Source organism: Frieseomelitta varia, unplaced genomic scaffold, assembly GCF_011392965.1.
Source record: "Frieseomelitta varia isolate USP_RPSP 00005682 unplaced genomic scaffold, Fvar_1.2 scaffold_418, whole genome shotgun sequence".
Taxonomy (NCBI): Eukaryota; Metazoa; Arthropoda; class Insecta; order Hymenoptera; family Apidae; genus Frieseomelitta; species Frieseomelitta varia.
In genome coordinates this window covers 619012-1025876 of record NW_025110166.1, presented here as the reverse complement: position 1 = coordinate 1025876, position 406865 = coordinate 619012, and the positions used below count along the sequence as shown (strand labels likewise).

Sequence of the window (406865 nt, the reverse complement as noted above, 5' to 3'; positions counted from 1 at the left end):
ACCTTTTTTTCTTGATGGGAAACTAACAGGCACAAAGTACGTTGATTTTTTGAGCACGCGTTTACACGAAATATCAGAGGAAGTTCCAGTCGATATTAGACTTCGTATGCGGTTTATGCATGATGGAGCTCCGCCGCATTTTAGCCGAGTGGCTAGGCAATTTTTAAATCAACAATTTGCAAATAAATGGGTTGGTCGTGGAGGTGCTATTGCATGGCCTGCTCGTCCTCCGGATTTGAATTCATTAGATTTTCATTTGTGGGGACGTTTAAAATCTATTGTATACGCACCATCGATTGAACATGCTGAAATACTACGAAACAGAATAGAGCAAGAGCTTCCGACAAATTCGAGAAACTCCAGGAATGATAGAGAGAGTAACCAGATCAATGATAAGACGCGTGCAGGCTTATCTTCAAATGCAAGCTGGTCATTTCGAGTATCGTTTGTAAAAGTAATTAAAACAGAAAAATCATTATATCTCATAAACGAAGACAGATAGGACATATATTTATATGACATTTTTCCATTATTTTTAGGCGTACAATCAGCTCCCGAAGTGGGTCCCACAAGTTACAAAACACCCTATATATATAAAAAAATCAATGGCGTTGCAGGCGTCAAAGAGCACATCATACCGGATCAGACCATAAACGAATACGAGGTGAAACAGAGGTATCCAAAAGCGTTTAATTAAATTTTCGCCGCGTTAATTAAAATTAAACCGAGCGATACGCATTTCTTTGAACCACATTGTCGAAAGTTGTGTTGAACATTTCTGCGTTTCAGTGGATTAAAGGTGACTAGGAAAGGGTGCAAGGAATAAGAATATAGGCTGGCCAGAGTGTCAGCATCGAGCGCGAGTGCAAGGAGCACGCGGTACGGGTGTATGTACGGTACGTATGTACGTAAGTACATACGACCGCGTCTGTAAACGTTGTAAAAGGCGATAGCAAACGGAGCACGCTTTAATCCACTTTTCAGCGCACCGTCGGGCCTTTTGACTGTGCGGAAAGCGTTAATTGGAGACTGCGCCACTGCGATCGGGCAAAGAAAGCCTTTCAAAGCGGGGCCCCTTCGTCTGATAGTGCCTGCAGCTTTTTTTTCCTGCAGGACAAGTAGAAAACGTCGTTTCTTCCTTCTACACTGACTTTACCGATGTCGCGCCAAAGCTGGCTTGCAAGCCGTGATGACGTTCTATTCAAAACTTGCAGAATTTTTGTACCTCTATATGCCCGCTCATTATCACACGGATATCATAGATACATGAAAACTTCAGAGGAAGGTGCATGACCGATCTATCATGCGTGTGGGAAGTCAACGAGCGAAATGTCAACCAGAGTGACAGAAACATGTATTTAAAAGTGTGAAAGGTGTAGCTTTAATATTGTATAGTGGAACAATACAATAGAATAGAATAGGTGATAAATATACTGTGGATATATATGCAAATTAGAATTTTTACGTACATAATTAAATAGATGAAACTGAAATAACTGTAACCATAGATAAAACTACATTACAAATAAAATTACATTTATAATTATAGTTTTTGTATTACATATAATTTGAAGCATTAAATTTTCCGTAAATGCATAATCTAGTAATAAAAAATGTGACATGTACTATTTATTATTAGACGGCGAATCTATTAAAAAATATAACATTAGTAGAAAGTTGTTTCGTGTACTAAGCAGTCCATTTTGAATATTTTATATATTTTGTTTTGCGCAATTTTGTACTTCAAAATTTCCTATAAATGCATGAAAATCTGCAGTTTATTTATTAATACGGCGAATACCTTCAAATATTATATATTGTAATATAAGTTTTAGTAATTTTTTATGTCACTTATGATTTTATGAAATTTGCAGAAATTAAAATTCTTATAGAATTATAACAAACTATTACACTAACACTTGTATTTAAACTCATGAGTCATTATTTGACCTCAATTATACCGTAAAATTCTTTAAAATATTTATTATTTTTACATACTTGTAAGTATTAATTTACATCCACTACTATATTTAATGAATGTAAATTAATAGGTACATATTTGATGGATTAATCGTTTAATAAATGCATTAATCGTTTCATAGAAATCTATATCTTTCTATATTCTATTAAATTCCTTAATTAAATTATTAATTATTTAAAAAATTACTTTAGAATTTATTTAAAAAATTATATTTAGTTTTAAGGTAATTATTTAGTGTTTAAGTTATAAATATTCACGTAAATAACTTTAATATATGTCTGTATATACATATCTGTATATACAAGAATTACAACTACTGTTTTCAGAAAAACAAAGTATTTTGATTATGCATTAAAATTAAAATTAAAGATGTTTTTACGATTAACAAATACAGTACTGAAATTTTAGAGAAAGGTAAAAATATCTCTCAGCTTTTTTTTATATTATATATACAGTAGCTACTGCTAGGATAATTTTGGATAAAACAAGAGTCTAAGTGACACAATCATGGTATATGATTGTTTGTTCAGATTAGAACCGACAAAGGAAACTGTTCTCTCTCCTTAACTCTGTCTTGATTTAAGCGAAGCGCCCCGTATTTGCTCTAGATTAAATGGAGCTTCGTGGCACAGCCCTCAGAGATATCTACTACGGCCTACTACAGTGCTTTATATTGTACATTGTATTCACAACCAGAACAGCCATGAAAATAATCGTTATAAAAATTCTTACGATTCCCTCACGAGCATACATGGTTGACTTTTGAATCGCATATAAATTATAACGAAGTTTTATCAATCGAAGGAACAATATGTACGTCCTCCTATTCGTATTGCATATCTTTCGTTGTTATTTATATTTCTTGTTAATTATGTTAGATTTTTTTATCATCCATATGGTATCTTTGTCGATTTATTAAGCATTGAATAATTTGTTAAATATTAAATAATTAAATAATAATAACAATATTGAATAGTTATAACAATTTGAATATGAAATAATTAAATAATACCGAATAATTGCGAATAATTTCAACAATTGACTGATTGATTTATTGAATAATTTCTTATTTACATATTTCTTTTCGGTATTGTAGGAATAAAATAAAGAGATATTTTATTCTACTGTTATTAAATAAAATTGCAGTTTATTAAAAAGGGATTTAACAGAAATTTTATTCTAATGTTATTAAATAAAATTGAAGTTTATTAAAAAAGGATTTAACAGAAATAAAAGTCCCAATGCTGGGGTTACAAAAAAACATTAACATTTAAACTTTTGCTATTCTCTCTACTCTCTAGAATGTGCCTTCTCGAAGCCTTCATCCTTCACGCACACATACACAACCTAATATTCCAAGTCCCAGGACTGGGCGGTTAAAATAAATATTCTCAGGTCCTACCTTCGCTTTAAACATTTCGAGTGACACTTCACTGGCGACAATTGTCTCGTTGTTGGGCAGTGGAGAAAGTTCCCAGCTCTTTCCAAGAACTCCCTATCCCACAGTATCATCTTTTACATTTAAATTTTGACTTTTAAATATGAACCTGTATCAAAGCTATTCTGCAGAAATTTATTCAATCCATGTATGCGACATGTGATAACTTGGTAACAAGTTGCAAGATGGGCATCGATAAATTCTTCTTATACATCGTATTTCAATATCAGAGTTGTATGCAAGATCCCTGGAGCATCGTCGATGAAACATAAAATAATGACGAACTTAACCGCATAATCGCGGAGATTAACTTAATAACTACAGTGAATACCTGAAGGAAAGGTAAAACCAGATAAGAAGAAAAAGCAAATGAATTTGCGTTTCCTGCAAGCAGCTGGTAAACACTAATAGTAATAAATATTGATTACTAGATTGTGAATTTTTATGCCTTTATAAGAGATTTAAAGATACAAGGTTGTACAAAATGGCATATAATTTGAAAAACAATGTAAATATATAACTAAAGTATAAAGCATCTTATAATATATGATATACAAAAACAATTTTTTACCGAGTTTCTACTTTTCTAGTTATTAAATATTAAATTTCTATTGAATTGACAAATGAAATGTCCAATTTGGTTACATTAATATTTTAATGCTTTGTATACGTTATTTAATCATCTTTCTTTTTTAAAATTTTTTCAATAATTTTTTTAAATATCTAAATCATTTTCCCTCAACATGAAAATCAAGAAATTGTTAAAAAGAATTTGTTGATATTAAAAACTCCAAATTTTTCTAAAAATAATTTATAATGACAGATAACAGAATATAATAAAAAATTCTTATTATGTGAAAAAGCTTATGACTAAATTAATCGATATAGTTAAATAATAAATTTAAAAAATTATAACTGATTGGAAAAATGTATAGATTATAGTCGTTCTTATTTCAATAAAATATTTAATAAAATATAATAAATATAAAATTAAAATTTAATAAATGTAAAATTAGAACTTTTAATAAATGTAAAATTAATTATAGAATTTAAATGTTATACTCATTCAAGTTATGATCATTTAAATATATACTTGTTTAAAAATCGAACGTTTATTACAATCTAATATATTCTCAAAAATATATATTTGCAGAAAAATCCGCAATCTATCGATTATTCAAGAAAGAAACTTATAGCGCTATATATATGTGCTGTTTTACATGTATTTCCTTATCTTTATACGATCTCTCTTTCTATCTCTTTCCATCAGAAACTTTTCAATCAGACATGGATATTCCAGAGAATTTTACTTGTTTCTTTTCCTGCTCTGTTACATCCGAATATTCTTTTCTGCTTTTTCAGTTGCTCGTTTCCTCTGTTTTGCTTTCAAAGCAGAATTTTTTGTCCCGGTTCATCTTTCGGTCCGTAATAATGACGTTCTATAATCAGGCGCATCCTGATAGATTCAAACGAGGAAGGAAAAAGAACCAAAGAGGATCGTGACTTATAAACGTCTCTGTGGACGTTCTATCTATCCGTTATTGATCTCAAATTATGTAAATAACGAACGTAGAAATTACAGACGACTGTATCCTGATCAAATTTAACGCTGTTTGATTTAACAATTTAGGTTCTGTGAAATCGAGCCTACTGATATCGAATTCATATTACTCGATTTATTATAGTATAATATATTACAAAAACAGACAAAGTATAACATATAGTTTAATTTAAAATTTTAATGATGAACTTTTTTCTATAATTTGTTATTCGAAATCTTTATAACTTAATAAGTTTTAAATAGATTACTATAAATAAAGTTACTACTATAATTAACGATTGCTTGTAAAATATATAATATTGTGTACGATTATATTTGTATCATTTCACTATGTATTTTAATACGTTTGTATTATTTGATTAAATTGATCTTCTATGAGAAAGAGTTTGAAATAATATTTTTGAAGCGAAGAAAATTAATGAACATATTTTAATATTCTTTCATCGTTTTCATTATCATTAAATAATTATATTTATATTTTAATATAGTTTAATAATGTAGTAAAATACTATAAAAAAAGAAACTATTGTTGTACATATATAAAAACTAATAAATCATAAGAAATATAATATATTATAATTCCTGATTGTTATAATTTTAAAATTTAATAAAATTTAATACACAAATAATTCTACATCATCTAAATTGCTTTCTATTTTATTTCAAAAATGAAACACTATCTATTAATTCTCGACAAGAATAAATATAAATGTTTATTAAAAACATATTTTTTTATGGAGATAATTTATTTTAATATTTTATAATCTATATATATATATATTTAGTTTACAATTTAATAAAAATCTGTTGTAATAAGTTTCGATTTGTCTCTATAAAATTTCTTAATGAATTCCACATTAAGTTATGTCATCAAAAAGCGTAAATTGTAAATTCTGCATATTAAAAGTTAAAGTATATATAATTGACTTACTGAAATTTCAAACGTTAAAAATTTCAAGTTGATTATTTTAAAAATATTAAGGAAAAACTCACTTGAAGAAATTTGAAAGTTTGTAGAGCTCTGCGAAGTGCATTTCGCGACCCGCCATTTTCAAACTTCAAAATTGCACGTAAAACGGCGCGTAAACGTGTCGCGAAAATGCAACAAGTAACATCCGAGCGAACGAAACAAAAGCGCGCGCTACGACTGATTCGCGAGCTTCGTTACGCTTCGCCGATTTTCAGAAAATGTTAACATCTCCCGGTGTATCGATTATGAAAACGAACATTTGACACTCCGAGAGAACCGTAGCTTAATTATTCTCCCTCGTAAATATTAACGACTTTCCTGCGAATCGCAATTCTAATTCTTTCGTTTGTTGTTTGCATCGAAAAAACCGTGACCGTCCGATCCGTAGAATGGCTAGAATGAGCATTTCTCGTGGGTGGACTTCGGCTACATTCGGCCAGACTCGGCCGGTCTCGGCACGATGAGCCTGCGTCGACCCCGGTCGACCCATGGCGGTCGGAGCACACAACTGGTTGTGGCTTTCACGAGGCAAGTACTCACGTCGCGCGCTCTTGTTCCTCGCGTGTGCATTCCTTCTTCGTTTCTTATTTTCCATTAAATCGTTCAGCTTGTCTCTCATACGCGCTATCTCACGAATAAACGGCCACACTGTCGAAGCAGCTTGTTAACGTTTTGCAATTGTAATATCTCGAGTGTCGTGATACAATTCAACGAGTTTTTTTTCTCACGCGACGAACTGTCAAAATACATATAAACAAGTCGTGCGGTATTATCGGAGCTTCATATGTACATACGTATTCTCAGCCGAGCGTGAACATTGTAAAACAACGTGTTGTCACGTGCGCCTGCACCCGTGAAATCGGCACCGATTTACGATACTCGTGGACCATGAGTCGTGCTAGAAGACATTAACTGTTGTTAACAGCATAACGTAACTCGTGTTTACGGCTACTCGGTACGTACAACCGGTTAAGCACGTGGTGGACACGATGCTCCTAAAATTGGCAGTGTTGCTGTTCGTTCTTGTGCGGCCAGGTGCAAGTTACTTCAACCTTTTTCTCAGCCAGGCAGAAGTGCGGAAACTAATGGGTAAGCAAAAGTGTACAAATTCGTACACATTCACGCTTATATTACGTCACTGTGTCTTTTTTTTAAATACATTTTTTTACATATACGTCTGTATACTGTGTACTCTGAATAACATTCAATAAAACTTTAGAATATTTCATTCAGACTATCTCATTTTACCGTTAATAGAATCTGATCTTGCAAAGAGTTTTTTTTTTTAATAATCTCTTGATTATGCTTTTACTTTCATATATGTAATTTGTAACAAACGTATTATTCTTACTTTATTATCTTGTATAAAGTATAGACACTCGTAATATAAACAAATATGGAAACATTTACGTCAGTTGTATTTAAACATGCTTGTTACGTTACAGACTGCATTACTAATTTATTACTATTAAAATAAATTTTTTACGTTTGTTATAATAGCAAATGTAAGAGAGCGATAAATTTTTTGTTATTGAAAACCATATTTACGAAGGTAATCATTGTTTGGAATGATAATATATTATGTGAATATATATATATATATATATATATATATATATATATATATATATATATATATATATATATACGCACATATCTTATGTGCAATTCAAGACTTTTTTAATCCGGGCAATCTACCATTATCCATTAAAATGCACAGTGGCGTTAAAAATTTAATTACCGATCAAAAGTCCATTGAGATAGTGATTAGTGCATGACATTATAATTGAGCAGCGGACAGTAAAGAATCGTTGACTTTAAAGGCTTCTAGCACCGAGATCTTATTTGACTAATGAATAATTATCATCATGTTACATGATTTATACGGCAAACTTATTACCTTTGTTAACAGTTGAAATCTTTAATATATGCAATTTAATATATAATCGTTGACTGTCGATGTGCTTAATAGACCATTGAAACGGTATAGGTCAAGTAGAAGTAATTTATAATGTAGCAATATCGTAAACCGTTGTACTTCGGTTAATTATAATTTATCGGTATTTGTTGCGGTGTAAAGACTCAAGAATGTGAAAATATATGTAAAATTAAACTAAGATGGGAAATATTCATTTTTATTTATTTCATATTTATTTTCTAAAATTTATAATACAAAATAAATATTTATAATTATATATAACATAATAAATATATAATTAATAATAATAAATAATATTTATTTTATGTTATACAAAATATTTTACATTATACATTATACATGTAAAGGTGCAAACATGGCCATGCAAAGATATTTAAAAAATTCAAAATAGATGAAACAAATCTTTATTTAGAGTTTATTTCTTTCAATCTGTAAATATAATTTGTTCAATGAGTCAATAAATAATATTAAAAAGTTTTTTGTGTTTGTTAAAAACGGATATTTCGCTTTAGAATTTTATCTTAATGATATGAAATATTCTACTCTATTATTATTTATTAGTGCAAATTATATCTTCCTGAGCAATAATTAACTAACCAATAATATTATACATTATTAAAAATTAATAACGATTTGCTAATTAATATTATACACTAAATTTTTATTGCTCTACAATTTTATATCGAATAAACTTATTAATTGGTTTTAAATTTACTTATAGAATTTTACTTGTTTTATTACAAAACTTATATAATTGTATATTATGTAGTTTATTAGAAGAGACTCGAAATAATAAATTGTAATTATATTGTAGCATTAATATCAATTATTATCAACTCTTTGAATAGTATAAAAAAAGTCCTGCTTTGATGGGAAAACCTTAAAATTTTGTTTTGCAAACAATTAAAATAAAACTATTTTATCATATTTTAAAATCCTGTGCCTTAAAGTGTTACTAAAGTAATTAAATATTTTCTCATCTTTATAACAATAGGAATAAAAATATATCATTTTGATCTAACATTCTGCAACATAAAAAGAATTATGAATAATATAAAACAATTACTATATTTCTGATGCCTAAGCGAATTAAATTTACATTTCATGAACAATACAATTAAATTTATGAAAATGACGTTTCTTTAATAGAAAATCGAAGTATTAAAGTTTGATATCCCAAATTGTATATAAATAAAATTATTCTTTCTTATCTTTCGCCAAAGTGTCGAGTCACTCATCTTGTACAAATACTTATGCCTTAAAACATTTGAATAGAAAACGATCGAACGGATATATATATATACGAATGCTCAGAAAGTATGGTTCAACGACCCATTAAAATCTCACGGACGACGTGGTTGATTCCAGGCAGTCCGACAAATCCGTCCTACGATACTCACTCGATCGTTTGTTCCATTCTCACGCTCTCAATTTTCATTCTTTCTCGTCACGCGTATGCCTCGTTTCGAACGCGTATTTCTTTTCTTTTTTTCATTTGTACTTGCTGTTAGAAATCGTCGCCGTGGCCCAGCAGCCATCGTGGAGGAGGAATCGTTGTACCGGAAACGAGTAAAAGCCACTCGACGCCACGAACTTTCCAATATTTCCACGATAACTTCCACGGCGGCGGATAATTCGCTCTCGGCTCGTTGATCCGCGAAAAACGTCGAGCCGGTTGGCTAGCATTGGCGCGCGTTGCGAACGCGCTGGAGAGAGATGCGTTTCGAGGACACACGAGGCCGCGCGAATTGCCGATTCGCTGATTCGCCGATTTGCCGATCCTCCTCAGCGGGGAAACCATCGCGTGCTATTGCGCGTTTTCAGCCACACACTTCGCGCCTCGTTCCACGGTCGACGACACGTATGTATGTGTGTATTTCATATGCATCTCGATTCACAGCCAGCAAGCCTCTTCGGTTAACTCGAACGTGATCGTGTCAAAAGCCTCGCGTGAAATTGAATTGTATTTAGCGCCGCGCCGTTCCAACGGAATGAAAGGAATCGGATCGTACGATTCGCTATTTAGAGACGGCGTTATTAATTGCGCCTATAAATTCGAAGCGTATTAGCAGCGCGGCGCCGTTCGGTGAAACGAAAGCGATTGAACCGGTGCGCCCTGAATCGAGTCTACCACTATTGTTTAATGTTGGATTGTTCTGAGATGTAGAGATTTTGTATTTGTAAATATTGCAAATATATCTATATACGTGATTAATAATCAAGTGTGTGACAATTACGTAGACGGGATGGGATCATGAACATGATACGGTATAATAAAGTGATATGAAGATTAGATAATATTGTATTAAAATATTATCTTGTCTAACTCAGTTAAGAAACAAAAAATTAATATATCTATATATGATATGTCCGTTATCAAATTTCTTATACCTTACATTAAATGCTCAATTATATATATATATAATTAATAATAATTTATAGTTATGTTTTAAAATATACTGTACAAATTACCTCTTTCCTATATCTTGTTCTTTATATTTTTGGTTTTTATTTGCATACACGACTGTTTCGTCGCATATTCCAAGATAACTTTTTGTAGGATTGTTGCAAGGCCAAGGTCAAGGTGAAACAAGATTGGTAGGATAAAAGAGGAGTATCGAATATGCACGGAACGTAATAAAACATTATAACGAGGTTCTTGTTAAACGAATACAGCATGGGCTGGCTAGTGGTTGGCTACAGGAACGGGCCCTAGTTTGTTTAGACACCGAATAATCGACAGCCGTCTCCTTTTCGTCTTGTTTTCGTACGAGTCGTTCGGTCCTGTTGCTTTTTTCTCCCCCCTTGGTTTCTCATTTTAGTCGAATGGCCACGCTGGCCGGTCTGAGCCGGGCCTGGGCTCAGATAGAGCCCACGATACCGATTTCGGTGAGTCCCTTGGGTCGCTCTCCATATGGACCCACGAGTTTTTCGAGCTGTATCCACGCTTCCTGGAAGAAGGAGGTTTCCAATTTCGGTCTTTACCATAGGGTTTCCCGTATTCGCTCGCGTTCCTTCACGAACAAGCGTCGCAAGAAATTGATCTCGATCGGGCCGTGTTTCACTCTATCGCCTCGTACGGCCTCGATCATAATGGAAAGGAGCGCCGATGAAGATATTGACTGGTGATTAATTATGGTTATCGGCTTGTACCGTTCTCAAAGCAGTTTTCGAATTAAGTCTCATGGTGTAAAAAGAAAGAAAGGAACACGATACACGAAGGCGAGAGCTCGAAGTCGGTTTTATCGCGAGTCGAAAATCGAAGGTGCTCGTAAGAAGCCACTCACGAGAAATGCGTTAAATCTTCACGCTTTGAAAAATTATAAGTACAAGTCACGTTGTTTGAGAACGTTGTATATACGTTTTTTTATATACCGGGGCAAGATGAAGATAAGGGAAACGTTATTTGCACACGTTTATCTTGTATTCTCCGTTGATTTCTTTTTTGCTCCAATATTTTTGATGTTCCTCGAGGCGACTTTCTTTTCCCGTTAAATCGACGTCCGAAGACACCTCACGACCCTAAAATTTTCGAGTTATCTTAAGGTATTACAGTGCTTACGAGCTTGCTACCACTTCGGTATCATGTAGTATTCGTTTCGGATAAGATAACTGAATACCATCGATGCCACGTTACATTCCTGTACGTTCGGCTTCTCGCTCTTGAAATCGACAAGTAAATTACAATCATCGATTGATCGAGATGGTCACTGTTATATTTCACGGTTATATTTTGTCGTATAAAAATAATAAGTATTGCGAGAAATATTATGTGAATTAGCAAGAATTTTATTTTTAGTTGTAATATACAATTGGATTTCTGTTTTCTTACTTTCGCCCAGTTTCTCTTTATTATATTTACGACGGAATTTTATTCGAAGTAAAATGAACAAATAATTACTTTAAATAAGATAAGGAATAAACTTGTTTCAAAATAAGAATGAATGAAAATAAATTACAATGTCCCTGAAAAATATTTGAAGAATAAATTATTTTCAAGTGATAATTTCAGATAATAATGCAAAATAACAAAATAGTAGCTTTTACATCGATATATGTATTAAAATCGTTCCATACGAATTTTTTCATTACGATAAAATGAAAATTATTTTGCTGGTAAAGTCAAGTACTTTCGTCTCAAATAAAATTATAAATATAAAATAAATGTATTTTACGTTATTACTTAACTGATATCTGAAACAGAACAAATAAAATCAGAATTTTATTTGCATAATTATTTGAATAAAAACTTATTTCGATAATGTTTAGCCTTGATTTATAATAAATTGTAATTTTTAATTTGTGTTATGTTTTATTTTTTGCTTTTTTATTTATATATTTTCGATAAAAGTATTATATTTTCTGTATTTATTCAAAAAACAGAAGTTAGAGTATCTTCAGACTATCTGAAAAAAATTTGATTATTACAAGATTACTTTATCATGTCCTCTTTATTTAATTATCATCGGTAGTCTTTAATAGTATTGGCTGTGATAAACAATATGCCGATGTATAGTGCCATGTCACAATAAAATGAACATTTGTTTCATGAAACTACTATAAAATAAGTTGTAAAAAGTACAAAAAAGTTTTTTTTATATATTTTAATATCTAATTTATATCCTTTTTACTGTACGTAATTTTTAAACTCTGTTGACCTAAATTTTAAATAATTCCTTGATTTAAAGTGCTCTAAATTTCATTTAGTCTTTAAATTTCGTTAGTTGGTGAATTTCGATGTCTTCTTTGAATTTTTATTTAAAAGAGATATTCAATAATATTCATATCAGGACTGTGGACTCTCTATAGTAGAAGTTGACTTGTCTCATTCAATCGATGTGAAATATCTCTATTGTCAAATATAGGTACACTGTCGTTCAGAATTTTGGAACACTCTTTTCTCTGAAATATGATTAATTACTTAAAAATATTAATGTCATAAATAACATATTTATGATATTATAAATATAATACTAATAATATTTGTGATAAATATAATACTTTTATATTTACTTAAGAAAGTTACTACTTCTTTTGAAATCCTAACAATTTAAATTTTTGAGCATTCCTAGTTTTTACATTCTTTCGACGTTATCGTAAGTTTTTCTTTTTTACAACAACAAATCAGTATACGAATGTTTATTTTATTCTGATATGGCACTCTAGATCAGTGATTCTCAATTTCTTGTTTCACATATATTTTAGAATATGTGTATGAAAATGGCGTAAATCCATAAAAAGAATAAAACAAAACATATATATATTCCTCGTATATTAAAAATTTTGTATATTTAAAATCTCTAAATTTTATGTAAAATTATAAAAATTTTATTGAATCCGATCAGCTGTTAAACCTTCCTTTAGAATGAGGATAGATTTTCCTTTACAGGTATGAGCTACCTGTATCGTGTTTCGTCATTCAGCTTTCAGAAATCAATCAATAGCTGTATTATCGTCTTGACAACTATTAACATTTCGTTTATCCACTGTTTGAAAACCACTAACAGAATACATACAATATCTTTTAATCTGCTTGGTAATTAATTTATTATCTCCACAATTATTTATAATAACGCAATAGCTGCATATTTTTCTTGCACGTATTTACGTTTCATACCTCTTTGCCATTTTAATTTATTACTAGCTGTTTATACTTGAACATTCCAGTTTCTGTTGACACGTCGAGAAGCTTTATAAATTTTAAGCGTCGCATTAAAACGCAACTCGTTCGTGGAAAAAAAAAAAGAAAGGATCGTATCGCAACATCCGGATTAAAATCCGTCCGCTGACTTTCTGTTTAACAAATTTGAATACGAAGAGAGAGCGAGCGCTCGTTGTAAAATTATTGCGATGTTCAATCAGGGAAACGTCAAACCGCAATGATCTGCACGAGCATCATCCGTCAGAAGTCCGTGTCAAAACACGATGGTGGTGTGCACTCCGGCAATCTTGTGCCTGAGGCGGTGTTTCACTCGTGCGAGTCCGGCTTGGGTCCGACCTTAGCTAGTTAGGGCCTGACAGGCCCATCTTGATGTTACTTCAGGAGTGGGGCGGCCTCAAAGGTCCCGACTGGGCTCCGTGAAAACGTTTATGCACGCACAGTGGCGTAGCAAACGGCGGCCCCGTGAAATGATGAAACAGTTATGCTTGCTTTCTGCTTATTTCACGTATGTATATTGCATTCGCTAACTTACAACAGTCTCGACTAAACGAACGCTGTAAATTACCTTGTAATTCACGTGCGTGAAGCGATGCGATAATTTTTTTTTTTTTTTTTTTTTAAATAACAGAATAAATTATCTTATAACTCACACGCGTTAAATTATTTTTAAAAGTCGTAGAGTTATTTTTAAAAATAAAACGGTTGTACAACGATATTCGTCGAGTTGGTTCGATGTACGAAAACGAACGGAATTAATCACGTACGTAGATAAATATAAGGCAAGGGTTAGAAAAGAAAAAAATGGTGGCAGGGACAGAAACGGATGGCGGTAAAGAAGAAATTGGTAGATCGTATCTTCTCTGTCGATGTGCAGGCGACAGAGAATGCGTTACGAGGGAAAGACTGCGAAGGAACGTTCGTGTATATGGTTTCAAGATGGACCAGCGGGCGGATGCTGCACCGTTGTCCGCATCAATCTTCGACTCCTCGTTAAGATCCGCGCCTTAAGTTTTCGCTTGTGTGCGCCAGCTCGTTTCGTTCAACTTACGTGCCAGGGACACTCTGCGGGATGTGTTGGTCAGACATTTACATGAGGAGCCATCCGAGGAGATACAGGACCCCCGTGGATTTTCTTCCCGAGAGTGAACGACGCTCTTTACCTCGCGTCTCTTTTTTTTTCTGCTGAGCGAAGGAAGAAAATCCTACTATGGCATCTCCGACAAGTTCCAAACGCGCGACACGTGTTATTTTTCCCAACGACGAAATTGAAGTCTCTCTTCGTGTGTACCTAACGTTTGATAAACGGTTGACTGATTTTTCGTAGCACTGCTTCTATAATATACAGGATGTGCCAGAGTTTTCATAGTGCGACGGAAAGAGGAAGTGAAATAAATGAGAAAGAAAGAACTTCATTTAACTCTTAACTTTAGGTCAATGACGGCGACAAAAATTTAGGATTTAAATTTAAGACTTAATGTTATATTGGAATTTTTCATTTAATTTCATTTTGTTACAAAAATAATCTAGCATTTTTAATTTTTGTAATATAATGTAAATTATTATATTCGTTACCTCTTTAAGATTAATTGAAAATAAAATTTGTCAAGTGTGTTTGATTTGACTAATTCTGTATTGGACAGAAGTAAATAAAAATATTCCTCGTGCAATTAGTGAAATTTTTTTTGTTAAAGTATCTTCAAGAAAATAGTCTTTGAATTGGCCTGATATATACGTGTACTAAATTTTTAAATTTAATTTTCAAAGCATACTTTCTAGTTTGGAATTAATGTAATTTTTATATTATTATTTTTCTTTCATTTTAGAAACCAAAAATCACGCATGTCGATGAAACTTTTCTTACATATATTTTGTTACCTGAAGATATTTATTATCGTTAGAAAAAATAATATTAATCTGAGAATGATTGAAAGAAGAGTTTAAGGAATTTAAAGTCAATGTTCTCGAAAAGTGAGCATCATATGAAAAGAATTTTATTCTATATTTTCGTAGAATCTTATGAAAACTTTATAGCGTAAAAACTGTGTGTGATTGAATAAATGATTTTTTATATCCATTTTATGATACATATTTTTTTCTTTTTACCGGCTATCGTAGTAAGTAAATTTGTCATATTTACATTAATCTAAAAAACAATTAGAAGAACCTCGTATATTAAATGAAAACGTAATGTGAAATTGTCTTTTATTTGGACTTTGTACTTTTCTAGTCTCTGGAGATATCGGAGATGTGATAGGACGAGGGTGAAAATGGTTATACTCCAATTGCCCAGCGGCATTTGTGAGATTTTCCTTTCTGCCGAGGGCAATCATAAAATCTTACCCAAGAGGGTCTGCTTCTGTAAAACTTCTTTCAAGTGTAACATTTTATTAATATTGATATTCTTGATAGTAGAGTTCTTAACGATTGAAGTATAAAACTTGTATGTACAAAAGAAGTGTAAATACAAGGAATTGGAGAAAGCTTATAGTATAAAGAGCATAAACTTTTATTTATGCATTTTATAAAAATTGAATTTCTATAATATACAAATTACAAATTTATATTGTAATTTATATATTATAGGTAATACATATATATGTACATAAATATTGTCCAATGGAAGAACAATATTTTCTAATACTTTAGCAATTTATCAATTGAATTGTTGTTAGATGAATAAATGTTTATAAATTGATTTACTACTCGGACGATTATTCACGATAAACAATGAAGATAAAATTTTTATAAAAAATTACAAACTGTGATTGTTTTGATCACTCTTGCAATTCTAGTATTATGATTTCATATACATGTACGATAAATACTGTTTGATGACAAAATTATCAATATATCCAACTGCTGCATTATATCATTATTATTTGTAACTCCAAGCGTTATAAAATTAGCACTCAAAGCAAATTTATGAATCGAATTATTATCAGATGGATGAGTTACGGCATTTACGAATTGATTTATTACCGGGCGATTGATCGCGATAAAGAATCGTACGAAGTAAGACGTAAATTTTCAGCTTAATTTCAACCTCGTATTAAACCTCGTAAATCGATCGCATCCTCTCCGTATCCTCTCGTTTTATCCTTTCTCGTTTTATCTTCCTTTTCCCCTTTAACAAGAGTGTTCATCAATTTTTCAGTGTTATCCTTACGAAGAATCTTTTAGTTTTCATTCGTATGTTCTCTTTTTTTTTTTCTTTTTTTTTTTCTTCGCTTGCACATAGCGAATCCTGAGTGACAGGATCTTAACGAGCATCTGTTTCACGAAGATGAGTCTGCCGTTCCCGCAGCATCTCTCTCTTGAAAAATATCACAGGTTGGTTCAAGTACTTAGGAAATACGCTGCCTTCTCTTGAGTCAATATAAGATCGTGATTCAGGCTCTCCGTCAGAATGGAGCCTTTTTATCCAGCAGGAACCTCGTTCGTTGCTGTATACACGAACTTGCGCCTCGCGATGGGAAAAAACATTTTTCTGACGAGCATAGACCTCGATGCATCGGCCCTTATACAAGGTGACTCGGCAACTAAACGGCCGAACTCTTTCCAAGAGCCACAAACAGTCCCTGACAAATGGGTCCTTAAGTGGTACCCGTCCTTAACCTTTTATATTGCTACCTAGAACGAACTACCGTAGAAACGAGAATTCCAAAATACCGCCGTTCTGGAGGTTTATGCGGATAATTTACTGTTTCGTGACTGCATTTTACAAGCTGACTGTATATAGGCCCTGTGATTGGTATATCGACCACAATTCCTGACAAAGGAAGTGATTCTCTTCTATTTTCCTGACGAATCTCAGCCTGTCTAATTTCTATAATGCGTAAAAGCACGCGAACGAAATTCGCCTTTATAATTTAAAACCTATACATATTCAAATGCTATGATATTCTATTCAAGAATAGTGAAAGAATTTAGTTGAAATATTATGCGTCATTATTGTTATTACGTTGCATTATATTATACATTATTATTACTGTGCATAACTGTATTATCTGCATAACTATATATACTATATATATTAACTGCATTTACTATATATATCACGTTATAAAGTATAAATTACATTACGTATCTATTACATGTCAAATTGATGTTTCAAAAATTAATACGTATTTTGTGCTCTTTTTAGTAATGTCAAGCTATTAACTGCATTTGATGAATTGTGTGTGTATTCGTTATGCCAGATAAAAATATTATCTTCTGCTATTTGAATTAAAATTTTTAACGAGACCTAAGAAATATCTGATTTAAAATGTTTCGGAATATTTTGCGATCATAGCGGAATAAAAAGAAAACAAAAAAAAAAAGGAATTTAAAAAGGACTGAATAGAATAAAATTATAATCTCTTACATTTTATTTTGAAATAAAATATTCATTTAGTTACTTTAAATTCGGCAATTTTTTTATTATTAGAAGGAAAACAGGAACAGATCAAATTTCAATAATTGAAACTTTTTTTTTATATTTGATTTTTCTTTTTTAGAAAAATTCTGAATGTTTAAGTGTTGTCAATAATATCAATGGACTTGAGCAATAAAATTATCGATTAGTATATATTTGCACGTAATTATTATTTATATTATATTGTATATTATAATATTAATCTATCGAATATAATTAACATTATTAGTATTATATTAAATATTATATCTGACATTAATTATATTAATATTAAATTATATAATATTATAATTATATTAATATTAAATATTATATCTGACATAATATTTGTTAAGTCACAATAAGATAAAAAGAAAACAAAAAAATAAAATTATATAATATTATATTAATATCGGTGCATTTATTTCGTGTGTCCGACGATTAAATTCATCTCTTTCACTTTTAACCGTACAGCAGGTTCATCCGTTTATACAAATTTTGTCTAAAGACCGTCTTATTTCCTTCCCTTCATTTCTCAATTATACTATGGAATAATAAGAAGACTGGTCTCACGACGCAATTCCAAACACCAAACCTTGAGGACCGATTAAACATAAATGAACGAAGACGAGCCTTATATGTACAGCCGCGAGTACTCGCATACGCTTTCGTGTCTGAAGTGTACTGCTCTGTTATTCGTCCGACAGTAGACGGAATTTCGAATGTGTCTCTGGAATTATCAATGCATCGGGCGCCGGTGAAAAGGAGCACATGGTGGTGGTCCACTTAAAAATTCGAAGGCTTCAGAGATACGATCTCTCTCAGCTAGGGTCTTCAGGAACCCCACAGCAGGGGATGCTCTGCCTTTTTACGTTCGATGTCCTTCCATCTTCTCGTCTCGGAAATCGCCCTTCGCGCGACTCATCCCTTGCCTGGGCTCCAGTGATAAATCTGCCAGTAGGACTCCCGACGGAAGATTGATCTTTCCTTCAGACTGCTGGGGTAAAGAGCCGTGTTGTCGCGGGACACGTGTACTCGTAGGTCAGTTTCTTTTCCTGGAATTCGGGATGGTATTCATACGTCAGTCACGAGTCGAACGCCAGAACGAGAGGAGAGGAGCAAAACGATTTTGTTATTCAACGGACGGTGTGTGTGTTTTGTAGTTGTTTCTTGACGATCCACTCGCGCCGAGACGTTGCTTGCTTCCATTCCGTGGCTTATGATGAAAAGTTCGATGGATTTAGTATCTCGTTAACTTGTTTCAGCACGCGCGAAAGTTTCGGATTATATTTCGGTTCGCTAAACATTGCTTCGTGTACGTGATTCGTGTTTGAACAAACGCATATATATGATTTACAAGTTCTTTTTTTTTGGATTATTTCTATCTTCGAGCAAATGTTCTTTTTGTTTTTATTATTATTTGTTGATAAAAATGACTCATGTTTGTAATTGTCGTAGTTTATAATGTATTAACGGAGCTTTTCAATTTTCAGTTTTTCACATATATTTCATAATTATTTGTTACATTACTTGTTACTTGTTACTTTCATTTTACAATTTTTATTTTGTTTGTTTTAAGTTAAATCATTCTTCAAACTGCTATAAATTTCTTTGACTATACAATTATTAGCTATGGTTAGCTAATGCTTAGCTATAAGACGATCACGAAATACTCTATAGATCTGGAATAGAATTTGTGTAACGCATAAATTACATTTATAAACTAAATATGCTATTAGTATATTGCAGATTCGTGTCCACATATCTTTATTCTGATTTGTAAACAATTTTGTGAAATATGAAATAAGATAGGTCTTGATAAAATAAAAAAATGTAACAAATGTTTTCAGTCATTTTAATGATTGAGGAATTTGAGTAAAAATATAACGTGTAAGATATATACGTATTAATCTTGGATCATTTTCTCTATCGTTAAAAAAAATTCTTAGATTTGCGGCTAAAATACATATGTATATGCGATATTTCATTCTAATATTTTTGTAGACTTTTTTGGAACGTTAAACACTTTCTTATTTACATAATTCTATAGCAGAGTTGAAACAAGTATGAAATGTGAAAAATGAATAAAATCTAAACTTGTACTTGCAGTAATTGTGCACAATTGGATCTCTGAATGAATTAAATAATACATAAACCAAATATTTCTACGTAACTCAAACAATACAATCCAAATTAAATAACAAATAGAAAACATAAGAAATTATGCACAAGGAAGTTAAAAAAAAAATTTATCTGACTCCATGGTAACGTGACAGGCATTTAGTCGATCAGAATTAGATCTTCCAAGCAGCAAAAAAAAAAAAACTTCTCTCTCGTATAATTGGAGACTGAAACCTAGACCACGTGAAAACTTGAAGCTGTACAGAAGAACGAAGTTCTAAGATGCTGTGCACGTGGATGTTAAAAAGATTTGCCTGGTTCCACAGTAACATTTGACAAAGGCATTTAGTCGATCAGATTGAATCTTCAAGAAAGAATTTCCGAGCAGCTGAAAAGGACTTTTCCCTTGTGTATAATTCGGAAATAAAAGGACTAGTCGAGTGACGTGGCGAAGCTCGCAGCTCGAAGGATTACGAGCCGGCGAGTGAGGAAGATCGACTGCGAGGGATTTGAAAGGATCAGGATAGCCGGCTGTTTCCTTGAAGTTGACTTCCTGACGAATCCTCCTTAACGAGCAACGTCAATCGAACAGCACGGACGACGTACGAGGGAAAGGACATACACGATTCCACGTCACGATAAATTCAGTCGCCGCGTAATCCTCTTCATGTCCGAGTTCTGATTGCTAGTACGGTGCCATATGTCCTGTTCGTAGTGGCGACAACGTCTCAATCAGCCCACCCATCTGTCAGTTCACGGTCGGGATGGGCTTTTACTATCGTTACCGCACGATATAACGACCTAGCCGAAGCTCGCAATCGCATTTCGAGGGTGGGCACGCCAGGAACAATATTATTTTAGCTCCCGATGCCAGAATCACGTCCCAAACCCGTGTCGCAGGTTTGCTTTGCTTCCCGTTTCACCACCGTACTTTATCCCTCGGCAAATAAACGACAGCCACGGCCTACCTACAAAACGCAGAGTCCATCTACTGTCCCTCCTCTTCGTTACAGGACAATGAACCAGATTTAACCCACCGCGAGTGGGAAAGAAACGTATTTCACGCGGACGTACGAAAATAAATCACCGTGCTGCTGGAAGATGAATCTTTAGATGATTGATATATTAGATTGCTGTTTGGCGAGACTCGGTTTAAAACACTTGAAAGTTTTTTTGTCTTTATGCAGATACGTGAAAATACATCGTTACTTTGTCTGTGAATGATTGCGATAGTTGAAATTATTATAATTATCGTGGTAAATTTTCTAATTTATCGACTTTTTCCAATTTTGGTTATTTCGTTGATGTTTGTTGAACAAGAGGTTCATTTTGTCGTTAAAAGAACGAATCAGTCAGAAAAGGTAAAACAAATTATATAATTCTTAAAAAAAAAAATGTCCTGTCTAAAAATTATAATAGACAGAAATAACCAACATTGGAAAATACCGCTAAACTAAAAATTTATCGTTACTGTCATATGAAATTGGATGGTGAATTCTTATTAGTTATTTTTTTGAGATTCACGAATTTTAAAGATTTACAAAATATAATACATATTTATTAATAATTGATACAGTTAAGTATAAGAAAAAAGAAAAAGGAACAAAAGAAGTGAATTAACAAGTAGATATGGCTAGATGCACAAAAGAGATGAGCAATAGTATAGAATGATTAAAAGAGAAAAACAAGAAACTAAAAGTACTAAAAGTAATATATAAAGCTATAATATAGAGGCCATAAACGCTTACAAACATTTTTGATGAGTTATAGATTTTAATACCTCTCCTTCGTCATAAAACAAAATAGGACAATGAATCAGATTTAACCGCAAGTCGAAAGAAACATATTTTATATAGATGAGGCGACGCACGAAAATAAATTACTCTGTTCTTATTGAAAGAACCTTCGAATGATTGTGACATGTGAAATTATTAATTGTAATAAATTTGTTATAGTATGGGATTAGATACTGAAATTTTATTAAATGTTTTCCCAAGTGATTTACAAGTTTTAAAAATGTGCAAGTATGAAAATAAATCACTTTGTTGTTGGAAGAAGCTTCGGTTGATTGCAACGTACAAATTATACAAGATGAAATCGTGGGATTTTTATTAAGTATATGAAATTGTTATTATACAAAAATACACAGTATTAAATATTTTTATTAAAAAAATTGTCAAATACTAAAGATATATATAATATTGATGGATTGTAAAACCTGTTAGCGACTAACATTGCAGATAATTTTGTTTTATCAAAGAATATTAACTTCTCAACAGAATTAATTAATAGCGATTTTTTTTACTATCATGAGTATAATAATTAAAACGATCAAATCTTTTGTTTTTGTAATTAACCGTTTAAAAGTTTAATGTTCTAAAAAATTTATACAATGTGTATAATACATAAAAATATATGAAATATTCAAAAATATATGAAGCGTTTAATAGACGAATCAAATTTCTATTTAAAATCGTTATCTATTGTTCATGCACAATTGTATAAACGTTCACGATAATTATTAATCAAATGTGATTGATTCCAAAAATGTGCGAAAGAAACGGAAGTACGAAGAAACATATGCGTAAATGTATCTGGAACCTCTGGAAAGGTTAACTCCTGAATGCAATTTTACTCCACCGGCTGAATAATCAATTTGCATGTGGTGAATTTGCATAAAACGTAATTTTAATCCGCCGGCTGTCAATGTATTAAGATTTATGATTTGCCAGTATCGTGTATTTCACGCGTCTTTAAAATTTACGGCTCTTGTAGAAAAGTAGATAAGAAAACTGAATTAAAAAAAAAAAATGACACAACATGCAATATAAATTCGACGTAAAAAAGTGTTGAAAAATGACCGAAGGTTTCGTTGAAAATTTCACTTTTACGATCGCGGTGATCTTTCACAGTAGACGGTGAAGAATGCCAGGGATTTTAACGTAACCAAATACCTAGATGAAAAGATTCTCTTAATCCTTCCGTTCGCCAAGACTATAAAGTCACGGTCGAGTTTCAGAAAGACTTGGAAAGGTATCGTCGAAACGACGAAATAACCCAACAGCGTGCGCTTCGTCTCTTTCCTTTTCCTTCGTTTTCGTTTTTTTTTTTTTTTCCTTTCTTTTTTCTCCTCGTTGGGTTACGATCCTTTCGAGTGAATTATAACTGGTGTCGCGTGAAGTTACGCCTTCCTGGATGTGACCTATGGCCTGTGAGGAGAAACGGAGAGAGACTCGGTCTTGTAGTAATGAAAGAGGACAAACTGAGAAGGAAAAGGGAGGGTGTACAAACGACGACCAGGACTTGGCTAGGACTTATGGGTTATTCAGAGGAGACCCCCGTTGGCAGAGAAAGAACCCACGTATTCGTTCGATATATGCTAAACAGTCAGCCTCCTGTATTATATAGAGGGTGGAACTAACGTATCACACTCGCTTCTTACAAAGATACTTATCGTTTGAGTAATACGGTCATATCGTGATCAATACATCATCGTGATCTACGAATAAAGTTTTCTGTCATGTTTGAACTGTCAGCGAGTTCGAGGCGTTTATTTGAAAGTGATTTTTTTCTTGAAGTTAATCCATTGCATCTTAACGTGAATTGTATTATAATTAATCATGAACTGTAACTATTCGGCTGCGGTTTTTTTTTATATAAATTCATATTTTTCAGAATGTAATTTAAAAAAAACCTCTCTACATGTTTAGATATATTATTTTGTGCAGTTTTGCATTTTAAAATTTCTTATAAATCCAAATAAAGTCCGCGGTTTGGTATTTAATACTTTATTATTTTGTGTGATAAGACAGTTTAGTAATTATTAAATTGAGGACTTTCGTATATTTACAAGAAATTTTAAAATGACATGAAAGATATATAAAAATGCTTAGTATAACATTTGATATCTACATAAAATAATTTTTAGTAAGTTAGTAAGTTTTTTTAATTATATTCTCAAAAATATGAATTTTTGCATGAAAATCAGTGGTCTAATAATTTACATATACGACGTATCTCTTTTTTCTTTTCTTCAAAGTATTTGTAAAGAAGAATTCAATTCAATTTCTGATAATATATGAATTTTAATGATAATATATGAATATTTATGCAGTTTTATATTTTTATGAATATAATTTAAAAACAGTAATATTATTGGCCACTGATTATTACAAAGAAAATTATATATCTGTGCACGTTACATGTATTCTACGTATTTTTGTAACATTAAATTTCTCAGAAACTCATAAAAAACCGCAATTTACTAATAATTCAAGATATCGGAATATCTAAATACGTTGAACGACGAAGTTGAATATTATGTATCGTAGACATTCTGGTTATTTACAAAAAGGTTGCAATAAGGGTACACCCTGTAGTTGCATGCAGACATACGAAAATAAATCACTGTGTTGTGAACAATCTTAGGATGAAATTACCATCACACAAGACTGGATGTTCCATTAAATATTAATAAATGAATTTACAAGTTTTAGAGATTTACAAAATATTTGTTGGTACTTTGCAACTTTTCTGCACATCATGTAGAACTATTGTCGTAGAAACAGAATATGTAAAAATCTTGTTGCTTCTCAATAAAAACATTTATAAAAATAAGACGTTAACAAGGAAAGTCGAAATATTCAAACTTTCAAAAGATTAAATAAAATAAAATAAAACTCGCGTAGCCGATATATCCGCTTTTAGGTACTTATTGGTCTTATTAGTGAAGGTTAAGCAATTTTGTTTACGTTTATAGTGAAATTTTGAAGAATATCAATTCCTCGAATCAACAATTAATTTAAATGAATTCAGTTTACATAATAACTGGACTGTGGCATTTAAGAAATTTCAAAACAACAATTTTAAATTATTGCAGGTACATGATGCTTATATAAATATAAAAAAAAAATGTCTGAAAATATCTAAAATTCATAGTATAATACTTTCTATAATATTTAACACGCAAAATAATTTTCTACCGAGGTTTTCTGTCTGTTTGTATACGGTTTTGGTCACTCGTTATGGTCCGCAATCAGTTGCCAGCGCAAGTGGCGTTAACTACCAAAACCTACTAATGATTCATGAACGTTAGAACGTTTGAATACATTAAACGACGAAGTTGTAGTATGTCGTCCAACTGGCGACAAGACATTTCAGTTATTCCCAAAACGTTGCAATAAGGATACACCCTATAGCTGTGTGCATCGAGATCACACGTGGGTGAGAAGCTTGCAGTATATAACAACGTGTGTACATGCAGGGGATATATATGCACGCCCACGTCGTTTGCCCGCGCTGGCGAAAGTGAAAAATATCCCATGCAACGGCAGCACGCGCTTGTGTACATACATGCACATGCACAAGTGAATGCGAGCTCGTTTGTACAAGCATACATGGATACGTTATTAGATCTCCCGAGGCTGCGTGTCGAGGTATCGGCGAGTACCAGCTGCCTGATCTGGTCGTTAACCTCGCCTCGCGGATCATTTTTGGATCAGTCTGATCTGTTCAAGTTTTCATAGTAACGTTCACGGTGGATTTCTGACAAATTTGTCGTAAATCACTGATTGCCCTCGGCTGCATCGTACCTTTCACAGCTAACGACTAACTCGCGTTAGTATCACCATGGAATGAAATTCGTTTCAAAAATTTGACTTGGTCTTTAGATTTCATTTTGTCCTGTGAACGTCGTTGTTCTACGTATTGCAAGTGTACGATGTGTTGTTTCAATGAATTACAACTGATTAGTCAGTTCCGATAGCGAATAACTGTATTGTTTATGGGAAATTTGAATGTACAAAACTTCAAGCAACATATACAATATGCAAAAATATGTAAAATATCTAAATTTATTAGATTATTTTATTATATAATATAGAATATTGTATATAGAATATTGTGAATATAATATAGAGTATTGTATATAGAGTATTTTGTATATAGAACAAATTTTCAAGTTCCATTTCCTTGATTACGTTTATAATTTCACAAATTTCTTATGAAATAAGTTCATAAGCAATGACTTGATACATATATAGTTGATTACATATTCAAAGTCATTTGTAAATTTTAGCTTATCATCAATAAACACATTATTAATAAATAGGAAATTTGCTACGAATCACGTGTATTCATTGTCAAAAACAATTTGTGCATTGTGAGGATATCAAAGTTTCATGATTCTATACCATAAATAGAATCAGAATGTGAATATATGAAAAAGTCATAATCACTATTGTAAACAAATTTATTTATTTGGATAGATTGAAAACCTGTTCCGATCCATTCCATCTATTTTATTAAAAAACCATCTGTGAGAATTTTTCAATTTTAGAATTGACAATTCTTCACAAATCTAGAACAACGAAGATAGTAAAGTAATTAAAAAATATATTAAGTAATGAAATTGAATATAATTGAAATTATTTTGATTAAATAAGTAATATTAATACACTAATAACATAATGTAACAATGTACATTAACGTCTAACATTAAAACAGATTTCAAATTAATGTTAGATTAATTAAATGTTTCTCACTGTCTTATTTATTTTTTACACCAGCTTGTGCATTTCCTTTATATTTTTAATAAATTGTTAAACCGTACAATATACACTAACATGAAATTGCAACATGATCCTCTGCATCGACTCTTGGAATGTTTTCTACGTCTCACGATTTTATATCGCAAGTCGAAAAAGTCGCCAGTTCGTACATGACGGTAAATTCCCGGTTTTACTTTATTCTCAATGTTTCTTTCAAATTTTGTCTGCAAAGGAACGGATCCAACTCCGTACGCCGGAGAACAAAGGCCACTCGGTCTATAGTAGGCATACCTGCAGCACGGAAGGAGCTCGGTGTCCAGAATCGCAGCAGAGATCGAACAAAAATCGGAGCGAGTGCATTGTGAGCAGGCGTCACGACGTGTAAATCTAATATTTCCTGTTCCTTCGACCTGCACTTTACCATTCTGCCTTTCCTTTTTTCTACGTTCCTCCCTCGTACTACTACTGCTGGCCGTCGTCATCCCATTTTGAAAGACTCGCTACGGGGATCTCGTTGTAAGCGCTCATGGTGGACCGTGGGTTTTGCGCTGGAAAGGTGTTAGGTTTCTGACCCAAAGCCTTGGGGCCCCCGGGACAGAGAGAACCGAAGGGGCCCCCGCAGCTCAGTCCGCAATTCAGCGGGCCCTTTCTTCAGTTCCCCTTTATATCGCGACTCTTGGAGCTTCGCCTCGTCAACTCCCCTCTATACCGTATTTTGACAGCGGGGGACACGATGCCCTGCGAAATTTTGCCGGCTGTTTCGCGCCTCGCAAAACGAACACTCTTGCGCTCGTTTCTCTTTCTATCACGGTCCTTTGTGCCAACGTTTTTTTTTTTTTTTTTTTTTTTTTTTTCCCTCCTCCTCCTCCTCCTTTTTTCTTTCTTCCCTCCTCCTCCTCCTCCTATTTTCCTTTTGTTTCTCGCAGTACGATTGAGCACCTCTTGAGGATTTTAGTATGCGGCGGTGACAGTTGGAGAAGATAGTTTTTTTGTTCTGGATTTTATTAAAATTGACCGGTCTTACGTGCTTGAACATTTTAACGGATGGAAGCTGTTTTTTCTTACGTGGGTTAAATTTCTTTTTCTTCGAAATTTTTTGAGATACCAATTGGAACATGTAAGTTGAGAGAAAGTTGTTTAAGGATAATGAAATAGTATTGATCTTTAATAACGAATAGTAAATAATAAAGAATAGTAAAATATCAGATAATTTTCAACTTTGCACAAAATGATCAAATTTGTGTATTATAAAATATTATTAATCTTTAATGTAACAACGAGGGAGTAACAAAATTTAGAGACTTTAGATCTGACAAGAAAAAATATTAGAAATAATAAAATAATACAAAGAACTTATTTGTAATAAAATTATTTTGAGTCAGCAAGGAAGTATTACAAATGTAAATAAAATAAAATAAAAATGAAAGAATAAGGCAATAAATTAAAATGCAATGACACATATACGCTATTAGAGTGTGGTATTGAATGTTAAAAACTTCAATAAATTCAATTTATATATCTACATATGCCTGCATATCGCGTAATCACGAAAGTGAGTTGTAAAAATTAGATTGTTATTTTGTTAATGAAATTATAATAGGATAAAATTCATTCTTCAATTTCAATCTCCTTTTCATATTATTCTCTTATGTTCTTCACGTGTTATTTGGCTTCTTTGGAAATGTTGAAAATATTTGTTTTCATATATATTGTCTAAAAATAACATATAAAAGTGAGAGGTACCTGCATGCTACGCCATAATAGTAAATCGTTTTGAAAGCTATAAAGTATTCAAGAAGATCGACATCTGGGGGAGAGAAGCTTCGTATTTCTTTTATTTCCTACATTCTGCACCAACCATTTTTCTCGACCATTGTGTGCTCTTAAATGCTTCATAAAATCTACGAAGTTCGATGGTGCAGATGCATCTTTTCTTCAAATTTCAAACTTTTGTTCAATATTGTACACTTTGTTTTCTTAATTATATATTAACTAATGTATACTAATATATATAATGATGAATTTGTGGTAATAACAATTGTTATTTTTAAGAAAAAAACATACATTTAGTGTAATTTTATATATTATATTTAATTTAATATAATAATACATATAAAAAGATGCTAATGTACATCCTCACTCAGAAATCTTACAATATACTTACTAGGTATATCGGTGTATTTGTCAAAAACTGAAAAAATGAAATCATAATTTGTACAACAAAGAATCTGCAAAGCATTGATAATATATATAATATTAATATATTAACTGTATTATATTTTTTTTGGATCTTTCAAAATTACATTTGAAAAGATACTATTAAAATAGATATGTGTAGTTTATAAATATTTACTTTTTAGTGTTCAATATAATTTTACGACTGTTTGCATATTCCATGTTTTTTATAAATAAAACACGATGAAGAAATGGAAAAAATCACGAGTTAATAATTATATTATAAAAAATGCATATGTAATATAAAAATTTTATTATCCATGATAGACATAAAATATTAAAAATATAACTATCCGAATATTTTTATATTTAAAAAAATTAAATCCCACTATATTTATACATTAACTTTCGAACGATGGACGATTTTAGCTTCATATAGGTAAGGTCAAATGCGAAATTTTCTGACGTTTTTCCAACTGAGGAATATACAATCTTATTATAATTATATAAATATTATAATTTGTAAATATATGTTCCTCTCCTTCAAAATAACAATTACATTAATTATTACTATCGAATTCAGCATTATTAATGAGGCGAAAGTTAAAAAGGTTTAAAAATTAATATAGAATTTATAACACGAGGATGATTTAACAAATATAAAATTATAAAATTAATTTAAAATTAATTTAAATTAAGTTAATTTAAAATATATTTCGCAACTATAAAATCTGTTAGAATAACAATAAATAAAGTTCTTGTTTTTTAAATATTGTTTTTTTAATAGTCTCATTGCTTGTCAACACATCTGGTATATCTTTTGTACATCCTTAAAAAAAAAAAAAAGAAAAAGAAAATAAGTTAATACTAATTTTTTGCAATCAGTTCTAAACTTATCAATCTGTTCATATACACTAGGTTGATAAATTTCAAACCACATATAATAATAATAATAATACATTGCTCGTTTGTAATACGAATATAAAATAGCCTGTCCATTATTAAAAAAAAAAAAAAATTAATATAACTATAATATACAATGATTGTGTAAGCATGACAAGTGAAGATCTACTAGCCGATATAACAACAACAATATTTTTCCACCAATTGTCGAATCGATATCCACAAAACGAACTAGAACGCGTTGAAGCAATTTAAAACAATTTAAAACGCAACACGCGAAACTTTTGTCTTTTACGTTCTATTCTCGCGCAGCTCACCCCTTTGCGGTGGCACAAGAATCAGCATATCAAAGAGCTGGAAACCAAAGAACAAAAATAACGTCAGAAGTCTTGCACAGAGGGCCTTTACTACCTTTGTTTCGCCTTCTAGATATTGTTGATCGATATCTGTTTGCGCGCAGGTTCACCGAACCGACTAGCCGTCTGAGAGTTTCCTTAGTTCCTTATCTTTGATCCCGTACGTTTTCCGGGTGTCAGCAGGCTGTAAGGGTGTTCCGTAACAATTTGAGAGTTCTCCTAGTAGGCGCGTCGGTATAGTTAGAGATCGTGCGTGTACCAGGAGGAAAGGTTCGAAGTGCCATGGAACCCTTCGTGACAATTGTGTCTGGCACTCGTTGTTGAGGGTCGTCGCCTTCGTTGAAAGGGCTCTCTCTCTTTCTCTCTCTCTCTCTCTCTATCTATCTCTCGCTCTTTCTTTCTCTTACCACATCTCCTTCGTCTTTTTCTTTTCTCTTTAATGCTCTTGCTTGCACTTTGGCCCGTTGCAAACGTACCAGACATCAAAGGATCTTTGGTATACGCCAACCCTTGGGTTACCCGCGCGCAGAGTCCCCGCATAAATGCGTCAAAGAAACCCCGGCTAGATAAGGGTTTGAAGAATACCTAAACCGGTAACGAGGTCATGGCTAGGTTGTCGCGAAGAATAGGCGAGCTGCCACGATGATTGTGCTGTATATGTATATCTTATCTCTCCGACGCTAAATACCGCATCTTTCACTTAAACGCCGAGATTGTAGTACATCTATTGTGGTATATCTAATTGTAAGTAGCGTAATTTTCGTGAAATATATATATTTGTATTGATCCTCTTCTACTCGTATGCGTTAACTCTCTGATACTTGTTTTCATTTGTTACTACAGTTTTTATTATTGTTACATCATTATATATTTTTATTCTTAAATAATATATTAAGATTTATTATGATTGACCTTTGTCACTATAGTTTACAATGGTCATTTTTGACTCTGGTATCTTTGCTGATACTTCGAGGGTTAACAGAAATCGTATTATTTTTTTTTTTTTTTTCACTGGTATTGATTTTAGAAGTATTTTCGATTGAGTCACATTCTACAGAAAATTACCAAATTTTAATAATCTGAAATTGAATAAATTTATTTTGAAGATTTTAACTTGAAAAGAATAATTTTATTCTTTATTGATAGTAAATAATTAAATAATACTAGGTATTATTGTTAATTAATAAATTATAATTTTAAAGATTTATGTAAATTATATACACTTTATCCATAATTATTATCTTAAAATTCCTATAATTTTTGTGGATTTTTTTGTTTAACAATTTTAATTTCAGTTTTATTCGCATCGAAGCTAAATAGAATTATTCATAATTAATACTCGGTAATTTTAATAATTTTATAATGTTTTTAACGAACTTCTTGTCAGTCTCTTTTGAGATTTCACATCGAACTGAGTAAATAGAGAAGCGTTATTAAGCTAAAATAAAAAAAATCATTGAAACGTTGCTATCTTTTATACTCGCAAGTTCGATAAGAAATACTACAATCAAAATAGAAAAACGTTATTTTTTTATGATACTTTCACATTATTGAAATTAACTAAATTACTCAGAAGTATTTCGATAGAAACAACAATTGTTGCACCGCAGCTAAAATAGGAAAATAGGTGGTATTGTAACGTCGGAACGTTGCAGTTGACGTTCTCTAGGAAGCGAGATTCATCCAAGAGTCAACATCTTGTTATTCCTCGAACGTCCGAACAAAGAGTCTCGCCCGCGATGACTCGGTGATTCTTGACACAGCGAGGATTATCGATCTCTCGGAACACCTATAAAAGTGTCTCGTGAGGGGGTGAAGATACGGAGATACGATTTTTAACAGCGATAACTCAGCGTGGTTTCAAGAATCTAAAGGTAATTATTTTCTGAGAGGATCCTACAGGGCGCAGGGATACCCAGCGTATTTTTTTTTTTTTACGACGGACACTGTTCGCTTGGTCCCCAGGAGGGAAGCCGGCTGTGCTTTGGCCGGAGAAATAGCCAGTGCTGAGGTCGTGGGCATACGATATCTGATGCAGAAAACCGGTAAAGGCCGAAGGCCGATGGAACCGAGGGGGCCGAGGGACGGCGAACGAAGAAGAAGGACCAAAAGCAAAGACACGATTGTGGGGGCTACGGCACATTGTCTTCGGGTGACTTAAAAATCCAACTCGTGCCTCGTTAACCGTCGTATCTGATACAACAAGCATAGACCCTCGAAGGGAGTACACGACGTGTGCTTGTTTTCCTTCTCCCTCTCGCGCCATCTTCGCTCCCCCTTCGTTCCCCTTTTTTCTCTTTAACCGATCTTCCACCTTCCGCCGACTCGCCCACGTAACCTTGTGGCTTCTGAATGCGGATTACTACTCGGTAGCGTAACATCCAGGTGCCGCGGCGTTACTGGACACCGAAATCGTTCAACGAGAATTTGCCAACTTTCCACCACCGTGTGCCGTTTAAAATGTCTTTGGGAAATTGTGGTGCACGGATGACCACTGGCTATGACTACGTTTAGCTCTTTTTATTAAAATTAGATGGAAGTCTAGTCACTTTGCGAATGATGTTCAAAATATTTTTAGAGAATGTCGAGATCATATCCAATGAGTGGGTAATTAACAGTTATATTTAATTTCTTTTTTTTTTTACTAAAATTAAAGGTTTGAAATATTAAAAAAATACAATGTTTTGGACGATTTTAGAATCATTGTTGAATTCCGTGTAGTGAAGTCAACACGTTTATAATTTAGAAGAATTTATTCCCCTACAGTCGTGCTCGTGTATGAAATAGAATGATATAGAATGATTTACAATGATTTAGTACGTCTTAGAATATGATGAATGTCTAATGCTCTTGAATATGATGTAGAATGATTTAGAATGTTTAATGCTCTTGAATATGATGTAGAATGATTTACAATGTTTAATGCTTTTGAATATGACGTAGAATGATTTAGAATGTTTTATGCTCTTAATGATGTAGAATGTCTCTATAATGATTTAGAATGTTTTATGCTCTTGAATGTCTCTAAAGCATATCTTTATATGTATTTGGTTATCATCGTCAAGTAGAAGGGGAAGGAGCATAAATGACCAACTATTGGATCTTGTCCTTATGATTAATTATTCACAGTCTACTTTTATGTGGACTATTGCTAGTTCATTGTCAGTATTTGCATAGATTCATATTGATCAATATTGTTCGGGTTGGTCATCCAGTACCATATCCAAATACGGTTGCATTTAATTTCCTGTTTACTAAAGTTAAATGATAGTCTAGTGTTTTTTATTTTCAATATAAATGGTATTTAAAGCTATACTTAATTTCATTTGTAGTCAAACTAAATCAAAAGTCTAATTTTATAAATTATAATATTTTTATTGAAAAATTTGTTAATATAAAACCTTGTACAGCTATCAGTCATTCTAATATTGCTTAAAATTAAAATTATTGATTTTTAGAATGTTTTTTTAAATGTAGAATATATATACAAAGTATGGCTAAAAATGTTGTGCAAGTGAGAAAGAAATTCTTAGTATAAAAACAGATCAAAATAATAGAGTGAAATTTATTCATTCGAGATTTTTAGAGAAAATTATTTTGTACAATATTTTTTATCTGCATGAATGGTCATTATTAAAGTTGTAAGAAAAATGAATAAATTTGTAGAAATATATTTCAATAAAAATATCAATATTAATTTTGTTCAATACATCTTTATGTTTTCAATAATTGTAAAAGCAAAAGAATGTGTAATTTATCACGTTGAAAATAATATTACAATAATATTACATTGTTGTATCATATTGTATAATATTATTATTTTGTCTATATTAAATAGAATAATTTGTAAAAATCTATAAATAATAATAAACATCTACACATAAATATAAATAATATTTTAATATAATCAGCATGAATATAAATAATATTTAATATAATACAATATAAATATTTTATAGACAATGAAGTAATCTATTGATGTCACAATTATAATAGCATTTACGTCAACAGCATGCTCGAATATTCTCCCTAACTACAAACTCCGCTTTGTTGCTGTATTTTTATAAAAATTATTCGTTTATAAAATGACTTTCAATCGAACAAAAGACGAAAGTTCAACAACAAAGGGACAAAATTGACGAATTATTCCCTTAAATACCCGTATAAATTCCTGTAATCATAATTCACTTTTTAAATGGCACAAAGGTAACATGAGGCGCACGTTTCGATGCGCTTTTAAACTTTGCGTTCTGTAAAAATGTGCGCAAGAAAATAACAAGCCCACTAAATCGACAAAGCGAGACCACCTTCTTTCCGAGACAATGTGCCTCGTACTGCCATTACTTATTCTTTCTCACTTGGTAAATTACAAGGTGAAGCTGGGTCTCTTCGGGTTTTCGCTTCGGTTCACACGATTTGTATTCGCGTTTGGGTAGTCGATTACTCGTGGCGAAGTTCGTAGACGTTCTGCTGTCTCCTGAAAGATATTTACTCCGTTTGAAATATGCACATTTCCCCAACGATGGAAGGTCATCATTCCTGTCAATTTCCTATATTGGTAACTCCGCTGCAATCTACTGCCCTCTTTCAAAGTACTATTTAATTACAAGTTAATTTTCTCCAACTGTTCCCATTTCACTGGATATAAATGGATAGTTAGCGAAGCTTATATCTAAATTTTTTACTTTGTTTCTGTGCGACTGTTCGTCGGCCTGCGTTAATTTTAAATCTAATTTCGTTCGATATTCGTTTTTATCTTGTTAAAATATAATAGGTATAACAGGTATAAAATCAAATGAAATATTCGATTCTATATCTTTTCTTTCGATAAATATTAAATCTTTATTTAATTGAAATCTGTAGTATAGTAAATCTTTCATTTGTTTCATATACATATGAAACGTTGTTAACGTTGTTTCCAATCGTCTTATTTTTATTTCGATCATCATTTTCTCAATCAAAAAACTGATAGAAATTCTCCCAAATAGAATGAAACGAAAATGATACAATTAAAGGATAAATTAAGAAACTTTCTACATTTAATTGAAAAAACCGTGCAGACTGTAGTAATTATTATTACGATTAATAAAATTTGATGTTGAACGGATTTAATATTACGCTTATTCAAAGTTTTATGTGTTTATTTTAGAATTAATTGCAATGTATGTGAGCTTAGTAAATTTCGTATAATTTTAAATTTTATATTTGAAGAATGATTTACTATAACAGTAAATATTGAAGATATAAATGTAACAATAATAAAAATCCGACAAAAATTATGGCACACACGCTGGGTTGATTCTAACACAAAACGAATGCATTTCTATGAATCATCTCTGGACTATAGGTATACTTGATAGGCTCTTGAAATAGACCATTAATACTCTTCACCCTCTTTTTGTCATGACGTCATAACGCTAACATCTCGTGGACAATCGATAAAGTTTATATCCAAAATTTATGAATAAATTATAAATAAACATGTAAATAGTTTCACAATAATTAATTTTGTTGTTCAAGATTATCAGAAAATATAATAATTTCAGTATTTTAAAGAAATATTTACGAATAAAAAAGTAATTTTCATTGAGTCCTAAGTGAGTCAGTAAAGTCACATAATTTGAAGTTAGGCTTAATTTCAATTTCTGTCCTATATTTTACACAACAAAGATTAATAATATTTATCGCACAAAATGTAGGACAATCAAATTAAGATTGGGTACTTTAATTCAAATCATTGTCAAATAATTCATATTATTCTGTTTCTTTCTGTCGAAAGAGAAATATTTCATTTGATAATGAAATGTGAAACTGTATTTAAAATTACAACGCTATTCCAATAGTTGTCATTGATATATTACGTTTTTAAATATTTAAACATATTACAATATTAAGTCCTATTAAAAAAACTTTCAATGTGTTTAATACAATGATAACATTGTTGAAAGAAAGAAATTATCGATACTTCCTTTTACTTTTAGGATCGTTCAGTTATATTTATGAACATTCCAATGATGTTAGCTTTAAAAGTTATTAGTTATTATTTATATCGTTCAATTTCAAGGACAAATATTACACGATACTGATTTAAACTACCTGTTATTAACTCGGTGTCAAAATTCTCGATATTTCAGAACCTACTACTTCAGGTATGGATTTAACTCTTGTTAAAATAATAACACAGAAAGGAGAAAGAAATAAAAGAGTCTTGACATTTTCCTTTATGTTACCAACGATTAATAATCAATGCAGAAGCTTTGATCAATAAAAATATCTGTCGTGCTGTTGCAGGTCTCCAGGCGGAATTGTTTTACGTAAGAGAGGGCGTGATAAACGAGTACGCTATTAAATTCGTCGTGCCGGTGCCAGCGCAAGTTCACAAGCTACATTTCACTTGGGAGAATCTCGCCGGTAGGCCGGTAAGTTTTACAAAAGGTCTCTCCCGCAGACTCTTTGATGTAATTTCTTTGAAATAATTCTCCTCAAACGATGTATATCTCGAGTGGGGAGAGGCGGTTAAGAAGATCGTGAGTTTAAAGGCGCAAGAAAAAACGGCGAGGCCCCACCGGTAATGAAAGGAAACAGCTACAGTAGCAGCTCTTAAAACGTAAGCTTTCGTGTCTTCCGGCTGCTTTATCACCTATTTACGTTTCTTTGACTGGTGGTCGTCGCTGGATCAAAGTCACCGTAAGAGAGAACCGCGATGAATTCGCTCGTTAACGAAGGAATCCGCGTGATCGCGAGATCTTACGGACAAGAGCACCTTGTCGGGTGAATCGTTGATGAAAACGTTTCAAGCTTGGACGGTCACCGTGCAACTGTTCGAAGCCTTTACTCTTTCCTCAGTCCCTCGTTCTTACGAGACGTACTTATCTAGATTATCGAGGCATGTCGGTCCTTCCCAGTTTCTCAGATTCGTGCCATCAACCAATGGCGCAGCCACTCACCCCGGTACCTTTCGTTCGATTCTAAGAGAATTTATGGATCTTTTATACAGGCTGTTTCAGTTTTCGTGGTAGAAATGAAGGGAAAATGTGTGAATAAATTTCTCCAAGGTTTTTGTTTCCTTATTTTTTAAGACAGGAGGAAATTATTATACGATTTTATTGTGTACTATATTTATTGCTAGTGGACATATATGTAACTGTGCAGGTTTTTCATTGATTGTAACATTTATTGAAATTAAATTTGATTGTATTTAAAATTGATTTAACGAAGTAAATTTATATAAGTTTAGTATTAAATAAATTTTGATTTAAATTAAAGTAAATTTTTATTTGATAGAAAAAAAATTTATGTTTCGTCGGATCATATTGTATCCTAAAGTAGAAGATTTTTTCAATTTTTTATTTGGAATGCAAACAGTCTCTACATTTTAGAAAGGTAAAGACAAAAAAAAGATTGGTAATCATTAGATTAAGATTTTCGGTTTTGAGGAAATTAAGATTGAAAATTTGTCAGACATAGGTAAGTTTTGTTAATTCTTGACAAGATAGAAGCATATAATAAATATGAGATTCAAATATTATTGATTAAATACGTGAATACATGTTTTATGTAATGCATGAAGTATTTGCAAATTGACAAAAGCTGGAATATTTTAGCATACTGTATATAAAAAAAATTAACATGTCAGTCAATGTATAGTATAAAAAAAAATGTACAAGAATTAATATAATGTAGCGAAATACTAAATTATAATAAGTAGGTACAAAATACAAATGCACAAACATTTTGATTAAATAAAATTAAACTTAAAGTTTCATATCATATTCAAGAAAGCTAAATTTGAAAATTCATCAATTACACGTGTACTAAGTCAATTTTTAACTAAATATTAATTTATACTATTATGAACTGTATTTTCTTGAAAGCTTATCTTAAACAGCACAATTTCATTCTATGTTCTTCATTCATTTTCACAAGTAATGTCTAATACGAAATTAAGTTAGCCGAAAAGTAAGTTTGACAAATTTTTAAACTTGATCCTAAAATGAAACCTTAACTTAACTATCGTTAGATCATAGATAATTAGAGTAATTTAAAGCATTTAATTTTGGTTCGACTTTTGCATCCTCTACGACTGAAATTAGCAATAAAGTTAAATCAAATTAAAAATTTCAAAATTAGGTAGTTAAGTCTTGAATTTTGATAACCTGGACAGTGGTCCAATTACGTCAATTAAGAGTTACGTTGTTAACTCAAAGAAAAAATGCTATTTTTCTCTTTCAGTTTAGGCTTGCATATAGAATCTCTCTCTCTTTTCATTTGCACCACAAAAGCTGAAACATCCTGTACAATCGATAAAGAACGCTTTTGTTCAAATCGTTGCAAAACTCGCCAACCTGAGCTGTTCTCGAGAGAGTATTTTCAATAGTACGTCATAGGGATTAATATTGTGCGCTAAATCAGTAACGGAAGAATGCCTTGCCGAGCAGAAATGAATAGAATTCATTTTCATTCGTGTCACTGAATGCATTCAAGCAAAGCGTAGTAGAACTCCATTTATCTGAAATCCATTTATTGAAACAAAATTTTAGTTTCTATCCGACTAATTGAACTCCTGGTCATTGAACCGATTCATTCGAACATGAATTTCTATTATTTGAGAGAGCAACTGGATAGTTAGCGGGAAAAACTTAATGAAGTTCTATTGCTATATGAATATGTATACTAGTTGTATGATTCGATTATATGCCGATGAGATTTGTTAAATGGAGTAGTACCGTATACTCGTAAATATAGTTTACAATACTTTGAAATATTTTCAACGAAATACTTGTTCAAGTTACACCAAGAGATTATTTTAATTGAAATTTTAAAATAATATAAAAAGTGGAATTTATCTAATGAACGATAAAAGTCAATTATGTTATTTATTCTGTTCGTACGTTTATATTTTTATCTCTATTATTTATAAAGTACAAATTATTCTCACACTTAAATAATTTAAACAATAATTTTATTATAGTAATATAGTAACATAGTAGTAATTCAATTTTAAAAATATACATTAGAATTTAAACTTTACTTACCATAAATAGTTTAATGATTAAAATTGATAAATTATAATGATAATTAAAGTTCAAAGGTCTAATAGTTAGTAATAATTAAATTATTAAATAATTAGTTAATAATAATTAAAGTTTAACTTGAAGTTTAAAGTCAGTAACTTCAATTTATAAAACTTTTTAATGACTTACTAAACTATTAATTTACTAACTCTAATTTGTAAAGGGGAAAATATTAAAAGAATGATCTTTATTCATTAGATAAGTTACTAAACTAACTTTATAAATTAAAATTATAACGTTATTTTATGTTTTGCACATTAAAATTTAAATTACTATATAAGTTATGATTAGAATTTATAAATTGAAATTAGTCAATAACTTCCATATCATTCTTTTAATTTTTCTATTACTAATTTTATTAATTTTAATTATATTTCAATAAATTACTAAAAGTCTTATAAACTGAAATTACTGATTGCTATATACATGTATATTAATTTAAACCATAAAGTTATAAATTTCTTATGAGTAGAAATTAAAGTTAATCTGTACCTCTTCTCTCATTACATCCTAAAAAAGTATAAATATATTACAATTACATGCTTATATTCTGTTCCTTTACTTACCAAATGATAATTAGCAATAGTAATTATCCGTATTAAAGGTAATATGACGTTGTTACTGGTGAAAGAGTTCATGGAAAACGATTAGAAAGTACAGCGACGAATGAATTATATATTGGCGTGTTGGAGAAAATGCTTTTTACCGTTGAGCTCTTGTTGAGGACGATGGTACTTTGACAAAGTGGCGGCGAAAAGTGGACAGAATGCGGCACGGTGTCGGATTGACTCGTCGACGATGCGCAGAAAAAAAGAAAAGGAACAGATCCGAGAGTAGGACAAAGTGGTCCAGCCACTTCTTCGAGTTGTCTCTCGGTGGAACGTAGAGGAAGAAGGAAAGGGAGAAAGACGGAGACTGATGGCCAGTGTCGAGACATCCGTCACCTCTGCGACAAAACCCAGTGTCCCGAATGCTACTAACAGAGCTCACCGACTACCTGCCAATCAACTCACCACTTTTGAGCCACATCGGGCCATTCTTTCGACAAATTCATTCAATTCCATGCCCCGAAACGAGAATTTATGAAGTACAGTATCACTTGAGAGAGATTATACCTATTTATATGTAGTTGATAATCAGTAGATGTTTATGTGTTTTTATACTTTTCACGAATCGAAGGAATGAAACCTGAATAAAAATATGCTTCGTCCATTTATAATGGTTTAAAAATTAATATTTATAATAGTTTTTGAAAAGATGTTTAGCATACAACTTAATCGAAGAACAAGGATATTTTTATATTTCGTTTACACCTGAGATATTAATTTTTGAGATCGAAAGTAGCCGAGAGAACGCATTAGAGTTAAATATAGAAAGTGTTCTACGTCGAATATTTTATACATTTTTGTATTTTGCATGCAGTCTAATTATGTAGTAAATAATTATAATAGCCGGATTTCATACTTTTAGAACAAAAATTATACGGGGTAACTGGTTGTGATCTATAAATATGAATTACTGGTAAACTACCTGTATGAGAGCGAATGGTCTCGAGGAGATTGCAATCTAGCATGAATAATTTTTCCAGAGATATATTTTCTTTTTCATTTTTTCAATACCAGAACTAGTTGACAGTAATTCACATTTAGAAATTGTGCTCATCCTCTATACTGTTTTCCATTTAATCATTAATATAGATATATAGTAAATAAATAAACACTACTATTAATATTAAATAAATTATACTAAAAAATAAATAAATAATATTGTTAATATAATATTGTTAATAATATAATAGTATAATAGTTAAATAAATAATACTATTAAATAAAATAATATTAAATAAATTATACTAAAAAGTAAATAAATAATACTGTTAATATAATATTATTAATAATATAATAGTATAATAGTTAAATAAATAATACTATTAAATAAAATAATATTAATAATAATATTAAATAAATTATACTAAAAAATAAATAAATAATACTGTTAATATAATATTATTAATAATATAATAGTATAATAGTTAAATAAATAATACTATTAAATAAAATAATATTAATAATAATATTAAATAAATTATACTAAAAAATAAATAAATAATACTATTAATATAATATTATTAATAATATAATAGTATAATAGTTAAATAAATAATACTATTAATATAATATTATTAATATAGTAGTATAATAATTAAATAAATAATACTATTAATATTATAAATATTAGATACCATAAATAATGGTATTAACGATACTACAAATATTATTAACAGCATTATTTAATATTACTATTTAATATTAAATAATGCTGTTTTTTCCGCAAAATATTAAAACGTGCATTTAATAATAAGTATCCAATATTCTATTTAGCAATAGAATATATTTATATAAAAATATAAAAATGAATGTAATCTCACCTCTGTCGTCTGAAGGTCCAAATGTTGATTTACATATTTAATCCGGAAATTCCAAAAATATGGAAATACAATCGCAGACATTTCGTCTGCTTCCAGTCACAGTCACTCGCGCATCTTTCAATTATTTTTCTCTAAAGTGAACCAACGCTTACAAAACCATCCGAAAACGTGATCTTTTTCTTCCAATTCGACAAACTTCGCATCGCGACAAATTTCATCTCGTTCTCGCGACTGGCGTGTCTTAACGAAAATATTTGCCGAGAGTTCTAGGAAAAAGTGTCGTCCGAATCACCGGGCACGTTCGTAAAATTTCACGCTGCCGCGTTGTTTGACGAGTTTCTCGCTGCGTCTGCAGTTGTTTTCAGACGTTCCAGAAACTCAAGAGAGAAAGAAAGAGAGAGAGAGAGCGAGAGAAAGAGAAGAAAAAAATCATAAAAAATTCCTGATAGTTTAAGTCGAATGGTTAGCCGGTTTACAGAGGCATTCACTGTCAGCACGTAGTTGGTCGCTCGTGGTCATAAAAGACCGCAAGCCCGAAGCAGCGTGTAACGTATATACAGAGAGAGAGAGAGAGAGAGAGAGAGAGAGAGAGAGAGAGCGTAGAGCGTGCAGCGTCTCGTAGTGTAGCATGGTAGCGACAAGCCAAGCAGGCAGGTTGACGAGGTGCCTTCTCCGCAGCTAGTTGGGAACCGATCATCATTGCGAGCTGGTAATCAGCTACGAGCTCTCTTCGACTTCAACCAAGCTCTCTCTCTCTCATCTAGCTTCTCCTCCTCTTCGTCCTCCAACTCCTCTTCTCCCTCCTCTTCCTCCGTTTCTCCGCTTCTCTCACCCCTTCTGGGCCTTCTCTTCACCCGCAGTCTTCTAGATTCACTTTGCCCTCCACTGGGCGCAAATTGTCTTCCGAGAATGGTACGTTTCAGATTATAGGAAGGTTCAACGTTCGCGTGATTACGAGCGAGTAGTGTGGCAGTAGTTCTCTCTAGTTCTCTCGTTCCTTGCGTCTTTCTTCCATTCGTTTATCCTTCTATATCCGTTCGATTCTTATTGTTAGCAATTTATTGGATGAGTCGAAGCGTTGAAATCGTCAGTTAATTACAAAAGTAATTACTAAACCAATGTGAACGTGTGACGACGAAAAATTTTAACTGTTACAATCTCGTAAGGAACAATCGTGTAACAATTTCACTAAGGTTCAAAATGGTCTCTTTTAAAGCATGAAGATTATACTTTGACAGTCGTGAGTTCGAGTTTTTCAAAGGTGTTTTTACATCACACAGCGGGTGAGAAAGTAAAGATTCTTCTATATTCAATGTATGTGTAATTAATGCAGGCATGTTTCTCATTACTGGAATTTCTTTGCGAATTTAAATTTCGCCATTATTTGAGTTGTTCATTTCTTATTTAAATAAAATTTATATCTCAGCTAACTGGAACAATTGTTTTGAGATATTAAAAGACATAACATTATTAACGTTGTTAATTTGATACATTTTTTTTTTTTATAAAATGTCATATTATGCAGAGAATTCTAAGTATAGCTAGACTGATTTTTATGTAAATTCATATTTTTAAAAATGCAATTTGAAAAGTAGGAAATTTTTGTTGTGTCGAATGTTATAAAAAGCTATGTTTTGAATATTTTATATACTTTTTCTCATCGTATATGCGCAAATGCATAAAAAGATAGGCTATGAATTTTTATGCATTTATGGGAAATATTAAAGTGTGAAATTGCATAAAATGCAATACACGATAAGAAAATTTTGAAATTTTTGATAACAAAGTATGCTGTCAGAGTTGCAAATAAGTAATATTCGTAATAACAGGCTGTATGTTGCCTTCCAATTATTATTATAAACAATTTTTATACATTCGATACATTCCTTTCTCGAAGATGCATTTATGGTTTAATTGTAACGCAATTGTTACAAATATAAGGCGACAAATTAACTTATAAATGTGATTTATACGTGAGATGTCAGGATTTGTATGAATCTTACTTGCAATTGGATATAAAAATTTAGTCTGTTTAATTTAGTCAATTTAGTAACAAGGAAAGTTCAAATATTAATAAAAATCAAAATTTCAAAATCTTCGATTAACAGGTAAACAGTCTAATAATTTTTATTATTCAACGAATCATTTAAATACCAACGACTATATAAATACGCCTTTAGAAAAAAAAAATAGTTTTTATTTTGCACATTTCCATTTTTACGATTTCTCTGTCTCGTTCCTTTTTCCCTTTTTACTTCTCCCCTTACCAATTTGTTCTGGCCTCTTTGTGCAAACAGTCATTTCTATGTAGATCAGGAATTTCCAGTGATTTGCATTTACCGTGGCTTCTTTTTTTTTTCTTCTTCTTTTTTCGTGGATCCGGCGGGAAATTGCACATTTCGCTTGAAACAGGTGCGCGTAAACGCGTGACTCGGCACGGAAATGCGAGTTCATTTGTGTTCATTTAGCGAGTCGCGCCGGTGCACGTGAAATTGCAGTTTGGTCGCACGGACGAACAACTCTTTTGTTTATTCTGCCGATTCGCCAGAGAATATGTATTTTTCTTTCATTCGAGGTTATTCGAATTGATCAATATTATTGAATATATTATTTCGTTTGAGCAGGTTTTCGAAAATATCAACTACATGTATATATTGTTTGAATTGTCCCTTCTTCGTCGATTCGAACATCTTTTCATCGATTAATTAAAATTAGGAATTTCTTTCTATGATAACGATTATGCAGATTGTTTAATGACACTCGCTTATTTTTAATAATCTAAATGTTCTAATTTTAAACGAAATTGAATTGAATATCTACCTCAATCTAAATATACTTAATTCTTCCCTATACGAAATGTAGTTTACGAATCTATAATTTAAAAATAAAATATTGAACTTTTTAAAACAATTTCGTACATTATATACTTATATAGAAATATAATTTTTGTTGAATAAAGAATACTGTGTCTTGTAGATAGGGTATAATACCACGAAAATGTTTGTAAGAGGAGTTTTTTAAGGACTAAATTATAATTCATATGAATGTTTTCAGAATTTAATGAATTAGAATATCAGTATCGGAATTCAATTACAATTTACATAAAAATTTTACATATTAGTACTTAAGCATTAGCTTTAAAATTAAATTAAACAAACTGATTGCTTAAATAAAATAGCTTTTAGATTTGAATTCAAATTTTATGAAATAAACATAAAAAAACAAAATCTTCTTTTGTTACTAATAGATGCAATTTAATTGTTTATACCTCTGAAATGCATGAATATAATAAAAAGAATTATAAGTCACCAATGAAAAATCATATGAACTTCCGAATATAAATGTGTAGAAAACATGAATAATATATAATTGTTTTATAATTCACAAATTTGAAAGAGAATTGTCATAACTAATTTACTTCCGTTAACTGTTGGCTGCAATTACCAAAAATAAAAATAAATAAAATAAAATATTATCGCAAGAATGCAATGCCGACCGTTTGATAATGATAACCGAGAAATATTGCCGGTATATTTAAATGTTAATATACCTTTCTGTTGATTTATTCTATTTCAATAACTCAAATTTATTGGATATTGTTGGACTCTGAATGTTACTGCTGCATATTAATAACTTACATTAAGGTACATAGCTTAATTTATATCAAATCTTTTAACATTATAAAACAACTTTACTACCTACAAGAAATATTTTAACTTTTAAATGCAACTATAGAAATGTTTAACATTTAAATGCAAGTGACTTTTGCCCCTGAAGTTCTTCAATTACTCAACGACATCCAACAGTACAGTTATAAAATCTTTAAATTAATAATCCCCCGATGAACATTCAATTATTTCCAATGTTTCAGTTGCCATATACAATGTCGGTGGACATCAGCAACCCATCAGCTTTGAGTAGTTCATTGAACATATCGCAGGCTGGTGAAATTCCTCTCGGTGGGCTACAAACTTGGGCATTGGCCCTGCATTGCGGCCCGTACGACGCGGAGGTCGATCTGAGCCTTCGGATAAATGTCTCCCTGTCGAGACGGAACACCACCAGTTTGGACTTCAGACGAAAGAAAATCTGCTTGAAGGATAAAAGTAACATAGGAGCGGAGGAAGTACACGTCGCCGCTTCCGGATCCCCTTCAGGCGGACAAGTGTTTTATGCTGCTATCGGCTGTGCTTGCGCGTTCATCGCAGCCGTTTTAGTTCTTGTTGTTGCTTACTATGTCCGTGACAAGAAGACTAGGAGGCATCGGGATCCCCTTCAGTGAGTAATTTATTTTAAATAAACAAAGGTGTGGCCGTTGATTGTTCTCAACGTTTTACTAGCTGATAACTTCCTTTATTATTTAACCAAAATTTTGGAATTTATCTTATTTTTATTTTTATATTTATTATTATAACATATTATGCTTTTCATCATATTATTAAAGTATTTTAGTTTATTTTAAAATTCGTTATTTTTGTAATTACTTTTTATTCATACTTGAATCTTTTGATTTTCCTTACTAGAATCATTGATGACAATAATAGATATAACACGGTTTATGCGAAACCATAAAGAATACAATAGAATTTGTATAGATAGGTGATTATATTTTTGTAAAATTTAAAAAGACAAATCGAAGAAATGTTATTTTATTTTATTACGAAAAGAAAATAAAAAATTAAAATAAAAAGTGAAAAGCACGTAAATTAAATATGTAAGAAGAATAAAAAGAATAGAAAGCATCGAAATGCTCTTTACTGGATGATTTATTTTAAATTAGGCAATCATTGACTATTCTTAATAATTTTAATAGCTTTAATAGGTATTGTTGTACTGCTTTATAATTTTAATAATTTTTTAATTAAGATTAATATTTATTAATTTTATTAATTATTTTATAATTTTATGTATAATAATTACATTATCATTAATAATATTATTATAATTAACAAGTGAAATACCTATTATTATTATTGTAGAAGGTATTAAATATATACTAATTTACTATTTATATCTCTCTCTTGTTTTAATATCAAATTGACAAAGCAGTAGAAAAGGAATAAAGAAAAATAAAAAGAAATAATTTAAATTTGTAAATTCTTTCATTGAAAGAAAAATAAATATAAAATATTTTATAAAATAAAATTATACATTCCTGTATATTCTACAAATTTGTTAAAACGTATTTAATTTCATATGAAATTGTGTTTGCCTTTTCAAGGGAATCGAGGGGTCTCAGTTCTGCGTGTAGTGTGGAAAGAGGCACTGGTGTTGGACCTGCACAAACTTTTTTATCGCCAGAAACACCACCGCCTGCTTCTGCAACATCTACTTCTACTTATAGAAGACTAGACGATCGACCAAGTCGAGAATTGCACGAAAGAATCCAAGAAATTACAGTCCAAAGGTAAATGAAATATCAAAAATAATATTAAGTTGTTGTAGATAAAATGACGAAATTATTAATGAAAATTTTGAAATTTGTGCTTGTAAGTTTCTTGAAACTTATTAATTTTAAATTATTATAGTCTTTCTGAAAATATTAATTCAAACTTCGAATCGACATATTTTGACTATTGTAAAATAATATTATAATTGTTGAAATTAAAATCTTTAATCAGTCATTGTTGACATTATTTTTTGGCCCATTTTCTATATTTATATTTTCTAATTTAACTGTAAGCATTTCACATAAATGACAACTTGTTTCCCAGCTTAATGTAGTTCTTTGAGTATTTGTTGCAAGCGATTTTATTTTGTTATGTCAAAATCTCGAGTTTTACAAAAAAATACACTCGAATTCAATCTTTATTCATATCTGATTTTAATGCCTAACTTGCCTTTTTATAATTAATAAATATAATATTTTAATAATTAATAATAAATATAATATTTTAATAATAAATATAATAAATTTAATAATTAATTAATAACAATTAAAGTAATTAATAATACATTGTTGTGCCCGATAAGTTTTAAGTTTCAAATAGATGTCTAATAAGTATTATTTAGTAACAATTTTAATTACTAAATTCTGAATATTATATATGTTTGTAAAATTCGCCATTTCATATGCAACAATCAAATATAAACATAAATTAAAATATAATGGTATAATAAAAACCAAGTAGCTCAAATGTAACAAGTGGACTAAGATATCTCGCATTCATTATTTAGCAAATACAGTAATTGATCTTTATTTAAAAAGATTACTGAAGATTATTTAATAAGATTATTCAACATTTTATGAAATAACTATCCTTATTTATAACTTAGTCAATGGATTGTGTAAATGTCACAATTTGGAGAAATTCTGCAGTTGCAAGCGTTAAAGAAAATCCGGATTTTCAGGTTCTGTAGATGTACTTATAATAAAATAAAAGAGACTTCGATAGTACATAAATTTATGTATATATTTCAGACACCAGAGAAACTGCAATAATTAATCAATCAACTAAAAATAAATAAAAATAAAGCACAGAGATTTATTTTATCAAATGTAATCAAATGTTTGTCGATACTTTTGGAATATTTATGAGATTGAATTAAAAGATTGAATGGAAAAATGAGTTTAAAAAGTTTTTTGTTGAAATATACTGAAAATTTAAATAATGAATTTTGAATTAAAAAGGTGTTTTTACTAAAGTGTATTGAAAATTTAAGTTATAGATATTAATAATCTAATCATATCTAATGTTATAGATATTAATATTAATAAAATTATATTTGTACTTCATGATAAATATTCGAACAGTGTTTGTATCTTCAACACTGCAAATAAACAAATAATAAACAAATTGCAAATGTTGTTATACATTTAAAGACGCAAAAATAGCATATAGATAATATGCAAAAATATATATTCTCTAGAATATTTAATATTAAGTTAGTTCATAAAATATCATTTTACGCAATCAAACTTTAATTGCAGTTAGTTTTCAAAATAATTTTTATATCATTCAATATGTTATGTAAGTTTTTCAAAGTAGTAAGTTGATCAGTTTTTATTTTTTTAACGATAATTTCATTTAAGTATTCTAGATTAGTAAAAATAATCAGTTTTAGAATTGAAGTCTTAGAACGTAGCTGTTATAATTTCTTCGTTTATGAAGTTCTTTAAAATAATTGAAGTTGAAAAATAAAATATTTTAATTATAGATTAATATCACAATAATGAAGTTTCATATTTTGGGTGAAATTTTTCAACATTTAGTATACATGATTTATAATAAATCTCTCCCTTTTTAATATAATTATGACTTTAAACATATATTATTATTAATAGAAGTATATATTATTACTATAATAAAAATTATAAGAAAGAATTTAACAACTATGCCAAAATTATACACAAGTGAAACTTCTTAAATGAAACTACTCTCTTCATTATTATAATATCATGATTTATAAAAAAATTTTTCTTTAATACAATTATAATTAACAATAAGGAATAATTTAATAGATAGTGCAGCAAAATTGAAGTTTAAAGAAACGATATTTCTCATGCACCAATCTAAGAACTAAAAAAAAAAAAAATCTCTGTCGTGAAGCTACACTTATTACCATTTTGATATCGTGATTTATAATTTTATAAATTTCCTCCTCTTTTAATATAGTTACAGTCAAAATCTTCAAAGAGACGATACTTCATATGTACCAATCTAATAAAATGAAACGAATATTTATCCTGGTAAAATTCACTAATAAATCTAATGATAAATTAAATGAATAAACTACCGCTTTTCATCGTTCATGTGTAATTTCTTGCACGTCTAAAGAAAAGAGGAACACGGAGAAGAAGTTTCGAAAGTACTTATGTTAACCTGTTTCGATTATTCAGGCTGCTTCCGTTTCGATACTTCGACCGATCGTTTTCGGCCTCCCAATAATTTCGCAAAGAAGGACCTCAGATTCTGTACGAAATAATTATCGGTTTGGCTGATGGCGCAGTCACGAATCCCAGAGTAATCATGCTTCGCACTTGTTACAGATGCAGGGTACGCCTTCTCAGCATCGAAATGGAAGGCACATTCGGTCGCGTGTATAGAGGCAGTTATCACGAGGAGGGTGCGTCCTCCCCGAGGGATGTCCTAGTGAAAACTGCTGCTGAACATGCATCACAATCGCAAGTAAGCATTTTTCCCTCTGTCCGTCAATTAGCTCGCGCTCTTTCAACATTATCAATGAAATTATCCCAAGTTTTCTCTTAACTTACTAGCAATTAGTTTCGTGCGGTTCACCGTGTAATTATCACGTACTTCCTGCTCGTTTCGTGTAAATAACTCGAACATAGTTGCACGTGATACGAAAATTCAACAGTTGTAGATTGAAGATGAAATGTTTAAAATATCTTTTTTTATGATAATTTTATTGTTACGCTGTTCGAAGTTGCACGTTAGAGTATTGTTGTACGTTTTATAGAGTTTCATATTGTATACTTTATACAATTTTACGTTTTATGCTATTTTATATTTAATTGAGTCATTTATTGTTCTTCAAGTAACCTCATGATTTTGTGTTAATGTTACATTAAAATATACGATTGATTCTATACGTTTGTTATACATATTTTACATTAATTTTATATTCTCGTACAATTTTATAATTAATTGAACTCTTTATTCTATTTTAAATTATTCATATGGCTAATAATTCATTCTAAATATTTAATACATTTGTATTTCAAACATAGTTTAGTTCCTTTTCACCTATGTAAAGAAAAAGAAACAGATGTTTTCTATTGTATATATATATATATATATATAGTAATTTCCTATAAAATACTCTAGATAAAGACAATTAAATTAAATCATACATTTATTAAATTCAATTAAACTATATACGTATTCTATTCAATTTTGCAATTTTAAATTACATACACAAGAATTCGCAATCTATTTAAATTTTCATATCGATTGATAATTACGTCCTTAATTTCATCAAGCTCTTGGTTGTTTGTTTTCGAAGGTTGCCCTTCTATTACGAGAGGGTTTGGCATTATACGGTTTGAGTCATCTAGCGTTGCTGCCTGTTTTGGGTGTCTCCATCGAAGATAGAAGCGCGCCTTTTCTCTTGTATCCGCACACCGGTTACAAGAACATGAAGAGGTTCTTGCTAAGGTGTAAATTGAGCAGCGAAGGGCCACCGAGGGCACTCACTACCCAAGAAGTCGTGGAAATGGCCCTTCAAGCTGCCAAAGGGGTCCAGTATCTTCATAGAAAGAGACTGGTACACAGAGACTTGGCCGCCAGGAATTGCGTGTAAGTAAAGGAAATTATTTAACGTTTCACATCTGACTAAACACTTTACTCTTTGCGCTCCCCGCATACATGCACTTTCGTTTTAGAAATTTGCAATTTACTTAGAATTGTAACTTGTAATTAAAATATGCGAGAAAAATTTAAAAAATTTTAAAATGTTAGTGTCACGAACAAAGTTATTATTTTCTTGAAACTCTTAACATTTTCCAACGTTTTGACAACGTACAAAATATTCGCACATACATCTCGTGTATTTGAAAGTTTTCAAGCATTATCTAATTTTAATTGTTCCTGTCTCTTCAATTTTTGCTCAAGCATGAAACCGACATTTTATAACACATATTATAACGTACTGAATATTTTAGCGGGGCATCGGTTGAAGCGTCGTAACAATAAAGTTAAGGTCGTTACGTTTCGTTACGAAATTAATTGGCCGTGCAGCATTAATTAGCAATAAATACGACGCTGCTTTAATTACTGGCTACGGTTCACTCTCATGAACATGACTCTAATACTGCCTTGTGGTGAATCCTTTTTATCCAGTTTTTTTTTTTTTTTTTTTTTTTTTCGTGAACCCAGCGGACAAATTTAAACCGAGCCACGTTTCGTTTATTTGCTCTTGTGCCTCGCGCCTTTAACGTTTATATAAGCAGTGGCGTCGTCTCTCTCGAGGACGTTTAACGATCAGCGTTGCATTTTATTAGCGTCGACGATGATCTGAGGGTTCAAATCACGGACAACGCTTTAGCCAGAGACCTGTTTCCGCAAGATTATCATTGCCTCGGCGACAACGAGAATCGTCCGATAAAGTGGCTGGCCATTGAAAGCTTGCTTAATAAAACGTTCAGCACTGCTTCTGATGTGGTGAGTAAAATCGGTTCTCCCTAAGAATATATTTTTATCAGCCTAATACCGGCGAGAATATTTTAGATTCGGTACGCTTCAATTTTAACTTCAATTAATTAAATTTCACTCGACTTGTTTCATTTCACTTTGATCAAGTAAATTTGATGTGAATTCAATTATTTAAATTATTATAATAATATTATTATTATTAAATTTATTTATATTACGTTTCATTTGTATTCCAAGAAGAAATTTCTTCAATTTATTTAATTTAATTTTAATTTATTAATTTTAAATTATTTATAATATAAATATTTTTAATAATATAATTATTATTAATTATTATTTATTAAATTATATATATATTATTTAAAAATATAAATAATTTTATTTTTAAAATTATTTTAATTTATATTTATGATATATTTTTAATATAAATAAGAAATATTTTAACTTAATAATTATGAAATATTTTAATTTAAATAAGAATCATTATATAATGATTAAATTTTAAGTCGAAATTAAATGTAATTTTACTTCATATTTATAATAAAACTTAAAGTTAAAATTTAAATATATTTTTATTAATTAAATTTAAAAAATTAATTTTATATTTAAAAATTTTTAATTTCATTAATATTTTCAATATTATGCTATTTAAATTATAATAAATTAATATAATATAAAAATTATTATTAAATATATATGTATATTAAAATAATTATATAAAATGATATTTTATTAAAAAATAATTTTAAATTAAATATAGAAAATAAAACTATAATATTAGAAAATATAATTTCATAAAATGTTTTTTCATAAATTATTTCATATTTATTTAAAAATTTATTTAAAATAATAAATAATAATTTTATATATATTAATTATATAAATAAAATTTAAAAAAAGAATTAATATTATTTTAATATTTACTTTTATTAAAATTAAATTTATAATAAAACCTAATATAAATTTATAAATATTTTAATAATAAAATATTTTTAAATTTTTAATAAATTAAAATTAAAAATTATAAAATTAAAATTAAAAACAATTTTATTTAATATTAATATAATAATTATTATAAATATTATACAAAAATTTATTAATGTATCTTCATAAAAATAAATTATATTTAATGTTAATTTATTATTTAAAAAATTTATTATAATACTTTCGAAGAAGAAATTTGTTTTTTTCTTAAAGTTATATGCAGTCTTGTTAAATTGATCGAATCTCTTTGGGCAATTGACAAGCTTAGTTCATTAATCTAAACTGAAGGACCTTATAATTATTATAAAATTATATTATTAATAATATAACTAAAATGTTTCATAGATCGAGAGTTTTGATAAGAAGAAGTTACGTAGAGCAAGTTTCAATGAGAATTCACACTGATTTGCTTCTAAAATGGAAACTTTAATAGATATATTTTTATCGATATTTCAGTGGGCATTCGGAGTATTATTATGGGAACTAACGACATTAGCGCAGCAACCATACGTGGAAGTAGACGCGTTTGAAATGGCTTCATATCTCAGAGATGGATATAGATTAGCACAACCAATAAATTGTCCCGATGAGCTGTTCGCTGTTATGGCCTATTGTTGGGCAATGTCCGCAGACGAAAGACCGACATTCAGCCAGCTGATAGTCTGTCTTCAAGATTTCCACACTCAATTGACCAGATACGTTTAATCGTCGTACGGCTGCTATCGACTGTGCAACTCGTACGAAAAATATGAATTTTCTATCACTGACTGAGAAAACAAAATCGTTGGTAGAACATGTACATATATAATGGTAGTACTTAAACATTAACTTTAAAATTGTCACGAAAGTTGAGCAAATATTAGCGATAGGCATGTAGTTTCGTATGCATTTTATAAAAGAAAAAAAAAAGAAAAGAGGAATGATCGAGTCGAGTTTTTTAAAAGTCGCAGAACTCGTTTTCGTGGAGTTTATCACGTAAATTATTTTGAGAAGTATTAAATAGATGCAGCCACGTATTCTCTGTAACAGCTAGAGTGCGAATGTTTACGCATTTGTAGAAAATTAAAAATTTCGAAATGCTATATACCTATGTAAATGTATGTAAAATATCCAAAGCATAATAATGTAGTTTTTTATTATATCAACTTTGTAGTTTTATGTAATATTAAATATCATGCAACGATGCTTGCAATTAGATTAGGCGGATTTTTATGCATTTACGTGAAGTTTTGGAGATGCACACAATGCAATGTTATGTAAAACTATATAAAATATTCAAGATAATAATAAATAAATAAGATATTACGATAGTTAATAAATTTAGATCCCAGTTTCATAGATATTTATAAAAAATTTAAGATACATGCATAAAAATTCGCTTATAATTTATAACAAAAATATTCTATTCTATTAGGTATGTTATGTTATTTTATAATATATTGTACAATCTCAAAGTGATATAAAGTTGGCTAGACGAGAATTTAATAAATAAAATAGATCTCTATTTAGATCTCATTTTTTTTTTTTTAGTTAAGTTTTTTTTTAGAAAAGTATGAAATTGCACGAACATTCGCAATCTAGTAATAGCGTCCAGTAACAAGTCACTGTAAAAGTTTGACGTAATGCATAATTTATTTCTACTTAAGTTAAGACTGACTGTAAGTTTATTTGTTTGATATACATATTTACGCAACTACTAACAAGTAATATATATCTGACGATTGAGATTAGAGAAAAATATTAAAAGAAAAAGATCAACAGTTCAAGGTGAATTACATATTCATGCTCACATCTTTTATGCACGTATTTTTTAAAATTGCATCATTTTTAAAAATTTTTCCTTTTCTTAGATATATCAAATTATATTTATATTTTTTGCAATATTTTTTAAAATTTTTCTTTTTCTTTATCAAATTTTTTCACTTTACTTGTTTTTCAGTTTATACGAAAAAGTATTAGATTAATGGTTGACAATTGATGAATTTGAAAAATATTTTCAATTTGGAAACTAAAAAATAGTTTCAATTTAGAAGGTAGAATTTATCGCATGAAATACAGGGGAAACAAAATTAAAATTTATATATTTTTCTGTCATGGTTTTTGACATAAAATGACAATAAATTCGATATGCCAAAAAAAAAAAAAAACTATAAAATATCCATTTGCGAAGAAAATGTGATCGTAAATAAGCATGTAGTTCATTTTGAACCTTTCCATCTTTTTATTCTAATTTTTAACTTGAAGCAGAGAAAAAAGATGTGGCTTGTTACAGTTGCCTGTATATCGTTCATTCGAAATACCGCCACGTACATATGTAGTCCAACGTTTCAAGGAATTGCCAAATGCTGTAATCGATGCTGTAAACACTGTAAACTGCCAATTCCGTACTCAGGAAGCCGCGCGTAATTGAACAAAAAATTGTTGGCGTTGGACATTTTTCAAATGATGTGATACGCTTCGCTTGCCACATGATCAGTGTTTCGAGTGTGCCAATATCCTGTTTTGTATTTTTGTACATATTTACACATATAAGTACGTGTATGTAAGACGTTAGCGTAGACGTTATAAATAGAGAGCCACAACGCGGTTCTATTTCGGCGAAAATTGTGTACATAGAAAACGAACGTGCGAAAGACGATAATAATGTACAAATCGCAGATGTTACATGGTCATAATAAAGCGATATAATATACACAACCCTGTTGTTATTTCTTCGCGCAAGAATCAACTCTTTTTATTACAGAATTGGACATTTTTCATTTAAAATAAAAGTGAGAAAAGTAAAGAACAGATGACTATCCCAAACAAGATAAGAAATAGGAATGATAATAAGTAAATTTCAATATTTTGATTGAAAAATAAATTATTTTAGTAATTATAATGCAAAATAAAATAGAGGTTCTGTACCATGATAGAAAAAAATGATTTTCCTTTATTTTCAAATAAAACAATTTATTTTTTAAATATATTGAATAAAAAATATTTTAGATATAAAATATAAGTAAAATAATTATTTATTCAAATGTACTCAAATAACTTGCTTTACACATTATCTAAAATAAAATATTACAGAGTAACGCATGAATATAAATCCAATTTATAATAATATAGTTTACCAATTTATAATAATCAGTTTATAATAATCCAATAATTGCCAAGAAAGAAACAAAATTAAGGAAACCAAATTTGTTTAGTTTCAGATTAGTAACAAATTACATTACTGAATATAAAAATATCATTTTAAAAAGATATCCATTCTAATTTATAGATAATTTTTACAGCAATCTTCAATATTTATTTCACGTGCAAACACCTAAATACATAATTGAAAAAATAATTCAGATTATTTACATTACGCTCAAAGACAGATATATCAAGGTAAAATATACGTATATAAATACATTGATAATTTATAAATATAAAAATAAGAATTTTAATATAAACTAACAAGTTTTACTTGATTCATTTATTTCATTTTAATTCTTAATTTTTAATGAAGAAAATACTTAAAAGATTTAAAAATATTAAACATTAAAACTTGTTAAACAAATTTATTTTTCTTAAAAAAGAAAATGTCTTAACCAAATATTTTACTACTTCATTTCATTTTAGAGTAGAAATCAGCAGTTATTGGCTTTGAAGACTGATTCTCGAGAGTTGCTCACAGAAAACGAAATGTTAACAGAGTAATGTGTCACGACAACAATATTATTTCATTTCCATGTGGAAACAAGTAATGATAATACACTCTTGGAAAATCTAACGATGCTCTTGGATAGCTTATTATAGAAGTGTCTACTTCGAGAGCAACTCGCGACAATTTTACTTTCGAATGGATCTACCTAGCTTAAAGCTCTCCTCCTCCCTATTTCGATGGAGAGTCACTCGATTCCTTCGACCGGTTATTTTTGGCATTTCTTCATAACGACTGAAGCAACATAGTTAGGGGAGAACTCGACGCCGAAAGAGTTTTTGTTTTCTCGGAAATCGTTCGTCAAATCGTGAGATATCGTCTCGTTAAACGACTCCTGTAATTCGTGGGCCCTACGTCACACGACCGTTGGGTGACAAAATTAATGGGGTGTCTTCCTACCGTGACGTCTTGTTTAAAATGACAGATGAGTTTGTGCCTAATTTTCCGCTGTCTCGTTGGCTCTGTTTCGCGTACAATCGGATACATCCTCCGTGATAAAGAATGACACTCGCTGGGATCTATAAATTATGTAATCGTATTTCTTAATCATCTGACGTCTTTCCATATTTTTTTCTTTTTTTTTTTTTTTTTTTTCATTTCTGCACAGTCTTTCGTGTTAATTGGACAAATACGGTCGATGTGTGAATTCAATTGACAAATGGTATGTAACTGCGAATTCATATTTTTAATTAGAATTAAATTAGGACTGTTTAGAATTTTCAATCGAATCAGGACCATTTAGAATTTTATCTTTTAATTTTATATAACGTAATTTCCAATTTAATTTGTTCAGGACCATTTAGAATTTTATCTTTTAATTTTATATATCGTAATTTCCAATTTAATTTGTTCAATCAGCTTAATTTCTAATCTAACTTTTAAGTAACTTTCAGTTTTATAGTAAATTTTTAGTAAAATTTTTAGTAAAATTAAAGAGTTTAGAAGATTGAAATTATTAAGAGTAATACATATTAATTAACATATTAATTAACGCATGCATATTAATTAACTTCTTGAAATAATACATTTTTGAACATAATAGGAAACACAATAGAAAAAATTATTTTCCTATTATAAACATACTTGGATTTGAAATAAACTTACATAATAAAGTAATTTAAATTTCAAGTATATTATTACTTATACAAAATAACAGAGAAAATTATAGAAAAGATAAAAATTTTATTTGAATAATTGTGTGAAAGTTAATAAACAATTTAACTACAGAATATTTTTCCTAAATAATCATCTATTGTTTTATATCATGAAAACGAATTACAGATGATAATGTATTTAACTATTTCAACTAATAAACGACTCATATTTAAATGTCGTTAATAAACTTATTAGAATTAATGTCCTATTTTAATAAATGAATTAATAAATTCATCTTAGCAAATGTTATTGAAAATAATAGTCAAATAATGTATACAAAAATAATACAGTAAAGAATTATAAAAAATTCTGTGGAAATTTTTGCAAATGTAAGTAAATATGTTTATTTATAAAATTAATTGATTCACAAACGACTAAAAGAGTTTGATCAGAATGCTAAAGGAGAGTGCAATACACATCAATAAGTATTGTAAATTATAATTTATTAGCAAACATCTGCTAAAGAAATGTACAAGACGACGAATGATAAATTTTGTGCGTATTTACATTGTTAGGATCGAATGGTTTACACCACATGCTTCATAATTTCCCAATAATGCGAGCCCGATTAGACATGGTACATTACCCACTACGTTTTCTACGCTCCATCAGCAGTAAATGCGTCTGGATACGAGGTATGCCAGAATTTCTTGGGAAACCGGATGCTAAGCGTATACAAAAGCGCGAAAAGCAGTATAACCGATGGCTAGATAGTGCTTAATTGCGCGAACCAAACTAAACGTGGGTATTATTTGAATAACATTGTTTCTGACTTCGGTCTGTGATTTTTAAATTGCTGTGCATTTTTAATCTTATCGTATCGAAATCTTTATTCACGCTAAATATATTTCGACATTGGCGTTAGTTTGCATTTAAGTTTTCTGATAAAATTCCTTTAATTTATATATTATGTGTTATATGTTTTATATATATGGTGGCTCGCTTCAAACATCTCCGTTGTTTTTAAAAATATGAAAATATTTTATTAACGAAAGTTATACAGTATCATAACATGGCAATAATGGTTTCTCTGTGCATGAAGATTTTTGGGAAATTTCAAGGTCACTTCAATTTTTCTAGATAGATTAATATATTTTTTGATTCAGCTTAACATTTTCTATAAGAAAAAAAAGTATTAACCTGTGTATGTCGAAAAATTATTAGTTTAGGAGATATTTTAACTTTTTTAATATATATATTTGTAATAATAGAATTGTCATAATTATTTATCGTATCATGTTTATATACACATGATTTTGTCGCAGAAAGCTACTTTAACGTACATAATATTTACTATAATAAAAATAATAATATATACTATAATATGTAATAATAAAATAATAACATGTACTATAATAATAATATATATTACACTATAATAATATAGTGTGATAATATAGTGTATAATAATATACTATACTATACTATCATAATAATATTATTAATATAATAAATATAAAATAATAATATTTACTATAATAATAATAAAATATAATAATAAAATAATTTATTAATGTAAAACAATTGAATTTATAAACGTTACTTAAACGCAATTTGTTCATTAATTGAGATTGTGTTAGCTTTCATTTTTATGATACATGTGCAATAAAACATGATGCTATACGAAACCCGACAACATAATACGACAGTTTTTTGTTTTATAAAATTATTTTAATCATTTTAAGTATAATTATTTTGTCTAAACTTAGAACAAGAAATCATTCCATCATCCATGGAAAATTCCATTAGTCGAACACTTTTTGTCCCCTCCCCCCATTAGTTTGGACATGAAAGGCTTTACTGTACCATTGTCACAAATTGATCATTCTCTGAATATTTATAACAGCCTACGAAATGAAGAACGATTACAAACATTATCGTGTAATGCACGCGTGTTATCAAATTCGGCTTAAGCTGTAAGAAAGCCGTAAGAGTGGATAGACGCAACGAGGGATTTTAATGAATTTCAATGAGCTTTCGCGACCCCTCGTTTGCACAGGGGCTTAGCCAAACATTAGATGTAAACGAGGGAATTTGAAATTGCTTCAATCGCTGTGTACTGGCTGAGATCGTACTGTCACAAAGTGCATATCAGAGTGCATTTCGTCATTCTTTATTCTCCACGTCGAAAGAGCAATGCATCGTCATTCACGCATGTTGCGTGTCTTTTTAGCTCCATCGTGGAGGGTTCTATTCAACAACGCACAACTTTACTCGTCCGTTCGTTTCAGAAACTTCCTTTGAAGAAGTTGAGAAAATTAAACGATTATATATATATGTGTACATAAATATTTATACCGTTACTTAAGTTCTTCTGTTAAAACAAGTTTACAGCGAAGAAGGTGATTGAGTCAAAAATTCACAAAAGTCACAAGTCATCGTGTTAAAAAATTTTCTCCTTATTATCGTGCAATAATAAATAATAAATAGCAAATAATCTGTTTTATATGGAATTATGAGCATAATTGTAGAAATAAAATATTTTATTTTGTTGCAATAGGTAAAATAGTACTTCATTTGAGGAATGCTAAAGATATTTGGACTTTGTCTTGAAATATTTTGTTTATTTTAATTTCTTCTACTTGTTTCAAATTATTTAAATATAACTAATAAAATGGACATGAATGAATATTGAGAAATAAAATGAAAATGAATGTAATAAAAGCATTTCGATAATCAAAGTTACAATACAAGAAATGCTTTTTAATTGCCTGTAACAACAAATATATTGATTCAGTTTTACACAGATATTTTTTACAGTAAAATTTTAACAACTCAATAACATTTATTCTACGTTAGATTTTAAACGACAATAGCAAAACTGGAATAAGTTTTTCGTTAAATATTTTTTTACGACGAAATCCAACAAAATGATCCTCCACACAAAATTTTTGCTTGAATGAAAAATAAATAAATATTTCCGTTTGAAAAGAGAAGTAACCTTGATGTTTCTGAAGTCAATTCTTTTCTTCATAGAAAATGCGTTGTTTCTTGAAATATTTAGGTGAACCGTCCCCATTGTTCATTATTTCTTGTTCACATAATTTATCGTTCATAGATAAGCGAATTCAATCGGAAAAAGTTTACTTAATTGATCGTTAATTAAAATTTCTATGCGATAAATAAAGTTCAAATCAACGAAATTCTACGGTAATGAATTAACAAAGGATTGTATTATTATTATAAGCTATTACACGAAGGAAGAAGTTTATTGAAGTAATCCTCGTGTCGATAACACATTATGTTGTCCTATTTTTTTCAATTTACATACAGTCACGTAACGCGTTTACGTTAATTAGCCATAATAAATTAGCCTCAAATGCTTAATATTCATTTTGATCTCGTGATAGATAACGCTTCAGGAAGCAATTATGGTCGCTGATTCGTATCCATTCTTCGAGAGCTGACTTTTCGCAAGTTAAGTCTTTCCTTTTCTTTTCTTTTTTTATTTTTTTATGCCTGTTAGATCAATGAAGGTCATTGTAATTTTCTTACATATATAGTAATCACTGTCATTATTGTAATAGATACTATATACACTGCAGCTCAAAAATGAACACTTCGTTCATTGATATTTATTTGATGTTTAATTGGAAAAAAGATGTAAAATCATTGATAAATTGGAACCAAATTCTTGCAGTCTAATTCATACCGTATTGTTCATTATTTTATTACTACATCATTATTTATTTATTTTAGTGATATTGTATTATTAACATTATCCTACTAATAGATCATTAAATATCTCATCAATAATAATTTCATTCATTATTTTATTATTATTATATTATATTATTATCTATTTACTTTATTAGTATTTTATTATAAACATTAGTTATCTCACTAATAATAATCTTATCTTATGTTATTTTATTTACACCATTATCCATTTATTTTATTATAATTTTATTATTAATGTAATTTTATCAATGATTCATTAAATATCTCACCAATACTTTATTCACCGTATATTTATATAGGTACACTTTTTTTTAAAACATTGCTTATTTTCTATAAATTCTACAAGCCTACTTAAAACAGTAACTATGATAGAACAAGTCAAAGAGGAACTTGAATTTTCAAGATGATACTGAATCTAGTGATGAAAGTTATTTTTAGTAGAGAAATTTTTTTATTTTCAAGAATAGAAGTACCCATATTTTCCCACTTGCTTATGATATGAAAAAACAACTTAGAACTATTATAGTAGAGAGTTTAAAGTATCAACAATTTTTCGTCGAACCTGCGAATACTTTCGTCCATTTGTGTATATGAACTTACAAAAAAATTTTTTAAAAAACACCATTTAATAATAAGAATATATATTATATAATCACTCTACACACTCTACTGTTTTTTTCTTCACTCTACACACTCTCTTCATTATTTAGTATGTAGGTACAACAGGATATTGTTCTCTGTCCCATTTTAGGATGTTAATACTTTAGTAAAAATTTATCTTATTAAACAAAATAATAGTATTTTATATCGTAACCAATTTATTTAAATACATTTGATTCTAACGAACATTACAACTGATGAGAAATATGTTTGTTTTTTCTTCTATATATGTATATATATATATGTATATATATGATCGATGGATTAAGTAATAAGTATACTAATAAGAATTTTCATACATTTATGGGAAATTTGTGGATGCAAAAATGTAGAGAATATACAAAAATATGTAAAATATTTTGAATAGAGTATTTATTATAACATTTAATCCATTATAAAAAATAAAAAATTTCTCGAATAAGTAAATTATAAAACGCGGAATAATTCGCGAGCAGCGATTAAAAATCATATATTTATTAATACTTATAAAAATACTTATAAAAATGTAAGTGACTTCTTATTAAAAACTGCTTGTATCATGCAAATCTTTTTGTGATTAAAACTGTCAATGAAACAATTTAATTATTATTTCTAATAATTTGTATAGTAATGTTATTTTAATAATGTTTCATACGTTATTATATTCTAATATTTATTAATTATATAACACGTTATATTATATTATATTTTAATAATTATATTACAATGAGCATATAATAATGTTCTGTCGAAACTGAAGATTTTGTGTGAAAAAAGAATATTTTCATAGCACAAATTGTTCTTAATCAAAAGTGACTTATACTGATTAAGTGTCTATATGATATTATGTTTGATATTTCATTGTAATTAGTATTAGTAGAGAATAGTAAATAGTAAAATTAAGATTTGATAAATTGTAATATGGACATTTTCAATTCTAAGTTGTGATGCAAATGATTTAATAGCTAAAAGATATGTTTGATTAACTTCTGTTTCTTTAATTGCGTCTGCAAACGTATGAAATTGCATAGAAATCTAGTAAAAAATATATAGAGAAAGTCGAGATTACTTCCTTGAAACAGTGAAATCAAATAGATTCTATAAAAATTGTAAGTGTTCGCATACTTTTGAGCGGCAGTGTACATCCTGCTTGAATACTTATCCCTTCCTCAAAACGCAATTTCTTTGCGCAACATTCAATGTTCTGTTCGAAAAAAAAATAGTACTAGTCGAACAAACAATGGAGAAACAAATAAAAGAAACTGTTCTTTTCGTTCTTCTCACGATATCTGCGTTAAAAAATTATATATCATGTATGGAAATTTCTTCACAGATCGTATTCGACTCGCGAGAAAACGAAGGAAATTCCAACGATTTCAGTTTAAGAGATTTTCTAAATTTAAACGAAGTTCACGATCAGATAGCAACGGCTCAGCAAATTTTAAAATCTTTCACCTTTAAAATAAATAGTGAAAATGAGCTTAGAATGCTGAATACGAAAAGAAGTGATTTTATAGGGGTAAGTAAGTTTGTTGTTTCACGTTTGTAATTGTTTGTAATGTGTTAAGTAAAGAAATAATGTTTCATTGAAATATATAGCTGTAGATACACATAAGAGTATTTTCTCATATGTATCTCATGTTCATTACATATTCTTCTATATTCTATGAAATTATGCAACTTGAAAGTAATATAGCCATGTATCGATATTTTGAAAATTTTACTTTGTCTGTGCACGTTGCTTTATTATTTTATTGCATCAGTATATCATTGTAGAAGTAGTAAATGATTTAATTATAATAATTGCTTGTTTCCAAGTCTTAAGTTAAAATAGATGTCAATCAGTTCGAGCATTCAATATTTACTGTTTTACTAGCTGCAGAATTATAATCACTAAATTAAGCAAGAAAAAAATATTAGCATTAATAATTTATAATATTGATATAGTATTAATAATTTTGTATAATTATTTAAATTATTGAATTATTAAATTTTAAATTACTTAAATTATTCAATTACTAAATTTTTAATTAATCAAATCATTTAAGTAATTCTGCATAATTATTTGAAGTAATAATTATTTCAAAAAGCTCCGTAACATAATAAATTACACAAAACGAGATAATATAATTTAAAGTGCCGTTTAATCGATATAAAAATAAATATTACTTACTAGGATGACTAAATAAAAATAAATTTTATAGGATGACTCATTGGAACAGCCAGTTGTTATTAATAATATTCAAATTACGGTGAATGGAAACGGGACGAAGTCCACTGTGGACGTGTGCAAAAATGGCATTTGTAATGTTTCGGTCTCATCGAGACTAAATGACGAGGGTGACATCATAACAAATGTTCGTCTTACCATAGCAACGAAATTGAAAACTGATTTTAAGAAAAATGACATTCCAATTGTGGATGGAATTCGTGGTATAGAAAATACATACAATCATCTGAATCGTTCACGTCCATTGTTATATCTATACAAAACTATTCCACAGGTAAAATAATCTCCTTGTAAAGATTTGTTATAATAAAAGGTTTAAAAGATTTATTGTAATTCAAAGATTTGCTATAATTTAAAGATGTATTATAACAAAATCTTTTGAAGATTTGTTATTAACGTGCACATTGATTTATAATAATAGCGATTTGTGAAATAGTGAATAGTAAAATAATTTTGAAAGAATGTGTATGAAATTAATTACAAATAATATTTGCTGTGTTGTACATTCCAGTATGAAATACATAGTTTATAAAGTTTGTAATACATTTGCACAGTTTAAAAGTTAGAGTATTTCAGTATATACAATGGTTCACGAGAATATTTCAATATTTATAAAAAATTTCATGTTATATATTATGTGTGTTACACAAAATTTTTGAAATTTCATTTGTATTGAATATGACTGTAAAATTATATATTATTATTATTATAATTATTATATTGACTATAATTGTAAAATTTAAAAGCATTTTAGATATGCACAGCAACTCCCATTAACATTCGGATACTAAGTATTAAAATTGTTATAATATTGTAAACAGAAATCATATAATAATAAATTTAGATTAATTTTAAAGATTGAAATCCCCTGCTTTTAAAATACATGTTCTGTTTCATTCTAAGATGTTTTATATAGAAGATGGCAAAATAAAGATGCTTTTCTTCTCGAAAATGCTAAAAATTTGAATAATTTTATGATATAATACCAAATCATATTTATATTTATTTCAACTAAAGAAAATTATATAACATATTCAAAAACAGTTTTTATAAGTACCTGAAGCTTCCGCGAACCACTGTACATCAATCAATTGGAAATTTTTGGTTAAACTTTTTCACGTAATGCTAAAATATATCAAAAAATGATTAAATTTTGTATTTGTAACAACATTTTTTTCAAAATTACGAATTTCTTCCAATCTAATAATATCAGTTAGATACTAATGTACAAACAGTTTTTATTAAATCAAACTGCTTTTTAATAACAAGAAATTTTTAAATTGTTAAAACCTTCATTAAATTTTCATTTTGAAAAAATTCATAATATTTTATAAATATAAAATCTTTATATTTATACAGAAATATATTGTTCATTTCATTTATTATACTAATAAATTATTTGTTATTGATTTAATTTAATTTAATTAAGCTTTTGTTAATAATTAGTTTATTATAAATGATAAAATATTTCAGATTCAAAGTCGTTACCAAGGTGGTGAACCATGGTACCAAAATCGAAGAAGTATTGAAAAACCTGAAGTTAAACCTGTTGTTGATGATAAAATCGATCCACCTTTCAGCAAAACTCAATCCAACGAGGAATAGAAATCGAGAAATTATTAATACACGATAGTTTTCTTGTAAACAGTATCATCGCGTTTAATAAAGTATAAATTCTATTAATACATAACGATCCTATATCTGATCATCTTATAAAAAGATTTCAAACGAGGCAAGAAAAGTTCGCAATTAGTTGTACAAGCGATTAAATATACATCCTCACTCATAGATATTAACATTTTTTATAAAAATTAAGATTAAATCGAAAAATATCATTAGGAGCTTATTAAAAACTCAGGAATTCTTATTTTTCTATAGAAACTTGACATATAAAAATACATATTTTTATGTTATGATATAAAATCTCATACATAGTATAATTAAACTTTATTTTTAAATAAATATATATAAGACATTAAGACAATTTTAATATTTGTATTAGTTATCTATTATGTTTGTTGTTTCTTGAGTCTATATATTTATTCCCTTATTATTATTAATTGTGTCTTTTACTAATGACTCCATGCACAGAATTCAAATTTTCAATAGATTTTTCAGAATTTCTTGTTTGATTCATTAAAAATTTTCTTAACGAGATTTAAATCAAAAGATTATCAACGTCGATATATTGATAATCATTAATTCATTTTTTTTTTTATAACTCTTGTAAATAACTTCTATAAACTTTTTTTTTTACATATTCTGAATAATTCGAAGTTACTCAATTCTAATACTTATAAAAAGAGATATACATAGGAGATAAAGTTGTATCACAAGAAAATCAAGTGTCTTCCAGTATTTTAAAATGATATATCTAGACGTAATAATCCATAAACTTAACCATCAGATTTCATTATATAACTATTTGTATATTGCAATTATACTAAATTGGTGCATATGAAACGTGGTTTTTGAAATATACATGTATAATTATTTATTTATTTAGATTTAGTATACTTTTCCAAATAACAAAAAAATTTGTGAAAGTTAAAATTAAAAAGTTTTGAAATTTTTTAAAATCAATTTTTGTATTAGAAAATTAAATCTAGATAGAAAGGAGGATACCTTTCATCTTCATCAAATGCTAAATGTATGCTTCCACTAATTTTCAGAACATTTCTAAATATGAACATATGTATAAGAGAATTATAAAATTGTTTGATGATTCGTTAGCGTACATTAATAAGTAAACATGACAAGTAAATATTTATTAACTTTTGCAGAATTTGAGAGTACAAAAATTCATAGAACCTACATAATATTCAGATATATACAAAATATCCAAAGTACTCTAATCAAACACAAATCTTTATTCTATTTTTTTAGCTACGTTCATAAAAATATAAAAATCCATAAATATCAATAGTCTACTAATAAAGTTCCAATTTTTTTATCAGAACATTCTTGATACTGAAAATACATGATTTGAAACAACTTTCTCCTTCTTCAATATATTAGATAATCCAATTCCAAGAAAAACTTCATATGCACCAATCTAATATGTCAGACAGTTTCATGCGCTACGTACTCTGGGTGTCACTTAAATACATACAATGAGTATTTCTATAGCAATCACTTACGTATATTTGGAAAGCAAACGATTAAAAATATCATCTATAATTCTGAGTTACAGAGAATATTGAGTTTAGAAAGATAACAACGAAACAACTTGTATTTTATCCCGGTAAGCGTTCAATTATTTTGTGTAAATCCAGTTAAGGATACACATTTTAGTCCTCTACTGTCCGGAAAGTGATTTTTCCATTATCATTTACACCTGTTGTCGACGATTTGTGAGAGACCGTTTTACCATCTGGGCCGACCATAGTGTGAGAACTAGAGCTAGAAAACACTCCGTAGGAACCGCCAGAAGGTGCAGGAAGTTCATTGGCAAATCTGGATTCCACTCCCGGCGCAGCCTGAAATTTTAAATAATTCCTAATATATATTTTTGACATTTTTGATAACAAAATATGATAATCAATTAAGTCTCTTAATAGACAATACATTACCTTTTAATTATCATATTTTTATATTGTATTATGCACTCAACCTTCTCGAAAATGCATATAGATATTTATAGTTTTGAAACATAATTGTAACAAAGCCAAAAACAAATAGTCATAAATAAGAAGAAAATAAAGGATGTACGTTCACGATATGAAATCGAAGTCGTTGTTTTACACAACTTATGAATAGAATTTCTATAAATTTCTATAAATTTATATTTATTGTCAATCGAAGAACATACAAGATTTAATTATTTATACTTTTCATTGTAGATATCAATTTTTTATCGTTCTGTCAATTTGAAATCAGGAAACAAATTAAGTTGAAAAAATGAAAGACGGATGAGTATTAAAAGAAATCTACTCGAGACTTTGGTCACTTTGGATCTCTTAAAAGTTCTGAAAGCTGTAATGGCACGAAGGTTTGTGTTTAATGGCACGATTAGTATTCAGTCGGCAGAAATTTCTTAATTACTTTGATTCAAACAGTATGGTTCATATATTGAAGTATTTTTCTTCACAAATATTTTACATAATTTTTTAAATAATGTAATGATTTGTTTTTATATAATTTAGTGATTCTTTCTAGCGTAGTATACAATTATAATTAGACTGTATTTTTTTTTTTAGATTTTCATGCATTTTTGAGAAATCTAAAGATGTAAATATAATATGAAAATAATATATAAAGTAATCAAAGAGTAATGCCTTTTATGATATTTGGATGTAAAATAACTTTCTATCTGGATCAAATGTTTTTAATTATATTCCCAAATATATAATTTCCGCAGTTCAATTATAATCGACGTATATATATATATATATATATATATATATATATATAGTATATAAATTTTTGTATTTACACACGTCAAACAATATATTAAGCACATAAATAGATCAACAAGTTTAAACGAAATAATAATTTATTATCTAAAGATATTAATAATTCTTTAATGATATTTGTTTATTTCGCTTGTCTCATTTTCTACAAGTATTTTAACATTTATGAACAATGATGAATATATATAGAAGAAATAAATCGAGCAATGAATATATATGCTTACGTATTTATGTATAAAATTTTATAACTTACCGGATTAATTGCACCAGCTTGATAACCACCTCCTGGTCCCAACTGAATGCTAGATACAGCGCTATGTGCACCAGGGATATTGTTGCCTCCATCGGCTATACGATCAGACAACCTATATACAAGTTTCATGTATTAGTTACTTTCATGACATTATATATATGTATTATATAAAATTTAGTCATTATTTTGACAATATAACAATATATTTCTTGTTATACAATTCTTGTTATAATAGTATGATTTATATAATAACATATAATAAGTTATATAATAAGTAAAATTTCTTCTAGTTAAATTTTATGTTAATCCTCAAGTGAGTTGCAGTGACTATAATAATTGTATATTTTCACTGATAGTAAAGACTAATAGTAAAATTTGCAAAAAATAACTTGCAAAGAAACTTGCAAAAAGGAAAACAAAAAGATTAAATTAAGCAAAAATTAAATAATTTGAAACATAAATATTACAGCTCTCAAAGTTCAACTATACCAAGGGTTGAATATTGTTTTAAAACATTCTAAATTCTTTTTAGTTGCATAGAACGTATGACTGAAATATAAAATTTTGAATGTCGTAGTAGAATCAACTCCAAGGGCACGATTCGTACTTTTAAACCACAGATTTAAAAGTAATGATATAAAACGTTAACAATTTACATTTAGTAGTTAAAATCTCATCTTTGTTAAACTTACCATTGTTGTTGTTTTTGGATCGAAGTTTGCAATTGTCTGATATTTTCCTCGATTTGCCTTTGGATATCAGGGAATGCAAATCCACCGTCAAATGGTACGCCTGTAAATAATAAAACAATGAATATTAAACAATATGAACAAAAAGAAAAATCAAATTGATTGTTTTTGTTGAATGTTCAGATAGCGTTACATGTTATACTATATTGTGTGTATAGACATTCAGATATACGAAGAATGTAATGATATTGTGTTAAATACTTTCCCTACTGAATTGCTATAATAAATATTTCAAATATATTAATATTCAAAAATGCAGCAGACAATAGAAATTTTAAAATAAAGAAGGATATAAAATTACAATATATACTTTCGCTTAAGAGTTTGGAGCATTCTTTACTTCTTCTGAGAAATAAGAATAGTGTATAACTTTAATTTTTAAACATAATTAATTAAAATTTCTTCAGTACTTAATAATTTTAATGAATGAAATATTTATATCGTCATTTCTTTTAAGATTGCAACATGCTCTAAACTTTTAATTATAAGTATATCTAACAAAACCAAAATAAAAATAAAAATAAAAAATGTTAAATTGTTCTGTCTAATTAATTAACTTTCAAATAGCAACCGATACATTTTATACATTTTCTGCTGATTATATTCATTGGCTCAAAGTAAATTTTTAAAGATAATATTTTTAAAAATGGTGTAAGACAGCGAAAACAATTTTAATATAATAAATTGAGAACATTTATAATGACAGCTAATTGATCTATTCTTTTTATTATCGTATTTAAAAATTCATTCAGACTTTATTTAGTAACTCTTAGTGCATGATGTAACATATATGATTCATAATTTGAATAACTTTGTTATAAGTTGTCAAAAGTTATATATAAAATTAATATTAACATATTAATGTTAATTTTATATATTACAATATAATTTACAGTATATTATTGGCATACAAAATTAATAAAATTAATATACATTCAAATTATTTTTGCTGGCTTATTTGTTCCCTACACCATTTCTAAAAATATTGCATATACCTTTCCTTAGACATTTTTCAATCACTATAAATCAATTAATATAATATCTAAATGTATCAATCCTATAACTAACTCAGTGTCACAAAATGACTCGATACTACGCACAATGACTTTCAACGCGATAATTATAATTACTCAATTTCAATAATTATTTCATTTCATTCACTTTCTCCAAACTATTCACTTTCGCCATTTACTACGAATTCCTGCCAATTGCAAAAGACTCTTTTCAACTGCAAATTAACACAGTGCACCCCTCCAACCGACAAATCTTCACGATGATATTCTTCAACTCGAGTTCGCCCGTTTCGTTAATTGTATTACCTCCTCCATAGCCATATCCCCCTGCGTTAAACATGTTCGGCGCGTTGCCCATAGTCGGCTCGACAGCCATGGGTGCGTTGACAGTGTTCAAGTTGTCGGGGTATCCACCTTGATAACCTAATGGCTGTGCATTATAATTTGTGCTGCCACCAGCAGAAGCTCCAGCGCTAGCAGAAGCGAAAGACGTCGCAGCTCCAGCTCCACCGTTGGGCACGCTCCATGCATTGCTACCAGCATTCGGTGCGAAATAAGGATTGCTAGGACTGTACGGTGACGAGAAGTCGGGAACAAATGGAGGCATGAAGAACGGAGTGAATTGGAAATTTGGGAATCCAGGATTCATGAAATTTCCTGTATTCGGCCCTTGGCTTGGGTTAGGTTGTTTCGATTCAGGGATCTTATTAGGCTCTTTCGATTCGTCGTCGTTAAATCGCGAGGCTAACAAAGGCGTAGCCGTCGTCGATTTCTCCGAATCGGTCGGTTTTTTCGTTGTTTCGGGTTTTGGTTTCAGCGTCGTGGACTTGTCGGTTGGACTAGAGGACGTGGGTTTCATGCTGCGATCTTTAGGACTCGGAATGGTCGTTGGTTTGGTAGTTGGAGCTTTCGAATCAGGCGTTGGTGTGGTTGTTGGTGCTTTTGAATTAGGTGTCGTGGTTGGGCTAGAGGCTGTCGTTTCTGAATCGGGCGTGCTGGGTTCGGTAGTTGGACTAGAGGCTGTGGTTTCTGAATCGGGCGTGCTGGGTTCGGTAGTTGGACTAGAGGCTGTGGTTTCTGAATCAGGCGTGCTGGATTCGGTAGTCGTGGCAGTCAAACTGGCAGTTGCGGATTTTTCATCGGGCGTTGATCTTCGATTCTTTTGAGTGGTTGGCTTAGCAGGTGTGATCGTTGCTTTCGGTTTGGGTGTCTTGCCAGTGTTTGAACTTGTATCAGGCGTGGAATTTGTAGAATCTGGGTCAGTCGTTGTAGGAACTGAATCAGGTGTTGAAGGATCTGAATCAGGCGTTGTAGATTTTGGAGACTCTGAACTAGGCGTCGTGGGATTTGGCTCTTTCGTGGAACTACTTTGAGAATTTGTTTTGGACTGAGTTACAGCGGGATTTAAAGTAGACGTGGGTACAGTGGTGCTTCTGGCAGAACTGCTGGATTCTCGTTTCATCCTCGACAGCCCAGCGAAATCCACGACACGTGGTCTATCATCTTGCAATCCATCTTTTTGTCGATAAAAACAAAGAAAATACCATTGTTTTCGTTTTTTTCAATTGTTTCTACACAAACACTCTATTTTGTGGTCAATACTCGTTTCACATGTTTCACTATTATTCACTATTACTGTCAGCATGCTTTTGCGGTAGGTTTCGGACGTTTTTAATTTCAGGGAATTCCTTCACCCTTTTCATGCACACAAGGGACAGATTTCGTTGCATAACACGTTACATTGTTAACTGCCAATATTTATTCTTTTTATCTTTGAAGGACTTCGATCGTTCAATTTATTTTTACGATAAGACAGGAACATGGAATTGCACATAGAACACAAAACATGCAGAGAGATTATTTGAACAGTACTATCTTGGTAAAATACATTCGTGCAAATAACAGTTGTTTCACATAAGGAAGGATTTCTCGAATCGACACGTGAAATGAATGCGCGCCGTAGATTATAGAATGGAAACGAAAAAGTTTATTTGAAATAAACAACGAGGGTGAAAAAACGCTATCTATGCATTGATATGAATAATTTATTATTGGTAATTTCAGTACGAATTATACTTGGAATTTTCTCTAGTCTTCACTATCAGTCGGGAAGATATTTTGTTGAGTGAATGTACCATAATATGAATAATTTAAAATTCAAGATTCTTTATAAAGATGTACGATAACGTCTATCAGTTTCATTAAAGAAAAATTATTTACATTTATTTAATTAATATAAAATTATTTAATTTGGTAATAATTAGCAAAATTTTCTCATATTAATATTCTCAATATTCTCGAATATTCTTATCAATTTCAATGATGTTGAATTATTTTATAAAGGTCAATGTAACCAATCTACTTTCTTCGTACCATAAAGTGGCTGTCAAAATTTTTCAGCCAAAATATAATTGATAATAAATATAGATATAAATTTTATAAATACAATTGTTATTATATTATTATAATAAAGAATTTCTATATTCAGAATTCTATCACATCAAATATATAATGCACTCTGCATATCATAAAAATGTTTACAATGAAAAATTTTGTTATATAATTTTACTATAGTTTCATTAATCTTTAATAAAAACGAAATTCTTAAGATTAACGCGATAACACTCACGTAAAACTAATTTTATGAAAAGAAAAATATTTTTCTCAATAGAAACAATTTAAAAACCAATTCAAAAACCAAAGGAAACTTCAAAACTTTGTCAACTGAAATCATTGACATTTTATTCTTCTTAAAATCTTTATAACGCATTCCTCAAGGTCGTATCTTTCCAAGGAACTTTCCAATTTTAACGGAACTCGTTCATAAAGTTACAAGGAAAAAAAAGGTGTATGTAATTTCCTTAACCCTTTAGAGACTATTTAGACAGTAGTACGCCCAATATAAATTTCTATACGTCTACTGACATAGACAACTCTCAGAATGTAATAAATAAATTTTTTCTTACACACATAGTAAGTAGTATATAATTCTCTTGTCATTACAGACTTATGTGAGTATCTCAATGTAAAAGACTGATTGAAACGATATATTCCACTTTAAAAAATTCTTTTTTACATGTGCACACATGTAATGTAAATATGTATGAATGCACATGCAAAAAATAGATAAAAAATGTAAAATAAAATTCGTTAATTCTAAGAAAATAGACACAGAATGTTTTGTTAACAGTTCCCTTGGTACAAAACGTAAAAAACATTTTCTCAGCAGTGAGACAGCGTCTCGTTTTTAAACTAAAATTTTTAACTTATAAAAATTTTATTCTACATTTTTTAGTTTATTATTATTAGAAAGTAGAATAATTCCGTGTCACGAAAACAAACATTTCCTCAGCAGTGAGACAGCGTCTCGTTTTTAAACTAAAATTTTTAAACTAAAAATTTTATTCCACATTTTTTAGTTTATTATTATTAGAAAGTAGAATAACTCCGTGCCACGTCTGAAATTAGCTAAATTCAAATATACTTGATAAATGTTCAAAAACAATGTCTCAAAGACAAAGCGTCTAACAAAACAATTTTGTTCTGCATTTTCGACTCACTTTTCCACGATGAATCACCACTTGCCCACTGTTATACCACTATTATAGTATATTATAACACCCGGTATAATTGTGTTAATTATCAAAAGAAGAAAATCTGAGTCGATCGTAAGATCGTTGCGGCGCAAAAATAGAATCAAAGAAAACGGGAAGAAAGTACTGTAGTTGAGATCAAGGTAGGAGACGGAACGATGTCATGGTTCACGGGCTTCACGGCCAATTATTATCTTCGCGCGACGACACACAATGTTGTTTACATGCAGAAGGAGGAGGATGCATCGTGCAATTGATAGTTAACGTTACGTACGTGGGAATATCGATTATCGATATTATCGCGGTTGTAAAATCTTCCGCTAGCAATATTTCTTGGTACATGCATGTACCAACGAACATTCTGTCGATATTTCGCGCTGATTAAGCAACCGACGTAGATAAACCGACACGACGCTTCTTTCCTTGTATTTTTGTGCAGATTATGCGGCGATCGTTTATTGAAAACACGCTCGACATTGTGGCGCAAGTTTAAATAAATTTTTGAAATGTTACAACTGCGAGCAATGTGATATATACTTTCAACAAATTAATTTAGATATTTAAATGACGTTGCTTTTAATAAATCAAGTTGATATTATATTTAATTGTAAATTGACTGAAATATAAATTTGGTTATGTGAAATATTGCGTATTGCGATATTTTATAATTGATTAATTTAATCAATTAGTTGAATTTATCATATTAATTCAATTTTGACAAAATTCTTATTTTAAGAGAAACTTCGTTTTCCGCTGATGTGTGTTTTTACTTTGTGACAACTAGGGAAATTTGAAGGCGTGAACGTCTACAAAATGCAATCTAATGTGAATATATGTAAAATATATCTAAAGTAGATTGATATTAATATTTACCATCATTCGTTACTATGAAATACTACTAAAATATATTTTTATTTTTATAATATATTATAATATAATATACTATTATACTATATACTATACTATATACTAATATACTATATAATATAATATACTATTAATATACTAATAAAATATATTTTTATTTTTATAATAATTATAAAATACTATTAAAATATAGTATAAAATAGTATTTAGTATTATATTAATACAAAACTTCATATAATAAATATTATTAATATATATAATAATAATTAATATAATATTACATTGACAATTAATATATTAATATATTGAATGTGCAGAAGCTAATCGTTATACATTACTTCTGACTAAAAATGATTTATGTCATGTATGTATATTCTTCTGTTGACTTCTGTTAATTACTATCGTAATAATTAAATATTTTCAACACAATAATTGTCAATTTAAATCGGTTAGCTTCTAAATTATATATATATATATATATATATATATATATATAAACCAAATTTTTATTTAAATTTCACTTTCTTAGTTGTGTACATTGCATTAATTATGATTAATGTTACAATAATGTATCCATTAAAGAGAACTTTTATACTATATCTAAAAGAGTGAAAAGAATAATGACCTTTTGAACATTTGTCTCAAAATGATTTGTCCTAATATTATCAATGAACGAAATGGTGTATGAAATACTTTTATTTATAATCGAACTGCATCATCGGTTTCCTTTATGCCCAGTTCCAAGAGTCAGAATTCAGTTTTTTTTACGGAAGGACGTTTACGCCATAAAGAACAGCTCAGACCTGTTTTTCATTGTCAGCTCAGACAAACTAACGTCGACATTTTAATGCGTACGGTTCTTTATACTTGTCAAATATATAAAAACGTTTCCATCATCAACGCGGATTATTATCCGAAAATTATTATTAATATTTCACGATTACACGATATTTCGTAAGTTTCCTGTGATTTAGCGCAACGCCAATTTGAACATTATATAACTTGCAGTTAGATAAAATTTTTGACGTGTGAAAAAAAATGTTTTTCTTAGAAATAACATCAATTCTACTTAATTAAGATGATGGCTCGAATACGACCTAAGAGTGTTTCTAATGAATCCTGTTTATTCATGAACAAACTGTGGATTTTTATACATTTCCGAATTTTTATGAACGTAAGTAATGAAATGGTAGCTAAAAAGAAATTTGTTTCATCTATTAAATGTTTAATATTATCTAATATTTATGTTATAAATTTAAATTAATTTAAACAAAACATTACAATATTATGTATACCTACTGCATATTATATATACATGTACTATATATAATACATGTAATATACATACACTATACTATGTAAGTATATAATATATTGTTATATATTATTGTCCATTATAACATTGTAATATTGTATATTTGCTCTCAACCGCTAACAACTTAAATTGCTGACTAAATAAACTGAAAGTATATTATAACAGATATTCAATATATATTATACATTTAAACAAAAAATTACAATGATATAACATTCTAATAAATATTTAGCTATTTCAATTAATTAATATAGATATTAAATATTCAGTAGATAAAACAAATTTCTTTCTACATTCCAAGTATCTAAAATCTAAATAATAAATATACCTCGTTAGGTATTTTGTTTCGCCGTATACATAAAATACACAAAAACCCACAGGCTCATTCATAAATAATAGCGAGGAGAAAATGTCGCGTTCAAGCGTGTCACGATTATATTTAAACCACCTCAACTACTTCGTCGTACAACAATTTGCTTTATAATTGTCAAAATTATTAGGTGTGGACGAGTGCGCTTAGCGACGTACGTACAAAGAACATGCAACATTCATTATAGCAATAACGGGCTCGTGTATTAGTAAGGAAGAATTTATTTATATCTGTACAAGTCAGGTACGTGCGTGTGTTTACTCAATGACTACTCACTTCTGCGCAATCGGAAGAGAGGGGACCGCAAGTCCGCAAAGGATCCCGTAACGCTGATAAACAACAGCAATGTCAAGATCCTAATATCCATTTTTATTACCCGGAACCAACGAGTCGTCGAAGAAAAAAACAAGAAATGATTGAATATACTTCGTTTCACACTAGCAAACGTACAAATTCGATCGATCCAGACGCCGTCGCAGTTTACGATGGAATGACTGAGTGAATCGGTGTCCCCCGTCATCTTATATAGGATTCGCTCGCATCTCTTCCTTACCACGGCTCGTTTCCGATGCCTCCGCGGTGTGCGAAAAATTGCACGACTGAAATCACGGAAAATTCATAGTACACGCGTTGCTCAATTGCCAAACGGTGCAGTTTGTTCGTGAAATGGCGAGAAACTTTCAATTTCACACCTTTTTCATTCGGAATTATATTCGAAATATCGTAAGTAGTATTGTACGTGTTTGTGCATTTTAAAAGTGACGATGTATTTATATTTTTAGAAACAGCACCCAAATAGAAATTATTTCGGATATTTTATATATTTTTGCACGTGATTTCCATTGTGCGCATTTTCAAATTTCTCATGAATGCATATTATTAATTTGCAAATTAAGTCGGTGATGTTCAAACATTTATTGAAAACTAAAAAGCACAAAAGCAGGCACAACGCATTTAATTTAAAACAAAAGCATATGTGTATAAAATAATTATTTATTGTAGTATTTGGAAATGAAAGAGATGAAGAAAATTTTTATTTAGCCTCTACTTGTTTAACATTACTTCCAATGATTAAAATAAAATTTCTAACAGAGAAATTAAAGCATAAGGAATAGTAAAAAGTGCAATAAAGAAACACAAGATTTTATTTATACGCTTCACGAAACTGTTCAAATATCTAAAAAGTCGCCATTTTTAAATCTACGAATTGTTCATTTTGACCACTTTGATAATTTCAGTGTTAGTTATATTTCTGAAAATATGAAATTATATAAACATCTGCGATCTAAAAATTCTGCTGTCTTTCTTCTCTTGTCAAAGATAATATTTCATCAAAAATACCACGTTCGTTTTAATTTTTCTTTAAATTAAAGTAAATATTGATTCATGAAAACTGAAAACAGTTTTCTATATTCTTCTTAAATCAGATAGCTAGTAGAAAAGATAAGGATCTAAGGATTGTAAAAATAATAAAATTTAGGACAATTCTAAAAACATTGAAATTTATTTTAAAAAATTCAATTCATTATTATATTTAATTAAATTCTTCTCTAAAATACTATTATTTAATTGTACTATTACTTAATACTATTAATTAATACACTGTTAATTTATTAATTAATTTATAAAAATACTATTAATTAATAATAATATTAATTCAAGTAAATGATACTTCTATTTATTTTAACTCCATTTTTATTTTAAACTGTTTTATTAATAATTAATATTAGTAATTAATAACTAGCTTTTATTAATTATAAAATATCACTTAATCCATTAAGAAATTTAAAATTCAAGGAATTAATAATTTCGTTGTTAAAAATCTATTCATAAATAAAACAAGCATGTTCAAATCTTAAGTATTATATACATTAATTAATTCTTTTGAAAGAAATGCCTAGATAAAACAAGATAAAATTTTTAACAAAACAAGATTTTTTAATAAATAAATAAAAGAATGAAATAATTTTTAATAAAACAAGGTAATTATTTTTATAATTAAAAATATTTTAATCATATTATTATTATTTTAATCATTTAATCATATTTTATCTGCAACTAACTAATCTGTAATTAGTTTTCCTTGGTAAATAATTAAATACTATTTGAATTAATTAAATATCTAATGAAAATTTCTAAAAAATTTTTATGTACATTTTGTTCACTCGTGTTCACTTGTCATTTATTGTACAATTATCTATATTTTAGAATTAATTAATCTTTATGCATAAGATATTAACAACCAAATGAATGAATATATATCTGAAAGATGCATTATTCAAAGAATCAATTTGTAGATCTATAAATCAAATAGGTGATATCAATTAACGTGATTTAAATTATGAATTAACTTTCAATTCATTTTCAATAATAAAAAAAACTGCGATTTCTTGTCTGCATATATAATAATCAACACGTAATTGCTCATAATTGTTCTTACATCCTGTTGTACACTAAATTGGAAACTAAAGATAACAGTATATTTCTAAGGCATAGCTTCTCTTCCTCGTGTGATTTTGATTATGAATTAGCTTCGATTCATTTTCAACAAAAATTGTTGATTTACTGTTTGTATAAATAATAATCAACACATCGGATCATAATTGTTCTTACATTCTATTGCATATTAAATCGTAAACTAAAAATAACAGTGTATTTGTAACTACGTAAAATGTAGTTTCTCATCTTTGCATGATTTTATTCTTCCTTGCTGATGACTTCCTGTTAAGGAATGGAAAATCTGAATAACAGTTTCAATTATTTTTCGTAGTAGCAGATTGAAAACTTGAGCAGTAATTTATATAATTTATATAATATAATATATTTTGTTTTAGATAACTTTTTATTTGTTTTTAAGTTTATTATTATTTGTTTTTAAGTTTTTATATGATATGTTAACAGGTATGCTTTATTTATGATATAACAATAGAAACATTTTCAATTTCTTAAGAAATTTTATATTCTTAATCGTCATAATATTCTTCATAGCATTTGAATTCATAGATATAATATTTTTATCATGCGAAAATTAAATGATACCATTTAATTATTATAATATTGTATAATTGTACTAAAATTAACTAAAAAAACTTTATGTATATTTTAATATATATAACATAAATGATATATCAATAGAAACAGGAAATTAAGAAAATAGAATGTCAAAGTGAAATGTGCATCAGTATCCGAATATTTTTGATTGGATTCGTTGTAAGTAAAATAATTTTCTATGTTCTGTTTTTTCAGTTGTCTTCGCAAGATATCGACCAAAGAACATAAATATTCGTAGTTTATAATTATGGAACACCAGAAAAATACATTGTTGTATAGATTTATTAATTATTGTCTAAACTGACAACTTAAACTGACAATTTAAATTGAAAAATTTAATTAAGCTGAAGAATTATCAAGAAAAGTGTCATTAGCAGTTCTCAGAAAAAAATTTATTTTTCAATATAGAAACGTCACGACTTCATACTTTATCACATATTAAAGTAAGTTCAAAATTCAGAAAATTTTAATTCGCAATGCAGCATAGTGATAAAGCAGGAAAAAATAATTAACTCAAAACTCGTTAAAATTCGTATTATTAATTAGCTTTGAATTTATTTTCAACCATGAAAAACTGCTTACGATGTTCATTATAATTGCCGTAATCGTTTCATACGTATCCTATTATGCGTGATCTAACGATCGACCAAGGATAATCGAAATTACATGTAGATACTACTATCGTGAATGAACAAAGCTACTTGCGAAATCAATTAAAAATTAAATGGAATCGATAACCTTGATGGTTTACTGATTATTGAGCAGCAAGCAATAAATTGATACCTTCTGTTCAACTTTCGTAGAATCAATTGTTAGCGACGGTCCATTTACAGGAATAAAGAAATATCACTGTGCACGCTTAATTACTAGTAAGATTCCATGATTCATAAGGAATTATCTGAATCACTATAAAAAAAAAAAAAAAAGGTATTCGATCAGACCTGATAACCGACAAAAGTATTCCGAACGAAATGTGATATCATTTGAAAACTGTTCGAGAAAGAGTGAAAATACTTCGAGAAAATATAACCACGTGTAACAGTCAATCAATAATACAAATGTTTGAATATTTGTTCAGATGCACACGCGCACTGTTCCAAGTGCGACAATTTAAATCAACACAGTTTTGTGACACATGTGTGTGATACTGATAAAAAATTCTTTCACTTTCCTCGTACAGAAAATTCTATGGAATTGAAAACAGAAATTAACCTCTGTATTAATTTAAATTAAGAGTTTAAACAAAACAAATATGTATTTTAAAATAAGTGATTACGTTTGTTTAATAAATACTAAATTAAAACTTAAATTGGTAAGATTTAACTGAAATTAAATTAACGAAGTTAAATCAAGTTTAAGTTACAAAAAAATTAAAGCTTCAATTTGCATTTTCATATGATGAAAAATAATATATAATGTATGTTGATATATTATGTATGATATGATATAATGAAATTATCTATATATTTTATTATACAAATTGAAATTGTTTTATTTAAAATTTGTATTTAATTGTACACGGAAAATATTTCGAATTAAAATCAGAAATAACTTCCATGTTTAATTAAGAGATTAAATAAAATAGAAAACATCCTAAACTAAATAATTATTTTCTTTAATTCATTGATTTGAATTAATTGCAGAAGTTATATCTATTCTTAGTTCACAGAATTAAATAAAAATTTTAAATAAAATAATTAAAATTTTTTGTTATAATTATTTTTAAAAAACTTATACCTATACATGAAATATATCATTCAGAATTTATAAAATATAAAGTAGAATTATATTCACATTCGACTGCTAAACAAAATTATGTCCTTAATAATTTGATGAAATGTACACGGATACATCATTATAATTAATAACTATAGATACTTATTATAAATAAGATATTTGTTATATATTTTTAAAAGAACTCATAAATTTTCTATGTATCATTACTTATATACAACTGAGCACTCTCGTTAAATATTTATGAAATTATATTGTTATATATTAATTCTCTTATATATATTATATTATTGTATTGTTAAATAATACGGGTGTAATGTAATATTATATATTATGCATTATATATATATATATATATATATGTATATATATTTTTTAAGTATTATAATATATATAACTATTTTAAACTATGACAATACATATATATATATATATATATATATATATATAGAGAGAGAGAGAGAGGATTATATACTTATACATAATATTATAGTATTGTCATAGTTCAAAATAGTTTTATAGCGTTATATATATATATCTTTATATATATCACACATCATCTATATATATATATATATATATATATATATATATATATATATAGAGAGAGAGAGAGAGAGAGAGAGAGAGAAAGAGAGAGAATATCATATATTTATACATAATATTATAGTCACAGTTCAAAACAGTTTTATACAATGTAAACAATATGTAAAATTAATGCATAAAATACCCGAAGTATAAGATAATCCTTTCTATAATATTTGAAAACTAATTTCCTACCGAGTTTCTATATTTTTAATAATATTTTCAAAACTATGAATTTGCATAAAATCCACGGTCTAATTGTAATTAAAGAAATTCATACTATTTGTTTCCTGGTAATAACAAATAGAATAGACGTTTACATAAATTCATAATAATAATATAAATAGAATTACGTTTACGTAAATTCTTTATCATTTTGTTGCTAGATAAATTTCTTGACTCCGTACGATTGAGTGACGCTGCCGGGGAATCCCAGTCGCGAAAGTTGATTACCTTCTGCGCATTAATCCAGAGACGCTTTGGACAGCAGGCTCGTTCCCTTTTAGAGAGGTATCTATTGTGCTCGAAGGCAAAGTACACATCTACCTGCGGAGTTCAATGTCAAGGCACGTGTAACTTGCTTCTAGCCCCTGATTAGTGAATAATGAGCAACGTCCATCTGTATAATTTATTGTTACATTATACACATTGTTACGTTACGCTACGTTAATGTTCAGATGAGCACACCTATCACACCTATTGAAACTATGACAATTTCGTATATCAATCATACAAACAAAATCTAGCTTCGTTTTAGAGCTTGGAGTCTCTATTTTCATTTTATTCTAACAATAAGATGCTTTTACATCACGTGGCAGATGAAAAAGTGAAGACACTTTTCTTCTCAAAAATGCAATAATTCGTCATATAAAAACGTTGAACAATTTGTTTTCACGTTTGAATTTACAACGGATTTGAAGATTGAAACCTCCTATTTACAATGATCTAAAACTTGATGTACTTTACGATTTTCTTTCACTATGTTATTGGATTTTGAATATTGGGCTTATTAAAGTAAAAATTCAAGAAATCGCGACATTCAATTTACCTGATATTCAAAATATAATTATTATTGTATATTATTATAATACAATGTTATAAGAATAATTATAATAATGAAAAAAATCAATCAGAAATATAAAAAGGATTAAATATAATTAATTATACATGTTTTTTGTAAGCAGCTTATATCACATGACTTAAATTACTTGCATGCTTCCTTCTTTATTCTTCTACATTATAAATAATTAATACATACTAATTTTAGTTTATGATTGACATAGATCATTTCTAATTGAATATCAATTATACCCTAATTTTATTAAGTATTTGGTGACTTATGATTGGAGGTATATTTTAAGATTTCATTAAAAAAAGCTGTTGAAAATTTCATTTGTGAGTATGTGACTATTCATTTGCTAATATGATCTGTTTATGTTCGTAGAGTCTCTAATTTATAATGGAATTCCTTTTTGAAGTTTAATTGAAGTTTCAATACTATTTTCATATCGAATAATATTTAATTCTTAAAATGTCAACGATTTAATGAACATACAAAAACATGATTGACTCACTTCCTTTTATTATTTTATTATTTATATGATCCTTTTATTTATAATAATTCATATTCTCAATTCTAAATTATTTTCATTTCAAAAAAATATAAATATAAACAAGTTAAATAAAATAATAAATAAAAAACATTTATACAAATAATATAATATTATTATTTACATGAGAAGACATAGACAAAAGAAGTCCTGTAACGCATATATATATATATATGTATGTATGTATGTATGTATGTATGTATGTATGTATGAGAATTAGAAATTTTTATACTAGACTATTTTTTTGATCAGCATTAATAACAATTATTTATTCTTGTTAAATCTAATTCCATTTTATAAAATTATGAATTAAGTACAGATGTACTTTTATATTACTATTTAAACTTATATTTATTATAATTGGAGTACTAGTGAGATTGAAACATCTTCCATATTACTTATTTTCTGTCGACTTAAACATACGTTTAAATTACTCCTCGAGAGTTGACCACTTGATGCATATGACCGTGACATGTACAGACATTAATTAATTTAGCTATTGACTTCTAGATGAACCCAAGCTAGAATATGTGTAAATATCCATTCTTATTTTTAGCTGCTTTTATTAGAAAATTTAATTACTTTTGCTATCGGAGGCAAGAAATTCATAAATAAAAAATTACGCTCATAAATAAAGTTTACAATTTATACTCTTATTATTATAATTTATACTCGTAAGTAAAAAATTAAAAGATTACTGTATATATGCATTCAATATTTTAGTTATAGATCTTGTTATATAATTGTTCTCTAATAATATAAGTTTTAACCATAATTTGAAACTTTAAAGTGACGAGTTTACAAAAATTATTATTTTACTGTTTTAAAATAATTACTTCACTGATACGTCGATTTTAATGGAACTTTACAGATTTATAGTTTAATCAAAAATAATATAATACAAATCAAATGGTTTAATCAAAATAATATAATATCAATTCTTATTCAATTCGTTTGTATAAGAATAGACAATACACTTAAATTTAAACACAGCTTAATGAATATTTCTTCTTGAAATTTATTTATTATATGTATATATAAGCTTCAAACTATTTACATTAGCTCTCATGATTATGTACATACGTAGCTTGTCATCAATGCATGTTTCAACTCGTCATTCAAAGTAATTAGTTACACTAATTAATTTGCATTTCTATAATACAATCTGTGATTATTATCACTTCTTGGACTATCTTTTATACATAAAGCAAATTTTCAAATTCGATTTTCTCAGAAATGAAATCTCCAACATAATCTTCAGACACATAAATACTTTTGATTTTCGTTTTAGACTTTCGTCAAGACTACGTTCTGCAAATATAAATAAATGGTTTTCTTTCATTTCACAGAGACAAAAGTCTATAGATTTCATAGAACTAAAGTCTTCTCTTTAGAAATATCTTTTAAGTATTAATACGAAAGATCATAGTTTTGTCATTTGAAAATATATATTTTTATTGACCAATACTTATATTGTGTTCATAAAAGTATTCTCCATTACAAGGCACTTATGTCAACGTTTTCATTATCATAGTATTACTTTTAGTCAAAAATTCTCGAATACGACTTACTGCATTATCACGATCACGATTGTCACCAAATTATAATCTAAATTATGTATTCAATTAATGTATGTCAAAGACACATGTATCTACAATACGAAATAATATTTAATCAACTGAACGTTCTTGATAAACTCTCGAATGCGATTTCTTTTCACCAATTTTATTATCTAAAAAATTTTAGTATCTAAAACCTATTTTAGTATCTAAAAAAAAACCAAGAAATTTAATAATAATATATTAATAATATAACAACAATAATAAAAATAAAATTAACAAATTTTAAATGAAAACATTTAAGAGAAAAATTAATAGCATTTTAAATAAAAGCTGTAATGCTGATAAAATAACTTATTTTATATTTATATTACGTTAGAATAACTTATATTTATATTTATATTTATAATAAGTTAGAATAACTTATATTTATATTTATATTACATTATACTTATATTATATTATATATAGGAATAACTTATATTTATATTTATATTATATTATATCACATATATATATATATATATATATATATATATATATATTTCTAATTTTTCAATAATTTAAAATATATATGAACTTCTTTATTGACAAGTGAATTGATTAATTTTTCTTAATGTTGTGAAAATTAGATTTTCATTTCGTTTCACGACAGATTAAAAAGAATGTATTATAGCTTTATTCTGACAAAAGGAAAAGCAATAATTATGATAACGTAAAAGATATAATTTATATTTTTCTTCAATAGTAAAATAGGAATAACATAAGAAATAAAAGTGCCAGTATTTATTTACGATCTAAAAATTGATTTTTATGTCTTTATTAACATGACATGAAATATATGAAATATATTTGGTAAATTAAATCGGTAAATATTCTTAGTGTTTATTATTTCTATAATAAACTCATTTTTTCTAAATTTGGACTGACTATAAACTCATATAATATTTTAAAGTGTCAACTAAATTTACAACTTATTATATTAATAAATGCTTTTAAGGTAAAAAAACAAAAGTCTTCAGGTAAAATGACACTTACCTTTGATCTCTGAGAAATGATATCGCATTCCTAACATGAAAGTTTATCAGTGAGTCGTCCGGAAATTTTTACAATACAATTTATCCCTAAAGAACAGTCTAACAGTTTTGTCGATAAGATCTACGAAAAATTATCGTTTACTCAATCCTTAATAGTTTGGCTATTGAGTTTATGATGGTTCGAAGCTATATAAATGAAACGTTGAAAAACAAAATTCTTCAGTGAAAGACTTGACTTTCGTGAATGGGGTAACATTATAGAGCTAGTGACGAATAATCATGTTAAAGTTACTTTCCTTGATACTGACAGTACTAGCCTTGCAACATGTCGATGGTAAAAGTTATTAATATTTAACTTTAATTTTACTAATATCAACCAATAATTATTTATTAATCCCTTAAAATCCACTTACGTAATGTTATGTTTATTGCGTTGTGTAAATGTGATATTACATAGTTGGATTTTACATACATAATAATTTTTTTTCATCTATATGTATAAAAATAAATCTTTGTTTCGTATATTTTTATAAACATTTGATAGTGATATAATAAAGTTATATATATATATATAACTTATATATATTACTCAATTATATATATTATATAATAGATATACATATTATATTATACCTACGTAAATAATAATATAAAATTCAATAAAATAATACTTCTTTTTGACACAGTTTTCTAAAATTCAGAAACACAGTTCTCTTTAAATTCTCTTAAAATTATATTAAAAATATAAAAATGTTAGCCTTTTAAGTAGTTAGTAATTATTAATATTTATTAATAATAATTTAAAATAGAAGTTTATGATGTGCAACATTTTCTTTTCTTCCTTCGTCTTCGACGATTTTCTCATCAATTTAGTATAAATTAGATTTAATTTAATATAAATTTAATTCTTAAGAAGCTTCGATTTAGAGAAAAGAAAAAGAAAAATAATAATCCGTAGCACTTCATTTTAGAGATAAAAATAAACATTCGAAAGAAAAATAAAAATAATATACTGTAATGAATAATTTTAGTTATCTTCTTTTGCATTAATATCAATTCTGTTATTCGGACAATTATTTTATAAAAACATGCAAATTAAAAATTTTCAGTTTTATCTTCAATTTTTGACTTCACTCTCTCTCTGTTGAGATTCGATGAAGAAAGTGAAAGTTAAATTGTTTAGCAATAATGTTCAAATTAAAAAAAAATGCCAATGATGATAGTAATAAATATAATAATTTAAGCAATTATATTATATTATATTCTCGTACAATATTAATACAAATTTTGTATTTGTCTTTAGAATTTAGTAACTTTAATAATTTTTGTAATAATTGATGTACAGTGTGATATCACAAATGCTGGAAAGCAATTTAATAATTTTAAATCGTGACGTTTTCAAGCATTCTAAGAATGCTTACCGCGCAATCAGGCAACATGAATCATTTACATACTCGGTTAAAACCAAGAAATACATTTTCATCATTTAATTTAGACGTGAAATCGATTATCTTATGATTTATCGTATATATTTTTACGATTGTAAACCACGATATGCTCAATCATTCAACAATTCATAGATATTCGATGACTCATACGTTTCTGAAACAATAATACACTATTGAAAATCACGCAATGAAGTTACACGAAGCAATATGAAGAGAGAAATATGATTTATCATAACTTATACTAGATTTAAAAATTCAAATTCAATTAATAAATTAAACTTTTGACTCAATTATGGTCATTGAAAGATTAGAGACGATTGTTAATACTACTTATGTTAAAAAGATAAAGCAAGGAGGAATTTTTAAAAAGGAATCTAACTGGTATTGTTAAACATTAGAAGTTATAAAAATTTAGTTTTTAGGTTGCTTAATTTTGAAACTGTTAACTCAATTTAACTTTATTGTTAATTGATACTAAGGAGAATATAAAATACAAAAGAAAACTAAATATAAAACTAAATTTTTATAAATACAAAATAATAAAACGTTTTTTAAATAATTGTAACATATTAAAAATATAAAATTCCTTAGATTTTTAATTGATTAAATTAATTTTATTAATTTTAATTGGTTAAACTAGTAATTATATTAATAAATTCTTTTTAATTCTCTAAATTATAATTTCATTATAAAGTCATTATACCAGTATGGCATTAATTTTAGATTTCAAACTTTTTTTAATTACATTCTTTTTTATCAATTTTCAAATATATTATATGAATATTAATAAGTAAATAATTAATAAGTAAAATTCATTTTACCAATTTTTACTAATAATAATTGATCAGATTTAATTTTTTTAATTAATTTATTAAATATGTAAAGATAAATTCATGTCATATGAAAATAACATTAATACCAAATTTTATAAAACCTAAGATTTTGAATTTTAATATTAATATTAATATGAATATAATATAATTATATGTTATTATTATATAACTGATATATTTTATAACATTTTTATTTATAACATTGGAGGATACCTTGAATAAAATCTTAAGTTTTATCAAATTAATATTAATATTAAATATTTATATATGTAAGGGATTTTATATTAAATATTTAACATTAATATTACAATCAAAAATTACAATTGACTAAATTTGAGATTTTATTCAAAATATCCTCCAATATTACAAAATCGTTTACATCGTTTTTACATTACAAGAATCACTTTATGGCAATATTATAAATCAATTTGTAATCAATCATTGATACTTAAGTAATAAAGAAATTAAAAATTTGATTTTTGTTTTAAATGTCAAATTACCTCGTTTGAATTTCAGCCACACCACTTTTCTACGAACAATCACCTGAGACTGAAATATACCACACCACAAAGCCATTTCACTATGATCTAAAGGAATTTCCACGTTCTGATTACTCGTGGTTCCTACCATCATTTCCCTCATTTTCGATAGGTCATTGGTTTAAAAATAACGACGACGCTATAACTATCTTAAAAAAAAGGGTGGATGCGTTGGAAGAGTTTCAGAATGAAACTCTTCAATTATTGAAACAATTAAACGTGGGTAAGTACGCAACAAATGACTTTTCAACAATGAATATCATTACATGGTAGGGACGCAATAAATTACAGCTTTTATCTTTTATAAAAAAGCATTTTTAAAATTTATTACATTAACAATTGATTTCATATTCCTTCAATTGCTTTTTATCTTATTTATGTTTCCTTGAATGTTTTAAAAATTGCTATGATCATTTAGAATAACATTTATTATAGTTATTAGACTGCAGATTTCTGTGTATTTATAGGAAATTGGAATGCGAATTACACAAAGCATAATATGAATATTCATATTACATAATAGTGCGCAAACCAAAATTTCAATTTTTTAATTTAACGAATATGAATTTGCATAAAAATTTTCAATTTAATAATTATATGATAATAGCATTTTATATTATTTCTCTACAATTTTATACAAAACATTTTAGACATATTTTTAGAAAATAAACATTAAGTCGGTGCACATTAAACATTGTTTTATATAATCAAATTTTAATTACATGTAATTTCTTCAAAATATTTGTTTAAACTAATTTTCATATCATTCAATATAAGTACATGTGTAATTTACTTTTACAACTAATATTTTGTTTCAGTATTCCAGATTTGTAAGAATTATCATTTTTAGAATTCAAAGAGTTTCAATACGTTACTTATGATGTTTTCATTTATAAATTTCTTTGTAAGTTAGAAAAATTGTTAAATAAATCGACTTCCGTAAATGTTAAATTTATGCTTACGGAGTATTTCGACTATAGATCGAAGTTTATAGATATATTGTTTTTTCAATATTGCACGTACAAATTTATTAAAATTACAAAGAATAAACATAATACGAAAATAATATATAAAATCAGCAAAACAATTTTTTGTCAAAGTTCTAATTTTTTAATTTATATTCATATTCTTAGTAATATAAATTTGCAGAAAAATTTACATTTTAGTTGAAATTAACAATAGAACAAATTTGGACTGGATAGTATTGAATCAAATAGAATTAAGGTAGTTAAAATGAAACTTTAAAGGAACATTTCACATACATCATCTTAATGTCATCTTTGCGTAGTGAATTTTTATTTTCTTTTCCAACTCTGTTAAAATACTTTCTTTCAATCACGAACAAAATCAACGAACACATATTTATTATGCTCTTCTTATTTATTTTTCAAACGATGTAATCATTGTTTCGAGTAAAATACTTTTCCATACAGCGAACACATCTCCATCTTCCCCCGCGCAACTGCCAGATAAGGACCAAATCCAAGGTGATTTCGAAAGTGTGAAGGAAGAGAAACCGGTAGACAACGATACCATTGAAAATACAAAGAAAGAGCAGATACAAAGCGATTCAACGACAATAAAGAGCGACAGTGTAGCGAGCGAGACTTCCACGATCATCGATAAAGAGACTATACTACCAACGAAAGCGAATGAAGAGGAAACGGTAACACCGTCGAAAGCCGACGATACACAGGCCAACGCATCTCTAAATGAGAACGAACTGCAAAACAACACGAACGAAGACGACAAAACTGCCGAATTGGCCGAGAAACCGGAGAAATTGGAAAATTTAGATGTAGCATCGAGTGAATCTGATAAACTAAAAGTCAATGAGTCCGTAGAGAACGAAGAGAATGAGAAGTTCGGGAAATCCGAAAACGTCACCACTAAAAGCACTGAACAAACAACTGAACAATCACACGAGAAGGATATTGAAACGCAAGACAATTCTGACTAATGAGATACCTGAATGTCATCGGTAAATGAAATTTCCGGCCGATAACAATGGGATTATTGCGAATGTGAAATGACGAGTACAGTAGTTTGTGATGAAAGAGGGACACGAGTGATTTTATAATTTCTATAATTAATTTTTATATTGACGTTATGTTACTAGTGAATTTGAATAAATGTATGTAAGGGAATATATAAATAGAATTTTGTTTTCATTCCTTTATATTGAGTATTTGAAATTATACGCGAGGTTTTGTTTTCATTCTATGGATATACCTATTCGTGTAGACAAAACGTGAATAACAAAAAGAAACAAAGAATAGATTAGAAAAGAGTAGATTTTCCACATTTCTTAGTCGAGTTTTTATTTTTCCACTTTCCAAGGTTTCATGAAACTTCGTAATATGTGTATATACTTATTCAATTTAATATTAGAATGCTATAGTATTTTCGAAATTATTGCTCTGGTTATTATTAAATTTTTCAAATCGTGACAAATTGAAGCATAGTTTAATATCTTAATTTAGTCTAGTGTAATTAATATTAAATATTTAAGTATAATTAATAGTTAGTTTAGTATAATTAGTATAATAAGTATTTAAATATTTAATTATTTTAGTATTTAATTATTAAAGTATAATTAATATTTAATAGTTTAGTATAATTGGTATAATATTTTAAATAGCTTAATATCTTAATCGTTAGTATATATTTTACTCTATTTACTAGCAAAAATTTTTAATTTTTAATTTATAATTTTGTTTATATGTTATGTAACACTACGTATCAGAATCATTTCAACGTCATAATTAATAGTTAGTTTAGTATAATAAGTATTTAAATATTTAATTATTTTAGTATTTAATTATTACAGTATAATCAATACTTAATGGTTTAGTACAATTAGTATAATATTTTAAATAGTTTAATATCTTAATCGTTAGTATATATTTTATTCTATTTACTAGCAAAATTTTTAATTTTTAATTTATAATTTTGTTTATGATTTTGTTTAATTTTGTTTGTTTTTGATATGTTTTGAGAAAACAATAAAACAATAAAATAGTATAATTAATTTCATATATTTATAAATTAAATTGTATCGTACATTTCACAGTAACAACAAAAGTATTTAAATGATAAATCATTCATTATTATACATATTAACTCTTTAAGAACTTGGAACTATCAGAAATCTAAAAATTTAATATTGAATGAAAATAAATTCATCTATAAACATATACTTTTGATATGTTTATTCAATATGAACGATTCAATTTGATACATTCATTATGAATTTATTCAATATAAAACAATATATTGTAATATGTTATGTCAGAACCTTTAATAAATGAATAAATTATTTTGTTGTTAATTATAAAATTATCTAGTACGGGTTAAACACTCAAAATTTAATTTAATATCAATCATACATTCTATTTTAAACTTTAAACTATACATAATCATGACATTTATGTCACATTACAATACTGCTAAAATTCCTGAAAGTATTATTATAGTCTATATAAATACACAAATATAGTCGTAAAAATCTTCTATGATAAGTTTGCAAATATTTTTTCGATTATATTTAGAAAAAAAATTGCATTGTCTCAAATGGACAAGTATTTTTGGATAATGCCATTTCTTTTCGTACGTACGAGTCATTGCGTGACTGGAAGTCTATTCGTCGAAGAGTATTACGTGGGCGGACACACGATGAATGTCAATAAGGATTTTAAGGTCGTTCATACTTATTGAAAAAGGGCAGACAGCAGTCGCACGTAAGTCAGAAGGCTTTTAGAAATGGCCAGGAACATTCTTTACGTTGTGCCATTGTGGTTTGTGTTATTAGTGACGTGGGCAGGTAAAAATAATTTTCTCAAACCAAAAATACATATCGTGTGGTGTGTGTTTCTCATCTTTAAATATTTTCATTTATATTTATATTTCGTCTGTGTGTACGCGATATATTGTTTCTATATAAATAATTACTATCTGGTGATTCTTTTAAAGAAATATACTACATATATATTCCTTATATTAGTATACGATGACATAATTAAAATGGAAATTTCTAATACATGCAATACGTAGGTAGTGATGATTTGTTACTGTTTATTTAATATTAAACTCTTAAGAGATTATTAAATTTTAGAAAATAATATTAAAAATAAAATATTTCTTTTTTTATTTCATCAACTAACATTTGAGAAATATTGCCATTCAACGTTTATTCGGCTGAGAAACTATCAAATAGTGCCATTTTTCTATTTTTGTATTCAGAGAATATTAAATTTTTACTTTTTGTAATATTACAATATTGTAATAATTTTATATTAAGCTTTTAGATAGTTACCAATTTTAGAGAATAGCGTTGAAATAAAACTTTTTCTTTTTAATTCATCAGTTTATTATTTAAAAATTGATATGAAACGTCATGTTTCTAATTTTATATTCAGAGAGATATTTATTTTTATTTTATCATCTTTTCATTTGTCTAATTTTGTTATTTTTCTATTATTATAGTCAATTGAAGATATACAAATATACAAATTGCGGAAATGAAATTTTAAGTCAAAATTTCATAAAAATTTTATTTCATTACTTCATGTTTTATCTCGTTTCATTATAAATGATAAATATAAATTCATTTCAATTAAGTAATAAGTAACAAAAATAAGTCTTACGTTTCTGATTTTATACTTTGTATGCTTTTAATATAGTATATTATATCTTCATTCATAAAAGGTGAGATGTTCTTAATCACTATAGCATTTTCCACTGATATCAATTATTTTTTTCTTTTCATAGACATTTTGATTATATAACTTGTTATTTTGCACTTTGAATCTATAAAAATGCTACAAATCCATAAAAATTTAAACTAAATTATTAGCAATTATAGAAAGGGATTGGACCGTCAGCTACATAAAAAGGGACAATTGAGCACAAAGTGTGGTCAATTTATTAATTTAATTTATTGTACTATTTATTATTTTACTATTGTAATAGATTAATTTATCTAATTTATTATGACAAATATACAGTTTGTGCTCGCGTTCATTCGCGAATTACTCAATTCGTTGAACGTCAAGGTTGGTCTATTTTTCAATGTGATGTTCCTTTAAAACGAGAAACGATGAAACAACTATAGCTACGGGAGATTTTCTGCTTTGAACGTATCACGATGTAACGTATCTCATTTGGTAGATGATCGCGTTCTCCTCACAGAGGAAAATGAACGACGATGGAACACACCACCGGAGCTTACACCACCAGAGCAAGTAATCAAGACGTCCAATGCGAAAAGCGGACGATCGTTGTCTATTCCAATCACGACAAATATCCACGTAAACGCGGGAAACAATGCACACTCTTTGGGCTTTCAACTACGGCCCGAAGGCGTTAGCTACTCTGAAAGCAACAGCTTCAATCATCCATTGTCTGGAGCGAGTGGGTACGTTTTCGTGATCAGCGACATAACAGAGATAGCGTAACAATAAACCGGGCTTGGGCAAATTTTGTTTGAATATAAGTATAAGAAATAACGATTCGATACAGCTAATCATTTCTACGAATTTATTTTAGAGATAACATGTGGAAAATGTGTAACTTTATCTCGTGTAAAAATCAAATAAATCATTTCTTGTTTGGATTAATTTACTGAAATTAAATAACTAGGCTGCGGGTGTTTGTGCGACATTATACCTTTATATATAGCCAAATCAAATAATCAAATAAATTGAATCCAAACAGAAATTTGTTTTCATCTATTAAATATATTCATAAATATTTTATTTTGAATATTTTACACAGAGTATTTCAGTTTCAAACAATTAAATTTCACGTTAAAATTGATCTAAATATCAATTGTTATATGCAACAGATATAACAAGGAAAAAAATTAATCTTATTTGTTGGAAAAAATTTATTCTAAAATCATTATATGTATAATTATATTTTATCATTCTCACAAATGAAATCATAAGTGTCAGGACACTTGTGAAAACATTTTTAATGAAATTTTTAAAGTAAACTTGGAAAATTATTAGAAAATTTGCTATGCAGAATGATCAGTTATATGGTTAACTATAAAATGTACAAGATTAGATTTTTGACCGAATATTGATAAATTAAATATTGAAATAAAATATATATGGCAATGTACGTGAATAAACTATTAAAAAATTCATTTAGTTAATTAAAATATTTATTAATATTCGATAGAAAAATATATAAAAAGTACGTAAATAGGAAAATATGAACGTGAAAGATAAATTTTATAATACTTCGTGTGAGAAGTAAGAAATCCCAAATGATTCATTCATTTTTCAGTATGAAAGGATCTATCTAGTTGAATTATTCTTATTATCAAAGAATCTCTAAATTCTCAATTTACAAAATTTACAATTTTAAACAAATCATATTAAACTGTACTAATATCATATTAGACTGTACTAAACTGAAGTTTGAAGTTTCTAGCTGAACTTGACGTGCTAACTATTCAAATTTTTTTTCATAAATACGACACATACAAGATACTTTGTTAGCATATTTTAAATAAAAGATGATTCATTGACAAGTCATTCGCTAACTCTGTTTTGATGCTATTAGATTCACTGTTATTTATTAATCTATCATTCTATTCATTATTATTTATATCGTGTCTCCAAAATGTTATTCTAAGAGATTAATTAAAAAAGAAATCTGCATTTTCTTCTGTATCTCGTGCGTGAAATCAATTATAAATAAATCTAATAAGTGAACCGACTGATAAATATCTCGTATGATCTAACGTAAAACAGTTTTATGATACTAATGTGTACACGTATCTATTCCCAGGAGCATTTCGCAAAGTCAGTCGGTGTCATTCTCCGCAGGATTAACAGGAATCTCCGGTGCTGTGTCCGGAGCAGTTAGTCAACATTACCCTGTATATGGTAATCAAGGAAATATGAACAGCCAAGTTGGTTTTGGCAGTGCAGCTGCTTCTTCATCTGGTAATCAAAACAATCATGCGACTTCTGCTATCACGTCTTCGAAAGGAATGACTATCCGGTTTCCAGGGCAAAGTCAAAATCGACCAATCTGGACCAATATTCGTCCTAATAACAATAATAACGGTAATACTAACGTTTAAATAACAACGTTTTAGCTTAAATTTAAGTATTAGTTTAATTTATTAATTTTATTAATATTAATTTAAGTTATTAATTTAGTTTAAATTAGCTAATGTTCAAATAAGTAATGTAAATATGTAAATAACATAATGGTGACGATAATATTGATGTTCACTAACATTTTCTATTTTGCATACAGATTTTACCTGCTAGCATTAATAGAAATGTTAATTGATCATCGCGTCACATACCACGTCAAATACACTTTTAATCATCGTACGTTTAATGATTTAATGATTACATTTGAAAGTATAATATCATAATCAAAATACATAATTTCATACTGTTTATTCATACAATCGATAACCTTGCGTGCCTCACACAAAGATTTTACTGAAATACGTACTTAGTGCATTGAATAAGTTACTCAACGCTTCAATAACGCGTAACTAATAATTAATACCTGCCGCGCGCAATTTATATGATGGCTGTAAAAAATACTTGCATGCTCACTTATTTTTCAATGAAGCTTTTTAGGTTCTACGTGTCATTTTTATATAATTTTGAATGGTGTGAAAATAATATTAAATCATACGAAATTTATATTTGAGCTTAATTAACACATTAAAGACCATTTCATTTGCAATTTTTTTTTAATTAAATTGTACTATCAAAATCTTTCCTTCTTTTAATATTTGAGTTGTGAAAGAAAACTTCAAAAAGTTTTAATATTTTTTTGTATTACACCTTTACCTAGATTCTACAATTTACTGAAACTGATTCCACGAAATTTGGGGAAATTGAAATATTTGTAACATTAAAACAAATTATTGCTTATTTCTTAATGGATTAAGTATTATACGACTGATATAGTAAGTAATGTTTTTGTACGTTTCGTCCAATCAAATATTTAATTTCCACAAAATTACTTTAGACTGCAGATTTTTATACATTTTCAGAAAATTTATAGATACAAAAGTGCATATAATTCTCAAATTATTATTCTAAAATATTCATAGAAATAGGTCACTGGCACTACCACTAATTATTAAATACAATAGCTTCCCAAATTAGTAAAAAGACAAATGTGTTCAGTTAACGAAATTTTTAGATCAGATTTGGATGCTTTTTATATTTGAGATAAAAATAAAATGAATAATAATTACTTCAAATAAGATAAGGAATAAACTTCAAAATAAGCTATTTGAAATAAGAACGAATGCAAATAAATTACACTACATTTGAAAAATAAATTATTTTCAAATGATAATTTCAAACAACAATGCAAAATAAGAAATAATACTTTTTTACGTATATATGTGTGTTAGAACATCACTATAGAATAAAAATTTTTTTCCTGATAAAGTCAAATTTCTTCATTTCAAATAAAAACATTACAACTAATAAAATAATGTAATCGGATTATATAATAAAATATAATCAAATAATAATAATAGAATATTTTCCAATACACTGTTACTTAACTAAAATAACAAATAACAAATAAAGTAAAGATTTTATTTGCTTAACTATTTAAATAAAAATTTATTTTAATAATGCCCAATTTTTCCTGAATAGTAGATATTAAATTGCGTGTACTTAAATGAGAATTGAGGAGTCAATTTATTTTATTGTTTGAGAATGCTATACATTTTTTGGCAGTTGAATTACCTAACTCTTTCAGCATACGTAGTTCTGTAGAGTTGCATTTACATTTAGTAAGGTCTTTTGGAAAACATGGCAAATATATAATAATCATGCAAAATAATTTAGTGCAAGAAAAAGTAGCAGTTATTAGGAAATATTCTGTTTAGATATTAAAATATTCGGATATGAGAAATTCTATTGTACCATATTTAATAATCATAAGGAAATTAGCAAATAAAATAAATAGAGATTGTCTGTTAACTGTAATCTGCTTTTTTAGGCCACCATCCTTCACGTATGCCAAAATTAAACATCACAGTAAAACCGCAACGTGAACAGAATCGTGGCCCAATTAAGTTACACGTTTCGGCACATGGAACAAGATGGAACGATAATCAACCAAAAATTCATATACACACATGGCAACCTAATTCTGGAAATTATGACGATGATGAACGAAGATGAACAAAAATATATAAATAACTTTAATTATCTTGTAATTGTCTTTTTAGTTAATTGATGAGAAAATAACGAACAAAGACGAACAACGGTATACAAATAACTTCGATTTTATTTTATTTATCTAACGCCATTTTAATAATAAAATAAATAAATAATTTTTAAATTTAGGTACATTTAAAAACACATAATTGTAAATATAAAATAAAAATGTAATTCTAATTGGTTTTCTGTTTAAATGACTAGAATATATATAAATAACGTTTCTGAATTAAAAAGTTAAAATATATATAGAACTTATGTCATGCAAATATCTTCCTGTTTTTTAATTTAGTTCTTCGAATATAATTCAATGATTGAAAGTTTTAACAACAACAACATACAGGTATATTTATCGCAAATCATTTTTCGTTGAAAATGACTTAAATTGATTTATTGATCAAAAATGAAATTCTGTAAAAAATTATCTTTAAGCATTCAATATTAATCATTATTTTTCTGAAATAACTCTGTTGAATTGATTTCACAGAGAAAATGCAAATGTAATCGTATATTTAAAAATGGAAAATACATACACAAAATCATTAACTTCCAAATACATATACAAACGTTATAACTTTAAATTAAAAATTATAGATAAAGTAAACTCATTGTTTTCATTCGTCGTTTTTCTTTATAGAATATTTCCTAAAATTAACAGATAAATGTAACAGATAAGTACATAAATTGTTGATGGACACGTTACACAATTTTAACAAGGTCATTCATATAAGAATAAAACAGCGCAACAGAAAAAATAATTTAATTTTTCACAAACGAAATATAAGTAATGAACGTAATTTCTATCATTTGATCACAATTGCTATAAAAATGAATGAACGTTTATCTCGTCCCATGTCATCTTCAATGAATTTAATTCTACATTGTAATGGTAAATAGGTAAAGGAGAATTTCAAGGTCAAATAATAGTCCTGAACTACGTGCGACATCTTTGCAATTATTGATGACTACAGATGAAATACAAAATAGACATATCTTACGAGTTATCATGCAGACGTTCTGAATTACCGATGTAACAAAAAAAAAAAAAGAATCATTTTATATTTAAAGAACAGTGAATTAAATTGTAAAAAATTGTCGAAATTGATTAAGTAGTGAAACTTCATTTGTGCCAGAGCATGTATCTGTGGGCATAGATATAAACATGGTATATATATGATCTCATTACAGACCTCGTCTATATTTTAGGATGACAGGATTCTGTTTTAACAGCATTTTTAACGTTATCATAGTATGATAACTATAATCACAGGCGAGGCTCAGACGAGGCATATATTTCGTCTGTGAATTGGCTGACTCAATTAAAATTTGTTACTGTGAAATATAGAGGGCACAACGTGTGAGTTTTGAACACAATCGGTATTTCAGAACAAAAGATTCAATGCTTATAAGATAACAGCTCTATCTTATATCTTTTCCGTGGCAAAAGATTAATCTCGTTATAATAACAAAAAAAATCAGATAATACTAATCATATATACTATAGATAAATGCATATGCAGATTCATAAAATTATTTAAATTTTTAATTCATTTATTCTAATTTAATCTAATAATGTACATATTGTATATTAAGTGTTATTATGCATAGTTACATTTAATCTTACCAATTCGGAAAATTATAAAGCACATAAATCATTCTGTAGTTCTATAATTTGAAAAGAAAATATACCTTCAGCCAAAATTATTACACTTTAATAATTAATATTATTTAATATATTTAATTTAATATTATTATATAATAATATATCGTTTTTACATGTATCCTGCAATTTTTCAACATGTTAATCCTTTTCAATGTATTAATCTTTTTGTAAGTCATGTAATTCAACAGATCATATAAACTGAGTCCATTGAATGGATAATATATATTTACATGCAAATAAACATTATATAAGAAAATCTATGATAAATATCTAAGAAAAAGTAAAATGGTTAAACTGCAAATCTTTTTGCATTTACGAGAAATTTAAGAGTACAAAAATGTAAAAGCACAGAATGTAAAAGTACCTATATATATAATATACGAAAGTATTATACATATATGAAATATGGAAGCTCTAAATTCTTATTATAACGTTTAATAGATTAAGTCTATAATAGATTAAATAAATTAAATCTATTATAATTTATAATGGATTAAATAAATTAAATCTATTATAATTTATAATGTATTATAATAGATTAAAAGAAATGAAAATTCAAGAAAGAAAGTATTTCTTCATTCGTCTTTATAACAATATAAATTTGTAAAAATATTCACAATCTAATAATGACATAAAAAAATTAAAATTTGTGTGGACTGGTTGTACAGTTTAACTTTTAATTACTTATATAATTGGAAGCAATTTTTTAAAGAGTGTATTAAAACATGCTAATAACAAAAATTAAATGATATTTAACTGCCGAATTAAAAATAATTGTTTTTAAAAGGTAATTACGTTTTATATGATCATCAACATATATTATTCGAAATAATTTTCAACGAATTTCATATACAATTAAAACTTCTAGGTATTTCCTATGAATTTCTTTACACTTATTGTTTCGAGTTATTTAGATAAAGGATGTGACTATTCAGATCGTTTTGTTTCTTCTTGAAAATTAATTTTAAGTACATACATGAAGTCACAATTTCCTTTCTCATATTCCAAAAATAAATTTCATTATAGAAGTCAGTGTTTTTTTGTAAAACTTTATTGTTCTTTTATTCTTTTTCTAATTTAATATAACAATGTACAAAAAAATATTTAACGTTATTGTATTTAATATTTTATATTATGTTATATTTCATTTATTAAGTATAATTTTTTCCAACTAATGCCTAATTATTATAATGCTCATTAAAACAAGTGTTTATTCGACTTAAGTCCTTGATCTATAATACATGTTTCAACTCTACATATGTATATATATATTTTCTTTAAAATATATGAGTTACATAGTAAGACATGTTTTCCACTTCATCATATTCCTTTAAAAATATGCAAATTTTGAAAATATCAAGAAACAAGTTATTACAGAAACGAAACAAATATGCAATGAGAGTTAAAAACTGTGTAACTAATAACGTCACTGTCCAAAATCACCAAAAACTGTCTACAAAGAATATTTCCAACAGACTGCTTAAAATACATATGTATGTATATTCAAATTCTAGTCCAAATTTATTGATGACAGCTAAATAATAAATGTAACCTAACTCAGACCTAACCCAAACCTTTTGTAGAAGTTTATTTACGCAAATTGACGCGAATATTGATATAGTGATCGCAAAATCCACAAATTCAAGACCTTTTTGTTTAGTTCCTTTTTTCTTTAAAAAACGTGTTAATAAAATGCTTAACGATAGCTATGAAAAAATATTTGACTAATGGATGTATTGTGTAATGTGATTATTTACATAATATTTCTACATTGAATTATTTCCAATAAAATAGTCTTGTTTCATGCTTATGAGGTATGCAATAACATAGGTAATTGTTTTAAGTGATTCGTTCTACGCGGACGTCATTTGATGTGATTATATTACAGGCAATTTAAAAAATCCCCGTTCGTGAATAAAACATCTAATTTACTGGCCTCTCTAATTGCATATCGTATATATATATATATGAACATCGTATATTGTATACCAGTGTTAGTGAAACTTTACCTCAGTTCCACTTTCCAAGAATATATCCGGATATGAATACACATTGATTTTTCCTCGTATTATACATTTGGTAAAATTAACAAGAAAGATGAGTGATGTATAAATATATGACATTGTTTTCTTTTATCATTATCGGTCGTGTGTTACTTTTCATAAAAATGAAGAGAAATAAAATAAAGCTGAGTTTAAATATTTTTGATGATGGTTTTAAAAATTTTATGAATGTCAATATTAATTTTGCAAACAAACTTTTGTATTTTTTTTTACTATTTAATTAAACACTTTTACTATTTAATTAAACATACTAATTAATTAAGTTTTTATTATATATTTCTCATTCGTTGTTAAACTTTTTGACAATTTTATTGAGTATTCAAAAGGTTAAATACCTTTATTTAGCTAATTATTTAATTTTTGTAGATAATTGCATAGTATTTTAGATAATTGTTATCGGCTATAATGGGACTTAATTTTATTTAAAGTCTTTACAACTTAAAGATACGAAAATATACAAAGAGTACATAATGTACATACAAAAATATATAAAATATTAAAAGTAGAATATTTATTATAATTTTTATTTAGTTATAAGTTACACTTTAATATTAATTGTAAGTAAAAAAGTTAATTGTAAAATTAATTGTAAGTAAAAAAGTTAATTGTAAAATTAATTGTAAGTAAAAAAGTTAATTGTAAAATTAATTGTAAGTAAAAAATAATAATAAATAATTTTTATTTTAAATTGTGCCTAATGTTCTGCATGAATTTTTAGGTATAATTTACAACACCCTGAAACATAACTGATATTGTAAATACAATTATTACTCAAAATTTATTTATATCAAATATAAAACGTATAACGATAATAAAAATTTAAGAAATGTTTCATTTCTCTAATATAAACTCAATACCATCTTACGTCTTTTAAGTAGAATCATAATTTTTTTCCTATTATACTGCGTAGTAGATAATAGAGATTAAGTTCGTTTCAGAAAAATTTTTCATTACATTGCTGCTAACGCCTGAAAAATCGTGTGAATATTATGTCGAGATTGTTCCATATATATCTTGTGATCTCGAGTTTATCAGAAAACTGAAGTATTTTATGTTGCGTCATATGTTGTAAACTTAAGGAAAATTTTGATTAACAATTTTTTTAATAATACATATTTTTTGTTACAAATGCTTGAGAAATTGTGTCGATTGTTGAACGAAGCACTTTGTATGACAATTTCTAACTTTTTAAAATATATTTGTAATAATAAAAATATAATGTTAAAATTTTATTTATGCTCTATTGTAAAAACAGATTGTAAAGAAAATTTTATTATATTTCTTATGGATAAAATCAATGAACTAAACAAAAATTTCTAGAAATTGAATTTTTAAATATATATTTTTAAATTTTTCTTCTGTTTTTATTAATACATAGAATAAATGATTTAATCATTATATTGTTACTCGATGGTTTATTATATTTTAACACTGTTTAATTAGATACTTATTTATTAATAACTAACAATATTGAAAGAATATTAGAAAATAGAATATTGTTTAATAGATAATAGACAATAGGAAAAAGAATCAAAATTGTTTAATAAATTAATAGTGAAGTTTCCTGCATGCAACCTTTCATTATACAATTATATACGGTATAGTATATTCTAGCATTAGAATGAATGTATTAATGCAAAAAATCTGTCATTCTTAATGTTGGAAAATGATTTGTGCGATATGTATACGGAATAACACTAACGCTGGATATCACCGGAAAAATACAAATTAAACAGTATAATTACGTAAGTCATGATCATAATTAAGGATAATTAGAGTTGTTTGCAATTTTAAGTTAGTCAACAAACAATTTATTATAATTATTTTTATTTAAATAGCGTTTTATAGTCTTGATTAATCTTTTTCATCAAAAAATAAATGTATGTGTGTAAAGTGGTACAAAAGAGTGGTTTTTAGTTTTTTAAAATTATAATTTTAGATTTTTGATTTAAAAAGAATTTATCCTTACTTTTATTTAAATTGCATTTTATTAATTGTAAATATAAATTTTGTTATTATTATTAAATAGTATTCTTTAACTTTTTATAACATCTTAGAAGGTATTTGACTAAAAAATACAAGACACAAAAATTACCAAAAATTTCTCGTCCTTTATAATTTTTACAATATTTAAGGTTAATAAATTTTTACAATAAAGATTAATTTGTTTTACTGAAATTGTATTTCATACTCTTCATTAGTATTTAGAATAAGATAGAAGATACAAAGAATAAATATATATGTGTTTGAAAAATATATTATGAAAAATAGTACATATATAGAAGTACAAAAATTACAAAAGTACTTAGTATTTTGCAATTTTTACGAAACAATCATTTGTTATTATTTCTATTTGAATAGCATTTATTATATCTTAGAAGATACTTCGTCGATCATACTAAACATATATGTATTAAAAAATATCACTTTGCATGAAACGTTGCAAAATATTGCTAGATATAATGAACATTAAAAAATAGAAAAGTTATCGAAAGGCTTCCATTTACTTTCTACAAACTGTTACTTCTTTTGGTCTTTGTTGAAGAATGTGATCATCGAATTCCTTACTATTCATAGATATCTCTATAGGCCAAGGTTACAAAAGATTAACATTCTGAAACAATCAACAGGAAGTACATGATGCGATTACTTGTCTAATAGGTTTCAGATTTTTATTTGTACGATCCACACGAATCAATGAGCTCACCATTTTGCCTAGGAAACTTCATAAATCAATTCAGGTAGACATGAATCAAAAAGAACCACAATAAAATGGGTTTCCTAGTATCACCTCTAATTATCTCTGTATATCATCGAGATTAACATAAATTACATTTGTTAACGGTTCATAGGGGAAGTTTTTTTCTTTTCTTCATTAACAGGAAGTTTTGCGAATATTTTTTTGTGTTGTGTTACTTAATTTAGTATAATATTAAATATTAAATATTAGTACATTATAAAGTAGTATAATTATTATACGATTAATGTGATTATTAATTATTATTATAATCACATTAATTATTATTATTATTCTTATAAAAAAATATGATATACTGTATAATTAGATTCAATTTAAATATGTATTAAACAATATATATTTAATAATTATTAATTATCAAAATAATCAATATTGCGTTATATTATTAAATTATTGCATTACATGTAATATTTATATCATATTATATATATTATATCATATATAACATAATATTTAATATATATATTAATATTATTTCTCTGTATTACGATACTCCAAGAATTTTATTATTAACACATTTAAAAAAAGATTAAGTCATGACACAATCAGCCAGAAAAAGGATCATGACAGTTGAAGCATATGCAGTACATATTTGTGTGAATCATGTAAAATGTACCTATATACTTGTTTAGTGTATATTGCCTCCATCCTCTTCTTCATTACATCTACACATTCTACTACCTAGTATTTCTCTACGTATTCATTCATTTATTATATTTATTTACATTGAAATAAATCTGTATTTAGATTCCATTTCTTTAATTATAAAATAATTTATTTCATTTATTTATTTTAAATTCAATTCATAAAAATTTGAATATATATGAATATTCGCATAATTACGATTATTATAATATATATTATGATATCTTATATTATTATATTATTTAATATAATTATATAAATTATAAATTTTATATATGTTCTTAAAAGTATGTTATGTTATTATATTAGTTCAAATATTGTTATTATCCTCAAGTAATTTAAGAATTATATAATCATTAATATATTAAATATTAAGTATTATACAATGCATAATTAAATATAATTAATATTAAAATTTAGAAATACAATTAAAATATTAAATATAAATATATTATTTAAAAGTATGTTACCATTAAACAGTTTCTTAAAAATTATTTAGAAAGTTGATATTTAAGACGAAAATTATTTTTATTTCTGGCAGTAAAATTTATTTATAATTTTTCACACATGATAAAATATTACATATTTAAATTAAATTATATTAAAAAATCATTATTTATTTAAAAACGATGAAAACTATTCAGTATTATAAAACGATTAACACTGCAACATCTCGTGAGATAACAATACCCAATTTGGCCTTGAGTACCATTGCAATGCAGCACGTAATTAATTTGAAAAGAAGAAAAGAAAAAAGAAGAAGTCACATGTATGCAATAATTTTATAGTTTTATTTTAAAGAAGATTATAAGAATTTTAAATATCGTTAGAAACAAAGGCCAATTTTCAATAATTTCTGTTCAAAGATATTTTAACTCGAATTTATTATGCAATCGAAATAACAGACTTCAGTAGTCTTAAATGTAGAAGAATGAAGAAGAGAATACTTTTTGAATCTTTTACATTTTTTATTGAGGAACAATGGACATACAGAGAATATTTGCATAATGAATATCTATCAACGTTATAACTACACCACAAATTTTTATACCTTAGGTAGAAAATCTTAAAGTATAGAATTACATAAAATGCACATAATTCATATTACATTATTATACATTTATATTGTTATAATAATTCATATTATCATATAATATATATATAAAATATTCAAGACACTGTGGACAATAAATTAATTTTTTATCAAGAAAATTTTCTATTTTTTTAATTACATTCTCAGAAACACGAATTTAACAAGTAAAAGTTCATTATATCACATATTATGAACAATTTATTGACGATTTATACTATCTGGTCTGTTTATTTTATTTTCACCAGTAAGAGATGTCATTTTTTAATGTCGTTGATGTCTCAATATAAAACGTTTATACGTAAACTCTTTTATCACATATAACACATTCACTAAGGTCAGATACAACGTATGCATTAACTACCAATGTTATTCAACACGTTCGACGAATCGATAAACCAGTCAATTTTTTCAATTTCACCTCTAATCTCTTTGACATAACAAAATCGTCTATCCAAATAGTTTACGCAAATTCCACGAAACACAGAATGATCGTTGATTAAAACTCGATTATCGACGCACTGTTTCCTGGACACGATACTAACCAATCACACTTCTCTCTGCACCGTACAATGCAAATACGCACTTACAAAATTGCGATCGACTGATATTGTAAGAGCGTTAGACGAACATGATTTCGCTTGAAAACGAAACATTACAGTGTGCACGAACGCGTGCAACTGGAATTCCCACGGAAAAACCGAAAATATGAGATATTAATGGTAGTAGAGGAACGCGGCAGTGGAAGAAGAGGTGGCACAACGCATTACATAATTGCCTTGAAGTAGTGCGTGTATAAAGATCGATGGCTATAAAAGCAGTAAGATGAAAGATCAGATGCACAGTGCGATCTGAGTGTTACCAGCTCTCGACAATGGGCCGCGAAACGATTAAGAGTTTCAGGGCCTTGCTCCTACTTTTGGTTATTACGGCCCTTTCGGCTGCGCCAGCTAAAGGTAAGAAAACAATGCACATCCACGTAGGCAAATTCTTTTCACCCATTTGCATGACGATTTAAATTGTGATACCAAAAGTCACTGACCATACTTGATTTATCAAATTATTTAGAATTTTCTCCGATTTCAATATCTGTTATTTTTTTATTGACAATGAAATATTAAAAACATCGAAAGTTGAGTATAGTCATAATAAATAAATAGAGTGGCTATAGGACGATTAAAAATATGGCGAAAATGTGAAATAAAACTTTTTCTGACTAGGTTTTCGAGAAAATCAAGTTGAATTATATAATTATCAATTATGCTTAAATATAAGTAACTGAATTTTGCTCGGGAATGAACAGTAAACAAAAGGTTATTTTATTTATTTAAGAGATTTAAGTCAAAAGTCAGAGTAGAAATTTTTTAGTAAGATATTTGGCTTTCGAGAAAATTTAAAAATTTATAATTTTTAAATTTAAATTTAAAAATTTATTAAATATATGTTTGCTAAGCCAATTCATAATTAAACATCATCTATTTTCTTGAAATGAGATTAAACTAAACTTCTACCGACTATACTGTATAATTCAGAATCGGCTAGATATATTTAATACATTTTCAAACGATATATTTAATACATACGGCTAGATATATTTTAATATATTTTAATATATTTTAATACATTTTCAAACTCTCGAAAACAAAGCAAAATTATTTCATATTTTTGTTTCATTTTTATATCAATAAATAACAAATATAGAATAAATATTAATAAATACAGTATATATTATATTATAATATATATTAATATATATAGACTTCTTAATTAGTTGCTGCGAACTATTCTGCGTTTAGCGATACAGAGCATTAGTCACGGAATATTCCATTTCGTGGTGCAAATTTTTTTAATTAATTTACATAATTTTGTTAATAATTTACATCTATTTGTAGAAGATATGTATTAGGTTGCATATCAAATGTCGTTTTATACATTCAGGCTTTAATTGCATGTAGTTCCTTCGTAATATCATAGATATTTAATCTGAAGTACTAATCTTCTCAGGACTATATAAACCAAAAAGAATGTTATATGTATTACAATAGGTATTGTAATTTTAATATTCAATATAATTTTACTAATTTTTGTATATTTTAAATGAATAGAGTTTTTTTCAAACATAAAAAAGGAAGATATGCCAGTGACATCATTAATCACAAGCATATCACTTATTTTAATAATTACATAAAATTAAATTGCTATCTATTAATGTTTGATATATGCAATAATACGCCTTTGGTTTACTTTACGCATGATATTAACTATTATTATATAAATTATTATATTTATAATTTTTTTATATTTTTTTAAATTATTTAATTATTATTATTTTATTTATATAATTATTATATAATTATATAATTATATCAATAAAATCATATGAATAAAATAGTCATTTAACTAATTTCATTCCTTTAGAAACTATAGCGTAAACTATATCAATTACAAAATTATAAAGTATACAAATTATAAATGGAAATTTTTTTTTTAAAAAAACATACAAGTTCACAGTCCATGTTTAATTTGATATTTATTAAATGATATTTATTATTTTATTTCAAATGTGCAAATTAATATTTATATATGAGTATATAATTTTTGAAAGTACTACACCTTAATAAGGAAAAACATATTTGAAAAGTTTAAATTAATATATAAAAATCAATGTATCGAGTTAGTGCATATAAAATGCAAAGTAAAAAAATATCAAATATCCAAAATTTAATTAATGTAAGACAAATATTAATAATGATTTACGAATTAATAAATGTTCTTTTGTAATAAATGAAAAGAAGAAATAAATTTTAGATATACATTTATATATCTAAATTAATTAATTATTAATATTAAATTAATTTATATATCTATAAATTAATATTTGAAATAAATTTTAGAAGAAGAAACGACCACACCTTCCAATGAAGAGGAACATACTTTATCAACTGACTTAGTGCCTCCTCCTTATCCAGAAAAAGAGGAACATCAATATATGGTTTTTGTTATCAATCTTTTTGGACTGAAAAATGCTAGCGGCGAAACTTCTGATGAAATGTTTGAAAATGATGTCATCAAAAACGTGCCAGAATTAACAGGTGACTAAAAGCAAATTACATCCTGAAATATAAATAAAAAAAAGGAGTAGGAGAGAAGCTTAAATTGAAAATTAAATAAAATAGTTTATGTAGTAATAAAACTATTAAATACTAAACTACACGTAATATTTACATTATTTTTAATTTCAAAAATATATCGTATACAAATCAAAATTTTAACAATTTAAAAATTAGTTTCATATCTTATTCAGTTTTATTCTTTGAACTTTATAGTGTATTAAATTATAACTGAAGTACGAATGCATTTAGATATGACTGATTTGAATATGCAAAAATACACACAATCTATATAATATACAAAACATGCAAAGTAGGACATCCATTATAACATTTTATGCAAATAAATTCTAAGAACTATGCTCAGATATCGCTGAAATTTTGAAACAGATTGTTTTGATAACTGAAAAGTTAAGACCCAAAATTTTGTGAAACGCATCAGTTATATAGTATTATCCTCTCTATTCGATATAGCTCGTATCATAGAGTGCTGATATGTTAAAAATATTTTAAGTATTAACTATTGTTTCTACGTAAGACTACTCTATTTTCAAATATTAGCTAAATCGAAGCATAGATGTTTTTGGAAATTTTGTCTAAATTTCCATTTAAGTTCCATTTTTTTACTTATATTCGTATAAATTCAAAAATCCATAGTTTAAATAATTACATTACGTCTCTTACACGATACGTTTCAATGACTGAAACATTAATTTACTAAAAAACATTAGTGAACTGATTTAGGTTACTGTGATTCTCATTGTCAATCACGCAAGATGAAAATAATCAAAATATCATACACATCTATTATAAACAAAGTAATCGCAATGAACTAATCAGAATTTAATTAAAACAGATCCATTGGCAACTGTGTTATTAGTCATCGAAGTCGATGACAACGAAGAAGACACTGTGGATGCATCGGTGGATCTCGACAAATTTGCAGACGAATTAAGAGACACCGGAGGTTTCAATGTTGAGAAGATCAACCAGAGTGGTGAAACAAAAGTTCTCAGAGTGAAACTCGACAAGGATGATGCGAAGAGCGTGTTTCCGTCGAAAGAGAAATTGGACAGATTACAGAAAATTCGTAACAAGAGATCACTGTGCCTTAAGTGTGGCGGAGGCGGGTATCCTGGCGGCGGAGGCGGATATCCCGGAAGTGGTGGATTCGGAGGTGGCGGCGGATTCGGTGGTGGAGCTGGTGGCGGATTCGGAGGTGGCGGTGGATTCGGCGGTGGAGCAGGAGGTGGCGGAGGATTCGGGGGTGGATTAGGAGGTGGCGGACTTGGTGGACTTGGTGGACTTGGCGGACTTGGCGGACTTGGACAGCATAAAGGATACAATAAAGGAGGATGTGGAGGTGGAGGATGTGGAGGAGGAGGATATCCTGGTGGAGGTCATTCTCCTGGCTATGGAGGTCATCCCGTCGGTGGTGAGATACAATTTCACGAATAAAATTATCTTAATGGAACTTTAATTTCTTAAATGGCGATTACTCAACTTACTAAACTGTAAATGTAGCGTCTCATTTAACACGTTCGTCAACACCTTAATTTAATCTCACATTACTCAAACTTAAATTAGTCGTACGTAAACTATTTGCTACATGAAATTTGTATGGTATAATTTGAGCAGGTTATCCAATGTAGTGATTAATTTTCCTGTTTTTTAATCAATTTCTTGCTCTGAAGTCTTTCTTAAATATAATGTGTATCATTAGCTTTTCCAATATAACCTGTGTCACGAAATTATTGAAATTCTGAATCTATATGGTTCAATAAATTTTACTTGACGTTCAATATTTTCTGGCATTGCAAGAGTTAATTGTAAAGTTAAATACTTTATATTTTATTCGGAAAATCCAAGATGATATTCGCATCTTGAGAGAAAAAAAAATAAGAAAAAATTAATCATCACATTCTCTAATACCAAACAATTTTTGTATGAAACATTGTTCATACATATAGTAAGTAGGTTGGTACAGTTAGATATTACACTCTGTAATGTGTAATTAAAAATGAAATGAGAATATTTCAGTTTTCTTCAGTATTAAATCAAATCAGCAAAGAGTATTATAAAATTATTATGAGATTATATAAATAATATAAATTAGTTATATTATTTGTTACTGTAAATATGTGGGTACAAAATTATTTGTATATATATTTTAAACAAAAATACTCTAATAATTTGAACGTGTTGAAATAAAACATTAAACATAACAAATTATTATTAATAGTAATAAATAATAATATAGACAGGCTTTAATTATTTGGAATTTAATTAATTAATTAACAGGTTTATAGTTTGGCAACTTATTAAATAAACATTTAATGCAATTGCGTTAATGCTAATGCTTTAGAATTTTATGCATGCGAATTATTATATATTAACAAGAATGCAATTATATTATATTATGCTGCTAATGTCGTATAATGATAAATTATTAATGAAAGCATAAGGCATATCGTACACCATATATTTTATATCATTCTGAAGCTATTAAAGAAAGGATGCAGTGTATTGCCGCTTCCGCTTCTAATATGGGTTTATTTTTGTAGGATATCGAAAAATTATACCCGTTATTGTTATACCGGTTACAGGCGGCGGATATCCATCGGGTGGCGGATATCCATCGGGCGGTGGCGGTTGCAGCACATGGTACGTATTCAAATTTTTTCTTAAAATATTATAAATTATGTGTCGAATCTCGAACAACAAAGAAATTTCATAATAAGCATTCATCTAGTCAAGTTTATTTATAAGTCACTGAATACTACAATTTTTGCTTATTTCACTGGTATATTTATTAATTGTGTAAGTGAACAAACTATTCATTCTTAAATATACACTTTTTGGTATGTTTATTTAATTATTATAATATATTATCCTCTTTGAATTTTTAGTAAGTAAATTAAACAACTTATTATTGCTTATAAGATTATCTGTATAATACTCTATGCTAAGTAGAGTATTATGCAGAGAACTAAACAGTCAAAGCTTTAAACAACATCGATTGTTCATTTAATACTATTACTTTTCTTTATTCGTAAACATTCATAACAAAATGAAATGGACTTCCTAAATTATACTATAGACTAGAAATTAGACTAAATTTTTATATAGGATCACTCAGAATTCACAGTTGAATTTCTTTAATATATTCTATGAATATAATCAAATAACAAATGTTATGTCAAATAAAAAATGAATATAAATTATTTAAAGAATAATCATTTATGAAAATATCTAAACTTGAAATTTTTACAAATGCCCAATTTTCTGTGAATTACTATTCCTAGTTGAGTTGACATTCGTAAACATAGATAAGGATTTTTAAGACTCAAAGAAGAAAACTATTTCAATATTTAAAAAGCTATAAATGCAATATCCATTATAAACAATGCACGAATCTTCTGAATTTTCCATAATTTAGCAAAAACATAGTGTTATTTCTACGATTATTTCAAATGATATTGATTTGCTAAATCAAGATGACACTTTTTAAATCTTTGGACAAGGTCATTTGAGTATGAAAAAATTATTCAATATATAAAATAAATATTCGTAATATTGTATATACAATATTAATATATTAATATGTATAGTATAATACGTTAAATGAGTATATTATACGTACATATGAGTATATTATACGTTAATATTATATTCTATATCCTTTAGTAATAATTTATTACATATTACATATTACATAATTTATTACATTTATTATATATTTATTTATAAAATTAAAATATTCAATAATTCCAAACACGATAAAATCTATTTGACCTGGTAGTAAATGCAAATATAAACGAACGTTGAACTATGTACAACTGAACAAATTATCAAATTGTTCTACAGAAATTCTCAGATGATTTTTATAATAGTCCTTATTAATTAACTTTTTTAAACATGTTTTAGATACATTAAGATGAATTCTTCTTAGAGTTTTACCAAATTTTATTAATTTTTTAAATTCCTCGTTTAATACTAGATTATTATCAATGACTAAAGTATGAAAATTGTAATAGAGAAATTAGAGAATAATACAATAAAATTTATAATACAATAAAAAACATGAACTTTAATTCATATATTTTAGAAAATCTCTAAAAATGCAACATTGTAAATCTGTAAACCTACTCTATAAAATTTTAAGTCAATGATTTTAATCACTTTGGTAGTTCTAATAATAATAAGGTTGATATAGTTATTCAACTTATTCAAGAAATTTAAATTCAAACTTAACTAACAATAAGTCGAACGTGACTCACTCACTGCCAATTCAAACCAACATATCTCTTTGTAAGAAAACAACATTCAATAATAAAAATATTAATCTTAAGAAAGACTATATTGTCCACACTAATTAAATTGTAACAAAATTAAATTACATTCGAAATAATTGAAATAACAGTTTGTTTTTCTATATCATTGCAGTGGCGGTGGTGGATACGGTGGAAATTCATATGCCTCAGCTTCAGCGAAAGCAAATTCCGGTTGGTACGTATAAAATTTTAATTATTTAATCAACCAACATTCTGTAAGTTATATTAATTACGAGTGCAAAATGAAATGCATAAAATTGAATTATCGGGTCGTGTTAATGTGCTGTTTTTGTTTTCAGGGGAAAATAAACTCAATAGAATGTAACAACGAACACAATTTAAATTACGTGCTGTCTGAAATATTCGCAAGGAATATTATAACGTGCACGCGCAATCATATTTAATTTTAATTCGTTTCTTATGATGTAACGTTCGTCATCTTGATCGCCGATTTACGTAACATGTTCAAATAAATGAGAAAATAGTAAACAGGTTTAACTTTAATAAAAGCTCAGGATTCATCTCGCATTTGTTATTCGAATGTAAGCGATTTCCAGGAAATAATAGCAGGTTCCATCCATGATTAATGTCCGTCGTTATAGAAGGGGAGAAATAGCAATAACAAGCATCATTTGACATGCTGTATGCATTGCATGTTGCTTTTACTGCTCATTCATCTATTAACTTCTACAATCTACAAGATACCCGTGTTTATGATAATCAGAAAATCAATCATCATTATCGTGAAATTTTTAATTCAACCTTGCGCTGACCTTGTCAAAAAACATGCTACGATCGAAGAAAAAGAAAAAAACAAAATTGTTTTTATTATTTAGTTAAAATGTAAATAAATCAAGTTTATCGAACTTTCGTTTTAATTAATTGTTCCTTTTCAATCTTTATGTGGACAAGCATTGTTGTCAGCAAAATTGTCATTTCTATATTATAATTGTTCTTAGTCTATTAATCCTTCCGAGATTATTGGAATAACATATCCCAATATAACTTTCCATATAGATATCTGTTGGGATATAAACTTTCAATATATTATAAATAAATCTTTTTTTTTTACACGTTATATAATTTTCTTATCATCGTTTGAGATACATGATTCCAATACAAAAAATTAATGAGACAATATATATTGTACTTTCAAAAATATTCCAAATATAATTCTTTTTCACAGATGAATATATCATCATAAGAATTACCAATTATATACTTGTGTTAATTGTCAAAAATTTAAAATGGTTAAAAGCCAATGTTAATCCAACATTTCATTTATATCGCATTATATTTATATCAATTTAATTTATATTACATTTATGTTTGTAAACTTCGTAAATAAATTATTATTTATATTATTTATGTCAATTTAATGAATTCTATGTTTTATTATTAGAACTATGAAAGGAAATTTCTTTCTATATTTTATGATTCTATAATTTTATGAAACTGAAACTGAAAAGTTTATAACATTATGATAACTTATTGCTTGATCCTAAATAAATTAACAAAATATCACAAAATCACTTTTGCGTACATTTTATAAAAGAAATAGCCAAAAAATTATACGCTTATTGCACAACCAAGATACCTATTCCATAAATCAAATTATGATATTAATTAATTAGATAAATATTAATTAGATGAATTATGAATGGAAATTTTACAAAGAAGTTATACAAAATATAATATTCCTCATTTCGTTTACCATTTTGATTGTCAAGGTTAACATCGTTCATTAAGATTAAGTATCACTTTGCAACTCCAAAATTACTTAAGTAATTAAAATCACCAATTTATATTATTATTATTATTTATATTATATTTATATTACTTTATATTTTTATAAAATTTTCCGTAGAAATTTTATACATTTGTAACAATATATTTTAGAGACTTGAATGATTTTTAGTAAAATATATAAATAGAAAATTATGTTTTTTCCTTACACTTTAATTTCTTTGTTACAAATTTTATACTTTACCCTTACTAGAGAACCTAATAATAAGAATAAATAAACATGTTCATTATTTATTATATCGTCAATGATAATCTATTCTAGCAGCTCGAAAATTAATGAAATTATCGAAAATTATCGAAATTTGTCAATAATTTATAATGGAATACTGAACGCAAGAAAGGACCGATATGATATTCATTTATGGTAAAAAAGTGGCCAGTATTTAAGAGAAGCAGTTCGAGTGTACAAAAATATTTAGGTGTACTCACTTAAATAGATTACCCTGTATTATATTAATACATTCACGTTTTACATATATCTGTATATATTAATCTATTGAAGTATATTTTACATTTGATCTATGCTCTTGTTAAATATAATTCTGTTTTTCAAAAATACGATATATTTTCTTAAATTTTTCTTTGTCCATCACTATATAAATAATTGCACGTGTGTTAAGAACACAGATTTTTTTACATGAATTGTATCCTTTACATGTACGTGTATCCTTTTAAGAGTGAAGTCTAACTTCTAACTTTTCCAAGATAAGATTGCGAGAAATAAATAGAATAGCAGATAGCAAGTCACAGCAATTAGCTCACAATCAATAGTATAGTGCTCGAAGAACGAATCCTAATTATCTCTGAACAGCTGCGAGCTAAGACAAAATATTGAGCCGTGTAATACTATTACTAAAAAAAAAAAAAATATAGTTCGCGATAAAGTGGAAGACCGGTTTAATTATTTCTTCGATATCCTTTATTTGTTTCATTGACATGAGGGTTAGATGAAAGTACTTGTTTCTATGACCTCATTTGTATGCAAACTATTCATTGAAATGCGAAAAACGTGCAAGTAATAATACTTATTTATTTATTTAAACATATTACATTAAAGAAAATTGTGAATGAAACAAGTGAAATATTATTTTAATTGTACTGTTGTTTCTTTACTAATTTTACAATTTTACAATAAAGAAACATTTGTATAGTTAAGTTTTTTTTTTTTATTTAAGTATTAAATTTTGCACGGTAATGCTCATTAAATTTTGTTCTGCTATAACAATATAGAAATTGAAGAAAATGCATACAATGCATATGTACAAAATATGTACGAAAATGTATAAAATATTGTAAAATATATAAAATATTCTTACAACGTATTTCTTACAACATTTAACAATTTTCTATTTAGGCTTTATTTTTTCAAAAAACAAAAAAAGATATAGAATGGTATGAACATCTATAATTTAATTACAACTATTTTAAAGAAAGAGAGATGTAATTATAAAACATATCTAATATTAATCTAATATTAAGAAAATTCATAATTAAAATATGATTCATGTATTCATTATTAGAACGATAAGAAAATTTTCACTAAATTTTGTTTTATTATTAATTACAATTATATTAAAGAAAAACACTATAAATCACATATATTTAAATTCATAATAAAATTGTAACGTATTGTGATATTAATCTATAATCAAAGTATGATTATGATTTTCTTATATGAATTTGGAAAAAGTGCCTTGAAGATTTCTACAAATATATGTTCAGTATTTAGGGAAAATTAAAGGTATTTTTTATTTTTCACTTCATGAAACAAATAACTTTTTAATAAATTATTTTAAAAACATTTATAAAAAATTATAAATTGTAAAATAATTTTTACAATTCTAATATTAAAACAAAATAATTATTGAAGAAGTATGTTGAATGTTAATGAAAAACTATATTAAAGTTCGACTGCATAAAACTATATTGAATAAAAAATAATTTTTATAAAAACAAATGACATTTTTCTCTTAAGACGCAGAGTTTTCGAAAATCGTATTTCTATGCATAACAAGTATTAATTAACATTCAAAACAAAAATTAAATGATCGATATTAATATTGAATTAAATAAGAACTGTGTCTATTTTTCAAAAAATTAATGCCGTTTCTCATATTAACAATTGCATCGTCATCGACACACTGTAGTTTCCAAAGCAATGAAATCAACTGTACATTATTATTTCAGAAGTAAGCACGCAATTAATACGTAGATTCATGTATGTGATATTAATTAATACCACACGCAAGCTAAATCAGAAGCGAATTATTGCACGTGTCAAACATTGATAGATAGCAATGATTCAATTTCATGTAATTACTGAAAGAAACAAGTTAGCTGTTAGCTGCAGCATGGTGTACACACGACTATATCGCTGGTTATATACATCTCACAAGTAGCAAGTCCATGCTATAATTATGGCGCGAGTTGGGTGAACATAACGGTAAGGTTTCGATTCTTTTCTTTATTTTCCCGAGCCTGTCAGCAGGGAATGAGTACGCGCGTGCGTGCGGAACAAATTCCGCGCCGAAACGAAGTCAAATCTCTGAGACTAGATGATAGGTTTTCGATCCACTGTAAGTAAATACATATGTGATCAATATCTCCTAATTTCAAATTGCGTCCGCTTACTATTTAATTCTTTCTTTTATTCTTATCACTAAATATTAATAAGTTAAGCGGTACACAAAGTAACAATTTTAATAATTCATTTTTTAATACTATATTTCAATATTTTAATTAATTACTTAATTAAATTGCTATTAAATTTTTGTAGAAATTATGCTGTTACATTCGAAATATTTTATTTTCTTAATATTTAGTCTCTATAAAATATTATGTTTAAAATATTAGTATAGTAATAGTTTAAGAAAAGTACATTTTTTATTTTATACTATATATAATATCTTGCTCAATGATTTTCATCTCATTTCAATCGAAAATAGAAACAACGTGTGGCAGTCAACGTGTTAACATATATTACAAAAGTTCGTCGAACTTGAAAAAAAAAAAGTTAATAACTACGTTACTGTTATATCTATTTCACGGATGATCAGCTACGCAAGAAAATCAATTTAGATTTGTTTGATCGATATATATAGAATATATATAGATAAAATCGATTAAATTTTAATAGTGATGAAATAAAATGTTTATGAATCTGTAAGTCTGCTTTTGTTTTCAAAATAACATGAAGTAATTTAAGAAATAAAATTTAGAGTGTAAAAAATGTAATTTAAAATAATTACAGCATTGCGAAAAAGAAATAAAAATATATTAAAAAATAACAGGATAATAGAATAATACTGACCTAATAATAACACAATATAAAGAAAATAATAAATTTATAAATTATTTTAGATTAAATTAAAGCTATTTTACAAATCATCTGTTAAATACATTAAAAATTTGACAATAGTTCCTTCACGAAAGTTAATGCATTTCTATGTATCATAACATAAATTGATTTCTATATTATAATATAAAGTAATAAAGAATATTGATAAACAAAGTGGTATGAAATAATAAAGAATTTTGTGTTATGAATTAACAATACGGTTATTTGTATATACAATCATATCTGAAATTAACAGTATTTTAAAATAAAAATTATTTATTGATATTAAAAATTTCTAGCATGCATCAAATAAGATTTTTTAAACACGCTAAAATTGTTTAAAGCTTTTAATAGATGTGAACTGTAACTGCGTTTTGATATGTAGACATTTTCTTTTCACTTTTCTATATTTAGCTCATCTGTCAATGATAAATCTGAAGGCTTTTCATTTATGTGCATTTACTTTTTCCACATGTTTATTGGAATAGTGATTGATAAAAGCAAAAAGTACAAATTAAACTCGCTACATTGTACTTTAATATTTCAATCATATATTTTTATGTTCTACGAACTAGATCATGCTGTTGTTCGCACTAAAAAATTATTTTACACTTTATTGTTTTATTCAATTTATTTTTACATTTTATTCTTTAAAAATTATAGTGTTTCTAAGCTTTCAAGTAGCAATCTAATGAATGTAGTATAACTTTCATATATAGGTTTTTTTTTAAAATATTAACATTTGAAATAATAATAGTAGTATAATATTATACTAATAATAATAGTATTATTATTATACTATTATACTATTAATTATAATTAATATTATTATTATACTATTATACTATTAATTATAATTAATATTATTATTATACTATTATACTATTAATTATAATTAATATTATTATTATACTATTATACTATTAATTATAATTAATATTATTATTATACTATTATACTATTAATTATAATTAATATTATTATTATACTATTATACTATTATACTAAATAATAATACTATAATATTTCAAATTATTACATTTTTTAATAGAATCTTCTTCACTTAAATCTTAGATTTATTTTCTTTTATATACAACTCATTAATGATAATTAATAATAACTTATACCATGTACATATATATATATGTTTCTTAAATTTCGATTACTTTCTAGGTTGTGTATATAGTTTCTATACCAAATTTTTTTTCGATTTGCATCATATCTTTTAATATATTATAATAATTAATATTCAAAAAATATATTCATTTATCTACTGCTATAATATATTGAACTAATAATAAAATAATACTGCTGACTAATATTTTATGCAAATATGTACTTCAACGAAATACTTAACGTAAAAAATATGAAGATAATTTTACAACAAAAATCTCCGAAATTGATTGTATCGATTAATTAGAACAATCATTTTGTTAGACGAAATCAAATGTGTTAATGTTAATAAAATATTGTTAATTTAAAACACGTTTAATTATCGGATCAACGGAGCTTTATAAGAAACGAAGTGAAAATGTGGGTCTGCAGGTCGTTGAATACCCAGTGACTTCCATCAAAGTCTCAATCATGAGTAGTGGCTTTGCCAATCTTCTTCTTCACGATCTGTAAGTATTTACCGGTCGTTGACCGTCGCCGACTGTAAACGGCCCTCGAGGTCTTCTGGGCGAGGAGCGCAATGAGGAAAAACTGGGCGAACAAGGAGCAAATGGCAAAAACCTACTCCGACCGGTGAAATAATCAGATCTCAGTTTCTCCTTCGATCTCTTCGAAAACAACGTACCTGTACCAAATTCTACCAATGTTGCGTCACAGAAATGAAAATCTTTTTATGCTTTCTTGTCTCTTAACATATTCACGAAATAATTAAAGCAGTAATCAAAGGTCTCTGCTGTCAATAATGTTAGAAAGTGTATTAACTAATTTAATAATGAAATAAAAATATATACTAACATAAGACGAGACTGATGTAACAATTAAATAATAATCAAGGAGAAACCTGAAGAATCGTTGAACTTCAAAAATTTGAAGCGTCCTTCATCTTTGGAACGCAACAAACTTCTTTGTATATTTTTTCAAGAAATAATACAATATAATAATTAAAATTTGAATGCTACAAGGAGAAATAATATTACGAATAGAATATTTATTTAATAGAAAAAGTTATTATTGCTTCTATTGAAATACAAATTTGTATATATATATATTTACAAAATATATATACAGAAAATGTAAAAAGAATGATACTGCTGATAAAAAAATATTATTTGTTGATAGAACATTAATTATTATTTTTGAATTTATATACAGTGGAAAGTTCAAAAGATACGATATTATTTTACAAGATGAAATTATATTTAATAAGATCAATGGGCAGGTATTTATAAAAAATATTTAATTATAAAGATTACTAATTTTCTGAATAAAGTTGCTAATACTAAAGATTATCTATAAATATGTAGATAAATATTGTATCAATTTTAAATTTTCTATAAAAACTGTCTATAAATATGTAAATAAATACTCTTTGCAACTTTTTCTTTTTATAAGTTATGTATTCTTTTTTTCTTTATTCAAGACATTATCGTCTAAAATAATAGTTTTCGTAAATTATATTATCACTGTATCGATGCGTGTTCCATCGCGAAACGATTTATACATACAGCTATCACCAGATTTTTAACGTTCTCGTATAACACAGACATCAGCAATCTAAATGCTAAACTGGTAACGCTTCGTGCTGTATTATTTTGAAAGTATCTCGACAATAATTGCACGCGAGATAAGACACAACTTGTACAAAGAGAAATATTGTTAGATCGATGACAAGGATTTTTATTCAATTCGAACCGGGGTGACTGAAGTTTGTCGATGATTACAGAACGACAAGGCTTTAATTTAATCCTCATTGGTTTTTTAGGGTCGTAAACGAAACCGGTTGCATCCAGCTGCAATATACATAGAAAACTCTAACCGCTAGAACTGCAGACGTATGTATGAAGATGTTTCTTTTTGCAAACAAGCTCCTGAGAAATCGCGTCCAATTCTCGCAGAAACTTTCATAAAAAAATTAAAATAATAGGTTAATACATACGTATAATGTTCGTTCTTTAAGAGTAGGATGTCAACAACCGGTCAGAGGATGATTTTACGTGCAAAAATAAATTGATATGAAAGAATAACAACTTGTTTATTTAAGACTTCTTTTTTGAAAAAAGGTTGAGTTTGAAAAATTATGTATTGTAATATTATAATCATATTTATATATTATAATTATATATCTAAACAATAGGAAATAGATAAAATGTATAGACAATTTTAGTATTTAAAAACAGATTTTAAATTTGTTCACTTAGAAATCTTAATAAATTATCAATTTAATTCTCTTAGAAACGAAGCATTTTATGAAAAAATTTTATTCTATGTCGATTATTTGTCCAACTGGAATTAATCAAATCCTAGTGAGCATTTAATGCAAAAGTGATATAAATCAAAAAAATAATGATGAGAAATTATCTAAAAGTTTCGTAAAATAGTATCAAACAATGCAACATCTCTATTAAGCTATTGTATTATTAAGCTAATTATATCTTCTACACAAAATAGAATGAAGATTAATCTTTTAGAATGTGTTAATAGATTAAAAAATTTATTTATATCACTTTTACATTGAACTTAACAAATTTTCAAACTCGATTTTCTCGAAACGAAGGATTAAATGAAAAGATACTAGTCTCTCTTTTATTTCTAAATCAGTTACACGATACACTATATATTTCACGAAAAATCTTTCATATTTAATTGTGAATCTATACAATTTTTATAAAAAATTATAAATTAATCATTTTATATATATAGAATGAATCAATAAAAATTATTATCTAAAATGCAACTTTTTATTCGCTAATTGTATCAAAAAACATTTTGTTGCATAACTCATCACTATCACATTGACTATATATACATAGCTTCTTGAAAATATCATTACTCACTGTAATTATTTCTACATGATTCAGCATACTTTTCCAACTAACAAATTCCAAATTTATAAGTCTTATTGATCTCAAAATTTTTTATTTATATTTTAATTAACTTATTAACTATATATTAAAAAATTATCTAAGTGGAGCAAAGAATGTCCTTAATCTTTTTCAAATGCTAAATATATGTTTACAGCAATTTTAACTTTATAATTTTTTAACATTTGATAATTTTAAATTTAAAACATAACTTTTATCATATATATATATATATATATATATATATATATATATATAATATCTAATTCTAAATAAAAATATCAATATTTATAATTAATTCTCTAAGCACAGTATAAACTTATAAGAAAATCCTAGAATCGTTTTAATTTTAATAAGCGATTAATAAGATTTCTACGTTTTTATTATAAATATTGTTAACAATAAATATTCTACAGGATTTATATCAAATTTTTCATTTTTCAATACAGTTAATAATTAATTCTATTCAATATAGTCAAGAATATAACTAACTACATTATAGTTGATGATGAAAGAATGAATTATTTTTATTGTTAGTTGATAATTCCGAAAAAATAACATTTCACATGCATCAATTTAAATAATAATAATTTCTTTGAGAAGTATCGTTCCAATACACAAAATTGAAAATAATTCTACAGTACACTGCATTGCAACATACTTCTGCTCGTCAATTACAACCGACCTAGTACCGTGCCGCATTTTACTACATTTGTGGCACGAAATTCAATATATAATAGATGAGTTTTATTAATTTTATAAATTTATTGATTTAAAAGAGAAGAATCAATGACTTATTTTCATCATAAAGCTGTACTTATCTATATATCTATAGTGTATATATCTATAGTGTATATATATATAATATCTATTTCTTTCTGCTTATTTTTATCTGTATAGTTTCTACTTCCTCGTATATATATATATTTTTCAATTTCAAATTTAAAGTATAATTTCTGTCATATACATATTCCTGAATAAAAAATCTAACCTGTTCGAATCTTTATTTCTTTCCACTTATTTCTGCTTGGATTTACTTTCTATTCTTTCGTGATGTTTATACTTTCCAATTCCAAATTTAAAATACACTTTCCATCACGTACCTATGTACATACATTTCATTTTCCTGAATGAAAATATTAATTTTTATAATCAACCTGTGACAAATTAGTCGTAAATCAAATGGTATCATATTTAATAGATAATCATCATCTGAAGCAAGTAGCATTTATGCGAAACCGGTTTTCTGCAGGAATATTCCTTATCGTTGGTTTGAAACAAGTTTGAGACGTCCTGCTGCGAGCATGCGCACAATTTCATAGTTAATATACTTGTTTTCCAAAAAATAATATTAAAAGTTAATACGAATGACCCACTAAACCAGAATTCTAACTGTGTCAATACGCGAGATTATGCACGCATACACATCCGGCAATATAGCGCCTAGTAGCTCATTACTTACGCCCTTCTTTGACACGTACTACAATATAGAAGCGGAAAAGGGGACGTCGATCGATGATGATACACGTTACTCGTGTTGACTGGTACTTACACACAAGCATTGTAAAACTGAAAGTGATGCAACTTTTTATATATGACTCTGATCTTTGCAAATCCATCGATTGCAAAGTAATTTCATTTACATATGTAGACACAAACTTCCGTATTATAAAGTCGATTAAATGACCTTGCCTTTCTTATTTCAATAATGTCGAATTAAATAGTCAAGCGAATCAGTATTAAAATTTTTTAATCTAAAGAATTAATGATTATCGTACGTTTCTGCATATCAAATTTCAATGTATATAACTATTAAGAATTGCCAGTTACTGTTACAATTTCTTTAAAATAATTTGTGAATTGAAAAATTACTTAAGTAGAATAAAAAATGGTAAATTTGAAAAATATCTATTCGCTCCTTCCGAAATTCAATTTGTAAGAAAATGACACGAATATTTTTAACTTTGATATTTTTATAATGAATTTCCCTTAATATTGAATATACGTGATTTATAGTATTTAAATTTTTTTAATATAGTTATAATTGTGAATTTTTTCCAGTTATAATTGTGCATTTATTGGAAACGTCAAAATGTAAAATTGCACGGAATGTATATATTATAATATAAAAAATTTCTAAAGTGTAATACTTCCAATGATATTTATTATGAAAAACAATTTTTCATCAAGATTTTATTTTTTTTAATTATATAGTCAAAAATATGCACGAAAATCCGCAAATCAAGCTATAATTAATAGAACAAAATTTAATAGATGACATTAAATTAAACTTTAAAAAGCAATATTTTTTATAGCAGTATTTTCTATTTCAGCAGTCTTTTATACAGTACTGTGATACTTATGTAGCAGAGATATGAGATATCTGTTTGATTCTGATGCTTCTTTTCACTTTGAATACATAGAAAAATAATTGGTAATGAATTGTAAAATTCAATAATGGGTAAGGTATTGTAAAATTCATCGTAAACATACAGTAAAAAGAATGAATGATATTTATAGCTATTATTATGGATGTGTTGTCGTGAAAAGAGTTTATTTATGAATATATGAGTCTTCATACATATGTACTTACATTGAGTAGTGATCCTGACCTTTTGTTCGGAATACTCTATTGCTTCTGGGTTCAATTGTAATAAAATAATGCTAAAATTAAAAAAGCAAATTATTTTTAGACTCATATGGAATAATTTTATACATTGAAATGAAAAATAAAAATAAATATACGAATAAAAAATTCTCGATTTTATACGAAAATTATCAATTTATCATAATATGTTACATACCTATAAATTGAATTAATAATTTTATATTGTATATGTATTATAATTATTATATCATTTGTATTTTTACTAACTTATTATTAATATTATCAATATTATTATACGCGAAGGAAACAAGAACTTAATTTTGTCTAATGTTGAATCAAAATTTTATTTCAAAAATTTATTTTATAAAAAAGATTTCTTAAAAATATATATGTAAATATGTATGTAAATAATTTGTTAATAAAATTATTATATAACTAATAATAATCTTGTAAATAATATTGCCAGATTTGAGATTAAAAATTGTTACATAAGATGATATATAATTTTCTCTTACTTTAGAAATAACCTTAAAAAACTGTATGAAAATGTTTGATTATAATTAATATTGCTAAATTACTAATAAAATTTTACGATATATTTGTAAGAGGATATTGACAATCTATTGATGAAAATAATACAGTACAGATATGTATATCATAAACATAATTCAAAATCTCAATGTATCGACTTTTTCCTTATAATATATTTTAATTAATTGACGTAATATTCAATTTTTGAGAAAACATTTCACACAATTCATTATTTTTATGAAACAATGAACTTTAAGAAAAAAAGATTATACGTCCCTATGTAAATTAAACGTACGTATAACCAATTAATTAAAGAATGGGAAAGTTGTGTGTAAAAAATTAGAGAATGTGTAAAAAAATCTATAGAACGCTGAAAGACGAAATAGCTAACAGTAGATATACATAAGTTTATATACTTGTTAAGCAAGCTTTTTATATTTCGTATGGTATTAAACCATTAAGGATATTTAGTATTTAAGACCTGCTTAATATTTAAGGTCCTGCTTCATGTAACTTTACCATTTGTGTTTCTTATTATTTTAAAGTGACATTAATCTCTTGTAGGATCAAACGTAACGCATCAATATATAATTCTTAAATTTGTTGTATATTTACTTTTAAATTTATTGTACATACTTTTGTATTTATATCTGTTTACAGCTACCACATTAACTATGAAAATAAAAAAAAATTACGAGTAAATTGAAAGAATTTTATTAAATTCTGTCCAAACAAGTTAAATAACTATTATTAAATATATGTTTCTACATGACACAATACATGAAACCATTGGAAATTTATACAAATTTCAGAATAAAATTACAATTATTTAAAAAATGACTATCTACAAAGTCTACGAATTAATTTTAACAATTATATCAACAATTATGATTTATCAATGTTTATCGTACACTGATTAATTCTGGCCTTCGATTCGTAAAAATTTACGTACTATCGATCATCGAATCGGACTCACTTGAACGATCAGGAAGAAGATTCAAGGTCGAAGATCTTTCACAGCCTCGCAGGATATGATTACCTACCTGTACGAAGAGATCGAATCTATCTTTAACAGCAGCGTGCTTCGCGAACGAAAGAACATATGAACATTTTTTTAAATTTTTAATCAACAATTCTATATTAAAAATTTTTTTCTTTGCTATTTTTAAAACATATCTAAAGCATATAAAATGTAAAACTCTGAAATTACAAATTAAACAAAATTATTAAAACGGTAGGAAATAAAATTACTAAAACAAGAAATACTCGATGAAAAATCAATAATTTACATATCTTTTAATTATATAATTGCATGTGTATTATTAGTTACATATTAGTTACGTGTAATATATGTAATTATATAATTTAGTTAATACAAGTTAATACGATTTTAAATTAATGTTCAACGACAGAAAAATGGACCTATTAGTTGAAAAGAGTGTAAGCAGATGAAATTTTATTTAATCTTCTTTTAACTAACAAATCTATTTAAACGTTCTTTCTTTGTTATTTATAAAATTATTTAAATACTTAAAGTACACAGAACACAAAGCATAAAAATTACAATTCAAATTACTGAAACAAGAGAAAACAAATTATTGAAATAGGAGAGTTGCTTATGATCAATTAAAGATCAACAAGTTTTAAATTTAAATTATATAATATTGATTGATCTGTTTCAAATTATTAAAAAATATTATTAAGAATATTAATAAAGTAATTATTCAATATCCAATGACAGCAAAACAATTAGTCCTGTCAGTTTCTTCTTTAATGAAACAAAATACACGTAAGAGGATAAAAACGAACACGGTTGGATTGCAGAAGCTGGTTCTGTGTCGGTCTGTTTCTTAGAAAACAGCGAGAGAGGTATATCCGAATAGGTATCGTCCGGTCGTCTCCATTCCCAAAAGTAAAGGAAGATTTGACTTTTTGTTCCGATATTAACGGAACGGCGTTAACCCCGAGGGGCCTTTACGTAGTACAGACCGAAAGGGTAGAGGGGAACGTAGATATAAAGGAGAGAGCCCCGTGCTCCAGGGGCTTAGTACCGTTCAAAGATGCAGGCTGCTGAGATGATGCGTGGTACCAGAGTCGTTTACGATCTTGTGGTTCTAATATCTCTCTCGGTTGCCTATGTCCGTGAGTAAAAGGAATTTTTTGAAATTCCCACGTGTATCTAAATTTATATTGGTGCTTTATTAAATTAATACACAACAAGTGTTGAGTTCTTTGTGTGTCTTTAGAATATTTGTGATTCGAGTATAACGATCGGATGATTAATGGAAATCATCGAGAATATATCATAGGAAATATAGTGTATAAGTGTATAAAAGAAATAGCTAACAATGGGAGAAAGTGTGTTGAATGTTTCTTTAAACGTCAAGTTTTTGATACCAATGATCATGATGGATTGACGTTTATATTTTGTGCAAAATATTTATTTATGTTAATCCACAGAATTTGCCTATTGATTTATTTCGTGTGATATTCAGAAATCTAGACATATGTTAATGATTTAGGTATTTCTTGGCCTTTACCTCATTCAAGTTTAATAATAGTTTCTTCCTATAAAATATGATGGATTAAAGTTTATATCTCGTACTAAATATTTACTCATATTGATCAAAAAAATTTGGTTACTGATTTATTCCGTATGAAATTACGAAAAAGATTGTACGATATCCAGAAACCTAAATCGTTTATTAATTATTTAAATGTACTTCTTAAATATTTTGTTTAAGTTTAATGATAAAACTATTTGCGATTATAATTTTTTTACTATAAAATATGATGGATGAAGCTTTTATTTTATGCAAAATATTTGTTCATGTTGATTCACAAAATTTGAAAATTGCAAAAATAATTGTACGGTACACAAAAACTATATATCAATATATCAATGATTCAGACATACTTCTTGAATACCTCATTTGAGCTTAATAATAAAACGATTTGCAATTATAATTCTTTTCAATAAACTGTAAAAGATTAAAATTTATATCTTGTACAAAATATATATCCATGTTAATTTACAAAATTTATTTATTCACTAGCTTATTTTGCACGATATTTAAAAATCGTGAAAGAAATTATACGATAGTCAGAAACCTAAACATGCTTCATTTATCATTTAGATATATTTTTTGGATAACTTATTCAAGCTTAATGACAAAACGATTTGCAGTTTATAAATAAATAAATTATAAATGGAGAACTAATGCATGCTGTCATCGCATTATGATATAAATTATAATTATTATTTTTTAGAATCTAAAACTTGCTTCGTTTCAGTTGAAAATGTAGTTAGTCTCTGATTCGATTCTAATTTTTTCTAGATTCGTACCCACTTCAAGTATTACCTGTCATCCCGGGCTATATTCCGGTTTATATAAGGCACGGTGATCAACCACTGGAGGAAATAAATCTCGCGTTAGCCGAGGCATTTCACGAAGGACCGAACTTATCTAAGGTGACCTAATTAACTTGAATAATCACGATAGATTATGTAAAGCATAATCTTGTTAATTTGTAAAAATAAATTATAAATTTAATAACTAATAGTTCAAATTAATTTTTCGGCTATTATTGAAAAGATGTATATAATTTACTTTCACCACAATTCTCACAATTCACTTGACTAATTTAATAATAATAAGTGACATAAATGAAAAAAAATAATTTTAATAGCTAATAATCAGCTTCTTGCGAACTAAATTTTCAGCTAGCATTGAAAATTAATAAATTCAATATTAATAAAAATATTGGAACTATTACAAATATATAATATAAATTATTTTTTCAAAACTAATTTACTACAGAGTGCGTAGTATTCTTGTAATTTATAAATTTGTAAAAAAAAGTTATAATTCTAATGGCTAATAGCTTTTTACGTTCTGCAACTGATGCTAAAAATTAATAAATTCAATGTTAATGTTGCAATGCATTATAACTGCTAGAAATATATGCATAAGTAATTTTTTCAAATAATTTCAGTTTCTTACTTTTGTTAAATAACAAATAATCATAACCCAACTATGATATTGAAGTTATGACATTTATAGTCAAGTTCCTTCAACTGCTATTATAGAAGACCAATTTAGATGATATTTCTGATTCTCTGGATATTATTTCTGACGAAGATGAAGTGAATAAATACAGTGTTAATACTAACGATTAAACAAGTGAACAATCAGTTTAATTCTCAAGATGCGAAGAATATCAAATTAAAAGAGGAGGATGTAAGAGAGGAGAAAGATATCGAATAAAAATGAAAATAAATATCCGAGAAAAATAATTGCATCAAAGCCTGTGTGGTTAAAACATGACTTTTATTTCGTATATTTTTCATGCAAATATTAAAAATATTACAATTCAGAAACGTATATAAACGTGTCATTAAAATATACATCAAAAGACCTTCAAGAAAGTGTGATTATTTTTTATAAGTCGTATATTAACATGCTGACTGCCATGAAATTAATTCTTCATCAATTCATCAATTTCTTTTTTTCATATTTTGTCTAAACGTAATATTTAATTTTTAAAAAATATTATTTTACAATAAAAGTATATTTTCCATTTTATGGTATTATCTAGTATAAAATTCATACCATTTTAATCATTAAACTGCGGATTTTTACGCAAATTCTCTGAAATCAATCATAGAAATTAAACTTACATAGAGATTTACTTTACCCACTAATATTCTAACGAACGGAACATATTTCTATATATTGTACATTTTGTACATTATTGAATTTTTAAATTTTGCATAAATGTATAAAAATCTGATTAATAATTTTTTATAGGTATAGATACATCATGACAGTATTAATTGATTTCTTTTGTGTTATTAAAAATGGATATTGCTTCATGCTAGTAACATGCGCATTAATGAAGGATGATGCGAGAGGACGGAAAAAATATTACCATCAGTTCGATTATACCGTAGTAATTGCCTTTATATCCTATACATTTTCGCCTGACATCTGCATAAATGGTTAATCTCAGGGGGAAATCGATGACTCATTAAATCGCTTGTGTTCTTCTCACTTATCCTATCATAATATATTAATAGCGGTAATCTAATACTTTTAATGACAACCTCAAATAACTTGAAATTGGAAAAAAAAATCATTTGTGTAAATCCCTTATTATAAATCGTGTACATGCACAAGTACATTATATAGAATAAACTATATACACTTACATTAAACTTATCGACTAAAGATATAAAAATCATGCAAATAATAGCAATCTTAATTCATTAAGAACCAATATTATATTAACGCAACATTTCATTTGCAATTATTTTCAATCAATAGTATTAAATTTTATCTTCTATCTTTTATAAAATTCTAAGAATTCAATCATTTAATAGTTATTCATCGTACCTTAAATTTTATAATTTTACGAATTTTAAAAAATTGAAAAAATATGGTAAATTCTAACATTATATTATAATAAATTATTATTTAGTTTCTAATGAATAAATAGAAGAATCGCTAAAATGATTAAATTTTAAATGTAAATTATAGAAGTACATATATACATAACAAAATATACGTTTTAACATGAAAAGTATATTTTAGAAAACACTCCTTTCTTATATATTGGATATATAAAATTATATTCATCGAAATATCATTGAGATTGAAAATATGCGGTTTATAATTATAAACATTGCTGAATGTATTATTGATAAATATTCCAATAAAGTTCCAATCACATCTGAACACAAATAAAATAATTAAACTATCTTTATATTTTTTCTTTTCGATGGAACTGAATTAAATACATTGTAATATTAATCAATTTTGTGAGTGATGTATTGAATCATTAACAAACAAATTTACGTCAATTCTATCATTTATTTTTGTTACGACGGGTTGGTAAAAATATAATACAAAAAATTTTAAAACGAAATATATTTTTTTACGAATATTTTGCAAATATAAAATATGCAATTAAATTTACAAAAATTCACTTATTAAAAAATACTTTAATGATTTCATGTTTCAATCAGAAGTTATTACCTCCTAATGAAAAAGAAAATCCAGAAGAATTTTATTGAAATGAACGACTAAAATTATTATTTTATTTTTAAGGTTAACTCATTAGCTAAAGAAGAAAATGAAGATCTTAAAAACTTGAAGATTGATATTGAAGAAGAAATCAAAAATTTAGACAATACACACGATTCCAATCTTTCTAAATCGTCGTCAGATGAGTCGAATCAAAAGAATGATGAACGAATTTTTAATGCAATTAAAATGGACGATCGAATCATCACTGATGATTCAACGACGATATCAAAGGATATCCTGCAACATCTTGCTGAAGAAGCTCTTACAACTCCATTTACAATAAATGATAAATCACCTATCAAGGAACAACCAGTCCAGAATATTATATCTAATGTTCAAAAATTGTCGCATTTATCAAAAATATTATCGACACCGGAAAAGGAACAAACGGAGGATCAATCTAGAAATGGATTCGAAGTGAAGATGATAATATGATTGGAATTAAAATCATAAAATGATAATATACCATTTATAGTGAGACTTATTTATAGCAATATGGACAGTATAGAATTTTGTGATACAACCTGTCCGATGGATTTTAACATTCAGATGTTTATTGTCAAGTGTTATAAATCGAATTACATTATTGTGTATCATTGATCTATGATAATAATACGAGATGCAAATATGCTCGAATAAAATACATTTATCTCTCGATTTACGCGATATTTTTTATATGCGACTTTTTTTTTATTCACAATAAATAATTTCACTGTTTGCGCGGCTTTTTATACGCATTCAGAAAATATATTTTTCTATAATCTTCCTTGAATTTATTATATATCACCGAGATGCAAATTCTTACTTAATTATTTCAATATTTCTTGATTAGACACTGATAGCGAATAAAATTTATTTTAATTCTTCTGAATTTTTATTATCTTTTTTCTTGTGAAAATATGTGAAATAAATATTTTTATAATTTATACCAGTTTTTCTTTATAATATTTTTTTTCATACCAGCAAAATACGTGACTTTATTCTGCATAAAAAAATCGCATGAAATGAACAATTTGCATAGATCAAGCGTGCTTCCAAGATAGACTATAAAATAAACTGAACTGTATCGAATTACGTTTATACCGAATACTTTATAACAACACATCGGAATTGGAAGAAAAATAGCGAAAAAATTTGTTAATTATATTGTACAATTTTATTTCCTTCTAACTATTTCAGAGATACAACTACCGATATAGTTATCGTATTTACATGTATTGTTTACTTAACGAAAGATAATAAATTCAAAATTATCACCGGACATTCGAACCTTTGACAAAACGTGATTATTTCTTCGATAATTCGTTAGCGACTTCCTTCTGACTGATTGACTTTTTCATTCTTGTAAATGTTTTTATGCATTTCTATTCTATAGTTGTTATTAGCGAGATTTAAAACAAGCAATGCAGGGATCACGTTAACTCCGTTGATTTCGGAAATTTTCGGAGTAGTTTTTATGTTTTTAAATATATTCTCATCGATTCCTATATTCAAATGTGATCGTTGATCTTGAAGAAATCTTTCACTCGATAATATGAATGTATTGTTTCCAAATTTACAAGCAAAAGCTGGTAGGTTTTGTTTCACTTCTGGTATGTAAACATCACGAATTGCTCGACAGTGAATACTTGATAACTTCGTCTGTCTTTCTGACAAATTCTGGGAATATTTGTCTTTATTTCGATTTATAAATTCGGAATGTAGCTGTTCATCCTCCATTCTTCCCCCGTTAATTTTCGAATTTCTGGTATCTTTCGACGTACTGTCAAAAATATTTGACTTTAAATTGTGATATGTCGAAGGTTGATTTAAAGTGGCCACTTGAACTTTAGCGATTTTCGACAATGAGAATATCAAGCACAATTCCTTACTTTCATAAGGACATACGTGCTTGCTTTCGCTTAAAAATTTCTTTTGATCTTTTTCGTTACAATCTCCAGTACAAGCATTGTGGTTTATTTTCCCGCTTAAGCGGTCAGTTTCGATTGCCTTGAAGTCGAAGTTCTTATTTACATATTGATCTTGAGCTCTTGAAGCACTATTTATGACGTTAGATTGAAAATTTGGATTTACAATCGCTTTGCCTTCAATATATAGAATAAAATTGAACAGTATCACAGTGAAAACTAATAATTTACGAGGCATTTTGACAGGGATGAGCAACTTTCACACTGTTATTTTTTCGTGCACGTATGTATCTTGAAGCGCCCAGTTACAGTCCTCGACGGGATAGATACTGACTGTGCCAGAAAAACAATGTGAACGCAAAAGCAAGCAAGGTGCATGGAGACTGAAGATTGGGCCGTTATGTCTACTGTGTTCATTTCGTGCGCGCTGACCTTATCTCCTGTTTGGACATTGTTTGAATGTCATTGAATTTGGTTCTACTTTATCAAGAAATTGACATCGACTTTGATCTTGCATTTCGAGGAACATTTCATAATTCATCTTCAACACATAACTTAGTACTGAAAATACATAAAAAATAATGTACAAAATATTATTCACATAATTTTAAGATATAAGTAAAAAAAAATTTTAAATATATTATGAATAGGAACAAATGTAAAACGTATTACATATTTCTTTTTTATAAATTTGGAATTAAACATGCTTTTCAGAGTTATAATATGCAACTTGATTGTTATATTAATAATGTTATATTAATAGTATTTTGTAATAAATAGATTATTATATAAAGGAAAGAGACATACACATTATATTTTTTACCTGTAGGTCATATTTAAAACTCTCAGTATGTTAATATCATACATTTATATGTATGTCGAATAATGGAAATTTGAATGCTAGGAAACATAAAGGTGCGTCCACATTTGTTATTATTTATTACTACATACTACATACGTTACTTAGAGGTAACGTATTTAGAGGTAATGAGATTTCATGCAGATCTCATTTCTAAACCTGTTTATTACTGATATTTACATAAACGAGGAACTTTCAAATATTAATTAATCGCGTTCCAATTGAACAGATGATAATCAAGGCTCGGACTTGGTCGATCTTGGTATGCAAAAAGGTCTTATAAATACATCCTTTAAGCGGCTTATTTTTCTGACATTAATCAGATCAGCCGAACCAAATAAATTACGATACATGAAACAATGTCTTTGTTTCTTACCTAGAATAGTGGATAACGGTAATGGGGTAAGATATGGTAACAAATCTGAACGCACCTTAACATATACTTAATTACATACTAAAATTCTCAATATTATAAAAACAAATTATAAAATTATAATATAAAATTTTAAAAAACGTAAAGTATATATTTATTATAAATATTCTATATATTAATATATATAGATTCTACGATATATTATAGATTCTAAAAATATATTAGTATAGTATTATATGTACTTATGTATATATCATAAATTGCAGTAAAGTTTCTTGAGAACTGCTACCCTCATATCACCGTAACGTTATTAGTTAAAAGAATTTGTAAGTACATAATTCTTCACGTTGAAACTTAGTTTTAATAAAATGATTTTTCAGTTAATATTAAGTGTCATATAGTACGTTATTTTTTAAATAAAATATAATGAAATTGCAACACATCACGATCATTGACATTATATGCGCGGCACAGATGCGCAATGTGATGTCAACAACGTGTGTATAAAATGTAGATTGTGCCTTTTACGTTGCACATATTAGTGGAAATGTGCATATTTTATTATTATTTCTCTATTGATGGCGTGATTCTGTAATTTTCCATTTATTATCAAGTAAGGATTATCATTATATTGTAACAGAAACTATTGATTTCGAAGGTTAATACAATTTATGACTTTTATTAGTATCTTAATCATTACTTCTCTCTTTGTATTTAAAGATAAATACGAACCGGATTAAAATTCTCAAATAAAATTGTTATTTAAAATTGTGAAAAATAAACACAATCAAAATATAGCACTAAAAAAATACCTAACCTAACAATTTTGTAATTATTACTTGATCTTCATGCTATCACATATTTATCTCACATGTTATCAATTTAATTTTTCAAATTTACAGTTGTGACAAAACTAAAATAACATGGCTGGTCAACAACACCCATTTCCTTCTGGGTTCCCTAGTGTACAACAATCTGCAATGAGAACGCAGTTTGGCGGAGGACAAATGGTATCTGGCTTAATGGGGCCACAACAAGGTAGTAAGTACAAGGTGGTATAAATACCAATTAATTAAAAGATAGCCAAGAGTTAAAGCAAATGTTAAAGAAATACAGTAATATCGAAAGAAAATATTAATAGGTATGGTGAATCCACAACAATTTGGAGTTGGTGTAGGAGTTGGAGTTGGTGTGGGTGGAGTAGGCTCCAATACTATGGGTATGCCTAGTGCTCAACAAGTATTGGCACAGCAGCAACAACAACAACAGTCTGCAATGCAACAACAAGTACAACAAATGCAACAGGCACAATTACAATTACAACAACAACAACAAGCTGCATTGGTACAACAGACTAATCAAGGAAGCAACCAAGCTACAACACCACAAACACCTGTACCTCCTACACAACCACCACCACCTCAACAACAACAACAACAACACAATAAGGAATTTAACACTGCCAGTTTATGTAGATTTGGTCAAGAAACTGTACAAGATATTGTTAGTCGTACCTTGGAAGTCTTCCAAACATTGAGAGTTCTTCAGTTACCAAATGGTAAAATAAAATTACTCAATTATTTTTAATAATTGTGACACATTTAATTATATTATATAACTATAATATACAATTATATTATAACTTTAGGTATGGCACAAGGAGCTAATTTAGCTAATGAAAAAAAGAATAAAGTACAGGAGCAACTAAGGACTCTTAAGTTATTATTTAGACGTTTGAGAGTAATTTATGAAAAATGTAATGAAAACTGTCAACTTCAAGGTATGGAATATACACATATAGAAAGTTTAATTCCTTTAAAAGAAGAATGGGATATGAAATCCGATGAAAGAAAAACTTCTGAAGCTTATAGACTTGCATGTGAAGAAAGCAAAGAAATCATGGAGGTGAGTATAAAGTTTGATATAAAGAATTGTAAACAATAGTTTTTTCTTATAAATTAAAATGTCATGTATTTAACTTTTTCAGCAAGTGGTATTAAAAAACAGGCATCTTAAAGAAATCATTGATCATCTAAGACGTATTATTTCAGAAATAAATACAATGTTAAATATGCGTCGATCTTGAACTATAAAATGTAAATAAATATTTATATAAGTTATTAAACAGCAGCGTTGAAAAATAAAAATATTCTTTCCTATGTAATATAAGAAAATTAGTATTGCTTACTTGTGTTTTGAAAATTTATTATGCTTTATTAATATCATTCACATCCAGATAAATAATGTCATTTGTTCTTAAAACAGCTTCTGGAATCGTGCCTAATGGTGTCTCCAAATTCCTTACATACATTTCCAAGTGGTCCACATCAGAACCTCTAAATTCTGCAGAAACCCGTGTATTTTCATATAGATGAAATTTTACTCGTTTACCTATAACAAATAATATACAATTTAGTAGTTTATAATACACTTTTATATAATTTTAATTGATTTTAAAATGTATATAAAAATAATTTTAATTGCACATGTAATTTTTTTGTTTCATATTTCTAAATTGTTTCATTTGTAACATTTATAACATAAAAATAATTAATAATTTATTCTCCATTATATTTACGTTAAAATTTTAAATTTAGGCAAATTTTTTGATACTGGCGCCACATTTGAGAAATTTTGTACATAACTGTACTGACTTCCTGAAGAATAGGCATTATAAAAACTTATACAAGATTACACATTTATAAAAACGTTAGATCAATATTTTTGTGTTTGATTAACCCGGGATTACCCACCTGGGGGTCTAGGGGCCGGGATGCACTAGACCCCACGTGGGTAATCCCGGGTTAATGAAAACAGAAATAGGTTTAAAAAGTAGAAATTCGTACCAACAATTCCAGTAATTATACGTAGAAATCGTTCACGTAGAAATGCACGTGCTTCTTGTTTTTCAGTAGTTGCAAATTCCATATTCGTATTATTTCCATTCAATTGTATATTATTTTCAACCGAATTCGTCATTTTGTCGGAAAATTTGTTGATTTCTAAAAGTATCAACTGCTTCTATGGCGGAACTAAAACAGTACAATATATAGATAGTGTCGCTGTAATGCCCGCCAAATTTGAAAATTAAAATATAGCAATTCGACATTGTACGCGTATTATTTTTTAAATTATGATTTGTATTTGAATTTATATTTGTACTTAAATAACATATTTCTATAAGTATTTAATATTATTGTTGTAATTAATAATAATGTTAAAAAATTACATATTTATTATATGTAACAAAGACCCACATTCTAATAAGAAGACTAGATCATCGTAATTAACATAACGGTATTTAAAAAATACACTTTCACAAGATAAAAGATGAGGGCAACCCGCAGGTTTTAGATTCTCTAAAATAGGTTCCTTAGTTTCTTTTCATTCTCATTCAGATCGTTGCACAGTAACAATGAATTTCTCGACTTTTGTGCTCTTAATTGTAGTCTTTATTAATCACAGCAGTAAGTATTTGCATTTATATTGAATATTGATAATAATAAGCTCTTTTATATTCTAGTGGAATTGTATCATTAATTGTTATTAATTATTATTATTATTTAGGAATACGTTATAAAGTCTCAGCAACGACAGAAAATGTAAAAGTGACACGTAGATCATTAGGAATAACTACCGACAGCGACGACGTTCAAACATCAGAGAAAGAAATCTCTCAGATGGATATATATTCGAAACAAAACTTGATAAAATTACAAGAATTAGAAAGAATTGCGAATACAGAATTTGACGGTTCAAATAGAAAATCTAAAATTTTAAGAAGTTTAGCTTTTCTAGCTGGTTTAAGTGTCGGTGGTTTAGCAGGTGCAGCATCATCCGATATAAAAACCTATACTAAATTGCCACCGTTAAGTGTGAACGTCGATGCTTCTCGAATTTCACCTCAAGTCGCTGCAATTTATGATCCTTATCCTTATGTGTCATATCCTTCTATATTTGCCACTTCTTTAGGAGTTTATCCGTTTTGGGATTTACTACGATTACTATCAACCAATGGATTAAAATTCAATCCGCTAAACAATAATGATGAGTGTGTACAAGAAGCACAGAAAATTGAGAGCATCAGAGCACCGAGCAACGCTGATAGTGACAAGAATAAAGAATCGGAAGTGAAAAACGATCGAAACGTGGAAGAAAAGGTAAGAATTTAGTAAAATGAATAAATAGAAATTAGAGCAGAAAATTATTCGATGTTTTATTTTTTATTGAATTTATTGCAATTACAATTTAAGTTTATGCATTAATGTAAATGTTTTATATAAATATATTTATACTTTCAAGCACATTTAACTTTCACTTGTGTTCGGTAACTTTTATTAGCTTTATATTATTTAATTTATATGACAATTTTATTTTTTATAAATTTTTCATTCAATAGAAATTGATTTAATGTGTTTATAAATTGTTACTAAAATATTTAAAAAATTTTTATAATTTTTTGCTAAATTTTATAAACGTGGAGGAAAATTATACTGTTGTAATATTTCATGTAATATAAATATAAATATGTTCAATTATTCATATAAATATGGTATATGGATTTTGAAATTAATTTTTTCTACACATAATTCAATATTTTTCCTTAATTAATATTTTCTAGAAAATGAAATTACATTATAATATCATTATACACAGTTAGTTATAGGACTGACTTTTGTTATAAAAAATATTTTAAAAAGTAATTAATAATTTATAATATTTTTCATTTTTTATTAATTTTTTATTAATAGATGGCATCACCTAGTATTGTATGCATTATGCAAAAAAGAGTTAATGAAAAACAAAGCTCGGTGAAAAATGTTATCAAAAAAAATATTAATGATTTGTCAGCGACCTCAGGACGACAATCTCTAAATAAAACAACTTCGACGAATACTACGCAAAATTCAACGACGGATAATCAAACAAATCCACCATCTTATGGTTATTACTACGGTGGATATCCACAAAACATAAATCACATCGATGTGACTACAAATTCATATGAATATCCATATCACGATTACGAACATATTAATTATAATTTACCTCCCTATGATAAACCAGAGAATTTTTATTCAGATAAATATCATTATTATCCTGTTCCTGTTGATTCTTATCCGTCAAGTCAATTTCACCAAGAACGAATTCCTGGATACTTGCCTGGTGATTACAAAAAATTCTTGTATACTTCAGATAATATACCACCAGTATACACCAACAGTGATTTTAGACCTCTGGTGTAGGGATACTGTATTCACTGCGTAACCATGTAAAACATGTTTATAACAAAAATGATAAATAAAACTTTTTACTTGCAAATTATTAAAATAATTTTTACGAAATATTTTACAGCATGTAACTAAGCATTTTATTCAATTAAATAAAAGGATTATTTCTATTAATAGTAATAGCACAGATGAGATATACGAAACATAGAAGGCTCATATATTTCATCTGTGGTAATAGTAGTAGAGTAATATTGTTAATAGAAATAATTACATTCTTCATGATTAACAATGTTATTGACTATCTATAACGCTGGATATATTAATAATTGCGGATTGCTTTATTAAACTGTTTCTCTGACAAACATATTGCCTTATAATTCACAATTAATATCAATATTAATAGATATTAATAAAATGGTGAAAATGTTAATATTATTTATTATTTTAATAATCCTGTATCGTTACGTAAATATAAGGATCACATTGTATATAATATTTTTACTCAATGATATAATCATACAAGTGCCGTAAGCTGTTAAGAACTAAATTGTTTGAAAAGTTCATAGTGAAATATAGAAGCAAGAAATATTAAATATTAATAATTTCCCTCCTTTTGATGACATTTTACTATCTATTAATCTAATAACTGTTTGTTTCAAAAATTGTTTAATGGATTCTTTCGAGCAGTACACTAAGTTCTATGATAAAAAATTTTATAAAGTAGATAAATAGGATAGAGCATTTTAATTAAGATTCAATATTTCTTAATTTAGCCATTATTTAAAAAAAAAGCAATATTTCTTTTGAAACAATATTTGGATATTTTTAATTATTGCACTTAATGATCAAATAAAAATTGAAATTCATTTGAATTTTGTGTTATTTGATATTCTTCTTGCATTCTACCGTATATATAATTTTCAATAGAATTTTATATCTGAATGGTTAGAACTGCTACCGACTTTCTGAATAATCTAATACATTATACAAGTTCGAAATTAACATATACGTTAAATATCAATCACATATTGAAATTTTTTTATATTTTTATGATAAATCAATAATTATAATTGTCGATATTACGTTGTAAAATGAAAAATTTGCATATTTTCATAATTTCTATCATTATATGGAATAATTCTTTTATACTTTAATATTTATGTTTTTAGAAATGTATTCAAAATATTACGATATGAATAACTCATTAAAGGAATTAACAGAACTTTTTTGAAAAATAGTAGTCAACCAAACTAATGACACTTTTATGATATTGAACAAATGAATAATAAATGTCAAAATTCTGGTAAAAAATATATGTATGAATATATAAACACATATATAATATTACATACATGGACAAGTAATAATTCTTTAAAATTCATTAGAAAAAGAAAAAGCGCAATTTCTGCAAAATAAATACCTAATGGAAATATTAATACTAGAAAAAATAGACAGAAAAAGATGAAAATATTATTAATGATATGAAAGATTATTAATGAACATGAATATATCTATGACGAAAGTGGCAATTATTTCAAGGATATGAATAAGACAAAAATAAATTGAAAAGCATTTGAAAATGAAGATGGATCAAGCATAATGGAATTACTTGCTATTAATGCAAGACATAAGATAAGTGTGTATCATACAAATATTGGAAACGATAACAAACATTAACGAATTTTGTCAATAGCAATTAGTTATCACTATATATCACCATATATTATGTATACATATACATCGATTATGAGTATTATTATATAATTGTGTATTCAATCGTGTATATATCAAATAATTATTAATATTATTATATAATTGTGTATTCAGTTTTTATAATGTAGTACATAATAGTATTTTAAATTAAAATAAAAATATTCGTGATTATAAGATATTGTTTCTTAAATATTTAACTCTTATTTTAGACATAGAAATATTTGTTTCATGAAAACGTTAAAAGTGTTTCACGGTTATCAAATTACTTTTTTCTCTTTAACATTTTGTATGTAAGTATTTTATAAACATTGTTAACCAAACATTGTTTCTTTAAAATGAATCCAAAAGAATCGAAATCCAAAGCCAATTTGTGTAAATAATTTCTCATTAAAAATAACTTACACCATGTAAATATTATTTTATTATCGAAATCTTTAATTGATGGAATAATTTAGTCATTATAATATAATTACTATATCATATTTATCATGATATTATAACTAAACTATTCCATTGATTGAAAATTATAACAAATATAAAAATATGTTTGTACGACACAACACATTTTTAATGTAAAATGATTTGCATTGATTAACGTTTAAGGTAATGGACGAAATAATCAAATGTTGCTAGAAACAATGTAAGCGACGCGGTCTTCCGTTATCGTATGAGTTCGTACACGAAAATCGTTCAAATCAATAGATTTTTCGCCCAATTTATTGTGATTGAGGTTACGACTGTTACACAATATAAAGAATCTTTCGCAATCATTGTAAAATATATTGTAAAATATATGAAATATCAGTGGGCCTCTCGACCATCAGTCAATCATAAGATTGTCATTCTGTAATTCTAATGCATCATTGGCAAATCATCCTTCACATTTCAATTATATACTATTATCAATATTGAATATGGAAAATGTTCAGAATAGTGAACAATACCAGTTACTGTCCGAAAATCTCGAGACTTATTTTGCATCGTATGTTAATAAATAATATTTAATTATTAATTGTAAATATAAGCACTAATAACAATTATATATTCTTATAAAGACCCTGTCTAAAAAATAATAGTGATCAGCCAAATCGTTTTTCTTAACAAATCGATTTTTCTCAAGTTCTTTGTTAACTATATATTATTTGAGCATATATTCATGAATTATACAATTGTCCTAAATTGCTACTACAACTAACAATAAGAGAAAAAAATTAATGCAAGTTGCAGGTTACCTTTCTGCACAATACCCGAGTAATGGAATGTAAATTATAATTCTTTTTAATTGTTGATTAATCAGCAAACTCTCCCGTCAGAATCTACCAATCGGACAGCGTGGTTCGCAGGGAAGAAACCTGTTTTATTTTCGGACGAGTTTGGAGGGCTGGGCTTCTCGTCTATTTCGAGAAGGCCGCCACTGCTGATATTGTGTTTCTAAAGACGCGAATATTTTGCAGCTTTTACGAATGGCTTTTCACAAAGAAAATTTTTCTTCTGATCTTTGTTATTCATTAATTATTCGTTTATTTACTCATCATAAATTAAAAGTATTTTAATTATATTTCTCAATCGTTATTATTATTATTAAATTTTTAATAATTTCTTTTTATTATTAAATCTTTAATAATTAAGAAATATTAAAGAAGTTAGATAGTAAGATATTCTTATTTAATCGAAGAATTATATTTTCTTTTTTATGATATAGGTATTCCAAAACAATATGTTAAAATTTTTAAAACGATAATTGTGAATTTTTTATGGGAATAATTCAAAAAGTAGGATCCAAGCTTTTTCACTTATTAAATATTAACAATAACAAAGATATTTCATATATTTACATTATCATACAATCTATGTATTCTTGTACCTTTAATTTGTAACATAAAATCCGCGGTCTACTGATAACACATATTTTACATATTTTTAAAGCGAGAAAGAAGAATGTTCAATAACACTTTATTACGTAAAGAAATTATAATTGTTTTGATAAAATCCAGTAAACATTAAAGAAGTGCAAAAACCTATACACATACTTCGTTATTTTGAAACTTAATGTATGAATAGGGGTAGGCTCGATATATTGGCACAGTGTTGCGTGCGCGGTTATGCAATAAGCAAATAGGAAACGATCAACTTCCTTCACGGAAGCGTTAACTCTTTTTTGAGAGGGGAAGGGGCTGTCGATATTATCACGGCAATGTGCTAATGGACATAGTTCTTCAGAAACGGCATAGATTATCTATTGCACAAGTTCTTAAAGGGTGCCAATGTATTTGTTATTTTAGATCATTTAAATAGTTTCAAATTTATATAACATGAATCGATGGTGAATCTCTGTATTGTTATGTGAGGAAGCAACTGACTTTTTTCCCTTTTTCTAAGATATAAACTTACTCTATTTTGAATTATTGTATTTTACTCTACACAGCGTCCGATAGATTGTCGCGAAGGTATCTATGCGATCAGATTAGAGTGTGTCTCTTTAGGTCTAAATATATAACGGGTGTCAGGGTTGAACGCCCTGGGATTTCCGGTCTCCATCATGCGTACTTTGATTTTCCGTTTTTTTTCCACTTTCAGTATGAGCACTTCTACTCTCTTCATCTCCTGTCACTGTTCCTCCTTTCTCCACTTTTTTTTCTACGTCGCTCGTGCTTTTTTCCACGCGAAACCTAATAGCCTTGCATCCTCTAGGACACTTCAGGACTATTTCCTGCGTGTCGGACAAACCGGATGAGAAACCGCAAATGTAAAACTCCACAGAGTGTTTTAGTGAAACGATATGCGAATATTGCGTTCGTGTATGTTAAAGAAACAATTATTAAAGGGCATGCAATTCTTTTCAATCAATTTATATTTTTCATTTTGTTGCTATAGAAGGAAGATCCCGACGATTTGCCTAATGTTTTTTCATCATGTCTTCAAAAAATTTCATAATTTTATAAAATGTAAAAAAATTGAAACTTTTTAACTAGTTTTCCATGGGCTAGACATAATTGGAAGTACGACAAATGATTTGATTTGTAAACCTTCAATATGTGATTGAAAACAATATAAAATATAAAACTCTCATGAAGATAATTAATACTTTTTATGAGTCTTTTAAGCATATTTTACGTTTATTTTATACCGTGTATTACATCTTATTGAATATTTGTGCACATTTGTAACGAGGTTTTTTCTCAAATTGTACTTGCAAATAAATAAATATATATATATATATAGTATAAATATATTTACAAGAGCAATTTGATGTAATGAATTATAAATAAATAATTTGCGTGTCTTTTCTTAAATTTTATATTAAAAATTATTTATTTTAGTTTTAATTATACATTTCCAAACAAATTAGTAAACGATCAATATTTAAAAACATTTACAGGAACGTAAAAAACCGTTCTTATAAATAGAAAATTATGTAGAAAAAAAAATTTTAAAATGCAGAATTCCACAGAATACACATAATATGAAAAATATATAAATTATTCAAAGTATTATAAATATGGTTACGAAAAGAACTGTAGTCCATTTTCTGTGACAGATCATTTGATAAGTGAAATTTTTCATTAACTTGATGTGTATTATTAAAGAATATTTTATTTTACTCTGTTTATTAAAGAATATTTTATTTTACTAGTAAAAGTATTTTTTAACGTGATACAAATTCTACATTTTGCCCGCATAAAAATTCGCAGTGTAATAAAAATGTAATAAAAAATATGTAATAAAAAATGTAATTTTTCATAAATGTATAAAAAATAACAATTTTTTTATACATTTATGAAAAATTTGAAGGCACAGAAATACACAGAATGTACATAATACGCAAAAATATGTAAATAAACTCAAAGTATTTATTATAACTATTGTTTAATAAACAAATCAATTGTTTATTTAGGTTCCATTTTAAATCACTTCTATAAAAATCTGAAGCTAGATAAAAATCCACAATATGAAATTTTATCAGAGGAACATCTCATTCGTAGATAATAAAAATGTCGATTCATCTCTTTGGGCCGAATATCTCGACGTTTCTTAAGGGTGCACCTCATCGAGTATGCAACGACGACGAAACAACGTATGTAAGCATACTATCTACAAAATATGTTTTGGACACACGCATTTTGATCTTGCTGCATATGTATACAGAGGCGAAAAGGTTCGTTCTGTGTGTAAATGCACTACGCTCGGGTAAGAACTCTGGGTCTCGTATATGGGGGACGACAGAGAAGAGAGACAGCTGTGGGGCAGCTGGCAGCGCGTGCCACGAACCTATGGGGTCTCCTTCAAACGTAGACGACGATGATATCCTATACTTTGTGACACGTAACTTACGGCAGGTTTCGAACAATGCTACGAACAGAGGTTAACGATTCTGCAGAATCGATGAAGAGATTGGTTGAATTATCTTTGCTATAAGATTGTCTATAAGATTGTTTAAAAGCACTAGTTTAGTTGTGTCTTGCTGTACATAGTCATTTCGTGTGCCTATATATGGAAACATATGCCTTGGAAACTTTGGGGGTTACTCCACGTGATATTGATTCCTTTATACAACAAACGGTGGTAAATAAGATTATTTTGTTTAATTTAGACATTTATTTAAAATTTATTTAATTATAGATTAAATTTATTTAATTATAGTTTAATTTAGACATTTATTTAAAATTTATTTAATTATTATATTATTATTATGTGATAGTATTTATTTAATACTTGTTAAGGACTAATGTTGCATTAATGCAACAATTCATTTGCAAATTCAATTTAATCAGTTTATATTATCAAGTTTTATTTTTTAATATTGGACTATAAAAAGAAATTTCAAAGATCCACTTAATATCTTTTCTCGATGTATCTTTTATCTAAGTTCTATAATTTTATCATTAAATTATGATAAATTATTGCTTAGTCCTTAATCGACCAAGATATTTTTTATAGAACAAGATATTGAGAAGCATTGGAAGCAATAAATTCATTTAGATATTATTTAAAATCAAATTTGAATTTAAACAGTCTTAAATATAAATGTGCAATTAAGAACATTATGCATTGAAAGATACGTCAGTTGCTAAGTTGAAAAATCTTATATTTCTTTTATCTATTATTGTTTACTTTTTTTTTCATAATTTGTTTTACTTGTTTATGGAAAGTGAGAATGAGAAACTGGTATTGTGTAAGATTGAACGGGACGTTGGGCTTCCTTGAAAGTTTTTCACCCGCTCTAAAGAAAAGAGATCAGCGGGTTCAAAGCCTTCGGGGGAGCGTTTTAGCCTAGTGAACATCTGCCGTCGCCTGCAACGATAATAATTCGAACAGCTGATACTCCTCGACGGACCACCGTCTTGCTTCGTGGATCCTGTAGAACTGTAGGATCATTTCGGGTTAATACTTTCAAATGTTGTCGAAAGTGTGACAATGTTACATTGTTTCCGAATTCTGTTGCATTTTAATTTCCAAAGTACACTAAAAGTACACGAGTCATAATAAAAAAAAAATAAATTGCAAGCAACGATACAAAAGTTAACCGACAATGTCTTTTGTTTATTTTCTTTTCTTTTTTAATTATTACAGTAGGATGAGTAATGCTATCACAAATTTCAAACAGGGAATAAACGGACATCATTTTAAATCATAACTCGTTACCTTATTGTTAGAAGAAATAGTTCGCTTTTTAATTCGTAAGAAATGAAATGAAAAATTGTCGATAAAGCATATTATTATTGATAAGTGAATACAAGGGATTTTTCATTTTGATAATAATCTTTTAAGCTTCTAAACAACAGTTGATCAGCATTTAAAATCCCTCCACGAGGTAAAATGATAAAGGATTTGTCAACACGTCGTCACTAGTCGATTCTACTTTTTTCATCTCATTCGTGTCTTATTCGGTCGTCGTTACGCTACGCCACTGGTACTAGGATGTGGAGGGGGGACCGAGTGAACCAATGAAAAGAGAAATCGCCGAAGAATCCGGCGAACTGGCGCGCAGCACGGTAACCGCAAACTTAAAGGCAGTTCGGTACTCGCACGTGGGCCTTCGTTCGTGTCGGATGTGCGTGCGTACGAAAAATCGCCAATTGTAAAGGACACCGTCCGTTACTACGTACGTGTCATCAACAGTGTTTCGCCGTTAACATCATCGTTCATTAAACGTGTCAGACCTCCTGAAATTTTCTTCGCTATCGTAGTAATGAGTAAAAATTTTATCGTAACGCGAACGGCTCTTGTGTGCACTGCTAATTTTTAACATCGGTCTTTGTCGTCAATTAATTATCTCATTAGTTAGAAGGATACTCACGTTATTGGTGTGAATTTCTTCCTGGTGTTTCTCATTGGGATTAACAGGCAACGTTTCAGTGATCATCAGGTGATAGTGCTTCGAAGAATTGGAGGTGCGTATTTAAAAACTCGTCACATATTTCGTTAATTATTCAATGTTAAAATATACTCTATGTTCCAATTCTTTGATAATATATAACGAAGGAATCATTAAATACGCATTATGTTGCGTATTATCTCTTTACAAATGCATACTGTGACGTAATCGTTTGCCCCTCATTGTTGGCCATTAATGTATTCGAACCAAAATAAGTTTTTTCCCAAATATTACGAAAGCTTTTCTTATATGTACGGTGTTTAATGAATTTAGATCAATGCTGGCGATATGAATGAATTTTTATATTGTAATATCAGTTTGACAAAGTAAGTAAAACATATCAAGAGATCATAAAATATGTATAAAAAATACAGTTTACCTGATGATCAAATATTTCGACGAGGCCATTTTGCGTGTTCGTGAAACGATCTGCTTAGTCTCTTTGGTTGCTCCTCTTTCACCCCCATTGCAGCGGTCTCGTCGCGACAAAGGGGTACACGACGACGGGCACGTGTACCACAACGTTTATTAATAAACCTCGACGTCGGCTCGACGATTTCTCTTTAGCAGAAGGCCTGGAAACGTGTGCAGGTGATTACAGCCGTCTGGCGTAAATGAACGGGGAAACCTTCATTTTTTTCATTGCTTTTTTTCTCACCATCCAACGAATATACATGCTATCTTAGGATGTAGAATATTTTTTACTAATAACGGGAAATATAGGTACTTTTATTGTTTATTGTAATCTTTAAACAATAAAAACAATGATATGTATGTTCTTATAAAATTTTTGAATAGATGTAAGAAGTTATACTATTTAAACAAAGTAAATGCTAATATTAAAATTAAAATGATAATCATATAATAAGCTCATTAATTAGACTGTTATTGTATTTTCATATATACATACATATTATTAAATATTTCACAAAATACAAATTTTATTAATATTAGAGATATATATAATATATAATATAAAAATCTAAAATATAACTTTTTTGTCCAACAGAAATTATAACGTTTGCGTCAGAAAAAGAGTAATTAAATCTGCATCATTCTGAGAATTAGTGCACATTTTTAATGTAAATTGTTCTGAACATTGCTTCATCTAAAGTCGTACTTTAAAAGAGTTTCGTATGTATATATAATTGACAATAATGATTTGATTCACGTTGCAAAAGTATCTTTCTGTAAAGATTTTTTCATGGTCCATAAGTAAACCCGGGCATCGTCTTGTGTTTTCTAAAACTTTGGCCTTTGCGACTTTGGCCGAGAAGATATTTTAGTGTGTTTCGTCGAGCCTGTGGCAATTGGCCAGTGTCGAATGCGAGAAGCTACGCCGTGATCAGAACACGATTGTTCATAAGTTGAGGCTTATTTCTATGAAATTACTTCGATTTTTTCAATTGGAGATATATACAATATTATTCTATTAAATTATTAACTATAATAAAATATAAATATTATTTTCCTTTAAACATTATTTTCTTCAGCTTATTAAATAATGTTAAATTTATTCTATAATTGAATTGATAAATTTAATGTATCAGTATCATTAATAACTTGAAATATTCTTTAGTCGTGTCACACGATTATTAATGATCCTATTTTTAAATACGATTGGACTTATAAATATATGTTATAGAATACAGTAATACAGAATTCATTGTTTAGTTGATTTATGACACAGTTGATCTATGACATAGCTTTCGTTTTCTGTAATTATTATAATAATTAATTGTTTAGCCAATGGTTGACCATATTATCTGAAAAGTTAGAAGTATTTTTTTTTTAATGACATTATACATAATGTATAATTATAATTTCTCTAATTACCAAACCTCCGTATAGTTTTAAAAATATTGTATGAACACATTTTTTTTTTTTTTTGGTTTTATAAAAATTAGCTAATTTATAGAAATCTTGAATTTCCGATATTACTTTTTATAGAATCGTTCTACTCGAGTCGGTGTGAAGATTCTTGTGCACTGAACCAAATGCATAAATGTTCCCGTTTTAAATAACTTTCTAATTTTGAATGTTACTTGGATATTCCACAGCGTTTTCTTGTTTCAAGATTCCCATGTTTCTATAATTTACAAAAAGGATACCATAACATTGTTATTGTTCTTTAAGTTATTTTTTCTTAATTTCCTATAAATTATTACTATAATATTATTAATATTATCCATTGAATAATTATAATTTTAAGATAAAATTAATTCAATACAAAATTCAAGTAATCTGTCGTTATTGTAATACAGATTTATGCTAACAGATTTATAGACAATTTCATTTTCTCAAAAGATTCAGCGCCTATACTACTTCTGCGAATTGTTATTATCCAAGCTATACGCGAAAAGTGCTACTCTTCGAGTGGCTACAAATTTTGGCCACGTATTCGACAGGAAACTTAGAAAAAATTGAAACTACGCGAGCCATAGTATTTATCAACATAGTGTGTACGTAATACGGTCGTTGCTTCCACGGTAGCTGAATTCAGAAAAGCGGCCTTTATGCTCGACCGAACGTCCCAAGTGTAGTTGCGTTCAGTTCTAGGATGGGGAAAAAGAGGGAGAAAGAATGGAAAAGAGAAAGAGCAACCAATGGTGGTGGAGGAGGAACCCGATGGCAATACAACAATATGATTATACGGCGTGCTGCACCGGTTTTCTGCAGCAGCTGCCGTCGTTTTGGGGGATCCGACAGAAACAGACGAGGAAGGGCCGTCCTGGCCGAAGTGGTGCACTGTCATGGATGGTGCTGGTAGTAGTAAAGGCAGGTGGGGGGAGGGGGGTTGCAGGGGGTGATGGGAGAGGAGAGGAGAGGAGTGATCAGGAGAGACCGTAGGGCCCACCTCGCACAGGGCCTGGTGTGCACAATATGAGTGAGAAAGAGGGAGTGAGAGTATGGAGAGAAGGAAAGAGGGAAAAAGAGAGAGAGAGAGAGAGAGAGGGGGGAGAGTGTGGTAGAAAGAGGGCCCTTTCTATGTAAACTGCAGACCTCTATTTCTATCTTTATCTTCAGCATTGCAGAAACTCGAAAGCCGAACCACCACGAAAAATACCCTACTACTAGCAGCTAGGTTCGACCAGGCAGTTCTGCTCCTCGCAAGAAAACTGGCTCCCTTTTTAGGCCGTTACCGAGCCTACCTTGAATGGAGGTCAGGGTCCCTTCTCTCTTTGCCCTTTTCTTGTTCTCCGAGGTACCTTTCCGCATCCTTCTTGTTTCGGCACCACCGTACCAGTGGTGCCTGTTTCTGTTCTTGTTCCTGGACGGTAGACTCCACGACGGTTTTCCCTGGTTATAATAGGGGTCCGGCTTCCGCGCAGAAGGGGATTTTTATCTGTTCCCTTTATATGCACGAAGCAGTCATCGATTCAAGAGAATTGAGAGAAGAAGAGGGTAGAACTGTACTTGGAATATCGGGATAAGAAAGGGGAGAAACGGTTCTTTCTTTGGCGCGATGTACGATACATGAAATCTTTTTTTACATGAACATGAATGCGCGGTATGCTTGTGCACTATGTTTGCGCATTTAACGAAGATCATGCGGGGCGATGGAGCGTCGTGTATCACGGGTATTAAATTCTAAACGCGTACATTCTGCTTTTTCCTTGTTTCATGTCGCGCTCCGTTTTACCATGTTTCGAATTTCTCTTAGAATTCCATCGATGTTACCTTTCTTTACAGTAAGATTACATTTCAAACATTCCGTAATTTATCAGTCACTTTCGTCTTGGAGTAATATTATTACATATGTATCCTCGATTTATTTATATCCTCAAAAAGAATTTCTTCGTTAAGTTTTACATACTCTATTTTACGTGATTACAGAATCAAATATATTTGGAAATTCAAATAAAATTTATTCCTTTTCAATGTTTAATTCTCATTTGTCCTCCATTTTTCCAACTTAATTTGTTCCTTGGTGTCAAATTGACACAATAGTAAATAATTAATGTTTACAATCAAAAAATAAATAATTAAATTTGCAAATTCTTGTATTGGTAAGAATAAATATACCAAACAGTAAATAAATCAAATTTCTATATTTAATTGCGTGTAAGATTTACAAAAATCCTATTCTCACATATAAATTACGTACAGATCGATTTCATATCTTGATCTTACTTTCTTTAGTCTCGTTATAATTGTATGTTATAATTATGTTCCAAAATTATAAACGTTTACACGCATTATTGAAAAGGTGAATATATGATTGTATATAATATAATAATAATAATTAGAACGCATTACACCCGTCAAAGGACTTGAAAACGAATATTATTTACAACTTTGACAAAATATTTTGTTACCAAAAATGTCGAAATTATATGTTAGAAATATTTGTATAATATGTATAATATTTTATAAGAGAAATATGCCAAATTGATATAAATTGACAAATGAGGATTAAGGTATATAATAATGACGATGATGAATAATTTATCAATAATATTAGAATAAATATTGATACCAAATGTATAACATTTTCATCTTAGAAAACAATTTTTCGTTTTCATATTGCATAAAGAAGTAATAACTTCCTCAGTGAATATTAAACTTTAATAAAATTAGTAAATTTTAATGTATTTTGAAATAGTAAACTTTAATGAACTTCTCAATAAAATTGATATTAATTTAATAAACAAAAGAGATTAAATTACTTCGTTTATAGTCGATAAAAAATTAGACTCCGAATATTGATATATTTTTATGAACATAATTAAAGAAATGGAATTTAAATAGAAAATTTCATCTATTAAATATGTTATAATAAATGTTTCACTTTGAATGTTTCATATACTTTTACATATTACATTTATTAGATTTTTTTTATTATTATTACATTTACTAGATTTAATTTTATTATTATTACATTTACTAGATTTAATTTTACATTTCTCAAAAATGCACAAACATTTGCAATCTTAATAAACTGTAGATTAAGAACCGGAAGATAGCAATTTTAACAAAAATATTATGTTCTTTTATGTAAATTATGTTTGAAAGAAATATCAATTTAAAACGTATCAAGAGAGTAATTATTTAAGACTAGAATTGTCAGAGTGGTCAATATTAATTGGTAATTTTTCATAAAAGTTTTATAGAGTTAGTTTTACAGTTTTATAGATTTAGCGTATTTTCAACGAGTTTTCCTAAAATATATAAATACAACTTGTTCTTTATTCTATTGTATTGTAAATATTTTCCTATGATATAAATTTTATATCGGAATCATCTTTTAAATTTATCATAACAGTAATAAAAACGTTTCGAAAATTAAGTATTAAGATAAATAACTAAATATTAAATATCAAAATTTAATAAAAATTATATATAAAATCTATCCTAAGAATGGTTCAGTGTTAATGTTCTAGCGTACAAAATAAAAGTGACAATTTCTAGAAGTAATATATTTGAAATTTGAATTTGATTTTAGATAACCAAATCATCGCTCGTCTAAATGCTGCTGAGCCTGTGACGTGATTAGCGTTGACCAAAGTACTACAGAAGGTGTCAAAATTGAGCAGATCGTCCTCCCGTCCGGCGGCGGTGATCTCGCCAAAATTTGGAGGATGTTGATGCCTGGTGCCGCTGGTCTTAGTGCCGTCGGTGCGGTTGGTGCCGTTGGGGCGCCAGGGCCGGACGAATTAGTCTCGGGCCTTGGCGCGTTAGCCGGTACTACGCCTCAACAAAAAGACACTACATGGACGAAACTTTTCGTCGGAGGTTTACCTTATCATACGACCGACAAAAGTCTCAGGGAACATTTTAACGTGTACGGCGACATCGAGGAAGCAGTGGTCATTACCGATAGACAGACTGGCAAAAGTAGAGGCTATGGTTTCGTAAGTATCTTAAATAACACATTATTTGATATTTTGTTTGGTTGTTCCTGATTGACAGTCGTTGTTGTGAAATGCTTTAAGTTTGTGAATAGCTCGGAGTGAGTGGCTTAAGTATATTTTTCTTTGTATCATTATTGGTAATTTCTAGAAGTTATAGGTTTACTAAATCGAAACAGATTTCAAGTAATAGTAACAATATTGCACGATGAAATTTTATCAAATATTGAACGATAGAATTTTATCTTTTATAAATGGATTTATAATTGAATCGATAATAAATTAAAGCAAAACAATTTGTTAATTATTTCGTTTGGAAAATTTTTTTTTAAACGAACGTGTTGTTTGCTATGTATTTTTGCAATGGTCTTTCATTTAAATAAAATTTGAATAATTTTATAGGGTTAAATATTTTTATACACTTTCATTTATATTAAGCACGGAAGCACTTTTTCAACCGTCATATTCTATAGTCGTCACATGCGCAAAGATAATATAGTATAATTTGTTGCGATAACGCGTAACCAGTTTGCTCTCTTGTATTCAAAAAGACATGTTTTGTTAACTGTAGTATGCAGTATACCATAATGTTCTTCCTTGCGTAAAGGCTTATAGAGTACTTCGTTATCAGTTTCTCTTTTTATCACATATGTATAATTATAGGATAATATGGAAATATACGAGTCAATGTCCTTATTGCCCTTATTGTCGAAATGAATTCTGTTAAAGATATTTATTATTGTTTGCGGGAATACTTATAATTTTATGAGATAACCATCGTTATTATGATGATTTAATAATCCATAATCTTACTTATATTTTATAATATAATCTTCGTTAATTTATTTATTTATTTTACATTATTACATCTACAAGTTTTATATTTATTTGTAATTTGTCCAATAAGTTAGTTAAATTAAATTAAATTAAATTAAATTTTCTCGTACAAATTTCTTATTCATCCTGTTGAAGTTGAATATTTTTAATATCAAGTTACTGTAAATAAAAATGAAGGAAATTTACGACGAAAATTTCGAGCAAAGTTTAAAAATAATTGAAAAAAATATCTTTGAACGTGTCAATAAAAATCTCTCTCATTCTTTTAGATTGAGAATAAAAAATTTCTTTGTGAATGAACACTTTTTACCTTGTAGAGTTTATTTTCACTAATATAATAAAGTACATATATAATTGTGTAGACGAAATGGTTAAAACTCGCATTGAAAAATTGTGATCGATTTTTGGCGCTTAACCAACCGATTAGATTATCTGAAATATCCGGGTATTACATGCACGATACGTACATGGCTTGTTGTATCGCTGCTTATGAGGGGGAGGCGTGCAAGATCCAGGTGAAGCGGAAGGATTAGTCGAATAATCGATTGGATCTGTACGCAGGTGATCATGGGAGACAGGCCAGCAGCAGAGAGGGCGTGCAAAGACCCTAACCCCATAATCGACGGCCGCAAAGCAAACGTCAACCTGGCGATTCTTGGAGCTAAGCCTAGGGGTAACCTACAAGCGAGTAAGTTTGCTCAGCAGTATGTAAATGCTTATTGAATGAATATGAATTATGTGAAATATTAGGAATAGATTCTTCAATTGCTGGTGTTTTGGTCTTTTGTCGCTTGAGTGGTTTTGCACTTACATTTTCATTAATATTTAGGTACTAATTCTTTGGTTACTTTCAATTACTATTTAGCATTCTAATAGTTTAATTTTTAGTTATTAAAGCATAGAAAAAGATTTCAAATATTTTTTCGAAGTTTTTAACAGTACATGGATATTTTTTTGTGCATGTATTTAGAGTATCGTATTTACTGTCGAATGAAACAACTTAGAACAAAATTATACTGTTTCAAAGGATACAGTTTTGTTAAAATCATTTTTCAAGATTTCAAGATCATTGGTTTGTTTTTAATATTATATTTGTATTTAAAATTGCTTAGTTTAAAAGATTTTATAAAATTTAACTTGTGAAAGGCGAATAAATAGTTACTCTTTTTTTCGGTTTTATGTTTCTCTTGACTTTTATCATTAAATTGAATTAAATGAATATTGAAATATTTTATCAACTGAATATCACATAACAACTAATAAGATATTTATGTATTTTATGTAAAACAGTATATTATACAAGTATTCTTCATTTCACATTAACGTTAATTCTTGATAAAATTTGTATTCTTAATAGATCAATTTCCATTTGTATATTATATATGATTCGTGAAATTGCACAGAGAATAATAGTTCTTTCAAATTTTGTCTCGATATATAAAGAGATTTACCGGAATAGATGTCATTTCTAATCTATCAGATGATTTTTGCGCGTCATTGTCACGAGATTTACGTTGTTGAAGCGTGGCCAAATCAACGAATTTCATTCGTCACACTAACGGGTAATACATGTATACTTGGACGGAGAGTCACGCTTCTGTTTGATATATCGAGGATACGTGTCTAAGTCACTTGGAAATTCATCACAAAGGTTCTCTTAATGGGACATTTAATTCAGATGCCAATTAGAAGATTTGAAATTTATGCCTTGTAGAGAAAGTCAAATTATATCAGATATAGAAATTAGTTCGATGCCTTTGTATTGAATGTTGAGTAAAATATATTTATAAAACACAGTGTAAATTATTCTATTAATAATCTTCAATTAGGGATTTTTCATTAGTAATTTACATCAAAGATCGTCTTGACTTGAAAATTTGAAGAATTTGAATACTTATTGAATGAAAACTTTCCTCAAAAGAAGAAAGAATGACGAAATTTAGAATAAGGAATGACGCAGAAAACAATTTTAATGATCACAAAACAAAATAAAATAAATTTATCTCAAAAGGCATTGAATTAATTTCTACATCTAATTTATTTAAACCCATATTTCCTGTTAGTTAGATTCTGTCAGTTTAATTATAATCGTATATAAATTTAAGAAGTTGGAACAACGATGAAAGGGCAAAAGACAGCATTACGAACGACATTTGCGCAAATCGGATCACTTTCTTGAACACTTGCGATGGCTCCAGGCCAACATAGCTTGGCGTTTCGGCACCTAAGTCTAAAATTGCTTTAACCCGAGTGCCACCGGCTTTGTCTCTTTTTTTTTTTCTCATGCGCAAAAATCATGTTTGTCTGTGATACTTTTAGGATTAAAATGTATTTCTCGAACAAATTAACAATTCAATTGAATGCAATATAATTGGATTTTTGAGATTTTTTAAAACTAGAATTAAAAAAAAAAGAAGTTGAAATAACATATAAAATAGAAATAAAAAAAGAAAAGAATAAAAATAGAATTGAAAAGTTAGAATATTTTGTAATGTTACCTACATTCTGGGCAATTTGATATTTTAAAATTTTCTGTAGATGATATAGATTTATATTTATATTTAAAATTAATTAATATTTACATAAATAATTAATTATTTACAGTTTACATATTGTACATTATAATAGTTAAAATATATTTTTATAAGATATTTTACATTCAGAGGATATCTTGATATTTATAAAAAGTATTTTATCATCATAATATGTCAAATATTTTTTTCATTTTGCTTAGTTGAATCAATTTATATGAAGTGCTTGCTATCTTTATGTAATAAAATATTCTATATTCGTATTGTAATTTATCTGCTAATGATAATTTTGAATTTATTATGCATTATAGTCTATTTTTTTTTTATAGAAAGCATATCATTAGGATATAAATGTATGCAAAGTGTGTGTTATTTTATACATACATATTGTATATGTAAAATTTTTGTGTATGTATAAAATACAATTTTTCAATGTAAATAGATATATATGTACAAAAGAAGTTGAAAAAAGTTGCATATTAATGATAAAAACAAGTTGATATTTAAAGTCAATTGATTTACTGTGGGTAAAGTCATTACAGTCATTCATACAATATTTATTTAATGAAAGAGAAAGAAAGTTAGTAGAGTTGAAATATATTGTTTCTTATAAGTTACTTTTACTTTAAATAAATTCAAAGTTTTTGTATTTTCGGTTAACTTAATTTTAAAAATTGAGTCTTTCAATCTTTTCTAAATAAATAATATATTTTATATACAGGTTGTCTCATTTTAATTCATTCGTGCAATTATCTCCGCAATTATTCGAAAAAATCTTTGAAATAAAATTTATTTAATAAATTTATTTATTTATCTGAGAATATTACGATGGCTATCAGATTTGTTTAGGTGGAAACGTTTCCGGGATTTCAATCACCTCCACTTTTTTAAAATGGAATTATTTTTTTTTATACTTTAGTCGATGCAGACTGACATTCTCTATAAAAAAGTATCATCTATGTATGTCGAAAAATGATGTTGATGAGTTTAATAAAAAATGATGCATGAAAGTGCTAGCGCTAGTAAAAAATTTAATGAAAGACAAGGACAATATGACCACAACAAAAATATCGTTTCTACTCTTTTCTCATTTTTTATACGAGAGATTTTACAAAACTAAAGTTGAAATATCTCTTAAACTAATAATTTCGTTACATAGATCAATACTATTTTGCAACATACATAGATCAATACTATTTTGTAGGAAATTAATGTATAAAGAAATATATAATTTCATTTAAAAAAGAAATACCTCTATCTAGGCAAATTTGGTGATAAGATATCTTCTTTGAAACAAGTTTTATTTTAAATATTTATTAGAATAATGAATAGTTGCAGAGATAATAATAATTATCTTAAATAAATTAAAATGAGACACCCTATATATACAGTACCGGCGTGTAAAAGTTCAAGTACATTTTTACTGCATTTATTCATTCTGATAGTTAATTTAATATTTTACTGTATGTTAATTCCAGCTGCATTATACAGTGACAGACGTGTTCATTTTTCAATGAACTATTGAAATACTTTAGGCAAGAACTATTGATAAATCTATATATTTCACACACTGAACTTTGTCTATGTATGCTTAAAATATAATGTTTTACGAGCAATAAAAACATATAAATGATAAATACTTCATATCGGAAATACCACAGTAAAAGTAGAGAAATATTCTTCATTTCTTTTTCCACTTTGCAAGTAGAAATCTATTCCTGAAAGAAGAACATACATATACATCTGCCGTCGCGTTTTACAAACAGGGCTAAATAATATTCTCTAGTTTAGACTAGATGAAAAAGAATACATAGAGATATTTGTAAAGAACCGGATGTTCGATTTATACAAAGATGGGTGCTCGAGTTCAGGACTGGCCATTAGAAACGTAGGATTAACTTTAAACTGTTTATGATTTCAGCGTTCCCGTTCGCTGCTGGCATTCGAGCTGGATATCCCGCAGTTCTTCCTGGCCAATATGGGTAAGTCAACTACGTTGATGTGATTTGTCCAAAAATGTTAAGACTATACATGTAATCATAGTTACTGAAAAACAGCATAAGTCAAGAGGAGTCCTCGCTATTTGAAATTAAATTGCATCGTTTATATATGTTAATTTAATACGAACAGATTGAGATAGAAAGGGGAAAAAAAAAAAAAAACGATGCACCAACGATCATTCGATTTTGAGTAGTTAGGATAGTACCTACTTTTTTTTTTTACAACAGTTTGAATATATTTTTCAAATGGTTTTTTTTACAACGTATTTTGTTATAAAAGGAAGAGACACGTTAGAACAATTTTTTTTCTGATTTTTTGATACCAATTTTATTTATCACGAAAGAGGGGACAATTTTAGGAAGAAAGGGGGAAAAAAAGAAAATGAAACACTGGAAAATCGAGTACTCGCTTGACGGTTTCAGCTTGATAATGTTGTGAATATTTTGTTAAAGACAGACTATATATAACGTTTCAGCATCCTGACGCATGAGCGTAAGGGAGCAAGACGAGAATTCCCTTTTCGAGATCCTTGAGAGCGCCAAGGGCCGTTCTAAAGAGCGCAAATATAAAAAAAAATATATATATATATTTATAAAGGGAGATAAACGGAAAGAGTCAGAGAGACGTGAAACGAAATATATATAGATATATATGAGAAAAAGAGAAACAGAAAGAAGGGGCAGAGATATTTGCAAATCGATGAGAAAAGAAAGGGAGGGAGAGAGAATGAACGCGGCACACGCACACGTATCAGAAGCCATGAGTACCCACGAATTTATTTCTACAAAATCAGACTTCCGAGGATCGGCCTCTTCTTCTTCTACTACTGTATTTTTTTGGTTGTGTTTTTTGTTTCTTCTTTCTTGATGAGGTTGACGTGAAGTGATATGACAGTGATTGCGGTTGCTGAGAGATTTGTTTGTTTATTGGTTTTGACTTTTTTGGTCTTTACTCTTTTACACTCTTTTTCTTAATCAACAATAATCATAATAATCGTAATAATATTAATAATAATATTAATTACAATAATTATAATGTTATGTATAATGATGATCTTAATAGGAATTGTCTGATTAATTCGTAATAATTCGTAATACATTAGTTTTTTTTTTTTTTTAGTGAACAAGGTAATAACAGTGAGGCAACGTAGTATGTTTTCAATTAAAATTCTAAATTCTATAACACAAATAGACGCATAATTTGCCCATTAAATGTCTCAAAATCGATCACCGATGGCGACATTTGTTATCAGATATCGAATTTCATTCATCCAATTAAATGTTTTGTTACGTCTTTTATGGTTCTTTATCATTTCGTTTCTTGTTTTTTTTTTTTATTCGTTTGACGAAGCATTTTGCTCTTTTTCTCCTAAATTTTTTTCGCATTGTTTTCATTTATTTTTTATATTATTTTGGTCTGTTTTTGGTGACGGGACTTCGTCAATTTCTATTGAAACGTTTAATTTTCGCGTTAACTTTTTTTTTTTTACACAATAGTAAAAATAATATTATTGACAATTATAAATATTTATTATTCCGTGTTGGAATTAGTACAAAATATCAGGAAATACAGTCACCTTTTACGAATTTCAGTTCGCTGAATGATTTTTCGCGGAAAATCGTCACGTAGAATGTTCGCTTTGCGAATTATTTATCCGGTTGTTAAAAAAAAAAAAGAAAAGAAAAAGAAACGAGAAGAAAAGAACAAGAAGGAAATAGCAAGAAGAGATTAACCGCGTGCAGCAGAATTTCGTTGAATTATGAACGATACGGTCGATTCTTCGAAGCGGCGGATCTCCCGTATTTTTCACCGGAAATCGACCCGCACCGCCGCGAAACACGACAACGTTCATTAATTTTTCATCGTGGCAATCGATTTTATCGCGGTTTACCCCGTTTGGCCCAGTCAGATTCTTGGGCACAGCATAGAAATTCGTGGAGATATCGAACGGTATCGAATACTAGAATCGCCACGAAGAGAAAAAGAACCAGAAACACTTTCGTTCCTGTTTTACTAACACAAAACTGCAACGTTTTTTTTTTCTTTCGATATCATTGTCTTCCATATCATAAATTTCGTGTGAATATGTTTTTGAATATCTTAATTCTATGAGAGAGAGAGAGAGAGAGAGAGAGAGAGAGAGAGAGAGAGAGGAGGAGGAGGAGGAGGGAGGGGAAAGGGAGAGAAAGAAAAAAGTATCTACTAACGCATTACCATTTGATGTATGAACGAATTTTATTTAGATGAAACGGAGATCCGTCGAGTGTACAGGCTCCGCTAACCATTATAATATTAATAACCTTGTGTGTGTGGTTAAGGCTTACACTACACTTGGTGTCGCTATTGGTGTTGTATTTTTTGGTGTTGTACGTGGTGGTTTTTGAACTTTAATATAACACGGTGCACCGTCTGTCATTAGGATATTCAAGAAAATAAATTTGCATATGGGATTGTTTTTTTAATTTTACTTTTACAGGAATATGAATATTCGATGTCGTGAAAATACAATATCGAAATCGCGTACAATTATCAAAGCTAGATAAGCTTGTGAAATTGTTCTTTCTATCAAAGGTGAATTATCAATTCAAATCAAATGATCTTTGTTATTCATTTCAAATGATCAATTTTTATTCGAATCGAAAGACAACGGGAGACGTCCTGACTTGTAATTGATGACTTTGACAAAGAAATTGGGCGTGAAAATGAAAAGAACAGCAATGTGCAATTTAACAAGTTCAAAAGAAATTTATGCCACATTGAATGTCAGTAGACGATAAGTACAAAAATGTTCAATTAATTACATATTAAATTGTAATAATTTTTCATAGGACAAATAGTCGCAAGTTGTTCTCCTTAAACTGATGCAAGAATGATTGCTCTTTTATTATTTTTGTTCCACATATTAATTTTTTTTTTTTACAAATTCTGAATATTAAAATTATTGCTTGTCATTATTTAATGATCTAATAAAAGAGCTTCATCAAATCTATTCAAATTATTGAAAATGAAATTAATATTAAAAATGAAATTTCGTCAAATATATTAAAGTTGCCAGTTATCATTTTTAATTTTTAATTCTATATTTAATTTTTATTCCAAGAATAGAATAGAACTGTCATTTTATCCAAATGAGAAAAATTTCTAACTGACAATGAGAAAAATTCCGTCAAACAAATACGCAAATTTAATGCATATATAGATTATTAACGTGAAAGTAGATTCGTAAGATTATCATTCACGTCGAACGCATAATCATAGATTCGTATTGCGAAGCACATGTCCTCAAATTAGCAGAACGTAGGTGGAAAAGTGAAATTCAACACCGACCGAGAGACGTTTTGTACGTCAGAGGGGATTTTCTTGGTGCTAGTAAATCCGTAGTGTCGTAAGTTTCTACAACAGACCGCCGTCGACGACGACGACGACGACGACGACAACGACGATGACGACCACGACGACCACGACGATGACACGCCTTGCATCTTGGTTCAGCCATCTTGGAGATTCTGGCATTGGTCCAATCTTTATTTAGATCCACCTGTCTCCTGTGTCAGCTTCTGTTTAAGCTATTCCATCGAGGGTTTCTACCGGAGGATTTTTAACACTGTTCTTTCTCGCGCGAACAAAGTTACAAAGAACAAAGCTATAATAAAAACTTCCATTTTTGTTGGTATTGGTTCTAATTATTCTTTTTTTTTTGGTTATCTATTACGTAACATCGTAAGTTTTCACTGCTTTTAAATTTTTAATTACGGAGAAGTACTTCAGCGAAGTATATCTTTAAATTGTTCTTTAATTTATGTTGGATATGCGAGGATCATTTTTCTTTAATTTTCATACTTAATACTTTATTGTATTAATACTAGTTTATAAATATTTGAAATATTCGATTAATATATCGAGGGTTTGGAAGTCAGTCAGTGTAAATTGTTTATTATCAAAATTTTCAATTGATGAAACAGTTTATTCGTTACAATGTAATCAAATTGTTCTATTGATCTTAACAACGAAAGTATATTCATATGGTACAAAATCCATAATGGAAAATGACTCAAATTGATTGTTTTATATCATGTGCGTTCTGATATGATACGCATTATACTATAAATATAAAATATTGTAGGTCATGATTTCAAAATAACACAATTAATTTAAAATGAGCTGTTTCATATAAGACAGTCACGAAAGTTTACATATATTTCAAAATATTTAAAGGAGACCAAGAATTTTAGAAATTTTATAGATACTAATTTACTTACTAGTTACAATTATATAGATTTTCTGAAAAAATGACAATGTTTTCTTTTTACTGAAAAATGCAATATAAATAAATTAGAGCAAAAATCATGAAGTTTGCTGTTGTCACAGGTATTTACCTTAAAACATATAAAATGTATTCAATCAGAATAGAAGATATATTTGTTTTATTGGTCACATGATATAGAGATTTTATGGTATAGAATAATAGAATAAAGAAAGGTGTTTTTTTTCCTTGATAGAATTTCTTAAAATTTAGAGCCTTTAAAAGATTAATTATATCTTTAGATAGGTTTGCAGTCTTTCTTTCACAGTCATAACGTTTACACTCTCTTTATTATAATAATATAATAAAGTATTATATTTCATTGGTATTGCGAAAGTATGCAGATGGTGATGTTAATATCTTTGTCAGAATTATCCGTGAGTTTGTCATAGTTGAAATATTGCTTTTGGAGTAGAGGTTCATAGTCGACGCTTCTCCGTATAGGAATGTCTGTTTCTATTTTCATTGTCGATACTCCTATCCAGCTGTCGTTGTCACTCATTCGTCGAGATCTATAAGCTCCTACCAGAGAGATAAACAGTACAGTTTCTAGAGCTTAATATTGCAGTCGGAAAATCAAGTACTTGTCGTAAATATTACAAATGCAAATTACGTTTCACGAGATCATAGTGTTTTTCATATTCGAAAGTTTTTCACGTTCACAGTTTATCGCCTTGATATTTTACTGTAGTAATCAATTTTTCGATACATTTGTAAAAAAGTTTCCATTTTCGCTACTTGTTGCTTTTTCTTTTGCATAATTCGTACTTGGAAAATGCCATTCCAATAAATTATCGTACTTTACATTAAAATGTTTATACATCTTTCCCGATGTTACGACGAGCGGATCTTCTGGTCTTCTAGGTCATCTTTAGATTTCTATTTATGGAAAAATATTTATTATCTTTAATAACAAAAATTTACAATGCAGAAGTATTTACACGAAATGTTCTATAAGTAAAAATAAAACTGAAATGTCACACAGAAAAAAGTAAATATTTCGTTGAAAAGTTACAATAAATATGTGAGATGTAAAGCTATACATCCTTATTTTTGTGTGCATTTCGAAGTGTCATACTGTCCTTCTTTAACAATACCAAGTTTATATAATGTGCTATTGAATTTATTGTAGATCAAATTTCATTGTAATTTGTGAATCACATTAATTTATTTTTATATTGTAATTTTTTGCTTCTAAAGTTCATTCTACGTAGATCTCCTCAAATGGTATACATATGTAATAGAATCATGCACAAAGATTTCATATTTCTGTTAGAATTTCATCAGTAAAGCATTTGTGCACTTTTTGCTACATGATTTTAGTCTTACTTTCGTCTATAGAACACGCTGGCAAAGTTTGAATGCCACACCTTTGGTCACTCTATATTCTTAATAATATAATAAATAATATAACTCGTTAATATTATAAACAATATAATAAATATATTAATTTACTTTTTGATGGTCAAACAATAACATCGTCGGTTATCATTACTGTTAATCCTCACATTTTTATTTTTATTTTTATTTTTTTTGTTTGTTTCTGAAATCATTTGTGCAAATTTATCTTGTCAAATTACAAATAATCTAATAATCGAAATACAAATAATTAGGCTTCATATAATAGGAGCTGACTAATTCTCCTCTATAGTTCACTTCTGATTCAATTTCAGCAAGTTCGAATACTGACTAGAAATTTGGCTCGAATAAATGGAGTTCGGTCTACGAACGAAGGTCTACCACTGTACCTTCGTGTCACACGTTCTTCGTCGATGTTCTACTTTCTTCGACCTTGAGTCACCACGTTTCCACGTTTGACGTTAGTTTAATCAGTGTGTGTAGTTTGAAAAGAAGCAGAGGAACGTGTTAGCAAAAGAAACAATTAAGTTGTGGAAGATCCACCCTCGAACTCGTCATTGGTCTGTTCTGCTTTCCAAGGATTGGTAGATCATCCTATTGGATTATCCACGGCGCCGGCGCTCGCACAGTTTGTACACTGCGCATTGACTCTGCTTGCACATATACACACGCTGATACGCGTACATTGGGAACATTGTCGATTAAACAGGTATTTTCCACAACGCACAGGTGTTCGGATATATCTACACGCGCAGGAAAGTAGTATGGTACTCATCATCGCGCAATGCGGAAACATGGTAAAAGGAAAATTACGGTATGACCACCTGACACACGTGCCGTCGTGTTTTCACGTGCATGTGATGACTTGATGACATTATACAGGGTGATTTTTAAATGCTTCGTGTGATCTAGAAACTAAAATAAATAAAAAGAAACCGTCACGTGAATTTACGTTCTATATACGTTCTCTTATAAATAATTGAAGAAAATGTTTCTGTCTTGCTGTTACACGTTGTAGTATATTTAAATCTGAATTAATATTTACAAAGATTTGATGGACACGAGTTAAACGAAATCCATCAAACTTTTATTTTTGATGGAATTTAAAGTCTGTTACATATTCTGAACTGAAGTGTGTACGATTTTCAAGAAAGGATTCGAAATGGATTTGAGACTGTTCGAGGAATACTTGGTATTTTTAATCGAGTGCTAAGTGCATGTATCATATGTTAACACAAGATGAACATATTGAACATTTTCTTCAATCATCTATATATGATTTGAAAATTAATTTTACTTATTTTATTGTGTAGATTCATCACTTAATATGCATATTTTGAGATGTTTAGAGAAATGTCTCTATCGTACCAAATTTAATATCACATATATTATGAATCATAAATGTTCTTTTAGTCAGTTTTATTACGAGTTGACGAAAGTTAATTTGAGATGAAGCACAGTTTTAAATTTGATGCTTTCACTGAATGAATATTATTAGAAGGATTGATGATTCTTCGAATTTTCAGTAATTGTTTTGTGTAATATTAATATCAAGTACTTACAATACACTTATTAAGTATTATAATATACTAAGAAATTATATTGTTGGAATTTCAAATAAATCTCCTACCCTTCTAAAATTCGACATTGAAATTTCATATAACTTAATTATTTTGTTGTTTATAGCATTGTTATGTTATTAAATTTATCCTGGCTTATTAATGTCTGGATAACATAATTTCAGTTATATAAATTGGATCTTTTAATATTTGAATATAGATTGGATATAATATTGAAATTGCAAGAAATTCATGATACGAAAAAATATAAGATGAAACTAAATTGTAGAACTCACAGTCAGATATACAAACAAATTTTAAGGTGCTATAAAGGTACCAAGTTTTGTAATAAACTAGTTCATTTCCTTCCCTCTACTACAATACGAAATATTATTTTTCATTAATTTGAAAATTATTTGTCACATGTTTAGAGTGTGTTTTATCCTCATACTTCATGACTCATATTCTGGGAAGGTTTGGGCTTTGTATGTCGAAGTTCATTTCTATGCATATAAATCAATTTTTTTAGAATCGTTCTACAATTGTCGATTGTTTATATTCTAATAATGTCTTGTCCTCATACGCGCTGAAGAATTAACGGAATAATTTAATAATTTTACATTTATTTCATTTTTTTACTCTCTTCTTCAAGCTACAAACTAGTGATCTTCATTGCAAAATTATTGAAAAAAGTGAATTCTTAATTAGATCATTTCCTAATCAAAGACTTCTCTAGGATAATTGATTCTGATTAATTTTAATCTTAGCTTATTATTTGTTTGGAAACGCTGTGGTATCTTAAAAAAATAATAGATTTATAAATAAAGAAATTATTATATTGAAAAGATTAATTAACATCGTAGTCTCTATGAATAATTAAATTTTTATTTTTTGAACCTCTCTTACTCGAAAACTCGACAAGACGAAACCACGATAATTCGAAAATTTTCTCTCTTTTCTTAAAGAGCATCACCATCGTTATCCTCGTTATACTTGAAATTGCATTGGTGGGAGCTTGATCGCAAAATTAATTCGATGTCCTCGAAGTCGTATCTATACACTATGACAAGTGTAACGAGTTCAAATTGAAGCAGTATGCAATTACTCACGGTACTTCTATTTCTTTTCTATATATAATTTGAGGCTAGACAATGTGTTTCATTCGTTTCCAGCGGATTCCTACAACCCTCGCTATTACAATCCATAACGATTGTCGTGCACACTTGGATATGCAAGTCCTTGGAAGCGTGCGCGTATGAATTAGAAGGGACCTCTATTAAGCAACTTTGTCCACGCGTTCACCCTCGCGTTACTTCGCATAGTCAGGAGATCTTAATCGCGGTGTACGGCCACTTTGCATCGGAAATCGAGGGTGATCACTTAGATGATCACGAAAGGACGATGTAAACCTTTTCGTGACTCTGAAACGCCTTTTTGTCTCTCTCTCTCTCTCTCTCTCTCTCTCTCTCTCTCTCTCTGTCTTTTACTTGTCTACCCATCTATACGTCTATGCCTCCGACTGTTTTTTTCTTTCCTTTCCGCTATCTTCTGATATTTCTGCCTGTGCTTTTGCGAACAATTGCACAATAAATGTATATTAACATGTACGCAAATTTCTAAATACGATCGATCGCGTTTAAAACTTCGCGAGAGTAGATTTTTTTTGGATTTTCTTCTGTAACACGACGATTTTTTTTACTCCAAATTATTTTGTTTTTACAATTATCAGTGATTCTTCCTCATTGGTACACGTAATTAAGGGAAATGATATCAAATAAAAAATTGAATGTTTATTAAATTTAAAGCAGTATTTGTTTTTTAGTAACGTTTATTTGCTGTTTGTGAGAACTTGTAGAGAGATATTAAAAATTGGAACGATACAGAGAAGATTAGCGTGGCCCCTATAATCAAAACATACAACATGATAATTTAAATTTTGGAAAAGTTTATATAATTCTAAACGATGATTACTTGCTCTATTATCACTATTACCATGCATATAAAGGAAAATTGGTTGATTAATATTTTTTAACACAGCTTCATTATCATCATCAGTTATAATAATTGAATTATTTAACAAGGACTGAGGTAATATTTGCCATAGCCCTACTTTTTACTTGTTGATCAGTTTTTAAATAAAAATTTCTTGTTCCTTTCATTCCAACTGACTTTGGTTTTGAAAAATCTACATTAAGTGGCCATTGCACAAAATTTAAAAAAAGAATCTTCTTTTGTATGGTGTAGGAGTAATGAAATATAATAGGCAAAAGCCCAAATATAATAAGATATGCAATTATTGATACCTTTATCATCCGAAATAAATGTCTTGTTAATTGTATAGAAGTTTGAGGTACATTTTTACAATTTAAACAGTAATTATTGCACATTATTTAATAGCTGTAATTTGAAAATTGATCAAATCAAGTACAACTCAGAAGTTCTATAAAATATATAAAAAAATTTATCTCTTATTTTTAAATGTTTATTATAGTTTCCAACATTTCAATATACTTTTGTGACATATCTTCAATAATTCCTGTATATAAAATATCAAAAACGATGAAAGGTAACATTGCTATTAATAGTGGATAAGTTTTTACTAACAGCAAAAAATTGAATGTTTATTAAATTTAGAGCAGTATTTATTTTTTAGTAACATTTATTTGCTGTTGCATAGTATGCACACCAATTCCCATAATTACGATGAATTATTACTTATATAATTATTTACTCTTTCCTATTAAATATTCACTAAATTTAGGAAAAGTTTATTTATTAACAAGACTTATTTGTAAGTGGTTCGTGTAACATTATTCCAGTCATCAAGTTACTTGCGTACCAGATGTTACGAACTATCCAATTTTGATTCACATATCACGAGGGTTATAGCTTTCATTGGGATCAGTTTCGAAAATTAGTGAATAATTCAAATCTATCGACGACTGAATTAATAGTATCTTAATGTTTCGTAAGTTTATCAGTTCGAAGTGGCACTGATAAATGACCTTTTCTTTTTTTCTAATTGTCAGCACGTGACACTTAATCCCAAGAGAAATTGTACGATGGTGTGACATATTTTTTTCGTTCACAAACGTATAGCAACGGGTTACATCGATCGTGTAAGTTCTATGCGAGCCTCCTCGTGATGTGTCCCCGACAATTTCTCATCGCGAAAATTATGCAGACCATTAAAACAACCGTCTCGTTTTTGCACGAAGATCCCAAGGACGAAGGTACCTAGCGATCAATGTTATTGCTCGGAAATTATTCTGTTACAGTTACGTCGAATTGTCAGCAATTAGTCGCTCTGTTCGTTGATTACAGTGTTAACGAACGTCAACTGAATAATTAAAATTCACAATTTTCTTTCAATATGTAAGCCAGATTGACCAACTCCATTTTCTGTTCATTTCTCAATTTTATTACATAAGTACACAATTAATGTTCAATTCTCTGAAAACAAGTTCATTTGTTGCAACATTATCGCAATTTCCAAGATAAATTTAGTATTTACAACGTCGTCAGCTTTTTTTTACTTTTCAATTTACGGAATTGATCAATGCGTAGTTCCTGAATGCGTCATATATATTGTGTCACATTTAAATTTAAATGTATAATTTTTACTCATTAGCAATCAATAGTGTGATTTAGAATAGATTTTTTAGTTTCCAGAAATTGAACGTTTTAAATATTAGTCTTTCGATCTTTCCTCACATAGATATAAATATCAGTTTTTTTCAATCACGTTGTTCATTAACTTTGTAAAACATATCTAGACACAGATATATCTATAGATATCTAGATATAAATATCAAATATAGATATTTGAATACTGTAAATATAGATATTTGAAAATCTTGCAATTTTCAAACTTGAGAACTTTATTTCGTTTGTATCTTGTGTCGTATTTCTTTGTCTCTTTTCCAACGAAGATAATATTTATGATCGCAAATAAGCCGATTCGATTTAAATACGTAAATTTTGAAAGAAAATCTTGACTCTCTATTATACAAATACCAAATACATCCGCGTGCACAAAAATCTAGTTTCGTAATTAAAAATTTAAATGAATACGTTCGAAGAAGATTCACCAGATCTGGATTACTACCCGGTTAACCAGATTGTTGTATACGCTTGTCATTTGTATGAAATGCAGTTGGATTTAGAAAGTATGGACAACCACGAAGATACGCACTTTCATGGGTAAAGAGAAAAAGAATATATAGAGAAATGAAGATAGAGGGGGTAAAATAAAAACACGTAGAGCGGAAAAAGTGGGGTTGAGGACACGCGAGCCATCCATAATGCACAGACCGCGGTGAAGATGCGTCAGCAAGATAAATCCAATAAAAAATGGAGGAACGAAAAAAAAAAGATCATACAAGAGTTGATGAGGCGATTTTGTGAATTTATTTAGTTGTCCAAGGTCTGAATTTGCGCAATGAAGATGATTCAACATTACATTTTACCTACATAATTTTTTCGTTTATCTATGGTTGGGATTGACGTAATTAACTAAAATCTAATAATTAAGCAGTATACAAAATTCGTGGTTCTTAGCACTTGGTTTTTTATAGTAGTGGAAATTAATAAATTGATAGGAGTGTGAAAAGATCTCTTAAATGTTTAAAATATGATTTACTTAATTAATTAAGTAATTATTGTTATAATACAAATATTATTATTATTAATAATAAATACATATTTTATATTAATTATATATTATTATTTTATTATTAATAATATAATACATATTACATAAATAAATATAATTACTTAATTTATTAAGCAATTATAATTATTACAAAAATTGATTTATTTAATAAATTCTTGTAATATCAATTTTTAATTGTATTATGTATTAGTAAACAAAATTTCAATTTGTTACTCTGAGTATTATATTATAACGGATTTTAAAGAAATTTAAGGGAATGATAAGTGTCTTGATAGAGGAGTAGGCATTAGTAATAAATATTTGAAGTAAAAGGTTGAAGTGAAGATTTTTATTTACAAAAATTCTTGTCTACAAATCAGATTACTCCGTCGTCGTTCAATCTCAGATAGAAATATTTCGGCGTGGAAATAAACGTGATTCGAAATAACCTATTAATTTCCGTAAACTTGGCGTGAAGTTCTCGTCGGGGGGAAATTGTCAGAACCGAGAAATTGGCTGCAAGTACTCCGAGAAAGCATCTGGTGGCCATCTGGTAACAGGCCAAGTGTAATATTTTTACGACGATCGCCGATATACTAATCTCTCCTGCGATCATTTCGACAAAAAAATATAGGTGATTTCCTTTTATGCATTTAATGCGACAATAATGAAACATCATACAGGCTTATTAGCTTAGGCTTGGTCTCATCGTGTTGTTTCGTTATTTTGATTAATAGATTGACGATTATTTAATTTTTGATTTTAGTGTAATTTTTTTCCAGTATTAGATTTATAAATTTTTTAAATTTATGGTATCTAAGAGTTAGAAGTTTTATTATTTATGAACATGCATTAAAAGAATTTTATTTTTGAATTTTTCCGTGACCTACAAATATTATTTAATTTTTTATCATTTTGTTTCATGCTAGTTAGTCTCATTTTTGTAATTTTTCTGCTATATTTCGTTATTTCGTTCGTATAAACGATATTATAATATTGGTTAAATCATTTGAATTAAACAGTTTAGTAATTTATTTACAGTTAATTTTTTATTATCTGAATTTTAATATATCATTCAATTTTTATTCCAATTCGCATACCAATTTTGTTTGTTATCAGTATCAATTTGTTTATAATCTACTGATTTATTAGTATGTTAGATAAAACTAAATTTAATATCATTTTCTGTTTCTTCTTCAAAAGTGCAAATTTCATGCTATTTATATTCTGAGCTAAAGTAAGTAACCCAATTTCGAGACGACCGACAGGAAATACGCATATTGAGATACTTTCGTACGTTCATTAAACTACTGTTGGTGTGCACTAATTCGACGAAACAAACTATGGTTCGAAGCCACAGGACAACATATTGATTTCCTTCGTAGACTGGACACTAGCTATTATCGATCGGTTAAAAAGTTCAGGGCTGTCTCCTGTGTCTGTATGTCTTTTCAAAACATGATTTATCGGTTACTTATTTGTTATAAAAATTACGTATGAAAATTTGAAATAATTACGAAAAAAGATCGATCGACAATTAAATGAAATATCGTACACAGAAACTGTGCAAAAAACACAAATAACAAAAATTATTTCGCTGATGTAGAAAATACTTTCACTCGAAACCTGCGTTGAATATTTTAATATTTAATTATCAATTACAGCTGAAAGCAACAAATTGAATACCAGTCGTTAGTTTCGTACAACCAAACGGTCAATTGTCGATAAGAATTCGAAGAAAGATAATTGGTTTTAAAGAGTCGTTGGTCAAAAGAAAACGATCGTGTCACGATAAATTGAAGAGCACGCCATGGAGCGACTGAAAGTCGGAGCCGCGCGGTGTTTTTTTACACGCAATCGCGATTCTTGAAAAAGAAAAAGAGGGGAAAGAGCTAGAGACAGAAGGCACTGCCGTGGAACGTATATATATATATATCACTTTTCTTTTTTCTTTCTTACGCCTGTGAATTTTATTATACTAACGTTGGTGTTAGGTAATCGTGTGCCGTGTATATCGAGAAGTATCTTTATATATTCGTGAAATGACCTGTACACACACGTTTGTCGTTGGTTTGTTGTTGATTTGCCGACACGTTGAGGATTTTCCTGTTTTCTTTCTTTCTTTATTATTATTTTTTTTTTATTTTATTGGATTTGTTGCGCATTTTTTTTTTCTTTTTTTTTTTTTGTCACGCCTTAGCGGTACCACACTGTTACCATTTTCATAACGCGCCGCTTTCCGTCCACCTGTCTTCCCTTATCCTTTTTACCCACGCATAATATCTACACAAACACCACACGTCTATATTGTCTTTCTTTTTTTAAATTGAGTAATTGATCATTGCAACGGTACACGTGAAAGTAAAACGTCTAAATGATGGCGTTGAGCGCGGATAATATTCAGATTCGGTCATCGAATGGTCAAAGTATGGTTTCGAATTTGATTGCTAATTCAGTGACACGTGTTTTGACAAGAAGAAAACGTATGATCATTGATGCTCGCAAACTGAAAATTACGTGGAACACTGGTTTGTTTTTTCGTCGTATTTTCGACAGTTTTCTGGCAGAGCCCACGGCTCTCGATACAAAACGACTGCGTAGTTTCTTAATATCAAGTCCGCGTCCATTAGCATCGTGTTATCTATTCGTAAAATGCTTTTCCAATAAACCGTTTATCTTAATTGTAAATGTAGAAGAGCGCGGAATACGAGGTTCGAATTCGTGCTTTACTTTCAGTCGAGTATTTGCCTGCGTGAATCGTTCGCTATACACACGTAGCTGTACACGCGTAAAATTCCAATTCCACCACCCTCCTTCCATTCTTTTCCTTCAATACTTAGCTGCACAGGGAGAAATGTACTGTTAAAGCTTCCGGTGTCCATCAAGTTCTGTTGATTACCTTGAACAAGGTAAGAGAGAGAAATGATATTGTATCAAGAAAGAAACTCGATGGACCGCAGGTTGTTTCGAACGGCAAGTGTGATTACATAGGACTAAATGATCTTGGTGGACTATGTACAGCGAAAAAAAAAAGTGATTCTAGTCTAAAGCTAAAGTAAGAAATATTCGGAATACTTTGTAGAAAGTTGATTGTAACAATCGTTACAGTGTTAGTGTGTCATGTACCAAATATATTGCAATTATTCTACTGTTTTTTTAAATATAGATTTAGGATTGATATTATTGGCTTATATACAGAGAATGATTGTGTTTTGTAATTTATAATATTTATGAAGATTATCAATATTTTTACTGTTACGTGTTTCATTCATATAATAGAAGTTTTTTTGAAAATAAAATATACATATTTTCTTTATGCATAAAATATGCATGTAAAGTAGAGTATATGTTAGAATGGAGAATAATATGCTTAAAATATTCAAACAGTGAAATGACGCGTTTTTCTTGAAACAGAAACGATGTTCTATTTGAATACTTTTTTAAAATGATGAAATCAATTTCTTTGTATTTTATGTAAGAAAAATAGCGATGAGAAAAATATTGAGCAAATCTTTCAGATTTGTGTTTCATAATCAAAACATTAAAACTAAAATGAAATTTAAAACAATTTAAAAGGAGTAATTTGTTATCATGCTACAAATATATTCATTTTTCTAAAATTTCGTGCACAAAAAAAATATTTATATAAAAAGATATTAACCGTATCCTTCGAATTCTCTTCTATAACCAGAATATTGAGAAACGAGAATAAAATGTACAACAATTTAAAAAGTTTATCACATACGTTATAAATTAGAAAGTATTAAGTACAGTAATTTCTCCATACGTCATAAATATAAAATCTAGAATTATAAAAGATATATAGAGCTGTAACACAGAAACTCTTACATATTTAAACATACAAGAGAAATTCCAACTGAAACGTTACGATTAAACTTTGTTCCTTGACGACTTAACATACGTACACGTCATACGAGTAAAAATAATATCATTGGCCAATAATATCGACCGACTACCTTATAATTATCTCGTTAACAACTACATGTATCCAACATGCAACAGCCTGTCGCAGTTAATGTCACTGAATTGTTAATTTTCTAGTCCACCATGATTAAACGATCGCGAGTATTCTTCGATCATTAGATGAGTGCCGGTTGTACGATGGGTCGATCGTTGAGCTGTCTAATCGTTGGATGATTTTGATTTCAGGGTGCCACCGGGTTACGTGTACCAGTCGCCTTACCTGGCGGCTGCGGCGCCAGGTGGTTTGGTACCGCTTCCGGCGACACAGTTGACCCATGCAGCGGCGATGGCAGCAGCGTCTCAATTTTACGAGTACCAAAACGTCGCGGCAGCGGCCGCCACGTATCCGGGAACATCGTACAATTTCGCCGAGGCGTATCCTTATACCAGCGCCGCTGCGGCTGGTATGTGTTTGAAAAGTGTCCAGAGCAAGGACAGCAACGGGCTGATACACCACCACCAGCAGCACAATGGTAGCAGCCCTGCGGTGCTGGCACACCAACGATTGGAGAAAGCTCTCCTGCCGCCCTTTCTGCCGTCCGTGCTACGTAGCAACGGTAGAAAATTATTAGAAAAACCAAACGCACTGAAACAGACGGAATGCAAGCTATTAAACGTACGGGGATGTATGCGAGAGAGAGAGAGAGAGAGAGTGTGTGTATGTGTGTGAGAGAAAAAGAGGAATATTATGAAGTTTCTGTTATGGAGGAATCTCTGCAAGATTCCCACGAACTTTCCAAATTACGCCATTTATATTTCGAATTTGTTCTCTGAATTACATGTTCTTTTACTGAGCTTTGCTTCATTAGATTCATTACGAAGTTTATTTACATCTTGCTCTTGAGAAGTTTTTTTTGAAAAAAATTCAAATTTACTAATATGACGAAAGTTTCCTTTATTTCCATGTATTCGCAAGTTTTGCAAATTGATAGACGTTATTATAACGTTGAAAGTTAATTTCCGAACGCATGTGCGGAGGAATTTCTTTTCTACGTTGTCCGTAGAAGCTTGCATGTTTCGTGGACGCTAGAGTATACGTCAAGTTTGCGTAATAAGGTAGTTTTTAGTAAAGATTAACAATACTTGAAGAGCTGCACGTGTCGACGTTTTGTGGCACATTTTTTGACCATGATGGAATTAGCGTTTTCGAAACTTCTGAAAAATATTTCGTTTATTGCGTCTTTTCTACTGAGAACGGACCTTGACACGAATCTTAAAAGAAATTGATCAGAAAAAAAGCAAACACTGATTTCATTTGACTTTTGAGATAGAAAGTAGATATCTTCGATGGGAATCTTGCTGAGAAGAATTTTTACTCGTTTCATTTGTTTCGCTTCTTCATATTAGCGTATGTGTTTTGTAGTTCTATCGATTAGATAAAGATTTGAAGTAACAGAGTTTGCATTTGTCAGGAGAACTTTCTGCAATCCTTTTCTTTCAAAGCTTGTATTAAACGATAATTTTCCAAGATTATCAGCAATTACTTTTATGTTATTCGTACGTTCTCAGGAATATGATCACACGAGAAAACGCTTGTATAGAGATTTTTTTTTTAATTTGCGCTGGAATGTTCGCTGTCGGTATAACAGACACAAAAAAAAAAAAGAAAGTTAAAATGCAATATTGCATGCTTAAGCTGGCTTCGCATTCAACACGATCAACATGCAAATTTTGTTAATGCTCTGATGTGCTGTCTACGGTGGTGGTGGGAAAAATGTCACGATGGATGACAGTAGTCAGTAAGCTTTTATTACGCGATGATAGCGTTTTAGTAGAGTATCGAAACTTAATTTTCGACAAACATGAAGAATTAGAATAAAAAAAAAAAGAGTACAAATTGAACATTTATTTATAACAACGATATTTTTGAGAAAGAGATGCAGGTAATTCTGTAATAAAAAAAATTTTTAAATTACGTTTTTAATAAGTGCACGTATATACAATGTATATATAAATGTACAGTTGAATAGAATTTGGTAATTTAATTTCTCAAAAAGAATTAATTATTTAATTAAAAGTATAAAAATGTAAATAGAAGTGTTAATATACAGTGGCAGAGAGAAAAAAATTTTGAGAGATATTAGGTACAGAAATGAATTCATACCTTTCTCTAGATAAACTTATCATTCATTTATTTATACGTTAAGAGAAAATGAATGGAAACAATAATGAAATTAAAATTATGGTATAGCAATCACGAATCATCAGGTCATTTCTAGCAAATTACAGATGGAAATCTGGATGTACACAGTCTCTGGTCATACAATTATAATAACTCAAAATTTTCAAAGTTTTATGTACTTTTGATAAAATTTAGAACGAAAAATTTAATTACAAGTTTTATTAACTATTAAAGTATTGCATACAAAATGTCACATATTAATAATTTATATGTATGTTATTAACTATTAAAATATTACACACAAAATATATAATATAATAATATAAATAATATATACAGTAATATACATGACATTTTATAATAGATCGCTATGCTAAAGTATTAATTATAGAAAATAAACAATTAAAGAACTGCTCCATTTGAATTTTTAAAAATGTCTTATAAAAGCAGATAAAGTAGTATGATAAAGTAGTATACATACATGAAATATAATGCAAATTTTGTGATGAGAACAAAGGAAAAAGATACAATTATACTATTAATGTATATTTGTATTAATTATTGATAAAATTTATTGCTAAATGACATTTCGATTTTCCAATTTTACTAAAAACATGTAAAAAGTTGAAAAATTCTATTGGGCCAAGGAGACTGTACCAATTTCTCTGCCACTCTATTTGAAAACTATAGGTTTGCACATTGTATTATTTGCAAATTGGTATTCTTTCTCGAAGGATTGCCTGCGCTTAAATCGTACTACAGCTTAGAAAACGATTTACTTGTTTTTACAGCGAACGCAGCGGCGGCAAGTTACGTGACACCGTATACGTATGCAACGCTACCAGGTGCAGCGGCAGGATTACCAGCAGCAGCGGCTGCAGCTGCAACAGCGGCGGGCGCTGCCTTCCCAGGACTACCATATCAAACGACGCCTCAGGAAGCAAGATTGCAATAGAAGTTGGATGAATTGCCGCGGGGAAATTGGTACCGTCGCCGATTGTTCCACGCAGGCATTAAACTCGTAACACAAAACTTGATCCTCGCCGCCGTATAAATGCGTAGTGTAGTCTTCATCTGTCTCTGCGTCGATCCACCTCCTACCTTATTCGAGAATCGAAGCATTATTCGGAGCGGTTGCACGGCGCACCGAAAGGGAGCCATTGTTTCAACGACCTAGCTCCGCGTTCTCACGAGCTAATTTTGGAAACGACGACGCCCAAAGCGGGAGACAGAAAACGCGAGGAAACTTTCGTCGATGCGATCTACGTCACCCGAAGGATCGACGGATTCACAGTTCCGTACTAATTTAACCTTTAATCTTCCCCACCTTAATCTTCCTTTCCACGTTCTCCTTCGTAGGGCCAAACTTGGCACGCTCGGCCAACGTGTATACTTTCGAGATATACATGATTAAATACGTAACGTTCGTTAGCGTTTTATGATTATTTATAACCGATGGAGTACGATGGGCAATAGAGAGGCTTTCGACAGATGCGCGAAACATTTTACGAAACGTCGGATTCTTTATGTCTTTATAAATACATTTGTAAATGAAAAGAAGAACCGAGATTGAAATCTGCAATGTTGTCAGTTTACAGCTACCTAAGATACGAACGAAGTAAAGAGAATTAATTATTACTTGCTGTTAAGTAGAATCGAAAGACTGATCCGTATTCAGAATTGATATTGCTCGAGAAGTGTATTTTTTACCAAATGATAATTGTTGATTGAATTGTTTTGGAAGATGTTTCTTCCGGTGTCAATGAATGACTTTTAATGTTCTTCGTGAACCGTTATTTTATTGCTATTCTCTTCTCTTTTTTTTTTTTCTTTTCTTTCTTTAACGATTATTTGAAACGGAGAATGCGTTGAAACGTAGTTTTGATGCTTTTATAGATATCATTTCTGAATATTGATCAAAGACTATGAACTATTTTAAATTTAAGCGTAACGTCTAGTTTATTTATATTCAACTTATCGAGAAACGAATGTTTTCCATTTTATACGTAGAAGATCGTTCTTTTTATAGTCGACATATTAGAAATTCACGAACGAAGTTTTCACAAAGCTTTAAAGTAACTAGCGTCATGTTTAAATTGGAAAAGAGAGAACACTCGTCTAAATATCTTACTCAGCTAAATGTGAAGAAACGAAGCAGTTTCTTCTAAAATTTTAAAATGTTACTTTTATCTCGTTTTAAACGAATTTAGTTTACATTTTGTAAGAGGTCAGAGATTAATCTAAAATGTACAAATTTTTAAGAATTTGTACATTGTACATTGTTACAAATTTTTAAGAATTTGTACTTTGTGATCGAACAATCAATCATTTTATTTCAAATATTTTTCAAATTTCAATTTATTAAAGACTTTCTAGTTTTGTGGAATCAATACAATATTTTTTATTAATACAATATTTGGGAGGAACATTTGAGCAAATATTCCAGAATGAAAATTGTAGATTCATTCGTGCGAGGTATATTAAAGCGTTTGTAAGTAACGACGATCGCGTTACAATTAAACCGATGTTGCCTTAGAATCGCGTGTCGGCGAAATCACCAAGTGTCTTAACTTATGATGCCTTTGCATAATTTATAGATGTTATTTAAATGAACAATGAGGACCAACGGACGAACGAATCGACGTTGCTGATTATCGAATGTTGATAATCAAAAAACTAAACGAATACCTATTACAAACATACAGAAGGATAACATAAAAGTACCAAAATTCTGCTGATCAACAAATAATGATTGTTTCGTACAAGAGTCTTTAGAGCTTGTAAATACGAATTTTTAGTAGGATTTCATTTTTATACTTGTTGAAGCATCGTCTCTCTTTTCACGCAAGTTACGATTGACATACATTGTTACAGTATATTTTAAATACGGATCAAATTTGTCTAATTGGTTATTGAACATCAACGTGTACCACTTATTCAAGGAGGAATTGCAAGACGCAAAAGAATTCGTTCGTCTTATCTCTTAAAGTGATCAGGTGCCTTAATTAGCACGAGTAATCCTAAAGGTTAAAAACTAGTCAGTGATTCGTTAGCGCAAAGCAATTCGCTAACGTGTGTACAGGGGTGAAACTTGAAAGGAGACGAAACGACGAGATGGGAAATGAGAAAAACGAAAACGAAGAAGAAAAGAGATAACTAGCAAGCAAGAAGGGAAACGAAGGATCAGGCTATGAAGAATGAGAGGCTGTCTAGTCCTACACCCTTCGAAGAATGAGGTTTACTCGATTCGTTAGAATTTTACGTAGACGTAATACGGACGATGAAACACAGAAGGAAACCAAAAGTCTTGTAAAAAGTTAGCAAATGATGCTGTTAGAAAAGCTTAGTGTTAGATATTAATTATTATATAATCGTTCGATTAAGATAATAGGAAAATAAATTAATAACTATCGACATATGATTATTATTATTATTATTATTATTATTATTATTTTATTATTATTATAAATTGATAATTATTATTACTATTAATTATTGATAATATTATTGTCATTATCGATTATTCATTATTGTTCATGTACTTAATGACGACTCGAAGAGAATACGTGTTCGTCCGAATGTATTGCGAATCAGAAGGAAAAAAAAAAAGAAATCTTTTGTTGCGACACGATGAAGATGAAAAATGGATCTTAGAGTTGAACCGTGATGAATGCGTATTTTCATCACGGATACCACTGATTCTTTCAAATCATCCTATACTCTTAGGATTAACGGTTGTAATATATCGTCTGTTATCTTTAATAATATTAATATTATACACTCTATTGGTAGGTTAACAAAACAAAACCGAAAGTAAATATATTGTCTCTAAGAGAAGTGAAAGAAAAGCGAATGCGTCTTGGTCTTATGATAGACCGCGACTATTGTTGTCTGTTGCTTTCGCACGTCATCTGAACTCTTTGCAAGAGACAGAAACCATGAACATATTGATTATCGAAAAATCAGAAAAAAAAAGAAATAAAATCTTAATTTTCAGAAAGTCATGTGTCATTTAATGGCATCCTCGTTCCAAAAATGTGTTTTTTTATCATAATTTACAAAAGAGATCCAGGATGATCAGTTAATCTTAATCAGAAATTTACAATTTTGGTTTTAATAATTAGCCTTATTAATTAGTTAAAAGTAAAGTGTGGAAGTTGGAAGTTAATATTCTTTTAGTAGCTGAAATGAGAATAATTAAATTTGCTTGGAAAACTGTTATAATGAAAATAATTATAAATAACATTTCTTTTACTTTTTGCTCTTTTTCTAAATACATATAAATAAAAAAAAGTTTAGATCTCGATTTTGATAGTAGGTGTTAAACATTCTCTTTCTCGAACCATCCGAAATTCGAACTACATTAGACATATAAATGTACTCAATGTAAAAATATATTTTTTATTTATCGTACACTTTTATTTTATACGTATAAGTATAACATACATACATACATGCATGATATCTGGTTTTATGCAACTATATTGCCAGTTTTTCTATTTTTTAATTTAAGAAATTACAGGAATTATAAAATTTTATTCCTAATTATACATATTATATTGTGATCAGGGCAAATCTAACGAAGGGTTAAAAATGTGATAGATGCATATTAAGTTTTATTCATATTGGATGTTCCTTTTTTTGTTCACTTATGACATCATTTTTCTAGCCGATGTCATATTTTCCAAACGAATATCAGTTATTAGAAGCTATTAGAATATACTATATTAGACATAGAAATTAATTCGTTGTTTTTGTATTAAATTTGAAAACTAAAAATTCGATGAACTTAAATAATCGTTAAATGAAAAGTCTTCTCGAATGCAAAAACTTGTGGATTCTTATGCATTTATGGAAACTTTGAAGATGCAAAAATGCAGGCAATGCATAGAATATGCAAAAATGTATAAAATATTCAATAAAATTTAGTAGAGTAAACAAATTTCCACTTTTTCAGTCATATTCACAAAAATATTTAAAAAAAAAACACATAAAAATCTTATCTAAATTAAAAATTTATCTAAAAAAAGGCATCGAGTTAATTTCTACATTTAATTGCAATTTCCAATTATTACTTTTTGAAAACTAGTTAACTCTGGCCTCTAACCTTCCTTGGTAGTATTCCTAATTATAAGAATCGTTGGTGACAGGAACAACGATTTACGCGTCCATTCCTCGCTATGGTTCGCCAATTGTTTCACGACAAATTTTCCTTGGCGACCGAGGTTAGTGACTTCATCGCCTCGATGGAACTCGATCTTGTCGTTTTTCGTGGCTAAAGATAATCTTAATGGCCTTGTGGGATTGGGTGCCAAGCGTCACGACGGGCCGCAAAAACGAGCAAAGGGGAAAACCGCCCTCGACGTCTCTAAGTCAGGCCCGCAACGTCCGTGCAAAAATAACCGGCTATGTGCTTTTTGGCAAAATAATTTAACGATTTGGTTTCCTTCGTGGATCTTCATAAATTTGTCGCCCTTTCATGCTTCGTCTTAAAAAACTGGCTTTAATCATACGACCCGGGATCTAAAAGTTGGAAAAAATAAATCAAATTTTTAGTATTGTGATAAAAACTAATAACAATTATACTTATAATAAAATATACTTGAATCTCGTTTTACACGTTGGATTTGTGTAAAAGGAAATTGTGTAAAAAAGATTCTTGTTGAAAAAAATGAATATTTTAGATAAAAATTCAAAATGTCTTAATATTTCGTCATCTAATGTTTAAAATTTAGTAAAATAGGGAAGAAGAATTTCAATTTTCGAGACCATGATAAATTTAGTTATGAAAAAAATTTTTTAATGTTTCTATTTGATATTTGAATTTTTACAATTTTTATATAGAATAAAAGTATTTTTATCTTTGATGATTTTCCTTTTTTAACGAAATTACGACAATTTAAAATATTGATAACTTCCCATTGTTATTGGTTTAATTATTCCCTTTACTAGTCGAAGATTTTTGATAAAAGAACAAAAGATGATTTCTGATAAAAGAGCAAAATCCATTTTCAAAAGATAAGAAAAGAAAATCATACCTATACCGTTAATTGGATCTTACATAAAATATCATAATCTTCGATATTCTTTTTTAAAAAAAATTCGTACAAACTTCTTACATAATTTAATAGATTAAGATTATCTTTGACTTTTTAATTTCGGATTAATAATGTAACATTGCAAATTATAGATATCGTGGATGTCAGATAAAATGACACATTATGAAAGTCATAAGAAATATATAAGAAATCTTAAATATCTTACTTCATAATTAAAGACTCTTTATAAAAAACATTGCCAAAATTGGAAAATTTCGTTCCTGTATTGATACAAATTTTATACAAAATTGAATATTCTTCGAATAAATTATCATTTTCGACAATTGTCGTCTCTTAAAAAGGAACAGAATTTTTACATATTTATATTATTTATACTAACTTTATATTAACATGACATTTACATTTATACTACTTATTATACCCACTGTTATTACACTCTTATTATTACATATATAAAATTCAGATATTTTAAATTCATAATTTTCATGAAACACAGTTACATAAAATAATTATAAAATATTATATATTCCAAATATTTCCCATCCTGTTTAATTTTGCACTTCAGAACTTTCTACAAGTTCCACAAACTCGAGTGATAAAAAAAAAAAAATTCTATTGCTAGTTATTATTAATATTATTAATATTAACTTATATATTTAACTTACTTATATTGTTATTATTAATACAATATTATTATAACTTCATTCAAAAAAAAAAAACAATGCAGAATTTTACACGCGCTAATTATACACATTACATTGACATTAATTACATACATATTGACATAGTGATAAAATATACCAAAAGAAGATACACGAAAGGAAGAAATAATAAGAAATTTTCTCCAATGCGAATGTGAGAATTGTCGGCGTGTTTAGCACAGACTGCAACCAATCGTAGCGCAGAATACCTGTGGAATCGGTGTCGACTGGTCATCGTTGGCAACGATGATGAGATGTCAGCACGGGTGCTTCATTGATAACGTGTTTTCTGAATGACGCCCCGCTTATCATTCGTTTTGATAGAGAAATAGTAGGGGAGCATTGCCATTGACAGAAGAGCGAGCCTCAGTTATCCCGCGTTTATCCGCGTAAACTAGAGCGCTCATAGTGCGCTCGGTGATTTTTTTGGAGTTAACTCGGCGGACGAAGGAGGTGACGAGCAAGGAAAGACTCGAGGATCGCGATCCAGATAGGACTCGCGACCTGGAAGTCCTTCCTGAGTCCATGCGGAAGCACGTGGCTTAAGGTCAAGGTGAGACTAATAGAATTCTCGCGTGTCTTCGCTTCCTCCTCTTGCACACTTTGCAGCAACTACTAATGTTTCTATTACGATCGCTTATTTCTCCATACGATTCTGTCATGCTGCATTATTAAAATTACCGAAATACCAGCTGTCTCGCTTTTAGTGCAATATTAAATCAATCGAACGCGTTTTCACATTTATCACCTCGAAAACGTTGAGATGTTTGAAAATCCTCTCGATCGAGTGAATCGTAAGTAAGGACCAGCGCGATTTTTATTTTCTTTATTCGAATGTAATTAGTTAAAAAAGCATAGATACATATAATTAAATATCGTGAGATTTCAATTTTGCAGTTAATAAGCGCTTTCATTTCATCAGGTTCTAGACTTTTAGTAACATCAAATTTTTCTAACTCTATGTATCACCAAACGGAACTAATTAATTATTATATAAACAGAATGATGCAGAAATACTCTTCGTAGCCACCGTACCTACAATTATCGTATAATACTGTGTAATACATATTGTCCATTGTACTTAATTGACTAATTTCTTCGATCTTTCTTTTTCCTTTCTTACTACAAATGCTTAATCTGCTACAATCGCGCAAATTACCTTGCCGATTACGTAGTTGTGTTGACTTTAAAACATTATTTCAAATTAATCGACTGACATACTTGATTATTTCGAGAGTATCGATAGCACTCTATAGATTGATACAAAAGCATCGTAGCTGATTATTATATCATCGATCAAGACGCTTTTTTATTCGACGTTCAGTTCACAACTGTTCACTGGTTTCTCATAGTATAGTTTTATCATGCACACGTGTCGCGTATAAAAATGTTTGACTTTCAGAATAGAAACACGTTCATCCGTGTCTTTTAATTGATTAATTGATAAAGGAAATACCTACGTGACATTTCGTGGTACTTAATAATTTTCGGTACAATTGTCGATACGAAATTTATATGAGTAAATTTATTCTATTTATGAAACCATTTACCATTACTGTTTAGCTTTTCCCGACTTGTATTTTTATTTTTCCTCCATTTAAAATTTGCTAGAATAATTTACAGAATGGTATATAAATTTAAAATAGATTTAAAAAGAATTTGAGAAATTTGTAGATTTATCGGATTATAATTTATTATAATAAATATAATATCACGATATTTAATTATACGTATCTATGTTCTTTTAATTAATTACTCGAATAAAGCATCGAATAAAGCAAATAAAAATTATAATATATATAGAGTGTAGGATTAGAATTCGCAAAATTTATAAATAATTTTTGGAATTCTTTCAATCGGAATTTTCGTTTTCGCGTCGAATTGTGTGCACATTTCGACTTCTTTTCTTCATGTAAGTCTGTGATAAAGTCAGATTCGCGATTCTTCGCGTGCTTCTTGTAGCACGACGAGGCGGAAGTAACAATCGGCTGGAACTCCGTATTAATGCAGTCTCCGAGCGTCACAACGAAATCTATACCCAGTTAAATTGCAATTGCGTAATCATCTCAGGTGCCTGTGGTACACTCGACAATTACTAAGGAAATGGTTGGTAAATAAATCTATTACGTCGTTTGATTTTTCGACGTTTGCACATGGATGAAATGAAATTATTTCCTTTCTTTTTTTTTTTTTTCTTTTTTTGAATTAATTGCAAAGGAATTCGAAGGGAGAAGAGAACGTGACTTTCACATCTGACGACTCGACAATTTGACGTAGATTTTATTTCATCGTTTTATTGTTAGTGTCAAAGTATTTAGTAAGTTTTGCTGATAGATAATAAAATCTAACTGACGAAGTTGTTATGCGTTAAATCTTTACTGCGAATCGTTCTTCTAGAAAATGATTCGCAGATTATGTTATAGCACGTATTTGAACACGTTGAGATAACAATAATAGTCATTATTACGTTGCATTTCGGAGCACGTTGCGTATTAAATTGCATTCGTACGTGTGTAAATTGTTTGTAAAATTTTTAGAAATTGATGAAATTGTTGTATGTTTAATTTATAATTTATGTGTTTATTTAAATTTAAAGATATGCTTAAATATGTTTAAAGATATTAGAAGTATCTCAATACATACTAAAAATTATATTTAGATATATCAAAAACGTAAAGTTACAAAAGTTCATAAAATATAACATACAAAAATGTATAAAATATCCATAAATAAAATATATAATATTATATAATAATATTTATTACTTATAAACAATATATATATATAATATCATGTACAATTATTATTATAATATTTATAATATTTAATTAAAAAACAGTCTTTACTTCCAACTTTTTGATGGTGTTTATAAAAATATATCGTCCATTATTTTATTGTGTTTTGGAATTTTCATTCATGGTTAGTCAACAAGTAAATGTAGTGATCACATAGTATTATTCTTATATCACAGGTATCGATAAAAATAGTTGTATTTATTTTAGAGTTAGTTTATGATAAAATCGTTTGTTACAGGAAAAACAAAAATATTTGACGATTATATTATTTGGACGATAGGATATTTATCGATTAGAGAGTACCAGAATTTCAAAGTTTATTTTTCACGTGCATTATTATTATAACTCTTCCTCTCGTCGATTCTGCTATCACAATTGGATAGATTAATTGTCGTTTTATTATACTTCTCGTTAATAAAATGGAAAAATTTCTAACGAAGGAAAAATATGTCAAAATGTGTCTAAATGAATATTTTTTAAATCTAAAAAAAATAATTGTAATTAAATAATCACGTAATAATAAATACATCATTATATAGTTTTTAATTATGATTGTTGTTTTAAATACAGTTACATTTAAAAAATTATAATTATATTTTTTAATTATTTTTCCGATGATTATAATTATTTATTTTTCAGATAGATTGAAATTTTATAAAGGAAAAATATTTCTAAACATTTTTAAATACTAGAATATTTTATAAATGTTTTATAGACGTTTATACAACGGTGTGTTTTCAGAGATTTGAATGATTTTTCGTAAAATTCGTAGATAAATGATCCTGCATTCTTTATCATTATAAATTTTTTCTATTTCTCTACATTTTTTATTTCTTTCGCCATTTGTTATTTGTAGCTATTTGTAGTTTCAATTATTAAAAGTTCTGGTATTGAAATAATTGATTTATTTAAAATAATTAGAACTATATCTACCTAAAAGGAAAGCCGTTCGATATAATTGCTTGTATAATCATTACGAAAGAAAAATATCTAAACACGTTTGAACATTTTTTAAAATAATTAAATCGTTTGCTTGAAATAATTAGAACCTGTTTGAAGAAAGTAATTATCATTTTGTTAATTTTATCGACAGATTTCTTAAAAACGTGGAGACATATAAACGTAATGAAACAAATACGCATAGATTTAAGGCACTGCAACTGAATAAATTTACTCTAAGTATATTTCTATCAAGGTCAGAAAAGCAAACAAAATAGCACCTAATAAATAAAGCTAGTGCTGTAAATCATTTCATGATTAAACGGCTTATAGCGATAGATAACGGAGTTATCGCTAACTGAAGGAATTGTATGGAAAGAGAGAAGTTAATGCAATTATCATGACTGACCTTGTTAGATATTTAATTCTATATATATAGAATGTTTCGCGTCTCGTGATCAACCGATTGGAAGGTGATTCTACACGTAAAAATGAGTCAAAAAGAAACAGAAAATTTTTTTCATTAATGTTTTCTGTTTTTAGGAAAATCGACTTTAAAAATTGATCAAGTATATTCGAATTTAATTAATTCTAGATGTGACAGAAAAGAATAATTAACAGGAAGTTATTCTACGCGCAAAGATCAAAAGCGTGGAATATAATCTTTCACCCTTCGTTTTTGAGAAACTTCAATATTCGAGTACACATTTGTACTGAACATGTTCTATTCTAAATTTGCTCAAAATCTATTTTCTTGAAGATAATATCTTAAATAGATTTTCATTTTATTTTATTACATAATATTTATATTAAAATACAAAATTAAAAATAAATAAAAATTTCAACACAGGTTACTGTAATCACCTATAATTTAACGATAATACTCGAGTTAATATTAGAGCTGTAATATTAGAAATCCCAAGTATTCGTTTAATACTTATCATTATATTTTTCATTCTAGATTCTATTATATTTTTTATTCTAGATTCTGTTTTAATGAAATTTGAAGATAATGATGTAAGGATATTAAAGAATTCATAAACTATTATTATATAATTATGATGAATTATACAATTAACAATATAATTATAAATATAATATTATAATTGCATAATTAATGCATGCATAATTGCACAAAATGCATACAATAAATTAGTATTACCTAGTTACCAAGTTATGACATACTATTATTATATAATTATGATAAACTATTTCAGAAAAATCGATGAATTTGTAAACATGATAAACTCCTTAACACTAAAAATAATGAAGTACTTAACTAGCTAGTTAGAAATTTTGTAGATTTACAAAGCTGTGTTTGCGATTTGAATGATTCTTCGTAAAATATATAAATAAAAGTTAGTGCTTTTTATTGCATCATAAACTTCTTTATGTTAATTTCTTCTAACACAAACATTACATTTTAATTGTCGGTAATTTCAGTGTTAGTAGTTAATAAAAAATACATAAATCATTATAAAGTTTACAGTAATATATAATTTTTTATATATATATACATATATAAAAATATTTGTTTATTAACATCTATCATCATACCGTTGTCAGAAAATTACTATCTTTACTTCTTAATGCACTACTCTTTATGCTTTCCATATAAAATTGCCTTGTTTTTTCACAAACACAATACAAAAGATAATTTTAGTATAATGCATGTGCAAGTTATTATTAGGCCGTTAAAGACTAACGTTGCATGAAACGTAAAGTTTCATTTGTTTACATTTCGTTTCATTTCAATTAATTAATCTATTTTATAATATTAGAAGTATGCAAAAAAGCTTCAAGAGTTTGTTTAATATTCTCTTATCCTTATTCGTATTTTATTATAAAAAATCAATTCTTCTTAGAAGATTTATTACAAAATTTGAAAAATTTGAAGACATTCCTATATAATATAATCATACATTATATTGTTTAGTTCTTAATTACAATATTTATTTCAATTAAAAACCTATGAATTAATAATTGTTATAAATATACTGCGGATGTCTATATATAATATTTATGGAAATGATTTGAATGGATAAAACATACATAATACGTCAAATACAAAAGTATAGTATTCTTCTATTTAACATGCTACGCTTTCTGCTTAGGTTTCATCTTTTAAATGTATTTACAAAAATATGAATTTTAAACATTCGCCATCTAGTTATTATAAACATGAATTTAATAGATTATAAATGAAATACAATAATACATAGATTTGCGAATTTTTATGTAAATTCATATTTTTAAAAACGTAATATATATCTATATATGACATACAATATAATATATCGAAATATATGGAAAGTTGTTTTATATATCAAATATTCTAGTTATATTATTATTATAGTGTTTTTGTACTGTAGGTAATTGGAATTTTTGTCTATTTTATACTGTTTTTGTATTATATACATTCTGTTTCATTTCATAGTTTTTAATTTCGTATGAACGCATAAAAGTTCATAATTTATGTATATTAATCCTTTATAAAACGATATTAATCTTTTACAAACGACTATGAAAAGACTATTTGAATATGAAAAATCCACTTCTTTGAATTCTAATATGATAATTTCCTTTCAATTTTCGTCACATTTTTCGTACATCTTTTAGCATATGATGAATATACTTACTAAAAATCGTTCGCCAAATTTCAACATTCACAATATAATATATATTAACTTTGATAAGAATTACTTACTCTATATAAATAAAAACAATAAGAACGAACATGTTTGATATGAAGCACACATTTTTGAAAATAAATTTGAATAAAATTACAATTACCAAATCTAATACCGAATCTAAAATCAGATTTTACTACTACTACTTTATGAATAATTACATAAATAGTGATATAACTAAACATTGAATGTCAAGATCAGAATACTATGAATTGTCATTGGCAATAAGAATCGCTGTTATATAAATATACTTACAGTTCGCAGCAACCTGTTAATCAGAAAAATTATACAACGTTCCCAAGAAATATACAAGCATTAAGTGTCGATTATTTTCTAGAAAATTTATGAAGCTAGATATATAAATGTTACAGTGCAGTCGGAGGGATGAGCAAAGATTGTGGAATTTGCGGGATTTATCCCCGATGGCTACGAGATCGTGCTACCCCGAAAAATTTCATCGCTGTGTATGGCCTCCTTGGCACCGTGCAGGCGATGGCTTTTATTTACATCGTTGTCACCCTTACGACCTTGGAAAAGAGATTTAAAATACCTAGTCGTACAACTGGTAAGGATCTTTTGATATCGTCTGTCTAACTTTTTATTTGATTTTTCCCTTTATGGAAATTATAATTTCAAATTGATCTCTATATTATTTATATCATACACTGTGACACTTACACTATTTGTTGAAAAATTGCAATGGCTTAAGAAACGAGAACTAATGATTTTTTTGATTAACTATATAAAGAAAAATAAATTCTAACTAAATTTTAACTATATAAAGAAAAATAAATTTCAAATTCGAAATTTAAATGGTTAATAGTTAACATTTTCTAACTAAATTTTAATAGCCCAAAAAACACTCCAAATTTCTAGGTATCGCAATTTTCTTTTGCGAACAGTATGTAATTGTTGCTTGGTAAATGTAATACTATTGAATGTATCATACACTCTAAAGTTTAGGATAGTATCAACTATATAAATAGTTATTAAACTATTCTTCTAATTCATTATTAGACTATTCTTTTAAATTGTCCTACGTGAAATAATTTATGACTATTTTTCTAATTCATTTCTAATTAAAATATCTGAGATATATTGTTGTTGAATAGATGTTGAATAAGATGTCAAAAAATAAATATTCAAATCATCAATTCATAGCTGTTATTAAAAGAAATAAAAAACCTACTTAATTATACAGAATCTAAAATTAGAACTAAAATGATAAGTAATTTAAATCTATTTCTTCATTACATAATAATAAAAAGAAGAGAAATAAATTTAGAAAGAAATAAATCTAGAAAGAAAGAAATCTGTATCATTTAAAAAAAATTTAAAGGAAAGAAGGATTGTTATTAATACAAAAGAAGTTGTGGAATATAAAACTATTTTTTTTTTCTGTTACAAACTATCCTGTCTTGTCTATTTTTCATTTGAATCTACTTGTACAAATTATAAATCTGTATACATAAAATATATATACGTATATGTATAAATATTCTTACCTTGTTCCATATTCTCTGACACACTGATGTCTTTTAATCATTGCAGTTTGTTATCGATGAATAAATTAAGTTCATTAAGTATCACCTGGAAACAGAAACATACAGTTTATGATAAAAATATTGATTTTAAAATTTGTATTGAATTTATCAAAAGTTTCAAAACATATTCTAGAAACAAATTTTTAAATTTCACTTATATTTTATAATAAAATTGTTAATGTATTAAATTTCTACTTTCGTTGTTGTATAAACTATTATTTAATAATTTTTCATCTTTAAAACAAATATATCTACACAGAAAATGTACAAATATGTAGTATTTGTTCTAAGACTTTTGAATAAGTACTTTCTATATTAAACAATTTTCAAACAGTTCTCTAATTAATATAGCAATAGTAAAATAATTATTTAACTGTGGATTTTTATACATTTTCGGGAAGTTCGAAATTCCAAAAAATGTACAAAACGCATGTAAATATACAAAGGTATAAACAATATTCAAATTGAAACACTTATTATATAATAATGCTAAACAAATTTCTATTTAAATTCTAGTTCTTTAATTATATTTATAAAATCGCACAAGCATCTACAATCTAATAGTTATATCTCTTCTATATTTTTACACATTATTACATGCCATAAAATTGAATCATTTATGCAGCAATAATTAAATAACTGCAATTGTATGGAAAGATTCTTATTTTTATTGCGATTTCTTTCGTCACTGATATCGAGTAGCTAACTGTTACGAGTTATATATTAAAGTACTTGGACTTGCATTTACACGCGCATATGCGTATTGTGTATTCGGCCCCGACGAAAGATAAAACTCGTGTCGGTGTGCGTTCGTCTACTAGGTAAGTAGAGTGTCGCAATCATAGAAGTGAGAAATCTGTCATTAGAGCAACGAGCGCTGGACACTGTGAAGACACACGAATATACTCTTCTCTTATTTTGCTTTTACTTCAAGATACGAATGTCTCTACTGGACTGCGAATTTCAATGCATTTATGCAAAAATTACAAGTTACAAAAATACACTCAATGCAAAAATGTATAAAATACGTAAAATGGAGTGTTTACTACAATGTATGTTATATAAATGATATAATGTTTATTGTAATATATAATATAAAATAAACTTCTATTTAGGTTCTATCTGCTTAGTTGTGCTTCTAAAAATTCAAAAATGCGTAACAATTCGCAGTCTACTCTAAGTTACAAAAATACACTCAATGCAAAAATGTATAAAATACGTAAAATGAAGTGTTTACTACAATGTATGTTATATAAATGATATAGTGTTTATTATAATATATAATATAAAATAAACTTCTGTTTAAGTTCTATTTGCTTAGTTGTGCTTCTAAAAATTCAAAAATACGTAACAATTCGCAGTCTATTCATTAGCAGCATACAATTTTTTGCATAATACATGTTTTCATATAACAAATGTGTTATTTGTTTATTTTAAGATAGCAAAATTACGAGACACAATTTATAGATGGTGAAACATCTAACATGATCACCTTGAATCATTTTATTGCCAATGAATCGATTATGTTTAGTATTTTAATTATCATTAAGACGAGCGTCACATGAATGCAAATAGGCGGATTTTTATATAAATTCGTATTTTCGTATATATATGAAGAATTTGGTTTCAAGCAGAATTTGTTTTATCAATTAGTATATGTTATATCAACTAGATTTAGTGTATATTGCATATTTTATATCGGAGATGAAAAATAAAAATTTTAAAAGAAAGTCAGTAACAGAAACTTGTTTATTATATATTATATAATGTGAAAAGAGTTTTCAAAACATGATTAAAATTCACTATTTTGTTTACAAATAAGAAGCATAAATGGCCGAAAATTTTGTTCGAGGTCGCTAATAGTATCGATAAAAATCTATTTTGATCGTTCATTATATGTAATTATCAGCGAAGGAAAATTTCTACTTGACTCGTAATAGTTATCAGCGAGGAAAATTTTATTTTTGGTTGCTTATTATTAGTGAATATTGTTTTATATCCTCTAATAACTGATAATCGTTATTTGCAGTCGAAAACATTTTAAAAAACATTGTAAAAAAAATTGTTATTCTAATTTTTTTTTTATTCTAGTTTTAACAACTATTGCTCTTATTTTTGTATAATATATTACGTATATTCCGTGCATTACTGAATTTCGTAGTGCATGAAATGAAATCCGCAGTTCAAATATACAACATGTGCATACAAGCATCATAAAAATATTTTTTTTCCACCTAATCTAAAGAAAAGTGACTTTGAACACTTTGTAAATAAGCAATTCAAACAAATGCATGCAATTATGTTGAATATCTCTCATATTATTTAAAAAAGAAATCGATCAATAATAACAAAATAATTTAAACTGATCGTCAGGTTTATACGTTACATTTTATTTTTCACTTTACTAAACCAATACAAACAGTTTTCATTTGCTTAAAGAAAATAATAATGAGTAAACTCGTTACCGGACTCGGTGTGAATTGATAGTGTCAATTCGATCGGTCCCCTTTCTGATTGTCATTTTGTTTCGTTCGAGTTTCAAAAATCGTACGATGGATAAAGGAATCGATAAAACTCTTATTTATTTCGTCCTTCATTCTTGCCTATTAACTGGCGTACTGAACACGCAATTGGACGAACGTTAATCATGTGTTACAGCGGCTGCGTGAGAAATCGATACAACTCTTATGCACACAAATATTTAGCCAGCGACTTTGCGGTTTAACGAGGTCGATGCTGTTAACTCGATCGATCGATATTTGTACATATTCGTTGGAATTATCGATACGAACGATACGTTTTCACGTACGTGTGGAATTTCGTAATTTTCCAAGGAACGAATCGTTATTTCAAATCAATAACGAATTAATTAACATGAAAATTATACACGCAGAAAGTAATTTATTATTGGATTATACTTTAATACTATTTAATTTGAAACGCAAAAGAAGATATTGGCTAGCAATACAAATGATATTGTATTATGTCATGCGTATTTATGTCATTATGTCAAAAGAAGATATTGGCTAGCAATACAAATGATATTGTATTATGTCATGCGTGTTTGTGAATTTTGTAATTTTTCAACGACGATACGTTATTCCAAATGTTCTGTAAAGTTACAACGTTAAATAATGCGTGAATTAATGCAAACATCGCAGAAAATAATTTATTACCGAATTATATTTTAATATTATCTACAAATTTATCCAAAAGAAATTATACGATTATTACTCACGAAATTGATAATTATTGTTTTCCTAAAATAATACAATAACATAGTAATAAAATAAATAATATAACATGATAATAATTAATATTATGAAAAAAAACTCGTATAACAATCCAATTGATCTCATTTTAAAGCGAGAAGCCTCTATCTCTTTTCGTCTTTCTTAAAAATATTTTTACATTATACATGTAGCAAGTGGGAAAGTAAAATGTTCTCGAAAATTGTAAAAATCTCATTCACGCGACGGGACATAAGCACGATGTCCAAAAAATGAAATTTTCTCTTTACAACCCACAGCTTTCAACATTTGCTGTACAATATTTTTGCGCCATTGTATTGAATTTTGAACATTTTGACGACGAAATGGTTAGGACTTTTTGAAAATTTCAAATTTAAAACATTTGTAAGAAATTCGAAAGGCACAGAGAATTAAAAATATATGCAAAAATACATGCGTAAGATGTTAAAAACAAAGTGCCATTTTTGATATTTAACAGCAGAAACAATTAAAAATCCGCAGTCTAGTTACAAGTAAAAATTGAATAATACAAGTCCCATTGTGTCCCTTCTTATATTATAAAATAGAGAAATATCTGTTAGATTTTACACGAGCTAAATTTATTTCAGGAATAATCCTTTCCGGCAATGAGATCTCTCAAATTTTATCCTTGATATTAACCTATTATGGAGGTTCTGGTCACCGTCCAAGATGGATCGCAATTGGTGTCGGTCTTAGTGCTTTATCGTGCCTAGTCCTCGCACTTCCACACTTCCTATACGGGCCAGGGCGAGATGCTCTGGCATTAACGAAGGAATACCTTGACCAAACTCTGTTGAATGCCACCACAGTGCCCCAAGATCTGGCAATTTGTCCACGTGTCATCAAACCGGATCGTTGCGACGAGGAAGCGCTGTTGGACGTTAGCATTCTTCCACGACTCTTGGTTTTCCTTTCTCAGTTTATCCTTGGAATTGGTACAACTCTTTATTACGGTCTTGGCCAGACGTACCTGGACGATAATACCAAAAAGAAAAATACTCCAATGCTTCTAGGTAAATATTTATCGATACATGAAAGTATTTAAACATTTACAGGAAATTTTTATAAACGTATTACTACAACTGAACCGATAACGATGAAGAATTGTCGATTTAAATTGTTACAATTGTTATAATGTCCATTTGATCTCATTTTGAAGCATGGAATCTCTACTTTGGCAGTCCTGAGCTCTCTCAAATATGATTTTAAATCGCATAATGAGTGGGAAAGTAAGAATATTGTAAAAATTGAGAAAAAGTTGTATTTAAATAGTAGTAAGAATATTGTAAAAATTGAGAAAATGTTGTAAGTAAATATATAAATATTCTTTGAAAGTGTTGAAAATTTTTTTCGTGACTAGATCCACCAAGAATAAAGACTTTGTTTTACAATGAACTTGGCCCTTGGAACGTGCTGTACGATTTTTTCCCAGTATTAGAAAATTCAAGTAATCCCAATATTTCGTTATTCTAAAATTCAATAAAACGATGAAAAAAAATCATACAGCAGATTTTAAGAGATCGTTACAAAGAGGAGATTTTAGTTACTCGAGGCTATAGTGGATCTAATGGTAAAGGAAATTTTTTATTGTTTCCAGAGACATTTGAATTTTTACGAAAAGTATCTTTATTTTCCTATATGCTACATAATGTAAAACCATATTTAGAAAAACGAACTCAACACTAGAGATTCTATGTTTTAAAATGACATCAATTGAATTATTATATAATTTTTCTTTTTACGAAGTTATGACAGTTTAAATTATCGATCAGTTTTTCATTTCAGTTATTGGTTCAGTTATGCTCTTCACTCTACGTATTCTATATTGTAATTCAATTTATTTATAATTTACAAAGACGAATTCAATATTTTTATATAATTTCATATTTTTATTTTTACAGTAGAAATTTAATATACATTTACTTTACTGCAATACATCATACAAATTTATTAACAATCACTTCTAAGCAATGCTCTATGTCTAATGTGTTACATTATTCAAAAAGTGGAATGCGAGAGAAAATTAAATGTTTCAATTTTCATTTCTGTAAAAATAGTATCTTACTAATAAAACATGAAATTATATGCTTTTTGAATTTGTTTTAACGTCTCCTACATATGGGGAAAAAAGTATCTTACCCTATTTGAAAAGACTAGTTTTTTTACTACTAAAGCAAATTATATTTGAATTTCTATTTCTTCTAATTATCATTGAAATTCTACTTGTTGTATGTTATTACTACGTTTTATGTAATTTTTTATAGTTTGCTGATTTTATAGAAATATGATAAATATTACTTTTAATTATTAATCCTTAAATGCATTTGATATAAGAGGTAACACATAATGTAATATACAATTGTAAATAAATATAATTATAATAAATACAATTATAAATAAATATAATTATAATAAATTTACAATTTATTATAACGTAGGTGTAAATAAAAACAAGTTGTTAAATTCAATTATCATTCAAAGTTACGATTAAGATCTAGATACATATCGACGCTCCAAGCTACAAATATTTTATATTATTTGATTGAAACATTTTTTCGTTTCTAAGTGCAATAATAAACAATGTTTCCCTAATTCTTTTTCTTTTCTAATTTAAACGAGTATGCTTTTTTATTACAATATTATATAATATTAAATACTAAAATTTATGAATTTAAATACTTAAATTATTACTTATTAAATTATTGTTTACTAATTTTTAATTATAATTTAATTTAAATGATTAAATTAAATTAATTATTTATTAAATTATTAATATTTACTTATTAAATTGTTATTTACAATAACTATAAATTACTCGGAATTGAAGAACAAATCTTTCATACGTTTGACGTTTCAGATTCAACCCTTTTTTTTTTAAGCGAATGCAGCTTCAGACTTTTGTATAAATAAGTTTCCTGAAGACTTTTAAAAGTTTCCGTACACTCAATGAAAAATTGTCGATACTTCGAACTTTCCTTTTATTAATTGCATGAAAAAAATCGTACGACATATTTTAAAGGATCGTTGCAAAGGGAAGACTTTAATCTTCAATACTATGATAAATTTTGTTATGAAAAAAATTGTGCAGTGTAAAAACATTTGAATTTGGAAATTTTTGGAAAGGAAAAGTATCTTTACTTAGTCTCTTTTAAAATGACGTAGAAACGGATTTTCGAACGAATGAATTCTATATTGTGAAAATAAAAGCTTCATCTTCAAAATGTAAAATTTATGTTTGCAAAATTGTCGACAACAATTTAAATTGTCAACCATTTTTCGTTGAGTGTAAAAATACTGTGCCGAATAGAAAAATACTTGCTATGTTGCTTTTACAAGCGGAATTTTTATATAAATTCATGTTTTTGAGGATTTAATTAAAAAAGTGGAACTACGACTGAAAACTATTTTACATAGTAAGTATTATAGAAAACACTATACTTTAGGATTTTATATATTTTTCTATATTATATATATTTTGTGTAATTTAGTATTTTAAAATTCCCTATAAATGCATAACCCGTAGTTATAATTTTATAAGAAAAGAATTATAATTTTGTAAAAAAAATCGTAGAAGAATTCATTCTTTTGCAATAACGATTCCTTTGAAGATGTTTTTACATAATTTCTCTTGAAATTCTTCAAATTTGAAAGTTTTTATTAAAAACATTTTTTAATAAATTTATTATGATCTTGAAGATTGAAATTTTTATTTCACAGTAACCTTTTAAAATTTGTACGATTTCTTTTTCATGAAAGTTTGAAATATCAAATAATCTTTCATTGAATGTACGAAAACTTTCTGAAGTCGCTGTATATAATATCTTAATAATTTTAATAATATTCATATATTCACAAATAAAAATTGAAATATTCAGCAATGACTAGTTAACATAAATATGTAAAATGACTTTTGACTACAGCTTTTGATAAATATTTATCATATAATTTTATCAATCAATGCATTCAATTTACAAATTTATTTTATCGAAATCTAATCTTACATGGTCACAATAATTACATTTATCTCATCTTAATTCTTTTTAGTCATAAATATTTTGGAACGAGTTTCTAGGAAAATTTTAATTAATGTATAATGTATAAAGTCAAATATTTGTATGTTGAGATATCCTTATTATTAAAGTTTTATTAGGATTTCAGTTATGCAAAATTATAATTTTGTGTAAGATAAAATTATAAAACAATAATAATAATAATAATAAAATAATAAAACGTCATAATAAATAATATAAAAAGCATTCTAATATTATTTTTCAGATTTTTATTCTGAAATATATTATATTGTTTTACGTCATATTTATTTTTTTATTTTTGATGAAGCAGTAAAACAAATTAATAGGATATAAAACATAAAATTTGTACTGCAAATGGGAACATTTAAATTTTAATGTTTAAATACTTATTAAATACTTATTACAATTATTGCCTTATTAATCCTCTGTGGATTAATTATTGTACATTGTTACACTATTCATAGAAAAACTGAATTTACACATTTAATATTTTTATTGTTTCAAGTTTTCAAAGAACGTACAAAAATATTACTGTATTATACAATCTGTATGATTACTGTATAATACAATGAAATATTTACTGTACTGTACAGTAATCAGTTTTTAAAATAAACCTTTGAAAATTTCCTTAAAGAATTTTCCAAAGGACTAAAAATTTGCTTCGATGAAATTTTAATTATATTATTAACAATCAAATAATGAAATATCTGTGTATTAAAAAGAAAAAGAAGAATATTTGCAGTAAATAAATAATATTTAGCTTTCTAATTATTATAAACGATATTTAGTTTGATAATGATATTTAATTTTCTAATTGTAATTATATCCTTTTTTAGGTTTTACTTTTGCTCTGAGAACTATTGGACCAGCAATAGGCTTCCTGCTGGGCTATGGTTGTCTCAGTTTGTACATAGATCCTAGTCTACATCCTGTGATTACAAAAAAGGATCCTCGATGGTTAGGTGCATGGTGGCTCGGTTGGATTATTTTAGGTGCCACTATGGGCATGTTTTCTATTCTTATAGCTATGTTTCCACGAAATTTACCGGCTGAAAAGAATATTGCACTCGACACTGCCAGAAAGGTAAAACATACAACTAACATTAGACAATCTACTACGCATTAGTCGATGTGTAGAACTTAACGAAGTCATTTGCTTAATTTGTATACGTAAAAGATTAGATAAAAATTATTTAAAAACTATTTTAAACAGAAACTGTTTAAGAATTTCGAAATAATGTTTATACGTGTATATGTACCGAATTTAAGGTATTTCTTTTCGCTTCACATTTTTCTTGAGATATCGAACGTGTGTGGATTGAAGATAATTCATTTCTTTGTTCAAGAAACACGCACGTCGTCAATGAGGGATTTAAAGAGATAAGAGTGAAACTGAAGAAATTGTTTTTCAGAAGTTCCAGTATTATCTATTTAATTAGTAATTATTTGTACGCTTGCAAGTAGTTTTCTCCTTATATCTTTGTGCTTTCTATCCTTATATGTTTATTGTTTTTCATTCTTTCAATAATTTAATTTGATAATTTAACGAATGTAATTTAATTTAATTCAATAATTTTTCTTGTATGTGATTATCCATCCATATTAATATATTTTTGCTTTTCCTCTGTAATATTTATTTAACAGTGAATCTTATATAAATAATTACGTAGAATACTAATTATATATACATATAGATAATTAAATATTTCGTACGTTTTTCAGGATGGTAGTATTCCATTGAAATTGCACCTAACTGTGCAGGAACAATATATGAAACCGATGGAGCCAAGAAAATCTTTAGAAACTGAATACATTCCAACTATGCGCGAATTTCCGAAGGCAATGAAGAGGTTATTGACAAATTGGCTGTTGACTTTCAATAATTTAAGCGGAGTGTTCTACGTATTAGGTGCATCGGCGTATATAACATTTTTGGCGAAATATCTTGAGGTTCAATATAGCACATCCGCTGCTGGTGGTACCGTAATTGCAGGTGTGACATTTGGAAAAATATAATGTTAAAAAGAAACAATTTTTATTATTTTTTAACGTCGTTGGGATTAAATTGTTTTTGGACTGTAGGAAGATTCCTTTTGCTATCTCATTAACATAATAAAAGGCATACACTTGAAAATAGTCGTATTATACTTATTGAAAAAGAAAAGGATTTAATTTGTCTATGTTTCGTGAAAAGTGAGATAATTGAAAGGAATACTTGCGATTGTAGCATCATTTTTTAGACAATTTGTATTAATCGCTCGTTAGTCTTTAATATTTCATTATTTTTAACAAATTTATCTGCAAAGATTTGAATACAATTGATAGTCATCTAAAACATATATCAATAATTAGCTTTTGAACGTTGCACACTAACGAAATTACAAGTAGAAAAGCAATTCGAAATACAATATCTGAAAATTCCAGCGACAGTGTGTATTAATGAGTTAATTATTAAGGGAAGAGACCTAAGTCATTGAAAACATGTAGATAAAAGAGATCGGATTGAAATTTCTATATTAAGCGAAAACAAGTATAATTCTAGTAAAATAATTTTAGCAAAACGATTATATAAGTATTATTACAAGTATTCTATTTTTGGTATTTTAAGCACTTTTTCATCATCGTATGCATACTCTGCATTTTTGAATCTTTAAATTATTTATAAATATATAAAAATTCACATCTAATTATTGATTATTTTTTCTGCTATTTTTGTGAAGAAGACATAATACAGGTACATACTAAAATTTAATATTAGTTTTGTTGAATATGAATACATTTATTATTTAATTCATCAGTACATAAGTATATAAGTTATTATAGCTACATATATGTAAACAATTTGAGATATTGTTTCCTATCAATTCTATTTTTATTGTTGATTAAATATTTTTGGATTGTTGAGAAGTAATTTTTTTTATCGATTATTGATAAAAAAAGTGATAAATAACAATTTTTTCAATTGATTAATATTAACGTATTTAGTATATTTTTAATATTATTTTATATTTAATATCTTTATATAATATAATAATAATAAACAGTAGTAGTCTTTTACCAAAATAATAAACAGCAATCTTCTTTTAATTAGTTGGAAAGGAATATACAAATCTACTAATTAATTAATAATTTTTTATAAAGTATAATGTGTTTATTTAGTTTCTCAGAACTACTATACATAAGCTTTTATGTTTTAAGGTCCGATATCGCTCGTTGGAATGGTACTAGGATTTCTGCTTTCTGGATTAATAATCAGCAAATTTAAACCTGGCCCTAGACCACTGCTAGCGTGGAATGTATTCGTCGGCATTTGTTTTGTTGCTGGTCAAGTATTATTTATATTTCTTGGTTGTTCCGATATCGGCATCGAAGGCCTCAACTTAGAAACTATGCAGTGAGTACGTTTTCTTCTTTTACAGAACATTACTTTTTAGTATTTTGGAATAATTGCAGTTATCAATTCATTCGTTTTGCTTATATATTTCATTTCCAGATTATTGCTCTGTTGTAATGTTATTTAATTTAGAATGTTATTTATATATTTAACATTTATGAAATTGTTTTTTACACAATATTTATGTAATACAATATAAATAGTTCATATATATGTATAAAATGAAAGAAAATAGAAAAGTAAGTGATTCTATAAGTCGTCATTAGAAGTGTAGAAAATAAAAAAAGAAGAGAACATATAAGTAATTTAATAATAATTAACATATAAAGAATTAAATATTAAAATTTTTCTCAAATAATTTTGTGACATATCTTGTGACATAATAGTATTTGTAATACAATTTGAATTAATTATATACAGTATATTATTTATAACATTAATATGTAAATGTCTATTGATACAAATAGCTAATAAAAGTAATTAATAAATAAAATACTTCTTTAAGCTAGTATTATATTTTAATGTAAATTATCATTCTTTCTAATATGTATAGCACTGTTCATATAATTTAATGCGACTTTTATGCATTTCACAAGAGTTATGGATATCTTGGAGCTATATTGAAAACATTAAATGTAGATTCAAGAAATGTATTTCACCTGTTTCATATACGTTCCGCTGTTTCATATTCACTTTGTGTAAATTGTTGAAAAAGGGACAATTAATTTTTTAAAATTTCATAACTATCATGATTTCGCATGCCAAATTATATTGATTGCCTAAGTTTGAAATTTGATAACTTTTTATCGAGAAACATAATACACACATAGAGTAGATTTGTATAAATTTTTCGATTCTCAATCCAAATGTAAGATTTGAAAAATAAAAGAACGGGAATTTAACACGAAAATGAATAACTTTATAGAATATTATAGTATTTTTCTATGATATTATATAGAATTTTACTAATAATGTACAATTATATTTTCTTATATTAGTTTTATATATTTTATTTATTTCAATACACGCGTTGGTACTTACTCTAATAATTAGTAATTATAGTATATAAACGTATTTTTGATTCGTTATTTGATAGATGCTCACGTGTACGATATTTCTAAACATATCCTAATATTATAAATTAGTTACACATACTAGAAGAACGTTATTTAACGCTCCAAGTTGTAACATGAAACACGAGTAAAATCTAAATGATTAATTTCTGTTCCAGAATGAATCTAACATTCAATTGCAACGCCGACTGCAACTGCAACGGCGTGAAATATTCTCCGGTTTGTCACGTGGCATCCAAAACAACATTCTTCTCTGCTTGCCACGCTGGTTGTCGAACAATAATCAACGACAAAGAATTTGGAAATTGCAGCTGCCTCCCGTTACTAAACACGCTAAATTTTGAAAGCCATTTCGGTTATACCACTGATGATGTTTCGAGGGATCAATCGATCTACGTGAACGACTCGCACGTGATGAATTTCGACAAAGTCAGAGCTGGTCCATGCACGAACGATTGCAGCGGCCCTTACCTCCTTTTCATGATTCTCACTTGTGTTATACAAACGTTGGCGTGTTCCGGAAAAATTAGCAACGTCCTGGTAAATTACCGCAGCGTCGAGAAAAAGGATAAAAGCTTCGCGCAGGGTGTTACGCTGATGATTATTTCCTTGTTTGCGTTAATACCTGGACCAATTATTTACGGAGCCATTATTGACTCAACTTGCTTGATCTGGGAGGAGTCCTGCGGAACCAGAGGAAACTGCTGGTTCCATCATGGAAAGAACTTCCGGTATTTAGTTAACATAACGTCAGCAGGTAAATGTTACCTATTCTTTTAAATATTTAATAATTAATAATTTTTTTAAATACTTATATATTTAATTCTTTTAAATATTTAATATTTGTATATTAATAATTTTACATTAATAATTATTATTAATAATTAATAAACAATTATTGAACATAAAATATTATTAATAAAATAAAATATTAATTATTATTAATAATTTTTTTAATACTTATATATTTAATTTTTTAAAATATTTAATATTAATACTTATATATTTAATTTTTTAAAATATTTAATATTAATATTTATATATTTAATTTTTTAAAATATTTAATATTAATACTTGTACATTTAATTTTTTAAAATATTTAATATTAATACTTATATATTTAATTTTTTAAAATATTTAATATTAATACTTATATATTTAATTTTTTAAAATATTTAATATTTTAATATTTAATACTTATATATTTAATTTTTTAAATATTTAATACTTCATAATTTTTTAATGTATTTATAGTTGATATGGAAATTGAGAAAATTATTGTTAAAATTATTAAAATATAAATTGTATTTGGGAATTATACGTTTTGAACAAATATTTATAAAATTAATGGATTTTAATATACTTTCACTTTTTTAATTCAAATTGTCAAATTATTGCACAATTTTATTGTTTTAATTGTTGCAATTATTTATTTTATTTTATATAATTTTATTTTAATTTAGACACTTACAATTAGAGTATTGTTCCTTGATATGAATGTATGAATCTATGTTCCTCTCACAAATTTTCAAATTCAATTTTGTCGAAAACGAGGCTGCAGTTTTAAAAATTTGTACCATCATCTTCACTACTTACTTATGATTCAGTTTACATATCAACTAAAAATCATTGTTACTAGAGAGAATCAGTTCTTATTATATAAAATCCAATTATATGTTCTTCAAAAAATTCACAACAATTGGAGTTTTGTTATACAGAACATAAACTATTTCTTTTTATAAAAATGATTCCAATTTAACATATAGTATTAAGTTTGACTAAAATTATACTTTTCTGTCTTTTGCAAAGTAATTTTATTGTAACGTTCACAAGTTTTATAGTCATATTCGCATATAGAAGATTTTACCATATTTATGAAAGTATCATAAAACATTGTTTGCATTGTTACCTACTACAAAATAATGTAAATATAATAGTAGATTCGAATGGTGGCAAATAGATGATAAAGAAGTTTAAAATTTTTATCTTATCTCGCGTCTCGATCCGTTCTTCAAAAAATATATTTTTACGGTGTAAATTACAATGACATAACGATTCGATTCTGATCCAATTGTAAACATCGTTAGCGACGTTAGATATGTTCGAGATCACGCTGAAAATCACAATTGTTAAATAATATCATCGAGTGGAAATAATTAGATAATTCGTCAGAAACATATCACGTAGGTCTTTGTCACGTAGGTCTATACGTTTCATTTGTGTCGAAAGTGTGATTAACATTTGTTTTGTTTCGCTTTTCAGCGATTTCGCTACGAAGGTATATTGCGTTATTGTATGAGAATGTGTTTTTTAGGATTCTCCGTGATAGGAGTGTTGTTCGATGTAGCGGTCTGTTATCTTGGGAAAAATTTGGATCTGTACGGCGCCCAAGAAAACGACAGACGTCGCGAATTTATTAAGGAAGATGACACGCCACAAACTGCCGACGGCGAGAAGAAGAAGAAGGAAATGAACGGAAATGTAAATTAAATGACAGGAAATTATCGTTTCTGCCAATTATACGTGAAAATGTTCCATGTGAAATTTTAAACTTTATTTGTTGTTACAGAGGCTACAAAAAGTATTCGTATCCATATTTTTGATGAAAATTTTCTCTTCCAATAATTTTGACAACATTAAATTTTTGTAGTCATTTGATAGTACTATTAAATAATATATATAATAAATACGGTAAATTGAAGATATAAATTTGATATTGAATTGAAGATAATAAATTTGATACAATTTGAATTTAATATTATCCTGATAATATAAAATTTTTGTAACTATCTAACAATATTACTAAACAATGAATACAGTAATTACAGTAAATTAAAATTTGATTTGAACCTAATGTGATTTTGATAATATCAAATTTTTATAGTCGTATTAAATAGAAAATATAATAAACTAAAGGAATGAATTTGATATAAATGTTGGACTGAATGTCATTTTAATAATGCAAATTTTTATAGTTATATGATAATACGCAATAAATGTAGTAAATTAGTAAATTAGTAAATAAATACAGTAAATTTGATATAATTGAATCCAATAGTCAATATCTAATATTAAGAATCAACTGTTTGTAGTTACATAATGATACTAATAGATAATAAATGTTGCAAATGTAGCAAATTAAAGGAATAAATGTGATATATAATTGAAACAAATAATTTACCTGCGATATAAATAATAATAAATATAACGTACTTCTTGTAGCCACTGTAAAACTTAAAAAATTTCTATAATCAATATCGATAATGATATTATACAGGGGAATGATATTATACAGGGGAATTTTTAATAATATTTATATGTCCTATTGAATTAATTTAGTTAGAGAAATTGACCATAAATTAAAGTAAAATTCAAAGCATTTAAATGACGTTAATATTTTTGTTTCTTTTTTTTTAAGTTACACTCCAGACTGGTTAAAATATTTGCACGATTGTTGTACAGCATTATTTCTATTTGTAAATAAAATATGAATTTTTGTTAAATTTTTGTATGATATTTCATTTGATCGTTATAAATGTTTTTGTACAAGTAGACACCGAAAAGTGATTTTCAAGGAAAATCTGGTTTTTTTCTGATAAATCTATGGCAAACAAAGTATAATACTCGACGAGACAGAAACGTTTAATCGAAGTGAAATGAAAACAACCAGGTATGTATATCTCGGCGTGAAATGCGTTCATTCTTGGTAACAATTACACAAAATCATTAAAATTGCATAAAACTAATAATACAATATATGTTAATAATATAGTATAATGTACAATCGAATAATTAATAAAATATATTTTATCAAACTTTGGATAAATTTATAATATATTTTCAATATATATACAGTTTAACAGCAATATTGTAAATCACTCGAATTAATTCATATTTAATATTGTAAAAGATTTAGGTAGGAAAAAAATAACATTTCAAACATTACATAATATACATAAAACTATGAAGAAAATATTTAGATTTGTTTCAATATATACAGTTTATAAATTATTACTGTTATATTTGTTGTTATAAAGTAATTGGATTAATTAACATTAATAATATAATATTGTACATCATGATATTGAAAAAACATAAATAACTTAAATACAATGTATTAAAATTGTTTTAAGTTAACATTATATATATATAAAAATAAAAAATATATTTAGACTCTTTCTAAATATTTTATAATTTACATTTAATTTTTGAATAACGAGAGCTTTATTTACTTAAATATTTGACGTTTATTATATTTCGAATTATTGTTATTTGTGTATTATTTCATGGAACTACAGAGGCTCGCGAAAGTATTTTTATAGAAATTACATGATATTCATTGAAATATATACTTTAGAAACACAATTATTTAAGTAGTAAAATATCTATTACACTTTACTATTAAATAAATATACTTTAGAAACAGAATTATTTAAATAGTAAAATATCCATCATATCAATAATTCAAGATATTTAGTATTAATAATATGTTTAAGGTAATTATCTATATAAATGTACATAAAATGTATATGAAATGATAGAATTTTATAAATCTCTAAAATTATTTGTAATTTAGTGACTGAGTGCTACAAAAGAGTTATAATTGTTTTGTCGAAAGTACCGTTTATCATTTTATCTTTTTGACATAAGACAAAGTAATCCACTAGTCAACATTCAATTCAAATGCATTTTAAAACTTGATCTGATGCAGTAAAAATTGAATATTAATACTAATTTCCAAATAGCTACCTGAAGAGAAAAGATGATTTTATTGATGTAAAAAAATTATACTGGGAAAATACTCAATGATTAACAATGATCCACTAAAAATTTTAATTGCAAACTTTGTTTTAATTTTAATTGCAATAGTGAAAATGTAAATGAACTCTGGCAAAATTTTAAATTGATTAATATTAGTTTTAAAAGATATAAACTGTCTGAAAACTAAAAGTTTTATTAAGTATTCAGTCATTTTGTTTACAACAATTTAAAATATATTTACAGTAAATATTATGCAATTTCTGTATTTATTTTCAGAACGTTTTCAAATTTTGTACTCACGGAAGTCGTGTTTCATTATTGGACAGGGATTTTTGAACAAATTTATATTTTTATACAACTCAAAAAGTAAAACTTAGAAATTTACTTCTCCTAATAAAGTATTGATGGAAAAACAAACATTATATAACATGCATAATATATTTTTATGTATAACATCCAAATATATTCATGAGTCTTTGTACATGAACGATTTTATTTTTTTAAATCAATTTAATTTTCATACAAGTGTAAAAAGATCCACTTTCCGTTTTATCGCTACAAGATAAAATATTTAACGCTATGACAATGATCGAGCATCTCCACTTGAGCCAATTGCATCATCATGGCGAATTTCAAATTCTCCTTTTTTTACAATTATTAAAAAGATTATTTTCGTCAAAGTTAATATTAATTTTTGTTTAAACAGAATATAATTGTATAAATTTATTTATAGAATACTTATATTATTAAATTATTATTATTATTATTATATCATTATAGATCCATTTATTTCAATTGTTATTATTTAAACTACAATGATTTGTATAATTTTAATAATTCTCTCTTTTTTTCACAATTGTTGAAAAGATTACTTTCGCCAAGGGTTAATATTAATTTTTGTTTAAACAGAATATAATTGTATGGATCTATTTATAGAATTCTTATATTATTAAAATATTATTATTATATCATTATAGATCCATTTATTTCAATTGTTATTATTTAAACTACAATGATTTGTATAATTTTAATAATTCTCTCTTTTTTTCACAATTGTTGAAAAGATTACTTTCGCCAAGGGTTAATATTAATTTTTGTTTAAACAGAATATAATTGCATGGATCTGTTTATAGAATTCTTATATTATTAAAATATTATTATTATATCATTATAGATCCATTTATTTCAATTGTTATTATTTAAACTACAATGATTTGTATAATTTTAATAATTCTCTCTTTTTTTCACAATTGTTGAAAAGATTACTTTCGCCAAGAGTTAATATTAATTTTTGTTTAAACAGAATATAATTGCATGGATCTGTTTATAGAATTCTTATATTATTAAATTATTATTATTATTATATCATTATATAATGATATAATAATAATAATTATTATTATTATATCATTATTGATCCATTTATTTCAATTGTTATTATTTCAACTACAATGATTTGTATAATTTTTAACAGCGTTAAATTAGAAATCATGGAAATTCACATAAACGCAGTATCCAGCAGCAATCGATTTTGATCCATTACAGAAAGAAACCTAACTTGATCAGATGTATTTGAAATTTTTGTTACACGATAAGCGAAGATCGTCCCCTTGCAAGGGTCTGTGATAGTCCGCGATGGTTTCGTTAAATCCCCCGCAAATAGACCGTAATGCTCCCAGGGACGAAAAAAGTTTCGGCTGGCTGTATGAAACAAAAGGGAAAAGAAAGAAAGAAAGAGAGAAACGAGAAGGTATACTTAAATCAGGCGATCGACGGTTTCAGCTGATTCGTTGTGCGCGCAGAGAAGAAGAAAGGAAAGCAAGAGGGTAAAGGTCTGAGGGCTTGTTCTCAGGCTTCGCATGTCGAATTCTGGTGGTGGTAGCTGTTACAGAGTCCGCTAGTCAAAGGATTACGAATCCGCGATGCTGAGAATGAAAAAGGGAGTTTTTTGTTTGAGAGCCTTTTAATTTTTAAGCTCGGGCAGGCCAGAGGAGAGCTGGAAGGCACAGCCGCGTAATGAATTCCGCGACGTCTTCGTGACGTCAGGACATTTCTATCGATCGCATCCTTAGGCACGCTCGCGGAGGATGCGCTTTGGCATTACCGAAGGATTAAGTGTCCTGCCTTATTCCTCCGTAAATAAAGAAAAATCACGGCTACTATCGACGTGCTCGTTGCTCGTCCACCCGTTCTCCTCCGAGGTCCACTTGCTTTACGACTCTGTCTTTTGATCCAGGATTTCTTGTCCGAGAATTTCCTTTGCTTGCTAAGTGTCATGAATTGTGGTAATTATCTGTTCACGCGTGACGATTAGGGTTGAAAAGTGAGAGGAAAGGGATTCGAAGAAAGCAATGTTTCGTAATTGCTTCAATTTAATCTTTGGTATCATCTTACAATCTTTTCATTTTACTCAGACAAATTTCTATCGATGCATTTTTCTTATATTATACAAATAAGCTTTTAATATTATGATTTTTTTTTTTTTGTATAAAAATATGAGCGTGATATCATGTACGAATATATAGTATTAATTATAATAATAAATTATAATGTTATAATATATTATTATTATTAATAACCAAGTACTGCTTATTGTTATAATATTATAATAATAAGGGAGAGATATTATAATATTAATTCAATCAGATATTATAATATTATAATAACCAAGCACTGCATTTGTGCTGCATAGATTATAACAACATGAAAAGCATAATAGAAAGAAGATATTTTGAAACAGTTAAAATAAAAGTTTTTGTTTTATTAGAAAATAACAAACGTTTAAACATTTAAATAGAAATAGTTTTTTAAATTGTAGAAATGAAAAATATGTAAAATATCTGGTAAAACTTTAAAAAGGAAAGTAGTTGTAGTTCCTGAGAAATATCTAAGTAATAGTAGGGCACAATGATTCAATGCACAATGATACTAAGAATTAAATATTGATTTTTGATAAAAACAGCATTTTCGCATATTTTAAATTTCCGTTTTATTTTGATTATTTATTCATTTTTATAAAATTTGTTACAGTTTCTAATGTCAGTTGTATCGCTCTGTTTCAAATAAAATTTACTTTCTGGGGAAATATCTTTTGGTGGTCACAAACCTAAGTGAACGTACTTCCAAGATTTCAAAATGATCTTTGTTTCTTTTTTAAATGAACACATGTATTTTTTTTGCAGATGGACATGTAGCCCGTTCCATGACGAATTCATCGAGCTATCATATATGAAACATCCTGGACAACATTGGAGAGGATACAATCCTGTAAAGATAGTTAAATCAAATGCGTTGACACACGAGATCAATATTGAAAGATACAACAATTTCTTGGTTTTAAAAGACAATGAATGACCTTGAAAGTCGATGAATTATGTAGGTTTTAATAAACTAGCGCACCATGCGTTAATATTTATAATACTAATATGATTAATAGATTGTAGGTTTTTATGTATTTATGGGAAATAGGAAGATGCATACAATATAAACATAATATAAAAGAATATTTTTTATAAAATTTTAATGCTCTGTTAAAAATTCAATGTTGCATTTGATATTTGAGTTAATAATTGTAGAGACTGTTGCAATAAGATAATAGCTCCACTTTATATTAATTTTAATGAACAAATGAAAATTAGATTGAAATCAATCAAAATCAAATAAGATGTGTTAGAAAAAAATTAACTATTCGTAGTAATAAATTTTTGCATTTCCTAATGTGAAATTTATATCTTTCGTTCTCATTCAATAAATATGATTTAGATATTGAGGCAACCTCCTTGTTGCTGCAAACGCTTCAATTATCTAATTGTAAGAATAATAATAAAATTTTAGTACTTGAACTACCAATCTCTAATACGTACGAAAATATTAAACGATAATCATTCAAATAAATAGATCACACCTTTGTTTAAATCAATATTAATTTTGACAAAAATATCCGTATTTTTCAGCAATTTTAAGAAAAGAAAATTTGATATTTGTCATTTTAACAGATTGAATAATTTTAATGTTAATTTATTTATGAATATATTTATTTACTTATATACTTATTCCCATACGTGCTTATTTATGATAATAACTCTTTTATACAAAGATATATGATACATCATAGTATATATATATATATATATATATATATATATATATATATATATATATATATATAATAAAGTACACAGAAAAATATGAACAGAATAAAAATGATTGGATATAAAAATTTGAGTTAAATACGAGGGACAGAGAATGAATAATTAATATTAAATCACCCTATTTGTAACAAACATCAAATTTTTATTAGATCAAACACGATAGTGTTAAAAGAAATAAAAAAAAAACAAACAAAAAAGAGTGTTTCTAACCAAAAGTTAATTAAGTAAATTCGCTTGCTTAGGTACACAAACAAAAGATTCTATAAATAGAACGGTTCGCTGAACAACGTTTCGAGTAATCAAAGAAAATTCGTTTCCCGATTCGAATGGTATTAATTCGTTTGAACATTTACCGCGCTTATGCGTACTATCGCGATATGTCGCAGAAACTGGGAATAATCGATTGAACGAGCACAAAAGTACTCGAATTTGTAATAAACTTTACGTATCGCGATACAACTGATACGATCGGAGATAAAATGACTGACATTTCATATGGAATTGAAGGAGTTTTCACCGATGGCCAGTCTGAGAGCATGCGAATGCGTTTACTGTGTAATGTACGGGTCAGCTTCGTGTTAGGAAGTTTTGTCGTTGTGTGTACACGGTGTATTGTGCATGACCCTGACCCATCTTTCATATAGACCTCATCAACGTCTTCTAAGTCGAGGTACAGTCTGATCTGGACTAACGTTGACAGTAGGCAACGAACAAGGATAGAGGTATGCGACGCGGCTGACCGGAAGCGACCGGTTTCAACCGTCCTCTTGCTATTTTCAATCATATTTTATTTATACACAAACAGATTTGTTTTGTCATTTTTCTCAATGATTTTTTCCTATCTGCTTTCTACTCGAGTATCTCTGACGTGAATTGAGATAATTACAAAGGATTGCCGATCGAAGAATTCGATAAATGTAAGTTGCAGGTGATATACAATAATTTTTTTTATTACTATACGTTGTTATGAGCTTTCTGTTTCTATTAATATTAACATTATTTATTATCATTTGCTCGTTATTTTTGTTGAATGCAATTTTACTTTTTACAGTTATGAATTATTTGTCATTTGTCTTCTTATACTTTTTTGTGACTTTTATTTTTTGTTACACTAAATACATACAGCGAGTCTTTGTGATTGTGGTATAACGGTCAGTAGGTGACTGTGCATGGAAAACTGAGTTGGAAACCATAAAACAATAACATCTTTTTTTTATTAACAATAAAACTTTTATTTTTCAATTTAATTACTTCGAGACTGGTTAGTCGAGCGAATAATCAATAGAAGAAAATAAGTGCCGAAGAAGTTCATGTTGATAAAAAATGAAGTTTCAACATGCTTAGGTAAGAATAAAATTTGACAAATCTTCAAACTTTGTTTCACTTAATTGTAAATGAAGCCTTGAATGAAAAAGAGTTTTCCTTTACAACTTATTTCTGTACCAGAATTACAGGGACGCACTGTATTTATTGCATGTTAGATTACTAACATTGTTATAATTATTATTTAATACGTGCATCGTGAAAATTTGATTAATTACAATTATAAAATTACATATAAAAGCATGTAAAGAAAAAACCAGCGTATAAATTCCATATGCAGAGTTACATTTGTTACGAAATCAAAGATTTAAGCAAAACCTAGAAGATAAGTAGAAGATGGAAATAAGTGATTGTAAATAATACAGAATTTTTATATAGTATACAGAATTTTTATACAGATAATTTTACATAATTTTTATATACATAATTAAATATATAAATGATACATAATTTTTATACTGTATACCAAAAAGGCAAAATATCGTCTGATTAAATTGCATATTTATCAAATTCGCGAAAGAAACGATAAACAATTGAATCATTCCTAATTTATATTCTAGACACCAATTATTAATTATAATACCAACTGTAACTCGATATAACATTCAATTTGTAACAAACGAAATAAGCAAACGTGAAAGAAAGAAATTTTGCAAAAATACAAGAATATTTGTGTTCATATTTACATATCAAGTAGCTTCACATTTTTATTGGCAAAAGAACGTAAGGAATAAAAGGCCATTCGCCCTCGAGAAAAACGATTAGCATTAACTGTGTGTAATAATAATGATTCTAATGCAACTCGTCCGGCCTTGATTCTTCTATTCTACGAATGCTGCGTAATTTAGCGACGCAAGTGGGTTGTAGCGCGTCTAACGAAATTCGTCAACCTATTAAACCGACTCTTTGGGCCCTTGCTTCTTCATTTACCGAATCACTCGCGCAATGTGAACATTATTATTGCGATGAGTCCGCAGTGTGATTGATACACTTGTAATCTTCTTCGTTTATTAGAAAACAGTTTCATGGATATCGTAAAGAAATTAGACATTGACATTTCTCTGATTGATCGACAACAATTTTTTTAAAAATCATATCGCTGTCTTATGACAAATTCGAAAAAGTCTAATTTCTAATTTTGTTGAAATAGATTTTATATAGTGATTTGTCGAGATAGATATTCACAAAAGTATTTGAGTGCTTGTCACAAAAAATTTTGTACATTATTATTTACAATTTTTAAAATCTCATCAATATTGTAACGGGACACAATTATTGTAAAATCAGAAAATTTGAAACTAATCTGGAAATATCTATGGTAGTTATCAAATTATCAACACGAATGATGATCTTACACATATAATTAATTTTTATTAAATATTAGAGTTATTAACATATCAAATAATTAATTGTTAAAATTCTTTTGTGATCTGTGCAAAGTATACATTTGTAATAAATAAATGCAATAAATTATAATAAATATACTTAATAAAAAGATAACGTACAACATAGTGATCTTGAATGCATAATTATGGTTAAAAGATATCCTTACTAATATAATAAATAATTGATAAAATTATGATTTTTTTGCAATCTTTGCGAAGTGTACGCTTGGAACAAATATTTGTAATATTGTATGTCTTCACATTCGTTTCAAATTTTACCGATATAATTATAATTAGAGTGCTGATTTTTATGCAATTATAGAGTACTCAAAGATGCAGGTATGCATACACCTGAGAAGATGTAACATGCAAAAATATGTAAAACATCTAAGCTAGAATACGTATTACAATTTTTAATGTATGAAACAAATTTCTATTTAAATCTCAATTCTTTAATTTGCATAAAAGTAGTGCAGTCAAATAATAACAATAATAATTGTACGCCATTACAGTATTTAAAGAAATTTCAAAATATTTTATGTAATATGTTTATAGAAAGTATCTATAAGTGTACAAATACTTTCGTGAGCCATTGTTTATAAATTTATAAAATTCATTTCGTTCATTATATGTTTAAAAGGAAAGAGGTTTTGTATTTAAAAAATGTAGAGAGAGAAAGAAAAGAAATATCAGAACCTTATTAAAATAGACTGTAATACAGTATCTACTGTATCTACACACAGACGTAAGATCTGTTTTTTATTTTCTTTCGTTTTTCATATGTTTAAAAGGAAAAAGATTTTGTATTTAAAATGCAGACAGAAAGAAAGAGAGGGAGAGGAGAAGGGGAGGGGGAGAGATGGTGATTTCAAAATTTTGTTGAAATAGATTACATATAATAAAAATTTGTAAGATCTATTTGTAATGAAGAAAGAGTTCTGTATTCGAAATTTTATCTTAAATTACGTCAATTACTTTATTTTGGAAAATCCTAAAAGATTTGTCAATGTGTTGGATTTGAAGAATGAATTGTGCCTTTACGACCGTTTACTTTTCTCAAACACGGTGCCAGAGAGATAGTCGCAATTAAAAGTTCTACACGTGTATCAGACGATTATTTTCTTTGTGAAACTGAGCGGCAGTTTGGCAAGAGGAATCAACAGTCAACTTTTGCAAAAATTGTGTAAAATTCGACAAGTGAATCGTACCGTGTATGATATATTGATTCGTATATCAATATGGATTTTTAATTATTTTGCTCGCCAAAGAGCATGTTAAATGAATTTTATAACTAGTCAATGTGAATTTGAAAAAATGTTTGATATTTGCTAAATATCAGGTCTAATTAGCAAAGAAAAATTAAATAAATTTAAGTTTTATTTATATTTCGATGCTTGTTAGAAATTATTTATAAATGTTTTTATGGGTAAATATTGAAACATTAAAAAAAAAATGTAATTACTACTGGTCGTTGAAGTTAGTAAAGTAAATATAAAAATTATTTACACATCGATGTTTACATTGTTATTATATATGCGTATGTATATATATATATATATATATATCAGTGGTAATTACATATTTTATATTTACATTTTTTTACATACATTATATATATATTAATTGTACATATAATTATATATATAGTATACTGAATTATTTATGTATTATATGTATTTGTCACAGCATTTGCTAATTAATAGACTGAATTTTCATGTATTTATGAAAAATTTAAGACAAAAATTTAAAATTGCACGTAATTTGAAAGAGATATGTAAAATATTCCAAGCATGACACTTTCTATAATATTTGCTGATAAATAAAATAATTTTTCAGGCATTATCTTTTTTACTCATGTTTTCAAAAATATGAATTTGCATAAAAATCTTTAATCTGTCAATAAATTATTTCCATATAGTACACATATATTAGATACATAAATTATTTCCATATAGTACACATATATTAGATACATATAATTTATTACTTCTATATTATTTAATAGTAGCAGTAGTATTATTTAGTAGTATTTTCGTACGAATATAAAAATTTGATACTATAATATTAGTAAATATAGTATGGTATTAATAAAAAAAAAAGTATATCATATAGAAAAAGGCACAAATATTTTTCATAGTCATTATAAGCTTTTGTTTCAAGAATTTTGGTGCTCTATTAAATCGTTAGCTTTGTACAAGATTCAATTAGTGGAATAGAAGGGAAACATGAGATCAAAACGTTTCGTTCGTTTAGTGACAAGATGACATCGTGTACTAATTTATTACCTCCTTATCGTAGATGTAAATTTTTGCCAACAAACAAAATGTCTGACATATGTTTGCAAACAAACGTACGTACGTCAGAAGAAGGATATTTCCTACAAGTCATGCCGAAATTCGCTAATAACTCTTTCATGACTTGTACGTTTCTTCATGTTTGAATGACATTGACATGATACCGTTATTACTAATAATATACCTCTATCATCGTGTATCTCGCAAGTTATATATTTATATATTCATATTTTGAAAATAGTTTCGTCAACAGACTATTATTACAAATATATCAAATAACTTATTTATAGTTTATTAGTATTTTTTATAATAATACATGTGCCAACATATAGTAATAATGTTATTTATTTATAATCATCATGCCTTAGATTTTAAATTGGAGTAACTAGCTACAACTACAAGAGTAAGTATCGCCTTTGTATCGAATTTTAAAGTACAAATAATATTTACAAAGCACGATGCAGATTATTAAAAGGAATAATATGTTTTATTTGATTTTCAATTAAAGAGTTTAATTGATTTTAATTTATATATTTGAAAGAGTTTGAACAATTATTAAATCGTAACTTTTCTCAGATATAAGAAGAACTTGTTCTAGAATAATAAATGACCTACTAAAACAATTATTTTCTATAAGAATTATTGCAAAGGGAAATGAAAAAAGGACAAATGACAAATTTCTCCAGAAAAGGCGCCGAATTAATTTCTACGTCTAGTAGTTAATAAATTTTTTAATTACACAGGATTAATAAATAAGTAAAAGTGTTCGAAATTTTTTGTTAATCGTTCTTTTTGTTATACGCATTTCCGTATTTGTCAGTTTCCTCGTTAGTGCGAAAAGATAGCCATGACTCAGGAATATGTGTGTATCGTGTATTATACGTTACTGTAAGCAATGACACGTGCATTCAGAATTCGAACTCGGTTGGTAATATTGTTTAATTATCTTCGTAGCCGTGATAACAAGATTTTAATCGGTTTCGCAATACCTTCCATATTTCTTGCTCAAGGTTACCGAAACTGTTTAAGTTAAACACTGTTGATCACTTATTAAACAGAAAAAGAAGATCGTTAACCAATAAACGTATCTCCTATTTTATTCTCTATTTACTGAATTCTCTTTAAATTAAGTAACGAAATCAAAAATAGGAAAATAGGGAATAAGTTAGACTCAAATTTGAGTACAATTTCGTACGTTTCAAGAAATGTTACGATACAGAAGAACATGTAAAAATATTCGAATAAAAGGCACGATTGTGAAAGTGACGATTTATTAAGAAGAATAATTATTGGAAAAGTGTTAGAAAGTAATCTCGATATTGCCTGTGTCAAACAACTGTTTCTAAATTTAACAAAACAACGATAAATACGATATACACGAGTTATCAGTTTCGAGGAAAGAGAGTTTTAAATCAACATTGCGAAATTTCATCGTTATTTAACACTTTGGAAACACTTTGGATCTTTCTTTGTGAAATTGGCCATAATTCAACTTGAATTTTTAATTTTCAGTGATGTGAAAATACAAAATGATCCAATATTAAAATTCAATATCAAAAATTGAAGTTATTATAATTTAAAAATTTGTTGTATACTTTATAATGAGAAGAAATTTCTGCTCAGGTTTTATTTCTTTAATCCTTTAATCGTATCCATGAAAATGTGGAGATACTTTTAGATTATAGACGCATTTATGAGAAATTTCTAATATTTAGTATAATATTTAGTAGTTAAAGTAAATTTTCTGCTTAGATTCATATTCCTTAATATGAAACTGCATGATGATCCACAAACTAGTAAGAACTAATATGTGAATACATGTAATGGTTTTAGATGCAATGAATTTGATTGAAGATTTTTATGCATGTGCAAAATATGCAAACCTTAAATTTCTGCTTAGGCTCCATCTCTTTCGTTGTGCTTATATAAAAAAATATTGTGAAATTGCACAAAGATTCACGATCCAGCAGTAACTTCAAGTACAGAACATAATGCAATGGTTTTAAGTACAATGAATTTGTAGAGATTGCGGATTTTTGTATTTATGTGAAATTTAAAAGTGTGGAAATGCTACATGATGTGTAACAGAGCTATACAAAATATGCAAACTCTAATGCTTATTATGTACTTATTATTATATTATATAACATCAAGTATGTAAAAGTATGTAAAATTTCTGCCCAAACTTCTATTTCTTTAATTTCTTTAATTTCTTTAATTAAACTGTTTCTTTAGTTGTGTTTATAAAAAGACATAATTGTATTCCTTTGTGTTTTGTTCTCGTTGTACGATTACGATTATTATACAGTATAATACACGCGTTTTCATACGAAACGCAAAAAAAAAAAAAAAAAATGTATAATATACCGAGGTCGAAACAAACTATGACGATACGGTCGCAGGCCGAGCGATTCTTCGATGGAAAATTAAATTTCAGCAATTAACCACTAGCTATTAGCGGTATAGCTGTTTGGTGTGTGCCATTAGCAATGCGCGGGAATAGACGGAAGAGTTTACCAGTCGCGTAGTGTGCGCGTGTGTGTACATCACGTCGGCTCTATTAAATCATAATGGGTTCACAATGTGAGCCTCTGCTCCCGGAGGTTGACTAGAAACGAACATAGACACCATACCGAAAGCCGAGACCTCGTCTATCTTGCTGAGATCTGCATGTTTCGACCCAGTCCTAGTTGGGGAATATCCTTCAATTGCAAAGAATTACACATTAAAGGAGCATTCACGAATAACAGCATGATCTGTCATTTTCGATGGCGATATTTATGAAATAATTGAAGTCAATTTCGCTTAATGTGCCTTTGTATTATCGTAATTGTCAATAGACGTCCATGCAAGAGTTGATGTTGGTATTTCTCTTTATCGATTGATTTGTTTATTGTAATTATTCAATCCTTTTTTCCATCAGCGTTCACTATCATGTTGTAGTGTTCGTTGTGTTTTATACCATCTATCGTCTCTTCGTTTGTTGCTATCTTATTATTGTATTATCGTAAGTAGTTTTTTTTTTTTGGTAGATTGAAGTATTTCAATGATTTTTATAAAAAATGTGTTTATAGCTTCCTTTCGTACTTATAACGTCTTTTGATATTTTTTTTAATACTTTAATACTTGATATTGGTACCTATAAGAAAGCAATATGTATATGAGTAATATGTTGTTTAATAAAATATTTTTAAAAATCTTTCAGCAGAGAAATTGCAATCTTAATAAATGATAGTAAAACGTTGTGTCTAAGAAATTTACTCGTTAATACAGGTGAACCGAGTAAATATATTTCACATTCGTCAATGACGATTCACAAAAGGAGAGAGACACACGAGTTTCTAAAAAAATCGTTTCAATAAACAAATAAATTATGATCGTTCGATTTTACATGTTCCTAAAGTTAATTAAGAAAATAAAATCAAAGCAGAAATTAATATTATTCGTTGGCACTCGGATGTATATATATTTTTTTAAATTAATTAAGAAAATGGAATTCAAATGGTAGTGCAATTAATTTCATCCATTCATACACATTACAACAAGTACCATTAGATACAAAAACCATTGCACATTACAATCGTGACACTATAGGTTCCCGAAGTTAATCAAGAGTCATCAAAGCAGATATTAATTGCATATTATTGTATAACTAGTTCTATACTTTGAACATATGCGTTTTCTGCAATTTTCAATTTCCTACAAATGCATAGACATCCACAGTATAATTATTACAAACTTTTCTCCCAGCCTATTCATACTACACCGTGACTGTTCCGCGTACATCGAATCAAACTTCAAGTAGCTTACCTTATTCTTGTAAGGTTGATACGTCTCCGCAAATACAGATTATCAAAAGTAGACCTTACAGAATGGAGTCGGGTACAAGTAAATTCTTCTGGATGTTTGAGCAACGGAGAGGAATACAAATAGACGAAGAAAGAGAAGTCGTGTACGCGCGACAGAGAGAAAGAGAAACAGAGAGAGAGAGAGAGAGAAACAGAGAGAGAGAGAGAGAGAAACAGAGAGAGAGAGAGAAAAGGAGCAGAAGATAGAGTTAGACAGAGCACGGGAATTAGAGGGGAAGGAGACACGAAGTGATTGCAAGAGAGGTAGAAAACGTGCCCTCGCTTGATAACAGCAACGCGAACCGAAGAACCATAGATGCATCACAGTTCTCCGCGTCGTGATCCTCTGTCGTCCGATCGGTTCCTCGGGATCGAAAGTGGGGATCCGCAGGAGATTCCGTACACGGGTTTCATCTGTGTCGCTCTTGGAAGACGATTTCAGTTGGCCAAGAATATCGTTCGTTTTCGGACATAACATTACGAATTTTTCTTTTCTTCTTCTTTTTTTTTTTCTTTTTCTCTTCTTGGCCAGAACCGTGAAAAACGCCACAGTAGGATTCGAATTTTCGACCTCCACTTTCGGTGGCTGGTTTCACTTAATTGGTCCAGCGGTTGTCATCGTTCGTTTTCGCTTCGATATAGAAATCAATTCTTTACTTGACGGTAGGTGTGAGTGAATTTTGTGATCGCTTTTATTTATTCCCTTGGATTAATTAGTAATTGTCGAGTAATTGTCAAGTTTGTAGTTATGTAGTTCTTTCGGCACGTTCTTAATTGTTTCTTTCGTTCATTTCGGTCGAAGGTATTTATTTGTGTATTTATTTGTTTCTGAAATGTTGAAAGCAATCAAGCCTCGCAATGTTATTAATTTTTTTCAAATGACAGATATGATTATGAAAAGAAGATGTGCATTTTCATCGACAAGTTTTAGAATAAGTATTATATTTATTTCAAAACTAGAAAAATTAAATATTTTACATATTGGCGGTGGTATTGTAAAAGACAGACGCAATTTAGAAATTTTTATTATTCACATACTGAATATTAAAAGATATTCTATTGTAAGGACAGTGTGAAATTACTTTTACAAAATAATTATTTTACTATGAAGAATAAATACACGTTCGAGAAGTTACTTTTATTATTTAATAAGCTCAATTTTTATTAATCGCGTCTAAATTAAAACAAATATTCTTCGAGTTATATAAGGCATATACGATTCCAAATAATTGTTTTATTATCAAAAATAAACACACGTTCGAGAAGTTATTTAACAGATTTATCAATTACATTCAAATATTCTCAATTTTTATCAATTACATTCGAATATTCTCTATACACGAGTCTAAATAGTTATTTTATTATTAAACAAATGACAAGTTACTTTTTTAAATAACATTTAACATGTTCAATTATGTCCATAATATTTCAGACTTTAATCCTTCGTGCATATTTCCATAATCCCGAATATCAGCATTCGTCAGCCATTTGCTTCTATTATCGCTTATCCAAACTTCACGATGTTTCACAAAACGTCAATGTAACATGTAACATCGAACCGGCGCGATGTCATTTCTTCTTATGGTCCCCGTGTGTAACAATAAATGTTTTCCGTGCGAATGAAAGCCGGTGCTGATTTCTAATCAGATCGTGTGTATCTTCAGGTAAAGGTCGACAACGGATCACGACATTGCGTGGTAAAATCGGATCGGACGCCACGATCAACTTCCACCGCGCGATATTGAAACATGGAGAACACGTGACCGTGGCAAAAGTCAAGTAAAAGCCGAGCGAGCCGAACGAGGAGCGGCGAGGAGGGTGTCGAAGGAAGAAAAGCGATGCCAAGGGCCGCGAGGACAGCGGACGTCGATCGAAAACGTGCGTTCAGCGATTGAGGTCAGAGCGATCTCGAAGCTGCAAAGTGGCGTTGTTTGCTAGGTGTATCAACGCGCCCGTCCACCAATATGAAAAATAACACGAGCAACCATGAGAAGAACGGGCCGGAGAGCCTGAAGCTGTTGAGAGTGCCGTCCACGCCGCCGACCACCCCAACGACGCCCACCACTCCGAGCTCCAGGGGCCTCGAGGACGTCTTCAAAGATTTACCGATCACCGACGAAACATCCTGCGGCATCTGGTGCATACGGAGCCCGACGTTGCAAAGATTCGCCAATAAAAAGGCTTATGTGTTCCTCTACGGTGTGCTTGGATGTATATTTTCGGCGAGTTACGCGTATTTCAACGGCACCATTACGACTATCGAGAAAAGGTTCAAGATACCATCGAAGACGACAGGTGAGTTTTGAAGCAGACGGCGTGCAACGCGAGATTGTGCTTCACGATGTTGCACAATCTTCCATTCGTCGTGCATACGCGCTACTATAGACTGTTAATTGAACGATTGTAGAACGTAGAATGCATGCAAGCGTGTAAATGTTCTAATCGAATTTAGGCGTGAAATTAGCTTGACCTACAATCTGCGTAACGAAATGTTTAGATCCAGGTAGATAGCATGTGTCAGCTAGTCAGTGTCGTTGTAATAATTTAGGATTTGGATTATTTCGTTTTATTTGTCATTCTTAATTTAATTGAATTTTGATTGACTCTCGATTATGGTGAACGTAATACACAAGGTAAAATTAAATAATATAAAGTATTAGCATTTAATAGCACTATATTATTGTAGTTGCCTATGATATTATTTAGATTAAAAAGATTAAAAATCATTTTTTTTTTTTTAGGTAATTTTATGTACTAACAACATATATCATCTTGAGCCCGCTTTACAATTAAGATGAGACATTAAAAATTTAATTCGGAGGTTTTTAATTTAGTCTGATGCTCTGTATACACAACGATGGAAAACAAACTAATTTATGTCGCTTTAATATCAAACGTATTGATGCAAATTGTTAGTTTCCGACGAAAAGATAAAAAAAATACTGAATTTGATTAAGATGTGAAATCTTACAATAAATCATCTTATTTTATTTAAAAGCTAATTACCTATATATTTTCAGACATTACAATAGTGTATTAGATATAAAAGATAGATGTCCCGAATTTTATTAATCCAGTTTTTGAAACCTTTACATTGTAAAATCTCTAGGTTAAATAATCAAATAATGATAATTATACATTCACAATATTTGGTACGTATCACAATATAAAGTATCAAAACGATTCCTCTTTGTTGATCGATAAACGAACGATAGAGAGTGATTCATCACTTGTGAGAGGTTATTAAACGAATATAGAAGTATGCACCGAAGCGTTTGTACTTTATATCATGAATCAATAAAAGCCAGGGCTGTTTAATTATTTCTATCGATCGAGAACGTTAAACATGCATTTTTTTTTTTTCTTTCTTTCTAGGTCTTATCTCTGTAGGTAACGATATCTCGCAACTGTTTGTATCGGTGGTCCTGTCTTATTACGCAGGAAGGGGTCACAGGCCTCGATGGATCGCATTCGGGATTTATACCGTGAGTTTCAACGTAATAACTTGCTCGTTTATAGTCATTCGACAATATCCTGAGTTATTTGTATAAATGTGTACTTGGCCTCTTTCTGTCTCTTTTTTGCTCCTTTTTTCTCTCTTTTCTTCGGCTCCTTTATCTCTCTCTCTCTCTCTTTTGTGGAGACCGAAGAATGCAGAGAAAACTATCAGCTGTCGACACACATCCCCGAAGAATGCACTAGGAGACGTCACAATCCACCGGTTGGCCAGTTCTTAATTAAATTAGGAAGCGTTGAAATCGTAGCTCTACGCTCATTCACGCCTCTTCCCATCGTACTCTCGCCACAGTGCGCTTAGCTAAACACTCCATTCATTGGGCAGTGAAAAGACGCTGCTGGTATGCGTGAACCATCTCGCGTCACATATTTCCAATAATTACGTTCAAATTATTTGCGTTTAATTGGAGACTAGTTTGCACCATGTTTGTTTACAGCATTCAGGACTCTGTTTGATTGTATCATGTACAGTTAACATTTACAAAATTAGAAAATATAACGTTTCTACGTTGAATGTCGTAGAAACTTTGATGTTTGGATAATTGATAGAATTTTGATTGAATCAATTTGTTGCTTGGAGATTATATGCTGTTCTTTTCTTTTTTATATCGTGACCTATTTCTTTTTATATTCACTTGTAAACTATTTATGAATAGGAATATTTGAACATATATAGTTATTTCGTAGATGAAAGAGGATAATGTGGAAATGTAGAGATTAGCTCGAGAATTAATTGAATCAATATCCTTTAAATAGTTAATAAATTATTTGTCGAAACGTCATTTTTTAATATACATATGATATATGGTAAAGTGTATGTAAATACATATGAAAATTAATGCCCCAAATTATTTGTTACAATTTTCTTTTAATATAATATTATATAATACATTTAATAAGGTTCGTTTATCCCTTGAAATATCAATTTTTTAAACAACAGGCTATTTATTGAAATTTTGTTTTCTAATCTAATAACATATAATACACAGTATATATTTTTTATATATTTCTTGAAATTTTCTAACAATCAACAATATCCTTTGAATAATTTCTCATTAATTTTTATTTTCTATCGTGATAAAATGTAGGATCTATTAGCTAAATTTTTCTTAATAAAAAATAGAATTTAATAAAAGTTGTGCTTTTCTTTTGATGAATTTTTGTAATTAAATAACATTAAGTTCGACGATTGATAGACTTTATATCATTCTCAATTTTTCTTATGCATAAATTATGAAATTGTTAAAACCGATTAATTCATATTCTAATTATTTATAGTTATTTTCAAATGTTTCATCAACATCTTTCGTTGTGCCTTTCCGACGAATTAATTACTCAACGTTTATCTCGCATAAGACAGTCGAATACGCGGTGAATTATTGTCAGAGCAATCGTTAGATAACGTCACGGTAACGGTAAACACGACTTGTAGACAATCATGTCTAACGATCATGAATATAAAAACTTCAAGAAGACTATGGCATTTTTCCAGACTGATTTTATTTAATCAGACAAATGTAAATATCAGAAAATGTAAAAATCATCATGTTATCAAAGTAGTGTACACGATACATAAAAATACACAATACATTTGATGTTTTATTTGCAATGAGTCTTCATCAATCAAAGGTATCATATTTACAGTTATTAGCAATTTTTTTAATCAGTCGACATTTTTGTTGATATTTTTACAGAGTTACAGTGCAATGGAACATAATGAACGTTGCATCATTTCTTTTTAAAAGTTGTGTCACTTCTAAACCAATAATGACCAATAATGTCCATAATATTTACTATCTAAATTCAAAATTATAACATTTACTGCCTAAATTCTATTTTTAAATGTATTTTCACAAAAATATAAATTTCCACAAAAATCCGTAAGTTAGTAATTAATTCGTCTTTTAAAAAGAAAGGAATTGTTATATTCAAAGTATTGGGATATCAGTGACGAATTAACTCGTCGAATTGATTAACAAGTTAATTATAGTGCAATTGACGAATTATGTTTTTCTATAGTTAAAAATTTTCTTAAATTTGAAGAGAAAACCGTTTTTGATACGCATGATTTCTTATTTATATGTTGCAAGGAATAACGAAACAAAATATATCTCTGAAGTAAAATTGAAGCATGAGAAATTCGCAGACTGTTATAGTGTTAATAACTAAGGGTTGAGGTGTCAGATAATTCAGTTTTCTTTCTTCATAGCTAGCATGTAACTGATTAGAGAAAGTTTAAAAAAAATAAATAAATATTTTCCAAAGTTTTCAATGAATAATACTTTTGCTTTTATTTCAATACTGTCTATTTATTTTTCGATTTTCTATACAGACTTTAATCGTAACAGTGACTAACTATTCAAAAATATAAAATTTCTGCAAATAAGAAATTCAATATTATGTTCTGTTTTACTTATAACCATAATAATTCATAATAATTTTGTTTCATTCATTACGATCAAATAATTCGTTAACAAATTTTTGTTTATTTAAAGTTATTTAACCCTATGTTTACGAAACAATTTAATGTTGCTATCTATCAACTTTATGTTATTTATTACGCAATGATTAATAGTGTTGTCACCTATAATAGATATGTACAAAGTAATTATTTTAAATTATTACAGAGTCATTATAATTGATAGATTTGTTTTCTAAAACAAAGAATATTTTCAAAAATAAGGAAAAGCATCTCCAATGGCTAATCTATAAAAAATTATGCTAGCATTACACTATCGAGTGCAAGTGGTTATTTAATAATATTTATTGTGTCATAAATTTCTTTTTCTATTCCTAATTTCCCCAATTTTTCTGATACTATTATAGTTTGAATATTAAGTTGTAAAGTACTGTATAAATATAAATATAAATATAATATAAATATAAGTTTATATTATATTATATAAATACAAGTATAAGTTTATATAAATATAAGTTTACATTAGGAAATTAATATAAAAGGAAACTAAATTTCACTTATTACCAAGAGTAATCATATTGTACTCTAAAAAAGTATTAATCACGAATCACTTTTTAAGTAACGCTTCATCCCTCTCGAAAATCATTTTAATTAATCAGATTGATACAAATTCAATCGTCGTTCTAGTTAATCAAACTGATATAAAAAAATTCACGAATCAAACAAATTTGAGAAAGAAGCAACAATACTTAAATACTTAAATACTTATTTGCTCTGTTCTTTAGGTGGTTCTCTTTTGCTGTTTAACGATGTTGCCGCATTTTTTGTACGGTCCCGGAGAAGACGCCCTTCTGCTCACAAAAGAATATGGGGCGAAACCACAAATTGCAAATTCGAGTCAGATACCTGATAAATATCGGAAGTTCTTATGTTTCGGGAACGAGAGCCGAGAAAACGAATGCGAGGACGCTGATGGAAATTTCGCGCCTCAGGTGTTGCTGTTTATAGCACAATTGGTATCAGGAGTCGGTGGCTCGTTATATTATACTTTAGGAGTATCCTACATGGACGACAACATACAAAAATCAAAGACACCAGCTTTGATCAGTTTTTCATACTTCTTAAGAATGTTGGGACCGGCTATTGGTTATGGTCTGGCTTCGTTTTCCCTGAAATTCTACATCAGTCCTTCGTTGACGCCAACGATTACGACGCAGGATCCAAGGTATGCTAAATTATAATACCTTATTTAACTTCGAATTCAAAATAATTTCGGAACGCGTAGTTAAAAACATTTTAGATTTTTTTCCTGATAGAAAATAACATTGTTACAAAATTCACTGAGAGAGAATAGTAGAAAAGAAACCTGTTTCGAAACGCGTTGAATTATTTAATTTTATTTTAAATATATAGATTTGTTATAAAAGAATTAAATCACGTTGTGGTACGAAAGTGATGAAAATGATGAGCTATTACATATATCATTTACATTTTCGATTTATTTTACTATTATGGATTCATTATGATAAAAAGAATTGACATATTTGTCGTGTTAATATTTTAATAATCGATTGAATTTAGTAAACAATCTGAATTTTAATTAGTATACATATATGTATTGATGTAATTTTAGTTAAATTCTGGCTTATGAAGATACGCAACTCAGTATAATTATAAGTTGAATTATATGTATGTCACAGAAAACAAAATAGCAATAGAAGAATTCAATTATATTAAATGACGTTAATATTAATTGTTATGGGGAAAATATCATGGTTTTGAATACTTTTATTTTATATAATAGCAATATAAAGTACTAGTAGTTTAAATAATTTCATTTATATATTACAAAACATTTGTGTGAAATAATTATACTACGCAAATAACGTAGTAACTAATATCGCACGAAATAAATTTAACAATAATTTTTTTTCTTTTATGTATAATACAATGTGCGTAATTAAATAATTAAATTTCCTAGTATTAGGTCATTTCACAAGTATTGCGATGGTTTCCAAACGAAAATAAGAAATTATTTCTTGCAGATTGACTAGCAACGAATTTTTCCATTTTCGAAAATAATTAATTTTCCATCCCTTTAAAAAAATTAAATTTTCTTCTTCAATTTCATAAAATTCCCATAATGATAATATCCATTATAATAATATTCTTAAATATTTTTAAATTTTTTTATTGATATTTCGTTTTCCATTGAAGCTCCTAGAATTTCAATCAATTGCAACCCTCGGAACAACATTACTCGTAAGATTCGTTCAACAAAGCAAACTTATTCATTCCCAAAACGCCAACAGGTGGCTAGGTGCCTGGTGGCTCGGTTGGATCATCCTGGCGTTCCTTCTTTTCATCTTCGCAAGCATCATCGCGCTTTTCCCTAAAACGTTGCCCCGAGCCGCAGCCCGTAAGGCTCTAGCGCTGGAACGAAACAAATCGGCAACCAGCATAAAGGAGGATGAAGAACCAGAGTTGCCCGCATCCTTCTCAGACATGATGAGGACGTTTAAAAGGCTATTGACAAACATCACTTTAATGTGCAATAATTTGGCAACCGTTTTCTATTTCATGGGATACATGCCGTACTGGATCTTCATGCCGAAGTACATCGAAACCCAGTACAAACAGTCAGCCTCCGTTTCCTCCTTGATTACCGGAACAGTCGGTTTGGTCTTCAGCGCCTTTGGAATTCTTCTATCAGGATTAGTTATCTCCAAGTATAAACCGAAGGCTAGATATCTGGCCGCGTGGAACGTGATGGTGGGAGCAATATCGATCGTGGGGATGATTTCCTACGCGTTCCTCGGCTGTTCCGCTAACGATAACCAAATTACGGTTCAACCAGACGGCGCCCTGAAGACTCTGCTACCGTGTAATGAACAATGCCACTGCGATTACGTTACTTATAATCCCGTCTGTTCGGAGCATGGTCAGACGTTCATTTCAGGATGTCACGCCGGATGTCGTAATATAAAGGTATTTTATAAATTTGATCTTTTATTGGTATTATTGGGCCTTTGGAAAGTATAACAATTTAAATATACTACGTAGTGTTGGAATTTTTAATATAATTGAATTTTATTACTAACTTCTCTCACTGAGAACGTGGAATAAGAAAAGTAAAATTAAAAATTCTTTTATTGGTATTATTGGGCCTTTGGAAAGTATAACAATTTAAATATACTACAGAGTGTTGGAATTTTTGATATAATTGAATTTTATTACTAACTTCTTTTACTGGGGACATAGAATAAAAAAAGTAAAATTAAAAATATTTTATTGGTATTATTGAGCCTTTGGAAAGTATAACAATTTAAATATACTACATAGTGTTGGAATTTTTGATATAATTGAATTTTATTACTAACTTCTTTTACTGAGGACATAGAATAAAAAAAGTAAAATTAAAAACTCTTTTATTGGTATTATTGGCCCTTTGGAAAGTATAACAATTTAAATATACTACATAGTGTTGGAATTTTTGATATAATTGAATTTTATTACTAACTTCTCTCACTGAGGACACAGAATAAAGAAAGTAAAATTAAAAACTCTTTTATTGGTATTATTGGGCCCTTAGAAAGTATAACAATTTAAATACACTACGTAGTGTTGGAATTTTTAATATAATTGAATTTTATTACTAACTTCTCTCACGGAGGACATAAAAAAGTAAAATTAAAAACTCTAAATTTTAAGAATCTAATATAAATTACTATTTATGGTTTGAATTGCTGCTAGGATTAACATTCTCATTGAAAGCTTTCATTATATCACGATTGGCTTTCTTACGATTTTATTTAAGATTCGAATTGTGAATATAATTTAAGATTAAGAGCGGAGAACAAGAAATGGGACAAGATAGTTATCGAGAGCACGGTTTAATGGATTATAGTAGTTTCTATAGTAAAGTTTATGTTTTTACTAGATGCATAAAGAAATAATTGTTATATATTATTTTAATTTGTCTAGAAGTTATATTATTTTAGTTGGTATTATAAAATAATGGAAAAAGAAAAATATGCATTTCTATTGTTATAAAAATAAAGAATACTGAACTGTTTAATTAATACCCAGATAGTAAAATTTCAATTATCAGAAATTATAAGGCCAGTAAAAAGAAACAAATATTCTAAATATACTTATCTTTTGTGTCGTATCATTTTTTATAACAAGCTGAAGTAAGTTAATATTAAAAACAGATATATTTAAAAAAATAGATTGTATATGAAAATGGTAGTGTGAGAATGATAAGATGGATATAATATTATTTCATCGAAAAACGTAAGATAGGTCAGAGGACTAAGAAAAAATTAGAAAATCATTTTGTATATGAAAAATGGCTACAATTAAACTTGCATAATTGAGATCATCCTTTCTTCTCTCACTTGTTTTATTATTTTCGATACAATGCATACTTATACCAATTAGAGATAGTAAAAATGTAAAAAATATAGGCATTTCCTATTTCGTTCTTAGATTAATGAAATAAATTTCTAAGATGTCAAATTTTCGATATTATTTAATAAGGAATGTTTCTTCTATAATTCAGCAATCTGAGTTGCTATCAACAAAATAAGATATATGTCGTTGAATCACTAAAGATGGACATAGCTTATTTCTTTTCTTTATCTGAATGAGATAATTCAATATTTTAAATTAATTTTAATAATTAGCTAATTTTAACTTCAATTTAACTTCAAATTTTAACAATTTACCAATCTTGCTAACAATAAGTACATAATTGTCATATTTCTACAATGTTTTTTAGATACAGACGAATGGTAGTAAGACGTACACGGAGTGCAGTTGTATTAAATCAAAATTCGCACGTTTGCCATTTTTGTTCGCGAACAACAGTTCGATACACACAACGGAAGATCCGTTCGAGAGTCCAGAACCCAATGGTTCAGTTCCTTTGGGTACCGCAGTACCGGGAGCATGTCCCGTGGATTGCATGCACAAATTTTACGTTTTTCTGGCTGTGGTTTGTCTGCTGAAATTCAGTGGAGCCACTGGAAGAGCATCAAACTTTTTAGTTTCCGTTAGATGCGTTGATGAGAAGGATAAAACAGTGGCTATGGGTTTCGGATTAACTATTATGAGCTTATTTGCATTCATACCATCTCCTATTTTGTTTGGATTTATTTTAGGTAAGAGAATTAATTTAAACTAATATGTTAGTAGTGCTCGTAATATAAACATAATATTGTAATAATATCTATTATTATATAAGTATTGTATTATATTAAATATATATTATGTAATACATATACGAGTATATTACACTATATTGCTATACTAGTTTGGTGTAATATAATAGTAATATACTAGTAATATAATAGTAGGAGTAATAACATAATGTTAGGTATTTTATAATATTACGATATTATAGAATGCTACAGTATAATATAAATAATATTGTTATCAATAGATACTATTATAATGGTAGTATATTATACTACTATGGAATATGAGATGTTTCCTTATTTTGTTAATATATTTTACGGATATAAATTTTATAAAATTCTATAATACATTATTATATTTAATTAATACAATATATATATTTAATTTCATACATTAATTAATATTTAATTGATTAGATGTTTTATATATATATTGTTTTTATGAAAATCTATGTTTAATTTAAATATATACAAACTGAATTTAATATAAATTGTAACAAAAATAAGAATGGTGATTAGATTTTCAAGATCATTTGGTTTCAGAATATTAAATTTTTCACAATTTTTAATGTAATATTATAAATATAATAACATAGTATTTTACAATAGTAAATTTTATATTGATTTAAAGAAGCTGAAAAATCAAAATAATTCATCTATAGTAATTTTGAATTTTATAGAATATTTCATAGATTACTTCTTACAATATCAATGGTTAATAATTATATTTATTGAATTTCTTTTATAATCTGAAGCTTTAGAAAAAAAAGATAGTAAAAACGCAATTTAAAAATGATGTTTAATTATTAATCATGAAATATATGAAGACGAATAAATAAAATGTTATATCATGACATATTGTTACAATACAGAAATTATTCTTGAATTGTACAAATTTAATTTATGACTCTAATTTAATGAATTTTAAATTCACTATATTACTGTAAATAATATTCAATTTATAAGAAATTGATCATACAATTTAAAGTAATTCCAAGTAATTATATTCCATACAATTTAAAGCAATAGTTCTATATTTCGTTTATAAATTATCATTTTTTTTATTTAATGTGCGCCTGTCATTTGTTCAACTAAAAATTAGACAAATATTTCTACAGATAAAACCTGTCTTGTTTGGGGGAAAACATGTTCGGGTACAGGAAATTGTTGGCTCTATAACGGAGAAACATTGAGATATCTACTAAACTTTACCGCAGCCAGTAAGTTGTTATTTAATTTAGTTTGAAAATTTGAATTCAGATTAATTTTTTAAATTTGTTCTTGTTATCATAACGTTTTTAATTCTTTTACTGTACTTGGGAATCATATGATTAAAAACCTTAGGAATCTAAAGTTTATAATACAATAATATTATAAACTTTACTATTGCCAATACTATTTAAAAGTCTAAAAAGCCTAAATGTTTAATACTAAATGAAGAGCATATAATAAATTAAGAATGCATTCATCTTTAAACACATTTCTTTTGATAAATTTATTCAATATGAAATTTGAATAAATAAATTATTTTATTAACTCAAAGGGTTAAACGAAAACATCTTGGCTGACCTACAATGACGAAGATTCTATAATTTTTATAATAAGTTTTGCAGTTGTCGTTTTTTCAATATTTCTAAATTAGTTTTCAATGTCTTATAGAATAACAAGAATATATGATAATATTGTGAAATCTTGAAGCAAAGATTTGCAGTCAAGTAATAATAAAATTTTTTAAAAATAAATTTATTTGCATCACAATCATTTTTTTTTTTTCCAACAGCGTTCGTAACGATCGGCACCTTATTCGACGTGGGTGTTTGGTATTTCGTGAAAGACGTGAAAATCTTCGACGAGGAGATTGAGCTGAAAGACATAGCCGAAGAACCAGGGGAGACACTTTGAAAGTGAACAGCCAACGATCGAATTCAGATCGCTTCATTCCAAGGACAGGTGAAGTTAAAGGTCGAAAGGCGAAGTCATTGGTGAAGAAGAAACCAAAAAAAAAAAAAAAAAAAAAAAAACAGATGGAAATGTTGAGAAAAAAGGAGAGCCGACGAATAAAGACTTTACAAGTACCTTAAGCAACTTCTTGGATATTTAAACGCTCGTAGTACCTCAGATAGAACTTACTGTTGATTAGTTCGCTCATGAGGCACGGCATTTGAAGAAGAAAAATGAATTTCACGTCTCACTGTTCCCTATTCTCTATTCACTGTTTTACTATCATGATTAATAAATAATTCTCATCACTTATGAGAAGCCTGAAACCCTCCTGCGTAAGAATATATAAATGTAAAAAGGACTCACGCCAGTATGAGATTTTCCAATTAATCATAAGCATGTGTGTACTTTCGTGTATGAAATATAGTTTAAAAATTATTAAATTAAATTAAATTTGAATTTATTGATGAAAGGAGGTTATTTAACTTTCGATTGAACGATATAACGTAATGTATTTCTTAAAACTATATGTTTCTTCAAATCGACGAAGCGTTGCCATGTTCTCGAATAATATTAAGATGAAAATCTACTCGAACATAATTATATACACATTTATTTTTTACTCGAAACAGACTAATTTACGTAATATAAACTCGAATGCGAACGTCGAAGCGTTATTGAAATTAACATCGTATTAATATCGAGCTTCGGTTGGTTACAAATAATCTGTCAATTTATTTTTTAAATCGTTAAAGGAAAAGGAAATGAATAAAAGTAGTAACAAAAGATTCAAGTACATTGAATTTTTATTTGCACAACAACTTAATAAAAATATTTTGACACTAACATGTCGATAAAAATATAATGACAATGAAACAAACAATGAATTAGACAATTTCAATTTGAAATAGAAACTTAGTATGTTGAAAGTTTAATTTGAACAATATATTATTTGAAAATATTAATTTTAACAATATATCTTTTAATAAAATAATTTTATTTATATCTGTAATTTTTATTTACAATTGATGTATTATTCAGAAAGTTACTGTTTAGTAGTTCCTTGTTTTTTAAATTAAAAAAGAATAATATACAGGGCGAAATTGCAAAAATTGAAAGTTGAAATATTTTAAACAAAAGGTGCTTCGAGAAAATTTACATACAGAGATGGACAAAAATATTCGTACATTATCGATATTTTAAATTCTTATAACTTTATGGGAAAAAATTATACAACAATCTGACTTAATTTTAAAGCGTAAAGGTTTCACTCTAAAAAAAGAGCTAAGTTCGTTTCTTCCAAAGATGTTTTTACATCATATAATAGGTGAGAGATAAGGATACTTTTGTTTCCATTATATGAATATCTTCAAAATCAAGGAAAAAAAAAATCATTTTCTGATTAAATTTACTATGATCTTGAGGATTGAATTTTTATTTGAACATAGGCGTTTTAATATTTGTTGTACAATTTTTATTGAACTGTTTTATTGAACTTTGAATATCAAGGTTAAAGAACAAAAATATAAGAAATTCTAATATTCAATTCAAAGTTCAATGAAATGGCAAAAAGTAAAAAATAAAAAGAGCATTATAAAAAATTGTTGTAAAAGGAAGATTCATTTATTCTTCAAGATTATGATAGGTTCAATTACTAAAAACTAAATTTCCTATAACGTTTGAACAAAATTTACAATTTTGGAAAATAAAAATATCCTTGCTTCTCTGCATGATCATTGAGAAAAGCGAGCTTATGATTTTCAAGGTAAATATTTCACGTTGATTCTTTCCCACGAAGTTATAAATTTTTCATCGTATGTGCAAATATTTTCGTGCATTTGCAAATAAATATTGCAAAGAGAAACAGAGATTTGAAATATTTAGTAAACGCTAATTTATTTATTAATTACAGTTGTACAGATTCTGAAAAAAAAAGATTTCTCATATTTGTTTCAAGATTGGGCTTTGAACTATATTCGAGATGAAGATAAAAAATAACAATTTGAAATAATAAATCCATTAATGTATTATTTTCATTTGAAAAGTAAGTTTATATCAAGTCTAGATCGGATGAACTATTTGCAAATAATTTTCTATTTGAATTGGTTGAAATAAAATAACAAACAATCCCAGCAGAAGATAAAAATTAGAAACTATTTGAGAAATTATACGTACAAAATAAAAATATAAAGTACAAGATGAAATAAAATATTATTTCATTTACATAGCCAAGTAATGCAATAATTTCGAGAAAAATCATTTGCTCGTTGAAACAAACTAATATAGAATTACTTCAAGACAATATCGAGTCAAATGATATAATATGTTTTTGAAATAATCATTTTTCAAATATCTTACTCAAACAGTGCCCCTGCTTGAGTTATTTATCGATAAAAGAAATTGATAAGAATTAATAAGAACAATTACGAAAATTACTATAAAAATGCTATTATGGGCACATTAAAGTGTATAAAATGTTATTTCTGTTATTATAATTATAATCAAAGTATGTTTTATTTGCTTTATTCCAATGTTCAAATGAATAAAATTTTATTTGAACAAAAGTAACAAATGAATAATTAATTGGATCTTTATTCATTATTTCTTATTCGCATTTGCATCGACAAATGCTTCCAATATGTCAATGTGTTATTACATTATTTACTGTTATAACTAGTATATAGTTACTACAGTAAATACTAATATAGCTAGTATATAGTTACTATTGTAGAGCTGTGTTTCACTCTGATCTGGTCTGTAAGTAAAAAGTGTTTGGGTTTATCTGGCGAATATTTTTGAGATCGTAAGGTTAGTGCATATGATAGTTCCGTAGTTCTACAAGTGATAAGTCATGGCCCGTACGAAATCCAATGTTTTGAAATTCACCAATGTGTGTTTTAATCAAGCTTATCTTGCGATTCCAACGATAGTGACGTTAAATGTACAAGCATGTCCAATTCCAATTACAATTCAGGATTTATACTGAATCACTTTTTCAATATCGTAGACAAGGAAAGAAAAAATATACTACTGTATTGAGTAGAAAATGCGAGCAAAAGGAAAAGAAGTTTTTGAGAAAATCGAGATTGAAGTTTGATCAAGTGCATGTATACTCGGTTCGAACGCGTTCAGCGTGGATATCAACGAAATATCGACGACTCTTAATTTTTTTTTATACACAGATATCAATATAATATTGGCATATTTTGATAAACAATACTTTCGATATTTATTTGATTTCGAAATTAAAAAATTTAAAATAAAATTATGAAAAACACTCTAAAAATGAATTGTTTGCCCATATGACACAAGGATTGAACAATGAAATTATTCTTTGTTTTTGTATTCGTATGTCGTACGAATTAAGTGAAAAAATAACAACAGTAACAATAGTTTAAAATATTCTTCATTAGTATTATAAATATTATTATTAATATAAATATTCTTCATTACAATTTTGCTTACTGTATAAAAAAGAATCTGATTTCTATATATGATGTTTAATTTTATTTTAATTCATTTATTGGCAGTGTTACAAAATTAAACTAATTATGTGGTTATACAGTCTTCTTTGATACATTATCAAATTTTTATCAATTTTTATTTTATTTTTGATAATCACATATTCGTAGAAAATCAATTATATCAATTTGTATTTTTTTTAAATACCATAACTAAATTTAAATTATTATCTATGCTACAAATTTAAACTATTTGTTTTCTAATAAACTGTGGATTTTTATGTATTTATAGAAAATTTTCAAATGTAAAGTTGGATAGAATGCACATATGAAAAAATATGTGAACTATCTAAAAGTATCAAGATTGAACAAATTTTGTTTCAAATAAAGATAAAATTCAACAATTTGAAATAACTAATAATTTTTATTAATTTATTATTTTCATTTTAAAAATATATGAAAAGTAATTTTATCAGATAAATCGTTTCTAAATGGTCTTTCATTTAATTTAATTCATTGAAATAAAATAATAGATAATCCCACCCCAAGGTGAATATTTGTAGAATCAAATACAAAATATAATACAAAATAAAAATTATTTTATTTGATGAAATAATTGGGAGACAAATTATTTGCTTGTTAAAATAGTTAACGTAAGATTATTTCAACATAACATTCTATCAAATAAAAGATTTGTTTAAAATAATTACTTGAATTAATTATTTACATTAAAATAACTATTTGAATAATCATTTTTCAAATATTTTATTCAAATAGTGGCGAAACCTGTTTTCCATAGTATATTAATATTTGATATGTAAAATAATTTTCAATTGAGGTTCTATTCGTTTAATTATATTTAATATAAATTTGCATAAAAATCCGCAGTCTACTAATGAACTGATATTTTAGTTTTAAATGAAAGAAGATTATATTTGATGTATCATAAATTTTCTCTTGAGCTTTATCAATTTTGACGTAATATAATCGTTTCACTTGATAATAGATATAAATTTCATGTCGACTGCTAAAGAGATAAAAAATTATAAAAGAATTATCAAACTAAATATAAAATACTTCTGTGATAAGTGATCATATTTTATCTTAATCGTTTCACTTTTCGCTGAATCTTATCAGTGATTATTTGTCTTATAGTTACATACGTTGGTCGCTTATGTTTCAATGCTATAATTATAATTAAAAATTATAATTTTAAGTCGTTGATGAAACATTTAACTGAAATTTGTTCGAACTGACTGATTTGGTTGAAATCAATGAAAATTGTAACTGATATACATATATTTTATATTTCTTTTACTACCCATAGATTACTGAAGGTAAAATAACACCAATGGAATTTTTCACTAATTTCGAATTATTTTTAATTGAATGGTAACTTTAAATAAGAGTCCATGTTGCATTTTGATCAAAATCGGTCAACAGTATAGCATGATTCCACAGTCTCCGGAGAATGTTTTAATTTGTACACAAGTTATAAATATTCTATCAGAACTCGATATGAAATAGAAAAAAGAGAGTATTTTACCTGTTTAAAACTTTAAACCGAGTTATTTTAGAATATGGTAAATGTAACACAGCTTTATTGAAAATCATCATCCAATTATCTTCAGATTTAAACTATATATTTGGAAACAATAAATTTCAATTGATTGTAACAATAGTATTTTGTCAGACACTGTTTTCATTTCTTTCAATAGATAATTATCAATAAAAAAATATGTTCAATAATTATCAATAAAAAAATATTCTATATTTTTCTAAACATTTGCAAATATTCTAAACATTCTTTTGTCGCAGCAGTTTTAAAACTTAATCACTTATTTAGTATTCAAGATAAGTTTAACATTTTAAATGATGGATTGCACCTTATTGTTCACTTTTAAGATATAGTAAAAGAATATTTCTTTCTATTACTTTTTTCTATATACTACATCCATGTTATATATTATATACTTTGATATTAAAAAGTACCATTGATCTTAAAAAATCTTGGAAAAAATATATCTAACTTATTTAATTTATTTAGTTTCCTTCCAATAAAAGAAAAATGATTTAACATATTTTTTGTCTTTAAATTACATCTTTTTTTTTTATATAGAGAATTTAATTTTCAAGAATCATAAGATATATTTTGATAATATTTATTAATTTTTGACCATTCTTTTTAAATTTTAGGTAAGATTGTTTATTTCAAGCTATCATATAAAATAATTTCTTAAATTCTTCTCCTTTTTAATAAATAATTTCTCAAATTATTTATTAAAAATATTTCAATTGATTCTTTTATATTTTATCTTGAATATATTTATTTCAAAGATTCACGTCATGTTCCAGTCGATGCTGTAGTTCAGTAAAATAAATTTTCTAAAAATATAAGAATATAAAATGTAAGAAGAGCACTTTAGATTAAACAACTTATTTGTATACTTTAATGCTTTATAGACAATTATGTGTACAAAAATATGATCGAATGGACAAAGAAAAATAACCAAAAGTGTTAAATAAATTAAGTATTTTTTATGGATTTTTATATAAAATTTCAGAAGAAAGAACTGAAAAATGGTATAATTGTACATTAGATCGTTTGCAACGTTCTTTTCTTACTAATACTAACTATATGCCTAATAAAAGCAACATCTGCGCCATATGCTGACTTCTTCGCAATAATCGGGTCGATCTTAAAAATCCAACGTCTGACCCAAATAAATTAAACCGTTTTTATAAATTTTCGTATAAAATTTCCAAATATTGTAATTTTACATCAAAAATCAGTGTGCAATATCTCTATACTACCTTTGTTAGATACTTTTGGGCTGACGCTTTCACGGGACTCGGGTCGATTTTCAACGATCCTACCATCCGTTAAGCTGCTGAACCCTGATGAATATTGACTTCTCGAAGAAGCTCTATTCGGCGCCATGGCCACCAACGGAATTCCTATTTTACTTTCCAAATGAGTACCGTTCCCACTCACGGATTCTTGATTCTCCCCAGTTTGCTGTTCAGCGTTCAATTCGTACCGATCGATCAGTGATTTCACACATTTCGGGATGGAACGCACAACAGGAGGATCCATTATCGGTATACCAACTTCGTTGAAATCTCCTTTCCTCTGTAGTTTATCGTCTTGCCTCTTCCTCGAGAATTCGAAACTACTAGTTTTCGAGGAACCATCCACGTGTCTCATTTTTCTTGGGTCATCGTAGTTGTCCGGATTGGGAAATTCGCGTCTGAAGGGTGAGCTCTTGGTCGAAGAGCTCCGATCGCTGTTATAAACCGGTTCATACTCCTTTCCCGTGATACGCCTTCGCGATCTTGGCTCCACGCTGCTCAAATCACTTTCCACATCCGAGTCGAGATCCAACGGCCTGTAGGCCACTTTTGTTGTCGAATCTTTTCTACTTTCTTCGTCGCTGGAACTCAGCTCGTCTTCCGAATCCAAGTTTCGAATGGCGGACTTTTGACTTTGTGATGTTTGGTTCAGTGACGATTTCGAATCCGTTCGCCGATCACCGGGACCAATAGGACCGTACTTCAGCATCGCTGTTCCTTCGTTTTGTCTCTCTTCTGTTTCCTTCGGTGGATCATCGTTCAGAGATCTTGTCGATTTTTTAAACTCTTCGTTCGTGATTTCTACTCGGACTGGTGTATCATCTAGAGAAGGTTAATTTTAATTTAATTCTTTTGCTACAATCATTATACGTAAATAACATTTTAATTGAGAGATAGTATATTCCTAATCTTCTTTAAGTACTTACATTACAATTTTCATAACGTAATTTTCAAATTTATGAAATTAAAGAGATGAATAAATATGAAATTAAAACAAAGGTACTGATTATTCATAAATATTACACTGCGGATTTTTATGTATGTTAAAATTTTTATAAATTATGAAGAAATGGAATCTAAATAGAAATTTATTTTATCTGCTATATGTACTTTATTTTGAATATTTTTTATATTCTTGCACATAGACAATGTATCTACATTGTGTGCAATTTTACTAACTTTCAATCTCTTATAAATGCATTAAAAATTCGCATATTGCTGTCGTTTTAATATTTTTATTGTAAATATTCTGCACATTGAATGTAAATGATTTATAGAAAATTACTTTCTAAATGTATTGAATAATATTAAATTTAAATTTAACTTTAGAGTAACAACAATTCGTGTGCATCACCTAATACATTATTTATTGAAATAATATGTTAATTTTTATTTATTTCTCAATCCTTATGTATTACTTGCTTAATTAATAGATCAGTATATAAAAAATAAATCAAGTAACATCAAGTCAATATTATATTAAAATTATATTAAACATGATGTTACATAAAAAGTTAAATATTTTTTTGACCAATGACAGTTTCAAGTTGTGTATATTTTGAGGTGGTTTTAAATTAAATGACAATTATTTTCGAGAATATCAATTCGTAGAAAAAAGTAGTTTTATTGATCTAGGATTAGATTGAAACTGAATCTCTATGATTTGATTTGGTCTCATGACAGATCACAATGAAAAATTAAGTATCTGTATAATAGTGGATATGAAAAATATTATAAGTACTTACTGTTACAGGTAGGATCAGTTTGTCTGTTTTCTTGATTGGACACAGTGTCAGGATTGCGAACGAATTCTCTCAATTCAGTTATTGCTGTTGGCTGTTCTTCTTTCTGAACATAAAACTCCAAATCTCTGCTGAAGATCCACACTAGGATTTTTAATATAACGGATAGGGCTAATAGTGAACCTGTCATATAGGACAAATAGTTGCCAAGCTTTAGACCATCGTGAAGACGACACGAAGTTCTTTGAGTTCCCCAATATTGGCACGTTAGACTCGCAATCATATCGTAAAGAATTTTTCCAAGAATATTCCCGAATATAGCGAACCATGTCATCCAAAAGCCTATGCTGATAGCCTTGTCTTGCACGTTCACTGATCTCAAGATTATTAACAAATCTCCCACAAAAGTCGAGGCAACTAATAAGCACGCCAACAGACTTCCAAACTGAAGAAGAGAAAAACACATGTTTGCAAAGGAATTCTTATTCTAATTTTTATTTTGTAAAGTCATTAGATTGATAAATTTTCGTAGTGAATTTAAATTTTTGGAAATGTAATTAAAAAGCTTGAATACTGAAAATTGTTGTACACACAAAGGTATCAAATATAACAGCAGACACTATACTTTGGATGATTTATGTAATTCTTCACATCAAATGTATTTTATGCAATTTTGCACTAAAAAAATTTTATTATATTATAAATAGATCTACTATGCTAATTGCATAAAATATTTTCTTGTTCAAAATATATAACTGCTAAATACAATTCTTTTCGTAATAAAATAATAATTCTTTTTATCTCTAATTCGATTAAATATTCAATAAATTGAATCATTCTTCTATCTTTCATTTAACTAAAAATGTTTAACTGCACTGTACATTTATTGCTAATAAATACCAACCAACTAATAGTATATTAATTAATTGAACATTGGAATGGGAGGTTCTATCTGTACAAATACTATCGCAAAGAACAATAAAATATTCACCTCAAAAAGTATCCAATTAACTTGACAGTTGTTTGAGGTGCAAGGTCCGTCGATCGCTTCCGTTTTCTCAGCTCCCGTCATTTCTCCTACGCAACTGCAACCACTGTAAGTCGTTATGCCATTTCTAAGTTCGAAAGAAGTGCATCCAGCATGACAAGGACTGTAGAAGGTGAACGTGCCTTTGTTATCGCAGACAGGACGGAAGTCAGCATCGTTCGAACAACCACAATTTCTATTGCAATACTTCAGCAAGACGAGGCTAAAAAAATGTATATTGAAGTAATAACAAGCATTATCATTTTGTATATATTGAAGTAATAACAAGCATTATCATTTTGTACAAATATGTTCGAAAATTAATAATTAAACTACGGACGTTTATGTAATTTTGGGAAATTTCAAGATACAAAAATCTATATAATAAACATTTCTAAAAGAAATGAATTTAATAAAATTATTAAATAAACTTAATAAATTTACATAAAAAAACATAATAAACTTATTATTACATATACTTGATACAAAAAATTAATTTTAATGTTCATGAAGATATAAAATTATACATAGATCTGCAATTTAGTCACAATATTATTGAATATTATTTCATTTGTCAAGTGTAATGTACTTACGATCCTCTTTTAGTTGTGCCAACAATAGGATTTTTCTTACAAGTTGTAGCAGATAATGAAAATATAATTGCAGACGCTAAAAGTACAACGACAATGCCGTAACCAATAACATATTTAGCGCCAGGTTTCGCTTTTGCAATAACTAAACCAGAAACAATCACGATTAAGCCAACAAGAACAGGTTTCAAGATATCTGAAATTGTAGATAATGTATTAATAATAATATATTAAATAATATATCCTTATATATATATATATATATATAATTAAATATAATTAATATATTAGACAATACAACTATATATATATTTATATTTATATTTATGTATTATAAAAATTATTTCTTCGACATTCTATCTAGTAACAAATTTAATAATTTAATTCTAAAATATATAAATAATATAACATAATATATTTATTATAATATATATAAATATTTTCATGTTTCAAAATAAAATTTATATCTTACTTGATATTAATCTTGACGAAACTGGATCCTCGAAACCGAGTAACATTCCAGTTGGTTTCGGTACATGAAATCTCGACTGCGCAATAAGATTCTCGAAACCAATGAAATTCGTAATGGCCATAAGATAAAAGGTACAAGCAATAACTTGACAAAGCAATATTTTATTACTGAACAATCTACCTATTGATGGCCAGAAATTAGAACTACCAACTTTCTGACTAACCATCCTCCGAGGCGTTCGATTTTGATTGTTAGAAATGTTTAATAAAGAGGCAGCAGCTTTTTCGACAACCTAATTCAATGAATATCCTTTTATTAAGTTTTAATTGCATTCAAAATATATATTAAATGTCACTAATTATTAATTTAATATTTATTTGATATTGAGAAATTAATCAAATATTAAATATATTTAAGTATTATTAATTTAGTATTATAAGCGTTAATAATTATTAAGCTAAATATTATTTAATTATTAATTAATAATTAAATCTTTTCACTTATTAGTAAAATTATTACTAAGAAGTAAAAATGATTATTCATGTTAACTACGATTAACAGACTATGAATTTTTATGTAAATTCAATTTTTTAAAAATGTAATTGAAAAAGTAAAATCTTGACAACAATCTTATTTTATGTACCGAACTATACTTTGGACATTTAATGTATTTTTTTATATTCTGTGTATTTAAAACTTTTCATATTTTTATATTTTCATATTGCATTTAAAAGTTTCCTACAAATGTAAAAATCCGTAGTCCAATAATTAAATAAGTGAAAATGATCAGTCAATTACCTCAGATGGTAACATTCGAGGGAACCATGAAAGAAGTAAACCAGGAACAATAAGTAATATTGTTAAAATTGGTAATCCTAACCACCATGCACCGATTTGTTCTCTATAAGATTCTATAGGATTCAAAGTCTCTGAATCAACTCTGTAACAACAAGAATTTTCAGAAAGAATTGAATATATGTATTATAAGTAAATTATATATAACTATTTTGAATTTTGAGTAATACTATCACTCTGGATAAGATTATTTTGACTTTTATTATTCTTAAAACAATGGTATTCGATAACTCTTAATATTTTTTATGGAGTATGCAATCGAATTTATGTAAAATACAATAAAATATAAGTAAAATATTTGTATATTTTCAATATTAGTTTACTATGTAATTTCAAATGATGTACATCGAATTATTGAAAATTATGAACAGGATTAATTCTTTATAATGAATTGATTATGAAAAATAATAAAGTTAATAAAGAATCATTGATTATGGAATATAATATAATTGTAAATATATTGCAAGAGAATGTAGATTATAGTAAATTAAGAAATAGAAGATATGTAGTTTGCTCTTTAATAAACTTGTTAATATGGCCAATAAATATTAAAGATAATAGTAATAAAATTAAAATTTATTCTGGTTCAACAGTTTACTTCTAGTAGTGTATTATATAGACATTATTATTAAAAAATATATTCTATCTAATACTCTGAATATTAGCAAAGTTCGTGCCCTCATAAAATTCTGCACCATTTTAATAGAACGTTGATTTTAAGTTCATGGCTAATTTAATAACATATAATTATTTAACCCTCTTAGTAACCAAAAATCGATATAACATTTCGATTTTTCATATGCAATAAAGAATGTAACGAAAACTTTTATACTATAGCCTATATAATACAATTACCATTTACAAAAGAAAATATGTGTGTTTTATTGAGCTTTATTTACATGAAAAAATTATAAGATATTAAGAGGGTTAGTATTAAAAGAATTATGCAATAGCAACTTTATAAGAAAGTATAATTATTGTATGATAAATTATAAATACCTAAGTGAACAGTATTAAAATTATTAAAGAAGATCAAGAGCTTTAAATATTCTACCAAGAAAGTAAATATTTTAGTTAATTTCTGGATAGTGAAAAATAAATTTTTTCTAGAGCAAAATATTTCCGGATGAAATTTATAATTGACAATGATTTTAAGATATGCTGTGACATTATCAGATATTAAACAAAATTTTAATTATGTTGAATGCTCACCTAAGGCAAAGCCATGCCAAGATACATCCCAGAAGAAAACCGAAAATCTTCACGGCAATAAGAACACCAATAAAAGCAGCTATATGTTTTTTCTTTGTGTTGTCATCCAAATAGGACACACCTAATGCAAAGTATGCAATATTTGCGATACCAGATATGATTTGTACAACGAAGATCGCTGCAAATGTGAAATAACAGGGCTCATCTTCTTTTACAACAATTCTAGAAGAACTGTCTGAACACAGATCTCGACTATCATCTGTAAAAGAGAACATAGTTGTAATTATTAATAGTTCTTCACTACTTTAATAGTCTATCACTACTTTATCTTTCTGAAATTAAGAATATTTTTTATTTGAAGGAAGAAAAGGAAACATTAATATATTATACAATCAATATACATATTTTTATTAAATTCAAATTGTAATTTATCGTGATTTAACTTTTATAAGGATTTTTATGGTGATTTTTCACTACTATAAATTTGATTATTGTTGATTACACTTTTTGGTAAGAATTTTCCTTTAAATTATTAACAATTTTTCTGAAGCAAATGACATCTTTATGCAAGAAATATTGGTACATTGAAGATCTTCATGATAAAAAGTAATCAATAAGTAAAATTCTAAATTTAATGAATCGTTACTATTAGGAAGAGATTAAAATATTGAAACATTTGATCAATTATGATGTTATTTCATTTCACTTATTTGAACATGTATTATTTTACTAAAATAGTATAATGCAATTTCAGAATTTTGTAAAAGACTATACGACATTTAAACATTGCATTATTCTATAGACACAATGTGAAATGATTTGTATGGGTATAAGAAGAAATTTTTTTGATGAAAAGTTGATAATTTTTTATTTTGTTTTGATAAGTTAAAACGAATGTCATAGAAAAAAATAATGCAATTCGCAATTTTCAATAACGAAGATGAGAAAGTTTCAGAATTGCGTTTATACATTTCACTATCATTTCAAATACAAAATAAATTTTTAATACTATACGAGTATTTGTATTAATTATATTAATTATATTTTTTATTGTATTATTACTATAATTAGTAATTAGTTAATAAATATTTCTTATAGAAATAACCGGAATGTTTCCTTTCTATCTGATATAAATGATCAAGAACGATCACGAAGACCTTGCACGTCGTTTTAAATGATGGCTGCCTGAAGATTAATAAATTGTTTTTCATTAAAACTTCACTGCTTGTGAAGAGCATAACTGTACCGATGACAATGAAAAATTGTCGATCATTTAAACTGATATAACTTCGTAAAAAGAAGATCATATAACGATCCACTTGATCTTATATTAAAGCTTCTGTTTTAAGTAAGTTTGTTTTCTTTTTAAAATGATTTAAAATGATTTTACATTATATAAAGTAAAGATAGATATTCTCGAAAATTGTAAAAGTTCAAATACTAAACAATTAATAAGTTATTCATTGATACGAGTAACAAATTTAGTTGCATATATTGTATCAATAACAAGTATGATTATGATTAAATAAGGAATGGAATTGCAATTTATTACTCGCCTGCGTATATCGACATATGCGTCACGTTTTCGGTTTCTTCGACAACTTTGATTTGATGCGTTAGATGAGGAATTATCATAATAAAGTACGAAACACTTTGCAGAAGAACTATACCACCAATCCATGCAGCTCTATGAATTCTGTCACCCCAATACGCGACGATTACGCCAAAAACGAAGGGCGTCAAATCGGATGCGACAAGTATCCATTCTGCAAAATTCAGGAAGAGTAATTAACAGATAGATTACAAATTTTCATGCAAATTTGTATTTTTGAGAATATAATTTAAAAAATAGAATCTTGAAAAGAAAACTGTTTTATATGATAAACATTTTTATATAATATAATATGAATTTTATAATGTAAATGTTATATAATATAACAAAATGTTATATAATATAAATTTATATTATTCATACTATGTTAATATATCATAGTATTCATATATTTTTTTCATACTATGTTCTACCTTAAAATTTCCTATAAAAGCAAAACAATCAGCAATCTAGTGTAATTTAGTGATATCTTCATTCTTCAAATTTCACTCTTTACACGAAAAAACACTTTTCAAAATTTATATAATTATTGTATAATAATCTGCTAAAGTTGATGAGTCTTTAATTTATTATATAAATGAATAAACTGCGAATTTAAATTATGTATTACATAATATTTAATTATTTTATAATTTACTAAAATTGATAAGAGTTTTTTAAATTCGTAATATCGATAAATAGATTGTAGATTTATATTTATTTACAGGAAATTTAATTATTATACAATCCTAATTATTTATTTAATTATTATATAATCCATTAAAATTAATATAACAATTTTTAGTTTATCATATTAATGAATAAATTGTATGTTTACAAAAAAAATTAATATAATATATAACAATACATAAAATATCCAAAATTAAATACTTGTTGCAACTTAGATAGAAGAACTTGTATTTAACAAAAGAAATAAAAGATTTATTTAGATTCGATTTGTTTAATACTCAAATAATATCGTTGAATTGTAAATAACTATAATCATTTATGTTAAATTATTCAAATTCGGTGCACTTGATTTTATTTTATATTTTATATTTTCCATGATAGAGATTCAATTAAATTAAAAATTCTAAATAAATTGAGAACTAATAATAAGTAATTTAACTCCATATGATTCTCAATGGCCCAATGATACTAATTAAAACATAATTATGTTTCTATAAACGTATAAATTTCAATTTTTAATTTTAAAAAGTCATAGGACAAGTAATTAAAACAATTGAAATACATGCCCATTACATAAGGATCAAATTGAAATCTCCTTGCTATCGTAGGCCCTGTTATGTAGAAATACGCGTAAGCAGCAGCTTGTATTAAACCAACCCATGACAGTAGGCCAACGAAGAGTCGTCGGGTTGCAAATTTTGCTAATTTCGGGCATGGTAATTGTCCACAACCACAGTCAATCGACTCGCTCGGTATCGGATTTGCTGGACCAGCCAGACCACCGTCCACTTCTGAACGCATCACTTCTTGAAGATGTACAGTCATTCCTTCAAAATGAAATCAACTTCTTTTACTTATGTTAACAAATAAATTAATTACAAATAAAGAAGATGGATTTTCATTGTTGGATTTTTTTAATTTATGGTGACGTTAGGATACGACATTTAATTCCTGTCGATAGACAGGACACAACATAATAATTTGTTTTTGATATACTTATTATTGAAATTTTATAACGTATAGTACTTTTCCAATTTAATTTTAAAATACCACGTTTAATTTTTCTGGTCAATTCACCATAATAATGTTTGCATTGATATTATTGATTTTTGTGTTAATAATATTGAATTTATCAATTGAATGTGATAAGTATAATAAATTATACTATACTAGAGTTAAAATATTTAATAGTTCGTGAATATTAACTATGATATGTGTATCTTTATCTTTTTTAAATACTAATTATAAATATCTTCATATCGTTTTTAAATTAATATTTAATATTTAACGTTGTAATATTAATACCAGTATAATAATATATTCAATAATATCTTCGCGATAATTGAGGCGATACTGAACTACTGAACTATATTTTATGACAATATAATAAATATAACAAATTTTATCACAATGCCATAGATATTAAACGAAAGTGATACAACTGGTAACTTTGGTAACTCAAAAACTCGCCAATATTTCTTTCGCATCGTGTCAGTTTTAACTGAAGAATTAAATTCTAACATTAGCTGTATTCGTACACGTAACACCAGTTGTAATCGAATTAGTAATGTATTTCACGTGTCTAACTCATGTGTCACGATGAATCATCCAATGACGTCTCATAGGATTCATGGAATTTTTAATGAAATTCCTCTACACTGGAAAATCCTCGTCGCACTTCACGCGTGAATTATTTGTCACTTACGATTCGTAATATCGAGAAACTAACTCAGTTTTACCGACTAACTTTCAGCAAACTTTGTCAACTTACTTCCGAAAGAAGGCGATCAATCAACAACCTCTATTTTTACGCACTGTTCAACACACCGATTTCTGTACCGATGCAACTGCGAAAACTACAACGTTCAATCACATTGTTTACGTTGGTCAGCAACTGGAGTTTCGACTGGTTTTTATCGTGCGGTTTGTTTCGTTTCACAAAAACGGGTTAATAAAGAGAGGGCCTACTAACGTGAGGCCAAAGGCGAGGCACTTTTAGTCGACGCACGTTATCTTGTTACAGATACGCTGCTCAGATATCTTTCGATAAAGGTGGAGCGTAATATACGCATGTGCTACAATAGGAGACGGTAATGCTCGTACCTCGAGTCGGGCAGGAAAAATATTTATGAGATGCGTACGTCGACGATATGTCGACGATATGTCGATCATCCGTAAATTCGATATTTAAATGGGCGAACGATATTATCGGTAGAGATTCTTGTCGGTGAAAATTTTTATCGGTGTGATTAAACCATCTCTCGTATGAAGCATTTAATAATTTCATAATTTAGTTTGATTAACAATTGCACGATTGTATGGGAAAGTCACATTGTGAAATATTTATTTTGATTGAGAAATTTTCTGACACGTCAACGATGAATCGCATGTTATTGTTCGATACTATTTTTATTTGTAGGTTCAGTTCAGATTAAATTTGTTTTCTTCTTTTCGTATTTTTCATCTTATTTTAATTGATGTTATTTTTCGTACAAAGGAAAAGTGTAATACAAAATGAACGAATTGAAATTTTAATTAAAACTTTTTAACCATAATTATGTCAAATGATATTAATTATTGCAAACTTCATACGTTCTGTAAATATATTTTCAATTTTTTCATGTACAATGTGTTCATACATGTGTTTATCATAATGTAATTTGTTATTGCAAATAACTCTTAAAATTATAATAGACTTCAGTAAATATAATATATATGCGTACTAAGTATATTATACTTATATATTTATATTTATATAAAATTGAAATACCTAATAGTTCATAAATATTAAATATAATATTAATTATTTATTATATTAATATTAATTACATATGTTATAAATGTATATTATATTAATACAATATTATTAATTAATAATATAATACATTGTATTAATTAATGCAATATTATATTAATAGATAATGCTTAATATTATACTTAATAATACAGTTAATATTTATAAACTAGATAAAAACAATATAATTATTTAATGTATTATATGTAATATCATAATATTAAATAGTGTTTTGAAAATGATTAATTGTACACATATTCCATATTTTAACATATAATGTAATAATTATAGAATAAAAATAATACAAGAAGTAATTCTAAGCTCACATTTATAGAATTACATATTTTTTAAATGTTTTTTGTTTACTCAGTTAACTTATATTACATATATATATACTATATTGGCTTAACTTATATTATATAGTATACATCATTGCAAATCTTTTGTTAATATTTTTTCTTCAATTTTTTTTACAATATCATTGTAAATAATATCGTAGATAATAATCAAAGTTTGGAAAAAACTCATGTAGCATATTTTTCACTTACTCAGTTCTTCGATCTAAAGGTAGTTCATAGAATTAAAGATTAAACGGTTATCAGTAAATATCCAAGACAAGATTATTTAAGAATCTAAGAACTACACGATCACTTTCAATGCATCAATCACTAAAGAATATTCGAAAAAGTCTTAAATAGGTATAGACTAATAGATAGTAATAAAGTATAATCGAACTGAAGATATACTGCCATATCTGTAATTTCTTTGTATTAATTATAAACACATTCAAAATTTTATTAGAACAACGTTTGAAACTTTAATTAATGTCTTCGGATGAATACATTAGCATAAACTTGCGTATTTAACGTGGTATATGAATGAACGAATGTTTAATTAATCACCAAAGTCTTATGAAATCTCTCGGGACATTAAGAATGTCAAAGATGTCAGATAATATTCATCGATATCCACACGGGTTAAATTTCAATATTCATAATATTTGAGAAAGAAAGACAAAATTCGACGCTATGGAACAGACGTCGGAAATCTTTTCATTAGAAAGGGCAATCAGAATGATGAGCTTACGAGAAAAGGCACTTTATCTTAATTTCAGGAGGAAAAATTGTAACCACACAATATTTAATACTATTCATTTCAAATGAATTTATTAATATAAAATTCTATTTATAAACTTAAGTGTGTATTTAAAAAGAAGAAATTAATGATATACCTACCTAAATTAATGATTTTCAACTAATTAAAATTTGTTATGTAGTTGGAATTTTTGGATCTCATGCAGTGATCCAAATGAGAATCGTTGTTGTGATCGATAGTTAAGTTTCAAATATTTTATATCTAAAAAGAAATATTAAATACTCTCGAAATATAGAGCAACATTATATATTTTAAGAATATATTTTCTGAATCTTTAAATGGATTGGGGCCACTGAAGCCCCAATATATAATTAATAATAAACATAATTTAAATTATGAAATTCTTCATTATTTCTAATGCTGCAAAGGAAAATTTATTTCTATTCACCAATTTGATATAAATATAAACTCCTACTATTACAAAAGAATTAAGTTTACTCAAGGATTAATAGCATGAATGGAAAGCAAATAGTTTTATCAATATTTTATAATTATTAATTTTTAATTAATTTTCTAAGCAATTTTTGATCGATATTTTGTATTTATTACTTCTAGTAAATTTTCTAAATAATTCTAAATAATTTTGTACCGATATTTCATATTTATTATTTTAAATTAATTTTCTAAATCATTTTTTTATCGATGTTTTATATTTATAATTTCTAATTAATATTTTAATTAATGTTCTTAGCTCTTTATATCTAGAATTAAGTTACCTATGACACTTTTATTAAATTTTTGTGCCATTGTAAACACAGAAAAGAAACTTTCCAGAATAAAGCTTCCCTATTTTTCAAATTTCTTAATATTCGAACATTATATTATAAAAGTAAAACTGTCTACTAGTAGCATCTGATTTTCTAGTAGAAATTCTGTTGTAATAACATTCGAATATTAAAATTTAAATAGAGATTTACATAAAGGAGCTTATATTGTAGGTATTATATTTCTTAAGTGGTAAACCAAAAAAATAAAAAAAATAGACATATAAACACAAGAAATATTTATTATATACAAATTATTATTATGTCGAATAATATGCACGGTACTTTTAATAATTGTTAAAATATAAATTAAAAATTAATAAAGACTATTTTCATCAACATTTTATACTTATAAACTCTGATTAATTTGTTTACTAACGTTCTCAATAGGTATTATGATCAATACTTTCTAATTAATTTTCTAATTAATGTTCTCAATAAGTGGCAGCTATTATTATAAATATTTTACACTTACAGTTTCTAGTTTCAAGTATATTCGGTATTACTAATAGTATAGTAATACGATCATCTTAAAAATATTTCACGAACACTTGATTTATTACCGATTTCTGATATAAAATATCTCCTTTCGATTCGATACTCCGTATTGGCCGAAAGAGCCGATCGGTAAGAAGAATTCCCGAAAACCCATCCAATTTCGAAAATGGCAGCGACCGGTTTCACGAGGTTCGGCCAAGCTCTAACGCTTCGAGAAAGGAGTTAGCACGCTTAAGCACACTTAAGTCGCTGCCATAAGAAAATGACGAATGCCAATTAGCATATGAAAAGCTTCCCTCGTTCGCCAGTTCGGTTGGTCGAGCTGCGCTCGACTCCTCGGGGGCTGTTACTTCGTTCGGCATGCTTGGCAGGGCGATCACGTTTTTGAATATTAAGGGCAGGATTACACTGAGGGCTTAACGCGCGAAATTTAGTCCGGCGGAGCCAGAAACGAAAAGAAATCACCCTTAAGACCCCGATGTAACGGAGGAGCGGTAGACACGAGAAAATCGGCTGGAGGAACCGAACCGGGGATGCTACCGTCACTTTCAACTTCTCCACCTGCTTGTCAGCCGCGTTATGCATCATCTTCTTAGCCAATGACACTCATTTCTAATGATAGATTTATCTGTCTGCTCCTAGAATTGGGAATCGAATCCCTATAGCGCATTATGGAATAATTAACGATGAAATTTAGTGGGACTTTTGCGTTAAAAAATGATTAAAATAACGGATTCCAAGTTTTCATTAATTTTCTTAGCCATGTAAATAAACTATTGATTTTGGAGATATTTTAATCTGAAGTTTGCAAAATTTATGATATGAAAGAAGAGGAAAGAGAAGAAAATTAAACATTTTGTGTTTAAATTGTTCTTGTTTCTTACGCGAGGGTTTGTAGAATTAAAGTTAAAATATCTATCAAAGTAATAATTTTTTTGATACAGATACATATTTATGTGAGTTAGCACTTTTTTTTCTAAATATATAATTTAAGAAAACATTCCTCGATATCGGTCATTCTATAGTTATGATCGACGGACATTCCTTCTTAATTTTTTATATCCTAATGGAGAACAAGTGTGTTGTTAAATTTAATCAGAAACAAAGAATATATATCTACATTGTATATCACATTGTATATCAATTTCTATATTCATTTCTAATAAATAACTAACATTTCATAAAATTTATATAAACATTTTGAATGTGACTAAAAATATATATTTTAACATTGAATAGACATATATTTACTGCAACTGAAGTCAGTGTACAAAGTCTTTAGCAACCTATTATTGTAATTATTATAATATTAATTTTATCAATATCTATTATTAATTATATATATATTGTATATATTAAGATTGAATTAAAGAGATTCATTTGAAGTATTTTATATTGCAATAATTCATTGTTGTTAATTTATTCATTGGGCAGATTGACTTAAAATTGTATTCAATAAGACATATTTTTGATAAACAGGTGAATATATTTATTTTGCCTAGTTCCTTATATTTATATTTTATAATTAAATATAATTTACATAATAAATTAAGTTTATTACTAATTCAATCATTGTATCTTATTTTAAAAAATTAAAAAAAATTTTTTTTTTAATAATTATATATATATAATATTTGATGTTTAAATTTAATTTTTAAATATAAATAATAAATTATAAAATTTTTTCAATAATTAATTAATATTAAAATTATAATTTTAAAAAATATTTTTATTATATAATATAATAAATTTATAGTTTATTCCAATAGTTAGAAGTTACCAAACTTATGCACGATAATATACAATAAAGTTGAGTTTCTAAAAATATAATGCTTTTAATTAGTCAATAATAATAATAATTATTATTATTATGTGAATAAAATTAAAAAATGAAGAAAGATATTAATTCATAAGTACTTTGTTTTGTCATTTGATAATACTTGTACATACATATTATTTGTTAAAAGTGTATGGATAGTTGATCATTTTTGACGAAATGTAAATTTTTTTTTGTAAAATAAAAGACAAAGAGATATAGGATAGTCTCATTTCTTATAAAAATTATAATATTGGTACTTGCTTACCATATACTAATAATGTTTTGCTTGCATAATTTTCTGAATTACCTTACTTTCGACATCAAACACTTTTCCTGTGTAAATATTTTCTTTTCCTTCTTTTTTTAAATTTAAATATAAATTATCTAGAAAAATAGATGAGTTCTTATTTAAAATTATTTTTCGATGCATTTGTAATTTGTTAATTTGCAATGGTTTGTATTGCATTTCGAACAATTATAGCAAAGACTCTCGAACATAAGTATATTTTTCACAACTTCAAAAATTAAATTTTACAGATAAGTTTGAAGAGGGATTAGTTTAGAATACAGATAACCATAAAAAATCAATATTTTAATGATACTAGAAAATAAATAAAATAAAATTTCAAATAATCGTACAATCCAATAAGACACACGAGTCGAGGAAAGAAGGAATTTTATCTGGATTGTATTAGATAAATAACATCCACTATTGCGTTATTATTTTAATGACACCGAAAGTAAAAAAAAAAGAAATTACGAAACCGAATTTTACAGAAAACCCTCACACAAGGGATAAATATTATAGAATAATTGTACCAGGTAACTGGCATATGCATATATACATATGTTTGGAATTCTGCATGGAGGCAAGGAGTCATGGACGGTAATATGCTCGTTCATAACGATCGCACAACGCTCCAAGTACTATAACTAGAAATATAGAAATGTATTTATACACGCGTATGTAAGTACATCTATAGATATCCCACGTAGGAGGATGCTGGCTTTCCATTAGCAGAGTAAGTGACCACCGCTCGCATTTTCTTTGATGTCGGTTAATTTACTAATAACATCGGTCCACGGTTACTCTTCGTCCACCCTCTAAATATTTGTATCGCCAACATATCGACTTGTCCTCGTGTAATTAAGCTACATTATTATTTTGAGTGGAAGCAGCCGGGGAAAAAGAGCCGTCGTCGCCGGGGCTCAACTCCTCCCAAAATGAACTTTCCATCAGCCACGCTGCTAAACTACTCCAGATGAGTTTCTACTCTACGTAAACTGACGCCAGCCAGGAAAATATGTATGATTACTGGAAGTTATTTGGTTGTTTGAAGAAATCGATATTGCTCAAACAGTAATTGGGTACCAAATAAATCGAGTATCTGATACACGATGGGATAGTATTATGTGTAAAAGTTTCTGAATGGATCTAAAAGGAATTATAATTAATATCAGAGATAAGTAATATAACAATAAAAGAATAGGATATTGAATAAACATTGTTTTATAATTATTATTGATGGAAAATTGTGAAAGTTAATATTGACCAACTGACTTTTATTCTTCTGAAGACAAGCCATATACTGATCATCCTAAACGTAGTACAATCTCGCAATTATAGTATAAAATATTCAATTGTCTTTTTGTTAATTCATAATTAATTAAAGAACGTTCTCGTAGTGTTGCACTTGTAAACAAATTTAGTGTAATAAATCAGAAGAATAAAATCTTCAGATGACACTATAATAAACATGCTCTTGGAATTAATGACACTGTAATGAGCATTTCCTTGGAATTAATTTTTGTTATTAAGGTCTCTTTTGCATCCAATATAAAAGTAAAATATTTGAAAACTTAGTATTCTAACGTTCTGGTATCCAGACTTTTTATTATCCAAATGTTCTATTATCCGAACATTATATTTTTCTATCTATTCACATAATAATGATTAATTTCACTGCTAATGATATTGTTAGTATACTATCTTATGTTAAATAAAAACACTGTGATGAAAATATAAACCTTCACACACCGATCTGGAAATTCAGAAAATTATGAAATCTACTCTAATAAGTAGAACATATAAAAGTATACATTACTCAATTTCGAAATTTGCACAGAATATGCAAAAATGTATAAAACGTCCAGAATATTTAATAAATATTAATATAAATACAATATAAATTCTATTTAATTCATTTCTGTAACTATGTTAGTGTACTGTTTAGTTAGTAACCTATTAATAATCTAATACATATATTTCAACGCATCAAAGATCAACTCATTCTTCTCAATCAATTTATATCACCAAATTCCATTTTTCAATTCATTTGGGATTATAAAGAGAAATTCCCAAGATTCGTTCAATATGTTTTTCACTATTTTACAATTGAAGTATTTTTAATATCATAGGAAAATATTGCGTTCTTAAACGGAACGCGAAGACATTACATTGTATAACAAGAATCGTTTCGAAAGTTCCCTTGGAACATCTCGCGCAGCCGAGAGTATTCTGAAAGCATAATCTCGAACGATCAGCGTAAGATTAAAAAAAGAAAAGAGAGAAGCAAGGCTATCGAAGGAGGGTTGAAAATCACGGGCCGCTGTCTCAGGGTTAGAGAGGGACAGGGCTAAAGAGGGGGATCGCCAGTTCGGCGATCTTAGCAGGGGATTACGTAGAATTAAATCCTGGACGGGGGCGTGCCCCCGTAACACTTAATTTTTCCCCCGATTTTTTAATCTCCTGGTAAATATCGTCCCACTCTGTCCCCCTTTCTTCCCAGCTGGTCGGCCGTCCACGTCTTCCGCGCTCTCTCGTACCATCGTCAAAGGAGAACCCATTTAAAAACCTCATCAATGCTTAAGCCCCCGCGCTACCATAGGAACTAATCCCTCCTATTTTAACGCAGAACGAAGGTGAAAGAAGGAGCCGAGCGGGAAAGAAGAAGAGGAGCAGCCGGTACGCGCTTTTAAAAGTAAGACTCCGCCTTTATTAGTAGATACAACAGTTTTATTTCCACCGAAAAAGGCAAAGGAGGAGAGAGAGAGAGAGAGAGAGAGAGAGAGAAAGATCCGCGTACCGGATATTCCCATATCTCGCGCTGTCTCTCTTTCTCTCTCTCTCTCTCTCTGTCTTTCCCACCTTCGTTCGAGTTCTTAACTCGAACGAGGCCTTCGTCTTCGAGAAACGAGCTTACCCAATGCTACGACCTTTCAGACACGCCTAATTGGTAGCCGCTGTCAACTTGCATAAAAACTGGCAACACGTTTAACACGTAACAGGTAAAAGTTTAACGACCACGTAATCGATATATCCTTTTTTATGTCGTTTTCGCGGCATTCGGCTTTTATTTGGGCGATCGAAGCTCGTGGCATGTACGTACATATATTCGGAATTAGCGATTAAAATTCAATTTCTGACGTGTCCGGACTTATACGTATATATGAGTTTCACTGAAGATGTATCTTCGTTTTACGAATATTTTGTAAAATTATATATGTACATGTTACTATGTTTGTCACTATGTTTTAAATGTTATAGTTCTCAAGTGATAAATAATTGTAGAAAACGCTAGAAATGTCAAAATTGAAAAATTTTGTTTTTTAATGAAAAATATTTCACGTATTAATAGAGATATAATGTAAAATATAAGTAGTTATTATATATAGTATTAAATAGTATTAAAATTAAAGATTGTCTGTGTAGAGAAAAGTGTTAATTTAAGTGCTAAATTAAATTCTTTTATTCAAACTGATATATTTATACGTAGTGTATTCTATTTGAAAATAAAGAGAATATTATTATATTCTTAAAAATATATATTAAAATACATTATTAAATATATATGAATATAAAAATATAAATAAAAATATTATATTTTTGGTTTTCTATAAGCAAAGAAGATGGCACTTGCTGTAGTTGTATATTTGAATGAACGATACATTAAATTTTATCAAAGAGTTAGCTTTTACATGATTTTAAATTATTTTAGTGCAAGCAATAAAAATTTTTGTTATGTGTTTGATTTATTGTATTCTAAGTCACATTTAGCAACAAAAATTCATCAAATTTTGCAAATAATTTGATTTTTAACACTTATAGTGTTGTATGTACTATTCTTCGAAAAATATTATTGAGTTACAAGATAACAGATATATATATATAAGGTAGTATTAGATTATTATAATTATGGATTGGTAATAAAATTCAATAAAGTTAGAAATTCTAAAATTATTATGTATCAATCATTGGTACTTAGAAAATTACTTTGTTAATAATTTAATATTTAATTTAATTTGGTTTTATTAGAATTCTCTATCAGGGAAAATGTAAAATACGAAATATAAAATAAAATTAAATATCCTAAATTATATTTTAGTCTAACATGAATTATAATAGTCAATACAACAATACTATTAATGTTAATCTTTAGTATACTAAATAATAGCACTCTCCAATACATATCTTTTTTACACGACTCAATAGATTCAATAACTGTTAAAAATCTTCGTATGCCAATAAATAAGACACTAAACGTACACAGGTTTGCAATAAATATTTTCCAATTTCTCAAATTTCGTGCGATACCTTCCCTATGCAATTCAATAGCTGTTAAAAGCGTACCTTCGTACATTAAAAATTAGATATAGGTATACATTTTAAATAAATTAATTAAAAACCATCACGATCTCTTCATCATGTTACATACAATATCTTACATGTACAATTTAAGATCATACAAAAGACCATAAACGTTACAAGCTGCAAATTGTGACAGAATGTTTCAATCAAGCTGCTCGCATTTCCTCCGAGATTTATTACATTCGTACAGAATCGATAACCATATTGTAATGGCAACATATTTGTTGAAAACATTTTTCACAAGCGTTGAGCTTTGGCCGGGGTTCGTGATACGCGGACGAAACAAGCTCGCGTCGCGACTGTAATACGCTTTAAACTGTTAATAGAGTATCGTGGACGGTGTTTGGCTGCGGTTGAATCTCAAGTGTTGGGCTAACATTCATGATGAAATTAATCTGAAGCGGCCCGATCGGGGGTAGCGTAGCCGTCGGTTAAAAAGCTCCTGGCTTTCGGTTCGTGGACCGTCCATCTATCCTATAGGTTTGTCCCCTTCTCGTTGACCTCGACCCTTCTACCGGGATTCATTCAAATACGAACGCGTTTGTTCTTGTATTCACGTGTGTAAATGTTCATCTGGAAGTCCAACTTTGACCGCTGGTAACCACTTGTGAAAAGAGTCCACTGACAAAATATATCGCGTGCGTGCATGCGTGCGTGTGTGTGTGTGTACTGTTATACGATTAAATATATTCGTTATTTTTTATCGTTCTATTTTATGGTCAATTATCAAAAGAAACGTACATATGTGGATTGTAAAAGATATTTATGTCATATTTAATCCTCGTTCTTTGCGTTAATTTTTGATATATTTTCTTTATACAAAATCTCGACATACGAACATACGTACACTCTCACGATATAAAAATGAAAACATCTCATAACTGAGAGTCAGTTATACGCAATTGGATAGAAATTTAGTATACCGTTAATAAAAGAACTAACTATTTATCTTCTTGTTGTCGTTATTAATTTTTTATTATTGTGTCAATTTGATACTAAGGGATAAATTAAGTTGAAATTTTTAAAGAATTTTGTGTTATAATCATGTTCAAAATTCTGTTTAATCGTTGTGCCATACAGAATATTTATATACTAAATACCTTTCTTATTAAATTATTTTATATATATCTATTATTTTAATGTATTTTTTCATTTAACTTCATGTTTGTCAAAAAAAAAAACTTGCCAAAATATAAGATACAAGATTTTATAAAAAATAGATTGCGGATATTATCATATATTGAATATACTTTATATAATTACCAAAAATAGTTACTAAAATATAAGGTAAACAATATTTAACAATAAAAGCTAGACTAGGCAAAGTTTTGTGCATTTATAGAAAATTTAAAATTGCGAAAATACAGAGGATGCACGTGATATACGAAAGTACACATTTTCGCTCGAAACTTAGAGTATATTAGTATATAGTAAGAAATAATAACTTTCTTAAATAAATGAATATTAAAGCATAACCTGTAATTGTATTTAGAATAGAAATTTATAATTAGAAGGAAAGTAATAATTTGAACAGTTTTATTTGTTTATACAAAAATATTTGTTTTATCTAAAAACTCAAGTTTCTGGGCGAGAATACTTATATCTATGTATTATTATATGTAGGTACCTGTAATGTGGTTTACTAGTTAATATATGGTCAAAAATGATTTTGAAAATGCATGTCACAAATACGCATGTAGTTAGCTTTAATATTGATAAATTGATAAAAGCTGATATCGATAATAAACTAGGAGTGGTAGCTAGGAGTGGTAAATTACGTTTATAAAGGTAAGTACATTAGAAAGAGGTGTACATTAATAATGTAAGATCTGGTGTACATTAATATTGTAAGATCCAGTAAATAGTATGTTACACAATATTTAATAAATTTTTTAAATTGACTTTCTCGAAAATGGAAATTGAACAAATTTTATTTTAACTGCTTTATATTTTTTTTTATCATATCTAAATAGATTTTTTATCTATTAATAATATTATATTAGATTTTATGGACTTGTATCAAATTCATTCAAATATATTTCAATTTTCGTAGCAGGAGAATTATAAATATTTGTTTCAATATTTTCAAATTATTTCTTTTTAAGAAAAAGTCTATTATATACAATATTAAGTCTGAGCGAAATTATGCTAAACTTGGCCAAGGCATCGACAGAGATAAATTTATATGTAAAACTTAAATTTTCAAGATCATGTTCTTCACATATTTGAATACGTATTTTTTACCAGCTACACGATGCAAAAGGTATATAGTTATTAAAAAGAAACGATGACCTTAAAATTACTTGAAAAAAAAATGGCCTTGAAGAAAAAGTTCTTACCAGTTATTGGCCTTTTAATACCATTCATATTAAGTAAAAAATATTTTTTTCATCATCATAGTTCGAAGAGATATTTAGGTAGCCTCACTTAAATGAACCATCCTGTATACAAATATAAATAAAAATAATAATTATATATGTATATATAAATAGATAAATATATATAATTTTTATATAAAACAAATTGAAATAATCTTTTGAATCTTTTTTTTTTTCGATACATCATCAAACAGTACATCAATATATATAAACAGTAATATCAATTTGAGATTTTAAATTACTTTATTTTGGAATTTATAATTGAACTTAATTTTACCATTAATTTCAATTATAAAAAATGTAAAATGAAATTGAATATTCTAAATTTTTGTAATCTAACATAAATTACTATAGTTAGGTAAAATCGAATGACATTGTTTCTGGATTAAATTCCAATATCAATCCTTATCAGTCGTCCTGATACCTGATAATATGAAGCTATATTAAATTTAACTATCAAAGAGATGTACCGGCAATTTGATATTATTAATTCATCCTTTGAAGTTTCAAGTACAATAACATCAGCTCCTTTCACTTTATTCGTTCCTTGCTTTTTTAAGAAAATGCGACACAAGGTTTCCCATAAAAGCACTGATGAGATAACAGTCTCCGGCCTAACGAAACCGCAACAGGGGGTGAAAGACAAGCGCTTAACATGACAATAGCCACTCAGGAGAAACTCACACCACTCGCCTACGACGTATTCCCATCGGAGTCAATGCAAAGGTGGATCACGACTAAGAATTACAAACCTTTTATGAATCGCAGATCCTGATGAATCGTTCTTTCATCGCGCTTTCCCTTGATAATCTTTAACATTTTCTTTTTTTTTTTTTCTTCAAACGAATTTAAACTTTTCTTAGCTCACTAATGTATTGAGAATTTGCAATTCTTCTCAGTCAATTAATATTATCAAATTTTATTTCTGGATGTTTAAAAATTCCAAAGATTCGTTTAATATTTTCGTATTGTTACACGTTATCTAAATTCTGTAATTTGATGAAATTGGAACGTTTATTACATTATTATAAATTATTGCTTGATTTTTGACGCATTAAGTAAACCATTTGCTTACAAATCTTATCGCTCAGTTTCATGTCATCTATAGATACACATCGCATGCAAGTGACACAAACTCGAGTATATATTCGAAAAGTATATTTTCTAGGAAAAGCAAACAATAATTTAGATATTATTTTGTAGATTAAATGATTTTATATATTATTTATTATTATTGTGCATTATATTTCTATATTATTAATTAATTTTTATACATTATTTACATATTATTTAATATTATTGTATATAATATTGTATATTAGATATTATTTTGTTAACCTGTTAACCGAGAAGGATGAGTTACTGAAGTCCAAATATTTTGAATATAATTATTTCTTAAAAAAAAAATATATATATAGATATTTTTCTAAGCGGTTTCCATTAAAAAAACAAATCACATTATAATTACATTTATAAAGACTAACAATAAGCTTGACTGGATCAGAATCAATTTGTCTTTGTTAATTTATATAATTTATATAATTAAAAAAATCACTGAAGTTAACAAATGAAAAAGTAATCAGAGAAACGACATAATTTAATGCGTATTTTATCAATACGCATACAATTTTAGGTAGCTTTATCTCATTAAATGTAAAATAAAACAAATAACTGTATTTGATGAAATAATGTAATAACATAATAATATAATGATTTTCATTCTTCCTCTCTCTTGCTTTACTTGTATAAAATTCGGCAAGGATGGAGACAGAACATAAAAATAATAAAGGATATGTATATAAATATACACTCTCACTCTAAGGTCTTAGCACAAGTATTTGTCTCAAGTCAGAAAAATTAAATAACATTTTACGTAACAAGAGGCTCTGTAAAGTATTAATATATTAACAATTGTATTATAATAGATCTAAAAATTTTATTATCTATTAAGTATTTAAAAAAGACGTCCTAAAACTTTTGAGTGAGAATATACATATATTGACATTTTTAAATTACAACTTATTTTATATTGTAATTACTCACCCAATTGTAGAAAAATTATTCGAAGCGATCATCTCTAATTCCAATGTACGTATAATTTATAATAACTTTTTTCGCTAATTTTGAAATTATTTGGAAAAATTGTAACACGGATTTTCACGATGAGCATAGTCGCGACGAAAACATTTTACTTCACTGAACTCACTTCCTATACTAACCAGTCGAACCATAACATCACACCTGATTGTATTATTTACAAAGTCTGACTTCGTAATCCTCTTTCAAATCTTATAGAAGAACACTAAACTAACCAACACCTAGCTTCACTATATCTATTACACTTATACAGAAAATAATTGTTGTAGCATCAAACGAATTATAATTCGAAAATGAGATCGTCCTGAGTATATATTTTTTCTCTCTAATTCTGTTGTATATTCTTTATTTATTCTTTACTTTTCCAATTTAATTTGTCTCTCAAATTGACACGATATTAAAAAATTAATATTTACAATGATAAAATAAATATGTAATTAAGTCTACATGTTCTTTCATTAGCAACAAATAAACTAAATTTTTACACCCAATTGCATGTATGAGTCATGTATAAGACAATTTCACATCGTGTTCTTATTTTCTTTAGTTTTGTTGAACTAAAGAATTTGTTATGATCATTGATTTTAGACTTATTACGTTCCAAAATTATAAATGCTTACAGGCATCTTCAAAAAGATGATAGGTACAATAATAAATAAAAAACATTACACTGCTTGTCAAGAGACTTGAAAACGAGTCTTATTTGTTATTGATATTTTTAAATTAGAAATATCAAATATATATACTATGTGTGTGATGTGCTTATGTATCAGAAAATACCAAAAATATATGTTACATATTATATCTATATAACACGACATTGTACAAGCAAAATGTGTCAAATTGACACAAGAGACGGATGAAAGATATACAGCAACTGTGTACAAGCAAGAGAATACCTACACTGTCTACCATAAGTATTAAGATAATTGATATTTCTAATAAATAGCATAGAAATGTTTCATAAAATCTGTATAAATTTCCCCAATGTGGTTAGAAATACGTGTTTCAATCGTTATAAAATTTCAGTAATGAACAGACATATTTATTTAATCACTCTGCAGAGTCATCAGTTGCTTAGTTAACTGTAAGATTAAATTAAAGAAATTTATTTGAATTTACTTGTCTTGTTGAATAATTTAGAACTGTTAAAATACTGCAGTACAATAGTGTAAAAATGCGTTTGTTATCGATTATTCAACCTAATTGAGACATGTCCAGATACTTACAGGATAGTGTGATCGATTATTGTAGCAGTGGTTGCAGACTGTAATCAACATCTCGATACACGATAAAGTTACAAAATTTCCTGTAAACAGCTGCACCCTATATACACGAAGTAAAGTTACACAAGTCTCTGGTGTACACAGAAAAATGTTAAACTTTGAAAAATAAGTATCTGCAAACAGAGAAGCTAAACTAGCAATCAGATAAATCAACGAGAACCACGAAAGAGGAAACTGCATCAAGTTCGTTCCCGCTAATTTCCCCTGGAAGAAAAAAAAAAAAAAAAAAAAAAAAAAAAAAATGCCCAAAAAAAAAAAAATAATTGCCAGACAAATAAAGAATCGGGGAGGGTCGAAGTTTTTCGCCAACCCCTTCGACGTATCCCACGCGAAAAAAGAGAGAGAGAGAGAGAGATTGCAAGGAAGAGAAAGAGAGAGAGAGAGAGAGAGAGAGAGAGGGAGAGATGCTTCGTTTCGGAAGCGTGGGAAGACTAAAACCAAAGTAGACAGGACATCCTTTCTCCCCCCTCTGGTGATGTTTCTTTTTTGCAAATAGGAGCAAGAGTTTTACGAATCAACACATACATGCGCACACAGATCAAAAGGCGCGGTTCTGATAATTGGTGGAAATCTTCTCCGGTCCCTTCGACCCTCCATAAAGAAACGAGCCACGTCGACATCGTGATCCCGTATATACACCTTCGTTTGAAGATTATGCACATTTGACGGTGGCCGCCACGGGGAAAACATGGTATATTTATTTTATACGTTCGATACGCGAGGCAGTCATAGTTCTAAAGATGGTGGTTCCTGGTGGGGGGGGGGGGTATGAGAGGGACTCGATGCAGCTTTGGGTATCGACGAGATCGCGGGGGGTGGTAGTCGCCGCAGTCGTACACAGTTCAAGCAGACGAGGGGGCGACCGCCGCCGGATGTCTTTGCTTTACGCTTTACTTTTATTTATCGCCGTGAAAGACGGAATTCATGGCGGCGGCGGCGCTCCGCTACCGTCGCAGACTTCTCGTGAAAGAGGAAAAAAGCAGAAGGTCCCACCCCCTCGCGCTAAATGATACTCGGTAATTTCATGAGTGGAGGACGCTGCTTTTTTTCTCTGATGAACTCTCCCTATCTTTGGCGCTGCGAGAAGTAAAATATTCCGTGCAAATTAGAAATTTTAACTTTACATGCGACTGTTATCGTGCATTTGTATAATTTTATCATCTATTTCAATGTCCCTTGCTACGATTTAAAATATTGCTTCTAACATTTATAATAAGAAATTACATAGAACTGCGTCTTGAATATATGATATTAATAATGTTCTTGCGCATTTCTTTCCTGTAAAAAGATCTCTTTTTCTATCCTTAAATAATTAATTAGATAATTTTGTGAGTGAAGGTCGCTATTATCAACAATTCTACGAGAAGCAAAATATTCCGCGTATATAGAAAGTTTATATAGAATATATAAAATTATGTTGATATAGAATTGTCACTGTATAATTCTATAATTACGTTTTATAATTTTATTTATTGTTATTATTTATTTATATCGTTTTATTTATTGCGTCTGGCATTACATTGATCCCTTGCCTTACAACTTTCTTTTCAATCTTCTTAGACAAGCATTAGTTGTTGCAATTATAACATGTAGATATAAAGCATTGAACTTATGAACGTTCAGTTTAAAAAGTTTCATGAATAAATTCGAATTTAAATTCTATAAGACTACAATTTGTTTTTTCTTCTCAATCATACGTGTTTTGTATCGCTGACGTTATAATTCGATATTATAAAGTTAAAGGGTTAAAATTAATATCCTTTTGCATTTTGTTTTCATAGAAGAATGAGATTAAAAGAAAATAAATTTCTTTTCTTTTATAAAATTGCTAGGCATGTCTCTTTATAGAAGATATTTTAAGTGACCCTCTTTACAGCGGTAGCGTAAAATCTACGCCATAGATTAGGGGCACGCGGTTGAGAGAGAAGAAACAATGATTTTTAGTTTTTGCATAACATTTTCGTTTCGAAGTCTTCGAAATTGTTTGTTATAGATATTTTATGAAGAACTTATGAAAACTGAGACTGTTTAATAAAAAGCGCAATTTTCACAAAATTCAGTATTTCTAAAAAGTTCTACTTCCCTCGTTTCTACTTATGTAAGTTTTAGTAATAAGTTTGGTTTGAAAATTCACTTTAGAACTAATCCAGATAATAATAACAATCCATATAATTTTGAAAGAAACAGCTCCAATTTTTCTTCAACTTTTACTTAGTATAATACCACAAATTTTTTATTTAAAAAAGATTCCAAGACAATAATAAAAAGGAAAGTTTATTTTTAGAAAAGTTCCCTCTGTAAATTTTTCAACAATATTATATCTTGTACATAATCCCATCTAAGCGCCGTCGTTTGATATCATCACATATATTATAATCTATAAATCATTTGTAAGTCACATAGATTACTAAATCGATAGGTATGTGAGAATCTTGAAAGAATTTTGAAAGAAATTCTCTCTAATTTTTCATTTACAAAATTTAGTTAAACAGATCTGTTTGAAAATTTTCAAAAGCGACGAAAGAAATCTTAATTTTTCTGGGGGAAGGTATTCTCTATGTATCTTTGAACAATAATTCATACATTGCGACCTATAAATTCGACCTATATCTATAAATCATTAAATCGGTAGATCTCATACTAAATCGAGAAAAGTGTATTGGTCAATGTTTCAAGAGATTTTTATATGAGAATCTAAAAAGAAATAACTTCAATTATTTTTCGATTTCCATAGTAGTATAACAGTCAACTACACCTTTATCTAAGAAATAGACAATAATAAAAAGATTTATTGAAGAAAATTCCCGTAGTGTATCTCAATATAATCCTGCTACCGACGTATGAATTACGATCTATCATAGATCATTAAATCGGCAGATTACATATTAAATCGAAGAGAGTGTATTGGTCGGTCTTGAATAGGGTCGAAATCCTCCTTAATTTTGGGACGTAGATTCGAAAGAAAAGAACGAACGAAGGAAGGAAGGGGTTAACTTCTAATTGTTTTGTTAAATGACGCGCGAGTAAGAATCCCTGGGAGGACTTAAGCCCGAAAGCGAGCGCGCCAGCGGCGGTTCAGTTCGTTCCGTCTTCTCTCGTTCTTCTTGCTTTCTTTCTCCTCGCTCCTTCCCCTGATTCTTCCTCTCCTCTCCGCCAAGCTTCTCTGCCGCCTTAATTCTTAGCTTTATTCTCTTCTAAGACTCTCTCTTAATTTCTTATTTCTCCCTCCACCGAGCTCCGGCCTGCGTACTATCTTACCTTTCGCAATTTATACTCGAGAAGAAAGAGAGAGAGAGAGAGAGAGAGGCCACTGAATGCCAGGCTTAAGCAGACAATACTTCGCTTTCAAACGGCGGCTTCGAAGACCTTTCTTTCGCATTAGATACTTTAATTCTTTAAACGTGTCTTTCCGCCGGCTGAGATACCCTCCACCCGTTACTGCAAGCTTTTTCTCCAAAACTGTCTCGATCCATTCGCGAGAGAGATTCATTTTTCCCCGATATACACGTTCATTTAATAATCTTAACGAAATTAATTTCGTAGTGAAATATTTTTCGTGCGAAAGTTTCATTTTTAAAAACAACACACGTTGACTGTTTGAAAGTATGTGGACACTTCTCGTTTTTATGAAATTTATGATACACAAAGTAGATCATTGTTGCCAATTTCTTCTAGAAACGTATACGCATACTAGGTGATTCTTAAATGCTTGTTCATATTTTGAATAAACATGCTAAAATAAATAAAAAAACATTCTCGAATTGTAAATTAAAGAAAAGTTCAATTTTGTCCGACTTGTGTCTCATTGTCAGTATATGCTGCTATATCGTAATACATAAAAAACACTAATTAAAAATATTAATTAACATTTACATAGAATATCCATTGATATGAATTAAATTCAATCCATCAAATTTTTGTTTCTAATGTAATTTAAAATGTGTTGCACATTTAAGTGAAGAATTTCAAAATTTGAGATTATTTAAGGTATACTTAAATCAAGGATTCGAGTGCGGAATTCATGATTTTTGGTAAATTTCTAGTTTAACGGCTTCTAATATTCTATGTTTTCAAATGAAACATAAATAAAAAGGAGAGCTAGATTTCATTTCACTTCTCAATATTAATAAGGTCGAAAGAACATTTGAAGCCATCTGGAATAAAACAAAAGTTGCGATATAGCGAAAATTTGGAAAAACCGCTAAACTAGAAATTTGTCTAATTTGTTTTGCGTGTCTATCTTTTTCATTAGTTAAGTACGTACAAATGAAAATATGTATTGTCATGTTATTAAGGGAGCAACGTAAGATTTACTTCTTAGGTTATAGAAGCAGTGATGCATTGAAATGTTACTGAAAGGATGTTACTTAAGGCGGAAACTATCGAATAACCGTCACACGTTAGTGTACATAGTTGACAATGAGTTATCGAACCCTTCGGAAATGTCGCTATAACTGACCTAGACCCTAGACCAGATATGAAATTAACAAAAGATGTCTTACAAATGTTTTACGGTTACAAATAAGTTTCAGTACATATGCTATGAATCTGTTATTAAAACAGCACGATTAAGAACGTTACGTATATAAATTTATTATGAAAAAACATAACACACTTATTGTTTCTTTTGTATTCAGACACTAAATACGTTAATTCCAAGGTTTTACAAAAAGAGAAATGAAATTCAATTTTAGAAACTAGTTGTAAAACACATCTCTGCGTCAATTTTTGTTACAATACTTTGTCTCTTCCTTATTTAACATGATAGATTTATTAAATGGGTGCAGAAGCTTTGTAGAGTATTATATAAACAATAATTTTCCGAATTAATTATGGGACTTAAATAGATTTAAGTAGAAATTAAGATTCTACTTAATTTTACATATACTACTTCAAAAATATATATAAAAAAATATTGGTTTCCTAGATAGAAGGAAAGATATTAAAATATTAAAGTTCATACACAGCTATATCTATGTCATTATGAAGTTTAAAAATTTTATTACTATGTCAGACCGAAGAAATTACTTTAGTAGCTCTTCACATTCATATTCTGTGCAACATGTAAGTTATAAATCACTATTTTTAAGAAAAAAATACTAGTTTTTTAAGAATTAATCTTTTCGTTGTTATAGATGAGATATCTCGCGTCGTAAAATTGTTCATGAAGTGTTATGAACGAAATATTTTGTCCATAACAACAACGGAATTAAAATTATTGATTCCTTTCATTTATATAAACACTGCGTCTTACGAATTGATTTTTATACAAATTATTGGTCGTAATATATCGAGTTTTTATAAAAAATGACAATATGTAAATTATTTCATTTATAGTAATATCATAAACGATAGTGTTTCACAAAATGTCTCGTCATAGCATCTTGAGAATAATTTTACGGTGTGAAATATTTCATCCAATATCAACGAAAGGATTAAACAAGCAATATATAAATAAAGTTTATCCAAACTATTATATATCCGAATATTAACTGAATTGTCTATTATCATCGGAATGTTCTACTATTCGAATAATACATTTCCTACTTCTTGCGTATGCAATCGATACAGTATTTACTTAGATAACTATCGAAACAAGATTTTTTCACGACATTTTAGTGTTACTATGAAACGAATAGTATTATTAATCAAAACAAACTATGATAGAATAACGTTAAAACAAACCATTACGAAATAAGTAGTATAAAAAATAAAGAGCAATTATCATTCCGATACATTCATAGTTTTTGAAGAAAAGAGTCAGATAGTGATATTATACATGGTGATGTAATACATGAAATTTATAGCACAGAAACATCTGTTGTTCTATTATCCGAACAAATTTATCTCCCAATTAATTTCGATAATCGAAACCTGTAGAAACTTTTGCCACTTAATATAGCCGTTGCTTTGTACAAACTTGGAAATCATTCGTAAGAAAATTCGTATGAAATCGTATGACTTTGTGATAGAAACAGGTAACTTTAGCTTGATCGGTGTAGTGCTATTTTTGCGAGCAAATAATTCCTGTTCTATGATCTGATAGTGTATCATAGGAACACCGACCAACGTAAACTGCTATAATTATTCGATACCTCTTGACACACCTAATTGGACAACTTGGCCGGTAAATGGTATCAGAAGAGAGCAAGATGGAAGAGAGATGGGAAGAAGTTGGCGGTAAATGGTAGAAGAGGGAAGAGACGATACTGACCGTCGATTTCTACAGACCATCCATGGACCAACCATCGACTCGTAATGGCCACTTTGAGGGCCCGCCATAAGCTTTCCCAAAGAGACGAACCCTTGCCCTAAGTGGTCTTACACCGACGTTTCGACGAGGTAGATACTTACTTTGCCTATCCGCAATATGACCTAACCTTTTGCTCCGTTCTGCTATCATTCTCTTTCGCCAATCCTTCTCCATCTCCAGTTTACCTTTCCCTTTGCTCCTTGCGTCTCCCTCTTCCTCGTCGTCTCGTAGCTTATGCGTTTAATTAATCGGATATCAATTTTCATATTTCCGAATGTGATATGATATAACAGCATCTGCATGAACAATTAATCCCAAAATTGAGTATAAATTTTTACCATTAACCTGGGGTTAATTAAATCGGTGAATTTTGTGAAACTTCTAAAGTTGTATGTAAATAGAACAAAATAAAATTGAAATTAAATTAAAAGTGGACGAAGAGAATATTGAAATTTTATTAAATTTCTTGACTAGGGAATTAAAAATGTGCAAATCGGTTGGATCAACTTTAGGAAATTTAAATATAGTATAATTTATTATTTATAATGATTAAAATTATTATATTAATGAGAAATTAGTAATCGAAATGACTAATTAATTTTATTAAATTACACGTTAATCACTACCAAAAGCTAGACATTATAATTTCTTAAAAATCTTCTAATCCAATTATTGACAAAATCTACATTAATACTTCATAATTATTATAATATCCAGAATAACATTGAAAAGTGACATAAAAAATTATTATATTCCTGTTACGAGCTGTTAAATAGATAAAATAGATAAATCACAAATTGCCATGCTATAATAAAAATTTATCATTGGAGTTTCTTTCATACATTGTTCTTTTATTTTAAATAATTTACGTTGATGATCATACTGCGGATTTTTATGCATTTATAAAAAATTAAAAGATACACGTAAGCATGCAAATATATATATATATATATATATATATATATATATATATATATATATATATATAAAATATACAAATATGTACATAAATATAATGAAATAAAATATCCTGGACCCAATAACAATAAAAATGAAATGTATGGTAAAATATTTTGTAAATAATAGAATCTAAAATAAATGTAACGAAACATATAAAATATAAATTATACAGAATGTTATAACAGGTTGTTATATTTAATAAACAAAATAATTTTTCTCCTAAACCATGCTTCTTAAACGATATTCATAGAAATACGAATTTATACATCTAAATATCCACAATCGAATGATGATAAATAGAATCGTGCCAAACATTTGAAAGCAACATCTTGAATCATCACATTGAACTGCAGATATTCAGGATGCACGATGTATAAAGTATAGTACGAGATCGGTGATTTTATTATCGCAAAAACCAAATGATACAGGGGTAGCCGAGAGTGGAGGGGGTAACAGAGGAAGATAGAAGAGCAGAAGTCAGGGGGTTCACAGACTAAATGGAGGCACTGCAGAAGCAAGGGTTAACTCAATAGAGTTGTAAGTGAATTACTTATCGCGTATACCCAGTATACAGACTAGATGCGTTTAGCTATAGGTCACGGATACTCAGGCGACTGAATTTCATCGACGTGAATAAACATACGTAACCCTTTTTCCTGCGGCGTCCATCTTTCTTGTTTTTTTTTCTTTCTTTCTTTTTAAAATTTCTGAGTTTCCTTTGTCCGGCATTGCTGATGCAATTAACCTTGACTTCGTTATGCAATTACGCGACGTGAACCTTTTTTTTTTTTATGGACACACGGGCAACGCACAGCAAATTCTTTTTTGGGGCCGGTAACTTTGTTTACGAAGGTACATTTTCAAAATCATTTAACATACCGCGCTTCAAAAGAGACTTTTGTTGTCGGAATTTTGCAGAAAGTTCTCCAACTGGTTTTTTTTGTTAGTAATTAATTAAAATCGAATTTCAGTCAGTAATTTGCAAATGTTACGTTACGTTATGAGGTTGATATCAGAAAGAAGCTTGATTTATATAGTTCCGCATACATATTAATTTGTAATTTTTAATTGTTTCGATCATTTATATATGAAAGTGAAAGTGAACAATGAAAAACTGAAAATTTGTGTTTTCATACTCTGATGAATCCGCAATAAATTCAGAGACGCGAAGGTATTTGTACTCTATATGGAGAAAGTACAAAAGAAAAACGTAAAAATAATGGATGAAGCAAGCCAATAAATCGTTAGAATAACATTTAAGACATTCATTCTATATTGAAGATAAGGAACTACACAAATACATGCATTCGAATGTTGCACAAGTATTCTAACATGATGAATTTACAGTAAGAAAAAACTTCACTCATTCAGTTTCTATAAAATACTGAATAGATTGTATGATAGAGGAGAATTTTGTTTTAAAAATCTGTATGAAATTTTCTGATACCTACAACTTTCGCGAACAAATCGAGACACCATTAACAATTTTGGAGATTATTCTAAAATTGAAGGGGTTTAATGTGATTTCGCAAGCTCAACTAATTATTAAAATATTACAGATATACAAATTAATACTTTTTTTCGCTAGAAGAATAGTATTAAGTATACATACGTGTAATACATGACAAGGTGCACTGGTTGAGCACTGAACAGATGAGTCTACTAAACAACAATTACAAAAACAAATAATTATTCATTTGTATCTTCAAGAATATATTATCAAACTCACAGTGTGAAAAAGTAATTAATAAAATGTATTATCAAGTTCCACTCGGGTTTTCCAATTTCATTAAAAACACGTCAGGTGTTGAAAGTTGAGAATGATTCTATTTCAACAGCTAGGTGTTGTAATACGCGTAATACGAGCAACTGCGAATGATAACATTTTTCACATATACTTACTTCATCGGGAAATTTAATTATGCGACGCTTACCTTTCGATAAATGGAGCCAACACTTTCTGGCAGTGGTAAATTGTAGAAAACCGAATTCCAAGGGTTATGCCCTTCGAGAGCCCTTGCGAGGTCTTCTAGTACCGGGATCTTTGATGGACGCCTGGTTGCTCAAGAAAATTCAGTTAGTCCGTAGCTTTGTGTCCTGTCGTGTTGTAGGGGTTGGAGGGGTGATAGTGCTCGGACGGATGTCTCTGCTTGGAACTTAATTAGCCGTCGCAGCCTTAATTACCGCCTGATATTGCTCCGGCACAATTAACGCAATTAACCGGAGAAAGTGTTGCGCGTGTCTTCTTTCCAACTTCTTCATCTCCGATCGTTCGTTGTTACAGAAGTGTCACTTACGCCCTACATCGACAGATGGAAAAATTACGGAGAGAGGACAAATTCATTTTTACGCGTCTTGCATTTAATTCTCATCGTAAAGTCAATTTGAGAGAAAATAATTTCGTCTGTAATTTAATAATAATTTTAGCGACATCTGTTGAAATGCATTTCTTAAGGAAATGTATATAAATGAACATGTATGTACGTATATGGTCAAATATGTATGTACATAACGTAAAGTTGCAAAGTTGAAGTTGTTAATGTTAATTGTCTTCTATCTTAAATTATGTGAATAATAATAATTTTATATTGTATACACTGAATGAACATTATTACAAATAATAATAATTCTATATTACGTTCGATTTTATTTTTAATAAGAAAGAACATTAATGTAATATTAGTTACATAAAAAAAATGCCCAACAGTGATTATTTTTGTTTATTTTGAACAAAAATTGATAGTTTTATTTTCTACACAATCAGAAATTTATGTCGCAGATTGTCAAGAATGCATACGAGTATAAAGCTGTACAGATTTTTTCAAACAAATTTATATTTTTCATCGTTTAAATAATTCAATTTGTTTTTAAAATTTCAAAACTATGAAACGTTAATAATATCGTTAGTAAAGATATAATTTTAAAAAATTATAAAATTCTATTAATAAAATTATAAAAAAGTTATAAAATTCTAATTATAAAATTATAAAATTTAAAATTCTAATATTCTAAAACATTCTATTGGGAAATTTTATAAAAGTAAATTAAAATAACATCCATCTCATCTTTTCTTAAAATTTTTCCTCTTTGTACGACAAACCTTTTTTTCTCATTTATTATACATTAAAAACAATAGTTGGATAATTATTGTAATAAGATACTATTTTTTTATAATTATACAATAATTCGCAACAATATACACAGCAGTGAATATTCCATAAAAGTGTTTTATACATATTTTAAATTTATAATTCTCTGTAATGATTCTATACAACACAGTCGTCCCCTATTTATTTATAATATAAATTTGTACGTGTATTAGAAGTCCTCCAGTTTCGTTTATTATGTAATAATATTCATAACTTAATTTAAAAGGTTACAATATATCTTCTGAATATATTTACCACGCTGATTAATCGAATAACTTCTTGCTCGTCGGAAAATATCCAACAATTATCGTAACTGTGTAACGAAGGTTTTCTTCGACGTTATCACGCCGCTACTCTCACCAGATTAATTAGAAAGAACGATTTTCAAGAATGGCGAAACGGTAGATGAATGCTGCCGGTTGAACGTAGCAGAAACGGGAAAAGGAAGGGGGCGAAACGAACAGACCACGAAAGCGCGAGCACCGCGAAAAGGGATGGGTAGTAGCTCGCATAATATACTCGTCGCGGCATAATAATTCAGAAATTTGCATGTACGCGGGCTAACTCCTCAAGTAGGTTATCTATGCTGAAAGTTTTCTTCGTGATATATAACGCATCCATGGTCGAGTAGCGGGAGAGAAGCCGCGTCTACATCGCCTTACGTCCACGCCATCGAGGGGGTTAAAGACGAGGTTTCGCAAGTGAACTTGCCTAACTAGGCGCAGGTACAGCGAAATATACGTTGTACCAGCGGGACATTATCTTTTCGAATTCGAATTACCGATTCCGCGCCTCCCACCTCCTGGTTAAAGCTGTTCGTTTATTCGAAATTTACGCGCGAGTTATATTTACCACGTTTGGATCACCAAATAGATACTTAGTATCTATGACATCTTATGTGAAGGTGTATTATTAGAAATCTTTATGGGGTATTATAAATAATAATACTTATAACTTTATTTATACATGTATTTTAAACTGAGACAATAAACTTGTAATTTACCGTATTTTTTTTCTTATGCGATACTTTATTTTGTTGCAACAGCTTGTAGTATTTTAATTATAAATAATAATACTTGTAACTTTATTCCATGTATTTTAAATTGAGACAATAAACTTGTAATTTCTCGTATTTTTTTTCTTATACGATACTTTATTTTGTTGCAATAGCTTGTAGTATTTTAATTATAAATAATAATACTTGTAACTTTATTCCATGTATTTTAAACTGAGACAATAAACTTGTAATTTCTCGTATTTTTTTTCTTATACGATACTTTATTTTGTTGCAACAGCTTGTAGTATTTTAATTATAAATAATAATACTTGTAACTTTATTCCATGTATTTTAAACTGAGACAATAAACTTGTAACTTCTCGTATTTTTTTTCTTATACGATACTTTATTTTGTTGCAACAGCTTGTAGTATTTTAATTTCTTTTCAGTCAAGTTTGTTACGAAAATTATTTTTGCTTTCACGCAAATTTATGGAAAATGATTATTATTATATATTGTATATTATGATTTGTTATTATATATTATGTAACTTTACTTTATAAACGTTTCATGTTATTATAAATTTATATTAACTAATTATTTTTATTTGCAACTGATTCAAATTCTGAAAATATCCCAAAGACCTAGAGTCTTCACTCTCGCGGTTTCTCGAACTTTGTCAATTCCAATTAATCTACGGTTATCGCTTAAGCAGCTTGATGTCGAATACCACATGAGCAAACCCTATTCACTACATTTCAAACTACGCACCTCGACGTCGTGAAAGGGACATCAACAGGGTATCCTGTAGAAAATATCCTGCACCCACTTCAGTTCCGGACCTAATCCAAATTTCAAAATCCTCACATTAGCCATTGAGACGATCGTGCATCGTGTCCGCTTTCTGAATTTGTCGCGCGATAGATTTTCATTTTCGCGTATTCGTACGTTTTGCAGATAATACTTACCCGGATACTCGTATGCAACGAGGGTGAATCTCTCCTCTTTCCTATTACGATGTATTATACCTACAGATTTCTGACAAACTACGAATATGTCTATCCATCTCCGGTTCCTTTCTCCATGTGTGTGTGCATGTCTCTCTCTCTCTCTCTTTCTCTCTCGTTCGTTCCATCTTCATGGTGCCGGTAACGTTTTCACCCTCAAAGGACCTGCTCGACATAGTCAGAGGATTACGATGTACAACTCTACGTCGAGTTAGAATTTGGTGACACGAAGATGAGTATGTATATGGGAGTTTATTGAATGAAGCTGTATTAAATTCAGTATCATTTCAGGCCGACAAGGAGATAAAGGAACTCAAGGAAAGAGCATGGAAGCTGATTACGTTTAGATCGAATTTATAGTTGGGCTGGAAAAAACGTCGCGATTCATTAGCTGCGTCGTTATTAATTTTTAGTGAACTTTTGTCACATATTCAAATTTTAATTTTAAAATTGTAATTTTAATAATCATGCCTATTTAATAAAAATTATTAAACGTTTGAATTTTATTTATGAAAGTAACTTTAATATAAATATTTATGAAAGTAATTTTAATATATACTCGAAACAATATGATGTTTGTTAAAATATAATTTTTGTGTTGTTACTCATTCGACATATATGAATTAGTGTTTCAATTGATTCTGAAATATGAAGTTATTACATAAATATTTAATATTATATAATTGTATTAATTTTAGATTTATTATACAAATTGAAGAGAAAGATTCGATACGTAAATGTTCCTTTTTAGAATAAGAATTTATTATGTTTGCTTTCAACAATATTATACATTCTAATAAGAATTTATATAAACATATACGACATGTACATGTAATATTACATGACTCTGCGATACCTAAACAACACAATTACATGTACTTACTTTCAGAAAAGAATTCGTATGTTCATTTTTAACAAGCTTATTTCATATAAAATATATTATTAAATAATTTTTAACAAGTATTCTAAACTTATTTATTAGCAACTTCATGTAAAATGCAATACTAAGTGCTGCTCTTAATTATTAATTTGCAAAGTATGTTGAAACTGTCAATAAATAAAAATCCCTCATATCAATTTTATGAAACAATCAAATTTTTCGTTTCAATCACTCCATCACAATAAAATATTCGCGTTAGGTCGCGAATCAGTCTCTTCTTTCTTCGATCTCTTTAATAACGTTTTAAAAATATATTAGCGTTAAAGAAACAGCGCCCCTTAGATTCGCGCGGCAACACAGCCACGTAGGAAAGTATGATTGTGCTCGATGGAGCGGCAAAAGGATCGGTACCGATGACACGAAATATTTCTCCGCAAGCTCCCATGGCGTTCCGTTCCGGCAGCAGATCCTTTTTACACGCGCGGAAACGCGGCCGCTTTTATGTGAGTTAACGCACCGGCGCTCGTAGATCCATAACGTAACCCCTCCGACCCTCGTAAACCTGAATTTATTAACACTTCGAACGATGGGGGAGATTTGCTAAATGGTTTTCAATTTGTACCTTAACGTATCCAGACCACATGCTCGACAGATCTCGCGGCATATCGCGTATGTACTTCCGCAAAGAACTGTATATTTCATTTCTTATTTCAGATTTTATTTCAGCCAGTTCTTCTTTATCGGTTTACAGCCGGTCTCGGTCGTCGTCCACGAAATTTAAATTCGACGGCTACTCTCGTTTTATTGGCAATCCTGGTAATTGAACGAGAGAGAAAGTAAATCAGCGAACGTTCGATGCTACAGCTGTGCGTCTTTTGTATTCTACTTTCCTCTTTTTAGATTTGTTTTTTTTTTTTTTTTTTTTTTTTGAAATACGCGATCCTTTATCTGTGGAAGATTTTAATGTCATTTATTTAACGCAATTTTTACCCTCACTATTAGAACTGCTGACGACATATATAAAATTTGTATCAGAGGAATTAAATTAGAAGAAATAAAAAAAGAAGCTGTGATATGATATAATAAGCTTTTGTTTATATATTTTAACTATGCATTGGTTATTTTGGCTACGTTGATAGTTTTAATGTTAAGTAGCACAAACAGTGTATATTTTAAGTAGTATAGCCCTCAATTCCTATTTCTCTTCCTGCATTACTTTATATTTTTATTTTATGTCTTCTGATATATTTATTATTGCTTAACTACACTTGGAATTCTTTATTATTGATTCATAAAACAACTAAATTTTACATTTTTAATATTGTACAAGAATTTACTTTATTTTTCAATAAAGATTCTACGTGTCACTTCTAATTTTTGTAGTTATATAAAAATATCAGTAAATAATGCAAAATTGAACATATTTATATTTGATTGGTTGACTACAAATATTTTTGTAACAAACAAATATTTTTTGTAGCCACGTAATAACTAGAAAAATCGCAAAAGTGCTTAGAATAGTTAGCATGTAATATATAAGAATGTACAAAGTATAATATTTGTTACAATAATTTATGGACGAAATAAATTTCTGTTTAGATTCTATTTTTTAAATTAACCTTGTAAAAAATGTGAAATTTCATAAACATCAATAATTTAATTTTAACGCAATAAATACTATCAGATTTTTTGCAAGAACTTCTGCAGTATCTACTGGGTATAGGTTTCAGTGTCTATAGTGCTCAAGAATTAATTATCGCCTTTTATTTCTTACTTTATTCTTTGTTTATATTTTCTAAGTAAACGAATACATAAGACCTTGGAGGTACCTATAATATATATATATATATATATATATATATACACAGAGTATTCACGTTATTTTTGTCCAGGGTTTTTCTCGCTTACAGTTATTATTTATGTACATACATACGTATGCTTCAACTCGTGCTCAACTCAATGTAAATGTTATAACTGTTTCTTTCATTGTCCTGACCTTTCATAATTCTAAAGTACATTATTTACATTATTCACATGATTGGATTCGTTTTGACAACTGTTTTCATACAAAAAGAAAAAATAGTATTCTATGTAAAAAATTAAAGGTCATTTTAATTTTGTGAAAAATATTACACATATGAAAAATTGTTATGCATTGCTGTATTGATTATAGTAAACCGTACAACTTTGTTTTCAACGACAACTCAATATATCAACATATGTAAATAATTTTCAGTTTCTTAACCAAAGGATCCACTCCTTTTCGTTCTTTAATAATTATGAAGTAAAAACATTACAACTATAATACAAAATTTAAAAAAAAAATTCGATTTAACTATCTTAAATAAAATTTAATAGAATAAATGTAAATGTTTGGAGGTAGACAACATTGATACAAACGTAATCATCGACGCGATAACGAAAGTTTTGACAAAACTACAGATTAATCACTATACATTGAAGTTTCTGAGCATTTTCTTGATATACTTTCATACTAAATAAATTAATCTTAGAACAAGGTTTGGCAAAATTTTTACCACTGTGCGATGTTAAAGCTATTTCGAATTAGGGAATCCTATCTTGATATGCATAGTGAAATATCTCTAAATGAAAATGATATATAATTCTATACGTACAATAATCGAAGTAATCTTATTTCTATATATTTTATCAGAATGAAAAGTTTTTGAGCAACTTCGGTCTCTTTTGTATAAAAATTTATGCCTAAGGGTGTCATCAAGGGTACTATCTGTAGCTAAATAAATTAAACATCTGATACGACATTTGTTTGTACAAGCAACTGCGATTTAGAAAAGAAACTATTGCAAAATGCAGGAGAAGATGAAAAATACAGGATCGAGCGGCTCTAAACGACCTCGCCTCCGCGACGCGGATATTGGAATGCATCGCGCAGGACGCTCGTAATTTTCCGCGTAAGCTTCGACAAATTAGCTCCGGGCATACGTTACCCTCGCTTTAGTTGTCATCTGCGGTTCGATTTGGCTCCCACGTAGCTCCCTCCGTTATCCCCTAAAAAGTCAGATTCCCTCGAGGAAACGATCAAACCTTTCATTTTTTTCTTTTTTTTTTTCCACCTTTTTCCAACGATAGCGTGTGTCCAAACACGCGTATATACAAGCGTGTACATCCACCCGGTACACCGATACACACTCTGGCGGTTATAGAAAGACAGAGAGAGAGAGAGAGAGATAGAGAGAGAGAGAGAAAGACAGTGGAACAGATCCGAGGAAAGGGGAAAGCTTGCCGGTTTGGAAAAACTCCAAGAGGAAAGAGCGGTGCTCTGGGTCGCGTCGTATCAGGGGTGGCTTCGGAGAGGAACTATCCTCCGCTACGGAGGGATGAGAGGGATGGGTTGCCGGGTTCGAAGGGAAAGCTACTCTCTCGCCGGGTGCTGGAAGGCGTGAGTCGCAAAAGCTCCGCCTGCAAGCTTCGCGGAACACGCCCCGACGCCGTAGCTTTACCACCCACAGTGGCGATCCTGGAAAATAGTCCGACCAGCCGTGTCACCGACGAGGCTTCGACCGGTAACCCCTCCACGGTTAAACGGGAACTCGTAGTCCTTCCATCCGTGATCCATCCCCTGCTTCTCTTTTTCTCTCGTGTCCTCTTCCTCGTCTCTAGCCATCTCTAACCTTCTCTCTTTCTCAATTTCTCCTCGTTTCCCTCTTCTGTGACCTCACCCTCGTCCTCCTCCTCCTCCTCCTCCTCCTCTTCTATATACTCTTCCATCGGTCTCCACCCTTCGAGTTTCAACTTCGGTCCGTTTTGCACACAGATTGCATCCGTGGCATCCGCGGATGCAAACATTACCTCGCTACCGGTCCTTGCTCCTTTTACAAGGAAGACGCTCCCGTGTATATACGGCCAGGCCAGGTTAGTTTGTTGCCCGTTCGTGTGCACGTGTGTGTCGTTTGCAATGGGGGGGTATGGCTGGTCGGAAGAGTGCATCGTTCGGGCGGGGGCCGGAGAAATTTGAGGTAAAGCCTGGTAGATGCTTTATTGGCTTCACCGTTGCGATAAGGAGCGCCCGGGTTACCATGGGAAATAGTAATATAGGGAAAAGCGTCGTCGCGAAACTGGATCCGAGAATTGACAGCCGAGCGAATCTAGTTCTCTTACGTTTCGTTACGAACATTTATGACAATTTTTATATTTATATTCGTGGATCGTACCGTTTAAATGCTATCGATATTTTCCTTGTTAGAACGCAACGAAATTTCTCTTGTTTGTAATTTACTGTGTATTTAGTTGTCTGCTGTGAATCATCCGAGGGTTAATATGAAATAAGTACGAAATACAGTATTTGACTAAAAATTAACAAACTATGTAAATGGCACTTATAAACAATACTACATACGACAACTTTAATTTAACTGAAATAAGCAAACATGTGAGGTAAAATTGCACATGATTTCTCAATTATTAATTATTAATAAGAAAACAAAATTTAAGACTTTGAATTAGCGTCAAGTGGCTCTGACACAATGAAAAAATAAAATATTTCTTTTGTGAAAGAATATTTGGCTAACTGAAAATTTGTTAAAGAAAATAAGATTGTATCGAAATTCTCGGTCCATACGTGAAATCAGGGATAATCTCAGCATTTTCAATACATATAAAACTTAACAATATCGAAAGCTTCTAAATTATGTTTATTTCTTTACAATATTAATTTCTCCAAGTTAGTCGAAAGTAACGTTCAACTGTTGGCAACAATGACTTTTGGATTAAAAATGACGTAGATTAAACATTCCGTTGATACGAAAATCCAAGCTTTCGCTCAAGCTTACCCGATTGACGCCTAGAATTGGATTTGAAAAGTGTAGAATGTTGTATCACCGAACGAAATCTCTTGATTTTCTCAATCTGTCACGAGGAATTTGCCTGAAAGATTTTCAACTTCAGTCGACATGTAAGATGTTCCAGATATTAGGAATGTAGACAAATTCCCATACACTCATCCATAATCTCATTTCAAGCAGAAATATATAACTATGTATAATATGCATTGATATGGAATATAAAACATAAAAATAGAAAATATAAAAATGAATACCTAAATCAGACTACTTATTGTTATTCCGTATACTATAAGTATACTATAACCATTCCGTATTTTATATATACATATGTATGTACATAATGCCGGCAGAATTTTACATGGATATAATATACAATATACGAATTAATTAAATCTGAATTAAAGAATTTTGAAAGTTAAACAAATCGAAAATACCTGAATTAAGCAATTTTAATTATCCAAAGATCACTCTGTATCTCATAACTATAGTATAGAATAGAATATTTTAATATAGTATAGTATAGAATATTTTATACCTATATAAAATATTCTATACTTTAATATAGTAAAATATTCTATACTTTAATATAGTATAGTATAGAATATTTCATAACTATAGTATAGTATAGAATATTTCATAACTATAGTATAGTATAGAATATTTTATATACACACTGTAATTTTTTTCGCATTTAAAATATCTGTACTAAATCGCATCAAACGCTATGCTACTTTATACAATCTTGTCTGATCTGTAATGCCATATTAGGTTTGCCAAATTGACTCTAACTAAAAAGTAACTGGGACTATTTTTTATACAATTTTACATCTGTTCTACTTTTCTTTAAATAAAATATGTGAATTCGAAAAGTCTTAAGTAAAAATCCAAATAAATTGAAATTGAATTAAAGAGATATGGTAAGTGAAAATATCTGATTTGAAAAATCTCGATAATCTACTACTCTGTATCTCGTATGAATATCGTATAACTCAATCGATGCTATATTCCTATAAAGTTTTAATAGGAAGCCTCATTAAGTTGACTGTAAATTGGAGTAACATCAAGGGAAAGAGATATAGTGAAAACACCGTTGGAGCAGTATAGAACATTGAATGGCAGATGTCACGTGAATAATGGATTAACAGCCGAGCACTCCCTTTAATCCTCAGATTATCTAGTTAAATACCGCGGCGCGATCGGAGCCTGGACGAGATTAAGCCGGCCGATCTTGACTGATGAACTTTTTTTTTTCTCTCCGTTCGTTTACATAAATCAAACGTCGTACATGGGTATCAATAACTTTTCTCACAATCTAGGTTAAACGACTTTTGCTGTTTCATTTAGCTAAATGTGAAGTTATGTACGTCCGAATGTGCGCATTCAACGCGTCATTTGATAAATGGAACAACTTCGTAAATGAAAGCAGAAATAACAACGAATTTAAATAATAGAAAAAGAAACGGTGTTCTTGAAATACTTTAAAAACGGTAATCATTATTATAGCTGATGCACCGGAAACCGGAATTGATACGGAACGTCATGGTAGATACAAGCAATCTATTACTCCGTGTAATCTGTTACGAATGTTGAACAATCGTAACGACAGTTGTCTCGAGATTTCTGTTAAATAGGTTTTCAATTATAGTTGCCAGTTTAATCCTCTATAGAATTTCGTTTACTCACTAAGAGAAAAAAGTTGTAGTTAATTGCAGCTGTTCACTCCAATTTCAAACTAACAATAAGTTTATTTGACATTTTTGCAAATGTGCAAAGTAAAATTTTTAAAATACGGATATGTGGCTACGTAAGTTTCATGATGTATTTAGAGAGTTAATAATCGTAATCAAATATATAAAATTAGTTGAGAAAGATATTTACATATCACATAGAATAAGATATTATATTATATTAGAATAAGATTATTTCTTCAGATAAATATTATCCTGAACTGATATTGAATTGATACTATGTATTATATTATCGATTAAACTGATATTACCTTGAAGTGTTCCGTTCATTTTTATTTTTCAAATCTTTCTCAATTTCTAGTGTTTGCCAAACAAGTCCGCTTGTTATCTTATTTCATTATATTATTTGCGATGTTTCCGTATCTAATACCTAACGAACATTTCTACTTGAACTGTCTGTATGTAGGTGAAACCATACATGAGTCATGTATGAGACCCACGTATACATAGAAAAGATAGAATACCGAATGTCACAATTTATGTTCGTGTACAGGAGAACAAGTAAGAACAGTTGAGAACAAGTGAGAAGCACCGAAATTTCACAGATATGTTAGCCATGAATGACGTTATTACTTATTCGTCATCGCTTATGCTAGCTAGAAATTAATTCCTTCGGATCGTGTAATCTGAAGCCAAAATTAACGGAACTAGCGTCCCTCGAATGTTGATCCCTTTGATCTGACATTATCTTTGTTCTTACACTTAAACACGATTTGACAAACTACAAAATTTTATCAGAATGAAAGATTTTGTTAATACGGATTAATACGAAGACATCCGAATGGGGTAGAAGACCAACGTTATTTATTATTTCAAAATTAAATCGACGAAGTCGGCGATTATTTTGTATAAAAATGTCGAGTTTATGAAATGTGATAATATCAAAATTATCGAACGATTTAATATTGTGACATTTTGACGGTAGAAATAATCGTGTATCACTGTAAACCTTGTGAGAGGATTCGAATCGAACGAATTGTTTTAATAATTTCTGGTGATATATTTCGATATCTATATTTGTGTTCTTTGAAATGAACGAAAATATATCAATAATTTTTGGAGCCACTGGATAAATATCAAAATTTTACAACTAAATTGTAATTAGCGACAAGGTATTTTTTATTAGGTATAATCTAACTTATTATTTTTTTATTTATTAATTAGAAGATGTTGCTTTGTGTATGCAGATAAGTTTTAATAAATATGTATTTATCTGTATTAAATTTAATTAATTTTAATTTCGAACTATTTCCATCTGTAATGATGTTAAAAAAAAAACGATTAATTCACGAATAAAAAAATTTCATTAATAGTTTATTTCATACTTAATATATTTTACCAAGAAGCAATGTTTATCGTAATCTATGTAGATCATTTATAGACCATTTAGATTTGGAAATTTTATAAATAATCTAATTTTGTACATAAATGTTTCTTCTTCGTTAAATTGTAAATAATATTAATTATTGTAAGTATTTATGATTTACTACGATGAAAATATTATAAGGTATTCTATAGTTTGTCTATAATTAATATGAATTAACTTATACAAGTATAAATTATATAATATAGATTTATATACATAATTATAATTAAGTTAAAAAAAAAAATGACCTATACTTAATTATAAACAGTTGTATTTTCTACAACTTTTACACATTTAACAGTAATCTATAATAAAAAAATGTACACTATGTAAATTTATATCTATGTACTGCATTAATGAGATCGAAAATGATCGAATAAATGCAAATTTGGTGCGTTCATCCTCTTACGATTTGAAAGCATCTAAGTATTACAGTATGCGAGGAGGACATTTGTGTTATAACGAGTATCGATATTTAAATTATAATAAATATCTTTTTTCCTGCTATAAAAAAAACCATTTTACTTTCTTTATAAATATCTCTATATTTTTATTAGCCAACAACAAAAGCTATTTCAAAGAAAGATCGGACAAGAAATTTATTTCCACAGGAATATCGTTTACCGTGAAATATAAAATAAAAAAGTAAATACGAATAAACATTCTATTGTCACGTGTGATATTTAGTTGTTTGTTTTCTATTCTTCATCTCTGTTCCGTGTGCGTGTATAAATTTTCCTGGGAATTAAGGAAATTCACAGCCAATATCAAGAAGTATGTCAAACTTAAACCGTTTCCGCGGAATAGTTTTTGCAGAGGCAGATCGCAAATAAACGGGAGTGACGCAGAAGGGTGATGCAGAAGGACGAAGCCATGGCCGAAGAAAGGACAATCGAAATCTCTGCGAGGGATCTTAATTCTCCTTCTTTCGGCCCCTGGTCCGCGACGCCCGCGACCAGGCGTTCCGCGTAGCGTGTTGCAGGTACACAGGTGCAACTGTGTACGTGCATCTTATCTCTAGACACACCCCCGGGCTGAAAGTGGTACAGCTAAGAAGAGCGGGGTATATGGGAAAGCTAGCTCCCGGACTGGAGAGGTGGGAGTCGAATTACAAAGAAGGAGAGAGAGAGAGAGAGAGAGAGAAGGGACAAACAGCAACTATACTCGAAGAGAGAAAGAGAAGAGCTGATACAAGCAGACGTAAGGCGAAAGGGGTGAATAAGACGAAGTAAGAGAAAATAGAAGGGAAGACAACGGGGGATCGAAGGACCGGGGTAACTTTCAAAGAAAATGTAACGGAGAAAGAAGGGAAATAGATGAAAAAAAAAAAAAAAAAACGACAGAGGTGGATAAGAAAGAGAAAGATCGTGTCGAATGAGCAAGGGAGCGAGATAGAGGTAATTGTATTATAGTCGATCGTACGAGAGAAGAGGAAAAAAAATGAAGATAGGATAGAGTGAAAAAAAGAGAGCGCGGGGGGGGGGGGAGAAGAGACGGAAAGAGGAAAGAGAGAAGTGGGAAACTGCACGGATGAGGAAGGTAGTTCCGGAGGGTTTGAGGGTGAACCATCCGAGTGAGGACCAGGATAGTCCTCGACGGTGGGCGATGGTAGCTGGCGCGGTGGTGGGGTGACAGCGACGGCGGGTAGGGCGTCGTAGGGGCAGAACCAGCGCCGCGACGCTTCGATACGCACAGTTGCGGCTCGAACGCCGTCCCATGCGAACGTGTTATTCTCGACGGTTCGTGTATTCCTTTTTTTTTTTTTTTTCTAGCGTCGTGCATAATGTCCACGACCAGTTCGCATTCTGATCGGGATTTCGGAGAGACATGATCAAGAGACATTGCGTTCCGCCACGGGGAAACTGGACTTTCTTTCGCAATCGGCGGCAATTGAGGTTAAGTTTTCGAAAGAAACATGACTGAGAAGTAGTGTTCATTGAACGATGTACGTTTAACAACCGTGAGATCGTTTTTTAAGATTAAGATCCGTTATCGATCGTTCGGAGTGATTTTTTTAACGATGACATTGAAACTTTCCGAGCTCGACGAGAGCTTGATCGATCAAGCCGATTAAGAACCGAAGGATCGACGATTGATTCTGATTTAGTGACAATTTTCGCTTAATCGAGAACACGTACTGTTAAACTCTTTCACGAAGGTTGACGAAAATTACTGCAGTGTTTTGGAAACGATTTTTACCAGTGCGGATGCTAATATAGTGTTTCTATATAAACTGTATGGTGAACTTTTGCTGCGAAAAGAAAAGAAAGTAATCGTAATATATAATAGATAGAAACTGAAATTTTGTACTATTGCAACGTAAGTCCCGCATACACGGTCTGTTTTCACTGAATTTCCATACATACTGTTGCAAACACGTGCGTCCAGAAGCGTTCTTTGCAATCTAGTCGTAAGTGCACGCAGTCGAATTGCCCGACTAGTTTACTGATCCAATCGGTTTTGTCATTCGAATATTAAAATATATTTCTAACGACGACGCGATAGAAACAGAAATCTTCCGTTGTAAGACTATAATCGAATGTAATTCAATTCAAAGAAAATCTGAAACCAAAGTGTATACCCTTTATTAGAATGTGCATCTACGGCATTGACATTGTTGACATTAAAAATTATCGGATAGATTTAAACATTACATTTAGAACATGAATCGATATTGTGATTCGATCATTACGAAGTATTATTCATATTTACAAGGCACATAGCGGTGTAATAGAAGGTGTAATAGAAATCGTAATTCAAATTGTAATTAAACCTGAGAACGGGCATCGATCAGTGAAAATAATCGAAGCGATAAATGTCAGTGAAAAATTGAAAATGGCGGCGACTTCCGAGTCCCAGGATAATTATTGAGGAACTCTTTACAAGGGAATGGATTTTCAGAGCGCTATGGACACGTTTGTAGAGGCATGGATGGCTGCAAATACGAAACCAGATCAAGTACAGGTAAACCGTACAATTGTCTATCGATGATAATTTCAACCGAATGACCATTAATGTATTTCATTTATGATATTCATACGGAAGAAACGTAACACCGTCTTGACGTTGGCATCTGCGAATATAACATCGTTGAAAAGTAACCCCTTCTAACATTACACAGCCAATTGGCCACCCTACCAATTTCTCCCCTCTTGAGCACTTCAACTTGCCACTAAGCTAATTCCCCGATATCAATTTGCCACTTTCCATTATACCTTGGCGAATTTACTTACATTGCAAGAAACTGTTGTTAAAATTAAAATTTCAAGGCAATTAACGCCAATTTTTATACTATAATATAATAGTAAAAGGGAAACTTGCATGAAATTTATTTTACTTTATATGTAAAATGGAAAATAGGAAATAAGAATTGTATACACATGTTAATCATAAGTTAGTATAATTACGATGATTGAAAGGAAATACTTTACCTTTATATAAATATTATTTATTATTTGATATTTTAATTCTAATTATTTCTTATTCTAATATTCTAAGGAAATTGTAGTTCAATTGTCGGATATAATAATATTAATGGCCCATTAGTTTAAAATAGAAGTGTTACACAGGAGATAATAATTATTAAATAATTATGATAAATAAATACTTTGAATTTAAATTTTCACATTCAGACATAGAAATTATTTAAACGCGTTTATATAATCGCTGTGATTAATTTAAGAAAATTTTTAAATACGATTTCAAATATTATCTTGCTTGCTATAACTTGGTGATTGTTTTAAAATTTTTACTCATATACAGACTTTTCACAGCACTTCGAGAAGATTTGTTGACCAATTTGTCACATTCCGCAGCACGAAGCTCACTTAATCAGACAAAGTCAGAAGTAGGTTGTCAAAAGTACCAGGTATATAGATTCGGTGCTCTAATATTTCAGAACGGCAACCGGAGCGGTGTTGAAGGTGGTAGAAAGGGTTGGGAGATAATCCTTGGTAAAACCGCGGATCGTATGTGTTGCGTGGACGGGCATATGCACGTTTACACGTGTACGTACGGGGGGTCACGGGTTCTGACCACGATACGGATGTGCCCCTGCCTTCTTCCTGTGCTACGACCACATTCACGTTCTGGCATTCAGTGCAATAAGACCGCATCTCCATTGACCAGTCGATCTCTCGATCGTCAGAAACTTCTGATTTTCATTTCTGACCTAGATATTTCTGCGCTTTTCCGACCTTGGAGTAGATACAGACTCTACCATCTCAAAAAGTCATATCATTCCCTTTCAAAAATTTTACTCTGTTCGCAAACGAAACAAATGGTAAAATAATATTTAATTTGGCAACGTAGATAATTCATTTTATACCAAAAATTTCTGGTACATAAATATCAGTGTATTCGTCACATACACACACACACACACACACACATACACTCACACTCGTTATATGCTTTTCCAGTTATCACTAGTTTTATCGTATTTTTTATATTTCTACGAACTTGAATAGAAACTTGTCTCGTCAATTAAATGTTCTGATAAATTTCTTTTTTTGGATATTTTATGTAGTGTTCTTTATTTATTATTTTACAGTCTGCAATTTAGTTACTATTTATAAGACTTGTGTATTTATGAGAAATTTGAAGTTGAGTTATAATATTTATCAAACGAAATAAATTATTTACGTCCCAATATCTTTAGTTATATTCATGAAAATATAAAAATGCACGAAAACCTGCGATCTACTTGTAATACTCATAATTTAATTACAGTTTATAAACTAATGAAATATTCAAAGTACAATTATACTCAGAGTATGAGACAAGTTCCTATTTACGTCCTAGTTCTATTATGTTCATAAGAATATAAAAATGTACAAAAATAGGCGTGTTTTCAAGATGATGAAATATTCAAGGTAGTTTGAAAAAAAATTTTAATCTTCTTTCAGTCACACTCATACGTTTATTAAAATCTTTTAAAGTGTAAGAGAAGAGATAGAATTCGAGATTATCTCATAATACATTACTTCAATTTGTTAGGAAATCGTAAGATTTCCTATTTTAGAATCGTTCACTCTCGCAGGATTACGAATCTGTATTTTTCCTCAATAAACGCAAGAACAATATTCCGACGAGGATTCAGTAGTATTACATGGGGTTTGTTGAACATCCAAATCGGCCCCTCCCTTCCTACGACGGTGTAACAAGCATTTGGCTTCCGCTTTTAAAAATTGAGAGGAAAATGTAGGGGGAAGCAACTCTGCACGTAATACTAACGACAGGTTAGTATTATAAACAGGCAAATAAATCGCGAGTTTTCCTTAACAATAGAAATATTAACAAGTTACGTAGGTACATATCTACACACACACACTCATATATATATATATATATATATATATATATATATATATATATATATACACAAGTTGCTCATAAAATTAGAACGTTTATAAGAATAGATATATCTATGTATGTTACATAAAATAGTTTGAAGTTTTATTAATACTATATTTTGAGACACATGATTATATTGGTAAATTTGAAATAAATCTAAATATATATACATGTATAAATTACAAGATATTTAATGTAAGTATACATTTCGCACAAATTGCGAAAATATTTAAATTATATGACCTTCAATATCCAGTGCAATCATCTTTAATACTTATTTTAAGTATTTGCTATTTCTGCTGCGTAGTACTAATTTTTCATTACGTTTGCGATAATTGTTTTGCAATTTTTATATGTACGTACATGATTTTAAATTTTATCAATGTAATCACGAGTGTTAGCCAAGTTTTAAAACGTTATATATATCACATATTTACTTAAGTAGACGCCAATGAATCTAAAACATAAATTAGTTATCCACTTGTTGCTTAATTAGTTAAGCAATGAGACTTTATGCGCATAAATTGCTACTAAATAATATTTTTAATTTTACATTAAAGAATAATTTTTTTTTAATGTTACATTAAAAAATAATCAGAACAAAAAGTATAATAAAGTAAATAGAATTATAACGCCATTCATTCATTCGTACAAGAATATTGTTGTATGAAATAAATGTTCTATATATCTAAATTATAAATTTCCTGTTTAGGTAATATGACGTTTAATATAAAAAACATCGATTTTCATACGTTTCCTTTTTTTTTATTAATCCAGTTTTTTTTTCTTATTAACCGCTTCGGCACACTTGTGATTACTATGGTTGAAATGCTTATAATTACGTTTTCTGTTTCCTGAATTTAACAATGATTTTTATTACAGTATAATTCCAATTCGAACGTCAATGTTTCACGTATAAAATGAGGAATGAAAATATCTATAATATGTATACTCTGTGAACATGAGCGTCCATTTCTTGAAAACATTATTCTCACTCAGAAGTTTTGAGAGTATTTTCTATTTCTAATATTTATTATTTATCACAGTACTTATATACTCCTCGTGCTGTTTAATTTTTCCAACTTTGAAACAAATGTAGCTTAGCTACTTATTCCGAAACTTAATTTACGCTCTCTGTATACATATAAACGTCCATTTCTCGTGAAGGTGTATTGTATGTACTCGACAGAACTAAAGCGTTAAAGCGAGTCTAGTAGCTTTCGGAGATAACAGAAATTATATATATATTCGACGTTCCAAAATTCCAACGACGGAAAACAGATTCCGGTAGCGGAAGACGCGTCCTTGCCGGTATTGCACGACAGAAGTGTACCATGCACGTTCACCGAGGCCACGTGTGCACTCGAAAGTGCGTACATGTAACGTCCGAGGATAGGTTTGAGGCACGCATGGTCACGGTATTTGACCACCCCTGCTACCGGAATGATTGTAATCCATCTATCCGGCCGCCGAAGCCGATACATCAAATGCACATAGAACTTTTCTCGTACTTTTTCCTGCCAGTCGCTTCACCTAAGTAAGTTTTCTGTTCGGTTATCTCTCGCATCGAACACACCGTGACTATCTTGTTAATATTTATGACGGTGTTGATATTTAATTTTACATCGTACGTCGTTTGTCTAAAAACTGTAACTGTTGATAATTTATTTCTGTGGAAAGAAAAGAAACATTTTATCGCCTCTCCTTGGTTAAGCTGACGATCGGCTGAATACGCGTCATCGATTGATAATGATCTGAAGGTGATCAAATTTCGTCAATCTCTGCTACAAGTGAACTGCTTTGAAGTTTTTGTATGAATTCGTATTGTCTAAAATGTAATTCTAAAAGAAGCAGAACTTTTACGCACGAAATAGGTATGTGTGAATGAAAAATGTTGTACTTTGGATATTTTATCATGTTATCATATTTTTCATATATATATTACATAAAATTATATTATATTGTATATTATATTCATTCTGTGGAATTTTACACATTGACATTACTAAAATACATAACAATCTGCAATAATATATAGCAACAAGTATCGTTTATTATCTTCTTTCGTTGGATAAGGTTTTTTCACGAAAATGATATTTTCATGAAACGTAAATAAGTAAAATTAATTAAATAAGTATAATATAAATATATAATAATAATGTTTTAAACATTGAATTATATCTTTACTTTAATAATAATCAACAGCGGAAAATAATAATTAATCACGGAAAATATCGAAATTGTAATGGATAAATATTTGAACAAAAAGTTTGAACACACGGATACATATGTACAATTTTGAAACATTCGCAATGTGTGGCGATTACATCAGTTTCGTTTAGTGCACGATTTAAACAATATTTCTCTTGTTTCACGTATTTTGTTTTTTTTTTTTTTTTTCCTTAGAAATGACTAGAAGACAGTGTACATCTGGTAATAGAATGAGCAATTTACGTAACGTAGTCGTGGACGCATCAATCCGTGGATTATGTACCGCGGGAAGAGGGCCAATTATTGTACGTGGATATCGGCCATCTGATATTTCGATAAGCCTGATTAGAATGTTGCACGATTAATGTAAACCACGGAGACATTTAATTCCATCCTATCGATATTGGATAAAAACAGATATTACGTCGATCGGTGTTATTCAATCGCTAATCTTTTGTCCGAGGAGAGGGAGAAAAAAAAAAAAGAAAAAAGTTTCAAAGTACTTTGCTTTTACGAAATAGCTTTCGTTGAAAGCGATTTCTTTAAATTCAAATTAAAAGATGACATTTAATCATTGATTTAGGGCTTGTATACGCAGATATAGAAGAGATATAAAACGTAGAAAACCAGTTTATAGAGTGTCGCCGACTCGTAAACTGGTCTTCCGGTTAATAAATATTGGAACATTATATTGATAAAGGTAGTCGGGACGTAATATTCGGGAATTAAATTAAATGTTTCATCGATAGAGTGTTCTAAATGCATGAAATGAAAGGAATCGGCTCGTTCCGATTAATTAATTAATGATCGAAAAGATTTTTTTCTATTTTCAATTTTATACATGTGACGTGTTGCTTCCCAACTTAGAAAATTTCCATGATGATTAATATAATATAGTAATAAATAAATTATATCTCGTACCTTCTTATTAAATAACTTGTTTGCATGAAGCAGTGTGAAAATAATAACGAAAACATAAATCATATTTCAAATTTAAATAACAGATGGCAAGCAAATATATAACATATAAATTGTGATCAATGTTTCGTATTTTGTATTTAGATTATTACTAAAACGTATTATAAATAACAGAAAATATTGATATCTAAATACAGACCTACTTGCAGACTTAATTTACTAAATAACAGGTAAAATTAAAGAAATAATACGAAATTTGGAATACTGAATAATGAAGAATGAACTTTAAAACGCATTAAAATTAAAAGTAAAAGAAATACTAAAATATACTAAGGTAGAAAAAACTAAAGCATCAAAATTATCAAATTCAAAAAATAAAACTAAATGGTAAAATTAAGAAAATAATATGAAACTTGAATGGAATACCGAAAAATGGAAAAAGAATTTTAAGAAATAAATTAAAAAGGCACTAAAATTGTTAAAAGTACTGAAAATGTTATTTGATAATAAAAATACTAGAAGTAAAAGTAATAAAATAAAGTAAAGAATGCTAAAATATATTAATATTATCGAATCCAGAAAATAAAAATAAAAGATAAAATTCAGGGAAATAATATGAAATTTGGGATATATAGATATCAGAGTTGGAAAAAGGATTTTTACAAAGTGCTTACTCAAAGTACTTAGAAAATTTTAAACTAGTACAATTGTCGATGAGTACCAAAAAATAAAATTCAAGAAAATAACTTGACAAAACACCATGTGTATAATTTACACTTTTTTGATACTTTGGAAGATTTAACGCAATAAGATGTCGCAAAATTCTTAAAAGTTCCTTAAAGATGATAGGAAGACGTATCAATTTAGAGGATTATTGAAATTGACGGAGAATACTCTAAATGGGATCTACCATGTTCAATTGCCAAACATTATAGGCCGACCATTTCTAATTCGAACTTACGTAAGCTTGTTAGAAAGACGCGACAGAAATCTAGCCGCAAATAAATTCACGGAATTTGTGGGACCTTTGGTCGTCAGAGGATCAGGCAGAATTTCAGATTGGTCGGCGATTAAGGTTATCGTCTTAACGGGAAACACTCTAACAGGAAACGTCGTCGACGCGTATCTCTGTTACACCCGGTAGATAAGTTGATCCATCGATAAACGATGTCGAACCGTTGTTTGCGATGCTGGTATTAATTTGTTGTATTTTGCATACAATGCAATTTAATGCGAATTTTTATTGTTCGTTAATTTCTCGAGTTAATAGTTACTTCCTTTTTTTATTAACAAGAGATTATTAACTTCCAATTTGCTTGGTACAATTTACGAAACTCGAAGTTTATGAAGAACGACATCATCAATATGAAAAATATATATGTATAATTGTGTTATATATACATAGAAAGACAAAGAGGATAAGTTTAATTAATTATTTAGATTAATGAAATTTGTAAAGATTTAAAAATGAGTTTTTTTGTACCTAAATTATAGTTGCAAAACTTAGGTGAAATTAATTAATTCTATCTAAATTTGTCGTCGATTAATATCTACAGCAATATTCAAATTTATTTTGTATTTCAAGCATAAATCTCAAATTTCAAATAAATTGTTTTCATGAACAATATTGAAATTAACCAAATTAGAATTTCCTTTCGCAAAGATTTCAAATTGAATTTTTATATTTAAACTATATCTGCAAAGTTTATACGTAACTAATTCTGTCAAATTTGTTGCTAGTGCAATAATACTTATATTTTATATTTTAAATATAAATTTCTGTTTTTTTTTTTAAATATATTCAAATCAATGAAATAAAAGTTATCCTTTATAGAAATTTAAAACTGAATTCCTATACTTAAATTATGTCTACAAAATTTAAGGACAACTAATTAATTCTATTTTAAATATAAATCTCTGATTTTTTATTGAGTTTTTAAAAACAACAAAATCAGAGTTTCTTTCGTAAAATATAAAATTGAATTTTTATATTTAAACTATTAGTTATATTCTATCGATTAATACAACATCTGTAATATAAATCTTTAATTCTTTCTAAGAACAATCAATTCAAATCAAAATTTCCTTCTGTAGAGATTTAAAATTGACTTTCAATAATTAAACTATATAAAACTTAAGGACAACTAATTAATTCTATCAAATTAATTTTTACACCTGTACATAAAACAAAACATTCACGTTTAAATATATCAAATATAAATCTTTCGTCTCCTCATTCCTTCTTTAAATATAAGTTTCCTTTCAAACATAAATCTCCTATCAAATTTCTGAAAAAACAATTTTCAAAAATCAAAAAAATGAAGTACAAATTGAGTGATCAAAAAGATCGTACGAATCTTTAAAATTTCTCGAATTTTTCAAAAATCAGGATGACGAAGTACAAGACCCAAGTATCAAGAACATTAAAAAATCGTGCAATTGATAAACGAATTACGTTGAAAGTTGTTAGGGCATAACGAAGGAACGTGAACGCACGTTTGGCAGAGCGAATGGTGCATCCCCTTTCGCGTCACGTCGAAGTTACCGCGATATCACTTGGGGCGTTAGCCGGATAAGCCGCTAACCCCATCCACCTGTTGCCTTTTCTTATGCGTTCCCGCTTACAGGCCCGCGTTTCATCCTCATTCCTCGCGTGGAAACGAGCCAAGGAGCGCTCATCCTTTTCCAATCCACGCTTACCTTCCAGAGTCCTACTTCCTCCCTCGTCCAACCGTTTTATATACACCGGTGTCAGGCCTCTGCTCCTTTCCTTTCCTCTCCGCGACGCTTCTACGGTGTTGTCCTCGTCGGCCTTTCCTCTTCCACGTTTTCCTTCTTCGCCACCTCCGCCATCGTCGTTCGATTCTTTTGCTCCTTCGTCTCTTTCTTTCTTTCGTTCGTTCGTTCACTTAGCTTCAGCTGTGTATCTCTCTCTCTCTCTCTCTCTCTCTTTGTCTCTTTGGTCAGATTGTAGAGTGTCTCACTCTTGCAGCCAAGCCCGGGTCTTCAGCGGTCTGACGTGTTTTTTGCGAGTGCATACCTCGGAGCAGCTCCCGAAACAGTAGCTGGTACCCCGGTACAGTCCGGACCAGTGAAAAAATCAGCGACCCGAACTTGCTCCTCTCTCAAGTGCCTATATCGGCCGATCAACACCGGTACCGTCGAATATTTCTTCGATCGTTTTCTTGCGATCGATTATTGCATCGAGGGATTTATTTTATGAATCTACGTGAATGATAAAACTATCAAAGATATTTTACAACGGCGACGTCGTTTTAATACGTTTAATACGAATGTTTAAAGTGTTCCCGAATGCTGTGTCCCTCGGTTAATTACTTGGTTATTGTTTGCTCAGTATTAAATCTGATGTTATGGTACGAAGAAAGAAAAATTGCGGAAAATATAAATTTAGATAGGTAGATAGCTAGATAAAATAAATAAGACAAAGAAAAGAAAGAATAGATTAAGAACAATAAAGACATAGTAAAAGTACAAACAAAATTAATATTGTTACAACAATAAAAGTTATTATAAACAAATATTAAGATAGTTTTATAGTTTTTATTCCCCGAGCGGGCATTTATACTTAATTTTATGGTGTAACGTAAAATTGGATGTTCAATTTTAGACATAAAAATTAAGAAATATGTTTCGTTGCATATTTTAGAATATGCATTATTATTTTGAAAATGTTTCGTGTAATATTATTTTGACAAAAATTTAATTTATACTTTTCGTTCGCTCGCAAAAGATATATTTGTGTCATTTATCATAGTTTTAAATATACAAAAAAAAAAAAAAAAACTAAACTAAGGTAACTAAACTAGTTAAGAAATTTCAACGTTTCACTTAATATTTTTCCATCATATATTTTCTACATATATTGAAGTATTTATGAAATTTTAATAAACTACTGCTTAATGGATATCATTATTAAAAAGATTTTAAATAACATAAATAACTAATAAAAAATGCTCTTTAGTTGCTTTTTCTTATAATAAAATAATATTTACTAAAATATACAATAATTAATTTTCGTGAATAATTATTTTCGAAAAATTAAATAGTTGATATCGGTCTTTTTTCCCTTATTATTTATAATCAGTTCATGCAATCATCGTGTATAAAAATATATTACGTTCATGCAATCATCGTGTATGAAAATATATTATAATAGGTTCTATACTTTACACATAATAGGACAATTCTGTGACAAAAAGAACCTACTTTATCTTTTCTATCATCTTCGTGATAAATAATATATATATATAAAAATATATACATATTTATATATGTATATAAATATAAATTAAAAAATATATATATATATATATATACAAAAAAAGTAAGAGAGGAAATTTGTAATTTGCTTATTCTTGAAAGTTGAGGGAAATTCCAGTCTATAGAGTATACATTATGATTTATCATTTTCAAGTACATGTAGAATTTAACTAAATGGAATTGCGCGAAAGAAAATAAGATTATGCCAGAAGTGACACGATTAAAACTTACTGAGTCAATATCATTTATCTTAGATTTTCGTAAAGTTTCGACAATCCAATCTAATCTAATATTGAATCTATTAATTTGCTAATAGCAGTAACGGTTATATCGGAATAGGTTATCGTTATAGGCTTATTAAAAAGATGTTTCATATAAAATATGTATTCAAATTATTCAAAAAATATATTAACACGTATTTATTAACTTTTAAAACTGTTTAATTACTTAGTCGTAAAATAATATGAGTCTTTTTTTATTTTTAATAGGTACTTATGTTAATGGATATCTCTTTATTCGCTTATTACCTGTTTAAATCTTATTTGATATAGTATTCTACAATTTAGATTTTATTTAATAGCACTTTATTTTTGATAGGTACTTCAGTTTTATTTCTTTATTCATTTATTCTCTGTTTTCTATTTTTTTAGTTTAATAGGTAGTTGAAAACAACATGAAATTAACGAAGTTTAGTGAATAATTATTTTTTGTAAATTAGAATAAAATTAATATTTTTTGTAAATAAGAAGAAAATTTATATTTTATATTAAAAATAAAAAAATTAATAAAAACAATTGAATCAATATTTATGATAATTCAAAACCTAACAAATTTTTATATTTATATTCTTATTACATACAAAATTATTGAAATAATAATTCTGCGTCATAAAGGTTGCATAAAAGAACAAATTAATACTAATTTACGCTATATAAATAACATTAAATATACTATAACTTATACTAAATATATGATGCAAATCAATGTTTTTCAGTGAATTAACTTTATTTATAACATCGATATGAATATCAAATTCATTCATATGCATGAAGTTTAGATTTATTTATTCATTACGAATTTTAGAGAGCAAGAAGAAGTTTGTGTAAAAGTTTGTTATAAAAAGGAAGATTATTGACATTTTTACAAATAGAAAATAAGTTTGCCAATTAGTAAATTTTTTAGGAAGCTTTTTTTCAGGATGATTGTCAAAATCATTTATTTCTTATTTTCCGAAAAATATTATTGACTGATCATGTTTGCAAATTATAAAACTTAGATATATTTATTACATTTATATATTTTTTTACAAATTGCGAGCCCTGTGTATCTTATCTTTAATCTATCATCTTGATGCAATCAATCTGTTTAACATACTTCTACTGTTTTCAGATAAGATGTTAAAATTAACAAGTAACTAAAATTAATTCGAATTCGAAGTTACATATGTTAAACTTGTTCGTATAGAATTGTATCAATTTGTAAAAATTAAGAGAAATGAAACACATGTGTTTATTTGTGAATTCAGTAATTCTCGTAGCAATTCTCCGACAATTTCAAATAGCACGTAGGATAGTGGTAAATAAAAAAATTGAGAAGAAGCAGCATGGTTACATGGATAAAGATAATGAGGATTGAGTACGAAGGGGTTAAATTTCTTGGTCGATTCGATCATGCAGTTCCTCGGAAGCGTCATCGGCGATCCAGTTTTCAGACAACGAAAACTGCCACGCGGTGCATTTCGCACTTCGGCCGTAGTGTAGGATTGTCGCATTCTGGGCCCACTTGACCCTCGTTGACACCGTGAACGGCTTAGCCGTTAGTGTTAAGTTCAGTTCACTCATACATAAATCTAAGTCCGCGCTTATGCCTTAGCTGGACGTTGTTGAAATTGAGCACGTGTTCAGATTTCATCGACGACAATGCTTAGATCATCCGGCTCATTCGATACGACCGAATCGTCGCGGATTCGACTGTGTCACGGAGTGTCGTCTCATCAGAATTAATGATCAAATTATTACGTTGCTCTCCTTATGTCTATTATTAAACCGCACGATTAATTCACAGCTTTCCCTGCGTTTGCTTTAGCCATTTTTACGCGCACGCTGAGCATTCTTCGCCGTCGTTTACATTTATCGCTTCATTCGCACGGAAACTACTAATTATCAATAATCTCAATCCACTCTTTTTTTTGGACCGATCGAAGTTATAAGTTTGGACGAAATTTGATGGAAAATTCTTTATTAATATGTGATTTCTTGTTTAAGTCTTATATTAAGTTTAAAAAGTTAATTAATAAATAATAGTCATTTGACATGTGATAAATAATTTTTAAAAGCAAGATTAATACTGAAAATAACGACGACTAAAATATGAAACTTGTATTTAGAGAAATTAATAATGCAATAGAAAGTTTATAATACAATAAGAAACATTAATTTTCATTCGTATATTTTACGAAAAATTGTTCCAATCTCCAAATACGTATTATCTTTCTTAATTTGTGAAATTTCTACCAAATTAAGAATTGATTTTATTCATTAATTCATTAATGTTAAAATATAAAATTCGTAACAGGGTTGGGATTATGTTTACATGTAATTTTACATAATTATAACATATAGTTGGTAGAGACAGTTAAAAACTTACTTTCTTCAATATACACCACATCTTGGATTTTAATTGATATTTTCTAATTCTACACATTTGAAAAATGTGTTGCTCCCACTATTAACTATTAAATATTTTAAGAAAAATTATATTTGAACAATAAATTGACCCATTATTGAACTTGTGTATGAACTTTTATATACGTAAAAGTAAAAAAAATAATAAAATATTCCCATACTTTATTTCATCTAATTGTTAGCATATTTTTAAGTATAGGAATAGACTGATAATTTAAATTGATAATTTAACATTTTTAAAAACAATTTGTACAAACATAATGATCGTAATTCGTAATAATTGCAATCCAGTTACACACGTTATTTTTAAAAGTAAGGTACATAGTAGATTCTGCATATAATATATCATATATGTAATTCCGGATTTGTATTATTTTGCATGATTATCATACGTGCATCTTGTTTTACCGTGCATCTGAGAATTGTAAAATAAATGAATGATACAAAAGATTTTATTTGACAGAACAGCAGTAAATGATAGTAATTAACGATTTTTAAATACATATAATAATTAAACAACATCTTTCTGAACCATTTCCAATTTAAGTATTTTCAATTTGATAATATTTTTTCCAAAATCACGTTAATAATAATTTAGCAGCACATAAATTTAGATTGTATTCTTGGATTATTCTGAAATATTGATATGCCACTTTACTATCTACATTGCTATGCTATCTCCATTTGCAATTGTAATATTAGCAACAATTAGTATACATATTTGTGAGTATTCAATTGTAAAATTTATTTTAGTTTTAACAAGATTTTCTATTGTATTATACTTAATCAGAAATTTGTAGCTTAATGACTTTATACGAACAATGTGTATATTTTAACAATATATTTATAACAATGCATTATAATCATATATTTATATATTTCCTTAAAGCACATACTCGTAATACTATTCATATATGAGCAACACTGATTTTTGCTTATTTTTGTTTATTTTAATCATCTACCTTTGCAAATTCAAGTTACACATTAATATATATAGTTATATCAAGTTATACATTAATATAAAATTAAATATATTACATAATGTTATATCTTATACGACATTCAATTTATTGTTAGTTATTATTTTGATATATTTACTTTATTTTATTTATCCTTTTCTTTTATTTATTATTTTACATATCATTTTTATATCCACTTCGTTAGTTATTTTCATATTATAAAAGAACCAAGTCACTTTATCTGTTAATGAAGAAATGGAGGGGAAGGATACGATTCGTATATACATATGTACGTGAAATCTTGAAAACGGTCGGACACAAATAAATAGTTAATTAGAAAATTGAATATTTTCATTTGCAGAGCCAAGCTTTGGCATTGACACACAAGGCCTCTCCACCTTCGAGGCCAAGCAGTGTGTCCTCGTTACCGAGGAGTCCTCAGTCTCACCAGTCCCAACAGTCTCAGCCACAGAATACTACTCAGCTTCCGCCAGTGCATCCTCATCAATCGCAGACACCCCTAAGTACGCCCCAGACACCGTTTGTTGCGCACAATCAACACCCCAAGCAAGAAGCAAATACAAGCCCCAAACAGGAGGGATTCGATCTCAGCAAATCTACTCCCAGCACTGGTGAGTTTTCTTTACTTTTCTTTTCCATTGTCAATGATTAAGTCAAATCAAGTAAATTGCTTCGCAATGACTTTTGATAATCAATATTTTCATTATTCATTATCGTACAATAACTGACGTAAGTCAAATTAAGTAAATTATGTACGTCGTCATGATTTTTGATAAATCTTTTTCTCTGGTTGACAATTAGTCAAATTAAATAATTATAACGAAATGAAATGTATACACTTTTGTTCAAAAGTTTTATTCATCATTTACATTTTGAATAAAATAAAATAATTTTCGTTTGATTCTAAGAAATAAGTTATAATTATAACTTTTTAATTATACATGTAATTCAATTTTAGATATTTTTAAACACAGGTAATTAATAACAATTTCAGTATTATAAATAATAATATTATGAGCAAAATATTTATTTGCTTGAGAAACTTACTTGAGAGTATTTTATTTGAAATCTTTACATGCTCTAAATTTTTGAACAGAAATAATTGGATATTTTTTTATTTTTGTTTTATAATATTTTTAAATGACTTATTTAACATTGAATAGTATAGACAATAGAATATAGTCTATAACTATATAAGAATAATATAATCTATAACTGTAAAGAAATATAGAAATTTTTTGATTTGAGGCTTTGTTTTCAAGAAAGTTGAGTTTGAAAATGTATCAAGTACGTACATGTATTGAGGCAATTTCATTCAAAGTCAATTTTCTTGAAAATGATGGTTTAAATAAGAAAATTGTATTCTACACTTTTGTAGGATAATCGTTTAAAATCAATGTATCAATTGAATTCAAGTACGACAAATTTTCTCAAAACGAAGCTTCAAATCAGAAAATTTTATTCTGTATTTCTTTTTATTTTTCCATAAGGAATCATCTGCTCGCTTGACATATCATTCGGCTACACTTTTTACATATGTACATATATTTTAACTTACACATACACATTTGTTCTGATTGATTGTATCATTTGTTTAGCATATAATAGCTATCGTAATTGTCCGGTTAATCCTCTGTCTTTTAGAACAATAAAAATAATCTGCCAATACTGTTCGAAGAACAGCGAAACCGTTAACGATCGTAACGTTAGAAGTTAAAGAACTTGGATTCCATGTTCGTAGAGCAAGTTTCCATCGAGAATGACGAAGTGCTCGTGTGCGTAGACGATGGAGGTCGCGCGGAGGGGTCGTTAAAGCTCGTAAACGAGATAGACTATCGGCGGAATTTCCTTGATCCTCGATAATGCAGTGGAAACAATTTGCACGCGTCCGTTTGTCGGAGCGAACGAAAACCAGAGTACGCGCGTGACTTTGAGATGTATCGATCATTAACACTTCGATAAGTGTTTGCAACGCATTTCTTAAATAGCTACTTGAATATGTCTGAATATGTTCTAAATAGCTACTTGAAAAATTTATATAGTAAATATTACAATAAATGCCCAACTTTAGATATTTCATACGGAGTAATAGAAAGAATAGTTAATAATTGCCAAATGGCAAAGAAAAATTCTACTAAACATGAATTGAAAAATTAATATTTTCAAAGTAATGAACAATGTTTTGTTTCGGTTAAAATAACTGATTTAAATCCTATGGACTTCTTTTGTGGGAATTTTTTTTTTGAATGTGCAACCAGATATTATAAAAAGCATTGCACTTTTCAAATATTTTTTCATATCATGAGCATTATGTACAACATAAAATTTGCTGTAAATATAAAGTACTATATGTACTATACTATAATATATAATATAGTATAATCTATATAGCATAAATATAAATATAATGTAATATATATTTCACATAGCAATTTATATGAATTTTATTTTATTTCATATACTAAATAATTGTGGACTTTTATATATTTTTTATATAGTACTATATGTACTATACTATAATATATAATATAGTATACTCTATATAGCATAAATATAAATATAATGTAATATATATTTCACATAGCAATTTATATGAATTTTATTTTATTTCATATACTAAATAATCGTGGACTTTTATATATTTTTTATATAGTACTATATGTACTATACTATAATATATAATATAGTATAATCTATATAGCATAAATATAAATATAATGTAATATATATTTCACGTAGCAATTTATATGATATATGGTATTATATTATAGTATAGTACTATATATGTATAGTATTATATGTTATATAAATTATACTATATTATATTATATTATATTTTATATAAAATTATAAAATAATATTTAGCACACGAAATAAATTTTTATTTAGAGATCATTTCTTTAATTCTGTTTATAAAGTTTTTTATAATTACATTACCTACCAGTCTACTAATTATAATACTTACGCACATTATTATGGCCAGCTCTTTAGAAAATTTAGAATGGAAATATTTTACGGGGACGTGTTTCAAACGATTTTGAAAGTTATATCCCAGTGGAATTCCCATGATCGTGACTTGGGGTAAGGAAACGGTGATCGTCGAAATACAGGGAGCGGAAAAGTACATATTTGCTCTTCAAATTTCGAATGACGAAAGGCAAGAGGAAAGAAGAGAGATGGGAAGACGTGGAAACACGCACTTCTTAAATCTACGGATTTCGTGGATCCTCTTTAAATCTTCAGCGTCAAAACTAATCCTCGGGTTTTCAGCCCATATCTCCTTTTTCCACATCTCTGTCACTCCTATCTCGACTTCTCCTGTCGTTTTCGGTTTTTTAAATCCTACAAAATTCCGCGAAACTTTAAAATCGATGGAAGGAACTGTTTGCCCCTGTTTCAACTAGTGCAGTCGAATAACTAGTAGTGATTTCTCCAGTGAATGATAAATTGAAAATCGAAGCTCCGAAGAAATTTTTGTCTGTTATGAAGTGATTGCTTATTATTTTACTGCTTGTTACTATTTTAATATTATTATGTTGTATTATATTATATTATGTTATATTATATCATATTATATTATATTACATAAAAGCATTTAAATGGAAACATCTTAATATCTTAAAGAGCTTTTATGAAAAAAATCCATAGGAGAATTCTATTTTTTTGAAAATGAAAAAATTTTATTCCACATATTTCTTGTTTATTTTTGCACTTGTAACCTCTTCTTAATTATTTTTTTTTTTTGTCACATCTAAAATTAGCGAAATTTAAGTAAAGTTTGTCAAACTTGACAAATTTTCAAAGTCGAGTTTTGCCAGAATCCCCATACGGAAAAATTTTATTTTTTTCTTATTTTTTCACGAGGAATCATTTTTTCCCGCTTGTATATAACATTCGGTCGCCTTCATGTTACATATTTACATAAAACATTATAAAAATATACGTATGTATAAATAAATTATAAATAAATATATATACATATAAATAAATTTATATAAATTGTGTCATGTACACACATATATTGTACATATATTATATTACTGCTCGTTATTTTTTACTAAAAAATTACGAATGCATCGTATTTAAAGAAGCGTTACAATAAAAAGTAATAAAGTATCATATTTAAACGAGATTGATGCTTTAAACTTCTGAGCGGGAATGTACAGTGTACACACCTTTCGAATGCGTAATCTTATAACATGAATTATATAAAAATAATTTTAGCTTTCAATATGGTAAGTTATAAACTGAAGAACATAAATGAATACTGAAACTGTTTTGCATAGCGATTTACATCAAATTCACAAGTGACAGATTGTCGACTGTAAATTTTTGTTGTACGAATTTTTCCAACTTTACAATTTTGCGCCGTGTGGAACAATCAGCTGAGTCAGCAGTAATTTGTGAATGTTACTTTACTTGTTTTTCTTATTTTATTATCAAGCTCATTGCTTGTTATGCAAGAAGATTTATATGTATCCATATATAGCTTAAGACTAGTAATTTGTGAAATTTTGCTGATAATATTATACTAATTCTATCCTATAAAGAAGCTCAACTCCTTTTCTATGTTTATTCAATATGTTTATCGCCGCTACACGAATTATTACTAGTTACGTTACAAGAATATTCGTTTAGCATTAGACCAACCATTAGCAATCAAACTCGCCAATATGACGAATTTTAGATTTCCTTTTTTATGATTGCTTAAAATTGCCACGGGGATTCTTGTAAAGATTAATAATGATTTCGATTTGGACCAAAAATATAATTGTATAAATCTATTTACTTTAACACTTGTAATTTAAATTATAATAAATTGTAATTGACGTTATTAATTATTATAGATTTATATACAGAATATTGTTATTTTAATATAAAAATTTTGTAATTATTTAAATTTCACGAATAGATTTTTAAATGGAAATTTTAAAGTGTAAAATTTCAAGGAATGAATACATAATATAAAAAGATAATATAAAATACAATGTTTTCTATAATGTTTATAGTACGTGAAACAACTTTTTTCAAATTTTAATTTTCAAATGTATGTATGAATTATTTATAGAATAAAATTCAAAGACTTTCTTGCATTTTTGTCTTAAATAGAAGTAATTGTGAAGTTTTTCATCAAAAGTAACTATCTCCGTTTTCGTTTTTAAAATGTAATTACAAATCTCTCTATTATTTCATTCAAATCACATAGTGTTTACTATCGTTTGTAACAGTGTTTTTATATTAAAATTTGAAGCTGAATTTTACATATCTTATTATTAGAATTTTTTCAAAATTATTCTTCTGACTATAGTGCACGAACGAAATTAGACTATAACTGAATAAAGATACAGTAGTTTACGAAAGTATTCGGACCTTCTACATATATGTGTATTTTATGCGTATTATAAAAAATATTTTGGAACTTTATTAATACTGTAATAAGAAATTATTATATTAGTAAAATTTCGAAAAATCAATCTATGAATATAAAAATTATAATATAATTGTTGCGAACGTAGAAGAAAATTAATATACAGTATGAATAGCGATTTTAAAATAAACATCTGTTAAAATTGGTTTTACTGGATATTAAGGTTTATCGATTATGGTTGTTTAAATATTCTTGTCATCTCTGTGAAATATTTACTTATTCAAATAAATATAAATTATTATTATTATATAATTATTAGATAATTATTATAAATTATCAGTTAAATGAATAATTGTTACAAAAAAGTATTAAATCTCTCAACTTCTTCTACATAGAAAATGTATATTTTGAAATTTGTTTCAGACTTGATCACTGTAATTATGATAGTCGAGCCTCGCTACAGTAATAACGAAATTTTAAAATGTTTCATATAAACACACATAGTGCACGTATAAAAAATATCTATAAGCATTTAAGCCTTTTCGTGGGAAATTATATACATGCATATATTTGTTTGATAGAAATTGCGTCGCCTCGCTCAATGGCTGGAGAGTACGACAATCGCGACTTAGGATAATAGGGTGTATGTCCATGTGTCTCGGTTTTACCTGTGCAAGATTTGCCTGATTTCTCGTGTATGAATAAGGGTTGAGTATCGAAAGAGACAGAGACACACAGAGAGAGAGAGAGAGAGAGAGAGAGAGAGAGAAAGAGAGAGAGAGAGAGAGAGAGAGAGAGAGAGAAGGATATTGTAACCCTTACAGACTAATCCGGATTAAATTCGAATCTCTGGCTATGTGGCTGGGCGATCTGTGAACACGTACTACACCGTCTTGCAGCATACGATTGAACTCGTTACGACATTTAACCCTTTCTCTAACTCCACTTAGATCGCTATGGGACTGAAAGCCGAACTTTTGACTCCCCTCGCCTGTTGTGTATCATTCAGAAGCTTCGAATTCGTTTGTTGGCCCGTCTACAACGGAAATTTATTATTTCCTAATAAGTTTCAATGAAAACGTTGAACAGCTATGTGATATTAACACTAAAATTACTAGAGCAAATCTGGACACTATTTGAAATAACATTATTTTATTTTATAATTACTTTGTTTTTGAAATAATATTAGAAATGATTATTTTGCAATTGGAATACAAAATTTGAAATAATCAAATAGTTTGTGGAAGATGGAAAATCTGTAATGCACACAGCTATGTGTGACTTTCAATTTGGTTACACAGAAAGAGAAAGTCAGTATCTAACTTTATCACAAAATTCGACTGAAAATCATAAATAATATTAAATAGATTTAATATCAAATTAAATACTTAGGAATAAGTAGTTACATTGAACTTAATTAAATTATAATCTCTAAATTCAATTCGGTAATACGTGACATTTGTAATTGTTAAATTACCATTCAAATACTTTTGAATTGACCTAAATATAGAGAGCCTCGCTCCAATTCAGATCAAGGATTCTCTCAATGACAAAACGCAATTCACTAAAATTTTCTCGTTTTTGAAATACAATAACTAATGGTATTCAATAATTAATAAATTAATGCTCAAAAGACTCGGAACAAATTTACTATTTATTTGCTTTAAAACTTGAAAAATTAAATTTTATACAACAAAGAAGCTTTGTTAAGTGTATTAATTTAATTATATTATATTATAAAATACACATGTATAAAACTGTCAGTGATCATTGTAAATCACAACAGTTTTTATACATGTGTATTTTATAATATAATATAATTAAATTAATACATTTAACAAAGTTTCTTTGTTGTATAAAATTTAATTATTATTTTTATATATATACATACGCGCGCACGCGCGCGCGCGTGTGTGTGAGTAGTTGATGCTATTTGTATACATATTTAAGAAAAAAATCGATATCATAATTTTAACTCTCAATTGCTATCTTTTGATTAAAGGCGAACATAATTTTAATTTATATTTTGCATTTTAGTCGTTAAAGGGGATAAGGTGTTTCTGCTGTATAAAATATGAAACAGGAAGAAAAATTAAATATTCGAAAATTCAGTAACCTAATCCATACGAACTTCTAACTAAACACTGTAAACGATATTAATTGGGAGTTAACTATGTTTGACGTTATATGATCATGGTCATAATGCAAAACATTAAACATAATATTATATAACTGTCATCATTATATTTAAGTACATGTATGACTAATTTCTGCGTGATTTTATATCCATTTTTTTAGTTACACATGTAGACCAACATTCTCTTTACAATTTTCTTCAATCAATTTTATTATCAAATTTCATTTCTTAGTATCTATTGAATTTATGAAAAGAAATTCCAGTTTACTTAATATTTTTTCGTCATTATATCGCAATCTAGATTCTATAACTAGTCAAATTTTAAAAAATTTAAATACCTATATTATAACAATAAATTATCACTCAACAGTTAATGAATTAATGTTGGAGAGCAAAATATTTAGTAAAACCAACACATGAAAATGAAAAAGTGCAATTAACAAATAACATAATAATTGATTCATCGATTGCAAAACATCACCGAAAATTGCCGCAATATCGAATATTATTTAACTATGAACATAATGCGTAATTAATTATGCACTATCCGCATTTAATCGTATCGTGATGTCATCCGTCTCATTAAGAACAAACAATAATCCATCTGATACATGTCAATCAGCATGCGAAGTACCTATTTAAGATTTTTAACACAGTCTGTCAAAAATAACGAGTTTATATTTTTTGATAATACAACATTTGTAGAAAGGATTCAGGAAATCAACACAACAAATGTGTTTTCTGGAGAAAGTGAAGAATAATTTTTAAATAGAATTAGATATTATTCTATAAATCAGAAAGGATGAGTCGGATTCTAGGATTCGAATTCTTTGAATGCAATAATTTCTTTATTTATAGATCTATTATCAACTCATGGCGTCATATTAGTCTCATTAGAAACAAATGAACACCATAATTTTACTTGGCAAGGAGTAAAATTGAATATTCGTTCTTGATTAAAATTGTCTTTGATTAAAGACTGACTTGATTTGATTAACAAAAGGAACGAGACAGTTCGAAACAATACATTTTACAACTTATAATAAGATACGTTTAGGGAATGGAAAAGAGTTCGAACAATTTTGAAAATCACTCTCATCATAAGTGAGAAATATATCGTGATAGTAAAATTCAAAGCAAAAATTATTGCCATCAGTTCCTGTCGTACGTTAACACGGGATCCATTTGAGCGAAAAGAACCGCACGAATATAACGAATCATTATTCCAACCTCCTGCGGGAAATTCACGTTCATCGGATTTAATTAAGATTATCCGAGAACACGAATTAAATTTGTCCTTCCGCAGGACGAATTCTGTTCGATCGGTGAACAGAACCGGCCGTTGAGACGACGAGAACGTGAATCGAACGTAACGAACGTTTATAAAACAGGCAGCGACGAACGAAATGAAAGAAGAACGGGACGGCGTAGACTTTCACGTACACCCTGTAGATAATACCTCGACTGTCGTGGAACACACAGGATATGCCAAGAGTGGAACACCGGTGGTGTGAGCGCGAGATGCGGAGTAGAAGAGAGGCGAGGATGGGGGTTAGGATTAGCTGAGTTGTGTGCGTTGGATTTCGGATTTGGGCAGCGGGCGGGTGGGGTGGCGGGCAGCGCACACTCGACCAATAATCCCGGATTAATCCCAGATTCGACCATATACGTACTATACACGTATATACCGAAGCGGAGACCAACACAGCCACTCCCGAGCGGCGGGTATATCCTCGCAGCGAGTTACTAGTACATTCGCAAAGGACGCGCATGGAGTCCCGGTCAAACCGAGTGACTGAAGTATACGTGGTCGCGATACGCGTACATTTGCACGGGCGTGCACTTGCAGCGTGAGGCGCGATCTGCGCGCATCGATAGAGAGAGAGAGAGAGAGTGAGAGAGTGAGAGAATGAGAGAGAAAGAGAGAGGGGGAGCGGTGCACGCGCGTCAGGACTCCGAGGAGAGAACCAGGCCGAGCCGCCAAAGGATTTGGCTACACGCACACAAAGCCACACATACACGTGAGGACACATCGATGCAACGGCCAAAGATAATCCTCACGAATACAGAACCTGGATAATCCCCGTGTAGGACCGTATATACGGTTGCCGGATCGCGTATGCGTGTACACGTACGGGAGCGTACCTATCACGAACGCAGATGATGGTCCGTACAAAAGGGTGGGACGCAGAGAACGACGGCGGGGGTGGATCAAGGGTGGCGACGCGGGAAGGGGGAGGAGGAGGAGGAGGGGGGAGGGGACTGGAGGCTAGAGGACTATGGCAGAGCACACAAGGTTTAGAGGCTAAGCGGCTCATCCCCCAGGAAGCTTTACATCCCGTCCTGATACGACGGGAATTCTACGAACGATTCGAAAGATATCCTCTTTGTGAGTTGGGGTCGAGGCGCGAGTATGCGTGGCGCGACGACCGCCGGGCTGTACCGCCTCGGTTTGCATGGAAATATTGGTCGAGTGCGAAAGGGACGCAAGACGATTTCGCTGCTCATCGTGCAGGCCCGTACGATTACAGGAATGCGCGGTGTTTTTGTGGATTCTGTTTGTTTGCCTGCTCAAAGAGCGATTCCGGTTTTTGGGCGAAAATTCTGAATCGCTTGCGGAGGATTAAACACAACGAAGATACGCGCGCTGCCCAATATCTGCCATTCCAATTACCTACTCTTCGATGCGTGTGCGTTTCACGCAATTGGGAATTTCAGGCAATAATATCAACATCTGCCGATATTAATTTATGTGACGCAAGGTCCTATCGCATTCGAAACAAAATACGTACACCGAATAGGATACGGTGCAAGCATCTGCACGTATTGTGCGTATTTATTATGTAAATTTCACTTAACTCGGGGAGAAGAGGTGTGTGCACATGGGATTCTGACGTGGGATTTTAATTTGTACTTTTTGTGGTTAGAATTTGAATATATTGCATGTAAAGTCTTATTACCCGCGAGAATCTTGCTCGCTGCATTAACTCACCGAGTCCCATATGGATTTTATCTTTCTCGTTCCTCAACGTGAAAGAGAAAAATGCGTGGACACATTCGCAAAGGCCCACCATTCTGCGACCATAATCTTAATCCTGGATTAAATGATCTGGGGTTTGTATAATCTCGCCATTTTGTCCCTGAAACGAATCTCGGGATTAGAGAGTCTAAAACCTCGCAGTCGTACCATGACGATAAATCCGTGGATCATATAACCTCAGTATAGTATGTACATACTTTCAAATACATTGTAATGAATGACACGCAAAAAGTTTATCGACGTTGACATGCAGAGCGATGTTATATCGTTCACAAATAAAGTATTCGCAGAAATAAAGATAGACGTACAATACACGTGTAATTTCGTCGCAAAACCTTAATCTTTCATTATCCTACTATCGTTAATTAAATGCAAACATTGTTACTTTTTAATTAATTAATATGATCAATAGTACATTTTACTTTTTCTTTCAGATTAAACGTATTCAATATCGTATTTAACATATTGAGAAATAGTCTGAAAAATTCAATAATTATAGCAAGAGATTCTAAAAATCTTCAATCTCTTTGGAAATTGATTCAACTCTAATTTGTTTAATTAATCTAATTTTACAATTAGTTGACAGTTTTCATCTTAAACGCGTGTACTTTATTTTGAAATGGTCAACGAAAATTATAAAATATTAATAACACATCTGACCTATTTATCATCGTAATATTAATTAGCTATTAACTAGTATAAAAATAATATTGTAATGTTAAACAAAAGTACCAAATAATAATAACAAAAATAATAAAGTATTTATTGTTAAATATAATGTCACTGTACCGTTAATTACCTTTAACAACAAAAAATAAAAGAAAATATTAATAAGGAATTTAACAAATCTAATTGTAAAGTGATCTCAAAAATTAATTAATGAAATGGACGATTTAAGGAAAGAAATGCACGTATCGCAAGTCGAAGCTGTCCTTGCAAGGATTTCACGGTCTCGCGACAGATTATTGTGGCGAATTTCTCGTGTCAGGATAACAGAATGTAGGCGAGGATTACAGACACGCGGAGGTCCTTCTTGACGCGTATCGTCGTAAGAGCGCTTCGTAGCCTGTTGCATCCGTGACGACGAGAAAGAAAGAAATGCCTGAACTACGAAGTTTTTACACTTTGAGGGCAGTACAACTTCCTTACAATTAGGGCTATTCTGTCCGGCCAATAGATTTCGTTCAGATTCGGATCAACGTTAACGCGAAAATTGGGATAAAGAGCGAACAAAAGCATTAGGATCGCAGAAAAGAAATAGGTAAGCTTCCTCGTAGTAACAGTATCGTAGGATATGAAGGCCTGATCCTCGTGGATTTTTAGACTTTCCAGGATAATCGATTTCGAACATAGGTACCGGTGTTCTACGATTCTTCTTCTGCGATCCTGGTACTCAAGGGTCATTTCTTACCCTTTTTTACCTTTTCAAACACCTCTCTGCTTAGTATGATGTTCGGACATTCTGTTTGTGAGGCTTCGGCAAATAGATACAACATACTTTTCTCAATATCTTTGCAGTTTTCTCTCTTTATTTTATACGATATATCAAATGTTTTTATTTTTTATTATGACTTAACTGCAATTTGTCATCGATATTGAATTAGGTATAACTTATATTGTGTCAAACTGTTTACATTTTTCTTTGCAACGATGCTTCTGGATTTTGTGTTTAGTAAAAAATTCACTGAAGAATTTTCACTTTTCGTCTATCATTGTAATTAATTGTATTTTCGTCTCAACATATTCACAAATAAATTTGTCTATTTTATTTTCTATTATATATTTGCTGTTTCCTTATCGACATAGACAAAAGTCAAAATTCATTAAACTTATCATCCAAATTAAAATGAAGTCCGATAATTTAAAATTAACAAAAAATTCAAGTTCAAAAATTGCTGGCACGTACCTTATTTATTTATTATGAATTAAACGCGCCACTAACAATTTTCAAACTTAAATTTTTAACTTCCCCATTTTTGTATTTTTATATTTTGCTTGAAAGCTTCCAAATGTCGATATAGACCGATTCCTAATAATTCGTAGGCCTACTAGACGTCTCGTGGATTAGGAGAGCATGGTTCGCTAGGAAGTGTCTTACCTCAAACGCTCCCGCCTTCATCCGTTATCCCTTGACCAAAAAATCCCCAGTATCCTTTTTACTCGAAAAGTATGCAAATGAGATCCTTTGTTTGACACCTGCCGCCTTATTTTAGCGAACGGGAAAACAGAAATCGCGAGTAGGTATCCTAGAGCCGATTCTGGAGGTGTAGAAATGGTTCATGACCCAAATAAGGGCTTTTGTAGGACCCCGGTAACCAGGATAGCAGGATTGCAGGATATCTCGCCCTAGTACGCGAGCTTATAACTCTTCACACAACGCGTCGTATAACTCTTCTTCCCCTATGAAGTCTTCACTTTGTTTGATACTTTTTCTTTCTACGCCTGCTTTCTAGCTTTGTCGTTTCTCTTTTATTGTTTATTTTTAATATTTAATATTTCAGTATTCTTATATTGTAATATTTAATACTCTAATATCTTGATATTTAATATTCTAATATCTTTAATATTTAATAGCCCAATATTTCAATAATCTAATTTAGTATTCCGATAATCTTATATTCTAATTTTTCTAATATTTAATATTCTAACATACTATTTTTATATATAAGTAATATTGTTTATTTAATTTTTCGACGATAAATTTCAAAGAATTACGCCTACAAATTGCGATTATTGCTACTTGTTTAATCGAGAAACATACAAATTCAATTTCTGTAGAATTTTAAATTAAATTTTTATTATCGATTTCATCAAGTTGCTTTAATCGGAGATTTGATGATTTATTCAAATGGTTTCTTCGTAGTATGTAATTAATTGATTTGTTAAGATTATTAAGAAATTACGAGAAAGAATATAAGTGTAATAGATTAAATAACTTTCAAGTTTCTGTGAAGAAATTAAATACGAGATAGTAATTATTGTAAATGTTGCTTTTCGTTACGACCAGATTTTTATACAAATTGATACTTTTGAGAATATAATTTTAAAAGATAAAATCTTGATAATTGATTGTTTTACATACCAAATATTGTAGAAATTTCATCACATTACGTGCACTCTATGCAATTTTTTATTTTAAAATTTCCTATAAATGCATAAAAATTCGCAATTTAATTGCGATTATTTTATATTTAACAAGAGTTTATTAATGAATCCTGCTTTTGTGAAATCGTTTCGAGAATGATTCATTTATCTTGAAAACGATTCTATTTTATTGGTGGATTCATTTATCGACGAGGGATATAATGGCGCACATTGATGTTAAATTAATTACTCTGTGTCTATCTTATGCCTAATCCTGCTCTAAATAATCTTCCGGATTATATAATCCCGTCATTTAAGACCTAGACTTACTAATCCCTGAAGCGTCTTTGACAAACAAAACGGTAAGGTTGCATAATCTTGAGGATTATTTAATCCAAGATTAACAGAGAGACAGTCGGATACTTTACACGAATAAGTTTTTTTCTCGCAATTTTTATACGATAAGCTAAATATCGAATATGCATATATATCTATTTCCAATATTTGTGTTTTTTTAAATAACATTTGTTTTCACATGCAGGAGAAAATAATAATTGTTCCCCAAAATAGATACTAGATTACATATTTAAACGGATGTTTAAGAGAATGGTGTATGTTACATTTGTCATAAAATTTATAGGAAAACGTAAACGGAAACATTCATTGCTCAATGTAGCAATTAAATAAGCAACTGGTGTTTTTTCCATTTTGAAAAATAAATAATAATCCAATAAAAATCCGCTATGAAGGAAAAGCTGATACTGTCATTTATCAATTTTTAATTACTGGCATCTCTAAAATTGATACTATTATGATACTGACATGTATCAATTTTTCCTTGTCCGACGAAAAACATTTTTCGAGAAATTTGTAACATACGCCTTTTCTTCAGGCGCTCATTCATTTATGATATCGATAATACTTATAATAGATATAATACAAATGATACATATAATACATATAATGCAAATAATAGTTGAGAGATCGTTTTTAAAAAATTGTTCTTAACATAAATTATTATAATTTTAGAAACGTTGTGAACAAGTTTATGTTTTGATTGTAAGAAAGAAAAACTGAAGTATTTATGTAATTAATAAAATCGACTTTGATGGACTGTGTAGACTGTAAATGATGACTCGTTTAAAAGTACAAAATATATTGCAAGTTACATTCAATAGATAATAAATTAAGAAATAAAACATAGAAAATAATTATATTACAAATTTAAAGTATTAAAGTAAAAGAATGTTTTAATACTGAAATTATATTTTATTAATGCTGGTTTTTTGAAATATAAATATATGTATTTATCTGTTCCAATTATAATCGTTCATCTGAAACTTGTATAGTTACAATATAATATATTTTGAAATATCGAACTCATTACTTATTTCTTGTTGCTTCTAGCACTGTACTTTAATTAAGTTTAAAAATTTGATAAGAAATTTGAAAAATTGAAATTTACTGAAATTTTTGAACTTAAAAAAGGATTTCTAAACTGCTTCTTTCTTTAATATCTATTTAATCTATTTATTATAATGTATTTAATTTCTGAAAATTTTAAAATGTTTAAATTGGAATTATTAAAACTATATTATTTTTTGGGTTAGGTTTAATTTTAAAACATTAAACACTGATCTTTCAGTAGAAAGATAAATCCTTGAATAGGATGGAAACAAAATGTACCTTGTGAATATTTCTTGGAATACTAGGCTATATGATTTCCTAATATGCGAGTAAACAACTTTCGCTTATTTAGACATAGTAGATGTCACACGAAATGAAGGATATATCGATATTCCTTGAATAACGAACTGAAAATATATCCATTGAACGATTATGAGATAATTCTGTATTGCTGAAAATAACAAAAGGGACGTTCCAATGAATTAGTGAAATTATTATGAATATGCAATGTGATAATGATCCGAACTTATTTAACCCAATTCCATAATACGTTGCATACATAATTCATCCGTTTTAACGGTTTAACGAATTTTTTTATCCAGGATTTGCAAGTTGCAAAACATTAAAGTATGAAATACAATATATTGTTACGTATATAGTAAGTCGTTTGCTTGGTTTTTTAATTGATGAGTATTTTGGACAAAGATGAAAACAATTATAAAATTGTTATATAATTATTATATATAACTGCAACAAGAACAATAATAATTATATAACTGAGGATGAATATTGAAACTTTCTCTCTCTGTCTTTTTATAATAGATCATTTTGAACAATACATTGAGTAGTAATACTCAAGTTTATATAACCAAGAACGATTGTAAAATAAATATCTTTCACTTCAAAATTGTTCTATTAAATAAAGTTAAAAAGAAAAAATATCTTGATATGAAATAATGAAATTGATAAGTCCAAGTTAAAAAATTAATAGCACATTTTGAACAATAATGAATTGTTTGAACAATGAGAATGCTTAAAACGTATGTTATAACGAATAAAAAGTTAGTATAGTGATTAGTATAATTCTTCAATTAATAACACGTCCACACATCTACATATTAGGTTGATACATATGAAATATAAATCAAAAATATTTCTTTTCATTATTAATTATAATTGTATTAAAAACATAGAAAATTATTACAAATTTTACATATTCAATAATAAAAAGATTCATGATAAAAATAAGCTTCATATATCATGATATTAAGGTATAATTAAAATATTTGTGTGATTTTTATATATAAATTTAAATAATACAGGAAATTTTGTTACAAATATACATTATATTTACATTATATTTATAAATATAAATTTAACAATTAAGAAAGGTTAAAGATAAGACTAATTCTTTTAACTTCTAATTCGTAAATTCTGTGAATTATTTTACAGAAATTTATAAAGAAAGGAATTTTAAGACAGATAAGACACCTTTTAAATTTTTTAATTGATCATTCTTACAAATCTGGCACGCGAATAGTTGCTAAAAAAAAAAAAAAAAATGTATTTAATGATACGAAAATCAGTTTGATTAAATTTATAACATTTTGAGGAAGCTGAAGGTTGATCGTATAAAACAACATGAACCTAATAACAACGACCTTGACATTTCAACAAGCTAGTGATTCCTTATCAGTTCTTCCCATCGTTTCTGCTCTCCTGGGATAGAGAGGTCACACGGTACCCTTACCTACATTCCCATGGGATAACGTGGAGAAGCCAACTGGGATGGTGTCACCCGGCAACAAGCGTAAGAACGAACGGCACTGCGTTCAAATATAGGGATGCATTTGTACATGAGGCTAAGAGCGATCCAGAGGGGGATATACGTAGAAGGTGCTATCAGGATTACAGGTCCTTGCAAGCGGTTGAACCTCCCTTTGCGCCACGTGAAAGGAAGAGTGACTATGTATGTACTCGTATATCGCCAAGTTCTTGCGGTGTATCATCCGGTGAATCTCTTTGTACAATTTCGCTGAACAATTTCAATCGTGTAATTGTCATGCTCTTTTATAACAAGTAATAACGAGAATCGAGAAGAAATTTATATTAATTGATATTCATATTATTGTACAAGGATTTATACATTGTTACGATTGTAACAATATAATAATTGCACGACAAAGAACACGTTAATTGAATAATAATTGTATGACAAAGTACAATATTCTTTTGTGTAATATCTCATTTTCCTGAAATGTACATCATAGAAAAGATTTTACCAAGTTGTTGAACAGTAGTCTAAATAACTAACAAGAGTAATAATTTACAAAAGCATAATATCCAACCATAGTGTAAAAAAAAATTTTTAAATGCACACTTCCAATTTTTAAAGAAAAGATATATATATATATATATATATATATATATATATACTTCATACATTTAATTTTCTTTATATATTTTCACAATAAATATTAATTTTATTATTGCTTATTATTTATTATTATTTTTATTTATTAAATTTTTATTGTTTTACTTAATTCATTAAGAATCAACTATTGATGCATCGTAATGTTATAAATACATTCTTGAAATTTCTTCAAATTTAAATTTGTAAAATCTAGATGGACGAAGTTACAAAAAAATATTAAGCAAACTTAAGATTCTCTTTTATACTCACACTGTTAAAAAATTTAGAAATTTATTAATGCAAATTAATTGAAAAGTATTGCACATTATTTAATATCATTAAATTTTAAATTTGTAAAATTGGGGGTCAATAAAATTTGTTGAAATAATGTTAAACAAAGTCGTGAAATTTCCTTTTATTACCAGAATGTTAAAAAACAGAATTTCAATTTATTGAAAATATTGCAATATTTATCCTTATTGAATTAACATATATGTCTAATGAAAAGTAACTACCTTAATTTTCAAATATTTTATTATATTATAGGTATTCGAAAATATGAAAAATATTATATTTTACAAATAAAAATTTTTTTAGAAAAATGCTTTGTTTCTGCAGTAAGAAGTACTAATAAGTTTCATCCGCTGAAAAATCTTACGTTATCTCCACTTTCAAATTTTAATTTTTAAATATAATTAATTAAAGTTTCAATACTGTTATCTACAAAAGAAATATTAGTAAATAAAATATTTATTTACTCGAAGAAATCATTACTTCTTTTGAAACCTAAATATGTCCTTAATTTTGAGCTGAAGAATACAATGGTTAGAAAAATTAGCAGGCACATTTAATTGAGGATTGTCTTGCCAGGAATTGTTGAGGTAGTTACGAACTATTCCTGTTGTCCTTATGAGCTCCTGATATTAAAACTCCTTATACTCTGTTTAAATCTAGGATGAACCTGATCCTGCGGCCGTTTTGCATGCTCCTTCGGGCAATAAAGGATTACGCCACACGTTCGTTCCATAGAACCCTGATACAGAAAGCCCTTCGATTTTAACTGAAACAGGACGCTAAGCAATCAACTACTATAGCTTTTCAATTTCTTTTATACATTCCTGCTGACTCAAGGATTCGTTTATCCTTAAAAGCCAGTTCGTCGAGCATTTCTGTTTTGTCGTTCCCTTTCTGCTGATAAATTTAAATTTCCTCCAATACTGAATTTACCTCCTTCAATTTCTTCTGACTTTCGTTAAATAAGAAAAAATTGTATATTATAAAATCTTTAAGTTTTTTGGTTGCTATTAATGTTCAAAATCTTTTACGTATAGAGTAAATTTTCGCTCAAAATTTAGAGTACATATTAGAATTTCGAAACAAGCAAATTTAAAAACAAATAGTTTTTAACTAGATTTTTAAATGTCCATTTAAGTTTTAAATGGATATTTCATTTATAAAATCTATTATTCTTTCATATATATTTAAATTGTAATTTATTATGTTTAAAAATGGAACTTGTGATTGCTATTTTTATTAAAAGAACGAGAAATATACGTAGAAGTTTGTTTCATTCGAAAAATAAACGAACTATTTTGGAATAGTTCAATCACTCGTAAATAAGCAATTTAATTAATTTAATGTGGAAAATATAGGACATGTTTAAAAGTACCATTTATTTCAGTTAATCGTTCTAATCATGAACAATAGTTATTGTTAGTTCTCTAAATATACACGTTTAACCTTCAAATGATCAATCTTATTTAATATCCTCCGTGATGAAGATATAAATATAATATAATAAAAATTATTATAAAATAATAAAATTCAATTAAATAAAAAATTAACTGTTAATTCTTCACAAAATGAAAAATTCCCAAATTAAGTAAATAAAATTAATTTAAAGTTCTAAATTATGTTATGATTGAACTCTTCATCCAATGATGTCAGATAAGAATTAATTATTAATCGTCGACTGATATAAATTTTTGAATCTTTGTTTCTCTGTTAATCTTCTGTTTGTACTATTGTAACTGTAGTTTGTACTATTGTTAATTTTAGTTATTCTCATTTTATATTCTTCTATCTTTTATACTACGTCTTAGTGCGTATTTTTTAAATTTTATACTTAGTAAATATTTTTCTTAACTACGCTCTTCAGACAAATACTATATTTGTTTCTGCAATAATTAAATATTTTATACAATAAATTTTCTGTGAGGTGTTAATTGTGCAATTAAAAATTTTTATTATCTACAATAAATATTGAATATTAAAGATTAAAAATATTTTAAGATTTGCGAGCATACAATGTAAATATACGAGCATATGTATAATTCTTTCTTTAATAACCACTCGTTAATCGATGAAAAATTCATCGTCAGAATGTTAATAATTGTTCAAGAACTCACTTTGTACACAAATGATTTAATAATTTACAAAGTCGATCGGCATTCAAATTCTTAAAAGTTTAATGTTTAAAACAAGAAAGAGAAAGGAAAAAGTCAATAAAATGCATTTTCCACTTTAAAAGAATATTACGTTCGTAGGCCATTGCTCACAAATAAGTCAACTCGTCCTCGAATTAATCCTTGATCCTCGAAGCAGGTCGAAATAATCTGAGATTAAGGCTCGCACTACGACATACCCGTACAAACGAAGTGCACCAGATAGTTGTGTATGTGTGTAACGCTATTTCAAGCAAAAAGAGGCAAGAATGAAGAAAGTAAAAGAAAAAAACGAAGGAATGAAAGAAAATGGGGGGGNAAAAAAAAAAAAAAAAAGAAAAGAAAAAAGAAAGAAAAGTCGGAACATGATCTTAATTCCGTCGAATAGGGACCCCCACAAATCTCGATCTTCCTGCTTAGCTGAGTTGTACCCGATAGAGGAAAGAGAAGGGGCGAAGAGAAGGGGAGGAGGAAAAGGAAATAATTTCCCTAGGTCGACCTGGTTAAGATTCATAATTTACGATCTTGGAAATAATCCATGGCGCAGAGAATAGAAGGGAAAGGGAATGCGGGCAGAGGGGGTAGAGGAAAAAAGTGTGTGTATGAAAAAAGAGAGCGGAGGTAGGACTTATCCTTTGATCCAGGATTTATTTAACTACGGTCCTAGCGCGGGCTTATCCCGGGGGAGGTTTTAGCCATCGAGGGGCCACGCTATTGATTTTTAGCTCGAGGATTAAAAGCGCACTTCCGTGATGCTGTGTGCAAGACAACGTATGTGTGTGCATCGTGTACGTGTGTTACAAAATAATCATCAACATAGATGTACAAAAAAGATGGATATAACGTTCACGTTGCCGGCATTATTATATTATTATGTGGCACGAAGATGATTCAATAATCATTTGCAACATAGTAGTACCTTTTGTTATAATGATTGTAACATTAAATGCTCATGTATCAGCATTGGTCGATTTTCATTTATCATGACTGTATAAATTTAGAAAAATTTTTTTCGTTTATTATAGAAATAACAACAGTCGAAGCATTTTACGTTTGTATCAGAAAAGAGCAATGTGTTGTTCCATTTTTGTAGTTTAAAGAGATCAGAAACTGAAATCCATGGAAAATTTATGGCAGTTGTATTTAAATAATATTCTTCAATCTGGCGTATTTGAGTGGATTGACAAGTTTAAATTAATAGCAAAGAATTAAAGGAAACGTTGATTTAACGCATGATTTATTTTTTAACATTTTTTTTAGAATATACAAAACCAAACGCGTCAATAAGCAAGGGGATAATATTGAAAAATAATATTGTTATAAGAATTCCGTGATCATTCCAACAGATTTTATAATTACATTGTGAATAATTATTGTATAATATATTTTTGTCCACAATTGATAATGCAGGGACAATCAATATTTTGAAATTTATTGGAAATTTTTATGTCGATGAATATGGTTGTCATAGTTATATAAAGCGTAATATTTAACTTAACATAAACTGCATATTTTATACTGCATTGACCTATAACATCCTCGTAATGTGAAAAGATAAACTTGAATGTAACAACTCGTTCGACATGTACATACTTGGATCGTTTATATTTTCTTTTATTTTATCGTTAATGTAATTGACATCGTAAGCAGTAGATTGTAAATTAACTTAATTTTCATTTAGTTATCTTCCATTTGAACATATTTCATAATTAATTCGAAGATATCAGTAATTTGAAGAAAAAAAATTTAGTAAAAAAAATTCATGGACATTCTTTAATTAATATGAACTAAATAATACTACCATAAATAACGTGACTAATGTATTAAATAAATGATATCGCACAGTTGCGACGAAACATAATGTTAAATAGAAAAGCTAACTCATCACTGTAATTCAAATTTCTTGAAAGTTATATTATTCAACAATTTTATTATTGAATTTATTATATTATATTATTATATTTTTCAATATTGATATATTTATTTATAAATTTATCATTTTTTTAAAACATATTGTCTCCATTAAAAACAAATTGTACCGTAATTTCACTTACAACAATCAAGATTGATCAGACTATAGTTAATTTGTCTATATCAATTATTAATTCTAATTGTTAATTATAGAAATTCTTGGTCAACAAATGAACAGATTAACCAATGGAACAATATACTTTTCATTAATATGTTATTAATATGCGCATATTCAGAATAACAAAACTTATAATAAGACATATTTATAGGATATAACTTATTGTTAGTGACACCCCCTCCCCCGAATTAGAAAAAACTGATGACATATTATTAATCATTGCCAAATTATGAAGATAAATTAATAAGATTTTTACAGTTAAGAAGTGTCTCTGCGACATTCATTGCGATAATATTACAAAATATTATAGAATAAGAAATAATATCATTTCAATAATCAAAAGTAATGAACAATTATTTGAACAAAAATAATAATTTAAATGAAAAATTCAAGTAACATACGAAAAGATTTAAATATGTAACGATCATGCATTCGGATAAGATTAAAATAGATTTTCTTATATCTCAAAATTTAACCGAATTACAGAATGACCTGTTAATTCCATTTATAGTAAGGTGATGCGAAAAGCTAAAAACTTTTCAGGTTAAGTGAGAATGAAAATAATATCTCAGCAGTGTAGAATTAAATAAACTTGGATATTTATAAATTGAATAGTTTCAATTTATAAATGAAATTGCATTCATCTATGTAAATATTAACACATACATTTAACAAAAATAATTATAACTTTTGACTTATATTTTAATGAAACAGTTACTAACCTTGATTGAACGTTTCATTAAACTTTCGTACAGTAAGATATAAATATAATTTTGTAAATTTCGTTGAATAGAATATTTAAACGAAATTGTAATGTAGAATTAACGAACAATTATAACACATCTATTATAAAATATAATTTGAACTAAAAATTGCTAAATACTGTACAAGAAAGAGCACAGTATGAATTGATCAATTGATTTTAATAGTTTAACATCACGATACTAGTAAAAACAGTTTTTGAAAATACAATGAATGAAGATTCTTTTTCTATGAATAAAGCTAGATTTGTTGGTACTTTTCTGAAATATTTTTTTCTTCTGAAATTATATGATTGAATTTTATATTATAATATTGTATGTTTGAATTTATCTATTTATATTATAATTACTATTTATTTTCTTTTTCAATTACTGTGAAAATTTATTTTATGATTATTATTGATTTTTCTCCTTATAGTTTAGTAGTGTAAGAAGAAAATTTATTATAAAAAGTACAATCAAGATGATTGTACTTATTCTTTTTATGAAAAGAACGTATTTTCAAAAAATTTTTTCTTTTGCGTCGATAGGTTCTTCAATTAATACTAATTAACTTTTATTTGAAACAATTGTTTGTTAAAAAATATCAGAATTAGATCAAATATTATAATAACTGATTCATATGAAATATGTTATTACATTTTTTGCTAAAACCGATTTTTATTCCAAAATATGAAAATTATATCGTATGCTGACAAAGAAAAATTCAAAGCGATTTACGAATTAATACATAACTTCATGCATATGTGAATACGTGCATATAGATTAGTTCACTCTTGAACATGATTATATATATGCACAGTATGCTATCATACTTCGAGATAAAAAATTTAGTAATAATCGTTGAAAGTACAATGACTCGCAATGACAGTGTTCGAACGCTTGAAAGAATTCTTATGTATATGTATATTATGTATGTTATATAAAATATTTTGAAATTTTATTAACGTTATAACGTTTTGATGCACGACTCTCGTGATTATATTGATGAAATTTAAAACTTAATCCAAAAATGTATATAGAAATTAAAAGATCTTTATTGTTGATACATATTTAGTGAAAATTCTTTACACGCCTAATAAGTATCTTGAGGACATAATGAGTGTTAAATATAGTCTCACTGAATATCGACTGATTGATATAATAAATTATAGTTTTTTTAAGTAGTTTGTGCCAAATGGTTTACAACTTTTATTTTACGTTTGTTTCAAATTTGACCAATATAATTAGAATAATCGTTGCTACAATATTAATTAAAGAAATTACTTTTTATTACAGTGTTATATTACTATTTATTATGGTAGTAATAAAATTCAAAATACGGTTTTTTATAAATGTTCCTGTTGATACGGCTACAATAATTGTTCGAATATTTTTCCGATAAACTGTAGCATTTATTTTCGTTACGTTCAGAGCTGGATCTTAACTCGAAAAGCTAACGTAGTTCCGCTGTAGAAAAAAATTATCAATAATAATTGAGAGTTATCATAATTTCAGAAACGAGGTCACCGATACTCTTAAGTGAAATTTCACACTTTCATCTAATCATTCGATGCTTATCACGTTGCGTTAAGCTCGTGTCGTGTTATCTCATTTTTATCTGTATTATTGTTTATGATTATAATTCCGGATAAATAAAATTAATTCTTCGTGGAAGGAGAATGATTCGTATTATGTTTCGTGGTTACATATAGTATGCAAAATATATGTCGTCACATGGTTTTTTAATAAACTGTGGAAATAATACATGCGTAATCTGTAAAATCCAGAACGAAATGGTAATCTTTTTGTAATATAAAATTCAGTAGCACTACAATTTTATGGAAAATAAAAATTATCGGCAAAATGACTGCGAGAATATCGCTTCCGGATGAAAAGACTAGCGGATAAAAAAGGCTCAAAACGCACGTTTCTTTTTTCCCTATTTATTACACGTTTCAGCAGATCATATTCATAATTAACTATTTAATACGTTCTACGCGATTTTTAATAAAACATTTTTAAATCATTTTTAAATCATTTCTAGGAAGTATAAGGTATTATAAAAACTTGTGTTGATAATTTTCACTAAATAATTGAAATTATAGAATTCTATTTTTTATGCACACAAAGTATTAAGTTGGTGCATATCGTTTTATGCAATCAAATTTCAATTCTACATAATTTCTTTGAAATATCATAGATTTAATTAAATCTTTTTACATTTAATTATTTTCATTTCATTTAATATGCTTTTTCAAACTTTTTTTTTTATCTTGCTTCAATAACCAATAAAGATTTGTAAGAGAATTTTTCAATTCTGAAATTTCAAAAGCCTTCGAACCGAGCTATTGCAGTATTTTTATTTATGAATTTTTTTAAAATAATAAATACAATCAAAAAATATTCAAGATACTTTTGTTAAATTTAATTCTGCATAAGAGAATTATATAAATTTTCTGATTCACATTCTGACTGATCAACGCCTATAATAATAAAGTTTCATACTTACTAACATTAATTTTTCGACTCATCTCTCTTAGAATTTCTTTTCGTCATTTGACGAGTACTATCTATCCTAAAAGTTATGAACTCTACATAAGTTATGAACCCTAAAAGTTATAAACCCTACATTTTCTAAATTATAAATATACCATACCTTCTGTATAAAGTGAAGCCTCGTGAATGCTTCACAAGCCTAGTGAATTGCTTGAAAAGAGCCATCGAATTTGGTATGATTTTTTTCTGTACGTGTCACATAAACATGGCAAACGTTTTCTCAAGATTTCCATTTTCTGCAAGCTCTCCATTGTACAAGCTTTCATTATTAATTATAAATTCAGCATTAATATTAATTATTATAATTATTAATTCTACGTTAAGATGCTGCTATCAACTAAAGAAATATACATATATAATAAAACTAAACGATAAAATCATCTGAGAAATTCTCATCAATATTCTAATAATCGTTTCGTTCAAAATGATTGATATTTGATGACATGTGGACGGAAGTTTATCGTAATAAACAGTTGAACAATAAATTTTATGTATCCCGCTCTGGCATATGTGTGTGTGTGTGTGTGTGTGTGTTGTATGTGTACACAGTGTCTATGTCACTGTATTAACCTGCCTCGGTTTCCCTTACAGCATCCGCGTGTTCCGCAGAAACCGCGCATTCTTCTTTTCTCTCGTGACATCTTGTTTCGTTAGCCGATGAATACGTTATCTGGAACGCGATTCTTTGCGGCGCGTGAACGCGTGCTCGCAGCCTGAAAGTGCAATGAACGGCACATCGGAAATCCGAAAGCTAACGATGCAACGCACGAAAGGGGTTGATAAAAAAAAGCGGCGGCTTACGAGAAGCGCATGGACGACGAACCGATCGACGGCTTTAGGAATATATGGCCAGTTATCTTCACGGGTCACCGGCCACGGCTGCCGGCTTAATCTTCGCCAACGTCCGACAAGAAGAAGAAGAAGAAGAAGACGAAGGAGCCTCACAATCAGAAGAAGGAGAAGGGTCGACACTTATCTTTATCCAAGCGGCTAACAACCGTCGAGTGCCACTTGGCTCCTACGTTCTTCTATCCGCGCCGCACCAACGATTAGCCGTTATATTTTAATCTTTTAATTGGTCCTCGCGAATCCATCGATCTGAAGTACTTCGCAAGGGAACAACAACGACACCTTCGACGGCACTTTCCTTTCTTTCGCCGGTGTCTCTCGCTAAAATGAAAGAATAAAGAAATTGATTGTTTCATCGTGTAGCTTGTACATCGTTTAATGTTTATTTGTCAATGTTTATTAATTTAAACGTTTTGGTTTTAGAGCTACGTTTGATCTGTATCTTAATTCTTATAGGTTGAACAAGTTGATAGAGTCTGTATGCATGATACTTATACAGGATGAACTTACTGAAACTGCGAGGTATTATTATGTAATCCACAGACAAAACGAGGGAAAAAATGTTATATAAATGTTCGTCAGCAAAATACTATGTTACATATGTTATAAATAAATATTGTATGCATGAAACATGTCGCGATACGTCTCGCATTATAGCAGAGAAGTTGACTGTATCAATATTGTATAGCTGTAGCATATATAGTCCTATCACGTGGTATCTACTTCATATTGTTAATAATCATAAATTATAATAATATGATGAAAAATAATTACCTAACGGTTCTTATTTCGGAGTGTTATCGATGAATAATGGAATTAATAACATTACGAAGTTACTGGGAATTTTAGTTTGACAATGATGAGTTTCAACAAATGAGTTTTGATAAAACTGCGTTTCTTTTGTGTTAGTTTTTTCTTAGCTCTCCATTTAAAATCATTTCTTCTATGTACCTATTTCATGCATACAATATTTATTTACAACTCTGTAAAGTTACCGACGAACTTTATATTATGTTTATTCCTATACACATCTTATTCTTTGCTATTTCCTCTCGAAAAATGATAAAATGATAAAAAATAATTTAAAAAGTATCCGTTTTATTGTGCAAATCTGCATTATTTAATGTTCACCGATAAATATCTTATTAATATTTATAAATTGAACATTTTAATCAGTATTTCACTTGATTCTCTTCATTTAATTCTTATGAATTGTCGTTTTAAAAATAATGTAATAGAATTTACTGCAACAATTTTTTTTCTGATTTTTATGAATAAGCATCACGAATCGGTTCTTTTAATTTTGGAAATCTATAATGTTATATTTTGTAAAGGGGATAACAATGACATCTCAAAGAACATTTCATTCTTTTCTTTCGTTAAAATATCAAAAAAATATTACCTGTCTTATTGTCTGTATATACTAAATATTATCTGTCACTCGTGTTTAATATATTTTTTCTGGCACTAAAGAATGGTATCGTTCAATATTTATTCCTAAAGATATTGCATTGATGTTTATCAATTGAAAATTTTGTTCAGAACTTCATTTGATACATTAATTTTTTTAATTCATATAGATTATCGTCTTTCAGATGACTTAGTTAAATTTAAACAATTGTTTTCTGAGTCTTATAAATAAATTTGTATTTATATTATTATATGAAATAATTAATATTGTTAATTAATATATATCAATTAATTATACGTACATTTGTTATGACAAGGTTCTACCGACATATACTGTACTTACTCTACTTATAATTAATTATATATTCGTTCTAAATTAAAAGAAAATAATATACACTATAAAATCAAGTGTATTTACAAGTGTACATTTGAGTCTACAGGAGAGATCAAATGATACCACAGATTGAAAAAGTTACAACAGTTTTTTATTTCAAGAATGCAAATCGTATTTTAAAATTAATTTTAAAAGAAATAATTTAATGGATATAATGACTATTTTTAACATTTGAAATAGTTTGTTTATTATATTACGTATAATGTAGCTATAATTAACTATAAAACTATCTCTTCTCACAAATCATAAAAATACTTACATGTTTTATATGAATCATAATGTGTTTGTAAAGACTGAAGCAAAAATAAATGTTTCTAATGACTAAAGCAAAAATAAGCTGTGTCTTTAGTATTTTTCGTTTACTTTTTTATTTAATAATTATTTAAATTTATACTGTTTTGGTTGTGTACTTTTTATAACTTGATAAAATTATATTCAGTCACGAAAGCTACATATATTTACAAATTTCAAATATTAATATAAGGAAAACAAGGATTTTAGACACTTTATAGTTAATTTGTTTATTAATTAAAATTGTACAGATTTAAAAAATATACTCAGTTTTTATATTTGTTTATTGGAGAATATCGAAGATTTAATACAACATTAAATTTGCAATTCTTTTTTAAAGTTTTATAAAGGGTATATATATATATATATATATATATATCTACTTTAATATTTTTTCGTCATTATGAAAATTTCAGTTCCCTACAATTTTACAAAATTTTAAAAAATTCAAGTCTTTATAATATTGCTTTTTAATTAAATATTTATTATTATATTAATTCATACACCGCAGCATCGTATAAAAGACCAGAATATTTTTACATTATGGAACAAAATTAAAAATTAAAGGATATAAAATAAAAATATAAAATAAAATATCATGTTTTGTAATAACATTTTTAGGACATAATGTAGATTGATTGCAAATGAAATGTTACATTGACACAACGTTCGCCCTTAATAGATCAATTAAAATCGAAGATCGAACTTGATGGATTCTCTTCGTTTTTAAAAACTTCTGTTAGAACTTATACATTTCGTATAAAATATATCTATTTTTGTGAAATTTTTATAGAAAAAAGTGTTACACTTAGAAACACATTTTTAATTAGTGTTCTCACGAAACAGATATTTTAGAATCAATATAATAAAAGTTCTGTGGAAACAAATTATTTTAGAACGTTTAATTAAAAATCCATTTTTATATTCATCGAATAGGATTCAGCGTCAATATTTGCTACAATAATTGAGAACCTTTTTAATATTGATGAAGAATTATCCGTTCGTTCGAGAGAAAATTTTTATCTTCAAATTTTATAAGTTCCGTTCTGTTTGAAACTTTTATTTTTAAGAACATTTATCTATCTATTCTCATCGGGACTTGTGACATAAGAATATATTTTCGAAAATGTTCTAATCCATGTCTCAAATAGAATAACTTTTTCTATTCTTGATTCAAATCCAAGATGTAATATCTTCATCTGTTCTGAATATTTGATACTGGACAAATGCACGTAGACTCCAAATATAAACTTTTTTTTTTTATTATTCATATTTCGATTTATCATTGAATCATCATCCTCCAGCTCACCGTTACAAATTGAACAACTTCAACTTGTTAATACTTCTCCGAAATAGAGGGAATCTATCTACAATCTACAATAAAAAAAAAAAAAAAAAGAAAACAATTTATCGGGCAGCGGTATCGGTTAATTAAAATTCTTGTAGAACGCAAAGGGGTCCCGGCGACAGTCAGGTGCAATGTCGCGAATGGTTATGGGCGTCAGCGAATAATGTGTGCGTCCCTGCGAGCACGAGCTGTGTAAATCGTATTAGGGATTATTGCACGATCAAAAATATCCCCGTAGGATAATCCTCGAAGGTGGCAACGATGTGTGAGTGGCATTAACTCTCGTGTGTACCATGATGCGTGTAGGTATACACTGATCCCCTCATCTTCGCTCTTTCTCTTTCCACTGTATCTGCAACTATGTTTCACAGTGTACCGGTGGATATGAGTTTGTGTGAGCTAGCCACCACGTCGGCCTCTGCGAAAATCCACGCCTCTGCATCCTGTTTTCGATTTATCTTTCTCCTCTTTCAGGCTCACGACGGCCAGGTGATGTCATCGATGGGTACCTACGGCCCTTCCCGTAATCACGCTTTAAATGTTTATCCCTGGGGGCATCTATTCGGTTAGATTCTAGGTAAAGAAACGTTTCGTAAATTAACATTCACGCGGATGTGGTTCGTGAAGTCTTTGAAAATATCGAGGGTAACGTTTTAATTTTACTTGTCGAGCGAAACGCGAAACGTTTTAACGATCATCCTAGTATGCGTGAGACTAAGTTTACTTTTTTCAATTTCACTTTCATGTCTGAAGTAACTTTTAGAAAGTACGGAAACCAATACTTTAATTTCATTAACAAGGTGAAATATCTTGTGCTTGTTTCATGTGGTGTCACGAAGAGATACCACGAAAAATCCCAGCATGCATGAAACTTAATCGTTATTTTATAAACTAACTTTCGTCAAATTGTAATTAACGAAAAGTAGCTGTTTGAAAACGTTGACTAACACTTTAATCTTATTAATGAGATGAAGTATCTTTTTGTTTATTTTTTTTGTGACGTTAGAATCATTGTAATGGATAGATTAGTTATCAAATAAATTTTTCTCATATTTTTCATTTTTTTGTTATTACATGATATGTACATTTTTGATTTTTACACAACAAATATTTGTCAAGTTTGAATAAAATTCAAATATCTAAAACGTAATGTTTATATTATGTTAATGTATCAACACATTGTCCACTAAGATTTTTATTCGCATATTTATTGTTTATATCTTGATATTAAAAATATTTTTCATTTCTCTCAACAGAAAGATAAAAGGAAAATATACTCACAGTGAGACATATTTTTTTATACAAGAAGGTAAAATAACGAATTACTCGATTGTAATATGTTATTATAATATATAAATGTATATCCATAATTTGGATGATAAATCTATACAATAAATTAAGTAAAAAATCATAACTTAGTGATTGAAGAAAATTTTCAGTATGTACTACTGCACGGCGTAATACGCTTAAACTTTATTTAATTTCACAAAAACATCCATCGATATTAATTAAACAAAACTCAATCCATTAAACTTTTATTTTTGGTGCAATTTAAAATTTATAGCGTATTATTGAAATGAATAATGTGCACGATCTGTGAGAAAAGAATGGATTTGAGACTATTCGATAGAAACAGTTGATATTCTCGAATTGAATACATTGAATATTTTCTTCAATTGTAAACTTGAAACCCAAGCAATGGAACAGACTTGAAAACCAAGCGTGGGACATAGGTTTACATGATATTTCAATATGTAAATTCACCAGTCAAAATATAAAACATAGATTTAAAGTCACTCTGTAAATGTTATTTATTTATTACACGAATAATAGTAATCAACATATATCTTCTTCGAAAGTAAAATTTATATCACTTATTTCATTTATCCATTTGTTAAATATAAATTACTTGACACCTTTTGCTTTAAGCACTGTTTGAAATTTGACGAACCCTTTCACGATCGACACTCCGAAAATGATTAAATGGTTAAATCAAATTAATATATCAATACATTTCTGTCACTTTATGGTTGTGTATAATCAACGTTACTATTTACGTTTCTTTGGACTCTTTTCATGTTGAATTCAAGTTATATTGGCTTATTATAAATTGATCATACGACAGTTATATAAAAGTATCATAATTCACGATTCATAAATTGTTGCAATGAGAACCAATGGCAAAAGGAAAATATATAAAAATGTGTAAGAAATATGTAACAAAAAAAATAACAATATAAAAAATATGTATTATGTATCTATATAAAAATCTGCAGTTTAGTTATTATCATATAAAATATATTATTACAATATAAATGATATAAATATGTCTTAATCTTAAATTTATGTATCATAATTTTTTGTATTTGTAACTGTACAATCAATCACAAAAGTCTATAGTGTTTAAAATATTTAAAATAGAAGAACTATTTTGAACAATTTATAAATCTTAATTAATTAAAATTAGATTATCTCTAGAAAATTTGTTACACAATTTCTATGTATGCAATAAAGCGAATGGAACTTGTGTTGATTGTAATAATAATAAGAACACATATTTTAATATACTCATAGTAATTGTATAGAATATTTTATGACATTTTTTAATGTTATTTCATTGCATCGACGCTAAGATTATTAGGAACTGAAATCAAATTCATAAAATTTATAATATTATGTCACAGCAGATGGTTGATAGATATTGGAACTGATGCAGATATTATAAAGGAGAGTTATCATAAATTGTTAAAAATTTAAAAAATTATACAGAAATCCGTCGAAGCATTCATATAAAGTTGATGATACAGTATACTGAAGAGCATACCTGTACCAATGACAATGAAAAATTGTTAATAATTTAAACTAATACAACTTCGTCAAAAGTGATCGTATAACTACTTGAGATCACTTTGATCTTATTTTAAAGCGTAAAGCTACTTTAACAATCGTGAGTTTGTTTTATTTTTCTCGAAGATGATATTACATTACGTAGCGAATGGAAAAGTGATATTTTTTTCTCAAAACTTGTAAAAATTTGAACATGTGTAGAAACATTTAAATATTTTTTTAGATCCATTATCATTTTGAAGTTTGAAGTCTCCCTTTTATAACAATCCCTTAAAAGTTGTTGTACGATTTTTTTTCACCATTTTATTAAACATTGAACATTAGAAAAATTCAAGATCCTAATATTTTGTTATTTATGTAAACCTAATGTTCCAAGTGCAATAAAGTGGTGAAAAAAAAGATAGTTTTAAGGGATTGTTGCAAAGAGAATATTTCAATCTTTAAGACAATGGTATATTTAATCACGAAAAGATTTTTTAATCTCTTTACGCGTTTGAATTTTTACAATTTTCAAAAGAAAAGAAAAAAAGTATCCTGAGAAAAAAATATTCGCTGCATAATATAAAATCATCTTGTAAAAAAAACAAACTCACTACTATCAAAGTAGAGAGTGCGCTTTAAAATGAGGCCAAGTGGATCGTTATATGATCTTTTTTACGAAGTTATATCAGTTTAAATTATCGACAATTTTTCATTGTCATTGGTGCAGTTATGCTCTTCACTGTAAGTGTTTTGATGAATTTACCCTTAAAAAATGTTTGACCAAGTTACTTATATTTTTTAATAAATTAATATAGTCGTCATCTTTTTTTAAAAATTTATATAACTTTACTTAATACATAAATTGACGCTTGTCAAATGTCTAAAATTCTCCTTTTTACACATTTGAAATTTGCATATATATATATATATATATATGTATAAACTTTCACGGCTAAAAAATTGTAAATAAATCGAGAAAAATTTTAAGTTAATAAAACTTAACGTTTTAAAATTAAATGTCAATAACGATAATAATTTTTGGTAAATTTTTGGCTCAGCGACTTCTCTCAATTTTCGCTACCGTTTCTTTAAATAATAGGTTTATTTTATCACTAAAAAAAAAAAAGTCAATCCAAAGAAATTATATAGTTCTTTAAAAAAAACCGAAAATATTTAAAAAAAATTATAAGCCAGTGAAATAGCTAAAAATTCAAAAAAAAAAAAAAAAAAACCGGTAAGCTAGAAATTTTTCCAGCCATGATTTCTTTATGTTGACAAGCTTGAGAATAGCCTGAAGCAGCAGAGAGACACAGAAAGGATACGATCTGAGAGAAGTAGAATTATCGAATCCGCTCTCTTTCTAATTATCCCAAGGTGAAATACATGATGTGCACTCTTCGTTGTACAGTCATAATAGTCGCCTATAGAGCGTTAATGTTCTGAGGCTCTTATAAATATAGATGCAAGACGACAATCGAGTCCACGACTGTCGTTGTCGACGACTCTTGACTTTATGTATTTTTAATAGGATTTGTTAATTGCTTCTTCTTTGCGATGCAATTCGCGTGGACAAACAAATTCTATGCCCGATCCGCGACCAACTATGAAAAGTTTCTTCGCTAATAAGCTGATTTTATATTTATTTTTATATTTATATCTTTTAATTTTATGTATATATTCGTTTCGAAATCCTTAATCCTCTTTAATCAAAATTTTCCTTTCAATAATAAGGGTTATAGTATTTAATTTAATTTGAAATAAATTATTATTCTTAACAGATAATTTGGTGCCACTAATAATGCACTAATAACTGGACTATGAATTTTATGCAGATTTATCAAATGAGACATAGAAAGATATTTTGTCTATTAAATATCATTATAAATTAATTACTATATCTGTTATAATATTATGATCATCGTATATATATAATAGTATTATAATAGTATTATAAGATATTTTGTCTATTAAATATCACTATATAAATTAATTACTATATTTGTTATAATATTATGATCATCGTATATATATATATATATATATATATATATATATATAATAGTATTATAATTATTACTATACTTATAATTAATCAAATTTTATAATCACATAAGATTACTTGTAAATATTACTTGTAGATAGTATAGTATATATAATGTAATATATATCATTTTCTCTGAAATGTCTTGTGAAAAAATTTTATTCTATATTAACGATTTATTTTTGGAATAAGTAAATAAGAGAATCGCCCCCTTCGCGGATTGCATTAGGATATTCTGATAAAAATAAATTCGATTTACTTTGTATTATTAAAAACCCACCATGTAATTATAAAACTTTGAAGCTAATATTTTTAATTTTTATTTATTTGAACTAATCAGTATGATTATCGATGTGTATAACATAAATATCAATCACACGTTTTCATCATTTTACACTAAATAATCCATATTTGGTGTCTCAATTATTCAAGTTTTTACGTGACAAAATTTGGCAGCTCATAATTGAAAATGAAAGAGAAAATCCTTTGTGTGAGATTTAACAAATCCTTGATTAAATTATATTAAATGCAGAGCCGAGTATACATATGAAGATATTTTCATATGAAAATTGATACATTTCACTGACATGTGGACTACAAAGATAAAAAGATCGTGAGATTTTATCTCATTATGTGAAAGTTTCTATCGACCAACAATAAATTATAGTAATGACGATTCAAGATTCGCTTTGAATAAAAAACGCGTCTTCGGCATTACTTCTACTTAATCTATATCGATAATTAAGATATGAAATTTCTAGCAGAGAAATTTAAATTTAAAGAATAGGAAGATATATATAATAGAATAAAGAATAGAAACTTTCGTTATTCAGAACGTCATGTAACTGGTGATGTACAAAATGTGTAAATAAAAATATAGGTAAATAAAGTGTACAATTTTTTCCATTTTAAGATCATTTAAGATTTTGAAATAGATTTTGAATTTATTTAATTGAAAAACAACTATACATGTATTTGATTAATTTTCAAATTTAATTTTCTCAGAAACGAAGCGTCTTACAAAAAAAATGCTGATTTATTTTTGCATGTGTAATAACAAGCCAGATTCAAGTATATTTGACAAAATTTCAAATCTCATTTTTTTAGAAATGATAGATTTTATTTCTGATTTATTACATTTACTTTTTGATTTAATTAATTTTATTCATTTTAAATATATACAAAATAACAATTTTGAAAAATTTTGAAATAATTCAACTATTTTGTGCACATTAATCAAGATTTTGACACTATTGAAAAACTTTGACCGAATAATTTAACTAATTAATTAACTAAAAATGTCTTACATTTTCTTTCGAATACGATTTATTAAGATTGAAAGAGTTAACTGAAAAAAAATGTTAGTCTTTCTTTTTGAAGACCTAAGTACCTTTTCATATAGAATCATCTTATATTGGATTATATCATCAACTACATGGTACTCTGTAGGTATATTTTATGAAATCATTCAAGTCTTTGAAAATGCACCGATTCATATTGCGAATCAATGAAGTTTCTATGAAAAATTACAAATTTTGATAATTCTAGAGTAAAAACTTGTAGAGTTGAAGGGTATATCAAATCTTCTAACAATTATCAGTTAACAGATTCGCAACTGCTGACACAAATTCACGTCATTTCAACGTACATTTCTATATATCATCGACGTGAATTTTGACGTCATTTCGCAAACTCATTTTGTTGTCATCACTGACAATATCACATTGAGAGGATTTTTGAAAATGAATTGTCAAATAAGAGAAGAGAAGACTTATTTCATAAAGTATCACAGAAATATGTCAAATATATTTAAAATATAAACGAATTAGCTCAATTACCTATTCTTCATTTTCCTTTTCATTCTTTGTCGATTTAAATTGTATTACTACTAACAATAATGTAAGTATAATCATGATTTTCATACCTTTAAATAATAACAGTAAATGATCACATGTTAATTTATGAAATTTAGTACTGTCGAAATAATTAGTATTAATAGTACTGTTGAATTCTCGTTGCATAGGAGTTAATACGGTGCATGATACAGTCCCTGAAAGATTACTACCTAGCTGTTACATGATTACACGAACATAAGTAAACAATTATCTCGCAGAATAATAAATAAAATAAAAAAAAAAAAAAATAGAATTTCGCCAGCTGTTCTGTCCCGGTAGAAAAAAAATCACACCTCGAATTTTCCAAACTAACGCTCTCAAAACGACGATAGAAGGGATCGCATGAAAATGAAGAGAGTCCCTTGGCATCTGCTTGTCTTTTTTTTTTTTTTTTTTCAAATGAAATGGTTCCGGCTCTGTATCCGAGCGTGTGCACACGCGGAACATGAATTCGATAAGAAACGCGTCGGCAGTGTGCGAAAGAAGACGGAAAACGGCTCGTCACCTTCGAACAGGGGCAGGGCAATCCTATTTCTTTCTTATGCAAAATCTTCGTGCGCGTAGCCGTGTTAAGGGATTAAAAGTCCGCTCGGCAGGGTCAGCCGAAGGCTTAGAACGCCTAACAAGATTAGCTTAAGACGCCGAGTCCGCATACCCGGAGGATTACACATTATGTATTCACCTGGATGTATTCACGCAGAGATCTAGTTCGAGTTCCTGTTTGCGTCGAAGACGATGCTCGCGAAAGCGCGGCTTACCAGAACGGTCGCGTCGCGTCGCGTCGCGTTGCGTTGCGTCGCATCGCGTCGATGACCGCGCGATTCGATACGTTCAGTGATTTCCCGACCAATAGACAACTCTTGCGTATTAGATTGTCCGCTAATAAGTTTTTTCTTCTGTAAATATTCTTGCATACACTCGTATTTGTGGAACATGCGTTGCATAAAACTCGTAGTTACGCTGGCTGTTGCAAAAGAAAGAACTGAAGTCTTAGTCATCGGGAAAAAATAGTATACAAAAGTAATGTACAAAAATAAGATTTAAAATATACAAAATTTAAAGATAAACAAAATTGCACAGAATATATATATATATATATAGACGAAAGTATGTAAAGTAAGAAGATTGTAGTATCCTTTGTCATAATTATCGCACAAGTTTTATTTGTTTAGTTATGTTTGTGAAAATATCTTTGAATGTCTTTATAATAATTATGACTACTAAATCAAACTGACTAAATTAAACTTTTCGAAGTTCTTTTGATTAATCTGCTAGCTGTGCGTTTTTACGTTGTCCTACGTCGCAAATGTGAAACGATAACAAGTATCAAATGCAACTGCAGTAAAATTGAATTAAGTTATAACAAAATGGCAATCGCTGTTTTAAAAAATCGATAATTTTATTGCTCAAAATCATTAAATATTTCTTACGAAGGAAAAGAATTTTCTTATTAAAAAAAATTAAATATATGAAGATAAAAAGTGATTTGAATCTTAATGAAATTAAAAATTTAATCTTTTCTCATTTTTATTCTAACAACAATAAAAATTATCAAAAAAATTGTCATGCAACTGCCGAATAATTAAATAAATATTCCAAATATTCTATTTCAAAATAAATTTCAATAAATTACACATTACAGTATTAACAATTTCTTTTGCACAAATTCTTTCTCTAATAAATTTTATTATTTTTTTGTTTTTTTTTGTTCATTCAAAATATTCTATAAATTGTTGTGAAATTTACAAATACATTACAATTTTCACTAAAACTTTAATTCACGTAACAAATGATTATTTTATTTTGTGACAATATTGAAAATATTTTTACATATTTTCAATATTGTCATTTTTAAATATTTTTTTCATATAAAAGACATTCATCTTCATATATACATTCAAAAACATAAATATTGAAACAATATTCTTTTATTCCTGAGTGCTAGCTGCTCACACAGTATGTAGATCTTTTTCTTATGTCTAAATTAGAAGAGATTATATTATATTATAATATAAAGAAATTTGTAACATCAAGTAAAACATAGACACGTTTTTAACAATTTTATCTACACTTTAATTTAATATTATGTTAAAATCAATAATACGAATTGTTAAGAGGAAATGAAGGAATGATCCTTATTGTTAGTATATGTATATTTCATGTGAACGCTATGCATTTCTATATATACTTTGACCCATGATTGAAGTAATTAATTTTATCAGAATACAGGCGTATTAAGTATAGATAATATGAACACAATGATTAATTCATATTTAATCATTCTGTAATAGAAAATAATTTAAATCCATTCTATAGTGGAAAACAATTTTTCCAAAAATATTAATTGGTTTGCTGTGTAAATTATTTTATGTGAACAATATTATTCACTAATTTAAATTTATTATAATATTACTCACTAATTTAATAATTTAACTTCGATTCGAAATTTTAATTCGTTATAATAAATAGACTGCGGATATTTTTATGAATAATATTTTTGTGAAACCTAAGTGTTTAAAAACCTATTTTACATACGAAATATTATACAAAAGTACTATACTTTAGATATTTAATTTAATTTTGTATATTGTGTGCATTTTACGCATCCTTAAATTTCTGATAAATTAGTTTATTATTATAATTTAGATATATGTACGTGGTTAAAATTATGGTATGAAAATGTGATAAAAAGCTTCGAAATTTGCCATGAGTTTTAGATTGAATCGTTCGATAAATAATGCAGCGTTGAGTTTAATCCTTTATGTTTATAAACAATAATAATTTAATGTAATATGTTGAAGATATGCTCTTTATAAATATCGATAAAGATCGAACAAAAGAAGACATAAAATTACATATACAAAGTAAGACTCTAGCCATCTTTCAGCGACTCATAAACATTCATTTTACATGCTTTTTTAACACTATAAGGGATTGTTAATGTGCATATTGAAGTGATATAAGCGTTCATATAAACTGACATAATTTCAAGCGTTAATGAAAGATATTATTGAAATTTTATAAAATTCGAATGGAAAATTTAATAATAATAGATCAAAAATCAAAAAGAAATGATCAATTATTGCTAATAATTTTACTATTTTCATTCAGTGTGATTTAATGTCAACATAATCAAGCAGTAATCTACAAATCTAAAATTTAACTTCGATTTTTTGAAAAAATAAGGAGCGAAAATTTTAGATTATTAATTAATTTGAGATTAACTCTTACAGTCGTAGTGTTAATAAAAAAAAAAAAATTAAACCTCGCGAAGTGACTAAAACACAATTGAAAATGAAGTATTACGTTAATACGACATAACTGATTAAAGTAATGAAAGATGACAGCGTTTATTTTAATTAAATTTAATTTCGATTCCCAAAGTGAGAAATATCACACAAGTTGGAGAGATAAATATATTCGTGCATAGGGGAATGCATTAAATCCTCAGTCCCTTATGGTTTTGTGTAACGCCAGGGGAACATTTTCATAGGATACGACATAATCTTCTGTGGAAGAAGAAATCACACGCGACTCTGGGTGAGCTTCGACTGAGTGTATTGTAACAATAGAGTGCGTTTAGACAGCGATCCTATAAGAGTAGAAGAAAGAGAGCTTCGTCGAGGGGGAGCCTTATCTTCCCTGGTCGACTAGAACTTTATTTCGAGGCGAGATACGGGTCTCTCCGCGGCTTTTAATGTCTTTTCTCTCCGTGGTTTGATTAAGAGTGCCGAGCACGACGAACGTCCCGTGGCAAGAACGCGAAACAGAAAAGGAAGAAAGCAACGACCGCCAGAGATAGTGCGCTGGAGGCTTGAATAATTGTTGCCTTATAGCCGTCAGCTCGTCAAACGCCGCGTTTACCTGTGGCACTGTGACAATTAAAAACGGAGGTGAGACTTCATGTTTTTATTTTCACTTGGACATTCCGTCAGATGACGACGATTGATGACGTACGCAAATTGATGCAACTGTATGTCAAACGCACAGTAATATTTAAAAATTGACACTACTTTTTTAAAATTAGAATTGAATATTCTAATAGTTAAGCGATCTTGGTGTCGATAAAAATATTGTACGAGTTCTTGCCTTTTAAAAGTTGAGTTAAAATGTAATATAATATAATATAAATTTAATAATATAAATTTAAATATAATATAGATTTTATATCAGGTTTGGGCAATTCATTAAATATAAAACAACAATTTGAAGTAATGAATCATTTTTTCTAATTTATTACTTTTATTTGAAAAATAATTTAGTAAAAGTAACTTTCATTTTATTGTTAGATCAAATGAATCATTTGAAAATAATTTTCTATTAATAATTTGAATTAAATCATTGAAATGAAATGACAAACAACCACAGCAGAAGATAAAGTTTTAAGAAATTTATTTATTTAAGAAATTTAAGAAATTATTTGTAGAAACGAATACAAAGTAGAGAATGAAATAAATTTATTTAATAGCTAACAAATGAAATTTTGAGGAAAGTCATTCGCTCATTCAATTAAATTAACGTAGGATTATTTCAAAATAATATCGAATCAAATAAGATAATATGTTGTTTAAATAATCATTTTTCAAGTATTTCATTCAGATAATCTCCATATCTGTTTTATAATTTACAAATTAAGAAGAATTCATAGAATATTGTTTATATCATTGTGTAGTATATAAATCTTTTTCATCAATGACTTCGATGTTGATGTGATGTTTATAAATATCATTAAATTTAAGATATTTCATTTTATAGTGTATTTTACATTCTCTGTAATAGAGATTGGTCATAAAATTCAATTCAATAAAAAACTTCTAGAACTGAATAATTTAATTTTAAATTGTTGTGGTTTCTAATAGCTCAATGATTGACATTATTACATTGAGAGCAAAACAATTTAAGATTAGATAGATGAGGTATTTTGAAATTTTAACTTAATTTAATTTGTAATTTAATTAGTAATCTCTTTTATAGAGAATATAAAATACAACAAAATGAGATATCTTGAATTTTAATAATACAATAGAAATTATAATAGTCGTTTGTAATACAAAAATACTATTTCAGAGTTTCTTGCATGAAATAAAATTTTTATTTTATCATTACTGTTGAATAACTGGTGAGGTATGTTCTCTAATTTAATACAAACTACAATATATAAAATTTATTCAATTACAAATATTTCTTCAGATACATTAAAAAAAAAATAAAATTATTCAATACAAAAGGTACGAAATTAACCTTTTCTGGAAAATTAAAAGAAGAAAAATAAATAAACAACAAAGATATTTTATTTAGCGAAAATATTGCAAAATTTCAGCTCGATTGTTATTATATATGTAGAATGTTGTGTTTTTTTTCTATTATTTTGAGGATTTGTAAGTTTCTGCATAACTCGGCTCAACTAATGTTCTATACTTGTCCGATAAGAGAAAGAATTGTAAGTTTTCTCATATGACCTCATATTTCTTAGAAAATGTAAGTCTAAAGAAATATATATCTATTTATCGTACCAAAAAACAATTGAACACGAGAAATATCTTAATAATGTTGTTTCATTTGAGATGGCAGCAAGTTACCACTTACGTGATGTCACATAACATTTAAGTAGGATATAAATGTGATTCCTTCGAAAGAAAAAAATATCAATAAGAATTTTCCTAGGCGGATACCACTGATACCAAGTAAGGATGGTACGAGTAAGTGGTGGTTTTGGCAAGGGGATGTTCTGATGCGATTTCACGCTGGATTTGCCTAAGATCTCCGCTAAGGAGCCCTTTAACCCTCCCCTTTTACCCTTCTCCAGCCTTCACCCTTCCATCACCGATTCGATGCTCGTGGCTGGCGTCTTCTTCGACCCCTCTCTCATGCCGACCTTAGCTTGCTCCGACCAGCGTCACTTCCCGAGAAACCCCCGAAGATTACGTGCCTTAGCACAATGTCGCCTAAAATGCCTTCATTGTTCAAAAGAACCGGTGAGACTGTTGTGTTTCAATTATAACCCTTCCTACATAATATTTCCAGTCGCGGAAACAACAGCGTCGAAATTGGAGGAATATAATGGAAAATGTAGGAATAAAATAAAATTACACACTGTGTTCAATCAACGTTTGTTAATTGGCAACGTTTAATTACGTTTTTGTACAGTTTCGTATGGTGGAATGATTAATTTTGTATAGTTTTATATAGTATCCAAGTAGCACTTTATAATGGAATGCAAAATTTTACATGAGCATATAATACAATAAAATTCTATTGCACATATGACGTGTTTAATCGACATTTACTAAATGAAAAAGTGAAATTTTTTAATCTTGAAAAGAGTAATTTTGTGTATAATGATCAAATTTTTATAAATCTATAGTAACAGTGCAAGAGTAAAATAACATTATTCATACGATATGTTTGACCAATATTTGGCCAAATGGCATGTGAGATTTTCTAATCTCACTTATAATGGAATACAGAGTTTTACGTAACCTATTCGTATAATAGAAGTATAAGAATAAAACAAAATTATACATTTGTATGATATGTATAATCAATATCTATTAAACGTAAAATGATATTGCACGTGTAAAATTAAATTCCATGTTCGTAGCTAATTACTAAATGTTCACGTGAAACGATATATAATGATGCCCCATTCTTTTTATCCATTGAGTTAAAAAAAAAGTTGTCCGAAGTTATCTGGCCATAAAAAAAGAAATTATCTAGTCACGAAAAAAAGTTGTCAATAAATGCTTACAATAAATACAACGTTAAGATTCGCCAAGCAATGCAAAGTAAAAGAGGATGAAATTTGAAGGAAACGAAGGATGGAAGTTCGGAACAAGGGAAAGCTTAAAACATCATTAGCAAAATGAAACTCGTCGCTGGCCTCCTCCGAGAACCCATAAGCTCTCTGTGACGTTTATTTTTCTACGGCGAGCCGAGAAGGAATCTTGCCCAGTTCCTTTGCATATCCGATCGTCTTTGATCTTACTTCAGAACGCACGGTAGCTCTCATCGATCCCCCTAAATATTTTAGATCGTCCGAGCAAGTGGAATAGCTAAATCCGAAGTGTTCCTCGGCCGATGGCGGGTTCAGGTTTTGCTGAAACCCTCGTGGATTAGGAACATTCGTGTTGCGCGTATATCCGTGTTTTAAGGACGCATGGAAGCCACTGTATACCGTAACTTCGCTTGTGTGTGTATCCTGATTTGTGCCGGTCTCTCTGCGCGTGTATGCAAACCCTTATGGCTTAAGCTAAGGCTAAGGCCGAGGCTCTCCCGTGGGATTACTACGTCATTCTGCAGGACTCTCCGGTCGCCGGAAGGATCAGCTCTCTTCCTTCTGAGGATTTCGTGGAGGACTCCATCCCGTTTCTAAATCAGGTTGTCAGCCACAGGCTGAATCATTTTCGTATCGTTTAGCGCTTCTTTCGTTCTTTAAACAGTCTTTGATAATCTTCTTCTTAGAGTCGTAAGATACGTATCTCCAAGAAGGAGGTTGTGCAATCTTAACTCTATATATCCGTTAAGTGACCTGTGACATTTTTATATCATTAGACAGACGATTTCTGACGTATCATAAACGGTGAGGGACAGCAGAAGAAATTTGTTTATAATTTAATGCGTAATATAAGTTTTCTTTTGTGTAAATTTTTTGAATGTCTTGATATTTGCACGCTATATCATGCTATATGCTACTTTTGATAATATAATATTTAAATATTAAGATACCTACTTAAAAAATAAAGAAAAGCTCTACTGTATCGTGTTTAAGGCGAAATTGGGAAGAATAAAAATATTACGTAAAAAGGATATATAAATATTGTTGTATTATCTTCTAACGTTTCATAAACGTTCATATTGTCATATTGAACTGATGTAAGCGGTATCATCAAGATATAAAATCTTAAGGATGCATTCTACATAATTATTCATTTATTTACGGGCAGTATAACCTACTAAAACAAATAAAATAATTAATGAGTTTAACAAACGTTACAATAATAGTAATAGGGAATAACATGAGAAAATTAATCCATGAGATATATACGTTACTAATCCTGGATAACCAAACTATATAGTGAGTTATGTTATTATTAAGTATTTGTGAAAGTATTTTATTTTATAACAAAATATTTTATTTTATAAAAAAACAGGATAAGTAAAATTTAAAAAATCATGTTTGATATTGAATTTATTAATGTTTGGAATAAATATTTATATACCATTCAATAAATATTCTGTTATTTTTATAAACGATTAGTTATTCAAGATTAATATTAATTACTGTAATTACACTATTAAGGTTTATCTCAATGTTTATCTGATTAAACATGATATTACAATGCTGTACAAAAAAGAAATCATGATATTGCAGACTTTTTATAGAAATGAATTACTTACTTTTGAAATTCTTAGTTTAATTTTATTTAAATTCTGGTAACTCTTAACAATAATTGTGATTTAATATAAGTTACTATGTCATCAACTAGTAGTGATGCTAGTTACGATACAAAATTATAAATGTAATGCTTTTATTTTTCAGAAAGTTTTGAAAGTTTTGAACGGGAGTGTGCTTTTAAAATTTTTATTTATATATTTATAGTATTTAATAAATTTGTCGAAAATTTACAACGATAATTTGTTATATTGTTTTCGTCACAAATCGTTTGACTTTTTTATTCTATTATTAGAATCGCTTTCTTGCAACTTATGTATAAAGGAAATATATGTAATTCTGTGAAATATAATTTCAAACGAAGTAACTTATTAAGTAGTAATAAAAAATATTTTCTTCCGTCTTGGTGAAATCTTCTTTCCTTCTTCTTGCATTATTCATTACAAAAGAGGATTACATTTTTTATAAATATTTCTTTTTTATTTTTCAACTTCTTTTCATCTTCTTTAACTGTTTTATGTGTTAAATAGAAGTTTTCTTCATCAAATTCCATTGTGTATAAAGAAGAAACTCCATTTGTCAAATGCTACTCTTTATTCACAGTGTGAATAAATGTCAAAGGGACAAAATTGCTCTTCGCGATAGGAACAAATATTTTGAGAAAGGTGGGACAATATTTCAGATATATAGACTACGACAACTGAAAATCATTTAGAAGTACACTTTTTCAATGCATTGGTGTACCGACGTTCGACACTTGTAAGAAATCCCTGTGTGTAAACGCTGGATTTAGCCGAAAACAGTTCAGACACTTGTAGGAAATCCTACGGCGACGGCAATTTTCAAGATTTCAATTTTAAAAATTTTAAAATCGCTCGTGTTTTTCGCCTATTTTTGAGAGTTTGAAATTTCAAATTTTTTCACTTGTTCGTACAGTATATTCGTTAAAAAAATAAATAAATTAGTTAAAGAGAAAATAGAATTTAAGGAAAATAAAATTTGTTTTGTTATTGCCAAAATCATGTAAGAATGAATTAACACATATTACGTGTTTCCATTAAATCTGGATTTATTGAAAATCCTATGATTGAATTGATAAGCTTTTCATAGAATCGAAAGCGATGAAAACATTGAAGATTCGTAAAGTAACCTATGTACATCCTTTAGAAACGTGACATGAATATAATATTCAGTGTATAACTTACTATGTGGAAAATAATTCAAAAATTAATTCAGGATTCAAAAGCGAGAAAATAAATTCATACAAACGTGTGTTTGTTTTGGGTTACAGAATTTTGTGCTTCGCATGTTATGTGAGAGAAATGGAATTGAAAAATAAACGTACATACGTGTCACTATCCTCAGAGTGGATAACCTTGTGTAACTTGTTCCGTTTATTTGACGATAAAATAAAAATCAGATTTAATGTTCGTACATTTATGAAAATCAATTTTATTTAAGTTTAGGTAGAAAATTCATTTCTCTAATTTTTTTTCTTAAGTTATATTTTATATACTACATATTATTTTGTTAAAGTTAAACTTCTATTCAGTAAGTTTCATTTTTTCTTGAATTCTTATAAATCAAATCCTGATTTTTTCTGGATTTTTTATACTTCTAATCTGATTCACATGCATAGTGTAAAATAAATCGGCTTGCGTTATCAATAAACTACAGATTTTTATGCAAATTTCCATTTTTATAAATAAAATTTAGAAAAAGAGAACCTAGATAGAAAATTGATTTCTCTATTAATTATTAATAGAGAAATCAAGAATATTACACTTTGGATATTTTATTTATTTTTGTATGTTACATGTATTCTGTGTATTTTTGCACCTTCAAGTTTCTCATGAATGCACAAAAATATTATAAATTGTCACAGTATGTAAAAACATCATAGACAATTTTTTTCATGACTGAATCTACATCTTGATCTGAAGAATGAAGTCTACCTTTTACTACACTCATAGAAGCTAATATTCAAAGTAAATATACAATTTATTAACATTTTAGAATTAAAAATCAGTTAGGAGTCAGAGAAGAAAAGTATTTTCAATTTATCATAAAATGAATAATATATTTTAGAGGCTGGAAATGAGCCCAAGTTTATCGTTGATTGTATGATTTATTTATTTTTACAATTTCGATACTCAGCGTTATTATAATATTAATGGAAGTTACTATACATAATTTTCAATTGAACGTAAGGAAAAGAACGTATGTACGTGCTTGTTCAATCGCTTTAATATCCGTCACCTAAATGTTATAAAAGATTGGATCTTAGACAGCAAGCAGCTATCGCGTCTTGTAAACAACATATTCTTATTGTGTCTAAACGACATTGGTTGTCGTTGCGTAACCGAGGAAAAACCCATCCATCAGCTTTCACCCCGATATCTCGGGCTCGAATTAAACAAATAACGCGAATCTTACGTTAGCTCTTCTACGATGAAGGCTCGAAGGCTCTCAAGAAGCGACAAGCTGCCACCGATAAGAAGTTTCTCGATACTGTTGAAAATCCAACGAATAATCCATCCATCGCCTACCGGTAATAGACGACCGGAACCTGTCCTTGGTGCCACTTAAATCATCCCCCAATGAGTTGGCGCTTACAATAACTCGTTACCGAAAATCCAAATTAAGCTCCTTAGTCGAGAAATTTACGAGACATTCTCCCTCTTCGAAAATCCTTGCCGCCATCCCCCGCCGCCCCTCTTTCTACGTCCCTTCTAGCATCTTACGAAGTTTCCTTTCCTTTTCCTTCGTTCGGCGCAGTTTATCAAAGTAATTTTAATCTGTCGAGTATAGCAGTGCGTGCACACAAATGTCAGTTACCGCGGCGAACAACGCGAAATCGTACGAACCTCCGCAGATGTTGGAAAACAAACTCTGACGCCGATGACGTGCGCGCGTGTACGTACGTATGTGCACACATCGAAACGGATATATACTGGGAAACGGTAGCGGTGTACGAGCGAACAACGCCCTTCTCTTATTCTCTGTCTTGTATAAGAGCTTACTCTCTAAGCGTCTTAAGGGCAAGTTTTCACCCTTGCTTTCATTCAACGGCAACGCATACGTAGAGAGAATGATCTCGACTATCGAGCAAAACGCGCGCCGCCAGGGCTTGGATCGAGGTTCAGCGTGTAGCGGGATACAAAGGGATTAATATTTGCATGACTTCTAATGAATCGGATAAATTGATAGAGCTACATCGTTATATTGTGACTATGTCAATGCGTATTGCAAATTTGCGAGGTTTTACATCATTAACTCTAAATCTGTGATTTAAAAAGAATTATTTTTTTTAAAGGTTAAGATCAAATGAAAGATGAAGAAAACAGAACGTTATTTATGTCCATCCAAATTGTGGATTTTGTAATGGGGTAAAATTTTAAAGTTAAAAAAATTTGAAACAAATTACAAATTGTTTTTAAATTCTATAGGATATGAACTCATTAGATTTCATTGTTTTAATTATTCATTTTCTATTAGGCTTCTGAAATCAAAGCTGCAATAAGAAAGTAACTTTGTTTTTAATAAACCAACACAAAGACAGTTAGAAATTAGATATTGTTTCAAATGTGCTATAAATTTATTTATATTATTATCTTTCTGCTGTAAAACCACCATATTTATTACTTGAAGCTAATATCTTTCTACACCAAGTGAAAGATTACATTTTTTTTTTTTAATAAACTGGATAATTGTCTTCTTCTTGTTGCAAATCTATAATTTTTTTAAAGTTCTTTTTTGCACATTAGTGTCGTCCATTAAATTTTATCCTATTATTACATTAAATAAATTTACCATAAATTACGTTCAATGTTGAGAAAATTCGTAATAAAAGCATGAAATTTCATTATGCTGACACTAATTTATAGTATAATTAAAAAGTTCGATTGATTTGATTTTTTTGTATCAATTTAAATTTGAAAAACATACCTTAAAGATTTTCACAAACGTAAATTTAGCATTTTGCAAATATCGAAAACAAATTTCATTTGATCTAAGCAATTTTTCAATTTATAAATTGTGTTGAATTTTTTTTAAAAACGAAAAAACGGAGGACAGTATTCTTATATTCATAATGTCTTTGTCTCTCATGCAGGTATTATATAAACTTAAAGTTAATATAATTTTTCGTAATATATTTATTTTTTTTTTTCTGTAGAAAAAGTGGATCAAAAAACAAGTATTCTATTCAAAAAATGATTGATCTTCGCATCTAGATGAAAAAAACAGAACGATTGTAGTATTACATGTTTCCCTGGAAACCATGCAAATTTTGTTTGATACAGTTTTTCGTTTTCAGCAGTTAAGGAGATAGTAGCGTGAATAAATCTGGCGTACATATGTAATATACTGATTATATTATATTTATATAAATTATTATTTTATATAATTTTATATTATATTATTTTTAGATATATATAAAATGATATATATATATATATATAATAAAATATATATTATATAATTTTATATTATTAGTGAAACTAGAGTAAAGATTAAAAGGCCATTAAAATAAATTTTGGTGAAATTCAGAGGGGGGATAAAATGTGACGCAGAAATGCAAGAGCAATTGGTTAGAATTTGCTGTTTCGCGCGTTTTTCAACTGACAGTATTAAGATGTTTTCTAGCATGATGCGTGATCCTGCCTCTAAGAATCGGCTAACACTTAGATTTAGAAGGTTTCGTCGCGTGGCTGGTGATCTTATAAGCTACACTAACTGTGAGGTTATCTCATTACATCTTATCTGGTGCTTTCGCCCCAACGCGAGCTTAGCGGTGCTGTAGAGCTTAAATCGCACGCGAGCTCACGGACATAGCCTTTGCTCGCACGCAAATGGGGCACGGCCAACGGTGAAATCAACTTCTGAATTTTTGTCTCGTAAACTTTACGACGAATCCCCCTGATGAATATTTCTCGTGACGCTTAACGTTACGCTTATGATTGAAAAACTTGTATCGGAGAAATGAAAATTGCAGAAAACAGAAAAAAATTTGTAATATAATGAAACTAATTATATATATATATATTGTGAAAATAAAAACTGTTTTTATTTATACATGTATTTTATAAATGTAAATGTATATTGTAATCTTAGAAAATTTCTATTTCTTAGGAAATTACCAATTGCTCATTTTTATCACTTTAGTAGTTCCATCATAAATGAAAAATATTTGATTAATAATTAACTGTTAATTGGTAACATTGGATTGGAAGCATTTTGAGTTTAGATTATTTAGAATTTTTAATTTAACTGAATTTTATTATTAATTTTTATCGTGGAGAGTGTAAGATGCAAAGTAAAATCGAAAAATCAAAATTTTAGTAATCGAACATGAATTACTATACATAGTCATTTATGATTCAACGATATTTAATGATTAATATACATTTGAAGCTTAATACACAATAGTAAAGATATCAATGAGCTAGCATAATTACCAATTAAATCACTATTAATCCTTAATTGTTACGTAATTACATGAACACAACTAGTCATTTTATATCTAGCATTCAATTAAAAAAAAAAAAAAAACATATTGTCGAGTGTTTCGTTACGTAAAAATAATTCATAGCCTGAATTGAGTTTTGAAACTAACGTTCTAAAGTAATAATAAAAGAGATTGTACAAAATTAAAAGAATGTGTTGAATAGTAGAAAAAGTTAAGCATAATCTGTGATATCAAACAATTGCTATTAATTTTATTCTTCACTCATACTATCAAAATAAAAATTACCAATTAAACAGGAAATTGTCGCAAAATTTTTTGTTAAATTAATGCAACAAAACGTATAATTTGGTTTTATAAATTCAGCCAACAATATGGTGCGTTGGGATAAAGAAAACTGAAAATACGATGCGAAAGATTGAATAAATGAAATGAAATGAAAGAGGGAGGAAGAAAGAGAGAGGACGAGAGTAGTAGATAAAGAGTTCGGAAGAGTTGGACGCTTATCTGTAAAGGCTGGCATCCGCCGGATCAGCTTCAGATACCAAAACCACCCACACTTTCCTTCTAATATATGCGCTTAGATTAAGTTTCAAGAACGGAAGCAGAAAATACGAATTCCGTCACGTGCTGCGACGTGTTTGTTTCTATTTTTGTCGATTTAAATTTAATAAACCTAATCTCTATCCAATATTTTTGTCAATTTAAATTTAATATAACTTTCAATTAATAAACATGTTCAATAATTTAGATGTTTTACTCTATATATATATATATATATATATATATATATATATATTGTGTTAAATAACATTTAAAAGTTGTTAGTAAACAACGGTAGTTCTACTATATAGTAATAGAGTTATGACTTTCGAGACCTCGACTAAATTAACCCTTAAGTAATATTGTAGGGTGACAGATGAATTTATATTGCATTACAAAATTTATATTACATTATAAATATATATTACATTATATTACATTATATTGTATTACATTAAAATTATATTACAAAAATTTAAGACACGCATTTAATTTTTTCCTGTTCTTTATACTGCCTTGATATTACATTAAATCAAATTAAAAATTTCAAAATTAAACAATGTAAATCTGTTTATGATAGCTTTTAAGGAGTTTTAAGTATTATTAGGTAGCAAACGAAAAATGGGAGTTACGATTTTTCATTTATTTATTACGATTCTTCATAGATTCTTAATATCTTTAATTGGGACTTTGATGTAAAATACAAAATTAAATTATCAGTAAACGAAGATAGCTGCTACACATTTCAAACATTTACAAGTATTTTCCTGAAATTGATTTCTATTTCGTACGAAACTGACGGTGTTATGACTAATTTATTAGTGAATCTTTTTCACGGAACTTTTACCGTGAAACATAGATTCTAATATCCTTATTCTTTAGTCGAGGCTTCGGGGCACAGCTTGATTCGATTTTGAGAGATTAGACAAAATCGTCTTGGATTACCAAGTCACCAAGACGAAGGGGAAACCTTAGGATCGTAGTCTTGGCCGTACTACGACTGATCTGCATAGTGTTGCTCTTCCGGATGTAGAACATTAGATTTGGCGCGGATTTTTATTTCTGGGGAAAAAAGAATGTACATTGTTGTAACTTACTCAAGCAAATATTTTAATTTACAATTATAAAATTTATATTACTTATACAAATTACAGAAATATTACAATTTTATCATAAAAATTATTGAATTGTACGTAATTAATGATTTACTATTATTCAAATCAAGTTTAAATGCGTATATAAATATTACAGTTAATTTCTTCGCTATTATTTATATAAATTATTCTGAAATAGTTGTCATAAATTATTTATAAATGGAATGTACACTCTGAAAAGTTTAAAGTATGTTAGAATTTCAAAAGAAACGATTCATTTCCCTAAGTAAATATAAATATATATTCACTTATGACATTAATATTTCAAAGTATTATATTCTGGAAATGAAATATATAGTTATAATATTCATCGTCCTCCATAGAAGATTTCCATCTAAAAAGACAAGATTCTTTCAAACTTTTGAACAGCAGTGTACAATATGTATGTAACAACGAGAAAGAGTTTCATTTTGTTTATAAAAATGTATTGTTTAACTAAAATTTCCTTGCAACGAAACAAGAAATTTTATCTTTATCGACGTATAACATCCAAACGATCTTTTGTTGGTAATTTAGAAACATTCTCACCAGTCTGACATTATGAATAATCATCCCTTGTGAAATAACAGGGGCCGAAGATATAGAAAGAAATATTCGGTAAAGATTTTTCGTTTCATTCCCCTGGCAGCTTCGTGCGTACCTAAAGAAGCCATTATCACCGTGACGTGGAATGGGTGATCACGGGGTGTCGAAAAATATGTTCCAACTTTTTATCTTGTATCTGCACTGCCGACTTGGCAACGGGTGCAAGACCAGTCTGTTAATTTATCGCGTAGAACTTCGTTAAACGTTAACTATGTGACATATTTAGATGATACATTTAAATATTCATTGAAATGTTTATGTTATTTTTATTTACGCACATCAGAATAACAATTTGAAATGACGAAACACGAGTTCTATTTGAGTTGATTCATTAAATGAAATTATTCTAGGACATACAACGGAATTAACAATTATTGAAGAAATCATTTGTAGAAACAAATAACAAAATGAAATAAAAGATTATTTTATTTGATAGCCAACCAAATAATGAAGTAATTTCGAGAAAAATTAATAACATAGAGTCAAATGAAATGATACTCTGTTTAAATAATCATTTTTCAAATATTTTACATAATTCCCAAATGTCTGGTATGATTTCATTTTCTAAAATATTTTTTATTTTAATAATTTTGTGAAGTTTATTTTATCATTTTCAGCAAGAACGATTTAAATTAAAGTTAATATTTATTTAGTCGTAGGTAATAAATCTTTAAAGCAATTTTATTTATTTTCTAACAAATATGTGAAAATTAGATTTATATCATTTATATTTCATGCAAACATTCTGAATTATAAATAATTATTTGTTAGAAATCTGTTTGCAAGTATATAAAAATTTAAAAAGCAATAGATATTTTTTATTCGTTATCACCGGACTATCACGTTTGAATTGGATATTATTTTAAACTCTGTCATTGAATACTTTTTACGAACATATTCTGATGTAAAACAGTCATGTTGATTTTAATCTCTTAAATTTGGTGAAAGGAATCGATTAAACAGTAATGAGATTAAGTTAAAATGTAGGTATAGATATGTATATACACTCCTGGTCAAAAGCTGTAGTTTCTGGACGAAATAAGTTTGTAGATTTTTCTGAGAAATAATAATAAAGTTTAATTACAATTAAAGATAAAAATAAAAAATATTATAATTTTGTAATTGATTTGAGATGTAATTAACTAAAGTTTCAGATATAGTGTAAAAGAATAAGTATATTTCAGTTATAATTTTTACTTTTAAACATAATTAATAAAAATCTTAGTAATATAAAAAAATAACGTTGCGAAAAGAATAATAAGAGAAGAAGAAGTCTTGATTGAAAGAAAACATTATTTCTTTTCAAATTCTAATATGATCTAAATTTTCTAAAATGAATTGATCTGAATGACCTAAAATATGATCCAATATGATCTAAAATGGATACGCATGCATATGTATACCGAAAATAAATACGACAGGTTAAATTGTTCATTAATTGACTGAAAACATGGAGCAACTTTTATATACGAAAGAAATCTATCAAGAGAAAAGTTGTTTCATTTCTTCAGGGGTTGTCTTTGGGATGAATCTTATCTTGTAGTGAAAACTGTCAAAGACGAACCGTCCTGACGCTTCCGTCATGCTTCCTTCACAGCGTAAATGGGGAGATAACCGGAAGGCCGATAGGGTCTGCACCAGAAATGAGAAATGTCTTTGCGGCTGCAGAGATTAAAGATTTTGCGGATGAGTGGTTGACACTTTCTTTTTTCTACTTTCTTTCTTGTGTATTAAAAACAGAAGATATATTCATGTCAAGATATATTACTGGTACTTTTTGAGAAATTGATAAATATTAACATTAGCACTCCAGGAGTCATTCTATTAAAAACCCCAAGTCCTATTAAAAATTTAGAAAACATGATTTTTACTATATTAGTATATAATATTTCTGCATTATATTATGTATAAAACTTATATATTTTATATACTGTATATTATTCATTTATGCTTCATATTATAATATAATATGAAGCATATAATATCACATAATGTATGACATGTGTTATATTATTGTATAATAAAATAATTACTAATCATGAATTGATAAATACCAAGAAAATATGTGAATAAATGAATAAGATATAGGATGATAGGAAAGAGACATAATTTTTGAAATAGTAATGAAATGATAGTGATCAAAGAAATCCTAAATAAATATAGGTAATAAATATCCTAATAAATGAAAATTAGTATTTTTAAAGTTATAAATTAAGTTATAAACAATTTCTTATTTCAGTTAAAGCAAATGATTTTCTCGCTTCGTGCCACCACGACACATTTTCAAAAATTCCGTGACATGTTCTAATTATATCACTGGCATTTTGTATTTTCTAATGCAATTTATTTATGTCATTGACTGAGAAGTACATTATAGAAAATTTTAGAAGTTTTGAATTCTCGCAGATTTATTACTTATCTTAGAAATTACGAATTTTTCTTTTTATCACTCTGTATATTTAAACTTATTATAATACACTTTTTGATGGTCATTAACCATTGAAAATTAGAAGATATCATAGTTACGTTACCGATTGATGCAATATTAACATTATAAAGTATGCTTTATAATGTTACACCTGCACTAATTATTACAATTTGATGTCATCTAAATTGAATTTTCTGATTAATATTAACATTTAGTGAATCATTCAGTTACAGTTGTTATTTTAGTTTTTGACTACATGTTTTTAAATGCAATCATTTTTATGAATATCTGTAGGCGAAAGGGAATGGAAAAGCGACAGTTCTGAAATATTAAGAAATTGGCAAAATAAATGTGAAAGCAGTAGCAGTAGATTACAACAGCGGATCTGTACGCATCAAGGAAGCATGCTAATAAACAGACCGCATAATACGGCCAGTCGTGGTCAAATCTGCGGAGTAGAAGCCTACCTTAAACCAGCTGATCCCCGTACAGAGACGACGCTAGGACAGGGCACCTTAATGAAAACTATACGTCCCTGGATTAAGGTGGCCACTGGTCAGCTTTCGGTCCTCCTAGGTACGACCTGTCTTATGCAACCTTGGGGTAGACCCTATGGCAACCAGCGTATTAGATGGAAGTTTAGGGCATTAATACCTAATATCATGCCACCGGTAGTAAATCCTTTGTTGGTCATCTTACCGGGAGACTTAGCACCTTACATCACCGAGCACTGATAACATTCTATATCAGTTTATGATTTAATATGTAAGTCGATCAAACCTTCGTTCGTGACGAAGAAATCGCCGGATATTAAAAATAATTCGTAGGAAACTTCGGTGTTTTATGGCTAGTCGACGCAATTCAGACGCGAAGAGAAAGGAAATATGTATAAAAAATAGTAATTAGACAAATAAGAAATTTAATAAAACCGAATGCATAAACCATGCTTATTTATGGTTGTATATTGATGGTGTATTGCAAAGATTTTAAAAAAGTTCTAAGTACTAAAGATTGAAGTATTTAAATTATGTACAATGGCTAACAAAAGTATTCGGACAATTATCGTAAAAGAACTTTCTTGTTTGTAGGATGTGTCATTTAAAATTGATATTATCTAAACTACATCAAAAAATGTTTCAGACAATAATTATACGATTAACATTTTTATAAGTGAACACGTGGAAGTTATATGAGGATCGCATGTATTTTTTCAATTAAAATCATACACATACTTCTCTTATAAGAAAATGTTGTATGTCAAAGTGTCAGAAAATCACCAATTTAGCAAATATATTAATTTTAATTTAGATAAAACTTACTCCCGCGCGAGGCGTCAAAAAACGCAAAGTATAGTATTCATGTTTTCCTCATTTTCATTGTGCGGTTGCGTGCATTTTCTTGTCTTGCATGTAAGATTAATTTTACGAAACTATAGTTAAAATATTTGCTAAATTAGTGATTTTATAACATAAATGAATAGATATTCTTTTATAGAAGCATAGTATAGAATGCTTAATGTTAAGTTTTATTTCAAAAAGAAGATTGATTTTGAAATAAAGTGATTGCTCCATAAAACGAAAATAACAGAATTAATTTTTTAATTAATTAATCCTTAATTAATTAATCCTGCATATCTCGAATAATTGATGTCCACTTTATGCATATATTTCAAATGTTCATAACGTTAAACTTTTATACTTGCGATTTATTCATAGTAACATCCATCATAATGTCCAATACTAGTATAACTCGTAAGTGATATTTTTTTCTAGTTTCACCAAGTGCAAAATTTTTCATTTTATGAAAAGTTCAAAATGTTACATTCATATCTTCATTTATATAAAAAATTGTTACACTAGGAATTTTTTGTTCACTTTTTTATGAACAAAAATGCATCAATAGAAATTTTTGTGGATAAAATAAAAAAATCATTACACTAAGGATTAAAAGAATAGAGCCACCGTGATTTATTTCACTCGCTAAATAATTTAACTTTATATGTCGTGGATTTTAGATTTATAATTGTAATTTATTTACATCATATGTAAGCTATTCATTTTTGCATCTAAATTTTTATAAACACAGTTAAAGAAGAAATCTACGCAGAGATTTATTTTCACTCAGTGAATACAATACTCTAAAAAATTTGAAAATTACTAAATTAATACCCCAAATAATAATCCAAAAATTAATAATCCAAGAATTGACGATCTTTGAACTCTTGTAACTTTTTGTAAAAAATCCTACAACATTTTATCTGTGCTCATTTTAGGTCTATGGGACATGATTGTATGAAAAATATTCTATTTTTCGAGTGCTCGAACCTGCACGGTGGGATGTTATTTATACTACTTTTAAATTGTGAAAGTTTGTAATTCTAAACAATTAAAATAAAACAATTTTACAATCTATTTACAATGAAAGAAGCAATAGTGCATGTAAGATAATTTTTTATGTTAATATCCTATGTCTTAATGTCAAAGGAAAAAGTTCTAACTTAATTTTTACGAAAATCTTTTTTATTACAAGTCGAATTGAGAAATTGAAATTGCTCTCTTCACTCTGAAATTTCAACTGTAAAATGACATTTATTGCAAATCTTAAATAAATATCATGTATTGCAGATTATAATTTTATATTTACAAAATATTATCTTTATATATCTGTACATTTCAGCAATATTAAATCGCCAGTGAATAATGTGCATATAGTAATCCGTAATTTATTATAGAGAAATTAAAACACTTATTTATGCATATTCCAGATAAGTAAAAGGACGCTATGTATCGTGTACTTCCGGGACGGACAGCTACTCGAAGCTGTCCGTTTCCTTTTCAATTGAGAGATACCGTGGTATATTGATTAATAAGTATTTCGTTGTTTCCCGAATGAAATCGGCGAAACCAAGTTTCCTTCTCTCTTCTTCTTTCCACCTCTCTTCTCGTTCTCCATTTCCTCGGTTTCGTAGAAGTCTGGGATTATGACCTGAAGTGGGATAGACTGTGGGACTTAAGTCAGGGTTACACAAGGATCGCAGCTATTGTGCCATCGCCCGGCTCTTATTGTCTCGGGATAGACGAGTGGATCTGCATATGCTTAGCACGAGAGTTAGACTTCTCTCTCGGCGATCTTCAGCTTCACGAATCATCTGGACCCTCCAATTCAAATCCTGAAATGCGAAAGCGTGTGCCCATTGTCGGTCGAATGTATAGAACCGGAACTAGCCTGATTGTCCAAGAACTTCTCTTCTTCATTTCGAACGATTGAAAACTTTTGTTCCGATACCTAGGCACAATATTGTGTTCAAAGCAGAATGATTAATTGAATATGAGCACATTATCCAGCGTTATGAGTTACACGGTCACACACGAAATTGTTCGCACACGATGAAAAGTTGTTGATATTTTAAATTGTTATAGCTTTGTGAAATGAAATTGATGACGACGATCTAGATGGCCTCGTTTCGAAGCGTGAATGTGTCTGTTTCGATAATTCTTAGTTTGTTTTTCTCAAAGATGTGCAGCGGGTGGGAAAGTAAGGATACTTTTGTTCTTGAAACTCAAATTACATTTTATGTATTTAATATATCTTATGTTTAAATAGAATCCAACACTACGTACTTAATTTTTATCATGCGAACTATTTGAATATTAATATTATCTATCATTAATATCGAATGTAGTTCGTAAATTATTTCTTTCTGCTGAAAGAATTTAGAACTTAATGGATTTGCAAGAATGGAATACTGAAACAGTACAAGAATAATATTATACTTTTCAGATTTCAACGCAAAAATAAAGATTTGAATTAAGTATCTCGCATTAATAAATAATTTAATAATTTCCAAAATTATTAAAGAAAAGTATGATTTTGATTTCAGGGAAAAATCTTCCAGTGCATTGTGTGGTCGAAACGATTCACAATATCGTAGAAACACATGTAAGCAACTCTCGTGAAAATTGGCGAAGACCTCAAGTAGAAACGGATTCCTATGTTATCATCCCTGTGGCTATGCCATTTCAAGTGAGTAATTTTCTCCTCCATTGTGTGTTTCTTTTTTTTTTTTTTTTTTTGTAAACAATAACATTCACTTACTTGATTTAACGTCGTGTGAAAAATTATAATAATTACAATAAACTATATTTAAATGTCTTCTAATATTTTAATATTATGAGAAACAATATTTTTTTTTAATTTTAAGAATGGAGGAATAGCTTCAAAGTTAAATGAGGAAGCAATTTTGGTAATACAAGGTTAATCTGTAATATATAAAATTCTAAAAGTATAGTCTCTGTGGTCATTGTAGTCTCCACTTATAAATTAGCTCTTTATAACATCGTGTAAAATTTTACTTTGTCTGCTTGTTGTTTCACTGTTATATTATATTATCAATACATCGTTATAAATATTATAAAATTATTCATAACAGTTATTAATTGCAAAATTCTTGTTTGGATTAGGTAGCTATAATTAATTGGTAATCTCTTTCTCTTATAAACGAAATTCTGATTATACGGCATTAACAATTGAACATTTCTCAAAAGACGAAAATTTATTTCTCAGTACATAATGTTAAAACTTCATATATAAATAAATCTAAATCTGAAAATTTTAATTCACAATACGATAGCCAATAATAAAAAAATATACATATAACAACATACAAAAAAAATGATAAACTTCATTAAAATTTACATTAAAATTTACATTTCCTCTTTTCTCTCGAATCCTTGAATTATACATATCTCGTGAAAATAGAAGGCACATTGGACAAAAATAATATGACACATGATATTAAAAAATGATGAGCTTCACTGTATTCTCTCTGTTACTGATTTTTAGTTTTGCGATACTTCTACTGAATTCAAATTGAAAAAAATACTAGAACTACCAAAGTGGTCAAAATGATTAATAATTTTTATTATAATAAGAAAAGTTAAGTTTTGTTAACTTTATATTAAAACTAATTACTTTATAGATTAGGTATAAACTAATAACTTTGTAGGTATAAAACAGTATATTTTTAAAGATTTAAATGACTTTTTGTAAAATGTATAAATAAAAACCTGTGTACTTCATTATTATAAGTATTATGAAGCTTTTATATTTTCTTTTACTTTGATGTGCCTGATAAAAAGTGTATGTTTTAATCACCGGTAGTTCTAGTATTAATAATTTGTAGTACACTTGAAATGATCGATGCATTGCAATAATTTAATTTAATCAAGTAATTATTTGATTTCTGCAGGATTTAGTAGGTGAAGCATTGGTACGTCTTGGTTATTCAAGCGACCTGATACCAAGTGCTAGGGGAAGCATCGTCATAAGAAACTGGAAACCTCTCCCGATGGAGAAAGTCGCGGACGGTCCTCTGTTAACAGTTGGTGATATTTTAGCTGAGTTAACATCGGTTGCCACTTTGAAGATTCAAGTATACAGATCGAGACCACCACCACCTAGTCCAGCAGCCGAAGTTAGAAACAAATTGTTGAGATTATTGTTACTCCATAGTCATGCACTTCTCGTCTCAGCTGGTTGCCCTTTAGATGAGGTAAGTCTTGCGATTTTTTGTTAGTTTTCTTTCACATTTTTAGTTGGTGTATTTTTCATGTCTAATATACTAATACGTGATGGACTATTTCTGACAGTAGACTAGAGTTTCTTTATATATTTGTATATTTAGAATATTTAAATAGAATTAACTACGTGGCATTGATTTTATTAGAATGGTCTAGATTAATCTTTAAAATAGAATGAAAAATATATTATAGAGTGAAAGCAAAGGGATTACACGTTTAATATAAATATCTAGACAGTGGACTGCAAAGATTTTTGTACATCAAGTAGATTTAGTACATCAAAGATATTATACATCAAGAGACATATTCATTTTCCTTGTATAATATACTTCAGGCAACAAAAATTATTATTAATATTGGAAATCTCTACTGATATTAAAAGATTTGTATATTCCATACACAGAATGTGTACCTAAATTTGTGGTCAGTACCAATTATGTACCAAGATTCAAAAGTATGCTGCACTTGCTTATATTTTTTTAAAAAATGTACTGTAATTACAAACTTACATATAGAAGAAACTACAACAATTTTATTTCTTACACCGTAGAATATCATCGCACGAAAAAATTTATTATAGAATAAAAAAAAACATTTTATAATAATTTTGTAATTTAATAACTGACATTCTGATGAATTATTTATTGAATTTTAATACATACAAATAAGTTACGCATTAAACAAACAATTTACATTTCATATAACATGTCTGTGTTACAAAAAATGTCTTATTATTTTTGATTATTAGTTTCTTATTAATTCGTGTATTTTAAAATGATTCATGTATTATTAACCCAAATTAATCTACTTACTTACTTATATATATATGCATAGATGATAAACAAATTTGATTTTATTTCTTTTAAATATCTCTATAATATTGTTACATATTTCTGTAATTATAATATTTATCTACACTGTCTGGAACATATTTTTTGTTATACTATAACATTATAAGTTAACTCAGTCCACAAAAATTTAACCGTGAAGAAAAACCGTGATTTTGAATCAGAATTAAGATCGAGTGTCAGCGTTAAAGCATTACAGCGTGGAATTTAAAAACAACTGAAAATCAAGGAGTCAAAAGAAATCTGGGTGTAAGACCGCTTAAAAATGTATAAAATGTAAATCTAACCAGAAAGTGCTTGTCGGGGCACCTAATCTCATTAAGAAGTCCTCCGTCTTGTATCCTTGCTCGTCCTTTAAGAACTAGTGGTAATCTTCGCCAGATTTTCGGTCTCGATCCTCGTTGATCTCCGTTTTAAATAAATGTTTTCTCGGTTTCAAGCTACCGCGACAATATTTGAAATCTTCCTTTGTCAATATAGAAGACATTTTCGATTTGGTTAATAATTATATGATTCATTCTTATTTTAGTTTATTTAGATTGAGCGTATTATGATCAATTGAAATGTTTACATTTCGGTACATTATTGATAATTCAAACACTTACAGTTACAATTTGTTTAATGTATAAATTACTTAATATTTAATAAATATAGAAAATAAATCAGCTGCGACAATGAAATTTAAATTAAAATTGAGCAACATTTAAGAGAAAATTTTTTAATGTAAAATAACGTAGCATATTGTTTAAAAATACTTTCATTCTCTTCTTTAATTAATAGTGAAACATAGGTAAAATATTGGAAAACAAAATAATATTACATATTCATATAAGAATTATAGACTGTATATATTTGTTCAATTTTACAACATAGCTAAAATAATAAGATTTAAATAGAAATTTGTATACATTAAATATCGTAATGAGTATCTACACTATTTCATATATATATATATATATATATATATATATATATATCTTTCAAAAATCTACAATGTGTATATATATATATATATATATATATATATATATGTATATATACATACATTGTAAAAAAATCTACAATGTGTATATATACATACACATATATATATACATACATTGTAGATTTTTGAAATCTTTCTAAAAAATTTCTTATAAATCTATAAACAATTTAATAATAATTATTAATTACAGTTATAATACAACGATATACATTCAAATAAATACGTATATGTTACAGTGTATTTGTTATTTTCTTTCATTTTGCGTAATAATTTAAAATAATTAATATTCATGCAAAATAAATTATACTTTTTTAATAAACTAAAAAATAGAATTATAATACTATTATAAGATCAGTTATCATCTTTTCACACGATTATTTATTTGTAATATTCTTTTCAAATGTATGTAATACAATACAGTGTAAAGATAGTGATTTTGGAACACATTTTTGTATTTCAAGATTCTAAGAACGTTTGATAGTTTCTTTCTATTTAATCAATATTTCTGGTATTGATAAAGATCAACTTTCTTTTTAATTTTCTATCTATGAACACTTACTCTATTTATTTTAGTATCTACTTATTGCACTAATTTAGCAATCATACATTATTAGAGAGTATTTGATATTTTTTAATTTTGAGTTCAAGTTAATTTAACTTTAAAATAAATTTACAGTGGATAGTGAATTTTTATACATTCTCATTTATATTTATATTATAATTATTAATTAATATATATATGTCATATACAATATCTAGATTACAATTAGAAAAATAAAAGTATATAAATAATCTTCAAATTTCCTATGAATACATAAGAATTTCTAAACTGTTCATTAATAAACAATATAACTGCAAAATTGGATAATGTTCTTGCCTCTATCTTTTTTAAATCAGTAATCGGTACAATTGGTAATCGTAACAATTGACTAGAAATGGTGAGAAAGATCCTCAAAATTTAGTTCTTCTTAAAGACACTATGTTCAATTTGTAACTATAAATAAATTATTGTTCAATTTGTAACTATTAATAAATTATTGCACTATAAAAAAATTATTGTTCCACATTTAAATGAATATCAACAGACTTCGCACTATAAAAAAATAATATTATTGCACTATAAAAAAATTATTGTTCCACATTTAAATGAATATCAACAGACTTCGCACTATAAAAGAAATAATATTATTGCACTATAAAAAAAATTATTGTTCCACATTTAAATGAATATCAACAGATTTATTAATAAATTATTGCACTATAAAAAAATTATTGTTCCACATTTAAACGAATATCAACAGACTTAAATGAATATCAACAGACTAATTATAAATAAATTATTGTTCAATTTGTAGCTATTAATAAATTATTGCACTGTAAAAAAATTATCGTTCCACATTTAAATGAATATCAACAGATTTCGTGACAACAGATACTTAAAAACACCATGTCACGATTAAAAGGATTACTTTCATTAATTACCCAAGTTTACGTTCAAAAGAATAGCAATCAATCTTGAAATATCAAGAAATATTATCTCACGAGTAGATTTCTTAACCTAACCACCGATTAGAAACGTTCTTTCTAATGCGCCAAAGGAGATGATCCAACGAACAGGTCCGTTCGATTTCGTTTCTCCAAAAGACGAAACATCATCGTACGATTTCCATACGAGGGCAATGCGAGCATGCCCTTTCGACGGCAACGAAGATCTCATAGCATGTGATAGGATTACCCTTTACTCAACCAAATTCGCAGCCTTCATCAAAAGCCCCCTCGATATCGGAAGAAGAAGAAGGGCGATGGGGTATGCCACCCCCTTCGGGCGGGCATTATCTAAGTGCACTCTCTTTGAAGATCCTGCTGTACTCGCCCATCCCCGAACTTTAATGCCGCTCGCGGTGGTCTATGATTACCAATTTTCTCTGACAGACGTTTCCTGCTCGAGTTTCGGCCCGTCGGTTAATGGCGAATCGCTGTGATGGAGAATCGCCGACTCGCGTTCGTTCGAACTTAATCTGTCGATCGTTTCGGCCAAGACTCGACGTTCGCGCCAGCTAACAACGCCGATCGACCGATTTACGAAGTCTCGACAAATTTGCATGATTAGAACACGATTGTGACTAGAATTGCCTTCCCTGGCGTTCACTATCATTGCCTCGCGCTCCCTGTTGTTCCATACACGATCTTTACGCATCTTGCGTGAATTTCGATCAAACATAACGCATATTGCGTTTACGAGTTTATCATTCCATGAATGTTAGATCTTGGTAACTGTCATTTGTTTTGCGTACTTGTTGATGGAATATGGATAATAAGGATTGCTCATTCGTTAAGTGTACAGATTAATTCGTGGGATTTGCAATTAATCGATTGTAACATTATTTTGAGTTTATATCAATTCGTATAGTGAATAGTAAACAAGTAAATAATCACGTTGTGATTACAAAAACCATTAGGCACAATGTCGTATTTCAATTGAAAAATGCACAATTTCTCACTTACTTAATAATCAACTTAATAATCAAATTTAACCCTATCTTTAATCATTTGCGTTCGGGAACTTTTGTTATTTTTGAAGAGAAAAACTAGAAAGAGGACTAAGAACTTGCTGGCTCGAAACTGGAAGGTCGGATAACTCAAAAATTATATCCGTGCAAAGTTCAATAGCATACAGCGTACCATAAGTCATGTTACATTCTCTCGGTGGAAGTTTCCGAAAATATTTGAACAGAACGTGCTCCGCGCGGAGTTGACAGATGGTGTCTGCGGATTTGTCCGCAGGTTATTTAAGAGAGACAATCTTAAGGCGAATCTTATTTAAAAGAGTTAATTAAAGGGAATAATTAAATTCAAGTTTAATTTAATACCACTACATTAATACAGCGTCAGAAAAAAAATTCGTGATTTTAGTCAAATTAGCAATTGACTAAAATCAAATGTCAGTAAGTAATTTGCACATGTGAGCAAAGTTTGATCCGTGTAGCGTAGTTTTCAATTTTTTTTAACATTTCATAATATACGTGAGATTAGATATGAACAAAAAAAGAATTAAAAATTTAAACTTTTCATGCTCTGTGAATCTAAATTTGGGAATGCAAAATATGCAACGTTTTTATTGTGCCTAAAGAATAGCATTGCTTTATTAGTAAAAAAAAAAAAAAAGGACGTAAAACAACACTTTTTTGCTTACGCTCCAACGAGACACGAAACAAATAATTTAAGAAAGATAATAACGTTTCGCATTTCCTCTTTCCTCTTTATCAACTTTTTTTATCAAAGATGAGGAAGTACATATATCTATGCGTCGAAACTCACGAAAAAATATGCAAATGTTTCACAACATAAATCTACGACAAAGAAATGGCTATACTCATTTGAGTCTCATATTGAATTAATGAATACCATGCTGTTCGATGTTCTAAAAATCCGTCCTAAAAATTTCTTCCTAACAATAATATACATTATGTATAACAGATTCCACGCACCATAAATATGGTGTCCACGTACTTTCAAACGACAATGTAGTCTATAACGTTAGCCTACACAGACCGTTTCCATAACAACAAAGTAACTAACACTTATCAAGAAGCAAAGAACCATATCAATAGCGACAATTCACATTGATGTACCGCGTGAAAAAGTACCATTAAAAATGGTATACACAAGCAAAAGAAAGAGAGAGAGAGAGAGCATCTATGTATTAACCACTTGCGCCTGCAACTGATTGCGGACCATAACGAGTGACCAAACCGTATTCACTGGATAGAAATTATTGAGAAGTAATAAATTTATTATTTGTTTTGCCTATTTCGTTTTACTTCAATATACTTAAAACTGAGAAAATATTACAATTTTTGAACAAAAAAATTCCCTCCAGCGCAAGAGGTTAATGTCAATGACTATAGAATCATCTCGACAACAATGATTAAATCCTCGTACAATTTCCCTGCCGGTTTTTCTGCTTTCGTCTACCTACTGAGGTATGAAATCGTTTGGCCTCTGCATTACGAAAATGTCTACGCTCGAACCCCGTTGACAATATCGTTGACAATTCAGTCGCGAATATTATTTGATCAGTTCTCGCAATGACGATTGATTTACTGCCAACCTGCGGATGATCAGCTGACGTTACTGCGTCATCTGGTAATAATAAATAGGCGTAAATCAGAGCTCGAATCGCAGTCCGATGTCGTCAGATAAGCTCGGCTGGCCCGTTTCTTTTCTTCTTTTTCCTTCGAACGGTGTTTACATATTTATTAACCGATTTCTGAAATCTCGTGACCTGTCAACCGCTTCGCGTCTTCGCTGCCTGAGTGATTAAGTGCCGGGCTGTAAAATTCGCCGGATGAGAGATTCTAGCGGGATGACAGCCTGCTGGATAATAATTGTTCTGCGCCGTATCTGGCGCTACCAAGGTGCCACGGATACGCGACGGATTACCGCGTTATTAAAGTGGCGTCGAGCACCTTGATCCTCACGGGCGGGGATATTTGTTCTTATAAATCATCGTCCAGATAACGCGCGCGTTTGTCAAACCTCGTACTACTTCCTACGAGCCTAAACTTTTCCACAATTTGGCTCGTTAATGCTACACGCATCGCATTCAACAACGACACCCCGAACACTTGCCTAACGTATTATCATTCGATACAAGTATATACCTGTGGCTTGTCGTTTTTATAGACGCTGTAAATATCGTTACTACATTCTGTATTTAAGTAATAACAACATAACAACTATTTTAAAACCTGGGTATCGTGATTTACAATGGGCAAATGAAGAATCATGCTGTCATGCTAGATAAGGATAATAGTAAACTGTGAATTCGTATTTTTGAGAATTTGGATAAAAAGGAGAATAGAACCTTGATGGAAGATTGTTTTGCATATATCAGATATTGCAGAAAGTATCAGTAGTTTTATTCGTACTTTTGAAATTTTCTATAAATGCATAAGAACCCTTTATTTAGTAAAACAAGTATTCGTCTAGGTTTTTTCAGTATTTTAGGCAATTAGGCAATTTTAGTAGCACACTTGTAATTAAATCAATTATTTATTACATTTTTAATTTTTATTTTTCCATCATTTTTCATTTTGGTTTAGATAAATAATCACTTATATAGTTTTAAATTTACTATCCAAACATATAAGTATATTTTGTTGCATACATTTATAAATTACATTATTACATTAATATACAATAAATTTTATATTAAAAATTTTATTTACATTAAATCAAATTCACATTAATTGACATCAAATTTATATTAAAATTTCACATTATATTAAAAATTTAAATTAACTTAAACAAATGTATTTGTGAAAGTAGTCGTCTAAAAATTTCTTCCCAATATGTTTGGTAATTTAAAATATAGAATACATGAAGATATTTAATATAATAATTGTTCTTTTCATATTTAATAAAATATATGTAATAATCCTTTTAAATATATAAATATATATAATAACTTCTCCGTCCATGAATTCATATTTTTAATAATTAAATCATTTACACTTCTTCTAATATTTAGTAACAAAAAAGTAAATCAACTCTTCAAGCATAACGTAGAATATTGCTGTTTCTTTCTTATAGTTGGTAATATACACGTATTTGCACAATTAATTATTAATATTAAATTAATTACTAATATTAAATTTATTATTGTTAATATTAATTATACAATATATTAAATTACATAATTAAATATAATTATAATAATTTTTGTTTTAGATTAACTTGTTAATACATCTACTTATTTCATTTGCAGTGTATTTCATAAAATTTACGATGGGAAATATTGTAACTAAACTCTCATGCATTTATAAAAAATTTAAAAATGCCAAAGTGCACGGAGTGTATGTATTAATATAAAAAAATATATTAATTATTCAAAGTACAGTGTTTTTTGCAATATTTGGTACGTAAAACAATTTTCTATCCGATATCCTGTTTTAATTACATTTTCAAAAGCATGAATTTGCGTAAGAGTCTAATTATAACTATATTTGCAATAGTCTCATCTTATTCATTCAGCGTTATTAATAGAAAAACAAAGCAAGTAGTAAGAGAATAGCGAGAAAAAAAGAGACAATTCTTTACGTATAATATGTACTTAACCGTGCTCACGCATTAATTTTTATCCGCCACGAACATATACTATGTCGCAAATGCTTGTACCTATTTCCATACATAATCCAATGAATTGTTGAAACTCGCTTGTGACATTTGCGCGAAAGAATTTACTCGTCTGTATCGAACCATAAGAATACAATTTTTCATTATTTCTTCACGATGCACAATGCAAAACCTTTTGCCTTTTGACTTTTTCATCAAATTTATTCATAGTATTTATTATAATCAAGTATGTTTGTATTTCATTATTATTAGGTTATAGCATATACTAATTATTACTATTTAATTAATACTATACTTATTTTTAGAATCACAGTATATTCATTTCACTTTTATTTACAATTTCAAATTTCTTCATACTAGTATCTTCAGTTCCTGAAACTATTATCACAACTGATAAAAGTAAATTGTATTTCAATAGTGTTTATTTGTGAATAAAAATTAAGCTTCCAATATTTTCTTATGTTTTGATATTTGGAAATATTTCTTCGAATTTATTTGTAGTATTTAATTACATTTGCAATTGCTTCATTGCTATTATTATTATTATTATTAGTAAAATTATTGCATCATTTACTTGCATTTTCAAATTATAAATACTAATATCTGCTGTATCAAAATTGCATTTCTGCAAGTGATAAAACTGAAATACATTTCGATAATATTTTGTGAATAAAAACTCAGTTATCTTAATATACGTAAGATCTTTCAGACCAAGGATAAGGAGAAAAAAAGAATCCCAGACTAAATAACGAAGTAGCTCATAACATGATAAGCAAAAAGCACCAACGGAGGTTCAATATGACATACAGCACCAAAATAACCAGAAAATTCAGTTCTAAGAAGAAATTTTACAAAGATATCTATATTATGATGTCTTTATAACAAAAAGAAAATTCTCATATTTGTCGTAAAGTAACTATTCCGGTTACTCTAAATTTCCAGAAAACAAAATATATTTATAACAAAAATAAATGAAGACGAAAGAAAATTTTCATCTTCGTCGCAACCAATTTGTTCCTGTTACTTATGTACAACTTTTCGTTCAGTTTTCAAATAACATTATCATCTCTCTATATACACCTAAAATGAAAACTTTCTCTTTTCCAAGATGAAAATTTCCTTTTATCTTTATTATGTTTATATATATTATCTCTATTATCTGTATCTACAATATACATATATATACAACTTACTGTTTGATTTGCAGATGACATTATTATCTCTATGTAGAGGTGGAAATGATTTATCAGAAGAAACTAAACGAAACTTCGAGTCTTGGTTGCAACAGCAACAGTTGGGTTTAGGTTTAAATCCGATGGTACCATCCTCGAACCATCACACGCAGAGCCCTCAGCCGGATGGAGCCGGCACTATTGGATCGGCAGGTGGTACGATCGGTCCTCCGCATCCGGCGTTACTTCAATACTCGCATAAAACTAGGATGAGAACGAGTTTCGATCCCGAATTGGAATTACCGCGGCTTCAGCGATGGTTCGGTGAGAATCAACACCCGTCACGTCAACAGATTCAACACTACGTCTCGGAATTGAATGCCCTAGAGTCTCGACGAGGCAGGAAGCCCTTGGACGTAAATAACGTTGTCTACTGGTTCAAGAATGCCAGAGCCGCTCAGAAGAGAGCTGAGAACAGGGGTGTCAATGGTTACAGCCCTCCTGGGCTCAGTCCGAGAGGCGCCAGTATTGTCAGCGAAGATTGTACAGACGAGGAAGAGGATTCAAGGAATCAGGTATGTGTCGAAATATTAAAAATATCAAAATCAATTGTTTCTCTGGTGGAACGAGGTTTTCTTTGTTTGTTTTAGTTTATTTTAATTATATTGTTAAAAATAAAATATGAAAAGTAATTCATCAGAAATAATAGTAACATATGAATGAAGTGTAGACTAATTAATTTTTAGTAAATTTATTTTTGAAATGAATGTTCTTTAAATCTTTATTGCAATCTTTATTACTTTTGAAACAGATATTGGAATATAATACGAAACCCAACTGAAAAGTAAATGTCTGAAATTTAATTAAAAACCAATTTGCAATTTACTAAATGTAGAAATAAAATGTGCATCAGGAACATTATAATTAATATTTAGCAAATTTATTTTTCAAATAAACTTTAAAATGAATAGCTTTGTTATTTTTAAAGCGAATATTAGATATATACAAAACTCATTTTTAATTACAAAGCAGAAGAAAGTAGCATGAAACATGAAAGACCATTTCGTTTTTAGAATACCATTTTTATAAAATCAATCATAACAAATGAAAGATTTTTGTAGATGTTCAGTTATATTTATACTTAATTATTTAACAGTATTATGTTTGTAACATAATGAATTTATTGGATAACCAAAAAAGTTTGTGCGCTTTCTTAGAACAGGAATTAAAGATATAAAAATTTTCATAATGGTAAAATAATATTAAATTATAAAATGTTGATATATTAATATATTAATACATGTAACATATCAATGTATATAATATATAAATTATTGTTCAAATAATCGCTTTAACAATCTACAATCTTTCTCAAATGCATAAAAGTTTGTAAATTTCGCTTTTATAAAATGTTCTGTCTTTAGAAGTGAAAAATCTACTGACCTTCAATCTCTGCTTTATTGGTAAATTTTCTACATCTTTTGCTAAGAAAAAATAACAATCGTTAAGAGAAAATTATAATACAGAAGCATATATCTAATTTTATTTAACTATTAATAATCTAATAATAAAATAAAACTAATGCTATACACAAAAATTTGGACTCTGGGTTTGAAACACATTACAAGTCGCATTACCTATATTATTCGATATAATATTAATTATATCGAATAAAATATAATATTAATAATGTGGAATAATGTAGTATTTAAATATGAAAAAATAGTATACAGAATAATATTTCATAGAAAACAAACAGAAAATAATTTTATTTTTTTTATTCATTAAATATTTCAGTACACAATTCCTTCGTTCTTTATTGTATGGTTTTCATTCTTCCGTATCTTTATGTATCTTTCCGTATTCCTTATGTATCTTATATATTTTTCTGTCCATTCCATAGCTTTCGTTGATCTTTCTTTATTGAAAAAACAAATAATAATTTGAGAAAAATGATATAATCTAGATATTAGACATATATATATATTAATATTCCATAATACTACAAAACGTTCATATTTGTAATTTCATGATGCTCTGTTTTTTAAAAGAAATCACATAATTTCACAAATACTTATGAATATCACATATAGGTACATCAACAACAATAAAAAAGATAAATACAGTAAAATAATAATACATATGATAAATCAAATGTATGAAAAAACTTTTCATACAGCGACAAAATTAAATATTTTTGTTATGTCACTAACGTTTATTCGATTGACATTATGTATCATTAAAATCAGTAAATAAGATTACTAATCTTATACTAGTGATATAAAATTAATCAATCAGTTAAAAATAAAAATAAAAAGTAAAAATCAAAAATAAAAATAAAAGTAAAAAATATAAGTAAAATATGAATTAATTATAATCTGATTAGTTTCTAACAAATTTATTTTTAAAAATAAATAAAAGAATGGATATTAATGGTCATTCAAATGAATATTGCTCGTGATGCAAAATTGATTTATGAAACATTCGTTTCTAAATAAAATACAAAATATAGTGAATTTACATTTGGAATAACGATTACTGATGGTTTAATATCTTTCTTATAGTAATCATCATTATGTACTCGTGTTTTAGTCGACATCACCTTCTCCCTGTCCACCTGGAAGCCCGCCGGTCGGTCCATTGTCACTTACAACCAGACCTGAGGATCAACAACCTCCACCTTCAACACCATCCTCAGTGAAACAAGAAGATGCCAGGGTATCCTCTGGTTCCGAAGACGACGAGACAAGACCGACTGGTCCATTGCCGCCTGGATTTTCTCTGGTTCCTAGTTCAATGTTTGGCCATGGAATAATGTATATGTCACCTTATCTGCCACCACGTGGACCAGCTGGTTGTTCGACCAGTATGTTGGACGAGAGGAGGAAGAGGAACCGGACGTTCATCGATCCCGTAACGGAAGTGCCGAGACTCGAAGCTTGGTTCACTCACAATACTCATCCCAGTCACGCGGTAAGTTGAACGACGTTATTTAATTATCGACACGTAGATTTGTCATTCCTTTGCATTAATATTCACTTAGTCGCTTGAATAATTTCATGATATCATTATCTACAACCAATATTATTCTTCAAATATTATAATGAATTCGTACAAAAATGATCATGAATTAATATACAAAAGTTGACACGACATATATATACTTTTTACATAATTATAATTACAATTCATCAATTACTTTCTGCATGATAGTGATCATTAGGCTGCGAATTTTTATTTAAATTGATATTTTTTGGATGGATGCAAGTAAAGAAAAATAATTTAAATGGAAGTTTGTTTTATTTATTAAAACTTGTGATAAATGCTATTATTTAAAAATTCAATGACTTATTACATATAATATGAATTGTATGACCTATTACATGTATGTACTTTATTACATATATTTTATGCATTTTTACATGATTAAATTTTGCATAAATGCATAAAAATCTGCCGTTTTGTGGTCAAATAACATAGTAAAATAACGGTATATTATTTAATCTACGTATCATACTGGATTCGCATCATATCACATTCTTTCTAATGTAGTTTTTAAAATATATTTCGTAATATATTTCGAAATATATTGTATTTATTAAAATTTATTTTCAATAATATTTTTTAAAATATAGTGTAGGTAGTTGTACATAAAAATGAACAATACACAGCTAACCTTGAAATATTTCTGTTACTTTTATATTATCTGGTATCTTTGCATTTTCATATTTTGATTTTACGTTGTTGATTTTCAAAAAATTATAGATTATATTTAATTATATTCCTTCAAAAATTATATGTTTAATAATTCTTATAATAACTACGAATAATAGAAAAAATGATACAGAAAGTAAAAGTTACACAAATTTTATTTAAAATGATCCATTAAATTTACATAATTTTAGTACTTTGTAAATTATATATTGTTTCAAAATTATTATATTTTAAAATTATACAATTGTAAAGAGCTCGTAATAATATTCATACTTTTACGTACTTTTCCCATAGTGAACGAATTTCCTTCAGAAGATTTAATGATTTTTTCAATAGAATATTATATTTTTTGTAACAGAATATTTAAAAATGCTAATTCTAGCTGAATAATTATATTAATAGGATATTTTGCTTAATATATTGAAAATATATTTTATTTCTCTAATTCAGTATTAATGATAATTTCAAGATTTTTATGCTTTTTATATTAAAGAGACAATCTGAGATCCCGTGTAAACAAAAATCTCGTTATCTATTAAAACAAAATTGCTATCTCTAGGAAAATAAAGAATTTATATAAATTCATATGTTTGTGAATAAAATTTTAAAAATGTAATCTAAATGTAAGTGTTATACTTTAAATAGTTAATATACATTTGCATGTTACGTGTATGTATTTTCTATTCAAATTTCCTGTAAATGTATAAAAATCTATCTGGTAATGAAATATCTGTATTTGAAACAAATCACATCAGAATATAAAGTAAAACATTTCTAAAATTATTAGTTTGAGAATTATTCGAAATTTTTACTCAGATTCTTTTATTCTTTCAAATTTCTTTACATTTCTAATATAAACCTATTATATATAAATATGCTGTTTGAGAAAATGAATTTAAACTCTTTCATTTATTGTTCAAACTCGTAAAATTTACTATACGCATATAAAAATTTTTTCCACATATAATACATAATTACATATATAATATGTAATTTAAATTTTAAATGTTACTCTGTGCATGCAAATTAATGAAATTTATTAAATATTTTATTATCAACAAATGGTCATTATCTTCATACTTACTTTCTTCTTCGTAATTCAATAATAACCAATGGATACAGTGCAATATCAGAATAAAATAAACATCGTTTTATTGAACTATATACATTCTGAAAATAATTGTAATAGGAAGAAAGTTTTTTAATATGTTTTAACATATCGTTAACCGATTATTAACATCGGTTACCTGAGAGTTAATTCATGTTTTCGTACGCAAACGGTCAAAAATTACCGATCAACAATATATTAATTGTGCTTAACTCTTTTATTCTATGTGAGTTTTGAACTCTATGAGACATGAAATCCATTGAGTTTTGAATAATTTGTTGATCCAAAGTATTTCAAGTTTCATTTTGTTCTTAAACATCTTTCGAAATTAGCTGCTTTCTTAATTTTTATTTCCAATACTCTCAGATATTTTCGATGACATTCATGTCAAGATGTCGTAATAGAAGTCGAATGCTTTTTCTTGTCTACTCAATTGCTGTGAAATATTTCCAGTTCTTGGTTCTCACGTTCCTTGTCTTTACATTCTAATCTTAAGTGTTTCCTTGCTTTTTTGCCTTGAGAATAACGAATTAAAACATTTTGTTAATTCTGATATGTAACTAAATGATATTGCAAGTAAAATCCATTTCATTTATAGTTCCTATTTCATTTTATTATTATTATTATTATTTTTTTTTTACTAGTTTTTACTGATATAGCACTGTAACCAAAACCAATTCTTCCAACAATTTTCATTTAATTTCGTTACAGTATATTCGTTTCCTGCTAGCGAATTGTTTCAAGAGATTTTGACATGTTTAATTCGCAGTTGATTCTGAAATATACGGAGGAACTGAATCGGATGCCGTATCGACAGAAGTTCCCGCGACTGGAACCAAAAAATGTACAATTTTGGTTCAAGAATCGCCGGGCCAAGTGCAAACGTTTGAAAATGGCCCTATTCGAGGGTGAATCACCGCAATCGCACCCGTACCACGCAGACTAGCTCGTCCCCTCATGTAACGTAACGTAGGAACAACCAAGATGTCCCAAGATGACACGATCATTTATGTATCGTAAAATGGAAGGAGGGAAAGGAGAACGGAAAAAACATCGTTAATCAACCTGTTATTCTTTAATATCGTTGACTCGTGACCATATTCGCCGGTCGCACTTTTGTTGTAATTATCGCGTAATAATTAATATAATTACTATGGACTTTAATAAGTGTACATATGAGAATACTGTCGAATAAAAGCTATACGTCATGATTTGCAGCATCGTTATTATCCTTTTCGAATGTTACTATCGATGTGTCTGTGCATCTTCATTCCTTCCACGAACACTCTTCATCTTGTTTGTTATAAATTAATGGAACAGGTAAATAAAGAAATTTTTCAAACGTGCAATAGATGAAAATATTATTACTCCTATTTCTCATAATGTTTCTTTTGTTTAAATATATTCATGTGTGTAAATATATTAATGTTAAGATAAAAGTAATTGAATAATAAATCTGACATGATTGAGGCTGAATTATTTTGAACCGAAGGACAAATTTCTCAGCCGATTTTTGACAAGGATAAATTTTATTTATTTATTTATGTTTTATTTCGCGAATATAAATTTGATGTAAATATTTATTTTAAGGACAAGTTTTCCAATTTTATTCATTTTTTTTTTCTCTTATTCCATAAATAATTGTATTGTGACTCGATGAACCACAGTCGAATAATTCTAACAATTAGAATTATTGAAAATGGCCCGAATAAATTGAACAATAAATTTGACATAAGTATTTATTTTGATAGAAATTTCTTGAATTGCGGGACAAACTTTTCAATTTTATTTATTTTCGTTTGCTTTATTCTTTGAAAAGGAACGAATGAATTGTATTTAATTTTATTAGTAATGAAAGTACACGTCTTCAATTTCAATTCCTTTTATTTTCGTTTGCTTTATCCCATGAAATGTATTAACACTTGAGAATAATTTGATCGAAAACAAAACACTTACGGAGCAGCTTGATAAATTATAACTTTCAACATAATATTTATAATTGTTTTTACATAAATGTTGTTCATGACAAAAATAAAAATATAAAAGACCAAAAAATTTTTGCTTAACTGTCAGAAAACTCGCCCACAACAGGAATCGATCACATAGCGACAAAAGATGGAATTTCTATTCAATGTCTTAGTATTATACGTATCTATATAAGATGTGACACAGGCCAGGGTAAATATCTGTAATAGTGTCTCCAAACGTGGAGTCTCTGCTATACTGAAATCTCGTCCTAAGATAAGATCAATGTATTGTTGTCGAGTCAACCCTGACTCAAACTTTACAATAATCAAAGTCTTTCTATAGATGTGACGAAGGACTATACTTGTCATATCAACAATAAATTATCGATCTTTATTCCTAAAACGACATCTACGCGATATAATATTAGAACCATTTATTTTTTAAATACAGTAGACGTTTGATTTGTTGTGTTTCATAACCGCAAGTGTAATTTTAAATGAACTGAGTATAAGATAGTTTTAGTTAGGGGAAATACAACCGGATAAAATCATGGTACAGTGAATATTTTTCATTTGAGACTTTGAGTTTAAAAATTTGTCAAGTACACAAGAAAGGTTTTAAGATATTTTCCATTTTTATTATTCACCGTAAATAATAAAATGTTTGAATTACGTATTTTACAACACGATTATTAGCTATTGTATTAACATTTTATAAATTGTCTGTTGTTTAAAGTATTATTTTTTACAGATTTATAAGAAACAATACTTATTTTGAAACTGCTGAATAGGTGTGTACGCTTGGATTTGGCTAATTTCGTAATGGACGACGATGAACAATTAAAATATTTTAATTGGAGAAGTAAAAAATAAAACTTTTTTGTTTAAGAGTTCGTTCTAAAAAAAAAAATAGATTTTGGATGTATTTTGTTAAGAATTAGTTTGCTACACGTTTACTTGATAAATTTCGAAATTCAATTTTTTCGGAAAAAGTTTTATTTCACATCTATCATTTATTTTTGAGCGCACGCAGTAATCTTTTGTCGAATATTCATTCCTGTCCGAAATTAATCTAATTTAGAATAATTAAGAAATATTCAAAGTCAATTTTTTGAAAACAGTGCGTCGTATAAAAATATTTTATTCTACACGTTCGACTTATTTTTCGAGTAGTGTCTCTGTTTTATATGAATAAGTATCCTAGTAAAGAAACTTGTTCAATGTCACTTAATTTTCTATAAATAAAGTTTACACATTTATCAAGTATAAATAGACGTATAAATAAATATTAAATAAAAGCACTAGGTTAGCACATGAAAGGCGTTCGTTGAATTGTTTAGATTTGTGCCTAATTTCTTGTTTTTAATATTTCTAGAAATATTAACAAATTTTGATTTATTTAAAGAAATCTCCAACGTTTAAAGAAATTCCTAACTTTAAAAAAATGTGTCAAGTTTGAACAAAATCTGAAAAAATTCTTCTTAGTTAATAACAGATGGCTTTCTAATTAAATTTCATGTTAAACATCTTATAAATACTGTAAATTCTTTTGGGTTTTAAAATTAGAATAAAAATTTAATTATCATAACAGAGTTAATGGTTTTGTTAAAGATTCTAAAGAAATTTATATGTACTTATATGTATTTATATATTTATATGTAAATTTATATGATTCTAATGAAATTTATATTATATGTAAAATTTATATGTATAAATTTTACATATAAAAGAATAAACGATTTTATGGAGGATTAATACAAATCTTATAATTCATTCAATTGAAATAAACTCGAATGAATGTTACAAAAGTCGTTCTTAAATCATACAAAAATCAAACAAACATAACGATACAGTTATAGAAGTAACTAGCAACTAAAGTTTAAATCAACATCATATCAAATTTAACAATGTGTTTGTCCTGTATCGAATATTAACCAAATGATTAAGAGAAAAAAACAGATCTTTCTGTCATGATTTTTGCAACAGTATAAGCGAATGTGATCAGAAGATATCAGACTTTCGACTCTGTTTAAGTCGACAATGCTACACGAAGGGGAAGTGCTTTCGTCATCTATGAGATACGCGCATAGGACGTCGACAGAGAGATCGTACCCGAAGTCAGGACGGATTTAATGAGGATAGGCGGATTTGTCCAATTAAAATGTCTTGTAAAGATCCACGTAGGTCGATGCTCGTTCATTCACAAAACATCGAAATTCGACCTCACCGCAACAGCCTCTTCTTATCCATGACTATACAAGTACAAACTCGAACTGTTATCCCTTTCGTTATCGTTATTGAGATTCGCCTCTCGAGCCAAGCAAACTCGAGACATCGTTAAGAGGGCAGCGAGGATTTGAAGATGCTCTAGTGAAAATCAGGATTGTTTTGTTAATGCCAGATGAATCGTGTAAGTATCGGATAAGTTTTCTTGGAACCTGGAAATTTGTTACTTGGTTTTTCTTTCACTTAAAGATTATGTTTGAAAGTAACGAATATCCGTCGATAATAAGAAGGATTATATCGTGTTAAGATCTTTCCGATTCGTTTCGCTGTACTTCAAATAAATGGACAACAGTTCTAGTGAATTTACGAATCTATATCTTTCAACTCTTTTACAATAATCACTATGGTTGATTAGCGGATGGCTGCGGATTTCGATTTTAGCCAACGCATTCGAGAATTGTATTTACTTGCAGTCAACACTTTTCAAGAATCGAAAATTTAAATACGCAACGAAAGAGTTATTTTGGTTATGGAAATATCGTCGTGGACTTTTCTCGAATTTTGCCAAAATTGGGTAAAATTTGGATGAAAGCTGAACTATAATTTAATCCTTTGTACACTTCAGTAACATCGGTTTTGCAATATAATTATTACTTTTATTAAAGAAAGAAATGATTATTTTGAGTGATAGGAAAAAGATTATTATTTATAATTAAAGATTTATAAATTTTCTTTTCGACAGCTGTATTATTAAAAAATCGCTGAAATTGCTAATTCCATCGAAAAATGCAAAAATTTATCTACAAACAAAGTAAGAGATGTCAATATTTATTGTCTATTTCTTCCATAAAAAATTATTTTATTTTGCTACTCAGAAATGCTAGGATACTTTTTATTTTCAATTTATTTTATTTGAATTAGTATTTACAGTAAAATTTTTCAATTCTACATTTTGTAATACAATTGTTAATATTATTGTTAGTATTACTACATTTTTCCAGTTTTGAAGTAAATATAGATTGAAACAAATAGAGTATTTATGTAATAATAAAAAAATATAATATTATAAAAGTATTATTATTATGTGACATTTATTCAATGTATTACCTTTCCCAAAATGCACATAGTAGACATTTATTATTTCGAATATACAATCGTTCATGAAAATGTTCAAATAATAAATTTCTCATATTTAAAAAATTGTCGATATTTAAACTGTTACTTATAATTTCTTAAAGTAAAATTGTATAATAATAAATAATAATAATAAATAATAAATAATAAATAAGTAATAATAATAAATAATCTTGATTCGTTAAAATTTCAAGCCTCTAATTTGCAAATAACGTCATTCAATTAACAAATTGTTAATAAAAGTATCTGAAAATTTAATTATTTATCTCTTTGTTACATTAACTATTACATTGTATAAACTTGACAGTAAGAAACAGAATAAATTGAAAAAATGAAGATTGAAATTGGATGAAAATTCAACATAATATTTTAGTATGTCACTCTACTACATGAATAATTATAGAAGAATTCTGGAGAACTAAGAAATTTTTACTTTATTTCACTGTTTCTTATTTTGCGTCTTTTACATAAAATATTTTCGATATCTTTCTCAGAATGCATGAACATATTTAACCAGAAAATCTCCTTTATTTTTTTCACTTTTGTTTTTAGGATGTACGAATGCTATCTACAAAAGAAGTTCTACAGCATCCGCGTAAGACTTTCATAAATTAGTAAACGTTATAAATATTTCATTCTAACAAAAATTTCTTTGTACAATGTTAGAAAATGTGTCTAATAAACTTAATCTTTTTTTTTTTTTAAATGATGTGACATATTAATCTAGTGATATGACATTAAGCTCCTAATTTAAGAAATTACATTATATACTTCTATAAATAATTTTTATAAACTATAATCATTTTATATAATGTATTACGAATTGAGATAATACGTAAATTAGTTTATGTACGGGCGTTTATTTATTAATTTGTTTAATTTGTCAGTCATTCAATTTCTTTTTATTCAAAAAATAATCATCATAACACATTAAAAAATTTCAAAGCACAGCTCCTAACTGATATATTATATAGTTTTACAATCAAAATTCAGAAATAATGAAATAGATTCCGCATTGAAATGAATTGTAGAAATTTCTAACACAATTAAAATATTTGAGAGCAACGAAATGGAAATTCAGAAACAGAGACAGAAATATTTGACTGTTCAGCCGGATAAGAAAATTGAGGAAGGAAGAGGGTGAATGTAAGGAGCCGGTAGGGTGGCAGACCGATGCCTTATGAAAATCTAAAAGTCAGCAGCCCTGAGGATCATCTCTCTATCTGATCTTAATTTGTCAGCCGACACAGGAATAATTTAAACCACACCCTTGCTAATAAATCGTTATAAGGAATGTCGGTATCTCGCTCTGGAAATCTTTCCCCCTTCTTCCTGTTATTAATCTTTAATTATTATTATAATCATTATTAATTTTTAGTTATTGTTGTACTTTTATTGCAGTATTATTATTATTATTATTATATATAATAGTTGTCATCAGACAACTCCGAATTTTTATACAAAATCATAGTTTTAAAAATATAATTAAAAAACAGAGCCTGGGTATCTGGAAAAATTATTTCACATCCCAAATATTATAAAAAACATTATATTTTAAATATTTCGTATGTTTTTTTCCATGTTACGTGCATTTTATATCTTTTTGTAATTTCTTTCCAACTTTGTACATTTAAATTTTCCATAAGTGCAAAAAAAAATTCGCAGTCTAATTATTATTGTATTGCGATAATTATTTTAAATTCTCAATTTTTAATTCTAAATTAATTATTGATTATAATGTTCAGTTTAATTTTTTATAATTGATGTAATACAATTATATATATAAAATGATTATTTTTAATGATTAATCCTTAATTATTGTTTTATATTTTTAAACAATCAATATGATGACTGAAATATAAAAATTTGTAAAATTATGTTAAAGTTTAAGAAAATATCGAAAATATAATAACTTACATATATATTCATAAACTAAAATTATACTTATAAATGAAATGATTTAAATTCTACTAACTTGAAAATTTATTGTTTATTTAATTTGAAATGTCCTTTCATTTTTCTACTGTTTATCATTATTAATATTTCCTCTTTATTAATAAATTCATTATATTACTGACTTAACACATATTTAAATTTCAATAAAAATTTATTGAGTTGTTCGTTTTTTCACTTGATGTATTACTTTCAATTTTGTGCTTTCTGATACCAATTTATGTCAACTAAATGTATACTTCGTATATATTCGTATTTAAAAATTTAGACTATTAAAATGTTAGAAGATTTCAAGAAAAATAATAACTTCTTCAACTAAATAAATATTAAATTGCTGAAATGGTGAATTTTACAGATAATATTATTCAAAATTTACGATTAAAATTATTATTAAATAATATTTATTGAACGTTTATTTAAAGCTTGAAAGCTGTTAAACACAATAAAAAAATAGGTTGTGGATTAAAACAAAACATAGATGAATATGAATGAATTCAAGTGCATTTTCTTATATCTCTAAACTTGAAACTTCAATATAATGAAGCTTGCTTGTAATATTAATACAGAAGCTAGATCAAGAAAGGACTCAACGAGAAGAAAGATCGATATTTAATTAATATCACGCTCAAGAAAAATCTCGCCATTTCAACTGCAAAATACCATTTTTTACAATATTAAAATCAAAATCGTAGTTATAATATCTTCATTTATCAATATGAAAAATATGTAAAGAATTCATTACAACTGTTATAACTATTACAACTAAAGTTAATTCATTATAACTATTAACTAATTCCCACCAATGTTATTTTCTATTAAATATTAATAAAGAGATCAACACATCCAAGAAAATGGATTGCATCAATCGATTTTCTCCACGGTCTGGAGAAATAAATTTTTCCTCCTCTTTCTTATCATGTTTTTAATACCAATAAATCACTATGTAAGTTCTAGAAAAACATTTAATAATAGAGTGAAGTTCTTTTGCTGCGTTCTAAAGCATAGAAACTGTCTTGGAAATTTTCATTCGTCATTTGAACATGTTAATCTGGACGAAACTCGTCGTGTTTGATTTAATTTTACGTTTTAATTAAACTGACCGAACACCCATTACGTACCTAAAGGGTGTTCGATGAAACGCAGAAGACCAGTTCGGAAGTGATCGACAAATCTGTCTGAATAATGAAAAATCAGGATTTCGGAATACGGGCGCGCGATGTTATTCGCTAAACTATGGCCTCGGCGCGATTGTGCGCTAGGAAAGTAACCACGAGACGTGGGTACACGTCGTTCCAAAGGAGCATTGTGCGCGCTTCGGCATTCAGAGGACGTTCTTATCTGCCTATCCGGAGAGCTGTCAGCAAAGTTCCTGAATAATAACGGAGAACAAGACAGAGAGATCGAGAGAAAGAGAAAACGGAGAACCACGCTGTTCTCCTATCAGCCGCGGTTAGGATATGCCTAACTATTCTGTTTCCATGCAGCTGCCGGACGTTTCGTCGTAGATAATGTTGTCCGTGATGACTAGATCGTTGGATGCGATCAGTAAGAACGGTGAAAGTATCCTAATACTGTTACCTAGTAGTATCCTATATAAATGTAAGAGGATTTGTACGAAAATAATTGTTAAGGATAGTAGTCGAGTAATGTCTATTTATGTTCTGGTTATATAATATAACCCTCATCTGTCTCTCGCTATTCCAATTCAATTTGTCTCTTGATGTCAAATTAACATAATGGCAAAAAATTAATATCTACAGATAAATTCTTTAATTTGCAAATTCTTTTGTTGACATTGAAAGGACTAAATTTAGAACAGAGACTGAGAAGATTAAATTTAGACTCGAAGAACTGTGTAGGACATACTTCATACTATTCATTTATTTATATTCGCTAAAAAAAAATGTTTTAAAGTAGAACATATCAATTATTAGAAAGAGAAATAATATAAACTATGAAATAATGAAAGAACGATAAATATATGTATTCAATTTTAGTAATCTTACACATTTTATAACGTAAATTGATAGAAGAGATGGATAAAGATTAATATATAATTGTAATCTGTTTTTTTCTGTAAATGAAAAATTCAATATTATTAATATTATAATTCTAGAACAACTATGCTAAAGATGAATCATTAATGTATTTATAAATTTTGTTTTTATTAATTTTAGAAATATTTTTAATTTATTAATTTTGTTTCTTCTTAATACAATTTTGTAATATCTTCCATCAAGGTCTTGAAAGCCAGGTAAAAAATTCAGATATTAATCTGTATGATATATTACTCGAATATAACTTTTAAATATTTTTATCGGAGCAACTGATTTTTATGTTACTGCGTTTTAATTTTTCCTGTATTATTTTTTATTGCTCGCAAATGTATATTTTATATTATATAAAAAAATTTATAGTTCATATTATATTTATTACGACAATGTTTGATACATATTAGAATAATTAATAAATGCAAAATATGAAGGAAAAGAAAATCGAAGCTCAATTTTTGGACCAGAAAGTTAAAATAAAAATTAAAATCGTTTTCTTTAAGACAGAAATAAAGGCATATAAAAACTGTACAGTGTTTTATTTCCATTAACTTTTTCATTATTTTAGAAAGAGAATCTGCTTGATTAAATACTCTTACCTTTACTTTCTTTACTTCAAATCGTATTGGTAAGTATCGTTTCATAAGTAATATATTAAATATATTAAAAAAATAAGTAATATATTTAAAATCGGCGAAAGTAATTAAAGTTGTTATTTAAATTACTTACTATGAAATAGCATAATGAAGAAAGAGGAAGTCGTTTAAGAAGTATGTACTTTTGTTTCCTTTTTAGGATTGCGCGTAAGAGCAGAAAGACAAAGAAAACAAGATGAGAGGGCGGTTAAGATGAAGTCACAGAATGCTAAAGGGAGAATTCGAGAGTTCGCAAATTAGCCGCAGGATTGGCCTTATAATCCTTAAGGGATGGTGAGGTCGGCGACGCAGCTATTCTCTTTGACTTTTACTCTCCCTTCTGTTATCCCTTAACTTTGTCCTTTTCGTTGGCCGATGAAATCGTGGATGAAGTCATATAAACGAAGTCTGACCTCCTCTTTCTTATTCTTTAATCCCACCCCAACCTCGCTAGCTATGGTAAAAATTACCAGGGAGAAAGATCGAGAGAAAGAGACAGATGATGAGAGAGAGAGAGAGAGATTGAAGAGCTGCGATTGAAAGTAATGAGCCGTGGAAGGAAGATCGCCGAGAATGGTAGGCTGTATCCTCGGCTCCGTTAAATCCGAGGGTCGGATAATTAATCCCGTTAATTTATCGGCACCAGCTCTGCGTCTTGACCATGCGTGAGGCAAAAGAGAATCTCTGTGAGAGTGTTTCACCCCCAAGAATTACAGAGAGGATAAATTTTTTTATGATTTATTTATCCGTGATTGGTTTACAAACTGAGTTGTATTGCACATCCATAATAAAATTATAACATTTAATACAGTTCATTTTTTATGTATGAATAATTGCTTGAAAAGTTAATCAAGATACATTGATTTAATCAAATAAAAATTTTGACTCATATAATTAATATTGACTTATATATAAGTCAATGTATGTATATATTTTGAAAGTTATAGCATTTAACCTCTTAGGGGCTCACTGAATATTAAAAAACTTTGTTAAAAGTTGAAACTTTTTTCATTTGATTATTTTATTTCCTTGTTATGCTATAGCTTTTTGTATTTTATTGTTCCATGAATATCTTTAAATTTGTATGAGATGTTATTTTCTAAAGAAGCTTCCATGTACATATCTAAGAAATTATATACATAGAATTTTCTGTAATGTAGAAAATTGATCTTAATACAGTTTATTTTATATATGAATAATTATTTGGGAAGATACAATCATTTAATTTACTTATTATTACTTCTATAACGCAAATTTTCTGTCAATTTCTACATTCTAAATATTACATATATTAGAATATATATAACTGTATTAATTTTTTATAATATATAAATTTTTTATAGAATGTATTTAAAATATCTTTATTATTATTATGTAGAATGTAAGTTTGTAGCATTATATGAAATTGATGCAGCGAATGTTTTAAAATTTATTGATATATATACATAAAACATCATGTATCTATTTCCTTTTAAATTTGTTCTCATTTTCTACAAAAGATATCATTATTTTTCATGTAGTTTATTTAATCGATTTCATTCAATTTTGAAAATTGACATTATAGCAAATCATTAACATGTAAGATAAAAAATTAATACGATTGATTAATAAATAAATATCGATTGGTGTTTAAATTTAATGAATTTATTTTGTTTGTAATTTCAGCAATATATTTGTTTATTTATTTATTTATTTATTTGAGTTTAAATTGGTCATTAACAACAAAGTTTTTAATGAACAACAAAAGGTACATAATTGTTATTATTGATTGACTATTTAAATCATTCATATTCTAAACTTTTGAAAATCAGACATACAGATTTACAATGTTCATATAACAATTTTAATTATTACACTAACTTACACTAACAATGACGTTCGTATACAGATTCATGTTCATGAGATGAATTTGATGACGTTTGATTTTAAATCACTTTCAGAATCGAAACACTTCCTTGTTTTCTACAGATCCTACAGATTCATAATTTTTGTACTTTCATTTGACAATGAAACAAAAATAATTAGATAAAACACGTAGAATTGCGCGTGATTATATCCGGCAGTCGACAGAAAAAAAGTTGGTAACACGGAAAAAGGGCAACATCGCTTCTTAATTGATCTATAGTCGAATATTACACGATTGGACAGAACATTAAGCCTCCAAAAGTGGCCGCTTAGTCGGTCATTGGCCGAGATCTATCGTAGAAGAGTAGAGTCACGAGAAGAGAAGATCATACCACTTAGCCCGACCAGCAAAGGAGCTCTTTTCGCGATCGTAAATAAAAGAAATCCTTGTAATGGCTTTCGGCGAAGATCTTGCCAACCTCCCCTCCCCGCAGCCCGCCATTTCGCTTGCCCCTCGCACGGGATATTAAGCTCCCGGTGGCGAGCACCCTGCACCCGACTCGTATCAGAACCCTGTAGGCTCGCAACAGTCCAGCAAGTAACCACAGTTAATTCCTTAACCCTTATAGACTTCGAGAAAATTTAGGGACCCGCGAGAGGAGGTACTGCTGGAACGTATAAACTGCCATCGGGAAGGAGGGCTAAAGAAGGAGGCGGAGGAAGTCTTGGAGAAACCATGAGCCGAAGTAGGAATACCAGGTGCTCCTGGGATCTTGGAGGCATCTTACGCCCGGACGATACATAATTTATGTTGCGCTCTGGTGGGCTTAAGACAGTATTAAGATCGACCGAACACCAACATTCTACTCCTTACACCTCTCTCATCTTACCCTCCTCTCCTCTCTATCTCTCTCTCTCTCTCTCTCTTTCTTCCTTTTTTTAAATCTCTTTACAGTTATATGACAACTTGTTTACGCAGGCGTAGAGAATCGTCTTTGTTGTACGCAAAAGTATCATTTGGATTTGAGGACCGTTGGTTAGCAAGATCAGTGATAGGTTTCTAATGCAGAATTTACGGTTGTTAATAGTTCAAATTTATTATTGCGTGAGTCTCTAGAAACTTAAATGCATCGAATAGATAATAAACGTTAGAGTAGATAATTGAAATAGAAAAGACACCCCTGTCTCAGGATAATTACTAGGATGGTAGATATGTAGATACCACATTTTTTGTCAAATATAGATACTGTATTGTTGTCAGAAAAGATAAAATAGTACTTTATAATAATACAACATAATATAAATATAATAAAACTGTACTACAAAATGGTCATACTTTTTATTTTTAATGTAAATTTGTAAAGTGTAAGCGGAAATGTAGATGAAAACCTATAAAACCAAAAACAAGATGTACAAATATTACTATGTTAGTAGCACTTATAATATATAACCGTAGATAATAATTAAACCGTAGATTTTTATGCAAATTTTTAAACATCAACAATTGAAAGAATAGAACCTTGATAGAAAATATTTTTGAAAATGTACATGTAAGATGGAGAAGCATTATACCTCAGATAGATTTTTCGTATTATATGTATTCTGTGCAATTCTGTGCTTTTAAATTTTCTATAAATTTTCTAAAATCTACGATCCAAATATAATATATTAAATTGTACTGCTTTAGAGAGTTTTAAAACGAAAAGAAAAAATGAATAAAAGCGAATGTCATCGTTTGTTTCATTTTCGATATACTCAAGAATGCTGATTAGTTCATATTTTAGGAGGATCAGCGGGAATTTCATACAGCTTAAGGCCCATTCTGTTAGAAGATTAGGATTCGACAGAGGGGTTGTTGATACGATACCAATAGCTTTTATCCATTTCATGATTGGCCAAACAGAATCTTTTCTCTCTTGACATATGACCGTGCCTTTTTGATCCGATAGACGTATCCTTGCTAGGAAATGGTAACAGGGCACGTAATTTTAAATTGTAGAATGATTTTCTATTAGAGTAACTTAAGACGTTCATTTTTTTTTTTTTTCATCTTTATTTGAAAACGAATTTAAATTTATGTTTCTGACATTTTATTAATACTTTAAACAAAAGGAACACGTATAATATTGTGTACGATTGTATAATGTACAATATTGTTTGGTAAATTCGTATCAGTTCTGATGTTTATAGAGTCATATACTGGAAAATAGAATTATTTTCAATATACTATATATACGGTAATTAATTTAATTACTTTTGTTGCTTTTTAATGTAAATTTACTAAAATGTTTTTTAAATCGTATGAAGAATGAAATTTTCTTAAACTTATACACATCTTTTGCTGTTTGTATTGCATTTTTATCTTTCTGATAAAAATAAACCATTAAATGCTGCAAATATATCTTGTTTCTTATTTCTCATTTAAAAATTCGTCATTACTAGAAATGAGTTTATTTAAAATTAAATGTATACAACAATCAATGAAATATTATTTAGAATATTAGGTATTATACAGTTTAAATAAAATAGTACTTTAAATGAGAAATAAAACATTGGCAAATAAAATATTTTTATTTTAATAAATTGAAGCATAATATAAAATATTTTAATGTTTATTTATTAATTAAATAATTACTTGAAATATTTTTGTTAGTTATAAAAGTAAATTGAAAAAAAATCAATGAAATTGAAGTGTTTGCATTAACACTTTTATACAATTATGGATTTTCCTTTGCTTTGTCAATATATTTCATTATATTTTAGGAGACTTTTCAACTCAAATATTACAAATGAATTTGTATTAGAACAGTTATATTAATAGAAGTCTGTATTTCGTGAATTAGATTCATTGAATCCTTTGTATTCCAATACTAGTATGTACCTTTTTTAGTTTGTTCATAAACATTCATAAATGCAATTATAACACATTAATAATACAGGATGTTCGCGTTATTTTTGTCCAGCGTTTTTGTCGGAAATGGTAAACAAGAGGAAAAATAAGGCGAACATCTTGTATAACGAAACATTAGAAAATATTGATTGCAAATCACTATTTCTAACAATAATATTTGAAGTAAATAAAACAAATTAAAATGAGTAAAATTATTCAAGTCAAAGCTCAAATATTTTTAGCACGCTTCAAGCAAAATACCATCCTTGAATATTACTTTGAAAACTTATTACAACGAATAAAATATTTCATGCATAATTAAGAATAAAATAAATTATTTACTATTTACTATTTACAATATTTTACCCAACTTTATCATAATTTGATTAACCTGTTTCTACAAAGGTACAAATTAAATGTAAACTAGATATAAAAAAATCAACTAATATGCAATTAAGTGATATACCAGTTCAGAGATTTGATTCTTCAGAAACAGACGGACGAGATAATCGATGGTGAAAAGTGGTACGATCCCGCAGGACACCGCCAAGGAAAGGGGACGAGGCTGGGGATCGAAGGAGCAGAGGATGGAAAAATAATTGAAAATTTTCGGACGGTCAAACCAGTGGGTTGGGTAGAACGCCAACGATGTCTTGGCTGGGCGACTCGTGATAAAGCAAAGAGCCTGTGCTAAATACTTACATAAATCTGTATTGCCTTGCGCAGCACGAGAGAAGCTTATACTACTCCTACACGGTCGTGATCACGCGTACACAAACTCACGTATAAGTGAACATAGGAACGCACAGAGACGCCCCCGCAAGAAACGATGTAATCGGTAACCTACCAAGCAACCGAGGTTCGATCCTTCGGGAATTAGATGCACTGGATCAATGCAAGATTTCGTTCGGCTCCTTTGCTCTTTTCATTCCCACATTTAAATGTAACGATATAAAGAACTGCGATGTAATAGTTAAGGTATATAATTTTTAGCAATTTTCATTTGCATGTACAGCAAACACCGTTCATGTTCAAATTAATAAGAAAAGGAAGATATCCGGTCATTAATTTTGGTATAATTAAAATAACAGAACAATCACTTTTTTCTGATGTTGAATATCATTTATTTAAACTGAAATTAAAAATATGAGAAAAATATTCAGAAAATGCCCATAAAAGTTTTATAATTTTCACAAAACATTAACTACAAGCCAGAAAACTCCTACACGAAATTGCCACATTCTACAAACATAATTGCTATCTCGCAAAATGAAGTTCATATACCAAAAATGAGTTTCTTGTCGAAAGTTTATAACATATATGTATATGAATTTTTGATTGTTCAAACCGGATCGAGCGTTAAAAGAAATGGAATTTATATGGCAATCCAAAATCTTTTTTTCAGAAAAGGAGTCTACAAAAATTTAAAAAATCCAGGTCGACATCTAAACCACGATAGAAATCACGAAGAGACCAAAAATCAAGCATCGCCTTCTTTCGCAAGGAACACAGCATAGCGAACACAGCATTTACACGTATGAAGTCTTCCACGTTCAGTCTATTTAGGAACAAACAAAGTTAGTGGAAGTAGTGTTTCTATGTACCAACTATTTTAGGAAAGAAAACATGCAAGAAGAAAGAGTTATATCGTCATATGTCATAATTATACAATAAAATGAGAACCATTTAAGGTTTTCTAAAAGGAACATATTATCAATATGCCATTGTCCAACCCAATCACCAACGACTTACTTGCTACAATACAAATCAATGTATTAGACAAGTATCAACAGCCAATCCAGTGTCGAAAAATGATAGATACAAAATACTAGGTATTCCATAGAAAAGATGCTGTTTTCCTATTGGAATCTTTAGTCAATTATTCATCATTGCAAGATATGCCAGCTATTATTAAGGATCGGCGACTGTCAATGAACAATGACTTATCTTACCATTTTCAGCATCGCATCACTGATTTCTGATTAACACGAAAATTTCGAAAAATTGTACAATCAACGCGATGCAAAAATTGCGACAACTCTCTTATAACGCTCTCTTCATACTCTAATAAACTTGCACAATCCTCATATAGCACGAATTTTTTTTCCATTCTAAGTTTTAAAATACAGAATGACACAAAACGAATAAACCGTTATAGGACTGTACAATTCCTCAGTGGACATTCTATTAAGCGTTAGAGCAACATAGATCGAAGCATGAAACGACTGGTACCACTACAAAATCAAATAAATAAATCGAAATATAAAACGACTGGTACCATTAGAAAATCAACCATTGATAGAGCATCCATTCTGGTCGGAGATGATATATGAATCTGTCTATAAATACATATAGTTGATCGGTATTCTCTCAAAAGAGGAAGAATCGGTACTCTCTCAAATGAGGAAGGATTTTTCGCGACATAACGCACTTTATTATTTTTTTAGCTGCTAATTCCAAAATAATATTCGACTAGTTGAATGAGGTATATATGCATCACAATTTTTTACATGTTTGTGCTTAAAAGCAACTATTATGAAGAATGTTTCCGATCCGATGGTACAACTATAAAAAAGTTAGTTGAAAAGGAAAAATAAAATTTTCCCATTTAAAACTTCTGTTTTCAAGGAATCAAGTTCAAAAATTTATCAATTATAGTTAAATTGAGGCTAATTCTGGTCAGAAATAAATAACGAACAAGAGATTATTCTATCTACAAAAATAAGACAAAATACAATATCCTTCATTTTCAAGAAAATTCAATTTCAAGTACACAACTATTATCAGTTTTTAATTAAACGTGTTCGAAGTCTATTTCCTTGAAAATGAGATGAAACAAAAAAGTTTTATTCTACATTATATGATGATGTAAACAATTAAACTTAATTTAGAACTTCTGGTAAAGTGGCATCGTTAAAACAAAAAATTATATGTAGATCCATTTGTTAATCATATTAAAAAGGGGTTCCTAACTAGAGAGAAAGTTCATAGTTTTAAGAGCTAAATCGTGGCTTTATTGTTCACTATATTTATTACTAGTCGATTGGGATTCACGTAGAAGAAAAAATAATCGCAGGTTCCTTTAATTAACTATAAACTTCATTAGAATTAAATGTATTTAAATAAATTAGTTTTAATTTAACATAAATTTATATACAAAATTTAATGAAATAAATATCCTAAACTTAGGTATTAGTATCCTAAAACTATTTGATTTTTTATTTGAGGTATAAAGAAACGTTTACATTTTGGAAAGGAGGTGACATTTTAAATGCAACATTGTCACGCTGATGGAAAGGATGCATGCAATAAAAAAGATCCACTGTTGTAAAATATATTCACTTTGCTTTTTGTATTTGTGATTATTGTAATTAATATTGTTTAAAATCATATTATTTCCACCAAAAACGAAACATTTATACAAGTTTAATGACATTATCAGAAGCACTGAAGAAACTCACTTCTTTATGAATTCATCTAAACTACGTCAACTACCACTAACTACAATCAGTAGCTGTAAGATCAAAATTGTGAAAATTGTAAGGTTAAAAAAATATAGGATATCATTTAAAAGTAAACACAACTTTAATATCATTGATTTATATTTACAAAAATATTGTTACTGGACTTTTACATGTTATACCGAGAAGCAACAAATTTTTAAGCTTTTAATTACTGTATTAATATAGAATTAAAAATGGCAGGAAATGAGAAAAATTTCATATGAATCGACTGTAAATCGAAGGTGGTACACATTTAATGTTGAATATATAACGACAGTAGTAGTTTCGAAGCTCGCGTGTAATATACAGGGAGTCATAAATATCGAAACACACACCCGTCGTCGGCCTTCGCCAAGAAGCGGAGGGTGGAGAATGGTAACTGTAGGGTAGTTCCACAAGAGACTCAATTGATAAACGGATAAAAGTGGAGCCAACGTGGTTTCATTTTATACAGTGATAACAATGATATCATTTTCGCAATTATCCTAATTATTGGTTTCATAAAATTGGGACAAAAAGAAGAAAAATAATTTATTCATTTTACCGTCATTTATATTAATTATTTTATATCGACTTTATCAAATTGAAATAGAATAAAGAAATATAATTTAAAATTAAAATTTAACATCATTTGTGTGAATATAATAAAAGAAAATCGTACTCAATGTCTAATTAAAACACACTCATTCAAATCTTAGAGACTTTTTATTATTCAGTAGATAATAAAATTTTTCAATTACATATTTTTACAATACAATTTTATGATATAATTTTGAATTCATATAGATTCTTTGAGAGTTATATGTTTACTACTGTGATAATGCGCAAATGTAAAATTCTAAAAAATTTACAGAATATAAAAATATATAAAATTCAAAATAGAGCTCTTATTATGACATTCAATAGACAGAACGAAATTTAAATTCCATTTCTCTAACTCTTTAACCCATTATAATAATATTTCAAAAACTTATCACACAAAGAGTACGCATTAAAGAATAAATATTTAACTGCATATCAGTTCTACGAAAGGCAACATATTTACAAATTTTCACACTACCTAAACTATTTTTTCCGTAAAGAAAACAGATACGTATTACTTTAATCAACATTTGAAGGGTTAATTTACATGCATAAGAAACGTAAAAATACATACTTGATATAATGATAACTTGACTCATGTTTAAGACGCCGACCGCAAATAATCACGTAGCAAGTTCACGTAGGTAGTCTGATAGTCAGGCGAGCATCGAAATCGAAGATGAAGGAAACAGTTTGAATAGGAAACGAGATTGAGCGCTGCGAGAGAAGGAAGAAAGAAAACGACTGTAGCGAGCGAAGAGAAAAGGAGAGGGGTGGTGGTTGGTTCCGGGGCTTCGCTGAATCCGCGGGTGTCAGAGCAATAAATCTGGCGGGTATATCTGAGCTCATGAATGTTATTAAGATACAACCCCCCACGAGCTGAGCGGAGCATAGAGCACAGGGTGTATACGGTAGCGTCGTAGGGAGATATAGGCAGAGTCGAAGAAGGAAAGACGCTGCTGGTAGATCGCAGGACCAACCGGGAAAGGGCCAGCCAGCCGAACCTGGTGGGAACGACGAAGAAGAGAAAAGAGAAGCAACCCGGAGAAACGGTTATGAAGAAATACCGCCACCGGTAATCCCACCATAGATCACCGCCTCTGGTGGCCGCCTCTGTATCTTCGCCTCTTTTCTTCCTGTTCTTCTTCCACAACGACGTGTTCCTCTTAGCCATTCGCTTCTTCCTCGTCTTTACTCCTTCTTCCTTCTTCTCTCGCGCCTCCCTCGCCCTTATGCTTTCCTCTTCGTCTTCGAGGTTCGCGTTCCTAATACCATAGACTTAACTCTCACTTTAATTCGACGTTTACCAAGAATCATATCACCGCGAAACGTTTGATTGTCATTAAGACGATGAGAAAGTTTAACGGTTAAAAATGTCGAGAAAGTTACATCGAGAATGTTTTTAGTATTTTTTTCATTAGTTTCTTTTGTAATACTAAAAAACTACCATCGTATAAAACTTGTATCATCAGTAAGGAGTAATTAAAGGACAGAGATTCGTAATAGAGTAATTAATAATGAAGAATACGAAACTTAACTTTCGTTTTAATCCGACTCAAGAATCAAAAATCGTGTCATTGCAAAATATTTGATTGTCATTAAGACGATGAAAAAAATTCAATAATTAAAAATATCCAGGATATTACATCGAGAGTTTTTGATATTTTCTTATTTATTAATATCATTTATATTAACACCAGAATTATTGAATAAAGAGACAAAGAATACGAAAAAGTATGTAATATAATAAAAAGACACAAGTTATTTATTCATATACTTTATGGAAAATTACTGACATCTTCAAAAATAAGAATTTACCAATTGGATATTTTTATCATTTTGGTAGTTCTAATATTAAAATGATGCGACATGATTTATAATATTACTTGATTTGATTATTTGATTATTTATTCACATAGTCAAAGATGAATAAGGTACTTGTAATGTTTCTTATTCTTTTTATTTTATTTTACGATGAAAAATAAGTAGAACATGAAACATATTAATAGCGAGAAATAAACAGAAACATTGTAGAAATCTCAGAAAAATCTCGTTTATAGAAAAGCAAAGGATCTGCGCGTTTGAGTTTAATATTGTAATGGACCTCGCGATGTTGAAGAAAAATTTCAGCGAATGATAATCGCATTTATTAAAGCATGTGACTTAGGATAGTCTTGAGACTCTCGGACATATAAGTTCACCCCTCTTTAACGTTGCTTAATTAATTGAGCTTTCCAGTACGAAATGGACCGCGTTCTCAACATCAAAGTGAAGCTTTCTGTCTTCCACTCGCCCCGAACTGCCTATCAAAGTGTCCTGCTTGCCAATTAATACCAGACCCAGATATTTGTCCGCCGGTCTGCAACATGTCTTATCTAGTAATAATAAGTAAATACAGAAATCTCGCAAATCATAGGGTCTATGAAAGGACTAATCTCTTAATGCTCGATCGTCCTTCCGATTTCTGAATTATATATGACTTTCTCGGAACAATTATTGTTAATTTTTAATATATATTTCAATCTTTTATAATATTCAATCTGAAATGTCATGAAATTTATAAAATCCTAATTACATGTTTGTTGAGTGAGTTCAGAAAAATCTAAATTTTATTGTAAGCAATAATAGAAAATACTTAGTAAGAGATGTATTTATGATAATTGAATTATTAAATTAAAATTATATACAGAGCAGTTTATTGAAATTATCGTTGCTCCATCGTCAATTGAAATCAATTATAAAGAAAAATGAAATTACAACTTATTAAAATGATATTGTATATTAATATGATAAAAATTGTTATTTATTTATTATTATATCATGATGAAATTAAATGATAATTATTAAGAAGGTGAAATAAAATTACATCAAGTATAATATATTGTGGATATATTGTAGATGAATATCCTCTATGATGCGAGGGATGATTCTGATCTTTGAAGGAGTTAAACTTTTAGGGGTTTTATATATATATATATATATATATATATATATATATACATCCTTCTGTGTCGAATATCAAATTCAATTGTTCTTGCTCGATATATTAATAATAAAGAATTTAAAACGCAATTGAATAAACATTATATATCAAGAAACGTAAAATAAAAGTATAAAAGAATGTAAAAACGAAAATAAGGAATAAGTGAAACGATCTCACGAACGATTTATAATAAAGCACTATTATAAACATATGCAATTAGATTTAGCCTTTAATTCTTTCATAACGTAATAAAACGATAAATAATTTTCAGGGAATTGTCTTGTGATTTTAATGCTAAATATAGAAAATATTTATAGCGAATATTTTCTGCTTTCCAACACAATAAACAATAAATTTTAATCATTTCTTTATATAATAATACTTAAACTACAGAGTCAATAAGAACTATTATTTAAAATAACTCGTTTCTTAATGATTGTACAAAGAAATGCTTTAATGAATTATATTATATTGTAAGATACCAATCAGATGAATACAACTTCATTCTTTAATCCTATAATGATGAGCCACATAATTCATTTATCTTTTGATATAATCAATAAAAAGTTATTTTATATAATATTTCTTATACTCACTGTTTATAAAATTTACAACTCGAGTCTCTATGTTTTATTATATTATGAAAAAAATTTATTCCTCTCTAAAAGTATCATCTCAGAGTAATTTCTTACTTCTTACTTACCCACATGATAAAATTGCACCAATAAATTTGTTTCGTCGTTATGAGGCTGAGAGAATCGAAAATTCACGGTAGATTGGTGTTTAATAGACAGTTGTTGGTAGGGCGATTCAATTCGCTGTCCGACATCCGGAGCCCCTTTACCGAGTATCGAGAGGAGGGCATCCTTGTTCTCGCGGAGATAGAACGTGGAGAACGTTGTATGAAACGTATACGTGTAAGCTTGAAGGGTGGTTTATGTATCGCGGGGGCAAGATATCCGATGATTTAGCTGCGGTCTCGAGGCCGTTCCGTCGAGAGTACTCGCGCCGAGTGTCTTCTTATCTTGCGGCTGCCCGCAGTAACCGCGCTGTAATCTTTTATTAATTCGGCGACTTATGAAATTTATCGTGGCTTTTGTTTACCGTGGCGCCACGCCGTCTTAAATCTCCCTATTCGCTGCCTGTTCTTCTCTTCTTTTGCATTATCTACTCGGCCGGTACAGTTCCTACAACGTTACGCCACGAGGAACACCGTTTTTGGAAACTGTTTCTATAGGCAGCATGTTCTTGCTCGAAAATATAAATTCTCCCAGTTAACTCTTTCGTTACTGAATTCATCACTGCGTCAGGAATTGAAATTTCTCTCTTTTTTACAACTACATTTGATTTGAAAGTTGTCCTGAATCTGTCTGAAAATTTTTGGAACCTGGGATCTTTTCTGAGGTGATAATGATTCATTAGTAGTAAAAAGACATTATTGGATCATCAAACGTTCTTTTATTTATATTTAATTATTAATAAAATGGGTAATAATTATGAAACAATTAATAAGAATTAAAATTTTATTCCAATTGTCAAAAAGACAACTTTAGAAATAAAATAAGTCAATTTTTGGTTATATAAAAGCACTTTTACATGTTATCAAATAACGTTATCTTAGTTAGTAGGAACTACGAATTAGTGATATTTGTGAATTATTTATTTTGGTTATTCCTTACGTATTCTTCTTTTATCCCTAACAGAATTGCCATCTATTCATTTTAATCAGATTTTTGGCTAAATGATTTAATGTTAAAGTATCTTTAACTTTTGATACATAGAAGTTTTAACTCTTCATCCATTTCAGATATTTATTTAAGATACTATATTAATAATAACAAAAAGATAATTAATTTCTTTTTATTACTAATTAAAGAGTAAGTTCCAGTTTTTACATATTTTTACTTATCCTATTTTATTAAAACAAATGTGATCTTTCATTTGATGTAAAATGGAACTAACTCTAATTGTAAGTAGAAGTTTATTAATATGAATATTAGTTAAGCATAAATTTGTAGCACGCTTGAAACAGTACTTGATTGTTCAGCCCCTTTTTAGTAATTTACTAAAATTAGAAAGTGAGACTACCTCTTTGTTGCAACAGCTCTTTCAATTGTTAATATAATAGTCTAATTATTAATTTTAAAAATACAAAATAGCATGCTCGTCAAATTTAAATTTCAGTGAATTAATTAATTAATTAATCACAGTAATCTTTAATTTTTAGAAACCTTGTATTTGATTTATAATTATAGTATGAGATGTACATACGAGTTAAGAATGAAGAACTATTAAAATAACAGAACATTTATTTACATTCTTACATATATTAATTTCGATCTCTATAAGATAAAATTGCAATAACTACACTTTTTTTAAATATAGATCTTTACGTATTTTCATGCTCTAATAACATAATTAAAGTTTCTGTTCAATGACAACAGTGTATTCTCTGTATTTTTACATTCTTAAACTTCATATTTCACAAAAATGCATAAAAGTCCACAGTCCAGTAATAATAACAAAAGATAAAATTATCTCAAATTTCCAGTCGTCAGATTATTTGTAAATAAATAATTATAATTAAATTTACTATTTTTCTATCTTTGTATCTAAAATCTAAAAGTTTACTATTTTTCTATCTTTGTATCTAAAATCTAAAAGTTTACTATTTTTCTATCTTTGCATCCTATAAAAAAGTAGGCAAGTTTCCAGATATATATGTAATATATCTCTTTACATATACACAGATATGTAAGTAAGTACCAACAATATTTTTTAAATCACACAGAATTCTTACCTATACTACATAGTATCTGTACTAGAATTCCATATAACGGTGGCGGAATGGCGCTATATTATTATTAGAGTCCCTTAAGTCTAAGAGCCTTAAATCTGCGATAAGTTATGGGTACCCCTTTCCCCGCTCCATCGTATCCAGCTACCCTGCAACCAACTCCCCCAGCCACCTTCCACACCTTATACCATTTCTCTGTAATATCTTAGTCTACGACGGCGCCTCTTTGGCCTTTATCTCGCATACATTATACGGCCCTGAGCGGGCCGGGCTGCCAGTTCGAACTGGGTAGGGATGCAACTGAAGGGGGTCGAAGGGTAATTGAAAATAACTGCCGTCTCTGAAATACGTCTAATCCTTTATATTTCGACTGAGATAAACCTGATAGGATCATCTGCAATTTTTGGTTACCGTTTTATCTAATTATTCTAAATGGAAAATATTATAAAAGAACACAATTTATTTTAAGGAATTTTGAAAAAATATTTGGCAAATTAATTATTTTGTCTATTTTATACATACACTATAAAATATAATGGATTTTACTATACTCTATACTATAAAAATTGTTTATATTAAATCTTACTTTACCCGCAAGTGAAAAGTAGTTATATTATTTAGTAAGATATAACAAGAGGAAATAATTAGGAAGTATATAATAAATATTATAAATATTGTAACAAATAATAATTTCAATTAATAAATTGCTAAATTAATAAATAATAATTTAAATTAATAAATAGTTATAAAATATATTTTTTCATTGGTTTATATGTTTACTTCGAATTAAATTTTATTTTTTATAATTAATATATTATATATTTTATAATTAATATATTATATATTACACAATAACATAAATAATTATATTATACAAGCAACAAATTTATTATTTCGCCTATATTTGTATATAGTAGAATGTAATAGTTTTCAAATAGATTTATATATTTATTCCCTTTTAAAATTTTAATACAGTCATAAATAAAAAGAGTAAAATTTTTTATATAATACTTTTATTAAAGTTACCTTGAACATATAAAGAATTGGATGCAAAGCTACGACTAACGATTGGATCTATTCAATATATTCTTAATTAAAATATAGAAACAAAAAATTTACTTCTATAAATCTTATCTCTAAATATTCGTACTTTGTGTAAAATTATTTTTGTCACAACTCTTAAACAGAATATTTTGCTATACAAATTAATAATATTGATCAAAATATCATTTATGAAATATTTTTTTCTCACTTTTTTAAAACTAACACTTTTATATTAACTCAAGTATAAAATCCAATTTTTTTATAGTACATTATTTAAAATAAAATTTCTACGTATTTTTCGTTTGTTTATATTTTTTTCTATTTATTTTATTTCGTACTTACATTCGTTTAATTTCTATTCACATATGCTCTCATTTCGACACCGCAGTCGTACAGATTACAGATATGCAGGCGCACCAATACTGACACTGAATTAACGTGCGTAACGCAAGAACGTAAATGTTAAGATTAAAGTTAGTATAATCTTTATATACAGAATAGATTGTTGAAAAGCTGATACGAAGTAGTACATTCTAATACGATCTTTGACAAGCAAGGTTGCTTACGTTATCTACGGAAAAAGTTAAAAACTTCTAGAAGGAGGTTTATAGGCGGAGATGGATCAAAGTTTCCAAGTTTCAAAGAACTGTCGAGGTTCTCCAAGTTAAGTTTTGCGGCGCGCTACGAACTTAATCGCTAAACGTCCTGATTGGCTCATTATAGGAAATCTTTAAGCATAACGTAGAGACGATGTATCAAATTTTCATTGACATCGAACAGAATTGTTCTTAAGATATTGCATTGCGAAAAATTCATCCAATAAACTGAACTCCGTTTTGTTTTGTTTTTCTTCACTTTCACATGCGAATGGAATTGTTTTGAAACAAAAAAGCACGGCGGAACAACGCTCTTATAAAGAAACTTTCTTTCAATTTTGCTATCAATAATAACTAAAAATTTTAATCATAATAAATATAATTAAACTACGAATTTACAATATGAAAATATAAAGTATCCAAATTGTAGTTTCAAGTGTTTTCGAAACAACTTTTGTTTCGTTTTTTTAATTATATTTCCAAAAATGCAAATTTGCGTAAATCTAATTATAATTTGCATAACAGTCTAATTGTTTATTATTATTATTATTAATTTATTCTACGACAACATTGTTTCATATTAATTATTTAATTTTCAAATCCATTAATCGTTATTTTAAAATAATGAATCTAATATACATAAACATTGTATTGTATTATTTTACAGTGAATCTATATCGATATTCGTTATTTACTGTGATATTTATGATTTTAATATTTTATATTAATTATCGGTTTTTATAAAAAAAAAAGGAATATATAGAATATATAGAATATATAGAATAAGAAGAATTAAATCACAAAATTGGAGCTAAATTAAGTTTAATGAAAATCGTTAAAAATTAAGTTTAAAGAATCATTTATCAGTTAATGCAACATCTAAATAATTACATACATTTCTGTATATATGCAGAAAAAAATTGGACATAATTCGATCTCTATTTAAATTATGCAAGTTTATATATATAAGGATTTATATTAATCAAGAGCAGATTATATATTTAATACAATAAATTTTAAAACGAGCATTGCATCAGGTCGACATTAGCTACAGTGAATCATAATTTCATCATCAGTAAAAGACATAAATTGAAATTTCGATCAATAAATATATAATAACCTAACTAAAGCTTTATGAAGAAGTCAGCCATTTCATTTGCAACGAGCTAATATTAATTAATATGTTAATTAATATTACTCAGAACCTAACATTAATTTTCAATGCATAGAATCTTAATTGGCTTTTTAATACCCTTTGATTTCTGATGAATTAATTTATCTAAATACTTTTAATAATTTGCCTCTCGTGTCATAAAAAAGATACGCTCTGTCAAATCTGGAAGAGATTCAAAC

At 28.4% G+C, this 406865-nt stretch overlaps 16 protein-coding genes across 32 annotated transcripts; 12 read left to right on the top strand and 4 right to left on the bottom strand.

The window, feature by feature from the left end:
• Nucleotides 1–6470: 6470 nt before the first annotated feature.
• LOC122531803 (tyrosine-protein kinase Dnt-like) lies at nucleotides 6471–53366 on the top strand. Its single transcript, XM_043660011.1, has 8 exons — nucleotides 6471–7039; nucleotides 36342–36469; nucleotides 45424–45830; nucleotides 46774–46959; nucleotides 49543–49681; nucleotides 50520–50812; nucleotides 51517–51676; nucleotides 53108–53366. The coding sequence occupies exons 1-8, from the start codon at nucleotides 6940–6942 to the stop codon at nucleotides 53354–53356; spliced, it is 1662 nt and encodes a 553-aa protein (XP_043515946.1). The 5' UTR covers nucleotides 6471–6939; the 3' UTR covers nucleotides 53357–53366.
• A 9553-nt stretch (nucleotides 53367–62919) lies between these two features.
• On the top strand, nucleotides 62920–65735 carry LOC122531805. The gene is made up of 3 exons (XM_043660013.1): nucleotides 62920–63339; nucleotides 64025–64324; nucleotides 65524–65735. Exons 1-3 carry the CDS (start codon nucleotides 63061–63063, stop codon nucleotides 65653–65655), a joined length of 711 nt encoding a protein of 236 aa, XP_043515948.1. The 5' UTR covers nucleotides 62920–63060; the 3' UTR covers nucleotides 65656–65735.
• Nucleotides 65736–67170: 1435 nt separating this feature from the next.
• Nucleotides 67171–77134, bottom strand: LOC122531802 (flocculation protein FLO11-like). Of its 3 annotated transcripts, none has more exons than XM_043660008.1 (6): nucleotides 76899–77134; nucleotides 71580–71992; nucleotides 70784–71543; nucleotides 69408–69507; nucleotides 68716–68827; nucleotides 67171–67529 (listed from the first exon to the last, which is right to left on the bottom strand). In XM_043660008.1, the coding sequence occupies exons 1-6, from the start codon at nucleotides 76987–76989 to the stop codon at nucleotides 67341–67343; spliced, it is 1665 nt and encodes a 554-aa protein (XP_043515943.1). In that variant the 5' UTR covers nucleotides 76990–77134; the 3' UTR covers nucleotides 67171–67340. The 3 variants fall into 3 exon arrangements, with proteins under 3 accessions (XP_043515943.1, XP_043515945.1, XP_043515942.1); XM_043660010.1 differs by having other exon boundaries at nucleotides 70784–71495; XM_043660007.1 differs by having other exon boundaries at nucleotides 70784–71992.
• Nucleotides 77135–86315: 9181 nt separating this feature from the next.
• On the top strand, nucleotides 86316–91296 carry LOC122531804. Its single transcript, XM_043660012.1, has 3 exons — nucleotides 86316–86532; nucleotides 88996–89241; nucleotides 90452–91296. Exons 1-3 carry the CDS (start codon nucleotides 86478–86480, stop codon nucleotides 90976–90978), a joined length of 828 nt encoding a protein of 275 aa, XP_043515947.1. The 5' UTR covers nucleotides 86316–86477; the 3' UTR covers nucleotides 90979–91296.
• Nucleotides 91297–92728: 1432 nt separating this feature from the next.
• Nucleotides 92729–98235, top strand: LOC122531847. 2 transcript variants are annotated; one of them, XM_043660100.1, is made up of 5 exons: nucleotides 92729–92841; nucleotides 94188–94434; nucleotides 95820–95858; nucleotides 95892–96100; nucleotides 98025–98235. In XM_043660100.1, the coding sequence occupies exons 1-5, from the start codon at nucleotides 92781–92783 to the stop codon at nucleotides 98207–98209; spliced, it is 741 nt and encodes a 246-aa protein (XP_043516035.1). In that variant the 5' UTR covers nucleotides 92729–92780; the 3' UTR covers nucleotides 98210–98235. The 2 variants fall into 2 exon arrangements, with proteins under 2 accessions (XP_043516035.1, XP_043516034.1); XM_043660099.1 differs by having other exon boundaries at nucleotides 95820–96100.
• A 9061-nt stretch (nucleotides 98236–107296) lies between these two features.
• Nucleotides 107297–114429, top strand: LOC122531842 (glycine-rich RNA-binding protein 3, mitochondrial-like). Of its 4 annotated transcripts, none has more exons than XM_043660090.1 (6): nucleotides 107297–107420; nucleotides 109359–109556; nucleotides 110431–111009; nucleotides 112199–112238; nucleotides 114021–114083; nucleotides 114208–114429. In XM_043660090.1, the coding sequence occupies exons 1-6, from the start codon at nucleotides 107339–107341 to the stop codon at nucleotides 114215–114217; spliced, it is 972 nt and encodes a 323-aa protein (XP_043516025.1). In that variant the 5' UTR covers nucleotides 107297–107338; the 3' UTR covers nucleotides 114218–114429. The 4 variants fall into 4 exon arrangements, with proteins under 4 accessions (XP_043516025.1, XP_043516024.1, XP_043516023.1 ...); XM_043660089.1 differs by having other exon boundaries at nucleotides 112181–112238; XM_043660088.1 differs by having other exon boundaries at nucleotides 112175–112238.
• On the bottom strand, nucleotides 109415–148266 carry LOC122531848 (gem-associated protein 7-like). Of its 4 annotated transcripts, none has more exons than XM_043660104.1 (4): nucleotides 148040–148266; nucleotides 138299–138484; nucleotides 137641–137843; nucleotides 109415–109578 (listed from the first exon to the last, which is right to left on the bottom strand). In XM_043660104.1, exons 2-3 carry the CDS (start codon nucleotides 138429–138431, stop codon nucleotides 137659–137661), a joined length of 318 nt encoding a protein of 105 aa, XP_043516039.1. In that variant the 5' UTR covers nucleotides 138432–138484; nucleotides 148040–148266; the 3' UTR covers nucleotides 109415–109578; nucleotides 137641–137658. The 4 variants fall into 4 exon arrangements, with proteins under 4 accessions (XP_043516039.1, XP_043516038.1, XP_043516036.1 ...); XM_043660103.1 differs by lacking the exon at nucleotides 109415–109578 and adding an exon at nucleotides 134706–134781; XM_043660101.1 differs by lacking the exon at nucleotides 109415–109578 and adding an exon at nucleotides 137423–137539 and having other exon boundaries at nucleotides 148040–148263.
• On the top strand, nucleotides 128245–132970 carry LOC122531849. The gene is given in 6 exon segments (XM_043660105.1): nucleotides 128245–128366; nucleotides 129563–129696; nucleotides 130315–130391; nucleotides 130393–130489; nucleotides 130491–130536; nucleotides 132327–132970. Coding segments are annotated over 6 exon segments (858 nt in total). The 5' UTR covers nucleotides 128245–128284; the 3' UTR covers nucleotides 132749–132970.
• LOC122531846 lies at nucleotides 132841–134759 on the bottom strand. The gene is made up of 2 exons (XM_043660097.1): nucleotides 134653–134759; nucleotides 132841–134553 (listed from the first exon to the last, which is right to left on the bottom strand). Exon 2 carries the CDS (start codon nucleotides 134456–134458, stop codon nucleotides 133619–133621), a length of 840 nt encoding a protein of 279 aa, XP_043516032.1. The 5' UTR covers nucleotides 134459–134553; nucleotides 134653–134759; the 3' UTR covers nucleotides 132841–133618.
• On the top strand, nucleotides 135906–137631 carry LOC122531844 (mediator of RNA polymerase II transcription subunit 30-like). 4 transcript variants are annotated; one of them, XM_043660095.1, is made up of 5 exons: nucleotides 135906–136065; nucleotides 136355–136490; nucleotides 136594–137010; nucleotides 137101–137357; nucleotides 137440–137631. In XM_043660095.1, exons 2-5 carry the CDS (start codon nucleotides 136376–136378, stop codon nucleotides 137536–137538), a joined length of 888 nt encoding a protein of 295 aa, XP_043516030.1. In that variant the 5' UTR covers nucleotides 135906–136065; nucleotides 136355–136375; the 3' UTR covers nucleotides 137539–137631. The 4 variants fall into 4 exon arrangements, with proteins under 4 accessions (XP_043516030.1, XP_043516028.1, XP_043516029.1 ...); XM_043660093.1 differs by having other exon boundaries at nucleotides 136355–136493; XM_043660094.1 differs by having other exon boundaries at nucleotides 135908–136110; nucleotides 136355–136493.
• LOC122531841 lies at nucleotides 138688–141059 on the top strand. Its single transcript, XM_043660086.1, has 3 exons — nucleotides 138688–138919; nucleotides 139020–139612; nucleotides 140204–141059. The coding sequence occupies exons 1-3, from the start codon at nucleotides 138868–138870 to the stop codon at nucleotides 140696–140698; spliced, it is 1140 nt and encodes a 379-aa protein (XP_043516021.1). The 5' UTR covers nucleotides 138688–138867; the 3' UTR covers nucleotides 140699–141059.
• A 106-nt stretch (nucleotides 148267–148372) lies between the features above and the next one.
• On the top strand, nucleotides 148373–181097 carry LOC122531843 (RNA-binding protein 24-like). 2 transcript variants are annotated; one of them, XM_043660091.1, is made up of 6 exons: nucleotides 148373–148788; nucleotides 154219–154627; nucleotides 156023–156149; nucleotides 159914–159974; nucleotides 176039–176409; nucleotides 178766–181097. In XM_043660091.1, the coding sequence occupies exons 2-6, from the start codon at nucleotides 154355–154357 to the stop codon at nucleotides 178927–178929; spliced, it is 996 nt and encodes a 331-aa protein (XP_043516026.1). In that variant the 5' UTR covers nucleotides 148373–148788; nucleotides 154219–154354; the 3' UTR covers nucleotides 178930–181097. The 2 variants fall into 2 exon arrangements, with proteins under 2 accessions (XP_043516026.1, XP_043516027.1); XM_043660092.1 differs by having other exon boundaries at nucleotides 148376–148788; nucleotides 176039–176256.
• Nucleotides 181098–185092: 3995 nt separating this feature from the next.
• On the top strand, nucleotides 185093–207090 carry LOC122531840 (solute carrier organic anion transporter family member 74D). Of its 3 annotated transcripts, XM_043660083.1 has the most exons (9): nucleotides 185093–185287; nucleotides 186697–186840; nucleotides 191530–191723; nucleotides 196562–196987; nucleotides 200842–201089; nucleotides 201728–201998; nucleotides 203204–203399; nucleotides 204631–205229; nucleotides 206787–207090. In XM_043660083.1, the coding sequence occupies exons 3-9, from the start codon at nucleotides 191543–191545 to the stop codon at nucleotides 206960–206962; spliced, it is 2097 nt and encodes a 698-aa protein (XP_043516018.1). In that variant the 5' UTR covers nucleotides 185093–185287; nucleotides 186697–186840; nucleotides 191530–191542; the 3' UTR covers nucleotides 206963–207090. The 3 variants fall into 3 exon arrangements, with proteins under 3 accessions (XP_043516018.1, XP_043516020.1, XP_043516017.1); XM_043660085.1 differs by lacking the exon at nucleotides 186697–186840 and having other exon boundaries at nucleotides 191535–191723; XM_043660082.1 differs by lacking the exon at nucleotides 186697–186840.
• Nucleotides 207091–222531: 15441 nt separating this feature from the next.
• LOC122531808 (solute carrier organic anion transporter family member 74D) lies at nucleotides 222532–235326 on the top strand. Its single transcript, XM_043660020.1, has 8 exons — nucleotides 222532–222897; nucleotides 223899–224529; nucleotides 225610–225719; nucleotides 228955–229394; nucleotides 230482–231157; nucleotides 232953–233334; nucleotides 234489–234590; nucleotides 235151–235326. Exons 2-8 carry the CDS (start codon nucleotides 224199–224201, stop codon nucleotides 235270–235272), a joined length of 2163 nt encoding a protein of 720 aa, XP_043515955.1. The 5' UTR covers nucleotides 222532–222897; nucleotides 223899–224198; the 3' UTR covers nucleotides 235273–235326.
• Nucleotides 235327–241290: 5964 nt separating this feature from the next.
• Nucleotides 241291–252068, bottom strand: LOC122531835 (solute carrier organic anion transporter family member 74D-like). Its single transcript, XM_043660074.1, has 10 exons — nucleotides 251576–252068; nucleotides 250371–250631; nucleotides 249080–249289; nucleotides 247524–247782; nucleotides 246255–246396; nucleotides 245457–245748; nucleotides 244988–245180; nucleotides 244359–244617; nucleotides 243371–243812; nucleotides 241291–242447 (listed from the first exon to the last, which is right to left on the bottom strand). The coding sequence occupies exons 2-10, from the start codon at nucleotides 250627–250629 to the stop codon at nucleotides 241555–241557; spliced, it is 2949 nt and encodes a 982-aa protein (XP_043516009.1). The 5' UTR covers nucleotides 250630–250631; nucleotides 251576–252068; the 3' UTR covers nucleotides 241291–241554.
• A 38044-nt stretch (nucleotides 252069–290112) lies between these two features.
• LOC122531833 (homeobox protein dve-1) lies at nucleotides 290113–380517 on the top strand. Of its 2 annotated transcripts, XM_043660072.1 has the most exons (8): nucleotides 290113–291390; nucleotides 305196–305466; nucleotides 363643–363785; nucleotides 365011–365313; nucleotides 374520–374808; nucleotides 374872–375059; nucleotides 377077–377457; nucleotides 380076–380517. In XM_043660072.1, exons 1-8 carry the CDS (start codon nucleotides 291316–291318, stop codon nucleotides 380250–380252), a joined length of 1827 nt encoding a protein of 608 aa, XP_043516007.1. In that variant the 5' UTR covers nucleotides 290113–291315; the 3' UTR covers nucleotides 380253–380517. The 2 variants fall into 2 exon arrangements, with proteins under 2 accessions (XP_043516007.1, XP_043516006.1); XM_043660071.1 differs by having other exon boundaries at nucleotides 374520–375059.
• The last annotated feature ends 26348 nt before the right edge of the window (nucleotides 380518–406865 follow it).

Excerpts from the sequence above, each read along its gene's own strand:
- LOC122531803 (XM_043660011.1), top strand. The coding sequence starts at position 6,940 with ATGCTCCTAAAATTGGCAGTGTTGCTGTTCGTTCTTGTGCGGCCAGGT. Across the intron at positions 50,813-51,516 it reads TTGGCCGCCAGGAATTGCGT|CGTCGACGATGATCTGAGGG; the intron begins GTAAGTAAAGGA and ends GCATTTTATTAG. Across the intron at positions 51,677-53,107 it reads TCAGCACTGCTTCTGATGTG|TGGGCATTCGGAGTATTATT; the intron begins GTGAGTAAAATC and ends TCGATATTTCAG.
- LOC122531805 (XM_043660013.1), top strand. The coding sequence starts at position 63,061 with ATGGAGAAACAAATAAAAGAAACTGTTCTTTTCGTTCTTCTCACGATA. Across the intron at positions 63,340-64,024 it reads AAAGAAGTGATTTTATAGGG|GATGACTCATTGGAACAGCC; the intron begins GTAAGTAAGTTT and ends TAAATTTTATAG. Across the intron at positions 64,325-65,523 it reads TATACAAAACTATTCCACAG|ATTCAAAGTCGTTACCAAGG; the intron begins GTAAAATAATCT and ends AAAATATTTCAG.
- LOC122531802 (XM_043660007.1), bottom strand. The coding sequence starts at position 76,989 with ATGGATATTAGGATCTTGACATTGCTGTTGTTTATCAGCGTTACGGGA. Across the intron at positions 71,993-76,898 it reads TCTCTTCCGATTGCGCAGAA|ATGGATTGCAAGATGATAGA; the intron begins GTGAGTAGTCAT and ends ATCGACAAAAAG. Across the intron at positions 67,530-68,715 it reads AAGCTGGTGCAATTAATCCG|GCTGCGCCGGGAGTGGAATC; the intron begins GTAAGTTATAAA and ends TTAAAATTTCAG.
- LOC122531804 (XM_043660012.1), top strand. The coding sequence starts at position 86,478 with ATGTTAAAGTTACTTTCCTTGATACTGACAGTACTAGCCTTGCAACAT. Across the intron at positions 86,533-88,995 it reads AGCCTTGCAACATGTCGATG|CCACACCACTTTTCTACGAA; the intron begins GTAAAAGTTATT and ends TTTGAATTTCAG. Across the intron at positions 89,242-90,451 it reads ATTGAAACAATTAAACGTGG|CGAACACATCTCCATCTTCC; the intron begins GTAAGTACGCAA and ends TTTTCCATACAG.
- LOC122531847 (XM_043660099.1), top strand. The coding sequence starts at position 92,781 with ATGGCCAGGAACATTCTTTACGTTGTGCCATTGTGGTTTGTGTTATTA. Across the intron at positions 94,435-95,819 it reads CCATTGTCTGGAGCGAGTGG|GAGCATTTCGCAAAGTCAGT; the intron begins GTACGTTTTCGT and ends ATCTATTCCCAG. Across the intron at positions 96,101-98,024 it reads TCCTAATAACAATAATAACG|GCCACCATCCTTCACGTATG; the intron begins GTAATACTAACG and ends CTGCTTTTTTAG.
- LOC122531842 (XM_043660087.1), top strand. The coding sequence starts at position 107,339 with ATGGGCCGCGAAACGATTAAGAGTTTCAGGGCCTTGCTCCTACTTTTG. Across the intron at positions 109,557-110,430 it reads AAACGTGCCAGAATTAACAG|ATCCATTGGCAACTGTGTTA; the intron begins GTGACTAAAAGC and ends TAATTAAAACAG. Across the intron at positions 111,010-112,138 it reads TGGAGGTCATCCCGTCGGTG|GATATCGAAAAATTATACCC; the intron begins GTGAGATACAAT and ends TTATTTTTGTAG.
- LOC122531846 (XM_043660097.1), bottom strand. The coding sequence starts at position 134,458 with ATGCCTCGTAAATTATTAGTTTTCACTGTGATACTGTTCAATTTTATT.
- LOC122531844 (XM_043660093.1), top strand. The coding sequence starts at position 136,376 with ATGGCTGGTCAACAACACCCATTTCCTTCTGGGTTCCCTAGTGTACAA. Across the intron at positions 136,494-136,593 it reads AATGGGGCCACAACAAGGTA|GTATGGTGAATCCACAACAA; the intron begins GTAAGTACAAGG and ends AAATATTAATAG. Across the intron at positions 137,011-137,100 it reads AGTTCTTCAGTTACCAAATG|GTATGGCACAAGGAGCTAAT; the intron begins GTAAAATAAAAT and ends TTATAACTTTAG.
- LOC122531848 (XM_043660104.1), bottom strand. The coding sequence starts at position 138,431 with ATGACGAATTCGGTTGAAAATAATATACAATTGAATGGAAATAATACG. Across the intron at positions 137,844-138,298 it reads TATAATTACTGGAATTGTTG|GTAAACGAGTAAAATTTCAT; the intron begins GTACGAATTTCT and ends TATTTGTTATAG.
- LOC122531841 (XM_043660086.1), top strand. The coding sequence starts at position 138,868 with ATGAATTTCTCGACTTTTGTGCTCTTAATTGTAGTCTTTATTAATCAC. Across the intron at positions 138,920-139,019 it reads AGTCTTTATTAATCACAGCA|GAATACGTTATAAAGTCTCA; the intron begins GTAAGTATTTGC and ends ATTATTATTTAG. Across the intron at positions 139,613-140,203 it reads ATCGAAACGTGGAAGAAAAG|ATGGCATCACCTAGTATTGT; the intron begins GTAAGAATTTAG and ends TTTTATTAATAG.
- LOC122531843 (XM_043660091.1), top strand. The coding sequence starts at position 154,355 with ATGTTGATGCCTGGTGCCGCTGGTCTTAGTGCCGTCGGTGCGGTTGGT. Across the intron at positions 159,975-176,038 it reads GTTCTTCCTGGCCAATATGG|GGTGCCACCGGGTTACGTGT; the intron begins GTAAGTCAACTA and ends TTTTGATTTCAG. Across the intron at positions 176,410-178,765 it reads GTCCGTGCTACGTAGCAACG|CGAACGCAGCGGCGGCAAGT; the intron begins GTAGAAAATTAT and ends TTGTTTTTACAG.
- LOC122531840 (XM_043660085.1), top strand. The coding sequence starts at position 191,543 with ATGAGCAAAGATTGTGGAATTTGCGGGATTTATCCCCGATGGCTACGA. Across the intron at positions 203,400-204,630 it reads CTCAACTTAGAAACTATGCA|AATGAATCTAACATTCAATT; the intron begins GTGAGTACGTTT and ends TTTCTGTTCCAG. Across the intron at positions 205,230-206,786 it reads AGTTAACATAACGTCAGCAG|GATTCTCCGTGATAGGAGTG; the intron begins GTAAATGTTACC and ends TGTGTTTTTTAG.
- LOC122531808 (XM_043660020.1), top strand. The coding sequence starts at position 224,199 with ATGAAAAATAACACGAGCAACCATGAGAAGAACGGGCCGGAGAGCCTG. Across the intron at positions 229,395-230,481 it reads ATTACGACGCAGGATCCAAG|GTGGCTAGGTGCCTGGTGGC; the intron begins GTATGCTAAATT and ends AAACGCCAACAG. Across the intron at positions 233,335-234,488 it reads TTTGTTTGGATTTATTTTAG|ATAAAACCTGTCTTGTTTGG; the intron begins GTAAGAGAATTA and ends ATATTTCTACAG.
- LOC122531835 (XM_043660074.1), bottom strand. The coding sequence starts at position 250,629 with ATGACTGTACATCTTCAAGAAGTGATGCGTTCAGAAGTGGACGGTGGT. Across the intron at positions 243,813-244,358 it reads TTAATTGGATACTTTTTGAG|TTTGGAAGTCTGTTGGCGTG; the intron begins GTGAATATTTTA and ends TCTCTTCTTCAG. Across the intron at positions 242,448-243,370 it reads AACTGATCCTACCTGTAACA|ATGATACACCAGTCCGAGTA; the intron begins GTAAGTACTTAT and ends AACCTTCTCTAG.
- LOC122531833 (XM_043660071.1), top strand. The coding sequence starts at position 291,316 with ATGGATTTTCAGAGCGCTATGGACACGTTTGTAGAGGCATGGATGGCT. Across the intron at positions 291,391-305,195 it reads CGAAACCAGATCAAGTACAG|AGCCAAGCTTTGGCATTGAC; the intron begins GTAAACCGTACA and ends TTTCATTTGCAG. Across the intron at positions 377,458-380,075 it reads ATACTCATCCCAGTCACGCG|TTGATTCTGAAATATACGGA; the intron begins GTAAGTTGAACG and ends TTTAATTCGCAG.